Genomic DNA, 512,174 nt, shown 5'->3' on the forward strand with positions numbered 1-512,174 from the left:
GACTAGAAACTTCACATTTTAGGGTAATTATGAGGTACAAAAGCAAGATAAATTGTCTTATCGATGACACTTTTGATAGAAGATTTTTAAACAATAAGGCATAAAGTTGATGTATAATTTTAAAAAGAAAATATTTCTTGGGATATGTGTTTCTAGATTAAGGTACGGTGGGCCCTGAATAACGAATCTCAGTTTTTCTTAAGGTCCTCCTCCTCTGAGCTACACTGTGGGTCGAAAAGGGCAGGATTATCATAAATGGAAAGAACCTAGAGGCATTTTAGTTAAATAAAAAGAACATCTGGAAAAAGACATCTTCGTTACTGGAAATATTCAAGCAGAGGTTTCTGGGATGTTTTTGATGGCACTCAAGCATCAGAGACCAAGGTCAGCCTAAGAAACAAGCAAGGTCCCATCCTACAAAGAGAGTGAAATTAGATCCGTATATGAAATGCCTAGCACAGTGCCTGGCGCATAAGAGATACACACTAGATACCAGATCCTTCCCATCCTGAGAGTCTGTGGGTCTATGCTCGTATATATTGGATGTATTTCTGGAAGGGTAATTGGATACATTGTAGATTCTTCCAGAAGTTCACAATTTTCTTAATCGGAGCCATTGAGAGAAGGCAAGGGAAGGAAGCATGTTCTTTTTGCTTGTGTCAGTAACTCTTCCTCTAGCTGGAGGTTTCATCACCTTCAGGCAGTTATTGGTTTGGGCTTTATGCTATCCACTACAGCTGAAATAACTGCTCCAGCAGCCTTCGCTCCTTCCATCAGGGCGTGCTCTACCTGCAAAGCACATCAGTTCACAGGACAATCAGTACCAATCCTAGGCTTGCACCCTCCCCTACCTCCACCCCACCATACCCATTCAGCAACCAGCCTGTCTGGAGTCTATTCCCAAGAGAAGAAGCAGTCCATGCTATCTTATATTTTCAAAACTCCTAGAGTAACAAGAGACCAAGAAAAGCCAGGATTGTTGGAGACAGACAACCCCTTCCTCCCTCTGTGCCATTTGGCCCAGGGTCTGCTTCCAGTGTGGGGCTCAGAGGCAAAGGATCTCACAGCACCACAGCCACTGAGGCCCTCATTCTACAAACAGGGGATCCAAGAGCCAGGGAGTGGAACTCACTTGGACAGAGCCATACAGTGAATTCGTGTCCAAACTTAGCTCTTGGGTTCTTGGGCCTCATGACTCCTAGGCCCAAGCTTCTTCAGAGCACTTCTTGTAATGCCCTCAGTCCTTGGGGTCTTCATGTGCAAATTCTCACGGGATGGGAGGTTTCTCACACCAGGACCCACCAAGCCCCTGAAACTAGAGCAAAGCCTCACAAGAATGGAGTGCAGGCTGGAGAGGATGCAGAGCAGAGAGGAGGAAGGTGCAGAAAGTAAAGGGCACAGCAGGGAGGCTGCCAATGGTCACTGAGGATGGGCTGGCAAAAGCAGAGACTAACATTGGAATGTGAGCCCAATCTGCTTAGACAACAGAAGAAACATAGAAAAAAAATAGAATAATTATGTTCTTCTTTTAATCTTTAATTTTTTTCATCTCTTTAAAGGGGGATAATAGGTCAGGTGTGGTGGCTCACACCTGTAATCCCAGCACTTTGGGAGGCTGAGGCATGTGGATCACGAGGTCAAGAGATTGAGACCATCCTGACCAACATGGTGAAACCCCATCTCTACTAAAAATACAAAAACTAGCTGGGCATGGTGGCGTGCACCTGTGATCCCAGCTACTCGGGAGGCTGAGGCAAGAGAACCGCTTGAACCTGGGAGGCAGAGGTTGCAGTGAGCCGAGATCACGCCATCGCACTCCAGTCTGGGTGACAGAGCAAGACTCTGTCTCAAAAAAAGGGGGGAGTAGTGATAATAAATACTTTCTCTGCTCATCTCATGGAGTTTTAGTAAGGATCACCTATTAACATGAATAGCCCAAGTTTTCACATACATTTAGGATTCAAAGTTATTTCACGTGCACTGAACTACATGAATTTATTACTTCTCTATATGGGAGGAAGTGACAGAGCCAAATGCAGTATAGGCCAGGCAGGTAATGTGAGTGAGGCAGGTGGGTGACATACCTACCCCTTATCCCCTGCAAAGCCACAGCATGTCCCTACAGAGTGACAGCAAGTAGGAATGCCAGCCCAGTGGCCTGATCAATTGTATGTTAAAAAGAAAGCTGAGGGCCAGGCTCAGTGGCTCATGCCTGTAATCTAGCACTTTGGGAGGCCGAGGCGGGTGGATCACCTGAAGTCAGGCATTCGAGACCAGCCTGGCCAACATGGCAAAACCCCGTTTCTACTCAAAATACAAAAATTAGCCAGACGTGGTGGCGCACACCTAGTAATCCCAGCTACTTGGGAGACTGAGGCAGGAGAATCGCTTGAACCCAGGAGGCAGAGGTTGCAGTGAGCCGAGATTGCGCTACTGCACTCCAACTTGGGCGACAGAGCAAAACTCTGTCTCAAAAAAAAGAGAGAGAGAGAGAGAGAGAGAAGCTGAGAACCTACATCTTTTTATATAAAATTTCTATATTTTTAAATATTGGCAAGTAATTCAAACAAAAAGTGTGTGTGTGTGTGTGTGTGTGTGTCCAAGATGTGGCCCACAAGGTACTAGGTTGCAATTTTATCAATAGAGTATCTGCTTCTGCTTATCCCTGCTTTGTTAAGGAAGAAATGGTCTTTGGCCAGTCACGGTGGCTTACACCTGTAATCCCAGCACTTTGGGAGGTCGAAGTGGAGGATCACTTGAGCCCAGGAGTTCAAGACCAGCCTGGGCAACATAGCAAAACCACCTCTCTACAAAAACATTAAAATTAACTGGGTGTGGTGATGCACACCTGAAGTCCCAGCTATTCAGGAGGCTAAGGCAGGAGGACGGCCTGAGCCCAGGAGGTTGTGGCTGCAATGAGCCATGATTATGTGATTACACTCCAGCCTAGGTGACAGAGTGAGATCCTGTCTCCAAAGAAAGAGGGGAAAAAAAGAAAAGAAAGAAAAGCTTTCAGAAATATACTGATTTGACCAAGGATACCCCTCTAGTTAATAGTTGAGCTGGGGCTCCAACCGCTGGTCTTACTATTAGCCCAGTGCCTTTTCTACTCCTCCCTGGGTTAATAAAGGTGAAAATACCTCCTGAACCATAAAGTCCTGCAGAAATAGAAGGCCCTACTAGTATAACGAATAATATAATGAAAGCCCTGATTACCATTCTGATCACTAATGAAATGACAAACCCCAAGAAAGCTCTGGAAGAAGCCATCATCAGAGCAAATGGGGTCACACCTGCTGGCTCCGGGGTATGCCGTATCTGAGGCCATTGACAAAGTGCTCACAGTTCCCTTCAATCAGGCTGTACTGCACGATCTTGTTGACCATCTTTTTTGTACGCTGGATGATCTTGTCCACCGGCAGGGGCAGGTACGTCCCATCTAGCTTGTTATTGACCTTCCAGGAGCAGCCATGCAGCACATCCTCCAGACGACTGTATTTCACCACGGCCTGATTGCTAAAGATGGAAGTAATGCTGCCCACCTCAAACTCCTCACCTGGAGACCAAAGACAAACAAAGGTTGGGAAATACAAGGAGTAGCAAAGCAGAGCACAGTCTAAGACTCTGAGTAAGCTGCTTCCCCTGGAGTCTCATTGGCACCATCAGTAGAAGGGTGGCAGAAGAGGGGAAGTTGGAATCAAAGAACCGCAGAGAATCAACTTTCCTGAGAAGCCCTTTGCCCTGCGCCTCACTCCCTGCTCTCAACCCGCACAGGAGTCTCTTTCTCATTAAACTCTTGGAGCACCTTCCCATGTGGTCCCAGACTGTGTTGCACTGACCTACCCAAGTCCTAGGATTTGAGTCTCATTTCCTGAGAAGACTTCAGTAATCTTCACAAACATGTAAAGAGCACTCTCTATGTAAGTGTCAGCTCATGGGTAAAAGGCCATCACATACATGATTATGGTGGTTCCATGTCACGCCTCCCTCTGGGGCTGCCACAGGGGCACAGGGGAAGCCAGCCAAGCAGGGCTCTGAATGGCACCTGCTCCTGCCAGCTTCCACCTACAGCCACTTGACTGACCTCTACTCAAATACGGGGATTCTCATTAAGGGTATGTTTGAAAACAGGGTTCCACAGCTTTGAAAAAAGAAATGTTTGAAAGGTGCTACATTATCATATTCAGCCCTGAGATGAGACAGAGACTCCAAGCGGGTCAGGAACCTGCCCAAAGCTGGGTGGGTAGTCATTTAAAGTAGCACTGCTACAACCATGTTGATATGCAAATGTGTATACCCTTCCCTTTATAAGTTGTCCAAGGGCAAGAAATGCTCCATGATCTTTTCTTACAAATGTGAAGAAAATCTGCTGATTTTATAAAAGCTGGCAACAGATAATTCAGCATTCAGGAGCAGAAATGGCAGAATTCATTTTCAGAGAGCAAGATAGGGGTGGGCGAAGACATAACTGATAAGTATCTCTGTGGTTGTACAAGAGGGAAACTCCCGGATTTAGTCTGGAAAGAAGAGATGAATTTCTACATTCTTTGAGTAGGTTCTGAGACAAGAAGTGGGAAGGGTATGAGTGGATGGGGCAGAGAAGAGAGGCAATGAGAAAGGGGCTCTGCTCCATGGGAACATCCCTGCATGGTGAGAGACTGGGCCAGAGGAAGAGGACAGGACACAGGGATGACAGCTGAGAAGAAGTTAGGACAAAAGGCCTTTGGTATAGTGCCCTTCTGTAATTCAACTTTGAACTGGCAATACCTGCACAGGAGACAGCATTCAAAATGCATTCAATGGTATTCAACAGGGTCTGCCTACCCCTTCCTCTCCCAAACCCCAACCCTTATCAGGCCTCATCTCCTGAGATAACCATTGTGACCAGCAGTTCTAGATACCAAATTTTAAGTTGTTTCCCATTTTGCTGTACTCTTCCTCTACTATCATCACCTCCTCCCCCATCAAATCTCCACTAAGATTTAATTAACACAAATTGAATCTCAGCCATATGTTAAGCAGCTGTGAGAAATGAAAGGAGGGCTGTATCTACATTTAGGGTGAAACAGCATGGAGCATGTTGGAACAGCAGCGAGACAAGGTGAGGACGAAGGTGCCAAACATGATCAAGAAGCCAGATGCAGTGTCTTGAGGACTACAGAAAACAAATGACAATCAGAACATGTGAGCATCTGCACCCTCCTTGGGGAATCCTCAGAAAGATGAGGATAGATGCTCAACTTTTGTCAATACAAAATGGAGCTCAAGTTCTAAAATGTGTGTATTTAAACAAAGGGCCCTCTAGGAGGTCAGGGAACTTGGGCCACGCTCTTTACACTTGTATCACTCTTAGGCCTGGACACTCATTGGTTTTTGGTGAACAGAGACCAAGCTCTGTCACACAGTAAACAAAGGTCCAGTCATGCTTCAAGGGGTCCCATTGCTAAAGAATGGCAGTAACTGAGGAACACAGTAATTAACTGTGCTTCTATTTACTTTGCTAACTTCAATATCAGTATTTCAATAGACTATTCACTCTTACTCGGGGGAGCCAGATGGACCACGCAATCATCTTCTACATAGATGGCCCAGTGCTCATAGCCAATTCGAAAAATCTCAATCAGGTCTCCAGGTCTGGGTCTTGGTTTTCCCTATAATGGAAAAATAAAAGATAAATGGCACATGCTCAAGGAACTCCAGAGACCTTGTTTTAGGATCAGGGACAGCTCAGCCCAAAGATCACCTCAGTGTGGTTCATCACTTCACAGAAACCCAAGCTAAAGAAATTTCTCTTCCCACCAAGGACCAAAGAAGTCCCCTCCTCTCCTACCACCACTCACATTACTAAAGCCATCAAGGATACCCGTGCCAGTTATAAATGTATTGCCTCTCAGCTGTGAATGTATCCTCCAATATATACTCTGTGATAGATGACTAAACTTGTTTTAAGCATTTCTTCCTTAAAGCAAGTAAGATGTTAAGCCTTCTCAGTAAAGGGTGCTGGCTTTCTCTTGTACTGCAAGAGAAAGGGGTTCTCCTGCACTTTCTGGCTGGGTTGGGCAGGATGATGGTCAGTAGTGTGGGTGTGTGGACATCTAGTAGAGTTCTACCTCAGACCCAGGATCCTCAAGGCCTCCTGCCCCTGCTGGCACCCTGATTCCCTCTGCAGGGCCCCCATGTGACCCACCTGAAGCCCAGAGGGTGCCCCCATTCTCTGCACACCCACACCACCAGTTGCTAATAGCCACTTCAGTCCTGCTTGCCCAGCAAATGCAAACTTCTCTATTATCGTGTGTGTGTGTGTGTGTGTGTGTGTGTGTGAGAGAGAGAGAGAGAGAGAGAGAGAGAGAGACAGGTAGAGAGACAATGAGAATATACATGAATAGGTAGGCATAGAGTTGTAAATATGATAAGCATCCGTCTTTTTAAAAAATATTTGACCAGAGCTCCAGGTTGCACCTTCACTGCTGTGTTATCATCTCCTAGAGACCCAGCTTCTGTGGCCCTGTGACCTGCAGGTCTTTGGAAATCCATAGCTAAGATGTTAGGACTCCCCTGGAAGCCTAGAAATGGTATTGCTGTCTCTAAGCCAGACCTGATCAACTACCTGGAGCAAAGAAAAGAGCCCTGGAATATGGAGAGACACAAGATGGTAGCGAAACACCCAGTTACATGTTCTCATTTCACCCAAGACCTTTGGCCAAAACAGGGTATAAAAGATTCATTCCCAAAAGTGATACTAAAAAGATATGGAAAATGTGAACATGAGAATTTACAATTAAGGAAAGGCTGTAAAAGTGTGGGTGAGTGCAAAGTGCACAAAGGAGGTCATAATGGACTTAATTAATGTCATTAATGTCGTTAATTTGTCAACTACTCAGAGCAAAATATTTTAATGTAATACATATGTGAAAGTCTCTAGCAAATTTTCGAATTCAAATAGACATAAGACATGACATACTGGAGAGAAACCTTTCAAATGTAAAGAATATGGCAAATTGGCCAGGTGCAGTGGCTCACACCTTTAATACTAGCACTTTGGGAGGCCAAGGTGGGCAGATCACCTGAGGCCAGGAGTTCAAGACCAGCCTGACCAGCATGGTGAAACCCCATCTCCACTAAAAATACAAAAAAATTAGCCAGGCTTGGTGGCACGCACCTACAGTTCCAGCTATTCAGGAGGCCGAGGCAGGAGAATAGCTTGAACCCAGGAGGTGGAAGTTGCAGTGAGCTAAGATCATGCCATTGCACTTCAGCCTGGGTGACAGAGCAAGACTCCCATCTCAAAAAAAAAAAAAAAAAAAGAATGTGGCAAATTATTTCACATGCTCTCACACCTAACTCAATGTCAGAGAAGTCATACTAGACAGAATTCTTACAGATGTGAATAATGTGGCAAAGCCTTTAACTGGTCTTCAAACCTTAATGAATATAAGAGAATTCATAGTAGAGAGAAACCCTATAAATGTAAAGGATGTGACAAAGCCTTTTAAGTGCATCTCAAGCCTTAGTAAACACAAGATAATTCGTGCTGGAGAAAAACCCTACAAATGCAAAGAATGTGGTAAAGCTTTTAACCAGTCTTCAAATCTTATTATACATAAGAGATTCATACTGGAGAGAAACCCTATGATTGAATATGGCAAAGCATTTTAAAGGTCCTTAAACATAAGATAATTCATACCGGAGATAAACTCTACAAATCTGAAAAATGTGGAAAAGCTTTTAACCACACCTCATACTTTTCTAAACATAAAATAAATTATACTGGTGAGAAATCCTAGAAATGTGAAGAACGTGGCAAAGCCTTTAAATGGATGTCACACCTTACTGTATGTAAGATAATTCATACTAAAGAAAACCCCTACAAATATAAATAATGTGGCAAAACTTTTAATTAATGTTCATGCCTTATTGCACACGAAAGCATTTATACTTTAGAAAAATTGTACAAATATAAGGAATTTGGAAAAGCCATTGCTATCTGCTCACATCTTACTCAAAATCAGAGAATTCATACTTAATGAAACCATTATAAATGTAATTACTGGAAAAAAAACTTTCAGAAAATATAAGCCTTTAAAGTGAATAAGAGTATTTATTCTGAAGAAAAACATTACATATATAAAGAGGATTGTAGTACCTTTACTTGTATTACAAACCTTATTGTACACATTTTATACTAGAGGAAAACACCAAAGCAGTTGCTCAAACCTTGTTGAACATCAGAGAATTTATGTTGCAAAGAAACCTTACAGATGAAATGAATGTAGAAACACATTTGTTTAAACACTCCAGCATGGAGAACACCAGAGAGTTCATACTAAAAGATACTTTTGCAGATGCAGTAAATGTGAAAAAAATATTTAATCAAACATTAAGTCTATATAAACATCAGAGGATTCACAGTAGAAAGAACTGAAGTACTGACACTTCATCCATTACACTAAATCAGAGTGTTGAGTACAGAAAATAATTCAAAGCTAAAACTGTCAGATTTTTTTTGTATATAACTTTAAAAGAAACAGAAGACTTTTTTTGAAGAGTTATAATTACAAAGTATTTGTTTTCCCTTGAAAAAATTATAGTTTGTTGAAAGCAAATGTAATTTAATTCTCGAATTACTTCATGCTGTTCCTTCATTCCTATTGTTTATGTGAAAGCATGTGATCCATTATTGTTGCATCAGATCTATGATAGATTCTTTTTCATTAGTTGGGCATTATTTATGACCATTTCCATGGAAGAGTAAAGACATTGAAATGTAAGGTGCGCAATGAAAATCTAAGTGGAGAGGCTCTTTGTGGTTGACTTATAACATTGTTTGAGTGAAGCAAGAGGTAGGTGTTCAGAGTAATATTCTTCTACATGATAGTGAGACAAAAACATTTTGAATTTTAGTAGTAAATCATTTTACCAATTGTACTTTTATGTAATAAAATGCAGTACATTTTGAAATTCTGATTTAAGATTACAGGTGAACTTAATTTTTTAAACAAAATTGTTTTTAAAAAACATTAATAGGCTGGATAAAGAAAATGTGGAATACTATGCAGCCATAAAAAGGATGAGATCATGTCCTTTGCAGGGACATGGTTGGAGCTGGAAGCCGTTATCCTAAGCAAACTAACACAGGAACTGAAAACCAAACACCGCATGTTCTCACTTATAAATGGGAGCTGAATGATGAGAACACGTGGACACACAGGAAGGGGAACAACACACATTTGGGGCCTGTCAGGGTGGGGGTTGGAGGAGGGAGAGCATCAGGAACAATAGTGAATGGATGCTGGACTTAATACTAAGGTGATGGGTTGATCTGTGCACAAACCACCATAGCACAATTTTACCTATGTAACAAACCTGCACATCCTGCACACATACCCCAGAACTTAAAAGTTGAAGAAAAAAAAAGGAAAGAAAAAAACAGCCCAAACAGCCATCAATAAGGACCAGTTGAGTAAATAATCCTATATCCACACACACAGAGACATTAGAGAGAACAAGTTGAATTTACATGAGCAGCGTAATGCTGCTGAGATTCATGCTTGCTGCAGCCTGTGTCAGTTACTCCATTATATGGAGGCACCACATTTTGCTTAACCAACATTGTTCTTTTTCAGTATCACTTTGGCTATCACAGGTCCTTTGTCTTTCCATGTAAATTTTAGGATCACTTCATCAATGGTTATCAAAAAAAATATTTTGACAGGGATTGTGTTTAATCTGTAGATCAATTTGGTGAAGACTGCCACCTTAAGATTGCAGATATTTCGCAATCCACAAACATGGAATTTTTTGTGTGTACTTAAATCTTCAATCTCCCTTACTAATGTTTTGTAGCCTAACATTTTTGTTAAAGTTATTCCTAAGTATTTTTATGCTATGATGAATAGAATTATTTTTTTAATTTCATTTTCAGGTAGTTCACTTGTAATATATAGAAATTCCATTGATTTTTGTACATTAGCCTTATATTCTGCAACTTTGCTGAACATATTTAATTCTAATGGTTTTGTGGCCCAGGCGCGGTGGCTCATGCCTGTAATCCCAGCACTTTGGGAGGCCAAGATGGGTGGATCACTTGAGGCAAGGAATTCAAGACCAGCCTGGGCAATATGGTGAAACCCCATCTCTATTAAAAATACAAAAAAAAAAAAAAAATGAGCCAGGAGTGGTGGCGCACGCCTGTAGCCCCAGTTACTTGGGAGGCTGAGGCACGAGAATCGCTTGAATCCGGGAGGCAGAGGTGGAAGTGAGCTGAGATCGTGCCACTGCACCACCGCACTCCAGCATAGGTGACAGAGCAAGACTCTGTCTCAAAAAAAAAAAAGTTCTAATAGTTTTGTAAGTACAGCCATGTCTCATTTTACTGTGCTTTGCTTTATTGTGCTTCACAGATATTTCATTTTTTACAGATTAAAGGTTTGTGACAACCGTGCGTCAGATAAGTCAATTGGCGCCTTTTTTCAAACAGCGTGTGCTCGCTTTGTTAGCATTTTTTAGCAATAAAGTATTTTTAATTAAAGCATGTACTTTTTTACATGTAATGCTATTGCAAATTTAATAGGCTACAGAATAATGTAAACATAACTTTTATATGCACTGGGAAACCAAAAAATGTGTGTGACTCACTTTCTTGCAATATTCGTTTTATTCTGACGGTCTAGAACCAAACCCACAATATGTCTGAAGTATACCTGTATGTGATTGATTCCTTAGGATTTTCTACATACATTGAATTTTTCATAGGTGCCCTTTTTCAAGTTGAGGAAACTCCCTTTAATTGAGTTCAAGAGAATTTTTTTTTATCATGAATGGCAGATTTTGTCAAATGCTTTTTCCAGAGGTATTGAGATGATCATATGATTTTTGTCCTTTACTCTATTAACATGATTTTTTTGTTGTTGTTTTGTTTTTTGTTTTGTTTTTTTTTTTTTTTTTTTGGTTTTTTGAGAGGAAGTCTCACTCTGTTGCCCAGGCTGGAGTGCAGTGGCGCGATCTTGGCTCACTGCAACCTCCACCTCCTGGGTTCAAGTGATTCTCGTGCCTCAGCCTCCCGAGTAGCTGGATTACAGGCGTGCGTCACCACTCCCAGGTAATTTGTTTGGTTTGTTTCACCTTGTTAACCAGGCTGATCTCAAACTCCTGACCTCAAGTGATCCGCCTGCCTCCACCTCCCAAAGGGCTAGGATTACAGGCATGCCCCACAGCGCCCAGCCCTGGTATATTACATTAATTGACTTGGGGGTGTTATACCAAACTTGCATTTCTGGGATAAATCTTAGTCATTGTGTATAATCATTTTTATATACATGCTGGATTCCATTTGCTAGCATTTTTCTGAGGGTTTTTACATGTATATTCATAGAGATATTAGTCTTGTAGCTTTCTTTTTTTGAGATATCTTGGCTTTGGTATCAAGGTAATACTGGCCTCACAGAATGAGTTGGGAAGCATTTCTTCCTCTATTTTCAGAAAGAGTTTATGAAAGATTGGTAATTTTTCTTATTTAAACGCATGGTAGAATTCTTGAGCAAAGCCATCTGGGCATGAGATTTTCTTTGTGAAAAGATTTTTATTTACTAATTCAATTTAGATTTTCTAGTTTTTCTTGAGCCAGTTTTATAATTTGTGTCTTTCTAGGAACTTACCCAATTCATCTCAGTTGTCTAATTTGTTTGCTTAAAGTTTTTCATAGTGTTCCCTTTTATGTCTATAAGATTGATAGTGAGCCCCCTCTTACATTCCCAGTTTTGGCAATTTGAGTGCTCTCTCTTTTTTTCTTGGTTAGTGTAGCTAAAAGTTTGTCTATTTTACCTTTCCAAAATACTATCTTTTGGCTTCATTCATTTTCTTTATTGATTTCTGTTTTCTGTTTCATTGATTTCTACTCCAGTTGTTATCATTTTCTTACTTCTGCTTGTTTTGGTTTTAGTTTGCTTTGTTTCCCTAGTTTCCTAAGGTAGGAGCTTAGATTATTGATTTGAGATATTTTTTCCTTTCTAATACAGGCATTTGCAGCTGTAAATTTTCCTCTAAGCACTTCAGCTGCATCTCATAAAATTGATATGTTCTGTGTTCATTTTCACTCAACTCAAAATATTTTCTAACTTCCTTGTTCCTTTTTTGACCATGGGTTATTTAGATGTATGTTGCTTAATTTCCAAATACTTGTGAATTTCCCAAAATATCACTTGGCTATTAATTTCTAATTTAATTTCATGTGATCAGATAAAATATTTTGCAGGATTTCAATCCCTTCAAATTTACTGAGACTTGCTTTATGGCCTAGAAGAGGGTCTACGCTGGAAAACACTCATGTGTGCTAGAGAAGAATATGTATTCTGTTGTTGAGTAAAATGTTTTATAAATGTCAGTTAGATCATGTCAGTTAGTTGCTTACATCTTCTATCTGCTCACTGATTTTCTGTCTAGTTGTTCTATCCACTATTGAGAGTGGGGTATTGAAGTCTCCCAACTATTATTTCTGAATTCCCAATTTATCCCTTTATTTCTATCAGTTTTTGCTTCATACTTTTTGGGATTATTTTGTTGGATATGTATATGTTTATAATTGTTATATCTTCCTGATGAATTCACCTTTTGTCATTATAGAATGACCCTTTTTTTCTAATAATACCTCTTCTCTTAAAGTCTATTTTGTCTGATATTAGTACAACCACTCCTGCTATGGCTACTGTTTATATCAACCTATTTGTGACTTTAGATCTAAAGTGTGTCTCTTGTGGATGGCATATAACTGGATCTTGTACTATCAAGTCATATGATCTCTGCCTTTTTTTGGTGTGTTTAATTCATTCACATTTAATGTTACTATTAATAAAGTTGGATTTATGACTATAATTTTACTGTCAATCTTCTGTACATCACGTCTTTTTTGTTCCTCTGTTCCTCTTTTGCCTTCTTTTTTGTATCAAATACGTATTTTCTAATGATCATTTTAATTCCTCTGTTAACTTTTTAATAACATTTTTAATTGTTTTCTTTGTGGTTGCTCTAGGGATTACAATGTGCATCTTGACTTATTGCTGTCTACTTCAGATTAATACTAACTTAATTCCTGTAAAATATGGAAACTTAAAATTAGCTCCATTCCTTCTTCCCTCCTTTATGTTATTATTGTCAGATATATTACATCCAAATATGTTATAAACCGAAGACAGTGTTACAAATATTGCTTTATACAAATTTTTGTCTTTTAAATTAGTTAAGAGGAAAAGGAAAAAGTATACTTATCGTCATTTATATTAACTACATTTTACCATTTCTGGTACTCTCCATTTCTTCCTGTTGATTGAGATACTTACTGTCTGGTGTCATTGATCTAATACAGCTTCATTTCAGTCCCTCTCCTTTGTGCTATTACTATTATATTTATTATATATTTGCATGTTATACGACCAAGAATAGGATTTATAACTAGTTTTATTCAATTACCTTTCAAATTGGTCAGCATAAATGATAAAATATATATTTATATTCTTCTGTATAATTACCTTTACTGGTGCTTTGTATTTCATGTGGCTTAGAATGCTATCTGGTGTGACTTTCTTTCCACCCGAAGAATTTTCTTTGCTATTTACTTTAAGGCAAGTGTGCTAGCCACAGATTCTCTCATTCTCCATTCATCTGGGACTATCTTTATTTCACCTTCGTTTTTGCAAGATATATTACTGGATACAAAATTATTGGTTAACAGGTTTTTTTCTTTCAGCACTTTTAATATGTCATCCCACTGCCTTCTGGTCTCCATTGTTTCTGATGAAAAGTTGACTATTGTTTTTTATTGTGCATCTCTTGTATACAATAAGTCTTTTTTTCTCTTGCTGTTTTCAAGATTCTCTCTTTGTGTTTGGCTTTCATCTGTTTGAATGATATGTCTGGGTATTCACAGAGCTTCTTGGGTGTATAGATTAATGTTTTACATCAAATTTGGAAAGTATTCAGTTATCTTTTATATAGGTATTTTTTTCTGCCTTTTTATCGTCTCGCTTTCTGGGACCCCAATTATACATTTGTTGGTTTGCTCAATGGTGTCTCCTTGGCCTCTGAGGCTCTGTTCATTTTTCTTTTTCTTTTTCCTCCTACTCTTCATACTAGGTAGTTGCTGTTGATCCATCTTTGAGTTTGCTGATTCTTTTTTCTTTTTGGTAACTCAAATTTGCTGTTAAATCACTCTAGTGAATGTTTTATTTTGGCCATTGTGTTTTTCAACCCCAGTATTTTCATTTGGTGCTTCTTTATCATTTCTACCTCCTTATTAATATTCTGTATTTGATCGGTCATTGTCATTCCACTTTCCTTTAATTCTTTAAACTTGATTTTATTTACTTCCTTAAACATACTCATAATAGCAGTTTAGAAGTATTTGCTACATGCAACATGTAGGCCCACTAGGAAAGAGTCTCTAATGTTTTTGCGTGTATGGGTCACTCTTTCCTGTTTCTTTGCAGGTCTCATAATTTGTTGTTGAAAAACTGGACATTCTAGGTAACATACCGTAACAACTGTGGGTTCTGATCTCCTTCCCCACCCAACCAGGGCTGACGGTTGTTGCTGTTTGCTTGTTTGTTTGTTGTTTGTTTAGTGACCCACCTGGACTGATTCTGTGATGTCTGTTTGTCTCACAGCATGTAACCACTGAGATATCTGCTTAGAGTTTTTTTCTTGTTTTTATTTTTATTTATTTTTTTGAGACAGAGTCTCGCCGTGTCACCCAGGCTGGAGTGCAATGGTGTGATCTCGGCCCACTGCAACCTCCGCCTTCCAGGTTCAAACGATTCTCCTGCCTCAGCCTCCTGAGTAGCTGAGATTACAGGTGCCTGCCACCATGCACAGCTAATTTTTGTATTTTAGTAGAGACAGGGTTTCACCATGTTGGCCAGGCTGGTCTCGAACTCCTGACCTCGTGATCCGCCCACGTCAGCCTCCCAAAGTGCTGGGATTACAGGTGTGAGCCACAGTGCCTGGCTTCTTGTTTTTAAGCCTGGCTTCCTAGATTGGCATAGCTTAATGGCCAGAAGTTGAGCCACACCTTGTGCTGGGAAGGCTTTACCTTTTGTCAGTGGATCTCTGTGTGGCTTGGAGAATTCATTCAAAGTTCCAGATTTTTATGAGTCTCCAGTCTGTCCTGAATGTGAATGTGTATGCAGCCTTGTGCATACCTTCTAGACCACCAGATACATGTGGCAGCTTTTCAAGACCCTCTTTAGTTGTATCATTACCTGGATTTCCATGTTAAATTTTTGGCAGGCCTGTTGGCCTATTGCTTGTCCTAACCAGTACTGCAACCTCAAGCTAGCTGCAATTTTGGTCTTCCATGATTGTCACTGAGATAACTATTGTTTTCAACATCCCTGGGCATGGAAGTAAAGTCAGTCACCCTCTGCTGCCACTGCCATTCCCTCCCACAAGCCCCACCCACCTGGATAGAACTTCCTTACCACAACCATAGAGCTGGAGGTGAAGGGGCAATGCTAAAACACTACAGACTTCCACTGTTCTTTCTGGGAACCAGTAGACTTCCTTTTTTTTTTTTTTTTTTTTTTGTCTTTTTTTAGACGGAGTCTTGCTCTGTTACCTCTGTTACCCAGGCTGGAGTGCAGTGGTGCGATCTCAGCTCACTGCAACCTCCGCCTCCCTGGTTTCAAGGGATTGTCCTGCCTCAGCCACCGGAGTAGCTGGGACTACAGGCTCGCGCCACCACGCCCTGCTAATTTTTTGTATTTTTAGTAGAGACAGGGTTTTACCGTGTTAGCCAGGATGGTCTCAATCTCCTGACCTGCCCGCCTTGGCCTCCCAAAGTGCTGGGATTACAGGCGTGAGCCCACGCCCGACCACGGCTGGACTTTCTTAAATTAACCCTTCTCAATTTGTTGTATGGCTTTGGTCAAATTTCCAGTCTTTAAATGACTGTCTTTGGCAATTTTGTCTAGCTTTATAATTGTTTTGGGAAAAGAGGATTTGCTGAGATCTGCACTCAGCCATTCCACAAGTCCTGCCCACTTGCAGGAATGAGTTTTTGTGGGCCCAAAGCAAACAGTATACACTACAATATTTCATGGAAGGAACTGAGGCCAAGAGAGAGGAAGTGCTTTGTCTAACGTCCCACAGCAAGTCCATGGTCGAGCTAGGACCAGAACTACTCCCTTGCCCCTGCCAACAAACCAACTCTTTCTTCTGCCTTAAAGGGAAAATGTAATGGCAGCCACATATCCACTAGAGGGCTCCCCATACCAGGCTTCTCACCCAGAAAGCAGAATGATATTGCAGGAGACTTCAAACTGGACTTCATTTTCTTTTGCCATAAGCCCAGGGAAAGCAATAGGGATATCCCCCACCATAAATCCCAGAAGCTGGTAGTATACAGAAGAGGTTGAGGGCTATGAGTTGGGAAGACAGCATGTGAGTGATGTAGATGGATACAGAGGAGCAGAAAGCAGCCAAGAGAGTAAGTGAAGAAAGGGAAAGTGGAGGAGAGCTCTTTCTCGTCCTTTGAAGAAGACTAAAAAGGAACAATAGCAAATAGTATTTTCTTTGTGATTCGGATAGTAATAAGACTATATTGCTTTAAGCAGATGCCTCGGTCTTCATAAATGGCAAAGGATCAGAGAAACTGTTTTAAAATGTTCTAAGAAAGTCTGAAGTTTAAATATTTTGAAGCTCATTTTAAAAAATCAAGTCAGGTTCAACATTTGCATGTGCAGATGCAGGTAAACAGTTAAATTGCCTTTAATTTATAATTTAGGTATATACAGATTTTTTATTCATAGGTTGTCTAATTATTTTTTCCTTTCAGACATAGGTAAATGAGAGAGGAAGAGAAGTTATTTAGCCTAATTTCTTTATATGAACATATGTGCTAAGCTGAGGCCATTTCTGCTATTATACACACATGACACAGGAGAGCCCATAGGCCCATCCTCACTGTTACAGTAATCTAAGGACCATTACTATCTAAGTCCTGACACTGGTCAGGAAGAAAAACAGAAATGCCCATGGACAAAAGATGAACAAGAAGTGAAGAACAGGTGCCAGAGCTCAAATCAATCCAACTCAGGCTATTATTTCTGGCATTGATCAGGGTGAAAGAAATGGCAGTAACAGTAAGATTATGGGACAGGTTTTTCTGAGTCAGTCCAGAGGGAAAGCCACTTGACACGTTATGTTACTCTTGAACCAACCCCTGATTCCATCTCACTCTACCTGAGCACAGACCCCAATACCTTAGAGTCCTAACCAATGCCTTTCACCCACCATCCACCATATCTAGTGGAGGGCAGGGCTCTCAGAGTCGGCCAAGCCAGCTGGACGGTCACGTCTGTTCTTCGTAGGAATATGCAGTCCGTTCTTCACCATCCCTCCACCTTGGACACACTTCCCCACCAACCAAATAGCCAGTTACTTCCCACCCAACATGGCTAGGTCATTCCCTATGACAACAAACAAGCAATCAATCAAATCCTTGTTGTTGTTTCCTGGAAAACTGACAGCAAGAAGATAGCCCAATTCATTGTGAGGCCAGTCTAAGCCAGAAGAAAGCTCACAAAACCCAAGTTCTGTTCATCAGGGATGTCGAACAAGCTTTGTGGTACAGAAAATAGAAGGTTCAGGGATTGGAGAAGGAAAGAGGAGGGAATTTTGGAATTTTAGGTATTTTATTTTCATTTTAATACTCTCTCATCTGCAATATTGCCACTGGATGAGGTAGTAAGGTATAAAACTAAATGGGATTCACAGAGACTTAACAGTTATCCACTCTCTTGTTAAATTTCCTCCCACTGTAAATCGATTATATTGAGTATTGATTCTCAGCCTTGGTTACAAATTGAAATCGCCTGTGGAGCTTTAAAAAGTTCAGATTGGTCTGGAGTATAGCCTGGGTGCCAGAGTTTTAAAAGCTCCTTAGGTGAGTTTAAGGTGCAGCCAAGGTTGTGGTTATACTGGGGTCTTTTCTACAGTCCCATCCTTCCCTTTTTCTTTTCTTTAACATCTCTCCAGCATTTCATGAAGTTCTGCTAACTTCATGAGCCACAGAGTAGCTGTCTGTATGCTCCAGAGCCACCTCCAATCCCAGCTGATGCTGCCACCTTCAATTCTAGGTGAAGATTTTGCTGCCCTGTTTGTCTTTGTGTGATTGGATTAATTCGAAAGCCTTGTCTTCAAGCTCTTTCTTTTATTAATACTTGTTCAGTTCTATTTCCCATGCATTTTGTATATCTCTAAGTGTGTCTTTCATTTCCATAAGTTGTGCTTTTAATTTATAATTTCTATTTTTCTGGAGCATTTTTCATCCATATGCTGTATTGTCTTAAAAAATTGCTTTAACTTGGTTTTCACCTTTCTCTGGTATCTCCTTGAATAGCTTAATAATCAACCTTCTGGGCTGGGTGTGGTGGCTCACGCCTATAAACCCAGCACTGTAGGAGGCCGAGGCAGGTGGATCACCTGAGCTCAGGCGTTCAAGACCAGCCTGGCCAATATGGCAAAACCCCTCCTCTACTAAAACTACAAAAATTAGTAAGACATGGTGGCACATGCCTGTAATCCCAGCAACTGGGGAGGCTGAGGCAGGAGAATCACTTGAACCTGGGAGATGGAGGTTGCAGTGAGCCGAGATCATGCCATTGCACTCCAGCCTGGGTGACAGAGCAAGACTCCATCTCAAAAATAATAATAATAATAATAATCAACCTTCTGAATTCTGTTTGTCCCTTTAGAATAAATGGTCATTTCAAAGCTCCCCGTACATCTGCACAGGCTGGCAATCCAGCTCTGGCCCTTCTCCCGGAAACAGGTGCCCACTTAGAGAAACTCCTCTTTTCTAAGGCCTCCTATCTGACAAAGAAAAAAATAATCATAGCAAAGACTTGGAACCAACCCACATGTCCAACAATGATAGACTGGATTAAGAAAATGTGGCACATATACACCATGGAATACTATGCAGCCATAAAAAATGATGAGTTCATGTCCTTTGTAGGGACACGGATGAAGCTGGAAACCATCATTCTCAGCAAACTATCGCAAGGACCAAAAACCAAACACCGCATGTTCTCACTCATAGGTGGGAACTGAACAATGAGAACACATGGACACAGGAAGAGGAACATCACACACCAGGGACTGTTGTGGGGTAGGGGGAGGGGGGAGGGATAGAATTAGGAGACATACCTAATGCTAAATGATGAGTTAATAGGTGCAGCGCACCAACATGGCACATGTATACATATGTAACAAACCTGCACGTTGTGCACATGTACCCTAAAACTTAAAGTATAATAATAAAAAAAAAAGAAAAAAATAATCAAAAGTATGAACAAAGCCTCCTAGAAATTTGGGATTATCTCAAATGACCAAAACTAAAAATAATTAGTGTTCCTGAGGAAGAAGAGGAATCTAAAAGTTTGGAAAACACATTTGAGGGAATAATTGAGAAAAATTTCCCTGGCCTTACCACAGATCTAGACATCCAAATACAGGAAACTCAACAACTGGGAAATTCATCACAAAAAGATCATCATCCAAGCACATAGTCATCACGTTATCTAAAATCAAGACAAAGTAAAGAATCTTATGAGCTGTGAGGCAAAAGCGTCAGGTAACCTAGAAAGGAAACCCTAACAGATTAACAGCAGATTTCTCAGCAGAAACCCTACGAAACAGAAGGGATTGGGGTCCTATCTTTAGCCATCTCAAACAAAATAATGGTCAGCCAAGAATTTTGTATCCAGCAAAATTAAGCTTCATAAGTGGAGGAGAAATAAAGTCTTTTTCAGACAAAGAAATGCTGACAGAATTCACCACAACTAAGCCAGCACTACAAGAAATGATAAAAGGAGTTCTAAATCTTGAAAGAAAACTTCAAAATACACCAAAATAGAACCTCCTTAAATCGCACACAGCCTATAAAATAATAACACAATTTTTTAAAAAAAGATATTCAGGCAACAACTAGCACAATGATTAAAACAGCACCTCACATCTCAATACTAAAATTGACTGTAAATGGCCTAAATGCTCCACTTAAAGGATACAGAATGGCAGAATGGATTAAAATCCACCAACCAAGTATCTGCTGTCTCTAAGAGACTCACCTAATGCATAAGGACACATAAACTTAAAAGGGGAGGAAAAAGATATTCCAAGCAAATGGAAACCAAAAGTGAGCTAGAGTAGCTATTCTTATATAAGACAAAATAGACCTTAAAACAACAACAGTTTAAAAAGACCAAGAGGGGCATTATGTAATAATAAAAAGATCAGTCCAACAGGAAAATATCATAACCCTAAATATATATGCACCTAACACAAGAGCTCCTAAGTTTATAAACCAATTATTACTACACCTAAGAAACGAGAGAGATGGCAACACAGTAATAGTGGGGACTTCAGTACTCCACTGACAGCACTAGACAGGTCATCAAGACAGAATGTCAACAAAGAAACAATGGACTTAAACTATACCCTAGAACAAATAAACTTAACAGATATTTACAGAACATTCCACCCAACAACTGCAAAATATACATTCTTTTCATCAGCACATGGAACATTCTCCAAGATAGATCATTTGATAGGCCACAAAACAAGTTTCAATCAATTTAAGAAAATCGAAAATATATCAAGTACCCTCTCAGACCACAGTGGAATAAAATTAGAAATTAACTCTGAAAGGAACCCTCAAAACTATACAAATACAAGGAAATTAAGTCATCTACTCCTCAATGATATTTGGTCAACAATGAAATCAAGACAGAAATTTAAAAATTCTTTGAACTGAACAATAATAGTGACACAACTTTATCAAAAGCTCAGTGACACAGCAAAAGTCGTGCTAAGAGGAAAGTTCATAGCATTAAATGCCTACACCAAAAAAAAAAAAAAAAAAAAAACTAAGTTTACACCTCAAGGAACTAGAGAAACAAGAATAAACCAAACCTAAATCAGCAGAGGAAAAGAAATAATCAAGATCAGAGCAGAAGTAAAAGAAATTGAAGCCAAAAAAAAAAAAAAAAAAAAAAAAAAAACACACACACACACAAAATAAATGAAACAAAAAGCTGGTTCTTTGAAAAGATAAACAAAATTGATAGACCATTAATGAGATTAACCAAGAAAAGACAAGAGATCCAAATAAATTCAATTAGAAAAGACATGGGAGATATTAAAACTGATACCACAGAAATACAAAAGATCATTCACACACACGAACTAGAAAATCTAGAGGATATGGATAAATTCCTGTAAATATGCAACCCTCCTAGATTAAATCAGGAAGAAATAGAAACTCTGAACAGACGATAACAAGTAGCAAGATTGAAACAGTAATTTTTAAAAATGCCAACAACAGAAAAAAAAAAGTCCAGGACCAGACAGATTCACAGCTGAATTCTATCAGGCATTCAAAGCAATGATAGCAATCTTACTGAAACTATTCCAAAAGACAGAGAAAGGGGGAATGCTCCCTAAATCCCTATATGAAGCCAGCCTCACCTTAATACCAAAACCAGGAAAGGACATAAAAAAAAAAAAGAAAACTACAGACCAATATCCCTGATGAACACGGATGCAAAAATCCTCAACAAAATACTAGTTAACTGAATCAAACAGCATATCAAAAAGATAATCCACCATGATCAAGTGGGTTTTATAGCAGGGATGCAGGGATGGTTTAATATATGCAAGTCAATAAATGTGATATATCACATAAACAGAATTAAAAACAAAAATCACATGATCATCTCAATAGATACAGAAATAGCATTTGACAAGATCCAGCATCCCTTTATGATTAAAAACCTCAACAAAATCAGCATAAAAGGGACAAACCTCAAGGCAATAAAAGCCATCTACGACAAACCCACAGCCAACATTATACTGATTGGGGAAAAGTTGAAAGCATTCCCCCAGATAACTGGAACAAGACAAGGATGCCCACTTTCACCACATTTATTCGATATAGTGCTAGAAGTCCTAGCCAGAGCAATCAGACAAGAGAAAGAAATAAAGGGCATCCAAATCAGTAAAAAGGAAGTCAAACTGTTGCTGTTTGCTGATATGATCATAGACCTGGAAAACCCTAAAGCCTAATCCAAAAAGTCCTAGAACTGGTAAATCAATTTAGCAAAGTTTCAGGATACAAAATTATTGTACACAAATCAGTACCCCTGCTGTACACCAACAATGACCAAGCTGACAATCAACTCAAGAACTCAACCCCTTCTAAAACAGCTGTAAAAAAAAAAAAACAATACTTAGGAATATACCTAACCAAAGACATGAAAGATCTCTACAAGGAAAACAAAACACTGCTGAAAGAAATCACAGATGACACAAACAAATGGAAACACATCTCATGCTCATGGATGGGTAGAATCAATATTGTGAAAATGACCATACTGCCAAAAGCAATCTACAAATTTAGTGTAATTCCCATCAAAATACCTATTCACAGAACTAGAATAAAACAATCCTAAAATTAGTATGGAACCAAAAAAAAGCCCACATAGCCAAAGCAAGACTAAGCAAAAAGAACAAATCTTGAGGCATCACATTACCTGACTTTGAACTATACTGCAAGGCTATAGTTACCAAAACAGCATGGTACTGGTATAAAAACAGGCATGTAGATCAGTGTAACAGAATAGGGAACCCAGAAATAAAGCAAAATACAGCCAACTGTCTTCAACAAAGCAAACAAAAACATAAAGTAGAAAAGGACATCCTATTCAACAAAAAATGCTGGGATAATTGGCAAGCCACATGTACAAGAATAAAGCTGGATCCTCAACTCTCACCTTCTACAAAAATCAACTCAAGATGGATCAAAGATTTAAATCTAAGATATGAAACCATAAAAATTCTAGAAGATAACATCAGAAAAACCCTTCTAGACACTGGCTTAGGAAAAGAGTTCATGATCAAGAACCCAAAAGCAAATGCAACGTAAACAAAGATAAATAGATGGGACCTAATTAAACCAAAAAGCTTCTGCACAGCAAAAGAAACAATAAGCAGAGTAAACGGACAACCCACAGAGTGGGAGAGAATTTGCACAAACTATGCATTCAACAAAGGACTAATATCCAAAATCTGCAAGGAAATCAAGCAAATAAATCAGCAAGGAAAAAAACAATCCCATCAAAAAGTGGGCAAAGGACATGAACAGGCAATTCTCAAAAGAAGATATACAAATGGCCAACAAACATATTAAAAAACTGCTCAACATCACTAATTATCAGAGAAATGCAAATCAAAACCATGATGCAATAATACCACCTTACTCCTCCAAAATGGCCATAACTTAAAAATCAAAAAAATAATATGTGTTGGCATAGATGTGGTGAAAAGGGAACACTTTTACACTGCTGCTGGGGATGTAAACTGATACAATCACTATGGAAAACACTATGGAGACTCCTTAAAGAACTAGAAGTAGCACAACAATTTGATCCAGCAATCCCACTACTGGGTATCTAACCAGAGGAAAAGAAGTCATTGTATGAAAAAGGCACTTGCACATGCATGTTTATAGCAGCACAATTCACAACTGCAAAAATATGGAACCAGCCTAAATGACCATCAACCAATGAGTGGACAAAGAAAATGTGGTATATATATATATGCACACACACACACATACACACACACCACGGAATACTACTCAGCCGTAAAAAGGAATGAAAAAATGACATTCACAGCAACCTGGATAGAGCTGGAGACCATTATTCTAAGTGAAGTAACTCAGGAATGGAAATTAAAAAAATCATATGCTCTCACTTATAAGTGGGGGCTAGCTATGAGGGCACAAAGGCATAAGAATGATGTAATCAACTTTAGGGACTCAGAAGGGAAGGGTGGGAGTGGGGTGAGGGATAAAAGACTACACATTGAGTATAGTGTACACTGCTCAGGTGATGGATGCACTAAAATCTCAGAAATGACCACGAAGGAACTTTTGCATGCAACCAAACACCACCTGTTTCCCCAAAACTATTGAAATAAAAGTACAGATAAAGATGTATCCAATATGTAAATGTAAAAAACAAAACTATAAAATATCTAGAAGAAAATAGGAGAAAATCTTTGTGACACTGGATTAGGCAAAGGTCTCTTAGATACACCACCAAAGGCACTATTCATAGAGATTTATATGAAATCATATTGTATGTCCACTTCTTTGGCGGCAGTCTCCTTCATATAACTATTTTGAGTGACATCCATGTTGTTGCTTTTTATCAATAGTTCATTCCTTTTTATTACTGAGCAGTATTTCATTACATTTCCTTTTTATAAAAGGAAAAGCTGACACATTGGACTTCATCAAAATTTAAGAACCTGTTCTGAAGAGACAAGCCACAGACGGAGAGAAAATATTATAAAGTATGTATCTGATGACGTACTTGTATACAGAACTTCTGAAGAACTCTCAAAACATACAAACCAATAGGAAAAAATGGGCAAAAGATTTGAACACTTCACCAAAGTTTATATATATGGATGGCAAATATACGCATGAAAAGATGTTCAACATTATTAGTCATTAGGAAAATGCAAATGAAAACCACAATGAGATACCTACACATCTATTAAAATAGCTAAAATTTAGAAGATTTTGACCATGCCAAATGCTGATGAACTGGAACTCTTATAAACTGCTGGTAGGAATGTAAAATGATACAACCACTGTGGAAAACAGTAAGTTAAGGTTAGAGCTCTTTTAGAATTTGTCTGGCAGGCTTGGAAAGCCCCCCCAAAAAAAAAAAATGTTAAGGAAAACAGTAAGTTAAATATACATCTACCACATGACCTAGCCATTTCATTCCTACATATTCACCCAAGAGGAAAAAATATACAGTCTGCACAAAGACTCGTACATAAATGTTCAAGCAGATTTGTGATAGTCAAAAACTAGTAACAACTCAAATGCTCAATCAACAGGTGAACAGATAAACAAGAGTGGTATATCCATGCAATGAAATACTGCTCAGTAATAAAAAGGAATGAACTGTTGATAAAAAGCAACAACATGGATGTCACTCAAAATAGTTATATGGGCTGGCTGCAGTGACTCATGCCTGTAATCCCAGCACTTTGGGAAGCCGAGGCGGGAAGATCATGAGGTCAGGAGATCGAGACCATCCTGGCTAACACAGTGAAACCCCGTCTCTACCAAAAATACAAAAAATTAGCCGGGCATGGTGGCGGGTGCCTCTAGTCCCAGCTACTCGGGAGGCTGAGGCAGGAGAATGGCGTGAGCCCAAGAGGCAGAGCTTGCAGTGAGCCGAGATCACGCCACTGCACTCCAGCCTGGGCGACAGAGCGAGACTCCATCTCGGAAAAAAAAAAAAAAAATAGTTATATGAAGGAGACAGACAAAGAAGTGCACATACAATATGATTTCATATAAATCTCTAAAAATGTAAACAAATCTATGGTGACAAAAAGCATATCAGTTGTTGCCTGGGGATGGGAGTGGTATGGGAAGAGAGAGGGATTACAAAAGGCACAAAGAAACTTTTGTAAATGATAGAGATTATTCATTATCTTGATTGTGGTGAAGATTTCACAGGATATATATATAGATGTCAAAATGTATCAAACTATACACTTCACTGGCATATATATATGCCAAATTTATCAAATTGTATATTTTAGATATGTGGAGTTTACTATATGTCAATTACACCTCAATAAAACTGCTTTAAAACAAAGCATAACCAACATCCCAAATCAGGATATTTATTAGACCATCTAAACCAAGTTTGTCCAACCCGCAGCCCACAGGCCACATACAGCCCAGGACAGCTTTGAATGTGGCCCAACACAAATTTGTAAACTTTATTAAAACATTATGAGACTTTTTTGTGGGTTTTTTTTTTTTTAAGCTCAACAGCTATCGTCAGTGTTAGTGTCTTTTATGTGTGGCCCAAGACGTTTCTTCTTCTTCCAGTGTGGCCCAGGGAAGCCTAAAGATTGAACACCCCTAGAAACAAAGTAAAATACAATATGTAGAGAAGTTGCCAGGAGGTTAAAGATAGTCACTTTGAGAATTCTTGTTATACCTACCTCAGCTGCTTGCTTTATTAACTTGCCTTCATTCTCAGGCTTTGGAATTGAACTCCAGTCTGCTTTCTGGCTGGGTGTGGTCTCCATGCTAACTACAGGCTTCTCCCTAAATGATTTTGCAATCACAAAGTTAACAAATATCACTATTTCATAATTATTGGAAAATCTGTATTACAGATTTGTGATTTTTAAGATGCCTTTTGGTTTGGAGACTATAGGGAACATTTCCTCCCGTTTGTTTCTGTGAACCCATTAGCTTTCATACAAAAGAATTGCTGTTTGCTGGTTTTCTGACAATTGTTCAAATGCTAATGATAGCAAGAAGCAGTTTTGGGGGTTTTTATTTTTTAATTTGCTAATAATCTTTTTTTAATGTTTATCAAAGTGATACTTGCACATGGTTTCCAGTACATATGAATTTATAATGAAATGCAAGGAGCCTTCCTCCTTTCCCTTCTCATCCCAGCCCTACTGCCCAGAGGCAAACCCCTTGAACTCTTTCTTCTAATAATTAGCCCCAGATTTCTAAGAAAGCTTGATAAGCCACAACACTGCAACTGCAAGTAATATGAATGAAATCAGTATATTTCTCCCTTGAAACAAAATGTTACAGGAGAGGACAGAAATGAAAGGCAAGAATATGCTTTCAAGCATATTAAATTAAGGTAGTATAGTAGAGTAAAATACTTCGAAGCCAAAAGATCTAGGTTTGAATCCTAGCTTTCATGATTGCTGTCCCACCTTGAGCTAGTAAATTAATGTCTGACCCTCAGCTTGATTATCTTTAAAAATAGAGATGAAAATGTGTCTCACAGTGGTCAAGAAGGTGAAAAGACACAGCACATGTAAACATCTGGTATACCACCAACTCAGAAATGACTTTTTCTTTACCTTTTCCCATGCTTTAAACTCTTCTCCAGAAAAAAATAGTGTGTGGGGCAGAGGGGACACCCCTCATTTTCAGTAGAGCTCCTCTCCAAAATTTCAGCCCCTCGGAATTTTTTAAAGCAGCAATCATCATGTTGTTAATGAAAGTGAATTCAGGAAATCTGCCAAAGGCCGACTCATTGTTCATTGATTAGTGAGACCAAGGACAATACTGTAAGCCTCCTGCTAAAGCCATTCATTTCTCTGGGGTCTAGAGAATGGCCTTGTGGCTAGAAACAGCTGCAATGCATTCCTGTGGCCAGCAGGTCCCAAGCCCAGTACCATCTGTTATCACCCAGGATCACACCAGCCTTCCCCTTGCTGGGTACCGGCTGGCTGGTTCACGCAAAAACCACCTCTGGGTTTGTTTTACAGAACTGCATTCCAAGTCAATTCTCCAAAAGATTTCTTCCACCCAAAGACCCCAACCTTACAATCTTCTTACCCTTGCTGGAGGCTTCTGCCCTGTTCTAATGTGCCCGGCGGAGGCTGCTTGGCTGGGAGCTGGACCAACGCTGCGAATCCCACGGATTCTTCTAATTCAAGGGGGGAAATGCTATTTAGACCTGTGCAAGGAGAGTTCGAGCAAGCACCTTGACCGCTACGGAGAGTGGGCTCAGAGCTCTAGTCTAGCATCGTGCCTGGCCCCTGGTTAGGCCTCAGAAAATCTTGGGATGAATGGAGAGGGTTGTGGAACTAGGTGCTGGAGCGGGTTCAGTTCCTCTGCCAAAGAGAGACTTTGGGATTCCTGGGAACGGAATCGGGGAGAGGATGAAGAAGGGCGCCTAACCTCTATCCTAAGCCCGATGGGAGGAACCTCTGCCGAGCCAGAGCCGGTCTTAACACCACCCTCCGGAGCTGCCACCACTGCCTCACTTCCATATGAGATATAGCGGGAAGGAGGGAGTGGCTGCCTGGCTCGCTTTGATTAGCTTTATAACAAGCGGTCGTTCTGAAATGCTCGCTCATGATGGCTAACAGACAACACAATCGCCAAATGTCTTAAGAAAAGGAGCTTTGAGGGTAACCGCCCGCTGGGACCTGAAGGACAATTGCGGATTGTCCTTCAGCCGCATTCTTGGGGCTGACCTGAGTGGGGCACAGTTGAACGTCTGAGCGCAGGCGGCTGGTCCTTGGGCCCGGTACCGGCGGTTCGCGAGGCGGGTTTGGGGAGGGGTGGGGGAATCCTAGGGAGGCGGAGCGCGTACTCCCCCTCGGCGCCCGGGCTCAGGCCCATCCCGCCTCTGCGGCCTCGCCGGCCCCCAGGCCTTGCAGGGGACTACGCGCCTGGCGAGTTCCCAGTCGGCGCGGCCCCTGGTCGGCGGAGCCGCGGAAGCTTGGGCACTGGGGGCGGCTCGGGGAGGAACCGCGGAGGGGAAAGCGCCGCGGGCTGCAAACGGCAGAGGCGCGCGGGGTGGCGACAGTGGCGCGGGCGCAGCGAGCGCGTCCGAGAACAGAATGGGACGAAACGGGGCGCTTAGAGGCCCGGGAATCTGTGGGTCTTTTAGGCGGAGAGGGGCGAAGGAGGTTATTCGTTTTGGGGAAGGTCATGGAAACAGCAAAGGCTCAGAGGTGGTGCCTAAAGTGGCTGGAGAAGCTGAACGGTTTGGAACAGAGGCGTGACTTGGAGGGGTAAATGGAGACCAGATTAGGAAGCCTTGGGAGGCACAATCAGGGGTTAAAATCTTGAACAATTCAGAGTTGTTTTATTTTTAAAAATATATAGAAAATGAAATCTACACTTACGTAATAGATAACTTATGAAAAAGTACATGGAATACACATGTTGCAGTCTTGCCAATGTACCTTAATGTAGCAGTTTCTCCTTGTCTGGACTGATACCTGGGATTCTTTGTCCTACTCCAAGAAAATTAAGGAACGGGACATAAGGTGAGGTGGGAGCGAAAGTTTAATAAGCGAAAGAAGAAAGCTCTCCACAGTGAGCTGAGTATGCAAGTGGATTGCCCTGTTACAGCTGAATTCAAAAGCTTTTGCAAGAAAACCTCTTATCTCTGTAGTAGTTTGAGTAACTTCTCTTATCAGTAAAGCTGTCTTATCTTACGCAGCTGTGGTTATGTATCTATGCAAGCACAAAGCACCGCCTTTTTTGTTTGCATAACTGTGGGTTTGTTTTAGGTAAGCCCCTCTCCTCCCTGTGAAAGTTCCCACCATGTATATGCCTGAAAAGGGGAGAAAACTTTCCTGGGAGCTCCCTAATTATACAAAGAACAAAAGGCTTCTGTGCTGGACCCTGTCTGCTTATCTGTGTGCAGGTGGAGCCTGAGTTTTTTACCAGGTTGTTTTATTTTTGCCTGTTGCTGTGACTTTTCAGGCAGGCCGCTTCTGCATTGAGTCTTCCCCAACTGATTTTCTCTTTCCTTCTCTCTCACACACAGTTAGGAAACATAATGTAATTACTACCCATGACAAAACCATCCTACTTAAGAAATGGAACATTCCTAGTACAGATGCTCCCCACCTATGGATTCCTTCCTTATCCCTTCTCCCTCTGCACGCCCAACTTCTATCCTGACCTTTGTGTCTGTCATACCCTCACTTTTTAAAATAGTTTTTTAAATCGCTTCTTTGTATCCCTAATACATCACTTTGTTTTGCTTCTCTGAAACTTTATAAAAATGGTGCTATGGTCTGGGTGTTTGTGACTCCATAAAATTCATGTGCTAGAATTCTAACCCCCAAAGTGATGGTATCAGGAGATGGGCCCTTTGGTCATGAGTGGGATTCATAAGAGCCCTTATAAAGGAGGTCCTGCAGAGCTACCTAGCCACTTCCAGCATGTGAGAACACAGCAGTTGCTGAGACCAGTCCCTCACAAGACAGGAATCTGCTGGTGCCTTGATCTTGGACTTCCCAGCCTCCAGAACTGTGAGAAATAAATTGTTGTTGTTTATAAGCCACTCAGCGTATGGTATTTTGTTATAGCAGCCCAAATGGCCTAAGACAAATGGTATCATGCTGTTAAGTTCTCTTCTGCAATTTTCTTCTTTCAAAGTTGTTTCTATAATACATACACAGTGCTGTATAGTCCTGTAATTCATTTTCACTGCAGTAAAATATTCCACTATGTGGCTATACCACAATTTATTGACCTAGTGATAAAGCCACTTGGTGATTTGTTGGTTTTTTTTTTTTTTTTTTTTCAATTTGGGGTTGGAAACAATTGAGAATAACCCAATTTGTATCCTGGTGTATGCATGCAGACATCCCACAAGATGTAATACCTAGGAGTATATGCAAATATCCAACTTTACAATAAAACACTAGAACTATTTCCCCAATTGGTGGTCCCAATTTCACTTCTACCAGCAATGGGTAAGAATTATTAATTTACATCCTCACCAACACTTAGTATTGTCACACTTCTTGATTTTTCCAGGTGAGTGAATGTAAAATAGTATTTCACCAGCGTTTTAATTTGCATTTCCCTGATCACTAATAAAGTTGAGACCTTTACATATATTTATCACATTCCCTCTTTTTAAAAGTGTCTGTTCATGTCCTTTGCCCATTTTTCTTTGGAGTTGTGTTCTTTTTGATTTGTAGAGCTCTTTGTATATTCTTGATACTCATCTTTAGTCAGTTATACTTGTTTACACACATTTTCTTGCAGTTCATGGCTTGTCTTTTCACTTTCTTCATGATGTCTTCTGACAAGTAGAATTCATGTCTTTTATTTTGTGGTCAGCTCCCTATCTTTTCATGAAGTCTTTCTTGCCCTGAATTCAGAAAACATTCTCCTATATTTTCTTTTTTTTTTTTTTTTTTTTTTTTTTGGAGATGGAGTCTTGCCCTGTCGCCCAGGCTGGAGTACAGTGGTGCTATCTCGGCTCACTGCAAGCTCCGCCTCCCGGGTTCACGCCATTCTCCTGCCTCAGCCTCCTGAGTAGCTGGGACTACAGACGCCCACCACCATGGCCGGCTAATTTTCTTTTTTTTTTTTTTTTTTTTTTTTTTGTATTTTTAGTAGAGACAGGGTTTCACCATGTTAACCAGGATGGTCTCAATCTCCTGACCTCATGATCTGCCTGCCTTGGCCTCCCAAGTACTGGGATTACAGGCGTGAGCCACCGTGCCTGGCCAGATATTCTCCTATATTTTCTTGAAAATGTTTTTAAATTTTGCCTTTTTCGCTAATCCATTTGGAATTGATTTTTGTATATGTGGGAGGCAGGGATCCAACTTCATTTTTCCTCATGTGAATAACTATCTCAGCATCACTTGTTGATAGTTTCCACTTCTTCATAGATGAACAAGGCCACCTCTGTCCTGCATAATGCTTTGAAAGAGCAGGAATACTGTTGACTCTATTCAGTATCACTGATAAATGTATCTGTCTTTGTGCTACTATCATGTGGTTTTAATTGCTACATCTTTATGATAAATCTTGATGTACAAATATCTCAAGATCCCTCCTTACTTATTCTTCCTCAGGAACTTCTCAACCATGCTTGAGCTTTTGCCTTTCATTATAAATTGCAAAACTAGTTTGTCAAGTTGCTCAAAATACCCTATTGGCATTTTGCTTGGAATTACAGTAAATCAATAAATCAGCTTGGCAATTTTGGCATCTTTACAAAATTGTTTCTTTCAGTTAATAATGTATTCTATCTCTCTATTGTTAGGTTTTAAAACCTTTCAATGAATTCTTCTAATATTCTTCATAAATATCTAATCTTAGTATATTGCATTTTCCCTCTACTTATTTGGAAGTTTACACTGTATTCTTTTACTTATTGCCCTTGAAATTTTAACATGTATGCTTAAGTCTAAAATTAATATCCTAAACAATCCTCTGAAACAATGTAAGGACCTTGGAACACTTTCACTCTAATCTTTCCTACCCTTGCTATTTTAGTCTGCCCCTTTTTAATCCCCAATTCACATTATTATTACCATTATTATATTAGGCAGACATTCTTTTAGATTTGCCTATATGTTTGCCACCACCTTTGCTCATCATTCCTTCTTGCATCACAAACCTTCTGTCTGAGGTCACCTTTCTTCCCAAAATACAGATGGGCCTTGAAGGTCCTATACTGAAGTTCTATTGGTGATTAACTGCTGGTTCTCATGGTGCTGAGATGAGGACCTCAGTGCTTCCTGTGACACCATGTGGAGGAGCTGAGATGGAGAAGCAGAAGGACTTCTAATTCTGGAAGGGCCTGTTAAATTAAGCTTAGCCTAAAGCTGCCTCCTTATGTATTTTAAGTTCAGCCTAAAGGTTTCTCTGTACATAGTGAAATGTAACTTAACTGGATGTGTAAACAGACTATAACCTACTCTTGTGCCAGCCACCGAGTTTTAGCCAACTGTTCAAATCATGTTCAAATAAGGCAAATGCCAAGCTGTAACCCATCCAGCTGTTGCTGTACCTCACTTGTTTCTGTATATCACTTTCCTTTTTCTGTCCATAAATCATCTTCGACAATGCAGTATCACTGGAGTGTCTCTGAATCTCCTGTGATTTGACAGGTTGCCTGATTCATAAATTATTTGCTCATTTAAACTATGTTCAATTTAATTTGTCTTTCTTTTGACACGCCCAAAGGGAGACCCAGGTGCCTCTCTGGCGGTGGGGGGTGAGAGTCCTCAGTGGCAGAGAGTGTTGGAATGAAAGAACTTTGCCTGCACACTGTCTCTATGGAGACCACATACACAAAGGCCCCCAGCACAAGAGAACTACGCAGAGCTGGAGGGAGTCCATGGACTGTCCCACGGCACACTAGAATCTATCACCTCTGTCCCTTCTCCATGCTCCCAACTGCAAAGGGAGGAAGAGGTGGTGTCTTTGAGGTAGACATAGTAGCCCCTGTCATCATTCTATTCCTGGGTACTGCAGTGGGAGGGAGGGTTCCCAAAGGAGCAAACCGTGCTCCCCACATCCAGGCCCTTAGCCATGCATCTCACCTGCCATTAGTAGGATATGGAATCAAAAGCTTAACATTAATTATGGCTTTTGTTTTGAATTTCTACTTTTTACTATGGACATTTTCACATACATATGAAAGTAAGAAAGAAAAGAAGTATTCTGTTTGAGAAATGCAAGCCTCCTTTAAATTATCAGACCCAAAGAGACACTGGAATGAGAAGCAGTCGTGTCCCACTGCCCCCTTAAGCTTAGTAATGATTTCGAAGCTGCTTGCTATGCAGGCTCCAGACTGAGAACCCACATAGCCTGCCACCCTCTGGATTATACCCATGGCATCTTTTTGGGGGGGGATTGGGGGGGATATTCGTCCCTTCAAGGATTTATCCATTGTGTTACAAACAATCCAATTATATTCTTTTATTTTTAAATGTATAATTAAATTATTGACTATAGTCTCCCTGTTGTGATATCAATACTAGGTCTTATTCATTCTATTTTTTTGTACCCATTAACAATTCCCCCTCCCTTCCACCTCCCCAGTACCCTTCCCAGCATCTGGTAAACATCCTTCTACTCTGTATCTCCATGAGTTTAATTGTTTTGATTTTTTAAATCCCACCAATAAACGAGAACACGTGATGTTTGTCTCTCTGTGCCCGGCTTATTTCACTTAGCATAATGACCTCCAGTTCCATCCATGTTGTTGCCAATGAGAGGATCTCATTCTTTCTCGTGGCTGAATATTACTCCCTTGTGTATATGTACCACAGTTTCTTTATCCATTCATCTGCTGAGACACTTTGCTTCCGAATCTTGGCTATTGTGAATAGTGCTGCAGTAAACATGGGCATGCAGATATCTCTCTGATATACTGACTTCCTTTCTTTTGGGCATATACCTAGCAGTGGGATTGCTGGATCATATGACGGCTCTATTTTTAGTTTTTAGGAACCGCCAAACTATTCTCTATAGTGGTTGTACTAATTTACATCCCCACCAACATTGCACAGCAGTTCCCTTTTCTCCACATCCTCCAGCATTTGTTATTGCCTGTCTTTTGGATACAAGCCATTTAATTGATATATCATTGTAATTTTGATTTGCATTTATCCAATGATCAGTGATGTTGAGCACTTTTTCATTTGCCTGTTTGCCATTTGTATGCCTTCTTTTGAGAAAATGTCTATTCAGATCATTTGCCTTTTTAAAAATCAAATTATTAGATTTTTTTCCTATAGAGTTATTTGAGCTTGTTATATATTCTGGTTATTCATCCCTTATCAGATAGGTAGTTTGTATATGTTTTCTCCCATTCTATGGGTTGGCTTGACACTTTGTTGATTGTTTCCTTTGCTGTTCAGAAGATTTTAACTTGGTGTGATCCCATTTGTCCATTTTTGCTTTGGTTTTCTATGCTTGTGAGGTATTCCTCAAGAAACTTTTGCCAAGACCAACGTGAAAGTTACCCCAATGTTTTCTTGAAGTAGTTTCATGGTTTGAGGTCTTAGATTGAAGTCGTTAATCCATTTGATTTGATTTTTATATATGGCAAGAGATAGGAATCAAGTTTCATTCTTCTGCATGTGGATATCCAATTCTCCCAACACCATTTATTGAAGAGATTGTCTTTTCATCCAATATATGTGCTTGGCACCTTTGTCAAAAATGAGTTCACTGTGGGTGTATGGATTTGTTTCTGAGTTCTGTATTCTGTTCCATTGGTCTATCTGTCTTTTTATGGCAGTAGCATGCTGTTTTGATTACTGTAACTCTGTAGTATAATTGGTAGTCAAATAATGTGATTCCTCCAGTTTTGTTCCTTTTACTCAGGATAGCTTTGGCTACTCTTGTGATTCCACACAAATTTTAGGATTTTTTTTTCTATTTCTGTGAAGAATTACATTGGTATTTTGATAGAGATTGCACTGAATCTGTTGATTGCTTTGGGTAGTATGGACATTTTAACAATATTGATTCTTCCAATCCATGAACATGAAATATCTTTCCATTTTTTGTGTGTCCTCTTCAACTTCTTTCATCATTGTTTCACAGTTTCATTGTAGAGATATTTCACTTCTTTGGTTAATTCCTAGGTCTTGGATTTTATTTGTGGATATTGTAAATGGGATTACTTTTTAAACTTCTTTTTCAGATTGTTCACTGTTGACACATAGAAATGCTACTGATCTTTGCATGTTGATTTTGTATCCTGCAACATTACTGAGTTGGTTTATCAGTTCTAATAGTTTTTCGGTGGACTCTTTAGGTTTTTCCAAATATAAGATCATATAATCTACAAACAAGGATAATTTTACTTCTTCCATTCCAGTCTGGATGCCCTTTATTTCCTTCTCTTGTCTAATTGTTCTAACGAGAACTTCCAGTTCTATGTTGAATAACAGTGGTGACAGTAGGCATCCTTGTCATGTCCCAAATCTTAGAGGAGAGGCTTTCAGATTTTCCCCACTCAGTATGATACTAGCCATGCCAGCTGGTATCTCCCTAGGTCACATGCCACCCTAATTGATTGGCTGTATACCCAACCTGGCACTAGAAGTTGCCTAGGAATTGCAGTTCTTGTGTCCTAGACTGCCTTTCAAGTTTACCTAGGACCCCAGAGCACTTCACCCTGTGGTGGCTAGGCTTGCCAAGAAACTCAAGTTCTGACCACTGGCTAGGGCTGGTTCAAATGCTCCCTCCATTCCTGGGCACTGGCTGAGCCCAGCATGGCTTTATTCTCTGCTGTGACAGAGCAGCACTGAGTTCCATGTAAAATCCTTCAGTCGGCATGCTGTCCCTCCCCAGAGTGCACAGATTCTCTTCTCTATGGTGCATGGCCACTGCTAGGGGGTGGGGTAGGGGTGGTGTCAGCAATTCAAGACTGTCTCTCTTGCCTTCCTCAATGTCTCTTTCCACAATATGAAGTGAAAACCAGGTACCACAGTTGCTCACCTGATTTTTGGTCCTCGTGATGATGCTTTTATGTGTGCAGATAGTTGATAAAATCTGGTGTTCCTGTGGTGGGGGGCGGGTGGTATAGGCTTCTATTCCACATCTCGCTCTGCCCCTTCTCTGTTTTTCATCAAGGACACTAGAATCTTCCCAGTCATCAGGTTCAAGATACTGGAGTCACTCATCCATCCCCTTTCCCTCGACTCCCTTATTCAGCTGGCTGTCAGGTTCTGTCAATTCTTCTTGCCTAGTATTTCTCCTAAATATCCTCCCCTCTGTTCCAGAATGATTTGAAACTGACCTCTAGAGAAAGAGGATCCGTGGAAGAGTTTTCTAGTGATCTAGAAGGCTATCAGATAGAAGAGGGAGGCAGAGATATAGACCAAAGTAGGTGAAAGTACACATTAGTCCCTCCTCTAGGCCCTGAGAGTTACACCCATTCAGAAGCAGGGATTGTGAAAGAGCCTGCTGGAACAAAGAAGGGTACAGAGGGGGCCACTTCAAGATCCCTGACCACAAATTATTTTTCCTAGGCTGTTAATTGATAATTGATTAATAATAGTTATAATTGTGGTATTATAATTAGTAAATTATAATTTTGTATTATAATTTTAAATTTATATATAATTTTAAAATTATAATTTACTAATTGTAATGTCCCAATTATAATCTGTGGCCAGTTAGAAGAAGAGTATGGGACTAGTTTGTGCTTGAGCCACAATTCCAGGTCTACTGGGATAAATTGAGGAGCAGAGGCTGGACAAGAGCCATAAATCATCGGTGGTTATGAAACCACCTTTGCAAATTTATGATGGTGAGAAAATTATGACAGGGAAAGAGATCTGATTCGACTAACATCCATCTTGCTCTTGACCTCCAAACTGCCCTTGATCATTCCTGAGTTTAGGCCAAGCTAACTTTGGGAGACATTTATGTAAAAAGTAAAGTAGAGGTTCCTCTTCAAAGACTTTCCTCCCCAACTAATTAGAAATAAATAGTAACTTCTCTTAGAAGCAAAATTTATTCAAAGACCTGTGCTAACATTCTTAAATATCTGCTAGCCGTAACAGAGAAATCAATGTACTTTATGTTCTTAGCTCCCACAATTTAGCCTAAATATTTGCCCTGGCATGCTCATACTGGTCCAAGCAAGCATTAGGTTATAGCCTGTTCCTCTTCCTTATTTGAAGGTATTTTTACCTTTCTCAGCACTCCACAAGTTACTTCCTCCTTCCTTTGTTCTCCTCTGCCTTTGCCTCTCTTAAAAAGTTCTAAGTTGCTAGCCAATCGGGACAACTACAGAATATGAGGTCCCGTTCCAGCCAGTGGAAACCGGACACAGCAGTGGGGTGAACACATCAGGTTATAAATGACCCTGTCTCCTTTGTTGAGTGTACTCTTATGGCAAAACTGCTGGCGAGTGTACCCTTTCTGCAGAAAGTATAAAAATGGCCTTGCTGAGAAAATTAAATTTATTTTCAAGTGCTATTTCATTACGGTACTGGGGAACAAGCATTTCAAACATTTAGTTTATAGTTTAAATGATAATAGCCCTTCCCTAAAACTAACCCACCTTTGTAAAGCTAATGAAAGGCCACCAGGTTAGGAGGATGAGAGGAGCCTAAATTCTGCTAAGGTGTAGAGGTAAACAATTACTAGCCATTATTCCAGAGATCATAAGATTTGCAACTCCCCCAATTACTCCTGCAGATAATATCATGATTGTAGAACCTAAGATTGACAATTTGAGATGTATTTTCAGGTTTTTGCATTTCTGATAATCAACCGATGGCTCCACCTGGACCTGCCAACCCCGCCAAGCAGTCATGGACCCAGAAGCAGACTCCTTGGCCTGCCAAACTATCCTTACAAAACCCTAGCCTCCAACTTTTCAGGAAGATTGATTTGAGTAATAACTCCATTTCCCACGTGGCACAGCTGGCCTCAATGATTAAACTCTATTGCAATGCTGTGGTCTCAGTGAATTGGTTTTGTCTGTGCAATGGGCAGGAAGAACCCATGGGGCGGTTACAGTTACATTCATTCATTCCATAAATATATTTGAATACTCACTCTGTGTCAGGCACTTTGCTCAGTACTGAGGGTATAGGAATAAGTCTGCCATCATGAAACATAGTCAGGGAGTACAGCGAATGGGGAGAAAAGTTAAACAGTTCTTCAAATATACAACGATGAGTGATGGTAGGCACTGTAAGGGAAAAATGGAGTAGGGAGCTGAGCTGGCCGTGGGGGTGCACCCCAACCACCTTGCACATGTGTTCTCAGGACTTCCTGAGGGCTGTCATGGGCCATGGTCACTCATATTTGGCTCAGAATAAATCTCTTCAAATATTTTAGAGTTCGACTCTTTTCATCAACAGGTGGGAATAGATGATCCCCTGCCAGGTTTGGGGAGAAAGGTGTGAGGACTAAACTCTGATTTTTTTTATCTTGCCCAAATTCCTAAGGGGTCTGGGGAGTCATGCCCTACAAATCATAAATTCTCATCAGATGGGTTTTATTTAACCCTATATATTGTGACTGACTTTCCAACCTAGCTCTGGCATAACATTAGGAGACAAGGAAAAAAATCAAAATATTTTACCCCAAAACATGTTTCTTTGCCATATTTTGAAATGACCCTGCAAAGTTGTTCTTTGTGGGGGAAAATGTGCAACTGTGAAGAATCTCTGTTAACATAGCTAGGTTTTTTTCTTCCAGACCCTCCTGATCTCCTAAAGAGATTAACTGAGATCTGAATAGGAAACATTTGTCATCCATTGTCTCTAAGGGCAGCCACGATCAGACTTCAAAAGAACTTTGGTCTCCACAATCTTTATCTTAATCTGAACTTTCCCTTTCTATGAATTCCAGGTCTTTAGACAAACTCAACCAATTGTCAACCAGAAAATGTTTAAATTCACCTATAGCCTGGAAGCCCCCTGCCCCCCTCCTTCCTGCTTTGAGTTGTCCCACCTTTCTGGACCAAACAACCTATGTATATCTTTTTTTCTTTTTTTTTTTTTTTTTTTTTGAGATGGATGGAGTTTTGCTCTGTCACCTAGGCTGAAGTGCAGTTGTGTGATCTCAGCTTACTGCAACTTCTGCCTCCTGGGTTCAAGTGATTCTTGTGCCTCAGCCTCCTGAGTGGCTGGGATCACAGGTGTGCACCACTATGCCTGGCTAATTTTTTTGTATTTTTAGTAGAGATGGGGGTTACACCATGTTGGCCAGGCTGGTCTCAAACTCCTGACCTCAAGTGATCCACCCACCTCGGCCTCCCAAAGTGCTGGGATTACAGGCGTGAGCCACTATGCCCAACCCCAAACCTATGTATTTCTTCAATGTATTTGATTGGGGTCTCTTGCCTCTCTAAAATGTATAAAACCAGGCTGCACCCCAACCACCTTGCACATGTGTTCTCAGGACCTCCTGAGGGCTGTCATGGGCCATGGTCACTCATATTTGGCTCAGAATAAATCTCTTCAAATATTTTAGAGTTCGACTCTTTTCGTCAACTGGTGGGAATAGATGATGCCCTGCCAGTGTCAGGGTCACCCTAGGCCGTTGGCCCCCTGAGGTCACCAGCACTTTCCTGGATTTCTCTCACAAGTTCTCCCTCATTCTGGCTCAGGAAGAGAGATTGCTTCTCTCACCCCCAAACACTCACAGACACTGAGGCCCTTTCTTATTCTGGAGCAAGCAGAAGCTCTTGACAAGCCCAATAAAGTCAAAAAGCAGTTACCTAAAAAGAGAAAGGAAATGCACCATCCTCTTCCTGCTGCTGCCTCCCCGGAACAGGCCTCATCAGCCCTACCTCTGGCTGTGGCAATAGCCTTGGGGTTTCAGGAAGATAACAGTTACAGCTACTCCACTCTTAGGGGCTGAATTGGGTCCTTTCAAAAAGCCTGTGTTGAAGACCCAGACCCTTAGAATGTGACTGTATCTGTAGGCAAGGCATTTTAAGAGGTGATTAAGGTAAAATGAAGTCATGTGGTTGGGCCCTCATCCAATATGACTGGAGTCCTCATAAGATGAGAAGATTAAGACACAAACGCAGAGACCTGGGGAAGGTGGCTATCTGCAAGCCAAAGAGAGAGGCCTCAGAAGAAACCAAACCCTCTGACATATTGATCTTGGACTTCTGGCCTCCAGAACAGTAAGAAAATAAGTTTCTGTTGTTCAAGCCACCTGGTCTGTGGGTTTTGTTATGGCAGTGAGGACTAAACTCTGACGTTTTTCTTCTCTTGCCTAAATTCCTATTTAAGGGGCCTGGGGAGTCACAACCTACAAACCATAAAATCTCAACAGAGGGGTTTTGTTTAACCTTACATAATGTGGCTCACTTTCCATACTGACTCTCACATAACATCACATGACGGATAAGAAGGAAATCAAATATTTTACCACCAAATAAATATGTTTCTTTGCCATATTTTAAAATGGCCTGCAGAGCCATTCTCATGGGGGGAAATTGCATTTGTAAAAAATCTCTGCTAACATAACTAGATCTTTCCCCCTTCCAGGCCCTCCCAAGCCTGAAGAAATTAATTGAGTCTAGCACCTTTTTGGGGTCTGAATAGAAAACATTTGCCATCTATTGTCTCTAAGGGTGGCCACCCACGAGGCTTCATCTACCTAATGAGAACCCTGGTCTCCACAACCTCTTATCTTGACCCAGACACACCCTTCTATTGATTCCAGGCCTTTAGATAATAACTTAACTCTTTCAACCAATAGCCAATCAGAAAGTCTTGGAGTCCCCCTATGACCTGTAACCCCCACTCCGACTCCCTCTTTGAGTTCTGCCACCTTTCGAACCTGAATCAATCATAAAACCTGGCTGCAGCCCAACCACCTCAGGCACATGTTCTCAGGACCTCTTGGGACTGTGCCTTAGGCCTTGGCCACTCATATTTGGTTCAGAATAAACGTCTTTAAATATTTTACAGAGTTTGACTTTTTTTATCCACAGCAGCCCAAGCAAGCTAACGTATCCTCCTTCCTCATTTCACCCAGGAAGGAAGTGAGGCTGGATGGGGAAAGCGCACCATTGGCCTCAAGCCGCAAGATCTGCACTGGTTCCAGGGGCTGGGACTAGGACCCAGATCTGATTCCAGTGCAGCGTCCCATGTCCAGACCCATTCAACTTGGAAACCAAAAGTAAAATTCTAGGCCCCACAACCAACTGAATGGACCCCTCCTCTCAGCCAAAGGCATTCCAAAGTTAACCTGAGAAACAGTTCAGACTGTGATGGGAAGTGGGGGTTGCATATGCCTTATTATGCCCTCTCCCCCTTTGGAATTCAGGCACAACTGACCAGCATTAACATTAAAACAAAAATCTGAAGACTGACTAAACAGACTCATTGTAGCAATAAGACACCAAGTTCTATCCTGGCTCTAGTATAGCATCACATGACAGTGGGCCCTGAAAGAAATTAAACTATTTTACCCCAAAATATTAATATACATATTTGACATATTTTGAAATGGCCCTGCAAACCTCACTCTTGTGGGGAAAATCTGCTCTGCAAAGAATCCCCTTCCCTTTCCAAGTCTTTTCCCTGATCCAGGCATCTTTTTAGGTCTGATAAGAGCTCTGATGCTTGCTTCCGGGAGGCTTCATCTGCATGATAAAACCTTGGTCTCCACACCCCTTAACTTAACCCAGACACTCCCTTCTACTGAGTCCAGGTCTGTAGGTACTTACTTAACTCTTTCAACCAATAACCAATCAGGAAGTCTTTGAATCCACCTATGACCTGGAAGCCCACGTCTTCGAGTTGTCCCGCCTTTCTGGACCAAACCAATGTACATATCACATGTATTGCTTGATGTCTCATGTCTCCCTAAAATGTATAAAACGAAAATCTAGCTCAATAATCTTGAGCACACATTCTCAGGATCTCCTGGGGCTGTGTCACAGGCCACTGGTCACTCATATTTGGGTCAGAATAAATCTCTTCAACTATTTCAGAATTTGACCCTTTTCTTCAACAAACTGGCCCCTCCACCCTTGGCTTCCTCTCACTGTGTATACACAGCACCCTTCCTGAGCATGTCTGATTGAATTTCTCCAAATAAGCACCTTCAGTAACCCAGCTCCACCTACTCAGCAACATCTGAACAAACTCAGCTCCGCACCCAAAGCCCTTCTATTTCCATGCTAAGTCAATGCTTCTCAAACTTTAAAGTGCATCAGAATCACCTGGAGGGCCTGTTAAAATGCAGATTCCTGGTCCCAGCTTCCAGAGAGTGCTCCTCAGTTGGTCTGGGGTGGGGACCCCAGACTTGCATTTTTAACAAGTTTCCAGGTGAGGCTGATGCTGGTGGCTTGTGGACCACAGCTTAGGTAGCACTGGCTAAGATACCTTATCCCAGGACCCTTCATGCACTCTCCCTCCATCCAGGGAGCTGCTTACTCTGCCCTCAGCACCCCATGCGCTTGAGCCTTTGCCCAGCCTGGTCCTGGTCCAGGAATTCCCTGCTGCCAAGTCTGATGCAATGGGTCAGATCCTGGAACCTCCTAACTCAGGATAAAGTTGAGAGGTTGTGCTGCTTTTTAAAGGGAAAGCCTTATTGGGATTTGAACCAGAACTGGAAGGACTGTAGTAAAATGCAGATATTTGGGCCCACCCCCAGATACAGGCCTCGCTGTGGGACATGCTGCTATGGTCACTTTCTCCATGTACAGATGAACAAAGGGTGGCCCCGAGATAGGAAGTGACTTTCCCAAGGGCACACAGCACATTAGACGAGAGGCTGAAGAGGAAGTCAAGTTTCAAGTCTCCCTCCTGCGCAGTTCTGTGCTTCTTGTGCTGCCTTTTCCAAGCTTAAGGGGCTCTGCTTTTTCCCCTTCCCTCATTCTACTTTCTTGTGACCCCAGCTGGGCCCCAGCATTTCCAGCTGATGCTGAAATGGAGCCTCAGGGGGCTGTAAAACTTGGAAAAGGAAGAAGAGTAGAGGAAGGGGCAAGAAAATGAGAGGAAGAGAGCCAGGCGTGGTGGCTCATGCCTGTAATCCCAGCACTTTGGGAGGCCAAGGCGGGCGGATCACGAGGTCAGGAGATCGAGACCATCCTGGCCAACATGGTGAAACTCAGTCTTTACTAACAATACAAAAATTAGCCGGGCGTGGTGGCACATGCCTGTAGTCCCAGAGAGGATGAGGCAGGAGAATTGCTTGAACCCAGGAGGCGGAGGCTGCAGTGAGCTGAGATCGCGCCACTGCACTGCAGCCTGGCAACAGAGCAAGACTCCATCTCAAAAAAAAAAAAAAAAAAAAATGAGGGGAAGAGATAAAACCCTTTGTGGTGAAGGGAGGAAGGAATGGGAAGTCACCCAAGGCGGTCCAGGGAGCTGGGGGTGGGGCTGTTTCTGTAACCTAAGCTCACGTACCACCTCCCCTTCCTCTGACCTAATGAGGGCTCGAGTTGGAAACCACAAACCCTCGTTGGCCCCACAGGAGCCAGCCTCTGGCTTCCCTCTGCAATGGCCATGTGCTGCAGACCCGGAGTGGGTAGTTAGTTGGTTAATGCCAGTCTTCCTCCCCTGGACACTGAATTCTGCTGACAGCCCCCGCCTAGCCAGAGCTCTGCTGTATACCGCCGGGAGTGGGGCTGGTGTGGAGCCTGGAGGTCGCCCGCTGCCCTCCTAGGGCTGCTCCAGACAGCATTAAGACCCTGCAGGTCGCAGGTGAGACTAACAGCTGGGAGAGCTGCTCCAGGCATTTAGGACCCTGACTGGGGCAAATGAGTCAGCCCAGTGGGGGCAGGGCTCCTGGAACGAGGATCTACAGTTGGAGTTGCCCCACTGTCATGTCACCTGGAGAAAAACTGGACCCAATTCCTGACAGCTTCATTCTGCAACCACCAGTCTTCCACCCGGTGAGTTGTCACTCTAATGTGGAACCTCCTCGGTCTCTGGGCTCTTCCCTTCCAACTGGGCCCACACTCCTGGGTGGTGGGGTGGAGAGGACCTCAGTCTTTCTGCTTCTCCCAGCACCTGCCCTGGGTTCTGGAAGGCCCTCCTGAGCTTAGTAAAGTGGCTGACTGCTAATTCCCACTTGGGTGTAAATGACTGCTAGGCTTCCAGGGTCACTGCATTTCGAAAGTGGTGAAGACTGGAGCCGCAGTGCTCTGCCCCTACTGTAATGGATGCTAGGAGGATGAGGGTGTGGGTAGGATTGTTGGGGGAATGCTGATTACTTAGTAAGGACAGTCTCATCCCCAGCCTGGAAGGAAGGGTCGGGTGGGAATTTCCACTCAGGGATAGGGGTTGGGGGTGTTTCTCTCTTCCTCCTCCAGCTCAGTCAGTGCCCAAGAGGTTTTCTGAAGCCAGGCAATGATTTACAGAAGGCTGAATTCCCAGCAGACACCCCCTACTAATGAGCATTAATTATCACTTTCCCTTACTTGGCCCTCCCCTCCTATGAGAGCTGCGTCCACTCAGTTAATTACAGGCCTGGAGGGAGCCTGGGAATGGGAAGTGATCAACTGCTGAACCAACCAGCTGAGCTTGCCAAGCTGGCATCCCAAGCCTCCCTCCCATGCTTCTCAGGTGCCTGAGGAATGGGCTGAAGCAGCTGCCCAGGTTACAGCAGCTCCTTGCTTTAGAGGCTGCGAGCTCCAACCTGGAGGGCCATCCTGGTGGGTTTCAGTTTTTTCTAGGTGGTTTGGGTTCCTAAAGGTTGCTGGGAGTTAGAGAGCAACACAGGAAGGACAATCCTGTGATACCACTGATGTGTACCTGCCATCCTGCTCACACTCATTCCAAACACATCTATGCAGAGCCCTCACGGCGTCAGGTGAGGCACTGAGCCTACAGGAGGGAAAGACAAGGCTTCAGTTTTGAGGGGCTTATAAACTCCTAGTGAAAAAAGCCAACCATTCGCTCTAAGCCAAGGGCCAAGCCAGCCACATGAGCAAAATGCCCTGGGAGCTCAGGGGAAGAAAGGAATAATCCAGAAACCCAAGTGGATGATGCTTGGAAAAAGAGTCAGGGTGGAAAGAGACAGGAGGAACAGCCCAGAAAAGGCAGGAAGTTGTAAAACTATATGATGTATTTTAGGAAGGCCAGGTAACTTCTTTTTTTTTTTTTTTTTTTTTTTTGAGACCAAGTCTTGCTTTTTCGCCCAGGCTGGAGTACAGTGGCGTGATCTCAGCTCACTGCAACCTCCTCCACCTCCCGGGCTCAAGCAATTCTCCTGCCTCAGCCTCCTGAGTAGCTGGGATTAGAGGTGCATGCCACCACGCCCAGCTAATTTTTGTATTTTTAGTAGAGATAGGGTTTCACCATGTTGGCCAAGCTGGTCTCGAACTCCTGACCTCAAGTTGATCCACCCACCTCAGCTTCCCAGAGTGCTGAGATTACAGGCATGAGCCACAGAGCCCAGCCCAGGTAACTTCTACATGGGGAAAGGTGAGCCTGGGAAGGCCATTGTTAAGTGTCTCTCCAGGGGTCCATTTCAGAGTTAGCTGTCAGTTCCTAACTTGTCCATTCTTCTTGCCTCCCAGTTCCTAGTCTCCAGCCACTCAACAGTCCTCAGAAAGCCCCAGTACCAGGCTTCTGGGGACCAGGGTGGCATCTAGTGGATGGCAAGCCTCCCTGGGGTCACTGCAGCCTGTTGTGCCCTAGGAGCTGGGGAAAGGCAACTGGCTGGTGCTGAATTTGGCAAGGGAGCTGAATTTGACTTCTCTGGTGTAATGCAGCTTTGCCGTGTGACGGTCCAGGAAAGGGGATTAGGTGGAAGAAAATAGTTCAGTGAACACTGATTTTTACCTATAAGGAATTTTCTGTTTGGGGAGGAAAAGTTGAGTTTTATTCTGCTCCTTTCCTCCCACTCGCCTGACATAGAGGTCCCTAAGCCCTTTCTCCAACCCTGCATGGATGAGTTTCTCTTCTTGTTCAGGTGGTTCCTTATGTCACGACGATTTTTGGAGGCCTGCGTGCAGGCAAGATGGTCGTGCTGCAAGGAGTGGTCCCTCTAGATGCACACAGGTAAGGCGGGGGAGGTGGCCCAGGGGGTGCTGGAGCTCAGCCCTAGAGGCATCGAGCTGGAGGGCTCCTCCCTGCCACCGAGATCTCTGTGGGTCTCTGGTCAGAACCGCACTTTGAGAGCCTCACGTCCCAGTAGGTTTCAGGTGGACTTCCAGTGTGGATGCAGCCTGTGTCCCCGGCCAGATATCGCCTTCCACTTCAACCCTCGCTTCCATACCACCAAGCCCCATGTCATCTGCAACACCCTGCATGGTGGACGCTGGCAAAGGGAGGCCCGGTGGCCCCACCTGCCCCTGCGAAGAGGCTCCAGCTTCCTCATCCTCTTTCTCTTCGGGAATGAGGAAGTGAAGGTGAAGGAAGGGATGGGCATTGGGTGGTCTAGAATTTGTGTCCTTGTGCCCTTCCTTCCCTCAGCCAGACTCCCCACGACGCAGTGTTGAGTGGCATTGGTAGTGGTCAGGTACCAAGAGGACCAAGGAGCTTCCATGCCCGGTTCCAGGCTGCCCTGGGCCCACATGGCAGCAAGAAAGCTCTACAGTGCCTGGCTCCAAAGAGGGCACTGCTGCCATAGTCATGGCAAGCACTTAGAGAGCACCTACTGTATACCAGGAACTGTTCTAAGCCCTTTAAAGGTATCTGCTCATTGAATGCTCACAATAACCCCATTAGGTAGGTACCTTCATTATCCCCATCTTACAGCCACAGTGGCAGGGGAGAGGGAGAGAGAACTTGATCTCAAGGTTTAGACCCCTAATGTGAGCTCCTGCCAGAAACGTGATGGGATCTTCAGACTTCTCCAGGAGACAGGGCAGCTGGCGGGAGGGGAGCCTCTTGAGCCTCAGTTTCCTCACGTAAATGGAGCAAAGATGACTCTTTGGGCTGCTGAGAAAGCACAATGAGGGGCCTCTGTTGGGGTAGAGGGAGCATTGAAGGTGCCTTGGTCTCCAGGCCAGCTCTGCAACCTTTGGAAGATTACTTAAGCCGCCCAAGGCTCTGTAAAATGTACCTACCTCATAGAGATGACATGAAGTTAAGTGAGGCAAAATTGAGGAAAAAGTGCTTGGCAATGCCTGGGACATTGTTATGAACTCAATGAACATTAGCTGCTGATAAGCCAGCCTCTGTCTGTCTCTCCAGGTGAGTGTGAATGGACAGCACTTTCTCCACTTCCGCTACCGGCTCCCACTGTCTCATGTGGACACGCTGGGTATATTTGGTGACATCCTGGTAGAGGCTGTTGGATTCCTGAACATCAATGTAAGTTTCCTTGGGACCAAGGCCTGGGCAGTGGCAGCCTCTAATTTCCCCTGACTCCTGGACGGGCCTGGGACCCCTTCCTCCACCCTAGACTGAGAGAGAGGAGGCCCTGTGCACCAGTAATAGCCAAGGGGGAGGGAGTCCACTGAGGTTTCGGGTGTGAGTGGGCTGAGGGGGAAGAGAAAGTGATGGCAGAAAGGGGGTCCAGGAGCCGCAGGCAGGAGTCTGTACCCAGTGTGGGTCTGGTTAACACTGAGAAGCAATGGCCAGGAATGATTTGGCACACTGGGGGCCGAAACGGGTGGCAGCTGGCTTTATCATTCCCACCTGATGGGCTTATCAAAGCCCAGATTCCTGGGGCTTGCCACCAGAGATTCTGATTCAGTAAGTCCAAGGTGGGGCCTAGGAATTGGGATGTTCAAAATGCCAGCAAGAAGCTACCACTGACCAGCCGAATGGGAACATGAGGAGCTCTAAAGGCCAGGGCTCTGCCCACCTCCCAGGCATAGGTAGGGGATTGCAGTGGTCCTAAATGCTGCTGATTCTTTTCTCTCTTTCTGAACAGCCATTTGTGGAGGGCAGCAGAGAGTACCCAGCTGGACATGTGAGTTTCTTGGCAGCAAGGTCTGAGCAGCCACACCAGCTGACCCGCCCTTCTGGACTGCTGCTCCCATTACACAAGGCCCAGCTGCCCCTTCCCTCACTGCTGCGGTTGCCATGGACACAGCTGGCTCTGCTTCAGTCTCTGGAGGGCCTGGATTTGCCTCTCCCAGCCCCTCTCCAGGCCCAGCTTGGGAGGATGAATGGGGGTGGGCTGCATGCAGAGGGGGCAAGACCCCGTATTCCTAGCAGGAGAGGCCATAGTTGAAATGCTCATTTCTCAAACCACCCCTGCGAGGTGGCTGGGGTTGGCCTTGCAGGACAGAAGGGGAGATGAGGCCCATGTACTGCCCAAGGCCACACAGGGAGTGGATGACAAATCCTCCACCCCGTTCTTCCCTATTATTCCAGCGCTGGTGAACCTCTGAAGTCCAGAGGATCCCACTGGGGCTCCAATGACTCACCTACTGCTGTGAGAGAGACAAGCCCCAAATATTCCCAATTTGTTAGAATAACAAGAGGTTCCCTTTTCCTGAGCAAATATCGCATGGCCTTGTGTCCTCTCTTTCTTTCCCTGACAGCCTTTCCTGCTGATGAGCCCCAGGCTGGTGAGTGAACCTCCCTCCTGCTCTGCCAGGGCTGGGGGCGCAGCCTGGGTGAGCAGCTAATGAGCTCAGCCTGGTGGGACATGCCCCCAGCCTCAGGATTTCCCCTTCCTTTATAGAAAACTGCAGGCTGTGGGTGGGCCAGGCAGCTTATGCCCCCAGCCGCATGATTTCCCCTTCCTTTATAGCAAGCTGCAGGCTGTGGGTGGGCTGGGCAGCTTCAGGCTGAAGCTCCAGCTTCATTTTACCTTTTCTCCACTTATTCTGAACATCATTACTTGATACTTCTCTGTGCCAGGCCCGGTGCCAGGCTCTAGGGTAGAGGAACAAGCTGGTCCCAGCCGTCCAGTTGCTCACAGGCTGGTGGGGGACAGACCACTAGATGGCAATTACAGTTAAGGATGCAGTGAAGGGAGAAGGACATGGTGGTCGGGACACAGAGAGGCCAAGCTCAGCCTGGAGGGGCTGGGGAAAGTGTTCGGCAGGAACAGAGTACAGGAGGCCGGGTGCTTAACAAATAAGCAGCGTGTCCTGGCGGCAGGCCTGGGCAGAACATGCCTGCCCCAATGCTCCCCTGGCCCCCGGGGATGGGTGGTCCTCCCCAGTCCCCCTGGAAGTCAACTTCTCAATACCTCCCTTGTTCCTTCAGGAGGTGCCCTGCTCACATGCTCTTCCCCAGGGTCTCTCGCCTGGGCAGGTCATCATAGTACGGGGACTGGTCTTGCAAGAGCCGAAGCAGTAAGTATCCAGCATCTAAGTGGAGGGGAGGGAGCAGCCTCTCTGTGACAGTCACATGCTATAAAACATCATCTCTTTTAATCTCCTAGCACCACCATTTAATCCCCATTTTACAGATGAGGAAACAGAGGAGCAGAAAGGAGAAGTGGCCCAATTTGGCAAAGCTTATGAAGGTCAGGCTGGGACTGGGACCGACAGCCCCACTGCTGGGAGCATCATTCCTGCTGGTACATCTAGTCAGGCCTAGCCTCTTGTCCCAGGTCCTAGGAAAGGGGCCCCAGGAAAGGCCCTTCGTAGGTGCAGGCTGAGGCCCAGAGCAAACATGTAGCTTCCCATGGTAACACAATGTGTGGTTCAAAAGATACAGCCAGACTGCCCCAGAGAGGAGGGCTGGTATTTGGAAGCCAGGACTTGGAGGGACCCAATGACTAAGTGGACACTACCAAACTTCTCCTACATGGTGCTTTCAAACCCAGACCTGTGGCTCCAATCCAGTTAGACAGGAGCCACTGGCCGGCCTGCCTTGAGGAAACGCATTAGAGTTTATGACTTCTCTGGGCCAGAATGCCTGGGTTGGCATGTGCTCAGGACACCTACTTGTGCAACCTTAGGGCAGATACTTTTCCTCTCTGTGCCTCTGTTTTCCTCTCTGTAAGAAGGGGATGATAGGCCGGGCGCGGTGGCTCACGCCTATAATCCCAGCACTTTGGGAGGCCGAGGCGGGTGGATCACGAGGTCGGGAGTTGGAGACCAGCCTGACCAACATGGTGAAATCCTGACTCTACTGAAAATAGAAAAATTAGCCGGGCATGGTGGCGCATGCCTGTAATCCCAGCTACTCAGGAGGCTGAGGCAGGAGAATCGCTTGAACCCGGGAGGCAGATGTTGCAGTGATCCGAGATCGCGCCACTGCACTCCAGCCTGGGCAATACAGCGAGACTCCATCTCAAAAAAAAAAAAAAAAAAAAGATAGTGGGGATTGATAATAATGCCAACTTTAGGGGTGGTGCTTAGAATAGTGCCTGGTACATGGTAAGTGTTCACAAATGTGGGTACTACTGCAATCATCTCAGTGGAGGCAGGGGAGGGCAGAGTAAGGAAAGCACCCTATGTTCTCCTTCCTTAACTTTGTTTTTATTTTTAAGTCACTGACCTCACTAAACCCTTGCCCTGCACACTCCCGATCATGCCTATGAATTCTGGGACAGGCATGAAGCCCAGCACTCAATGGCCTCGGCCTCCAAAGACAGGCATGACTGAGTTGGATTCCTGGTTTTGTCTCTTATAAACAGTGCGGTCGTGGGCCAGTCACTAAACCTCTCTGAGTCTGAGTTTCCCTACCGGAAAAAGGCAAATGATAATTCCAGCCTGCTAGGGAAAACGAAAAGTGCTCAGTGATGGAACACTTCTTCCCACAAAACTTGGAGGCATGAGACCGGGTTCATATTGTAGCTCAAAGTCACAAGGTTACTAGTGACATAGTCAGCAAGTAACTGCTCTTTCCCAAGGGCCATGAATGCATGTGTCCTCAGAGGCCAGACAGGTCTCATAAATAGTGAGGAAACCAGTTGGGAAGGTGGTAAAGGGGAAGGAGTATCTCCATACACCCAGTCATGCCAGATCTTCTGACTATTTTTAAAGCAAAAATAGAAGCCATCTTTTATATAAACTCTCTCAATTTTTGAATATTATATTAAAGTTGAAGAATACTATGGACCAGACAAAACATTCCTATACACCAGTTCAGCCGAGATCCACCAACATGAAGATTTAGCACAGCACCTGGTATTTAGTGAGGCTGCAACCAATGCAGCTGCTGCTATTTTGTGAAAGCAACTGATGGCTTGAATGGGGCAGAGAGAGTAAGAGATGGAGGGCACAGGATTCATCTGCAGTGAAAATCTATCCCTCCTTCTCCACCTCATCCCTTCCCTCCTCCTTATTGAGTGGGAGTGTATGACTGCAGCCTCAAAGAGCTTCAACAGAGCTTCACTGGGCATCTGGTGATTTGTGATTATTCAGTGATCTAGTGGGCATCTAGTGATTCATGATTATCCAGTGATCTGGCGGGCTGAGCTGCATGAAGGTGAGGTAGGGAGACACTGAGGCCTCCTCACCAGGAGTTCGCAGGCCAGGGGAAGACACAGTGTTGTCTGGCAGGACGGGGTAGGGGGAGCCATAGTGGGGCTGGAGGCTCCACGCAGTCCACTCTCCAGGGTTCCTGCCTTCCAAGCTTCTTCCCAACATTGGGCCCTGGCCACCTCCTTCCCAAAGTTGGAAACTTACGGGGCCTCCTCCTGTAAGGATCTACCAATAGCCCTTGAAAGGCCTGTCCAGGGCGGCCTTTTCCCCTACCTTACCTGCCTCTGCATCCCATCAGGATGCCGCGCCTTCTCCAGCATAGCTCTTCAAAGAAGGAAACTTGGGAAGTTCCCAAGACATAAAAATAATCTGGGCCGGGCGCGGTGGCTCAAGCCTGTAATCCCAGCACTTTGGGAGGCCAAGGTGGGCGGATCACAAGGTCAAGAGATCGAGACCACCCTGGCCAACATAGTGAAACCCCATCTCTACTAAAAATACAAAAATTAGCTGGGCGGTGCGGGCATGCACCTGTAGTCCCAGCTACTCCAGAGGCTGAGGCAGGAGAACTGCTTGAACCTGGGAGGAAGAGGTTGCAGTGAGCCGAGATCGTGCCACTGCACTCCAGCTTGGTGACAGAGCGAGACTCTGTCCCAAAAAAAATAAAATAAAATAAAGAAAAATAATATAATCCGGTTGCCCTATTTGAGAGGCAGGTGCCAGATCCCCCCACCCCCAAATCTAGAGTCATGAATCCTAGTTCACATCCTAACCTAAGGCCCTACCACTATTACTAGTAACAGAGAAGTCATTTAACTTCTTGTCCTCATCACTTAAATGGGCTGACAAACCTCACAGCACAGAATTTGTGAGGATTAAGGAAAGGCAAACTAGCTTCTGTAAAACACCTACTGTGTGCTAGGAATTGCTAGTTTTCACATACATTATCTCCTTTGTTCCTTTTTTTTTGGCTCTATGAGGTAGAGATTGTATTATATAGCAATATTTTTAAACAATAGGTATCATCTGAATGCTTATTACGTTCCAGGTGCTATTCTAAATAAGCATTTTTTTATGTATTCATTTAATTCTTACAACAATGCCACAGGCAGGTACAGGGCAGTTATGTTATTGTCACATTACAGATGAGGAAACTGAGGCACAGAGAGATTAAGAGTCTTGCCCAAGGTCACAGGACTAGAAAGTAGCAGAGCCAGGGTTGAATCGGGACTGCCTGACTCTAACCACTATGCTGTTTGGAAAACATTTAAGATAATACCTGGCACTTAGTTAGCATTCAATAAATGTTAGCTGTAGCTATCATCATCATAATCATCCCCATTTTCAGGAGGAGAAACTGAAGCTCAGGCTAGGCAATTTTCACACACTTCCCTCCCACCCCCATCCTCCTGTAGTCATAGATGGCAACCCTGGAGGTCAATCTCAAGTTCATCTAGAACTCGTGTTCTTTCCACTGTTCTGAGCATTCAGCCATGAGGCTGTCATAGGCCCTCAGTGCTTGTTTCTGGAGGCTGAAGCAGCTCAACCTTCCATCCACTCCCTGACCTCCATCCTTCCCCTGGGGGCTGAGCAGCGGCCTATGGGCAATGGGCGCTGATTCCTTCTCCTTCCTCCTGCTTCCTGCAGTTTTACTGTGAGCCTGAGGGACCAGGCTGCCCATGCTCCTGTGACCCTCAGGGCCTCCTTCGCAGACAGAACTCTGGCCTGGATCTCCCGCTGGGGGCAGAAGAAACTGATCTCAGCCCCCTTCCTCTTTTACCCCCAGAGATTCTTTGAGGTAGGTCAGAGCCAAGTGATTACATCCCTTCAGGCTGGAACACAGAGCTGAAGTCCCATAATGACCTGGGAGATGCTGGGGCAGGTGTGCAGGACAGATGTTATGGGGTGGGAGGCCAGAGCCAGCAGAGCACAGCGAATGTCTGTACAGCAGTCCTCAACGCTCCACCCTGATGCCAGGGACCCCATGGCCAGAAACTCAATTGATGCAGGTGGGGGCCCAGGCATCAGCTTTATTAAAAAGCTCCCCTAATGATTCCGACGTGCAGAACCACTCCTCTACAGGAAGCAGCCCCAGTTACAGGTGGTGAAACTGAGGCCCAGGGCTGGGAAGATCCTTGTGAAAGACCACAGTGGGCTGGTGACAAGCCCGGCCCCTTGTCCTGTTCTTTTCCAGCACTGTACTGGGTGCCCCCTGGGTCCAGTCTTTGTGTCCTATGAGAGGAGGAGGGTCTCACTGGAGAGAGCGTCAGGCAGACAAGGGAAAGTCTGGCTGGAAGCTGCAACCCCCTCATGTCCTCCTTTCCCAGGTGCTGCTCCTGTTCCAGGAGGGAGGGCTGAAGCTGGCACTCAATGGGCAGGGGCTGGGGGCCACCAGCATGAACCAGCAGGCCCTGGAGCAGCTGCGGGAGCTCCGGATCAGTGGAAGTGTCCAGCTCTACTGTGTCCACTCCTGAGGATGGTTCCAGGGAAATACCGCCAGAAAACAAGAAGGTCAGCCCACTCCCAGGGCCCCACTCTCCTCCCCTCATTAAACCATCCACCTGACACCAGCACATCAGGCCTGGTTCACCTCTGGGGTCACGAGACTGAGTCTACAGGAGCTTTGGGCCTGAGGGAAGGCACAAGAGTGCAAAGGTTCCTCGAACTCTGCACCTTCCTCCACCAGGAGCCTGGGATATGGCTCCATCTGCCTTCAGGGCCTGGACTGCACTCACAGAGGCAAGTGTTGTAGACTAACAAAGATACTCCAAAATACAATGGCTTAAAGAATGTGGTCATTTATTCTTTATTATTTATTTATTTGTGGTCAAATAAATAAATAAGGTTATTTATTTATTTCGTTCTCATCTAGCAATTCTAGAGACAATGGTCCAGCTTAGCAGGGCAGCTCTGCTCCCTGGAGACATTCAGGGTCTGTCCTAGCCATTGTTCCACCACCCCCAGGGCATCATCATTGTCTCTGTGGCCCAAGCTCAGCTGCCACCCTATCTTGGCCTCACCCACTGAGAAGGCTAGTAGTGGCAGTGGACAAGACCCACCTGATATCATAAGCCCCAGACATGGGTCCGACACACACCAGCTACAGTCACATTTCATCTGCAGGCACTCAGTCTCGGTCACACTACCTGCAAGGGAGGCTGGAAATGTTCTTCAGTGGGACACATAAGACCGGCCACATGAAATAGAGTAGTCATAAAATAACAGAATAGTTTTATTCTATTACTATAAAAAACAGGGAGAATGGATTTTGGTGGATAGCCACAGTCTCTGAGACAAGTAGATGCTGTTAATATCCTCATTTTATAACATAAGAAACTGACGCACAGAAAGGCTAATTTGCCAAGATCACACAGTGAGTAAGCCATGGGATTAGAACCCAGGGATTCTGTCTGCAGAGTTTGTGGCTCTTAACCATAAACCATTATCTAGAGTACACAGGCACACTAGAGCTTCCAGATAAAGATGGACATCGGAGCTGGAGGCTTGAGAGGAATCAAAGAACCTTGCAAATCAAAAAGTACAGACAAGACAAACAAAGGACCACCACCAAGGAAAGAGCAAGATTAAATGAGAAATAATTTAAGAATTATATGTAACTGTATATAATATATACCATATATACATATATATATAGCACAGTATACATTATACAGTAATATATGTGCCATGGTCTGAATGTTTGTGTCCCCCCAACTAAAATTCATATGTTGAAATCCTAGCACCCAAGGAAATGGTGTTTGGAGGTGGGGACTTTGGGGGGTGATTAGGTCATGAAGGTGGAGCCTTCATGAATGGGATTAGTGCCCTTATAAAAGAGACTCCAGGCCGGGCAAGGTGGCTAACGCCTGTAATCCCAGCACTTTGGGAGGCCAAGGCAGGCAGATCACCTGAAGTCAGGAGTTCGACACCAGCCTGGCCAACATGGCAAAACCCCGTTTCTACTAAAAACACAAAAATTAGCTGCGCATGGTGGCACACGCCCGTAATCCCAGCTACTCAGGAGGCTGAGGCAGGAGAATCGCTCGAACCCGGGAGGCAGAGATTGCATTGAGCCAACATCATACCACTGCACTCCAGCCTGTGTGACAGAGCCAGACTCTGTCTCAAAAAAAAAAAAAAAACATATAAATAAAATAAAAGAGACTCCAGAGAGCTCCCTCACCCCTACCACCATGTGAGATTACAGCAAGAAAACAGGCGTTTATGAAATGGGAAGCAGGCCTTCACCAGAAACAAAATCTGCCAGTGCTTTGCTCTTGAATTTTCCAGCCTCCAGAACTGTCAGCAATAAATTTGTTGTTTATAAGTTACCCAGTCTAACACATTTTAAAGCTGGACCTCTACCATTCACCATGTACAAAAGTTAACACAAGATGGATTAAAGATTTAAAGTAAGACCTTGAACTATAAGAATCCTAGAAGAAAACCTAGGAAACACCATTCTGGACCCTGATCTTGGAAAAGAATTTGTGACTAAGTCCTCAGAAGCAATGGCAACAAAAACAAAAATTGGCAAGTGGGACCTAATTAAAGAGCTTCTGGGCAGCAAAAGAAACTATCCACAGAATAAACAGACACCACACAGAATGAGAGAAAAATAGTATATTCACAAAGTGTGCATCCCACAAAGGTCTAATATCCTGAATCTATAAGGAGCTTAACAAGAAAAAACCCCATCCAAAAGTGGACAAAAGGCATGATAGACAGGTCTCAAAAGAAGACATACAAGTGGCCAATAAACACATGAAAAAATGCTCATCATCACTAATCGTCAGAGAAATGCAACTCAAAACCACAAGAGGATATCATCTCATACCAGTCAGGATGTTTATTATTAAAAGGTCAAAAACAGCAGATGCTGGTGAGCCTGCAGAGAAAAGAAAATGCTTATGCACTGTTGGTGGGAATGTACATTAGTTCAGTCACTGTGAGAAGCACTTTGGAGATTTCTCAAAGAACTTAAAACAGAACTACCATTTGATCCAGCAATCCCATTACTGGGTATACATCCAAAAGAAAATCATTCTACCAAAAAGACACTTGGACTTGTATTTTTTTTTTTTTTTTTTTTTTTTTTGAGACGGTGTCTGGCTCTTTCACCCAGGCTGGAGTGCAGTGGCACGATCTTGGCTCACTGCAAGCTCCGCCTCCCAGGTTCACGCCATTCTCCTGCCTCAGCCTCCCAAGTAGCTGGGACTACAGGCATCCACCACCATGCCCGGCTAATTTTTTGTATTTTTTTTTTTTTTAGTAGAACAGGGTTTCACCATGTTAGCCAGGATGGTCTTGATCTCCTGACCTCGTGATCCGCCCACCTCGGCCTCCCAAAGTGCTGGATTACAGGCGTGAGACACCATGCCCAGCCGGACTTGTATGTTAATTGCAGCACTATTCACAATAGCAAAGACATGGAATCAACCTAGGTGCCTGTCAACAGAGGATTGGATGAAGAAAATGTGGTGCATATACACCATGGAATACTACACAGTCATAAAAAAGAATGAAACTATGTCGTTTGCAGCAACATAGATGCAGCTGGAGGCCATTATCCTTAGTGAATTAACAGAAGAACAGAAAACCAAATACCATATATTCTCACTTATAAGTAGGAGCTAAACATTGGGTGGTCACGGACAAAGAGATGGCAATAGACTCTGGGGACTACTAGACTGGAGGGAGAAAAGAAGGAAGGAATGGGAGAAAGGTTTGAAAAACCATTGGGTATTATGCTCACTACCTGAGTGATGGGATAATTCACACCCCAGACCTCAGCTTTACACAATATACAAACCTGCACAGGTACTCTCTGAATCTAAAATAAAAGTTGAAATTATTTTTTAAAAGAAGATAAACCTCAATTTCCACAAATGTTTTATAGGATATTTTTATTAAAATGTATTCTGTGTATAGATTTTTAGGGGCACAGAGGAGCTTGCATCTCTACATTGCTTCTTCCCAATCATGTATACAGTATATCCCTCAAATTATTTTGGTCATCCTTTATTTCCTTCTGTCACTGGGAAACCAAGTTCTTTCCTTACTTTGTACTGATAGCCAAGAAAGAATATCCAATTGGAAAAAAAGGCAAGCAGATTTTATTGCTGGTCAGGAACGGAGGAGTGAGCTCTTTTTCTAAAGAACCCCTTCCGAAGGTGATGGAATCCAGGGAACTTTAAGGAATTAGATGTGGGGCGGGGAGGTATGTATGTAAGCATGTACAGGGAGGAACTCCAGATGTGCAGTTACAGATCATAAACATGCTTCTTCATATGAGGTATGTTCAGAAAATGGCAGCAATTTTCTTCTAGGGGTGGGGATTTCATATGGTTTGGCTGTGTCCCCACCCAAATCTCATCTTGAATTCCCATGTGTCGTGGGAGGGACCCAGTGGGAGGTAATTGAATCATGGGGGCAAGCCTTTCCCGGGCTGTTCTTGTGATAATGAATAAGTCTCCTGAGATCTGATGGTTTTAAAAAGAGGAGTCCCTCCCCTTTTTTAAAAAAAGTTTTTAAACTTCTATTTGCATATTTTTGAAAATTTTGCATTCCAATACTTAAAATCATTTGAACAAAAAAAAAATGGCACTCTGATTAAACTGTATTACAGGCTGCATGACACCTTGGGCCAGCTTGGTTTTACTCTAGATTTCATTGTTGTCCCACCCCACTTTTTCCACCCCACTTCTTCCTTCACCAACATGCACGTTCTTTCCTTTTCTGCCAGCCAGAAAGTCAGATGGGAGTGGCAGGCTTGGCCTTCATTGTCAGTAGTTCTTTGGTGTGAAAGGGGCAGCAGAGTCATTTAAACTTGATCCAACCTCTATGCATCTGACAAAGTTAAACAGCTAAAATAAGTAAAATAAGAAAGCAATGCTTGTGGAATGTACAGTGCATATTGGCAGCACATGCCTCATTACGATTCACCAGCTTGCTTCTCCTGTTCAATCATTTCTTTGGAAGGCAGTGGATTTTTCTCTTGCGCTTCTGTCTTCTTCAATTTCGACTTATCTCTTTGCCTCTGCCATCCATGTAAGATGTGACTTGTTCCTCTTTGCCTTCCACCATGATTGTGAGGCTTCCCCAGCCATGTGGAACTATTAGTCCAATTAAACCTCTTTATTTTGTAAATTGCCTAGTCTCAGATATGTCTTTATCAGCTGCGTGGCCTAATACAGGACTTTAGCATTATAATGATACGTTAATGATCTGAAGGTAACAAGGCATCACCAGCTCAGTTTGCTGGGGTCTTGCTCTGACCTTATCTTCCTCTAGCAATTGCCAAAGAGTCCTGAGGCTCCAGCAGCCTCCTGGGCCATCTGAAGTTCTCTTAAGCAAACATACCTGTAGGTAAAATGATTTAAAAACCTGTTTAAGGAAGAACAATGAGCTTTCTTAGTTATCTACTGTTTAAGAAAATAACGAGCTTTCTCAGCTATGTCTCCAGGTAACATAAGATGTGTGTGTTTGTTTTTACTGGGGTATCGCACAACTTTTGTTAGATTTATACTTAGGCACTTTATAGCTTTGTGTGTGATTTGTAAATGCTATCTTTTTAAAAAATTGTACTTACTTGATACTGGTACAAAAATGCACCTGATTTATGTATATTAATCTCATTCCTAGCAAACTTGCTAAAATTATATATATTTTATTAGTTCAAATAGACAATCTTGCCCTGGCACAGTGGCTTACACCTGTAATCCCAGCGCTTGGGGAGGCCGAGGCAGGTGGATCGCTTGAGGTCAGGAGTTTGAAACCAGCCTTGCCAACATGGCGAAACTCCGTCTCTACTAAAAATATAAAAAATTAGCTGGGCATGGTGGCACATGCCTGTAATCCTGCCTCAGGAAGCTGAGGCACAAAAATCTGTTGAACCCAGGAGGCAGAGGTTGCAGTGAGCCGAGATCACACCACTGCACTCCAGGCTGGGGGACAGAGTAAGACTCTGTCTCAATAAATAAACAAACAAACAAATAGGTAATCTTACCACTTGCAAAAAATAATGATTTCTGATTTCTTCCTTTCCAATCTCCCTCTCCCTCTCTGTCTCTCACTCTTCCCCCCACTCCCAACCACATTCCCTCCCTTCCTTCCTCTCTCCCTCATGCTTCCTTTATTATATGACATTGGCCAAGAATTCTTGCACACTGTTGAGTAGCAGTGTGGTTAGCAGGCATCCTTGACCTGTTCCTGACCACAGGGAAATGCAATTAAGATTTCACTATTAAATATGATGATTATCATAGGTTGGGAATAGATACTATTTTTGGGGTAAAGAGATTTTCATTTTTTCTTAGTTTGCTAAGATACACTTTCATTTTTTTCATGAGTGAGTGTCAAGTCTGTCTTCTGCATTTACTGATATGATCATATTTTTTCTAATCTGTTAATGAGGTAAATTACATTAATAGGCTTTCTAATGTCATGCTATATGTATCTTTAAATTCCTTAAATTCCTGGAGTAAATGAATTTTTAATGAATACATTGCTGCATTTCATTTACTGATACTACTGTTCTTGCATTAAGTTCATAAATTAGCTTATAATTTTACTTATCCATCCATCAATACTATCGTAGCCTTAGATTCTGGATTGTCTCTTTTCTGTGCAAGGTCATCAATTGTTTATATATACTCTAGGTCTTTAATCCATAGATTCCATCTTCCTTTCTTTTTTTCTTACATTTTATTGTTGGGGATAAAACTGATAACTTTTCCTTATAGAGCTTCCCAGAGTCTGAATTCTGCTGGTTAATCCCTAGGGCATTGTTTAAAATACTCCACTCTCTCCTGTACTTCTTTTCATCTAGAGTTTTGATCAGATTCAGTTTCAATTTTTCAGCAAGAAAACCAAAACTACTATCTTATTCCCAAATGTTTCTTTTTTAAATTTAATTTAATTTTATTTATATATATTTTTTTGAGAGAGTCTCAACTCTCACCCAGGCTGGAGTGCAGTGGTGCAATCTCAGCTCACTGCAGCCTCCACCTCCCAGGTTCAAGTGATTCTTATGCCTCAGACTCCTGAGTAGCTGGAATTACAGGTGTGCTCCACCACTCCTGGCTAATTTTTGTATTTTTAGTAGAGATGAGGTATCGCTATGTTTGCCAGGCTGGTCTCAAACTCCTGACCTCAAGTGATCCACCTGCCTCAGGCTCCCACAGTGCTAAGATTCCAGTCATGAGCCACCATGCCCAGCTAAATATTTCTTTTTTTATAGCCTCCTGTTCTTGTTTCCTGAATATATTTTCTCTTCTCTCTTCCATGATATAAATTATAGGGAGCCGAAGACCCGTGGGATGTGACCAACTCAGCATTCCACTGGAGGCTATATGATCAAACAGCAAACTGTTTATCATAAATGCAGGATGTGAGCAAACTCACGACTGCTCCTGCCGACACAATGTTTGCTGAGGGCAATCGCTTCCTGGCACCAAGTTCCTTGAGGTTATCTACTGGGAGATCTAGGGAATGCAGTCTTGCAAGCCTACTCTGACCCCTTTTTCCACCCCCCTTTTCACTATCTCTTTTGCCTAATAAATATGGAGGGCTGTGTAAAGCTCAGCGCCCTTGTCCACTAGAGGCAAGTTGCCCCCGACCCCTTCTTCCTGATATACTCTTTTGTCTCTTGTCTTTTATTCCCACGTTCGACCCCCCCACCCTTTCTTCAGTCCCCCTAGGTCCATACGGGTTACATAGTGGCACCCCGAACAGCAACAGAATCGGGTGCTCAACAATAAATGATGCTTTTGTAAATTTTCTTCTGCTTGCCATATTTTCTTTGTTTTCTTGAAGCTTATTTCTTAGTTATTTGTGTATTTTGTTGTCTATCTTTCAAATTAGAGGATTTCCTCAAATGCCTGGCAATCCTTAGTTGTTTGTGTTTTTGTTGTTTTTGTTTGTTTGTTTGAGATGGAGTCTCGCTCTGTCACTCAGGCTAGAGTGCAGTGGCATGATCTCAGCTCACTGCAACCTCTGCCTCCTGGGTTCAAGCAATTCTCCTGCTTCAGCCTCCTGGGTAGCTGGGAATACAGGCACATGCCATCAAGCCAGGCTAATTTTTGTATTTTTGCAAGAGATGGGTTTTCACCATGTTGCCCAGGCTGGTCTTGAACTCCTGACCTCAGGTGATCTGCCTGCCTCAGCCTCCCAAAGTGCTGGGATTACAGGTGTGAGCCACTGCACCCGGCCAAGTGGTTTGTTTATATTCAAGAGTGAGGCACTAAAATGCTAATTGGAAGCTTTGTGTACATGGGTTGGGCTTATTGACTTATATGACTCCTCACAGTGAAACAGGTCAATGGTCAATGGTCTCATTGTCTGAAGTGTTATCTCAGTTCATTGTCTCATGACCAAGAAAATTAAGGAGCATGGATCCAAAGGGTGAGGTTGAAGTAAAAGTTTAATAAGCGAAAGAAGAAAGCTCTCCATAGCGAAGAGGGGAGCCTGAGTGTGTTGCCATTTTACAGTTAAATGCAAAAGCTCTTATAAGAAACTCCTCTCATTTCTCATGTCACCTGGCACATTTGGACCATGAGAGAGGGCTTACAAAAAAAATCAAACTTAATTGATGTAGAACAAATTCCATCCCATACAGAATGTAGGTCTATAGTGTTTAATTTTCACAAAGAAAAGATAACCAGCTCATCAGAACATACTATTGGTACTGGTTTAGCAAAGGTTCATACTTCTAAGGTCAAGGCTGATATTGAAACAAAAAGATGTGTTCTTACCTGGAGAAGCCACATGAGCCACAAGGGCCATGTGTACCACACGGGTACAAGGAGGAGCTGGTACCATTCCTTCTGAAACTATTCCAATCAATAGAAAAAGAGGAAATCCTCCCTAACTCATTTTATGAGGCCAGTATCATCCTGATACCAAAGCCTGGCCAAGAAACAACAAAAAGAGAATTTTAGACCAATATACCTGATGGACATCGATGCAAAAATCCTCAATAAAATACTGGCAAACCAAATCCAGCAACACATCAAAAAGCTTATCCACCATGATCAAGTGGGCTTCATCCCTGGGATGCAAGGCTGGTTCAACATATGCAAATCAATAAATGTAATCCAGCATATAAACAGAACCAAAGACAAAAACCACATGATTATCTCAATAGATGCAGAAGAGGCCTCTGACAAAATTCAACAACCTTCATGCTAAAAACTCTCAATAAATTAGGTATTGATGGGACGTATCTCAAAATAATAAGAGCTATCTATGACAAACCCACAGCCAATATCATCCTGAATGGGCAAAAACTGGAAGCATTCCCTTTGAAAACTGGCACAAGACAGGGATGCCCTCTCTCACCACTCCTATTCAACATAGTGTTGGAAGTTCTGGCCAGGGCAATTAGGCAGGAGAAGGAAATAAAGGGCATTCAATTAGGAAAAGAGGAAGTCAAATTGTCCATGTTTGCAGATGACATGATTGTATATCTAGAAAACCTCATTGTCTCAGCCCAAAATCTCCTTAAGCTGATAAGCAACTTCAGCAAAGTCTCAGGATACAAAATCAATGTACAAAAATCACAAGCATTCTTATACACCAATAACAGACAAACAGAGAGCCAAATCATGAGTAAACTCCCATTCACAATTGCTTCAAAGTGAATAAAATACCTAGGAATCCAACTTACAAGGGATGTGAAGGACCTCTTCAAGGAGAACTACAAACCACTGCTCAATGAAATAAAAGAGGATACAAACAAATGGAAGAACATTCCATGCACATGGGTAGGAAGAATCAATATCGTGAAAATGGCCATACGGCCCAAGGTAATTTATAGATTCAGTGCCATCCCCATCATGCTACCAATGACTTTCTTCACAGAATTGGAAAAAACTACTTTAAAGTTCATACGGAACCAAAAAGGAGCCCACATCGCCAAGTCAATCCTAAGTCAAAAGAACAAAGCCGGAGGCATCATGCTACCTGACTTCAAACTATACTACAAGGCTACAGTAACCAAAACAGCATGGTACTGGTACCAAAACAGAGATATAGATTAATGGAACAGAACAGAGCCCTCAGAAATAATGCCACATATCTACAACTATCTGATCTTTGACAAACCTGACAAAAACAAGCAATGGGGAAAGGATTCCCTATTTAATAAATGGTGCTGGGAAAACTGGCTAGCCATATGTAGAAAGCTGAAACTGGATCCCTTCCTTACACCTTATACAAAAATTAATTCCAGATAGACTAAAGACTTACATGTTAGACCTAAAACCATAAAAACCCTAGAAGAAAACCTAGGCAATACCATTCAGGACATAGGCATGGGCAAGGACTTCATGTCTAAAACACCAAAAGCAATGGCAACAAAAGCCAAAATTGACAAATGGGATCTAATTAAACTAAAGAGCTTCTGCACAGAAAAAGAAACTACCATCAGAGTGAACAGGCAACCTACAAAATGGGAGACAATTTTCACAACCTACTCATCTGACAAAGGGCTAATATCCAGAATCTGCAATGAACTCAAACAAATTTACAAGAAAAAAACAAACAATCCCATCAAAAAGTGGGCAAAGGATATGAACAGACACTTCTCAAAAGAAGACATGTATGCAGCCAAAAAACACATGAAAAAATGCTCATCATCACTGGCCATCAGAGAAATGCAAATCAAAACCACAGTGAGATACCATCTCACACCAGTTAGAATGGCGATCATTAAAAAGTCAGGTGCTGGACTGACTAATCATTAAAACAACAGGTGCTGGAGAGGATGTGGAGAAATAGGAACACTTTTACACTGTTGGTGAGACTGTAAACTAGTTCAACCATTGTGGAAGTCAGTGTGGCGATTCCTCAGGGATCTAGAACTAGAAATACCATTTGACCCAGCCATCCCATTACTGGGTATATACCCAAAGGATTATAAATCATGCTGCTATAAAGACACATGCACACGTATGTTTATTGCGGCACTATTCACAATAGCAAAGACTTGGAACCAACCCAAATGTCCAACAATGATAGACTGGATTAAGAAAATGTGGCACATATACGCCATGGAATACTATGCAGCCATAAAAAATGAAGAGTTCATGTCCTTTGTAGGGACATGGATGAAACCGGAAACCATCATTCTCAGCAAACTATCGCAAGGACAGAAAACCAAACACCGCATGTTCTGACTCTTAGGTGGGAATTGAACAATGAGAACACATGGACACAGGAAGGGGAACATCACACTCTGGGGACTGTTGTGGGGTGGGGGGAAGGGGGGAGGGAGAGCATTAGGAGATATACCTAATGCTAAATGACGAGTTAATGGGTGCAGCACACCAACATGGCACATGTATACATATGTAACAAACCTGCACTTTGTGCACATGTACCCTAAAACTTAAAGTATAATAATAATAAAATAAAAAGAAAAAAAAATTAGCCAAGCATTGTGGCACACGCCTGTAATCCTAGCTACTCAGGAGGCTGAGGCAGGAGAATGGCTTGAACCCAGGAGACAGAGGTTGCAGTGAGCCGAGATCACACCATTGATGGGACAGAGTGAGACTGTCTCAAAAACAGAAAAAAAAATGTGCATCCAGTAATGTGATCATACCCTCCCTCTTTCCCCTCCAACCCACTTACCCTCTTTAAATTTAGGAGCTCTCAAAATCACCTTTGGAAAACAGTATGGACCACAGATTGTTCCTGTGGATTTTATGATCCTTTTCTCTGGCCATGTCCTTAACTTTGGCAAAAATAAACTTTTAAATTGAGTGAGACCTGTCTCAGATACTTTTTGGTTTACAGTCATGAATCAATAATAAACAGAAGGAAAAACCTGAATGACCTATAAATGTATAAAATAATACTCAGGCCAGGTGCAGTGGCTTATGCCTGTAATCCCAGGCCAGGTGCAGTGGCTCATGCCTGTAATCTGGATACACAGGATGGAGCACCCAGAGAGGCCATGGAACCTCTGCACCCCTTCCCGCATGTCTTACCCCATGCATCTCTTTGTTTGTATCCTTTAAAATAGCCTTTGTAATAAACTGGTAAGTGAAGGGGTGGGTTGCCCCTCCACACCTGTGGGTGTTTCTCGTAAGGTGGAATGAGAGACTTAGGAAAGAAAAAGACACAGAGACAAAGTATAGAGAAAGAAATAAGGGGGCCCGGGGAACCAGCGTTCAGCATATGGAGGATCCCGCCAGCCTCTGAGTTCCCTTAGTATTTATTGATCATTCGTGGGTGTTTCTCCGAGAGGGGGATGTGTCAGGGTCACAAGACAATTGTGGGGAGAGGGTCAGCAGAGAAACACGTGAACAAAGGTCTTTGCATCATAGACAAGGTAAAGGATTAAGTGCTGTGCTTTTAGATATGCATACACATAAACATCTCAATGCTTTACAAAGCAGTATTGCTGCCCGCAGGTCCCACCTCCAGCCCTAAGGCGGTTTTTCCCTATCTCAGTAGATAGAACGTACAATCGGGTTTTATACCGAGACATTCCATTGCCCAGGGACGGGCAGGAGACAGATGCCTTCCTCTTGTCTCAACTGCAAGAGGCATGCCTTCCTCTTTTACTAATCCTCCTCAGCCCAGACCCTTTATGGGTGTTGGGCTGGGGGACGGTCAGGTCTTTCCCTTCCCACGAGGCCATATTTCAGACTATCACATGGGGAGAAACCTTGGACAATACCTGGCTTTCCTAGGCAGAGGTCCCTGTGGCCTTCCACAGTTTTTGTGTCCCTGGGTACTTGAGATTAGGGAGTGGTGATGACTCTTAAGGAGCGTGCTGCCTTCAAGCATCTGTTTAACAAAGCACATCTTGCACCGCCCTTAATCCATTTAACTCTGAGTTGACACAGCACATGTTTCAGAGAGCACGGGGTTGGGGGTAAGGTTATAGATTAACAGAATCTCAAGGCAGAAGAATTTTTCTTAGTACAGAACAAAATGGAGTCTCCTATGTCTACTTCTTTCTACACAGACACAGTAACAATCTGATCTCTCTTGCTTTTCCCCACAGGTAAGTGTAAGTAAGTGTTTGCCTGAGTTCTGTGAGCTGCCCTAGCAAATTAACCAAACCCAATGAGGAGGTCCTGGGAACCCCAGTTTATACACAGCTAATCAGAAACACAAGTAAAACAACCTGAAGCTGGCAATTCACATCAGAAGTTGGGGAGAATCTTGTGCAACTGAGCCCTCAACCCGTGGGATCTGACATTATCTCCAATTAGTGTCAAAATTGAACAGAATGAGAGGACACACAGCTGATGTCTGCTGCAGAATTGATGAATTAGTAGTTGGTGGGGACAAATCTCCACACATTTCTTGGTGAGCAGAGGTCACAGAAGACGTTTTGTTGATTATTGTTGAATGAGAGAATAGAAAAAGCACGTTGTTTTTTTTCATGCGCGTCCGTGTGAAGAGACCACCAAACAGGCTTTGTGTGAGCAATAAAGCTTTTAATCACCTGGGTGCAGGCGGGCTGAGTCCGAAAAGAGAGTCAGCAAAGGGAGATAGGGGTGGGGCCGTTTTATAAGATTTGGGTAGGTAAAGGAAAATTACAGTCAAAGAGAGTTTGTTCTCTGGCAGGCAGGAGTGGGGGTTGCAAGGTGCTCAATTGGGGAGGTTTTTGAGCCAGGATGAGCCAGGAAAAGGACTTTCACAAGGTAATGTCATCACTTAAGGTAAGGACCGGCCATTTTCACTTCTTTTGTGGTGGAATGTCATCAGTTAAGGCAAGGACCGGCCATTTTCACTTCTTTTGTGGTGGAATGACATCAGTTAAGGTGGGGCAGGGCATATTCACTTCTTTTGTGATTCTTCAGTTACTTCAGGCCATCTGGGCATATACATGCAAGTCAGAGGGGATGCAATGCCTTGGCTTGGGCTCAGAGGCCTGACATTTTTTATTCCTACAGTCTCAGAGGAATATAGCTAAAAATGTGTTTACAGAGAAGTTTATAGTATTAGCTTATATTAGAAAAGAAGATATGTCTCAAATCAATGATCTAAGCTTTTACCTCAAGGAAGTAGGGGAGCCAGGTTTTCAGCAATTGGCCAGAAAAGAAAAAAAAAAGAAGGGGGAGGAAGCATATGAAAACCAAAACAAGCAAAGAAAGAAAATGTAATAAAGATAGAAGATGTAATAAATAAAGTAGAAAAAGAAAAAAATCAATCAGTCTAAAGCTGGTTCTTTGAGAAGATCAATAAAATTGATAAACCTCTAGCCCAGGGGGTCAGCAGAGACCCAAGTAATAAATATGTTAGGCCTCGCCTGCCAGGAGGCCACACAATCTGCCACTGTAGCACAAAAGCAGCCATAGACAATACAAAAATAAATGAGAATAGCTGTATTCATGGGTCTTGTAAGACAGGCAGTGGGCCCAGTTTGGACTGGTTTGGATCTGTGTCCCATGCCAAATCTGTGTCCCATGTTTGGGCCCCAAATTGGAGCTTAGCCCATGAAAGAATTCAAGAATGAGCCTGTGGTGAGAGAAGGCAACTTTTTTGAACCAGTACTGCTCCTTGCAGAGCAGGACTAACCCATAGGCAGCGGGCTGAGTTGGCAACATATGGGCTGTTGGCAGCTGTACTTATACCCACTTTTAATTATATGCTAATTAAGAGACGGGTTATTCAGAACTTTCTGGAAAAGGGTGGAGAGTTTCCAGAACCATCTAAGGTAACTTCCAGGCCATTACCATGGCCTATTGCAATGGTATTTGTAAACTGTCATGGCACTGGTGGGAGTGTCTTATGCTAATGAGCAGTGAGGGCAAATAGAGGTCACTTCCATCACCATCTGCTAGTTTTGGCTGGCTTCTTCACTGCATACTGTTCTGACCACATCCTGCTCCCATCAACATGATCAACAGGGCTGCAACGAGAAAGCAAGTCCTGCCAGCCTCCTACCTCGCTACTATAGTAGGTTAGTGGAGGGGGAACATTTCCTTGTCCCAAATTCCAGCCAGAGTCTTTCTCAACATCTAAATACTGAATGCTGCCATGGCTTCAAATAAATTTGCAATGAAAAAATATATTTTTAAATGGCTTTTTATTTTGCTGCAGAAAAGGAAAACAAAATCTCGGGACCCAAACTCACTAAGCCAAAGGGAAAATTCAGGCTAGGAACTGGGTCACCCAAACCTGCCTCCCATTTTGTTCCTAAATAGATAGCTACAAAAATAAAAAGCTATATAACTCCCTAACAATTTGCTCACAAGGGAATTCTTTGTAAGCCCCAAGATCTTCACCCTAAAACAGTTCTGCTGAATGACACCCTGATGATGTAAATTGACAGCTTATCATCACAGGTATGGGAGAAAGGACAGAACTATAAGTCATCCCTCCATTCACCTGAGACAAATGCATATTTGACTGCTTATATAAAAATCCAGATTCACTGAGCATGAAATGAATGCATAATTAACTATTCCTCTACCCCCTCCTTTCACATGTAAAATGCAGATTCAGTGAATGCTGATCAAAGACTCAAAGGAATGCAACCACTTGCCTCTTTTATCTACCCTCCCTTTTTTTCCCTTTTCTCTTTCCCCTAATGCCCACACTTTTCCCTTTAAATAATGATGTCCCCAGACGCACTTTGGAAAAAGCACGAATCACAGATGTTTCCTATGGTTTTCTGTTCCTTTTTTCCTGGATGTGTCCTAAACCTTAGCTAAATAAATCTCTAAATTTTGGACTGAGAGCTGTCTCAAATATTTTTTGGGTTACAGCAGCTATTGCATCTAGATATACAATATAAATTAATGTAAAATATCATATGCTTGTAATTTCATAAATGCTAAAGATATCATCCCAATCAGGGAAAGCTGCAAGAAGAAAGTGTTGGTGGTGAAGCACAACTTCCTAGATTTTTGCTGTCAGTGGGCTGGTTGGAATTTAAACTCTTTGAGTATTAAAAACAAATCAGTCTTCATAACTGATTATTTCTGCTATTATTGTTACCTGTTGGAGCCTCTAGGAAAAAAAGAGGCAATAGAGAAAGAGAGGCAGTCTCCAGATGGAGGTATGCTTCTGGAATTTTTCAAAGAAGGTTTTAGATTGCTAATGCGCTCTTGTGGGATTAGATGTCTGATCCTTAGGAGCAGACCATCCATCCTGATGTGGATCAGTTTGGACTCCAAGTCTGACAAAGCAGAACAGGCTTCAGAAAGCCTTGTTTGTCACTTGGAATACAGCCATCACTCCTGCAGCATCTAAGCTTTGGTGCTGCTGAAGAAAGGCCACTGGCTGTTTTGGAGTCCTGCATTCACAGACCCCAGCTGCCTGGAACTGACTCTAAGCTAAAACCTGACACTATCTACCACAAGCTGTTTCAACCTCAGCACAAGCCGCAATGAACTGGAAGTGTAAGCAGACAGCAGGGGTTTCCAGGGATTATAGGAATTTAATCAACTCAGCAATCAGCCTTTTACAGCCTACCATCCTGCAGCCTGTTTCTTCCTAAACCTTGCATAGAATGCAGTCAGGTGGTTGGTTAAAACCAGCTCCTAACAGATCCCAGCAACCTACAGATGAATCTGAGTGAACTTTCCTCATTACCATGCTAAAGTCTCCACCCCGGAGGAGCTACAGCTTCATTACCATAGCATGCAACCTATGTGTTGGCACGATGACTCACTGCATCTGTGCAACTGGGACCGCTCCTCTGCATGTGCCGATGCACCCTCTCCCCTCTCCATCACCCACAAAACCCTCCTGTCACTTTTCCTAGGGAAGACTGCTTTGGAGAATCCTCCCAGTGTCCTCCTTACTTGTGCCAAGTAATAAAACTCCTATTGATCCACACCTGTGTTCTCATGAAAAGTTGTTTGTTACTAAACGAATGATCCCCGGTTTTTTTCGAGTAACAGAAGTGGGCATGTATGGTTTCTTCTGATAGCAACCAAATACATGTCATTTGTCCACATCAATCAGTCCTGCAATTCTCCAACACTGACTGCATGTTCAACAATCCGACTCAATTCCGACGCTAACTATCCAGAGTTAGGCTCAGCCTCCACCGGTAAAGTCTCCAGGCTCAGCAACAAATGGAGTTCCTTGGCTACTCACATTTCTACCTGGCTGACTACAAATGGTAGAGACCCCCTAAATCCCCTTTAAATTTGATAATTCCCTAGAACAACTTCCAAAATTTAGAAAACTGCTTTACTTATGATTGTCAGTTTATTATAAAGGATACAACTCAGCAACAGCTACATGGAAGAAACTAAGAAGAAACTAATATGGGGGGCAGTGATTGTGCACAGCTTCCATTGTTAAAGAAAAAATTATCTAATGATACAAGCTTGATATCCACTGCACTGGGATTTTGCAGCAAGAGAGAGAGATGGGGCTCAAACTTGAACACAGCACGGGCAAGTGGGAATTCATAGGCAAGGAGAAGCATACAGGTCAGTGGATGCAAAATTACAAAGAGGAAACCTCAGGGGCAAGAGAGATTCTGGTTAAACCACACTAACAGGATTCTTGCTGAAGACAGGCCGGGGTGATCAGACATCACCTGGAGGACAGTGAGAAGGATGAACCCGGTCAGATATTGAGGGTGGGAAGTTCCTGCTAAACTGACTTGGCAGGGTCCTTTGCTAAAATTAGATTTTACAAGGAAGTACAGATGTGCCTAGGAAGAGGTTTGGGAACCTGACTAAAATGTGGTCACACAGAGAATCTTTGCCACCATGCCCTCTCCAGCCAGGCCAGTCTCCCACCACATCTGTGTTCACCCGCCCCAAAGCTCTCCCAACCCCGTCATGTAGGGGTTTCTACGGAGGCTGCATAATGTAGACATTACTGATTAAATAATGGTGATCAGTCCCCATCCTGAAGTTATCCAGCTCTCCCTCCTCAACCAAGAGCCACCTCATTAGCATAAACTCAGATTTGTTTGACAGAGACTCCTTCTGAATAACATGACATCCTATCACTCAGGAAATTCCAAGGGTCTTAGGACCTCTGTGTCTGGAACTGGGGTCAAAGACCAAAAATATATATTTTTATCATGCCACATAAGGCATAAATAAACTTTTATTATGCTACAAGGCATAAATTTATTTAAAAATAAAAATTTTTATTATGCCACAAGGCAAAAACCCAGACTCTGGGATTGTTGAATGCAGACTCTTGTGGGGGCCCCCTTAAAGAGTTTTGTGATCCTAAATATTTCAAAATGGAGTCACTTACGACAAGTGACTCAGCCCACAGTGAAACTGCTGAACCCTCAAAATGATAAACATAGGTATAAAGGACTGAGGTAATAAGATAACATCTGCTGTGGCCAGACACTCCCAAGACCTGATGAGAAACTGAAACCAAAAGGTGGCTGAGATAATGACCGTGGACACTCCTGCAGAGGGCCATAAAAACAGCAAAGAAACTGACCACGGCAAGACACCTGTAGAAGCTCTGCCCGAGAAAGCTCTGAGGCCTCCTCATGATATCCACAGCGGTCCCTGGAAGCTCTGCCCAAACACAGCAACATCGTTCAACAGTGTTTTGAGGGAAACCCAGAGGCATGCTAACCTAAACAACAGAAATGGGGGTTTTTTGTTTTGTTTTGCTTTGAGACATGGTTTCACTCCAGTTGCCCAGGCTAGACTGCAGTGGAGCAATCTCAGCTGACCGCAGCCTGACTTCTGGGCTCAGGCGATCCTCCCATCTCCACCTCCCAGGTAGCTGAGAGTACAGGCACATGCCACCATGCCCGGCTAATTTTTTTTTCTGTATTTTTAGCAGAGACGGGGTCTCGCCATGTTGGCCAGGCTGGTCCTGAACTCGTGGGCTCAAGTGATCCACCTGTCTAGGCCTCTGGTTGGGTGTGAAAATATGGCCCAGTTCTGGCCAATGGAGAAGGGAACAGGTCATCTGGGGAACTGTGGGAAAGACTTAACTCCCTGAAAAAAAGACAAATGAGAATTATCTTTCCCTCCATCTTTTGGGCATAGCCAGGTAAAAATGGGCCACTCAAGGCTGCTACAGCCATGGGAGTCCCTGCAGGGCAACAGTGCAGACCCAGGACCAGTGCAATGGAGACAGCCTGCTGAGTCCTTGGTGACCTTGGTGAGCCACTAAACCCAACCTGAGTCACCCTCTTCCTGCCTTTCTGTTACCGAGACAATGGGTGTCCAGGCTGTTGAAGCCCTTTTGAGTTTAGTTCTGCTTCTTGCACCCAAATGCATTTTAATGGGGCCATGAGCTCCCGGGCTCCACATGGTCTAAGGTACCCCTCACCTCCAGGGCATCCCCATGGAATGAAGCACCCCCTCTGGCCTTCTCCCAAGACTTCTCCCAAGACTTCTGGCCCAATATTTTCTGGGTGTCTTTACAAGACAATGTCCTATGGGGTGCACTGGGGATTGACATCTCCCTGCCTCCTAATGCCTCCCCTTCCTGGAGTAGGAAGAGCTGCCCAGGGTTCTTTTTAGAAGAGACCTTTATTTTGGCCAGGTGCGGTGGCTCACACCTGTAATCCCAGCATTTTGGGAGACCGACGGGAAGGCAGATCACAAGGTCAAGAGATCAAGACCATCCTGGCCAACATGGTGAAACCCCGTCTCTACTAAATATGGAAAAATGAGCCAGGCATGGCAGCAGGTGCCTGTAATCCCAGCTACCTGGGAGGCTGAGGCAGGAGAATCGCTTGAACCCGGGAGGCAGAGGTTGCACTGAGCCGAGATCGCACCACTGCACTCCAGTCTGGGTGACAAGAGCGAAACTCTGTCTCAAACAAACAAACAAACAAAAAAGAAAAAAAAAGAAAAGACCTTTATTTCTCAAGCAAGGGCAGAAATTCAGGGCTCCCCTTCGACTCTGGCTGCTCCCAAGGTGGCTTTAAAGCACCAGTGAGTCCATGGCTTGTGTAAGAAATGATTAGTCCTTCCATCTAGAGAAATAGCTCCTTTTTAAACAGTTGTCTCTTTTAAACAGTGTTTAGTATTTAAGTGAGGTTGAAACAGTGTCAAAAGGAAAGTGAAAGTGAAATTCTCTCCTTCAGCATAAAAGCTGATCCACAAACCGCAGAGCACCAGACGTCCTCTTGGCTTCGAGATGGCTTCGGTAAGTTTCCCGGGACTTTGCATTACTGACTCTACTGCAGTTGGGCAGCTCCCCCTAGGAAAGGCCTCAGTCCGGGCTCCTGGCCTTGGGCACACAGCTCCAGAGCTCGTCTTTAGAAGGCTGTCATGGAAAACTGTATTTGTCTTTTAAAAGTGCATCTGCCCAGCTGGACAGGGAGTCCTCTGGGCAGAGTCCACCTCCTCTGCGTAACTGGCACAGTGCGGGGAGCCCGGGACTCCCATGTAGTAGAGAGCTGTGGGGTGCCGGGTGTCAAATCTACCTCAGCCTGAGGAGAAGCCAGAGTGTGGGCAGGTGGGGGACTCTGGGTTGTGGGAAGCAAGCAAATCCCAACATCGTCTGCTTCTGCTGTGACTGGGGCTCAGTCCCTTCTCGGCCCCAAACGATGCTTTCTCTCTCCTCGTTCCTCTGTGGCATCATCCAGCCTTATAAGGTGCATTCTAATCTCAGCAGCTTTCTGAAAACTGAAATTTCTCCTCCTATCAGCCCAGATGTACCGATTGGCAGAAGCTCTAGGGAGAGCAGGCTGAGCTCGGTGGTGTGCGACTAAAAAGGAACAGCGGGGCTCAGGCTATTACTAGAAACAAAACCATTCCGGGAAGGAGTCCTGCAAATTCTGGAGGGCAGCCCACTCCAACAGCACCACCTGATCCTGGGGAAGGGCTTTACTGCTGCCAAAACAAATCAGGGCTTTTAACAGGGAGCCCAGGCCAAAGCTCATATCTCACTGGCCACCAGCTGAGGCTGCCAGTACCTTGACTGTGGTCTTAGACATTCAGCATTGCAGTTAAAAGCCCCTCTCTCTCCCCACATGGAGACCATCTCCTGTGGTGCCCTGACATACAGAGGAGGAGCTGGGAGGGAGTCCTGGCCCTGCTCCTTTCTCCTCCCTCTTCCTTGTCTATTTCCTTGCCCCATTCTACGCCAGGCCCTTCACTGGGTCCTGGAGGTGCAGGGAGGGAGAAGCACACAGGATCCTGCCTGCCTGGAGCTCACAGCCCAGAGGGGCACAGGGAGGCACAGGGAATTGCAGCTCAACTTGACCCCTGCAGAGAGCAGCAGAGGCCCCCGGGGACCCAGGTCCTAGGAGTGGGGTGGCGGGTCAGCTGAGCCAGGCTGGGGCCATCAGGGCAGCTTCTCAGGTGAGGGGGTTTGAGGGAGGGGAAGAGGAAGAGAGGCTGCAGGGAAGTGATGGAGGCAGGGAGAACCAGATGTGCAGAGCAGCAGAGACCAGAGCCAGGGCAGTAGTGAGGGGCTGGGATGTCACTCAGTGGGCCTGTGGGTGCAGAGCCCAGGGAGGGAGAGGAGGGTGAGGAAGGGCCAGTCAGGAAGGGCCTGGGAGCTGCCCACAGGGTGTGTCCTGGGCCCTGAGGTCAGAGGAAGGTCATGGCCAGATGTGCCCTTGGGAAGGCCACCATGGGTTCTGAGGAGTTGGATATGGAGTGGCAGGGACAGGAGGCAGGGGCTGGTCAGGGGGTTGTGGGGGTCACAGAGGCAGGCATGGGGCTGCCTGAACCAAGTCAGTGGATGGGATATTGACAAGCACACCAACAAGGAGAAGCTTCCGGAGTCCACACTGATTGGTTTTAGTGACTGAATATTGGCATGAGGAAGAGGGCAAAGGAGAGCAGACCCCAGGTCTATGATGGGACATCCTGGGATGAGGGAGGAGGAGGCTGTCACCCACTGAGGACAGGGACAGAGAGGGCGAAAATGGAAAAATCCTCCAATCATGAGGCTACTGTGCCCTGGGGCAGGACATGGAGAAGTGGGAAGGAGGTGAGGAAGGGGAAGAAGGTGGCCAAGACAGGAACCAGGGTGAGGGGTGTGCAGGGAAGAACCAGCTCGGCCTCCTTCCAGCTGAGTGTTCTCAGGAAAGCCCTGCCACCTCTCTGATCCTCAGTTTCCCCATCTGTGCAATGGGATGATCATGCCTTCCCCTGGGGCTGTGGAGAGGGTGCAGTTATTGTAGGACAAGTTCCCACAGAGGCCTGTTCTGTGAGTGCAGAGCCCCCTCAGTGCTGGGAGCTGGGGGGCCCCACAAGACCCCACTCAGGTCTCAGCAGGATGCTGTGAGCTCCTGTCTCCCAGGGTGTCATCTCTAAGAGATAGGTGTCCTGAGGCTGGAGGGGGCAGGGTCTGAATAGGAGGTGGCTCTTGGGGCCATGGAGAGGCACAGGGCAGGAGGAGTGATGAGGAACTGAGGGTCAGTTTGCAGAGGGTGGAGAGCTCAAGACTCACCTTCCCAGCCTTGCTCCTGGCCTCAGTGAAGGTGCTGGTTCATGCAGGCTCTTGAGTCAGCCTACTGAGGAGCATGTGTACAATGCACCCATGCACACACATCTGCATCCTCAGCATGCACACACACAGCACACACATGTCACATACGCGCCCAGACGGTCCTTCTCTCTCCCATCCCACAAGATCATTCTCCAGGCTTCCAGCCCCCAGTGCCCCCACTGAGAAGAGCCTCTGAAAGTGACAGCAGGGCTGAGGATCTCATGGGGGCTAGCAGCTGATGAACATCAGCAAGGCGTCTCCAGGATGAGCTGCAGCTCCCCCAGCCAGGGTCTCTGCTGTTGCCTAGAAGGCCGGGTACTCCATCTCTGGCTTTTCTGTTGCAGCCACACCAAGAGCCCAAACCTGGAGACCTGATTGAGATTTTCCGCCTTGGCTATGAGCACTGGGCCCTGTATATAGGAGATGGCTACGTGATCCATCTGGCTCCTCCAAGTAAGGACTGATGAATATATAATTTTCAAAATATTTGTTAAAAGGATAATGAAAAGGCCGGGCGCAGTGGCTCATGCCTGTAATCCCAGCACTTTGAGAGGCCGAGGCGGGCAGATTACCTGAGGTCAGGAGTTCAAGACCAGACTGACCAACATGGAGAAACCCCGTCTCTACTAAAAATACAAAATTAGCCAGGTGTGGTGGCACACGCCTGTAATCCCAGCTATTCAGGAGACTGAGGCAGGAGAATCACTTGATCCCGGGAGGCGGAGGTTGCAGTGAGCCGAGATCGTGCCATTGCACTCTAGCCTGGGCAACAAGAGCAAAACTTGATCTCAAAAAATAAAAAAAATAAGATAATGAGAGCTACTGAAAGACAGTTAAGCAAGGGAAACTTGAGTTAGGAGACACATTCTTCTTAGAGGATGCTTGATGAGATTGCACACACATATGTCCCATGAAGTAGACACAGTGCATTCCATAGGTCCTGGCAGAATGGAAGAAGAGACCGTTGCCTCCCGCAGCGAAGCTGGACTGCTTCAGCATTGGGATCTCTCCAGCTCAAAGTCAGTTACCTTGGCATGCAGAATCTCATACGACTTAAACCAGCCAGGTTTCTTAGGTCTTAAAGAAGAAAGTTTCTCAAAAGGAACAATGTTTCTCCGTGCCAGATCCTTTGCCTCATATGTTTTCACAGAACAAGGTGTCTTGATATTATATACTTAAGATTCCTTACTGGGAGCAATTCTCACAGGTTTATACATTTTTTTAAAATTCTCATACAAATACACAGTAAGCAATACCAATGTTTTATTTAACTCATTAATAACAGAAGCAGAAATATGACATACCCAGTTAAAAGCAAAATGAAGGAAACGTATGTATGGATAGCCAATGAAAGGGGAAAAAACGAACACAGAGGCCAGGCACAGTGGCTCACTCCTATAATCCCACCACTTTGGGAGGCCAAGGCGGGCGGATCACTTGAGGTCAGGAGTTCAAGACGAGCCTGGCCAACATGGTGAAACCCCGTCTCTATTAAAAATACAAAAATTAGCTGGGGGTGGTGGCAGGCATCTGTAATCCCAGCTACTCAGGAGGCTGAGGCAGGAGAATTGCTTGAACCCGGGAGATGGAGGTTGCAGTGAGCCGAGATCCTGAGACAGTACCACTGCACTCCAGCCTAGGAGACAGAGGAAGACATTGTCTCAAAAAACAACAACAAAAATGCAGAAATGAGACAATGAGACTGCCAAATTAGGTAGGTGCAGGCAAGTTCATATCCTCTAGGGCAGTGCCACTACATAACTCTTCATGTTCTCTTTTCACCAAGCATTTACATTGTCACTGGACAAAAACCATTCCCATCACTATCAGGGCAAGACATTTGCATCTTATCAGTTTTCTCCAAGCCATCATCTCCCAGGCAGGATTGTAAAAATGTCTGAATTGATGGAAAATAGTAAATCAAGCCCACTTAATCCAGATGATCCTCAGGGACCTTGTAAGACAAAGCATGGCAATGAAGACACATGGTCCTTTTTGTGCCTAACTTGCAGTGTGTAAAGAGGCTTTTTTTTTTTTTTTTAAGACAGAGTCTTGCTCTGTCACCGGGATGGAGTACAGTGGTGCAATCTCAGCTCACTGCAACCTCCGCCTCCCAGTTTCAAGCGATTCCCCTGCATCAGCCTCCCGAATAGCTGGGGCTACAGGCGCATGCCACCACAGCCAGCTAGTTTTTTGTATTTTAGTAGACATGGGGTTTCACCATGTTGGCCAGGATAGTCTCGATCTCCTGACCTCGTGATCCACCAGCCTCGGCCTCCCAAAGTGCTGGGATTACAGGCATGAGCCACCGCGCTCAGCCGTAAAGAGGCTTTTTAAAGACAATTTTTCTCTCTTTCCTTTTTTTTTTTTTTTTTTTCCTCTGAGACAGTGTCTTACTCTGCCATCCAGGCTGGTGTACAGTGATGTGATTACAGCTCACTGCAGTCTTTTTTTTTTTTTGTATAAACATTCTGATTTAATAAATGGTATGAATATATATTTTGCATACTTTACAATAAAGAAAATTTTGAAAGAAAATTGATCTAAAACTGTTTCCCTCCAATTTCCATGGTAAAGTCAACTGCATACAGTTCTTTCCATGTATAAGTTTTACATTTGTATTTTCTACAATTAAATAAATCTAAATGTTAAATTTTAGCACATATATCCAATTATGTACAAAATTACAATGTCAATTTTTAAGTCAAGCTTACTTAAAAATCATAAATTACAAAAAACACATGATGAATAATTTTGTTCTGGAAGTATCATACCAACTCATACGATCTAGGTGAACCCAAAAGTAAAAAACAATGATTATAAATTACGGTAGTGTCTGTAAAACCCTGTTATAAAGGAGGTATTCTTTTAAAATATGTACCTTATATATAAAAGCTCCTGACTCCTTTTAAGGACCAAAATTATTTTCAGTTTAACCATTTTCATTAAAATGCTTATTTAAAAAGTATCACCTTATAAAACTGAGTATATAAAATACAATGCAGCCCTTGATAACTAAGAATCTTTATAAATGCTAATTATTTAGTGACCTGTTTATCAAACCATTTCTGTGGATGGGGTGATTTTTTTTCTTCCTCTAAATTAAGTGGCCCTAGACTAATATATTTATATAGTTATTCTGTTTTCTTCCGTACTGTCATTTCACATCTCTATCAGTGAGTTCCTCAGGATTTGCCTTTATTTTACAACTATGAAAGTCTTCAATCCAATTCCCTGCTTCCACACATAGGACACAGAAAGCCTAAACTTTCCTTTTTTCTGGGCTCCAATGGGAAGCAGCATTTACAACGTGTCTGGCTTGGTAGGAGGAAGATTGTCAATTGAGGTATCATGTGTGTTCACCTGCCTATCTTGCCTTATTTCTTTGGTTGCTGTAAATTTCCTGCTTCTCAAATATCTGGATTTTTGGCTACCTATTTGGCTTCCGTCTTTGGTGTTTATATCTGTCTGGTTTTAGCAGGTCTCTCTGATTCCTGACTCACAGCTCCTCTCCTTCACTAATATTCAAGTGTGCTGCTTGCCTAACTCCTCATTCCTTCTCCTTGAATTTCACTTTACAATTGCACTAGGTTCTATCATCGTTGGCCACAGATTACCACAAAACATAATTTCTTAAATTCTGCACATTTCTAATGCTTCTAATCTTGGTTTCCTACAAGATCTAACACTAAGCTTGTGTTATCCTGATTACAGTGTATATAAAACAATGCTTGTGGAAAACTAACCTAGGAGAAAGCTTATAGGGGAAACCTGATAATGAATTTTATTAAATTAATAACCCTTATAAAAATTTCAAATGTAATACTACCTGGATTTGAACTTCAATACTTTTCTTAAGTAAAATTCTTAACCATGGTAGAAGTTATGTTTGTTGATGTTCACTCATCTATACCCTCCATATTCTCAGCAAAGTTGGCATAAATCTGACCTGAATAAATAGGGTTATAACATTATCAGGCTTGTAAAATACTTTATCAAATCGATGCATCAGTTAAAGCAGGGGTCCCCAACCCTAGGCTGTGTGTGGCCTGTTAGGAATCGGGCCACACAATAGGTGAGCTGAGAGGCAGGTGAGTGAGCATTCTGCCTGAGCTCCGCCTCTTGTCAGATCAGTAGTAGCATTAGATTCTCATAGGAGTGCAAACCCCATTGGGAACTGCACATGCAAGGGATCAGGCTCACTGCAGTCTTGACCTCCCCGAGTTCAGGCCAGGTGATCCTCCCACATCAGCCTTCTGAATAGCTGAGACGAGACGATAGGCGTGTGCCACCACGCGCAGCTAATTTTTGTATTTTTTGTAGAGACAGGTCTCGCCATGTTGTCCAGGCTGGTCTCGAACTCCTGAGCTCAAGTGGTCCACCTGTTTAGGCCTCCCAAAGTGCTGGGATTACAGGCATGAGCCACTGCGCCCAGCCAACAGGATTTTCTTAAGAGGGTTCTAAATGCAAACATCAGCCTTGAGATTAGAAACGGGGCAAAAGAGGTAACACACCTAATTATTGTGTGCATTAGGTACTATCCATTTTAATAAAAATAAGATAACACCTGGAGTCACTATATAATGGAATTGGGGCTCCATTGGTTGACAGCTCTTCTGTGTTCCTCTCTATGTGCCTAGAACTGTGCCAGATTGTAGGACAGAAGACACTTTACAAAGGATTCCCTCAGGGTCAGCCCAGTGCAGTGGAAGGAGCCTGCCCTTTGGGGCTTAAGAGAAGCAGTTTCACATCCTGATTCTAGGACTTTTCATAGCACAGAAAAGTCTCATGATGTCTCTCAGCCCAATATTGGTTTTTAAATTGAGATGATAATATTTTCCTTGAAAGTTAAAAAGGAGATTAAATTAGGAAGTATGTGTAACAGCACAGCATGGTAACTGAAACAGTGGGTACTAAACGAATTGGATCTTTTTCCGAAACACAAGTGTACAAAGCTGAACAGGTAATAAATATGCTTTACCATCATTGTTTATAATGATGAAAATTTTTCCAATACCTAAATGACAGATAACAGGGGATTGGCCACAGAAGTGATGTACATGCATAGCATGGAATATGGCAGCAGCCACTGGCAATCATGACATTCACTGACTTGAACGAACATTCACACCTTATTTGATTAAAAAAAGTGAGCAAAATCTATTAGCCCGGCGTGGTGGCGGGTGCCTGTAGTCCCAGCTACTGGGGAGGGTGAGGCAGGAGAATGGCGTGAACCTGGGAGATGGAGCTTGCAGTGAGCTGAGATCGCGTCACTGCACTCCAGCCTGGGCGACAGAGTGAGACTCCATCAAAATAAAAAAAAAAAAAGCAAAATCTGTGAATCCTTCAATCACATTTGTGAAAGGATAAACACCAGTAGTTCCTTAGTGGAGATTTCAAGCCCTTCTCTCCCTACTTCACCTTCCCCTGCCAGTGAGAGTGCCTCTGATTGCAGGTGAGTACCCCGGGGCTGGCTCCTCCAGTGTCTTCTCAGTCCTGAGCAACAGTGCAGAGGTGAAACGGGAGCGCCTGGAAGATGTGGTGGGAGGCTGTTGCTATCGGGTCAACAACAGCTTGGACCATGAGTACCAACCACGGCCCGTGGAGGTGATCATCAGTTCTGCGAAGGAGATGGTTGGTCAGAAGATGAAGTACAGTATTGTGAGCAGGAACTGTGAGCACTTTGTCACCCAGCTGAGATATGGCAAGTCCCGCTGTAAACAGGTAAGGACCTCTCTGGATAATCCATCTCCCTCTGCTTGGGGCTGGACTCACGGGGCTGTGCAGCCAGGCGATCACTGTGAATGATGCAAATGCAGCCTCTTAGAGACCTGCTGGCTGAGAGTCAGGACCTCTGAGCTCCAATGCCAGATCTGCTTCTAATCCACAGAGGGTCTTTGGACAGGTCCCTTCCCCCCAGGCCTCTCCATGTGCAGAGGAGGGGGTGGATGGAGGAGCTCTGAGGATCCTTCCCCTCTAAAACCTATCCTGAAAATGGCTCCTGAAGTTCTGGGGGTCATCAGGAGAATCTGGGCCAACCCAGGACAATGACAGGTCCTGCAACCCCCCAAAGAGTACTCAGGCAAGGGACGCTCAGGGTCCGTGGACCTGTGTAAGAGCTCAAGGACATTTGTGTGTAAGATCTGGGCACAGCCTCCATCCCTTGCCCCTTCACAGTCTTTCACATTTGTTGCCCCAAAACACTCAACTAATAAGTGGCAGAACCAGGATTTGAACCCCAGCTGTCCCTTTCTAGAGTCTCTGCCTGTGATGCCTACCCTGCAGCAGCTCAGGGCCCCTGGCCTGCGTGACTGAATGGTTGGGGGCCCTTGATGAGAGAGGGATGGTGGCAGGAGTAGAGGCTTTGCGGAGGGAAATCCAGAGTTTGGCGTGGCATGTGATGTCTGAGGTGCCCCATTAGAGGCCCAGGTGGAGATAAGGCATGGAGTTTAGGCTGAAGTACAGCTGGAGATGGAAGTTTCCAGGCTGCAGTTGGGAATAGTACACAGTGACCCCAGGGCACGCATATGGCCATGGCCTCCCTAAGTCTCCCCTCAGCTTCTGCCACAGCCCTCCCTGTGCAAAGGTGTAGCTCAGGGAGGACCCAGACTGCAAAATAGTCCCCAGTCTGGCCCCTGGAGCTCTGACCCTACGAAGCGAGGCACAAACCTTCTTCCTTGCCCCAAATCAGAACAAATGTCCTCACTTGGAAGCTCTCTCAAAAGGATCTCATGGGCCCATTCTCAGGACAAGCCCAGACAAGTCCAACACCAAGAAGTGGTCACAGCCCAGAAAATGGAGTCCCTGGGGATACAACCAACGGCTTCTCTGGGAGAGGATTCTGAGCCAGCCAGCTGGGAGAGAAGAGAGGAGATGCCAGGCCTTAGGGGAGGCAGGAGAGAGGGGAGAGGGAGAGGAGTTCCAGGCCCTTGGGAGGGAGAAAGTGCCAGCCTGGCTTGCCGTGAACGCTCAACAAAAGCTGCTTGCTTTGCAGGTGGAAAAGGCCAAGGTTGAAGTCGGTGTGGCCACGGCGCTTGGAATCCTGGTTATTGCTGGATGCTCTTTTGCGATTAGGAGATACCAAAAAAAAGCGACAGCCTGAAGCAGCCACAAAATCCTGTGTTAGAAGCAGCTGTGGGGGTCCCAGTGGAGATGAGCCTCCCCCACGCCTCCAGCAGCCTGACCCTCGTGCCCTGTCTCAGGCATTCTCTAGATCCTTTCCTCTGTTTCCCTCTCTCGCTGGCAAAAGTATGATCTAATTGAAACAAGACTGAAGGATCAATAAACAGCCATCTGCCCCTTCAGAAAGGACTTCTACCATGTTTTTATAGACTTCTGAATCACAAAGGAGGAAGGTAACATTGAGTGAACACTCACTGGGTAGTTCCAGCAATTTCTAGCCGGGTGACTTTAGAGAAGGCTCTTGATTCTCAGAACCTCAGTTCTTCCATGTCAGGTGATGTCAGGAGGATCACCTACGATAATGCATACACGACACCCAGCACTATGTCTGATATGTAACAGATGTTCAAGGAATTGTCTTCATCATTCTACACAGACATAACAGCAACATAATTGCATGTCATTAATTTTACTCTCAGGGAGGCGAAAAATACCTAATTACCTTCCGGTATCGTCTCATGTGGTGCTTAAATCCCCTCACAACACCTACACATCTACCAGCATCTTCCCAGTTACCTTCCTCAGTTGGCCCTCTTTTTAGAAAGTTTTTTTTTTTTTAGCTCAAAGGTCTGAGTTCTCACCCACCTGTGACTACCAGATGGAGTAATATTCTTTCCATGCCCAGATTGCCATGGCTCAAGCTGGTCCTGGGTGGAATGCTGAGAATTAGCTACCTCTAAATCTCCCTCCACTACTTCCAGCATGCCCTGGGTATGGCTTCAGAAGTGCCCAGGTCCCCATGTTTCTGTGCTTCCTCACTCCAGCCTCTGCCACCAGTGACCCTACTCAGTGGCCACTTCCATGGTGGTCACTGCGGCCACCACCACTCTGGCTTCAGGACTGAGGACATCACCCTCCCCTGGGTTGTACTTTTTCATGCATGAGCAAGCTGGTTGGTCCCTTAATTCCCCAACACAGTGGAGACCAGGCTGTAATGATTAACGACACTCCCCTGGAAGCTCAGGGCTATTGGAAGGTTGAAGAACAAAGAGAATAACTTATCATTGCTACAATTAGAGGGGGCTCTGCTCAGATTCCTGGCTGAAATACCAGGCTCCATTTGGGGATTGCAGAAGCATCCATGCCTGCCTTGCTCCAGGGCTACCTCCACAGCAGAGGGCCCAGCTGCTCTACCCAGAGTCCAGGCCTAAAAGGCAGAAGGCCCAGCAAGAGAAGAAGGCTTTCTCACTTCTTGTGATCTAAGGCTCACCTCCCCAGACTTCATTACCTGTCCAGGATCAATTGTTCCAGGGTGCTGGACAATGGGAGCATCCAGGCCCTTCCAAGGTGTGCTTGACCTCCATGACTAGGTCAGATCCCCATTAGGAGTCTCAGGTGTCCATGTGTCTGCACTTCATGTGATTCTCACAGTTGCAATGAACACTGATCCATGTGGTTATTTTACTAATGTGCCTTTCCCTGCCAGTATTTTGGGGACAGTCCAAGTTTGGTACCATTGGGACTCTAGCATCAAGCACAATCAACTTACTATAACCACTCGATAGATGATGGATTACAAGCATGCACCTGTAATCCCAGCTACTTGGGAGGCTGTGGCAGGAGGATTACTTGAGCCCAAGAGTTTGAGATCAGCTTGGGCAACATAGTGAGACCCCATCTCTCAAAAAGGAAAAAAAGATAGTGGTTTACTTAATTAATAAATCTATTAACTGATATGTAGAAAAACAGGGCCAGGCACAGGGGCACACACCTGTAATCCCAGTACTTTGGGAGACCAAAGGAGGATCTCTTGAGCCCAGGAGTTCAAGACCAGCCTAGGCAACATAGTAAGACCCTGTCTCTACAAAAAAATAAAAATTAAAAATAAAAAAAGATTAGCCAGGTGTGGTGGTGCATGACAGAGCAGGAGCACCGCCATCTTGGACAAATACCAACATTCTATGTTCCTCTTGATTAAAAACTGCCTAAATCCAGCCCCAGAACGTCAGTCCCAGAACATCAGGGCATTTCCCTATGCTGGGAAACCAACTCCCAGCATAAACAGAAACATTCCAACCCTAAGATAAAACCCTTTCCAACCAGAAACATGCCAACCCCAAGATAGCCTCCCCTCTGACGAGAGACATTCTAACCCTACAATAAACTTTCCCTCACATAGAAACATTCCGAACCTACAATTATCTTCCCACTTCCTAAACTCTTAAATATCCTTAGTCTGTTAGAACACTCCTGACCAAAATCAACCAGAAGCCCTTCTCAGGTTTATTCTCTAAATAAACCTGTCTTTGGCTGTTGAGCCCCTTTTTGTGTTTCTTTCCTCTTTAATTCTTACAGCGTGTGCCTATAGTCCCTGCTACTCAGGAGGCTGAGGCGGGAGGTTCATTTGAGCCCAGGATTTCTGCAGTGAGCTATGATCAAAAAGAGTACAAGTAAAAAATAAAAATATAAAACATGACCACTGTTCTCAAAAAAATAAAAATAAAAAACATGACCACTCTTCTCAAAAAAATGTTGTGGCCACCACAGTAAAGGTTAATGCCCACCAGAATTGTGTTGCTATGACGTTGAGAAATACACTGAACCAGTTCCAGACCTCTCTGGACTGACTTCCATGAACTAGATTTCACTAAATGTGGAATATATATATATGCATATATACACACACACACATACACACACACATATATAATACATATTTTATATATAATTATAATATATGTAACAAAAGCATACTTCATTTTTTCGTAAGTTCATTAAATGGTTGTACCACCTCTGGACAGTCCTTGGTCTCAGCAAATCTTTTTGCTAAGATTAAAAGTAGCTGAAGGCTGGGCACAGTGGCTCACACCTATAATATCAGCACTTTGGGAGGCCGAGGCAGGGGGATCACCTAAGATCAGGAGTTCGAGACCACCCTGGCCAACGTGGCAAAACCCCATCTCTACTAAAAACACAAAAATTAGCCAGACATGGTGGTGGGCGCCAGTAGTCCCAGCTACTCAGGAGGCTGAGATACAATAATTACTTGTACCCAGTGACGGAGGTTGCAGTGAGCCAAGATCGTGCCACAGTACTCCAGCCTGGACAACAGAGAGAGACGTTGTCTCAAAAAATAAATAAAAGTGGCTGAAGAGAGCATGCATATATTCCTTCCACAAGCTGTTTTTCAGCTTAAGAAATTTTTAAGAAAACTGACTGGTGCTGGAGAAACAGGAATCCTGGGCTGTGTGTGGTAGTACTCGATTGTCCTTTGTCATTTGTGTCACTCTCGAAGACAGCATCCCTCTCCCCACCCAGGAGTGACGGGACAGCTGGCAGGACACAGAGAAGCCCTAGTGCTGCCCTCCTGCCTCATGGACAACGAAATGTTTTGCTTATGTGCATCCACCAGAAAGTGCTCTGAAGGTGGTTGGGATCTGAGACAACCAGGACACAGAAGGAACAGGAGCAGGGGAGCTCTCAGTGCTGCCTGCCCTATTGTCCTCTTTCCTGGGTGGCTTAAAGTCTCCTTTTGGGGTAAGAGAAAATAATTTAAGACATTAGTAGGGAGGGTCTTAGTTCCTGCAAAGATCTACTCAAACCATCAGGAGGTCCCATGGTTGGACCTGGCCCTTCCTGCAGAGCCCTGACCCTTGGCACTCAAGACACAGGAGAAGAAGGAAGCCGTCATGATGGGCCAGGGATAGGGCCCTGGGCTCTGTCTCCAGCCCATCAAAGAAAGGTGAGAGGTGACAGCGTGCTGGCAGTCCTCACAGCCCTCGCTCGCTCTCGGCGCCTCCTCTGCCTGGGCTCCCACTTTGGTGGCACTTGAGGAGCCCTTCAGCCCACCGCTGCACTGTGGGAGCCCCTTTCTGGGCTGGCCAAGGCCGGAGCCCACTCCCTCAGCTTGCAGGGAAGTGTGGAGGGAGAGGCACGAGCGGGAACCGGGGCTGCGTGCAGCACTTGCGGGCCAGCTGGAGTTCCGGGTGGGCGTGGGCTTGGCGGGCCCCGCACTCGGAGCAGCCAGCCGGCCCTGTCGGCCCCGAGCAATGAGGGACTTAGCACCCGGGCCAGCGGCTGCAGAGGGTGTACTGGGTCCCCCAGCAGTGCCAGCCCACCGGCGCTGCACTCGATTTCTCGCTGGGCCTTAGCTGCCTTCCCAGGGGGCAGGCCTTGGGACTGCAGCCTGCCATGCCTGAGCCTTCCCCCACCTCCGTGGGCCCCAGTGCACCCCGAGCCTCCCCGACGAGCGCTGCCCCCTGCTCCACAGCGCCCAGTCCCATCAATCACCCAAGGGCTGAGGAGTGCGGGCGCACGGCGTGGGACTGGCAGGCAGTTCCACCTGCAGCCCCGGTGCAGGATCCACTGGGTGAAGCCAGCTGGGCTCCTGAGTCTGGTGGGGACGTGGAGAACCTTTATGTCTAGCTCAGGGATTGTAAACACACCAATCAGCACCCTGTGTCTAGCTTAGGGTTTGTGAGTGCACGAATCGACACTCTGTATCTAGCTGCTCTGGTGGGGCCTTGAAGAACCTTTATTTCTAGCTCAGGGATTGTAAATACACCAATGGCACTCTGTATCTAGCGCAAGGTTTGTAAACACACCAATCAGCGCCCTGTGTTTAGCTCAAGGTTTGTGAATGCACCAATCGACACTCTGTATCTAGCTGCTCTGGTGGGGCCTTGGAGAACCTTTGTGTCCATACTCTGTATCTAACTAATCTGATGGGGATGTGGAGAACCTTTATATACAGCTCAGGGATTGTAAACGCACCAATCAGCACCCTGTCAAAACAGACCACTCCGCTCTACCAATCAGCAGGATGTTGGGGGGTGGGGGGCGGCCAGACAAGAGAATAAAAGGAGGCTGCCCGAGCCAGCAGTGGCAACCCGCTCGGGTCCCCTTCCACATTGTGGAAGCTTTGTTCTTTTACTCTTTGCAATAACTCTTGCTACTGCGCGCTCTTTGGGTCCACACTGCTTTTATGAGCTGTAACACTCACTGCGAAGATCTGCAGTTTCTCTCCTGAAGCCAGCAAGACCACGAGCCCACCAGGAGGAAGGAACAACTTCAGACGTGCTGCCTTAAGAGCTGTAACACTCACCGCAAAGGTCTGCAGCTTCACTCCTGAGCCAGCGAGACCACGAACCCACCAGAAGGAAGAAACTCCGAACACATCCTAACATCAAAAGGAACAAACTCCAGACGCGCCACCTTAAGAGCTGTAATGCTCACCGCGAGGGTCCGCGGCTTCATTCTTGAAGTCAGTGAGACCAAGAACCCAGCAATTCCGGACACAAAGGGATGTTAAACATAGCTTCTCCTGCCATCTCTGTTTTGGAAAGCGTGCTCAAATTGACCACAACAGCTGTTCTGTTTACACACTCCGAAGTCAAAATCACTAGCCGCATTCTCAGGCTACATGATCTCCATAGTTCCCGGGAGGTGGGCAGTTTTAATACTGTGTGGACGGAAACTAGATTCAGAGTCTAAGCCACTAACCCAAGGTCACACAGCCACTAAGCAAAAGCTCTGGATTCCCTTCCAGTCAATTTGACCTAAAAGTCAGTTTTCTGGGCCAGGCCACTGGAATGTTCTCTGATGAGACTTGCATGGGCAGTCTCACTCGCAGCCTTGCTTGATGTCCCAGGACAGCTCCTGTCTGCCCACTGCAGATTTCGCAGGCTCAGGCCTTGGAGCAGCATCACTCAGTGCAAGCTTGAAGCTGTGGGCAGAAAGGTCAGGAGCTGCTCAGCCCCCCATTCTCTCAATTCCTGTGAAGAAATTGGTGGGACCAAAGATGGCGGATGCACCCCGGAAGCATCCTCCAGGGGGAGACCTGTGCTTCCCTGGGGCGGTGGAGGGAGTAAGTGTTCAGGGCAGCCACTTGTCAGGGTGAGAGCTATGCTGAGAGCACCTGGAGAATCTTCCTGGCTAGCAGACAGCCACCTTCTCACTAGATCCTCACGTGGTGGAGAGAGCGCCAGCTCTGGTCTCTTCCTTTTCTTTCTTTTTTTTTTTTTTTTCTGAAACAGGGTCTCATTCTGCCGCCCAGGCTGGAGTACAATGGCATGATCTTGGCTCACTGCAACCTCTGCCTCCCGGGTTCAAGCAATTCTCGTGCCTCAGCCTCCCGAGTAGCTGAGATTACAGGCACCTGCCTCCACGCCTGGCTAATTTTTGTATTTTTAGTAGAGATGGGGTTTCACCACGTTGGCCAGGCTGGTCTCGAACTCCTGACCTCAGGTGATCCTCCCACCTTGGCCTCCCAAAGTGCTGGCATTACAGGCATGAGCCACTGTGCCCGGTCTAGTCTCTTCCTTTTCATATAAGAACACTAAATCCATCCTAGAGGCTCTACCCTCACAACCTAATTACCTCCCAGTGACCCCACCTCCAATACCATCCCACAGGTGGGTTAGAGTTCAACATATGAATTTGGAGTGTGAGAGAAACACAAGCATTCAGTCCATAGCAGAGCCCAATTGTGTCTTTAATAGAATTCATACTAAGCTGCATTTCCAAATACATTTTCCTGTGCTTTTAACTCCATTAAAATAAAGATTCATGAACACAAAACAGTAAAATCAGTAAACCAAACTCCACTCCTGCTGGCTAAATAATATTCCTCCGTAAGAATTGGTGGTTGTTGGGACAATTTCTTGGATTTATTGCCTTTCCCGCTTGCTTCTGGCCAGCAGGATCCCCACAAGGCTTGCGGCAGCCAGCAGGCCTGCTGCCACACCTACTGTCGTGACTGCACCAGTGACCTGCAGCAGAAGAGAAGGGAGAGCACACTCAGCATCAGGGCGGGACCACGATACATACACCAGGAAACTACAGCTCAGGAAAGACTCATCTGGCCCAGTCCTCTTCATTTGAATCACAGAGGGAACAAATATTGGCTAGGAGAGGGGATGCCAAGAGGTCAGGCCACCCAGGAAAGAGGAGTGGAGATGTCTGGTGGGCACAGAATGAATGGAAGAATGAAGCCATAGGCGTGATATACACAGAGTCAAAGGAGGAAAACCAGATGCACCTGTGGGTATTAAAAGCATAATAGGTCGGGCTCAGTGGCTCACACCTGCAATCCTCACACCTTGGGAGGCTGAGATGGGCCGATTGCTTGAGCCCAGGAGTTCAAGACCAGCCTAGGCAACATGGTGAGACCCACCCCCCCCCCACCCCACATCTCTACAAAAAAATACAAAAAAAAAAAAAAATAGCTGAGTCCAGGTGGTGCACACCTGTAGTCCCAGCTACTCAGGAGGCTGAGGCAGGAAGATCACTTGAGCCCAGGAGGCAGAGGTTGCAGTGAGCCAAGATTGCACCACTGCATTCCAGCTTGGGTGACAAAGTGAGTCCCTGTCTTAAAAAATAACAATAATAATTAAAGCAAAAAGCATAGTAAACCCCCAGCAAGGACAGAGGGGCAGTGCCCCAATGTTCTAGGTCAGGGCTGGCTGACTGGGGCCCTTGAGGCAGATATGAAGTTGGGAAATCACCCCTGGGAACTCTCACTACACAGGCTTGAGGGCAGGGAGCTCGCCTGGATTGGTCTCAATGTCCCAGGTGCTGATCCCACTGCCAGGCACAGAGTCGGCACTCATAATTCATCTGCTGAACAAATGCTGGCCCATGAGGAGCATTGAGGGTGTGCTTTAATGAGTAAGATTGTCTCACTTATGTGCTGGCAGGAAATGGTTCTGCAAAAGCAGGAAGAAATTGAAAAAACCACAGAGATGTGAGGCCGACCCCCGAGGGTTGGTGTGCTCGGCACAGCATTTGGGAGCTAGCCGAGACAGTCTGCTGCGATCCTGTGGGTCTGCCCTGCCTGGGCCACTGTCTCTGAGAGACTAGCACTGGAGCGACTGGGGGAAACAACACGGGGTGGGGGGTGGGGGTGAAAACTGTGAGAATGGCTGCTTTCTAGATACCAGCACTGTGCTGGGAACTCTCCAGGCCCAGTATTTTTTTTAATCTGCCTGACAACTCTAGGAGGTAGTGATTCTAATTCCTACTTTCCAGAGGAGAAGACTGAGGATGGACAGTGTAAAGAACTCACGCAAAGGCCGGGGGGCGGTGGCTCACACCTGTAATCCCAGCATTTTGGGAGGCTGAGGTAGGCAGATCATTTGAGGTCAGGAGTTCGAGACCAGCCTGGCCAACATGGTGAGACCCACGTCTCCACTAAAAAAAATTAGCCAGGCATGGTGGTGGGTGCCTATAATCCCAGCTACCTGGGAGGCTGAGGCAGGAGAATTGCTTGAACCCAGGAGGCAGAGGTTGCAGTGAGCCAAGATCACGCCACTGCACTCCAGCCTTGGTGACAGAGTGAGACTATGTCTCAAAAAAAAAAAAGAAAAAAAAAAAAAGAACTCACGCAAAGCCACACAGCTGACAGGTGACAAGGCTCAGATCTGCCTGACTTCCCAACAGGGGCACTTAAGCCCTTCACAGACAGGGAAGCAAGTATTTAAACCAGCGACCAAACAGCAGATTTCTGTGGAGTATCAATGAATTTGAAGCATGTGAGTGACTGGGGAAAAGAAAGGGGGAAAAAGAACCATTTTATTCAAATACACTCAGAATTGTTTCCAAGTGTCAAAGATAAAGCCAGACATAACTTAAGACAGCAAAAACAGATTTGATTCAGTCTCTACTGACAGCAGGGAAAGAGCTGAGCTCCATTCCAATTTGTGCAGAGGTGACTGACATTGTAAAGGGAGATGGAGGAGTAGGGAGACAGGTGAGCGAGGGCTCAGTAGAGTCAGGGAGGTGAAATATTACAAAGGATCAGTCCCTGAATATGCGATGAGGCCAGCTGTGTCTGCTAGCTGGCAATTATCAAAGTTAGGATTCTATCCTCCCACGGATATTGGGGACAGAGGCTCTATCCTTCCTGATGATTATATTTCAAAGGACTGGCTCTCAGGTCCTTGAGGAAGGCACTTCAGAGTTGTAAGGGATATACAGTCAGCCCTCCATATCCATGGATTCCACATCCATGGATCCAATCAATTGTGGATTGAAAACATTTGGAAAAAAATTTTTTTAAAGAACAATAAAAAATAATACACATTTTTAAAATACAGTATAACTACTTACATAGCATTTACATTGCATTGAGTATTATGAGTAATTATGAGTGGCTCATGCCTGTAATCCTAGCAGTTTGGGAGGCCAAGGCAGGTGGATCACTTAAGCCCAGGAGTTTGAGACCAGTCTGGGCAATATGGTGAAACCCCATTGCTACAAAAAAGAAATACAAAAATTAGCCGGGTGTGGTGGCGTGTGCCTGTAGTCCCATCTACTCAGGAGGCTGAGGTGGGAGGATCCCCTGAGCCCAGGAAGGTTGAGGCTGCAATGAGGTGAGATCACATTTCAGTGAAGCACCTCCGCACTCCAGCCTGGGTGACAGAGTGAGATGCTGTCTCGAAAATAAAATAAGTACATGGGAGGATGTGCACAGGTTATATGCAAATATCATACCATTTTATACAAGGGACTTCAGCATCCATGGATTTTGGTGTCCTCAGGGGGTCCTGGAATCAATCCCTTCCCCACCCATGGATACCAAGAGATGACTGTATCTATGTTTCAAAGGGACAGAGGAAGGATTCATAATTATAAGTCCTTTTTAATAAACAGTCTAAGAAAGGGTCAGGGTCTTTGTCAGGTGTTGGTTAGAACAAATGGTAAATTCTCCTGGCAGCAGAGAGCTTTCTTAGGCAGGCATTTATCGGGGGGCTAGGGTCATCCTACGGACACAGCCTTATTTTGCTAGAAGCAGTGCTAGAGCTTGGTCATCTATTAGAGCAGGGGCTGGATGGCGTTGTTGTGTGCCAAGAGTCCTGCAGCTTTCACAAGTCCACTTTCTTACAGAGCAAGAGCTAGAGACAGACCGAGGAGAGTCTTTCCAGACAGACAGAGTCAGATGAGAAGGAAGGAGGGAGAGGAAGAAAGAAAGGCAAGTTATTGGGTGACCTGCAGGAGATGAAGTTCAACAAGAGAGGCTCCAGGACAAGGGACAAACCAAATAAAACTGCCTCCCCTGAGTCTTCCCCATTGGCTTGAGTTCTGACCCCTCAGAAGCATAGCAGAGGGCCAACCACTTCCTAAAATTGGGGTCTTCCAGATTGATTTTGTGGCTTCTGCACAGCCTATAGAAGAGCTTTTAGATGTATGATAAGGCAGCCCACCCCCAATCCCCTTCCGACACCCCTCCCATTCAGAGATAGGTTCTACCCTCCTCAGCTCAACAGAGGGGAGACCCTGTCAGCAGGGTTCCCACTGAGTACCAGAGCATGTCCCACCGTGCCCCAGTGCCCAGCATGGCCTGGCAGTCTCTCAGTTAATAGCGTGGTCTCCCTCCTGGGGTACTTGTTTCCAGAAGTGTGGATTTTCCTTGCCCATCTCCCCTTTTTATCACCTCTCCTTCTCCTATCATACAACAGAACAGCTAAATCCCCCCACACCCTGAATCTACGGTGCACAGGCTAAGGTGTAAACACTCCTAGTCACCAGTAAGGGAGGATTCAAGAATGCATTGCTCCTAAACAAAGAGGGCTTCAGAAAGGAATATGCAACCACGTCGAGGCTCCTGCCTCATCTGTCTGCTGCTTTAGAATGAGAATTCTAAAGTGAGATGGTTGTCATGGAACTGTGCATTAACACACTCATTTGAATTGAAAAATTGTCAGTTTTTTTCTGAACGTCAAAATAAGCCTGATTAGGCTGATTGGTTTGACAATAACACCTGGCTTGGCTATTTAAACTACACGGAAGACATTTTTCCCTAACTGAATGAGCTAAATGTGCAACTCCAAGATTGTGAAGAAAACATGTACACAAATATGTAATATGCAATATACCAAAATCCATCCTTTCCTTTACAAATTTTTTACACTTATGATTTTTTAAAGTGTTTGATGTCATCTAAGAATGTATGAGGGGATATGTGGTTTTTTAAGTTATCTTGGACTGAGTGTGGTGGCTCACACCTGTAATCCCAAGGGAGGCCGAGTCAAGGGGATTGCTTGAGCCCAGGAGTTCAAGACCAGCCTGGACAACATGGCAAAACCTCATCTCTACAGAAAAATACAAAAATTAGCCAGGCATAGTGGCACATTCCTGTAGTCCCAGCCACTCAGGAGACTGAGGTGGGAGGATTGCTTGAGCCCAGGAGGTCGAGGCTGCAGTGAGCCATGATCGAACTCCACATGATATACTGCAGTCTGGGTGACAGAGTGAGACTCTGTATCAAAAAGAAAAAAGTTTGTGAGACCCTGTATCCAAAAGTTGGCCAACTATGGCCCATGGGTCAAATCCAACCTGTGAACTATTTTTGTAAAAAATAAATAATACACTTATTGGAAGACAGTCTCGCCTGTTTATTTATATATTGTCTGTGGCTGCTTTTGTGCTGCAAAGCTACGGCAGCAGGGTAATAAGACAGAGACCACCTGGCCCATAAAATCGAAGATATTTACTATCTGGCCCTTTACAGAAAACAATTGCCCAACATGATCTGGGCTTTTCCCCTTCCTGGCTCACGCTGTTCCCTCTGCCTACACTCCTTATTGCCCCCGTTCCCTGGTAATCTCCAGCTCATTTTCTTTCAGATTAATCAAAATAATTAAATCAGGCTGGGCTCGGGTGTGACCTCTTCTACAAAGCCTTCCTTGATCGGGGCCCTTGGAGAGAACACATGTAGGTTTAACTCCCCCGCTCTTCACCATGGCTGACATGGACTAGAGACTCAATAACTAGGAGTTTAATGAATTTGGACAAGTTACTTAAGCACGGTGAGCCTCAGTTTCCCCATCTGTAAAGTGGGAATCATAAAGCCTGCCTCTAGGGCTGTGGAGGGCTGTTTCAGGCTGTGACTCCCTTCTGTGGCCACCCCCCAACCCACTGCATTGGTCTACATTGCCGACTTGCCTATCTCCCCACCCTTGTCCCCACCCCAAATGTGACACCCTCAAGGACAACAGTTTCATATCTGCTATTTTGTCTTGCTCATGTCTATTTCCATCCCACCCTGGCCCCAGCAGGGACCCAGCCTCTGGCAGCTGAGGGAGTGGCCTGGCTCCTGGGAAGGGGACGCAAGCTGAAGATGCACCTGGTCACTGCGGGAGACGCCATAGCGCAGATGGTTCACGAAGTGCTCGCAGTTGTCACTGGTCAGCGAATAAGGCAACTCCTGCCCCACCAACTCCTCTGCCCGCTTGACGATTTTGTTGGAAGGCAGTGGTGTGTATCTGTCATCATGCTTGTTATTGACCCAGTAGTTGTCTCCCCCAGCCACCACAGACAGCGGTTCCTTCTTCACTATGGCTTTGTTGGTCAGGGCAGACAGGACACTGGCCGCACCAGCTCCAGCAATTTCACCTGTGCAAACAGTGAGTTCAGTCCTGGGCAGGGCCTGGGGGGCTCAGAGCTGGAAGCCAAGCAGCCTCATTGCCCCGAGCACCATCAAGGAGGAGCAGCTGTGGAAGGACTTGTCCATCCTGCCTGGCCTCAAACTTGAAAACAGGGAAGACCCAAGCCTGGGTGACTTTGGAGAAGGTCCCTAAGCTCTGGTTTCCTCATCTCTAAAGTAAACAACCTGAGCTCTAAAGGACCATGTGAGTTCAGATATACCTGAAAGAGTCAACAGTCAAGGCAGTGTGGTACAGGGCAAAGAGAGGAGGCAGAAGAGCCCCAGGCCATAGTCCCAACTGCCTCTCACTAGCTTGTGGCTTAGAAAAAGTCACTCCAGGCCAGGTGCCTGTAATCTCAGCACTTTGGAAGGCCAAGGCAGGAGGAACACTTGAGGCCAGGAGTTGGAGACCAGCTTGCACAATATGCTAAAACTCCTGTCTCTAAAAATAAAAATTAAAAAAGTAGCTGGGCATGGCAGCACATACCTGTAATTCTAGCTACTCCAGGGGCGAGGCTGGAGGATTGCTTTAGCGCAGAAATTACAGGCTGCAGTGAGCTGTGATTGTGCCACTATGCTCCAGCCTGGGCAGCAGAGTGACACCTTGTCTCCGAAAAGGTAAAGAAAAGAAAATGTCACCCATTGCCCTGAGCCAGTGCTGTGGGAGCTCCAGTAGGTGAGGGTGGCATTTTGAAACAGTAGGAAAGGAAACAGCTGAACAAGACAGAAGCCTGTCCCAGGAATCCAGGGTCCCCAGGTCCTGGCCGTGGCTCTCTTACTGTGTGTCTTCAGAAAAAGCCCTTCTCATCTTGGGACCCTGGTTTCATCATTTTCAAATTAGAGGAACTAGGCCAGGGGATGTCCATGCCCTCCAGCTTTAAATTCTCCAACTGGCCTCTAAAGGGGACCCCAGACTCCTGGGAAGCTGAAATGAAACAGTGGCCAAGTGACAGCACCCAGACCCCTCAGGGAGGGCCTGATGGACCCAGGAGTCTACAATGGACCCTGCTAGAAGCAGCCCAGCTTAGAGAAAGCCTGTTGTAATGTCAGTTTCTGAACAGCCAGTTTATCTAATGACCAGCTTCTAAACTTACGTGTGTATTCACACTTTCCTTTACTGATTTTTATTTTCTTTTCAAAAGGACATTTAAACAAATGTCTTGGTCCCAGCTCACTCCAGCTACAGGAGCAGGAATGGGGACCAGAGAGACCCTCTGCCAAGGAGAGAAACAGAGGAGTAGCACCCAGTCTTGCCTGGACAGACTGCAGATCCTAAAAAGAAGGGGAACTGGAGGAAACAAGATTAATACAGGTATGAAAATATGTCACCAATAATTTATTCTTTTTCATGAGAAAAATACACTGTCTCCTCCATCTCCACCCCTTTGTATCCCCTAACCCAATGTCTCCCCTTCTTGGCTTCTAAGATTCTGTTTTCTGCCCCATAGTTTTCCTATCTCTGCCCCTAGTCTTCCAACATCTCACCTCCTATTTCCACCTGTCGGTCTCCCCCAGGCCCCTCTCTTTCCCCTCTTCCTCTCACTCTCCCATTCCTGCCCCTCAGTCTCTCAGTTCTGGGATGGGGTTCTTCCTTCTCCCCAATAGATAGCACCCTTTCCTGTATTGCTGGTGAGGTACTTTGGACAACAGTTTGCCACTTTCTTATTAAACTAAATATTCACTTACCGTATGACCCTACAATCCCACTCCTAGGTATATACCCAGAAGAAATAAAAATCTGTGTTCACACATACAAAAAAAAAAAAGCCTGCATGGGAATATTTATAGTGGCTCTAATGATTATTGTAAAAAACTGAAAATCACCCAAATGTCATTCAACTGGTGAATGAATAAATAAATGGTGGTACATCCATACAATGGAATACTATTTAGCAACAAAAAGGAACAAAGTGCTAACACATGCTACAACACACATCAACCTCAAATGCATTAAGTTAAAGTAACTGGACACAAAAGGCTACATTCTGTATGGTTTCACTTATATGACATTCTGGAAAAGGCAAAACTATAAGGACAGAGAAAAGACCATAGCTTGCCAGGAGCTGGAGGTGTGAGCATATATATGGGGGTTGACAACAAAGGGGCATGGGAGAATTTTAGGGGAATGAGGTGTAGTGTCCCCCAATTTTCCCCCACTTTCTTTCTTTGTCCTGACTAATACAGAATGCCTTGACACTCTGTGACCCGGCTAGCTGTGTGTTGCCCTCTGCAGGCTTGAACCCAAGCTGGAGCCTTTAACGTTCATTCCCAGGCACTGATAAAGTTGTTTAGGTTGTTGCATGAAACACTGAAAGAGCAAATGTGTTGCTAAGCACATAGAAACTAGCCCCAGCTTTGAACCAAATTCTTTAAACCCTCATGTAAACCTCATAACCCAACCACCTTGTTCCAGACATTCCTGGGAAGAACATATACTGTCTTGCTGTCCAATGAGAGGACACTTCAGCCCTCTGCATACAAGTTCCCCTAATAAATGCTTTGGACTGATCAGCCTGGCATTTAGCGCTTCTTTCTTTGGAATCCGAACTGGCCCCATCTCAGGATTTTTGGGGACAGTCCCCTGAAGAAACTCCCCTGACACCACTTTTGGGGCCACTCCAACCATGGGTTCAGCTGAACAGAGAACATTAGGCAATTATTCTGTAACTGGATTATGGTGATTATGGTGATGGTTACATAGTCATATGCATTTGTCAAAACTCATGGAATTGCATACTAAAAAGGATAAATTTTACTATTTGTAAATTATTCTTAAATCTAATTTTTTAAAAACTAAACACATGCACACAGTTAAAGAGAAAATTTCCCCAAAATGCTAGCTGTAACCATAAACAAAACTTAAGCTATCCTTATGTCAACATTGTGGACTTATGCTCTGCTTTCTTTAGCATCCCAGTAGACAGGTAAAGTCAGTATTTCTTTAATTTTACTTGGAGAAGTCAACAGCATACTTGGACAGTATTACTGAGGCTCCCATATACTTTTCACAAGTTTTACATAAAAATTTAAAACCCCTGAAGTTTCCCAGAAATGCAATATGTAGATGATTTGTTTCTGTGTTCCTCATCTAAAGAGGACTCAAAAATTTACTCAATATATCTCTTATAACAACTAGCTCATAAGGGGTATAAGATCTCTCAAGATAAGCTTCAACTTTCATAAGAGATGGTTCGTTATCTAGGTCATAATTTATCTAAAAAAGGAATATTTCTGTGCCCAGAAGGAATAAATGATATCCAAAATTATTCTTGACCTGTAATGGAAAGACAACTTAGAGGATTCCTCAGGCTTGCAGGATATTGCAAGTCCTGGAGCCCAAATTATTCTCTATTGGCCTTTCCACTCTCTTTTTTTGTGTATGCCAGAAGGCTTGTGGAGAGTATTAACAGTAGCCTGTTCAGTAGTATTGACACACTGGGAACACCCCTGATATGGTTTGGCGTGTCCCCACCCAAAATCTTATCTTGAATTGTAATCCCCATATGTTAAGGGCGGGACCAGGTAGAGGTAATAGGATCATGGGGGTGGTTTCCCTCATGCTATTCTAATGATACTAAGTGAATCTCATGAGATCTGATGGTTTGTTTTGTTTTGTTTAAGACAGAGTCTTGCTCTGTCACCCAGGCTGGAGTGCAGTGGTTCAATCTTGGCTTACTGCAACCTCTGCCTCCCAGGTTCAAGTGATTCTCATGACTCAGCCTCCCAGGTAGCTGGGACTACAGGCATGCACCACCATACTCAGCTAATTTTTTAATTTTTTTTTAGTAGAGATGGGGTTTTGCCATGTTGGCCAGGCTGGTCCTGAACTCTTGACTTCAAGTGATCCACCCACCTCGGTCTCCCAAAGTGCTGAGATTATAGGCATGAACCACTGTGCCCAGCCATCTTCACTCTATTAACTAACCAAAAATAGCACTGAGGAACTTCTTCCTTGGGAAATAAAACATGAGAAGACCTTTACTGAACTTAAATGGGCTTTACAGAATCCTTTCACACTAGGACTCCCCAACTATTCTAAGCCCTCTACATGTTTGTCTGTAAATGGAACAATCAGGCTTTTCTCACCCAAAAACATGGAGGAAAAAGTAGACCTATAGCCTATTATAGCCTGTAATTGGACCTAGTAACCAGGGCATATCCAAATTGTTTAAAGGCACATGTCAACATGACCTCACAGTTTCACCACTCAGATACAAATAAGTAAGCTTATGCAGCACTGCTAACTTAAAAGTATGTAAGTCTCTAGTCAATTACAACAGAAAACAATGTACTTCTTCATTTATATAACTTTATAAACTGAGCTGTCATTGCTGTGAGCCAAGCTTCTTGTCATTTTAGTTCAAAGTCTCTGGATTCAAGAATTGTTCTTTTGTATACGCAACAAGCCTTTTAAATTTCTCTAGCTTGATTTGATTTCATTTATACACACATCTATACATAGACATATATGTGTATATATACATATATAAGTATCAGTATTTCTACAACTCTTGAAAAGAGTTGCATATATATCTACATATATAGATGCTCTGAGTTTCACTTCCCCTGTGACTCAGCCCAAGTCTGTATGTGTACATATACATATCTTCCTATTAGTCATATTGATAATATGTGTTATGCACTGTATTCTCTCAAGGGTCTTAAATGTTTGTCAGCAGCCACTGACTCATCATGACAATCTCTATAAGAATTATATCTGGGCCGGGCGCAGTTGTTCACGCCTGTAATCCCAACACTTTGGGAGGCTGAGGTGGGTGGATCACGAGGTCAAGAGATTGAGACCATCCTGGCCAAAATGGTGAAACCCCGTCTCTACTAAAAATACAAAAAATTAGCTGGGCGTGGTGGCGGGCACCTGTAGTCCCAGCTACTCAGGAGGCTGAGGCAGGAAAATCACTTGAACCCAGGAGGCAGAGGTTGCAGTGAACCGAGATTGCACCACTGCACTCTAGCCTGGCAACAGAGCGAGACTCTGTCTCAAAAAGAAAGAAAAAAAAGAGTTAAATCTGTATATGTACATATACACATACAAACTTGGGCTGGGTCACAGGGAAAGTGAAACTCAGAGCATCTGTATATGTAGATATATATACATCTATACACATGTATATATATGTCTATATATGTAGATAGATATACATCTATGTGTGTATATATAGATGTGTATATATACATCTACTGTACAACTATTTTAATGGCTGTATAGCATTCCATTATATACAGGTATATCTATTTTACTTGACCAACCCCCTGCTGTCTTGCACTTGAGTAGTTTCCAGCATTTTGGCATTTTCTTTGACGCCATGATGCTTCAGATGGAAAGGGAGGTTGCTTTAGCCCCTGGCCAGGCCTTGCACCAGTGCTTTCCTGTACCTTCCTTCATTTCATCCCTCCATGAGGCAGGACATAGGGATTTTCATCCCTGCTTTGTAGAAGGTGCAGCTGAACTTAGTGATGTGAAGCCGCATGCTCAAGGCACACAGTCTGTAAGCAGAGGAGCCACAATTCCAAACTGGTTCTGTTGAGTTGGGAGGCCTACGTGCTCCTTCTGTTATACTATGTGCTCAGCTGTACGCTATCTGAAGGAAGCAACTGCTTCTTACTCTTGCTTGTACCTCCATAACAACAAATACATAGGAGATCCTATGGAGGGATGCTCACCAAGTACAGTGAGTTGGTTCAGACTGAATCCCACTCTATAATGGAATAAAGGTCAATAGTCTCTCCACCAATTTACTGCAAAAGAAGAATAGCAGTTGCTACATCTAGCAGGAAAAAGCACAATTCATTCAGCATTATGTATTGAGTGCCTACTCTGCTAGACCCTGAAGTGAGGACAAGCACGTAATTGTGCATCTCTTCACATTCTTGATCTTAACCCTTGTGCTTAAGAAGAGAACCCATCCTTACTTGCCGGAGCCAGATGGACCACATAGCCATCTCCCACGTAGATGGCCCAGTGTGCATAGCCAAAGCGAGAAATCTCAATCAGGTCTCCAAGTCTCGGTCTTGGTCTGGCCTGCAACAGAAAAACCAGAAACAGGCAGAGGTGAGCCATCTGCAGGAAACATTCTAGGGCCTGACCTGCAAGGAGCCCCAGCTCAGCCTGCAGATTCCCTGTGCTCATCACCTGCAGGAAACAGGAAGGAGGGAGCACTCCTCACATATGTAGGAAGCACCTTCATTTACTGGGGCTGCAGGACTGAAAAGTTGCTCTTCAGGGGACAAGGAGGAGATGAAGAGAGTATCTTTGAGGGAGATTTTCATGCATGTGCAGCACAGGAGTGTGATGGAGTGATGTGCCCAGGCTGAGTGTGAGTGCATTTTATGCACAGAGTATGTTTTTGTCATCTAGTGACTGCATGATTCCGAAGGAAGCCTAAAATGCCTCTTTAAGGGCCACCTGCCATGAGCCTGGGCCCAAGTGATTCCTACAAGTTCTAGAGCTCTGACTTGCAATGCCCAACATGTCAGAGGCAGGCGGACACTTGACCCACATTACACACCACTCCTTTGGGTGGAAACTATCATTACCCCCACTTGACAATGAGCACATGGAGTCTCAGGAACGTTAGGTAACTTGCCTAATAAGTAGAAGAGCAGGAATGAAGGGTAGGGCTGAATGTTTCCAACATTAATGCCTTTAACCATCCCAGAATGTCCTAGGCAAGCCCAGGGCAGCTGAAGTCTGAGCTCAGGCTAAAATTAAAGCAAGGGATGGCAGGGTGTGTTTGGAGTTGGTGGTAGGGCAGTGCCCCTCTGGAGGGTGCATGGGTGCGAGGAATGTTGCCCTGGCCACACCCAGAATGGGAGACAGCCCTTGCCACATAAATTCTGTTTCCGGTATGCTCTGGTGCCAGCCAGCACCCCTCCTCCCCCATCTCAGCTGAGCCAAGCCACAAAGGAGTTGAACTGCTGCCGAGGGTGGTGAGAGTGCCAGCCAACTCAAAGTCTGGTGGGGAGCTATAGTTAAAAGTAAAGCCTTTCATTTGAAGTAATTTGGATGGAATTGGAGATCATTATTCTAAGTGAAATAACTCAGGAATGGAAAATCAAACATCCTATGTTCTCACTCGTAAGTGGGAGCTAAGCTATGAGGACGCAAAGGCATAAGAATCATACAACGGACTCTGAGGACTCAGGGAAAAGGGTGGGAGTGGGTGAGGAATAAATGACTACACACTGGGGCTGGGTGTGGTGGCTCACGCCTATAATCCCAGCATTTCGGGAGGCCGAGATGGGTGGATTGCCTGAGGTCAGAAGTTCGAGACCAGCCTGGCCAACATGGTGAAACCCCCATCTCTACTAAAAATACTAAAATTAGCTGGGTATAGTGGCAGGCGCCTGTAATCCCACCCACTTGGGAGGCTGAGGCATGAGAATTGCTTGAACCCGGGAGGCAGGGGTTGCAGTGAGCAGAGATCGTGCCACTGCACTCCAGCCTGGGCGATAGAGTGAGACTCCATCACAAAAAAAAAAAAAAAAAAAAAAAAAAAGACTACGCATTGGGTACCAAGTACACTGCTGAGATGATAGGTACACCAAAATCTCAGACATCACCACTAAAAACTAATTTATGTAACCAAATACCACATGTTCCCCCCCCCCAGAACCTTGAAATTTAAAAAAAAGTAAAGCCTTTGACTAGAGGGGTCAAGAGTCAACTTGACCAAATAAGGGACAATTTGAGCATCAAAAAAAAATAATAAAAATAACTGTACACAAACTGAAACACATCAAATATGTTAAAACCCACGTGTTCATAAGGATATTTTTTTAAAACATTAGGCATCTTTGGAGGATGGAAAAGAATCACCCTATTATTCCAAAAGCTGGTAAATAAAGGAAAAGATTCAAGCATTTCCTAACTGAATTGTCCTCACGGAATGCAATTTAAAACTACAACAAACTCCAAAGCTACAAACCAATACTTGTAAAGTAGCCATATATGTATGCAAAAACAGAAAAATATTTGGAAGAATACGCACCAGGTTGTACAGAGGGGAAAGGCTGTACAGATGGGAAGGATGGTCAAAGGCGACATTAGTTTTTATGCTAATAGTTTTGGGTTTTGGCTTTTGGCTTTTTTTGAGACATGATCTCATTTTGTCACCCAGGCTGGAGTGCAGTGGCACTATCACAGCTCACTGCAGGAAGCCTCAGCCTCCCCAGCTCAAGTGATCCTCCCACCTCAGCCTCCCAAGAAGCTAGGACTATAAGCACATACCATTATCCTTGGCTAATTTTCATATTTTTTGTAGGGATGGGATCTCACTATGTTGCCCAGGCTAGAGTTTCGGTTTTTCAAACAAAGTGAATGTGTTCACATATTTCTCGTGGAATTAAATACATTCTTTCTTTTTTAAGTTGAAGCTTTAGAGTCAGACCCTCCTAAGTTCGAATTCCCTCTCTGACTTTTGGGCAGCCCCCTCTCTAATACTTACCAGTATATCATTCCTCCTATCCGTGAAGTTGGCAGTAATTATGCCTACTTCATAGGATTGCTTATTAACTACCTGGTGTGGATTAAATAAAAGTGTTTAGCATGGTGTCCGGACCCCTGAGCACTTGGGAAATGTGGCTGCTATTGGGTCTAAAGGAAGAAGGAAACTAAGAAGGAATTGGAGGGAAGGAGGGAACGTAGAGGGACTGACCCTGCCTGGAGGCGAGGGAGACAGAGCCCTTTCTGACAGCCCCCATTGCCACCCACACAGCTGGAGCCCTTTCCCTGGACCCTCCCTCCCCAGCTCATCCCACCCACTGAGGATGATGTGACAGAGGAGGTGGCCTGTGGGGTAAACCAAGGGCTGCTCTCCCTGAGCCCACCATTCCTGCCTTCAGGAGGCTTAGCAGAGCCACTGGTAGTTTGGCCAGAGGAGGGCTTGGAAAAGCATAAACGCAAACTTTGGCCACAGTAGAACCAGACCCCATGTGGCAGCTGAGGCTGGGGAGCCTCCAGGGTCATAACCCAGCACCGTGGTTCCTTCCCACAGTGTCTGAGAGAGCCAGACCCCCAGAACTCAGCATGTGCCCATGTGCCCTCCATGCCAGAGCTGTAGACCAACAAGAACACACATAATCATCACGAATAGGGTGGTTGTTCCTCAAATCAAAGCTTTAAAACCCTTTCTGGGGACTTACCAAAGCCATCCTTCCTTCAAGATGATGTCTTGTGTGTTGCTGACTCTGTGTCCAGCCTTAAATTAGCTCTGAGTTTCACTTTCCCTGTGACCCAGCCCATATACAACTATTTCAGAACATAGGCTGGGTGCGGTGGCTCACACCTGTAATCCCAGCACTTTGAGAGGCTGAGGCGGGAGGATCACGAGGTCAGGAGATCGAGACCATCCTGACTAACATGGTGAAACCCCGTCTCTCCTTAAAAATAGAAAAAATTAGCTGGGCGTGGTGGTGGGCACCTGTAGTCCCAGCTACTCTGGAGGCCGAGGCAGGAGAATGGCGTCAACCCAGTAGGCGGACCTTGCAGCGAGCAGAGATCGTGCCACTGCACTCTAGCCTGGGCGACAGGGCAAGACTCAGTCAAAAAAAAAAAAAAAAAAAAAAAAAACAGAACATAGATCAAGGTTCATGTAAAATTTTCCCTGTCTTCAAACAGGGGCAGAGCACATATCAAGTAGGCAAGGCGGCATGAAAATCAGCCAGACAGAAGAGGAATCAGAGCTCAGGATATAGATTGAGAAGGACTTAGTGGCAGTGTGGTCAGGGGCACAGCTGACAATCACCAAGTTTCAGGTGGAACAAGCAAGATCCAGTGGTTGTGGGGGCAAGGGAGGATATAGAGACAGAGACCATGGGGGAAAATTTCAAAAAGGAGAGAGGAGCCCCAGAGAGACTGAGATTCATGCCTCCAAATTGGGAATGATGGTTGCCGGGACAGGCAAACATTTCCACCAACCTCAAACCGCATGGCCCTAGAAAAATCGTATTATTGGAGGCACATTCCTCTACCCTGGAAACAGAGTGAGCCTGCTTGGACAGCAGTATAGAAACCACTCCCCTTTCTGCCTCTCACCCACAGTTCAGAAACACTCATTCCACACCAAATGGAAACCAAAACCCAGTACTGGGTGTGTAGAGGTTGCTTCTTTGAGGCACCTGCATGCTTATCTCACCCAAGCTCCAAATAAGTATCTCTTCTGTCATCTACATATAGTTGTCCAGTCCTGAGCAAACTGGACAGGAAGGGGTGGGTGGGGCTGGGGGGAGCTGAGCATCCTCACTGTGGGGCATGGGGGCAAGGACCAATAACTTACCCTCTTCAGGCTATAAACAAACAAACAAACAAAGAGCTTTAGTGTGGGGATGCAGATGGACTGGAGCCAGAACTGGAAAACTCTTTGGGAGCCACAGCAGTTCTGCATGACCAGCTACTCCCTCAGCTCACGTGGTCACGTGGTCTTGCTCCCATGGAGACGGCCTCTCTCAGCACCTCCACTCTATTCTCCTCTGGGTTGCAGTGGGACAATCTTCAAAGTATTCCTTCTGGAGGGAGACAGTAGGGTTGGCTTGGCTAATTATCTCCTGCCCCATTGTCCAGAGCCCTCTGGGCCGGTCCCACTCAGGCTTGCTGATCATCTTTTTAGGGGCTGACCTCCAGTCCAGCAATCTCAGTTCGTCCTATGCCTGCCCTCCCCTTGCAACCACATCACACCCCTGTTTCCTAGGGCAGGAGGACTTCCACGTGCTGTCTGCTGAAAGGATCTCAGGTGGGTTGGCACAATGACCAACCAGACCATGCAGGGCGGAGTTGGGGAGGAACATCACTGTACTCATGCTGGGGCTTGTGGCTTTTCACCGAATCCAAGCTGTTCAGAGTGTCAGGAAATTATGTCCAGGAGCTATAGGAAAGGAGAGTCTGCAAATCAAGGGCCGGTGGACTGAGAATTCTGCTGTCTCCCTACTGTTCATGCTGAGCAGGAAAGGTGACAAAGTTCTACTGACAGAGAACAGGGTAGGGCAGGCCACACCCAGCCTGCTGGTAAGCTCTAGGCCTACAGCCTGGAATACTTACATTTTTGTTCACATGCACGCTCTCTATGTTTGTTTAATTGTGTAAAAGGCTATAAAAGGAAAGATAAGCCTCCATTCTCCCCACCTGCAGCCTCCAGCCTCCAGCAACCCAGCTCCCCTTTCTAGAGGCAATGTTATCTTTCTATGTATATGCCAGGAATATCTTGGGCTACATGTAATTTTAATGGGCTTTGGCCAGGCACAGTGGCTGATGCCTGTAATCCCAGCACTTTTGGAGGCCAAGGTGGGTGAATCACTTGGGTCAGAAGTTCGAGACCAGCCTAGCCAACATGGCAAAACCCCGTCTCTACTAAAAATACAAAAATTAGCTGGGCTTGGTGGCGCACGCCTGTAGTCCAGCTGCTCGGGAAGCTGAGGCAGGAGAATCTATTGAACCTGGGATGCAGAGGTTGCAGTGAGCCAAGATCACGCCACTGCCCTCCAGCCTGGGTTACAGAGCGAGACTATGTCTCAGAAATAAATAAATAAATAAAGGATATTATTAAATCTTATATCCATATAGAAGAATAATTGCAACATAAGTATAAAACACTAGAAATAATAACAAAACAGGTACCAATAAACCTAGTTGAAGAAATAGAAAATAACCAGTTTCTTAAATAAGCCCTGTGTCCCACAAAAACCTGTCCACAGATGTTCATAGCAGCCGTGGTGGTTAATTTGATGTGTCAATCCGACAGGGCCATGGGGTGCCCAGATGCTGTGTGATGTCTGGGCATGTCTGTTGAGGTGCTTCCAGATGAGATCAGCATTTGAATTGGTGGAATGGGTAAAGCAGATGACCCTCCCTTATGTGAGTGGGGAGCATCAATCTGTTGAGGGCTTGATTAGAACAAAGCTAGAGGAATGAGAAATTCGTCCCCTTTTTGTCTGCCTCACTGCTTGTGTTGAGACAGCTCACCTCATCTTCTGCCCTCATACTGGGATTTACTCTATCGGCTCCCTGGATTCCCAGGTCTTTTGACGCAGACGGAATGATACCACTGCCTTTCCTGAGTCTCCAGGGTCTCTAGCCTGCAAACAGCAGATGGTGGGACTTCTCAGCCTCTGTGATTGCTGCAGCAGCTAATTTTTTGTAAGAAATCTTGATGGGGCCGGGCATGGTGGCTCACGCCTGTAATCCCAGCACTTTGGGAGGCCGAGGCGGGCGGATCACGAGGTCAGGAGATTGAGACCATCCTGGCTAACTCGGTGAAACCCCGTCTCTACTAAAAAATACAAAAAAAAAAAAAAAAAAATTAGCTGGGCATGGTGGTGGGCACCTGTAGTCCCACCTACTCCGGAGGCTGAGGCAGGAGAACGGCATGAACCCGGGAGGCGGGGCTTGAAGTGAGCCAAGTTGGCGCCACTGCACTCCAGCAGGGGCGACAGAGCGAGACTCCATCTCAAAAAAAAAAAAAAAAAAAGAAATCTTGATGGATAGATAACCTCCCATTGGTCCTGTTTCTCTGAAGAACCCTGACTAATACTCAGCATTATTCATAATTGCCAAAAGGTGACACCCAAATGTTCATCAACTGACGAATAAATAACAAAATGTGGTATATTCGTATGATGTAATATTATTCAGCCATAAAAAGGAAGTACTGATACATGCTAAAATATAGAGGAAGCTTGAAAACATGATAAGTGAAAGAAGCTGGTCACAAAAGCCATATAGTATATGATTCCATTTATTTGAACTGTCAAGAATGGGAAAACACACAGAGACATAAAGCAAATTCATGATTGTAATGATTATTTAGGGATGGAAGGGCTAGGGGATTCAGGTTGTGTTTCTTTTTAGGTGATGAGAAGGTTTTAAAGTTGATTGTGGTAATAGTTTCATAACTGTGAACATGCTAAAGGGCATCGAATTATATACTTTAGTAAGTGAACTATATGGTACTGAGGCAGGATAGATAGTCAAGGAGATGACCACGTCCTTGGGACATGGCAACCACACTGTCAACAGCACGATGAGCCCTGTAACCATGTTCATTGGGACATAGCAACCGCACCAACAACACAACAAACCTCAGCACTCACATTGTAATCAAGCTCATCCAAGCAGAACTACCTTCACTGGGGACTTTCCCCTGTAGAGAGCATGTGCATTTTCACTTTGCTTGTCCTCAGAATGACCCTTTGCTCATTATAATAGTAAAAAACACACCCCTGGGTCGAGATTTAAGACGGCAATGAGACATGCAATGTATGAACAAGCATGTACAGCAACTGCTCATGTGCACCCAGAGGACCACCCAGAACATGCTTACTAGGAACACACCTCTTCCCACCCACTATGAATAATCATGTAAGACTCTCATAAAGGGAGTTCCCTTAGAGCCAGTCTTTGCTGACTCACTCTTGATCAGCCCACTCTGACTTATCTTTCAGAGTGTACCTTTCAGAGTGTATCTTTCAGAGTTTTATCTTTGCACTAAATTACTTTCAGCTGTTTCTTTTTACACTCAGCTTTCAGAGTGTTCTTTCTCTTTTGCAATACATTGCTTTCTGTTGTTCCTCTATGGTTGTGTCTCTTGTTAAAATTATTTTAACCAAGAAGACAAGAACAGAGGTCTCACAATCACCGTCAACAGTATGTAAATTATACCTCAGTGAAGCTATTACCAAAAAAATTAACCCTGTGTTCCTCTTCCTCCTAATGCAGTTGTAGCCACTCTCCTGAATTTTGTCTCTATTGTCCTATTGATTTTTAAATTTTTTTACAAACACATCCCTTAATAATATATAAATGTAATCCTTAACAATATACATTTAGTTTATAATTTTTAAAGTTTGTAAAAGTAGAATCAAACATCAAGCATTCCATAACAATATTTTTGGTTCAATATTAGGTTTCATACCCATGTTGATTGGCCATAGCTATTCATTTATTTGCATGGTACTCCCATGTGGCAAATGGGAATGTGCCACAGTTTACTTATCCTGACTCCTGTCAACAATCACTGGAGGTTGTATATAGTCCATTCTCACACTGCTATGAAGAAATACCCAAGACTGGGTAATTTATAAAGGAAAGAGGTTTAATTGACCCACAGTTCCACATTGCTGGGGGGCCTCAGGAAACTTACAGTCATGACAGAAGGCAAAGGAGAAGCAGGCACCTTCTCCACAGGGCAGCAGGATGGAGTGAGTGCAAGCAGGGGAAATGCCAGATTCTTATAAAACCACCAGATTGGCCGGGTGCGGTGGCTCACGCCTGTAATCCCAGCACTTTGGGAGGCCGAGGCAGGCGGATCACGAGGTCAAGAGATCAAGACCATCCTGACCCACATAGTGAAACCCCATCTCTACTAAAAATACAAAAATTAGCTGGGTTTGGTGGTGCAAGCCTGTAGTCCCAGCTACTCAGGAGGCTGAGTCATCAGAATCGCTTGAACCCGGGAGGCAGAGGTTGCAGTGAGCCAAGATCGCACCACTGCACTCTAGCCTGGTGACAGGGCAAGACTCCATCTCAAAAACAAATAAATAAATAAATAAAAATAAGATCTCACAAGATTCATGTACCATCATTAGAACAGCATGGGTGAACCACCCCCATGATCCCATTACCTCCACCTGGTCCCGCCTTTGACACGTGGGAATTACAATTCAAGATGAGATTTTGGGTGGGGACACCGCCAAACCATATTAGGGTTGTTCCCAGTGTGTCACCATTACTGAACAGGTTACTTACTGTTAATACTCTCCATGGTATGTTTTGATAAACAGATGTTCTTATCTAATGTAATGAAATTTATCTCTTTGTACCTTACTTTTTGTCTTTATTTTTTGTGCTTATGAACTACAGTAAGGTCATAAAGATGTTCTCCTGTATTTGCTTCTAAAAATTGACATTTGGCCAGGCACGGTGGCTCACACCTGTAATCCCAGCACTTTGGGAGGCCGAGGTGGGTGGATCACCTGAGGTCAGGAGTTCAAGACCAGCCTGGCCAACATGGTGAAACCCATCTCTACTAAAAATACAAAAATTAGCCAGGCGTGGTGGTGCACGCCTGTAATCCCAGCTACTCAGGAGGCTGAGACACAAGAATTGCTTGAACCCAGGGGGCAGAGGTTTCAGTGAGCCAAGATCATGCCACTGCACTTCAGCCTGGGCAACAGAGCGAGACTCTGTCTCAAAAATAAAATAAAAATAAAAATTGACATTTGTCCTTCACATGTAAGTCTAAAATTCTCCCCAAACTGACTTTTTCTGTGCAGTGCAAAGTCTATGTGGTTATATGTGAATACCACTTACTAGTTAGGGATCAACAAACTATAGCCTACAGGCAAATGCAGCCCTTCATCTGTTTTTGTTTTGTTTATAATAGACACTGGGTGTCACTATGTTGCCCAGTTCAAATAATCCTCCTGCCTCAGCCTCCCAAAGTGCTGGGATTATAGGTGTGAACCACCATGCCTGGTCTCCTTCACCCGTTTTTGTACAGCCCAGTAGCTAATAATGGTTTCTGCATTTCAAATGGCTGAGAAAAACAAAAAGAAAGCTAATAACTCATGACCCATGAAAATTATATGAAATTTAAATCTCAATGCACATAAAGTTTTATTAGAACATATCCATGATCATTTGTTCACGTACAGTATTGTCTATAGCTGCTCTTACAATACCACAGCAGAGGTGACTAACTACAACAGACACTGTGAACACCACATAAGGCTGTCTAGCCCTTACCAAAAAAGTTTGCCAATCCCTCAATAGTTCATCCTTTCCCCCCATGATCTGCAGTACTGTCTCTGTTGTAAATTAGAGTTTCATTTATTTGTGGGTCTGTTTTGGAAATTTGGCTCAATCCATTGGCCAATTTAACTATCTCTACACCAAAAATACACTATCTTGATCACAATAATAATTTATAATAAGCCTTAATAATAACACAAGTCTCCCTGCCTGATGTTCCTTCTTTGTTAATGAAGTAGCTAACCCTGCCTCTTTACTTTTCCAAATACATTTCAGAATCTGGCTTCCAATTCCAGGAAAGACCTTGTTGGGATTTGGTTTGGAATCACATTGAATCCATAGGTGAGTTTTGAAAGAAACTGACATACTTATGCCATTGAGGCTTCCTATCCATTAATGATATATCTCTCTCCATTTATGAGGTCTTCTTTAATGTCCTTCAATATTTTCTCCATAGAGGTCTCACTCATTTGTTACCATAATCCTTGGTAAAACTCACCTACACGACCATCCAGGCACACCATTTCTTTGTAGAAAAAGTGTTAACTACTGATTTATCCTTTAATGAGCAAAGGACTGCTTAGATTTTTAAATATTTTCTTGGTTCAATTTTGATGACATTTTTCTTGGAATATATCAATTCCATCAAAATTTTCCAATTTTTTGTAATTATTTATCAATATTTGTTTTTGCTGGTTTAATCTCTGCAGCATCTATAGTTGTGGTCTCTTTTTTACTCCTAAATCATTTGCTGTGCCTTCTCTCTTTTATATGCTTGTTTTTCTTCATTTATTTTTGCTCATATCTTTGTATTGTCTTCCCCCTTTTCTGTCTTCTTAAATTGGATAATTAACTCCTTAACTTGCACCTCTCCTTCCCTTCTTTCTTTTTCTCTTCTTCTTTTGCTTTCTTTCTCTTTTTCTTTTCTTTTCTCCAGGCTAGTATTGAACTCCTAGCCTCAAGCGATCCTCCCACCTCAGCCTCGCAAAGTGCTGGGATTACAGGCATAAGCCACCATGCCCAGTCACCTTTTCCTTTCTTAATGTAAGGATTTATGCTACAAAGTTTTTTCTAAGCTCCCCTTTAGCTGCATGGTCCAAATATTGGTATCTAGTATTTTTGTTATCATTCAGCTCTAAATATTATCTAACTCCCATTAGTTTTCTTTTTTTGACTCATAATGTATCTAGCAGTATATTCTAAAATTCCTGAAAGTATAGGGTTTTTCTGGTTATCTCTCGCTATTGATTCCTGAATTAATTGCATTACGGTTAAAGAAGATTATTTCTATGTTACTAATCTAAAATTTGTTGGCTTGCTTTAAGACTCTCATAAATATTCCATGTGTGCAGTTGAAAAGAATCTGTATTTCACAGTTATATTATATATGGTCATTAAGTAAGCTTGTTGGTAAATTTTCTATGTCTTCATAGACTTTTATGTTTCCTTCATTCATCAGTTCCTTAGAAAGGTGTATTTAGATCTCCCACTATGATGATGTTTGTCCTCTCCAAAATTCATGTTGAAACTTAATCCCAAATGTGGCAGTATTGAAAGATGGGGCTTTTGGCAGGGTGTGGCGGCTCATGCCTGTAATCCCAACACTTTGGGAGGCCGAGGCAGGCAGATCACCTGAGGTCAAGAGTTCAAGATTAGCCTGGCCAACTTTGTGAAACCCCATCTCTACTAAAAATAGAAAAATTAGCCAAGCATGGTGGCACACACCCATAATCCCAGCTACTCAGGAGGCTGAGGCAGGAGAATTGCTTGAACCCAGGAGGCAGAGGTTGCAGTAAGCTGAGATCCCACCACTACACTCCAGCCTGGGTGACAGAGTGAGACTCTATCTCAAAAAAAAAAGGAAGAAAGGAAAGGAAGGAGAGGAGAGGGGAGGGGAGGGGAGGGAAGGGAGGAGAGGGGAGGGGAGGGAGGGGAAAAGAAAAGAAAGAAAGAGAGAGAGAAAGAAAGGAAGGAAGAAACAAAGAAAGGAAAAGAAAGAAAGAAAGAAAAAGAAAGAAAGGAGGTGGAAGGGAGGGAGAGAGGGGAAGGAAGGAAGGAAGGAAGGAAGGAAGGAAGGAAGGAAGAAAGAAAGAAAGAAAGAAAGAGAGAAAGAAAGAGAGAAAGAGAGAAAGAAAGATAGAAGAAAGAAAGAGAGGAAGGAAGGAGGGAGGGAGGGAGGGAGAGACGGAGGGAGGGGAAGGAAGGAAGGAAGAGAGAAAGAGAGAAAGAAAGAAAGGAAGAAACGAAAGAAAGAGAGAAAGAAAGGAAGAAAGAAAGAGAGGAAGGAAGGGAAGGAAGGAAGGAAAAGAGAGAAAGAAAAGAGAAAGGGGAAGAAAGAAAGAGAGGGAGGGAGGAAGGAAGGAAGGAAAAGAGAAAGAAAGAAGAAAAAGAAGAAAAGAAAGACAGGAAGGAAAGAAAGAAAAAGAAAGAAAAGAAAAGGAAGGAAGGAAAGAAAGGAAGGAGGGAAAGAAAAAGAAGAAAGAAAAAGAAAGAAGAAAGAAAAAATAAAGAGCCTTTAATTGGTGATTGGATCATAAAGGCTCTGCCGTCATGAATGGATTAACCCATTCATGGATTAATGAGTTAATGAATTAGTGGTTTATCACAGGAATGGGACTGGTGGTTTTATAAAAAGAGGAAGAGAGAACTGAGCTAGCACACTCAGCCTCCTCACTATGGGATGCCCTGTGCTGCCTCCAGACTCTGTAGAGAGTCCCCACCAGCAAGAAGGCCCTCACTGGATGCACCCCCTTAACCTTGGACTTCTCAGCCTCCAGAACTATAAGAAGTCAAATCATTTCTTATTAATTACCCACTTTCAGGTATTCTGTTATAAACAGCAGATGATGAATTCCTCTTTGCAATCAAAAATTTCATTATTTTGAGACTTATTAAATGCAAACAAGTTATATATTTCTAGTGAATTAAAACTTTTATCAGAATTTTTTTGTCCTCTGTCTAGTAATAACTTGCTTTAAAGCCTATATTTTCTTTTTCTTTTTCTTTTTTTTTTTGAGACAGTCTCACTCTGTTGCCCAGGATGGAGTGCAGTGGCGCGATCTCGGCTCATTTCCATTTCAGTCTTAGTGGGTGTGTGTGTGTGTGTGTGTGTGTGTGTGTGTGTGTGTATTTTTTTTTTAGAGACAGTCTCGCTTTGTTGCCCAAGCTGTTCTCTAACTCCTAGACTCAAGGGGTCTTCCTGCCTCAGCCTCCCAACTAGCTGGGATTACAGGAAGACACCACCATACCGATTTTATTTATATTTTATCTGTTTTCATATTTTGAATGTATCAGCTGTAAACTGTATTCCCTGGATTTGTTTTTTAATCCAGTGTAATGTTTGCCTTTTACTTTGCAAATTTAGTCCACTTAGGATTACTTATATATTTGGAATTAGTTCCTCCATTCTGTTTTTTTATTTCTATACATGTCATCTGTTTTATGTAATTTTTTTCTCATTTATTGTGTGGTTAGGTTTTGGGTTTTTTTGTTTTGCTTTGTTGTTGTTTTTAATTGAACCAGGTGTTTTTGTTTTGCCTTCTTGTGTTTGTTTTTCTCATTCCTTTTCCCCCCATAATTAGTTTGGAGGTTTACATTCCATGTGTCCCCCTCACCTTATACCATGTGAGAGAGCGAGCTTCCAAAGACCTACTGCTTGTTGACCTGTGTCCCTTAAGTTTGGGGAGCTCGAGAACTGGCATTAAGTGCTACATCTAAAAAGCTGGGGCAAAAAAAAAAAAAAAAAGGAAACTGTACTGAAAGAAAATGATTCTTCTATCAACACTAGGACATGAATGGGCAGGTGTTTACCCTACACCAGAAGTGGACCCGGCAGGAAGGAGCTGGCATGGAGCCCTTTGTAAATCCTGCCCAGGCCTCCAAAAGACAGAATTGTCCCCAGACCACCTGGAGATGAAGGAAACATTCACAAGCAAGTAGGGAAGCATCGCCCTGTGGAAGGAAAGACCGTCGGCCCCAGGGAAGTACATCTGAGGAATACTCAGAAAAAAACCCTTCAGAAAAATGGTCACTTTGAACACCTGCCAAGCCCAGCAAGCAACAGCTGCAAGACCTCAAATGACCAGTCACACAACATGGCACCTTCTCCCAGCCTGACCCGTAAGGGCTCAGCAGCAGGGACGTCAACCATGAGCCCAGCCACATCCCTAATCCACTAAGCTCTCAGGCAACATTTGCACCATGTGACCCACCATCAGGCATAGGCGATAGGTCTAGTGGAGATCACCTGACCCAAAGGTAGCCAATGGGAAAGTTGAGTTATCTGGCGAACTGAGCCAATCAGATTCTCTCCTGGAGGTGCCACTGGGAGTGTGGACCCACAGACAGCGGGGAAAGAATCTGAGCCAATGTGGGAGGAGAGGAGCAGGCAGGAAGGTGGGTCAGAGACTTGGGGATCATGGCAAGCAGAAGCCGTGAGGAAGCAGGAGTGCCAAGGAGATGGAAGCAACAAGGCAAAGGAAAGACGTGTAGAGCAAAGGAAAATAAGGGAAATTTTAGTAAGATTGGCAAGCATCTATACTAAATTTCCTTATAGCCGAGGACTTTTTTTTTTCAACTCAGCTGAACATCTACAGACTCCAGCTGCTGAGTCTCAGAGGCCATCCTAGATCTAGTTCCGGGCCAAGGGTCCCGGCTGTCTGCTGGTTTCTGTTCTTGTGTATTACGTCTTTCTGTCTCCCTTCCGCCCCGCATGTATCCTGACGACCAGAAACGCCCTCTACTTAAGATAACTGGAGTTGGACTCTGCTTCCTGCAGTGCAAAGAACACAGCACGCAAAAAGAAAGTGAAATACAATCCCTGACCAGGAAGAGAGCCCGGCTGTTCCCTGAACAGACTTCACACCAGGCAGTTCTTGCTGCATTTCCCCCAATAAAATCCTCCCTCGTTTTGCTTTATTTTATTCTGTGAAAATAAGCCTTATTATAAATCACAATGAAATCCACAAACCAAACCCCAAACTCTCTAGCAAAACAAGACCCCCTTGATGTATAAAGTCATCGCTGACAGGACAGTCTTTTTCAGTTATTGCTTTTGTCGCTTGTTTCTTGAGAACATGACTCCAATAAGGCTCATGGCTGCCAAGCCCATTCCTGCAACGCTTGCAGCAATGATGACATCTCTGACCTGCAACAAAGAAGAGGGTGGGTCACACTCTGTGTCAGGATCCAGAGTACAGGCTGCACATTCAGCAGAAACATTCAGCTCGGGATACCTCACATGCCCCTTGGCCTCCCTGGCCAAACTAAGGAGTCAACAAACATTGGTAGGGAAGAGGGAAGGAGAGGGCTGGATGGGAAAAGAATTCGTGGCTGGAGCCAGCTGGCCTGAAATTTACATGGAACCAAAGATGGAAAACTGGATTCACCGCGTGGGTATTCAAAGCATATAAATCCTCAGAGCGTGGCTGTGGAAAGGACAGGGAGCTGATGCCAGGATGGTCAAGATCTTGGCTGGCCAATGGGGAGCTCTAGAAGCAAAGGTGGAGTCAGGGAGGAATTGTTATTGAGTAGTCAGTAACCTATGACCTCCATAAGAGCAAGGAACTCGGCTGTCTTGTTCATCACTGTATCCCCAGTGCCTGGTCCTGCCAGGCATGGAGGATGGAGGTACTCTTCACATGTTCTTAAATAAATGACTCAACTATAAATAGTAGTGATGTTATGCTTAGAATTATTAGGATATCTGACTTGTTTGTAGTAGGAAAAAAAGTGTTTCAAAAGTAAAAGTAAATGTCCAGGTAAAAATTGAATATATGTCCAATTTTACTGCCTCCTGAAACTCAACTAAAAGTAAACTAAGGCATTTGTTTAAGGCATAATTCCACAAGAATACAGAAAACACTAAATCCTAAGGCGGCAAAGGAAAAAGCTGAGGATAAACCCTAATTATATAAAAGAATACTCCAAAAGGATCACATATTAAACCCAGGTACCTCTGAAAGTGGGAAAGAATGAGAGAGAGCTTTAGCTGGTCCCTGAACCTCCTCCCTGACCCCCAAAAGAAGTCTGAACGTTTATTCTTTGCAGAGGGTACAACAGAAGGCTTAGGGGCCTAGAAACCTAGAAGCACATGTGAGAATGTGGGTATCATACCACAAACAAGGGATTGAGAGATTGTAAACATGCTAAATGTGAGACTCCCAGACCTCCTACTCCTCTGTTCCCAGAACTTTACGCTCCACACAAGAGTCCAGAAGACTTTTCTGGGGAATCTGGCCCAAATGCAAACAACAAAAGATACCAATACTGGGAATTCCCAAACAGCCCACCCAGATCATCCTGCAGTGCAAATCAGAGTCAGCAAACCACTGCCCCTACACCCACCCCCACTCACTCAGAGCTCCATCCAGTAGCAAACCCCCACTTTTTTTTTGACAGACTGAAAACTGTTCAGCACAGTATGAAAGAGGTGAGATGCTCAGCTGGGTGTGGTGGCTCACGCCTGTAATCCCAGCACTTTGGGAGGCCGAGGCAGGTGGATCACTTGAGGCCAGGAGTTCCAGACAAACCCAGCCAACATGCGAAACCCCATCTCTAAAAATCACAAAAATTAGCCAGGCCTGATAACACGTGCCTATAGTCCCAGGTACTCAGGAGGCTGAGGCAGGAAAAAATCACTTGAACCCGGGAAGTGGAATTTGCAGTGAGCAAAGACTGCGCCATTGGGCTCCATCCTTGGCAACACAGCAAGAATGAGGTGAGGTACTGTTTATATAAATCATAATTAAGTGATCTCAACAATACAGTGATTTTACAGTATACATTAGAGGCCAGTATATATAGAGGGTAAGAGAATAGTAACAAGGAAAACATAGGTAGAAAGAATTAGCATCTCTTTCCTAACCTATGAAGTTGAATAATAAATCTTGGTCAAAATAATTTCCTGATAGTAAGACAGTGAGTATATTAAGTGTATAAAACTGAAAAACCAAAATTATAAAATAAGAAAGGTGCCTTTACACAAGTACCACTTGACAGAAGTGTTATTTGTAATTTCTCTCAGAAAAAAAGAAATGTTTAAAATGCTTTAAGGATTCTAAAATAAAAAGAACAAATACATATTTAGCTTAACAAATTTAAGAGGAGAAATTGTATTTAGATGTTGTAATTTAAAAACCTAGGGCAACAACATTTAACAAACAGACATTGTTTTTAGGATATAATTTGTTAACTATTTTAGTTTACACTAAGTAATGTGAGTTGGTTTTCTTTGAATTCAACTGAACATGATGGTTGGCAAGTGCACTTTTTTTTTTTTTTTAATCTTTGAGATGGAGTTTGCTCTTGTTGCCCAGGCTAGAATGCAATGGCGCGATCTTAGCTCACTGCAATCTCCACCTTCCGGTTTCAAGTGGTTCTCTTGCCTCAGCCTCCCAAGTAGCTGGGATTACAGGCACCCGCCACCACGCCCAGCTAATTTTTGTATTTTTAGTACAGACGGGGTTTCACCATATTGGCCAGGCTGCTCTCGAACTCCTGACCACTTGATCCACCAGCCTCAGCCTCCCAAAGTGCTAGGATTACAGGCGTGAGCCGCCGCACCCAGCCAGGCAAGTGCACTTTTAATCACGAGCATACAACTAACACACCAAACATCTGAAGAAGTCCTCTAAAATTGAAGACAGAGACAAAAAAAAATAGCAATCTGGAGAAACAGAAACTATATCTAGAAAAGAAAACATCCTTTGAACAACTATAGCTTCTCAGTCTTTTGGCTAAGATCAAGTATAAAAATTATCACTGGAGAATAAGACAGCATATTGCATCCAAAAGAAAACGTCCTTTTAAAAACTATCATTAGATCGCTTCTCGGCCTCCTGGCTAAGATGGAGTGTAAAAATTATCACTGGAGAGTAAGACAGCATATTGTATCCAATAAATAAGAACGTGTTACTATAAAAAATAATGCAGTATTGAGAAAATAAAAACGGTTCATAGAAAATAAAAATGTGAAAAAAAAACTCAATAGAAAAGTTGAAAGATAAAGCTAAGTTAAGGAAATCTCTCAAAAAGAATAGCAAAAAAATAAAGAAATAGAAACCAAAGGGAAAAAAATAAAATAAAAAACAGAACAATCCAGCTGGGTGCAGTGGCTCAAGTCTGTAATCCCAGCACTTTGGGAGGCCAAGGCAGGCAGATCGCTTGAGCTCAGGAGTTCGAGACCAGCCTGGCAACATGGTAAAACCCCATTTCTACTAAAAATACAAAAAATTAGCCAGGCATGGTGGTGCACGCCTGTAATCCCAGCTACTTGGGAGACTGAGGCTGAAGAATTCCTTGAACCTGGAAGGCAGAGGTTGCAGTGAGCTGAGATGGTGCCACTGCACTCCAGCCTGGACAACAGAGCAAGACTCAGTCTCAAAAGAAAAAAAAAAAAGAAAAGAAATAGTGCTCTGAGTCCCATCTTAATGGATAAAAGTAGACCTACACAAAGGCACATTACTATGAAATTTTATAGCATTGGGTAAAGATATTACAACATTTAGAGCAGGGAGAAAAACAGGAAATGGAGAAAAGATCAGGAATCAGGATGGCTTCAGATTTCTCAAAAGCAATTCTGGAAGCAAGAAGACAATGGAGCAGTACTGGTACCAAAACAAAGATATAGACCAATGGAACAGAACAGAGCCCTCAGAAATAATGCCACATATCTACAACTATCTGATCTTTGACAAACCTGACAAAAATAAGAAATGGGGAAAGGATTCCCTATTTAATAAATGGTGCTGGGAAAACTGGCTAGCCATATGTAGAAAGCTGAAACTGGATCCCTTCCTTACACCTTATACAAAAATTAATTCAAGATGGATTAAAGACTTACATGTTAGACCTAAAACCATAAAAACCCTAGAAGAAAACCTAGGCAATACCATTCAGGACATAGGCATGGGCAAGGACTTCATGTCTAAAACACCAAAAGCAATGGCAACAAAAGCCAAAATTGACAAATGGGATCTAATTAAACTAAAGAGCTTATGCACAGCAAAACAAACTACCATCAGAGTGAACAGGCAACCTACAGAATGGGAGAAAATTTTTGCAATCTGCTCATCTGACAAAGGGCTAATATCCAGAATCTACAATGAACTCAAACAAATTTACAAGAAAAAAAACAAACAACCCCATCAAAAAGTGGGCAAAGGATATGAACAGACACTTCTCAAAGGAGACATTTATGCAGCCAAAAGACACATGAGAAAATGCTCATCATCACTGGCCATCAGAGAAATGCAAATCAAAACCACAATGAGATACCATCTCACACCAGTTAGAATGGAGATCATTAAAAAGTCAGGAAAAAACAAGTGCTGGAGAGGATGTGGAGAAATAGGAACACTTTTACACTGTTGGTGGGACTGTAAACCAGTTCAACCATTGTGGAAGTCAGTGTGGCGATTCCTCAGGGATCTAGAACTAGAAATAACATTTGACCCAGCCATCCCATTACTGGGTATATACCCAAAGGATTATAAAACATGCTGCTATAAAGACACATGCACATGTATGTTTATTGCGGCACTATTCACAATAGCAAAGACTTGGAACCAACCCAAATGTCCAATAATGATAGACTGGATTAAGAAAATGTGGCACATATACACCATGGAATACTATGCAGCCATAAAAAATGATGAGTTCATGTCCTTTGTAGGGACATGGATGAAGCTGGAAACCATTATTTTCAGCAAAGTATCACAAGGACAAAAACCAAACATCGCATGTTCTCACTCATAGATGGGAATTGAACAATGAGAACACATGGACACAGGAAGGGGAACATCACACACCGGGGCCTGTTGTGGGGTGGGGGGAGGGGCGAGGGATAGCATTAGGCGATATACCTAATGTTAAATGATGAGTTAATGGGTGCAGCACACCAACATGGCACATGTATACATATGTAACAAACCTGCATGTTGTGCACATGTACCCTAAAACTTAAAGTATAATAAAAAAAAAAAAGAAGAAGAAGAAGACAATGGAGCAATGCCTCCAAAACTCTGAAGTGAAACCATTTCCAACCTAGAATTCTATACCCAGACAAAGTATCAAATCGAGTGAGAGGGTAAAATGACAAATAATTCAGACACACAGGGTCTCAAAGAATTTACCTCCCATGCATCCTCTTACAGAAAGCTGCTGAAAATGGTTCCCCAAAAACAGGGGAGTAAATGGAGAAAGTAGAAGACATGAGATAAAGAAAATGGGCCTTCTACTACTAGAGAGACTGGAAGGGAATCTCCCCAGAATGACAGTAAAGGGAGATTCCAGGATAACAACTTAGTACCAGGTGTAAAGAATAACTGGTAGGCAGAATGATAAGCCCCAAAAGGTGTCCATGTCCTAATTTCAGGAATCTATAAATATATCATGCTACATGGCAAGTGAGAATTAAGCTTACAAATGGAATTAAGGCTGCTAATCAATTTACCTTAAAATACAGAAATTATCGGCCAGGTGCGGTGGCTCATGCCTGTAATCCCAGCACTTTGGGAGGCCGAGGAGGGTGGATCACGAGGTCAGGAGTTCGAGACCAGCCTGGCCAACATGGTGAAACCCCATCTCTACTAAAAATACAAAAATTAGCCAGGCGTGGTGGCACATGCCTCTAATCCCAGCTACTTGGGAGGCTGAGGCAGGAGAATCACTTGAACCCAGGAGGCAAAGTTTGCAGTGAGCTGAGATCACGCCACTGCACTCCAGCCTGGGCAACAGAGCAAGACTGTCTCAAAAAAACGAAAACAAAAAAAAGAGGAAATTATCCTAGATTATTCAGATGGGCCCAATGTAATTACAAAGTTCCTTAAAAGGTAGAAGACAGACAGAAGAGTTAGTGTCACAATGACGCAATATAAGACTCAACCAGCCATTGCTCTAGCTTTGAAAATAGATGGGGACTATAAGCCAAGGAATGCCAGTATGTTGTGGAAAGTCAGGGACCCCGAATGAAGGACCAGCTGAAGCCACAGCAGAAGAACATAAATTGTTAAGATTTCATGGACATTTATCAGTTCCCAAAATTAATACTTTCATAACTTCTTACACCTGTCTTTACTGCAATCTCTGAACACAAATTGTGAAGATTTCATGGACATTTATCACTTCCCCAATTAATACTCTTATAATTTCTTATGCCTGTCTTTAATCTCTTAATCACGTTATCTTCGTAAGCTGAGAATGTACGTCACCTCAGGACCACTATTGTACAAACTGATTGTAAAATATGTGTGTTTGAACAATATGAAATCAGTGCACCCTGAAAAAGAACAGAATAACAGCGATTTTCAGGGAACAAGGAAAGATAACCATAAGGTCTGACTGCCTGCAGGGTCGGGCAGAATAGAGCCATATTTTTCTTCTTGCAGAAAGCCTATAGACAGATGTGCGAGTAGGAGAAATATCGCTGAATTCTTTTCCCAGCAAGGAACAACCCTGGGGAAAGAATGCATTCCTGGGGGTAGGTCTATAGACGGCCGCTCTGGGAGTGTCTGTCTGATGCAGTTGAGATAAGGACTGAAATATGCCCTGTCTCCTGCAGTACCCTCAGGCTTACTAGGATTGGGAAATTCCAGCCTGGTAAATTCTAGTCAGACTGGTTGTCTGCTCTCAAACCCTGTTTCCTGTTAAGATGTTTATCAAGACAATGCGTGCACAGCAGGACACAGACTCTCATCAGTAATTCTAATTTTGCCTTCACCTTGTGATCTTTATAGCCCTTTGAAGCATGTGATCCTTGTGACCTACTCCCTGTTTGTATGCCCTCTCCCCTTTTAAAATCCGTACTAAAAACTTGCTGATTTTGTGGCTGGGGGTTGTCATCACGGTCCTACCAATATGTGATGGCACCCCTGGAGGCCCAGCTGTAAAATTTCTCTCTTTGTACTCTTTCTCTTTATTTCTCAGGCTGGCCAACACTTACGGAAAATAGAAAAGAACCTATGTTGAAATATTAGGGGCTGGTTCCCCCAATACCAGTAACCTCTAGAAGTTGGAAAAGGCAAGAAAATTGATTTTCTCCTACAGACACTAGAAAAGAATGTCAATGCTTTGATTTTAGCCCAGTGAAACTCATTTTAGACTTCTGGCCCACAGAACTGTTGATAATAAATTGTGGAGTCTTAAGCCACTAACTTTGTACTAATTTGTTACAGCAGCAATAGGAAAATAATGCACTTATCAATCCAGATTGGAGCATTGTGACTCCAGAGCCTAGCATGTTGAGGACTGCCATAACCATTATCCTCTCCCATTGTACTGTGTTTCTAACCTAAAGCAACTTCTGGAGTATGTGATCTACCTAAATAAGAGAAAGAGCAAAGAAACAGAAAACTAAGAGATCATAGAATCAGAGAATGCAATCCAAGAGAAGGAAAGGAAATCCAAAGGATGACAGCCAAGGGGAGTCCAGGATGACAGCCATGCAATTGGCCAAGGAGCAACCAGCACAGAGGGAAGAAGGGCCATCTCTAGGATAGATGTGTCCAAGCAAAATAAACAAGAACTTGTAGGTTACTTGACATGGTTTCCCTTGTGGAGAACTGTACTGAGAGCTAATTGGATCATGTGGGAAGAATTGACAACAGGTACAAAGAAAACTCGGCAATGAAAGGAAGTAATAATTATCATAAAGAAAAAAGAACTCCCTCCACTTCCCTCCCAAAACAGAAAGGAAACTATCACAATTCACCACAACACTCAGCTGTGAGTTTTCTCATCATGAGTTCTGGCTGCTGAGAAATCAGTTCTGGGCACCTTGTGTTAATTACACTGCTGTGTTTCCTGTGGTTAAACACAGCTATGTGTTTCCTGACATTAAACACATTTATGGCCCAGATAAGCCTCAGTAACATCAAGATACGTATATATTTTTAACCACTGAAGATCCCCAAACTCTTCTCAACATTGGTCACATAGAAGTTTTAACAGATAGCCAGGCACAGTAGCTCATGCTTATAATCCCAGCACTTTGGGAGGCCGAGGCAGGCGGATGATGAGGTCAGGAGTTCGAGACCAGCCTGACCAACATGGTGAAACCTCATCTCTACTAAACATACAAAAATTAGCCAGGCATGGTGGCACGCACCTGTAATCCCAGCTACTCAGAAGGCTGAGGCAGGAGAATCACTTGAACCGGGAGGCGGAGGTTGCAGTGAGCCGAGATCGCACCACTGCATTCCAGCCTGGGTGACAGAGTGAGACACCATCTCAAAAAAAAAAAAAAAGTAGTTTTAACAGACAGAATTCATGATGACCAAAGTTTGGATGGAGCTACCAACCTGAGGTTTGACTGCTGCTAAGTCTTTAAATGCTCCTCTAAAAGATAATTAGGCATGGTTTTGTGGCAGCCATGGTTCTGTTGGGTTAACTTGCTAGGGAACCTGCATAAAATCACTTGTATCCAGCATTTTCCTTGCTAAGCTCTGTGTCAGGGTAGGAGAAATAGTCTGCAGATAATGGAGGAGGAACAATATGTCCCTAGTTCTTTATAGAACCTCATGGTGTGGAAACAAAAGCTGATGCAACTGGTTCATACAAAAGATACTTTGTCAAGGAAAACAACAATAACCTCATTGTTTGTGGCCATGCTTTGTACATAGTCAAAGAGTATGATTAAACACAAGACTGTTGGAAGCTAGTTAGTCCTAATAGTGCAAACTTGACAGGAAAAACTCTCTCTCCAAGAGTCAGTGCTACCTTCAGATGCCATTGATCATTTTCATGTTGCAAGACTGAAAGGTCCAATCCAGCTGCTGTGTTGTTATTACAGGATTTCTGATCATGAAAATGGGCTACCTGGTGTGTGTCACAGGTCTTAAATCAGGATATCAGGATATTGTGAAAGAGAAAAGCTGTCTCTCATTAGAAATATTAAGAAGACTGTTTTTTTTTTTTAAGTGGGCAAACAAATTCTGCCAGACTACAGACATTTAGACATTTATACTACAAAGCTCTTCTGAGTTAAGCCTTGATTTAGGGAAATCTAAATCATTTCTGGAAAAAAGAAAGTGCTAATGTGCTGCCTTCACTTTCAACAATGTTATAGGTGGATTAAAGAAGAAGTGGAGATAGTAGTGTTATTCTGAAAGCAATCCAATTGAGACCGTTAGAGGTTACAATATAAGAATGGTTATGAAATAGTTGTATATTTTCCAACAGTGATCAAGTATACAAAAAATAATAAATAAATCATTTAAAAAGAAATAAAATATTTGTATAGAAATTTGGTTTCATTTACAGTAATTTCAAAATAATACCCCACAATTTATCCAGATTTATGTAATATATGTATTGCCACCAGACACATCTTCAATTTCTATTTACCTTAATATTTTCTCTCACTCAGACTAGACTTCATTGTGAGTATAGCTTCTGGTTGCTTTTTTTTTTTTTTTTTAAGTACTGTTCAGTATGAAAGTTTCTTTACAAAACCCTACTAAAATATATGTTTTTTGAAACCTAAATATTTTTAGGTAGGTGGAAAGTAGGAGAATCTTTTTTTTAGAATATTCTTAGGCATGTAAAGCACAAATTACGTTTTAGTTTAAATTAAATGTTTCCCTTCTCAGGAAATTTGATTAATCATAAACTTTTTTTTTTGTTTTTTTTGTTTTTTTTTTTGAGACAGAGTCTTGCTCAGTCGCCCAGGCTGGAGTACAGTGGCGCAATCTCGGCTCACTGCAAGCTCTGCCTCCTGGGTTCACGCCATTCTCCTGCCTCAGCCTCCCAAGTAGCTGGGACTACAGGCCACCACGCCCAGCTAATTTTGTTTTGTATTTATAGTAGAGACGGGGTTTCACCAGGTTAGCCAGGATGGTCTCGATCTCCTGACCTCGTGATCCACCTGCCTCGGCCTCCCAAAGTGCTGGGATTACAGGCGTGAGCCACCGCACCTGGCCATAAATATTCTTTTGAAGGAAAATCTAGTCTGCTTCAAAGAGCTCAGCACAAATATAATGACTGGTCAGATTCTTTAAAACACACAAAAATATCCTCATGAGTTAAATGAAAAGGAGAGTCACTGCACTGACAGTGCTTACAAAGAAAAATACTGGTGGACATTTTCTGATACGTACTAAATCTATCATCTCTAGCAAGATGGGGCATGCATCGAAGTTCTTTTTTTTTTTTTTTTTGAGATGGAGTTTTGCTCTTGTTGCCCAGCCTGGAGTGCAATGGCGCAATCTTGGCTCACTGCAACCTCCACCTCCCGGGTTCAAGCAATTCTGCCTCAGCCTCCCGAGTAGCTGGGACTACCGGTGCACACCACCACGCCCAGCTAATTTTTGTATTTTTAGTAGAAACGGGGTTTCACCATGTTGGCCAGTATGGTCTTGATCTCTTGACCTCATGATCTGCCCGCCTCGGCCACTCAAAGTGCTGGGATTACAGGCATGAGCCACTGCGCCTGGCCAGAAGTTCTATGTTAATTTGACTCACAGCATGTGTCAGTGATCATTACTCACCTAAGTCACTAGTTCTCAACTGGAGACAGTTTTTCCCTGTGGGGGGAATTGTCTACAGACGTTTTTGGTTCTTACATCTGGCGGCGGGATGCTACTGGTATCTAGTGTGTAGAGGCCAGGGATGCTGCTAAACATCCTACAGTGCACAGGACAGGACTTGACAATGAAGAATTATCTGGCCCATAATGTCAATAGTGCTGAGGCTGAGAAACCCCTATCCTAGAACAAGAAATGAAAGAGGAAATCTTTAGAAGCAGTAGAGATGGCACCTCTGTTTTTGTTGTAGAATATTCTGGCTTCATTTTCTGTGATGGGATCAAGTAGAATTGTTCATGCTGTTTCATTGTTGTGTTATCATTGTTTTGCCTCTTTCAAGTGAATGGGTAGATGGGTAGGGCCAAAGTCACAGGAAGAAAAGTGTGATGTGTTCAATTTGCATTGTTTCATTTTGCAAGTGTTAAATTATTGTTTACAAAAAGAATAATGGTATAAGACATTTCTTAGTTATTTTACTATCTCAAGATTTGGAATTTTATTTAATTACTCCAAATAGCATTTATGGCCAGGAGCAGTGGCTCACATCTATAATTCCAGCACTTTGGGAGACTGAGGCAGGAGGGTTGCTAGAGACCAAGAGTTTAAGACCAGCCCAGACAACAAAGTGAGACCCTGTCTCTACAAAAAATACAAAAATCAGCCAGGCATGGTGATGTGCACCCATAGTCCCAGCTACTTGGGTGTGTGTGTGTGTGTGTGTGTGTGTGTGTGTGTGTGTGTGTGTGTATGTGTGTTTGAGAAGGAGTCTCGCTCTGTTGCCCAGGCTGGAGTACACTGGCGCAATCTTGGCTCACTGCAACCTCCACCTCCAGGGTTCAAGCGATTTTCCTGCCTCAGCCTCCTGAGTAGTTGGGACTGCAGGTGCCCGCCATCACACCCAGCTAATTTTTGTATTTTTAGTAGAGACGGGGTTTCACCATGTTGGCCAGGGTGGTCTCAAACTCCTGACCTTAGGTGATCCACCCACCTCAGCCTCCCAAAGTGCTGGGATTACAGGCATGAGCCACCACGCCCGGCCAGCCCCGTTCTTTATTCTGTTAATAACTGCTGAAAGAATAACTAAATGAGATGATTAGGATATATTTTGTAAACCTACCAAATATTCTTAACGTAGAACTCTGAATTTCAAAAAGTATCTTATTGCTTCCCAAGGTTGTCTTGTACTCTGTATTTGGAGTTTATTGCTGCATAGGAGCATGAGTTTTACCAAGAGTAAGTAAACACCTTGATAGTGATGCAAGATCACCAATGATGAAACTCAATTTGTTATCATGTTTGTCTTTCTTATGCTAATATTGTCACTGCTAATTAAAAAAAAACAAAACTTCTATTATACCTAAATCTGTCAATAAATGTTCATTTTCAAATTTAAAAAGATACATAAATGGGCCAGGCACAGTGGCTCACACCTGTAATCTTAACACTTTGGGAGGCAGAAACAGGCAGATCACTTGCGGTCAGGAGTTCCAGACCAGCCTGGCCGATATGGGGAAACCACATCTCTAATAAAAATACAAAAATTACCCAGGTGTGGTGGCACATGCCTTTAGTCCCAGCCACTCTGGAGGCTGAGGCAGAAGAATCACTTGAACCCAGGAGGCAGAGGTTACAGCGAGCCAACATCGCACCACTGTGCTCTAGCCTGGGTGACGAAAAAAGACTCTGTCTTAATAAATAAAAAGATACATAAATAAAAAACAAGAGAGAGAAGATAAGAAAATCAGCAAAGCAGTCTAGGGATCCAACAGCCTAATAATAGGAGTGCCAGAGAATACAAACTGGAAAATTTCCAAGAACTAAAGAAAGTGAGTTTCCAAGTACCTGGCACAATACATGAAAATAGACCCATGCAAGGTAATAAAATTTCAGAACACTGAGGATGAAGAGAAGATTCTATACAGTTCTGAAAAGAAAAAATAGATCACATACAAACAATAAAAAATCAGAACAGCTTCAGACTTCTCTACCGCAATAACAAAAGCTAGATGACAATAAACCAATGCCTTCAAAATTCTGAAAAAAAAAATACTATTTCTAACCTAGAATTCTATACCCAGCCAAATGATTAATCAAATGTGAGAATAAAATGAAGATATTTTCAGGTATGCAAGATCTTTTTTTGTTTGTTTTTTGTTTCTTGGGTCTTTTTTTTTTTTCTGACCAAGTCTCACTCTGTCACCCAGGCTGGAGTACAGTGGCGTGATCTCGGCTCACTGCAACCTCTGCCTCCTGGGTCCAAGCAATTCTCGTGCCTCAGCCTCACCAGTAGCTGGGATTACAGGCGCATGTCACCATGCCTGCCTAGGGATCTTTTTAAAATGTACCATTTCTCAGTAAACTATTAGGGGACGTAGTCTACCAAAACAAGGGCATAAACCAAAAAAGAGAAGGATGTGAACTACAGAACATAAAAGCATTAATACAGCAGGGAACTGAAAGAAATTTCTAGGATGCTAGTAAAGAGAGATACCAAGATGACAGACAGCAATGCCTCATCAAGTGTGACAAGAGACAAATGTGGCCGGGCACAGTGGCTTATGCCTGTAATCCTAGCACTTTGGGAGGCTGAGGCGTTAGGATCATTTGAGCTCAGGAGTTCAAGACCAGCCTTGGCAACAGAGTGAGACCTCATCTCTATTAAAATAAAAAACAATAAAATAAAAAAAATTTTTTTTGAGACTGGGTCTTGCTCTGTCACCTAGGCTGGAGTGCAGTGGTGTGATCTCAGCTCACTGCAACCTCTGCCTCCCAGATTCTAGTGATTCTCTTGCCTCAGCCTCCTGAGTAGCTGAGATTACAGATGCCCAACACCATGCCCGGCTAATTTTTGTATTTTTAGTAGAGATGGGGTTTCACCATGTTGGCCAGGCTGGTCTCAAACTCCTGACCGCAAGTGGTCTGCCCACCTTAGTCTCCCAAAGTGCTGGCATTACAGGTGCGAGCCACTGTGCCCAGCCTAAAATAAAATTGTTTTAAGAAAAGAAAAACAAGACACAAATGTTTTGAAGGCTGTTATCCCCAAGAGATAGATGTAGTAAGTGCCACCATCCCCTGGTCTCCTGCTTTCACTGCATCACCTTTTTAACCTGACAATATTCAGGCACTAATGAAGTTCTTCTCATGGCCCTGCCCACTGATTCCCCAGAAGAAAGCTCTTATCAACTCTCAGGGAAGTTGAAGCCAGACCATGACCAACAGACTGCAATCTTCACAAACATTGGCAATATTGCCCTTTCTTTACCTAGTTAGCTATGTACCACCTACTCAATTTCTAAGTTGATCACCTTTAACATTCATATATAAATAGTTGTTGAACATGAATAACCCAACTGATTGAAGAAAAAAATAAGAGGATACCCATTCAAAGGTAACTAATATCCCACTGTAGACAGGTATAGGAACCGCCTAACAAACATGAGGGTTGGTGTAGTAAGCACAGCTGGTTATCAGCAGTATGAAGAGAGTAAGAGTGATTCCTATAGGTGGTGTTAGTCAGTGTCTTCCCATTCAAGTGGCTGTGGCCCACAGAGGCCAGCGGACCAGGCAATGGATGAGCCAAGCAAAAAAAAAAAAAAAGAGGATAATTTAAAAAAAAAAATGAGGATAATCATGACTATTTTTACTACTACAATGTATTCAGTGTGCTAAGAATAAACATGCTCTTATTTAATTCACAAGGTAATCCTCCAAGATGAGTATTATCATTCATACTTTACCAAAGTGTGGGGAGCTGGACTAACTCTCCTGAGGTCAGACAGCCGGCAAAAGGCAGAGACCAGGTCCAGCCCACATTGGCCTGACTCTAGGAGCCCAGGCTCTTAACCACCACACTGACCAGGGAAGAAGAAATTGGATCTCAAAATAATAATAATAATAAAAGTGAACAGCCTGATGGATCTTAACCTAATCATTCATTGAAAGAAATATGTATTCTTTTGCATCAACAGCCATGTAAGAACCTTCCCAATGTTCTTTTCACCTATGCAAAAAAAAAAAAAAAAAAAGATGGAAGTGGCTGAAAGGGAGGGGGAAGAAGTGCAAGAAAATGAGAAGAGAAAAAGAGATTGAAAGGAGAGAAAAGACAAAAATAAAATCAAGTAAATGAACAAAACTGCATCCCCTAGGGTCTCCCAGATTCACCCTTAGGGTTCAGCCAGGCTGAAGACAGTGCTGTTTATAAGCACGATCAGGCTATGCCACACAGACCTGGGCTTCAAATCCCAACTCTGCTAATTATCTGCACAGGAAAAGACAGGTACCAGGTCTGGAGACTCAACAAAGATTTTTTTGATGAAATGAATGGCTGTAGACAAGTTACTTAAGCTCAGTTTCCCAATCTGTAAGGTAGTGGGTCCTAAAACCTGCCTTTAGGGCTGGGGAGGGCCATCTCAGGGACAGGTGGCCAGGGAGGGCTTGGCAATGGGAATGACTATCATGTCTGTGACTCCTTTCCTTGGCCACCCACCCCCGCCCCCGACTACACTGATCTGCATTGCCAACTTGCCTCTCTCCCCACCCTTGTCCCCACTCCAACTGTGACATCCTCAAGGGCAGTAATTCTGTCTCTGCTATTTTGTCTTGTTCATGCCTCCATAGCCATGCCCAGCCTCCGTCAGCAGAGGGAATGGTCTGGTTCCTGGGGAAGGCGACACGGGCAGAGGACGCACCTGGTCACTGCGGGCAACTCCATAGCGCAGCTCATTCACAAAGTGCTCGCAGTTCTCACTGGTCAGCTTGTAGAGCACCTCCTGCCCCACCAGCTCCTCCGCCCGCTGGATGATTTTGCTGCAGGGCAGCGGCGAGTACTTGTCATCGTGTTTGTTGTTGACCTGGTACTTGTCACTCCCGGCCACATCATAGAGCAATTCCTTCTTCACGATGGCCTTGTCAGTCAGGGCGGACATGACACTGGCTGCACCAGCTCCTGCAACCTCACCTGCAGATCCACAAAGAGGAAACAGAGGGATTGGTCCTGGGAAGGGCCACGGAGGCTCAGAGCTGGCCCCCAGCCGGGTATCTGCCCTTGGCTCCATCCACAAAGGATAAGCAACAAGTGGAAGGGTCAGACGCATGGCTGTGGGCCTTGGGGAAGGTGTGTGTGGTCTCTGGGCCCTGGTTTCCTTATCTAAAATGAAAGGGAGTGAAGTTCCATGATTTACTGTGATTTTTTTCTTACTCTAGAGAAGGTGGTCTTCTATACCTCATGACACTTAAGTGGCCCCCTTGGTTATGCAAATATGAGCCAAGAGCATACTCATCCACCTGGGAAGATAAGGTGGGAGACTTTTATGATGGCATCAGGGCTACACCTACTTGACCACACAAAGCTGCTTACTGCAGAAAACATGGCTGGGTTTTCCAGAGTCCCAGCCCTTCTGGAAACAGAGTGACCAAAACGCACAGCTGTCCCCCTAGCTGTGATGGATGCTAAGGAGGCTTAGTGGGTACATGGGCACAGCCCAGGCCAAGGCCCAGGGCAAGGAAGGGCCACAAAGCTCCAGAAATGAAATGATCTTGAAGACAAGGAGTCCAGGTTCAACATGAAGACCAGGATGGTGGACAGGGAAAGCTGATGCCAACACAGACTGGGCATTCCTCCCAACTCAAACAACCTGTGTGGCGCAGGGAGAGGCAGGCACTGAGTATGATGATTGAAAAAGTGGGGATGGGCTGGGCACAGTGGCTCATACCTGTAATCCCAGCACTTTGGGAGGCCAAGGCAGGCAGATCACTTAAGCCCAGGAGTTTCAGACAAGCCTGGGCAACATGGCAAAACTCCGTCTCTACAAAAAATACAAAAACTAGCCATGTATGGTGGTGTGCACCTGTGATCCCAGCTACTCAGGAGGCTGAGGCAGGAGGATCACTTGAGCCCTGGAGGTTTAGGTTGCAGTCAGCTGAGATTGCGCCGCTGCACTCCGACCTGGACAACAGAGTGAGATCTTGCCTTAGGAAAAAAAGAAAAAGAAAAAGTAGGTATGCACTCAAGGGATGGGCCTACGCACCCAGGGAGCATGTCAAAGGAGGTTCACTCTCACTCTCCTCAAACAGCCACTGTGACCCTGTCAGGGTCAAGGCCCCCAGGGTGCCACAGCAGCACCCTGTTAAACTGGGTAGGACCAGTCTTCAACAATGACATCCGTGTGACAGCAACAGCAGGAGAGGCCGATTAGATTTCAGGTCCTGCTCTTCTCCGCTTTCCAAAGACCAATAAACCTTTTCAGCCTGCATGCAATGCCTACATGCAATGCCAAGATATTAGAAATTTAGGGAATTCAGACTTGATAGGAAAAGGGCACGTGAAGCTTGGAAGATTCATTGAAGTAAATAAAAGAGAGGGTGCCTTATTGGAGCCCTGCGTTTGTCGGGAGGATGAGCTCCGGGGGCCCACCCAGCCTCAGCTCCCAGGCAAAGTGGGTGACGGCGCAGGGACTCGGAAGAGGCAAGCAAGTTGCCTAGAGCCCAAAGTTTAAGGAGGCACCAAATCTCAGGGCCATGCAAGTGCAGAGTCAACAACCAAGAGTGAGGACTTCCTTAAACTTATATCTAGATGCCACCCAGGACAGGGGTACCCTGTGCTCAAGCTGGCGGTGAGAAGCTCTGGGTTCGACCCCAGCACATCACCAACCAGCTGAGTGGTCTGGACCTGTCACTTCACTTTGCTCCAGAAATCCCCAAATACACACTAAAATTGATGCACAAATACATATCAACACAGTAATTTAAAGTTCCTTCTTTTTTTTTCTTATTTTGAGACAGAGTCTCACTCCATTGCCCAGGCTGAAATGCAGTGGTGTGATCTTGGCTCGCTGCAACCTCCTCCTCCTCAGTTCAAGCGATTCTCATGCCTCAACCTCCTGAGTAGCTGGGACTACAGGTGTGCACCACCATGCCCAGCTAATTTTTATATTTTCAGTAGAGATGGGGTTTCACCATGTTGGCCAGGCTGGTCTCGAACTCAAGCCTGGTCCGAGCTCAAGCAATCCACCCACCTCGGCCTCCCAAAGTTCTGGGATTACAGGTGTGAGCCACCACACCTGGCCTAAAGTTCCTTCTTTTAAAAAGTGAGTCTACTGAAGAAAATATGAAGTGAACAATCACAGAAAGAGCATGTGGATGTGGCAATCCATCAGCGACTGAATTTTGGGATAGCTTGGACTGGGCAGTGCAGCATTGTGGTTAAGGGCACAGAATCAAGTCAGACTGCCTGGGTTTGGGTCCTGCCTGCACCCCTTACCATTATGCAACCTTGGGTAAGTTTCTTAACTTCTCTGAGTCCCCCATTCCTTGTAGGATAGAAACAAAAATAGTCCCTACTGCACAGGCAGCTGTGAGGATTAAAGGGGTTGGCCAGAAAACATGCTTTCACCAGTGTCTGGCACAGGACAGGCACTTCAGCAAGTTTATAAGCTTCCTTCCAGCTCTAATTTCTACAGTTCTCTCAGCAGCAGAAGGTCAGTCCTCCTTGCCTCATCTATCCCACATGACTCCTGTGAAACTCGAGTGAGATGCAGGTAGAAGCATCTTTTCCTTTGAAGGAGTATCACTGACCTGATGGTCTGTGACACACCTGTCCACCTGTCCAACCGGGTGCTTGTCATGCCTTCCCCCACCCTCTATCTACCACACACACCTGCTCAGTGCAGCCAATCAATACTGAGGCCCTACTAGGTGCCGGGCCTTGTCCAAGGTGCTGAAGTCAGTGACGTGATCTGGACAGCAGGCCTGCCCTCAAGCAATTCCCATGCTACTGAGAAGACGCTGACAATGAACAAATACACAAAATAAGATACTTGCAGGTACCAACAGACACTATGGAAAGACAGAGTGGAGTGACATGGCAAGGATGACCAGGAGAGGCTGCCGTTGCTCAGGCTGGGGAGGCCACCCCAAGGAAAAGGCATCTTTGCTGAAGCTTGAATGATGAAGCATCTAGAGCAGAAGGAACAGCAGGAATGAAGTCTGCAGGGAGGAGACAGCTTGGCATGCCAAGAGGCAGCAAGGAGGCCAACGTTGCTGGAGTCTAGAGACCCAGGAGGGGAGAGGAGAAAGACGAGGCCCAAAGTCACAGACCAGGCCAGACCAGGCCGGGCCCTACAGGCCACAGTGTAGACTTTGATGCTTTGTTTTGGTTTGGTTTTGGTTTGTTTTTTTGAGACGGGGTTTCACTCTGTCACCCAGGCTGGAGTGCAGTGGTGCAATCTTGGTTCACTGCAGCCTCCGCCTCCTGCTCGTGCCTCAGCCTCCGCCTCCTGCTCGTGCCTCAGCCTCCAAGTAGATAGGACTACAGTGGCGCGTCACCATGCCCGACTAATTTTTGTATTTTTAATAGAGATGGGGTTTCGCCATGTTGGCCAGGCTGGTCTCAAACTCCTGATCTCAGGTGATTCACCCACCTCAGCCTCCCAAAATACTGGGATTACAGGCATGAGCCACCGCACCTGGCCCTTGATTTACAGTTTCAAACAATCACACCACCTGCCCATGAATGAGGAACTGGCCGTGAGTGGCAAGAGGCAGAGAGACCAGCCAGAAGTCGCAGTGCCACCAGGCGAGGGAGGGTGGTTGCTCATACCAGGGCGCTGCAGTGGGGATGGTAAGAAGTGGTCAGAGCTGGGGTCTGTTTCAGAGATAAAGCCAACAGGATTCCCTGATAGATTAGACATGGGTTGGAAGGAATGGAGAATGACTCCTAGGCTTTAGGCCTGAGCAGCTGAATGGTGTCTTCCACTGGAGCCTCCCATTTGGGGCAGATCAAGTTCAAGATGCCAGGTAGACACCCAAGTGGAGTTACCAAGTAGTCAAGAGGTTATGCAAGTCTGAAGCTGAAGGGGGATGTAAATTGAGGGTTTGAGCTTAGGAGATATTGACAAATAGAAGGTATTGGAAGCTAAGGAATCCAATGAGGTCATCTGAGCTCGATTTAGGGAAATGAGAGAGGAGGAGCAGCCCACACAAGAGACCAAAAAAGAAGGGCCCAGAGGGAGAGGAAGAAAGTCAGGTGCCAGGTGGAGAGCAGGAAGGTCACTCACATCAAATGCTGCAGAGAAGCCAAGTCAGCTGTGATGGGACTTGGCTTTGAGCTTTGGCAAGATGTGGAAGCTTTTCCCTACCCTTGAGAACTGCTCTGTCAGGGGGGCAAAAAAAGAGAATCTGAGAGCAAAACTCCATCTCAAAAAAAAAGAAAAAGAAAAAAGAAAGTGTGGGTATAGGGGATGGAAGGCAGAATGGGAAGCGAGGAACCAGAGGTGGCCAGGCAGACAAAGCTGTAATGAGATCTGCTCTGTGGGGCGTTAAGCAGAGAAGGATGTGAGGCCAGGCGTTTGATCAACGGGAGATATTACAGCTGTCTCTATGTCAATACGAATGATCCAGTTGAAAGGGAGAAGATGACAATACAGAAGGAGGTGGGGAATTTGAGGAGCAAAGTGCTTATGAAAGGAAGAGGAGGGGGTGGGGGTACATGGGTAAGGGGCTCAGGGTGGGGAAGATGACATCTACTCTGGTTACTTCTGATGGGGTGAGGCCACTAGTTAGAATTAAAACGATATGCAAAAGACATGTTCAAGGGCCGTGCACGGTGGCTCACGCCTGTAATCTCAGCACTTTGGGAGGCCGAGGCAGGCAGATCACTTGAGGTCAGGGGTTTGAGACCAGCCTGGCCAACATGGTGAAATCCCATCTCTAGTAAAAATACAAAAATTAGCTGGGCATGGTGGTGTGTGCCTGTAATCCCAGCTACTCCAGAGGCTGAGGCAGGAGACTCGCTTAAAAGCAGGAGGTGGAGGTTGCAGTGAGCCAAGATCATGCCCCTGCACTCCAGCCTGGGCCACAGAGCAGGACTCCATCTCGAAAAAATAAAAATAAAAAAAAAGAGTGTCTATAACAGCTCTATTCATAGCAGTCAAAACCTGCAATGAGTCTGATGTCAGAAAAATGGATGCTAAATTGTGGCATATTCATATAACAGAAAATACACAGCAGTGAAAAAGAATTCCTGCTACTCACAGCAGCATGGATGACTCACATGGGCATGATGTTGGCCAAAAGAAGCCAGACACAAAAGAGCACGGGCCGTGTGATACCTCTTCCATGAAGTTCTAGAACAGGCAAAACTCATCTATGGCGGGAAAAGCTAGAATGATGGTTGCCTGGGCGAGGCGTGGGGAGGGGTATTGTAGAAGCATGAGAGAGCCTTTCAGGGTAAGTGGCACAGTGGGAATGTTCTAGATGTGGATCTGGGGCACTGTTACATGGATGGTTTTTTTTAATTCACTGACTGTATACTTTACTATGCTTGTACATTTTACAATATTTATGTTATACCCCAGTTTAAGTTAAAGGCTTAAGAGAAGGGTGAGGAATTCTCACAAGAGTTCTCCAAGTTAAGTATTCATATCCTCAGTTTGCAAAAAAGGAAATCAAGGCTGAAGAATGGAAACTGGATTCATAACCAAATCTCTCTGCCCAAACACCTGCACTCTTCCCAGGAGCTTTACGCTTAAGAGTTGAGTGTGTTGCGGCCGGGCACAGTGGCTCACGCCTGTAATCCCAGCACTTTGGGAGGCCGAGGAAGGCGGATCACGAGGTCAGGAGATCGAGACCATCCTGGCTAACACAGTGAAACCCCGTCTCTACTAAAAATACAAAAAATTAGCCAGGCGTGGTGCCAGGTGCCTGTAGTCCCAGCTACTCAGGAGCCTGAGGCAGGAGAACGGTGTGAACCTGGGAGGCAGAGCTTGCAGTGAGCCAAGATCGCGCCACTACACTCCAGCCTGGGTGACAGAGCGAGACTCTGTCAAAAAAAAAAAAAAAAAAAGAGTTGAGTGTGTTGCATACAAAGTCACAGCATAAAAAACACATCAAAACAGAGCTTCCTCCTCAGATGCCACCTCGGTCCCTCTACAGCAGCGGTCCCCAACCTTTTTAGCACCAGGGACTGGTTTTGTGGAAGACAATTTTTCCATGGACTCGGCAGTGGGGAGGGATGGTTTCAGGATGATTCAAGCACATGACATTTATTGTGTACTTTATTTCTATTATTATTACATTGTAATATATAATGAAATAATCATACAACTGACCATAATGCAGAATCAGTAGGAGCCCTGAGTTTGTTTTCCTGCAACTAGATGGTCCCTTCTGGGGTGACGGGTGACAGTGACAGATCATCAGGCATTAGATTCTCATAAGGAGTGATATGGTTTGGCTCACAGTGTATCCCCACCCAAATCTCATGTCAAACTGTAATCCCCACGTGTCAGGGGAGGGACTATATGGGAGGTGACTGAATCATGAGCGAGATTTCCCTCATGCTTTTCTCATGATAATGAGTGAGTTCTCACAAGATCTGATGGTTTAAAAGTGTGGCACTCCGGACATGGTGCCTCATGTCTGTAATCCCAGCACTTTGGGAGGCTGAGGCAGGTGGATCTCCTGAGGTCCAGAGTTCAAGACCAGCCTGACCAATATGATGAAAATCCATCTCTACTAAAAATAGAAAAATTAGTCGGGCGTGGTGGCAGGTGCCTGTAATCCCAGCTACTCGGGAGGCTGAAATAGGAGAATCACTTGAACCTGGGAGGTGGAGTTTCCAGTGAGCCGAGATTGTGCCATGGCACTCTACCCTGGGCAAGAAAAGCGAAACTCCATCTTAAAAAAAAAAAAAAAGTGTGGCACTCCCCCACCTCCTGCCACCATATAAGACCTGCCTTGCTTCCCCTTCACCTTCTGCCATGATGGTAAGTTTCCTGAGGCCTCCCCAGCCATGCAGAACTGTGAGTCAATTAAACCTCTTTCTGAAGGGCCGGACGCGGTGGCTCACGCCTGCAATCCCAGCATTTTGGGAGGCTGAGGCGGGTGGATCACGAGGTCAGGAGATCGAGACCATCCTGGCTAACACGGTGAAACCCCGTCTCTACTAAAAATACAAAAAATTAGCCAGGCGTGGTGGCAGGCACCTGAGTAGTCCCAGCTACTCAGGAGGCTGAGGCAGGAGAATGGTGTAAACCCGGGTGGCGGAGCTTACAGTGAGCCGAGATTGCGCCACTGCACTCCAGCCTGAGTGACAGAGCAAGACTCCGTCTCAAAAAAAACAAAAAACAAAACTCTTTTCTTTATAAATTACCCAGTCTCGGGTAGTTCTTTATAGCAGTGTGAAAACAGACTAATACAAGGAGTGTGCAACCTAGATCCCTTGCGTGTGCAGTTCACAGTAGGGTTCATGCTCCTATAAGAATCTAATGCCGCTGCTGATCTGACAGGAGGTGGAGCTCAGGCGGTAATACAAGCGATGGGGAGCAGCGGTAAATACAGATGAAGTTTCGCTCACTTGCCCACCACTCACCTCCTGCTCTGGAGCCCAGTTCCTACCCAGTACCAGTCCATGGCCTGGAGGTTGGGGACCCCTGCTCTAAAGAACCCCCTGAGGTTCCCAGGAGCAGACCTTGAAAACCAGTGCCCCACACCAAACTGCCCCACATCAAACTTCTTGTAACATTCAGAGACAACTGCCAGTTGGGAAGCAAGAAGAATGTTGGGGTCACCTGTTACCCACAGTTCCCCATCCCCTCTCTTCCCAGCCCCTGGGGCCCATCACAGTGGAGGTCCCATGTGTTCTTACTTGGAGGGGCCAGATGAACTACATATCCATCGCCAACATAGATGGCCCAGTGTCTGTAGAAAGGGCGAAAAATCTCAATCAGGTCTCCAGGCTTAGGCTCTGGCTGCAAAACCAAGAACAGGGCTGTTAGAGGGAGCATGAGATCGCGGAACCAGGACAGGGCTCAGTGAGGAAGGTGCAGCTGAGTGGTCCCCAGCTATCAGCTCAGCAGAACATATGTCCTGAGCCCTGCTCTGCCAGGTCCAATGCCAGTCCAACTTCACAAGCTTGTGACCCAGACCTGCAGGCACCATGGGCCTGCCCTTCTGTCAATACAAATTGCCAAGTACAAACCTAAAAGGTTTCTTCATGAGCTGGAGTCTCTGCCTTATTATTTCTAGGAATATTATTTATTGAACTCTTACTCTGAGCCAAGCACTTCACTCTCCGTGTTTTACAAGATGGCTCAATAAATCCACACAACCATCCAATGATGAACCCCATTTTATGGATGAGGAAATCAAGGCCTAGAAATGCAAAAGAATTTGTGCAAAGACATATAACTCATGAGTGACTTGGCCAGGACTGAACGCCCAGCTGGCTGATTCCCAGCCCAGTCTGACCATCAGGAAACACCACCAGTTATGTGACTAGAGCTGCCCACCTGGGGTCCATGCCAGAGGCTGCCAGATCTGGAGGGCATTCCACAGACACTCCCCAACACCTGGCCTGGGCCTAATGGAGAACTGGCATCAGTCTCCAGCAGTAATGTCCCCCGGCTGCTCAGCCTGATGCTAAGGTGTGCGTGTTCACATTGAGTGAGTATGTGTGTGAGTATGGATGCATGAGTGTGAGACTACGTGTGAGAGTGAGTGTGTGTATGTGAGAAGGGGAAGGTAGGGAGGGTGCAGTAAATGCTCTCACCCTGTTAGGGGAGCATGGGGCAGAGTTTGAGAAAACTTCAGAGAGGTTCAAGATCCCATCCATTCAACATTATCCACGTCCATTCAGCATTATCCACATCCCAGAATCAGACCCTGCACTAAGTGCTGGGGGAGGGGAAGTTCCGACTCTCACTAGAATCAGGGGTAAAGAACTTCTCCAGGCCAACCTTTAAACCCCTTTAATGAGCAAAGAAATCAACCTTTTAGAACACCTAGAGACAGAGCCCATCAGAGGCTTGTTCTGGCCCCTTCATCCTTTGCTGGAGTCTTCAGCCACAGTCAGGGCTAAACTGCCCTCAGCACAGTGAAGATATGGGGTGAGGACTCCGGCTTGCTTGCACCTAGAGTCAGATCCACAGGGGTTTGCCCACATCTCGCCAGCAAGCTTGGTGGCCCTACCAGAGACATTCCATCAAGGATGAGGCATGGGGAGGACTCATCCTCGGCTGACCTCCCCTGAGCGCAAATGATGGGCAGTGGTTAACAGCCAATCACAACTCTACAACGCCTATGAAGGCGGGTCAAAGGCCAGTTTGCTTATTATTTCACAGAAACATTAAAACTACAAACAGGTAGCATGTGTGGCAGGGAATTTTACAGATAAATCATGTTCTTTTGTTGCAGTAAATATAATTTCTTTTCCAAAATAGAGGGCACTCAGTTCTTACTGAGAACCTATTTCAGAACAATGGACAACGGTCACAATTTATGAATCCCGTTGTTTTCCAGGAAAAAAAAAAAGAGTATTAATTGTTTGGTCAGAGTTTGGGGATTCAAGAATCCCGAAAAAGGAATTTAAACAGGGATCTCCTCAAACAGACAAGGACATAAAGACTGGGTGGGTACCCATCCCTGAGGGAGGCTGCAGGTTGGAAAGAGATGGTGTGGACATCAGTAAGACCATGTTGAGTAATAAGCAGCTGGCGGTGTGCAGAGCCAAAGAGCTCACCTGCTCCACATAAACACCAATGAGAGGAGCCCTCACGTAGAACATGCTGCCTTTATTTTTTCTTTTTAAGACAGGATCTCACTCTGTTGCCCAGGCTGGAGTGTAGTGGCATGATCGTGGCTCACTGCAGCCTCAACCTCCCCAGGCTCAGGTCATCTTCCCACCTCAGCCTCCCAAATAGTTGGGAGCACAGGTGCACACCACCATGCCTGGCTAATTTTTACATATTTTTAGTAAACACAGGGTTTTGCCTTGTTGCCCAGCTGGTGTCAAACTCCTGGGCTCAAGGGAACCTCCCACTTCGGCCTCCCAAAGTGCTGGGATTACAGGCATGTGCCATTGCGCCCAGCCCCATGCTGCATTTTTTAAAACAGAAGTTATTACGATGACAAAAAATAATTTAAAATATTATAATGGTTCAGACAGAAAAAGTATTCCGTTATCTAAAAAGGAAGAGTGAAAAAGTCATACCCAAAAAGCCACATACTGTATGATTCCATCTATATGTCATTCCAGAGCAGGCATAACTACAGCACGGAAAAGTGATCTGTGATTGTCACAGGGGTTGAGGAGAGGGACTGACTAGCAAGAGGCGTGAGGGAATTTCAGGGGTAAAATTTCTATACTCTTCTACATCTTCATGGTTTTTTTGTTTGTTTTTTTTTTTGTCTTGTTTTGTTTTGTTTGAGACAGAGTCTCGCTCTGTCTCCCAGGCTGGAGTGCAGTGGTGCGATCTCGGCTCACTGCAACCTCCGCCTCCCAGGTTCAAGCGATTCTCCTGCCTCAGCCTCCCAAGCAGCTGGGACTACAGGCGTATGCCACCACGCCTGGCTAATTTTTTGTATTTTTAGTAGAGATGGGGTTTCGCCATGTTGGCCAGGCTGGTCTTGAACTCCCAACCTCAGGTGATCCACCCGTCTCAGCCTCCCAAAGTTCTGGGATTACAGGCATGAGCCACCACGCCCGGCCTACTCTTCTACATCCTGACTGTGGCAACCATTCTGCAATTACATGTGTTTATTAAGACTCACAGAAGTAAACACTGAAAGGGTAAGTTATAACTTAATTTTTTTTAAGAAACTAAATTTTAAAAATAAAAATTAAACACAAAAAAAATTTTTTTTTTTTTTTTTTTGAGACAGAGTCTCACTCTGTCACCCAGGCTAGAGTACAGTGGCATGATCTCGGCTCACTGCAAGCTCCGCTTCCCGGGTTCATGCCATTCTCCCACCTCAGCCTCCCAAGTAGCTGGGACTACAGGCGCCTGCCACCACATCCGGCTATTTTTTTGTATTTTTAGTAGAGATGGGGTTTCACCATGTTAGCCAGGATGGTCGCAATCTCCTGACCTTGTGATCCGCCAGCCTGGGTGACAGAGTGAGACTCCGTCTCAAAAAATAATAATAATAAATAAATTTTAAATATTTATTTACAGTTTAGAAGGGAAAAAAGCTGTAATTTTTTTTTTTTTTTTTTTTTTTTTTTTTTTTTTTTTTTTTTGACATTCAGCCAAGCTGCCTATTCTTTGTAAGGGCAAGAGATACATATTCCCAAGCTCAACACATAATTATGCTCAAGCTAAACACATAATCTCACTCAAGACAACTTCTTTTTGAAAATGAAGTAAAAGACAGTGGGCTCACCTATGGAGCCCTACACACTAGTTAGGAGCAAGGGCTTGATGTTCACTTGGCAAGTTGGATATCTTTAAAAGACACTGCTAAGTGGAAAAATGGGGATGAGCTCTGTAACAAAATGCCACTTATATAAATTAAAGATACGCGGCCAGATGCAGTGGCTCACGCCTGTAATCCCAACACTTTGGGAGGCCAAGGTGGGTGGATCACCCGAGGTCAGGAGTTCAAGACCAGGCTGGCCAACATGGTGAAGCCCTGCCTCTACCAAAAATAAAAAAAAGTAGCCAGACGTGGTGGCGTACGCCAGTAATCCCAGCTACTCAAGAAGCTGAGGCTGGAGAATTGCTTGAACCCAGGAGGTGGTGGGGGTTGCAGTGAGCAGAGATTGCACCATTGCATTCCAGCCTGGGTGACAAGAGCGAAACTCTGTCTCAAAAAAAAAAGGAGGCCAGGCACAGTGGCTCATGCCTGTAATCTCAGCACTTTGGGAGGCCGAGGCAGGCAGATCACGTGAAGTCAGAAGTTTGAGACGAGCCTGGCCAATATGGTGAAACCCCCCATCTCTACTAAAAATACAAAAATTAGCCAGGCGTGGTGGTGCACATCTGTAATACCAGCTACTTGGGAGGCTGAGGCAGGAGAATCACTTGAACCCAGGAGGCGGAGGTTGCAGTGAGCCAAGATCGCACCACTGCCCTCCAGCCTGGGTGACAGTGAAACTGTCTCAAAAAAAAAAAAAAAAAAAAAATGATGATTAAAGGGAACAAATAAACACAGAAGACAGGGGAGTCTTGTAGGGACCAGCAAGGACAGGGCGCTATGAAATGAAGATATGAATAATTCACCTCTACCACTAAGATCCACCTAGAAAAACAAGTACTTATCATTATACACGTCACCCATTCTCAGCTGAATCAAAACTAAGAATCCAAAAACTCATGTTCTAAATTTAGAAGTATGAAAACTGCAGTTCATGGGCCAAATTTGAACCTCTGCCTGTTTTCATATGGTCTGCCTGCAAGCTAAGAATGGTTTGTACTTTTTTTTTTTTAATGCTTGGGGGAAAAGTCAAAGGAGGAATAGTATTTTGTGACACATGAAAATTATATGAAATTCAAATTTCAGTGTCCATAATGCTTGAGTGGAACATCGCCAGGCTCATACATTTACATTGTGTCTACCCTGGCTCCTCTCTACAACAGCAGGGTTGAATAGTTGTGACAGAGACCATATAGCCTGCAAGATCTAAAATGCTTACTATGATGGCCAGGCGCAGTGGCTCATGCCTGTAATCCCAGAACTTTGGGAGGCCAAGGCAGGCAGATCACTTGAGGTCAGGAGTTCGAGATCAGCCTGGCCAACTTGGTGAAACACTGTCTCTACTAAAAATACAAAAATTAGCCACACGTGGTGGCGGGCTCCCGTAGTCCCAGCTACTCAGGAGGCTGAGGCAGGGAGAATCGCTTGAACCCAGCGGCAGAGGTTGCAGTGAGCTGAGATCACGCCATTGCGCTCCAGCCTGGGCGACAGAGCAAGACTCTATCTCAAAAAATAAATAAAATAATAAAATGTTTACTATCTGCCCATTTACAGGAAAAGTTTGCCAACCCCTATTGTAAAAGAACCTACATTGATTCCAGGAATGCTACTGCACTGCCTTGTCAGGTAGTTCTCTGTTCCAGGATCAAGGTCAGGGCCAGCAGAGTGCCTGAGAAGAGAACTGCCTCCTCCACGGCAAAGTTCAGGAGAACCCCAGCCCACACAGTGACCAAGGCTCTCCCACACAGCTCACGCAACAACAATGGCAGAGTTGAGACTCTGCACCCACGGGATTTCAGAACAAAAAGCCTTTATCTTTCCACAAAAGCAGTGTTACTAAGAGCTGCATAGCAACCATTTTCCTTAGCAAGCAAACTGAGGAGCAATTTCTGTTCTCTGAAATTCACATTGAAAAAAAGCAACTGGGATGCCGGGCTTAATACCCAGGTAATGGGGTTGATCTGTGCAGCAAACCACCATGGCACACTTTTACCTTTGTGACAAACCTGCACATCCTGCACATGTACCCTGGAACTTAAAATAAAAGTTGAAGGGAAAAAAAGAAAAGAAAAAAAACCCTAACAACCATCAAAAAGGGCTAGTTAAGTAAATTATCCTACACACACACACACACACACACACACACACACACAGATATTAGAGAGAGTAAGGTGAATTTACATGAGCAGGCATGGAAATATTAATTGAGAAAAGCAAGTTGAAAGACATTATTATTCCATTGTTGCTTAAAATACATTTTTAGGCCAGGCACAGTGGCTCATGCCTGTAATCCCAGCACTTTGGGAGGCCAAGATGGGTGGATCACTTGGGGTTAGGAGTTTGAGACCAGCCTGGCCAACATGGCAAAACCCTGTCTGTACTGAAAATACAAAAATTAGCTGGGCATAGTGGCACATGCCTGGAGTCCCAGCCACTCGAGAAGCTGAGGCAAGAGAATCACTTGAACCTGGGAGGTGGAGGTTGCAGTGAGCTGAGATCACGCCACTGCACTCCAGGCTTTTTCAATAATATATATATATCATAGACTTTTTTATACATTTATACAGAAAACGTATTATACACTACATATGAGCTAAGGAAAATAACCAAGCTGTTATATATTACATACACAACAGTGGGTGGTTGGGATTCAGAACTTTTATATTTCATGTTATATTATTTTATTGTTTGAATTTTCATTAATATGAATTATTTTGACAATAAAAATGTTAAAAAGTATTTAAAGGGAAAAAATACTCATGTTGATGGACTTGCAGTTTTTAAGTTGGGAAAAGTAGATATTGTCTGTTGCCAAACCTCATGAAACTGCCTCTCAACTGAAGGTATTAATTTTCTTTTTAATTATATTCTAGGCTGGGCGCGGTGGCTCACACCTGTAATCCCAGCACTTTGGGAGGCCAAGGAAGGTGGATCACTTGAAGTCAGGAGTTTGAGACCAGCCTGGCCAACATGGTGAAACCCTGTCTCTACAAAAAATACAAAAATTAGCCAGGCATGGTGGTACATGCCTGTAGTCCCAGCTACTCAGGAGGCTGAGGCTGAAGAATCACTTGAACCTGAGAAGTGGAGCTTGCAGTGAGCCCAGATGATGCCATTGCACTCCAATCTAGGCGACAGAGCAAGACTGTCTCAAAAAAAAAAAAAAAAAGTATTTTCTAGTTTTCCAAAATGTTTAAATAAGCATGTGTTCATTTTAGAACCAGAAATCGAGCTAAGACTTGACAGAATCAGTGGTAATCCATACAATCACTATCATGTAAAAATAGCAAAACAGACACAAGCAAAAAGACTAGAAAGCTCTATAACAATATCCTAATGGACATTCCCTCTGGGTTCTGGGTGCTGGGGCTAAGCATGGTTTTTGTGATAATTTTTGCTTCCTTCTATTTTTCTATATATTCCAGGTCTTCTGCAATGAGCATCTTTTAAGTTTACAGCATGCTTCTCAACATTTTATCATGAAAAATTTTCAAACGTTCAAAATTGAGGCCGGGCGCAGTGGCTTACGCCTTGTAATCCTAGCACTTTGGGAAGCCAAGGTGGGTGGATCACCTGAGGTCAAGAGTGCGAGACCAGCCTGGCCAACATGGTGAAACCCCATCTCTATTAAAAATACCAAAAAAATGAGCTGGGCATGGTGGAGCACGCCTGTAATCTCAGATACTCGGGAGGCTGAGGCAGGAGAATCGCTTAAACTCGGGAGGCAGAGGTTGCAGTGAGCCAAGATCACGCCATTGCACTCCAGCCTGGGCGACAAGAGCGAGACTGTCTCAAAAAACAAAACAAAACAAAGTTAAAGGAAGTTTTTTAATGAACGTCTGTATACCTGCCACACAGATTGTGCAATTATGTGGCTGTATTTGCTTCATCACAAACATGTCCATCTATTCATTCCCTCTGTCCAGTGTCTTTTTTGTTTTTAGTTTTTGTTTTTGTTTTTGAGACGGAGTCTCGCACTGTCGCCCAGGCTGGAGTGCAGTGGCACGATCTCGGCTCCCTGCAAGCTCCGCATCCCGGGTTCACGCCATTCTCCTGCCTCAGCCTCCCGAGTAGCTGGGACTACAGGCGCCCGCCACCGCGCCGGGCTAATTTTTTGTATTTTTAGTAGAGACAGCGTTTCACCATGTTAGCCAGGATGGTCTCGATCTCCTGACCTCGTGATCCACCCGCCTCAGACTCCCAAGGTGCTAAGATTACAGACATGAGCCACCGCGCCCGGCCCTTTGTTTGTTTGTTTGTTTGTTTAAGAACTAACGCACTGAGGGAGTCCCAAGCGATGTCAGGGCAATGACAACACAGCCGACCCACGCTCTGTGCTCAAGTTCACGGGGTTCCTGACTCCAAGTCTGCAGCCTTGATCCGCAGCTGTGGTTCTCAGACCTGAGCCTGCACCAATTACAGAAGAGGGGGTTGCTGACATGCAGGATCACTATAGCTTTTTGGCAATTCCCCTCCTCCGCCATCAAGGGCGCGGTGTAAGCGGCCAACGACACCCCTGGAGAACCCCTTCACCTTGGGAGGATGCCCACCTCTGCTTTGGAGGGCCTAGAAACCCATACACTGGCTGAGCTGTGTGCCCGGCACCAATCTAGGCACCTGGGCTCTGTGATCAGGGCGTGGAGCTTTTTGTTCAGTAATAGGAGACAAAAGGTTTTTTAAAAAATACCTTAGTAGGCCGGGGTGGTGGCTCACGCCTGTAATCCCAGCACGCTGGGAGGCCGAGGTGGGTGGATCACCTGTCAGGAGTTCAAGACCAGCCTCGCCAACATGGCAAAACCCCGTCTCTACTATAAAACACACACACACACACACACCCCTTAGTAAATAAGTAAATAATCTAGAATATGAGAAGAGATCCGAAACCAACGGAAAGAAAGAAAAAGCAGAGCGGAGCAGGGTCGGGAGCTGAGCGCTGGTGGGGTGGGGGCAGGGGGTGCAATAGGAATTAGAGAGTCAGGGAGACTCCCGGAGCGGCGAGCTGGAGGGTGGCCTCGCCCGGAGGCCGGAGATGAGCCTTGCAGATGGCTAACACCTCCGGCAGGGGGAGCAGCCGAGCAAAGGCCCCAGCGGGGCGCGTGTCTGAGCAACAGCAAGGAGGCCAACGAGGCCGGAGTAGGCGTGCGGGGAGGGCAGAGGGTGGGAAGCGGGGGTAGAACGGAGGGTCCAAGAAGAGCAGCCGGTCCGGAAGGCAACGCAGCACCTGACAGCGCTACGCCTTTGCCTCTGTCACTGGCAGGGGCCACTGCCAAGTTTAGAACCCAGGAGACTCAGGATCCAACTTGGGTTTTAAAAGGGTCCCTCTGGCTGCTGTGTTGAGAAGAGATGAGATGTAGGGTGCAAGGAGGAGGCGGGAGCCTGCTAGGAGGCAACTGCAGAGAGGGGGGATCTGGGCATGAGTAGTAATGGATGCTGGATCTCCTTTGAAGCTGCAGCCCACCGACTGTGCTGATGGAACGAGGTGGGGTCTGAAGGAAAGAGGAGTCAGATGACTCCAAGGTGTCTGGACAGAGCAACTGGGAGGCGGGATGGGGCTGTTTAGAGACAGGGTAGGCTGGGGGAGAACCAGGCACTCACGCTGGGCAGCGGGTATCCCAACGAGAGGCGAGGACACAGCGCACACATCAGTATGGAGTTCGGGATCACGGTTTAGAATGAGGATCATCTGTGATCCTTATGAGATCAGCTCCTACTGAGAGTTGGAGGCAAAAGCCTGGCTGAAATGTGTTTGAGAGAATGGGGACACAGTGGCATGTGCCTGTAGTCCCAGCTACTCAGGAGGCTGAGGCTGGAGGATCACTTGAGCCAGGAGTTCAAGGCCAGCCTGGGAAACATGTGAGACCCCATCTCTAAAATTTAAAAAATAATAATAATAATAATAATAATAAAGAAAAGAGAGAGAATGGGAGAAGATGAACTGGAGGTGATGTCAAAGAGAGCACCTGAGCACCTGAGATTTTTGTTTCGGTCTTGAAAGATGAGGGAAACTTGTATGTGGTAGAGACATAATTTAAACCCAGATCTAAGGACATCCAAATCCTACACACCGTGCTGTAATCATAGAAGCTGGTGGGGAGGAAGTAGCCTTTACGGAGATGTACGGAGAGAGGCAAGCAGGAGATAAGAAGGAGGCGGAAGGAGAGGGCAGGCAGGGCAGGGGCTTCCACTGTGGTGAGTGGGAATCTCAAGGTGCTTTTGGGGTTTGGTCAGAAGCAGGGTTCTTGGGGTGGAGCCCAAGCCTGGAATTTTTTTTAAAGTTCCCAGGTGGGCCGGGCACAGTGGCTCAAGCCTGTAATCCCAGCACTTTGGGAGGCCGAAGCAGGCAGATCACGAGGTCAGGAGATCGAGACCATCCTGGCTAACACAGTGAAACCCCGTCTCTACTAAAAATATAAAAAATTAGGCGTAGTGGCACGTGCCTGTAGTCCCAGCTACTCGGGAGGCTGAGGCAGGAGAATTGCTTGAACCCAGGAGGCAGAGGTCGCAGTGAGCCGAGATCGTGCCACTGCACTCCAGCCTGGGCGACAGAGCAAGACTCCATCTCAAATTAATTAATTAATTAAATAAAACAAAGTTCCCAGGTGATTCTACTGTGTAGCCTGGAGCAAGGCCACAGGAGAAGGGTTGTCTAAAAGGGAGGGGGGGGAGACTGAAGAGTTGGGTTAAGATGGCAGTCATGCCTCATTTCACAGGTGGGGAAACTGGAGCTAAGGGAGGTAACATCACCTGCCCAGGGCAGCCTGAAAGTGGCAACCAGCCTCTTCCTCGCCTCTGCAAAGAGAAAGAAGACAGCCCCACCCTACAGCGGACTTTACCTCTCTCCAATCAAGGTCCCTCCAGATGCACCCATGCAACTCTGACTCAGTCCAAGACCCCCGGCTCTGGCACTGTGCGGGACCAGGGAGGACAGTGAGGATGCTTTCAGAATACTTTTTAACCCAAGGGTTGAAACAAAACAAAAAGAATGTTTTTCTTTCACTCAAGGCTATGCAGGAAGCATTCCAATCCACCTACGTGCCATTTGTCTCATCAGAGTTTGAGGGTTTGGGGTTGTTTATGACATATTTCAGGACTACAAAAAATACAGAAAGTGGGATAAAGAGCATGAGTGCTCTGTTTTTAAATCAAGATGGATTTAATTTTCAGAAACAGCATAGCGATTACACACTTGGGGGCCCTGTGTTCAAATCTGAGCTCTACTACTTACTAACTATATAGTCTTGGCCAAGTTACCTAATTACTCCTAACCTCAGTTTCCTCAGCTGTAAAATGGGGATAGGTACAGCACCTGATTTGTGGGATTATCCTGAGGATCAACAGAGTTAATACCTAAAAAGCACTCAGTAAATAGGGCTTGATAACTTAGGAGCCATTCACTAACTGGCAGCTTTTACTGCCACCGTTCCCCAGGATGTTGTCATTATTTTTGATTTGGAAAGGTCACAGACCGCTCTCGGACCAGGTGGAGACACTGTGGAGGCTGTGAAACCCAGAATGAAACGAATTCTCCATGTCCCAAAACCACATTCTGTGGTGAGTGTGGAAACCCCTAAACTCACCCCCTTCACTTCTGACGCCCTGGGGGAAAACCCTGTGATAAATGGAAAGGCTGAAGTCCAAGGTGGGTACTGAGAAAAGACTTCCCAGTTGGGAATTTTGGTGCCAAGCTTTTAGGAAAAGAAAAAACCCATGAGAAGCTAGGTCTCTATTTTCTGAGGCTGCATTCCCAGAAACAGGGCCCAGCCCACCTCCGGGGGCCTCAACTGAGCCCCTCTGTACTCTATTGCTGTGTGATCTCCAAGGATCACTTCACCTCTCTGAACTTCTCTGGTAAACAGGGCTAAGACCCATCTGGCAGGGTTTGTGTAAAGAATCATTGAAATAATGGAAGTGAAAGCTGTAAAAGCACTTATGCCTAACGAGAGGGTTGAGACCCCATGCCGCACGCAGGCTGGGTGAGGACAGGGAGGAGAAGGAGGAGGCCTGGCTGCCCAGAATCCCAGCCTCGGGCACAGAGAGGAGGAGGAGGAGGGATGAACAGCAGCTGGCCTGACACATTACACTTTCCCTTATTGCCACCCTGTGCCCAGGCCTCTTAGCAAGTGGGAGAAAGATACTGGCAGCTCTGGCAGGCACCAGGCCCAGGCTCAGCAGCCCAAAGGTCATAAACATCCTGGAAAAGGAAGCAAAACTCATCCACCCTCCCAGACTTTGACCACCAGGCCCAGGCCTATTCTCCTACAGGGCAAACCTCACCTTCTGGTGAGTCAGAACTGCCCCTATACTCACCCCCACCACTACCACCAAGCACTACTGGGGGTTTTCACCTGTTACCTGGAATCCTTATAAGAGCCCCATGTTACCAATCGGGAAACTGAGCTCAGAGATGGGAATTAACTTCCCTAAGGTCTCGGAGCTCCCCGAAAAGCAGCACCAGGATTCCGCAGCAGATCTGCCTGAGCTTAAAGGTGAGGTTCTTCCCACCACACCAAGTAATTCACTCCAAGGTACTGACGTTCAACAACTGTGCTCCCATGGCAAAACTGGCCTCTGCCTCACCGCACTCTCGGCCTGAAATGCCCTTTTGCCGTTCACCTGGAAGATTCCTACTCATCCCTCGAGATGGGCTCAACATGTCCACTCCTCAATGCATCCCCTGATGCCTCAGCAAAGCGAGTTGCTGCTGCCTCCACAGCCAAGCCATAGCCCTATTATTGGATGACTCATTGTTAAGCCTAGCCTGTGGGAAGAAGCGATCAATTTCCTTGCCCAGCCTGCCAGCATTCCAAGGACCAGAATTCCGTCTAATTCACCATTATCCAGCCTGGCACTGACAATGTTCTCAGCAGAGGTGTATGGTGGAGGGATGCACGGCTTCCTCCTCCAGCCCCTCTCAGCCTGTGGCTGAATAGGGATGAAACCCTGGAAGGCCTGAAGCCCCAACTGCTATTTAAGAAGGGTCCTCTTCTCTTCTTCTCTCCCCTCCCCTTTGCACCTTAACTACTTCCACACAGATCCATCAGAAAATCAAGGAAACTCAGATCACAGAGCAGTCAATGACGGAGTCTAGACTCAGAGAACAGGGAAGGCCTATCAATTTCCTCATATTATGGAGCCTCAGTTTCACTTTGGGGTTTCATTTCCTTGGCAGCAGCTGCTCAACAAGCCACAGATTCAAGGATGGCGCAGGTGGAGGAGGGAAGGGAAAGGCTCCCCGCCCACTCATTCTAGCAAATTTGGAACACAGAGAGGAAATAAATAATCACAGCAGGAGGCATCACAGGCTGAACTAAAGGGCTCAGGAAACTGTGGACACACCCTCTTCGATCCCCCAGGAGGCTCCTGGGGGCGGCTACAACAACAACTAACATAAAAGCCATAAAAGCCCACAGTGGGGAGGCAGGATGTCCTTCCCCACTGTAGACAAATAGGAGCAAGATTGCTGTAGAGGATAGTTTTGTTTGGAGTTTTTTGTTTTATTTTGTTTTGTTTTTTTCTGCAGGCTCTCGCTCTGTCACCCAGGCTGGAGTGCAGTGGCGCAATCTCGGCTCACTGCAGCCTCGACCTCTCGGGCTCAAGTGATCTACCACCTTGGCCTCTCGAAGTGCTGCAATTACAGACATGAACCACACGTCTGGCCCAAAGGGAATTTTAAAACAATAATAAAACCTATCAAAAGTCGGTCTGCCTTTTATTACTACCATGTGCTGGCCATTTTAAACAATGTCAGTGATAAAATACCACTCCCCCAAAAAATGTCTTATTCACCTAAATTCTAATTGCTGCAGTTACCATTGAGATTTAATCATATACATGTGAGCCTCCAATTAGCACATTTTTATTTCTTATCCTTCTAAAACTTTTGTCTTCTACAAGTTAAATCAGAGAACACGCAGTTATCAGTTCCTGAAACACACAGACTCAGCCATAAGTTCTGTTTCAACAATCAGTTCCTAAAGGCTCAGAATAATTTGAACTCCATTTATACAGTTTATGTAGCCAATCTCTGTGGTCCTGCATTTTCCTGTGTTTAAACATAAAACAGCCTGTCTCCCAGTGCCAAAAGAAACTAAAAGAATGATGTTTGAAAGCCTGGGTGATTTTCATCATTTCTAAAGCAATGGATTAAATAAATGTCAAGGTTCACTATCTCTCAGCCATTTTCTCTGATTTTTGCAGAAGAAAAACTTGGGGAATTTTGCCAAATATAATTGAAATGTATGATTGGCCGGGCGTGGTGGCTCACGCCTGTAATCCCAGCACTTTGGGAGGCCGAGGCGGGCAGATCACCTGAGGTCAGGGGTTCGAGACCAACCTGACCAACATGGAGAAACCCTGTCTCTACTAAAAATACAAAATTAGCCAGGCGCGGTGGCGCATGCCTGTAATCCCAGCTACTTGGGAGGCTGAAGCAGGAGAATCGCTTGAACCCAGGAGGCAGAGTTTGCAGCGAGCCGAGATCACGCCATTGCACTCCAGCCTGGACAACAAGAGTGAAACTCCATCTCAAAAAAAAAAAGTATGATGAACTGTCTGGTGAAGATTTTGTTGTTGTTTTGTTTTTAGAGATGGGGTCTTGCTATATTACCCAGGGTAGTTTCAAACTCCTAGGCTCAAGTGATCCTCCCACCTTGGCCTCCCCAAGTGCTGGAATTACAGTAATGAATCACTGCACCCAGCCTGTCTTAGTGAAAATGTCTCTAAAAAGGAGATATTTAAGCTGCTAGAACTGATTAAAGAAAAAAAGACTTAGGCAGTATTGCAATGTCTGGAATTTATTATGAAATGGGATTTTTATAAATCTCTGCCAAACTAATCCTGATGGTTAAGGCTTTTCCTTTGTCTCTCTAGTTTTATATGAAAGCAGCTTTTGAAATTAAAATTAATAAAAAGTGTTCTTCAATCAACTGGGAGCAAAGATGGACTAGTAGATATAGCTCCCCTGAATACTGACCATGAATATGCAAAGATTGATTTTGACAATGTCATGGACAACTTTTCAGAAGTTTCAAAAACAGAAGTTGTAGTGTTACTATTATTCATCTCTGATACCATCCTACATCTAAGTTTTTCCTTTTTTCAAAAATACATTAATGTGATTAAAACCTACTAATCCATTTTTTTTCCTGCTTTTGCACTCACATTTACTTTATTTTTCATTTTTAATTTTTTTACTGTCATGATTACATACATAAGGTTTTTACTGTCATGATTACATATACGAGGTTCAATAAAAGAAAATGCTCACTGTGTTTCTTTCTGGACATTATTACTATTCATTGCATGATTATTGCTAAAAATAATGTTATCAGATAGAGAATGATATTAAAAAGTGACCACTCCAGGTGTCAAACAAACATGCCAGATACACCCTGACACCAGGCAAAACTCTTTATATGGACTGAGATAATAACAACAGTGAATTATGGTTGAGCACTCAAAATGTGTGCTAGGCATTGTTCTGGGCACTTTCTGAGTATTAAGTGATATAATCTTCACTCTGCGGCAGGGCTCGGTGGCTCACGCCTGTAATCCCAGCACTTTGCGAGACCGAGGCGGGCGGAGCACGAGGTCAGGAAGTCGAGACCATCCTGGCTAACACGGTGAAACCCCGTCTCCACTAAAAACACAAAAAATTAGCCAGGCGTAGTGGAGGGCGCCTGTACTCCCAGCTACTCGGTAGGCTGAGGCAGGAGAATCGCTTGAACCCGAGAGGCGGAGGTCGCAGTGAGCCGAGATCATGCCACTGCACTCCAGCCTGGGTGACAGAGCGAGACTCCGTCTCAAAAAAATAAAATAAAAATAAAAATAACTAAATAAATAAATAAATAAAACAAAACCTTCACTCTGGGAAACAGTGGATTTGAACTTGATGAGAGTCTCACAGCCAGATGCTCAACACTAGGAGGGTCCACCTCCAAATCCCATCCTCTGAATCCCTCTGCTGCGGTCCGGCCAGGCGGAAGGGGGGCAGTCGCCAAGCACAGTTACGCTGGGAGTCCGCTGGCAGGGCTGGTCATGGGATGAGTCAGCTGACATAGCCCCCAAGGCCTGTCCCGCTGTCCGGGTGTGGCTCCGGAGGGCAGCGCCAGATTTCTGCGGACAGACCTGCCCCCTGGCCACCTCCCTCCTGAGGGTCCCGCCTTCCGCTGGGCGCGTTTCAGGCAGGGCGCCCCCACACCGGCCCCCGGAAGGACGCGCCGAGACAACTCCCAACAGGTGCGCGCCGACCCGCAGCTGACACCGATGCCTCGCAGCTGACAGAGGTGTGGGCCCCACATCCTCGAGGCTCCTCTCTCGGAAGCAGTAATTCAGGCTCCGAGACAACGAGTCCCCACTAACAGGGGGCTCCCAGCCCCGCCCAGCCCCGCCTCGCCCCGCACTTACAATGGGCGCACGCATCTTCCCTCGCGGTGTGGACCCTCAAGGCCAGGCTCGATTTCGCTGCGTAGATGTCTGAGGCAGGGGGAGCAGGGATTTATTGTCATTAACAGGAAACTGCGTCTCCAGACCCCACGGGACTGCGGCTTCTGTTGGGCAGGGCGTGCGAGGCGCGCCTCGGACCCCAGGAACAACCACCTCGCTCCCTTTAACAACTTTCTCGCTGGGGCCCGGCGGGCGCCCAGGAGGCTGCAGGTGCCAGCGGGCGGCTCGGCAGGCTAGTCTACACCCGCCCCACCCAATTAGATCTCTTCCTCGCGGAAGGGGAGAAGCATCCCAGGCACCTCGCCCGGCCTTATCGCACCCTTCCAGGAAGACCCGCTCCACCCACCTCGCGGTCTCGGAGGCAGCGCTGCAGCCCCAGCAATTGGACCGGGTCTAATGGCCGCGGTGGCCGGGCCGGCGTGAGGTCACCCGGCCCCTCCCCGCGCCGCCGGCTAATGAGAGCCTAGCAGAGCGCCCGGCCCTGGTCCCGACCCCGGCGACTGCTGGACGCCCGCGCCCCCGGCACCGCCTCTTCCCGCCTCACCCATGCCCTGCGCGCCCAGCATCCAGGAGTCGCACACACTCGACCTCTGCACACACATCACACTGCAGGGCCATGATGGGTTTACTTTCGCCTTCACTCAAGAATGGGCTTATAGTTTAAAAACTGAAGGAGTTAAAAATATACCACCAAGGACCGGGCGCGGTGGCTCACGCCTGTAATCTCAGCACTTTGGGAGGCCGAGGCGGGCAGATCACGAGGTCAAGAGATCGAAACCATGTTGGCTAACACGATGAAACCCCGTCTCTACTAAAAATGCAAAAAATTAGCCGGGCGTGGAGGCATGCGCCTGTAGTTTCAGCTACTCGGGAGGCTGAGGCAGGAGAATCACTTGAGCCCGGGAGGCGGGGGTTGCAGTGAGCCAAGATCGCGCCACTGCACTCTAGCCTGTGCAACAAAGCGAAACTCAGTCTCAAAAAAAATATATATATATATATATGTGTGTGTGTGTATATATATGTGTGTATATATATGTGTGTATATATGTGTGTATATATGTGTATATATATGCGTATATATGTGTGTGTATATATGTGTATATATGTGTGTATATGTGTGTGTGTGTATATATATATACACACACACACACACACACCCCACCATGGCATATTGGCTGTTTTGAATTAAAGGCATTTAAAACTCAGCAGGTGCAAGAAGACCCCTTTTCTGTTTCTTAAAAGCAGATGAAATTTCCATGTTGAAGGACATCTTCCTTATACTAGAAGAAAAAGCAACATCCTTATCCTCAAAGAGGAGATGTTGAGATGGAAAGAATTCTGTACAGACCTTGTTGAAATAACTTTTTTCATTTTTTACTTTTTGGGTTTTTTTTTTTTTTTTTTTTTTGAGACAGTCTCACTCTGTCACCCAGGCTGGAGTGCAGTGGCTCTATCTCAGCTCACTGCAACCTCTGCCTTCCCGGCAAGCGATTCTCCTGCCTCAGCCTCCGGAGTAGTTGGGATTACAGGCGTGCACCACCGAGCCCAGCTAATTTTTGTATTTTTAGTAGAGACAGGGTTTCAGCATGTTGACCATGCTGGTCACGAACTCCTGGCCCCAAATGACCCACCTGCCTCAGCCTCCAAAAGGGCTGGGATTACAGGCATGAGCCACCACTCGGCCCATTTTTTACTTTTTAATTGACAAAAATTGCCACGTATTTGTCATGTACAACATGTTGTTTTGAAATATGTATACGTTGTGGAATAACTAAATCGAGCTAATTAACATATGCATTACCTCACATACTTCTTTTGTGGTGAGAACACAAAACCTCTCCGTAATTTTCAAGAACATAGTACATTGTTATTTACTATAATCACCATGTTGTGCAATAGATCTGGTGAACTTATTCCTCTATTCCTCCTAACAGAAATTTTGTACCCTTTGACCAACATCTCCCCGACACCCCCCTGTTCCCCCCAACCGCCGTAACTGCCATTCTACTCCCTACTCGTGGGTTCCATTTTTTTAGATTCCATGTATAAGTGAGATGACAAAGTATGTGTCTTTCTGTGCCTGGCTTATTTCACTGAACATAATGTTCTCCAGGAAAATGACTCTTATCTGGTAAGCCTCCCCACATAATTTAGTTGCATCTTTTTAATTTTTATTTTTATTTAAATAGAGACAAGGTCTCAAACTCCTGGACTCAAGTGATCCTCCCTCCTTGGCCTCCCAAAGTGCTGAGATTACAGGCGTGAGCTACCGGGCCCCGCTCTTAGTTGCTTCATTACAACTTACTATTCTTTGTCCAATTCGGTGTAGAAGTAACTGACATCAACTACTTCTTTGGGTCTTCATTTCCTTATGAGGGCTCCTGTGTTGCAGGACGCAGAGGAGTAGAGAGACCAGTATAGGCCAGGTGCGGTGGCTCACGCCCGTAATCCCAGCACTTTGGGAGGCCGAGGCAGGTGGATCACGAGGTCAGGAGATTGAGACCATCCTGGCTAACACAGTGAAACCCCGTCTCTACTAAAAATACAAAAAATTAGCCGGGCGAGGTGGCGGGTGCCTGTAGTCCCAGCTACTTGGGAGGCTGAGGCAGGAGAATGGCATGAACCCCGGGGGGGCGGAGCCTGCAGTGAGCCGAGATCGCGCCACTGCACTCCAGCCTGGGCGACAGCGAGACTCTGTCTCAAAAAAAAAAAAAAAGGAGAGACCAGTATAGGTGAATACAGGAGGATATTTATTTTAAGGTGCACACCAGCTCAGTGGGTTCACATCCAAAAAACTGAGCCTTGAAAAAAGACCAAGCAGGATTTTTATAAGCAAATTTACAGAAGCAAAGCAAAGGCAGTTAATCATATAATGACAGGTCACATAATCTATAGCATAACTGATGACATGGCATAACTTGTGGCCTTGCATAGCTGGTGGCCTTGTAGCTGCATTGAAAGAAAAAACAAGAACTGGCTAAATTTCTTTTAGCCAGATATTTGTCCTTTTTTTTTTTTTCTTTCACCTTTGCTCCGGAGGTGGGGCATCTGGAGCCTATTCCTTTGATTTTGACTTCTCAAACAGCATTATCTTATAACTGTCCTTGAAGTGAGCTTGCTAGGCAGAGGAAAACTTGCTCTTCTTTTCTTTTTAACCATTGCCTTGCCACATTCTGGGCTTTGGCTTTTACTTTTCTTGGAGTGAATGAATGCAGTACTTATTATTATTTTTAAATTTCTGCCTCACCTATGCCAGTAAAACTTGTATTAAAGAAATGTGTATGCTTTTCTCCTGTTAATCTTTTTTACTTTTTTGAGACAGGGTGATATGGTTTGGATCTGTGTCCCCACCCAAATCTGTTGTCAAATTGTAAACCCCAATGTTGGAGGTGGGGCCTAGTGGGAGGTGACTGGATCATGGGGGCGAATTTCCCCCTCGGTGCTGCTCTCTGATAGTGAGTGAATGCTCGGGAGATCTGGTTGTTTAAAAGTATGTAGCACCTCTCTCCTTTCTCCCTTTCTCTTGCTCTGGCCATGTGAGGTGCTCACTCCCCCTTTTCCTTCTGCCATGACTGAAATGTCCTGAAGCCTCCCCCATGCTTCCTGTACAGCCTGCAGAACCATGAGCCAATTAAACCTCTTTTTTTTTTTCTTTTTTGAGAGGGAGTTTCCCTCTATCACCCAGGCTGGAGTGCAGTGGCGCAATCTCAGCTCATTGCAACCTCTGCCTCCCGGGTTCAAGCAATTCTCCTGCTTCAGCTTCCCGAGTAGCTGGGACTACAGGCATGTGCCACCATATCCAGCTAATTTTTCTATTTTTAGTAGAGATGGGGTTTTGCCATGTTGGCTAGGCTGATCTCAAACTCCTGACCTCAGGTGATCCGCCCACTTCGGCCTCCCAAAGTGCTGGGATTACAGGTGTGAGCCACCGCAACCGACTTAACCTCTTTTCATTATAAATTACCGAGTCTCAGGTATTTATTTATAGCAGTGCAATAACACAGTGTCTCGCTCTGTCACCCAGGGTGAAGTCAGTGATGAGATCATAGCTCACCACTATGGCCTTGACCTCCTGCACTCAAGTGATTCTCCCACCTTAGCCTCCCAAGTAGCTGGGATGACAGGTGCCCACTGCACAACTGGCTAATTTCTTTTTTTATTTAAGCAACAGTGTTTTACTATGTCACCCAGCCTGGTCTGCAACTCTGGGGTCAAGTAATCATCCCGCCTCAGCTTCCCAAAATGCTGGGATTCCAGGTGTGAGCCACCACACCTGGCCCTGTTGATCTATCTTATGTCAATTTAGTTCTTAGGCCCAGCTGAGACCCTAAGAGGATGAAGGTGGGGCTCACAAAACTGTATTAAATTTAAAGCCATTCACAGGCAAGGATCTAGCAGAAAGTGCTTTTAACTATTGGGTCTTAATGTCATCACATATCCCCAAATCCTTGCACAAAACCTAGCACATCGGCTGGGCATGGTGGCTCACACCTGGAATCCCAGCACTTTGGGAAGCCGAGGCAGGCAGATCACTAGAGCTCAGGAGATCGAGACTAGCCTGGCCAACACAGTGAAACCATGTCTCTACTAAAAATATAAAAATTAGCCACTCGTGGTGCTGGGCGCCTGTAATCCCATCCCCGCTACTCAGGAAGCTGAGGCAGGAGAATCATTTGAACCTGGGAGGCAGAGGTCGCGGAGAGCTGAGATTGCACCACTGCACTCCAGCCTGGGCCACACAGCGAGACTCCATCTCAAAAAACAAAAACAAAACAAAAAAAAAACCTAGCACACCATAGGCATTCCATGAATGAATGCATGAATGAAGAATGAATGACCAACACAGGCTCTTTCTCTGCACTGGGATATGACTTCACACGAGTAGAACCAGCTCTTGTTCATCTCTGTATTCCTACCACTCCAGTGCCAGTACTGAGCCTTGCAGTCAGGATGTCTGGACCAAATCCTGACCCTGCCACTTACTATAATAGTTGTAGGGCCCAGGCCATGTTTCCTTCTCTGAACTGTTTGTCTGTAAAATAGGGCCTTAGTGATACTGTATAATGTATAAGAATACATTCCCTGGCAGGGCGCAGTGGCTCACGCCTGCAGTCCCAGCACTTTGGGAGGCTGAGGCGGGAGGATCACAAGGTCAAGAGATCGAGACTATCCTGGCCAACATGGTGAAACTCCATCTCTACTAAAAATAGGAAATTAGCCGGGTGTGGTGGCACACACCTGTAGTCCCAGCTACTTGAGAGGCTGAGGCAGGAGAATCGCTTGAACCCAGGAGATGGAGGTTGCAGTGAGCCGAGATATGCCACTGCACTCCAGCCTGGGCAACAAAGTGAGACTCTGTCTCAAAATAAAAAAATGTAAAAAAAAAATATATTCCCCAAAGACAGAGCAACAAATGAAATGATGCTTATAAAGTGCTGAGCCCTCAGATCACGAGGTCAGGAGACTGAGACCATCCTGGCTAACATGGTGAAACCCCGTCTCTACTAAAAATACAAAAAATTAGCTTGGCATGGTGGCAGCGCCTGTAGTCCCAGCTACTTGGGAGGCTGAGGCAGAATGGTGTGAACCCGGAAGGCGGAGCTTGCAGTGAGCTGAGATCGTGCCACTGCACTCCAGCCTGGGTGACAGAGGGAGACTCCGTCTCAAAAACTAAAATAAAATAAAATAAAATAAAATAAAAATAAAGTGCTGAGCCTGACGTCTGGCACGTGGTAAATCCTCACACAACACACAGTGGCTGTTATTAACATGAGAACAGGTATGTGCCCATCAACATCACATGATCTTCACCAGCTTTCTGACAAGGAGACTCAGAGGCAATATAAATACCATAGCTTTATGTGCCTTATCACTCATCAAACAAATTACGGAGCACGCTGAGCCAGGGACTGACTATAAGGTCATCCAAACCCAGGATGGACAGGTTCGGTTTTGAGGCAGCTGGGCTGACTTCTGCCTTTCCTCACCCTCTGATTCCAGAAGCACCCAGATGTCACCTCCCTTATCTTTTCCTGTTGCTGTGCCAGAAAAAAAGCAAAACAAAACCAAAAAAAATCATACTGGGAAGGGGGAACAGTACTGAGGGCTATGTATTTTCACTTCTCACACAGTTCTCAAAAGAGGAGCTCTCTAAGAAAGGCCCCGGGACTTACTGAGAAACTGCCCCATGATGCCACACCATCACCAACAAGACGGTCCTTACCCCCCACACAGAGCAGGTGGACAGGTGGACTGTGATGCCAGGATCCAACTAGTGTCCACCTCCAAAGCTTTCAGGCTTTTCTGCATAGCATGGCTATGAAGCCCCATTCCTCTTGTGATAAGGAGGAAACTATTAATTTTTTTCTTTTTTTTTTTTTTTTTTTTGAGACGGAGTCTTGCTGTGTCTCCCAGACTAGAGTGTTGGAGTGCAGTGGCATGATCTCAGCTCACTGCAACCTGCGCCTCCCAGGTTCAAGCGATTCTCCTGCCTCAGTCTCCCAAGTAGCTGGGATTACAGGCCCACGCTACCACGCCTAATTTTTGTATTTTTAGTACAGACAGGGTTTTATCATGTTGGCCAGGCTGGTCTCGAACTCCTGAACTCAGGTGATCTGCCCGCCTCAGCCTCCCAAAGTGCTGGGATTACAGGCATGAGCCACCATGCCTGGCCAGTTTTTAAGTATTTGTAATCTCTCCATTCTCTGCCTTCTAAGGAGGATAGATGGATCCTCCAGAATCCATTGTTTTGCTGACTCTCTGAGGAGGAATAGCTGAGCAGGTGGGAGAAAATTGCACAGGCTAATTTGCTGTGCAGGCCTAATAGGCCCAATGGGGAATCTGAGCAAGCTGGGTGACACACAGGAAGGCAAGGGCAGGAGAAAGAAAGGGTGCGAGGGTGACGAGAGAAAGTGAACAGGGAAACTGCATTTATTTTTTTTTTTTTTTTTTTTTTTTAGGGAAACTGCATTTAAAGGGAAGCTGTTTGCAATGCTTCTTTGCACACAAGGAACAGAATCCACAAAGTTCACAACAAGGAACAGAAACCACAAATTTCACAACATGACAACATTCAAAATGGGACTATGTCTCAAGTGCTCCACCAGCCAGCTGAATGCAGGGTTTTCACAGGTGTAAAACATGTGACTATGCCAATTTTGATAGTTTCCTCTAACCAGAAAAATCAGGCTTTTATGAAAGAAACCAAAAGTGAAGTATAACCTCCTTCTGAATCCCCTTTGAAACCCAAGTCCTACTGAAGAGGAAAGAGAATAAATCCCTATTGAAATGCCCTGAAGAGCTTCCACTGCCTAAATGTGCAGCATAACCATCTCTACCTTCTCTTTAAAAAAAACATTCTAGAGGCTGGGCACGGTGGCTCACGCCTGTAATCCCAGCACTTTGGGAGGCTGAGGCGGGCGGATCACAAGGTCAGGAGTTCGAGACCAGCCTGACCAACACGGTGAAACCCCATCTCTACTAAAAATACAAAAATTAGCATGGTGGTGCGTGCCTGTAATTCCAGCTACTCAGGAGGCTGAGGCAAGAGAATCGCTTGAACCCGGGAGGCGTAGGTTGCAGTGAGCCAAGATTGAGCCACTGCACTCCAGCCTAGGCAACAGAGCGAGACTCTGTCTCAAAAAAAATAAAGATAAAAATAAAAATAAAACATTCCAGAAGGCCAGGCGTGGTGGCTCATGCCTGTAATCCCAGCACGTTGGGAGGCCAAGGTGGGTGGATCACATGAGGTCAGGAGTTCAAGACCAGCCTGGCCAACATGGCGAAATCCCGCCTCTACCAAAAATACAAAAATTAACTGGGTATGGCAGCGGGCGCCTGTAATCCCAGCTACTCAGGAGACTGAAGCAGGAGAATCACTTGAACCCGGGAGGCGGAGGTTGCAATGAGCCGAGATTGCACCACTGCACTCCAGCCTTGACTACAGAGCAAGACTCAGTCTCAGAGAAACAAACAACAACAACAAAAAAATTCCAGAACCTTTAACCTGGGAAATGTCCAGGTTTTGTGTCTCTTGTTGTTCAATGGCCATTGTTAACTGGAATTGGTTATCTGTAATGGATTATTTGTTTTGGTCTGCCCAGCAGTCTTTCATTTGGTGACTCCGTGTGGTTCTGGTGGAGCTGTCAGTCATAGCACGTGGTCATCACTCTGACTACAGACACCTGCACCCTAGGTCTGGCTGGTTATAATGCCTCAGAGGCCAGGCTAGTGTTGACCATGGAAGGAGCATGACTCAAGCCAAACAAATCAGAAGCCTTCTCTGGAATGGAGATATACACACGGGTTTTTTCATAGGTAGCTCAAAAAAAAAAAAAAAAAAAAAAAGCCTGTTTCCTCAGGGCACATTAAAGTGGGATGACATAAACCTGGAACCACTGGTGCCTGTCCTCCCCTGGGGCATGGAGGAAACCTATCTGCAACAGCAGATAAATAGGTCACTGAACACTGAAATAAGAGCCTTGTTGACATTTGAGTTCCTCCAGTGCCTGATGTCAGCTTTACCCCCATATGTCCGATTACAAGAAACTTTTTCCCAGTTAACAATTTTTTCCTTCTTTAAGCTAATTAGAGTTGGACTTGTCTTTTGCAAAGTGATATGTGATAATCAAAAGCAAGAATGTCAATGCGCCAAAGACAAGCCAGCTTGCTTGACTGCTCCCCATCTATACAGGACCGCATTCGTCACCCTGGTCCTTCCTTCTCCCCAGTTTATGCTGAGAGCGTCTACACATCAGTGTAGATGGTGGCACCCAAGTCCTGAATCTTTGTTTTCACCATACTCTTCACATCATCAGCCTCTGAGTTTGCCCCTTCCCTGCTAAACTGTGATGAACTCAAGGGCAGCACCTGGCAAAGCACCTGACACATGGTAACAACCAGGGATGGATGGTTGGATAGAGAAAGGCTGCTGATCCCACCCAGTGTTTCCAACTTGGGAAGAAATCTTTTTACTGTAGGGCTAAATGGGATATGTCTAGCTATTTGTCGTATTTGAGAAGTTCAATTCAATCTCCTCACTGTGTCCATCAGTGAAAGAGAAAGCTTTAAGTAGAGATTTACATTCCCTGCCCCCACCCCTGAAGAGCAACTGTTTAATCAACTGGCTCCAGATGGGGCAACTAAATGAAAGTGCTACAAATTCAGAGGTCTTCACAAGTCCATGTTACTGTAAATGAAATTTGCGTAATTTTTTTTGAGAGACAGGGTCTTGCTGTTGCCCAGGCTGCAGTACAGTGATGGGACCGTAATTCACTGCTGCCTCCAACTCCTGGGCTCAAGTGATCATCCTGCCTGAGCCTCCAGAGTAGCTAGGACTACAGGTGCGCACCGTCATGCCTGGGTTTGTTTTTTTGTTTGTTTGTTTTTTCCAGAGACGGGGTGGAAGGTGTCTCCATATGTTGCCCAAGCTGGTCTCAAACTCTTGGGCTCAAGTGATCATCCTGCCTCAGCCTCCCGAGTAGCTAGGACTACAGGTGGGTGCCACTATGCACTTTTATTTTGTAGAGACAGAGGTGGAAAGTGTCTCCATATGTTGCCCAAGCTGGTCTCAAATTCCTGGGCTCAAGCATTTCTCCCACCTCAGCCTCCCAAAGTGCTGATTACAGGAGTGAGCCACGACACCTGGCCCTTGTGCTCACTTTTAAGCAACCCTGCCAACAATAGAGCCTTCTCCAGGACTATGCTAGTAAGATACTTGTTCAGTGTCGTTTTGTAGGACAGAGAAAGCTAACTCAAACCACATTGCCACTATCCCGTCAGAAGTCTTATTCACTTTGCCAAGCCAAACTATTTCACAGAACCTCCCATATTAAAAACACAGAGAAAGAAAACACAGATAACATGGTGTTGTGATCTTTATTCCATTAAATGATCTTACAAATTGGAGTAAAACAGAAACATGCTTTTAATATACTAATAGCATAATCTCATCCCATTGCACTTTTTAAAAACTATATTAAGTTTCAAAGCCACTCAAAGGCAAGGGTCTAGCAGAAAGTACTTTTAAGAAATCATTTTTTAAAATAAAAAAAACTGAGGGAAAGTTGTGTATGTACAAGATTAGTATTAACTCCTTTAAGGCTTACATCCATGACAGCATGTATCTAATTAGAAAGCTATGGGAATCAATGCTACCTTCCCTTGCTCATAAAAACACATTTAAACTGTAGTTCTGGCACAAGAAATTCGCCCCAAAGAAAAATGTCTTTCAAAGCCCTTCTGTCCCTAGATCTGTTTTGCAAAGTTTCTGATATGGGGTACTTAGGTCACTAATGACAGAAATTAGGATCTTGTCTTCCTTCTTGTTCATTTTTATTTGTGGCTTAATGTTTCACCTGTATGTGAAAGATTTGGGGGTTCAAGTCACAGTGCTGAATTTTACTTTTTAAAAGAAAATCTATCAAAAATTGCTTTTAAAAAATCCTAATTACGTTAGAAAATAGGATACTTGTACATTCATTTTTCAGAGAAGGCACTATGACAATGGAGAAAAACAGCTTTAAGGAGCTTAGATAATCCTCTGAATTAAAGGCATTCTTACTACTTCTGAACACAGAAAACGCCTGGGGATTGTACTGGCAAGAGACCACCTATTCTAAACCTCAGGTACAAAGTGTCCACTTGCCTCCAGACAATACTGAATTGTACTTTCTCCTTGGTACTTCCCATTCGATGAAGCAGTCTCTCTCTGTGGTCTCTGAACCACTATTTATAAAAGTGATGACTCCAGGACCACAGCCCATACCACCTGAGGCAATCCCTGGGTACAAAGCTAGGAATCTGAACTTTTTAAACAAGCCTGCTAGGTAAGTCTTATGCACTCCAAGGTAGATGAGAACCACTACCCTAAACATAGCTACAACAGGACTTACAGCAAGAAAAACCATTTGACTGCAAATATTCTTTTACAATGGGCTTCTTAATGTCATTTTTAAAAATTAATCACACAAATAGTTTGTACTTTCATAACTGAAGCTTGTCTTCATTATGCCCTTATCCCTTGACTAGAATTTTGTTAGATAAAACATGTGTAAGCCAGAATGACACAGCCATGTTGACAACTTGAGATGGAAGATCAAATCATCCTAAATTACATTTCAATAGTTCCAGGAAAGAAAAAAGTCCTGTGAAGACTTCCATGTAAGTTACATCATTTTTTAAAAGAACCTAGCAAAAAATTAAAAACTGTTTTATTAAAGTTTTAATTTTTTAAAAATTAAAACTGTTTTATTGCTTTTGCATGGACTTGATTCAATCTACTTAATTTTGCTATAACTCATACATACATACTTATCCAAACTCACCCTATCCAAGGCACCATTTTACAAGCCAAGTAGAACACTGTGTGTGATCCACTAATGAAACCAACCACCAGTACAAGGCAGTATTTTTGTGTGTTTGACCAAAGCGCTTTACTTCATGTAAGAGAAAAAATAAAGCAAAACAAGGCCAGGTTCCAGTGGCTCACGCCTGTAATCCCAGCACCCTGGAAGGCCAAAATAGGCAGATTCCCGGAGGAGTTGAGACCAGCCTGGTCAACATGGTGAAGCCCTGTCTCTACTAAAAATACAAAAATAAGACGGGTGTGGTGGCACATGCCTGTAATCCCTGCTACTTGGGAGGCTGAGGCAAAAGAATCACTTGAACCCAGGAGGCGGAGGTTGTAGTGAGCCAAGATTGCGCCACTGCACTTCAGCCTGGGTGACAGTACAAGACTCCGTCTCAAAAAAAAAAAGGAATAAAGCGAAACACAGGCAATTTTACCAAGTATAAAAGAGGTGTTAAAACGTAAACTTCCATAGAACATTTCTTGGTATACTACGAAAATAAGGCATGACTCAGCTGGGCGGGGTGGCTCATGCCTGTAATCCCAGCACTTTGGGAGGCTGGGGGGAGTGGATCACCTGAGGTCAGGAGTTTGAGACCAGCCTGGCCAACATGGCAAAACCCCACCTCTAGTAAAAAAACAAAAATTAGCCAGGCGTGGTGGTGTACACCTGTAGTCCCAGCTACTCAGGAAGCTGAGACAGGAGAATCGCTTGAACCTGGGAGGTGGAGGTTGCAGTGAGCGAGATTGCACCACTGCACTCCAACCTGGGCGACAGAGCGAGACCTCTGTCTCAAAAAATAAAATGAAATACAACAAGGCATGACTCTGAAGGTGTTTTATCATACATAGTAGTTTGTCTCATTTTATCTATGAGCCAATCTTACAGAAAGATTTCTCAAAGAATGAAAACTCTGATTCTACCATTTTTACTATAAGCAGCTCATTGAAATTATTTTTTCAAATTATCAACACTTAATTTATCCTGAAATATTTTAATAGAAAATTTTGGAAGCCTCCTTTTATATATTCATAGGAATGAGTTCCATATATTGTTAGGATTGTGTAAAATTAAAAATGCCTGCATGGAAAGCGGCAGAGCAACAGACACGACGCAAACAGGCACAGTCTGAGCATCTGAACCACAAGTAAAAGGTGAGAGAAGTAAAAGACATTATTTTTAACCTGGTTATAAATCTCCCCAGGATGATTTATAGCCAGTAATGATAATGCATCTTTTATTGAAAAAGCTGATATAAAATCATCAATTTACTGTTGAGAGAAAAGAGGCCAAAGAAAACTCTTAAGAACCCTCACTGAGAAAACTTTATAAAACACTTTCCAGAAGCAGAACTAAGAAAAAAAAAAAATGGTGAAGAGGACTTCCTCTGGATAATTAAACCAAGGTCTCTTTATAAGACCAAAACAGAAATGGTGAATTTAAATAGTAACTGAATCTTAAGATTTCATTAAATCATACATTATCGCTTTTTTTAACGTGACCTAATACTTTAGTATGAGTTTTCGACACATCACCCCTTCTTACCATTAAATTTTTTAAGTTATTCTGAAATCTATAAATTTACTTATAGAATGTATTAAAAGCTAAGTATGTCAATATTTACAGAGCCTGCTAATAGGTATGAACTTTCAGAGAGATAAGAGGTCACCTGAAAATGCACCAACATTTCAGAAGCAAGCTTTCAAGTTAACAGTCAAAGCTTGGTTGGCATCACTGATAAATGCAAATAAACAAGCTGGAATTTTTCTAAAGTGTAATAGCAAGTGAATAAAATAGCAAGAACTATTTGCAAGATGGCATATAAATATGAAACATAATATGCTGGGAATTTAGGACTTACAAAAATACTTCAGTGGTAAAGTGTCAAAAGAAAATTCTTTGATAAAGAGATTACATGCGAAAAGGGACTTTTTTTCTACCTTCCATTCATACTTCATGTATATAAAGTTTACACTCAGATCTTACCTTCATGTATATAAAATTTACACTCTTACCTCCCTCCCATAACAAAAGTTAAATTATCTCAGAAATTAAGGCTTATATACCTGAATGTTTATATAAATACTTGCAGGCAAGTTTTAAGTTTTAAAATCCACAATAATTCCAAAAGGAAAAGCAACTAACAGATAAAACTTTTATCTCCTAATCAAGGTAAATAGAAAAAAAGAACTCTTAGATACTTCTAGATATTTTTTATATTTGGGTAGGACTTTGATCCTTGCTAAGGCAAAGCTATCTTAAAGCTACCAGACTAGCCAAAGTAAAATTAAATAGATAATTCACTAAATAAAATGGGTTAATTTTAGCTTCATTATTAAGAACATTAGACATGGCAGAGAATGCAAATTAACATTCTGAATAAAGACCTTAAATCAGGTTATTAATTGCTGCTAAGCCACATGAAATTAGACATCAATTAAACGCAGTAATATTTGTATCTTCCCTCTAATCCTTAATAAAGTTCTGTTCTTATGCAGAACTCTCAAAAACAAAACCCCTCAAATGACAATTACAAGAGTTGTGTAAAACATACATACATATGTAAACCTACAGTGAACCTGACCAAGGCACAAGTTCAAGTGACTTATCAGAGGTCACATGGTTCATTTAAACTTAGCTTTTTTCTTGAAGTATCTAGCGCATTCCTTTTATTATGAGCCACTCTGGCTTTTCAAGGCACGTTTGCCTCTTTTTCTAGAAAGAAGCTATAGGGATGAAAAAAAAAAAAAATAGAGCAAGTTGCAACAAAACTGTCAGCCTACTGGGTAAAAACCTCACATTTCAGAGTATGGTATATTTAAATATGACATGATTTTTCCACACTATGTGGCAACAGGATTCCCTATTGTAAATTTTTTTTGAGTGTAATGACATCATTTTCAGTTAGTCTTTAGTTCTGAAGTTTTTCCAAGTTCTGTAAACTTTTAAAAAAGGAATCCTTGGCCGGGCACGGCGGCTCACACCTGTAATCCCAGCACTTTGGGAGGCCAAGGCGGGCAGGCGGATCACAAGGTCAAGAGACCAAGACCATCCTGGCCAACATGGTGAAACCCCATCTCTACTAAAAATACAAAAAAATTAGCTGGGTATGGTGGCGTACACTTGTAGTCCCAGCTACTCGGGAGGCTGAGGCAGGAGAACTGCTTGAACCCGGCAGGCAGAGGTTGCAGTGAGCCAAGATCGCATCACTGCACTCAAGCCTGGTGACAGAGCGAGACTCCAACTCAAAAAAAAAAAAAAGAATCCTTCTCAAAAGAGTAAAGTATAAAAGAAATGTCAAGTTTCACCCGAAAATGGCACCTTTCATGAGGTTATCCTCCATCCCCTCCCCATCGTGTGTGCAAAACCATGGAATCAATCTTAAAAGGCACTAAGTGGCACATAAAGAACTTAAAAGCTGCATTTCCATTTTTCCTCTAGCTTCCTCCTCCATAAAGTGCACAAAGCAGAGTAATATGAAAATAGACACAGGCTTGCATCTATAACAGCAAGGAAAAGAAATGCTTCCAAGAGAAATGGAAGTGTGTTTAATAATTTGAAACCACAGGAGAGGTCTGCTCATTTATTACAGGGCCATGTTTTAGCTCTTCCTGGATCGTCTCAGATCTGCCATTCCTCTGGATATGAACCTGTGGCCGTGGCAGAAACCCAGAAATCAGTAGGGGCTTGTTGTGTTCTTGTTTGATCTTCACGTTAAGATGCTATTGAGCTTTTTTATCCATGGATGGTCTTCCAACAACTGCATCCCTCACAGTGGCCTGAGTGGAATTACCGATATGAGAAGAAGCCTGCAAAAGTCCATTTATTCAACATATAAGTTAATAAAATACAACACAGCAACAAGAAAGTAAGTCCTTAAACTTTCAAAAACCTGTCTCCATCATCGGCATGTTACAGAAAGCAGTTGAATGAAAATGCAGGGATACAGAGAGGCTGTGGCAGCAGCTAACTCCCAAGAGAGCCAGGGGAACATCTGCTCTGTGGCTAGGGTAGGATAGGCAGCTCCTGTGGCTTCACAAGCTGCTAACCCAACTCACCTGTTCATGTTACTCAGAAAAACAAATGTATCATCTCAAAGATCTACAAAACTTGTGACCATGTCAATGTCCAAGAGCTACTGGGTTAGTCAGGTGTGGTGGCACTCGCCTGTAACACCGGCTTCTTGGGAGGCTGAGGTGGGAGGATCACTTGAGCCCAGGAGTTTTAAGTTACAATGAGCTAAGATACCAGCCTGGGTGACAAAGCAAGACCTCATCTCCAAAAAAAAATTTATAAATAAATAAATAAGCAACCCAATAAATAAATAACCAAGCCATTGGCTTTTGGAAGATTTTTAAATAAAAAAGATACCATCCCTTTCCTAATCCAGTAGGACTCAAAACCGAACATTTTTCGTTAAGTTCATAATTTTTTCAAAGTTCTTGCTTTTCAATGAAGTAAATTAATCTAGAGGGGGTGAGAAGTGAGAATCACATAAAAATTATGTCTGAAGAGCATGTAATTAGAAGTTGCCGACCAGGCGCAATAGCTCATGCCTATAATCCTAGCACTTTGGGAGGCCGAGGTGGGTGGATCACCTGAGGTCAGGAGTTCAAGACCAGCCTAGCTAACATGGCAAAACACTGTCTCTACTAAAAAAAAAAAAAATACAGAAATTAACTGGGCATGGTGTCAGGCACCTATAATCCCAGCTACTCTTGGGAGGCTGAGGCAAGAGAATCACTTGAACCCAGTGGGCAGAGGTTGCAGTGAGCCAAGATCACAGCACTTCACTCCAGCCTGGGCAAAAGCGTAAAACTCTGTCTCAAAAAAAAAAAAAAAAAAAAAAAGTTGCCAAAGGGGAACACAATCAGTATGTCTAAGTTGGAATGTTTTTGCATTAAAGGGCTATTTTTGGGCTGGGCGTGTTGGCTCACACCTGTAATCCCAGCACTTTGGGAGGCCGAGGCAGGCGGACCATGAGGTCAGGAGTTCAAGACCAGCCTGGTCAACATGGTGAAACCCTGTCTCTATTAAAAATACAAAAACTAGCGGGCCATGGTGGCACACACCTGTAGTCTCAGCTACTTGGGAGGCTGATGCAAGAGAATCACTTGAACCTGGGAGGCGGAGGTTGCAGTGAGCCGAGATCATGCCACTGGACTCCAGCCTGGGCAAGAGAGCACAGTGAGACTTTGTCTCAAAAAAAAAAAAAAAAGCGGGGCGGGGGCCTTTTTAGGCATGGAAACAAAATATTAAGAATAAATATTAATATCCTAAAGGATAATAAAACATACAGTCTATCAGAAAACAACAGCCAACAGAGTGGCCACTGTCTCATGTCTTCACTATGAAATTCTTCCAAACTGAGATATTTTACAACAGAAGCACAAATATCTGCCCATTATCAACCCTCAGGCTCTTCAGCAGCACCACTTACCTGCTCCAACACATATGCGGCACCAAAATCAATAGCTCCGCCCAGCTCACGATATTGACCAGAATACCTGATGTAGCCCCAGGTGAGGAGTGCTATTAACAGTAGTCCAACCATACAGTTGAACAACTGGGCTACAACCTCAAGACCTATGAAGCCAGTGAGGCCTGAGGCTATGTACAAAGCTACAATGCCCGTGAACAGCACTGCAGGGGTTCGGAAGGTGCTGAAGACGTTCTTGCTACCATTGTGCTTGCAGAAGTTCTCATATAATTCCTTGATTTCCTCCTCCAGCTCCTGCTGGTAACGAAAGCTGAAATCCTTCCCACCCATCTTCTTGGTCTTCTTAAAATGGTCCAGAGCAAGTTGTTTGAATTCACAGTGCTTCTCCTCTAGAATGTCTGGAGACAAATAAGGTTTCTCTCCCCCACAAACCTAAAAAGAACAAAGAAACAATATGTTAAAAGATCTCTTCAAAAACAAGTGCCAAATAAAACATGAAAAGATAATGAAAGGATTAGAATGTTTTAAGATGTTAACAATGTATTAATAAGTTAACTTTTAAAAGATGACTGAGACCAATAAAGTCTAGTTTCACTTCCTCTGAAAAGCACACTTAAAAAACCAGGATGATAATATCAATTCGAAAGAGCAGTGACACTGGGACGGGCGCGGTGGCTCACGCCTGTAATCCCAGCACTTTCGGAGGCCAGGGCGGGCAGATCACTTGAGGTCAGGAGTTTGAAATCAGCCTGGTAAACATGGTGAAACTCCGTCTCTACTAACACAAAAAAAATTAGCCGGGCGTGATGGCAGGCACCTGTAATCCCAGCTACTTAGAAGGCTGAGGCAGGAGAACCGCTTGAACCCGGGAGGCGGAGGTTGCAGTGAGCCGAGATCGCACCACTGCACTCCAGCCTGGGCGACAGAGTGAGACTCCGTCTCTAAAAAACAAAAGCAAACGGTCGACTTCTGCGGGGCCCAGGTGAGAAAGGCCCACCTGTGTCCTGGTTGAGGGTCCTCAGGGTTCTTTGGGACCTGAGGATTCCTGAAATCATGGATCACCCACATATGCTTTGAGACATGCTTTCATTTTTTTTTTTCTGGAAGCCCTGCGACTTCCCTAAAAATTAAATGAATTATAGAACAGATCTATGACCAATGGTGGCAGAGTCTACATAGAACTATGCTTCGTGGTGCTCTGGGGAAACCTTCTGACTTGTTGGCTATGCTATTCAGTATGGCTGTATAGCTCACTGTGCTTTTGAATACGTTGGTGGTGTTGTCATGTGTTCTGGACCATCAATGGAGCCTACAATTCAAAATTCAGATACTGTCTTTGCAGAAAATCTTAGTCGACATTTTTATAGTATCCAAAGAGGTGACATTGTGATTGCAAAAAGCCCAAGTGATCCAACATCAAATCTTTGTAAAAGAGTAACTGGTTTGGAAGGAGACAAAATCCTCACCACTAGTCCATCAGATTTCTTTAAAAGCTACAGTTATGTCCCAGTGGGTCACGTTTGGTTAGAAGGTGATAAATCTACAGAATTCTACAGATTCCAGTTACTATGGACCTATTCCATATGAACTAATAAGAGGACGAATCTTCTTTTAAGATTCGGCCTCTGAGTGATTTTGGATTTTTATGTGCCAGCCTTAATGGCCACAGATTTTCTGATGATTAGTAAGCATTTATTCTTTTGACTTGATTATTGTCTCCTGCTCATGTGAATTTATTACTCCCATTGAAACTATGTACTTACCAATAAACTATTTGCTATTCAAAACAAAACAAAACAAAACAAGAACAAACAAACAAACAAAGAAATGGTAATAATTAGAAGGCCCCCGTTACCAGGACAACCTGAATATAAGTTTATTGCCTCATCACTTAAAGATACATTAAGTAGGATCAAGTTGGGCTTTTGAAGTCAGCAACAATGCCCAGGTTATAGATATTTCAGAATAAGGCGTATGTCCCACGTACCTCTTCCATGTTGTTATAATAAATGTCCTTGGCAGAGGCTGCAGCTGCTAAGTTGTTGGCTTCAGCAGTGGCCTTTTAAGAGAGAAAAACGTGAACTGTAAATCCTTCCTCTTTTAACATTCCTCCACAAATAGCCTAACAAAAATCTTCTCTATTCTCCATTCTTCCTTTTTTATTAACCTTCTATTTTTCTAGATTTCCATATAGTTCAACTGATGAAATAGAATACACTTTTTCTGCCAAATTTTCTACCAAAAAAAAGGTAGAAGTTCATATACACAGAAATATGTATTCTTATACATAAGAATCTTTAGCAAAAATTAAATCTCCAAAATTCAAGGAAAATATTATTTCCATTGCATCAATTTATTTTTTAATTGTTTAAATTTTTCTTTTTTTTTAAGACAGAGCCTCACTCTGTCACCCAGGCTGGAGTTCAGTGGTAATCTCAGCACACTACAACCTTCGCCTCCTGAATGCAAGCCATCCTCCTGCCAGTGCGTGCCACCACGCTTGGCTAACTTTTTAAGTTTTTGTTTTGCAGAGCTAGAGTCTCCCTATATTGCCCAAGCTGATGTTGAACTCCCAGGCTCAAGTGATCTGCCCACCTCAGCCTCCCAAAGTGCTGGGATTACAGGAGTAAGCCACCACACCTGGCTCCATTGCTCCAACTTTAAGAAATAGGTGTGAGTCAAAAAAAAAAAAAAAGAAGAAGGAAAGGGTGGGCGTGGTGGCTCACGCCTGTAATCCCAGCACTTTGGCACTTTGGGAGGCCGAGGCTGGCGGATCATAAGGTCAGGAGTTCAAGACCAGCCTGGCCAACATGTTGAAACCCCGTCTCTACCAAAAACACAAAAAAATTAGCCAGGCGTGGTGATGTGCGCCTGTAGTCCCAGCTACTCAGGAGGCTGAGGCAGGAGAACTACTTGAACCCAGGAGGTAGAGGTTGCAGTGAGCCGAGATCACGCCACTGCACTCCAGCCTGAGCAATAGAGCAAGACTCTGTCTCAAAAAAAAAAAAAAAAAAGGAAAAAGCCGGGTGTGGTGGCTTATGCCTGTAATCCCAGCACTTTGAGAGGCTGAGGTGGGAGGATCACTTGAGCCCAAGAATTCAACACCAGCCTGCTCAACACAGCTAGATCCTGTTTCTATTTTAAAAAAAAAAAAAGAAGAAGAAGAAGAAAAAAAAGGGGGCTGGGTGCAGTGACTCACGCCTGTAATCCCAGCACTTTGGGAGGCTGAGGTGGGCAGATCATGAGGTCAGGAGATCGAGATCATCCTGGCTAACACGGTGAAACCCTGTCTCTACTAAAAATACAAAGAAATTAGCCGGGCGTGGTGGCAGGTGCCTGCAGTCCCAGCTACTCGGGAGGCTGAGGCAGGAGAATGGCGTGAACCCAGGAGGTGGAGCTTGCAGTGAGCCGAGATTGTGCCACTGCACTCCAGCCTAGGCAACAGAGCAAGATTCCACCTCAAAAAAAAAAAAGGAAAAAAATATTTGCAATGTCAATCCCAGGCTCTAGCTCCCTTTATGAAAATTTTCTGCTACAAAATAAATCAACACTTGGCAATAAATCCCCTTATGTTCAACATATGAAAGTCAAAAATTATGTTTTAACCAAATGACATTCTAGTTGCAAATTAAAAACCTGATTAGTGAATAGTAAACAGGTGTGTCAGGACATGTTCCACTAAAGTAAATAACAGGTCAGGCACAGTGGCTTACACCTGTAATCTTAGCACTTCGGGAAGCTGAGGCAGGCACATCGCTTGAGCCAAGTTTGAGACCAGCCTGGGCAACACAGCAAGACCACATCCCTATTTTTTTTTTTTTAAATTAAAAAAATTATAGCCAGGCATGGTGGCTCAACCCTATAATCCCAGCACTTTGGGAGGCCAAGACGGTCGGATTGCTGGAGTCCAGGAGTTGGAGACCAGCCTGGGCAACATGGCTAAACCGATCTCTATTAAAAAATACAAAAATTAGCCAGGCATGCTGGTACATGCCTATAATCCCAGCTACTCGGGAGGCTGAGGTATAAGAATCATTTGAACCCAGGAGGTGGAGGTTGCGGTGAGCCAAGATTGTGCCACTGCACTCCAGCCTTGGCAAGAGTGAGACTCTGTCTCAAAAAAATAATAAATTATAAATTATATAAAAATTAAAAAAATAAACAACAGATGACAAGAACTTGCTTGTCTAACATGGTGGTTATGTTGCAACCACGTATAATAAACTGTGCTTCCCAAAGTGTGTTTGGTGAAAAGACTAGGCCCAGTGAGGAGAGGCCATTTCGTTTTAACTGTACCCCCATGAATACAAACAAGTGAACTAGAAAAGGTCGCCACACTACTGCAAAATGTGCTAAAAAAAAAATTAACAGACCTCAGCATGATGAAAAAGGAGAAAAAGTGCATTCTCTTCCTAAAGAACTCTGCTTATTGTATACAGGTCAACTCAAGTAATTTAAGGGTAGCGTTTAGGATGTCAAATCATTGTTTACCTGAAGCATGGACTTGGGGTGAGGCAGATCTTCTCCTTGATAAATTTTAATATATGCCTTAAAATATAAACATAAAAACTGCTATAAAATGTTATTCAGTCATATCTTACTCATATTTAATTTTTAGAAAGTGACCATACAACTGCATTTTCCTAAAGACTTAGGTCAACAACCAGGAATTAGCAAAAACACACCACACACCTTTGAGTGCATGTTAGCATTTTTAGTTAACTAAAAATGTTCTCAAGCAGCACAAGCCTACAGAGGCTAGGATTCCCATCCAGCTCCCCATGCACGCTGGCCTCACCACTACCTGTGGGCAGAGTGACCATCCGCCTTGAGGTAGTCGTGTCACATCTAGGTGCCGTCTCCTCCTACTCACAGCAACTTCCTAACCACCTCCTGTCCACACCATCTTCCTTGAGGAACAATCTTCCTTTAGTCACAGCTAATTGCTCCTCTAAGAGAGTGCAAAGAACATCCATTTGGTTCTTAGACCGATACTGCCACCCAATGGCCCACTCCTGGAAGGACACCAAGGTCTCTGAAAATGCCTCTCAACATCTCCCCCAGAAAATTTTCGTTTAAGTTTCAAAATATTTAAATTCAAGTTGATTTACGAGTGAGATCAGCTTTACCAAAAATCAAACATTTTAATAACTAAAACCCATATTTACCTTAAAATACTCCAGTAGTCCCCGACAGGTGACCTTTGAGCCATTGATCTCCTTTTCCATTAACTTAGATGGGTTTAATACATACGGTATCAGTGCCTGTAACTGCTCTTTGAATTCACCAGCAATATCTGTTCACAGGACGACAAAGAAGGGAAAAATAAGCCAAACAGCCTTATTCAACCAAGGTGAACACACAATGCAGTCTTCCCAGTCTAGTGCTTTTAACATTGGTTGTTAAAAGTGAGAGAGAAGCCGGGCACGGTGGCTCACGCCTATAATCCTAGCACTTTGGGAGGCCGAGGCAGGTGGATTGCCTAAGGTCAGGAGTTCGAGACCAGCCTGACCAACATGGTGAAACCCCGTCTCTACTAAAAATAGAAAAACTAGCCAGGCGTGGTGGCAGGTGCCTGTAATCCTAGCTACTCAGGAGGCTGAGGCAGGAGAATCTCTTGAACCCAGGAGGAGGAGGTTGCAGTGAGCCAAGATTGCACCATTGCACTCCAGGCTGGGAAACAAGAGTGAAACTCCATCTCAAGAAAAAAAAAAAAAAAAAAGTGGGAGAGAAGAAGGGGTCTGAGACTATGTTTTGACACTTTCTGGCTATGACCAAGTTGCTGACAGATCTCTGTCCCAATGTACCTTCATTTTTCTCCTCCCCCACTGTAGTAGAAAGTCTTCTCTAGTTCAAAATAGAATACTATATATGCAGAATATCTTTACCTTGGTTTTCATTCTGGGATATCTGGTCTACTCCCTAGCCTTTCAAGAACTTTCAGTTTTTAAAGAATTTGATGGCCACGTGTGGTGGCTCACGCCTGTAATCCCAGCACTTTGGGAGGTCAAGGCGGGTGGATCACGAGGTCAGGAGTTCAAGACCAGTCTGGCCAAGATGGTGAAACCCCGTCTCTACTAAACATACAAAAATTAGCCGGGGTGGTGGCGGGCACCTGTAATCCCAGCTACTCGGGAGGCTGAAGCAGAGAATAGCTTGAACCCGGAAGGCAGAGGTTGCAGTGAGCCGAGATCGCACCACTGCACTCCAGCCTGGGCAACAGAGTGAGACTCCATCTCAGAAAAAAAAAAAGAATTTCATTAACAGGGTCTTCAACAAGTCAATTTTCAACCTCTCAAGTTGTCTCAGGCCTTTGCCATGCCCTCGCACTACTCCTTTAAATCAATTAGAAATCACTGGTCATTGATTTATTCTTGTCAATTTTTTTAATGTTAAAAGAAGTAGAAGTACCTGTGCCTCATTATATTTATTTTCTATTATCTCCTCAGAGACCCTCGGAACCACCCCAAAATGAAAAGACCACTAACTCAAGAAAGGTGACAGATTCTCTGCAGCTTCTACAAGGTTCCCACAGAGGGATCAGTACAGCCATTAAATAGAGCTCTTTCCTCAAAGTAAGAATTATTAGCTGGTCCAACTATGAAGACACAGGAGAATTAAAATACAGAAAAGCTGATTTACATAATCTTCTAACATCTTCTTGGGTTCCCAGCTATACACTGAAAAAAAAAGCAGGTAGGAGCCCACATCAAATAAGAACTCTTTAATACTCCACCAACCAGACTATAATATGAAAAATGAAACTAAAATTTCAAGAAAGCATGGGAAAAATACTTTATAACCTTGCAGTGAAAAAGTATAAAAGTATACATAACAGGCCATTCTGTACACATTCACATTTGCTTTCATATACTAAAGAAACTCTGAAAGACTACAAAAATGGAAGAGAGACTTTTCACTGAGTACTTTTTAATCCTTTTCAAAATTTTAAACATGTGAATGTATTATATATCCAAAAAACCTTTTTGTATGGTTTCAATTTCCATCACACTGAAAGATGGAGTGTTTCAAAAATACCTCACACAAGTAGCAGCAGGATCCAGATGCTACACTTGTCACTTTAACAAGCTGTACAGACCCTATATGCTACTCATGTTTCTATGAAGGCTACACCAAAATAATAGTTTTAAAATTAGAATAGACAAAAACTATCTCATAAGAGAAACAAACTCAATCTTTAGTGGTGTCAAAGAAGACTGTGCCCTACAAAGCCTCCTGTGTTAATTTCCAACTAAACAACTCAGTAGTTACTGTATTAGGTCTCCTAAGTAGGAAGATAACAATTTTCTTTATGCGACAACACAGTCATCTTGCATCTGATGAAAAGTATTCTCAAAAAGCAGCTATTCTAGGCCTAGCGTGGTGGCCCGCACCTGTAATCCCAGCACCTTGGGAGGCCAAGGTGGGCAGATTGCTTGAGGCCAGGAGTTCAAGACCAGCCTGGCCAACATGGTGAAACCCTGTTTCTACTAAAAACACAAAAATTACCCAGGCATGGTAGTGCACTCCTGTAATCCCAGCTACTCAGGAGGATGTGGCACAAGAATCGCTTGAGCCCGGGAGGCGGAGGTGGCAGTGAGCTGAGATCGCACCACTGCACTCCAGCCTGGGCAACAGAGTGCAGACAAGACTTTGTCTCAAAAAACAAAACAAAACAAAAAAAAAACTCAGCAGCTATTCTAGCTAATTACTTCAAGAAACAGCAGCTCAGCCATCAGTTATACCAAAACTAAGATCATGTTTGGCAGGCATCTACCTCTAAATAAGTGGTTGATCTTTAAAAATAAAATAAAACCACTAAAATATTTCCCAAAGTATCTGGGGGAACATTTGCAGAAATAGTTTCAGAATGTAGTTCTTATGAAATTTAAATGTTCTACAAAAATTACCTTTTAAGTTCCTTTTATGGATTAGCCCTAACAACCTCAGGCTAATGTCTTTTCCAAGTTACATGGAACAGGACTGCAGAATCTCAACCATGGAACTGCACAAGTATATACTTGAGAAAATATAATGCCTACCCTTTTTTTTAAATTCTGAAAACTACATTAGTTCTACTAACAGGTCTCCTACAATAAAGTGTGTGTGGTTCTCAAGCTAGCACTTGCCAAATACAAATCACCCGCTATTTGCAATTTAGCATCTGATTTACTCTTCACTCAAAACCCTTCAAAATCTTGGTTAAGTGGTTCCCTAAAATTAAAAAATATCCATCTCCAAATCTAAAATGTACATAAACCTTGGCAGAGCTAGTAAGAATTCTTCATGAACAATCCTCATAATAATTGTAGTTCCTTAAATAAACACAGAGGGCAGGCTTTTAACACATTTTTAAAGTTAGGCAAAAAAGCAAATTTTTGTTTTTCAAATCTTTCCACTTAAGAAAGTACTGGCTGGGTGTGGTGGCTCACGCCAGTAATCCCAACACTTTGAGAAGCTGAAGTGGAAGGTGGGAGGATCACTTGAGGTCAGGAGTTCAAGACCAGCCTGGGCAACATAGGGAGACCCTGTCTCTACAAAAAATAAAAAGATTAGCCAGGCATAGTGGTGCATGCCTGTAGTCCCAGCTACTGAGGAGGCTAAGGTGGGAGGATTGCTTGAGACTGGGAGTTAGAGGCTACAGTGAGCTACAATCACGCCGCTGCACTCCATCCTGGGCAACAGAGCAAGACCCTGTCTCTAAAATAAATAAATAAATACATACATACATACATGAATGCATACAAATTTTAAAGTACTTATTTTTTTAAATAAATAGGATCATACCACATATGCTACTCCACAATCTTTCTGCATTTAATAATATATCACAAACATCTTTCTATATAAAGACACACAGATTCAACTATCTACCTTATCTTTTTTTTTTTTGGGACAGAGTTTCGCTCTTGTTGCCCAGGCTGGAGTACAATGGCGCGATCTCAGCTCACTGCAACCTCCACCTCCCGGGTTCAAGTGATTCTCCTGCCTCAGTCGCCCAAGTAGCTGGGATTACAGGCATGTGTCACCACGCCCAGCTAATTTTGTATTTTTAGTAGCGATGGGGTTTCTCCATGTTGGTCAGGCTGGTCTGGAACTCCCGACCTCAGGTGATCTGCCTGCCTCGGCCTCCCAAACTGGGATTACAAGCGTGAGCTACCGCGCCCGGCCTCTACCTTATCCTTTTTAATGACTGCATTTTATTCCTTTCTGCAGATGTACCTTAATTTTTGTTTTTGTTTTTGTTTTTTTGAGACAGGGTCTCACTCTGTCACCCAGGCTAGAGTGCGGTGGTGCAATCACAGCTCACTGTAGCCTTGACGTCTGGGGCTCAAGCAATCCTCCTACCTCAGCCTTCTGAGTAGCTGGGACCACAGGGGTGTGCCACCATGTCCAGCTAGTATTTTTTTTTTTTTTTTAAGCGATGGGGGGGATCTCCCTATGTTGCCGAGGCTGAGATGTACCATAATCTAACCAACTCCACATAAAGACACATTTGTGTTGTTTCCAGTTATTCTCTATGATAATAATGCTACCATAGTATCTTTTTTTTTTTTTTTTTTTTTGAGACAGGGTTTTGCTCTTGTCGCCCAGGATGGAGTGCAATGGCGCAATCTCGGCTCACTGCAACCTCTGCCTCCCAGATTCAGGCGATTCTCCTGCCTCAGCCTCCCAAGTACCTGGGATTACAGGCGCCTGCCACCACGCCTGGCTAATTTTTGTTTTAGCAGAGACAGGGTTTCACCATGTTGGCCAGGCTGGTCTCAAACTCCTGACCTCAGGTGATTCGTCCACCGTGGCCTCCCAAAGTGCTGGAATTACAGGCGTGAGCCATTGCACCCAGCCAGTATACATATTTTTATCCACTTATTTAAATAGTTCCTTAGGATAAACTCCTAGAAGTGGGATAGTGGATCAAAGGACGTGAACATTCTGAATTCTGATGCTGCCACGTTACAATTCATAAAGATGATCATTTATTACCAATGCTTTTGTGCTTTCCTGATTATTGTGATGCTGCACATATTTTCATTAATATATAATGACCATTTGTATTTCTTCTTTTTGGACTTGCCTTTTCATGTAAGAAAGGAAGATTTAAGACTTACCAGTGCATTTTATATAGCTCTATCTTGATGAGGAAACCAAATAGTACATAATTATGAGACTAAAGATTGCTCATACAGAATTTGTTCCCTATTTTATAAATGTAATATATATATGAAACTTGACACGCTTAATATTTAGTGATTAAACCATTCATAATCTACATATATGTATAGTGAGTTGAACAGCATCCCCCTCCCCAACAAAATGCATGTCCACCTGGAACTTCAGAAAATCTTATTTGGAAACAGTCTTGCAAATGTAATTAGCTGAAAGGAGGTCATACTGGATTAAGGTGGGCCCTAAATCCAAAGACTGGTGTGCTCACAAGAAAAAGACAGAACACACAAAGAAGGCGGTCATGTGACAACAAAGAACCTGGAGGCAATTAAAGGTACAAGTCAAAGAATGCCAAGGACTGCTGGCAACTTCCAGAAGCTAGGAGAGAGTGTGGGACAGGTTCTCCTTCAGAGTCTCCGGGCGGAACCAACCATCATTTTGGACTTCTGGCTCCCTGACTTGTGGGGGAATAAATTTCCGTTGTCTTAAGCCACCTAGTTTGTGGTAATTGGTTAAAGGCAGCCACAGGAAATTAATACAACCAAAAGTGACACAAATTTCAAAAGCCAGGGTTACTGAACTTTAAAAAACTCTGCCTACTCCCTGAATGATAAAAATGAAAATGAACTTTAAAGCAATGCGTTGGAATACTAAAACTGAAACTATGGAAGAATGCCATGTGTGTGTGCTTATACTGGATAATCACTAGGAGTCACTCTAATTCACCCTCTCCTAACACCTCCATTTAAGAATTCCACTGGACACATTCCCTATCAGTGATGAACAAATCTGAGTTTAGGTTGGGAAAAGTACAACCAATAATGGAGCATTATAATCCTAAACAATATATTACCTAGAGACATACACATACACACTTAACTTTCTCTCCCTACTCAGCTCTGAAAACTCCCTTGAAACTGCTTTTCAGGTAAAAGGTTCTAGGTCCACTGCTTGCCAAGCGGATTTCTCTCCCTAAGCAATAATCTTAGATTTTTCAATTGCCATGAAACAGGCCAGGGAAGTCTCCTCCTCAGGAAAGCTGTCAATCACGTAAAAGTATCAGAGAAGTGACAAATAAAAGGTAAAGGTTAAGTCTCTTTAACTCAGTTTCTTTGCAATATTAAGACCAGCTAGAATGAAAATCTTGAGTTGAACATTCATTTTCTTGGATCAACTAAATCAAATAGGTTGGAAATGATGCATTTTATATTTAATATGAGGCTATGAAAACCATCCACTTCAAAACCTTTTAGTAGTAACTAAACAGTACATATCCTCTAAATGATTTCCTCCATATAACAGAAGAACCCCTATTTTAGCCCAGTATGGGTTTGGAGCAACAAGAACTTGGATGTAGATCTACGCCTCACCACTTACTTAACTAGCTGAGCACTTTGCGCAAGTTACTTAACTTTCCTCCTTTTCCTTAACTATTTTTGCCATTTTCCTCACATATAAGATAAAGGAAATGACATCAAAGTCATTGGAATTACTGGGAGCATAAATATCAAAGTACCTAGCATAGTGTTGCAAACATTACCAGGAATCTGAGAGACTCGGATAAGCTTATTAACAAGTGCTCAGTTTAACACATGTATAAATTAAGGGCTAGCCATTTAATGACTCAAGGCCTTAATGAAAAAGGAACAAAGATAAGATAATGGAGCCCAAGAGTCCCAACTACGATTCCTCTCACCTACCATTTAGTTAGCACTTCCTGATATTAGCACATGACCCAGCGTCAGGTTTTGCTATAATCACAAATAAGATGAAAATAATAGCTCTGCCATGCATCATGCTGCCTTCCCTTAGGAAGTTAATTTTACTTAATATTAGCTGACTAATGTTTAGTCTTCCTTTATTTAGCATTTGTATCTCTTGTAAACCAAGAACCATAATGAGTCTCTTAGAAAGACTACTAATGGATATGAACACCACCATTTCAGGTGAAGTCAAGGTAAACTAATTCTGATGGTCTCAGTAAGTCAGGAGCAAAATCTGAACTAGACTTTAAATACTACTCTTTCTAAGAGAGCACACCATTTTTCTTAAGCATTCACTTGATTTGTAAGTGATTCATTATTTTTAATTCCAAAGATCGAATCACAGGTTTAAAATAACACCTGGAACACACCTTTTAATTTCCCATCAAAGTCAGGGCTTGTGGCCACCTGGAGTCCTGGATGTGGTAAGAGAAAGCAGGTGACATCGGAGAAACATGAGTGAATGTGATTTCGAACATTCTGAATTTCTTCATGTTGATGTTCCTTCACCTGCCAATGAAGACCAACAATTTACCAACCAAAAGTCATTTGGTTTTCTTCACTAGGGACAACTAGTATAAGGACAAAGGAAAGAAGACTCCTCAACTCTGATGGATCATAGTGGCCAAATGAGAAAACTCAGAACCCTAAGAAGCAATAAACACACAAATCTGATTACCCACGGCTTGACTCCTATAGCTAGCAAACAGGTGTGTAAGAGTTTATTTAAAATGAGTATTACACAAGAGATGGTTTGTGGGGATGAAGGAGGATCTAACCAATTAGTAGTGACAGACAAAGGATTCCTGTGTTTTGGTTTGGGGGAACAGGTTAGGCCTGTTTATATCTATCCCAAAATAAGTAAAAATTTTGAATAAGAATAACATAACTAAAATTCTGAGTATGATTTCTAAAGACACATATAGAACTTGGTTTAAAATGTAAAATGGAAATTATAATCAAAGCTTGGGCACTGGCCCAGAGTTTTCTTCTACAGTTCCTGTGTACTGTATATACAGGTTCTTTAATCTTGTCAAGAATAAATATTAGCTTGTGTTAAGATTCATATATAGTTAATGTATTCAATATCATTTTCAATAACTGCTTTAAACACAATAGCCAAAAGCAAATGAGAAAGCTATCACTACTTTGAGATAATTCATCAGAAGATTATAGTCCCACTTACCTGTAAACGCTTATCCAAAAATGCCATTCCTCCTTGGAGTCCATAGCTATATTCATAAGGGAAACTCCAATCTCTAACCAAAAACATCAGTGTCTATTTAAGAAAAGAGCGGAACGTATTTTAACATGCATAAACACATTTTCAAGAGAACAACTGCAATACGTCTTTGCATAATGCCAGCTTCTACAAAGGGGGTAAAGATATGTACTGAAGGATTTACCTTTTTTTTTTTTTTTTTTTTTTTTTTTTTTTTTTAAAGAGATTGGGCCGATATTCAGAGAAGGACTGTGTGGTAGATAGAGCTCCCTCTCCCCTCTCCCCTCCTCCCTCCCCCCTCTCCCCTCTCCCCTCTTTCCACGGTCTCCCTCTGATGCCGAGCCGAAGCTGGACGGTACTGCTGCCATCTCAGCTCACTGCAACCTCCCTGCCCGATTCTCCTGCCTCAGCCTGCCGAGTGCCTGCGATTGCAGGCGTGCGCCGCCACGCCTGACTGGTTTTCGTATTTTTTTGGTGGAGACGGGGTTTCGATGTGTCGGCTGGGCTGGTCTCCAGCTCCTAACCGCGAGTGATCCGCCAGCCTCGGCCTCCCGAGGTGCCGGGATTGCAGACGGAGTCTCGTTAACTCAGTGCTCAATGGCGCCCAGGCTGGAGTGCAGTGGCGTGATCTCGGCTCGCTACAACCACCTCCCAGCCGCCTGCCTTGGCCTCCCTAAGTGCCGAGATTGCAGCCTCTGCCTGGCAGCCACCCCGTCTGGGAAGTGAGGAGCATCTCCGCCTGACTGCCCATCGTCTGGGATGTGAGGAGCCCCTCTGCCTGGCTGCCCAGTCTGGAAAGTGAGGAGCGTCTCTGCCCGGCCGCCATCCCATCTAGGAAGTGAGGAGCGCCTCTTCCCGGCCGCCATCACATCTGGGAAGTGAGGAGCGTCTCTGCCCGGCCGCCCATCGTCTGAGATGTGGGGAGCACCTCTGCCCTGCCGCCCCGTCCGGGATGTGAGGAGTGTCTCTGCCCAGCCGCCCTGTCTGAGAAGTGAGGAGACCCTCTGCCTGGCAACCGCCCCGTCTGAGAAGTGAGGAGCCCCTCCGCCCGACAGCCACCCCGTCTGAGAAGTGAGGAGCGTCCTCCCTCCTCGTCTGGGAGGGAGGTGGGGGGGTCAGCCCCCCGCCCGGCCAGCCGCCCCGTCCGGGAGGTGAGGGGCACCTCTGCCCGGCCGCCCCTACCGGGAAGTGAGGAGCCCCTCTGCCCGGCCAGCCGCCTCGTCCGGGAGGGAGGTGGGGGGGTCAGCCCCCCGCCTGGCCAGCCGCCCCATCCGGGAGGCGAGGGGTGCCTCTGCCCGGCCGCCCCTACTGGGAAGTGAGGAGCCCCTCTGCCTGGCCAGCCGCCCCGTCCGGGAGGGAGGTGGGGGGGTCAGCCCCCCTCCCGGCCAGCCACCCCATCCGGGAGGGAGGTGGGGGGGTCAGCCCCCCGCCCGGCCAGCCGCCCCATCCGGGAGGGAGGTGGGGGGATCAGCCCCCCGCCTGGCCAGCCGCCCCGTCCGGGAGGGAGGTGGGGGGATCAGCCCCCTGCCCGGCCAGCCGCCCTGTCCAGGAGGTGGGGGGGGCGCCTCTGCCCGGCCACCCCTACTGGGAAGTGAGGAGCCCCTCTGCCCGGCCAGCCGCTCTGTCTGGGAGGGAGGTGGGGGGGTCAGCCCCCGGCCCGGCCAGCCGCCCCGTCCGGGAGGGAGGTGGGGGGGTTAGCCCCCCGCCTGGCCAGCCGCCCCATCCGGGAGGTGAGGGGCGCCTCTGCCCGGCCGCCCCTCCTGGGAAGTGAGGAGCCCCTCTGCCCGGCCAGCCGCCCCGTCCGGGAAGGAGGTGGGGGGGTCAGCCCCCCGCCCGGCCAGCCGCCCCGTCCGGGAGGGAGGTGGGGGGGTCAGCCCCCCGCCCGGCCAGCCGCCCCGTCCGGGAGGGAGGTGGGGGGTCAGCCCCCCGCCCGGCCAGCCGCCCCGTCCGGGAGGGAGGTGGGGGGGTCAGCCCCCCGCCCGGCCAGCCGCCCCGTCCGGGAGGGAGGTGGGGGGGTCAGCCCCCCGCCCGGCCAGCCGCCCCGTCCGGGAGGGAGGTGGGGGGGTCAGCCCCCCGCCCGGCCAGCCGCCCCGTCCGGGAGGGAGGTGGGGGGGTCAGCCCCCCGCCCGGCCAGCCGCCCCGTCCGGGAGGGAGGTGGGGGGGTCAGCCCCCCGCCCGGCCAGCCGCCCCGTCCGGGAGGGAGGTGGGGGGGTCAGCCCCCCGCCGGGCCAGCCGCCCCGTCGGGGAAGTGAGGGGCGCCTCTGCCCGGCCGCCCCTACTGGGAAGTGAGGAGCCCCTCTGCCCGGCCAGCCGCCCTGTCCGGGAGGGAGGTGGGGGGTCAGCCCCCCGCCCAGCCAGCCGCCCCGTCCGGGAGGGAGGTGGGGGGGGTCAGCCCCCCGCCCGGCCAGCCGCCCCGTCCGGGAGGTGAGGGGCGCTTCTGCCCGGCCGCCCCTACTGGGAAGTGAGGAGCTCCTCTGCCCGGCCACCACCCCATCTGGGAGGTGTACTCAACAGCTCATTGAGAACGGGCCATGAAGACAATGGCGGTTTTGTGGAATAGAAAGGGGGGAAAGGTGGGGAAAAGATTGAGAAATCGGATGGTTGCTGTGTCTGTGTAGAAAGAGGTAGACATGGGAGACTTTTCATTTTGTTCTGTACTAAGAAAAATTCTTCTGCCTTGGGATCCTGTTGATCTGTGACCTTACCCCCAACCCTGTGCTCTCTGAAACATGTGCTGTATCCACTCAGGGTTGAATGGATTAAGGGCGGTGCAAGATGTGCTTTGTTAAACAGATGCTTGAAGGCAGCATGTTCGTTAAGAGTCATCACCACTCCTTAATCTCAAGTACCCAGGGACACAAACACTGCGGAAGGCCGCAGGGTCCTCTGCCTAGGAAAACCAGAGAACTTTGTTCACTTGTTTATCTGCTGACCTTCCCTCCACTATTGTCCTGTGACCCTGCCAAATCCCCCTCTGCGAGAAACACCCAAGAATGATCAATAAAAAAGAAAAAAAAATAAAAATAAAGAGATTGGGCCTTGCTCCGTCACTAAGGCTAGAGTGCAGTGGCATGATCATAGCTCACTGTAGCCTAGAATTCCTGGGCTCAAGTGATCCTTTCACCTCAGCCTCCCAAGTAGCCGGGACTACAAGCACATGCCACTACTCCTGGCTTATTTTTTAATTTTTTTATATAGACAAGGTCTTGCTCTGTTGCCCAGGCTGGTCTTGAACTCTAGGCCTCAAGCAATCCTGTGGCCTTGGCCCCCCAAAGTGCTGGGATTACAGGTGTGAGCCACCACACCCGGCCAGATTTATCTATTCTGTAATGTCTTATAAGTTTTACAAACACTGGAGGGACATGTTTAAGCTAAATATGAGGTCAATATATCCTATCTGCTATTTTTGTTCCCACAGGTTAGTAGGAACAGAAGGAAGACATTAATGAGAAAATGGTAAATTTGGGACTCTGCCTTAAAGAAATCCATGGGGAATACAGTAAAGGACAAAAGAGAAAACCACATGGCACCAGCTAATCATAAAATCAGATCTGTGGCTGGGCACAGTGGCTCACGCCTGTATCCCAGCTACTCGGGAGGCTGAGGCAGGAGAATCACTTGAACCCAGGAGGCGGAGGTTGCAGTGAGGCGAGATCACGCCACTGCACTCCAGCCTGGGTGACAGAGCGAGACTCTGTCTCTAAAAAAGAAAAAAATCAGGTCTGTTTTCAGCATTAGAAAGGAAGGCCAGCCACAGTGGCTCATGCCTATAATCCCTTTACTCTGGGAGGCCGAAGCAGGTGGGTCACCTGAGCTCAGGAGTTTGAGACCAGCCTGGTCAACATGATGAAACCCCATCTCTACAAAAAATACAAAAAATTAGCCGGGCGCCTGAAATCCCAGCTACTCAGGAGGGTGAGGAAGGAGAATTGCTTGAACCTGGGAGGCAGAGGTTGCAGTGAGCCAAGATCATGCTACTGCACTCCAGCCTGGGCAAAATTTTAGAAAGAAACTCCATCTCAAAAAAAATAAATAAATTAGAAAAGAAAAGAAATAAGGCTTACACACTGAAAGCATCTCTAATCCCATTGACTGAGGCTGCTGTGCTTCCTCATTCTCAAGAAACACTGAACTGAGGCATAGGTCAGCAAAGACTTTTTGCAGAGAGAGAGAGACAGAGAGTGAGTGAGTGTGTATGTGTGTGTTTGTGTTGAGACGGTCTTGCTCTGTTACCCAGGCTGCAGTGCAGTGGCACAATCATGGCTCACTGCAGCCTTGACCTCCTAGGCTTAAGTGATCCTCCTACCTCAACCCCACCGAGTAGCTGGGACTACAGGCGTGCACGACCTTTTTATTTTATTTTATTTTTGTTTTTTTCTTTTTTTTTGAGACAAAGTCTTGCTCTGTCGCCCAGGCTGGAGTATAGTGGCATGACCTCGGCTCATTGTAACCTTCACCTACCAGGCTCAAGCGACTCTCCTGCCTTAGCCTCCTGAATAGCTAAGATTACAGGCACCTACCACCACGCCCAGCTGATTTTTGTATTTTTAGTAGAGACAGGTTCCATGTTGGCCAAGCTGGTCTCGAACTCTTGACCTCAGGTGATCTGCCTGCTTTGGCCTCCCAAAGTGCTGGGATTACAGGCGTGAGCCACTGTACCTACCCCCATTTTTTTTAAGAGATGTCTTGCTATGTTGCCCAGGCTGGTCTCAAACTCCTGGGCTCTAGCAATTCTTCCACCTGGGTCTCCCCAAAGTGCTGGGATTACAGGTGTAAGCTACCACGCCCAACCCACAGAGTTTACTTTTTAAACGATTACTCTGCCATTGTAGCAGGAAAGCAGTCACAGACAGTACAAAGACAAATGAGCATGGCTGTGTTACACTAAAATTTTACCTACAGACAATGACATTTGAATTTCAGGTAATTTACATGTCATAAAATAGTACTGCTCATTTTTTTCAACCATTTAAAAATGTAAAAACCATTCTTAGCTCACAAGTCATATAAAAACAGGTGGCAAGCTAGATTTGGCCTATGAGCTGTAGTTTGCCAATCTGTGAAAACAAAAACAAAGGTATGAATTATATTTAAAATAAATATTCTAACCTGGAAAGGCTTTTGGAAAATTTCATCCATTGCCAGACGACCGTATTCTGTGAAGAGCTTTAAAAAAGAAGCATTATGGTTTGTAAAGCAAAATTACTTAAAATAGTTCTATGGCCTTTTTAGCAAAGTATTCATTATATTTATACTGATACCAGAGTTCTACAGTTTCAAAAGCCCACAGGAGTCATGAACCTTAAAATCATCTTGGTTATTCCCTGCTCACATCCCACATCCCAATTCATCAACAAATCCAGAATCCAGACACTATTTCCATGTGGCTTGGAATACTGCAATAGCCTCCTAACTGCCTCAGCCCATGCCTCCCTATGGGCTATTCTCAATACAGCAGCCACATTGACTCTTTTATAATATGGTTAGTTAGATCATATAATGGCTTTGCTCAAAACCCCGCAACCTCATTCAGTATTAAAGCCAGTCCTTACAGTGTGATGCAGCCACACTGGCCCTCCTTCCTGTTCTTCAAATACATGGGGCACACCGCTGCCTTAGGACCTTCGTACTGGCTCCTCCCACTAACTATAAGTTCTTCTCCCAAATTTCCTCATGATCTGCTCCCTCACTTCTTAAGGTCTTTCAAATAGCTCCTTCTCAGTGAAGACTTCCATGGCCATCTACCGAAAAGGATTACAAGTTTGCCAATAATATTTCCTACTTCGTGTCTTTAAAAAAAATTTTTTTTTTTTTGAGACAGAGTTGTGCTCGTTGCCCAGGCTGGAGCGTAATGGCGTGTGGCTCATCGCAACCTCCGCCTCCCGGGTTCAAGCGATTCTCCTGCCTCAGCCTCCCGGGTAGCTGGGATTACAGGCATGTGCCACCAAACCTGGCTAATTTTGTATTTTTAGTAGAGACAGGGTTTCTCCATGTTGGTCAGGCTGGTCTTGAACTCCTGACCTCAGGTGATCCACCTGCCTCGGCCTTCCAAAGTGCTGGGATTACAGGCGTGAGCCACCACACCCAGCCTTAAAAGTTTTTTTCTTAACATTTATCATTATCTAATATACTATACCTCTTCTTGATTTGATTTGCATCTGTCTTTATACTAGCATTTAAACTCCATGAGGGCAAGAATATATTTGTCTGTTTTGTGCACTACTGGATTTCCAGCAGCAAGAAAAGTATTAGGCCCATAATATTTATGTCATTCAAATGACTGAATTCTTTAAGGTTAAGGTTTACATGTATATTTACCTCTAAATCTTCAGGAAGCCTCACTAAAAGCATAACAAAACAAAGTTTAAAAGTAAATAAATAAACAGGACAAAGCAGCCAGCAGAAAAGCCCTGTCAAAAACATTCTGGACTGCAGCCACCTCAGCTCACTGCAACCTCCCTGCCTGATTCTCCTGCCTCAGCCTGCCGAGTGCCTGGGATTGCAGGCGCGCGCCGCCACGCCTGACTGGTTTTCGTGTTTTTTGGTGGAGACGTGGTTTCGCCGGGTTGGCCGGGCTGGTCTCCAGCTCCTGACCGCGAGTGATCTGCCAGCCTCGGCCTCCCGAGGTGCCGGGATTGCAGACGGAGTCTCGCTCACTCAGTGCTCAATGTTGCCCAGGCTGGAGGGCAGTGGCGTGATCTCGGCTCGCTACAACCTCCACCTCCCAGCCGCCTGCCTTGGTCTCCCAAAGTGCCGAGATTGCAGCCTCTGCCCGGCCGCCACCCAGTCTAGGAAGCGTCTCTGCCTGGCCGCCCATCGTCTGGGATGTGAGGAGCCCCTCTGCCCGGCCGCCCAGTCTGGGAAGTGAGGAGCGCCTCTTCCCGGCCGTCATCCCATCTAGGAAGTGAGGAGTGTCTCTGCCTGGCCGCCCATCATCTGGGATGTGGGGAGCACCTCTGCCCCGCCGCCCCATCTGAGATGTGAAGAGTGCCTCTGCCCGGCCACAACCCCGTCTGGGAACTGAGGAGTGTCTTTGCCCTGCCGCCACCCCATCTGGGAGGTGAGGAGCGTCTCTGACCGGCCGCCCCGTCTGAGAAGTGAGGAGCCCCTCCCCCGGGCAGCAGCCCCGTCCGGGAGGGAGGTGGGGGGGCAGCCCCCGCCCGGCCAGCCACCCAGTCCGGGAGGTGGGGGGCGCCTCTGCCCGGCCGCCCCGTCTGGGAAGTGAGGAGCCCCTCTGCCCGGCCACCACCCCATCTGGGAGGTGTACCCAAGGGCAGCTCATTAAGAACAGGCCATGATGACAATGGCGGTTTTGTGGAATAGAAAAGGGGGAAAGGTGGGGAAAAGATTGAGAAATCGGATGGTTGCTGTGTCTGTGTAGAAAGGAGGAGACATGGGAGACTTTTCATTTTGTTCTGTACTAAGAAAAATTCTTCTGCCTTGGGATCCTGTTGATCTGTGACCTTACCCCCAACCCTGTGCTCTCTGAAACATGTGCTGTGTCCACTCAGGGTTAAATGGATTAAGGGCGGTGCAAGATGTGCTTTGTTAAACAGATGCTTGAAGGCAGCATGCTCGTTAAGAGTCATCACCACTCCCTAATCTCAAGTACCCAGGGACACAAACACTGCGGAAGGCGTCAGGGCCCTCTGCCTAGGAAAACCAGAGACCTTCGTTCACGTGTTTATCTGCTGACCTTCCCTCCACTATTGTCCTATGACCCTGCCAAATCCCCCTCTCCGAGAAACACCCAAGAATGATCAATAAACACTAAAAAAAATTTTTTAAAAATAGAAAAAATCTTATAAAAGAAGGGTATAATGTTTTTGTACAGTTCTACATTGTATTTTAAGCTAAACGTTATTACAAAAGAGTTGAAAACTTGAAGAAAATTTAAAATTGTATAAAGCAAAAAAGCTAAGCTTAATTTATTATTGAAGAAAAAAATGTATAAATGTAGTGTAGCTTAAGTGTGCAGCATTCCTAAAGTCTACAGTAGTGTGCAGTAATGTCCTAGGTTTTCACATTGATTCATCACTCACTCATTCTCTCACCCAGAGCAACTCCCAGTCCTGGAAGTGCCATTCATAGTAAGTGCCCTATAAAGATAAAACTTTCTTGCCAGGCATGGTGGCTCACACCAGTAATCCCAGCACTTTGGGAGGCCAAGGCAGGAGGATCGCCTGAGGTCGGGAGTTCGAGACCAGCCTGACCAACATGGAGAAACCCCGTCTCTACTAAAAATACAAAATTAGCAGGGCGTGGTGGCGCGTGCCTGTGGTCCCGGCTACTTGGGGGGCTGAGGCAGGAGAATCACTTGAACCCGGGAGGTGGAGGTTGGGGTGAGCCGAGATTGCGCCATTGCACTCCAGCCTGGGCAACAAGAGTGAAACACCATCTCAAAAAATAATAATAATAAAAAATAAATAATAAAACTTTATCTTTTATACCATAAAAAAAAAAAAAAACATTCTGGATGGAAAATAGACAAATGAGAACTGTCTCAAGTTTTGGCTTTCTCTGTTCTGCTAAGAAATCTGGAAGAGACAGGGGCCAACAAGGAAGAAGCAAATTATCTCAGTAGAAATCCCTGAAATGCTCAGAAATTATAAGCATACAGTTACCTTACAGGAGGAGGTGTAGGAGTCCAGCTGACAACTAGGAAATATGTGGTCTTAGGAGAAAGTACCTACACTTCCAGGCACCCCTCTCTAACCCCCGTATTTTTCCTGCCTCCATAGAAGATGGGAAGTGTACTATCTGGAGAAGATAAATCCAAAAAAAAATCTAGACTTAGATACCAAACTCAGCTGAGGTTAGGAGTAAGTCTCCTATCTTCAAACAGGTACTTAAATCAAAGTCCACATAGTGAGCAGTGGGACTCCTTAGCCCTCTCACCCTACTGGTTGCCACAGCAAGCTTCTACCCACCAAGGCAGGAATTTAAAGAAATTTTTTCCAGGGAAACTAACAACCCAAGAATAAATATCTGCAAAAAAAATAGACATTTAGGAGTTGGCAACAAAATAGCTAGATAACCTTGCCAAACCACCTACCTCATTGTGATCCAAACCAGTACACAAGGCCTATCCTCTTATCAAAGCTCCCAGTTGGATTGTTAGTGGCTGTCTCTTAAATAGGTAGTCAAGGACCACCAGCTAGACATTTGAGAAAAGCCTCTTAGCAGGGCTGGCTGCTCTAATCCCAGCACTTTGGGAGGCCAAGGCGGGGAGATCACTTGAGGTCAGGAGTTCGAGACCAGCCTGGCCAACATGGCGAAACCCTGTCTCTAATAAAAATACAAAAATTAGCTGGGCGTGGTGGCACATGCCTGTAATCCCAGCTTCTCAGGAGGCTGAGCCAGGAGACTTGCTTGAGCCCGGGAGGTGGACGTTGCAGTGAGCCGAGATCGCACCACTGCACTCCAGCCTAGGCAGCAGAGTGAGACTCTGTCTCTAAAAAAAAAAAAGCAAAAAAACAAAAAGGCCAGGCACGGCGGCTCACATCTGTAATCCTGGCACTTTAGGAGGCTGAGGCAGGCAGATCATTTCAGGTTAGGAATTCGAGGTCAGTCTGACCAACATAGTGAAACCCTGTCTCTACTAAAAGTACAAAAAAAATTAGCCGGGTGTGGTGGCACGCACCTGCAGTCCCAGCTACTCAGGAGGCTAAGGCAGCAGAATCACTTGAACTTGGGAGGCGGAGATTGCAGTGAGTGAGCCAAGATCGTGCCACTGCACTCCAGCCTGGGCAACTGAGGGAGACTCCATCTCAAAAAAAAAAAAAAAGTACTAAAAATCCAGGTTAGGTGGGAAACTTCTTTGGAAACAAAACCTGCCTTCAACTGACATGAAGCTTTTTATAGGCTTATTTACCCCATTTTATTGGTTATATATTTCACTGAAGAAATATTAATGTGTTTAATCAGAAGGCTCTGCATGAACATCAACACCCAGCTAATTTTTGTATTTTTAATAGAGACGGGGTTTCACCATGTTTGCCAGGCTGGTCTCGAACTCCTGACCTCATGATTCACCTGCCTCAGCCTCCCAAAGTGCTGGGATTACAGGCATGACCCACCACACCCAGCTGTGATTTCTTTTTTTACATCAAAATATTTAATCTATCTGGTCTATCTGGAATTTTTGTATATAGTACAAGGTAGAAATATAATTTTCTTTTCTTTTTTTTTTTTTTAAAGACAGAGTCTCACTCTGTTGCCCAGACTGGAGTGCAGTGGTGTGCTCTCAGCTCACTTCAACCTTTGCCTCCCAGGTTCAAGTGATTCTCAGGCCTCAGCCTCCCGAGTAGCTGAGATTACAGGCATTTGCCACTGCACCCAGCTAATTTTTTTTTTGTACTTTCAGTAGAGACGGGGTTTCACCATGTTGGCCAGACTGGTCTCGAACACCCAAACTCAGGTGATCAGCCTGCCTCAGCATTCCAAAGAGGAATATAATTTCTAATTTATCTAAATACATAGCCAACTGTCCTAACACCGCTTATTGACTGATCTATGCTTTATGGTATATGTGTATATATTCTTAAGTAGAATAAAATATATGAAAATGTAGTATATCATAAGTACACTGCATTGATCTATTTTTTTCCTGAACCAATGCCATGTTCTTGTAATTACAGATTTATAATATGCACTAAGTCAATTATCTCATATTTCCCCTGTAATTTTGTTGGCTGTTTTACAATTTAACTTTCCAAATGAATTTCACAACAATTCTGTCAAGTTCCCAAAATAATGCCTTTATGATTTTGTTTAGTGGGGAAGAACTGACAAGTTTATAATTCTCAGTCTAAATGAGATAATGTTTATAACACACTGCAGTATCTAGTGCAGAGTAAGCAATAAATACATGTTGGCTATTATCATCCCCATATAGAAGAAACAAGGCATATTTCTGCATGTTAAATCTTTTATATGCCTCATACAATTCTGAAGTGCTCCATATAGATCTTTTTTAAGTTTATTCTGTTTTCAATATTTTGTTGCTAAAGTCAATTTTTTCCATTACATTTTTAAACTGGTTATTGTTAGTAGAGAGGAAAACCTAATGATTTTGTATCTGTATTTTGTAATGGAGACCTTAATTATCTTTTAAGTTCCAAATAATTTTCTAGTTCATTCTTACGGATTTCCAGGCACACAAACATATTACTTTCTCCTCTGTAATATTTATATTTTACAGTTGCTGAGTCTACCAACAGCCTTGTCATGTGAGACAAGGTGAATTACATAACTGCATCATAATCTACTTACTACTTCTTATGGGTTGAATTGTGTCCTGAAGAAAAATATGCTAAAGTCCTCGCACCTGGTACCTGTGAATGTGACCTTACATATATCTATAGCACTTGGCCCTCTACCTCACACAAGGTAAGCATTCGAAAAATGGTTGAAAGGAAGGAGCTTAGAAAGGAATAAATTTCAGGTGAAACGGTGACCAACTCAAGTTGTGATCGAAGTTTTACAGAGCAACAGCTCTCAACCACTAAGCCATGGCACTGGTACAGAACTACCAATTATGAAGTACAGACAATTGCCATAAGCAACATTAAGGATCGAGGTTTAGGAGGAATTTTCCTTGTTTTTTTAAATAAACATAAAATAGAACTAATTCAAGGTAATCCCTATAATAATGACACCCTTACTCACTCACATTCTGATGCTTTCTTGAATGTCAGTGGGAGAAGTAGCATTAGAGTAACATACCAGAATTGCATCCAACCCTGGAATACTCACAAAAGAGCATTTTGTGGGAAAAACAGATAAGAACTGCTGCTATAAAAAAAGAGAAGAAAAAGGCCGGGCGCAGTGGCTCATGCCTGTAATCCCAGCACTTTGGGAGGCCGAGGCAGGCGGATCACGAGGTCAACAATTTGAGACCAGCCGGACCGACATGGTGAAACCCCGTCTCTATTAAAAATACAAAAAGTAGCCAGGCATGGTGGCGCACACCTGTAATCCCAGCTTGCAGTGAGCCAAGATTGCATCATTGCACTCCAGCCTGGGGACAAGAGCAAGACTTCGTCTTAAAAAAAAAAAAGTCTATTCTGAACATGGCAGCCAGAATGATCCCTTTACAACAGGTCAGATAACATCATTGCTGACGACCCTCCCATGGCTCCCACCTTCCCCAGAGGAAAAGACCCAGCATGAGTGGGACCTCACTGCCTCTCTGACTTCATCACTTAACCCCTTCCTGTCACACTCTCCAATCCTACCCACTGGCCTCCCTGCCATTCCTTGATCTTGCCAAGCACACTCCCCTCAGGGTCTGTCTTCCAGTAGCTGCTCCTCTCCTGTAATAGTTTTCCGCCCAAATGTATCTGAAGGACTCACTTGCCCACTTTCTTTCATTCTCTGCTCAAATCATTAAGGCCTTCCCCGACCGCTCCTGCTCCACCCCACCAATGGCTATACACAGTATAGAATTACTATGAACCAAAAACCTTCCTCTACATTTCAATCTTTTGCTAAAAACTACTCAGTTGTAAAATGTTCCTTAATCTTAAAACTTTTAAATAATATGATGTTAAAATTGTTACGAGAAATATATACCTGCAGCTGTTGAAGATCATCTTCTTGAATGTTCTGGGATAAATTATAAATCTAGAAAACAAAAATCCAGATTGATACTACTCTGGCTTACTTCAAACAAATCCCAAATAAGCCTAAAGGGCTGACAGAAGCTTTGAACAATTAAAGACTTGCATATAAGAACATGAGGCCTGTTCAAACAGCAATATGATCTGTCTTTTAGAAAACTATGCACATAAGATTGAAATCGAAAATTCCTCCTTTACAGTTTAAAACAGTTTTCCTAAGTTCTTATCAAATCTGTATTTTCTATATGATATAATAAATTTCCATTTTTTGGACTTTTCTTGGAACATATTATATATAATTATGACCAAAGAGGAAAAATTCTTTGGCTCCTTCTCAAACTTTTAAAAGTTTAACTGCATCTACAGTTTAAAAATAATACTTACATATCATCCTAGAAATTCTGTTAACAGAACAATAACCAAAACTGTATTTCCTCCCTTTATCTTATTTCCTTTGCGAGCTTTTTTCTGAGTCAAGTGGTTTTTACCTGAACAGAACTAGTCATAGTGCTTAAAGCAAAGATGGTAGCACAGTCTTTCACAGTTGACTGGCTGTCAAATGCCCCCTGGGTATCCATCAGAACAACTGCAACCTAAAAAAAAGGAAAATACAAACAAAAGAGATTAAACTAAGAAGGAGGAAACCGTAAAGGAGAAATTGAAAAGTACAGTTAATATATACTTAAGTACAGGTAATGTTTATGTGAGCCTTAAGCACCTGCTTGTAGGTTCTGTACGACTATTTAGGTGCTTTGCTTTGACAACAGCACTCTACTGAAGATTATCCAGAGGTATACAGAGCAATATGGAAGGCAAAAATTGCCCCACCAATTGAAACAGACAAAAGTTGAAAGCAATTAGCTTATCACCCAGCCAGGCATTTGGATGTTTCCTGTTGTTGAAAAAGAAACTAAAAAATATTCATCTTGGCCAGGTGCAGTGGCTCACACCTATAATACCAACAGTTTGGGAGGCCGTGGCAGCAGCATCACTTGAGCCCAGTTCAATACCAGCCTGGGCAACATAGTGAGACCCAGTCTCTACATAAAATTTAAAAAATTAGATCAGGCGCAATGGCTCATGCCTGTAATCCCAGCACTTTGGGAGGGAGGCAAAGTCAGGTGGATCACTTGAGGCCAGGAGTTCCAGACCAGCCTGGCCAACACGGTGAAATCGTGTCTCTACCAAAAATACAAAAATTAGGCCAGGCGCAGTGGCTCACACCTGTAATCCCAGTACTTTGGGAGGCCAAGGCAGGTGGATCACCTGAGGTCCAGAGTTCGAGACCAGCCCGGCTAACATGGCGAAATCCCGTCTCTACTAAAAATACAAAAAAAATGGGCGTGGTGGTGCACACCTGTAGTCCCACCTACTCCAGAGGTTGAGGCAGGAGAATCACTTGAACCCAGGAGGCAGAGGTTGCAGTGAGCCGAGACCACACCGCTGTACTCCAGCCTGGGTGAGAGAGCGAGATTTTGTCCCAAAAAAAAAAAACAAAAACTCTTTGGTATATACCCAAAGGAGCTGAAAACTTATGTCTCAACAAAAACCAACACATGAGTATTTACAGGAGCTTTATTCTTAATTGTCAAAATTTGAAAGCAACCAAGATGTCCTTCCTTCAACAGGCAAATGGATGAACAAACTGGTGCATTCATAATGTAGAATACTATTCAGCAATAAAAAGAAATGAACTATCAAGACACGAAACAGTTGCAGAAATCTTAAAATCGCATTGCTAAGTGAAAGAGGCCAATCTGAAAAGGCTGCATATTGTATGATTCTAACTATACGACATTCCAGTAAAGGCGAAACTATGGAGACAGTAAAAAGATCAGTGGAGGAGTTTGTGGGGAGGGAAGAAGAGAGGAACAGATAGGTACATTACAGAGAATGTTTAGGGCAGTGTGACTATTCTGTATGATACAGTAATAGTGGGCATGTGTCACTATACAGTTGTCAAAATCCAATGTACAACACAATGAGTGAGCCCTAAAGTAAACTATGTATGGGCTTTAGCTAATGACAATATATTGGTTCAAATATTAATTGTAACGAATGTATCACACTATTACAAGATGTAAACAACAGAGCAAACTGAAGAAGAGTGTGGGAACTGGGCAGGTTGCAACTAATTTTCCTGAAAACCTAAAACAAAATAAAGATACAATTTGGTTTTTTTTTTTTTTGAGACGGAGTCTTGCGCTGTGGCCAGGTTGGAGTGCAGTGGCGCGATCTCGGCTCACTGCAAGCTCCGCCTCCCAGGTTCACGCCATTCTCCTGCCTCAGCCTCCCAAATAGCTGGGACTATAGACGCCCGCCACCACGCCCAGCTAATTTTTGTATTTTTAGTAGAGACGGGGTTTCACTGTGTTAGCCAGGATGGTCTCGATCTCCTGACCTCATGATCCGCCCGCCTCAGCCTCCCACAGTGCTGGGATTATGGAGTTTCACTCTGTTGCCCAGGTTGGAGAACAATGGCACGATCTTGGCTCACTGCAACCTCCACCTCCCAGGTCCAAGCGATTCTCCTGCCTCAGCCTCCCGAGTAGCCGGGATTACAGGCATGAGCCACCATGCCCGGCTAATTTTTGTATTTAGTAGAGATGGGTTTTCACCATGTTGGTCAGGCTAGTCTCAAACTCCTGACTTCAGGTGATCCACCCACCTCGGCCTCCCAAAGTGTGAGATTACAGACATGCGCCACCGCACCTGGCCAAAGAATTTTAAATGAACAAAGCATCAACCAGCTGTGGAACAACTTCAAGCAGCAAGAGGCACATGTAATAGGAGTCTCCAAAGGGAGTAACAGATCAAAAAAACTTGAAGAAATAATAACCTTAAAATGTCCAAATTTGATAAACATTATAAATCTGCAGATTCAAGAAGCTCAACAAAACCCACATACAAATAACATGAACTACATCAGCCTGGCGCAGTGGCTCACGCCTATAATCCCAGCACTTTGGGAGGCCAAGGCGGGCAGATCACGAGGTCAGGAGATCGAGACCATCCTGGCTAACACAGTGAAACCCCGTCTCTACTAAAAATACAAAAACTTAGCCGGGCGTGGTGGTAGGCGCCTGTAGTCCCAGCTCCTTGGGAGGCTGAGGCAGGAGAATGGCGTGAACCCGGGAGACGGAGCTTGCAGTGAGCCGAGATCGTGCCACTGCACTCCAGCCTGGGCGACACAGTGAGACTCCGTCTCAAAAAAAAAAAAAAAAGAACTACATCAAAACACATCATAATTTGCTCAAAAACAGTGATAAAATCTTAAAAGCAACCAGACATACCCCATAAATATATATACCTATGTACCCATGAAAATAAAATTTTTTTTAATTTAAAGAAAAAAAGCAACCAGACAAAAAAGACAGATTAGGTACAAAAGAACAAAAATAAGAATAACAGTGTATTTCTTGTCAGAAACAATATCAGCAGACTGGGCACAGTGGCTCATGCTTATAATCCCAGCACTTTGGGAAACAGAGGCAGGTGAATAACCTGAGGTCAGGAGTGCAAGACCAGCCTGACCAATATGGCGAAACCCCGTCTCTACTAAAAATACAAAAATTAGCCAGGCGTGGTGGTGCGCGCCTGTAGTCCCAGCTACTCGGAAGGCTGAGACAGGAGAATTGCTTGAACCCGGGAGGCAGAGGTTGAAGTGAGCCGAGATCGCACCACTGCACTCCAGCCTGAGAAACAGAGTGAGACTCCCTCTCAGAAAAAAAAAAAAAAAGAAAAGAAACAATGTCAGCAAAAAGGCAAAGGGGCAACACCTTTGAAGTACTGAGAAAAATACGTTGGCCTAGAACTCTACACTAAGAGTAAATATTTTCCAAAACAAAGGCAAAATAAAGATTTTTCAGATATATGAAAGCTAAAAGAATTCAGTACCAACACTCCAGCACTTCAAAATATCAAAGGTGGCCAGGTGTGGTGGCTCACCCCTGTAATCCCAGCACTTTGGGAGGCTGAGACAGGCGGATCACGAGGTCAGGAGTTCCAGACCAGCCTGGCCAACATTGTGAAACCCTGTCTCTACTAAAAATACAAAAATTGTCCGGGCATGGTGGTGTGCACCTGTAGTCCCAGCTAATGAGGAGGCTGAGGCAGGAGAATTGCTTGAACCTGGGAGGCGGAGACTGTAGGGACCAAGATGGTGCCACTGCACTCCAGCCTGAGCAGAGTGAGACTACATCTCAAAAAAAAAAAAAAAAGGACAAACAGGTGTGAAGGCATGCTTATAGGATTGGGCTAAAAACAGAAGTAATGGATGAAAGTCTGTATAAGAAACACATGACTTAACCCTCCCGATCCTTACAAAGAAATCTGTGGAGAGGCTCTATGCCCATAGCTTACAAGGCATAGATGAGACTGGGGCTAAGAAGCCCTACTGATAGCTAGGGGACAGTGAATGCCCACCTTCTGAACAGTGAGATCCCCAATGCCATTTCCCTGCTCAACTCCCAGAACAACAACAGCCAGGTCTGTGCCACCCATACAGGAGTAAGGAAGTAAAGAACAGAAGTGGTAACACATAAGAGCATCAGCCTCTGGGAAGTGAAAACTGGGTAGAGAGGAGAATAACACACATGACAGCTGCTTTCTGTTAGAAGCCTTACAGTAGTACCTGACCTTTTAAACTATATTCATGCATTTTATTTAAGAATCTTAAAAACAATCAATATGTATTAATTTTAAATCATTCACTTTGATAAAAAGTTGTTTTCACATCTTCCTTCCTTTTATTGAAAAAAAATTTCAGAAAATAACAGTTCATAAAAGACACAAACAAATCAACAGGTATATACCAGTGGAAAACACAATATGAAACTAAAAATGCCATTGGCTTTTTTTTTTTTTTTTTGAGACGGAGTCTCGTACTGTCGCCCGAGCTGGAGGACAGTGGTGTGATCTCGGCTCACTGCAACCTCTGCCTCCCGGGTTCAAGCGTTTCTCCTGCCTCAGCCTCCCAAGTAGCTGGGATTACAGGCGCCCACCACCACACCCAGCTAATTTTTTGTATTTTTAGTAGAGACAGGGTTTCACTATGTTGGCCAGGCTGGTCTCAAACTCCTGACCTTGTGATCTGCCCACCCTGGCCTCCCAAAGTGTTGGTATTACAGACGTGAGCCACAGCACCCGGCTGCCACTGGCTTCTTTAATTGGTTAAGAGCACAAAATGTAACAGGCAGAAGGTCTGTTTCAAACAAATTAAAAAGCTATGTGTTTTTTAAATTCTCCCCAAGTTGGATATACACACACCCACAAAAATAGTGTGTGAAGGAAAGCTGTCATACACAGTAAGTTGTATCCTGAATTATTCAAGGAAACACATGTTGAAATAGGAATTAACAGAGTCAGCAACAGATTAATATTTTTTAACTGAATCTAAAAATGCTACATAGCCCTAAGGAATACTACATAAAGTACTGCTAGGTACAAACAAAAAAGTCTGTATAGCTTTTAGCAAAAATGTTTTTCCAGAAAAGAAAATTAAAATAATGCAATCAGCAGACCAAGGAGACTACAGCTAGACATCAGAGCTACAACTTCGCATATCTGTGTCAGAAAATCCTATTTATCCACAACAGACTAAAATTTCAGGACAAAACAGGGACTTTTTAACTTTTCTTACTTTACCCATTTTAAATTCTTTGATAAAAGGTTTTTAATTGGGTTAACACAGTACATGCTGAAGTTCATATTTTGTTGTTGTTGTTGTTAATCTGTAAGGTCATTTTCATCCTTACCTTCTTCCCACCTGGCTTCTCCACAGTGAAAACTTCACTCCAGATCTGAATCCCAGTGGTTTCTGGATCAGATCCCCCTCTCCAGGAAAATCCTGTTAACGGTTCTTCTGGGTCACCCAACCAATTTGAATGGCCACTTTCCTTCTACAGAAATAAGAAATTTCCATTAAATCTTAAATTAAAAATTTTATGCATCAAGGATAATCTATGAGCTTATTTCGCTTTTTTGGACATTAAAGTCTCACTTTTTACTTGAAATAAAATAATTCTATCTTACCTGAGAATATAAGTATCGTAGCATAAAATCCAGAATGAAGGACTTGCCCTTTCGGAAGGCACCAGCCACTGAAACCACCACCACATCAAGATCTCGGATGTGGTCCTGCAAGAGGATGCTGGCCAAGGCTTTCTCATCTAGCTCAAAGGAATGTTGATCTTTCTGAACCAAAACAACCTGCACTGGACCAGGCTTGCTGCTCTCCATGGCATCACCTATGTTCATGCAGAGAAAAAAAAATCAGTGTCAAATATTTAAAATATGTTTTTGAATATAGGGAAAACAAAAACTTCTTAAACAGGGGACAGGGCCAGGCTCAATGGCTCATGCCTATAATCACAGCACTTTGGGAAACCAAAGCAGAAAGATTACTTGAGGCCAGGAGTTTCAGACTAGCCTGGGAAACAGTGAAACCCAGCGCTATGAAATTTAAAAAATTAGCCAGATGTAGTGGTGTATACCTGTAGTCCTAGCTACTTGGGAGGCTGAGGCAGGAAGACTGCTTGAGCCCAGGGGTTTGAGGTTGCAGTGAGCTATGACCACACCACTGTACTCCAACCTGGGTGACAAAACTAAACAAAACAAAAAACGGACACAAAAATACTAACCATAAAAGGGCAGGGCACAGTGGTTCGCCCCTGTAATCCCAGCACTTTGGGAAGCCGAGGTGGGTGGATCACTTGAGGTCAGGAGTTCAAGACCAGCCTGGCCAACATGACGAAACCTCATCTCTACCAACAAATACAAAAATTAGCTGGGTGTGGTGGCGCGCACCTGTAAGTCCTAGCTACTCGGGAGGCTGAGGCACGAGAATAACTTGAAACTGGGAGGCAGAGGTTGCAGTGAGCCGAGATCATGCCATTGCACTCCCACCTGGGTGACAGATAAGACCCTGTCTCAAGTTAATGGGTGCAGCACACCAGCATGGAACATGTATACATATGTAACTAACCTGCACATTGTGCACATGTACCCTAAAACTTAAAGTATAATAATAATAAAAAATAAATAAATAAAATAAAATGTTGTTAAAAAAAAAAGACCCTGTCTCAAAGAAAAAAAGTACTAACCATAAAAGAAAATAAAATGACAACACAGACTTCATTAAAATTAAAAATTTTGTTCACTTAAAGACTTCAATAAGTAAAAATGCAAGCCATGGGCTAGGGAAGAGTATTCACAATATCTGTTTCCAAAGGACCCACATCCAGCATCAACATAGCAATCCATAAGAAAAAAATAACAGGCACTTTGTAAGAAAAAGATATACAAATCCTATTAAAAGGTACTTCCATATCATTACTTAACAGGGAAATCTAAATTAAAACCACAATAAGATACCACTACCTGCCCATCAGAATGGCTAAAATTTAAAGACTGACAATATCAACTGTGGGACAGGGTATGAAGCAACCGCAATTCTCACACATTCTGATAGGAGCACAAAATACTAAAGCCACTTCAAAAAACTGTTTGGCAGTATCTACAAAAATTAAATATATCTGTGATCCAGCAATTCTACTCCTAGGTACACACCTAAGAGAAATGAATGCCTATGTCCACCAAAAAACATATATACAAGAATGTTGAGCTGGGCGTGGTGGCTCGCACATATAGTCCCAGCTACTTGGAGAGCTGAGGCAGGAGGATTACTTGGGCCCAGGAGTTCAAGACCAACCTGGACAATATTGCAAGACTCTATCTCAAAAACAGAAAGTTCATTATCAGCTTTACTCAAAACAGTCCAAAAGTGGAAATAAAACAATGTCTATCAATAATAGTGTTTGCCACTGCTAAGCTTTATTTAGATATATATATACACATATATATATATTATTTAATCCTCAGAACAACTCTTTGATGTAAATAATACTGCTCCATTTTAAGAAGAAGGAAATGGCCAGGCTCAGTGGCTCACATTTACAATCTCAGCACTTTGGGAGGCCAAGGCAGGCTGATCACTTGAGGTCAGGAGTTCAAAACCAGCCTGGCCAACATGGTAAAGCCCCGTCTCTATAAAAATACAAAAAAAAAAAAAAAAAAAATTAGCCAGGCGTGGTGACGCACACCTGTGGTCCCAGCTACTGAAGAGGCTGAGGGAGAAGAATTGCTTGAACCAGGAGGCAGAAGCTGCAGTGAGCCGTGATCGCGCCACTGCACTCCAGCCTGGGTGGCAGAGTGAGACTTGGTCTCAAAAAAAAAAAAAGAAGGAAATGAAGGCTTATGAAGGTTCAGCATATTGCCCAACAGGTCCTAGATATAAGCTCAAAAAGATCTTTAGGTGGTTGTATTTTGCATATCACTAGTAATAACTCAAAAAGTTTTAGAAGCAATTAATTCTATAGTTCAAAATTAAGCACTAACTATATTATACTTTCCTTACCAGAGTTTCCCTACCAAAGCACAAAGATAATTAATTAATTTGAAATTCAGGCCAGGCACAGCATCCACGCCTGTAATCCTAGCACTTAGAGAAGCTGAGATGGCAGGATTGCTTGAGGCCAGGAGTTCAAGACCAACTTGGCCAATATAGCGAGAGACTGTCTTAAAGAGAAGAGAAGAGAAGGCAAGGGGCCGGGCGTGCTGGCTCACCTGCGCAATCCCAGCACTTTGGGAGGCCGAGGCGGGCAGATCACCTGAGGTTGTGAGTTCCAGACCAGCCTGACCAACATGGAGAAACCCCATCTCTACTAAAAATACAAAATTAGCCGGGTGTGGTGGCACGTGCTTGTAATCCCAGCTACTTAGGAGGCTGAGGCAGGAGAATCGCTTGAACCCAGTAGGTGGAGGTTGTGGTGAGCCGAGATTGCACCACTGCACTCCAGCCTGGGCGAAAGAGTGACACTCCGTCTCAAAAAAAAAAAGTGAAAAGAAAGCAAGAAGGAAATTCATTCAGGCTAGACGTGGTGGCTCACACCTGTAATCCCAGCACTTTGGGGGCCAAGGCAGGCGTGTCAGCTGAGGTCAGGAGTTCCAGACCACCCTGGTCCAACATGGTGAAACTCCATCTCTACTAAAAATACAAAAATTAGCCAAGCGTGGTGGTGGGTGCCTGTAATCCCAGCTACTCCAGAGGCTGAGGCAGGAGAATTACTTGAACCTGCACGGTGGAGGCTGCAGTGAGCCAAGACCGTGCCACTGCACTCCAGCCTAGATTTCAGAGCAAGACTCTATCTCAAAAAAAAAGAAAGAAAGAAAGAAAGAAATTCAGAGCCACTTAGTAGCTGTGGACTTATGGGAAGTTCACAAAAAACTACCAGTGGGGCGTAAGGAATGAATAAAGAACTATTTCCCTAAGAGTATGTGTCACTGGTATTAAAGATGTTTCTAGGTAGTTAAAAGGACATAGTAATTTTAATAATTATGCATGTTAATGTATACTTTAAAACAACAAATCTGTATTTTGATAAATTATTCTTTAGAAGGATGCTAAGTTTAAGAAGTCTGTTTATTTATTTAAGACAAGGTCTGGCTCTATAACTCAGGCTGGAGTGCAGTGGCACGATCTTGCCTCACTGCAACCTCCGCTTCTCCGGCCCAAGTCATCCTCCCACCTCAGCCTCCCAAGTAGCTGGGACTACAGGCATTCATCACCACACCCAGCTAATTTTTGTATTTTTGGAGAGACAGTGTTTCACCATGTTGCCCAGGCCCGTCTTGAACTCCTGAGCTCAAATGATCCACTCGTCTCAACCTCCCAAAGTGTTGGGATTACAGCGACACCGTACCTAGCCAAGAAGTCAATTTAAAGTCGACTTAAGGAGACATATTAAGTAAAGCTTAGTACTGACAGGCAGACATGGCCAAAATCACAGCGACACAGTACCCAGCCAAGAAGTCAATTTAAAGTAGACTTAAGGAGACATAGTAAGTAAAGCTTAGTACTGACAGGCAGACATGGCCAAAATCACAAAGATGGTTCCAAAATGACTTTGTCTAACCAGCACTGAAGGCTACACGATCATGGCAGGCAAAGCAGACAAAACAGTTTGACTGCAAGACTCTCTCCCCTTCAAGCTACTGGAATTGCTGCTCACTTTTTACATTTATAGTATCAGATAGCAACAGAAGGGTTCTTCGCACTTTTTTTTTTTTGGAGACAGTATTTTGCTCTGGCACACAGGCTGGAATGCAGTGGTGCAATCCTAGCTTACCGCAGCCTCAAACTCCTGGGTTCAAGCAATCCTCCCACCTCAGCCACCAGAGTAGCTGGCAGTACAGGTGTGTGCCACCATGCCTGGCTAATTTTTTAATTTTTTTGTAGAGATAGGGGTCTCATTATGTGGCCCACATTAGTCTCAAACTCCTGGGCTCTAGTGATCCTCTCACCTCAGCCTCCCAGAATGCTGGGATGATAGGCCACTGTGAATGTGGATGATAGCCACTGTGGCTGGCTTCTTCCTACTTTTTAAGTTTTTGCAGACTATTGGAAAACAAGTTATAAATATAGGTTAAATGTCATGCTATCATTGTAATCAATGTATACTAATACTTTTCTTTCCTGTTATTGCCTGGATTAAAAAGGAAACACTTCTGTGAATAATCTCTTAGGGTTCTTATTGCCCCAGCGGCAGGTAAATCCAAGATCCAAAGACCTTCAGTCTTTCATACAAAGAACTAATGAGAAGAATTTATTCAGACTTCAGGGATAAGCCACAGTGTTAAGTACTGTGTAGCACTCAAAGAAATACAAAACAAAGTCTCGATTGTGGCAGAGATGTCTGGTTGTTCCCCCAATATTAATTTCTCCCTCCTGCTATATAATAGATTTTTAGCTGGACATACAACTGCCCAGAAGAAACACATTTCCAACCCAAATTTATAGCTAGGATATGACCAGGTGGTCATATCCTGATCTGGACACAACTTCCAGATCAGGCATTTTCCCCCTGCTTGCTGGCTAGATGTAAAAGTGGGAGTGAATCATCTTGGGCCAGGCATATGAGGGCAACACCCCAGGAATGCTGGAGAAACAAGAGAGGTCAGATTTCATATAGCAGAACTGCCATATTGGATCACTTCTGTGTGAAAGAAAAATAAATGTCTACCTTGCTTAAATCACTTATTTGGAGGCTCCATCAAATACAGCCAAGCCTAGCAGCCAACACAACAGTCTTCCAGGACTTTACAATTAAGTTCATCATACCAGATCTTTTTGTTTTATCTATTTCACTATTAAAAGTTTACTGAGCGAGGCCAGCCATGGTGGCCCATGCCTGTAATCCCAGCACCTTGGGAGGCCAAGGCAGGCAGGTCACTTGAGGTCAGGAGTTCGAGACCACCCTGGCCAACATGGTGAAACCCCATCTCTACCAAAAATATAAAAAATTAGCTGGGCGTGGTGGTAGGCACCTGTAATCCCAGCTACTCGGGAGACTGAAGCAGGAGAATCGCTTGAACCCGGGAGGCAGAGGTTGCTGTGAGCCAACATTGCGCCACTGCACTCTAGCCTGGGCAACAGAGCGAAACTCTGTCTTTAAAAAAAAAAAAAAAAAAAGCGTACTGAGCAATGTGAATGTAATAAGCAATATCAATGTAATGACACACAGCACATACAATAAGCTATTGTTTTTTTTTGTTTTTTTTTTTTTGAGACGGAGTCTCGCTCTGTTGCCCAGGCTGGAGTGCAGTGGCACGATCTTGGCTCAGTGCAACCTCCGCCTCCCGGGTTCAAGCGACTCCTCTGCCTCAGCCTCCCGAGCAGCTGGGACCACAGGCATGCACCTCCATGTCTGGCTAATTTTTGTATTTTTAGTAGATACAAGGTTTCACCATATTGGCCAGGCTGGTCTCGAACTCCTAACCCTGTGATCCACCTGCCTCAGCCTCCCAAAGTGCTGGGATTACAGGCGTGAGCCACCGCACCCGGCCAATAAACTATTGTAAAATGAATGAATGACATGTACCATAATGTAGTTGAAGGCTACAACCCAAAGGATGCAAGTGGCATTGTCAGAGCAGTAGACATGGAAGATAAAGTTACGTGGTTACAAGATGGGGTAATCCAATGATAAGAATGTATACAGTTGAGACTGGGCATGGGGGCTCATGCCTGTCAATCCCAACACTGGAAGGCCAAGGTGGGCGGATCACCTGAAGTCGGGAGTTCAAGACCATCCTGACCAACATGGAGAAACTCTGTCTCTACTAAAAATACAAAATTAGCTGGGCGTGGTGGCACATGCCTGTAATCCCAGCTACTCGGGAGGCTGAGGCAGGAGAATCGCTTGAACCCCGGGAGGCGGAGGTTGCGGTGAGCTGAGATTAAGCCATTGCACTCCAGCCTGGGTGACAGAGTGAGACTCCATCTCAAAAAAAAAAAAAAAAGAAGAATGTATACAGTTGTGTACAGTGAACTACACTTCAAGAGAAGCTGAAGACTACTGAGGACAGCTATGGGGGAAAAGTCCTTACTCATCTCTTCCTCTCTCTGTAGCACGGTACCCAAGAACAAAGGAAGGGAACCAGGCTCTGTTTAGTTGGAAGAGCTGGGGTGATTCTGCATTTCTCTTCACACCAGTAATATAAGCATGATTATCAACACCCACCAGATTAAAAAAGATCTTGTTGGCCAGGCATGGGAGGTCTCGCCTATAATCCTAGCACTTTTGGGAGGTTGAGGCAGGCAGATCACCTGAGATCAGGAGTTCGAGACCAGCCTGGGCAACACAGCGAAACCCCATCTCTACTAAAAATATGAAAATTAACCAGGCTTGGTGGTAACGCGCCTGTAATCCCAGCTACTTGGTATCACTTGAACCTGGGAGGCAGAGGTTGCAGTAAGTCAACCACTGCACTACAATCAGGACAACAGAGCAAGACCCTGTCTCAAAAAAAAAAAAAAAAAAAATGTTGTTCACTGACAGTGATCCTTGGGTTTGGGCTTATGTAAGGGAAGAATTATTTTGAGCTGTACACACCACCAATAATGCAAGTTAAATGGAGCTGCTTATGTATTACACCTTTTTTAAGACTGGGTCTCACTCTGTTGCACAGGCTAGAGGTGCGGTGGTGCAATCATGGTTCACTGCAGCCTCGACCTACCGGGCTCAGGCAATCCTCCCACCTCAGCCTCCCAGTATCATCTCACTGCAACCTCTGCCTCCTGGGTTCAAGCAATTCTCCTGCCTCAGCCTCCTGAGTAGCTGGGATTACAGGTACCCACCACCATGCCTAATTTTTGTATTTTTAGTAGAGGTGGCGTTTCACCACCTTGGCCAGGCTGGTCTCGAACTCCTGACCTCAGGTGATCCACCCGCCTCAGCCTCCCAAAGTACTGGGATTACAGGCGTGAGCCACCACGCCCGGCCTACCCTCTATTTGGATGATACAACTTCACAGATCTCTAACTTGCATTTAGTCTAAATGTACACTGCCTAAGGGACAGATTCACCTGCTTACTCTCAGAAGTAACCTGTGGAAATATACGAATTTAGGACTCAAAACACAAGTTCCTGTTCCAGCCCTACCACTAACAACCTGTGTGATCCTTGGCATGTCTAGTTTTCAGTTTCATCACTAAAATGGGTCAAGTGCTAACTGGGTGCGGTGGCTCATGCATGTAATCCCAGCACTTTGGGAGGCCAAAGGGGGTGGATCGCACACCGTGCGATCAAGTGATCTATCCACCTCAGACTCTCAAAGTGCTGGGATTACAGGCATGAGCCACCGTGCCCGGTCCACTTGTCAGGAATCTTAAACTCTGGAGATCTAGTCTCCGGGGAGGGTACTAAAAATATCTGTAAGTGGCAACTTTACATGCCTTGTCCCTTTAGAGAAGCAATTATTTTCCAAGGTCTAATTCTGCATACTGCAACAACAGTTAATGCTGTATTACATTACTTACATGAATATGGATAACGTGATATTTTTGCACAGACACAAAGCTACAGCTGGACCACTGTTACATCTGTCATTCATATGTATTTATGTGAATTTACAACCTATGTTTAAAATTCCATAAATAAACAATTCGTAAGTCTTAAGATTGCAATGCAGTTCTTAGTAACATGATGAAATCTTGTGCTATCCTGCCTGGGACATGAATCATTCCTTTTTCCAGAGTATCCACACTTTATACACTACCATGCCCATTAGTTATTTAGTAGCCTTCTCACTGATCAACGTAGTGTATACAGGGCTCAGTGCTATCAGCAGTTTCAGGCATCCACTGGGGGCCTTACAATATATGCCCCTCAGATAATGGGGACTACTTCATTGCTGTAAATAGCTCATGATAATATTCTATCACTCATCAATTCAAGTATGTAGAAAATGCTGAAAATCTTTGTATAATTAGAAAGCATTTTTTTTTTTTTTTGAGACACATTCTTGCTCTGTCGCCCAGGCTGGTGAGCAGTGGCGTCATTCCTGCTCACTGCAACCTCCACCTCCCAGGTTCAAGTGATTCTCCCACCTCAGCCTCCCAAGAGTTTAGGATTCCTGAGAAGTGGGCCGGGTGCAATGGCTCACGCCTGTAATCCCACCACTTTGGGAGGCCAAGAGTTTGAGACCAGCCTGACCCATATGGTGGAACCCTGACTCTACTAAAAATTCAAAAAAATTGGCCAGGCGTGGTGGTGCATGACTGCAGTCCCAGCTACTCGGGAGGCTGAAGCAGGAGAATCACTTGAACTTGGGAGATGGAGGCTGCAGTGAGCTGAGATCGCGCCATTGCACTCCAGCCTGGGTGACAGAGCGAGACTCTGTATCAAAAAAAAAAAAAAAAAAAGACAGTGTAGACTAGGGTTTCTCAACCTCAGCACTACTGACATATTGACATTGGGGCTGCACAACTGTTGTGGGGGGCTATCCTACGCACTACAGGCTATTGAGCAGCATCCCTGGCCTCTACCCACTAGATACCAGTAACACTCCCCACAACAGGTTCTAACACCCAAAAAATGTCTCCAGTCATTGCTAAATGCTCCAGGGGCAGGAAGAGGCAATATTACCATAGGTTAAGAACCACTGAGTAGAGTCAGCCTTGGTGCTCATCCTTACCATTCAAAGAGTTCTGAAAACAAAGTAACCAGTCACAGAAACACTTTGCTGAGTAGATTCATGTATGACTCAGGGTAAAGTTATGACCTGAGTTTTCCAGTCTCCTTATAAAATATCATATTCTCCAAAGGGCAAGAGCAACACACCCAAAACAGAGGCATACCATTTTCATGCCTTGTTCTTGCTGGCAGTCTTTAAGGTTTCTAACTGACAAAGCCAGAGAAAACATCATCACAGGCAAGAGTAAGTATACTAAGACCTTAGCCAACTCTAGAACTGCTGGGTGTGGTTCCTTCTGGTGGTGGAGGGGTGGGTGCTTTTATATACCGTTTTGTCTTAAGGCAGTGATTGTGCCAGTAGATACACTGCAATACGCTTAAGGCTGTTTCGGTGAAAATACTATTTAAATCTAATTAACCAGAATACTGGGCAAATTTTATATTTGTCTGTTGTAGAAAATCTTTTTGCCATAGCACAGAAGGCTGAACAAAACCATATTTTTTGTTGTTGACTAAGGATTGTGTAATGCTTCATAGGTTTACAAAAATTATCTATGACTAAATGGTACTGAAGATTCAGAAAATCCAAGGAGAGGGCTGAATCTGAAAATGATGCCAGGCTATATCACAAGTGGAGGAAAAAAACCTTTTTAATGGAATGACCTCAGTAACACTTTTGTATCTCTTTCCTAAGAATAAGAATGCCACCAAAGGTTTTAATTAGCTGTGTTCCTTTTTTTTTTTTTTTTTTTGAGACAAGGTCTCACTCTGTTGCCTAGGCTGGAGTGCAGTGGCAAGAACAAGGCTCACTGCAGAAAAAAGAAAAGAAAAAAAAAAAAAAAGGCTCACTGCAGCCAACTTCCTGGGCTCACTCCATCCTCTCACCTCAGCCTCCTGAGTAGCCAGAACTACAGGCCTGCAACACCACGTTGGCTAACTTTTTTTTAATTTTTTTTTGGGGGGGGGGGGCGTCTCACCATGTTGGCCAGGCTAGTCTTGAACTCCTGACCTTAAGTGATCCACCTGCCTCAGCCTCCCAAAATGCTGGGATTACAGGAGTAAACCACAGCTCCCGGCCAAGTAAGGATTTCCTAATTAGCGCCTACTATACCAGGAAAGCCTGTCTTCTAATCTGTTAACATACTTCAGCTGTGAAATATATCTAAGGTGTTCTGACAATCGAAATACCACGCAACTGGGCCAGGCGCGGTGGCTCACACCTGCAATCCCAGCACTTTGGGAGGCCGAGCTGGGCGGATCACCTGAGGTCAGGAGTTCAAGATCAGCCTGGCAAACATGGTGAAACCCCGTCTCTACTAAAAATACAAAAATTACCCGGGCGCGGTGGTGGGCGCCTGTAATCCCAGCTACCTGGGAGGCTGTGGCAGGAGAATCGCTTGAACCTGGGAGGCGGAGGTTGCAGTGAGCAGAGATCGCGCCATTGCACTCCACCCTGGGCGAGAGAGCAAGACTCCTTCTCACCAGAAGAAAAAAAAAGAAAAGAAAGAGAAAATTAAGCTAGTACACAACACCACATCTATCCCGTTACTTCTATTTCATGAATTCTACTACAATGAGGTAGTAAACTGTAGCTAATAAAATAATGGGCCGGGCACGATGGCTCACGCCTGTAATCCCAGTACTTGGGAGGCCGAGGAGGGTGGTTCACCTGAGGTCAGGAGTTCGAGACCAGCCTGGCCAACGTGGTGAAACCCCGTTTCTACTAAAAATACAAAAAATTAGCTGGGCCTGGTGGCGGATGTCTATAATCCCAGCTACTCGGGAGGCTGACGCAGGAGAATCGCTTGAACCCAGGAGGCGGAGGGTGCAGTGAGCTGAGACTGCGCCACTGTACTCCAGTTTAGGTAGCAAAAACGAAACTCCGTCTCAAAAAAAAATAGCCGCGCATGGTGGAGAGCGCCTGTAATCCCAGCTACCCGGGAGGATGAGGCAGGAGAATTGCTTGAACCCAGGAAGCGGAGGTTGCAATCAGCCGAGATCGCGCCATTGCACTCCAGCCTGGGTGACCAGAGCAAAACTCCGTCTCAAAAAATAATAATAAAACAATGTGCTGGACTACTGCAATACTGAGATCCTTCTCAGCCAAGTGTTTACAGGTGTTAGAGCGGCAACAGGAATTTCTGGAGTACAAGCTAATCTCTGTGGGAATGGAAAAAAAAAGCACTAATTTGAATTTCAGTACCTATGTTGCAATGCTAAATTCTTGACAGGGATTAGTACTCCGTAGGTTATGCTTCTTAAATCTCCAAAAGTAAGCCAATATGTGAAATCGTACATTTTTGGTCCGTTATTCCAAGACTGACAAAACGTTCCATTGCTTCGTATTTGAATTTGAGAACTGAGACTCATTTAAAAATTCTTCACTGTTCTTTTCCTTTTTGCCCTTCGATTTCGCAAGTGAAACGGTCATTTCAACAGCACACACATTACACTAGAATAAAGCCAAGTAAAATGACAGACTAAATCAGATCCGTGAATACACGGTGACTCCTTATTTGGTTTTTACTTAATACTTTCACTATGTTTCATGTCTTCGGGAAAGCAAAAGAACAACGAACTGTGCCAAAAGCACTAACTTACGAAAAACCAATTTAGACCAATTCTTTACGGCGTTAAGTATGGGTTGAAAACCAACTTTCCTAATACTTGTGGTCAGTGCCTCAAGGTCGTTAGGATAAAAATAAAGCTTCCAAGACACTTCGCAGCCTTCCAGCACTTCCAGAAAGGCCAAATAAACCAGCATTCACCTTCCCGCTCCATCCGGGCCCCGATTTTCCGACCCGAGAGGGCGCTGAGTGCCCGGGCACGGAGGGGCAGCGCCCTGGAGCGCCCGGCTCTGCCCAGGGCGGGGCTCGGCGGGGCCGAAGCTCCGGACGCCGCCCACGGGGACCACCGGCCCTTGGGCCGCCCAGGGGCAGCTACAGCCCAGGGGAGGAGCTGGAGGAGCCCCCGGCGGCGCCAGGGCCCGAGCCCTGACGGCGGCCGCCCCCGGCCGAAAACTAAGGAAGGTGCCGCCCTCGCTGGACCAGCTGGGCCCGAAGAGGGGCCCCCCGCCACAAATTCGGAAACCGAGTGACCCCGGCGAGGGACGCACGGTCCCAGCCCCGGGACGAGGAAGGGCGGCGGCGCGGGCGGGGGTTCTTTTCAGAACTACAGCAGGGAGGGCGGCGGGGGTGGCCGCGGGGCGATCCGGGGAAAATCGGCGCCTCACCTGCTCCTCTTGAGGCAGCTGCTGCCACTCGCTGAGGGGACAACATGGAGCCTCCGCCTTCAAAGCAGAAGCAGTAGGGGTGCAGAGGAGAGGGACGGGTGGGGGCGGGAACGAACCGGGCCCTGGAAGCGGGAAACGGGCGGAGCCTGGGCTCTAGAAAAAACTAGCCAGAAGGTGGGGCACGCGGAGCCGCGACGGAGCGAGCGCAGCGCGGTCTGCGTGGCCCAACGGACAGCCCGAGGCGTGGCGAGCGCAGGACGAGGCTAGGCGAGGCTAGGCGAGGCGGGGCGGGAAAGCGCACGCGGCAGAATCCCGCCACCGCCCGCCGCGTGTGCGCGCCGCGTGTGCGCGAGGCGAGCCGCCGGGTACCTGTTGGCGGGGCGCTGGGTGCTACGTCCTTTGGGAATTGTAGTCCCGCGCTCACTGGGTCCCAGCCAGCGGTCCTCATACTGCGCACTCATCTGGGGCGGGGCTTGGCGTGGTTCTCCGACGACTGAACTACAACTCCCAGCAGGCTGTGCGGGAAGGGGCGGGCTGGCTCGGGTCCTCCTGCGAGCCGCGGCCGGCGCCTAACGTGCAGACCAGGCCCCAGGCCGAGGCTTTATCCTGGAACCCCCAGTGTGAGAGACAGCTTTGGTGTTTAACTAGGCTTGGGACCACAGATGGGCAGAAGAGAGGCCTCAACCCTGGATGGCATGAACGTCACTGGGTCTTTAATGATTTTGACTTCATAAGGGCAGGTGGCCGTGACTTCATTACCACCTTTATTGTCATCTGCCTATATTCCTGTCCCTGGCCATGGCTGATGCGCACCATCACCGCTCTGATAGCTAATGTAAGAAGTCCAGGCCGGGCGCCGTGCCTCACGCCTGTAATCCCAGCACTTTGGGAGGCCGAGGCGGGTGAATCACCTGAGGTCGTGGGCGTTCGAGACCAGCCTGACCAACATGGAGAAACCCCGTCTCTACTGAAAATACGAAATTAGCCAGGCGTAGTGGCGCACGCTTGTAATCCCAGCTAGTCCAGAGGCTGAACAGGAGAATCGCTTGAACCCAGGAGGCGGAGGTTGCAGTGAGCCGAGATCGCACCATTGCACACCAGCCTAGGCAACAGGAGCAAAACTCCATCAAAAAAAAAAAAAAAAAAAAACTTGCACGCACATCCCAGCATTCTCTGCTCCTTTTCCCTGCATTACTTTTCTCCAAAAGACTTCATACTACTTGGCCAGGCGCGGTGGCTCACGCCTGTAATCCCAGCACTTTGGGAGGCCGAGGTGGTTGGATCACCTGAGGTCGGGAGTTCGAGACCAGCCAGGCTAACATGGTGAAACCCCATCTCTTCTAAAAATACAAAAAATTAACCAGGCGTGGTGGCAGGCGCCTGTAATCCCAGCTACTCGGGAGGCTGAGGCAGGAGAGGTTGCATTGAGTGGAGATGGCACCACTGCACTCCAGCCTGGGAGAAAGAGCAAGACTCCATCTCAAAAAAAAAAAAAAAAAAAAAGACTTCCTGCTACTATCTGACTTATGTTTTACCTTTCATTGTGTTTGTCTCTTCCCACTGAATGTAAGTTCCAAACAGGAATTTTTGTCTGTTTTGTTTACTTGTATATCCCCAGTCCCTAAATACTGCTGGCAGATAATAGAGACTCAAATATCTATTGAATTAATGGATGAAGAAGATATATGTTACATCTAACACTGCTCACTCACTTTCTGGTTCCTTTAATATTAAATACCTAACTTTTACTATTGAACAAAATACCCTAGTTTATTTTAAGGGCTCCCCAGAGATTCACTGAAATCCAACTTCTCAGGAAGTGAACAGCAAATACTGATATATGTCTCAATATTACATCATCAAGGTATCAAGGTCAATGTTAGCACATCAGCATTGTAGCCCTTGTAGAAGCTTTTGGCATTTGGAACAAAACAGTACAAATTATAGGTGGACTTAAGGATTAGTCACAACTTAGAAAGCAACCCCTGTAAATGAGAAACATGTTTTGTGTTATTTCCTTCTCAAATATCCAGGGTCATCAAAACACTGGACATTGAAAGTGCCAAATATTGACGATACTGGTTACAGCCTGCCTTCAGCTATCTCACTCTGAATTGAGTCATGTGCTATGATCAGAGGTTGAGCTTTCCTTGAGGTTTTCCAGAAGTAGGTGACATGTAGACATATTTGAGTGGACAGACTACTGGCTTTGGGGTCAGACTTACCTGGCTCTGAGTTTTGGCTCTGATGTTCACTAGCTATGCAAACTTGGGTGAGTTACTTAACCTCTCTGAACCCATTTCATCATCTGCAAAATGATTTAAAGACCCACACGGTTGTTCTAGGCTAAGTGAGCTGTGTGTTTGGAAATGATGACTGCGTGGTTAGTGATCAAAATTGGTAATCAGCATATTCATTCTGGAAAAGCAAAATAAAGTCATAAATATTCAAGATACTCAAGTGGTTTACGAAACACAAAAATAGCAAAATTGTTTTCTGCAATGGCATCCACCATGACTCAGGTTCCAAAGCTTTCCAAAAATAGGGCATTTGTTATATGCCAGGTACCGTGATAGGCCATAATGCTGCATAAGACACATTCCTATCCTCCAGAGACTCGCAGTCCTGTGGGATAGACAGCCGAGGAAATATCATTCACTGTGACTGTACTGGGACACAGTTCAGCTTTCTGCCCTCTATGTGCAGGATCAGTATTTAAGCAACTTGGAAGGGACAAGTTGGAATACTACATCCCTGGGCATCATTTAAATTTCCATACCTTATTTTGCATGTGTGTAAAATGGGGTAATGATTTGGCATCTTCATTTGTAAAAAGAAAATAGCCAACCCCACTTGATAGGGTCTTATAAAGTTGAATATTAGGTCCTCAACATGGTAACATACTGAAAGCTTAAGACCTTGTCAGCTACTTCATTATTGGTATTTCAGCCAACAGCACAGCGGTCTAACTGGGAGGATCTCTTGAGCCCAGGAGTTCAAGACCAGTCTGGGGGCTGGGAGCGGTGGCTCACACCTGTAATCCCAACACTTTGGGAGGCCGAGGCAGGTGGATCACCTGAGGTCAGGAGTTGGAGACCAGCCTGGCCAACATGGTGAAATCCCGTCTGTACTAAAAATACAAAAAAGTAGCCAAGAGTGGTGGCAGGCACCTGTAATCCCAGCTACTCCAGAGGCTGAGGCAGGAGAATCTCTTGAACCCGGGAGGCAGTGGTTGCAGCGAGCTGAGATCCCGCCATTGCATCCAGCCTGGGCAATAAGAGCAAAATTCTGTCACAAACAAACAAACAAACAAAACGGTCTGGGCAACATAGGGAGATCCCATGTCTACCAAAAATAAACAAATAAATTAGCCAGGTATGGTGGGGTGCCTGTGGTCCCAGCTACTTGGGAGGCTGAGGTGGGAGGATTGCTTGAGCCTAGGAGGTAGAGGATGCAGTGAGCCATAATTGTAGCACTGCATTACAGCCTGAGCAACAGAGCAAACTCTACCTCCAAAAAAAGAAAGAAAGAAAGAAAGTGGGGGGCGGGGGACAGCACACAGTGGCTCATGCCTGTAATCCCAGCACTTTGGGAGTCTGAAGCATATGGATCACTTAAGGTCACAAGTTCAAGACCACCCTGGCCAACACAGTGAAACACTGTCTCTACTAAAAATACAAAAATTAGCCAGGCATGGTGGTGTATGCTTGTAATCCCAGCAACTTGGGAGGCCGAGGCAGGAGTATGGCTTGAACCCAGGAGGCAGAGGTTGCAGTGAGCCAAGATCATGCCATCACTGCATTCCAGCCTGGGTGACAGAGCGACTCCATTAAAAAAAAAAAAAAAAGGCAGTGGGGATGAGGATACAGATTTGCTATATTCACCTTTGCTTATGTTTGCCACAGGAATATCCTAATAGTGGCCGGGCTCGGTGGCTCACGCCTGTAATCCCAGCATTTTGGGAGGCCGAGGCAGGCAGATCACGAGGTCAGGAGATCGAGACCATCCTGGCTAACACAGTGAAACCCCGTCTCTACTAAAAATACAAAAAATTAGCTGGGCGTGGTGGCGGGCACCTGTAGTCCCAGCTACTTGGGAGGCTGAGGCAGGAGAATGGCGTGAACCCAGGAGGCAGAGCTTGCAGTGAGCTGAGATCGCACCATTGCACTCCAGCCTGGGCGACACAGCAAGACTCCATTTCAAAAAAAAAAAGAAGAGAAAATCCTAATAGTAGCTACCTATATGTGTGTAGAGGAGTGGAGGGAGTTAGTGATAAAACTTTACAATATATATATTCCTGAATATTTGTGTACGTATATATGAATGATCTGTGACTACATATTAAATTTTTTTTTTGAGATAGAGTTTCACTCTGTCGCCCAGGCTGGAGTGCAGTGGCGCAATCTTGGCTCACTGCAACTTTTGCCTCCCGGATTGAAGCGAGTCTCCTGCCTCAGCCTTCTGAGTAGCTGGGACAACAGGCATGTGCCACCAGGCTCGGCTAATTTTTTTGTATTTTTAGTAAAGACAGGGTTTCACGATGTTAGGCAGGCTGGTCTCCAACTCCTGACCTCAGGCAGTCTGGCTACCTCGGCATCCCAAAGTGCTGGGATTACAGGTGTGAGCCACTGTGCCCGCCCTTCAAATGTCTTAATTTAAAATATATAATTTTTAAAAATTTAAAAATAAAATAAAATATATAATTTTTTCTAAAAGTCAAGAAAATATAGGGTAATTAGATGGCTTAGAAGTTAAACTGGAAAATTATCTGTATAGGCCGAGTGCAGTGGCTCACGCCTGTAATCCCAGCACTTTGGGAGGCTGAGGTGGGCCAATCACCAGAGGTCAGGAGTTCAAGAACAGCCTGGCCAACATGGTGAAACTCCATCTCTAGTAAAAATATAAAAATTAGCTGGGCTTGGTAGCGTGCACCTGTAATCCTAGCCAGTGGGGAGGCTGATGCAGGAGAATCGCTTGCACTAAGGAGGCGGAGGTTGCAGTGAGCTGAGATCATGCCATTGCCCTCCAATGTGAGCGACAAGAGCAAAACTCCGTCTCGAAAATAAAGAAATTATCTGTATAAAATACCAGTCCTGGCCAGGAGTGGTGGCTCATGCCTGTAATCTCAGCACTTTGGGAGGCCAAGGCGGGTGGATCACCTGAGGTCAGGAGTTCGAGACCAGCCTGACCAACATGGAGAAACCCTGTCTCTACTAAAAATACAAAATTAGCCGGGTGTGGTGGCACATGCCTGTAGTCCCAGCTACTCCGGAGGCTGAGGCAGGAGAATCGCTTGAATCCGGGAGGCAGAGGTTGCAGTGAGCCAAGATCGCGCCATTGCACTCTAGCCTGGACAACAAGAGCAAAACTCCATCTCAAAAAAAAAAAAATACCAGTCCTTACTACGTACTCACACATGCACACAAAAATACCAGTCCTATAAAGACAGGGCCAAAGAGTAAGAGACCTAGCACAGTGCCTCAGGTGTTCAAGGGAACTTCAGAGAAATGACCATACGCCAGTGTGCTCTTTATTTTTCTTTCTTTTTTTTTTTTTGAGATGGAGTCTCGCTCTGTTGCCCAGGCTGGAGTGCAGTGGCGCGATCTCGGCTCACTGCAGGCTCCACCTCCCGGGTTCACACCATTCTGCTGCCTCAGCCTCCCGAGTAGCTGGGACTACAGGTACCTGCCAGTAAGCCCGGCTAATTTTTTGTATTTTTAGTAGAGACAGGGTTTCACTGTGTTAGCCAGGATGGTCTCGATCTCCTGATCTCGTGATCCGCCCACCTCGGCCTCCCAAAGTGCTGGGATTACAGGCGTGAGCCACCGCGCCTGGAGTTATTTTATTTTTCAAGATGAGGTCTCGCTATATTGTCCAGGCTGGTCTTGAACTCTTGGGCTCAAGCCATTCTCCTGCCTTGGCCTCTCAAAATGTAGGGATTACAGAGGTGAGCCACCGTGACGGCCAGGGAGCACTTTAAAAATTCCATCTTGGGCCGGGCGCGGTGGCTCACGCCTGTAATCCCAGGACTTCGGGAGGCTGAGGCAGGCAGATCACGAGGTCAGGAGTACAAGACCAGCCTAGCCAACATGGTGAAACCTCGTCTCTACTAAAAATATAAAAATTAGCCAGGCATGGTGGCATGGGCCTGTAGTCCCAGCTACTCGGGAGGCTGAGGCAGAAGAATCACTTGAACCCAGGAGGTGGAGGGTGCAGTCAGCTGAGATCGTGCCACTGCACTCCAGCCTGGGTGACAGAGTGAGACTCCATCTCAAAAAAAAAAAAAAAAAAAAAAAGTCCCATCTTGGACCAAAAAAAGGAAAAAAAAAAATCCCACCTGAGCCATTTCCCACCAAAAACTTCCACTCAATCCCCATTATTCTTAAGACAAAGCCTCAGTTCTTTAGTTCAATACTACTGCTTCTCCACAAACTGGCCCCAACATATCTTCCTCATTTTAGATGTTATCCCCATATCTTCCCTCCTGTCCTAATTCAAGCCTTCAGCTCCAGCCAATTTGCTCTAACCAACACCCAAGACACCTTATACACGCTCACGTCTGAGCCTTCAGCCACCACATATGGCTGTACAGTCTGAGTGTTACACCAAGGCAGCTTGTGGAGACAAGGGGCAAGAGGGGATCAAATCTAGGTGAGGTTCTGCTAGCCAAATCAGCATGGAACTGTATCATGGGTGGGGCTGGGAGAAAGAGGTTCTTTTTTGTGATTCATCTGCCCAGAAGAGTACTTTTTTTGTATACATTCACAAAAGCAACCCCTGTATTTGCTTCCTACCATCCTTTTCTGCTTTTAATGACTTCCTTACAATTCCAAACACCTATCTAACTTTGAGCATCTTCACAAAACCTCCTGGCTGGGCGCAGTGGCTCACGCCTGTAATCCCAGCACTTTGGGAGGCCGAGGCAGGCAGATCACGAGGTCAGGACATTGAGACCATCCTGGCTAACACAGTGAAACCCCGTCTCTACTAAAAATACAAAAAATTAGCCAGGCACGGTGGCACGCACCTGTAGTCCCAGCTACTCGGGAGGCTGAGGCAGGAGAATCACTTAAACCTGGGAGGCAGAGGTTGCAGTGAGCCGAGATCGCACCACTGCACTCCAGCCTGGGTGACAGAAAAAAAAAAAAAGCCTCCCTACGCCACTACAACTTCATGGTAATTCCTTCCCCTCGTTTTTTTTGTTTTTGTTTTTGTTTTTGTTTGAGGTGGAGTCTCACTGTGTTGCCAAGGCTGGAGTGCAGTGGCATGATCTTGGCTCACTGCAACCTCTGCCTCCCAGGCTCAGGTGATTCTCGTGCCTCAGCCTCCCGAGTAGCTGGGATTACAGGTACACACCACCATGCCTGGGTAATTTTGTATTTTCAGTAGAGATGGGGTTTCTCCATGTTGGCCAGACTAGTCTCAAACTTTTGACCTCAGGTGATCCGCCTACCTTGCCCTCCCAAAGTGCTGGGATTACAGGCACTTTCCCTGTTTTTTTTTTTTTTTTTTGAGACAGAGTCTCACTCTTGTTGCCCAGGCTGGAGTGCAATGGCGTGATCTTGGCTCACCGCAACCTCTGCCTCCCGGGTTCAAGCGATTCTCCTGCCTCAGCCTCCAGAGTAGCTGGGATTACAGGCATGCACCACCACGCCTGGCTAATTTTTGTATTTTTAGTAGAGACAGGGTTTCTCCATGTTGGTCAGGCTAATCTCGAACTCCCAACCTCAGGTGATCCGCCCAGCTCAGCCTCCCAAAGTGCTGGGATTACAGGCGTGAGCCACTGCGCCTGGCCCCCCTCTTTTAAATTCATTTAATTTACTTGCCATCTAATCAAAGCACTATGGTTTTATGGTGTTTGGGGTTGTTTTTAGTTGCTATTTAATTTATATTATTTAACTTTATGTGAGTATGTTTTTTGTCCTAACTAGCTTGTAAGCTCATTGAAGACAAGACTAACATATTTTGGAGGTCTCTTCAAAGTTCCCAGAATTGTGTTATACACACAGCACATGATCAATACACATTCATAGAACTGGCCGGGCACAGTGGCTCACGCCTATAATCCCAGGCGTGGGAAACTGAGGCAGGAGGATCACCCGAGGTCAGGAGTTCAAGACCACCCTGGCCAACATGGTGAAACCCCGCCTCTACTAAAAATACAAAAATTAGCCGGACATGGAGGCATGTGCCTGTAATCCCAGCTACTCAGGAGGCTGAACCAGGAGAACTGCTTGAACCCGGGAGGTGGAGGTTGCAGTGAGCCAAGATGGCACTACTGCACTCCAGCCTGGGCAATAGAGCAAGACTCCATCTCAAAAAAAAAAAAATGTCTGAAGGGTCTGAAAAGACCAGTAAGACCATGTGCATATCTTGCTTTTTAACTTCTCTGCTGCTACATATTAGGAAAATGGACTTCCTTCCCGCTGGAGTCTCCAGATTGTAGCAAGTGCTGTCAGAGTTAGCTACCAGCATCATTTATTTCCTTATCTAGCACTTAATAATGTAGATTTTTGTTTGTTTGTTTTGTTTCAAGGAGCAGAGCGTTTAATAGACAAGAAAGAAGGAAGGAAGAAGAAAACAGCTCCCCTAATAATGCAGATTTTTAAAAAAAGTATGCACGTATCAGAATGGGTAGATAACTGGCTTGGTTATCAGATCTGCTATTATTTCCCTTTGCCATCCAAGAGACAGTTTGCTGCATTATCAGCTGATGCAGTAAGTGCCAGGGTAAGGTATTAGCCACAAAGTTATTTTGGGAAATATTTTTCTATGCCTTTTTCAGAGCATTGCAAAGGCCAGGAGTCATCCTCCCACCCCCTGGGGCTTTACCTGACCTTAAAAACTCAAGGGCAGATGTAGTACACAGCTTGTTCTAGAAGATTTCCACTGGTCAGATCGCCTTTCCCCTCAGTGGCAGCTTGGCTGACCACCTCCCGCTTCATGAGGCTGCATCTTTACAGGATCTGCTGATCCTGCAATTGTACTTTGGGTCATCGATTGCTGCTTTAGCAGTAACAGTCGACAGCCTTGATTTTTATTATTTCCAGGATACAGTCCTCCTTTTTTTTTTTTTTTTTTTGACGGAGATTTGCTCTTTCACCCAAGCTGGAGTGCAATGGTGCGATCTCTGCTCACTGCAACCTCTGCCTCCCGAGTTCAAGCAATTCTCCTGCCTCAGCCTCCCGAGTAGTTGGGATTACAGGCGCCCGCCACCACCCCCAGCTAATTTTTGTATTTTTAGTAGAGACAGGGTTTCACCACGTTGGCCAGGCTGTTCTTGAACTCCTGACATCAGATGATCCACCTGCCTCGGCCTCCCAAAGTGCTGGGATTACAGGTGTGAGCCACCGCGCCCAGCCAACAGTCCTCCTTTAACAAAGACTATGCACCTTTCCAATATTTTGACCAGATGTAGGGAGAAGGCTTTGAATTTGGCAATCCAGCCCAGGAAAAGCAAAAAATGAACAAAATCCAATATAGGCTAGAAATCTGGTTTTAAATACATGTTCTGCTAAGGACCTCTTTTAGTCTATGAATAAAATTCAATTATTTGTATTTTGTGCCTTATTCTGATTTTTTTTACTTTTTTTTTTTTTTTTTTTTTAAGGCAGGAAGGTTCTCGCTGTGTGGCCCAGGCTGGACTCCAACTCCTGGGCTCAAGTGATCCTCCCTTCTCTGCCGTAGCAGAGACTACGGGCCTCTGCCACTGACTGCGGCCTTATTCTGAATTTTTAATATCTAATTTTATCATCCCCCATAATCACAGCCAACATTTTCTTATCTCCTGGCTCTTCTTCATTAGCTCAGCTTTTTTTTTCCCCCTCTAAAATATGTCGTCTCTATCTGACAGTCTATTCGGAGGAAAAGAGAACCTTAAGACCCAAGGTGGACCCTTCTCTGGCAACAGTAACGAGATAAGAATACGAAGCAGGTTCTGCGACTGCATTGCAATGTGATTGGAATGAGTAATCGTTTTTCATTCTGTATAGCATCTTTCTCCACCTACCAAATGGGGGGCCGTGCCATCTCTGCCTCTCGGTGAGGAGATATTACGACACAGCCAGTGAGATTCACAAAGCACCTTGCAGAGTGGGCCAAGTGTACACTCTGGTTTTCAGTTTTCATTGGAGTCACAGGTGGGAATGCATCAAACAAAAGATATAGGCTCTGGAATGTACGGGAAAGAGAGTTTCCATAATGGAAGCCCAAAGAAATTTCTACCGTTAAAATACATAATCTGCCGACCCTAAAACATTCACATAAAGAGGCAGGAGGGAATACTATCCCGCAGCTCCACGATTCGGCCGCAGTCGTGGGCGGGGATTGGGGCTTGGGTACGCCTTTTGCGTCTGGTCCCCAAGGGACGCTCCCCAACCCTCGGCGCGCGAGGCGCCGCGTGAGGCCGGCTTTGCCCCTCCTTCCCTGCAAGAGCGCAGAGCAGCGGTTCTTGCGCCTGCGCCCTGCGCCGCTGCGCGCTTTGGCACCCGCTTGGGGCCCTTTGTGCGCATGCGCGCTCGCGCTCCCGCCCTCTAGCTGCGCTGGGCTGAGTCAGTCAGTCTGTCGGAGTCTGTCCTCGGAGCAGGCGGAGTAAAGGGACTTGAGCGAGCCAGTTGCCGGATTATTCTATTTCCCCTCCCTCTCTCCCGCCCCGTATCTCTTTTCACCCTTCTCCCACCCTCGCTCGCGTAGCCATGGCGGAGCCGTCGGCGGCCACTCAGTCCCATTCCATCTCCTCGTCGTCCTTCGGAGCCGAGCCGTCCGCGCCCGGCGGCGGCGGGAGCCCAGGAGCCTGCCCCGCCCTGGGGACGAAGAGCTGCAGCTCCTCCTGTGCGGGTAAGGCGCGCGGGGAGCCCCCGCCCTGGGAAAGAGGGCGAGCGGGAGCCTGGGGGCTGGGGGGATTAGGAGGCGAGGCGGGAGGAGGACGAATTACCCTCGACTACTGACGGCTTCAGCCCCCCGGGGACGAGCGTTTGGAAAATGGGCAAAGGGGAAGGGGAACGTAAGGTTGTGCAGGCGGTGAGGAAATAGCGGGGTGTGAGGAAAACAGGTTGGGGGCGGGGAGATAGTCCAGTGGGCGTTAACGCCAAGACTGGGCAGGTGGGGAAAAATACCAGCTCGTGGGATAAAATGGAGAGTTGCTCGATGCATATGGTGAACCTGGGTGATTTAGTGGAGGATCAGAGAGATTGAAAGGATACGGGCAGGTGGGTGGTGGGAGAAACAATTTGTTACGATTTTTGAGGGGATGGTGGTGAAAGGGTTGCATTGCAGGTTTGCAGACAGGTGTTGACATAATCAAGCATTCATAATAGTCCTCCAAAATATTTTTGGCTGCCCATGGGAAAGATGAGGAAGTTTAATGGAAGCACTGTAGCCTGTTTTTTTGTTTGTTTGTTTGTTTTGTTTTTACTGTTTTCGGCTAGACTCCATGAATGCCGGATTTTTCTGAGGCTCCGAGGTAGAAGGAGGCGTGATGAGAATAGCTCAGGGAAGATTTGGGAGGGAGCTGCTAATGGTCCAAGATGGATCCGTGGCTGCATCTGCAACAGCCTGCTCTTCCCTGGCGCTGCCTGGGGGTGGGGACACGCAATCAGTCGCTTATATTCTAGAAAATAGAGTCATGCTAAGCTATCAACATGTTTTGATTTCATGTTTTCTGTGGGCTACTATTGATCGAAGTATAACAAAGGGGGGTGTTTATTGCAGAAAGGGGGAGGGGGAGAACATTCAGACAAAGCAAGGGCTGGTTGAGTCCCCTTCTCCCATCTCTGTGAAAGACTAAGAGCGAAGCTGCAGACCTCCTTTAGTTTGCATTGTATACGCGTCTGCCTGCTGGTGAGAGCTGCCTGGCAAGCTCCCCTTATGCAGAAATCTGCAGTGCAGATGCCTTCTTAAGGGGGGAAAAAAAACACCATGGGCAGGTGGTAGTTCTTAAAGGAACGGAGTCTTTGAAGGGAAAAAAAATGCGTTTTGTCAAAGGCAGGGCCGTAAATTCGGGAGAGTAGAGATAATTTTGCTCTCTATTTAGTTATGTTAAAGGATTTTGATCTTTTTTTTTTAATGCTTCGTTTTCTCCTTTGGCAGAATCTTGGGTTCTAAAGAAAAAATTTCTGATCTTAACCTTAAATGTATTATTCTCTACGTGTTTTTCTAGCAGTGAATTTTCACCTGTCTGAGAGCTTTGGAGCCCTGTTGGATTTTTTCAGTGTGGTTATGGCCATTTCAGTAGAAACAGGCAGTATCAGGAAGCTTTTGCAGATAAAAGAATGAGGCAGCAAATTTAGAACCCTGTCTCCTTTAAACCACCAGCCTTTTCTCCAAATTTTTGTGTTCTGGGCTAAGGTCCAGATGAACAGCGACTTCCTTATAACTTAGCAACTTGATCTTTTTGCTTTAATCACTTGTCATTGCTTACTGTTTGGTAGGCCCTTTTGTACTTACCTTTTGGGTTTTCTTGATTTTTCATTTTTGATTCAGACCTAAGTTTTAGAAATTTGGCTCTGTAAGCTCAAGATAAGACAGATGTTAAGTGTTGAAGAGTCATTTTAGTTAGCAGATTTGAAAATTTAGTCCTAGTTTGTTTATAACTAAATGGTGAAATCATTTGAGATTCAACTTTTTCATTCTTTTAATGCACTTATGGAAGAACTGGCCTAGTAGGCCAATGAAATAAGAGTATTTTGTTCACAGACACACAGGCATACCACAACCTAATTGGCACCTAAATTGGCAATACGAATTTAATGACATAACATATTTCTGTTTGGCTTACCTTTTTTTATGTCATCTACCCTTGTCACAATTTTTATCTATTGTGTATTTTTTGCACTTCTCTTTATGATAGTGGAAAAGGTGCTGAAATTATGTGTTTTGTCGAAAGTAGTAGAATTATATCGTGAAGTGCTGTTCCAAGTACATGAGTTTGCATTACATTTTCCGAATAATATTAAATGCCGCAGTTTCCACTCGTTATTTCTTTCTCTTTTCTTTCTTTCTTTCTTTTTTTTTTTTTTGAGACAAGGTCTTGCTCTGTCACAGACTGGAGTGCAGTGGAGCCATCTTGGCTCACTGCAACCTCCATCTCCGGGGTTCAAATGATTCTCATGCTTCAGCCACCCGAGTAGCTGGAATTACAGGCGTGCGCCACCACGCCTGGTTAATTTTCTTTTGGTTTTTTTTTGAGACGGAGTCTCGCTCTGTCTGTCGCCCAGGCTGGAGTGCAGTGGTGCGATCTCAGCTCACTGCGACCTTCATCTCCCGGGTTCATGCCAATTCTCCTGCCTCAGCTTCCCAGTAGCTGGGACTACAGGTGCCCACCACCATGCCCGGCTAATTTTTTGTATTTTTAGTAGAAACAGGGTTTCACAGTGTTAGCCAGGATGGTCTTGATCTCCTGACCTCGTGATCCGCCCACCTCGGCCTCCCAAAATGCTGGGAATACAGGCATGAGCCACCACACCCAGCCCACACCTGGTTAATTTTTATATCTTTGGTAGAGATGGGGTTTTGCCATGTTGGCCAGGCTGGTCTCAAACTCCTGGCCTCATGTGATCTGCCCTCCTCGGCCTCCCAAAGTGCTGGGATTACAGGTGGGAGCCACTGTGACCAGCTTTACCCATTATTTCTTAGTAAAATTTTATTACAGAATTTGTATTTCTTAGATGTGCTGTAGACACGTATCACTATTAGCACTTAAAACAGTGATATATAATAGTACTTGGTAAGTATTTGTTGAATAAATTATCAAATTTACAAGCTAGAAAGGCACACTTGAGAAATAAACTAAAGAGAAACTCTTTTTGGAGTCTCGCTCTGTAGCCCAGGCTGGAGTGCAGTGGTGTGATCTTGGCTCACTGCAACCTCTGTCTCCTGGGCTCAAACCATTCTCCCACCTTAGCCTCCTGAGTAGGTGGGATTACAGACATGCACCACCACGCCCAGATAATTTTTGTACTTTTAGTAGATATGGGGTTTTGCCATGTTGGCCAGGCTGGTCTTGAACTCCTGACCTCAAGTGATCCGCCCACCTCGGCCTCCCAAGGTGTTGGGATTACAGGCATGAGCCACTGAGCCCAGCCAAGAGACTCTTATCTTAAATGCTTATCCATTGCAAATGTGCATTCATATTGTCTAAAAAGCACTAATACAGTTTTGGTGGGCCCAATGCAAGATCCTCATTTGTTGGGTCACTACTTGAACATAAAAGTTTACCTTAAGATACTGCAGTGTGGGGCCAGGCACGCTGGCTCACTCCTGTAATCCCAACACTTTGGGAGGCTGAGGTGGTTGGATCACCTGAGGTCAGGAGTTAGAGACCAGCCTGAACAACATGGTGGAACCCTGTCTCTACTACAAAATACAAAAATTAGCCGGGCACAGTGACGGGCACCTGTAGTCTCAGCTACTCGGGAGGCTGAGACAGGAAAATCACTTGAACCCAGGAGGCGGGAGTTGCAGTGAGCTGAGATCACACCATTGCACTCCAGCCTAGGCGACACAGCAAGACTCCGTCTCAAAAAAAAAAAAAAAAAAAAGTTACTGCAATGTGTTGTAATCATTTTTATTGCAGAAGCCTTTCCTCCTTGCTGGGTGTTTTTCTTCATGTCACAAAGGAAGTGTCTCAGGCTTTTGCACCATGAAAATAAGATGAAGTTTGTTATTCCAAAATTTAACTTATTTAAAATGTAGATGCTAAAAAATTACCTTAATTGTTTAAAAAAAAAAAATCTGCACGTATTGCTGTCATCCTCCAGCTTCATGTTCTTTCACCAAGCTCCTCTTGGTTTTGGAGACTTGTCTTGATTTTAGTTAAAGAAAAGTAAGTGATTGGTTGGTGTCCTACAGAAAACAATTTTGTCTTGACCGACCTGTCCAGTAATTAATTTTAGAAGTATTAGTTACTATATACAGGTCAAGAATGAGTGATGGCACTATGTACTTTAGTGCCTTAGGTTCTAATGCAGCCAGCAATGTAGTATGCTTAGAGATGGGGATCAGGGGTCAGGATGGCTTCCCAGATTTCTGCCTTTGAAGGAAACTGAAGATATCAGAGGCAAAAATTTGAGGTTGAGGTAAAAGAGACTGAAATATTCAGTGTTCATTTCAGAGCAAGAGTTGCCTTTATTAGGCCTCAAGTATAGAGACACGTCTATCATCTGAACTTTAAAAGTACTTTAATAGTTTACTGATGACACGATGTTGAAATTCTGTAACTTGGCCGGGCACAGTGGCTCACGCCTGTAATCCTAGCACTTTGGGAGGCCGAGGCAGGCAGATCACGAGGTCAGGAGATCGAGACCATCCTGGCTAACATGGTGAAACCCTGTCTCTACTAAAAATACAAAAAATTAGCTGGGCGTGGTCGCGGGGCACCTGTAGTCCCAGCTACTTGGGAGGCTGAGGCAGGAGAATGGCGTGAACCCAAGAGGCGGAGCTTGCAGTGAGCCTAGATTGCACCACTGCACTCCGGCCTGGGGGACAGAGCGAGACTCCGTCTCAAAAAAAAAAAAAAAAGAACAAATTCTATACTTGCTAGAGACTGCTTTTTATTGTTGTTATGAAAGTTGGCTGAGTCTGGTGGCTCACACCTGTAATCCCAGCACTTTGGGAGGCTGAAGTGGGTGGCTTGCTTGAGCTTACGAGTTTGAGACCAGCCTGGACAATAGTGGTGAAACCCCATCTCTACAAAAAGACAAAAAAGCAAGAATTAGCTGAGCATGGTGATGTGCGCCTGTGGTCCCAGCCACTTAGGAGACTGAGGTAGGAGGATGGCTTGAGCTGGGGGCAGAGGTTGCAGTGAGCTGAGATTGCACCCATTGCACTCCAGCCTGGGTGACTGAGCCAGAACTTGTCTTAAAAAAAAGAAAAGAAAAGGAAAAAAGAAAATCATGATGCCAAAATAAAACTACATTTTATATGTTTGTTCATAGAAATTCGCTCAAAGCAAAAACAGCTTGGGCAATTTTTTGAAAAAGGTTTTGCTTTAAATATTTCTTTCCTCACTCATGAAACTTAGTTGTTCTGTGTACTTTTTATGGCTTCATTTTCACACTTTGTTCTACCATATTAATCAAATGTGAATATGTAATTTGTGTTTTGAGTTAACCCTTAAATAAAAAGGAATGTGGCCCCCGTCCAACACTGACATCATCTGAGTATTACATTCGTGTCAGATTATCAGTGGCAGTGTAATGTGTTAAAACACAGACTTGAGCTCCAGGAATGCCTAGATTTCAATCCTGGCCCTGTCTCTTAATAATTATGTGATCTTGTGCAAGTCCTGAGCCTCAGTTTCCTTAACTTGAAAATTGGGATAATAGTATCTATCTTGGAGTTGGTATGAAAATTAAACACAATTTGGCTGGGCACGGTGGCTCACGCCTGTAATCACAGCACTTTGGGAGGCCAAGGCGGGCGGATCACCTGAGGTCAAGAGTTCGAGACCAGCCTGGCCAACATGGTGAAACCCTGCCTCTATTAAAGATACAAAAAATTAGCTGGGTGTAATCCTGTAATCCCAGCTACTCAGGAGGCTGAGGCAGGAGAATCACTTGAACCCAGGAGGTGGAGGTTGCAGTGAGCCAAGATAGCGCCATTGCACTCCAGCCTGAGCAACAGGGTGAGACTCCATCTAAAAAAAAAAAAAAAAAAAGGTAAACACATTTATAGGGCTTAACACAGTGTCTTGCCTGTAGTAAATAACTGTACCATTAATGTGAAGAAATGAAATATAGATCAACAATGTGACCTAGACACATTTGCTTTGTACCCTTAAATCCTGACCTTTATTAAATAACAATACCTAATGTTTGACAAATCCATTTGTAGGTTACAAACTACTTGCACATATTAATAGATACCACATAGCAGTTCAAGTACAAATGAGAAATCTGTCTTCCTCACAATCAAAGACTATTGTTATGCCTTTTTCCCCTTCCCACATGTGAGTCAGTTGTTTCAGTTTGTGGCCCTTCACATTAATGTCATAAAGCTGCCACCCGCTTCCACTAAGGTGGTCTGTTAAAGAGGTAGAGGGAGGAGTCAAGATGTTTCCCAGAAGGCTTGGCATGAATCAATATGCTTAAATACTTATGCAGATTCTGACTAATAAATGTTGTTATGATACATTAGGAAACCCCTTTCAGCGCAGAGGCAAGCATACAGGAGACAGCAAGAATGGTCATGTCAATATGGCCTGCAAATGCCTGCTGACTTGGATTGTTTTTATTCTCCAAGAATAAGAAGTGTGTTTTGCTTTTTTTTTGAGACGGAGTCTCGCTCTGTCGCCCAGGCGGGAGTGCAGTGGTAGGATCTCAGCTCACTGCAAGCTCCGCCTCCCGGGTTCACGCCATTCTCCTGCCTCAGCCTCCCGAGTAGCTGGGACTACAGGTGCCCACCACCACGCCTGGCTAATTTTTTGTGTTTTTAGTGGAGACGGGGTTTCACCATGTTAGCCAGGATGGTCTTGATCTCCTGACCTCATGATCCGCCAGCCTTGGCTTCCCAAAGTGCTGGGATTACAGGCGTGAGCCACCACGCCCGGCCAAGAAGTTTTTTTTAAATGCTGTTTTTGTTTATTGTCAAATTCACAAGTAATGGAACCACTCTGATCAAATTAAACAACCAGTCTACATACATTTAGTAGGTGCACCTTTACCCTAAATTGTCATTTCTAAGGGGTTGTTTATTAAGTGGCTGGTAAGAACCTCAGTGTTTTTATTCTTGGTGTTTTAAAGATGGGCTGAAAATAAAAACCAATATTACTGCTTTTATCAAATTATCCTGTGAGGAAATAATATATTTATCCTGATATAGGAGTTACCTGTCTAGTCCTGTGCATGTTTCAAGCCTTGTAAAATGAAGTTTGGTCATGAAGGAATTGGTGACGTCTGGTTCAAGGGAAAAGGGAAAGTTGAGCTTTCCAATTTTGTTTGAGTCAAGAGTATATTTTGCAGAAAGACACTTCTATTTACCCATAATCCTAGAATTTACCATTTTTGTAATTCTGAACAGAATTACAAAGGCTTCATTAAGTAAGTAGGTTTTCGAATATAAATGTGCATATTTGTTGTGTGCACTTAGCTTATAGTTTGTGTTAACTTTATTGTTGATGATGAATTTAGCCTCCTAAAGTATACAAACTTGTGAAAAATTCATCAATTTTGTAGTATAACTTTTTCTCTTAATTCAGCTAATCCTCTTTGTATTGTTCTAATTTTGGTATATGTGCTGCTGAAGTAAGCACTCATAGTAAAACTTTTTAGACAAAAATTAGCAGGTCGATATTTTGTTCTTATAATTGACTTATTCAGAAGTTGCCCAGAAAACTGACTTAACCTTCTATTCTGTTCATTTATGACAGCTACTAGTTGTAGAGTTATTTTGGATCATAGGGTATGGTGTTGATGTTTTGAAAGAAGTGTGCGTGTTAAATAAGTTTAGCTGTAATCAGTATTGCTTGTGATTGCATCATTGAAGTCTTCTGGGCATCTGTGAGTTTTGTAAGACATGTTACTCTGTGATATTGCAACCTCAGAGAGAATCTCTTTAAATACTGTAACGGGGTTTGCATTTCCATTTTACGTATGGGAGAAGATTATCAGCAAGTGGCCTGCTCTTGTGATTTTTTTTTTAATTTCAAATAACTATTCTTACCTGTTTTCTCCAATCAACTGATTTATTATCTCCTATAACCATATCATCGTAACCTAACCAGAGAAGACAGTGAGCTTATCAGCAAGTGGCCCACTCTTGTGATTTTTGATTTTTTTTTTTTTTTTAATTTCAAAGAACTATTTTTTTGAGACAGAATCCCCCTCTGTCGCTCAGGCTGGAGTGCAGTGGTGGGATCTCTGCTCACGGCAACCTCCGCCCCCCGGGTTCAAGCGATTCTCCTGCCTCAGCCCCCTGAGTAGCTGGGATTGCAGGCTTGTGCCACCATGCCCAGCTAATTTTTGTATTTTTAGTAGAGATGGGGTTTCACCGTGTTGGTCAGGCTGGTCCCGAACTCCTGACCTCAAGTGAACTGCCCCCGCCTCGGCCTCCCACAGTGCTGGGATTACAGATGTGAGCCACCACACCCAGTCTCAAAGAACTATTCTTACCTGTTTTCTCCAATCAACTGATTTATTATCTCCTGTAACCATATCATCATAACTTAACCAGAGGGAATGGTGAGCTTTTTGATGTGTTCCTCATTGGTAGCTCGCCCTTCAAGATATATGGAAGGACATTCTGGAAAACCTTTTGTTATGAAAATTTTGTCCTGTTATTTGAACATATTTCAGTGGAGGGCATTGTCTTTATTTTACGTATGAGATAGAAGTACTTGATTTTCACGATATCTCACATTTGTGTACCGCTTTATGATTTAAGTTGTGCCCATATGTTACCTTAATTCAACAACTGAGCATACATGAAGGCTCTTTGCCAGGTGCTGTGGAAGACAGAAAGGTAAATAAAATATAGATCATTCCTCTAGAGGCCATATTCTATAGAGGAAAGACTTGTATTATGTTTATCTGTGAGGTAGACAGGTAGCGATATAACCCCCTTCTTACAGATGGGGACTCAGGCACAGAGAGTTTAATGCCCACGCTTTAAGATTTGAAGCAACATGTAGTAAAAGTGGCTCAGTTACCCTTTTGAATTCAGTGATCAGTTTAATTTAAAAGTCTTAATTTCTGGCTCCACGGTTCTTAAGCCAGGTGCCTTTTTATTTCACTGCTCTACAGAAACTTTCTAGTCAAGTTCACCAGATATTTTCCACATTGTTAAATTCAGTGGTCACTTCTCCATCCTCCTCTTAACATGCTTTCACAACAGCTTTTGACATAATTGATTATTCTCTCCTTGAAATGCTTTTTTAATTTGTCTTCTGTGACACCACATACTCACTCTCACTGGCTTTTCATCCTCTGTCTCCATAAAATTCACCATTTTAAGGTGGGTTTTAGTGTATCCACAAGGTTGTACAGCTATCTCCACTATCTAATTCCAGAACATTTTTATTACCCCAAAGAGAAACCCCATATCTGTTAGCAGTCATTCACCGTTCTTCCCTCCCCTCAATTCTCTGACAACTATTAATCTACTTTCTGACTCTGTGGATTTCCTTATTCTTGAGATTTAATATTGCTAATTCTTTTTTTTTTTTTTTTTTTTTTGAGATGGAGTCTCACTCTGTCACCCAGGGTGGAGTGCAGTGGCACGATCTCTGCTCACTGCACCGTCCGCCTCCTGGATTCAAGCGATTCTCCTGCCTCAGCCTCCCAAGTAGCTGGGATTATAGGCATGTGCCACCATGCCCAGCTAATTTTTGTATTTTTAGTAGAGGCAGGGTTTCACCATGTTGGTCAGGCTGGTCTTGAACTCCTGACCTCAGGAGATCCACCCTCCTTGGCCTCCTAAAATGCTGGGATTACAGGTGTGAGCTACTGCGTCTGACCTAATTATTTTTATTTTTATAGAGACGAGGTCTCACTATGTTGCCTAGGCTGGTATTGAACTCCTGGGCTCAAGCGATCCTCCTGCCTTAGCCTCTCAAAGTGCTGGGATTATAGGCATGAGCCACAGTGCCTGTCCCAATCTTTCCTTTTAAGTTTGTTCTTCTCACAGTCTTCTCAATCTCAATAAATGGCCATTCTGTTCTTTCCTTCTTTTGCTCAAATCAAAAACCTTGGAGTTTACCTTGATTCCTTTCTGTCCCTCATAGAAGCCATCAGCAAATGCTCTTGATTCTACCTTCAAAAAGATATCCAAAGTCTGACCAATTCTGTCAATCTCCATTGCTACCACCCTGGTCCAGGCTAGCTCTCTTGGATTATTGTAGATGCCTCCTATCTGGTCTCCCTGCTTTCTCCCTTTCCTCTCTTCAGTCCATTTTCCACACAGCAGCTGGTGTAAGCCTGTGAAAATGCAAGTTGGATCATGTCACTTATGGGCCAAGTGCTACAGTGGCTTCCTGTTACACTCCGTAAATGCTGATATCCTCAGAAGACTTATTAATAAATACCCTGTAATATCTGGCCTCAACCTCCCCCTTTCTCACCTGGCTTCAACCATACTGGCCTCCTTGTCTCACTCTGTTGCCCAGGCTGGAGTGCAGTGGCGCGATCTTGGCTCACTTCAACCTCTGCCTCCCAGGTTCAAGCAATCCTCTCACCTCAGCCTCCCAAGTAGCTGGTATTACAGGTGCGCACCTCCATGCCTGGCTGATTTTTGTATTGTTAGTAGAGACAGGATTTCACCATGTTGGTCAGACTGGTTTTGAACTCCTGACCTCAAGTCATCCATCAACCTCGACCTCCAAAAGTGCTGGGATTACAGGCATGAGCCACTGTGCCCAGGTTTCCTTGTTCTTTACACCAGAAATAACCCTCTACCTCGGGGTTTTATTTGCTGTTCACTCTGCCTAGAATGCTCTTCTCTCATTGCAGTAGACTCAATGTTTATGTCCCCACCCCTGCAACCCGGCCAAATCATATGTTAAAACCTAACCCCCTGGCCGGGCGCGGTGGCTCATGCCTGTAATCCCAGCACTTTGGGAGGCTGAGGCAGACAGATCACGAGGTCAGGAGATGGAGACCATCCTGGCTAACATGGTGAAACCCTGTCTCTACTAAAAATACAAAAAAAAATTAGCTGGGTGTGGTGGCACGCGCCTGTAGTTCCAGCTACTCGGGAGACTGAGGCAGGAGAATCGCTTGAACCTGGGAGGCGGAGGTTGCAATAAGCCGAGATCGTGCCACTGCACTTCAGCCTGGGTGACAGAGCGAGACTCCGTCTCAAAAAAAAAAAAAACACCTTCAGAAGGAAGGAATGCTTTTATAGACCACTTTGGTTTTCTTTTTTGCATGTCATGTGGCAGTTTTAAGTTATTAAAATCAGTACGTTTTAATGGGAACAACTTGACTAAATTTGTCACAATTTGTCACAGAATTTTGAGACCTATTAAAAAAGTTCAATGAGAAAGAAAAAAAGAGAGATGGGGTCTCACCATATTGTCCATGCTGGTCTTGACTGAATTCCTGAGTGCAAGAGATCCTCCTTCCTTGGCTTCTTGATGTGCTGGGATTACAGGCATAAGCCACCATGCCCAGCTTCCTTATTGGTTTTGTCCAGCAACTAAAACAAGCCCTTGGCTCATAAGAGGTGTTCAATAAATATTTATGGGAAGAATGAGTGGAGAAACTCTTCCCAGAAAAACATGCATATTAACAAAGTATTGTGGCCAGATGCAGTGGCTCACGCCTGTAATTCCAGCACTTTGGGAGGCCAAGGCGGGTGGATCACCTGAGGTCAGGAGTTTGAGACCAGCCTGACCAACATGGAGAAATGCCATCTCTACTAAAAATACAAAATTAGCCGGGCATGGTGGCACATGCCTGTAATCCCAGCTACTTGGGAAGGCTGAGGCAGGAGAATCACTTGAACCTGGGAGGTCGAGGTTGTGGTGAGCCGAGATCGCACCATTGTACTCCAGCCTGGGCAACAAGAGCAAAACTCCATCTCAAAAAAAAAAAGTATTGCATAGTTTTCACAGGGTTCATGAACTGCTGTCAAATTCATTCATAAACTTCAGGTTAAGAACATTTGGTTTTTGAAAGTCAAATTGTAAACTTTGTTACATGCTTATAATTCGTAATTTCTATAAGACCTCTATGGAAATGGATGTATCCATTTAAGTGCTGAGGAGAGAGTTTTCCTGTAAGCCCATAAAACTGTACCTGTAATAGAAATATGTTTAAGGTTAGCCTCTTTTATTTCTTCTGGACTGTAGGTATTTTCTACTAACAACTTTAATCCAGAAAAACATCTTTTCATAACCACTTGAATGCCACATTCTGGCATATTAGAAAGAGACTCTGGCCGGGCACAGTGGCTCATGCCTGTAATCTCAGCACTTTGGGAGGCCAAGATGGGAGGATTGCTTGAGCCCAGGAGTTTGAAACCAGCCTGCACAACATAATGAAACCCCATCTCTACAAAAATTAAAAATAATCTGGGTGTGGTGGTATATGCCTGTAGTCCCAGCTCCTTAGGAGGCTGAGGTGGGAGTATCACTTGGGCCCTCAAGGTCGAGGCTGCAGTGATTGCACTACCACTGCACTCCATCCTGGGCAACAGAAGACAGAAGACCCTGTCTCAAAAAAAAGAAGGCTGGGGTATTAAGATATATTTGTAACCAGTTTATTAATTAATTATGGTTTTTTTTTTTCTGAAATGGAATTTTGTTCTTGTTGCCCAGGCTGGAGTGCAATGGCGTGATCTCGGCTCACTGCAACCTCCGCCTCCCAGGTTCAAGCAATTCTCCTGCCTCAGCCTCCCAAGTAGCTGGGATTACAGGCATGCGCCACCACGTCCGGCTAATTTTGTATTTTTAGTAGAGACGGGGTTTCTCCATGTTGGTCAGGCTGCTCTTGAACTCCTGACCTCAGGTGATCCTCCTGCTTTGGCCTCCCAAAGTGCTGGGATTACAGGTGTGAGCCACTGCGCCTGGCCTTTTAATTTACTTTTAAGACAACGCATGGCTCTGTCACCCAGGCTGGAGTGCAGTGGCATGATATCGGCTCACTACAACGTCCGTGTCCTGGGCTCAAGCCGTCCTCCCACCTCAGCCTCCGGAGTAGCTGGGACTGTAGGTGTGGCTATTTTTTGTATTTTTCTAGAGACGAGGTTTCACCATGTTGCCCAGGCTGATCTTGACCTCATAAGCTCAAGTGATCCTCCCACCTCAGCCTCCCAACGTGCTGGGATCACACGAGTGAGCCACCGTGCCCAACCTTTAACCAATTTCATATCTACATAGTCCATTTTGTTTCTGTCAGGCTTTCTAATTTTCTTTTGCAACAAGAGTTCTGCTTTGTTCTTCCTCTTAGATTGCATATGCATTTACTCTAATAAATGGTGCAAAGAAAGCTTTCCAGCTCTTTTTAGTGATGTAACAGAAGAGTGGGCATCTTGGAAATTAGCACTGTTTTGACTTATATGAGAGGGAACTGCTGTCTTAGTAACTACTACATTAATAAGACAAATGTCCAGTTACTAGTTACTACTCAGTCTAGTTTTGAAATAACAAGCTAAATCTAAAAATCTCTTAGAGTTTGGGTTTCAGCAAACATTTATGAAGCTCCTGTAATATTCAAACCTCCATATTCTGTGATTTCTGCTATATGCTGGTCAATCTGAAAGATACGAAGATATGTAAGAGGGCTTTAACCCTCAGGTGCTTCCAATCAGTTTGTAATTATTTTCCAACAATAAATAAATTGAATTTATTTCATTAGATATTTTGAGAACTAAGATATTAATAATTTTTTTTCTTTTTTTTCCCCTGAAATTCCTGAGCTTCAACTAGTTGGTCTGTTTTTATAGTAGTTATGTTAGCTATAAATGAATAAATAAAAATCAGCCTGCCAGTTTATGTAGATTCTCCCCTCGAGGAGGTGGAGCTTAACTCCTCCACCGCTTTAGGGGTGGATGATGAGCTTAATGACTTGTTTCCACAGAGTACAGTGTCGAAGGGTGGGGAGAAGTACTGCTTCCTCCAACCAGGTGGAGAATCCTGGCAAGCACTACCTCAGCCAGGGATCAGGTTAACATCATCAGTTGATAAGTCATGTTGATAGTCTGTACTCTTGATATGCTGTGATGAGCATGGCCCTTGGTATTCTTCCTGAAAAGCCATCACTCCAGTCTAACCATGAGAAAAACATCTGACAAATTCAAATTGAGGGACATTCTGTAAAATATCTGACCAGAGTCTTATTAAAACTGTCAAGAGAAGTCTGAGAAGCTGACAGTCCAGAAAAGGCTAAGGAGACATGATGACAAAATGTGATATGGTATCCTGGATAGGATCTTGGGAAGAGAAAAGGGGTGTTAGGGAAAAATTAAAGGGGATCAAGAAAGAAGGACAGAGTGAGACCTTACTTCTCTAAAAAATAATAAATAGTAAGTAAAAATTACCTTTGTAATATTCTTTTTTATTAGAATACGATGAACATCTCTTAGTGTCAATAAATTCCCATCTACAACCCAGTTGTTAATGACTTATCCTATTGTTTGGATATACGAAACTTAAACGGTCTAATTATTAGACCTTTGTTAAGTTTCCTTTAAAAAAAAAAACCTATTTTAAAGAATATTGTGATGAGGCCGGGCCTGGTGGCTCATGCCTGTAATCCTAGCACTTTGGGAGGCTTAGGCGGACAGATGTCGAGGTCAGGAGCAACATGGTGAAACCCCGTCTCTACTAAAAATAGAAAAATTAGCCAGACGTGATGGTGCGTACCTGTAATCCCAGCTACTCAGGAGGCTGAGGCAGGAGAATCACTTGAACCTGGGAGGTGGAGGTTGCAGTGAGCCGAGATCACACCACTGCACTCCAGCCTGGGCAACAGAACAAGACTCTGCCTCAAAAGGAAAAAAAAAAGAATATTGTGATGAAGCCAGGTGCGGTGGCTCACGCCTGTAATCCCAGCACTTTGGGAGGCTAAGGTAGGAGGATGGCTTGAGCCCAGGAGTTCAAGACCAGCTTGGACAACATAGTGGGGCCCTGTCACTATTTTTTTTTTTTTTTTGGAGACGGAGTCTTGCTCTGTTGCCCATGTTGGAGTACAGTGGTGCCATCTTGGCTCACTGCAACCTCCACCTCCCGGGTTCAAGCAATTCTCCTGCCTCAGCCTCCCGAGTAGCTGGGATTACAGGTGCCTGCCTCCACACCCAGCTAATTTTTGTATTTTTAGTAGAGACAGGGTTTCACCATGGTTGGCCAGGCTGGTCTCGAACTCCTGACCTCAGGTGATCCGCCCTCCTTGGCCTCCCAAAGTGCTGGGATTACAGGCTTGAGCCACCACGCCTGGCCCCTGTTGCTATTTTCTTTCTTTTTTTTTTTTTTTTTTTTTTTTTTTTTTTTTTTTTTTTTTTTTGAGATGGAGTCTTGCTCTGTCGCCCAGGCTGGAGTGCAGTGGCGTGATCTTGGCTCACGGCAAACTCCGCCTCCCGGGTTCACGCCATTCTCCTGCCTCAGCCTCCTGAGTAGCTGGGACTACAGGCGCCTGCCACCATACCCGACTAATTTTTTGTATTTTTAGTAGAGATGGGGTTTCACCATGTTAGCCAAGGTGGTCTTGATCTCCTGACCTCGTGATCTGCCCGCCTCGGCCTCCCAAAGTGCTGGGATTACAGGCGTGAGCCATCGCGCCCGGCCCCGTTGCTATTTTAAGAAAATTTTAAAAATAAGAATATTGTGATGAATAATCTTATATAGCCACATATTTGCACGAATGACTGGTTATTTATTGGAATTAAATTTTCAGCAGGTCCACTTATGCTTTTTTTTTATTTTTATTTTTTTTGAGATAGAGCCTCGCTCTGTCGCCCAGGCTGGGGTGCAGTGGTTCCATCTCAGCTCACTGCAACCTCCGCGTCCCAGATTCAAGCAATTCTCCTGCCTCAGCCTCCCAAGTCAAGTAGCTGGGATATGTGCCACCACACCCAGCTAATTATTATTATTATTATTATTATTTTGAGACGAAGTTTCACTCTTGTCCCCCGGGCTGGAGTGCAATGGTGCGATACTGGCTCACTGCAACCTCTGCCTCCTGGGTTCAAGCAGTTCTCCTACCTTGGCCTCCTGAGTAGCTGGGATTACGGGCACCTGCCACCACGCCTGGCTAATTTTTGTATTTTTAGTAGAGACGGGGTTTCACTATGTTGGCCAGGCTGTTCTTGAACTCCTTCCTTCAGGTGACCCGCCCGCCTTGGCCTCCCAAAGTGCTGGCATTACAGGCGAGAGCCACCGCACCCGGCCCACCTGTGCTTTTTCAATCCCATATCTTCTAGCAATTTTGTGGGCTTTGTTCCAGAAAAAATTGTTTCTTTTTTATGTATTTTCAGACTTTTTTCTTCTATTGGCTCCTTTCTGTCTTTCTGTAAATATACTTGTCATTTTCGTTTCTAAAAAACTTTCCCTCAACATTGCCTCTCCCTATAGCTGCTGCCCAGTTTTTAGTTCTTCCCTTTATCAACCGTATTTCCCATACTTTTTGTTTTCAGTGTTTTTTAAACTTACCTTCACTCCTCAGTCTTCAGTGTCTGTTCCCTCCCCCTCTACCACTCTCATTTTAGTCATCAATGCGAAATTAATTTCTGTGACCCTTTTCATAGTCTTTTTTTTTTTTCTTTAAAACAGTGTCTCACTCTTGCCCAGGTGCCATGGCTCAATCTCAGCTCACTGCCACCTCCACCTCCTGGGCTCAAGTGATCCTTTCAGCTCAGCCCCCCCCAAGTAGCTGGGACTACAGGAGCAAGCCAGCATGCCTGGTTAATTTTTGTATTTTTTTGTAGAGATGGGATTTCACCATGTTGCCCAGGCTGGTCTCAAACTGCTGAGGTCAAGCCATCCACCTGCTTTGGCCTCCCAAAGTGCTGGGATTACAGGCATCAGCTACTGCGTCTGATTGTTTTTCATAGTCTTAATTTAGCCATTCAATGGCTTTGACTCTTAACCATTCTCTAAAGCATTCTCCAAATGGCACCATTTTTTCCTTTCTTGACTTCTTTCTGTTTTCTTCACTGGTCCTTCTTTCTTGATCCCCTTTAAATACACATATTTTAAAATTTCTCTTCATGCCATCTGGTAAGATCAAGTGGACAATCTCAGCATACCTGGGAAACTTAACATGATCTAAGATCACTGAGGAACCATTGACTCCAGATACTGTCTTGTACATGAGGCAAGGCTGGGAGAGGTTGTTCCGACTGACTGCCAGCACCTGCTCCCGAGCTCCTACCACTGGCCCCTTTAAATATTGAGATACCTCAAGATTCTTTTGTAAAACTTCTGTATTTCTTCCTGGATGAAGGTATTCACTGCAGTGGTGTCAGTTCTCACCCAAATGTTAATTCCCAGATATTTATCTACGGCATTTACCTCTCTCCTGAGCCTGTGCCTATTACTGAACTGCCTGTTCAACAGTTGCCACTTATATGTGCCTTAGGCAACTTTTTTATATTGAAAGTTAATAATATAAGGGATTCCTGGCCGGGCACAGTGGCTCACGCCTGTAATCCGAACACTTTGGGAGGCCAAGGTGGGCGGGTCACTTTAGGTCAGGAGTTTGAGACCAGCCTGCCAGCGTGGTGAAACCCCACTAAAAATACAAAACCCCTACTAAAAATACAAAAATTAGCCGTGTGTGGTAGCGTGCATCTGTAATCCCAGCTACTCGGCAGGCTGAGGCATGAGAATCACTTGAACCTGGGAGGCGGAGGTTGCAGTGAGCTGAAATCACACCACAGTACTCCAGCCTGGGCGGGCGACAGAGCTGAGACTCCTTCTCAAAAAAAAAAAAAAAAAAAAAAAAAGAATTCCTCTGTGTTCCCAACCATGGCATTTCATTTAGTCCCTCAGTGATCTTTTACTTCTCCAGTCTTCAACATCCAGGCAGATGGTCTCAAGACCTGTCTTCTCTCTTGTCAGCAGTCCTCTCATTCCCATCCTCACTGCCTTAGTGCGAGCCCTTATCTCTTGCCAAGATTATGCAGTAGCTTTTCAGTTCCGTCCATGCTCTACCCTGCTGCCAGAGTTCTTTCTAAAACACGTGATATTGTCACACCCTTACTTAAAAACCTTCAGTGATTCCTTATTACACAAAGGATATAATCCAGATTACATGGCATTTAAAGCCATTTGGAATCTGGCCAATTGTTCCTTCTCCCCAGAATGCCTTTCCCTTCCTTGTTCACCTCATGAACTTAAATCTTTAAGACCAAGCTTACCACCTCTTCTGAAACATTCTTAATTTACCATAGTGGCTGTCTCTGCTGCATTCGCACAACTCATACAGTTTTACTGGTGCATATTTGATTTTCAGCTACTTGTGGGCACTGTATTACCAGTACTAACACAGGTCCTGGACTTCGCTACTTAATGAAAATGGTTTCATTAATGGCATTTGAGGATTAAGATCATTCTGGGGTTCAGTTCCCTGTGACACAAATACAGAATATGAATACAATGTGGTTTTGTAAGTTAGAAACCTCATGGAATATTGTTCCAGCCATTACCAGTTATCTGTGTTCTGCATCTGCATAACAATTTGCATGTTGAAATTTTCCATTAGGAGGGAGTGGTGTTAGGTGAAGGTGAAAAGGCAAACAGCTGGCATGCTCATAGGCTCTTCTTTGGCATTGGGCTTGAAGTATTTGGTTTTTCAGGTTTGTTGGGATTTAAACGCATCATTGGCAGAGATTTAATGTTGATAGTAAATGCATGTAGAAATGGATCCATCTGGAAACATAGAGATAGGAAAACATGATTCTTTTACTTTTTTTTTTTTTAGATAAGGTCTCACTCTGTTGCCCAGGCTGGAGTACAGTGGTGTGATCACGGTTCACTGCAGCCTCAGCTTCCTGGCCTCAAATAATCCTCTCACCTCAGCCTTCCAAGTAGCTGGGACTATAGGCTCATGCCACCACACCCAGCTAATTTTTTTTTTTTTTTTAATTTTTTGTGGAGACAGGATCTCACCATGTTGCCCAGGCTGGTCTTGAGCTCCTGGGCGCAAGCGGTCCACCTGCCTCAGCCTCCCAAAGTGTGGGGATTACAGGCGTGAGCCACCTCACCTGACCTGTTTCCCTGCCCCCATCCTTTTTATTTTTTTTTTGAGATGGAGTCTCACTTTGTCACCCAGGCTGGAGTGCAGTGGCATGATCTCAGCTCACTGCAACTGCCCTCTCCTAGGCTCAAATGGTCCTTCCACCTCAGCCTCCTGAGAAGTAAAGGATTAATTGAAATTTGTTATTTTTTATTTGATCTTCTTCATTGGTCACTGTGTATCCTGATAAGAATTTTCAGGCCAGGCTTGGTGGCTCACACCTGTAATCCCAGCACTTTGGGAGGCTGAGGCGTGCGGATGACGAGGTCAGGACATCGAGACCATCCTGGCCAACATGGTGAAACCCTGTCTCTACTAAAATACAAAAAATTAGCCAGGTGTGGTGGTGCGCGCCTGTAGTCCCAGCTACTCAGGAGGCTGAGGCAGGAGAATCGCTTGAACCCAGGAGGCAGAGGTTGCAGTGAGCCGAGATTGCGCCACTGCCCTCCATCCTGGTGACAGAGCGAGACTCCTTCTCAAAAAAAAAAAAAAAAAAAAAGAATTTTCAGCTTTTAGTGCTCATATATAATTTGTTTCTTACAGTACTTCTCTTCCAAATTTTTATACTTTCTAAACCCTTGCTGTTTGAAGTATTGATATTGTTTTGTTGTTTCTGTTTTTTTCCTGATATCAAATGTACAGCTCTTTTCCAGAATGTCATATAGTTGGACTGGGCCAGTATGTTGCCCTTTCATACTGGCTTCTTTCACAGACCAATAAGCATTTAAGGTTCCTTCATGTCTTTGTGTGTCTTGATAGCTCATTCTAGAATATCTTTCAATATCTTCTCAATTTCTAAATTTAATCAGCTAAAAAGTCCCATATTTTATTTAAATCATCTACATAAAGTATAATGAAACTCAGGGTATGAGCCAGAGAGTAAAATTTCTCTCTATTTGTGAACAGTTCTGCAGGCTTTATAGGGAGCAAAGTGCCGGAGGCTCCTCAGTTTCTGGGGAGGCTTCAGGAAGCTTCCAATCATGCAGAAGACACAGGGGGCACAGGCATGTCACATGGCAAAAACAGGAGCAAGAGAGCTACCCTTGATTAAAGTATCACTTAGACCTGGGTATGGTGGCTCATGCTTGTAATCGCAGCACTTTGGGAGGCTGAGTGGGAGGACTGCTTGAGCCCAGGAGTTCAAGACCAGCCTAAGCAACATGGTGACACCTGTCTCCAGAAAAAAATAAAAAATTATCTGGGCGTAGTGGTGCACACCTGTAGTCAGTGCTACTCGGGAGGCTGAGGCAGGAAGATCACTTGAGCCCAGGAGGTCAAGGATGCAGTAAGCTGTGATCATGTCAGTGCACTGGGCAGCAGAGTGAAACTTTGTCTCAAAAATAAATAAATAAGGAAAGGACAATTTTTTAATTTGTAGGAGTAAATGTGGTACTTCATTTTCATATAATTAAAAAGCAGCTTTATATTTGAAACTAAATAGTTTTCATGAATTAGTACTTATAGCTATAGCCCAGTCCTTTAAAGCAATCTTCTAGCTTAAATATATTTCTAATATTTGTGAAAACATTTTTATAATTGCAAGATAAAAGGGAGTTAATATGTAAAGTTCAGTATTTAGGGACAATTTTGGAGGGTTTTGTTTTTCACATGGCTTTTTTATTCTTTTTTCATCATTTTTATTGAAAAAGTCATTTTATGTTCTTAGTGTGTGTTTTTTTTTGTGTTTTTGGTTTTTGTTTTTTTTGTTTTTTTCTTTTTTTTTTTTTGAGACAGAGTCTCGCCCTGTCGCCCAGGCTGGAGTGCAATGGCGTGATCTCAGCTCTCTGTAACCTCTGCCACCCGGGTTCAAGTGATTCTCCTGCCTCAGCCTTCGGAGTAGCTGGGATTACAGGCACGTGCCACCACGCCTGGCTAATTTTTTGTATCTTTAGTAGAGACAGAGTTTCACCATGTTGGCCAGGCTGGTCTTGAACTCCTGACCTCATGATCCATCTGCCTCCACCTCCCAAAGTGCTGGGATTACAGGCATGAGCCACTGTGCCCGGCCGTCCCTTTGTTACTTAACAAATGGGAGCACACTGCTTTTTAAGCACACTGCACTTTGTTTTTGTTGTTTTGGTTTTTTTTTGAGACGGAGTCTTGCTCTGTTGCCCAGGCTGGAGTGCAATGGCGTGATCTCGGCTCACTGCAAACTCCGCCTCCTGGGTTCACGCCATTCTCCTGCCTCAGCTTCCTGAGTAGCTGGGACTACAGGTGCCCGCCACCACGCCCAGCTAATTTTTTGTATTTTTAGTAGAGACGGGGTTTCACCGTGTTAGCCAGGATGGTCTCAACCTCCTGACCTCGTGATCTGCCTGCCTCGGCCTCCCAAAGTGCTGGGATTACAGGTGTGAGCCACTGCGCCTGGCCTGCACTTTGCTTTTTGAGTTTAATTCGTAGATGGACTATGTCTGCGTATACACTTAGCCTACCTTATCTCAGGTTCTACATCTGTGGATTCAACCAATTGTGGACCAAAAATATTTTTTTAAAAAACAACAATTAAAAAAACACAATTTTTAAAAACAATACAGTATAACAACTATTTACATAGCATTTACGTTGTATTAGGTGTCTAAAGAATACTTAAAGTGTAAGGGATGATGTGTGTAGGTTATATGCAAATACTATGCCATTTTATACATAGGACTTGAGCATCTTCAGATTTTAGTGGTGGGGGGTGGTGGTTTTAGAACCAATCCCCCTCAGATACCAAGGTATAGCTGTACCTCATTCTTTTTCATGGCAGCAAGTGTTTCATAGTTTGCATGTAACTTTAAAAAAAAAAACTTTAGGGGCCATGCTAGTCTTCTGTGTATCCCTCCAATTTTAGTATATGTGTTGCCAAAGCAAGTGATAGGTGTAACTTTAGAGTATTCCTAATATTTATAACCAGAGCTTTTATGAATATCTTCATACACATATTTTTTTTCTTTTTTTTTTTTGAGACGGAGTCTCACTCTGTCTCCCAGGCTGGAGTGCAGTGGCGTGATCTCGGCTCACTGCAAGCTCTGCCTCCTGGGTTCACGCCATTCTCCTGCCTCAGCCTCCCGAGTAGCTGGGACTACAGGCGCCCGCCACCACGCCTGGCTAATTTTTTGTATTTTTCATAGAGACGGGGTTTCATCGTGTTAGCCAGGATGGTCTTGATCTCCTGACCTCGTGATCCGCCTGCCTCAGCCTCCCAAAGTGCTGGAATTACAAGCATGAGCCACCACGCCTGGCAACACATATCTTTGTACATGTATGCAAATATGTCCATAGTATATATTCTTAGAAGTGTAACTGTAGAGTTAGTATTGTGCAGGGGGACTGGGAGGAGAATATGTGCATTTTAAATTTTGATACATGTTGCTGAATTAGAGGAGTATAATTTTATTTAATTAATTAATTAATTTTTTTTTGAGAAGGAGTCTCACTCTATTGCCCAGGCTGGAGTGCAGTGGCACGATCTTGGCTCACTGCAAACTCTGCCTCCCGGGTTCAAGTGATTCTCCTGCCTCAGCTTCGTGAGTAGCTGGGATTACAGGCGTGCACTGCCACGCCTGGCTAATTTTTGTATTTTTAGTAGAGACGGGGTTTCACCATGTTGGCCAGGCTGATTTCGAACTCCTGACCTCAGGTGATCCACCTGCCTCAGCTTCCCAAAGTGCTGGTATTACAGATGTGAGCCACCACGCCCAGCCTAGAGGAGTATAATTTTAGAAGATAGATTTCTCATGTAGTCCTGTTTTCCCCATGGATTAATTGTGATTTTTAAAAAAATATTTAGGGTCAACTTTGCATATTTGCCAATTAGATATTTTTAAATGCTTATATTAGTGACTTAACTCCTCAAAATGCATCCAGGAATGGTTAAAAGCAAATATTAATTAGTATTCAGATACTTATTTTCCCCTTCCCACACAGAGTAGCAGAGCAGCAGCATCTGTTCTTGAGGTTGTGCTTAATGTAAAATGCTAGGGGTTCCTCTTTTCTTTTTTTGAAGGTGAGAATGTTTGACTAAAAAAAAAAAAAAAAATGAATGGATTAACTTTTAGAAATGCATCTTGAAAATAAAATAAGGTTTTGCTACCAGGTGAGTGAAAACAATAATTGGAAATAAAGATTTGAGTTTTCCTCCTTGTTAAACCCAATGAAATTATGATGCTTGGCTCTTCCTCCCCATCAAAAAGAAAGTTAAAGTTAAAATTCCTGTGTGAGGTTGTCATATTCTCATGCTGTATATTTTCTTTCAGATTCCTTTGTTTCTTCCTCTTCCTCTCAGCCTGTATCTCTATTTTCGACCTCACAAGGCAAGTCTGTAATTTTTTTGTGTGCATTGGTAAAAGAAAAATGTTGAGAAAGAGGCTGTAACTGGGGATACGAGGCACAAGTCTTCTATTGCCCCAAATCCCCTAAAATAAAAACTAATTACAAGCTGATTCTTTCTATTTAGCAGTTTCCAGTGGGTTTCGTGTAATGGTTAATAAAGTAAAATGAGGCTGGGTGGACCCTGTAACATAGCATAAACTTCAGGAGTAGTTTTGAGTATTTCTTTAAAATTAAAAACTTGCCCACCAGAATTTGGAGCAGATAGAATTGTGGCTCAGAGGCCAGGTGCAGTTGCTCACACCTGTAATCTCAGCACTTTGGGAGGCAAAGGCGGGCAGATCACTTGAACTCATGAGTTTGAGACCAGTCTGGGCAACATGGTGAAACCCTGTGTCTACAAAAAATATCCGGGCATAGGTGGTGCATGCCTGTAGTCCCAGCTACTCAGGAGGCTGAGGTGGGAGGATTGCTTGAGCCCAGGGGCTGGAGGTTGCAGTGAGCAATGATCATGCCACTGCACTCCCCACTGGGTGAGAGAGCAAGACCCTGTGTCACCACCACCACCACCAGCAACAAAATTGTGGCTCAGGAAACACCCAACCCCTAGAATGCATTTAATATATTGTTTTGGAGCTATGAAACTGGTTTACAGAGGTAGCAGATTGGAAAAACAGTATAAAAGTGTGCTTCCACTGAACTAGAAAAATACCAGCCTAGCTAGAGTATTTTAATGTGAATTTATCTGAGACACGTCATAAAAGCTAGGCTAGTTCCAAATTGCCTACAAACATTGAACAAGTCAGTTATGTGACTTTTGGCAAGCAAGGCTTCTTGTCCTAGAGATTGAGTTGTGGCTTTGTTTTGTTTTGTTTTGTTTTTAATCTGTCAATCTGTAGGGAAGGGAATCAGTTTGTGGAGGCAACATTGCCAAGAAGCTGAAAGAGAGGGTACTATGTGCTTCATCAATTTATACTAATAATAAAGTATTATTTCATTTGCGCTGTTTTTACTAGACCCAAATATAGGTCAATTGAGAACCTTTATTTTAAAAGAGGAAAAAGTAATTAAAATCACTAGATAGATTGATAGATTTAAGAAGTCTTGTGCAAACAGTTTGTTGTTACAGGTCGAGTTCTCTAGCTGCAAAAGACTTATAAGAATAAAAACATAATGGGATTTAAAAAAAATTAGTAAAACTTTTGCCTGGTTAAATCTGCTTCTTAGGAAACATGGTAGGGAATTTTTTTTTTAAATTTAATTTTTTGTTGTTGTTGTTTTGAGATAGGGTCTCACTCTGTCACCCTGGCTGAAGGGCAATGGCACATTCATAGTTCACTGCAGCCTCAATCTCCTGGGTTCAAGCGATCCCCCCACCTCAGCTTTCTGAGTAGCTGGGACTACAGGCACATGCCACCATGCCCTGCTAATTTTTTAATTTTTATTTCGTAGAGACATTTTGCTGTGTTGCCCAGGCTGGTCTCGAACTCCTCAGCCAGTCTGGCTCAGCCAGTCCTTCCACCTCAGCCATCCACAGTGCTGGGATTATAAGCATGAGCCACCACCACACCTGGCCGACAATTTGTTTTAATTTAAACTGATGACATTAGAACCCCCAATTCCTTTATAATGTGCCTCATTGTGTGAATTTGGGTATCTTGTGGGCCAAATAATGACCTCTGAAATTAACATGTTTACATTAAAAGATAGAAATTTTGTTAATGTTAGAAAGTAACTCAAACATATGAAGTAGTTATATTGTTCTTGACATTTGGAACTTGACAATATTTTTATTTTTAAGGATTTTTTTTTCTCATGAGAAACTTAATAATTTAAGCAAATAGGTATTAAATTATTCTACTGTGGAAGAAAAATATGGTATAAATAGAACAAATAATTATTTCCTCTCTTGTAAGTATTTCAGATCTTTAAGAATACGTTCTAACCTTAAGTCACTATTTTTTTTCTTTTCTTTTTTCTTCTTTTTTTTTGAGATGGAGTCTTACTCTGTCGCCCAGGCTGGAGTGCATTGGTGTGATCTCAGCTCAGTGCAACCTCCACCCAAGAATCGCTCAAGCAGTTCTCTTTGCCTCAGCCTCCTGAGTAGCTGGGATTATAGGCGTGCACCACCATGCCCAGCTAATTTTTGCATTTTTAGTAGAAACGGGGTTTCACCATGTTGACCAGGCTGGACTCAAACTCCTAAACTCAAGTGATTCGCCTGCCTTGGCCTCCCAAAGTGCTGGCATTACAGGCATGAGTCACGTCGCCAGGCCAAGCCACTTTTTTCATATAGAAAAGGGATAGTTGATACTCTAAGCGGTGTAACAGTGTAACCCATGGCTTACATACCTAATGTATAACGTTGAAAAGATAACTGTCATAGCTTTAAAAATTATTTTAATCCCTGGTTAACAACACTTACATGTACACTCAAGTAGAAGGGAGGTAAATAAAAAGGATTTAAATTAAAAATGAATGTTTTAATAGGCTTCAGTTTCACAGTGTGTATTAGAATTTGTAAGACAGCATACACTTATTCCTTTTTGCCTACAAAAAAATTTTTTTGACCAACGTAGATTGAGAATAGTCTTATTGTAGAAAGGTAATTAAGAATGCCCTATCCGACTGTGCACGGTGGCTCACACCTGTAATCCTAGCACTTTAGGAGGCTGAGGCAGGCGGATCACCTGACGTCAGGAGTTCGAGACCAGCCTGGCCAACATGGCAAAATCCCGTCTCTACTAAAAATACAAAAACTAGCCAGGTGTGGTGGCAGGCACCTGTAATCCCAGCTACTCGGGAGGCTGAGGCAGGAGAATCACTTGAACCCGGGGGACAGAGGTTGCAGTGAGCCGAGATCACGCTATTCATTGCACTCCAGCTTGGGCGAAAGAGCAAAACTCCGTCTCAAAAACAAAACAAAAGAATGCCCTATCCTCGAATGGGTTTCATTTAACTTCTATTAGTAGCATTTTCTCCTGCAACAAACAAATAAACAAAACACATGATAGAAAAGTAGCCCAGTGGGGCCCTACATCATTGGCAGTCTAGAGGTTAGCCTGTTCAGTTGTTTGAAGGAACACCTTGGCAGATGATTAGTTGTTTTCTAGGGTTGCCAAGACCGGTAGCTTCCAGTCTGCCTTAGTAAAAATAAGGGAAGAGGAAGCTGTTGATACATAGTTGGTTAACTGTATTAAAACCCTGAATGGAGATGAGGGCTCTGGGAACAGTCCACTTCCACACAGGCCTTTGAAAGTGACTGCTGCCACCAGCATGCACTTTGAGTCCGTCACTGACACTAACCCAACTAATTTCTTTGGCTTCATATACCTTAGCTATCTAGCCTTAGGGAAATTGTGTCTATTTTTATATACCCCAATCATATTAAGCAATATGTAGTAATAATAGGACTTAAAAAAAAAATAGAGACAAGGTCTCACTAGGTTGCCCAGGCTGAACTCCTGAGCACAAGCGGTCCTCCTACCTTGGCTTCCCAAAGTGCTGGGATTACAGGCATGAGCCACCATACCTGGCCTAAATAGGACATGTTAAGATTTAAGAATGACTTTTTTTTTTGTCCTGAAATACATATTTATCATTATTGGGTTTCAGGTAGATGCATGTATAAAAAATGTCATTGATTCAGACTGAGTTAAAGGCAGTTAAAGTTTTTAAAAGTAAATTTTGTGATATTTACTAAGTTGTACTGCTTTGAGAATACAGCTACATAAGCTAGGAAGTTAAACTTTTGATATGAATAGATTTCTAGTTAGAATGTCAGTGGAATAATCAGTTCCTTCTTCAATAAGTTGTACCCCTGAGTAGTCCTTGTCCTTGCAGTCTTTTGCTTATGGTTTCCTTTTTCCATCAAGCAACAGTTATATTTCAGCCTAATCCCTGAGAGTTTCAAAATAGTGCATTACATTTTAATGATGTTTTCCTGTACTTCATAAAACATACAAAGATATTGACAGAAGTATAGATGTAGTATGTGGCTAATTTTTATTGAACTTTTACTATGCCCAGTAAACTTCACATGAATCATCTCATTTAATCTTCATAAGCAGTTCTATGAAGGGAAGGGACTAGCTCTTTTACCAATTGAAATGACTTGAAAATGGTGAAATCACTTGCTCAAGGTAACACAGCAAGTAAGTGATAGAGGGAGGATGCCAAAGCCGTGGTCATAACTGCTGTACCTATAATAAAGATGATCAAATAAACTAGCTGTATTTTAGGGTTTAGACTTCTTTTTAGAGATGGCATTTTGAAGTTAGTATTAAAATCATGACAGCAGAAGAGGCAGATACCATTGTTTTGACCATATTATCACTATTAGTGATATAATTTAGTATCATCTGGGGTATATGCTCCCTCCAACAAAATCAAAATCAAACTGAAATTTTGTTTTACTTTTCAAAACCCTTGAGAGTGGAAGCTAGAAAATACTGTTTCTTTAGAAAACATTGGAAGAAAAGTAGGTGAAAATGAGATTGGAAAGAGAGGATCCATCCACCATGCCGCATTGGAAGCATTGCATTAATGAATGCTTGCATTCAATTTGACTAATGCAGTAGGCATCTGGAATAGGAAGTTACAACCCTGAACTTTGGGGGCAAGCATTGAGGAAAAAATAAATTTGCCAGTTACAGCCTTTTTTTTAAAAAAAAAAAAGAAAAACATTTTTCTTTGTACAAAAGAGACGTTTTGTTTAGGATCTAGCTTGGCTGCAGAATGTCTGCTGGCTAACTTCCTATTTTGATGCTGTGGCTGCGAGTTGTTGATACTGTTTTGCACGAATTTGTCTTGTTTTGTGAACATGAGAAAATTCAAGTGTAGGAAAACCTATACCTGAATATTTCAAACCTCCCTCAAATGAATATGCATAGTATGGATATGAAAAAGTAAGTTAGTGGCTACTACAGGCTGGCACCCATTCTTCACTGATGTATATAGTTATTCCATGTTATAGATATCCTTTTAGTAAAAAGTAATGAATTTCTTAGGTGAGCAGGTAATTAATCACATGGTAACTATAACCTAATTTTAAACTATTTACTCTTTTTAGGAAGAACTCTTTGATATAGGATATAACATTCCTTATTCCTTAATTATAGATCACATTTTGTTTTTAGTAATTAAGTTATAAGTACTTGAATAGATGAGTACTAAATCTTTATCTAAGAGACACTTTGGGGAAAAAGAAGCAGAATAAACAGTGTATGAAGGGTTTTCAATTCAAATGTATTTACTCATAAGTATTTTTTATTGGTTGTTTCTTTGTTTTTTAAGAGATGTGGTCTCACTGTGTTTCCCAGGATGGTCTCAAACTCCTGGACTCAAGCAATCTTCCCGCCTCAGCCTCCTGAGTAGCCGGGACTACAGGCGGGCACCACTGTGCCCAGTCTTAGACATTGTAGTTTTTTTGTTTTTTTTGTATCATGTTACTTTAAACTCCCCATCTTGCTCTGAAAGATAAAATACTCTAGGCATAAAAGAGAGAAATTTCTTCCTCAATTCCCATACCAGATTTTCTAGTCAGATGTGTTTTTTTCCTTATTCCAATAAAAATGCAGAATTACTGTACTTTAGAATTAGTATATGGAAGTGTTTAAAGTAGGCACGGGAAGACCGCTCCTGCTGTATGCCTTGGTACTCTTAAGTTGTGCAAGCCCATCTATGTGAGGAGAAGCCGTGACAGTGGCTCCTCCTGTGGGATTTTTATGGGACTAGAGCTCTGAAGTATGGCCCTTATCTTTCTGCTCTCCAACACATACCAAATGTATTAAGGCTGTGGTTCTGAAACCAGTTTCGTTGCCTGGGAAACTTGTAATACAGATTCCTGAGCTCTGTCCTCCTTAGGAAGTTCTGAAGCAGTAAATCAGAGATAAAGCCCATGAAGAACTAGTAGTTGCTCTTAAGTTTGAGAGGGATTGTGAAAAATTGTGCCAAAGGCTGTCTTTGTGCTCGGTTATTAAATTGTTCAGCTGGTTGTACATTGAACTAAAATATGCTTTGACCCTGCTGGTGGTAAAGATCATTTGTGAAACATTTTGTTGAGGAAAATTTACTGGCTGGGTGTGGTGGCTCACGTCTGTAATCCCAGCACTTGTGGGAGGCCGAGGCGGGTGGATCACTTGAGGTCGGGAATTTGAGACAAGCCTGGCCGACATGGCAAAATCCCATCTCCGCTAAAAATACAAAAATTAGCTGGGCATGGTGGTGCACGCTTCTAGTCCCAGCTACTCAGGAGGCTGGGGCATGAGAATCACTTGAACCGGGGAGGTGGAGGTTGCAGTGAGCTGACATCAGGCCACTGCACTCCAGCCTGGTCGACAGAGTGAGACTGAGACTGTCTCAAAAAAAAAGGAAAAGTTATTTATCTTTCAGCGTTGGCTTAGAATTTCTTATATGTTGAGTTCTCTTGTGGGGTTTTTGGTTTTGTTTTTTGGGTTTTTTGTTTGTTTTTTTGTTATTTTTTTTTGAGACAGGGTCTCACTCTGTTGCCCAGGCTGGAGTGCAGTGGGTCAATTAGGGCTCACTGCAGCCTCAACTTTCCAGGCTCAAGCAGTCCTCCCACCTTAGCTTCCTGAGTAGCTGGAACCACAGGCGTGTGCCACCACACCAAGCTAATTTAAAACAAAAAATTTTATTTTTGAGACGGAGTTTTCATTCTCATTGCCCAGGCTGGAATGCAATGGCACGATCTCAGCTCACCACAACCTCTGCCTCCCAGGTTCAAGTGATTCTCCTGCCTCAGCCTCCTGAGTAGCTGGAATTACAGGCATGCACCACTACTCCCGGCTAGTTTTGTATTTTTAGTAGAGACAGGGTTTCTCCATGTTGGTCAAGCTGGTCTCGAGATCCCAACCTCAGGTGATCCACCTGCCTCAGCATCCCAAAGTGCTGGGATTACAGGCGTGAGCCACCGCGCTGGGCCCTACAATTTTTTATAGAGAAGGGATCTGTCTCATTATTTTGCCTAGGCTCATCTAACTCCTGGGCTCAAGCAATCCTCCCACCTGGGCCTCCCAGAGTGTTGACATTACAGGCATGAGCCACTATGCCAGGCTGGGCTCTCAAGCATCTTTATCTGCATAGAACCTAGCACAATTCTTGGGATGCCATAGGCATTTGGTTTGTACCAACGTATTCAGACGTTGCATCACCTAAGACTTTGAAGTAGATAAAAGCTCTTTGAATTATCTTCCTTAATATGTGAATGGTAGGAGGGAAAGTGTCTAAAGCTCTACATGAGGATTTTCTGTATTATATACCAGATGAAGGTGGTTACAGTTTGCCAATATGCCTTTTCTCTCCCTAGTAAAAAGGCATGTGGTCTGGAGTCTCTACGTCAAGAGAGTTTTTTGAGAATGTGGTGTTTGGGGGCATTTATTGGGGATTTACTAAGTGGCAGATACTACTGTGAACATGTATTAACTCATTTAATCCTCACAGCAGTTCTAAAGTTAGGTGCTTTAATTTTCCCATTTTGATGAGATTGGATTAAGCAGTTTACTCAAGGCCACACGATTAGTAATTGTGATTAAAGGACTTTGTGTGTGTTTTTTTTTTTTGTTTTTTTTTTTTTTTTGAGATGGAGTCTCACATTGTTGCCTGGGCTAGAGTGCAGTGGTGTGATCTTGGCTCACCGCAATTTCCACCTCCTGGGTTCAAGCGATTCTCCTGCCTCAGTCTCCCGAGTAGCTGGGATTGTAGGCATGCGCCACCACACTCGGCTAATTTTTTTGTATTTTTAGTAGAGATGGGGTTCTCCATGTTGGTCCGGCTGGTCTTGAACTCCTGACCTCGTGATCAGGACCAGCTCGGCCCCCAAAGTGCTGGGATTACAGGCGTGAGCCACCGTGCCTGGCCGACTTCGAATTTTTTAATAAGAATTTTTTGGCCGGGCGCAATGGCTCACACTTGTAATGCCAGCACTTTGAGAGGCCGACGCAGGCGAATCACCTGAGGTCGGGAGTTCCAGACCAGCCTAACCAACGTGGAGAAACTCTGTCTCTACTAAAAATACAAAATTAGCTAGGCCTGGTGGCGCATGCCTGTAATCCCAGCTACTCCGGAGGCTGAGGCAGGAGAATCGCTTGAACCCAGGAGGCAGAGGTTGCGGTGAGCCAAGGTCACACCATTGCACTCCAGCCTGGGCAAAAAGAGTGAAATTCCATCTCTCAAAAATATAAAAGCATTTTTTATTTGGGTCTAAAAATTTAGAATTTAGAATATGACTACCAACTTAATTTCTTAGTCTTTGTTTCAGATAATATATCTCAGTGGAGTATTTAGAGTTTAAGAAGATGAGTAATCATGGAGCTGAGTACTTGATAAGTTTGAGAACATGTTCATGATCATTGTGGGGATATGACATTTTTTACCTCTTACCATATATCGATTCTCACCCACCCCCCATTTTTTGAAACAAGGTCTTGCTTTGTCACCCAGGGTGGAGTGCATGGCTCACTGCAGCCTCGACCTCCTGGGCTCAAGCAGTCCTCCCACTTCAGCCTCCCAAGTAGTCAGGACCACAGGTGTATGCCACCATGCCTGGCTAATTGTTTAATTTTTTTGTAGAGATGGGGTCGCACTGTGTTGCCCAGGCTGGTCTCGAACTCCTGGGCTCAAGCTGTCTCCCTGCCTTGGCTTCTCAAAGTGCTAGGATTACAGGCATGAGCCACCACACTCAGCTGATTCCCTTTTTAGTAAATCTACTAGATCTATGACTTTATTTGTTAATAATTAGAGTAGCACCATGTTTTTAAGTGATTAGAACTCTTGAAAATGAATATCCACACTAAATTCCATTATAGCAAAGAACTAATTTAGAAAATGTTCATAATGAGAGTTTTGATGGCGATTTGTTTTGAGTAGTGTTGAAAGGCTCTTGGAGTGCATGTGAAGGGATGAATCTTTTGAGAAAAGAAAGATAGTAGACATTTTCTGAGACATAAAATAATCCAGATTTATTCCACCAGACAGCTTTACAGTGTATAGTATTTTAACAGCTAACTGCCTTCAGATTCACTGGACTTTTCTGTCCTTTTGCCAGGTACTGACTTGGGCAACAGCAGTGACTACAAGTGCCATACTGACCAATTGGAAGAGTCTTTGCTTAAAAGGCTTATTAGTTTTTAGTCTTCATTCTATTTAATGTTTTCATGCCTTTATAAACTTTTTACTTCCAGCCCAATTTTTCCCATTGTCTTGGCACAGGTCAGCTGTGTCCAAGTTTGTTAGGGTTTCAGCTAGCCAAAAATGGTATTTTCATTTACTGAAATTCTAAACAAAATAATAAAAGTTAAAGCACAGATGATGATGCTACCTTATTTTTCTACATGTGGGAAAGCTTGATTGATAGTAATGATTAGCGCCTGCATCTCACAATCACTGAGAAATGAATGCAGCACTGAGCTCTGTTTACCCTCTAAGCTTGTCCCCAGAAAACAATATATACCCTAAATAGTAAGTTATAATATTTTTATTAGGGAACATTATTAGAGTTTTTTTTAATATATCTCGTAGCCATGTCATGTTAAATAATCTTTTTTCTTTTTTCCTTTTTTTTCATTTTTCTCTTTTCTCTTCTCTTCTCTTCTCTCTTTCTCACTCTGTCACCCAAGCTGGAGTGCAGTGGCATGACCATGGCTCACTGCAGCCTTGACCTCCCAGACTCAAGCAATCCTCCCACTCCAGCCTCCCAAGTGACTGGGACTACAGGCATATGCCACCATGCACGGCTAATTTTTCTATTTTTTGTAGGGGCAGGATCTCACCATGTTGCCCAGGCTGATCTTGACCTCTTGGACTCAAGCAATTTTCCCTCCTCTGCCTCCCAAAGTTCTAAGATACAGGCATGAGCCACCACACCCAGCCTAAAGAATCCTTAATGTTTGAAGTCTGTCAGGCTATCATGGTGCTCAGCAGAGGATGTGTTAGTATTCTGAGAATAGGACTTCTAACTTTAGTTTTACCTGAGATTATTCTACACCTAACTTGAAACTTTTGGAGTACTAAAGGTTCAAAGAAGTTAAGAGAAAAGCAAAGCTTGATAAACTGACCAGTTTGTGTCCTGCTAAAGCATAGACAGTTTTACCATGCTCTTCCCAGTGACGTGAATATTCTTTGGTTAGCATTCAATTTGGTTGCTTGCTTTTTTGTTTAATCAGGCACTGTCACCACTGTATTATTGTCATCATTTTGCTTATTGATTTTGCTTATTGTCTGCCTTCCCCTCTGCGTTGTAAGCTCCATAAAGGCAAGAAATTTTTTCTGTTTTATTCACTGCTTTAAGCCCAGTTTCTAAAACAGTGTCTGACACGTGGTAGGCACTCAATTAAATACCTGTTGAATTATTACTAATTCATTTTGTAGACTTTCATCTGTAAGATGACAGATCTGAATCATCTGAAATCTCCATCTCCATAAAACATATAAGCTGGCTGGGCGCAGTGGCTCATGCCTGTAATCCTAGTACTTTGTGAGGCTGAGGTGAGCAGATTGCTTGAGCTCAGGAGTTCGAGACCAGCCTGTGCAACGTGGTGAAACCAGATCTCTACTAAAAATACAAAAAATTAGCCAGGTGCGGTGGTGCACGCCTGTAATCCCAGCTACTTCGGAGGCTGAGTCAGGAAAATCGCTTCAATCTGGGGGGCGGAGGTTGCAGTGAGCCGAGATTGCACCACTGCACTCCAACCTAGGCAACAGAACTAGACTCTGTCTTAAAAAAAAACACAAAAAACACACAAAAAAACATATAAGCTGAACCTTCCCTGTGGGGTGGAGTCAGTTTGACTCACCTCAGAGTTGTTTGAAGAGAGAGGTTCCCAAACAGTTTTACCATAACCTTAGTTCACTGAATGTTTTGTGGTAGAAACACTGACTAGTAAGTTCAGTAACAATGCATGGCTCAGATTGTGGAATATTTCTGATTTAAATGTAATCTGTAGTACTTCACACTTCAGATTTTTGAACCTTTTAACCTACAATACTGGGCTTCATTTCTGTTATGCCCTAATCTAGTCATGCTGAATATCCATACTGTATAATGGTAGATGCAAACCATGTTTACTAAATTAGAACTACATATGAATTACAGTTTACTTCAAGTGTTTTGTTTTGGTAATATAGCTTTGCCACCAAGCTTTTACAGTTTTCCTTGAATGTACAAAGACTTTTTATTCTAATAACCAGATTACAGTTATACTATTTCTAAAGCTCAGCTCTTATTACATCAAGTTTCAGTGATGTGTTGAAGTAGGGGAACTTTATATGGCATTTCAAAACATTTTCATAATACTGGAATTTTATTTATTGTAGTAAAATATTTTTGTCTTTAATAAAATAATTTTGAATGAAGTCATAATTTTGCTTTTATCTGGTATTTGGATGTTTACATGAAAAAGGGAACATAAGCTGAATAAAGGTAATCCCAAAAGAACTTCTCTGTCACATTTTCCCAGTTACTCATTCATGCTCAAGGCATTGCTGTCCTGAGCCTACTTAGGTCTCAGCTGACCAAGCTGAATCTTTGATTCACTTATTTGGGGCTATTTATTTAAGACCCACTTTGTCCCAGCTCCAAAGATACAACAGTATGCAAGAAAGACAGCGCCCAGGGTGGGCATGGTGGCTCATGCCTATAATCCCAGCACTTCAGGAGGCCGAGGTGGGCAGGTTGCTTGAGCCCAGTAGTTTGAGACCAACCTGGCAATGTAGTGAGGCACCATGTCTGTAGAAAGTTTAAAAATCAGGCCAGGTGCGGTGGCTCATGCGTGTATTCCCAGCTCTTTGGGAGGCCGAGGCAGGCGGATCACGGGGTCAGGAGATCGAGACCATTCTGGCTAACACGGTGAAACCCCGTCTCTACTAAAAATACAAAAATAAAATTAGCCAGGCGTGGCGGCGGGTGCCTGTAGTCCCAACTGCTTGGGAGACTGAGGCAGGAGAATGGCGCGAACCCGGGAGGCGGAGCTTGCAGTGAGCGGAGATCGCACCACTGCACTCCAACCTGGGTGACAGAGCAAGACTCCATCTCAAAAAACAAAAACAAAAACAAAAAAAAACAAAAAAGAAAAGAAAGTTTAAAAATTAGCCAGGTGTGGTGGCATGCGCCTGTGGTCCCAGCTACTACTTGGGAGGCTGAGGTGGGAGGATAGCTTGAGGCCAGGAGGTCAAGGCTGCAGTGAGCCACAATTGTACCACTGGCACTCCAGCCTGGAGGACAGAGGGAGACCCTGTCTCAAATACAAACAAACAAATAAATGAAGTAAGAAAGCACCAGCCCTTGGGATATTTGTTTTGATCCTTTTCCCCAGTAAAAATTTGTTAGAGTGGGAAGTTAGAAAACAGTGTGGTAGATTGATGGCTACTATGGTATTAACTGATAAGACTTAACGTATTACTTTGAGAAGGATATTTTCTATTTTAAAAGTAATTCTGGAGTTAACTCTGTCTTTTTTTTTTTTTTTTTTTTTGAGACAGAGTTTCACTCTTGTTGCCCAGGCTGGGGTGCGATGGCACGACCTCAGCTCACTGCCATCAATGTCCGCCTCCTGGGTTCAAAGGATTCTCCTGCCTCAGCCTCCCGAGTAGCTGGGATTACAGGTGCCTGCCACCACGCCCGGCTAATTTTTTTGTATCTTTAGTAGAGATGAGGTTTCACCATTTTGGTCAGGCTGGTCTCGAACTCCTGACCTCAGGTGAGCCACTGCACCCAGCCAAGTTAACTCTGTCTTAACCAAAGAAATCAATTTGCACAGTACAATATTGATTTAAATGACAAGTTAGTACAAGAGATTTTGGAGGGGCCAGGCGTAGCGGCTCACACCTGTAATCCCAGCACTTTGGGAGGCCAAGGCGGGTGGATCACTTGAGGTCAGGAGTTAAGAGACCAGCCTGGCCAACATGGTGAAACCCCATATCTTCTAAAAATAAAAAATTAGCTGGGCTTGATGGTGCCTGCCTGTAATCCCAGCTACTTGAGAGGCTGAGGCAGGAGAATGGCTTGAACCTGGGAGGTGGGGGTTGCAGTGAGCTGAGATTGCGCCATTGCACTTCAGCCTGGGCAACAAGAAAAAGACTCCATATCAAAAAAAAAAAAAAGATTTTGGAGGGGGTCCACCTTTTTCAGTACCCTTTAGTTTAGAACATCACAGCTATTTATTTGTACATGGGACAGATTCTTCCTGTGGATAGAATAGAATAATTCTAGCCTCATTTTTCAGATTCAGGAAGGGCCCATTGCATCTCCTAAAAATCAAAAAAGTCTGGCCACTTGTTTTTTTCCTTTTCAGATTGTGAGACTAACAGATTTATAGAGGCAGTCTGTGCTCTGAATTGTTCAGCTTACAGATTGAAGTCTATCAACCCTTTATAGTATCAGGTTATTTGTTTTGTATAAATTATTTTGCTTTTGTTGATTAGCTCTATCAAAGAATAAAAAACCTCCCAAGATTTCTCAATCTTACCGCCCTTCTTTATGCTTTCTCTGTACAATGGAAAAGTAGACCAAAAGTATTTGTCATGAAAATTTTTTATCATTTGCAGTTCGTGGCATGATATGGCTTTTCTGTTTCACTGTTGGCAGTTTTATGCATGCCCTGTAGGATAACTTGATCGTTTTGTTACATATTTATGTGTGTATATATACATCCTGTGTGTGTATATATATATTTATGTAATTTAAAAAATAAAAAGCATGCTGCTTGGCTTCGCTAGCTAATGTGTAATTGTACCTGGTAAACAATTTTTTTCTTTGAAATTCTGATCATAGAGGGATTGAGCTCTCTTTGCTCTGATGAGCCATCTTCAGAAATTATGATTTCTTCCTTTCTTTCATCTTCTGAAATACATAACACTGGCCTTACAATACTACATGGAGAAAAAAGCAATGTGTTAGGGAGCCAGCCTATTTTAGCCAAAGAAGGAAAAGACCACTTGGATCTTCTAGATATGAAAAAGTTGGAAAAGCCTCAGGGGACCAGCAACAACGTATCAGACTCTCCAGTTTCTCTTGCAGCAGGAGTTCATTGTGACCGTCCTTCTATTCCAGCCAGTTTCCCAGAGCATCCTGCTTTTCTCTCAAAGAAAATTGGTCAAGTGGAAGAGCAAATAGATAAAGATACCAAGAATCCAAATGGGGTATCAAGTAGGGAGGCTAAAACTGCATTGGATGCTGATGACAGATTCACTTTGCTAACAGCCCAGAAACCACCTACTGAGTACTCTAAGGTAGAAGGCATTTATACATATTCTTTGTCTCCATCCAAAGTTTCAGGAGATGATGTTATTGAAAAGGATTCCCCTGAATCACCATTTGAAGTAATTATTGACAAAGCAGCATTTGACAAAGAATTTAAAGACTCATATAAGGAGAGCACAGATGATTTTGGTAGCTGGTCTGTGCACACTGATAAAGAATCATCCGAAGACATTTCAGAGACTAATGACAAGCTTTTTCCACTGAGAAATAAAGAGGCAGGACGTTACCCAATGTCTGCATTGCTCAGTAGGCAGTTTTCACACACAAATGCAGCACTGGAAGAGGTGTCCAGATGCGTGAATGATATGCATAACTTTACTAACGAAATACTGACTTGGGATCTGGTTCCCCAAGTGAAACAACAGACCGATAAATCTTCTGACTGCATCACAAAAACTATAGGACTTGACATGAGTGAATATAATTCAGAAATTCCAGTTGTAAATCTTAAAACTAGCACTCATCAGAAAACTCCTGTATGTTCTATTGATGGGAGCACTCCCATCACTAAATCAACAGGTGATTGGGCAGAAGCATCTCTCCAGCAAGAAAATGCTATCACTGGAAAACCTGTACCCGACTCTTTGAATTCCACAAAAGAATTCAGTATCAAAGGTGTGCAAGGCAATATGCAGAAACAGGATGACACACTTGCAGAATTACCTGGATCTCCACCTGAGAAATGTGACTCTTTGGGTTCTGGAGTGGCCACAGTGAAAGTGGTTTTACCTGATGACCACCTGAAAGATGAAATGAACTGGCAGAGCCCTGCATTGGGAGAAATCACAGAAGCTGATAGTTCTGGTGAGTCTGATGACACAGTAATAGAGGACATCACAGCAGATACATCTTTTGAAAATAACAAAATTCAGGCTGAAAAACCTGTTTCCATTCCAAGTGCTGTTGTAAAAACAGGTGAAAGAGAAATCAAAGAGATTCCCAGTTGTGAGAGAGAAGAAAAAACATCTAAAAACTTTGAAGAATTGGTCAGTGACTCTGAGCTGCATCAAGATCAGCCTGATATTCTTGGAAGGAGTCCAGCTAGTGAGGCAGCATGTTCAAAAGTACCCGATACGAATGTCTCCTTAGAAGATGTGAGTGAAGTTGCTCCTGAAAAGCCTATTACTACTGAGAACCCCAAACTTCCTTCAACAGTGTCTCCAAATGTTTTTAATGAGACAGAATTCTCATTAAATGTGACAACATCTGCCTATTTGGAGTCATTACATGGGAAAAATGTTAAACATATAGATGATTCCTCCCCAGAGGACCTGATAGCAGCCTTTACAGAAACCAGAGATAAAGGAATAGTAGATAGTGCAGGAAATGCTTTTAAAGCAATATCAGAGAAGATGACAGACTTTAAAACAACTCCTCCTGTAGAAGTCTTACATGAAAATGAGTCCGGTGGTTCTGAAATTAAAGACATTGGAAGCAAATACAGTGAACAAAGCAAAGAAACAAATGGAAGTGAGCCTCTAGGTGTTTTCCCTACCCAAGGTACTCCAGTAGCATCTCTTGACTTAGAACAAGAACAGCTCACAATTAAGGCTCTTAAAGAATTAGGTGAAAGACAGGTTGAGAAGTCAACTTCTGCACAGCGTGACGCAGAATTGCCTTCTGAAGAAGTACTGAAGCAAACTTTCACATTTGCTCCAGAATCTTGGCCACAGAGATCATATGACATCCTAGAACGTAATGTCAAGAATGGATCTGATCTTGGGATTTCCCAGAAGCCCATCACTATCAGAGAAACTACTAGGGTAGATGCTGTTTCCAGCCTTAGCAAGACTGAATTGGTAAAAAAGCATGTCCTAGCAAGACTTCTGACAGACTTCTCAGGTAACCATTTATATTAGAATACTGCATGTGGTTAATTCTGTGATTGATTACTTATCAGCGTGCCATTTATGTTAGAGTCTGATTTATACCTACAAAATTATGGCTAGAATACAAAAACAATATGCTGTATGATGGGAAAGGCAGATTCTTCTCCTGTCTTTTTTTAAGTGATTGCTTGATTTGGTTTCCTTAATATCAATATTTCCCAAAGCAGTAGACCACTTTGTAACATTAATCTTCCCCTAAATATTTTTTCTATGCTCGCCGGGTACAGTGGCTCACGCCTGTAATCCCAGCACTTTGGGAGGCCGAGACGGGCGGATCACAAGGTCAGGAGATTGAGACCATCCTGGCTAACACGGTGAAACCCCGTCTATACTAAAAATACAGAAAAATTAGCTGGACATGGTGGCGGGCGCCTGTAGTCCCAGCTGCTTGGGAGGCTGAGGCAGGAGAATGGCGTGAACCCGGGAGGCAGAGCTTGCAGTGAGATGAGATTGCACCAATACACTCCAGCCTGGGTGACAGAGCAAGACTCTGTCTCAAAAAAAAAAAAAAAAGAAAAATTTTTTTCTATGCTCCAGTTATATTTCAAGGTACTTCTTTTCTTATAGGTTGGCCCTAAGGTGATATTAGGTGAGAATCTAATATCATCAGGTTCTTACTTATTTACAAAGCTTGTTTTTAAATCTCCATAATAGTCATACTTTTTAGCACTTGGATTTTTTGATATGTGCTTTGTGGAATCTTAGCAATCAAAGATAAAGGAATTCCTGCTGGGAAAGATAGTAAATGAAACTTTTAATTAATGTGATCATATACTATAGAGATTTTATGCTCTGAAAGTAGGTAACCAGTATTGTAGTACTATTTTGTGAGTAATGCTTAGGAGAACTCATGCATTCTTCTACTTTCTATCTTATTTAATATTCTTCAGGCCAAAACTCATTATTAGATGGTACCAGAAACCCCTTCTCTTGTCTTTTATCTATTTCAAATGATCACTTTTCTAGCAAGTGGCTTTCAGTTAGATTACTGCAAATGCTGTCTATTCTGGGATCTTGGAAAGTACAAGGAAAAAAAAGGATCTTTCAAGCCCCTCTACAAGGGACCCCCATCCTTTAATGTAATACCAAGTTTTACATCTACTGTATGGTCAGTGTTAGGTGCTATGTAGAGGTCTGTGGTTTTTAAACTATTTGATTATAGATCTTTTTTTCAAATGAAATCGTACACAGAGTTGTAGTATTTACAAGAAAATTAGATTTTTGTTAGGCTAAATGTATTTTGTGTTTGATTTTGTGCCTTTTTATAAAGGCATTTTCTTACTGGAAACTGTAGGTAGATTTATCTTTTTAAGTTTTAATATTTAAAATAGATAAATTGTACTTAACCTTACAATGGTATTGTGAGGATTAAATATGAAAATGCAGGTAATACAGTGCCTAGCACATAGTAAATATTCAGTCAGATTTAGCACCAAATACAGGGCCTGCCACATAATAAGTACTGGATAATTATTTGTCGAATGAATGATATGAATTATTTCACTAACAATTATCAGTGAAAGACATTGAGGCTTTTTGATAAACCAAAAATTTTGAATTACCAATTAAGGATAGCTCTTATACTCTAGCATTTGAAGCTCACTGAATTTGGATTAAAGAGTACTAGGTTCTAATTCTTGCTGTGCTGTGTCTAGAAGTATGACTTTGAACAAGTAACTTACATAACCTTTCGGGGGCCTCAGTTTTAATATCTGTAAAGTGAGGATGTAAAGTGAAGTAGATGGTCTTCAATTATCATTTAAATAATATGATTCTCTGGCTCTGGTACATTCTAGATTTCTTCCTCAGTTGTCATAATTCTTATAGGTAGTAACTTTTGGGCAATAAGGCATATAGGAATTATGCTACAAGAACTCCAGTGTCTAATTCTGGCAAATTCCTGTTTTAGCATGACCTTAGATGACTAGTCTAATTGGTTCAGCATCTTCCTTTGTTAATGTGATGATCATTATTTTGCCCTGCTTTGTATGTTGCAGTAAATAAAGTGCTGTGTAAATGCTAATTATTAGTGATTATCAACTGAGTTATTTAATCTAGCGTGAGAGATGTAAAGGGCTATGGAAGTTCAGGATATTTGTCACTGACCAAAGTCTATGATTAGTGTATGTTTTTAGATGGTAATTAAAGAAGACTGGTATAGTTAGACCAAGAAGTTTAAAGGCCTTTCTTGCAGCTTTCAAAAGTGAAAACCTTTTAAAATTGTCTTATTTATGAATAAATCTTTAAAAATATAATCCATTTCATTGCAGTGAAATAAATAAATAAAAACATAAACCATTTCAGTAAAATGCATCAGTGTCTAGTTTTATTTATTTATCTTTTTTTTTTTTTTTTTAATTTTTTGAGACAGAGTCTCACTCTGTTGCCCAGGCTGGAGTGCAGTGGCGCGATCTCGGCTCACTGCAACCTCCACCTCCAGGGTTCAAGCGACTCTCCTGCCTCAGCCTTCCGAGTAGCTGGGATTACAGGCGTGTGCCACCACGCCCAGCTAATTTTTTGTATTTTTACTAGAGATGGGGTTTCACCATGTTGGCCAGGCTGGTCTCTCAAACTCCTGGCTTCAAGTGATCCGCCCGCGTTGGCCTCTCAAAGTGCTGGGATTTACAGGCCTGAGCCACCACACACAGCCGATTGTCTAGTTTTAAATACGTGTATCTGCATATTCTTCCTTTCTAAGGTAAAAACAGTGCTTTAATTATATTCTGCCTTAAGTTGTTTGGGAAAATAGGCAAAAGAAACAATAAAGAATTAGTGGTTTTCTGTTTGTTTTTGCTATTTTATGGTATATTACGTAACAGCTTGTAATGAAGCCTTTATCATATTATAGTTGGTTGCTGAGTAATTAAGTTATGATAGACTCTCATAGTTTGGGGAAGAAAATCAGATCCCTACCTCTCACATACCTAGTGTAGTGAAGATAGTTTTTTGTGTTTTAGTATCCAGATTGGCAAGTTGCAAGGAAATAAGCATATAGTTTGGTGAAGTACATGTAAATTGTTACAGCCTTTCTGGAAGGCAGTTGGCAATATGTAACAGACCTAGAACTGCCCTAGCAATCTTGTTTTTAGGAATTCTTTTTTTTTTTTTTTTTTTTTGAGACAGAGTCTCGCTCTGTCGCCCAGGCTGGAGTGCAGTGGCGCAATCTCGGCTCACTGCAAGCTCTGCCTCCCGGGTTCACACCATTCTCCTGCCTCAGCCTCCCGAGTAGCTGGGATTACAGGCGCCTGCTACCACGCCCGGCTAATTTTTTGTATTTTTTAGTACAGACGGGGTTTCACCATGTTAGCCAGGATGGTCTCAATCTCCTGACCTCGTGATCCGCCCACCTCGGCCTCCCAAAGTGCTGGGATTACAGGCGTGAGCCACCCGTGCCCGGCCCTTTTTTTTTTTTTTTTTTTTTAAAGACAGAGTCTCACCGTGTTGCCCAGGCTGGAGTGCAATGGCACGATCTCGGGTCACTGCAACCTCCATCTCCCGGGTTCAAGCGATTCTCCTGCCTCAGCCTCCCAAGTAGCTGGGATTACAGGTGCCTGCCACCACGCCCTGCTAATTTTTTGTATTATTAGTAAAGACGGAGTTTCACTATATTGGCCAGGCTGGTCTCGAACTCCCGACCTCGTGATCCGCCCGCCTTGGCTTCCCAAAATACTGAGATTACAGGCGTGAGCCACGGAACCCAGCTGGAATTTATCCTTTTTTAAAAATGTGCAAAAATAACTACACAGATGTTCGTTATAGCACAGTTTATGATAGTGGCAGATAGCTCGGTGTCTTAACAATTAGAGATTGGTTGAGTATATTATGGTATAACTGTGCAATCGAATATTACACAGTCATTGAAGTTGTTAAAGTTTTTTTTTTTTTTAAGAAATGGAAAAATATAGAAAAGTACAAAGGCAGCCTACACCCATATCTTCTCTATATGTAGAATTAACTTATGTTAATTGTTAGCATTGGTAGTCATATTTGCTTCCAAACTAAAGGACTCTTTGATTACCACCTGGCCACGCCCTCCATCTCCCCTTCCCCAGACTAACACTGTCATGGACCTGGTACATCCTTCCAGTTTATTTTAAATAAATGTGTTTGTATTGTTTTATGCTTTTTAACCATTCATTCATGTTATCATGTTTGTTGTATAACGTTTTCCATTCAACATTAGGTTTTTAAACTTCTTTCATGTTGGAATTTATATAATTTATTCATTTTAACAGCTATGTAGTAATCCATTATATGAATATATTATTTTCTTTTGGTAAGGATTTAGATTCTTTCCTATTTTTTGCTATTATAGACAGTGCTGAAGTTAACATTCTTCTTTTTTTTTTTTCCTTTTTCTTTTTCTTTTTTGAGATGGAGTTTCACTCTGTCGCCCAGGCTGGAGTGCAGTGGTGCAATCTCCGCTCACTGCAAGCTCCGCCTCCCGGGTTCATGCCATTCTCCCGCCTCAGCCTCCTGAGTAGCTGGGACTACAGGCGCCTGCTACCACGCCCAGCTAATTTTATTTTTGTATTTTTAGTAGTCGGGGTTTCACCGTGTTAGCCAGGATGGTCTCAATCTCCTGACCTCGTGATCCGCCCGCCTCGGCCTCCCAAAGTGCTGGAATTACAGGCGTGAGCCACCGCGCCCGGCCTGAAGTTAACGTTGTTATACTTGTCTATTTTTACACATATGTGACTATTTCCCCAGTGTTAGGGTGCTACTGCTTATCAGTTTCACTTCTAGCTCTGTGCCTTATTTTTCTAGTTACTGTCAAAGTTAGTGTCTTCTGTTATGTAAAAATGTTCGTAATTTATTAGTAAAAACTACATTGTTCAGCACCCAGCAGATGGTGGGTGCTAAAGTGGAATGAAAAGAGTTACCAAACAAGGAATACAAAATAATTCCTATGTTGGTATCATTTAAAGTGAATCTATACTAGAAAGATTCCATAAAGAAAAAAAAATGAATCTATGTACCTACATATACAGGGAATCTGAAGTAATTTTTAAAAGCAATGTCAGAATGGTTTTCTTTTCTTATGGCCAAGTAGGCTTTTACTGGACCTGACCTTCCTGCATATAACTGGACAAAATTTTTAAAAAACAAAGACCCGAAGGCACTGGAGGATGAACGGGAGCAGTCAGATTCTGAAAGAGAGTTGACACATGTAAGAAGAGACAGCATGAAATTAGTTTTTTATTTTTACTGCTTTTAGCTAGAGGACAGGCTGAAGTGGGCACCTGACAGGCTGGCTCAAACCTTCATAGAAAACCTAAGCAGTGGACAGCATTTGGGTCAGCCACAACCACTGAGTCAGTGGAATGTAAGCGGAGGAGGAATCTTGGAAAGGAGAGATCCAGAGAGTGACAGCCTAAAATTCTGTAGATAAAATAAACTGTGTTTAAGCCTCTGTTTAATTGTGAACCACACTTAGCACAAAAGATTATAAGCAGCACAACTAGAGATGAAAGAAGTGAACTGGGCCGGGTGCAATGGCCCACGCCTGTAATCCCAGCACTTTGGGAGGCCAAGGCGGGTGGATCACGAGATCAGGAGTTCAAGATCAGCCTGGCCAAGCTGGTGAAACCCCATCTCTACTAAAAATACAAAAATTAGCCGGGCACATTGGCAGGCACCTGTAATCCCACCTACTCGGGTGGCTGAGGCAGGAGAATCGCTTGAACCCCTGGGGGTGGAGGTTGCAGTGAGCCAAGATCGTGCCATTGCACTACAGCCTGGCTGACAGAGTAAGACTCCGTCTCAAAAAAAAAAAGAAGAAGAAGTGAGCTGAGTTTGTAGTTTGAAGGCCAGGCACAGTGGCTCATGCCTGTAATCCCAGTACTTCAGGAGGCTGAACCAGGTGGATCACTTGAGCCCAAGAGTTCAAGGCCAGCCTGGGCAGCGTGGTGAAACCCCATCTCCACTAAAAAATACAAAATTAAGCCAGGCATGGTGGCCTGTGCCTGTAGTCCCTGAGCCCAGGGAGGTCAGGGATGCAGATCGCACCACTGCACTCCAGCCTGGGTGACAGAGTAAGACTCTATCTTGAAAAAAAAAGTTTGCAGTTTGAATCTAACCAAATTTATTACATGTTAAAACAAAAGTAATGATACTCTCCAGAGGAATAGAACACAGTCTGGAATTTGTACAGCATAATATTCACAATGTCCAGGATATAATCCAAAACTACATGTTTTAAGAACCAAGAAATTATAACTCAGTCTGAAGAAAAAGAGACAATCGATAGAAACTAACTGCATGTGTTGGAATTAGGAGTCAGGATTTTAAGGGTTTTCATTTTAATCACTCAAAGAAGTAAAGGGAAATATTCTTGTATTGAATAAAAAAGAAAATCTCAACCTAGAAATTGAAACAAAAAAGAGTCAAGTGGGGATTCTAGAACTGTAAAATATAACCACTGAAATTAAAATTCAGCAGGTGACCTTAACAGCAAAATGGAGATGACAGGGGAAGAAGCTGGTGAACTTGATAGCATACTAAAGAACAGAAAGAAAACATATTTTTTAAAAGTATCACCAGAGCTTCAGAACCCTGTGGGACAATATCAAAAGACCTAACTTTGGCCAGGCACAGTGGCTCACATCTGTAATCCCACCACTTCAGCACTTAGGGAGGCCGAGGCAGGAGGATCACTTGAGCCCAGGAGTGCGAGACCTGCAAAACCTATCTTTTATAATTGGAGTCCTAGCAGGAGAGGAAAGTGAGAGAGAGACTGGAGAAGGACATATTTAAAGATAAAATGGCTGAAATTTTCTTAAATTTTATGAAAGGCACATTTACTGATGAAAGACGCTCATCAAACACCACCTACTAGGATAATTACAAAGAAAACCATACCTTGGTGTATGTGTCGGGGTCCCCAAGATAACCATCAGGGCCAGTGATTTGCTAGAAGGACCCATAGGACTCATAAACTGTAAACTAGCAGTTAATGGTTTATTACAGCAAAAGGACATAGGTTAGAATTGGCCAGAGGAAAAGACACAACGGGATAAAATCTAGGAGAGATCAGATGCAAGCTTCCAGGTATTGAATGGAGTCATACAGGGATGTACTTAATTCTTTTACAGTGATGCGTGATAACATGTGCAAAGGATTCCCAACCAAGGAAGCTCTTTCAATCTTTGGTGTCTAGCACGGCATGCAGTGCCCATATGACTGAACTCAGCTACTCAGACCCCAGACCCCCAGAGTAAAAACATGTACTGGCAATAAATCATATTGTTAGGATAAATTTATCTGATACAGCATGGCCTAAGACCTCAGGCATGCAAAAATACTTATCAAGCAGAATATTCAAAGGGCTCAGAGGCCATCTCCAAGGAGCCAGCAAAGGGCTAGTCCTGAAGACAGACCTTTCTTTGGCATGTGCAGGGCTTGGCATTCTAGGCCTGCTGAGTTTTAACCCTTTCCTATACAGTATATCATAGTCAAGTTGCTGAAAACCAAAAATAAGGAGAAGATCTTGAAAGTAGCTAGAGAAGAGGCCAGGCGCGGTGGCTCACGCCTGTAATCCCCACACGTTGGAAGGCCGAGACAGGTGGGTCACAAGGTCAGGAGTTTGAGACCAGCCTGACCAACATGGTAAAACCCCATCTCTACTAAAAATACAAAAATTAGCCGGGGTGGCAGTGCACACCTGTAATCCCAGCTACCCAGGAGGCTGAGGCAAGAGAATCACTTGAACCCAGGAGGCGGAGGTTGCAGTGAGCCAGGATTGCGCCACTGCACTCCAGCCTGGGCGACAGAGCGAGACTCCGTCTCAAAAAAAAAGAAAAAAAGAAAAAAGAAAAGAAAGTAGCTAGAGAAGAATGACACAGGGAAATGACAATTATAATTAGAGCTTACTTCTTACTAGAAACCACAGATGTTAAAAGGCAGTAGAGTAACATAAAGTGCCCAACAGGGAAAAAAAACCTGTCAACCCGGGTTTCTGTATTCAGGAAAAAAAAACAAAAAAACTGCAAGATTAAAAGACATTTTTAGATAAAAGAAAACTAAAAGAATTCTACCAGAAGACTTGCACTACAAGAAATGCTAAAGGAAGTTTTTCAGGTTAAAGGAAAGTGATACCAAATAAAAACTTAGACCTTTAGGAAGGAATGAAGAGAATTGGAAGTGGTAAACACCTGGGTGAATATGAAAGGCTTATTTTTTTCCTCTTAATTTCTTAAAATATATAGGATTGCTTAAAGCAAAAATTGTAATAACATGTGTAGAGGTTATGATGTTTATTTCTTATGACAATTATAACAGAAAAAAACAAGAGTATATGGACTTGTACTATAGGAAAGGTTTCTGCTTTTTTTTTTTTTTTTTTTTTTTTTGGAGACAGGATCTGGCTCTGTGGCTCTGTATCCCAGTCTGGAGTGCAGTGGTGCAATCATGACTCGCTGCAACCTAGACCTCCTGGGCTCAAGCAATCCTCGTGCCTCAGCCTCCCATGTACCTGGGACCACAGGTGCATGCCACCACACCTAGCTAATTTTTTTATTTTTTTAGTAGAGACGGAGTCTCATTATGTTGCCAACACTGGCATTGATCTCCTGGGCTCAAGTAATCCTCCCACCTTGGTCTCCCAAAGTGCTGGGATTATAGGCATGAGCCACTATGCCCAGCCTGTTTCTACATTTTTAATGTAATGGTACTATAAATATATATATATTTGGAGACAGGGTCTCGCTCTGTCACCCAGGCTGTAGTGCAGTGAGTGGCATGAACACAGCTCACTGTACCTCAAACTCCCAGGCTCAAGCAATCCTCCCACTTCACCTTTTTGGGACTATAGGTATATGCCACGATGCCCAACTAGTTTTTAAATTAATTTTATTTTTATTTATTTTTTGAGACAGAGTCTCACTCTGTCACCCAGGCTGGAGTGCAGTGGCGTGATCTCAGCTCACTGCAACCTCTGCCTTCCGGGTTCAAGGGATTCTCCTCCCTCAGCCTCCCAAGTAGCTGGGATTACAGGCACTCACCACCACGCCTGGCTTATTTTTGTATTTTTAGTAGAGATGAGGTTTCACCATGTTTGTCAGGCTGATCTCAAACTCCTGACCTCTAGTGATCCACCCTCCTCGGCCTCCCAAAGTGCTGGGATCATAGGCGTGAGCCACCGTGCTCGGCCAAAAGATGTTATTTAAATATAAAGACACAGGTTGAAAGTAAATGGATGGAAAAGATATCCCAAAAAATTTATAAATGTATGCCATGCAAACAGTAAGCATAAGAAGATGAAAGCTTTTAACAGAAATAAATAAGGGACATCTTATCATGATAAAAGATACCAGGAAGTCTTGACAGTTATAAGTGTGTATATGCCTAATAATAGCTTCAAAATACACAAAGCAAAAATTGACAGAATTGGCTGGGCAATGGCCCATGCCTGTAACCCCAACATTTTGGGAGGCCAAGGTGAGAAGATCACTTGAGACTAGTTTGAGACCAGCCTTGGCAACATAACCCTTAACCCAACATAACCCTACCCTGGAGTTTTTTTGTAGAGACCCCCATCTCTACAAAAATTCAAAAATTAACTGGTTTGGTGGCATGCATATGTAGTCCTAGCTACTCAGGAGGCTGAGGCGGAGGATTGCTTGAGCCCAGGAGGTGGAGGCTGCAGTGAACCATGATCACACCACTGCACTCCAGCCTGGTGACAGAGTGAGACCCTGTCTCCCAAAAAGGCAGAATTAAGGAGATATATTGGCAATCTGTAATAATTGGAAAATTTAATACCTCTTTCTCAGCAATTAACTAGACACACCCAGGTATCTGAACAGTACAATCAATGAATTTGACTTAGATGGTGTTTATAGAACACTACTCCCTACAATAGCAGAATACACATTATTTTACAAGTGTATAAGGTATGCATTCATTGGTATCGATAATATACTACTAGGCCCACAAAACAACTCAGCAAATTTCAAAGGATTTTTTTTTTTTTTTTTTTAATTGGAGACACAGTTTCACTCTGCCTCCCAGGCTGGAGTGCAGTGGTGTGATCTCAGCTCACTGCAACCTCTGCCTCCCGGGTTCAAATGATTATTGTGCCTCAACCTCCCGAGTAGCTGTGATCACAGGCGCGTACCACCACGCCCACTAATTTTTGTATTTTAAGTAGAGACAGGGTTTCACCATGTTTACCAGGTTGGTCTCGAACTCCCAACCTCAAGTGATCTGCCCACCTTGGCCTCCCTAAGTACTGGGATTATAGACGTGAGCCACTGTGCCTGGCCAAATTTCAAAGGATTTAAATCATACAAAATATGTTCTAAGGCCATAATGAATTTAAGCTTTAAATTAATGAAGATATCTATGATGAAGACAACAATAAGATATCTAGGAAAATTCCCAAATATTTGGAAATTAAGACAGTTTTACCTAATCTATAGATAAAAGAAGAAATCACAAGAAAAATATTAAGTGATTTAAACTGAATCACTTAAACTGAACAATGAAAATAAATCAAACTTGTGGAATACAGTGCTGAGAGGGAAATTATATAGCTTTATTTATTTTTTATTTTTTATTTTTTTGAGATGAAGTCTCGCTCTGTCACCAGGCTGGAGTGCAGTGGCACAATCCCGGCTCACTGCAACGTCTGCCTTCCGGGTTCAAACGATTCTCCTGCCTCAGCCTCCTGAGTAGCTGGGATTACAGGCGTGCGCCACTACACCCAGCTAATTTTTGTACTTTTAATAGAGATGGGGTTTCACCATGTTGGCCAGGATGGTCTCGATCTCTTGACCTTGTGATCCGTCCACGTTGGCCTCCCAAAGTGCTGGGATTACAGGCTTGAGCCACCGCGCCCAGCCATGTATATAGCTTTAAATGCTTATATTGGAAAAGACAAAAATCTAAAACAGTGATCTAAGGTTCGAACTTGAAAATCTAGAAAAAGAAGAGCAAAGTAAACCCAGTAAGTAGAAAGAAAAAAAAAGAGCTGAAATCAATGGAATAAAAAAACAAACAATAGAAAAAATTAACAAAGCCAAAATTTGGTTCCTGGAAAGTTCAACAAAATTATTTTTTATTTTTTTGGAAACAGGGTCTTGCTCAGTCACCCAGACTGAAGTGCAGTAGCATGATCATAGTTCATTGTAATCTCAAACTCCTAGGCTTCAGCGATCCTCCTGCCTCAGCCAAGTAGCTAGGACTACAGGCAGGCATCTAGGGACTACAGGCACGCACTATCATACTTTATTAATTTTTTAAAATTTTTTGTAGAAATGGGGTCTCATTATGTTGCTCGGGCTGGTCTCGAACTCCTGGCCTCAAGTGATCCTCCCACCTTGGCCTCCTAAAGCGCTGGGGTTATAGGTGTGAGCCACTTTTGGCCAAAATTATTTCTTGACTGGACAAGAAAAAAAAAAAAAGCACAGATTACCAATATCAAGCATGAAAAAAGGGTTTTCCATTCAGATCCTACAGATATTAAAAGAACAGTAGATTATTATGAACAATTTTATGCCAACAGATTTATCAACTTAGAGAAATGGACAAAATCCTTGAAAAATGCTACTTAACGCTAACACAATTTATATTAAAGAAATTAAATTCAGTATCAAAACTCTTTCCACAAAGAAAATTCCAGGCCCAGAGGTTTCCCTGGAGAATTCTTCGAAGCATATAAGGAAAAAGGAGAGGAGAATACTTCCCAATTTATAAACTAGTATATATGTCATATATAATACATATGTATAGAGTAATACCAAAATTGGACAAAGACATGGCAAATACAATTATAGACTAATATTATTCATGAACGTAAATGAAAAATCCTTCAGAAGATATTAGCAGATCATACCAGCAACATAATAAGATAATGAATACATCAAGGCTAATTACGGTTTGTTACAGGATATACAGGATACAAGGTTGTTTTAAGATTAAATAATCAGGGCTGGGCTCAGTGGCTCACGCCTATAATCCTAGCACTTTGGGAGGCCGAGGCAGGTGGATCACTTGAGGTCAAGAGTTCAAAACCAGCCTGGCCAACATGGTGAAACCCTATCTCTACTAAAAATACAAAAAAAAACGGCTGGGCACAGTGGCTCACGCCTGTAATCCCAGCACTTTGGGAGGACCGAGGCAGGCACATCATGAGGTCAGGAGGGAGGACTGAGGCAGGCACATCATGAGGTCAGGAGATCGAGACCATCCTGGCTTACACGGTGAAACCCCGTCTCTACTAAAAACACAAAAAATTACCCGGGCGTGGTGGCACGCGCCTGTAGTCCCAGCTACTTGGGAGGCTGAGGCAGGAGAATCGCTTGAACTCAGGAGGTGGAGGTTGCAGTAAGCCAAGATTGCACCACTGCACTCCAGCCTGGGCGACAGAGACTGTCTCAGAATAAAAAAAAAAAGATTGGATAATCAACATAATTCACCACATTAACAATGAAGAAAAACTATGGCATAAGTTCAGTTCATAAAAAGTGTTTGAAAATGTTTGGCTGAGTGCAGTGGCTCATTCCTGTAATCTCAACACTCTGGGAGGCTGAGGTGGGAGACTTGCTTGAGCCTAGGAGTTCAAGACCAGCCTGGACAACAAAGTGAGACCCTGTCTCTACCAACAAAAAAAAAAAAAGGAAAAGAAAAATTAGCTGGGCGTGGTGGCGGTGGTGGTGTGTGTCTGTAGTCCCAGCTACTCGGGAGGCTGAGGCAGGAGGATTGCTTGGGCCCAGGAAGTCGAGGCTGGAGTGAGCCATGATTGTACAACTGCACTCCAGCCTGGGTGACAGAACAAGACCTTGCCTCAAAAAAAAAAAAAAAAAAACCACATACATACGTATGTATATATGTATATACACACAGACACACATATATATATACACACACATTCAGTGAGATCCTGTTTCTAAAATTTTTAAATAAAAGTTCGATATCCTTTTCTGATAGAATTTTCTACAAACAAGGAATAGAGGTAATTCCCTCAGTCTAATAAACAGCATCTGTTGAAAACTACAGCTGATGTCATCCTTAATACTGAAATGCTGAACACTTTCTCCTGAAGATTGGGTACAATGTTCACTCTCACCATTTGTATACAACATACTGGAGGTCACTTTGGGAGGCCGAGGTGGGCAGTTCATTTGAGGTCAGAGTTTGAGATCTGCCTCACCAACATGGTGAAACCCCCATCTCTACTAAAAATACAAAAATTAGCCAGGTGTGGTGGTGCACACTTGTAATCCCAGTACTCAGGAGGCTGAGGCAGGAGAATCCCTTGAACTCAACAGGCAAAGGTTGCAGTGAGCCGAGATCACACCACTGCACTCCAGCATGGGTAACAAATCAAGACTGTCTCAAACAAAAATAGCCAGGCACAGTGGCTCATGCCTGTAATCCCAGTACTTTGGGAGGCCGAGGTGGGTGGATCACTTGAGGTCAGGAGTTTGAGACCAGCCTGGCCAACATGGTGAAACCTCTACTAAAAATAGAAAAATTAGCCAGGCATGGTGGCACACACCTGTAATCCCAGCTACTCAGGAGGCTGAGGCAGGAGAATTGCTTAAACCCAGGAGGCGGAGGTTGCAATGAGCCAAGTTCACGCTACTGCACTCCAGCCTGGGTGATAGAGGGAGACTCTGAAACACACACACACACACACACACACACACACACACACACCATACTGGAGGTCCTAGCCACTGAATTATGGCAATAAATGGAAATAGAAGGAATCAGGATTAGAAAGGAAGAAGTTAAACTTTCTTCATTTGCAGATGACATGATTGTTTACATAGAAAATCCTAAGAAATCCACAAAACAACTATTAGGATTAATAAGTGAACTTAGCAGGATTGCGGGATAGATATTAGGTTGATAAACAAAACTCAATTTTGTTGTTATATATTAATAGCAAAATTTGACAATTAAAAAAAAAACTTTTTTTGAGACAGTCTTTCTCTGTCGCCCAGGCTGGAGTGCAGTGGCGCAATCTCTGCTCATTGTAACCTCCGCCTCTAGCTGAGACTGCAAGTGTGCACCACCATACTTGGCTAATTTTTGTAATTTTAGTAGAGACAGGGTTTCATCTTGTTGCTCAGGCTGGTCTCGAACTCCCGACCTCAAGTGATGTGCCCACCTCAGCCTCCCAAAGTGCTGGGATTACAAGGTGTGAGCCACAATGCCCGACCTAGAAAATTATTTTTTTAAATAAGTAGTTCCATTTACAATAGCACCAAAAGCATAAAATACTTGGAATAAATTTAGCCAAAAAAGTACTTAAGACCGCAGTACTAAAAGCTACCAAACACTGCAGAGAGAAGCTAAAGAATGACTAAGAGGAGAGAGGTGCTATGTTCATGAATTGGAAGACTCAGTGTTGTTAAGATGTCAGTCCTGCTCACACTGATCTATGGATTCAAGACAATTCAAAGTCCCAGATTCTAACATTTCTTTCTCTCTCTCTCTCTCTCTTTCTTTCAAACCCTGTTTCCTGGGCTCAAGCCATCTTCCCACCTCAGCCTCCTGAGTGGCTAGGATTGCAGGCATATGCCACCACACCGAGCTAATTTTTGTATTTTTAGTAAAGATGGAGTTTTGCCATGTTGCCCAGGTTGGTCTTGAACTCATCAGCCCAAGCATTCTGCCCAATTTGGCTTCCCAAAGTGTTGGGATTACCAGTGTGAGCTAAAGCGCCTGGCCAATTCTAACATTTCTGTGGAAATACACAGAGCAAAGAACAAAATTGGAGGACTTGGAACATTTATTTAAAGACATTATAAAACTCCAGTAATAAAGACAATATGGTACTGACGAGTCTACAAGTAAAGAAACAGAGAACCCAGAAATAACAAATTAGCACAAATTTAGCAACTTCAATTTATTATCTCACAGTTTTCATGGATCAGCATTCTAGGCATGGGCTAGCTGATCCTCCTGCTCAGGGCCTCACCGGGGTTGTGATACCATCTGAGACTCAGGGACCTCTTTCTTTCCAAGCTGGCTGGTTGTTGACAGAATTCAGTTCCTGGAAGTTGTGGAATGAGATACCCACTTTCTTTCTCCCTGGATGTCAGCTGGGGAAATCATGCTCAGCTCCTAGAAGCTGCCTGCGGGTCCTAACCTCATGGCCCTCTCACAACATGGTAGCTTGCTTCTTCGAAGCTATCAAGAGAATCTTATACAGTCAGTCCTCTGCATCCGCAGGTTCTGCATCCTTGGGTTCAACCAACCTCGGATTGAAAATACAAAAGAAAAAACAATAAAAAATAATATAAAGGCCGGGCGTGGTGGCTCATGCCTGTAATCGCAGCACTTTAGGAGGCTGAGGCAGGTGGATCACCTGAGGTAGGAGTTCAAGACCAGTCTGGCCAACATGGTGAAACCCCATCTCTACTAAAAATACAAAAAATTAGCTGGATGTGGTGGCACACACCTGTAGTCCCAGCTACTCGGGAGGCTGAGGCAGTAGAATCGCTTGAACCCGGGAGGCGGAGGTTGCAGTGAGCCAAGATCGCACCACTGCACTCCAGCCTGGATGACAGAGACTCCGTCTCAAAAAAATTTTAAAAAATAAGTATCCAAATGGATATGTCTAGGTTATATGCAAATACCATGCTATTTTATATAAGGGACTTGGGCTTCCATGGATTTTTATATCCTTGGGGATCCTGGAACCAATCCCATTCAGATACTGAGAAATGACTGTTTATATAACTCAAATGCAAAAACTAGAATGACTATCCCATCATATTCACAGGTTCTGTCCACAGTTAGGGGCAGGGGAAAGTGTTATACAAGGCATGTACAACAAGGGGCAAGAGTCTTGGAAGCTATCATAGAATCCTTTTTTTTTTTTTTCCCCCTGTGATAGGGTCTTGCTCTGTTCCTAAGCCAGAGTGCAGTTTTGCAATCCTAGCTCACTGCTGCCTCCTGGGCTCAAGGGATCCTCCCACCTCAGCCTCCTGAGTAGCTGGGACTACGGGTATACGCCGCCATGCCCAGCTCCATCTTAGAATTCCGCCTGCCACAATTCTAACTTCACATGATATGCAGAAATTAAAATGAATTAGATCTCTGAACATAAAAACTAAAACCAAAAAACTTTTCCAAGAATGCATAGGAAAACATCTTCATGACATAGGGTAGGCAAAGATTTCTTAGGTAAAATGCACTAACCATAAAATTAAAGATTGATGGCCAGGCATGCCGGTGGCTCATGCCTGTAATCCCAGCACTTTGGGAGGCCAGGGTGGGTGGATCACTTGAGGCCAGGAGTTTGAGACCAGCCTGGCCAACATGGTGAAACCCCATCTCTACTAAAAATACAAAAATTAGCCAGATGTGGTGACGGGCACCCGTAGCCCCAGCTGTTAAGGAGACTGAGGGAAGAGAATCACTTGAACCCAGGAGGCAGAGGTTGCAGTGAGCTGAGATCACGCTACTGCACTCCAGCCTGCTCAACAGAATGAGACTCTGTCTCAACAAAAGAAAAAAAAGGAAAATACTTTTTAGGTAACTAAGGTCAAAAGTTCACATTTTTAGATCCATACTATTCACCTGGAGAGGGGTAGACAATGCCATTTTGTTTTCTGTTTTATAAATCTGAAATTGAGGGCAAAGGGGATGGTAGGTTATTTTAATGAACAAACAACTATTTTTTCTGAGAGTGTGAGATGAACGTTAGTTTGAAAGGGGTTCCTACATATTTCTCTGGCCTGCTGCCAGACTTATCTATGGCCAAAAGTATGTGTGTCTGTCTTTGACATGACAGCTTTGTATTCTGTCAGTGATCTTTCTGTGCCTTTTGAGGGGGTGGATTTCCTTGGTTAAGGATAAATCTGTAGCAGAGCAGAGTCTTAACCCATTTCAGCAGCCACAAAATTTGGGCCTGAGTTTACAAACACATCACCTGATGTCTCTTTTGCAACTCAAAAGTGGCTTCATTTATTATAACTATTAATGTGAAAGTAACCAAAGAAAAGAAATAATCTGTGTAAAAATGTCTGCATCTTTGTCTTTACATAAATTGTTCATATTAAAAAGCTTAACTGTTCCCCCTTTATTAACAGTTTCCTTTTTGAGGTTATAAAACATGGCCTTTTTTTTTCTTTTAGTTATTTCAGGCATGTTTGAGTGTTCTTAGGGATGTGTTATAGACAAGTTTTAAGAAACTGTTGCAAGGAAGGTGGAATGAATTGGAGATTTATTTGTTCTTAAAAAATGAAGTGGCTGGGTTCAGTGATTCACACCTGTAATTCCAGCACTTTGGGAGGCCAAGGAGGGCAGATTGCTTGAGCCCAAGAGTTTAAGACCAGCGTGGGCATCAAACTGAGACCCCCATCTGTACAAAAAATTTAAAAAATTAGCCAGGCATGGTAGCATGCACCTGTAGTCCCATCTACTTGGGAGGCTGAGGCAGGAGGATCACCTGAGCTCGGGAAGTCGAGGCTACAGTGAGCCGTAGTCACACCAGCCTGGGTGACAGAGTGAGACCCTGTCTTTAAAAAAAAAAAAAAAAGAAGAAGAAGGTAAAGCTGACGGACTACTAAACCTTGAAATTTCTTTCACATTTGTTCATTTTCAGAATAAGTATTTGAACAGCTCTTCTTTTCTACCTTTGAGGTGTATACTTGGGAGAATAAAGTCAATTGACTTTTGGAAATGGCTAGTTAGAATCAAAACAAGAGCTTTCCCCAAATGCGTTAATAAAATTAACGGGTGAGGAATCAGTAAGGTTTACTGCTGTTCCTGCTGGAAATGGCACAAGACTGATTTCCTTTTTCCTTAGCCTGAGATTACCATTGGATGTGTTAGTGCCCTCTTCAGGTGTAACTTGGGTACTGCAGCCTTAAATAACAGGGACAAGAAATAGATACTTTAATAAAATAAAACTTTAAAATAAATACCTTAAAGTTTTTAAAATAAAAGTAATATGGCCACATTACAAAAGATTTGGAAAATAAAAAGAAGGAATCAGTCGTAATTCCACCAGCAACGTAAACTCTTGGTGCAAACATTCCTTGTCAGATGTTTCATCTGTCATTAGCAAAATAATATAACTGAAAAATTAGTGATTTTACTTATGTAATGAATCACGAAAAGAGAAAAAAGTAAGGTCCTTTAAATGAAAAAAAATTAAGTGATATGATATTAAAGATAAAGTTGTAACCTGAAAAGTAAGGGAACATTGACTTCGTTCTTTTGAGAATTTTTGGCTTTTTATTTTTCCAGTACCTTTTGAACTAGCTTGGGTCACTTCCCTGTAGGACTTTAGGAAGAGACTAGCCAAGGCTTCATTCTTTCTCTATAAGGTTGTGTACTAGTGTGGCAGTTCGTTAGCCCATTGCCTCACAATTCTCTTCTGTTTTAGAACACCCAAGATAACACATAGCACACCCAAAGAAAAGGACATTCTCTGTCTGTATCAGTGGCTCTCTCCAGTAGTGATTCTCTACCTGACACATAACCAGAATCAAGCAATAATTTGTCCATAGCTTTAAAAAGGTGACATGCACCATCAGGAGTCAGGATCTACTCCCCATCCCACGTCCTTTGTCCCATCTCACATGCAGCTGAGAGTCACTGACTTGGACAGTCTTCTCTAAAGAGTCTGCTCATAGAAGGTAAATTTAAGACATAAAAATGTTTAAGACTCTTAATCAAAAGACTTTAATTTTTTCTGATAGATTCAAAAAGATAGACTTTAACCAGCCCTGATGTTTGAGTGTAGATGATGAGGGAGAAAGAAGAGTGAACCCTATTTCTGTATTTGTCTTGGGTTTCTGGGTGGATGGTAGAACTATTTTCTGATCAGGGAAGAATGTCAGTCAGAAATGATGTTTTCTTTGATGTGTGGAATTTGAGGGGCTGAGATGCCTCAAATTTTGAAATTTGAAGCTGTTTCTGTAGCTTCAAATTACCACCTACATGTTGATAACTCCCACATCTATACTCTATGTTGGTCTGGTCTGCCCCATAGGTGATGTATCATACTGCCTCTATCTCCTGGTCCTCTGTCTCCGTATATCATTTACACACCAATCTATTTAATCATAGTTCTGATAGTGCAACACTTTTTCATAGAAAAGTTTATATGGAAGTTTGATACATAAAATAGATTTGGTTAATAAGGCCCCTTCTAACCTCCCCATCTTAGTTTCTTTTTTTTTTTTTTTTTGAGATGGAGTCTCACTCTGTCACCCAGGCTAGAGTGCAGCAGTGTGATCTCGGCTCACTGCAGCCTTCACTCCCCAGGTTCAAGTGATTCTCCTGCCTCAGCCTCCCAAGTAGCTGGGACTTCAGGTGCCTGCCACCATGCCTGGCTAATTTTTTTTTTTTTTGTATTTTTAGTACAGACAGGATTTCACTATGTTGGCCTGGCTGGTCTCAAACTCCTGACCTCGTGATCCATCCGCCTCGGCCTCCTAAAGTGCTGGGATAACAGGCATGAGTCACCGCGCCTGGCCTTTTTTTTTCTTTTAATAGAGATAGGGTCTCACTATGTTGCCCAGGCTGGTTTCAAACTCTTGGAATTCAAGCGATCCTCCAGCCTCTACTTCCCAAAGTGCTGGGATTACAGTCATGAGCCACCTTTAATTTCTTTGTATCTTACTGGCAACAAAGAGGAAAGGAAAAAATCTTGTTGCTCTATAGCTAACTTTAACTTCAATTCTTAAATTTTCTGTTACAATTGTAGCAGAGGTTGGCAGTCAAATGAATAATAATAGCTGACATTGTGTTACTATCTAATCAACAGTATTCTGAGCACTTCTACACATTAATCCACTTAATCCTGGCAACATCCCTATGAAGTTGATCTTGTATTATCCTATTTTACAAATGAGGAACCCGATGCACAGAGAGATTGAGTGTCTTGTCCAAAATCACAGAGCTAGCAAATGGAAGAGGATACAAACTCAGGCATTCTGGAGCCAGAGTCATTTCTGTGCTGTACTAACTCTAAAGCTGGGGATAAAGTATTTTACTAGGTAGGGATCCATGGCCAAGTGGAAGCCAGGAAGCATTAAGGGGTGAAATAATCTTTATTATAGTTATTTATTTATTTATTTATTTATTTATTTATTGAGATGGAGTTTCGCTCTTGTCGCCCAGGCTGCAGTGCGGTGGCTTGATCTTGGCTCACTGCAACCTCCGCCTCCCGGGTTCAATCAATTCTCGTGCCTCAGCCTCCTGAGTAGCTGGGGCTACAGGCGTGTGCCACCACGCCTGGCTAATTTTGTATTTTTAGTAGAGAGGGGGTTTCACCATGTTGGCCAGGCTGTTCCCAAATTCCTGACCTTAAGTGATCCACCCGCTTCAGCTTCCCAGAGTGCTGGGATTACAGGCATGAGCCACCGTGCCCAGCATTTATTTATTTTTTTTGAGACAGCGTCTCATTCTGTTGCCCAGGCTGGAATGCAGTGGCATGATCTTGCTCACTGCAACCTCTGCCTCCCGGGTTCAAGTGATTCTACTGCCTCAGCCTCCCCAGTAGCTGAAACTACAGGTGTGTACCACCATGCCCAGCTAACTTATGTGTTTTTAGTAGAGATGGGGTTCTGCCGTGTTGGCCAGGCTGGTCTCGAATTTGTGACCTCAGGTCATCTTCCAGCCTCAGCCTCCCAAAGGGCTGGGATTACAGGCATGAGCCACTGCGCCTGGCCTGAAATAATCTTTAAACATCTCTTAATGCAGAATTGTCTGTTTCTGGATTTTCTATACCATTCTATTGCTCTGTTATCTTTCGGCCAGTACTATAGCATCTTGATAATGGTAGCTTTATATTTAAAATCAGGTCATGTTAATCTTCTAACTTTATTTTTCAAAGTTGTTTTGGCTCTTCTAGGTTCTTTTTTTTTTTTTTTTTTTTTTTTTTTTTTGAGATGGAGTCTTGCTCTGTTGCCCAGGCTGGAGTGCAGTGGCGCGATCTCAGCTCACTGCAAGCTCCACCTCCTGGGTTCACGCCATTCTCCTGCCTCAGCCTCCCAAGTAGCTGAGACTACAGGCACCTGCCACCACACCCGGCTAATTTTTTGTATTTTTAGTAGAGATGGGGTTTCACCGTGTTAGCCAGGATGATCTCGATCTCTTATCTTGTGATCCACCTGTCTCGGCCTCCCAAAGTGCTGGGATTACAGGCGTGAGCCACTGCGCCTTGCCTGGCTCTTCTAGGTTCTTTACATTTGAATTTGCATAGGAATTTTAGATTAGCTTGTCCATTTTTACAAAAACCTACTAGGATTGTAGGCCAGCGCAGTGGCTCATGCCTGTAATCCCAGCACTTTGAGAGGCCAAGGCTGGTGGATCACTAGAGGTCAGGAGTTCGAGACCAGCCTGACCAACATGGTGAAACCCCGTCTCTACTAAAAATACAAAATTAGCTGGGCATGGTGGCACACGCCTGTAATCCCAGCTACTTTGGGAGGCTCAGGAAGGAGAATCGCTTGAACCTGGATGCGGAGGTTGCATTGAGCCGAGATCATGCCACTGCACTCCAGCCTGGGCAACAAGAACAAAACTCCATCACAAAAAAAAAAAAAAAAGAAAGGATTGTGATTAAAGTCGTGAAGAATTATAGGTCAATTTGGGGATAATTAACGTCTTGGCAATTTTGAGTCTTCCAACCTTTGAAAACAGATAGCTCTCCATTAATTTAGATCTTTGTTGGTTTCTCTCAGCAATGTTTTATAGATTTCACTGTACTTGTCTTATATATCTTTTGTGAGATTTATACCTAAGTTTATATATATATTTTTTTGTTTGTTTGTTTGTTTGTTTGTTTTGAGATTGAGTCCCACTCTTGTCACTCAGGCTGGAGTGCAGTGGCGCGATCTCGGCTCGCTGCAACCTCCAACTCCTGGGTTCAAGCGATTCTTCTGCCTCGGCTTCCCAAGTAGCTGGGACTACAGGTGACTGCCACCATGTCTGGCTAATTTATTTTATTTTATTTTTTGTATATTTAGTAGAGACGGGGTTTTGCCATGTTGACCAGGCTGGTCTCAAACTCCTGACCTCTGGTGATCCGCCTGCCTTGGCCTCCCAAAGTGCTGGGATTACAGGCATGAGCCACCGCGCCCAGCCTGTTTTTCTTGACTTAGTGAGCTGGCTAGAACCTTTAATACAGTGTTAAACAGGAGTAGAGGCAGAGAGAACTTCTTGCCTTCTTTCAGTAAGTACGATGTTTGCTATAAGTTACTGGTAGATTCCTTTTATCAAGTTGAGGGATTTCCCTTCCCTAGTTTCCTGAGATTTTAAAATCAGGAATGAATGTTGGATTTTCTCAAATGCTTTTTTCTGTATCGTATGGTTTTTCTTTTTTAGTTGTTAATATGGTGAATTATGGAATTCTTCCTTGGTGGAATTCTTTAAAATGGAGAATTATTTTGATTATTGAATGTTAAGCCAATCCTGTATTTTTTCAAAAGAAACACCTCAGTCATGATGTACTATTGCGTTTATTTATTGTTGTGTTTGGTTTGCTAAATTTTTGTTAAGAATTTTCACAAGCTGGGCACAAATGTCAAGTGGCTCATGCCTACAATCCCAGCACTTTGGGAGGCTGAGGCGGGTGGATCATCTGAGGTCAGGAGTTGGAGACCAGCCTGGCCAACATGGTGAAACCCTGTCTCTACTAAAGATACAAAAAATTAGCTGGGTGTGGTGGTGCGCGCCTGTAATCCCAGCTACTCGGGAAGCTGAGGCAGGAGAATTGCTTGAACCCGGGAGCCAGAGGTTGCAGTGAGCCGAGATCTCACCATTGCACTTCAGCGTGGTCAACACACTGAGACTCCGTCTCAAAACACAAACAAAAACTTGATGAAGGAAGATAAAGGTGGGAAAGGGGCCAGGCACAGTGGCTCACGCCTGTAATTCCAGTGCTTTGGGAGGCCGAGGCAGGCAGATCACGAGGTCAGGAGTTCGAGACCAGCCTGGCCAATATGGCAAAACCCTGTCTCTAATAAAAATACAAAAAATTAGCCGGGAGTGGTGGCAGGCGCCTGTAATGTCAGCTACTCGAAGGCTGAGGTGGGAGAATCGCTTGAACCTGGGAGGCGGAGATTGCAGTGAGCCGAGACCACACCATTGCACTCGAGCCTGGCGACAGAGCAAGACTCTGTCTCCCAAAAAAAAAAAAAAAAAAAAAGTGGGAAAGGAAGGAAAGATAACACATTAAAAAATAAATAATTTCCTGTTTTAAAAAGTAGTTATGCATTGATTACCAGTGGGATACATTCTGAGAAACGTCATTAGGTGATTTCATCATTGGGCAAATACCATAGTTAACTTACATAAACCTAGAAGGTATACTACTACATACCTATGCAATATGGTATCATCTATCGCTCCTAGGCCACAAATCCATACAGCATGTTACACTATATTGAATACTGTAGGCAGTGTGGTACAGTGCTTAGTATTTGTACATCTAAACATTAAAAAAATACAGTAAAAATACAATATTCTAATCTTATGGGACTACGGTCATATATGTGGTGCTTTGTTGTCCACATGTCATTTAGTACATAACTGTACTATACTCAGCCGGAACAGGTACATGAAAATAAAAGAGATTGAAAAGAAAGTTTCTGCTGGTCGCTGTGGTTCACGCCTGTAATCCCAGTACTTTGGGAAGCCAAGGCCAGTGGATTGCTTGAGCCCATGAGTTTGAGACCAACATGGGCAACATGACAAAACCCTGCCTCTACAAAAAATAGAAAAATCAACCGGGAATGGTGGTGCATGCCTATAGTCCTAGCTACTTGGGATGCTGAGATGGGAGGATGGCTTGAGCCCAGGAGGCAGAGGTTGCAATGGGTCAAGATTGTGCCACTGCACTCCAACCTGGGTGATACAACCAGACCTTGTCTAAAAAAAGAAAAGAAAATTTCATGGACGCAAACCATGCAGCCTCTTGCTGGTTATGAAATACACACTAGAACTAGTGTAAGTCTAGTGGCTTCATATTTTAAACTATAGGCAACTGCCTCATTTCTCACTTTTTCTTCATATTTTTCATCCTCTTCTCCCCCAAGGTATTAGAGAGGGAAAAGTTTCCAAAAACCATGCCAGTTTCCTTCCTTTGGTGTTCTATACTTGGAATCCTTAGTCTTCTGTGGTCAATAGAGTCATGTGCAAAAACTTGACTAGTTTAAGGGGAATTATTAGGAAACAAATGGTTTTGCTGTCTTTTGGTCATTAGCTTGGCCCCATGTTTAAGCATTCGGTAACAACTGTGAAGAGCCTGCTACAAATAAAGTGGTAGGTGCTCTGAAGAAAAATAAAGCTGTTAAAGGGAATAGAAAGTGATGAAGGCAGGGGCTGTTAGACAGGCTGGTCAGTGTCTGAGGAAGTAGCCCTGCACTGAGACCTGAAAAGTAAAGAAGCAAGCCATGGGGAGTTGGGGAAGAGCATTCCAGACAGAGGCTTGATGTGTTGAACCATCTTTTCCAAGCTCTTCCTCTGTTACCCTCTCTTTAGTCACTATGTCCCCTTTCTATTCCAGACCATAATTCCACCATTTATCTTAAGGCTGAGCCCAGGGCCTATATTATTATGCAGGTTGTTTACTGCACACATCTAGGGGCACTGTTTACACTTGTTATCTTTGTAGGTTTGAATATTTCTATTTCTTATGAGTTTTCCAGCAGATGGCAGTAACACGCATGAAGACAGGGTGACTTTTTCTAATTTGCACAAAGGTCTTTTTTGAGACGGAGTCTCACTCTTTCACCCAGGCTGGAATGCAAAGGTGCGATCTCGGCTCACTGCCACCTCCGCCTCCCAGGTTCAAGTGATTCTCCTGCCTCAACCTTCCGAGTAGCTGGGAGTACAGGCACGCACCACCATGCCTGGCTAATTTTTGTATTTTTAGTAGAGACAGGGTTTCGCCATGTTGGCCAGGGTGGTTTCGAACTCCTAACCGCAAGTGATCCACCCATCTTGGCCTCCCAAAGTGCTGGGATTACAGGAGTGACCCACCGCACCCGGCCTAAAGGTGTAGACACTCTGATTTGCATCTAGGCACGTGTCGTCTTTATCCCTTTTCCTTCTCTGATACATCAAGGTCCTTTTCTCTCTGGGTCCCAGCCTCATTCTCTAAGTTTCCTCTTCCTGTCTTTCAAATATTTTGAATGTATAGAAGAATTACAATTGTGCTACAAGGAAGTCCCGTATAATCTGCACTCTAGTTCACCAGTTGTTATCATTTGGCCACATATGCGTTATCATCCCCTCCCTCTCAGTATAGATAGATGTTTTTTTCCTGAACCATTTGAGAGCTGATTGCAAACATTCTGCCTCTTTACCCCTACTTTGGAGTGTGTTTCCATTGAACAAAACATCTTTGTTTGTTTTACGTAACCAACGAAAGTTGTTAAGGAAATTTTGCTTCTTGTTTTTTGGTTTTTTTTGAGACGGAGTCTCGCTCTGTTGCCCAAACTAGAGTGAAGTGGCGCGATCTTGGCTCACTGCAAGCTCTGCCTCCCAGGTCCACGCCATTCTCCTGCCTCAGCCTCCTGAGTAGCTGGGACTACGGGCACCCGCCACCACGCCCAGCTAATGTTTTGTATTTTTAGTAGAGACGGGGTTTCACCGTGTTAGCCAGGATGGTCTCGGTCTCCTGACCTCGTGATCTGCCTGCCTCGGCCTCCCAAAGTGCTGGGATTACAGGCGTGAGCCACCGCACCCGGCCGTTAAGGAAATTTAACAGTAATTTAGGAAATTAAACATTGATAAACAGTACTTTTGTCAATTATATAGTACACATTTAAATTTTGTCAGTTGTACCAATGATGTCTTTATAGCTGTGTTTACCCCTTTTCCAGAGTCCAGTCTAGGATCACACTTTGTGCCTCATCCTGTCTCCTTACTCTCCTTTAATCTGAGAATTAAGATTAAAAGAAGTAAGTTCCTCAGCCTTTCTCTTTCACACCACTGACATTTTTGAAGACTATAGGCCAGTTGTTTTGTAGAATATTTCTCAATCTGGGTTGGTCTGGTGTTTTCTGATTAGATGCAGGTTACATGTTTTGGGCGGGAATACCATAGAAGTGATGTTGTGTCTTTCTCAGTGCATGCACTATGTCTGGAGGCATATGGTATCTGTTTGTTCTACTACTGATGACGTCAGCCCTCTAAGCCTTCTGTGTTGAAACTGTTCCTTGTAGTTATATGAACTCTAACATGTATATACTTGAACTCTGACTATAGGAATTCTCCTACTTACAGGAATTCACTCTTAAATAGGCAGTATTCTATTAAGTTCTTCTGTTCAATCTCTTAGTTCATCAAGTGAGCCTGAGTTGCCTCCCAGTTCTTTCTCTCCTTTGCAGCATCACTATCTGGGACTCTCGGGTTCCCATCAGGAGTCATAATACCTTCTCTTTCTCCTAGTAAGTTGCATCCCTTAGCCAGACTCTTTGAACCAGTGATTACTTCTTATATACAATCAGCATATTTTTAGTGTTTTATTGAATCAAGTTAAGGTTCTTTGGCTCTAGGAAGGTTAGTCTTCAAAGAAATGGTTTCAGAAGAGAGCTGTATAGCTGAATGTGGGGAAGAACTAGGTACCCTCAAGACAACTTGAATCACACCCAGTTCATTTTATCGCAAATAAGTCTTTTCCACTAACCTTATTTGAATTACTGCATGTCATTTACACTGTCTTAGCCTTCTTTATTCCTTAAACTCTAGGAGGTAGATTTCATTTTCTTCATTTTTCAGATGTGAGGAAATGGAGGCTTGGAAAGGTTAAAGTAATATAGTGAGAAATTACCAGGACTTAAACTCATGTCTCTCCAACTCCAAAGCCCTTGCTCTTTTTTGAGAGCAGAGAGTGGCTGGGAGGAAAGTCCTCTAGCTACTCATGGTGAAATTAGCCTTCGTAGACAGAAATACAAAAGGTAATGGCAGCCACGTGCAGAGGCTTATGCCTGTAATCCCAACACTTTGGGATGCCGAGGCGGGCAGATCACTAGAGGTCAGGAGTTCGAGACCAGCCTGGCCAATATGGTGAAACCCTGACTGTGTCTCAAAAAAAAAATAAAAGTAATGTCACTGCTAGATTGGAGGTGATTGCCGGCACCTGCCACTCAGAGAGTGGGAGGTGTCTTTAAACCAGGACCATCCTGGGCAACTAGATCTTACAGTTGGGGACTTCCAAACTGGGAAAATCAAAATACTTCTACTTAAACTCATTTCCTAACATAATTATTAATAGTGCCCCACTCACTTTTTTTTTTTTTTTAAACAGTCTCATTCTGTCACCCAGGCTGGAGTGCAGTGGCACGATGTTGGCTCACTGCAACCTCCGCCTCCCAGGTTCAAGTGATTTCTCGTGCCTCAGCCTCCCGAGTAGCTGAGATTACAAGTGTGCACCACCATGCCCAGGTATTTTTTGTATTTTTAGTAGAGACAGGGGTCTCACCATGTTGGCCAGTCTGGTCTTGAGCTCCTGGCCTCAAGTGATCCGCCTGCCTCGGACTCCCAAAGTGCAGAGATTACAGGCGTGAGCCCCTGCACCCTGCCAGCCCCACTCACTTTTTTTTTTTTTTTTTGAGACGGAGTTTCGCTCTGTCACCCAGGCTGGAATGCAATGGCGCGATCTCGGCTCACTGCAGCCTCCGCTTCCCGGGTTCAAGCGATTCTCCTACCTCAGCCTCCTGAGTAGCTGGGACTACAGGCACATACCACCATGCCCAGCTAATTTTTATATTTTAGTAGAGACTGGCTTTTCACCATGTTGGCCAGGTTGGTCTCGAACTCATGACCTCAGGTGATCCGCCCGCCTTGGTCTCCCAAAGTGCTAGGATTACAGGCGTGAGCCACCATGCCCGGCCCCCACTCACTTTTTTTAAGAGTACTGCAGCTTGGCCAGGCATGGTGGCTCATGCCTGTAATCACAGCACTGTGGGAGGCCACAGCAGGAAGATTGCTTGAAGCCAGGAGTTCGAGACTAACCTGGCAGCATATTGAGACCCTGTCTCTACAAAAAAGAAAAAAGTACCTGGACATGGTGGCACATACCTGTAGTCCTAGCTACTCAGAGGCTGAGGTAGGAGGTTTGCTTGAACCCAGGAGTTAAAGGCTGCAGTGAGTAATGATAGTGCCACTGCTCTCCAGCCCAGGTGACAGAGTGAGACGCTGTCTCAAAAAAGGGAGGAGGTGGTATTGTGGCTTGGATAATTATATGGTCCCCTATACATAATCCTTCCTGAATTCTTTTCAGATTAACATCGAGACTGGTGTTTCTTTATAACTAGCACTAATAGTGCTTGGTCTATTTTTATTTACCACTTTCTTTGCCCCTGCCCCAATTTATACACTGGGGCAAAATTAGCTTTGGTTTTATAGTCTGTTCACCTAACTAATTTATAGGCCTGGTTTGCATAATTTAGTTAACAGCAAGATTTTGCCACACCTGCTTTATCATCCTTTCTGCCAAAATATTTAAGATAAATGGCACTTTACCCCGGTGTATTTCCATAGCTGAAATAAGCTCTTAAATTTTTATAATCCTATCCTGAAACCTAATCAGTGTAGCAGAAGAACGTTTTGCCTCGTGAGTTATCACCCCTGACATAATTTGATTTTCATTTATGAGATTCTCTTAGAACCAGGTACAGTGGCACACACCTGTAGTCCAGCTACTCAGGAAGTGAAGGCAGGAGGATCACTTGAGCCAAGAGTTCCAGGCCAGCCTGGGCAACATAGTGAGACCCCATCTCTTTAAAAAAACAAAACCAGATTATCTTAAAGTGGGGCATACCTGTATTTGTGTGCTAATGTGAGGCTCCACAGGTATGCAAGACATAGTAGCTGTGGATGTTTCTTATAACTTATATTCCCTTTTCTTTTGTCAGTGCACGATCTGATTTTCTGGAGAGATGTGAAGAAGACTGGGTTTGTCTTTGGCACCACGCTGATCATGCTGCTTTCCCTGGCAGCTTTCAGTGTCATCAGTGTGGTTTCTTACCTCATCCTGGCTCTTCTCTCTGTCACCATCAGCTTCAGGATCTACAAGTCCGTCATCCAAGCTGTACAGAAGTCAGAAGAAGGCCATCCATTCAAGTGAGTTGAAGTCTTAAAAGCAACATTCTACATTTTAGTGGAAGGGTTCACTGAAGCTGATAGGTCTAAAACTCAGACCTGACTAAAAATCAAGAATTATGGGGCCTAGTGCAGCTGATTGGTGGCATGAAGCATCCCCTAGAGACCTTGAAATCACCTTAAGAAGTGGCCAAGTTAGAAGCCAAGAACTTTTTGACAAATTAGAGGTTCATACTTGAAGTTCAAAGAGGGAGTCCTTCAAAGAAGACTCTCAATTCTTTTTTTTTTTTTTTTTGAGACGGATATTGCTCTTGTTGCCCAGGCTGGAGTACAGTGGCGCGATCTCAGCTTATCGCAACCTCTGCCTCCCAGGTGCAAGCAATTCTCCTGCCTCAGCCTCCTGAGTAGCTGGGATTACAGGCATGCGCCACTATGCCCAGCTAATTTTGTATTTTTACTAGATACGGGGTTTCTCTATGTTGGTCAGGCTGGTCTCAAACTTCTGACCTTGGGTGATCCGCCCGCCTCAGCCTCCCAAAGTGCTGTTTTTTTTGTTTTTTGTTTGTTTGTTTTTGAGACAGAGTCTCACTCTGTTGCCCAGGCTGGAGTGCAGCGGTGCAATCTCGGCTCACTGCAAGCTCCTCCTCCTGGGTTCATGCCATTCTCCTGCCTCAGCCTCCCGAGTAGCTGGGACTACAGGCACCCACCATCACGCCTGGCTAATTTTTTTGTATTTTTAGTAGAGACAGGGTTTCACCATGTTCGGCAGGATGGTCTCGAACTCCTGACTTTGTGATCCACCCGCCTCTGCCTCTCAAAGTGCTGGGATTACAGGCGTGAGCCACCGCTCCCGACCGTAATGTTTGTATTTTTAGTAGAGACAGGGTTTTACCATATTGGTCAGGCTGGTCTTGAACTCCTGACCTCGTGATCCACCCGCCTCGGCCTCCCAAATCATGCATGGGATTACTATGCATGAGCCACCGTGCCCGGCAACTCTAAATTCTTGAGCAGGGCAGGGAAAGCAGAGCACCTAGAGCAGCGCTCGGTTAGATGGGGTTCCGAGTGCATGTTTAATCCCCCACATAGGTAAGACTTGACTTTCAAACCTTGTTGAGTCTGTGCTTTGGTAATATCAGAACTCAGTGTTTTCATTCTTGGTTTATTACTGATTTCCTCCATATCTCTTACTAGTTTTCTTTTTTTTTTTTTTTTTTTTTTACGAATGAGGCAATTTATTAACCCAGCATGGTTTGTTCTAATGCTTCTTGTTGGCAGCTGCCACCTGTCCGGCGATTCTGTCCAGATCTCTTTGTCCCTGAGGTGTCAGTTTGCGGCCGCCATCTTGGTCCTTTTCCACCATTTTCAGCCCCTCCAGGGCTTGGAGGACCCGGCGGGCCACACTCTTGGAGCCTCGGCTGAAGTGGCTGGGCATGACGCCGTTTCTCTGACGTCCCCCATAGATCTTGGTCATGGAGCCAACCCCAGCGCCACCCCGGAGGTACAGGTGCCGCGCTGTGGAAGCAGCTCGCGTGTAGAACCAGTTCTCATCGTAGGGAGCAAGCTCTTTGTGCTTGGCCAGCTTGACGGTGTCCACCCATTCGGGGACTTTCAGCTTCCCGGACTTTTTGAGGAAGGCTGCCAGAGCTCTGACGAACTCCTGCTGGTTCACGTCTTTTACAGTAACTCCAGGCATCGTGCGGCCTCCGCGCTGCCAGCCAGGGGAAAGGGAGCGACGGGGTTTCCCGGGCGCACAAGTCGGGCGTAGGGTCTCGCGAGAGTCCTCTTACTAGTTTTCTTAACGCTGGAGGTCTTAATGAAGTCAGTAATCTTCTGACTACATTTCTAGTATACAATTTCTAGCTTTTTTGATTGTGCTGTAACTTTAACAAATGTTTTCTTCACACTTTCCTCTTGAAAATCTTACCCCATAAACAATGTTGACTTTAACGTGAGCAAATGACAGTTTTTTGAAGGCTCTTTTTTCATAGAGAAGGAGACCCTGCTGTGACCTCTCAGGACTACAACAGAATAGGTTTCTGGCCACACCTGTGCTCCTTGTATTTTCTCTTGGTGGAAATAGAAGGAATAACTTACAACTTTATGTGGCATTAAAAATTTTATTGCAGTTCAGGTGCGGTGACTTACGCATGTAGTCCCAGCACTTTGGGAAGCTGAGGCAGGCAGATCGCTTGAGGTCAGGAGTTCAAGACTAGCCTGGCCAACATGGTGAAACCTCGTCTTTACTAAAAATATGAAAATTAGCCGGGCGAGGTGGCAGGTGCCTGTAATCCCAGCTATTCAGGAGGCTGAGGCAGGAGAATATCTTGAACCCAGGAGGTGGAGTTTGCAGTGAGCTGAGATTGTGCCATTGCACTCCAACCTGGACAACTGAGCAAAACACCATCTCAGAAAAAAACTGCTAAAAAAAAAACCCAGTACCCTGTTTTTATGTGTTCTGGGCTCTTAATTACAAATACAAATGTGGTTTTCCAAAATGTTTTTTTTTAAAAACAAAAACAGCAAAATTTTAGCATAAACAAAATATAGTTTTAGAAACTCCAGGATATGTTAATGTTAAAACTGCTAAAAAAAAAAAAAAGTACCTTGTTTTTATGTGTTCTGGGCTCTTTTTTATAAATGGATTTACCTTCATGAATATCCGGTGAGGTAGTAAAAGTGACACAGAACATAGGTCAGTTCTTTACTGTGCTTGACTGTCCCCTGCTTTGCAGACATCTGGCATATTTGCCTCTGCCCACTAAATGACAGTGTGTCTCCACCCCACCTGATGACAACAAAAAAATGCTCCTACAGGTTCTAAAATGCACCCTGGGAACCAATTTTACATTCTCAGTAACTACTATGCTAACAAAATCTTCTTCCATGTCAAATGTATGACTGTTATTTCTTCTTCTGGAAGAGCCTACCTGGATGTAGACATTACTCTGTCCTCGGAAGCTTTCCATAATTACATGAATGCTGCCATGGTGCATATCAACAGGGCCCTGAAACTCATTATTCGTCTCTTTCTGGTAGAAGATCTGGTTGACTCCTTGAAGGTTAGTTGTTTCTGCAGCACTTGGTGGTAAAACAGAAAAAGCAGGGACTGGGTTATAATTTGGAGGAAAAACAGTACATAGGATTTTATCAGACAAAAATGAACGTATGCTTAGCTCAGTCATTCTATAATGGGATAGGAGTCACTAGAGAAAGGTATAGCCTTCTGCTGGGGAACAAATATCAGAAGAGAGGTGATATAATTGGAAGCAGTGCAGTTTCAGTCTTTGGACCTCAGAAAACTACAGACTTCACTCACATACCTTCAAATGTATAACACAAGTAGGGAACCTTCATTTGGAAATTGTCCATGTCACACATCACTAAATTTATGCAGACTTAATTAGCTGGAGGAGAATGACATCAGTTAATGTGAATTTTGCCTTACGGTTATTCCTGCTTAACTTTTGATATTGGCCTTCACAGCTGGCTGTCTTCATGTGGCTGATGACCTATGTTGGTGCTGTTTTTAACGGAATCACCCTTCTAATTCTTGGTAAGGTGGCAAGGAGAATGTGCCCATGCTCTTTGAAGTAGTTTGTAAGAATAAGAGTGAAGAGAAAGCCCAGCATGGCTCTACTCATTCTTCATTGCCCAGTCTTGACCCATAGAGACCTGGGAGTAGGCACTGGAGGAACCGGAGTTTGTGGTCACAGGTTTATGAAATGGTCTCAGTTATAAATTAAGAAATATCAAAACAGCTGGAAGTAAAGGACAGTTGTCTAGATTTGGTTTACATATGGGGATCTTATTTACAGAAACCATTTTGGTAATTTGGAAATTGTTATTTGTGGTACAAAGAAGGTAGCCTGTATACCTGAAGAGGTTTTTTTTGTTTTGTTTTAACACTACCTTAAATTAGCTGTCTTAATTGGGAGTGCTAACCAGGATTTCTCATTTTGAGGAATGCCTGTGTTTTCCTGTATTTTGTGAGGAAAAATGTATATGTTACTCTGAGTCTTAAGATGTGACTGTCTCTCATATACACTTGCCATGTCCCATGATTCTGTCTTACAGCTGAACTGCTCATTTTCAGTGTCCCAATTGTCTATGAGAAGTACAAGGTAAGCATTTATCTGTTCCAAATCAAATGTGCCAATTGATGTATGACTAGTTGTAGTTCATTTCTGAGACATTGATTGTTCAGAGCAGTCTTTTTATAACTATTTCTACGATCTAATTTTGTGAGTCAAGTGCCTATAAGAAACTGGTGGCAGTAGTTTCCTCCAAGGAGAGAAACTGGATATTTAGGAGAGAGATGACTAGGAAAGAGAAACTTCCTTTTTATACTTGTGTGCCTTTCGAGTTTTTAATCATGTAGATGTATTTTCTATGCAAAAGTAATAAGTTGAAAAAATGCTTAGGCCAGGGGTGGTGGCTTGTGCCTGTAATCCCAGCACTTTGGGATGCTGAAGCGGGAGAATCCCTTGAGCCCAGGAGCTCAATACCAGCCTGGGCAACCTGGCAAAACCTTGTCTCTAAAAAAAAATAGCCGGATGCAGTGGCCTGCACCTGTAGTCTAAGATAGGAGAATCTACTTGAGCCCGGGAGACAGAGGTTGCAGTGAGCCGAGATCATGCCATTGCACTCCAGCCTGGGTGATGGGAGTGAAACCCTGTCTCAAAAAGGCCAGGAGCAGTGGCTCATGCCTATAATCCTAACACTTTGTGGGGCCGAGGCAGGCAGATCACTTGAGGTCAGGAGTTCGAGACCAGCCTGGCCAACATGGTAAAACTTCATCTCTACTAAAAATATAAAAATTAGCCCAGTGTGGGGCTGGGCATGGTGGCTCATGCCTGTAATCCCAGCACTTTGGGAGGCCGAGGCGGGCGGATCACGAGGTCAGGAGATCGAGACCATCCTGGCTAACATGGTGAAACCCCATCTCTACTAAAAATACAAAAAATTAGTCGGGTGTGGTGGCAGGCGCCTGTGGTCCCAGCTGCTCAGGAGGCTGAGGCAGGAGAATTGCTTGAACCTGGGAGGTGGAGGTTGCAGTGAGCCAAGATTGTGCCACTGCACTCCAACTTGGATGACAGAGCAAGACTCCATCTCAAAAACAAAACAAAACAAAACAAAACCGCTTAGATGGGAGATTGAGACCACGGTGAAACCCCGTCTCTACTAAAAATACAAAAAATTAGCCAGGCATGGTGGCAGGCGCCTGTAGTCCCAGCTACTCAGAGAGGCTGAGGCAGGAGAATGGCATGAACCTGGGAGGTGGAGCTTGCAGTGAGCCGAGATTGCGCCACTGCATTCCAGCCTGGGCGACAGGGAGACTCCGTCTCAAAAAAAAAAAAAAAAAGCTTAGATGAATAAAAGCCGGGTGTCTAAAAGGAAACTTTAAGCTCTAGGTTATTCAGGTAATCCATCAGTGTGATGAGGTGTTTGCATTGTTGGATGATGTGTACCAAGTATACTAGATGCCATGAGATTATTCTTTATGGATTAAGTCATCCATCAAGAGACTTTTTGGCTTTTTGGTATTAAGTGAATTAGTGTTACACAAGAGCCATAACATATTTATGATGACAGAAAATAGATTAGACACACAGTTTCTAGTCATTGGAAACTGTTATATACTCCAGTGTCTCTAAAGAAAATACTTACCAAGTAAGACTTAACCTCTGCAAAAGATGAGTGATTTTTTAACTGTAACAAAGTGTGGGGTGTTTATGGTGTAATTTGGATTCTAAAACCGGAGGTTTTAAAAATACTTTTAAGGCTAGGTGTGGTGGCTCATGTCTGTAATCCCAGCACTTTGGGAGGCCAAGGCAGGTGGATTGCCTGAGGATGGCAGTTCAAGACCAGCCTGACCAACATGAAGAAACCCTGTCTCTGTCTCTACTAAAAATACAAAATTAGCCAGGCATGGTGGCGCATGCCTGTAATCCCAGCTACTTAGGAGGCTGAGGCAGGAGAATTGCTTAAACCCAGGTGGTGGAGGTTTCGGTGAGCCGAGATCACACCATTGCACTCCAGCCTGGACAACAAGAACAAAACTCCATCTCAAAAAAAAAAAAAAAAAAAAAGGCTGGGCACAGTGGCTCATGCCTGTAATCCCAGCACTTTGGGAGGCCGAGGTGGGTGGATCACGAGGTCAGGAGGTCGAGACCATCCTGGCTAACACGGTGAAACCCCGTCTCTACTAAAAATATAAAAAATTAGCTAGGCGTGGTGGCGGGCGCCCGTAGTCCCAGCTACTCGGGAGGCTGAGGCAGGAGAATGGCGTGAACCCGGGAGGTGGAGCTTGCAGTGAGCCAAGATAGCGCCACTGCACTCCACCCTGGGCGAGAGCGAGGCTCCGTCTCACAAAAAAAAAAAAACTTTTAAAAACTGGGTGTTTTCATTTTCTAGACTGGTCAGTCGTGTTTAAAAAATGGTTAAACTAGACAAAAGAGCCGTGCCTTCAGGAAAATTGGTGATCTGTATGTTACCACAACTGAATTTATTTTCCTTCCTTAAAGACCCAGATTGATCACTATGTTGGCATCGCCCGAGATCAGACCAAGTCAATTGTTGAAAAGTAAGTACATTTAGAGACCACATCATCATGAGGTATGCTTCCTTCCCCCCAATTATCTTTAGTCTCTTGTACAAAATGCAGATGCCAAGGAAAGTAATTTTCATTTTGATAAAAACCTTAGTTAATAGTTTCATTTTACTAAAAATTATAATAGCTGCTTCTGTAAAAAGGAAAAAAATCCTTTATATCTTTTTTTGGCCCTGCCTTCTGGACCTTTGTAGGCCAGGCATTTTGACTCACACCTGTAATGCCAGTGCTTTGGGAGGCCGAGACAGGAGGATTGCTTGATCCCAGGAGTTCAAGACCAGCCTGGGCAACATAGCTAGGCCTTGTCTCTACTAAGAATAAAAAATTAGCTGTGCATGGTAACATGTGCCTTTAGTCCCACCTACTGGAGAGGCTGAGACAAGAGGATCAATGGAAAAAAAAAGATCAGTGGAATTTTTTGGAGACAGGGTCTTGCTTTGTCACCCAGGCTGAAGTGCAGTCTCGACCTCCTAGGCTCAGGTGATCCTCCCACCTCAGCTTCTCCAGTAGCAAGGACCATAGGCTACTCTGCCTTTTTGAACTGGCTTTTAAATGTTCTTGGTTACAGGCTGGGCACGGTGGCTCACACCTGTAATCCCAACACTTTGGGAGGCCAAGGCCGGTGGATCACGAGGTCAGGAGTTTGAGACCAGCCTGGCCAACATAGTGAAACCCCATCTCTACTAAAAATACAAAAATTAGCCAGGTGTGGTGGCATGCAACTTTAGTCCCAGCTACTCAGGAGGCTGAGGAGGGAGAATTGCTTGAACCTGGGAGGCGAGGTTGCAGTGAGCAGAGACCATGCCATTGCACTCCAGCCTGGGTGACAGTGAGACTCCGTCTCAAAAAAAAACCAAAAAGTTATTGGTTGCTTCCCCACCTTCATTTATTTTCACATGTATTCATTTAAGCCAAACGTATCCCTCTCAGAAACAAAAGTTCTAGTAAATAAGTAACTTAAGGATCAAAGTTGTCTAAGATTGCCAAATCTCTGTTCCCATTTTTTAAAACCAATTAATAATTAAATCAGGAAATAAAATATTGACAAACATCTTTATGACTCCCTATATCAAAGAGTTGTTTTCTTCTTTTTACTTTTTTTCCCCATACCTAGAGGACAGTATTTTTTTTCTTTTTTCTTTTTTCTTTCTTTTTTTTTTTGCTTTCTAGAGACAGGGTCTCACTCTGTCACCCAGGTTGAAGTGCAGTGGCACAAACTGAAAGCTCACTGCAGCCTTGACCTCTGACCTCCCTTGCTCCAAGTGATCCTCCCACCCCAGCCTCCTGAGTAGCTGACACTACAGGCATGTGCCATGCCCTGGCAAATTTTTTATTTTTTATAGAGATGGGGGTCTCACTATGTTGCCCAGGCCAGGCTTAAACTTCTGGCCTCAAGTAATCCTCCCACCTTGGCCTCACAAAGTGCTGAGATTACAGGCATGAGCCCTGCTTTTAATTTGAATTATTCATAGCAAATACTGTGAACCTAACGCTTTGAATTTGTTAACATTTTTCTTTTTTTCTTTTTTTTTGAGATGGAGTCTCGCTGTCACCCAGGCTGGAGTGCAGTGGTGCGATCTCTGCTCACTGCAGCCTCCACCTCCCGGGTTCAAGCGATTATCCTTCATTCACCTGCCTCAGCCTCCTGAGTAGCTGGGATTACAGGTGCACACCAACACGCCTGGCTAATTTTTGCATTTTTTAGTAGAGACAGGGTTTCACCATATTGGCCAGGCTGGTCTTCAACTCCTGACCTCATGATCTGCCTGCCTCGGACTCCCAAAGTGCTGGGATTACACGCGTGAGCCACCGCACCCAGCCGGGAGAATGCATTTCACATTGCTTATGCAAGTCCAGGACTGTCCTCTAGCATCACAGTTAAAATAAAAACCTAGAGCGAATGCTAATGTTTTCACTTTCTTTCTTTTTCCCCTCCTTTTCTCAATAGGATCCAAGCAAAACTCCCTGGAATCGCCAAAAAAAAGGCAGAATAAGTACATGGAAACCAGAAATGCAACAGTTACTAAAACACCATTTAATAGTTATAACGTCGTTACTTGTACTATGAAGGAAAATACTCAGTGTCAGCTTGAGCCTGCATTCCAAGCTTTTTTTTTTTAATTTGGTGTTTTCTCCCATCCTTTCCCTTTAACCCTCAGTATCAAGCACAAAAATTGATGGACTGATAAAAGAACTATCTTAGAACTCAGAAGAAGAAAGAATCAAATTCATAGGATAAGTCAATACCTTAATGGTGGTAGAGCCTTTACCTGTAGCTTGAAAGGGGAAAGATTGGAGATAAGAGAGAAAATGAAAGATAGAACACCTCTGGGTCCTTCTGTCCAGTTTCAGCACTAGTCTTACTCAGCTATCCATTATAGTTTTGCCCTTAAGTTAAGAAGTAATGATTAACTTATGAAAAAATTATTTGGGGACAGGAGTGTGATACCTTCCTTGGTTTTTTTTTTGCAGCCCTCAAATCCTATCTTCCTGCCCCACAATGTGAACAGCTACTCCTGATACTCCTTTTCTTTAATGATTTAACTATCAACTTGATAAATAACTTATAGGTGATAGTGATAATTCGTGATTCCAAGAATGCCATCTGATAAAAAAGAATAGAAATGGAAAGTGGGACTGAGAGGGAGTCAGCAGGAATGCTGCGGTGGCGGTCACTCCCTCTGCCACTATTCCCAGGGAAGGAAAGGCTCCGCCATTTGGGAAAGTGGTTTCTACGTCACTGGACACCGGTTCTGAGCATTAGTTTGCGAACTCGTTCTCGAATGTGCTTTCCTCCCTCTCCCCTGCCCACCTCAAGTTTAATAAATAAGGTTGTACTTTTCTTATTATAAAATAAATGTCTGTAACTGCTGTGCACTGCTGTAAACTTGTTAGAGAAAAAAATAACCTGCATGTGGGCTCCTCAGTTATTGAGTTATTGTGATCCTATCTCAGTCTGGGGGGGAACATTCTCAAGAGGTGAAATACAGAACCCCTTTTTTTCTTGATCTTTTCCCGAGACTCAAATCTCCGATTCCCATTTGGGGGCAAGTTTTTTTCTTCACCTTCAATATGAGAATTCAGCGAACTTGAAAGAAAAATCATCTGTGAGTTCCTTCAGGTTCTCACTCATAGTCATGATCCTTCAGAGGGAATATGCACTGGCGAGTTTAAAGTAAGGGCTATGATATTTGATGGTCCCAAAGTACGGCAGCTGCAAAAAGTAGTGGAAGGAAATTGTCTTTCTACGTGTTTTGGAAAAATTAGTTAGGAATTTGGATGGGTAAAAGGTACCCTTGCCTTACTCCATCTTATTTTCTTAGCCCCCTTTGAGTGTTTTAACTGGTTTCATGTCCTAGTAGGAAGTGCATTCTCCATCCTCATCCTCTGCCCTCCCAGGAAGTCAGTGATTGTCTTTTTGGGCTTCCCCTCCAAAGGACCTTCTGCAGTGGAAGCGCCACATCCAGTTCTTTTCTTTTGTTGCTGCTGTGTTTAGATAATTGAAGAGATCTTTGTGCCACACAGGATTTTTTTTTTTTTTAAGAAAAACCTATAGATGAAAAATTACTAATGAAACTGTGTGTACGTGTCTGTGCGTGCAACATAAAAATACAGTAGCACCTAAGGAGCTTGAATCTTGGTTCCTGTAAAATTTCAAATTGATGTGGTATTAATAAAAAAAAAAAAACAAACAATGACTGTGGCATCATTCTGCTAACTTTATTCTTTATACACAGTTTGGGTAAAGTAAGAACCAAACACTGCTTCCACTCCCCCTATCCTCACTCCACTTTGGGGACTTTAAAAAGTGACTAATAGTTGGTACTCGTAAGGATTCCCAAGACTGCAGAATTCAGTTTTACAGCATAACTGTGCATTTGATCTCTGAAAGAAAATAAGAGACCCTCTAAGAGGTGGTGACCTTAGAAGAATGAGGAGGGGTCAGGGGGTCTTTTACCCCAGTTCAGCCTCACACCAGCCTGGGAGATTTTCCCACCTTCAACGCAAAGCAGCCTGTAAATTACATATAGCCACAATACACTTAAATTGAGTCAATCACCGTGGAAAATGGGAACTAAATACATCATCAGGTCTTCATTGAAAGAACTTGAGTGGTCACCTGTGATTAGCTCTTCTCCTAAACTAAGGCTGCTGTGACCCTTAAGCTGGCTTTTAAAAATGTATTCAACATACCTCTTAGAAAACTTAGGCTGAAATATTTTTTAAATGACTGATGCAAACAATTTCACAAATACGCATACAAATGTTTGAATAATGTCACTAAGTAACATGGTATATAAATATGTATTCAGAGTAACATTTACATATTGGCCATAATAGCAAGCATACCATTAACAACAACAACAAAAAAAATCATGAAGAGACTTCACCTGTTCATGTCAGAATCCCAAGGCAAGGAGGCACACCTAGGCAAGAGGGCCAACTCAACTTGCAACCTCTAACCTGTGAGGCCATAACTTCCATCAAAGCAGGAATCAGTGGAATCACTCCCGCAGCCCTTCCCTTTCACTGGTGCCCGGCACTTCAGCTGCATCAAGATCAATGGAGGGCTCATGAAAACAGACTGCTAGGCCCCAACCAAGTTTCTGATTCAGTAACCCTGAGGTATGGCCCAAGAATTTTTATTTCTAGCAGATTCCTAAGGTGATGCTGCTGGTCTCAGGGACACACTTTGAGAGCCACTGGTGTGTTTGGGGCTGTCTCAGTAAAGATGTCCACTCTCCTGAGGCCTCTCTCTGCCTACGGGGGGGAGGGGGGGAATCTAACCCCTCTGCCCTGGCTTATCTGAACTTTGGCAGTGGGCTTGAGTGATTATAAATTGGTTGCCCCAATTTACCTACTGCTTTTGAGTGGGCAGAGTAAAAAAAGTGGTGTTAATACTCTGGATCCGAAAAAATGCATGAAGGAAAGTAAAAGAATGGCAGTGCACAGCCTGGTGCCATCCATAATCTCCGTTCTCAAGCTTTTAATACTGTCTCAAAAACCGTGGAGGTTCAAACTCACTGGGAATTTACTTTTCAGTCAATTGACAACCCATTCAGGATCTTCCTGAATCCCTGGTGGCCTCCACAACAAAGAGCACAAAGCCCCCTGCCGAGGCAGCCTTGGGCCCTGCGGCAGCCGCCCCACCTCTGGAGTTCTGCTGGGGAGGGGAATGACGATTGGATGGCGCCTTCCAGCTGAGGCCCTGCAGAGCTCAGTGTGCTCATCCCAAGGCAGTGTGCAGGGCTTTGCCACCTTCAGGAGTCACAGATCCACCGTGGTGGCCTGCATTGCCCAGCATGTCAATCCTTCGGCAGGCCTGACAAATTTTAATAACTGACCAGCGAATTGGGAAGCAGTGTGGCATCGTGCAAAGAACACTGAGTCGGGAGCTAGGATTTTCATTCTAGTTCTTGTACTGTCCCTACCTGGCTGTGTGATCATCTCGGTTCCTGGGCTCCAATTTACCTATCTGTGAAGGTGAGGAGGGTAGTACTAGTGATCTCCAGGGCCCTTTCCAATTCTGACAATCCTGAATTATATAAAAATGCTATAAAATCCGTGGTATAAAATCCAACTCCCAAACAGGAAGAGTCAAGGGACTGGGCCTGAGGCACTTGAACCTTAGGCTCTGGCCTGGGGGTCAGGGATGAGAGGAGGGGCCTCCTCTTTGCCCTCTGCTTTCCCACTCCTGGGCTCTGGCCTGGGGGTCCGCAATAAGAGGGGCCTCCTCTTTGCTCTCTGCCTTCCCACCCCGAGGCAGGGACTGGACCACGCTGCCCAGGCATCTCTTCCTCCAGACCCAACCCTCAAGTTCCACCCACTAGCCTCCCCGCCCCGACTTTAGGACCGCCGGAACTGTTCCTGCAGCAGCCTGGCTTTGTGAAGAGCAGACAGTAGGGCCCGGAGTCTCCCAGCGGGAGTAACATCAGCACAGCTAGTTGGGGTCCTCCCGTCCCCGCCTCTGCCCTCGCTCCTCCTTCCTTCAGGTCCTCCCTCCACCACCTCACAGCTTATCTCTGATACACGCATAATAAATAAGACATTTGCACATAAGGGTGACTGGGTCAGCTCTGTCCCCGCCCCTGCCCCTTTCATATAAAAGCATTAAATACAGTTTCAAAATAAAATACAAAGAGCAAAAAAGGGCCTGATCTCGGGGCCACCTGTTCTCCACAGGAGAATGAATCTACACATCCCTCTCGGACCTGCCTGGGAGATCGCGGGGCCCGATCCCTGCCACACAGGGCCTGCGGCTGCCACGGGGAAAAGAGGCCGAAGCCCGGCCCCAGGCCCTGCGGGTTGAGAACGGACGCCGCATCCACCGCGGACAAAGGGGGATGGGGATGGGGCGGGAATCGAAGGCTGACTGCCGGGACCGCCTGTGCCCCGGGCTCCCACGGACTTGGTGGCGCCTGACTCTTGAGTTTAGGGGTAAGCAGAGACCCTCGGGGCAAGAGGAGCAAAGGAAAAAAGTGCTAATCCCTTTACAAGATCTGTCCTGGAGGGCGTGGCGCGGCCTGGGAGGAGGGTGGGGCCGCCGGGCGCACGGTTCTCACTGAGCCTGCCGGGGAGGTAAGCGCAGCTGGTCCAGCCCGGGCCCCGGGCGCATAGCCCCGCCCTCGGTCCAACGCGCCTTCCCACCCCGGGAAGGCTCCCGAGCCCTGCGGCCCAGCCTCCCGCTGGAAGCCCCAGTCCGCAGCCGGGGCCTCCGAGAGGCCGAGAATCCCAATTAGGGAAGGGCAGCCAGCAGCCCCCAAGCCGGGAGCCGTGCCTGCCAGCGTGCAAGGCTGCAGGGAACTGGGCCCCCAGCCAGGGCCAGAGCCAGAGCCAGAACCCGCACGGCCCCCCTTCGGCCCTAATACTGACTGACGGCGCCCCCAGTCCCGGCCTGCGGAGAATCCCCTCGCGGGGTGTGGCCGGGAGCGCTCGGCGCTAACACGTGGAGGCCAATGTGGATTCTCGGAAAACGTGGGCCCTGCGCGGGGAGGGCAGGGCTCCGGGCCGATGGGAGAGTGCGCTTCCCGCAGCGCACCGACTGGCTCGGGGACCCAAGTGGCACCGCGCAGACGCCGGTGGACCCACCCGATCCCCCGTCTCCGCCCGGCCCGGCCAGCGGGGGGCGCGGCCGCAGGAAGCGCTAACAACGGACGCGAGGGTCTCCCAGCCGGAGGGCCGGGCGAGCACAGGGCGGGGCGGGGCCGATCCGACCCGACCCGACCCGACCTGACCCGGGGGCCCGCTAGGCCGCTACGCCCGACACACAGCGCCAGACTTGAGGTCCGCGCCGCCGTCACGCGGCGCCGGGGCGGGCGGCCCGAAGCCCTCGTGGCCGTAGCAGCGCAGCGCCGCCTCCTCGTAGGCCTCCAGGATAGTCTGGCGCTCCTCAGGCGTGAAGTCCATGGAGAAGGGGTGCACCTGCAGGATGTGGCGCTTGATGGTGCTCACCTTGAGCGTGGCCAGCGCGCCCCCGCACACCATACACACCAGGCCGCGCCGGCTGCCGTCGTAGTCCATCAGGTACTCGCCCCGCCAGCGCGGCTGGTAGTTCCGCCGCTGCTCCCGGCTGCGGGGCGGGGGCGGCGGCGGGGGAGGAGGCGGCGGCGGCAAGGCGAGTCCCCCAGGATCCTGGCCGTCCTCTTCGTCCTCCTCTTCTTCGGCGGGCCGCTCCAAGGGAGCTCCAGGGGACAGCGGAACGTCGCCTAAGGAGGGACAAAGGACCGCATTGGCGACGGCGGGGGGCAGCGGGCTGGGCCCCGCGTCTCATCTCCGGTCACCCCATCTTTGCCCTTCTATCCCATTTTCCAGTCCCTTCTGCCCCAGCAACTGCCCGGCTCTCCCTCTCCGTCTGCTCTGGCCCCACCGCTCACCCCACTCCTCCTCCTCCTCCTCTGGCTCCTCCTCCTCGTCCCCTCCCCACTCCTCGGAGGCTGCGGCAGTGCCGAGGGGGACGGGGCCCTGGGGGGACTCGGGGCGGGGCAGCCCCAGGGCCAGCAGGTGGGCGGCCTTCTCGCTCCACTCCCGGGCGATGAGGGCCTGGACAGGCCCGCCGAGGCGCGTGGAGCCCGGGTGGCGCCGGCGGATGTGGCGCTCGATGGTGCTCATCTTGAGCGAGGCCAGCGCGCCCCCGCACACCCCGCACACCAGGCCGCGCCGGCCGCCGTCCAACTCCATGAGGTACTCCAGCCGCCAGCGCTCCTGGGGGTGGCGGCGGTGGGCGCGGCCCCGCGGCGACCGGCCCGAGACCCCCGCCCTCTCGCCCTCGCCCTCCTCCAGCTCCTCCTCCTCCTCTGCGGGCCCGGGCCTCTCAGGGACCCAGCCAGCCTCTTCCTTTACGTCTGGGGGGCTGAGATCCTGAGAGGAGGGGGCTCCAGCAGCGGAGGCCGAGTCCCGGCTCTTTCCGGTCAGGTCCTGGGGGGCGAGGTCATCGCCTGTTGGGGAAGGGGTGAGGGAGAGGGGCTCAGCCTGCTGGCTGGGTTGCCCTTGCCCACTCAGAGGGGTCCATCCTGGCTCCTCACGCCAGCCCCAAGCTAGAGGCCCCAGTCTGTCTCTGTCTGGGGGCAGGGGGAAAGTATGTGTGTGAAGCACCAGCTCCGGGCCTTCAGCCCTCAGCCCTAAGTCCCTGCCTCCCAGTTTTGGCCACAGACCCCACTTCAGAGCCCCAGTATGAGGGGGTCTCAGCCTGGGATGGGCCTCGCACCTGGTGGGGACTGGGTGAGCTCAGACAGCGCCTCGGGCTGGCCCCCCCAGGCCTGCAGCAGGGCACTGCGCTGGGGGCCGCTGAGCCCCAGGGAGCCAGGGTGCACCTCCAGCACGTGGGCACGGATGTCGTCCAGGTGCAGGCTGGGCAGTGCCCGGCCACAGGCCATGCACACCAGTCGGTTCCCCCGCGGGTCATAGTCCATGAGACACTCGGCCCGGAACCAGTTCTGCAGGGACTCCTTCAGCCTCCTCTCCAGGCGCCGGGCCCCCAGCCCCCTGCTGCCCCCGGCCCTCCGGGAGGCTGAGAGGCGCAGACGCCGAGCCCGGGGTGCCACTGGGCCCCCTCGCCGCTGGCGCCGGCAGCCCCCACCAGCTGGGGCTTTGCCTGAAAGGGTTGGAGGGAAGGAACTGAGACGCTGGCCCCACGGGAGCATACCCACTACAGCCAGGTCTCCCACAAGCCTCTCACTCACTTGGGCCCCAGGCCTAACCTTTGCCCTTCTCTTCCTCTCTCCTGAAATCCTAACTCCCTAAACCCTCCTCTGCTAGCATTTCAAGCACCACCCACACCTCCCCCAGACTGGAATCTAGCCCTGTCCCTGGCCTTCACCGTCAGCCACACCTCTCCAGCACCCTCCCCTTCCCTCACCCACCCCAGCCAGGCCTCCCTGCTCCAAGCCTTTCCACTGCCTGTCACCCAACTTCTCTCCTTGATACTTCAAAAACCACAGAATGTACAAGCTGTCATGGACATCGGAGACCCTCTCACCCCACTGTCCTTCCCCCACCTTTGTATAATAAGGGCAATAAACAGACCCCACCCAGAGGAGGAGCAGTGCCTTGCTCAAGAACACCAGCTCCTTGGCAGAGCAGCTGGCCCACTGTGCCCCACTGGCCACCCAGGCCCCTGCCTGTACAGAATCTGCATTTGCATTACCTGGGCCCTTGGGCGGGCAAGCTGGGACACCAGCCCCCTCCTCCTCCTCCTCTTCTTCCTCCTCCTCCTCCTCCTCAGCCCCCTGGACCCCCAGGCCCTCGGCCTCTCCGCAGGCCCCCAGCCCCAGGTGTGCATCCCAGCTGTTGCTGATGACTTCCTTCTCCCGGGGACTCCAATGCAAGGAGTAGGGGTGCTTTTGGCGGATGTGGCGCTTGATGGTGCTGAGCTTGAGGGTGGCCAGGGAGCTGCCACACACCATGCACACCATGCCGTGCCGGGCAGGGTTGAAGTCCATCAGGTACTCCAGCCGCCAGTGGTCGTGGTAGTAGCGCCGGTGGTCACGGCCAGGGATGCGGCTCTTTCCAGGCCTCGAGGCCCGGGCCTCACAGTGGTCTGAATATTTCCTGCCTGAAGATGCTGGTCCCCTGGCCCTGGAGGAGGGCAGGGGGGCACTCCCCCAGGACCCCAAGGCACCCCCTTCCAGCTGAAGATCTTGCCCTGAAGAAGGGGAAAGGGAGACAGTTTTTCAATCTCTGATTTCCAGGGAAAGAGGCGAGGGCTTTGATGGTGAGCCCTGAGAAAGGGAGCTGGGGGAGGGGGTGTTCCGGGGCAGGAAAGGGACGGCAACAGCAATAAAAGGGATGGTAGGAGAAGTGGGAGCCAAAACATTAGCCCTTTACAAAGGGCAAGGACCCTTTAAGAGGAGATCAAGAACAAAAGGACGCAGGGCACTGTGGAAATAGCTCTGACTTTTTAAAAAATAAGGTGAGGGCCAAGGAGCCAACCAGCTCTGTAAGGTGCCCTTTCTGGACAAGAGCCGTAGGGAGAAAGCCAGGAGAGCAGCAGGCCAGGGCGGTTCCAGCTGGAGCAGAGCAGGCAGTGGGGCCAGACAAACAAAGGGGGCATCTGTCTGCAGCCAGGGCTGCACACGGGACCCACCCGCCTGGGGCCCCCGCCAGGAGGGCCCCACCCACAGGTCTTCTCCCTTTTTCCAGTAATGCTTCAAATACAGCTTCCTGAGACTCCCATTTTGGGGATGGGCTAGGCATTGTCAGTTCCCCAAATCTAGGCCCCCACATGGGAGGGATCCCCAAGACAAAGCTGCCAACATCTCCAGGGAAAGGAGTTTCTGAGACTGAAACTTCTCCAGATTCTGGAGGAGCCAATGACCCTGTAAAGGGATGGCAGGAGGGCCACCAGAGTGACAACTAATGACACTGCGGCAGGGAGTGGCCACCATCCACTGAAGCCCATTAAGTCTTTCTGGGGCTTTATTTGCTGCTCTGGCAGGGAGCCGGCCACTGCCCAGCAGTCAGAAGGGCGGGCACTGGAGAGGCCCCACTAACCCAATGGTGTTCCCTGTGCCAGACACCCACTCAGAGCAGTCCCCTACCCTCCCTACAGTTCCCACCCCTCTTGATTTAGAAAAATGGTCTCCTGGGCACACAGGCAGGTTCTGGTCATTCTCCCAGTGGAGAATCACAGGGTTGGGAAAACAAAAGACAGGATCAGAAAGGGCTCCTGTCACCCTTGTGGAAGTTTTTTTGTTTGTTTTAGTTTTTATTTAAGTAGATCCATAGAATCCACTGGCTTCGGAGTCATAGGCCTGGGTTCAAGTCCTGGCTTCACTGGTAACTTGCTCTGTGACCTTTGATAGGTCATGTCCGCCCTCTGGGCCTGAGCTTCTTTGTCTGCAACGACACTGGCTAGCTGGCTGGTCTCTAAGCATCCTTCCAGCGCTGGATCCAGGCTAGTCTAAGGTGGATTGGCCCTTTAAGAGCCGAAAAAGGGGGAGGAGCCGAGGTTCTTTAAAAACAAAAGGGGATGGGGCGTTTCTGGGAGGGGAGAGACCGGGAGGGGAGCCTGGAGATTCGGGCAGAGTCTCCCTGGCCTGGAGGAAACCTTCAAGGGTCTTAAGGCGTGACCCTGCAGCCGGGAAATGAGTCAACAGTCTCCTTTGAGAGCGAACGAGGAGGACTGGTTGGTTCCGCTAGAGCTGACAAATTAGGGCAAAAAAAAATTCTGAAAAGAAGGGAAGGGAGAATGCACCGGCCGGAGGGGTGCCTGCCTTTGTGGGCGAACCTATCGCTTTAAAAACTGCCCGCGGTGGGAAAAGATGGTGTGGGCCCCCGGGGCGCAAGCGATGCACTTTCCTAGGGAGAATGTGGGAGAAAAGAAAAAGGGTGCATGTCTCTCACAAGGCCACGAGACGAGAGGAGCAGCCCGATTTAAAACAGCAGAGTTCGGAGCTGAGCTCAGCTCCGCTGGGGAAAAGCCCCCGAAGGGGACCCAGGGTCTGGGCGGACTTTTGAGAGAAAGCCCGATTAGGGAGACCACCTAGGAGTCTGAAAGAGAAAGGGGCGGGGGCCGCAAGTCCAGCCTCGCTCCGTGGCGCCCTGCCCTGTGGGGCCCCTCGGGCCTGGCCCCCAAGGCGGGGCGCTGCGGGCGGCCGCGGGGCCCTTTAAGGGGGAGGCGAGCCGCCCGAGCCCCGCCGGCCGACCCCGGGAGCTGGGCGGGGGGCTCCCCCGCCAGCCCTGCAGCCGCGCTCCGCGCCCACCAGGTGGCGCCCCCGGCCGCCCTGCCCGCGTCCCCCGCTTTGTTCGGCGGCGGAGAGGGGCCCCGAGCCGCAGCCCTCCCTTCCCCCACGCCGGGGCCCCCGCCCGGGCCGCCGGCCCCAGCTCTTACCGCCTTCGTCTTCCTCTGGCTCCGCGCTGCCGCTCGATCCGGCGGGCGGCAGCCGTCGGCCCCGTGCCGAGGCCACTGCTGGCCCGGGGCCGCCCCTGCCGCCGCTGCTCCGGCTCCGGTGGTCCCCGCCGGGCTCCATGCGCTGCGCTGCGGAGCGGGGCCCCGGGGCGGCGGGGCGCGGGGCCGCGGGGCCGGCGGCAGCCCGCGCGGAGCGCTCGCTGCGCGGGGCCCCGGGGCGCGGGGCGCATGCACGGGGCGGCCGGCCGCACGGACGGCAGACTGCTCGCTCGGCGGCGCGGGCTGGACCGGGGTGGGGATTCCTGTCTGGGGCCCCTGGGGCTCCTTTAAGGGCTCCTGGGTAAATTTAAAGGGGCCGCGCGCTATTTCCTCCTGCCAGCTCGCGGGGGGCTGGGGGGAAAGGCGGGAGGCAACGAGCCCAGCCGAGGCTCAGCAGCCTGCGCCCGCTCCGGACGCTAGGGGCACGGACCTCGCCGCCCCCGCGGGCCCGCACCGCCGCCTGCGGGGCTCCGGTCCCGGCTCCCAAAGGATCACTGAGGTGGCGAGGGGCGCCCGCGTCCGCTGCGACGCGCTTCCACCCGGGCTCGGCTCGCGGCCACCGCCCCCTCGGGGCATCTCAGCGCCGGGAGCGCCCGCTGAGGAGGCCGGGGTCCCTGCCCGGGGCTGCCTCCCGCCGCGCAAGCGGGTCGCGAGCTCCGTGCGGGCCCCGGAGCGGCCGTTACTGGCAGGGGCCCCAGATGGCTGCGGCCCCGCCGAGAGGGTGGAGCCGTGGGGGCGGCCGCGCCCCCTCCCGCGGGAGCCGCCCGGGAGCGCTGAGAGCTCGGGCTTCTCATGGGAGGGGCGGACAAGCGAGGCTCCCCCGAGCCAGCCAGGGGTGGGGGCGGCGGCCGCAGTGACTCGGGCTGGGGAGAGGGGCGCACAGCAGACCCGCAGAGAGCCGGCTGCGCCGGGGCCCGACCCTGCGGGGCGGAGGTGGCCCCAGGATGGAAGCCGGGAGGAGAGGGCGTGCGCGGCGGTGACTCAGGATCCTGCCCCCGCAGGCCTGGGGGTGCCTGACGAGGCCCTTGACGCAGCCCCAGACCCCCGGCCCGGCCCTAGGAAGCGAAAAATGCTGGCCCCGGGCGGGGTGTCGGGCACCTGGGGAGGCGCGTTACCACGGCTCGGAAGCGCTGGCTGGACCCTGGCTGCGGGTCCCGGGGCGCCCCCGGTCCCCCAGCTCCGGAGAAGCGGAGCGCAGGGACCCGGAGAGGCAGCCGGGGCGCAGCAGCCTGGGGTCCTCCTGCGAGGACCGGCGGGAGGAGCAGGTGCTCGCTTTGCCTGAGGTTGGGCGCCCACAACAAAGGCGATTCCTGGAGATCCAAATTACAGGGTGCGGGAGGCCTGCAGGGTCTTCTTATCTGGAGGCGGGTTTTGTTCCCTGCACTGGCGAGTTACCCAGCGGTCGCCGATGGCAATTCGTCCGCTTGTCACCACCTACTGTGTGCCCGCATGCTTTCAGACGCTGGACACACAGCACTGAAGAAAATGGGCAAGACTGATACTGCCTGTGACTTTCCTTCTCAGAGGCACCCACAGCCTCTGAAAAGGAAACCGCTCCAGCCTTTCGGGAGCCATGGGAATTAAATTACTTGGAACACAGGAAACCTCTCCCCGAAGTGCTTATGAGGAGGGGACAAGAACTAAGATTTCTTAAGTGCCTCTGGGCTCTGTCGCCGCGGAGATGTCCCGTCTCTTCCTCAGCCCCCATGTTGACGTGCTTGAGACTCCACCTTGGGTAAACTGAGTCTCCGTTTCACAGCTCTTCTCTCTTCGCGGCAGGCCCTGCGCTCAGGGGGGCGGGGGGGGTTGCACTTCCTCTCACCCACTGGGGTCAGAGGCCCTGATGCTGATGGGTGCCACGCAGGGCCCTGAGATGGGAGATTCCTTCATTCATTATGTCCCTCATCTGTGCCAGGCCCGGGAACACAAAGGGAAAGTGAGACAGAGACCTGGGCTTCACGCACTTCTAAGTAGTATGGTTTAAAAAAAAAAAGAAGAAGAAGAAAGAAAGAAAAGAAAGGAAAAGAAGCTAAAAGAGCCTAATGTCCTAAAATGAAAGAAGCCTGTTCTTCTGGGGCCAAGGGCCCTTGTGCTTTATTCTAGTTTAGTTGCTCACTCCACAGAGAACCAATGCTGAGGGCCAGCCTCTGTGAGACTCTGGTGTCTCTCCTGCCAGTGCTCTGTGTGTATAAAAAGGGTAATTTTGTTACCAGAAGAAAGGTATCAAAGCCACCTGGAGCCACCTTCAACAACCTCTGCCCTCCCCTTCCCACCCACATTCTGCACGACCTCAGGAACGGCTGCACGCTTGACAGTTCTAAAAGTTTCCCACTCACTACTTGATCCCCGCAGCAGCCCCGTGAAGCTGGAACTTTGTTGTCGGGAGGAAGAAATGGAGACTCAGAGAGTCAAGAGCCTTGCGCAAGGCCATTCATTTATTTCTGCACTTCTTTTCTTGTTCAGAAAGCAGTCATAAGTGATGAGAACAGGGCTGGGGGTGCAGAGACTTAAGAATAACATAATGCAGTGGGGGGTACCCCCCAACCCCACTGGGGGAAGGGGAAACCAATGGCAGTGAGTCAGGGCCACATTCTCACTTTCTCAGGCCTTAGGTGCTTTTGTCTTCATGAGGTATCTTCCTCTATTTAAAAAAAAAATAAAAATTTAAATAATTCAGTAGATTTCCATGGGCCCTATGCATTTATTTTTTTGATGTGAGAAAAAAATTGTCTTTGATCCTTACATTTTTTTTCATCTAATTTTAAAATAAAACATTTTCATGAGCCCCTAAAAGTACCTTGCACTCTAGGCACCAGTGCCTCGGTGCCCTGGGTCCCTGGCACTGATTGCAGTAGAGGGTGATAAGCACCAAGGAAAAGGGAAGCCCCAGGAAGGGTCACCCAACTGGGGAAGACTTCCTAAGGAGGGCATTGTTTAAACCAAGACTAGAAAGACCAGGGTATTGCCAGAAGGAGAAAGGGAACAAGGGTTTCCTGGCAGAGGCTGGGAAAATTCTGGATGAAGGAGGGTTGCAGGTGGGAGAGGGAGAAGAGGAAATAGAAATTGGCAGGGACTAGAGCCTTAGGTGCCACATGGAGAGTCTCAGTTTGTCCTGAAGGCACTGGGAATGCTGGGAATTGTGGACAATTATGGAGGCAGCTGGGAGAACGCTGGGGAGAGGGACAGCAACAAAGACCCATGTCAAGGCAGCAGCCCCAGGGCCAATGGAGAGGAGGCAAAAGATTTGAGCAGGGCCACAGCACATCATGGTGTAAACTTCACTGCATTGAGGAGGAAGAGAAGGAAGATGTGGTGGCAACTGGAGGATGAATACCAGCTGAGTGAGGAGGAGGAGGAGAAGGAGGAGGAGGAGGCAACTGGAGGATGAATACCAGCAAAGCCAGGAAAAAGGATACCTCTTCTCACCAAGGGGCTATTTCTTACCTAAGTGATATACCTAAAAGTTGCTTATGCCTGGGGCAGGGGTCAGGAGTGTTGAGGGCTAGTAGTGGTTCTAGCTTGAGCATATCAAGAAGATAGAATTACAGGACGTGGTGTCTGCTTGAATGTGATGATCCGGGAAAGGCCCTGCTAACTCCCAAGTATCTGGATTGAGAGGATGGGGCTATAAAAAGAAAAGTAGATTTGGAAGTAGAAAATGAGGTTACAGGCCGGGCGCAGTGGCTCACACCTATTACAGCACTTTGGGAGGCTGAGGTGGGTGGATCACCTGAGGTTGGGAGTTCGAGACCAGCCTGACCAACATAGTGAAACCCCATCTCTACTAAAAATACAAAAATTAGCTGGGTGTGGTGGCGCGGGCCTGTAATCCCAGCTGCTCGGGAGGCTGAGGCAGGAGAATCACTCGAACCTGGGAGGTGGAGGTTGCAGTGAGCTGCGATTGTGCCATTAGCCTGGGCAACAAGAGTGAAACTCCGTCTCAAAAAAAAAAAAAAGAAAAAGAAAATGAGGTCACAACCTGAGAACTTTGGAGCCCATTTCAAACCCAGAACTCCTGATTTTTACACCTTACCTCTTCCATTCTCTAACTCAGATTCACTTAGTCCCCTGTGTGGTGTCTCCAGCCAGCCCTAGAACTTCTAAGGTTATTGGTCCCAGCCTTCAAGGGCCAGCGTCCCCCAGTGGGGCAGCCTTCTCCTAGTGCTTCAGTGGCTCCTTGGGCAGGTCCCGTTAAAAGAAGGGCCACTGACAACAAAAACAGAGGAACTGTGAATTGTGTTCCCAAAGGAAGGTTTTGAAGGAGGTAAAACATTAACCTCCCTAGACCCAACTTTGTGACAAATTCTGGATTCTACTTTTCAGGATATCTCAGAACTAAAAAAAAACAAATCCTGGTTCTAAAAGTAGCCTTCAACATTCTCCAGAGAGCAGACCCAAACTCCTTCAAAAAACTAAGATCGGTCATATAGGCTGTAATGTTAAAGGAACTTTCTATGTAGATTGTAAATTAAATCATCCCTTGTAAAATTCCAAAGGAATTTCAAACTTAAGGATTATATCCAGGTCTAAGCCAAAACCTTGAGCTTTGAATGTGTGTGTTGAGGGGAGAGAGTGTGGAATTTTATTTAATTTAATTAATTAATTAATTTTTTGAGATGGAGTTTTGCTCTTGTCGCTCAGGCTGGAGTTCAATGGCTCACTGCAACCTCTGCCTCCCGGGTTCAAGCGATTCTCCTGCCTCAGCCTCCCGAGTAGCTGGGATTACAGGCGTCTGCTACCACACCCAGCTAATTTTTGTATTTTTAGTAGAGACGGGGTTTCACCATGTTGGCCAGGCTGGTCTCGAACTCCTGACTTCAGGTGATCTGCCCTCCTTGGCCCCCCAAAGTGCTGGGATTACAGGCGTGAGCAACCGCGCCTGGCCTAATTTTTGTATTTTTAATAGAGACGGGGTTTCACCATCTTGGCCAGGCTGGTATTGAATTCCTGACCTCGTGATCCACCTGTCTCGGCCTCCCAAAGTGCTGGGATTACAGGCGTGAGCCACTGCCCCTGACCTAATGTTTGTATTTTTGCAGACATGAGGTGTCACCATGTTGCCCATGCTGGTCTCAAATTCCTGAGCTCAGGCGATCCTCCCACCTCGACCTCCCAAAGTTCTGGGATTACAAACATGAGCCACTACGCCCGGCTTCTTTCTTTTTAAAATTGTAAGAACACTTAACATGAAATCTATCCTCTAAACAAGCTTTTAAATGTACAGTGCACTATTGTTGACCATAGGCACTAGGTTCTACAGCAGATCTCTAGAGCCTATTCATCTTATTTAACTAAAACTTTATGCTCATTGGCCAGGTGCAGTAGATCACGCCCATAATCCCAGCACTTTGGGAGGCTAAAAAGGGCGGATCAACTGAGATCAGGAGTTTGAGACGAGGCTGACCAACATGGTGAAACCCCCGTCTCTACTAAAAATACAAAAATTAGCCAGGCCCAGCTACCCAGGAAGCTGAGGCAGGACAATCGCTTGAACCCGGGAGGCAGAGGTTACAGTGAGCCAAGATTGTGCCAATGCACTCCAGCCTAGGTAACAGAATGAGACTACGTCTCAAAAAAAAAAAAAAAAACTAGGCCGGGCGCAGTGGCTCACGCCTGTAATCCCAGCATTTTGGGAGGCCGAGGTGGGCGGATCACAAGGTCAGGAGATCGAGACCATCCTGGCTAACATGATGAAACCCCGTCTCTACTAAAAATACAAAAAATTAGCTGGGCGTGGTGGCGGGCGCCTGTAGTCCCAGCTACTTGGGAGGCTGAGGCAGGAAAATGGCGTGAACCTGGGAGGCAGAGCTTGCAGTGAGCCGAGATCGTGCCACTGCACTCCAGCCTGGGCGACAGAGCCAGACTCCGTCTCAAAAACAAAAAAACCTCTATGTTCATTGATTAGTAACCCCTCTTTCCTCCTTTCCCCAGCCCCTATCAACCACCCTTCCACAATTTGATTCTATGAATTTGAATTAAAAAAAAAATTTTTTTTAGATTCAGGATCTTGCTGTGTTATCCAGGCTGGAGTGCCATGGCACAATCATAGCTCTCTGTAACCTCGAATTCCTGGTCTCAAGGGATTCTTCCGCCTTAGCCTCCCAAATAACTAGGACTACAGGCACCGACTACCACACCTGGCTAATTTTTAAATTTTTTTGTAGAGATGGGTGTCTCCTCACTATCTTGCCCAGGCTGGTTTCGAACCCCCTGCCTCAAGCAATCCTCCTGCCTCAGCCTCCCAAAGTGTTGGGATTACAGTTGTGAGCCACATGCCCAGTCAAATTTGACTATTTTAGAAACTTCATGTCACTGAAATCATGCAGTGTTTGTCTTTCTGTGACTGGTTTATTTCACTTAGCATAATTTCCTCAAGGTTCATCCATGTTGTCACATGTTGAAGAATTTCCTTCTATTTTAAGGCTGGATAAGATTCCATTGTATGTATACAAAGCATTTTCTTCATTCATCTGTTGGTGGACATTTAGTCTGTCTCCACATCTTGACTATTATGAATAAACATAGAAGTGCTAATATATCTCTGAGATCTTATTTGAAGTCTTCTGGATAAATGCCCAGAAGTGAGATTTACAGTGGCTATACCATTTCTCATTCCTAACCAACAGTGTGCAAGGGTTCCGATTTCCCCACATCCGTACGAACAGTGATTGCCCTGTACAGCGAAGCACTCTGAATGCCTCAGCTATGCAAACCATTTACTGGGGTGACTTAATCAATGAGGAAATACAGGATAGCCGGCTGGGAGTGGTAGCTCATGCCTGTAATAATCCCAGCACTTTGGGATGCTGAGGCAGGTGGATCACCTGAGGTCAGGAGTTTGAGACCAGCCTGACCAACATGGTGAAACCCCGTCTCTACTAAAAATTAGCTGGGCATGGTGGCTGGCACCTGTAATCCCAGCTACTCAGGAAGCTGAGGCAGGAGAATGGCTTGAACCTGGGAGGCGGAGGTTGCAATGAACCGAGATCACACCATTGCACTCCAACCTGGGCTACGGAGCGAGACTCCATCTCAAAAAAAAAAAAAAAAAAAAAAAAAAAACACAGGATAGTCTTCTTGGCCATACCTGTTGGTGCCAATGGAAGGATAATTCTTAGGGCCAGGGCACAAGTGTCCTGAGTTCCCCCTGCCAGTGTGGAAAACCACAGATGCACTGGATGGTGCTCCTCAGAGCCAGCCTTGGATGCTGGCTGCTGCTGGCTCCCCAATTCCTGGTTTTGGGGACCTCTAAGATGGCCCCAATGTCCTAACCCGTCCACCCCACTAAAGAGGGACAGTCCCATAATGGTCCAACTCTTTGACAAGACCATGAGCAGGGATGAAGAACAAGGGGTAGTTGACCAACAAGGCCTTCATTCCTGTCCCTCTTTATTTAAAAAAAAAACATAGACACAGAGTCTCCCTATGTTGTCAAGGCTGGTCTCGAACTCCTGGGCTCAAGTGATTCTCCAGCCTTGGCCTCTGATATGGTTTGGCTGCGTCCCCACCCAAATCTCACCTTAAATTATAATAATTCCCACATGTGGAGGGTGAGGCCAGGTGGAGATAATTGAATCATGGGGGCAGTTTCCCCAATATTGTTCTTGTGGTAGTGAATAAGTCTCACAAGATCTGATGGTTTTATAAATGGGAGTTACTCTGCACAAGCTCTCTTGTCTGCCACCATGTAAGACATGACTTTGCTCCTTATTCCCCTTCTGCCATGATTTTGAGGCATCCCCAGCCATGTGGAACTGTGAGTCAATTAAACTTCTTTCCTTTATAAATTACCCAGTATTGGGTATGTCTTTATGAACAGCATGAGAACGGACTAATACAGCCTCCCAAAGTGCTGGGACTACAGGTATGAGCCACCACACCCAGCCTGTCCCTCTTTAAATGTGTCAAAAGTGTAAATTTTGTATTTCTGTCTCCTTTCCATAACCTCAGAGTATTCCAGTGGCTGCTTACTGTTTTATCAATCCCCTCAGACTGAGTCAGCACCCTTTTTTTTTTTTTTTTTTGGAGACAGGGTCTCACTCTGTCGCCCAGGCTACTAGAGTGCAGTGGCACAATCTCAGCTCACTGCAACCTTTACCTCCTGGGTTCAAGCAATTCTCCTGCCTCAGCCTCCCGAGTAGCTGGGACTACAGGTGTGTGCCACCACGCCTGGCTAATTTTTTGAATTTTTAGTAGAGTTGGGGTTTCACCACATTGGCCAGGCTGGTCTTGAACTCCTGACCTCAAGTGATCCGCCTGCCTCGGACTCCCAAAGTGCTGGGATTACAGGCATGAGCCACTGTACCCAGCCAAATCAGCACACTTTTGATAATAAATGATTAAAAATAAAAATAAAAATAAAACTGGCTTAAAAGTTTAAAGCAGGAGAGGGTGTATTGGTTCATGGGACTGAAAATTAAAAAATGATCTTCAGATGTGGCTCGATGCAAGGTTCAAGCAGTGTCCCAGTGATCTTAATGTCTGTCTGTCTGTCTCTCTCCATCTTTACCCTGCTCCCCTGTTTGTTGGCTGTCCTTTTGGAAAGGTCTTTCTACAGGATGACCCCAGCACCTCCAGACTCACAGCCTGACAACTGTAAGGCTCACAGAAAAGAAAGAGATCTTCTGTCCTCCAACAATGTGAACAAAGTCCCAGGTCTAAATCTCACTGGATCACATTGGATCATGAGCCTGTCCTTCAATGAGTTACTGAAACTAAACTCACGGGATATGCCATTCACTTAAGCCTGGGTCAGAGGCCCGCTCCTGGAGGAGTCAGCACTCCCAACCATGTGGACTAAGGGTGCTCGCTATAAAGAAAAACTGGATGGAGTTAACACAAGAAGTAATGCTGAACAGCAGAAACAACAGAAGTCTAGTCACTCATGTTGAGAACATATTGCCATTCCAATTAATAGCAAGACACAGTAACAGGAGTGAGGCACATCTTAGGGGTTGGCCCTTCCATTCTATCCCTTCACAGCCCTGTAGGAAATGGCTCTCCTCTGCTCTCTGCCCAGCTCTCCAAGGGCTGTCCCCAAGATCAATCCCTTCCGACCCAGAATGGGGCCCACAGCAGTCACCTTTCCTCCAAACTTTCCAGCCCAAAAGCCTGTAGTTGCCTACCCAGTAAGAGTGGTCACTCTGACCCATGAAAGACCAGTCAGATCTCTCTCCTGACATTCTTTTTGGGGGATTTCATAGACAGCCAAATGATCTCTGAGACTGACTTGAAACTGCACAAATCTATTATGAAGAATAGAAGCAAGAGGCCGGGCGTGGTGTAATCCCAGCACTTTGGGAGGCAGAGGCGGGCGGATTACAAGGTCAGGAGATCAAGACCATCCTGACTAACACGATGAAACCCCGTCTCTACTAAAAATACAAAAAAATTAGCTGGGTGTGGTGGTGGGCGCCTGTAGTCCCAGCTGTTGGGGAGGCTGAGGCAGGAGAATGGCGTGAACCCGGGAGGCGGAGCTTGCAGTGAGTTGAGATTGCGCCACTGCACTCCAGCCTGGGCGACAGAATGAGACTCTGTCTCAAAAAAAAAAAAAAAAAAGGCTTTGGTCTTTATACTAAGAGCGATGGGAGGTAACTGAAGAGTGTGTGTGTGTGTGCGTGTGTGTGTGTGCGCGCGTGTGTGCGCGCGGGTGCATGTGTGTGTGTGTGTGTGTAGAGATTACCAGATTTTTATTTTGATAGAATAACTGTGGAAATATATTTCAAGGGGACAAAGAGTAGAGGCAGGAAGACTGATTAGAAGGCTATCGAATTGGACTATCAGAGAAAGAGAGGGTGCCAGGAATAGACAGTGGAGAAGAAAATGCAGAAAGAAGCAGATTTCAGAGTTACTGAGGAAGGAAGTTTAACAGAATAGGGGATGGACTAGGGGAGAAAAGGGGGTTCCAAGGATGAGAATGAAGTTTTGAGTTTGCATGAAAAGAAAGATAGTATTGCTACTCATTGAACTGACGGACAGTAGAAGAGAAGTGGGCTTGGAGGAAGGGTGTATCAGCTTGAGTAACAGATAGGGTGTATGTGTTACATTTGGCTGCAAGTAACAGAGGACAGAGGCTAAAATATAAAGCTCTTTGTTGTTTATGTAAGAAGTCCAGGGGTTGGAGGTCCCAGACTTAGTTCAAATTCTTCCCACTCTTCAGCTCCATCATTTTTAGCTGGCTTTTAACTCTTGTGTTTGTTATCTCACGATCAAAAGCTGTATACCACAGCTCCAAATATGTGCTCATACCAGCATTCCAAGGAAGAAGAAAGAGACAAGGGCAAAAGTTCTCTCCTCCAGAGGCTCTGTCTTTTATCTGGGAATCAAACTCTTCCCTAGAAACTCCCCAGGAAATTTTCCCTTACCTCTCATTGGCCAGAACTGGTTGCATAGTCGTCTCTGGCTACAAAGGAAGCTAGGAATATTTGTATTCAGCATTTGGCAACAGGAAAAGCAATTATCATTGGTAGTTTAACCATAATTCATCCCCCGGGGTTGCGGGGGGAGCCTGTATTCCTAAAAATCAAGGGATTTCCACCTACTTCCTGTACCAAGCAGACATATATTGGCAGGATACAGGAGCTGGGAAGGCTGGTGGGTCACAATGAACTGAGCATACATAGGTACACTATCATTTGTGCATATCATCTCCATTTCTTTCTGGAAACACCAGCTTCATTTTTCCTTCTGGAATGATACCTCTTCTCACACTCAAACTAAGTGGTTTGGGTATAGCTGATTTCATCCCCCACACTGAGTTGACATATGACCCAGGTAGGGTTACCAGATAAAACACAGGATGCATACTTGGGAATACTAATCCAAAAAAATTTATTCATTGTGTATCTGAAATTCAAATGTCCTGTGTTTTTATGTGCTAAATCTGGCAACTCCACATCCAGGCCTATTAATAGGACACTAGATTGATTTGGAAAAGGCTATGAGTCCTAAGGTAGGCTGAGGAGAGTCATCCTTTGGACATCTGCTGGAGCTCTCTGGAAAGAGCCTATCTCATTCTACTGGGGTTGCAAAGCTAGCAGAACATATGATCAGCTGCAGATATGTGCCCATGACCCAAATCTGGTCCATCAGAATACTATTTTCCCCAATTACAATGTTTGACTGATAGCTGGGCATATAACCCAACCCAAGCCAAGTCAGCAAGACTTGACCATGGAGCTGATGACGGAATTATTGGGCAGGAGAAATCTCTGTCCACGGGAGTTGCTGAGCTTGAGGAATGTAAGCCTGAAGCTGCTGGCAGATATCTCACCCCTGTGAGAGGAGGGTAGGCCTAAGAGTGAAGTCAGAAGAGAGAAAACCAGAAGCAAGAGATGGAAAGACAGACATCGAGTCTTCTCAATATCATTTTACCCTGAAGTCACCCTGACCCTGGACTTACTGGCTAATTGAGCCAATAACTTTCCATAATGGCTTAAGCCAGTTTCGGTTGGGGTTCTGGCACTTGCCACCAAGATAGTCCTGATTAGGGAAGATCCCAGGTTCAATTTTACACGCAGTAAATTTGAGATACCTCAGAGTGGAGACATCAAGTTGGCTGATGCAAATGTGGGTCTAATCTAGAGGTTTAAATTGGTAACTCTCCTTTGTATAGATGGAAAGTGAATTCCCCGTGCAAAAGCAGAAGATGGGTCTTCATTGAACATTTGATGAATAAATGAATGAAGGCATAAACAAATGAATACAACAGTCTGATTATTCCTTGGTAGCCATTTAAATCAGAAGTGCTGGCTAGGCATGGTGGCTCAACCTGTAATCCCAGCACTTTGGGAGGCCAAGGCAGGTGGATCATTTGAGGTCAGGAGTTTGAGACCAACCAGGACAACATAGTGAAACCCTGTCTCCACTAAAAATATGAAAATTATCTGGGCACAGTGGTGTGCGCCTGTAGTCCCACTACTCGGGAGGCTGAGGCAGGAGAATCGCTTGAACCTGGGAGGCGAACGTTGAAGTGAGCCGAGATCGCACCACTGTACTCTAGCCTGGGTGACAGAGCAAGACTCGGTCTCAAAAAAAAAAAAAAAAAATCAACAACCAGAAGTGCTGACAAGTCCAAGTAGATGAGATAAATAGAATGAATACAGCTCAGGAAATCATTAGTGAACTGGCAGACCAACTTGAGTAACTTTCCCAGAAAGAAACAAAATACAAAAAATAGGAAAATATAAAATAAAAACTATAAGATGCAGAGGGTACAAGTAGAAGTAAAAATACCCAGATAATAAGATTTCAGAAAGACACACATAAAAATGAATAGAAAGGCTGGGCGCGGTGGCTCATGCCTGTAATCCCAGCACTTTGGGAGGCCAACGTGGGTGGATCACCTGAGGTCAGGAGTTTCAGACCAGTCTGACCAACATGGCGAAACCCCGTCTCTACTAAAAATACAAAAAAATTAGCCAGGCGTAGTGGCGGACACCTGTAATCCCAGCTACTTGGGAAGCTGAGGCGGGAGAATCACTTGAACTGGGGAGATGGAGGTTGCAGTGAGCCGAGATTGCACTACTGCACTCTAGCCTGGGTGACAGAGCAAGACTCCGTCTCAAAAAAAAAAAAAAATTGAAGAAATAACATGGCTGGGCATGGTGGCTCATACCTGTAATCCCAGCAGTTTGGGAGGCAGAGGCAGGTGGATCAACTGAGTCAGCAGTTCGAGACAAGCCTGGCCAACGTGGTGAAACCCTGTCTCCTAAAAATACAAAAATTGGCTGGGCCTGGTGGTGCATGCCTGTAATCCCAGTTACTCGGGAGGCTCAGGCAGGAAAATCGCTTGAACCCAGGAGGTAGGGGTTGCAGTGAGCCGAGATCGCACCATTGCACCCCAGCCTGGGCAACAAGAGTGAAACTCTGTCTCAAAAAAAATTTTTTTTGAAGAAATAATAAAAATAAAATGTATTACAATTTAGGAAAAGATCAAAAAGACTTCTGTTTCCTTTGAGGATATAGAAGTTTTTAGCAGGCCAGTGATCCCATTGCAAAACAAAAAAATTTTAATTGCAAAAATCATCTTTTTTTTTTTTTTTTTGAGACAGAGTCTCACACTGTTGCCCAGGCTGGAGTGCAGTGGTATGATCTAGGCTCACTGCAGCCTCCACCTCCCAGGTTTAAGCAATTCTCGTGCCTCAGCCTCTGGAGTAGCTGGGATTACAAGTGCCTGCTATCATGCCTGGCTAATTTTTTGTATTTCTAGTAGAAACAGGGTTTCACTATGTTGGTCAGGCTGGTCTGGAACGCCTGACCTCATGATCCACCTGCCTCGGCCTCCCAAAGTGCTGGGATTACAGGCGTGAGCCACCGCACTTGGCCACAAAAAAAAAAATCATCTTTTTTAAAGACAGTAGAGAGCTGTGAACACAACGAGAATGAAATGAATTAAAATTTTTTTTTTAATTTTTTCAGACAGAGTCTCACTCTGCCACCCAGGTTGGGGTGCAGTGGTATCATCTCGGCTCATTGCAACCTCCGTCTCCCAGGTTCAAGCGATTCTCCTGCCTCAGCCTCCCTAGTAGCTGGGATTACAGACGTGTGCCACCACACTTGGCTAATTTTTGTATTTTTAGTAGAGATGGGGTTTCGCCATGTTGGCCAGGCTGGTCTCGAACTCCTGACCTCAGGTGATCCACCCAACTCGGCCTTCCAAAGTGCTGGGATTACAGGCGTGAGCCACTGTGCCTGACCTTTAAAATGTTTTTTTAAATCCCCTCAAAAAAAAAAATTCCAGAATGAATGAGCTGACCATCATTGGTCAAATTTTTTTCCTGGAGGCAATTCCCCCATTCTAGGCATAAAAGCTTAGTCCAGGCAAAGGGACTCTCCTGGTGAGAAGAGAAACCAGCAGAGCTTTTGGTGGTCATGAGGCACTGGAAGCTCCTAGAAGCTCCTCAAAGGCAGAATGAAATCTTCTGCAGCCTCATAGTGTTCAGTAGACAAAGTCCCAAACATACGACATTTGCCAGATTTTGAAGATACAATGGTCAGGAGGCAAAAGAGTGAGGCTCAAAACCTCTAAAAGGCAGAGGCTGAGTGAGGTGACTCACACCAGCAGTCGCAGCACTTGGGGAGGCTGAAGCAGGAGAACCACTTGAAGCCAGAGTCTGAGACCATCCTGGGCAGCATAGCAAGACCCCATCTGTACAAAACAATTTTAAAAAATTATCTGGGCATGGCAGTGTATGCCTATAGGCCCGGCTACTCGGGAGACTGAGGTATGAGGATCAACGGGGCCCAGGAGTTGGAGATTGCAGTAAGTTATGTTCATACCACTGTACTTCAGCCTGACTCACAGCACAAGACTTTGTCTCTAATAAATAAAAATAGGAGGCTAAGACAGGAGAATCGCTTGAACCTGGGAGGTGGAGGTTGCAGTGAGCCGAGATTGTGCTACTGCACTCCAGCCTGGGCGACAGAGGGAGACTCCATCTCAAAAATAAATAAATAAATAAACAAATAAAAATAAATAAATAAACAACAGAACAAAATCTCCCACAGCTTATAAGCTGAAGAGACAGACACCTTCCAGGCTCCCCTTCAAAAGCCCAGGAGGATCATGGCTGTGGAACAGGGATAAGAGAGGTAGCCAGACTCATCCTAAATCCAGCTCAGTTCCTGACTGTATTGAGGTGATCAATTCCTAAATTTATTAACCTAAAAGAGTAAAAGTAGAACACTCTCCAGTGGAAGATAAAATCTTCTGTATGAAAGATAATGGTTCTTTGGATCAGGCATGTAAGAAGCTTGGAAGTTGTCACTCCATCCTGTTAATAAGTAAAAAGCTAAACAAGCTGAAAAATCAACAACGCTTCTTAGATCCATAAGAGAAATGGAGTCACAGGGCAAACCACTGTCTTCAAAATTGGAGACACAGACAGGTGAATACAGAGAATCACCATTTACCCAAGCAGAAGCCTCTGAAGGGGCCAGGCGGGGTGGCTCATGCCTATAATCCTAGCACTTTGGGAGGCCAAGGTGGGCGGATCACTTAAGTCCAGGAGTTTGAGACCAGCCTGGCCAATATGGCAAAACCCTGTCTCTACTAAAAATACAAAAATTAGCCAGGTGCGGTGACGCAATCCTGTAATCCCAGCCACTTGGGAGGCTAAGGCACGAGAATCATTTGAACCCGGGAAGCAGAGGTTGCAGTGAGCTGACATCGTGCCACTGCACTCCCTCCTGGGCTACAGAGTGAGCCGGGGAGGGGAGGGGAAGGGAGGGGAGGGGAGGGCACCAAGAAACCTCCGGGGGATCCAGTGCTGGAGAGGAAACAATGAACTGCAATTGACAAAGTGCAGGAGGTTCAGTGTGGACAAGCCTGAAAGTTAAAAACTCCAGGATGACCCAGTCACAGGCAGGCCCCCACACCTTTGTGAGTTTTACCTCCAGGAGCTTGACCTGGTTTTCACAGTAAATATTGGAGAAAAATTCCTTCATGCTTCCAGCAGTGGGAGGGGAAAAGGAACCATTTTGAAATACACCAGAGCATTCTGTTCTCAACAAAGTCTGCCCTCAGGAGAAATCAGGGCCTAAGCTTCCGGGTTTTATCAGGGCTTAACTCAGCTGGGAGAAGGGAAGTACCCAACTCCAGACCCCTCTAACCTTCCCTGTGGGAGAGGAAAATACCCCAATCCAACCCACTGTACATATCCAGACCCACCTAAAGGTGGTGGGGAGACTAGCAGCATGTGTGAAGTCCACAGTCCAGAGGCACAGACTTACTGAAAGACTGCGACCTATTCACAGGACAATAGTATCCTTTACCACACTCCCCCCATACCTTACCACCCCTTTACAAAGGCCTGTTTTCAGCAGGTTCTTTTACCCAGTAGATTATGTCCAGCTATCAAGAGAAAATTACAAGGCATGCTAAAAAGACAAAAAAGAGAGTTTGAATAGACAGAAGAAGCATCATAAGCAGACTCAGATATGGGAGATATTCAGAATTATTAGACCAGGAATTTAAAACAACGATGAATAATACAATGGCTTTCATGGATAAAGTCAACAGCATGCAAGAACAGATGGACAGTGTAAGACAGGTGGAAATTCTACGAAAGAACCAAAAAGAAATACTAGAGATGGAAAACATGAGGACAGAAATGAAGAATGTGTTTGGCGGATTACTTAGTGGTACAGTAATCCACTGAACACAGCGAGGAAAGAATCTCTGCGCTTGAGGATATTTCAATAGAAACCTCAAAAACTAAAAAGCAAAAAGAAAAGAGACTTTTAAAAAACCCCACAAAAACAGAACATCAAGAACTGTGGGAAATTATGAAAGCTGTAACGACGTGTACTGAGAATAGCAGAAGGAGAAGAAAAAGAGAAAGTAACAAAAGAAAAGACATATTTGAAACAACAATAACTGTAATTTTTCAAAATTAATGTCAGAAACCAAACCACATATTTAGAAAGGTCAGAAAACATCAAGCCGGATAAATGCCAAAATGACACCTAGCCGGGCGCGGTGGCGCATGCCTGTAATCCCAGCACTTTGAGAGGCTGAGGCAGGAGGATCACTTGAGGCCAGGAGTTCGAGAACAACCTGGGCAACAGAGAGACCCTGTCTCTACAAAAAAAAAAAAAAAAAAAATTCTCTGGGTGTGGTGGCACCTGCCTGTGGTCTCAGCTATAGGGGAAGCTGAGGTGGGAGGATCGCTTGAGCCCCAGAGGTCAAGGCTACAATGAGCCATGATTGTGCTACCGCACTCCAACCTGGGCATCAAAGCAAGATCCCATCTGTTAAAAAAAAAAAAAAAGAAAGAAAAAAAGATTGGCACAGTGGTTCACACTGTAACCTCAGCACTTTGGGAGGCCAAGGTGGGAGGATCACTTGAACCCAGGAGCTCAAGATCAGCCTGGGTAACATAGGGAGACTCCCTCTCTACAAAAAAATTAAAAAATAAAAATAAAATACATAAAACATAAAAATAAAAATTATGTGAGGGCAGTGGCATGTACCTGTAGTCCCAGCTACTCACGAGGCTGAGGCAGGAAGATCCCTTGAGCATAGGAGGTTGAGGCTGCAGTGAGTTATGATCACACACTCCACTGCACTCCAGCCTGGGTGACACAGCAAGACCATGAAGAAAGGAAAGAAAAGAAAAAAAGAAGAGAGAGAGAGAGAGAAAGAAAGAAAGAGAGAGGGAGGGAAGTAGGGAAGCAGGGAAGGAAGAAAGAAAGGGGAAAGGAAAGGGAAAGGGAGGGAAGGGAAAGGAAGGGTCCAGAAAGAAGCCAGAGGAGAAGAATAATACCTATAGAAGAGCAAAGATAAGAATTACATCCAACTTCTCAGAAACCATGCAAACAAGAAAAGAGTGGCAAACAGAAATTGAAGGAATTTGTTGCCAGTGGTCCTACCTTGCAAGAAATAGTAAAAAGAGGTTCTTTGAAGAGAAGGACAATGGTATAGGTCAGAAATTTAAATCTACATAAAGACAGAAAGAGCGGCCAGGCGCGGTGGCTCACTTCTATAATCCCAGCACTTTGGGAGGTGGGCGGATCACCTGAGGTCAGGAGTTCGAGACCAGCCTGGCCAACATGGTGAAACCCCGTCTCTACTAAAAATGCAAAAAATTAGCTGAGTGTGGTGGCGTGCACCTGTAATCCCAGCTACTCTGGAGGCTGAGGTAGGAGAATTGCTTGAACCCAGGAGACGGAAGTTGCAGTGAGCCGAGATCGTGCCACTGTACTCCAGCCTGGGCAACAGAGTGAGACTCTATCTCAAAAAAAAAAAAAAAAGAGCACTGAACAAGGACAAAGTAAAAGTAAAACAAAAACTTTTTTACTTTTCTTCTCCTTAATTGATCTAACAGATAACAGTTGGTTTAAACTAATAATAATGATGTACTTATGTATGCATTTATTATGTACATAGACATATATTTATGTATATTGATGTATACGTGAAATGAATGACAGCAATAATACAGGAATGAGAGAGAAGAATTGGGATTTTTTTTTTTTTTTTGAGATGGAGTCTCGCTCTGTCGCCCAGGCTGGAGTGCAGTGGCTCGATCACGGCTCACTGCAAGCACTGACTCCCGGGTTCACGCCATTCTCCTGCCTCAGCCTCCAGAGTAGCTGGGACTACGGGCACCTGCCATCATGCCCAGCTAATTTTTTTTTTTGTATTTTTAGTAGAGATGGGGTTTCACCGTGTTAGCCAGGATGGTCTCGATCTCCTGACCTCGTGATCTGCCTACCTTGGCCTCAAAGTGCTGGGATTACAGGCGTGAGCCACCGCACCCGGCCAAAACACATCTTGATAATTTTTTTTTTTTGATGGCCTCCCTCTGTCGCCCAGGCTGGAGTGCAGTGGTGCGATCTCAGCTCCTTGCAACCTCCAACTCCTGGGTTCACGCGCTGCTCCTGCCTTAGCCTCCTGAGTAGCTGGAATTACAGGCACCTGCCACAATGCCCAGCTAATTTTTTGTATTTTTAGTAGAGACAAGCTTTCACCATGTTGGCCAGGCTGGGCCTCGAACTCCTGACTTCAGGTGATCCACCCACCTTGGCCTCCCAAAGTGCTAGGATTACATGCCCGGCTAATTTTTGTATTTTTAGTAGAGATGCAGTTTCACCATGTTGCCCAGGCTGGTCTCAAACTCCTGACCTCAAGTGATCTGCCTGCCTTGGCTTTGCAAAGTGCTGGAATTACGACATCTTAATAAACTTTTTTTTTTTTTTGAGACAGAGTCTTGCTCTGTCACCAGGCTGGAGTGCAGTGGCACAATCTTGGCTCACTGCAATCTCCGCCTCCTGAGTTCAAGCAATTCTCCTGCCTCAACCTCCTGAGTAGCTGGGACTACAGGTGCGTGCCACCACACCCAGCTAATTTTTGCATTTTTAGTACAGACGGGGTTTCACTATGTTGGCCAGGATGGTCTTGATCTCTTGACCTCAGTGATCCACCCGCCTCAGCCTCCCAAAGTGGTGGGATTACAGGCCTGAGCCATTGTGCCCAGTCAACTTTTTTTTTTTTTTTTTTTGAGACAGTATCTTGCTCTGTCGCCCAGGCTGGAGTGCAATGGCGTGATCTCTGCTCACTGTAACCTCCATCTTCTGGGTTCAAGCGATCCTCCTGCCTCAGCCTCCTGAGTAGCTGGGATTACAGGTGACTGCCACCACACCCAGCTAATGTATGTATTTTTAATATAGATTGGGTTTCACCATGTTGGCCAGGCTGGTCTCGAACTCCTGACCTCAAGTGATCCACCTGCCTCAGCCTCCCAAAGTGCTGGGATTACAGGCCTGAGCCACTGCACCCTGATGATGATAAACTTTTTTTTTTGTATTTTTAGTAGAGAGGGGGTTTCACCGTGTTAGCCAGGATGGTCTCGATCTCCTGACCTTGTGATCAGCCTGCCTCAGCCTCTCAAAGTGCTGGGATTACAGGCATGAGCCACCACACCCAGCCGATAAACTTTTTAAAATAGAAAAGATACAAAGTATGCTCTCAGACCATGATGGAATTAAAGTAGAAATAAACAAGACAGATAGCTGGAAAATCCCAAAAACTTGAGAGATTAAACAACACACTTCTAAATAACACATGGGTAAAATAAAAAATCCCAAGAGAAATTGCAAAATATTTTGAACTTGGACGGGCAGGTTGGCTCCCGCCTATAATCCTAGCACTTTGGGAAGCTGAGGCGGGAGGATCGCTTGAGACCAGGAATTCGAGATCAGCCTGGGCAACATAGCAAGAATTCATCCCTACAGAAAAATTTAAAATTAGCCAGGTTTGGTGGCACATGCCTATAATCACAACTACTCTGAAAGCCAAGGTGAGAGGATCACTTGAGCCCAGGAGTTCAAGTCTGCAGTGAGCAATGTTTGCTCCACTGCACTCCAGCCTGGAGACAGTAAGACCGTGTCTCCCCTAAAAATAAAAATAAATTTAAAAAAGAAAAAAACAGCCTGGGCAACATGGCAAAACCCCATCTCTACAAAAAAAAAAAAAAAAAAAAAAAGTACAAAAAATTAGCCACACCGGGTATGGTGGCACACACCCGTAGTCCCAGCTACTCAGGCGGCTGAGGTGGGAGGATTGCTTGAGCCGGAGAGGCGGAAGTTGCAGTGAGCTGAGATCCCCCAACTGCACTTCAGCCTGGGGGACAGAACAATACTCTGTCTCAAAAAAAGAAAAACAAAAGAAAAAACCCCATAACTTATCAAAATTTGTGGAATGCAACAAAAGCAGTGCTTAGAGAAAATTTATAGCATTGTATGCATGTACTAGAAAAGAAGAAAGAGGCTGGGCATGGTGGCTCACACCTGTAATCTCAGCACTTTGGGAGGCCAAGGCCAACCCACTTGAGTACAGGAATTCGAGACCAGCCTGGGCAACATGGTGAAACCCCCATCTCTACAAAAAACACAAAAACTAGGCCGGGCGCGGTGGCTCACGCCTGTAATCCCAGCGCTTTGGGAGGCCAAGGTGGGTGGATCACGAGGTCAGGAGTTCAAGACCAGCCTGACCAAGATGCTGAAACCCCGTCTCTACTAAATACACAAAAAATTAGCTGGGCGTGGTGGCACGCGCCTGTAATCCCAGCTACTTCAGAGCCTGAGGCAGGAGAATCGCTTAAACCCAGGTGCCAGAGGTTGCAGTGAGCCAAGATCAAGCCACTGAACTCCAGCCCGGGCAACAGAGCAAGATTTCGTCTCAAAAAAAAAAAAAATTCCAAAAACTAGCCAGGCATGGTGGCGCGTGCCTGTACTCCCAGCTACTTGGGAGGCAGAGGCGGGAAGATCACTTGAGCCTGTGAAGCGGAGGTTGCAGTGAGAAAAGATTGGGCCACTGCACTCCAGCCTGGGTGACAGAGCCAGACCCTGTCTCAAAAAAAAAAAAAAAAAAGAAGAGAAAAGAAGAAAGACATCTAACAAAAGCAACTTAGGCTTCCAACTTAGGAAACTAGATAAAGAAAAGAAAAGAAAATTAAAACCAAAGTAAGCAGTAAAAAGAAGTAACAAATTAGAGTAGAAATGAATGAAAGTTAAAAAACAAAAGAAAAATCAATAGAGAAACTCAACAAAACCAAAAGCTGGCTCTTTGAAAAAATAAATAAAATCAATAAGCATCTAGCCAGGCTAAGAAAAAATATAGAGGACACAAAGTGGCTCATGCCTGTAATGCCAACACTTTGGTAGACGGAGGCAGGAGGATCCCTTGAAGTCAGGAGTTTCAGACCAGCCCTGGCAACAGAGTGAGACTCCATCTTTTGTTTTTTTCGTTTTTTTTTTTTTTTTGTAGAGACAGAGTCTCACTCTGTTGCCCAGGTTGGAGTATGGTGGCGAAACCTTGGCTCTCAGCAACCTCCGCCTCCCAGGTTCAAGCAATTCTCCTGCCTCAGGCTCCCAGGTAGCTGGGATTAAAGGCACTCGCCACCACCCCTAGCCAATTTTTGTACTTTAATAGAGACAGGGTTTCACAGTGTTGGCCAGGCTGGTCTCGAACTCCTGACCTCAGGTGATCCACCTGCCTCAGCCTCCCAAAACGCTAGAATTACAGGCATGAGCCACGATGCCCAGCCAAAAAAATTTTTTTGAATTAGCTGAGTGGGGTGGCATGCACCTGTAGTCCCAGCTACTCGGGAGGCTGAGGTGGGAGGATCACTTGAACACAAGAGTTTGAGGCTACAGTGAACTAGGTCATGCTACTGCACTCCAGCCTGGGCAACAGAGCAAGACACTGTCTGAAAAAAAAAAAAAAAAAAGGGAGAAAGAAAAAGGAAGGAAGGAAGGGAGGGGTGGGTGTGGTGGCTCACACCTGTAATCTCAGCACTTTGGGAGGCCAAGGTGGGCGGATCACTTGAGATCAGGAGTTTCAGACCAGCCTGGGCAACATGGTGAAACCCCATCTCTACAAAAGTACAAAAATTAGCCAGCCATGATAGCAGGTGCTTGTAATCCCAGCTACTCGGGAGGCTGACGTGGTGCAGTGGCTCATGCCTGTAATCCCAGTACTTTAGGAGATCAAGGGAGGTGGATCACTTGGAAGCCAAGAGTTCAAGACCAGCCTGGCCAACATGGCGAAACCCCATCTCTACAGAAAATACAAAAATTAGCCAGGCATAGTGGTGAATGCCTGTAATCCCAGCTACTTGGGTGGCTGAAGCACTAGAACTGTTTGAACCCAGGAGGTGGAGGTTGCAGCAAGTCAAGGCTGTACCACTGTACTCCAGCCTGGGCAACAGAGTGAGAATCTATCTCAAAAACAATAACAACAATACAACAATACCGTATATATTAGCAACCAAAAATATGACATACTTAGTGTAGAAAGTAAAAAATTTGCTCTTCAAAGTTTCCCTTCTTGTTAAAGAATAAATCATAAGTGTTAGAAATAATAGTTTCTGGCCGGGTGCGGTGGCTCATGCCTGTAATCCCAGAACTTTGGGAGGCCGAGGCAGGTGAGGTCAGGAGTTCAAGACCAGCCTGGCTAACGTGGTGAAGCCCCGTCTATACTAAAAATACAAAAATTAGCCAGGTGTGGTGGCAGGCACCTGTAATCCCAGCTACTCAAGAAGCTGAGGCAGAGAATTCTTGAACCCAAGAGGTGGAGGTTGCCGTGAGCAGAGATTGTGCCACTGCACTCTAGCCTGGGTGACAGAGCAAGACTCTGTCTAAAAAAAAAGAGAAAAGAAAGAAAGAATAGTTTCTTGTAAAGACTAACTTCCTTCAAGCCTCTTTGCTTTGTGCTAATAACTCTTTGTTAAGCCCTATCCTATGCAGCTGTTAGACATAAGGGAATAAGTACATTCTATGTCCTTGTACTTTAACCAAGACATTTGTTCTGGACATGCTCAGGCATGTCCCAGCTCACAGCCTATGCCCCTTCCTTATTTGGGAATGTTATTACTTTTCTAAGTCCTTTCATAAGGAACTTCCTCTTTTCCTCTGTTCTCCATTGCTTTTACCTATTTAGAAAAGTTTTAAATTATTAGCCAATCGGGTTTTAGTTTAGATCATGCAGTCTGGCTCCAACTGATGGAGACCGGACACAGTAGCAGGGACAAACTGCATAAGGAATAAAAATTTTTTCCCTCCTTTGTTCAGGTGTGCTCTCACCAGTGTTCCATCTGCGAGGAGCACCCTTTCTGTAGAAATTAAAATTGCCTTGCTAAGAAAACTTTTTGTCTGAATGCTGATTTTTCCTTGCAGTACTGACGAACAAGTATTCTATTTCTAAATAAACATTTTATATATAACATTATTATTATTATTTGTTTTTCTCACTTTTTTTCTTTTTGAAGCAGAGTCCCCCTTTGCCGCCCAGGCTGGAGTGCAGTGGTGGGATCTTGGCTCACTGCAACCTCCGCCTCCCAGGTTCAAGTGATTCTCCAGCCTCAGCCTCCCCAGTAACTAGGACTACAAGCATGTGCCACTACTCTGGGCTAATTTTTGTATTTTTAGTAGAAACGGGTTTTCACTATGTTGGCCAGGCTAGTCTCAAACTCCTGACCTCAGATGATCCACCCACCTCAGCCTCCCAAAGTGCTGGGATTACAGGCATAAGCAATCATGCCCGGCCTTCACTTTGTCTTATGGTGCTGACCAATAGAACTTCTCATGGAACCTTTTATGATTATTCCAAAACTTATAAGGAAGTGTAATAACCAATGATAGTCAAGACTCTTCTGAATAAAAAAAGCAGAAAGGAAGACTTGTCCAACTAGGGATCAGAACTTACTAGGAAGCCATGGTACTTAATAACATGAGGTGCTGAGGCAGGAGAAGACAGATTAAGTAACCCAGACACAGACCCATGCTTTGTATGAAACGTTGATGTATGACAGACATGTTTTGTTAGGTCACTGGAGAAAGGAGGTATTGTTCAAAAATGGAGAGGGAAAACTTAGCTATCCTTATAAACAAAAGTTAAAATGGATCACTCCCTTATACCATATTACAACAGCAACTACACATGGATAAGGGTGTAAACATATATATGTATATATATATGTATTTTGAGACAGAGTCTTCTCACTCTGTCTCCCAGGCTGGAGTGCAGTGGCCCAATCTTGGCTCACTGCAACCTCTGCCTCCCAGGTTCAAGCAGTCCTCCAGACTCAGCCTCCTGAGAAGCTGAGACTACAGGCATGAGTCACCACACCTGGGTAATTTTTGTATTTTTTAGTAGAGACAGGGTTTCACCATGTTGGCCAGGCTGGTCTCGAACTCCTAACCTCAAGTGATCCACCCACCTTGGCCTCCCAAAGTGCTGGGATTACAGGCATGAGCTACCACACTTGGCCAGGGTGTAAATATTAAAACAAAACTTTAAAATTTAATAAAAAGGAGAGATGAATATTTTTAAAACATTGGAGTAGAGAAAATTTCCCTAGAAAAAATAGAAAAAGATGTCATTTCCTCCTTCTTTTTTTCTCCTTCTTCTCTCCTTCCCCTTTGTTAGGGCTGAGCTTTCCACTGGCCCATAAAGCAGAAGGAGGGGGCCCAGTATGTTCCAGTCAACCTGTGTGACTAGGACACAGGGAAGGAGTGGGATTGGGGAAGTGAGTAAGCACATTAAGGATGAAGGGAGTCAGACTTGCCACTGTAATATGTTACACATGGAAAGAGGGAAGGCTGGAATAAACCCTGCAGGGTTGGACTAGAATTGGAGTATTGGCTGTGATTGTGGTTTTTTAATATACATAGACATAGATGTCTATTACTTGTACCAAAAAGTAAGGATGTGTGCATAGAAGAATTGTGAAATGTCAAAAGAATACAGAAACCAGCTTGAAGGGGTTTTCATTGGCCTAATCTAGAAAAAATTGAACATTAAAATATATAGATTGGGCATCATGGCTCACGTGTGTAATCCCAACTCTTTGGGAGGCTGAAGCAGGAAGAACACTTGAGGCCAGGAGTTTGAGACCAGCCTGGGCAACATAGGGAGACCCCATCTCTACTAAAAGTAAAAATTAGCCAGGCATGGTGGTGTGTACCTATAATCCCACCAACTCAGAAGGCTGAGGTAAGAGGATCCCTTGAGCCCTGCAGTTCAGGTCTGCAGTGAGCTATGATTGCCACACTGCACTCCAGCCTGGGCAAAGAAGCAAGACCTGCCTCTAAAAAAAAATAATAATAATAACAATAATAATAATAAATGGCCGGGCGAGGTGGCTCATGCCTGTAATCCCAGCACTTTGGGAGGCCGAGGCAGGCAGATCACCTGATGTCGGGAGTTCGAGACCAGCCTGGCCAACATTGTGAAACCTCGTCTCTACTGAAAATACAAAAATTAGCCGGGCATAGTGGTGTATGCCTGTAATCCCAGCTACTCGGGAGGCTGAAGCAGGAAAATGGCTTGAACCCAGGAGGTGGAGGTTGCAGTAAGCGGAGATCCAGCCACTGCACTCCAGCCTGGGCAACAAAGTGAGACACCATCTCAAAAAAACAAAAAACAACCCCCCCCCCCACAAAAAAGATTACGCAAAAGGGCCAGGCACAGTGGCTCACCATTGTAATACCAGTGCTTTGGGAGGCCAAGGTGGGAGGATTGCTTGAGGCTGAGATCAAGACCAGCCTGGGCAATATAGAGAGACCCTGTCTCTACTCACCCCCCACAAAAAAAAAAAAAAAATGAGCAAAGGACTTGAATAGACATTTCTCTAAAGAAGATATACAAATGGCAAATAAGTACATGAAAAGATGCTCAACATCATTAGACATTAGGCAAATGCAAATTAAAACCACAATTGAAACCCTCCCAGGTTCAAGCGATTCTCCTGCCTAGCCTTCCAAGTAGCTAGGATTACAGGCGTGTGCCACCACACCCGGCTAATTTTTGTACTTTTAGTAGGGACAGGGTTTTACCATGTTGGCCAGGCTGGTCTCGAACTCCTGACCTCAAGTGATCTGCCAACCTCCGCTTCCCAAAATGTTGAGGTTACAGGCGTGAGCCACCACGCCCAGCCAATCAGGTGGTTCCTTCCTTCCTTCCTTTTTTTTTTTTTTTTTGTCAGAGTCTCACTCTGTCGCCCGTGTTGGAGTGCAGTGGTGTGAACTTGGCTCACTGCAACCTCCGCCTCCCGGGTTCAAGTGATTCTCATGCCTCACTCCACAAGTAGCTGGGATTACAGTCGCACGCCACCACGCCTGACTAATTTTTGTATTTTTACACCATGTTGGCCAGGCTGGTAAATTTGGTGATTTCTTAAGCGTATCTTGGGGGAAAAAAAAGTTTCTGAGAGCAGTAAGTATAAACGTGTGTCTAAAATGTGTGTCCTTTTATTTATTTATTTATTTTTTTGAGATGGAGTCTTGCTCTGTTGCCCAGGCTGGAGTGCAGTGGCGCAATCTCGGCTCACTGCAACCTCCGCCTCCCGGGTTCAAGCAATTCTCTACCTCAGCCTCCTGAGTAGCTGGGATTACAGGCGACTGCCACCACGCCTGGCTAATTTTTTGTATTTTTAGTAGAGACAGGGTTTCACCATCTTGGCCAGGCTGGTCTCGAACTCCTGACCTCGTGATCCACCTGCCTCGACCTCCCAAAGTGCTGGGATTACAGGTGTGAGCCACTGTGCCCGGCCTGGACTTATCTTTTCTAATAGTTATTATTTCTTTCTGTACTTCCTGGGGCCTTGGAGGTATCATAAATCCATACCTGCTTTTTTTTTTTTTTTTTTTTTTTTGAGACAGTGTTTTGCTCTTGTTGCTCAGGCTGGAATGCAATAGTGCGATCTCGGCTCACTGCAACCTCCGCCTACTGGGTTCAAGTGATTCTCCTGACTCAGCCTCTTGAGTAGCTGGGATTACAGGCACCCACCACCACGCCCAGGTAATGTTTTTTGTATTTTTAGTAGAGATGGGGTTTCACAATGTTGGCCAGGCTGGTCTTGAACTCCTGACCTCAGGTGATCCATCCACCTCAGCCTCCCAAAGTGCTGGGATTACAGGCGTGAGCCACCGTGCCCAGCCTTTTTTTGTTTTTTATTTTAGACAGTGTCAGTCTGTCACCCAGTCTGGTGTGCAGTGGCACCATCTCCCCTCACTGCAACCTCCACCTCCCAGGTTCAAGCGATTTTCCTGCCTCAGCCTCTCCAGTAGCTGGGATTACAAGCGCACACCACCACACCCAGATAATTTTTATATTTTTAGTAGACACGATGTTTCGCCATGTTGGCCAGGCTGGTCTCAAACTCCTGACCTCAAGTGATCTGCCTGCCTCGGCCTCCCAAAGTGCTGGGATTACAGGTGTGAGCCACCGCGCCTGGCCATTGCTCTGGGTTCTTGATGCCTGTCATCACCTGGAGCTTGCTGGGCTGGCAAGAAGTGAACATCAGTGCCCTGTTGGCTGAAGCCCAGGATACAGCTCTAGACAACAGGATATAGGAAGGAACCCAGAAGCAAAACCTCCTCCTGTGGAAAGGGGTGGAGTCTTCCTTAGGAAGAGAGAAGTCGCCTTCCTTAGAGACTAGGAAGGAAGTTCATGGACACATGCAGGGTGAACCTGAGGACCAGAAGAGGAGAAGAATCCATGAAGATGCCATCCTTGAGAAGATCAAGAGATGTACTGCTTTACTGCATGCTACAAGGGAATGAATGGCTAAGTGAGCCTGAATTGTAATTTCTGCCTCTTTTATAATGTAAATTCCTTCTGAAAATGCCATAATTCCATGTTTTCCAAGCGTTAGTGTTCATGGGAATCACCTATAGCAGTGGTCCCCAACCTTTTTGGCACCAGGGTCTGGCTTCATGGAAGACAATTTTTCCACAGACAGGGTTGGGGGGACGTAGGATGGGGGGACCGATGGCTTTGAGATGAAACTCTTCCACCTCAGATCATCAGGCATTAGATTCTCATAAAGAACATGCAACCTAGATCCCTCAAATGCACAGTTACAATAGGGTTCACGCTCCTGTGAGAATCTACTGCTACTGCTGATCTGAAAGGAGGCAAAGCTTAGGTGGTAATGGCTCACCCCCCCATCACCTGCTGTGTGCCCAGTGCCTAACAGGTGACGGACCCATACTGGTCTGCAGCCCTGGGTTCAGGGATCCCTGACCTCTATTTGTTGTAAACATAATTCCTAGAATCCTTCTATAGAGTCTGAATTAGTAGAAAAGGCAGACAGCTGTGGTTTATCCTGTTCAGCATCCTTCACCCTCTCTTTTGGAATACTTCTGGGAAACAAACTGGAGGACAAAATCCATAAGGACTTATTCATTAGCTCCCATCCCCATCAGTCAGTGATGGCCCCAAGGCATCGATTCTGCCACTTCTAGGATGCGCGTGTGCTAGCGCTGAGCAGGCAAGAGTCCCACACTGAGGTATCAGAGAAGCTCCAGGGCAAAAAGCAAGAGGCACCAGGTGTGGGCCAGGTGCAATCACACTGCACCCATGCCAAGGCAGCAGAGCCTGCATAGAACTGGCGGTAGCAGCTGTGGCTTGAAAAAGAGGCATGGGCTGGGCGCTGTGGCTCACGCCTGTAATCCCAGCACTTTGGGAGGCCGAGGCGGGCAGATCACCTGAGGTCAGGAGTTGGAGACCAGCCTGGCCAACATGTTGAAACCCTATCTCTACTAAAAATACAAAAAAAGTAGCCAGGCGTGGTTGTTCACGCCTGTAATCCCAGCTACTCGGGAGGCTGAGGCAGGAGAATCACTTGAACCCAGAAGGCGGAGGTTGCAGTGAGGCGAGATTGCGCCATTGCACTCCAGCCTGGGCAGCAAGAACGAAACTCTGTCTCATATCTCATTTTTTTTTTTTATTTTTTATTTTTTTCAGACAGAGTCTCACTCTGTTGCCCAGGTTGGAGTGCAGCAGCACGATCTCCGCTCACTGCAAGCTCCCCTTCCCAGGTTCAAGCGATTCTCCAGCCTCAGCTTCCCGAGTAGCTGGGACTACAGGCGCCCGCCACCACACCCGGCTAATTTTTTGTATTTTTAGTAGAGACGGGGTTTCACCGTGCTAGCCAGGATGGTCTCGATCTCCTGACCTTGTGATCCACCCGCCTTGGCCTCCCAAAGTGCTGGGATTACAGGCATGAGCCACCGCGCCTGGCACTGTCTCATATCTCATACACACACACACACACACACACACACACACACACACACACAAAGAGGTATGGCCAAGAGGATTTGAAGTAATGCCCAAGAGATTTCCCGTATGCTCCACTTCTTCCAGCTCTCAGCCCTGCATGGGCCCTCCATTAAGACCAATCCATCACAAGAAGATGTGTAGGACCAGCTATGTTCATTACCTTCCTCCGCTATTCCCCTTCTCAGTCTCTCTCACCTACACCCAACATTTTGTTTAATGGGTAAAGTGACCCAGAGGTAAGAAACAAAACCAAAAAAACCCCACCACCATTAAGTGACGGCACTAGTGGGGATTTGCACCCACTCAGTTCTTCTCTAGAATTTGTTTGGGTGTTTTTTTGTTTGTTTTTGATACGGAGTCTTGCTCAGTTGCCCAGGCTGGAGTGCAATAGCGGGATCTTGGCTCACTGCAACCTCCGCCTCCTGGGTTCAAGCGATTCTCTGGCCTCAGCCTCCCGAGTAGCAGGGATTACAGGCGCCTGCCACCATACCTGGCTAATTTTTATATTTTTAGTAGAGACAGGGTTTCACCATACTAGCCAGGCTGGTCTCAAACTCCCAAATTCAGGCAATCTGCCCACCTCGGCCTCCCAAAGTGCTGAGATTACAGGCATAAGCTACCACACCTGGCCTAGAATTGGGGCTTTTTTTTTTTTGAGATGGAGTCTCACTCTGTCGCCCAGGCTGGAGTGCAGTGGCGCAATCTCGGCTTACTGCAACCTCCTCCCCTCCAGGTTTAAGCAATTCTCTGCCTCAGCCTCAGGAGTAGCTGGGATTACAGGCGCGTGCCACCACGCCCGACTAATTTTTTGTATTTTTAGTAGAGACGGGGTTTCACCATCTTGGCCAGGCTGGTCTGGAACTCCTGACCTCATGATCCACCCACCTCGGCCTCCCAAAGTGCTGGGATTACAGGTGTGAGCCACCGCGCCTGGAGAGAATTGGGGCTTTTAACCACGCAGTGCTGAGAAAAATTTCAAGGTAAGTGGCATCTGGGTTCAGTGAGAAAGAATACCATAACTGATTAGAGTGTCTACCAAAGGAATTGGTAGATACAACACCAAGAGAACAAGTAACAAAAGAAAAACCAGACTGGGCGCGGTGGCTCACGACTGTAATCCCAGCATTTTGGAAGGCCAAGGCAGGAAGATCACCTGAGGTCAGGAGTTTGAGACCAGCCCAGCCAACATGGTGAAACCCTGTCTCTACTAAAAATACAAAAATTAGCTGGGTGTGGTGGCAGGCGCCTATAATCCTAGCTACTCGGGAGGCTGAGGCAGGAGAATCACTTGAACCCGGGAGGTGGAAGTTGCAGTGAGCCAAGATCACACCACTTAACTCCAGCCTGGGCGAAAGAGCGAAACTCCATCTCAAAAAAAGAAGAAAAAAAAAAAAACTAGATACACTGGAAATTGGACATCAAAATTAGAAACTTTTGTGCTGCAAATCATAGACAGTGAAAAGACAACCCATAGAATGGGAGAAAACATTTCCATATCATATATCTGATAAGGGTCTAATATCCAGAATATATAAAGAACTCTTACAACTTGATAATATAAAGACTAATAATCTAATTTTTTAAATGGGCAAAGGATTTCAACAGACGTTTCTCTAAAGATATACAAATGACCAAAAAAAAAAAGCACATGAAAGGTGTCTGATGTCATTAGTCAACAGGGAAATGCAAATCAAAACCACGGTGAGGTATCTCTGTGCCCCCACCAGGATGGCTGTAATATAAACAATGGACAATAACAAGTATTGACAAGGATGTGGAGAAATCGGATTTCTCTTACACTACTGGTGGGAACGTATGATGCGGCAGCTGTGGAAAAGAGTTTGGCAGTTCTCCAATAAGTTAAACAGAATTACCATATCACTCGGCAATCCCACTCGCAAGCATATACCCAGAATAACTGAAAAAACACATGTTCAAACAAAAACTTGTACATAAATGTTCATAGCAGCTCTATTCACAACAGCCAAAAAGTGGAAACAACCTGATGCCCATCACTGATGAATGGAAGTAAAAGATTATATATACATACTATCAAATATTATCCAGAAATAAAAAGAAATGAAGCCAGGCACAGTGGCTCACGCCTATAATCCCAACACTTAGGGTGGCTGAGGCGGGAGGATCACTTGAGCACAGGAAGTCAAGACTAGCCTGAGCAACACAGTGAGATCCCATGCTACAAAAAATTATTTTAAATTAGCCGGGCATGGTGGCGTGCACTTGCAGTCCTAGCTACCCAGGAAGCTGAGGTAGGAGGATCAACTGAGCCAAGGAAGTCCAGGCTGCAGTGATCTGTGATCACACCACTGTACCTCCAGGCTGAGCAACAGAGTGAGTCTCTGTCTCAAAAAAAGGAGAAAGAAAAGGAAAAAGAAGGAAGGAAGGAAAGGAGGGAGGGAGGGAGGAAGGGAAGGGAAAGAAAAAAGAAAAGGAGAAAAAGAAAAAGAAAGAAAGGGGCCGGGCAGGGTGGCTCACGCCTGTAATCCCAACACTTTGGGAGGGCGAGGTGGGCAGATCATCTGAGGTCAGCAGTTTGAGACCAGCTTGGCCAATATGGTGAAACCCCGTCTCTACTAAAAATACAAAAATTAGCTGGGTGTGGTGGTGGGGGCCTGTAATCCCAGCTACTCGGGAGGCTGAGGCAGGAGAATTGCTTGAACCCGGGATGTGGAGGTTGCAGTGAGCCACGATTGCGCCATTGCACTCCAGCCTGGGGACAAGAGCGAAACTCCATCAAAAAAAGAAAGACAGGAAAGAAAAAGAGAGAGAGAGAGAAAGAAGAGAAGAGAAAGAAAAGAAAGAGAGGGAGAGAAAGAAAGGAGGGAGGGATGTTGGGAAGGAGGGAAGGAAGGAATGAAGGAAGGAGGGAAGGAAGGAAGGGAAAGAAAGAAAGAGAGAGAGAGAAAGGAGGGGGGATGTTGGGAAGGAGTGAAGGAAGGAAGGAAATGAAGGAGGGAAGGAGGGAGGGAGGGAGGTTGGGAAGGAAGGAAGGAAATGAAGAACTGATACATGTTACAACGTGGATAGACCTAGAAAATATATTGCTAATTTAAAAATGCCAGTCACAAAATGCCCACATATTATATGATCCCATGTATACAGAAGGTCCAGAATACACAAATTTGTAGGGACAGAAAGTAGGTTAGTGGTTGCTTAGGGATTGGGGTCGAGGGAGAAGAGTGAGGAGTGACCACTAATGGGTATGAGATTCGTTTTAAGAGGGAGGAAAATATTCTAAAATAAGATTGCCGTGATAATTTCACAACCCTGTGAATATACTAAAAAACACTGATATGCTCATTAAGTGAACGAGGTATATGGGAATATAAATTCTATCTCAATAAAGCTGTTTTTTAAAACCTGAACGTCTCAGGCTGGGCATGGTGGCTCACGCCTGTAATCCTAGCACTTTGGGAGGCTGAGGCGGGCGGATCACGAGGTCAGGAGAGCGAGACCATTCTGACTAACTCGGTGAAACCCCACGTCTACTAAAAATACAAAAAATTAGCCAGGCGTGGTGGCGGGCGCCTGTAGTCCCAGCCACTCGGGAGGCTGAGGCAGGAGAATGGTGTGAATCCAGGAGGTGGAGCTTGCAGTGAGCTGAGATGGCGCCACTGCACTCCAGCCTGGGCGACAGAGCGAGACTCCACCTCAAAAAAATAAAATACAATACAATAAAATAAAAAATAAAACCTGAAAATCTCAAATTCTGGGAAACCTCTCAATGCTGGGCAAACCGGGAGGTCTCCCTGGCACCACTCTTATCTCCATAAAATTTATTTATGTATTTATCTATTTATTTAATTAATTTTTGAGACGGAGTCTCTCTCTGTCGCTCAGGCTGGAGTGCAGTGTCTCGATCTCGGCTTACTGCAACTTCCGCCTCCTGGGTTCAAGCAGTGACTCTCCTACCTCAGCCTCCTGAGTAGCTGGGATTACAGGTGCCTGCCACCACGCCCAGCTGATTTTTTTTACTTTTAGTAAAGACAGGGTTTCACCATGTTCGACACGCTGGTCTCGACCTCCTGACCTCAGGTGATCCGCCCACCTCGGTCTCCCAAAGTGCTGGGATTACGGGCATGAGCCACCACGCCAGGCCCATACTTTTTTTTTTTTTTTTTTTTTTTTGAGACGGAGTCTCATTCTATCACCCAAGCTGGAGTGCAGTGGTGTGATCTCAGCTCACTGCAACCTCTGCCTTCAGGGTTTTAAGCATTTCTCTCTGCCTCAGCCACCTGAGTAGCTGGGATTACAGGTGCTCACCACCACGCCCGGCTAATTTTTGTATTTTTAGTAGAGACAGGGTTTCATCATGTTGGCCAGGCTGGTCTTAAACTCCTGACCTCAGGTGATCCACCCACCTAGGCCTCCCAAAGTGCTGGGATTCCAGGTGTGAGCCACTGCACCCGGCCTGCCAGGCCCATAAAATTAAAAAAAAAAGGGGGGGGCGGGGGGGATTTGGGGAGAGAATGCAGTGTCTGGAGTATTAGTCAGCTTTTTGCTGTGGCAATGCTGTGTAACCAACAACCCTGGAACTTAGTCATTTACGGCAGCAAACATTTCTTTCTTATAGGTCTGTAGGTCAACTGTGGCTGCACTAGGCCAGCTGGGCTCAACTGTACTTGGCCCAGCTGTACTGTGAGTTAGGTTCCAGTCTACTCCAGGTGTCTCTCATTCCAGGACCCAAGCTGAAGAAGCAGCATATCCCTAGGGCATGCTCTTCTCAGATGGATGGCACACGCAATAGAAACCAAGCACACACCATACAATTACTACAACGCCTCAGCTAAGATTACTGCTTACTTCATGTCTGTTCACACCCCATTGGCCAAGGCAAGTCACATGGTCATGTCCACAGTCACAAGGGTGGGGAAACATTCACTGTCTCATTTGAGGCACTGAAAAGCAAGGTAATGGGGCTGGACATACAATCTAATTATAGGAGGGGGTGGGATAGCTGGAAACAATAAGCCAACCAACTCAGAACAAATGCTTGCCATTCTTGCTCTACGAGACCTTTAGGGAGCAGGTCAAGAAGGATTCATCAGGCCAGGCATGGTGACTCACGCCTGTAATCCTAGCACTTTGGGAAGCCGAGGTGGGAGGATCACTTGAGCTCAGCAGTTCAAGTGGCAGAACATGGCAGAACCCTGCCTCTACCAAAAAAATATAAAAATTAGCTGGACGTGGTGGGATGTGCCTGTAGTCCCAGCTACTAAGGGGGCTGAGGTGGGAGAATTGCTTGAGCCCAGGAGGTTGAGGCTGCAGTGAGCCATGTTCGTGCCACTGTACTCCAGCCTGAGTGACAGAGTGAGATAAACACACATAAAAAGATAAGAATCGATCTATTTTGTCTAATTCTGCTGCATTAGCATCTTGTGTTTTTTTGGTTTTGGGGGGTTTTTTTGAGATGGAGTTTTGCTCTTGTTGCCCAGGCTGGAGTGCAGTGGCATGATCTCGGCTCACCGCAACCTCCACCTCCTGGGTTCAAGCAATTCTCCTGCCTCAGCCTTCTGAGTAGCTGGGATTATAGGCACGCGCCACCATGCCCGGCTAATTCTTTGTATTTTTAGTAGAGACGGGGTTTCATCATGTTGGCTGGGCTGGTCTCAAACTCCTGACCTCAGGTGATCCACCCGCCTCGGGCCTCCCGAAGTGCAGGGATTACAGGCGTGATAGGGTCTTTTTTCTTTTTTCCAAGACGGAGTCTCGCTTTGTCGCCCAGGCTGGAGTGCAGTGGCACAATCTTGGCTAACTGCAACCTCTGCCTCCCAGGTTCAAGCGATTCTTCTGCCTCAGCCTCCCAAGTAGCTGGGATTACAGGCACCCACCACCACACCAGGTTAATTTTTGTATTTTTAGTAGAGACAGGGTTTCACCATGTTGGCCAGGCTGGTCTCGAACTCCTGACCTCAAGTGATCCGCCCATCTTGACTTCCCAAAGTGCTGGATCATGCCTGGCCAGGTCTTTTCTTAAAAAATAGAAATGACATTTTAAATTCTGATTATAAAAGCAAAAATATCAGATAATACAGGATACTTTAACAAAAAAGTAGGAACAGCTTCCAGGAATAATTCTATGCCCGCCAATCTGACTCACCTCATTTTATTACACCAATGTGCAGGGCAGAAAGTCATTTGGTGATACAAGGATGTAAACAGTGCCTAGCATTGAACACACACGTGGACAGAGGAGGAGAAACGAGGTTTGACATGTACAGAGCTAGAAGCTAGTCTGTGGGAATTAGTGGCCCATCTCCTGTCATGTGGAAAAAGACAGGCTGCAGGAAAGAGAGTATGGCTGATGTACACAAACAGAGGCAGAGACTGGGGGTGAAAAGAACGTCCTGGTAGCATTTATGTCCTGGGTCCGGTTATTCCTAAAGTCGGCCTGTATCCCTGCCCTTCCCACAATTGGGCATTCAGCCCTTCCTTCAGTTCCATGAGCCAATAAATCCCCCATTTTGTTCAAGCTAGTTTATTTATTTATTTATTTATTTATTTATTTATTGAGACAGTCGCCTAGGCTGGAGTGCAGTGGCACGATCTCGGCTCACTGCAACCTCCACTTCCCGGGTTCAAGCGATTCTCCTGCCTCAGCCTCCCGAGTAGCTGGGACTACAGGCGCCTGCCGCCACACCCAGCTAATTTTTGTATTTTTAGTAGAGACGGGGTTTTACCATGTTAGCCAGGATGGTCCCAAACTCCTGACCTTGTGATCTGCCCACCTCGGCCTCCCAAAGTGCTGGGGTTACAGGTGTCAGCCACTGCGCCCAGCCAATTTTTGTATTTTTAATAGAGATGAGGTTTTGTCTTGTTGTCCAGGCTGGTCTGGAACTCCTGACTTCAGGTGATCCACCCACCTCAGCCTCCCAAACTACTGGGATTACAGGCGTGAGCCATCACACCTGACCTTGAGCTAGTTTAGACTGAGAGTTCTGCAACAAGAACCCTAAAGTGTGGCCACCCAACTGGTGCTAACACCACAGATTCTGGGCTGATGCTGCAACTATAAAGATGGACAAAAACTGGTCCTGCAAACAAATAATTACAGCACGACGTGCCAAGTTTCATAACAGTGGGGTTCCAACGGATGTGGGGCCAAGAGATGGACTTCTGACCACACACAACAACTGAATAAAATTTCACCAAGGAGTGCTAAGTTTTAGGGGCTGAACTGATACCAACATTGCTGTTAGGTCATTACTTTTCTTCTTTTGGATGACTTTAGGATAAGCTGGCAATAGGATTACTGAGCTGAAGAGCATGGCTATATATTTATTATGGCTTTTGCTGAAGACCACTACTAAATGCCAAGCCAGTTAAGAGTGAAGCCCCCCTGCCCTTACCTAGGCTTCAGACAGCCCTCTCCTCACTTGGAGCTGGGTCTAGTCCACTTGCTACAGCAGCCCACCCATATTTCTTTTTCTTTTTCTTTTGAGACGGAGTCTTGCTCTGTCACCCAGGCTGGAGTGCAACGGTGCAATCTCGGCTCACTGCAACCTCCGCCTCCCAGGTTCCAGTGATTCTCCTGCCTCAGCCTCCCGAGTAGCCGGAACTACAGGTGCATGCCACCACCTGTAATTTTTGTATTTTTACAAAAATTAGCAGCCCGGCTAATTTTTGTATTTTTAGTAGAGATGAGGTTTCACCATATTGGCCAGGTTGCTCTCGAACTCCTGACCTCATGATCCGCCTGCCTCAGACTCCCAAAGTGCTGGGATTATAGGCATGAGCCACCACGCCCGGCCCCCATATTTCAATATCCCCACAGCTATTCCCACTTGAGGCAGTCCACTCGCTGTCTCAGCTTGTCACTGGGGTCCTAAAATGCTACCAACAATAAAAGCTGTGCCAAAAGGAAATGCTTCCTCCAGCTTGGGCCTCCAGCCTAGGGGACACCATGGGGAGTGGCCTGGAGCAACTATTTGCTGGGACAGAAGCCATTGGTTCTCCACTCTTCCTGTTTTCAGTCTGTCCTGCCCCGTCCTAGGAATCTCATGTCTCAAGGCCAAATTCGCTAAGTCAAAAGACGAGTTACAGACATAACTTAAATTAGTAAGGGTCTACCCTCTCTCCTCCACAGGAAGCTGTCTCAACAATTAAGATTCCTGGCTGGGCGCAGTAGCTCATGCCTGTAATTCCAGCACTTTGTGAGGCTAAGGTGGGAGGATCGTTTAAGCCCAGGAGTTTGAGACCAGCCTGGGCAACATAGGGAAACCCTGTCTCTATAAAAATACAAAATGGGGCCAGGCGCATTGGCTCACGCTTGTAATCCCAGTACTTTGGGAGGCCGAGGCAGGTGAATCACCAGGTCAGGAGTTCCAGACCAGCCTGGCCAACATGGTGAAACCTCATCTCTACGAAAAATACAAACAATTAGCCAGGCGCAGTGGCTCACGCCTGTAATCCCAGCACTTTGGGAGGCTGAGGTGGGTGGATCACAAGGTCAGGAGATCAAGACCATCCTGGCTAACACGGTGAAACCCCATCTCTACTAAAAATACAAAAAAATTAGCTAGGCGTGGTGGCGGGCGCCTGTAGTCCCAGCTACTCGGGAGGCTGAGGCAGGAGAATGGTGTGAACCCGGGAGGTGGAGCTTGCTGTGAGCCAAGATCACGTCACTGCACTCCAGCCTGGGCTACAGAGCAAGACTCTGTCTCAAAAAAAAAAAAAAATACAAACAATTAGCTGGGCATGGTAGCGCACACCTGTAATCCTAGCTACTCAGGAGGTTGGGGCAGGAGAACTGCTTGAACCCAGGAGGCAGAGGTTGCGGTGAGCAGAGATCGTGCCACTGCACTCTAGCCTGGGCGACAGAGCAAGACTCCGCCTCAAAAATATATATGTAATAATAACAATAAATTAAATAAATAAATTCCAATTCTTGGCCAGGTACAGTGACTCACACTTGTAATCCCAGCGCTTTGGGAGGCTGAGGCGGGAGGATCGCTTGAGCCCAGGAGTTCGAGGCTGTGGTGAGCTATGATTTCGCCACTGTACTCCAGCCTGGGTGACAGAGCCAGACTCTGCCTCTACAACAAACAAACAAACAAAAATTCGATTCCTGTATTTGGCACTTTCTATGTAGCTGTGTAGCTGGTGGAGGAGAATTCCTGGAATTCCTAATAACTCCACTGAAGATGGTCTGGAGTCTTCCCTCAGAGCTCAGCGCAGAGAAGGTTTGCTCAGCAGAGCAGGTATGCAAGGCAGAAGGCCTGGCTTTGCAGGCCGACCAATTCGCTTCTGTGACTTTCATGTTGTTTGATTTGGTTTCTTCATCTAAGCATTGCAGTGTTTAAGAGCAAGGACAGGGGATAGAGCTAGGGTTGGGTCCTGCCTTAGCAACTAGCCACATTTCATTAAATCCAGGACATCATGGTTTGCAAGATGAACCATTATTTTATGTATCCCCAAAGAAAAAAATACTGCCAAACTATGACAATGATCTCTTATCACTTGGAATTTTATTTTACGTTTATTAAAAGAGCTCTTTTGGCCAGACTCGGTGGCTCATGCATGTAATCCCATCACTGTGGGAGGCCGAGGTGGGTAGATTACTTGAAGTCAGGAGTTCAAGACCAGCCTGGCCAACATGATGAAACCTCGTCTGTACTAAAAATACAAAAATTAGCTGAGCATGGTGGCACATGCCTGTAATCCCAGCTACTCAGGAGGCTGAGACAGGAGAATCGCTTGAACCCGGGAGGTGGAAGTTGCAGTGAGCCAAGATAGCGCCACTGCACTCCAGCCTGGGCAACAGAGCAAGACTCTGTCTCAAAAAAAAAAAAAAATTAAAAGAGTTCTTTTAGGCCGGTGCAGTGGCTCATGCCTGTAATCCCAGCACTTTGGGAGACCAAGGCAGGCGGATCACTTGAGATCAGGAGTTCGAGATTAGCTTGGCCAACATGGTGAAACCCCATCTCTACTAAAAATACAAAAAATTAGCCAGGTGTGATGGCAGACGCCTGTAATCACAGGTACTCAGGAGGCTGAGGTGGGAGAATCACTGAAACCTGGGAGATGGAGGTTGCAGTGAGCTGAGATCGTGCCACTGTACTCCAGCCTGGGAGACAGAGTGAGACTCTGTCCCAACAACAACAACAAAAAGAGCTCTTTTAGACTTGCAGATTTTTTTTCTTTTTTTTTTTTGAGACAGAGTCTTGCCCTGTCACCGAGGCAGGAGTGCAGTAGCACAATCACAGATCACTGCAACCTCCAACTCCCAGATTCAAGCGATTCTCATGCCTCAGACATCAAGGTAGCTGGGATTACAGGGGCACGCCACCACACCAAGCTAATTTTTTTTTTTTTTTTTTGAGACAGAGTCTCACTCTGTCGCCCAGGCTGGAGTGTGGTGGCGTGAGATTGGCTCACTGCAAGCTCCACCTCCCAGGTTCATGCCATTCTCCTGCCTCAGCCTCCCAAGTAGCTGGGACTACAGGCGCCTGCCACCACGCCCAGCTAATTTTTTGTATTTTTAGTAGAGATGGGGTTTCACCGTGTTAGCCAGGATGGTCTCGATCTCCTGACCTCGTGATCCACCCACCTCGGCCTCCCAAAGTGCTGGGATTACAAGCATGAGCCACCACGCCCGGCCTTTTTTTTTTTTTGAGACAGAGTTTTGCTCTTGTGGCTCAGCCTGGAGTGCAATGGCCCAATCTCAGCTCACTGCAAGCTCCACCTCCTGGGTTCAAGTGATTCTCCTGCCTCAGCCTCCTGAGTAGCTGGGATTACAGGGGCCCGCCACCAGACCCGACTGATTTTTTGTACTTTTAATAGAGATGGGGTTTCACCATGTTAGCCAGGACGGTCTCGAACTCCTGACCTCAGGTGATTCCCCTGCCTCAGCCTCTCAAAGTGCTGGGATTAGAGACATGAGCCACTGTGCCTGGCAATTTTTTTTTTTTTTTTTTTTTTTTTTTGAGATGGAGTTTCCCTCTTGTTGCCCAGGCTGCAGTACAATGGCACAATCTCAGCTCACTGCAACCTGCGCCTCCTGGGTTCAGGCAATTCTCCTGCCTCTGCCTCCTGAGTAGCTGGGATTACAGGTGCCCGCCACCACACCCGACTAATTGTTTGCATTTTTAGTAGAGACAGAGTTTCACCATGTTGGCCACGCTGGTCTCGAACTCCGAATCTCAGGTGATCCAACCACGCCCAGCCATCCAGCTAATTTTTGTATTTTTTGTAGCAACTGGGTTTGGACATGTTAGCCAGGCTGGTTGCGAACTCCTGGCCTCAAGTGACCCACCTGCCTTGACCTCCCAAAGTGCTGGGATTATAGGTGTGAGCCACTGCACCTGGCCCTAGATTTGTTGATATTTTAACATAGGTTTTCATGATATATCACTCTTCATATACATGAAAATGTAGGCAAAATAAATTTGTTGGGGTTGTCAAAGCCCTGTGACCAAGGACCACCAGGAACACACTTGTAACCAAAATTAGGTTTAATTTGCTGCAGTGAAGGAGAATACATCCCAGGGAAACCCTCAAGGCACCCAAAGGAAACTCCTTAAATTTGGCCTCGTTCCCATAGTTCTATGGAAGAATTAGGGAAATGGAACTGGTTCAGGATTGAATGCTGTCAAGAAACAGGGGCAGTTCAGAAACTGGGTATCTTATTTTTTTTTTTTTTTTTTTTTGGAGATGGAGTCTCGCTCTGTCACCCAGGCTGGATTGCGGTGGCACAATCTCGACTCACTACAACCTCTGCCTCCCAGGTTCAAGTGATCAGCCCGCCTTGGCCTCCCAAAGTGCTGAGATTACAGGTGTAAGCCACCATGCCCAGCCTGGACTAGAGTAATTTTTGCTAAAGAGAAATAGCAATTGCTCCAAAAAAGGTGAAGTCAGGCCGGGCACAGTAGCGCACACCTACTTTCCAGCACGTTGGGAGGCTGAGGCAGGTGGATTGCTTGAGTCCAGCCTGGACAACATGGTGAAACCCCATCTCTAAAAAAAAAAAAAAAATTCTTTTTTTAAAAAAAGGCAAAGTCGGCCAGGAGCAGTGGCTCACACCTATAATCCCAGCACTTTGGGAGGCCGAGACAAGCGGATCACCTGAGGTCGGAGTTCGAGACCAGCCTGACCAACATGGAGAAACCCTGTCTCTACTAAAAATACAAAATTAGCCAGGTGTGATGGCGCATGCCTGTAATCCCAGCTACTTGGGAGGCTGAGGCAGGAGAATCTTGAACCTGGGAGGCGGAGGTTGTAGTGAGCTGAGATTGCGCCATTGCATCAGCCTGGGCAACAAGAACAAAACTCCGTTTAAAAAAAAAAAATAAAAGGCCGGAAGCAGTAGCTCGCGCCTGTAATCCTAGCACTTTGAGAAGCCGAGGCAGGAGGATCACAAGGTCAGGAGTTCAAGACCAGCCTGGACAAGATGGTGAAACCCTGACTCTACTAAAAATACAAAAATTAACCAAGTGTGGTGGCAGGCGCCTGTAATCCCAGCTGCTTGGGAGGCTGAGGCAGAGAATTGCTTGAGCCCGGGAGGCGGAGGTTGCAGTGAGCCAAGATTGCACCACTGCGCTCCAGGTTGGGTGACAGAGTGAGACTCCATCTCAAAAAAAAAAAAAAAAAAAAAGGCGAAGTCACTTTGTGGTCATGAAGTGGCTTCATCTATGTCTCATTCTAAACATAGCTTACCTTCTGCTGGTAACAACACAGTCTGAATGCCAGAAAAGCCATCTTTCACTTTCTTGATAGTCCTAAACTTCAGTCCTAAACTTCACGTTGATGTTGATTATAGAAAGCATCACCATTTGAGGGATATTAAAATGTGGGGGAAATATTCACTCTAGGTTGGATGAAATAAGATTCTTGCCATATTACCTTGGGCAAGTAATCTAACCCTTTAAGCTTCAACTTCTTGCTCTATAAGCTGAGAATAATATGACCTAAAAGAAATAATGTCTACTAATTGGGTGGTACAATACTGGGTGTATCACTCAAGATTCGACCAGGAAAATAGGAACCACTTTTTTTTGAGACAATCTAGCTCTGTCGCCCAGGCTGGAGTCAAGTGCAGCAGCATGATCTTGGCTCACTGCAACCTCCGCCTCCTGGGCTCAAGCAATCTTCCTGACTCAACCTCGTAAGTAGCTGGGATTACAGGCACACACCACCATGCCGGGCTAATTTCTTTTTTCTTTTTTGTTATGGTAGAGACGGGGTTTCACCATGTTGGCCAGGCTGGTCTCGAACTCCTGACCTCAAGTGATCCACCTGCCTTGGCCTCCCAAACTGCTGGGATTACAGTTGGGAGCCACTGCGCCCCGCCAGGAGGGAACCACTTTAAGTATTGAAAACAGAGAGAATGTAATGCAGGGTTTTGGTGACACGATTAACAGGGGTTAACAGGGAGGTCTGGAAAGCCCAGCAGGGGACAGAGAGAGGCAGTACAGAGACTGGCAAAAGCAAGAAGCTGCCTACAACTCCTAACCTGCAGGGACAAAAAGAGGAGGTGGACTGAGTAGAGCCCAGGGGCATGGATCATCCTACAGATGTTGGGACCACAGCTACCTATCCATGAGCTGGAGCCACAGAGAGGCCTCATCTGCTGCTGGAGATGTCACCTGAGCCTGAGCAAGAGAGAGAAAGAGAAGAAATACCATGGCTCTTTCTTTCCTCCTGCCTTCTCTTCTCCTGCCACTGCCTCCCATTGGCTAAACCGAGGCCTGAAGCCAGATGCTCTGGGAGCCTGAGAAACTGCCCCCTGCAAGACTCAGCCCACTGCAATACAGAGCAGAGCAGAGGGGCACGGAAGGGATCTGTAGCAAATGGTAGAGAATGACCATTCAGCAGAAATAGTTAAACAGGCTTGGTAATACCTTTGTTGTAAAACCTTTAAAATATTAGATACACTTGCACATAACAAAATAATTCCCTTAAAAATAGACTGCAAGGCCAGGCGCGGTGGCTCACGCCTGTAATCCCACTTTGGGAGGCCGAGGCAGGCGGATGATGAGGTCAAGAGATCAAGACCATCCTGGCCAACATGGTGAAACCCCGTCTCTACTAAAAATACAAAAATTAGCCGGGCATGGTGGCACGTGCCTGTAGTCCCAGCTACCCAGGAGGCTGAGGCGGGAGAATAGCTTGAACCTGGGAGGCGGAGGTTGTGGTGAGCCGAGATGGCGCCACTGCACTCCAGCCTGGTGACAGAGCGAGACTCTGTCTCAAAAAAAAAAAAAAAAAAAAAAAAATTTAAAAAATTTACTGCAATCCATATAGACTAGTTCACACCTCTTCTCACACCCCCATCCTACTACGCGATTCTGAATACTACTGTGTCTGGTCTGATATAACGACATTCGAAGATGGATTTTCAGTGTCAGACATTTTGCATTTTCTAAGCTGAAATCTCATGAGAGTTGCTATAGAAGAGGGAGATGCACATTCCATGTCACAGAAGTAAAAGCTCACCCAGAGTGTGGTTATAGGGCAGCAATGTCATGGCAACTGGACTCTGGTCTTGGGGCTCTCAAGGGATTGCTGTGTGTCCTTGGAGAGGGTCACAAAATCTCTGGACTCCCGTGCCAAAAATGGAAATCATACCCATCAGGGTGGTTTATGTCCGCTCACAGTCCACTCCGCTTCTCTTCTTTGCCTTCCCAGAAGGGTCCAAAATGGTTTTTGAAAGAAACGATGAGCCGGACTAAGAAAACAGATAATGTGCCCACGGCCACGGAGCTGGCAGATGAGAAGGAATTCGGTCTCTGCGTTTCCATACCAAGGCCCTTTCCACTCACCCACCGCTTCTCTTCCTGCCCGGGGCATCTGCTGGCGGAGGAAGGCTTGTCCACGGAAAGGCAAAAGCGACTCCCGATCAAAATCCGGGGGCACCTGGTAGCGCTCTCCACGCCAGCAGAAACGCCCAACTGACTTCTTAATGGAGGGAAACCCCGGGCTTGGCCCGCAGACTGAGGCGCCCGCGTTGCAGGTTTTGGGGGCCCCTCTGCCTCTGCGCACCGGGCGGCCCCGGGTCCCCTCGGCCCTTCCCGCCGCCTCCCGGGTCCAGGGTTTCTAACGGGGCCGCGTGCCCGGGGCGGGGCCACGCGCGATTGGCCGCGCGGCATTGGGGGCGGGTCCGCGGCTGGCCGGCCGGGCGGGCGCCGACAATGAGCCTCCATAAAAGGGAGCGGCGGGGGGCAGGGGCCCCGGATTGAGCCCTCCCCGCCCGGGCTCCCGACGCGCCGAGGTCTCGGAGAGGCCCGGACGCGCCGGTCGCAGGCCCGGCGGGCGAGCGGCGGGCGGGCGGGCGGCGGGGAGGGGGCTGCGCGGGGCGGGGGGCGGGCGGCGGGCCCGGCGCTATTCCGGCCAGGAGGCGGGAGGCGGTTGCCGGCTGCGCGCCGAAGCCTGCGCGCCAGTCCTCCGGCCACTGCTATCGCCCACGGCCGCACCATGGCCCTAAAGGCCGAGGGCGCCGCACTCGACTGCTTCGAGGTGACGCTCAAATGCGAGGAAGGGGAGGACGAGGAGGAGGCCATGGTGGTGGCCGTAATTCCGCGGCCCGAGCCGATGCTCAGAGGTGAGGATGGAGGGGATTCCACTTCCGCGTCACGGTGCGGGGCCGGGGCTGGGGCCGTCCCTCCCCAGTCGGGGTCCGGGACCCGGGCACCTTCTCACCCCCTTCAGCCTTGGGGCCCAGGTTTCCCTCTCGGATCTGGGTCCAGGGCGCGCTCTTGCACCTCCCCCACCATGGTTTAGAAGCTCAGGCCTCCTCGATTTCCCCCTCCCTTCCCCTTTCCCCCGCCCAGGGTCTGGAGACTTCGATCCACGCCCCGCACGCTCCGGATCTTCCGGTGCCCAAGCGCCCCCTCTCCCGGGCCCAGCACCGGAGGCCGGATCCCCAGAGGCGCTGGGTGGTTGCGGCCGCCGTCTCACAGCCTGGGAAGGGGAGGCAAGCACAACGGCCGGGCTGTGTTCTAGTCCGAGGGGCGGCGAAGCCTCTAGGCCGGAGGCTGCAGGCGGGCGCCGCTGCCGACCTCCAGGAGAATTTTAAGGGCTCTCCGAGCATAACGCTTCCCTGCCCACCACCCCGCTTCGTTCCCATTCCCGGGCCTTCCACTTGCAGGAGCCACAGGTGTCAAGTTCTGGAGAGAAGGGATGAATGGGACTGCATACAACAGCTAGTTTGGAAAAGCAGTGCAGTGCTAGAACGAGATTAGCTTTGGGAGGGGATGGGAGGAACAATCTCGGAACACTCGCTCTCCCCTCCCCCTTCACCGATTTCTAGTCCTCAGGAGCTTGCAAACCGTAAGAAAACAAAGAGCCATCTTTGTGGGAGACTTAATATGCATGAAAATGCAAATATATTTCCGTTCTCCCACCCCGCTTTTCTTAGGCGGGATAGTACCCAGAAGAGGTTGAGAGCAGCAATGCCATTCATTGAACTTCAGCCGAACAGAATGATGCCTGTCTGCACTGCCTGTCATCCTTTTTGGAACTGGAAGGGTTATAAAATTCATGAGGGAAATAAAGGTCACCTCCCTTCTCGGAGCATTTAGTCCAAAAGATAGGTTGTTTTCCTACTTCTGCTAATATTTGTTGAGTGTTCATTGGGCATTGTCAGAGGCTGTCTCAGTTAATCCTCTCAACCCTGCAAGGGTGGCCTTATCCCCACTGTTAGGGCAGGAATAGACAGGTGAATTCATTCAACCAATATTCACTGGACGTCTACTTTAGGCTGTTTAGGCTAGTGTTTTTAGGCTGGGAAGTAGTAGCAGTAAACAGAGCAACCGAAACCCTCCTCTTGAAGAACATATATATACCAATGGCTAAAGACAGAGAAATAGGTTCATGTATAGTATGTTGGGTGGCAATAAATGGTTCAGAGATCACTAAAGCAGGAAAAGGAGAAAGAGGAGGAATGGGTATTTAATTGAATATATCGAGTGGTTCAGAAAGGGTTTTCTAATAAGGTGAATTTTGAGCACAGACCCGAAGGAAGTGAGGATGCCAACCTTGCAGATATCTGCAGGAAGAGCATTTCAGGCCGAATAGCAAGTGCAAAGGTCCGGCAGCACAAGCTGCTGGAAAGATTTCGGTGGAGAGAGGAAGAAAGATTGAATTCAAGGTTTTTGGCCTGAGCAACTGGAGGAAGAGCCTTCCCATTTTCCGAGATGGGGAAGGCTGCGGTGCTCTTGGGAGACTGGGAGTGAAAGTTTGAATATGATTACGTTTGAGATGCCTATGACATATTCAGGTGGAGAGGTCAACTAAGCAGTCAGATACATGGGCCTAGATTTCCTGGAAGTATCTAGCTAGTGGCGTAAACAGAAATTGCCAGCAGGCAGACAGTGGGATGAGAAGGAAGTAGAGAAGTGTCTAAGGACTGAGTCCTGGGAAACTCCAGTGATGGCAGGTTGGAGACCGAGTCAGTCCCTCATCACACATTACTAAATGCCACTGCATGCGAGGAGATACAGATACAGATGCTGGAGATACAGATGCAAAACATCAGAAATCTGTATGGTCATGGATTTTTTTTTTTTTTTTTTTTTTTTTTTTTTTTTGAGACGGAGTTTTGCTCTTTTGGCCCAAGCTGTAGTGCAATGGCACAATCTCGGCTCACTGCAACTCTCGGCTCACTGCAACCTTCGCCTCCCGGGTTCAAGTGATTCTTCTGCCTCAACCTCCCGAGTAACTGGGATTACAGGCATGTGCCACCACGCCCAGCTAATTTTGTATTTTTAATACAGATAGGGTTTCCCCATGTTGGTGGGGTTGGTCTCGAACTCTCAACCTCAGGTGATCCGCCCACCTCGGCCTCCCAAAGTGCTAGGATTCAGGCGTGAGCCACCGCACCTGGCCGTGGTCATGGATGCTATGGTGTGGTAAGGAGACAGGCAGTGAACATCCCAAAAACAAGTGCCAGGTGGTGATGTGTGCTGTGTTGGAGGTGATGCATAAGGGGAATGGGGTGCTCTAGTGAGGGGAGATGGTTCTTCAGCAACAAGCCAGAGGAAGGGAGGGAATATTGAGAAGAGATGAGGAAGAACTAGCACACATAACTGAGAAAGAGGGCCAGGGAAGCAAAAGAAGAACCAACAGAAGGTCATGCCCTAGACGCAAGTGATGAAAATCAAGATGGAAGAGGTGATCGGCAGAGGATGAAGTTGAGAAACTGACCGCAGAGTTTAGCACTGCTGACTTGGATGAGAGCTGTTTTGGAAGACTAGTAGGGAAGAAAGCTGATTGCAACTGAGAGGTCATTTCTGCCCATGGTCGCATGAGAGATAGGTACAAGACATATCTCGTATCTCTTTCAGACACCACCTCTTGTATCCATGCAAGCCGAGGCTCCTATTTCTCATACCACCTCTTCCATGCAGCCCCCAGGTATTAGGGCCTCCTGTGTTTTAATTTTGTCCCATCCTCTCTGGAAGGTAGGAGGGAGATGCAGCCGTGAAGGATCATGGGCACTTCGTAAAAGCACTGAGCTTCCAGGCTGATGCAGGTCTAAGGCTGCCTTCTTTGCTGAACTGGAAAGGGTGATGCCCTGTGAAAGCTTATGGTCTGTCTGTGTACACAAAGAGCAGGTATCAGGCAGCAATAGGAGTGGGACCATGGCTGTAAATGCTCTGTGAGCACTGAGAAGGGAGATGAGTTCTGAGGGGATGGGGTGGCCTTTAGAACGGGCACGGTGGCTCATGCCTGTAATCCCAGCACTTTGGGAGGCTGAAGCAGGAGGATTGCTTGAGCCCGGGAGTTCACAACCAGCCTGGGCAACATAGCAAGACCCCATCTCTTAAAAATTTTTTGTTTGTTTGTTAATTAGCTGGGTGTGATAGCATGCATCTATCTGTAGCCCTAGCTACTCAGGTGGCTAAGGCTGGAGGGTCCCTTGAGTCCAGGAGTTGAAGGCAGCAGTAAGCTATGATAACACCACTGTACTCCAGCCTGGGTGACAAAATGAGACCCCCATCTTTTAAAAAAAAAATTATTAGCCAGGCATGGTGGCGCTCACCTGTAGTCCCAGGTGCTTGGGAGGCTGAAGCAGGAGGATCGCTTGAACCCAGGAGGTCAAGGCTGCAATGAGCTGAGATTACGCCATTGCATTCCAGCCTGGGTGACAAAGTGAGACTCTGTCTCAAAATAAATAAATAAAATTTAAAAATTAAAAGAATTTACCTTCCTCATCTTCAAGAAAGTGTAGAAGTCAGATTTGGATGAAATCTATTGTCAGGGATTGGGGTTCTGGAAAGCTTCGCAGGGATGATGTTGCCCAGCCCAATTAGGGTGGTCTGGACAGATGTGCAAAGGCTGGAGACCTGCAAGAATGCAGCCTGTTGGGAAAGTATGTGTAGTCAGTCCTAAGGTCCAAGACTAGATCAAGAGGGAGTATAGACGCGAGAGTCGTGGGATCCCGGGCACATCAGCTGTGTTGAGTGTGGCGTGTGCCTCATGGGCTCCAGGGGAAGGAAGAAGAACACTTTGGCCAGAAATGCTCTCCTCCCCCATCCCACTCAAACCACTGAGTCTGGAGACGTGCTAAGTGTTGTTGGTTGTGGGCACCTTTAGTGATAACACCCTCCCCCTCTCCCCTCGCAGTGACCCAACAGGAGAAGACCCCACCGCCTAGACCCAGCCCACTAGAGGCGGGCAGTGATGGCTGTGAGGAGCCGAAGCAGCAGGTGTCTTGGGAGCAGGAGTTCCTGGTGGGCAGCAGCCCAGGAGGCAGCGGGCGGGCACTGTGCATGGTGTGTGGCGCTGAGATCCGGGCACCCTCGGCCGACACGGCTCGCTCGCACATCTTGGAGCAGCACCCTCACACCTTGGACCTGAGCCCTTCTGAGAAGAGCAACATCCTGGAGGCCTGGAGTGAAGGGGTGGCCCTCTTGCAAGACGTGAGAGCTGAGCAGCCATCCCCACCCAACTCAGGTAGTTGGTCCTGGGGCTGGCGAAGGGAGAAGTCGGACTTGTTGGGGCACTAGAAGCTCATTGTGCTCTTGCTCCCTGCAGACTCGGGCCAGGATGCCCACCCAGACCCAGACTCCAACCCAGACGCTGCCAGAATGCCAGCCGAAATCGTCGTTCTCCTTGACTCTGAGGATAACCCATCCCTCCCTAAAAGGAGCCGGCCCAGGGGACTCCGCCCCCTCGAGCTTCCTGGTTAGTCAACAGAGAAGCCAGTGAGCCCCGGTGGAGGTGGGGGTTTGGGGACAGGGTGAAATACAGGCCCTGTGTTCTGGGCAGGTATCTTCAGGAGCCCTGGGGTGGCAGGGTTCGGGGATGGCCTCTTAAAAAGGGTATGAGGTCTTTTCTTTTTGCAGCTGTCCCTGCCACAGAGCCAGGAAATAAGAAGCCCCGTGGTCAGAGATGGAAGGAACCCCCAGGGGAAGAGCCAGTCAGAAAGAAAAGAGGCAGACCTATGACCAAAAACCTGGACCCTGACCCAGGTGAAGGGGAGGCCCGGGGGAGGCGTGGGCTCTGACCGCAGTGCTCTGAGGAAATCCGCGTCAGTGAGGATGGAGCAGGGCCCAGGCGCAGGGCGCCTGCAGCTCCTGAGGCTTTTTCACTCACAGTTCCATCCCGTCCTCCCTTCCAGAGCCCCCATCGCCAGACTCGCCCACGGAGACTTTCGCAGCACCAGCCGAGGTCCGACACTTCACTGACGGCAGCTTCCCCGCCGGCTTCGTCTTGCAGCTCTTCTCCCACACCCAGCTCAGGGGCCCAGACAGCAAGGACTCACCCAAAGACAGGGAAGCGGCAGAAGGAGGCCTTCCCCGGGCGGAGAGCCCCTCTCCAGGTGAGCCCTCCTGAGAGGGAAGCACAGTGGGGACCTCGCAGGCAGCACTCCTGGGCCGGGCCTCGGAGAGGCTGCTCTATGGCAGAGCCCACAGTAGGGGTGGGTGGGGTGGGTGGTGCTCAGGTTTCCTGGTACATGGGGCCGGGGCAGGGGGATCTGAATGATGAGGAAGGCTGGCCTGAAAGCTGAGCTTTTCTTTTTCTGTTTGTTTGTTTTTTGAGACGGAATCTTGCTCTGTTGCCCAGGCTGGCATGTAGTAGCACAAGCCCGGCTCACTACAACCTCTGCCTCCCAGGTTCAAGCAATTCTCCTGCCTCACCCTCCCTAGTAGCTGGGATTACAGGCGTGCGCCACCACACCCGGCTAATTTTTGTATTTTTAGTAGAGACAGGGTTTTACCATGTTGGCCAGGCTGGTCTCAAACGCTTGACCTCAGGTGATCCAACTGCCTTGGCCTCCCAAAGTGCACCACGCCTGGCCTATTTTTTTATTTTTTATTTTTTGAGACAAGAGTCTTGCTCTGTCGCCCAGGCTGGAGTGCAGTGGCGCGATCTCGGTTCAGTGCATCCTCTGCTTCCCAGGTTCAAGCGATTCTCCTGCCTCACCCTCCTGAGTAGCTGGGATTACAGGCGTGCGCCACCATGCCCAGCTAATTTTTGTATTTTTAGTAGAGACAGGGTTTCGCCATGTTGGCCAGGCTGGTCTCGAACTCCTGACCTCAGGTGATCCACCTGCCTCAGCCTCCCAAACTGCTAGGATTACAAGCGTGAGCCACCGCACCTGACCAGGTGGGCTTTTCTTAGTGTTTCCTTGTTTCCTGGAATTGGTCATTGGGTCCGGGTAGGCCAGTGTTTCCCAGAAGCCTGATACTGATTTCCACACATGCAGTTTGTTCTAGCTAGAGCCTGAGGGGTGCCCACCTTACCCTGGTGGAGCTGAGGCCCAGATGGGGCCACTCAGCAATTCAGTTAGGTGTCCAGAGAATAGATGAGATGAGCAGTGGACAGACACCTCCAGGGGACACCAGCTCAGTAAATTGCCTCATAACAGCAGTAAGTGCTTGTGTTGTTTGGGCTCCTGCTGAGTTTAAGAAGCTTACATACAAGGCAAGTCGTGGTGGCTCACGCCTGTAATCCCAGCACTTTGGCAGGCTGAGGCAGGCAGATCACCTGAGGTCGGGAGTTTGAGACCAACCTGGCCGATATGGCGAAACCTCATCTCTACTAAAAATATAAAAATTAGCCAGGTGTGGTGGCAGGCGCCTGTAATCCCAGCTACTTGGGAGGCTGAGGCGGGAGAATTGCTTGAACCTGGGAGGTGGAAGTTGCAGTGAGCCGAGATTGCGCCACTGCACTCCAGCCTGGGCAACAGAGTGAAACTCTGTCTCCAAAAAAAAAAAAAAGAAGCTTACATACAGTTTATTTGGCCCTTACAAAAATAACTTGTATAGAAGGGCAGATGTCCATTCCTTTTTCCAAAAGGGAAAACCATTTCTCAAAGAAATGGTTCCTTCTTCCCCATGGTCCTTATGTCAGTTTCCTATTTGCTGCTGTAACAAATCACACAAATCTAATGGCTTAAAACAACACACATCGCTTGTGCCTGTAGTCCCAGCCACTTGGGAGGCTGAGACAGGAGGATTGTTTCAGCCCAGGAGTTCAAGGCTGCAATGAGCTATGATCACACCACTGCACTCCAGCCTGGACGACAGAACGAGACCCTCTCTAAAAACAAAACAAAACCCAAATTTATTATTTTACAGTTCTGGAGGTCAGAGGTCCAAAATGGGTCTCACTGAGCTAAAATCAAGCTGTTGGCAGGGCTGTGTTCCTTCCTGGAAGCTCTAGGGGAAAATCTATTTTCTTGACTTGCCCAGCTCCTAGAGGCTGCCTGCATTTCTTGGCTTGTGGCCTCCTTCCATCTTCAAAGCCAGCAGTGGCTAGGAGAGTCTTTCTCAGATACTGCCCTGGGTTCCGGCTCATCTGCCTCTTCCCCATTCAAGGACCCTCATGATTATATTGGGCTACTCAGTCCAGGATAATCTCTTTTTGAGTCTGCTGATAAGCAACCTTAATTTCATCTGTAACCTTCATTCCCCTTTGCCATGTAACAAAACATTTACGGGTTCCAGGGATTAGGGTGAGGGGCATCATTCTGCCAACCACACATGACCCAGCAGACAGAATTAGGATGAGACTGGAATGTAGTCCAGCAGGGCAGAGACCAAGCCTAGTCCTCTGTTCACCTCTCCATGCCAAGCATAGTTTACAGGCGCTCAGGAAATGCTTCTTGAAGAAGTGAATAGGTCAGGAGTGCACGTCTCCTTGTACCAACTTGCCTGAAATGTGTGTTTGAAACTAGAGCCACAGAATGATGGCCAACGAGGTGGCTGGAGGCTCTCCTGAGAGTAGGGCTCTCAAAAAGCAGGTGTGCTTTTGTTTTTGTTTTTTGAGACAGAGTCCCTGCCCAGGCTGGAGTACCGTGGTGCCGTCATAGCTCACTGCAGCCTCAAACTCCCAGGCTCAAGCAGTCCTCCTGCCACAGCCTCCTGAGTAGCTGGGACCACAGGTGTGCATCTCCACACCAGGCTAATTCTTAAATTTTTTGTAGAGACAGGTTTTCACTGTGTTGCCCAAGCTAGTCTCCAACTCCTGGGTGCAAGCAGTCCTCCCACCTGGGCCTCCCAAAGTTCTGGGATGACAGGTGTGCTTTTTTGCATAAAGAAAAAAGCCTTGGCTAGGCACAGTGGCTCACAGACCTGTCATTCCCAGCACTTTGGGATGCCAAAGTGGGAAGATTGCCTGAGGCTAGGTGTTCGAGACCAACCTGAGCAACGTAAGGAGACTCCATCTCTAGAAAAATTTTTTAAATTAACTGGGCATGTTGGTGTGCACCTCTAGTCCCTACTAAGACTAGAGGCTAAGGCAAGAGGATCACTTGAGCCCAGGAATTTGAGGTTGCAGTAAATTCTGATTGTACTCCAATCAGATTGTACTACTGTACTCCAGCCTGGGCAACAGAGCTAGACTGTCTCAAAAAAAAAAAAAAAACAAAAAAGAAACAAAAAAGGCAGCGTATTATGTACTCCTTTAGTCACACTCCACTCACCCCTCACAAAGTTTTTCTTTGTGTTCACTGCTATACCACTCTTAATTTGGTTTGTATCCTTCAGAGAGAGCTCTCTGTGTGTTTGCGTGTGTGTGTAGTTGCTTTTGTTTATTTGCCTAAATTTGAGCCCCCCGTTTTCTGATCTCGAGGCAGGCCTCACCCCTTCACGTAGATCACAGTTTTAACTGTCTCAAGTTTCAGCTTGAGTCACATTCCAGTCCTGGCTCCCTGAGACCGAGTGTGCTGCTTGGACTTGAGCGTGTCCCGAGTCTCCTGGTCCTCTCCGGTGGATCCCTGCTCTAAATGGCTGACCTCTTCCACTGTCTAATGGGTCTTCTGATTTCATTCTCGAAAGGGAGCCCTCATTTCAAGTCCTGGGGTACCCTGTGCGCAAACTCCACCTATCTGGAGTGGTGAGTAGATGAGAAGAGAATCCCTGAGATTCTAGGTTTCTTTGGGGTGAGTGGGCAAAGTCTGAGAGGAAGGGGCTTCAGCAGGCTGCTTGAGTGATCTGAGGGGGCGGAGGCAACTGTAGGGTGTTGTCAGCAGTGGCAGCCTTCGTGGAGGTTGGAGATGCCTGGGAAACCATAGAAGATACCTCACTGGTACACAAGTGTTCCTGGAGCCTGTGCCCGAGGGAGGCACCCTGGGAGATGGCATGAGTGAGACAGTCTTTGTCCCCCAAAATTCTGTGTCCAGGTATATAGGCTGGAGGCAGTAAATCTTTAAAAACCAGGGGCCCCCGTGGCGGTTCTTTGCGGAGCAGAGGCTCTGGACCTGTGGTTTCAGACGATCTCACGAACCCAAAGCTTGGACAGATTTCTCAGAAACCTGTGAGGCTTCGACCAAAATGTCTCTACTTTCTGTGTTGTTATGTACGTATTGAAGTTCTCTGAAGACTTTATTTAAATAAAGATCCTGCCACTTTAAAAAAAATTAGAGGTGTAAAAATCATGGATTTAACAGTTGGAAAAGGCCACCTGTGGTCAGGTTAGCTGAGCTGATGAATGTGAATGTGAGGTAGTCCAGGAAGACTCTAGAACCTTCTGAGGACCTTGCCAGAGGAGGGTGGGGAGAGTGTGCAGGCCAGGAGAGGAGGTGGGCCACAATGACCCACTGACAAGTAATGGAAAGAGGAGCCTCTCTGTCTTGCTGGTGTTTTTCTTTTTTTTATTTTGGAGATGGAGTCTCGCTGTGTCGCCCAGGCTGGAGTGCAGTGGCGTGATCTCGGCTCACTGCAAGCTCCGCCTCCTCCCAGGTTCACACCATTCTTCTGCCTCAGCCTCCCAAGGAGCTGGGACTACAGGCGCCCACCACCACACCTGGCTAATTTTTTGTATTTTTAGTAGAGACGGGGTTTCACTGTGTTAGCCAGGATGGTCTCGATCTCCTGACCTCGTGATCTGCCCGCCTCAGCCTCCCAAAATGCTGGGATTACAGGCGTGAGCCACTGCACCTGGCCTGTTTTTCTTTTTCTTTTTTTTTTTGGAGATGGAGTTTTGCTCTTGTCGCCCAGGCTGGAGTGCAGTGGCGCAATCTTGGCTCACTGCAACCTCCGCCTCCCAAGTTCAAGTGATTCTCCTTCCTCAGCCTCCTGAGTAGCTGGGATTACAGGCATGCGCCACCACGCCTGGCTAATTTTTTTGTATTATTAGTAGAGATGGCGTCTCACCCTATTGGCCAGGCTAGTCTCAAACTCCTGACCTCGGGTGATCCGCCCACCTCGGCCTCCCAAAGTGCTGGGATTACAGGCATGAGCCACTGCACCTGGCCGGTCCTTCTCTTTATGATCTCGTGGTTATGGTGGGCTGATCACTCACTCCTTCCTGGAGACAACTTTCTTCCCTTGGCTTTTCAGGCAGCTGCTCGCCTGGTGTTCCTCTTCCCTTACTAACTGTTCCTTCTCAGTTTCTCTTGCCGCTCACTCTCAGCTCCCAGAGTTGGAACACGTCGTATCATTGTCTGCCTTTCCCTTTCTAGAATGTAAGGGCCTGCAGGTTAGGGTGTTTGCGTCCTGCACTATAATATCTGCGGTAACCAGAACAGTGCCTGGCACAGCGTAGGCCCGGCTTATGTGTTTGGTGAATGAGTAAGTGCTTAAGTATCCGCAGCCGTGGGTCAGTGTCGGTACTCGCTCCCTGGGAGATCTCATCCAGGTTCACAGCTTTCAATGACATGTGTGTGCTCGTAATGCCCACCTTGGCTGCTCCTTCCTGGTTCCATCCTCTTTTCCAGTTGCCCAGGTGGCGTCTCTACATGGATGTCTAAAAGATCTCAAACATTGTGCCACTGCACTCCAGCCTGGCGACAGAGCGAGATTCCATCTCAAAAAAAAAAAAAAAAATCTCAAACTCGCCACATTGAAACTGAACCCCCAGTCTCACCAATCCACCCTACCCCTAGACTCCACAATCTTCCCTTTCCCAGTCAACAGGCAGCCCCAGGCTTCAGTTTGCTGTGACCACACCCACACAGTCATCCTCTTCTTTCTCCAGCCCAGCATCTGTCCAGCAGCCGATCCTCCAAAACAAGTTCAGAGCTCACACTGCTGTCACCACATCCACTGCTGCTACCCTAGTCAGGGCCGGCTCTCGCCTGGTTCCTGTAACAAACCTAAGCCAGGTCTCCTGGCTGCTGAGCTTTGCCCGCTATGCTCTGCTCTCCTGTAGCAGCCAGAGTGTCCCTGCTGAGAACACAAGTCAGATCCAGTCACTCCTCTACTCATGGCCTTTCTGTGCTGCTCCTGTTGCACTCCAGATAAAAGCCAGAGCCTTCGTGGTGACCAGTGAGCTCCCCACAGGCTCCTGACCTCTCCCCCCACATCCCGCTCCCCGCACAGGCACTGGCCTTGCTGTTCCTGGGGAAGCCAGCGTGCTCCACCAGGGCATCCACATTTGCTCCTCCCTCTGCTCAAAATGCTGTTCCCTCCCTGTCTGCCTCACTGGCTCCTCACTCCCTCTGTGTCTCTGGTCCCCTGTCAGCTTTCTGCTATCCTATTATCCTATCTCCTTTCCCTGGTGTACTTTGCTACTTTGCGTCTGTCTATATATAACATACTGCATTTTTTATTTGTTTATCCTATTTATTAGCTCTGATAAATAGAATGTGAAGTCCCAGAAGGCCACTTAGGGAGCTCCATTCACCGCTGTACCCCTAGCAATCCGAACGGCATTGGGCATATAGTACTCAATAAATTATTGTCAAATTAATGAACAAATGGGGTTCAGTGTTCCTTCAGGGAGCCTATAGTTTATCAGGGAGACAAACTGTGTTCTGGGAACACAGAATAGCATTTGGTAGGTGATAAAAATGCGGTGGCAGCCACTAAGTCATTTTAAATTCAGCACATCGCACAGCAAAATTGTACCTGTTTTCTGTGCCACGTTTTAAATAATCGTGTCTCTAAAAACAGGGTAGAAAAGGAACACACACAAATAAATCCTTCCCAATACAGACAGTGCAGTAGTTGAAATCACCATTTTCTGTTTTTGCCTTTCAATGTAATGTAACTTCTTTTTTTTTTTTTTTTTGAGACAGTCTCACTCTATTGCCCAGGCTGGAGTGCAGTGGCGTGATCTTGGCTCACTGCAACCTCCACCTCCCAGGTTCACGCGACTCTCCCGCCTCAGCCTCCCGAGTAGCTGGGATTAGAGGGGTGCACCACTATGCCTGCCTAATTTCTTTGTATTTTAGTAAAGGGGTTCTCCATGTTAGCCAGACTGGTCTCAAACTCCTGACCTCAAGTGATCTGCTCACCCTGGCCTCCCAAAATGCTGGGATTACAGGCATGAGCCATCATGCCCAGCCCTAATGTAATGTAACTTTTGCACACGTCCCTGTTGCGTGCTCGTTTTTTATGGCTGCACGCAGCCACGGCAGTCCTCAGTCCTCTTTCCTCTGCCTCGAGGCCCAGCTTTGCCCATTATGAGTGCCTTCTCCATACTGCTAAGGCGGACACCTGGTCTTGGTGATGTAGGTGTTGACACTCAGGAGATAAAGAGCCTGGTGGAAGTTCGCCAGGGGTCTTTTCTGTCCCCCACGTAGTCCCTCATGAGCTCCTTGGTGGGCACAGCTATGCCTTAGACTGCTTCTGGGTGTTCCCACCCCATCACCTCTGCCCCACTCAGGCAGAACCCGTTAGGCTAGGATGCCCAGTAAGTTTGAGATAAAATGGAGTTGGCTGCAGGTAGGAGTTACAGGAAGAGGCACGAGCACCAGGCGTCCCTGTGCCAAAATACACACAGGAGGAAGGCTACCTGGCTTCAGCTGGCTTGTCCCTAGGGAGGCTGTGCGCCTCATTTTCTAGCTGGCAGCAGTCCTCGATCACCCAGGAGTGGAGCTCCCTGCCATCCTTGGGCTTCCCCTCATGCCAGGCACTGGGCTGTGGACATAATGAAAGCCCTGGAAATGTGGGTACAGTTTGCAGAGCTTCCAGGGGGCATCCTCGTGGTGGGGTGTCTGGGGGGCTCTGACTGCTCTCTGCTCTCATCCCTGCCCAGCTCCCCCTCCGGGGCTCCGCGGGACACTGGATCTCCAGGTTATCCGTGTGCGGATGGAGGAGCCCCCAGCGGTCAGCCTCCTGCAAGACTGGTCCAGGCACCCCCAGGGTACCAAGCGTGTGGGAGCAGGTGACACCTCAGACTGGCCCACAGTTCTGTCAGAATCCAGCACCACTGTGGCAGGGAAGCCGGAAAAAGGGAATGGAGTGTAAATTCTTGCTTTCCTGGGGAGGGAGGGAGGGAGGAGGCAGCGTCCCCCAGTGGCTTATAACTCAGAGCTGCCTGGCTCACCCACCTGGTGGAGAGAGTAGAAACAGGTGCCAGGGCAGGAGGGGGCTGGGGCAGCATCCACTGTTATTTCGGGGCACTGGAAAGTGTCTGTTCCTGGCCAGGCCTGAGGTCGGCGAGGGTGGCTGAGGCTGTTGTGCAGTAGGGCACTGGGCCTGTGGAGAACACCTACCCCAGTCCTTCGCTGACCCCCACCTCTGTTTGTCCCCCATGACCACCTCCCACCCTCCCCCTGCTCCCCACCATTCTCCCTTGGCACAGTGCCTTACACAAGAGTGGTCATAAGGGGGTTTGAACTGAGTCCCACTACCTCGGGGGACACCTCTCCTCCCCACTTGTTCAGGCTTCTAAACCAGGAGGCCTCCATTACCTCTTCCTGTCCCACCCCTGCAGAGGCCTGAAGCTGGGCCTGGGCACCCCATTCACTCCTGTTCTCATTTACATCTGTTTTCCTGTTGTATATATCACCTTTGTTGACAATAAATTATTTTTTTTTATTAAGAGTTCCGTCTGGGCCATCATTGGGGGAAAGGGTTTGCTAGCAGGATACCTGGCCACCTAGAGCAACCTTGAGGGGCAGGAGGGTTGGAAGATGGTCCTGGGGGGAGCCAGGGAGCCACCTCTCCTGAAGGTGGGACAGCACCAGGGCAGGCCCCTGTGGAGCCCAGGAACGAGGGCTGACTTGTGCTCTCTGTCACCTGTGGGCGTCTCACCCCCTCCCTTCCTCTCTGCTCTGGAAAGGGGGTCAGAAACAATTTTCTTTAACATTGTACCTTCTGGTTCACCTGGTAGGCCTCTGCCCAGAAGAGGTCACTGTAGAAGCCCAGGGGTGCTCACAACCAGGGAGCTGGGAATTAGCCTGAGCTTGCTTGCTTGCTTTTTCTTTTCTTCTTTTTTTTTTTTTTTTTTTTTTGAGACAGAGTTTCATTCTTGCTGCCCAGGCTGGAGTGCAGTGGCGCGATCTCGGCTCACTGCAACCTCCACCTCCTGGGTTCAAGTGATTCTCCTGCCTCAGCCTCCCTAGTAGCTGGGATTACAGGCACCCACCACCATGCCCATGCCCAGCTAATTTTTTGTATTTTTAGTAGAGACAGAGTTTCACTATGATGGCCAGGCTGGCCTCGAACTCCTGACCTTGGGCGACCCACCCGCCTCAGCCTCCCAAAGTGCTGGGATTACAGGCGTGAGCCACCACGCCCGGCTTATCCTGAGCTTTCTAAAGTGAAATGGCGGTAGCCAGCTTGCAGGTGGAAAGATGCCTCTCCTCCCTTTCTGTATGATGGTGAGGGGCACAGGGGTCCTAAACTCAGCCCTGCCTTTTCCAGCCCTACAGGCCTGCACCCTCAGCTGTCCACCTTCATCCCACCCAACCCTTGGCTTAATTAAACCCAAACGCTTGCTGGTTTCCCCTATTCCCTGGATCATGAGGAGGCCACTTTTGGTCTCTTCACCGGATTCCTTACCTTCCTAAACTAAACCAACAGGGGCCAGATCTGTGCATGGTTTTCCCTTTGGTGAGATGGAGCACACAGGCAGCCCCTTCTCAAACCCCAGCTGTACTGTCCTGTTTAGAGCCCATGGCAGGTGTGGTAAGCAGGACTGTATACCTCTGCACATGCTGACAAATGTGCACATAGGAGAAGTGGGGGCACAGGTGGGACTTGGAGGGCAGCTATTCCTGTAGGACGCTGACACTGCCACATTTTTTTTTTTTTTTTTTTTTTTTGAGTTGGAGTCTTGCTCTGTCGCCCAGGCTGCGATCTTGGCTCACTGCAACCTCTGCTTCCCAGGTTCAAGCGATTCTCCTGCCTCAGCCTCCCGAGTAGCTGGGATTACAGGCGTGCACCACCATGCCTGGCTAATTTTTGTATTTTTTGGTAGAGATGGGGTTTTCGTCATGTTGGCCAGGCTGGTCTCAAACTCCTGACCTCAGGTGATCCACCCACCTCGACCTCGCAAAGTGCTGGGATTACAGGTGTGAGCCACTGTGCCCGGCCAACACTGCCAGATTTTGAGACTAACCAGGAAGTTCATCTCGGGCAGGCAGGGTCTGGGCCTGGGCAGCGTGTGCTGCGTGCTCACCTGATGGGGTGTCACCATGTGCCAAGCCAGGTATGAGGGATCTCACGACTTGGTGGGCTCCTGGGACATGATCCCTTCTCCCCATCTGACAAGCTCAGGAGGAGCCTAGAAATATACAGGGTCTTTGTCTAGGGGACATTAAAAGACAGGTGTGGTGGACAGAAGGCAGTGGCCAAGGCTTCAGGATGCCTTGTATCTAGTGTGGCTCCCCCACTGCATGATGGCAGGCAGGCAGGCCGGCCACGGAACTCCCATGTCTCAAACACCATTATCCACAGATTGGCAAAACTTGTATCCTACCTGATAGGAAGGAATAAATAATGCTAAAAATCTGGTTCTGCAAGCACAAATACTGCAAATGGTTTTCTCTCATCCTTTCAATCCTGTGACTTGTGTTTACATTTATGCCAATGTGCTTTTAAAACAACATGGCTGTGTTGCTGGGTGTTTACACTTGAGAAAACGTATGTAAAAGTTTGTTGTAAAATTGTGAAGCCAAATGCCCCTTTGCTGTTCTATGATTAATGGCTTGGCCTTCTAGACTGTGAGCTCCTGGGCAGGGACCAGGTTGTATTGACTTTGTTTTCCAAGTGTCCTGCCTGGGGCCTGGCACATAGTAGGTGCTCAATAAATGTTTCTCGAGTGCCCTCTGAGTGTGTATTCCTGTGTGACATTTTTCTAGTGCATATTGGTCCCTGGAGTGTGGTTCTCAGCACAGGGTGGTTGCTACAGTGACTGTGCAGGGTGGGAACTTCATCCCCACATTGTGGCCAATAGGGGTCTCCCCAGCCTCAGCCAGGGCCCTGGGGACTATGTGAGTGTGTGTGGCCAGCAGCTGTGTGTGGCACCTCTGGGCTTCCAGGAAAGAGTTGGAGAAAGTGGGGCTGAGGATATGACTCCAGCCCAGGCTGGAAGGACCTTACTGACGGATTGCCCAGGGCTTTCCTACTCCACACTGGCTTGGAGTCCGTGACGCTGGTCCTGCATCCTGGTGCAACACCGGGGAAGCTCTGCATGAATGTCAGTGACTCTCAGGGCTGGTGGTGGCACCTTCATCCATGTGGTGCTGTGGCCCAACCATGCGTTTGGTTGAAGTTGGGGAAGAGGGTGCCGCTGCCCCTGACTGCTGAGCCACACACCCATTTCCTGACTTCCCAGACCTCCTTGGCTCTCTGAAGCCAGCCACCTCCTGCCCTCCCAGCTGCCTTCCGTGGGATCCAGGTGTGGGAGATCTTTTTGGATACCTAACAAGGAAAAACTTTCTATATTCCCAGTACTTCTGACACCAATGTTAGTGGGGAGGGGGGCGCCCACATCAATTCTCCGACTCTCCAGACACCAGCCAGCTGTCCTAAAATTCAGTTCTGACACTCACTACCCAGAGTTAGCACAGTCCCCGCAGGTGAAGGGCTCAGTCCCAGCAGACTGCCCCTGCTTCAGATACCAGTTCTAGGTCCCAGCTTGTCACCTGTACTTCTGACCAGCCCAAATTTGGAAGTTCCCACAACCCCCTCCTCAGTTTTGATAATTTGCTGTAATGGCTCACAAAAATCACAGAAACAGGCCGGGCGCGGTGACTTACGCCTGTAATCCCAGCACTGTGGGAGGCCGAGGCGGGTGGATCACCTGAGATCAGGAGTTCGAGACCAGCCTGGCCAACATGGCAAAACCCCGTCTCTACTGAAAATACAACAATTAGCTGGGCGTGGTTGCGGGTACCTGTAATCCCAGCTACTCTAGAAGCTGAGGCAGGAGAATCACTTCAACTCAGGAGGTGGAAGTTGCAGTGAGCAGAGATCACGCCATTGCCCTCCAACCTGGGTGACAGAATGAGACCCTGTCAAAAAAAAAAAAAAAAAAATTAGGGAAACATTTTACTTACATTTACTTGTTTATAAAGGATGTTACATAGGATATAGACAAACAGGTGATGAGGTACTGAGGGCGAGGTTCAGAAGGGTTCCAAGCACAGGAGCTTCTGTCCTAGTGGAGTTGGAGTGAGCCACCCTCCTGGCATGTGGATGGGGTGCTGTCACTGACCTGGAACCTCCCAAACCCCATTATTTAGGGTTTTTATGGAGGCTTCATTAGGCACGATTGATTAAATCATTGGCCACTGGTGATTGGCTCAATCTCCAGCCCCTCTTCCCTCCCCAAGGTCTTGGGTAGGGATGAAAGTTGCAATCCCCTAATCACGTGGTTGGTTTCTCTGGCCACCAGCCCCATCCTCCAAGAGTCATCTCATTAGCCATTAGCGTGAACTCAGGTGTGGTGAAAAGAGACTCATTATGAATAACAAAAGATGCTCCTCTTTCCCCATCACTCAGGAAATTCCAAGAGTTTTAGTTCTGGACCAGAAACCCGGATGAAGACCAGATATATATGTCTCTTTTTTTTCTTTTTGAGTCGTAATCTTGCTCTGTCTCCCACGCTGGAGTGCAATGGCATGATCTTTGGCTCACTGCAAGCTCCACCTCCCGGGTTCCAGTGATTCTCCTGCTTCAGTTTCCTGAGTAGCTGGGATTACAGGCGCCTACCACCACGCCCAGCTAATTTTTGTATTTTTAGTAGAGACAGGGGTGGGGGGGTTTCATCATATTGGCCAGGCTGTTCTCTTGGCCAGACTGGTCTCGAACTCCTGACCTCGTGATAACTCCTGCCTCGGCCTCCCATAGTTCTGGGATTACAGGCGTGAGCCACCTGCGCCCAGGTGTCTTTTTTTTTTTTTTTTTTTTTTTTTTGAGACAGGGTCTCGCTCTTGAGGCCCAGGCTGGATTGCAATGGCACAATCTCGGCTCACTGCAACCTCCGCCTCCAGGGTTCAAGCAATTCTCCTGCCTCAGCCTCCCGAGTAGCTGGGATTACAGGTGCTTGCCACCACCATGCCCAGCTAATTTTTTGTATTTTTAGTAGAGATGGGGTTTCACTGTGTTGCCAAGGCTGGTCTTGAATTCCTGACCTCAGGTGATCCACCCGCCTCGGCCTCCCAAAGTGCTGGGATTACAAGTGTGAGCCACCGAGCCTGGCCGATATATATGTCTTTTTATATCACAATGCTGGTAATCCTCTCTTTCTTGGGGACAAAGCCAGTCTCAGACAAGGGAACAGTCACCCCTGCCCTCCTTGAAGAGAAACTGGAGCATGTGGGAGTGTGAATGGGAATGGGGGACACTGGCTGGGCCCCTGCCGCACCCCAGTGGTGGCACTGGTCTGGTCCAGGCCTTGAGGCTTTCTAGCAGATGCTCCTGCAATCTGAGCTTCCTGTTTCTCTGCAGAAAATGCGGCAGTCACCCCCACCTCCACCCCACACACAGCTGGGCTGCTGTGTGGCTCAAATGAGACTCTGCATTTGGGGCCCTTTGTAAACTGTACAATCCTGCACACCCCTAAGGTGTGGTAGAAGATGGGGGCTGGGATGGGAGAGGGTCTCTAATGGGCTTGCAGACCCTCTCTGCCATCGGAGTCTCTTGGGAGGGGGGCACCCTACTGAGGCTGCTTGCAGGTGCAGGGACAGGGAAGGGGCTGCAACACCTCCTGGGGTGTCTGCCTTCCTACCTCCCTGGAGCCAGGTGCCTCAGCCCAGAGCCATCATGCCACCAAATCTGCTCAGTCCCTTTCTCCCCTAGAGAGAACACCCTCATTCTCAGGACAAATGTACCAGCGTCCAGGAAGGAAGAGGAGCCAGCCTTTGGGTTCCCAACACCAATGTCAATGGCTTGGATCTCCTCCAGCCCCACATCTGGTGGGGGTGGGCAGAGGAAGCAGGAAAAGCAGGTGTGTGATGGGAGATGGGGTAACCACCCTGTGTTGCTTAGATCACACAAGCATCAGTGAAGGACCCCATGGGCAGGCACTGTGTTAGAAACTATGGGGTACAGACAGGACACCTACCCTGGCTTCATCACGGATCACCTTGTATTGCGCCCATTATACAGGTGAGGAAACTGAGGTACAGTGAGATGAATGCAGTGACTTGCCTGCCATTCCAGAGCTAGTAAAGGAACAGCTGTGGCCAGGCATGGTGGCTCACGCCTGTAATCCCAGCATCTTGGGAGGCCAAGGGGAGGCGGATCACCTGAGGTCAGGAGTTCGAGACCAGCCTGGCCAACATGGTGAAACCCCGTCTCTACTAAAAATACAAAACTTAGCTGGGCATGGTGGCAGGCGCCTGTAATGCCAGCTTGGGAGGCTGAGGCAGGAGAATCACCTGAACCCAAGAGGCAGAGGTTGCAGTGAGTGGAGATGGTGCCACTGCACTCCAGCCTGGGCGAAGGAGCAAGACTCCATCTAAAAAGAAAAGAAAAGGAAAAAGAAAATAAGAAAAAAGAAACAAAAGGGAAAAGGGGGTCTTACTCTGTTGCCCAGGCTAGAGTGCAGTAGTGCAATCATAGCTCACTGCAACCTCAACCTCCTGGGTTCAAGTGATCCTCCCACCTCAGCCTCCCAAGTAGCTGGGACTACAGTTGTGCCACCATGCCTAACTAACAGGGGTCTCCTTATGTTGCCCAGGCTGGTCTCAAACTCCTGGACTCAAGGGATGCCCCCCACCAAATTTGGCCTCCCAAAGTGCTGGGATTACAGGCGTGAGCCATCACACCTGGCTTTTATTTTATTTATTTATTAATATTTAGAGACAGGGTCTCACTCTGTTGCCCAGGCTGGAGTGCAGTGATGTGATCATAGCTCACTGCAGCCTCGACTTCCCAGGCTCAGGTGTAATCCTCCTACCTCAGCCTCCTGAGTACCTGGGACTACTGGCAAATTTTTTGTATCTTTGTAGAGACAGGGGTTTGCCATGTTGCCCAGACTGCTCTCGAACTCAAGCAATTCATTCACCCACCTCAGCCTCTCGAAGTGCAGAGATTATAGGCATGAGTCACCATGCTGGGTCAGGCCTTAATTTTTTTAAGAAAAGGGCTAGGTGCCATGGCTCACGCCTGTAATCCCAGCACTTTGGGAGGCCGAGGTGGGCGGATCATGAGGTCAGGAGTTTGAGACCAGCCTGGCCAATATGATTAAACCCCGTCTCTACTAAAAATACAAAAATTGGCCAGGCGTGGTGGCGCACGCCTGTGGTCCCAGCTACTCAGGAGGCTGAGGCAGAAGAATCTCTTGAATCCTGGAGGTGGAGGTTGCAGTGAACTAAGATTGCACCACTGCACTCCAGCCTGGAGACAGAGGGAGACTCCATCTCAAAAAAATAAATACATAAATACGTAAATAAATAAATTTAAAATTTGAAATATTTTTAAATTTAAAATTTTTGACACATTTTATTCAGATAGTCTGATCACATATGGTCTAAGAACATTCAAATCATAAATCAAATATAAATCAAATGTTAAAGATGGATCGTCAAACATTGTAGCCAGTGATGCCACACTCACCTATGATCTCTGTGACATAAAACCACATCCACACCCCAGTGACCTCTGAAACATTCAACGCAGCTTCCTTGACTGTGAGCTGTTTGAAGCTACCAGTTTGAGCGCTATTGACTTTTTTAGGCCCTGAATAACTCTAGGGATCTCAGCAGGGTTTGGAGGAACCAACTCCACCTTGGCGTAGTACTGAAATGTGGCCAATCAAGGCTTCAACTGAGTCACAGCAGCGTTCACCAGTACCAGGGCCTTCTCTGGCGAGGTGGTGGACAAATCAGGTCATGGTTCTAGGATGGAAAGTCTGTCGCCCCGAAGGGCCCGCTGAATGCCAAAACCTCCCGGCAGTTTTACTCTCTGTGTGTGTTTTGTTTTCAGTTGTTCAGGCGGGAAAGCCTGCAATCGTCTTTAACTCCCCTCTTTCATAACCCCAACCCATCCGAAAGCCTGTTGGCTGTACCTTTCAAATATGTCCCAAATCTGATCACTTCTCACTACTTCCACTGCTGCTGCCTGGCCCCAAGCCACTGGCATTTCTCCCTTGAATTGTTGTAAAAGCCTCCTTGCTAGTGCCCCGGGTCTGCTTCTGTCATGCCCTTTCACTCTGTTCTCAGTCCAGCAGCCAGTTAGATCATGTTACTCCGGCGGCAACTCATCCCACTCCCAGGGAAAACCACAACGGTAGCCCACCAGGCCTGGTTCCCGTCGCCACACACCTACCTCCTCACTCACTCTGCTCCAGGCTCATTGGCCCCTTGCTCTTCAAACAGGCCAGGTATGCTCCTCTGGCTGGGTTGCTCTTCCCCTAGATGTCTGCAGAGCTCATGCCTTCACCTCCTTCAAGTCTTTTTTTTTTCTTAGCCTCCCAAAGTGCTGCGATTACAGGTGTGAGTCACCACGCCCGGTCTCCTTCAAGATTTTACTCAAGTGTCACCTTCTCAGTGAGGGCTCATGAACCCCCTCAGTACTGTAGCTTGTCTTCCACCCTCTCACCCCTGTAATCCTGGCTTAACTGGCTCTGTTTTTTTCTGATATCACTTAATACTGACTCTTTTGTTTGTTGTATGTCTTCCTCAAAATGAAAAGTAAGCTCCCCAAGGGCAGAGTTGTGTTTTTTTTTTTTTTTTTTTTTTGAGACAGAGTTTCTCTCTTGTTGCCCAAGCTGGAGTGCAGTGGCGTGGTGATCTCGGCTCACTGCAACCTCCGCCTCCTGGTTTCAAGCGATTCTCCTGACTCCGCCTCCCAAGTAGCTGGGATTACAGACGCCCACCACCGTGCCTGGCTAATTTTTCGTGTGCTTTTTTTTAGTAGAGACGGGGTTCCACCATGTTGGCCAGGCTGGTCTCGAACTCCTGACCTCACATGATCCACTCACCTTGGTCTCCCAAAGTGCTGGGATTACAGGCATGAGCCACCGCGCCTGGCAGGCAGAGATCTTTATCTTGTTCACTGATCTACCTAAAAGCCTAAAACAATGCCTTGCACATAGTAGGTGCTCAATAGGGATTTGCTGAATGAATAAATGAATTTGCAGATTTAGAGAGGGGGTAAATGTGTGGCAATAATTCATCTTTGAGGAGAACTAGGAGGGTTCATGGATTTGAGTAGGTGAGATTTGAACTGGATCTTGAAGTGGTTCTGGAAGCTGAGGTGGCTGATGGGCAATCATCTATCAGCTTGAACAAAGGCATGGAAGTGAGAGAGACTGGCAGCGGGGTAGGAGTTAGGGAGAAGTGTGATCAGTGATAGTTGGAGAGGTTATTGTAACGCAATGTGAGGCCAGATTGAGCAAAGTTTTGAATGCAGGCTAAAGGCTTTTCCTACAGCCAGGACCAGCTACATAATTTGTGGGGCACAGTGCAAAATGGAAATGCATGGCCCACTTGGTCAAAAATTTCAAGATAATGGGCCGGGTGTGGTGGCTCACGCCTGTAATCCCAGCACTTTGGGAGGCCGAGGCAGGTGGATCACTTGAGGTTGGGAGTTCTAGACCAAACTGGCCAACATGGTGAAACCCTGTCTTTACTAAAAACACAAAAAATTAGCCGGGTGTGGTGGTGGGCACCTATAATCCCAGCTATTCAGGAGGCTGAGGCATGAGAATCACTTGAACCTGGGAGGTGGAGGTTGCAGTGAGCTGAGATCGCACCACTGCACTCCAGCCTGGGAGATAGAGCGAGATTCAGTCTTAAAAAAAAAATTTCAAGATGGTGACAGCAGAGCATTAATTCAAGCTCAGGGTCCACCTGAGCACAGGGCTCTGTGTGACTGCACGGGGTCGTGGGCCCAAGAAGCCAGCCCTGCCTATAACCAGTGAGGGAGCTGTTGATAGCTTTCTAGCAGAGCAGAGATGTTATTGGAGCTGGACTTTGGGAAGATTATTCTGACATGTCTGGTGCAGTAGGTTGGAGGGAGTCTAGGCGGGGAGACAAGCTCAGCAGCCTTGTGCAAAGCTAGCAAGGAAGAGAAAGGATAGGTAGGGTAGGGGTTGGGGATGAAGGTCAAAGGGCAGGGGTGAGGCAGGGGTTAGAGCTAGAGTGAGAAGCTTGGAGAAGATGGAGTCTATTTAGACGAGAGTGTGGACCAGGGAGAGACTGCTGGAACACCAACCACCAACTGCTTCCTCTCTCTTTTCCCTGCTTTCCAGACCCTGGCATTAGAGGTGATACCAGGCACAGGAATCAGCAACGTGTCTCCCTTTGGCCACCAGAGGGCAGATGATTCTCAAGGATCGAATTTGGGTTGGGGGAGTGAAGTGTTCTCTGTCCTCCTCTTCTCTCTTTCCCTCACCTTCATGGGTGTGCCTTCACCTTCTTCCTCAATGGTTGGGTGCCTGAATAGAGCTGGTATGGGGCATGGGGAGCAGTGCTGGAGTCCCAGGATTTACTAAGAGTGTAGTGATACCTGTTGCCTTAGGAAGTACTTTCATACCCCGGTAATTACATCTGCTCAGATGCCTATTTCTCTGATTGATGGGATGAAGGCTGGCTCAAAATGCTGCAGCTGGGAGTTGGAGGTCAAGTAGCAGGGGTCCAATCAGCAGTTTTCCCAATAACTCCTGGAGCCTCTCTGCTCCTGTACCTTTGGGAACCTGTTGCCTGAGTCTGGTTTCTGACTCCTGCGGGGCCTCTGCCTCCTGCCCACCTTAAGCCACTGATGGGAGGGTGTGGTTCCAACGTGTTCCAGGTACTATGGGTGAGGACAGCTTGGCGCTGGGGAAATCAGCCCAGGATACTCCCTGTCCTTGGTAACGCAGTGTAAGGGGAAGTGAGGAATGGACTGCAGTTGCCATACAGACTTCCTGTTAGTCAAGGGCTCTCCAAAGCTGAGAAGGACCTCCGAGTTCATGAATCCAATGGCTTCACTTTACTGATGGGGAAAATGAGGCCCAGAGGAGGAAAGAAAAGAAACTTTAAATGCCTTATCTTGCAGAGGCATTTTAAAAGGTAACTGGAATTCAGAAATGTCATTTTGAATGTCAACGCAGGAGCAAAGGCAAAGGAAAGAGGAGCCTAAACTCAGTGATGTTATGTGATTTTTCCAAGATCACGCAGCATTGGCACTTGGCAGAGCTGGGGCTGAAATGCAGGGCCCTGGACGCTCCCGCATCCGGTGCAGAGGACGCTGCCCTGGGCCTGCCTGGGGCCTTGCCGAGCCCTGCGGACTAGATGCGGGAATGCACGGATGAATCCACAGAAGCCAAGATAGACGGTGGCAGACAGGCAATAGACTGATGCTGCATTTGACAGGTATATTGATAGGCTAGATGACAAAAAGAAGATGAATTTTATGAGCTGACCGACAGATGGACAGAAATGCAGATAGGAAGCTGCTATAGAACCAGAGGATGCCAATCACAGGGACGGCTAACAATCTTGTTTTGTATTTAGTCAAATCACAAGCACAGACAGGTGACCCACGCTTCCTGTTCAAGGTTTGAAAATGCCCGAAAACTGACGGAAAGACACGAAGCGAATCAGACTCCGAGAGCCCCCCGGGGAAACGACCGGGTGCTCGGAGGGCCTCGGGTGTTGCCGGAAATGGCCGACGACCGCCCTCGGCAGGGCTGTGGGAGGGGGCGTGGCCGGCTCAGCACGCGGAGCAGCTTCGGGTATTTCCGGAAACTGCCGAAAGCCCTCGAAGTGGGCGGGGAAAGGCCGGTGGGCGTGGCTGGATGGCCGTGGACGGGGGCGGGGGGTAGGCACCCGGGGTCGCTTCGTGGATTTCCGTAAACAGAGCCGAAGCTTCGTCTTCGGAATCGAGGAGGCGAGCGCGTCCCCGGGGTTTACCTTCTTCGGCTGTTTCCGGAATTCACCCGTAGTCTGTGGCCGGGAGGAGAAGGCGCGCCCCACCTCCCGTTTCTAGCGGCTTCGGATGTTTCCGGCTGCTGCAGGCGGAAAGAGCCGAGGGCCGGCGGTGGTGGCGGCCATGTTGGGAGCAGCAGGTCCGGCGGCGGCTGCCTGTGTGCCGGGCGCGGAGCAGTGCCGCTGAGGGCAGGGGAGGAGCGAGGCAGGCGGCCGGCTGCGGCGGCAGAGAGTAGGCGGAGCGGCGCGGCCCGGCCGAAAGGCGGCACAGCCCAGCCGGGGGTCGGGGGGGTGCGGTCCGGAGCCGCTCGGAGCCGGCGCGGCCTAGCCCGAGCGGCGCATCCCCGGGCTGGCGTGAGCGGCTGCCCGGCCTCCCCGCACCCCCGGCCGGGGCCCATGCGGCGGGTGCTCCTGCTGTGAGAAGCCCCGCCCGGCCGGGCTCCGCGCCTTCCCTTCCCTCCCTTCCTCCAAGCTTCTCGGTTCCCTCCCCCGAGATACCGGCGCCATGTCCAGCGCTCGGACCCCCCTACCCACGCTGAACGAGAGGGACACGGAGCAGGTAAGGAGCCCCGAGGGCTCCCCGAATTCTCTGGCTGGGCCCTTTGCACCTTGCGGAGCCTCCTCCCTCTTCTGCTCTCCTCGTGCCCCTGCTGCCATCCTGCAAGCCTCGGCTGCCCTGTCATCCGGCTCCTGGCTCCGGCTCCGCACATCCCGCTTCCGAGTCCTGACCTGGGACCCACCTCGTCCTGACTCCAAGCTGCACACTTGTCTTTCTGCCAACCCCCTCTCCCCTCACCGCCCTCCTGCGCTCTTCCGTGTCACCTCCCCAGCTTCCCTTTCTCTTCCCTTTTTCTCTCAGGGGCCTTTCTGGTCTTCCTCCACCCACGCTTAAAGCAGCCACCCTCCCGCTCCTCGAATAGCAGCACCCCGCGATTTGCCACAGATCGTTGTCCACCTCTCCCTTCGTCTCTCCTGCCTCGCTTCCCCTCCGCCCGCACCGGTTCTGCCAGTCTCTGGGTTATCACCCTCAGGGTCCTTGCCCTGGACTGCGCTCTCGATCCCTGGCCCCTTGCAGTTCCCCCAGCTTTTTCTACCCTGCTTCTTCGTTTTCCAAATTGTGCTCTCCCTCTTGCTTGCAACCCACCAGCTCCACCCTCATCACCTTTCCAAATCCTTCGCCTACTCTTTGCTCATCACTTTCCCTTCTTTGCTCCAGGAGCTCCCTGGATCCTGGCGCTGGCATTTGTCGCTTCCGTGTTTCCCCACAGCTGTCATGCGCATAGTTTTCCCACAGGTTGCGTTTGGGGTTCCAATCATCACTCCCTTCAGAGTCTTTGGATCCCTCTTGTTCTCTTCCCCTCGGGTTTGGCTTTTAGGTCCCTGGGCCTCGTGTTTCTCTCTGTGAGTGTTCTACCAGCCTTCTACTGGGCTCTTTCTCCCAATCGAAAGACACTTGGCCCCACCGTATTAACACAACCTGTTGCTCAGTCCTTTCCCAGACCTCGCTGCATCACAGTTTTTGCCTTTCTGTCTTCGTACGCTGGAACACAAACCATGATGACTTTCTGTGTCTTCACTCCCGTGCCTGGCACTTAGAGTATTTTCTTTCTTGCTTGTTGCCTTCCTGTTTCTCCACCCTCACCCCATCTTCCTTACTGTGCCTTTTAATCAGCGTTGCCTTTCATCTCCGCATTAGTCTCCTGCCTTCTTTATGTCCTGTGTATCCCCCCACTATGCTTGGATCCATTCTGTTCCTATTGGCTAAGTCTCTGTAATGCCCAGGAAGTCCAGGTGTTTTGCATGCTAGTTTCTCAGCCTCACGACTCTACACGGTCCCCCTCATCCTGGCAGTCACTGCTATGTTTTTCACCCAAGTCTTAGCCTTTCTGTGTCATCTCACTTTTGATCCCAGAGACGTCCACTTTCCACACCTCCCCTTTCTTTCACCATCTCTAGCGTCCTTTGCTGACTGCTCTGTGCAGAGTCCCCTGCCTGTCATACCTTTCTTGGTGGAGAACTTTACTAGGCCAAAAAAAATTTGACTTGAAAAAGAAGTGCTTCTGCCCCGGGGCTGCTGTGCTTTTTGCCTTCTTTCCCCTCCTTCCATCCTTTATGTTTCCCTCTTACTCCCTTCTTTCTTTGTAGCCCGGTAGAGCAGTTGTTGTATTCTCTTGCATGTGAACATTCTTCTTTGAAAAATCTTACCTCCTTTCTTTTACTGTGTTTTTCTATTTTGTTACCCCCTGGCCCTCTGTCACCTGGGCAGTTAGGAACTAAAGAGAAGTTCTAGGCAGAGTTTTTCTCTGCAGGGTTGACCCTTTTATTACTTGTGGATTATTTGCTTCTGGGGGTGAAATAGGGGTTGAGAGGGAGGGATGGTTGATTTCCATTTCATCACTGGGTTTGGCAGCTGGTTCTGCATGGGACAGGGGTCTTTGGAGACAGAGGAGCATGTTCTGTGTCTCGCAGTCTTTCTCTCCCTTGCCTACCGGCTGTTTCTCTCTCCTTACTGGGAATTGCTTTCTCTGGGCCCTCTTGAGGTTGCTTATTCCACCCATTTTCCTCTCACAACCTTTGTTTTAGCAGGTAAACCCTGCTTAACCAGAGAACTTTCCCAGACTGTTGATCGTGAGCTGGTAGGAGGAGGCCAAGTGACTGACTGGCACCCTCAGGCATTTGGGGAGTGGCGATGGAGTGCCTACTCTCAGTGAGGCTGGTGGGGGGCATTGTGTTCAGCAGAGCAGAGTAACAGACTGCCTCAGTGTGGTTTCTTTGTGCTGCTTACTACATGTAAATGTATTATTGCCATGGTATTTTTCCTGTGATGTGTGTGTTGATTTCCTTTCTTCCTTACATGCCTAGCATACTGCTGAGCATATAGTAGGAATTCCACCGTAGTGTGCATCCACTGATTCCATGATAGCAGCAATCAGTGACCATTTGGGAATGTAAGTAAGCTCTTTGCTCTTTGATAACTTTGCCCAGAGCAGTAGCTGCATACACTGTCATCCTGTTACGATTATTAATTACCCATCCTATTTCTACTCTTTATGGACTTAGATTCTCCTTAGCCCCTTCATACCTTCTACTGTTGTTCTCAGGGTAGCCAGTCACCGTATCGATTTAATATTAAGTCTCATTCCAGTAAAAGCAGGGACTTTGGAAAACCTTGGATGCACCTATTCCAGACAGATTCCTGTATTCTGTTTTTTTTTTTTTGAGATAGAGTCTCGTTCTGTCGCCAGGCTGGAGTGCAGTGGCACAATCTTGGCTCACTGCAATCTCCGCCTCCTGGGTTCAAGCGATTCCCCTGCCTCAGCCTCCTGAGTAGCTGGGACTACAGGCACACACCGCCACGCCTGGCTAATTTTTTGGATTTTAGTAGAGACAGGGTTTCACCATGTTGTCCAGGATGGTCTCAGTCTCCTGTCCTCGTGATCTGGCCTCCCAAAGTGCTGGGATTACAGGTGTGAGCCACTGTGCCGGGCCTGATTCCTGTATTCTTTAAAACGGGAAAAAAGACAAGCAGCAGCTCCTCAGGTCACAAGGCCAGGTATATCAAACACTGGCCTCCGAGAATAGATCATGCCACCAAGTGAAAGAAACCTCTTCTTGGTCCTGTTGTGAGTTTAGCTAAAGTAGTCATGGAAGCTTGGTCATTACTATAGTCTTAATGTTATTTTTTTAAAAAAGGGGATTTAGTTGGGCTGATTTCTTCCCCTAAAGGTCCTCTGTCACCTTATTTAAATTTAAAACTGGTTTTACCAGAAAATAGGTAAACAAACACCACTGGTTGTCTCCAGTCTCTTTTCTTGCTCTTCCTCTCCCTCTTCTTTAAAAATGTGGCTGATGAGAACCTGTTTCCAGGAGCCCTTTGATCACTCTGAAACACACAGACACTGAAAATGTTGAAGCATAAAAATAAACCTTGCATTACAGGGAGATTGCCTGTTTGCTGTCCACTTCGCTTATAACAGTGAAAGTAGGAGATTAAAAAAAAAAAAAGTTAAGCCCTGTCTTTAAGATGGTTTTTGTGACACCTGATTCCAGATGTGCTTTTTCACAGCCATAGACTTCCTGCTTTTGCAGAAGGAGGGTTCTAATCTGGGGCTCGTAGCTTGGGGGATTCTTAGTCTGTGAGCTGAGCTTTTTGTTCACTTCTTTTCCAAATGACTCTGCTGGCCTGAAGCTTGGCAGTTGTGAAAGCAATCAGCAAGATGACTGTTTGTCTTCCAGCCAGCAGCAGCAGTCACAGGCAAGCCTGGAGAAAGGTCCAGCTTCCAGAGTTCACCTGCTAGAGTTTTCCATAACACCTGGGGGAGAGGCTACTCCATCTGGGACCTGCCCCACCTCTGGGCCTCAGAAACTATGAGAGAGGGATTGAGAGAAAACTTGCCCCACTTCTGCTGCAGTGGGAAGGGAGGGGGCTGCTGTCAGGCTTCTAGGCAGTGAGTGGCATTGTTTATTCTCTCAGTTCTAGGAAGGGGAGTTTAGAAGTACTGGTGAAGAAAACAAAGTTACAAGATCCTATAAGGAACAGCTGAACTACTCCAAACACTCTTCACTGGACCCCCATTGTTGACTCTGGATAAAAAAATATATATATATATAAAACTCTTTTTTTTTTTGACACAGAGTCTTGCTCTGTCGCCCAGGCTGGAGTGTAGCGATGCGATCTCGGCTCACTGCAACCTCCGCCTCCCGGGTCAAGCGATTCTCCTGCCTCAGCCTCCTGGGAGTAGCTGGGACTATAGGCGCCCACCACCATGCTGGCTAATTTTTGTATTTTTAGTAGAGACGGGGTTTTGCCATATTGGCCGAGCTGGTCTCGATCTCCTGACCTCAGGTGATCTGCTGGATAAATATTTTTTTTTTGCTTTTGGTGTCACTTAGGTAGATTGGATCGGCTAGCTAGCATCTCAGTCCACACTCTGAGCTGTGCAGCAGTGTGCCCTGGTGCTAATTCTCACTCTGTCCTTTGATTCTGGCCAGGGGGTCCTTGGTGGTGCTGCCTTCTGGTCAGGAATGTGGGTGAATGTCAGACCAAATAGTGTCACTTTCGGCTTGGCCCTAGAGATCAGGAAGGAAGTGTTGTTAGAGCAAGGGCTTTGGGAGTCCTTGGAGTTCGTAACCTTTGAATCTGAAAAGTAACTGTACCTAGTAAATTAGAATAATTTCTCTCTGGTCAGGCACCATGGCTCATGCCTGTAGTCCTAGCACTTTGGGAAGCCAAGGCAGGAGGATTGCTTGAGGCCAGGAGTTCAAGACCAGCCTGATCAATAAAGTGAGACTCCATCTCTACAAAAAAATTTTTTTAAATTTAGCTGGGCATGGTGGCACATGCCTGTGGTTGCAGCTACACAGAAGGCTGAGGCAGGAGGATGGCTTGAGCTGGGGAGGTCGAGACTGCATTGAGCTGTGTTTGTGCCACTGCACTTCAGCCTGGGTGACAGAGCAAGACACTATCTCAGAAAAAAGAAAAAATTACTTTTCTCCAATTTATGGACTTTGGAAAGTAGCTAAACAGATGGATATAAGACAGTTGTTGAAACTCGGCCTGCTGCAGATTAAAATAAAGTTTGCACAAGGATAACTTAATCTTTCAGACCAACCAAAGTTTGGGCTGGAGATTTTTCTCAGCATAAATGTCCTAAGCAGAGTTGGTGCCTATGAGGTAGGAAGAGATTGAGACTTTGCTTGCCTAAGAGGTTTGCAGGGTTCGAGCTCTTGGGAGTCAGAACTTCTCAGACTAGATTGTTTCCCCTTTGGACAGAACAACCCAATTCTCAGTGGGCATTTGATGAGGACTAACCCAGGCCTTCATGAACTCTTTCCCATTGAGCACTTAGCCACCTGGCTGGCATTTCTCTTCTCCCAGGAGCTTCCATGAGGTTCCTACATATGTATTATGTCGACTTGAATGAATATTTTATGTCTAGAGTGCAGCCAAGCCTCAGACTTTGTGGCCCATTATCGACAAATGGGGTAGGGGGTGGGCGCCACCTTTGGCCCCATGATAGCTTCTCTGCTAAATGGACTCCCCCCAGCAGCACTTTGAAGCCCATTAATGGATTGGAATGAAGTAACCTCAGCAGATGGAAAGGGTGAGGAGGGTGGTCATCTTCCTTCCCTGAGACTGCCTGATGAGGCTTTCCTACAGTAACCAGGACAAGCCCCTATTCCCTCTGCTTGGTTAAGCTGTGGACTGGAGCTACTAGGCCTCTGCTTTGAGAGGAAGTATAGAAAGGATTTGATTCTCTTTTAGCCATGGTGGGGCCGCCAGTTTCCCCACTTTCCCATCAAAGCAAAAATTGAGAAGGATGTGGAAAGGGTGGGTGGAGTTTAAACCTGGCCCTTCCTCCTTCAGTGGAAGTTCAGCAAAATGACAAACCAGATAGGTGGCTAAATTTCCTTCTCTTGACGGGAGATTCCAGTATTTGTACGTTTTGTGCTTGTAGTTTGGATTCTCCAGGCCTCCTCCCAGCTTTCATCAAACATGAGTGAGTCACTGAAGTGTTGTCTATGCATTTTCTCCCTTCTGTCTCTGCAAAGGGAAGAGTAAGCCTTTACAAACCTGTGGGGGAGGAAGTCACCCTCTTCCCACTGCTGGAGAGCCAGGCTATCCCCAGGTTAACCCTGAAAGTGCTAACTCCTGAGCAGAATGTTACTGCCACCCGCCCCCTTCCTTTTTGTTATAGGCCATTGAAGGTCATTGCTCATCTTTTTTTTTGAGACAGTCTTGCTCTGGTCACCCAGGCTGGAGTGCAGTGGCAGGATCTCAGCTCAGTACAACTTCCACCTACTGGGTTCAAGCGATTCTCATGCCTCAGCCTTCCAAATAACCAGGATTACAGGTGCGCACCTCCACGCCTGGCCACTTTTTGTATTTTTAGTAGAGATAGGGTTTCACCATGTTGGCCAGGCTGGTCTTGAACTCCTGGACTCAAGTGATCCGCCTGCCGTGGCCTCTCAAAGTACTGGGATTACAGGAGTGAGCCACCGCGCCCGGCATCATTGCTTATCTTTTAGACTGAGATAGTACAGCTGATTCTAAACAGCACCCAGAGAGAATCTGGCCTCTTGATTTCCAGTTGTGTCTCAGAGGAGGAGGCATCCCAGTTCCTCCTCTTGCCCTCTAGACATCTCCTCCTCTGATAAGTATAAATAGGCTAGATCCGTTTATCTTCATATCTGTTTTTGTCTGGAATGTTTCAAGTTTCTCAAGCTAGGTGTGGTGGCTCATATCTGTAATCCCAGCACTTCGGGAGGCCACGGCAGGAGGATCACTTGAGCCCAGGAGTTCAAGACCAGCCTGAGCAACATAGTGAGACCTCATTTCTACAAAAAAAAATTTTTTTTTTTGAGACGGAGTCTTGCTCTGTCGCCCAGGCTGGAGTGCAGTGGTGCGATCTCAGCTCACTGCAACCTCCGCCTTCCGGATTCAAGTGATTCTCCTGTCTCAGTCTCTTGAATAGCTGAGATTACAGGTGTACGCCACTGTACCCCGCTAATTTTTGTATTTTTAGTAGAGATGGGGTTTCACCATGTTGGTCAGGCTGGCCTTGAACTCATGACCTCGTGATCTGCCTCAGCCTCCCAAAGTGCTAGGATTATAGGCATGAGTCACCCCGCCTGGCCAAAAAAAATTTTTTTTTTTTTTTTGAGACGTTGTCTTGCCCTGTCGCCCAGGCTGGAGTGCAGTGGCGCGATCTCGGCTCACTGCAAGCTCCGCCTCCCGGATTCACGCCATTCTCCTGCCTCAGCCTCCCGAGTAGCTGGGACTACAGGTGCCCGCCACCACACCCGGCTAATTTTTTTGTATTTTCAGTAGAGACGGGGTTTCACCATGTTAGCCAGGATGGTCTCGATCTTCTGACCTCGTGATCCACCCACCTCGGCCTCCCAAAGTGCTGGGATTACAGGCGGGAGCCACCGCGCCCAGCCCAAAAAAATTTTTAAAAAGTTACCTGGGTGTGGTAGCACATGCGTGTATCCCACCTACTCAGAAGGCTGAGATGTGAGGATCACTTGAGCCTGGGAAGTTGAGGCTGCAGTGAGCTGTGATCATGCCACTGCATTCCAGCCTGGGCAACAGAGTGAGACCCCATCTCAAGATAAATAAGGTTTGTCAGTCCCTGTGGTGGTTCTTTCCGCAGATGTCTGTCTTTGGGTTGGCACTTATTTCCCCCTACTTGCAGTTATTCCTTACATTTCTCGTTAGAAAATGGCAAAAAGGGCAAAAGTAAATTCATTTCCTTTTTACACCAAATCATTAATTTTAGGCTTATAAAACTAAATGAACAGAAGATTTGGTAGGAGAGGAGGGGAGATGGACACTGATACTGGTGGCTAGGTGATCCTGAGGGACAACTGGTGCCTGGCAGAAAGAGAGGAGGGCTGTGTTCAGTGACTGGCTCCCGCCACCTTTTTGGCCTTTTTCTTTTTAACATGAGGAAGGTGGAGCAGACCAGGGGCTTCTCTGTAGAACCAGTCAAGCTGGTTTTGGGCAGCCTTGGCCTATTTTCTTGTGTGCTGTTTGGGAAGTTGGCAATACAAAGTTGGGGCTGTGTTCGTTGAGGCGAAAGTTTGGAAGACAACTATCTGTCAACAACCCCCTTCTCCCCAAACACTGAATGGGTCTCTGAGCTGGTCCTTCACTCCAGGGAGGAGGCTTTCTCTCCACCCTATGCTGAACCTGAAGGCAGCTTTGCTTTATACACCTTTCACTGAAAGCTCTAAGACATTAACTTCTTTTTTGGACTCCCTTCCCAATTCACAACTTGGTGAAAGACCCTCAGCCTAGCCAGGAGGAAGGGACTGGGTCTGCCTTTGGCTCCTCATTTATGGGTCTGGGAGGGGATCAGGACTCCTTACTGCTATGATCTGGCTGCTAAATTCAGTGACATCCCAGGCCTTTTTTCGTCCACGCAATGGGACTGTCTGTCCAGGCCTGCTGGGAAAGAAAAGAGAGAAAAAATAGTTTTTGGTCTTTGGCAGCTTACAGGGACTTCAGCCATAGGAAACAACCTGTAGGAAAGGTGGGAGCTTCCGGTCACCATGTGTGCCGACACTTCCTGCAATAGCAGTAGGGAGTCTTTCTCAGGGAGCAAGGCCAGCCAGGTAGGATTATTTCCCAGTCTCCCAGCTAAGCAGGAAATGCCAAAATATGAACGTTTAGTAATTAGTGAGTGTAACTACCTGCTGACAGAGCTCCAGCCTAGACCTTGTCCTTGGGGGCTGGTTGCCCCTGTTGATACTACAGTGAGCTACTCATTGCTTCTGATTACCATTTCAGTACGAGTTTTGCTTTGGTTTCTGATATCCCATGTGCGGCTGCCTTTTTTCTCCACCTTCTTTTTGTTGTGTCTTTTTGTTTTTTTGAGACGGAGTCTTGCTCTGTTGCCCAGGCTGGAGTACAGTGGCACAATCTCAGCTCACTGCAACCTCTGCTTCCCAGGTTCAAGCAATTCTGCCTTAGCCTCCCAAGTAGCTGGTACTACAGGCATGTGCCAGCACACCCGGCTAATTTTTTTTTTTTTTTTTTTTTCTTGAGACAGGGTCTCTCTCTGTCGCCCAGGCTGGAGTGCAGTGGCGCGATCTCAGCTCACTGCAAGCTCTGCCTCCCGGGTTCACACCATTCTCCTGCCTCAGCCTCCCGAGTAGCTGGGACTTCAGGCGCCCACCACCATGCCCAGCTAATTTTTTGTACTTTTTTTTTTTTTAAAGTAGAGATGAGGTTTCACCATGTTAGCCAGGATGGTCTCAATCTCCTGACCTCATGATCCACCCACCTCGGCCTCCCAAAGTGCTGGGATTACAGGCGTGAGCCACCGTGCCCGGCTGTAACACCTGGCTAATTTTTATATTTTTAGTAGAGATGGGATTTCACCATGTTGGCCAGGATGGTCTTGATCTCCTGACCTCGTGATCCGCCCGCCTCGGCTTCCCAAAGTGCTGAGATTGCAGGCGTGAGCCACCGCGCCTGACCTTGTTGGTGTTTTTAAGAGACAGGGTCTCACCCTGTCACCCAGGCTAGTATGCAGTGGTGTGATCATAGCCCACTGTGGCCTCAAATAGCTCCTAGGCTCAAGTGATTCTCCCACCTTAGCTTCCAGAGTACTGGGACTACAGGTCACACCTGGCCCCCTCCACCTTCTGGACTTTTCACTCACCCCATCACTCCCTACTTCTCCGCCACAGAAGACTGTCATTGGCTATCTTTGCAAGTAGTATTGAAGCCACTCGGAGATTGTTGCTTTGTCTTTTTGCCCGTGAAAGTTTGAATTACTGGTTCTCCAGTCACAGGAAGTGGGGCTCCTTAGGCCAGCTCCATCTCACATAGTGTACTGATTATGTTGAGCTTATGGCACAGCTGAGAGGAGAGTCCAAACTTTTTGAACACTTTTTGACTTCCGATAAGTGGTTCCACTATGGTTAAGAGCAGGTTTGGTGGGCCGGGCGCGGTGGCTCATGCCTGTAATCCCAGCACTTTGGGAGGCCAAGGCAGGCGGATCACCTGAGGTCAGGAGTTCGAGACCAGCCTGACCAACATGGTAAAACCCTATCTCAACTGGAAATACAAAAATTAGCTTGGTGTGGTGTTGTACACCTATAGTCCCAGCTACTCGGAAGGCTGAGGCACAAGAATCACTTGAATCTGGGAGGTGGAAGTTGCAGTGAACAGAGATCATGCCACTACACTCCAGCCTGGGCAACAAAGCAAGACTTTGTCTCAAACAAACAATAAGAGCAGGTTTTGCGGCTACATTTCCTGTATTGGAATCCTGGATCATCCTCTCCTGTGATCTTAGGTTCCCTCTGTGTCTGTTTGCTCATCTGTAAAATGGGAGAAGAATAGTACCCATCTTATAGGTATAGCTGTTATGAGTATTAAAAGAGTTAATGAATAGAAAGCATTTAGAATAGCGCCTGGCACAGCAGAATGATCATTGTCATTATTGTTCCAGTTGAACAACACAGTGAATTTTATCTGAGCACCACACAACTCTAGGTCAGTATAAGGGGTGATGTTTGGGATTTCTCTGTAATCAGTTGAAAAAATCTTGTTCTGGCATCTTCAAGCCACTGGGGTCCTATAGGTGCTTTTTCTAACATTTCTGTTTTTTTGTTTGTTTGTTTGTTTTTTTGAGATGGAGTCTTGCTCTTGTTACCCAGGCTGGAGTGCAGTAGCACCATCTTGGCTCACTGCGACCTCCACCTCCCAGGTTCAAGCGATTCTCCTGCCTCAGCCTCCCAAGTAGCTGGGATTACAGGCACCTGCCACCATACCTGGCTAATTTTTTTTTTTTTTTTTTTTTTTTTTTTGTATTTTTAGTAGAGATGGGGTTTCACCATGTTGGCCAGGCTGGTCTTGAACTCCTGACCTCATGATCTGCCCGCCTCGGCCTCCCAAAGTGCTGGGATTACAGGCGTGAGCCACTGCACCTGCCCTAGTTTGCTTTTTTACCAATCACCTATCTGAAAAAAAATGGAATGCTACTGGAGAGATTCATGTACTTCTGAGAACACTTTTAGCTCATTTTTTATAAGGCATCAATATTAGATAGTTTTCTTGATTAAAGAAAAAAAAACACCACCCACTGCCTGCCTATATTTCTGTGTTGCAAATGATGGCGGTGGATGTGCAGCCTCATCCGTGGCTAGAAGGCCAAATCCAAAGTCACCAGAGCTCGAGTTTTTTGAGAGTTGAGATCTGTGTGTCAAAGGGGAAGCCCTAGGGTTCTTCTCTGCAGCACCAAGAGCAGGGATTCATACCATCATGTTCCTTTCTTTTTTTTCTCTCTCTTCTTTTCTTTCTTCCTTTCTTTTTGTTCTCATGAGTTCTCACTGTGTTGCCCAGGCTGGTCTTGAATATCTGGCCTCAAGTGATCCTCCCGCATTGGCCTCCCAAAGTGCTGGGATTACACACTCAGCCATGTTCCTTTCTTCAAGTACGGTATTGACCCTTTGGCCACAGGAGAAAGTGCCCAGTTTTTCTTAAAGACCACGTGGGAACTCAGCAGCCCATGATTGTAGGTTCCTTTTTCCCTCATAGAGTGGCCTTCAAGGGCAGGTTCTTGTTATCTGCGTTTCAGAGACCCAAAGGGACACAGGCATTTCTGCTCCTGGGAATTTGTGGACTTTGAATCTTGAGCTCAGATTTTGGTCTCTGTTGGTTGCTTGTTTATCTTCATCTCTTGTCATTTCTGGAGCCTGCATGCCTTCTCAGAGCAGCAGGTAAGTTGCTTAGTTTTTTCACATTGAAGCTGTGGCTGGGGGAAGGTAACAGTGTCCCCTCAGAACTCATGGAGATGCCAGGCATAGTGGAGGCTGAGGCAGGAGGGTCACTTGAGGCTGGAGGATTGCTTGAGGCCAGCCTGGGCAACATGGTGAGAGCTCATCTCTAAAAAATTTTTTTAAAAAGAACTCATCAGGGGCTATTTCTTTCATTGTATTTTCCTCTTCCTTTTGCCCCCTCTGCTGACTTGTTTCACTTTCTTTTTTTCTGTTTGGTTTCTTTGAACTCCCTTTCTTCATTATCATGTCCTCATTCCCGTCCATCTTAGGTTTTTCATTTCCTTGTTCCACTCTCCCTAACCTGTTTCTGTGCCCTGTTTATGGCATGGCTCAGGATATGAATTTTGATCTCCGTCTGAGATCTCCTTCAGGTATAGAATCCCAGACCACCTGGTCCTTTTGTTCTCTCATTCCTCTGATTTCTGTACATCTAAGGATTCACTGCTTTAGAAAACTTTTTTTTTTTTTCTTGTTTCTGGAGCCACCTCTCTCAGTAAAGCCAGGCTTGGCAACTTATTAGGGACAGCATTCTGGTTTCCCTGGTGACAGGGTTTAAGCTGATTCTAGGCTGTTGCCTCTAACCCATCGGGAATGCCATAAGTATAGACCCTGTCTTGGGAGAGATCTGGAGAGATACTTGAGAATTTTGGACACTGTAATATTGAATTTGGTTCTAATTGTGATCTGGAGACCCTCAGACTCTTTCAGGTGATGCACGAAGTCAAAATTCTGTTCATAGTAACGTTAACACAGTGTTGCTTTTTCACTCTCATTCCCTCACCAGTATACAGTGGCATTTTCCAGAGGCTAAATGATGTGTGGTAACATCACATTCTTCTGGCTAATGAAATGTGTAATTCTGTATTCTTGTGTTTTCTATAACTTTTAAGGTAGTACTTTAAGGTAAAAATATGGAAGTTTTCATTGATGGACTCAGTTTGTTCTTAGTACTTCTGTGCTCTTACTAGGTTTCTTCAGTTATAACTGCTATCATCTTTTTGTACACTTCATTACTGTCTAATAAATCCTTATTTTGAAATCCCAACATTTTCCTGGAACCTTTGAGAAAATATAAGAAGTAAGTACTACTTGTAAAACTTGCTTGTAAAAACTTTTGGGAAAACTCCTAATTTTAAAAATTTTATTGACAACTTATTTTAGCACTTTATTCTAAAATAGAAAAAAATTTATAATATTTCTCTTATATGTAAGGGTGGATTGTTGGCTTAAAAAAGGGAGATTAGAAGACTTGCTTTTTCAACCCATAGCTGCAACTTGTATGTTAAAAATACTGAAGTGGACATACCAACAAGTATAAAGGAGGACTTTAAAGAATCTGGGCAGAACTGTAAATAAGAACTAAAAAAAAAAAGAAAATAAATGAAAGTGTAATGAAAGCTACCTTCTCAGTTTCATAAATGTTCATAATGTACCTTACTGCGTCTTATGCGACAGAACATTTTCATGTAGTATTATGGTACCAGTTAAGTTGTGGCATTCTTTCAAGATCATTTAGAGTTTAAAGAAAAAGGAATTGCATATTTTATGCGTACGTACTATGAGCTCTTTAAAAGCCAAAATTTCTTCCAGTTCTTAAACTAGAAATAAAAAAGTCACTGAAGCCTCTATCTAACAGGATAAGTTGCCACATTGCTTTGGCTGGAAAAGCCCACACAGAAACTGAGAGACGAATGAAGTCTTGAACAGCTGACATTCCTGAATGCCCACTGGATGAAAAGTCAGTAAAATTCAAGGCAGTGCCGCTTTAAATGTTACCAGGATTCATTAAATTAAAGATTTAGCCAGGCGCGGTGGCTCATGCCTGTAATCCCAGCACTTTGGGAGACCAAGGCAGGTGGATCACCTGAGGTCAGGAGTTTGAGACCAGCCTGGCCAACATGGTGAAACTCCTTCTCTACTAAAAATACAAAAATTAGCCAGGCGTGGTGGCGCATGCCTGTAATCCCAGCTACTCGGGAGGCTGAGGCAGGAGAATCGTTTGAACCCAGGAGATGGAGGTTACAGTGAGCCGAGATTGTGCCATTGCACTCCAGCCTGGGCGACAAGAGCGAAACTAAAAAAAAAAAAAAGATGTAGCTGCACACATGAAGACCAAGTTAATATCTTATTTACAGAATTTTACTTTCACCTTACAAATGAGCAAATCTATAGATGTGGCTCGACTTGCTGTATCAGCACCAACTGCTCATCAAAGAATAATTTATTTTATGTGAATGCTCAGCAGCAGATACAAATGGTGATAAATATTCAAAGGGTTGAATAACTTCCTGAATCTCATGACTTATCCTGGAACAACTTTATTTCCATTTGCACCCTTGGTGCAGAAGCAGTGGTGGAGAAAACTGCTGACGCCGTAACATGGATCAAGGAAGTGGCACTAAGCTCTACTAGTGGTCATTGTCATGGTCTTCTTTCCCACCACAAACTTGTGGTTGAAAAATAAAAGCCATTTTTACTTGAGAATGTCTTGAATGAAGGATTAAAGACTATCATTTTTATTTATTTACTTATTTATTTATTTTTTTGTAAAAATTTTTATTTATTTATTTTTTTGAAACAGAGTCTCACTCTGTCTCCTAGGCTGAAGTGCAATGGCGTGATCTGTGCTCACTGCAACCTCTGCCTCCTGGGTTCAAGTGATTCTCCTGCCTCAGCCTCCCAAGTTGCTGGGATTACAGGCACCCGCCACCACGCCCGGCTAATTTTTGTATTTTTAGTAGAGACAGGGTTTCGCCACGTTGGCCGGGCTGGTCTGGAGTTCCTGACCTCAGGTGATCCACCTGCCTCGGCCTCCCAAAGTGCTGGAATTACAGGCATGAGCCACCATGCCTGGCCAAGACTATTAATTCTGTGTGTGTGTGTGTGTGTGTGTGTGTGTGTGTGTGTGAGAGAGAGACAAGGTCTCACTGTGTCGCTTAGGCTGGAGTGCATTGGTGCGACCTCAGCCCACTGCAACCTCTGCCCCCCCGGGTTCAAGTGATTTTCTCACCTCAGCCTCCCCAGTAGCTGGTACTACAGGTCCGCACCACCACGCCTGGCTAGTTTTTCTATTTGTTTGTTTTTTTTTTTTTTTTGGTAGAGACAGGGTTTTACTATGTTTGCCAGGCTGGTCTCAAACTCCTGACCTCAAGTGATCCACCTGCCTCAGCCTCCCACAGTGCTGGGATTACAGGCATAAGCCACCATGCCCAGTCTTTTATTTTATCAACCCTTTAATAAAGGTCTCTTTAGGCCAGGCATAGTGACTCACGCCTGTAATCCCAAAACTTTCGGAGGCCAAGGCGAGTGGATCACCTGAGGTAAGGAGTTCGAGATCAGCCTGGCCAACATGGTGAAACCCTGTCTCTACTAAAAATACAAAAATTAGCCGGGCATGGTGGTGGGTGCCTGTAATGTCAGCTACTCCGGAGGCTGAGGCAGGAGAATTGCAGTGAGCCGAGATTGCACCATTGCACTCTAGCCTGGACCAACAACAGCGAGACACCATCCCAAAAAAAAAAAAAAAAAAGGGTATTCCAAGTGAGGAAATACAAAGTATTCATGAAGCATTGCTGCTGTATGCCAAAGTTGAGGAAAGCACATGTGTTGGAGCTGAACCAGCTGCAGGGATCATAATTTTTTCTTGAAAGAACAACTGATGGACAAACTAGAGTTGTTCATATGGACATTTTATGAAAATGAACAAAGTGAGCCTGTCATTGTTGCCATTGATAAAATTCAAGTTTTCAAGTGAAAATTAGAATTTTGGAAAACTTGGGTCTGCTAAAACTTTTCCGAGATTGGTAGTAAAATTAATGAATGTGATTTTTTGACATTGTGTGAAACATCAGTATTTGGAAATTCTGCACAATTCAGTGAAGAAATATTTTCCAGATTGCTAGTGGGTAAAAGAGCCATTCAAAGTGCAGGACGAGGCCAGGCATGGTGGCTCACGCCTGTAATGTTAGCACTTTGGGAAGCTGAGGAGGGAGGATCGCTTGAGGTCAGAAGTTCAAGACCAGCCTGTGCAACATGGCAAGACCTCATCATCTCTGCTAAAATGTTTAAAAAATTAGCTAAGCATGGTGATATGCACCTGCAGTCCTAACCACTCAGGAGGCTGAGGCGAGAAGATCTCTTGAGCCCAAGAGGTCAAGGCTGTAGTAAGTTGTGATTGTGCCACTGTACCCCAGCCTGGGCAACCGAGTGAGACCTTATTTCAAAAACAAAACAAAAACAAACAAAAAAAAAAACAGTGCAGGATGACTAATGTAAAAGTATATGAAATGTTCCTTGATAAAATTTCAGGTTCCACATTGCAACTAGCCTTTAAAAACTACCACTTGTTGAATTTTGGTGTAGTATCAAAGAAGAAAATCCTCAGTATCTGAAAGGCTGTTGAACTCTATTTTTCAACTACATGTCTCTGTGAAGTGAGATTTTCTTCATATGTTTCAACCAAAACAACTTATGAAAACGCATTGAATGTGGAAGCAGAGAGAAGTCAGCTGTCTTTCATTAAGCCAGACATTAAAGAGATGTGCAAGAATGTAAAGCACTGCTACTCTTGTGGTGAAATTTCATTTTGTTTTGGAAAATACAGGTTTTTTATTTTAAAAAGATTATTAGCATAAACGTGGGTTTATGATCTTGAATGGATTAATAAATATTTTTTTAAATTAGTTTCAATTTCTAATAAGATAGCTGTGTAGTCCTCAATAATTTTTTAAGCATATAAAGAGTTCTTGAGACCAAAGGTGAGAAAACCACGGTAGCAGACAAAACATGGGGCCCTTGTCTTGATCGGTTGGTTGGTTACTTGCTTTGACTTCATAAGGAGCTCTTGTTTTGCTGGTTCCCAGCCCCAGCATAATCCCTGCCTGGGTCTCAAAGAGGCATTCAGTACTTTGGTTTGCAGTCCTTCTGGTTCCAGAAGCTAGTTCTCTGTGATGTGAGGGACTTTGACCAAAGATAACTGATTTCCTCCTCCTGATACATACACCACTGGCCCTGTGGGTTTTGTTGTTTTTTTGTTTTTTTAAATATATGGCTTGTTTATTCTTTTTCTCCCCTTTTTTCTTTATTTCTTAAATTTTTTTCTCATTTTCCCTTTTAATTTCTTTATTGTTGGTTTATTTATTTTGAAACAGAGTCTTACTCTGTCGCCCAGGCTGGAGTGCAGTGGCGTGATCTCAGCTCATTGCAGCCTTGACCTCTCCAGGCTCAGTTGATCCTCCCACCTCCGCCTCCCAAGTAGCTGAGATTACAGGTGTGCGCTACCACACCCGGCTAATTTTTGTATATTTAGTAGAGACAGTGTTTTGCCATGTTGGCCAGGCTGGTCTTGAACTCCTGGCCTAAGTGATCCGCCAACCTCGGCCTCCCAAAGAGCTAGGATTACAGGTATGAGCCACTGCAACCTGTCTTGTTTTTTATTTTTCTCATTTTTTTCCATTTTTAAATTTTTCAGGTTTTTTTTTTTTTTTTTTTTTTTTTGAGACAAAGTCTCTCTCGCTCTCTCGCTCTCTCGCCCAGGCTGGAGTGCAGTGGCGCCATCTCGGCTCACTGCAAGCTCTGCCTCCCGGGTTCACGCCATTCTCCTGCCTCAGCCTCCCGAGTAGCTGGGACTACAGGCGCCCCCCACCATGCCCGGCTAATTTTTTGTATTTTTATTAGAGATGGGGTTTCACCATGTTAGCCAGGATGGTCTCGATCTCCTGACCTCATGATCCGCCCGCCTCGGCCTCCCAAAGTGCTGGGATTGCAGGCATGAGCCACCACGCCCGGCCTAAATTTTTCAGTTTTTATACTCATTTCCTTTTTATTTGTTTTGTTTCTTTAATTTGTTAGTATTTGTTGTTTTTTGAGACAGCCTCACTTTATCACCCAGGGTGGAGTGTGGTGGCACGATATCGGCTCACTGCAACTTCCACCTCCCAGGTTCAAGCAGTTCTCCTGCCTCTGCCTTCCCAGTAGCTGGGATTATAGGCACTTGCCGCCAAGTGATTTTTGCATTTTAGTAGAGACGGGGTTTCTCCATGTTGGTCAGGCTGGTCTCGAACTCCTTACCTCAGGTGATCTGCCTGCCTTGGCCTCCCAAAGTGCTGGGATTACAGGCATGAGCCACCGCCCCAGCCTGTTTTTTGGTCAGCTGTTTTGTTTTGATTGCATTATAAGATTAGTTCATCAGGTAGACTTCCTTTGGTATATATTTAGTTGTGGTTTGGAAAATAAGTTTTTTATTAAAAATAAGTCATTTATGTTTACATGTAATGAGTTTACTCATGTTCTGTTAAATGAATTGATACATATTTAAATTTTTCCTCAGTTGAATTTCTAATATAGTAAATACTGATAGATAAAATTCATATAAACAAAAGCTTCTGGGTGTTCAGTTATTTTTCAAAATGCAAAGAGTCCTGAAACCAAAAACTGTAAGAATCATGGTTGTAGACAAAACTTGGTTTGGTTCTCCATGACTTTGGTTGATAAATTTTTTTTTTATTTTTTTATTTTTTGAGACAAGTTCTCATTCTGTCACCCGGGTTAGAGTGGAATGGCATGATCTCGGCTCATTGCAGTCTCAACCTCCCAGGCTCAAGCAATCCTCTCATCTCAGCCTCCCAGAGTGCTGGGATTATAGACATGAGCCATTGTGCCTGGCTATATTATCATCGTTATTATTGTTTTGTTTTGTTTTTTGAGATGGAGTTTTGCTTTGTCACCCAGGGTGGAGTGCAGTGGCACCATCTCAGCTCACTACAACCTCTGCCTCCTGGGATCAAGCGATTCTTGTGCCTCAGCCTCCCAAGTAGCTGGGATTACAGGTGCACACCACTACACTTGGCTCATTTTTGTATTTTTAGTAGAGACAGGGTTTTGCCATGTTGGCTAGGCTCCTGGCTTCAATTGATCTGCCTGCCTCGGCCTCCCAAAGTGCTAGGATTACGGGCATGAGCCACTGTGCCTGGCCTTGTAATATAATTTTACATGAGTTAATAGTGTAACATTTTCTCAGTTGTAATTTTTTTTTTTTTGAGACAGTGTCTCGCTCTATCACCCAGGCTGGAGTGCAATGGCGCGATCTCCACTCCCTGCAACCTCCCAGGTTCAAGCGATTCTCCTGCCTCAGCCTCTTGAGTAGCTGGGATTATAGGCATGCGCCACCACACCCGGCTAATTTTTGTACTTTTAGTAGAGATAGGGTTTTCACCATGTTGTTCAGGCTGGTCTCGAACTCCTGACCTCGTGATCCACCTGCCTCTGCCTCCTAAAGTGCTGGGATTACAGGCCTGAGCCACTGTGCCTGGCCAGTTTTAATTTTAATACAATAAATATCAGTAGCTATCACCCACATGAAGAAAGCCATTTGACGTCATCAGTAAGAGTAAAGGGATTCCAGACAGTGTGAGAACTCTTTTGTAAACAGAGATAGGACTGATAATCCCTGTCCTTGATTGGTTGATTACTTGCTATGACCTCATAATGAGCCTCTGTTTTGCAATTTCTGGGGCCCTGGCTGGGCCTCAGGAAGGCACTTGCTGTCTTGGTTTTCAGTTGTTCTAGCTGAGGAAGCTGGTTCTCAGTGACCTGATGGACCTTGGCCAAAGTTGGCTCATTTCCTCCTTTGAATACATAGCATTACTTTATGTTTTTTTATTCCATTAAAAAGATCATTTGGCTTACTTGGATTTTATTGTGAGGTTTGTGTTTTATTATGAGGTAGGTTTGTGTTTTTTTGTTTTTTTTTTAACTTATATGTTGGCTATTGGTCAGTTCCAAATTTGAAAACTGCAACGCTTACACAGCTTCTATCCTTGAAGAACCTTGGTGCCTACAATAGCTGAGAGCTGGTAGGCTGCAGTCACTAAGGCCAGACACTCAATAGTCTATTCCCTGGGTGGCTTGAGACCTGACATACTTTGTTTCTTTTTGTTTCTTTTCCTTTTGTACTTGACTCTTTTTAACCTGTTTATTTCTTTTTTTTTCCTTTCCTTTTTTTTTTTTTTTTTACCCGAGGAGTCCTGCTCTGTCACGCAGGCTGGAGTGCAGTGGCACGATCTCGGCCCACGGCAACCTCCGCCTCACAGGTTCAAGCAATTCTCCTGCCTCAGCCTCCTGAGTAGCTGGGATTGCAGGTGCCCGCCACTATACCCGGTTAATTTTTGTATTTTTAGTAGAGAAAGGGTTTCACCATGTTGGCCAGGCTGGTCTTGAATTCCTGACCTCGTGATCCACCCACCTTGGCCTCCCAAAGTACTAGGATTACAGGCGCAAGCCACCATGCCTGGGCTAACCCCTATTTCTATCTTTCTTTTTTTTTTTCGAGACAGAGTCCCACTCTGTCGCCCAGGCTGGAGTGCAGTGGCCGGATCTCAGCTCACTGCAGCCTCCACCTCCCAGATTCAAGCAAATCTCCTGCCTCGGCCTCCCGAGTAGCTGGAACTACGGGTGCGTGCCACCATGCCCGGCTTATTTTTGTATTTTTAGTAGAGACAGGATTTTGCCATGATGGCCAGGCTGGTCTTGAACTCTTGACCTGGTGATCCACCTGCCGTGGCCTCCTAAAGTACTGGGATGACAGTCATGAGCCACCACATCCGGCCTCTAACCCTTGTTTCTTAATGAAACATACCTGTAAACCCCACTGTTATGTAGGTATACTTTATTTTTCCTGTAAGAGGTAGGTTTATTTGGAGTGTTTGTAGCAGTGTGTGAACTTTGTATTTCCTTGACAAGTCCTTAAGTGACAGGGAAAATTGTAGTAGTATATAATCTGTAAACTACCCTGTAATTCTCAACCTTGTTCTTTTGCATATACTCATTCTCCAATTTCCATAGCACCTCTAACTTTTAACAGCTTCCCTAAGTCCTACAAATAATAGACCTTGGGCCTCCTCTAATAGTCACTTTGACCAACTTTAAGCAAATCTTTTAAAACTCATGTCGGCTGGGTGCAGTGGCTCACTCCTGTAATCCCAGCACTTTGGGAGGCTGAGGCGGGTGGATCACGAGGTCAGGAGATCGAGACCATCCTGGCCAACATGGTGAAACCCCGTCTCTACTAAAAATACAAAAATTAGCCGGGCGTGGTGGCGTGTGCCTGTAGTCCCAGCTACTTGGGAGGCTAAGGCAGGAGAATCGCTTGAACCCAGGAGAGGGAGGCTACAGTGAGCCGAGATCATGCCACTGCACTGTAGCCTGGGTGACAGACAGAGACTCCCTCTCAAAATAAATAAATAAATAAATAAATAGAAATAAAAAAGCCAGGCACAGTGGCCTACATCTGTAATCCCAGCACTTTGGGAGGCCAGGGCGGGTGGATCACGAGGTCAGGAGTTCGAGACCAGCCTGGCCAATATGGTGAAACCCCGTCTCTACTTAAAATACAAAAAATTAGCTGGGTATGGTGGCGTGTGCCTATAGTTCCAGCTCTTCGGGAGGCTGAGGCAGGAGAATCACTTGAACCCAGGAGGCGGTGGTTGCAGTGAGCATAGATCACGCCACTGCACTCCAGCCTCGGTGACCGAGTGAGACTCCATCTCAATGAAAAAAAAAAAAAAAACAACAACAAAAACTCATGTCATTTGCTCAGAATCACATCTCATTGGAATCATTTTTTTAAAACTGTTTAATCAAGCGCTCAACATATCAATTCATGTCTACATAGAGGATCATAGCTCCATTTCCCATCACTCAGCAAGCCCCATAATCTGCTTTTTCCACAAAGCGTATTTCTTTTCAGATTTACATGTGGCATGCATTTCAGTTCCAGAATTGAACTTAATGTGCTATTTTCTCTCTTCGGCTACTGGTCTGTGTGGAAGATAAGGAACTTTAATTTCGGGTTGGGTGCAGTGGCTCACGCCGGTAATCCCAGCACTTAGGGAGGCTAAGGCGGGTGGATCACGAGGTCAGGAGTTCAAGACCAGCCTGGCCAAGATGGTGAAACCCCATCTCTACTAAAAATACAAAAAACGTAGCCAGGCGTGGTGGTGGGCGTCTGTAATCCCAGCTACTCTGGAGGCTGAGGCAGAGAATTGCTTGACCCCGGGAGGTGGAGGTTGCAGTGAGCTGAGATCGCACCACTGCACTCCTGCCTGGGCGACAGAGCGAGACTCTGTCTCAGAAAAAAAAAACAAGAATTTTAATTTCAAATATTTGTTTACTGTATTAGTTAAGGCAACAGCTTAGTAATGGCACCTCCTGGATGGCCCTGTAAGCGCATTAATCTGGTCCAAGTCATTGGGAAATTCAGCCTTAAAGGGAATGGACTGAGTGGTTGAAGAGTAGGCAGGGTCTCCTCATTTTTGCATGGTTTGCCTCTGAGGCTGTGTATCGTTAGCTACAGACAGAATAGCTAACATTTATTGAGCCCTTACTCTGTCGCAAGCACTTGTTTAGTTGTTTTACATTCATTAACTCATTTACTCTTTTTTTTTTTTTTTTTTTTGAGACAGAGTCTCGCTCTTGTTGCCCAGGCTAGAGTGCAACGGCACGACCTTGGCTCACTGCAACCTCCGCCTCCCGGGTTCAAGCAATTCTCCTGCCTCAGCCTCCCAAGTAGCTGGGATTATAAGTATCTGCCACCATGCCCGGCTAATTTCTTTTTTTTTTTTTTTTTGAGATGGTGTTTCGCTCTTGTTGCTCAGGCTAGAGTGCAATGGCACTATCTTGGCTCACTGCAGTCTCCGCCTCCTGGGTTCAAGCAATTCTCCTGCCTCTGCCTCCCGAGTAGCTGGGATTCCAGGTATCCGCCACCATGCCCGGCTGTTATTTTGTATTTCTAGTAGAGATGCGGTTTTACCATGTTGGCCAGGCTGGTCTCAAACTCCTGACATCAGGTGATCCACCCATCTCAGCCTCCCAAAGTGCTGGGATTACAGGCATGAGCCACCATGCCTGGCTTCATTTACTCTTTGTAAGTTAGTAGATCTCACTGTTTTACAGGTGAGGAAATAGAGGCCCAGAAATGTTGAGTAACTTGTTTAAGGCTACAAACCCAGGTGGTCCAGAGTATGTCATTGTCAGAACCAGCTTTTCTTGGTTGTGAAGAATCCTTTGTCCCTGGCTTCAGTTGTGTCCAGGCAGTAGAAGATAGTTTCCTTAGGATTAGCTCCCAGTCAGTGTGAGGCAGATGTCTTGCAGGCGGAATTTAGAGTCACAAATGGCCTCCTCTGCCTCCAGTTGTTTCTTTTGTCCTTGGTGGCCATTGGTAAATGTGGCCGAAATGGTGTGGATGGAGTGGGAGCAGCTTTCTGGGCTCACCTCCCTACTATTGAGGGCTCTACGCAAGAGCTATGGGAGACCTTTTTAAGAAACCCTCTTTAACCCCAGCTTCTGATTCACATCTTTATCTTTTCCCATCTTCCGGAATTTCAAGAACCCCTTTAGAAAAACCAAAGCCCCGAGTCCTAAAATTGATAACCAGCAATTAAGTACCTTAAAGTGTAGGGCATGATGGATTTCTAGGTTTGACTATCCTGCTCTGTGGCACCCATGAAATGTTGGGATTCTAGAACTCTTTCTTTGTAAGCACCCCACTCCCCACCAAAAAAAAACCCCACTAAACATAAGAAGCTTTTGTCTGTGGATCTTAACTGTGTATATTTTGTCTCTAGGAAGCAAACTCAGATTCTCTCTTACAACCGTGTGTGTGCCACTTGCACACACACAGGCACAGAGCTACTTGCTTGTAGCCTTGACTGCCAGCAGCCCTGAACACCGTAGCTGGTGGTGCCAGGCCTTGTGTGTGTTTAGGACTTGCCAGTTCAGTCCTGGGAGCTGAACTCTGGACATCCTGCTGTGTGTCTCTTTATCCCATCGCTGGTGTAATTTATGCCACTACTTCCTGTTTGCATTTGCTCAGTCTCTCCTTTGGTTTGCTTCTCTCTGCTGAAGCCGGTCCCCATAGCTGTGCACATGGCTAGCTATGGGGACTAGGCATCTAGATATTCTAGACCTCTGCAGTTGTTTCTTAGTGGGAATGGTTGCTTTGTGTCTCTCTACAGAATTTTAGTTGAACTTGAGTGTATGATTTAATTTACTTGCTTGTCTAACTTTAGCAAGGGTGCCTTTTATTTTAAGATGCCAGCATGGGGTGAGAGTAAAGGGGTGAGCTATTGCCCTCCCCCAACCCCCCACCCCCCACCCCCCCACTTTTTTTTTGAGACAGGGTTTCTCTCTGCCACCCAGGCTGGAGTGCAGTGGCGCAATCTCAGCTCACTGCAACCTCTGCCTCCTGGGTTCAAGTGATTCTTGTGTCTCAGCCTGCTGATAAACTGGGACTACAGGTGCCTGCCACCATACCTGGTTAATTTTGTATATTTAGTAGACACAGGGTTTCACCATGTGGGCCAGGCTGGTCTTGAACTCCTGACCTCAAGTGATCTGCCTGCCTTTGCCTCCCAAAGTGCTGGGATTACAGGTGTGAACCACTGTGCCCCCCCGCCCCACACCACCACCACTTTTTTTTTGAAACAGGATCTTGTTCTGTCACCCAAGCTGGAGTGTAGTGGCCCAAACATGGCTCACTGCAGCCTCAGCCTCCTGGACTCACACAGTCCTGCCTGAGCCCCCTGAGCACCTGGGGACTAATAGGCACGTCCCACTACACCCAGCTAATTTTTTTATTTTTATTTATTTATTTATTTTTTTGAGACTGAGTCTCGCTTTGTCGCCCAGGCTGGAGTGCAGTGGCGTGATCTCGGTTCACTGCAAGCTCTGCCTCCTGGATTCATGACATTCTCCTGCCTCAGCCTCCCAAGTAGCTGGGACTACAGGCGCCCGCCACCACTCCCGGCTAATTTTTTTGTATTTTTAGTAGAGACAGGGTTTCACCATGTTAGCCAGGATGGTCTCGATCTCCTGACCTTGTCATCTGCCTGCCTCGGCCTCCTAAAGTGCTGGGATTACAGGCGTGAGCCACCACGCCCAGCCTATTTATTTATTTTTTGAGATGGAGTTTCACTCTTGTTGCCCAGGCTGGAGTGCAATGGCTTGATCTCGGCTCACCGCAACCTCCGCCTCCCAGGTTCAAGCGATTCTCCTGCCTCATCCTCCCGAGTAGCTGGGATTACAGGCATGCACCATCACCGGCTAATTTTTTTTTTGTATTTTTAGTAGATATGGGGTTTCTCCGTATTGGTCAGGCTGGTGGTGGTCTTGAACTCCCGACCTCAGGTGATCTGCCTGCCTCAGCCTCCCAGAGTGCTGGGATTACAGGCGTGAGCCACCGTGCCTGGCTTTATTTTTATTTTTTGTAGAGAATGGGGTCTTGCTTTGTTGGCTAGGCTGGTCTCAAACTCCTGGGCTCAAGTGACTGTCACCCACCTTGGCCTCCCAAAGTGTTGAGATTACAGGCGTGAGCCACTGTGCCTGCTCTGTTGCCCTTGATTAAGGTATCACTTAGGGCTGGATGTAGTCGGTGGCTCACAGCTGTATTCTCAGCACTTTGGGAGGCCAAGGTGAGAGGATCACTTGAGCCCAGGAGTTTGAGACCAGCCTGGGCAACAAAGCAAGACTCCATCTCTAATATTAAATAAATAAATAAGATTTACTTATCCAAAAGCACAATTATGTGCCTTTTTTCTTTTCTTTTGAGACAAGAGTCTGACTCTGTTGCCCAGGCTGCTGTAGTATAGTGATGCAATCTCGGCCTTGACCTCCCAGGCTCAAGCAATCCTCCCACCTCAGCCTCCCAAGTAGCTGGGACTACAGGCATGTGCCACTATGCCTGGCTAATTTTTTGCACTTTTTGTAGAGATGGGGTTTCGTCATGTTGCCCAGGCTGGCCTGGAACTCCTGGCCTCAAGCAACCTACCTGCCTTGGCCTCCCAGAGTGCTGGGATTACAGGCAGTCGCCATTGTATCCAGCCCAGTTATGTAGTTATGTGCCATTTCTAAACTACTTTAGAACCCATCTCTTTGGTGTTTGTTTGTTTGAGACAGAGTCTCACTCTGTCACCTCAGCTGGAGTGCAGTGGTGTGATCTCAGCTCACTGCAGCCTCGGCCCCCAAGGTTCAAGTGACCCTCCCACCTCAGCCTCCCAAGTAGCTGGGACCACAGGTGCTCTTTTTGTTAAGAGTGGAAAAGCCAAGGTCCATGTACTTTTTTTGAGAAAGACAGCCTGTTGGCTTTCTTCAGAGTGGTTCTGCCCCTTCCCGTACCCCATCTCCAACACATTTTTATCTCTCAACAGAGGTAGCTGCTATTCACTCAGGTGTTCTTTAATGCTGTGGCCACGGCTTCCTTGCAGAGTGTGGCAGTGCTTTCCTTGCTAATGAAAAGGCTGTCATAATGGGTTAGGTCCATAGGGGCTCTGCCCTTCTGTACTTGTATTCCCAGGGAGAAAAATCTCTACCTTAATTACCGACATCTCATGCTGGCAGAGAGGTGTGGTTGCTAATTGATTAGATGACAGTCCTTTTCATTGATGTGGCACTGTTGGGGTGGTTTTGTTGTGCTTTTTCAAGTAAACAGATAGATTTGGGCCAGGTAAGTTGATTTTGGAGAGATGAAGTTCTGTGTAGGGATTTCCCTTTATTAAGCTCATGTCTTTAGTGCCACTTTTGTGTCCTAATTTTCTAACTTGATAGTAAGAAGTACTAAGTTGGCTTGTCTTGCTATTTTGGTGCGGGTGGTGAATAATGTCTCTTCTACCCTGCTCTCTGGTGCATTCCTGTTCTGTTTGGTAGCACCACATTCCTTTATTTCGTTTGGTTTTCATTCCCTCTTTCTCTCTTGTAATGGTTGGACCCTATTCTGAAATATATATTTTAAGATAGTGTTACTTTGGGTGGTCGAGGCGGGCAGATCACCTGAGGCCAGGAGTTCGACGCCAGCCTGGTCAACATGATGAAACTCTGTCTCTACTAAAAATACCAAAATTAGCCAGGCGTGGTGGTGTGCATCTGTAATCCCAGCTACTCGGGAGACTGAGGCACGAGAATTGCTTGAACCCAGAAGGCAGAGGTTGCAGTGAGCAGAGATTGTGCCACTTTACTCCAGCCTGGGCAATAAAGCGAGACTCAGTCTCAAAAAAAAAAAAAAAGTAGTGTTTAAAAGCAAACACCCTGCCTTTCTTGAAACCACAGAAACTGCTTGTGAAACAGCCGATAGGGCAGGCTGCCAAATCCAGACTGTTAAAACCAATCTCTTAATGACAAAATGTCAAACACTGATGTTAAACCTTCATTATGACTGTGGTGTGAGGATTTTTCTCAATAAGAAACGTTTAGGTGCTGAACTCCCAGTTTCACATTCAGAATGCTTCTATTATCAAATTCCTCTTGGTACATCATTTCCGAGAGGCTTGTGTAGCTAATCCACTATCTACTGTACAGGAAAGATTTTAAATAAACCTATTCCCATTCATCCTCATCTGTGTTTTTTTGTTTTTTGTTTTAATTTCAAGAAGTAATTTTCTTTTGAGGTGATTTGGACCAACCGTCTCACTAGCTTTTCCCATTTAAGATAGGAGAACTAGATTCAGAATTGTGTCTTTTTCCTAACAGAAGACTTGGGGCCTTAATCTTTACCCCCCAGGCTCTGATTAACTGACTTTTCTTTTTTTAGATGGCATAGAATCTTCTGTCTGTCTAGAGTATTTTGTTTCTCGCCAGGCACTGTCAGGAATTAGTATTCATTCCTCCCTGCTATCTTCCTGAAGAGCTGTGAACCTGCTGGTAGCCTGATGGATAAGGGTACAGTTGTTTGTTTATTTATTGAGACAGGGTCTCATTCTCTCACCCAGGCTGGAGTGCAGTGGCATGATCTTGGCTCACTGCAACCTCCGCCTCTCAGGCTCAAGCTGTCCCCCAACCTTAGCCTCCTGAGTAGCTGGGACCACAGTCATGTGCCACAACACCCAGCAAATGTTTTGCATTTTTTGTAGAGACAGGGTTTCCCCATGTTGCCTTTGCTGGTCTTGAACTCCTGGGCTCAAGTGATCCGCCTGCCTCAGCCTCCTGAAGTGCTGGGATACCAGGTGTGAGCTACCATAGTTGGCCAAGGTATAGTTTTATGAGCTGAGCTATAGAACTGGTTGAATGGGAATTAGGGAAACCAGACAACCAATAATTGGGAAGTAAAGGAAAAATATATAAGTGTGCCTCCTTGGTCACAGCTAGCCTTGTGACATTGGGGTTTTGGATATAGAACTTCAGGAATCCCTTCCACCTCCTTCCCAAGAGAATTTCTTCTGTTGGTATTGTAAGGGGCTTTTTCCAACTTCATTTCCATTACCAAGAGTCTTGAGTGGCTTTATTTTCAACTTGGGTTTTTTAAGCGCTTCTCATGTCACCTTTGTTTGTGTACTGGGCCTGTCTCAAGTTTCCAGAGGGAGATGAAAGACAAGAAAAGCTAAATGACTGGTTCTTCAGTGAGTTTCCCAGAGTTGGCTTCTTCTCATTCCAGCACTGCCTAACTCTCACCATGGCTGACGCCGTGGGCAGGCATCCGCATTCATGGAAGGCCAGGTCCTAGCTGGAAGTGACACAGGGATCTTCAGATCTCTCTTAGCCCATTGTTCCTCTGAAAAAAAAAACAAAAGCCATAGACAGTAAATTGGGGGAATAGGCTGACCATAACTTCAGTTCGTGGATTTGGGTCCCACACTGGATTGTGTGATTTGTGCTTATCTCCTACTAGATTGTTACCTTCTTTGAAGGCTGGACTGTATCTTATCCTTCTCTGTATCACTTCGGACACCCAGAAACTGTTGGAGTACTTTGCACATGGTCACCTCTTAATGAATTATTTGTGAAACAAAAATTTTTTTAAATTGTAACATGAGGCTGGGTGTGGTTGCTTAGGCCTGTAATCCCCCCACTTTGGGAGGTAGAAGTGGGCAGATTGCTTGAGTCCAGGAGTTTGAGAACAGCCTGGGCAACATAGCGAAACCCTGTCTCTATAAAAAATAGAAAAGTTAGCTGGGTGTGGTGGTGCGGGCCTGTAGTCCCAGCTCCTTGGGAGGCAGAGGTGGGAGGATTGCTTGAGACCTTGTCTCAAAAAAATAAAAAAAAATTACTTAAAAAAATTGTAACATGGGTATTCTCCATTACAGTTACCCTTAGGGAAGTGTGTCCATATTGATTTGTAAGTCTGATATCAGTCTATCTGATTCTTTGGCTGTGTTAGTCACAAGTCTTAACCAGTATCTTAAGTAGGTGTGGTAATGACTACAGAGAAGTGCTTTTTCAGGATGAGAAGATGAGGGAGAAAATTTACACCATTGCTGGATTGTGTTAAGAACTCGGAGAGGAAACCACAGGGAGGATGCACTGCTGAGGAAATCGTCTGGCTTCCTGGAGTGGGGACCAGAGCCAGAGAGCCAAGCCCTCCTGGCTTTGCTGAGTTCTGTCCTTGCCCCTGACACCAACGTGTCTGCCTGCGTTGTTGCTCCTGGTTACAGTGGGCTCAGTCTTGCCTCTTTTTTGATGGGTGGGCAGAGGAACACTAGTGTTGGGAATTTTGTCCAGCGTTGGAGAGATCATGTGGTCTGTCAGAAGGCTGGAGTTATTTATAGTGGGAGAAAAGCCCAGGAGCATGGCACAGGAAGAACTGATTTCACACCAGCTCAGCGCCTGATGATGGCGAGGACCCAGATTTTCCTTTGAGCATCTCAGAGCAGATCAGTCGCTTTTCCTGATTGACCCATGAACTGTGAGACTAGGGACCATGTTTTCCGAGGCCACTGTGAGTGGGGGAAGAGTGAGAAGGATGACCATTTTCTTCTTCCTTGATTCTGGTCTTTGTGATGTGTGGTATGAAAGTGTCATCTGACTTTTGAATCTCCTTTTATTGAACTGGTGAAGAAGGCACCAGCTGTGTGGGGTGGTGGAAATAAGGACCTGTTAAACTGGTCTGCTTGTATCTGCCTCCCTGCTCCCCCCTCACCCCACCCACCCCCACCCTGGGCAGGGAGGCTGAAACTGCTGCTTGCTAGGCTTTGCCAACTCAGTTTCTCTTCAGGCAGCTCCCCACCTGGAAGCCTGCAGACTCGCCGAGCTGAGAGAATCATGCTGCAGGTGGGGGCAGGTGCTAGGAACTAGGTGTGCCACTTACCCTAACAGGAGCTGTGCCTAGTCCGGGCTGCTCAAACTAAGGCTGCAGAGCCCTGGGGCCTGTTGGAAATAGACTGTGCCTTTCCCTGCGCCTTGTGGCCACATTTTTATGGTATGTGGAGAGTCTGGGAGGGGCCAGGAGCTTGTAAATTGTGAGTAAATGAAGTCTAGGGAGGGAGATGATCCTTCTTGGGGGCACCCTGAGTTCAGGGTTGTCATGTTTCTGAGGTGTGCTGCTGCTTAGTACCCTGATTTCTGGAGTTGTCTACCTAGGTTGCTTTTAATTTTTTCAGCCTTAGGTGGAAGAGATTTTCCATCTTGGTGTTTAGGCATGTTAGGTGAGGTTTACTTCCGGAGCCAGACTTTTAGGCAGGTTGTCTTGACATAAGTCAAGGTCAGGAAGCGATCTTCAGGACATGCAGACGATGCCCACTTCCTGCTGTGGTCTTGAAGAGGGCTGGAAGGCTTGTGAGCACAGAGGCACTGAGGGCTGTCGCATCCATACAGGAAGACACTCAGGGCTCGTCTCCGGTGCCTCATTTTATAAACATGGAAACAAAAGTCCCAGGAGGGTGAATGACTTGCCCAAGGTGACATAAATTGTTTGCGCAGAGCTGGGTCTAGAATGGATCTTATGCCCTTGGCAGTGTGCCCCCATTGCCATCACTTCAGAGGGGCTGGCTGCAGCCCTCAACGGCAGAAGGCAAGCTGGGAAAGGACAAGTGGAAGGGTAGCAGGCCCCAATTCTGCACACTGGAGAGCAGCTCTGAAATCCTGCCGGAGACTGTGCCCATAGAGGTGCCAGAGGCCCTAGGGAATGATGATTTATTTTGTATTTTGTATTTTTGTGGAGACAGGGTCTTACAATATTGCCCAGGCTGGTCTCAAATCCTAGGCTCAAGTGATCCTCCCACCTGGGTTCCCAGAGTGTTGGGATTGCAGACATGAGCCATGGCGCCCGGCCGGGAATGATTTAAAAGTGGGCACCAGCATTCTAGCCCTGACCCAGGCTAAAAGGGGTCACATGGAGCAGAGCTGTGCAAAGAGCTTTTGGGTGAGGAGTCACTCCGAGAAAAGCGAGAAGACTCTGACCCCGAGACTTCCCGTGGTGAGTTAGGAAAGCATTCTGGAGAGCCTGTTAGGTGCCAGGCACTGTGGCTGGGCACTGAAGACACGAAGTGATTTAGTCTTGGAAATTCCCTTATGCTGCTCTCAGTCTGTGTAATAGTGAACAAGACAGCCAACAAGAGTTGTGAAGGAGGCCGTTCAGCAAGCAATGAAGTGCTAATGCAGGAAGGCCCGAGCTGGGAAATGTCCGGAGAGACCCTGTGAAGTGATGCAGGGATCAGGAAAGCTTCCTGGTGGAAGCAATGTCTGAGCTGAGGCTCACCACAAAGAGGAATGGGAGTGACTACTAGAGGGAAAGTGTTCCAGGCAGTGGAAAGCTGTGGCCAAGACCTGGGGGGTCTGAGAGGCCATTGTACATTTGAAGACAGGTGGCTGGAACCCAGAGTGAGACTCTAGGAAGGGAAGAGAGTTAGTCTGGAGCTGCAGGCAGGGAAGGGGAGACAGCCAGCTGATAATACAGTGTGGGCAAAAATCCAGAAACCATGTGGATCTAATTTGATATCAATTTTACATGTATACGTGTATATACCTACACACACATACATAAAATCAGTTATGTTTGTGTGTGTGTATATGCATATTTGTGTGTGTGTGTACGTGCGTGCATACAGAAAGTTGTTTTTTTAAGGCATGCTTTAAATATGAAGCCATCACTTCCTTTTCCCAGTCCTGGGTGCCTTTTGAGATGAGTGTTGGTGCTCCCCCCACAGCCATGTGCCATCTTCTGGAGTAAGAGGGAGTGCTTTCACTGTGTGCAGGTGTGGCTGAAGAGTATTCACTGTGTGCAGGTGTGGGTGAAGAGTATTCACTGTGTGCAGGTGTGGGTGAAGAGTATTCACTGTGCGCAGGTGTGGGTGAAGAGTATTCACTGCCGGTGTGGGTGAAGAGTATTCACTGTGTGCAGGTGTGGGTGAAGAGTATTCACTGCAGGTGTGGGTGAAGAGTATTCACTGTGTGCACGTGTGGCTGAAGAGTATTCACTGTGTGCAGGTGTGGGTGAAGAGTATTCACTGTGTGCAGGTGTGGGTGAAGAGTATTCACTGCAGGTGTGGGTGAAGAGTATTCACTGTGTGCACGTGTGGCTGAAGAGTATTCACTGTGTGCAGGTGTGGGTGAAGAGTATTCACTGTGTGCAGGTGTGGCTGAAGAGTATTCACTGTGTGCAGGTGTGGGTGAAGAGTATTCACTGTGTGCAGGTGTGGCTGAAGAGTATTCACTGTGTGCAGGTGTGGGTGAAGAGTATTCACTGTGTGCAGGTGTGGCTGAAGAGTATTCACTGTGTGCAGGTGTGGGTGAAGAGTATTCACTGTGTGCAGGTGTGGCTGAAGAGTATTCACTGTGTGCAGGTGTGGGTGAAGAGTATTCACTGTGTGCAGGTGTGGCTGAAGAGTATTCACTGTGTGCAGGTGTGGGTGAAGAGTATTCACTGTGTGCAGGTGTGGGTGAAGAGTATTCACTGTGTGCAGGTGTGGGTGAAGAGTAGGCTGTCCAGGATTTCAATCCTTGGCTTTTGCTCTGCAGCAAGGGCTGGCTGAGGGCACTGTGAGGCTTCTTCAGGCCCAGGAGTCAGGCCCACTTTCCCTTTTCTCTTGAGGGAATGACTCAGAGAACGCTCCTGCCACCGGAGGTTCTGCAGGCTTTTGAGAGGCAGCCAGTGGAGGCTGATGGTAGCAGTTGGTGAGAAAGAGGAAGTATGTAGTGGCCATTCCTCCGGCCACTCCTGACAAATATTTCTGTCACTAAACAGCACCTCTCTGTGGCAGCCTTGGGCTGTGTTCTGGAAAGGGAGGAGCTTTCCTCTCCCTGTGGGAGGGCCTGTCATCTGTGGCTTCTGCTTTGCCCTTGGCCACAGACTAGATTGCACAACACAGCCAATGAGAGTCCCTCTTCCCTCACAAGTGCTTGGAGTGCAGACCTTAACTTACAGGGTTGTAGAAGTGACCGTGTTCCACACTGCAGGGTCCAGGTCACAGCCGGCGAAGCACATGAAAATTGACCTAAGGTTAGAATGTGATTGTCCTACTGGGAAAGGTTTACTGGGACAGCATTTCACTTCTGACTCCATAGGCTGTCGTCTCCTGCCAGGGAGTGAGTTTTGTTTCCATGCTTGTCCAGTCTTTACTGCTTTCCCTCCTGCCTTTTCCCAGAGGCCACAAACCTGCCCACCTCCTGCTATGTTCTAGTTCTGATAGGAGTACCGTTCAGAGTTCTTGGCAGGGGACCAACCCGCTTCTACCGTGGTTGGTTTCCCCTCCTTTTCCCAGCTTGTTTGATGTGCACGTTCTCCAAAATTCTTATGCAGCTGGTTGGCTCTGTAGTGCCCAGAGATTGGAGCTCCTGCAACGGGAACCCTGCCGCTTCCCTCCCTGGTTTTAGGGGCAGGGCTTGAAAATAGAGAATCATAATCTCCCTTCCTCCTCCTCCTCCTCTCCCCCACTTCTCTCTGCCCCCACCCCCACCCCCACCCTGCCAGGCAAACTGGAGTGACCAGCTCAGAGCGGGACTCAGTCCACCTCCCTGCTCTGCATGTCAGCAGTGATCTGGAGGAGATTCCTGGGCGCATGAGTATGTGAACTCTGGAGCACGTTACTGTCCCGGGCTGGCACTCTGTGGCAGGTGTGTGCACTCATTCTGCTGTTACTGGAGACCAGTCTCCTTAGGGGTGATGGTGACCCAGCTAGATGTCTGCCAGGTCTGTCCAAGGCCACCCTGTTCTCTAATAGCTTGGGAAATGGAAAGCACTTCTAAATACCCGTGCTCTTCAGAAGAGCTGGCTGGGTGGTTTGGGGAGTTTCTTCTTTGAATCTCTTAGAGTACAATATCCCTTTTTTCCCGAAAGCCAGGTTCTTTAGTTCCTAAGCTCCGTTCTCTTGTTGCTAACTTACTACCTTCAGTTTTCTTAGGTTGGGTGCATCTTCCCTGGCCTCAACAAGACAGTGGCTGAAAGGTCAAGAGAGTGGTAGCTGCTCCTTTGAGAGAAAGGGGATGTTGGAGTGGGAGCACAGGCTGCCAGCAGTTGTTTCACCTTCCCCCTTTGGCTGGCTAGGAAAGGGGCACCACTTTAGTCTTCTGCCAACCTCCACAGCCAGCTGTGGGAAAACCCAAAAGGAAACATCCTCTCGCTGCTAAGACTTGAGAGCCTGAGGCAGAGACCAGCCAGTAGCAGCCCGACCCTGCTGAATGGGGAGAATTGTTTATTTTATTTTATTTTTTTCTGAGACGGAGTCTTGCTCTGTTGCTCATGCTGGAGTGCAGTGGCGCGATCTCGGCTCGCTGCAACCTCCACACCCCAGATTAAAGCGATTCTCCTGCCTCAGCCTCCCGAGTAGCTGAGACTGCAGGCATGCGCCACCACGCCCAGCTAATTTTTGTATTTTTAATAGAGACAGAGCTTCACCATGTTGGCCAGGCTGGTCTTGAACTCCCGAACTCAGGTGATCCGCCTGCCTCGGCCTCCCGAGGGACTGGGATTACAGGCATGAGCTACTGTGCCCAGCCTGAAGATTGGTTATTTAGGGGCTGTGACAAATGGTTTTGCAGAGGAGCAGTGGAAAGCCTGTAACTTCACAGAGCCAGGGGTCAGCTTTTGTGCCATAGCCATATAGCTTCTGTGGCCTGTAGTGCCTGAGGCCAGGGGATCAGGTGCTGACCACCTTTCCCTCTTCCTTCCTGTGTCTTGCGGCCAGCGACTGTTATTGTCAGGTTGACCCTCTGGTTAGAGAGGATGACTTTGGCCTGGTGTCCAGACTCCCTGCTGCCTTATCCCCTCTGCCCTGGAACTGCACCTAAAAACAATTACTTTCCTCCTGATTCCAACATAAGTGGTCACAGAAAGTTCTGTTTTGGCATTTTGATTTCTGATTGGGAGCTTAGGCATCTGAGAATTGAATGCTTGCTTTATACAAATATACCCTTAAGACATCTCCTCTTTTTTCAGCCCTACATGCCTTGCTTGCGTATTAATTGAACTTGGGGCTTTTTAGGGACCTTATGTTGCCTACCTTCCTAGTTTCCCCTCCACTTCACCCCCAAAAAACCCAAAGAACATTGGAAAAATTGAGCAGTGCCTCAAGGTCACTTGATCATAAGTGGTATTTGGCATAGTTAACTGGTTTGGTGTTTGGTGAGAGATTTCTGCTTTATATTTGAGCAAAAAATTTCTTGGCGGGAGGCCTCTATGCTGTGTTGCCAATGCTTGCCCTGTGCACAGGGTTTGCCCCCTCCCCTCCCTTGACAGGTTGTTTTAATCCCCTTGTCTATAAACAAGTGCAGCAGAACTTGTCGGCCCAGCTCACATGACCTTGGTTATCTCTTTAACCAGCATCAGCGTTAGATACCACGGTCACTTGACATGGTAGAGCTGTCAGGGTAGAGTGGAGATACCAGCAGGAATCCTGGTCCACGAAGAAAGGTAAATGGGAGTGTGTGTGAGGCCTTAGGACCGGGTGGGAAAAGTCTGTTCCCATGGGGTAGGGCTTTCAGCTGTGAGAAGAGGATAATTTCATTCCTTCTCCTTTTTTAAGAGACTGTCTCACTCTGTCGCCCAGGCAGGAGTGCAGTGGTCTAATCAAGGCTCACTGCAGCCTCAACTTCCTTAGCTCAAGCAATCCTCCTGCCTCAGCCTCCTGAGTAGCTGGGACCACAGGTGCATGCCACCATGCCCAGCTAATTTTTTTTTTTTTTTTTGAGGTGGAGTCTCACTCTGTCACCCAGGCTTGAGTGCAGTGGTGCGATCTCGGCTCACTACAGCCTCAGCCTCCCAGGTTCAAGCGATTCTCCTGCCTCAGCCTCTTGAGTACCTGGGATTACAAGTGCGTGCCACCATGCCCAGCTAATTTTTATATTTTTAGTAGAGATGGGATTACACCATGTTGTTCAGGCTGGTCTGAAACTCCTGACCTCGTGATCCACCCACCTCAGCCTCCCAAAGTTGTTGGGATTACAGGCGTGAGCCACCACGCCCAGCTAATTTTTCTTTGTTGAGATGGGGATCTCATTATGTGGCCTAGGCTGGTCTCGAACTCTTTGCCTCAAATGATCCGCCTACCTCAGCCTCCCAAAGTGCTGGGATTACAGGTGTGAGACACTGTGGCCAACTTTCATTCCTTCTTTATCACCCTAAAATTTCTAGTTCTGGCATCTTGTTTATCTTTCTCAAATCCTGTCTGCAGGGGCCCAGGACATGCAGCTGTTTCAGGAAACGGCCCTTGAGGTGGGGCAGATGTATGCTAGTTCATGGGCTACAAAACCCAACACCAAAAATCCCATCGTCCTAAACAGTGACCTGTTATGTTGTGTGAAGGACAGTGGCGATGGGGGCCTGGCCGCCAGAGAGGCTGCTGGATTCTATGGCAGACACACTCAGGAGCTGGAAGTGTGGCTAAGCTTTCACCAGCACCATCACTTCCCTCCCCATACACATGCACACAGGTTTCCTTTGTCTCACAGCTGAAGAGGCAGCGCCCAGCTTCAGTAAGCACTGTGTATGAGAATGGACTTACACTGGCCACACTGTGTACACGCATGTGTGTGTAAAACACTGATCACATTTCCCATAAAGACTGTTGATTTGCAGAGTTTCCAGGCCCATACATCTAGGGCGGGATGTGTGTGTTTTCATCAGGGGAGAGTAGAGTGGCCTTTTGTGGAAGGGATAAAATGGTTGAGCTGCTGGAGACTTTTCTAGCTCCATTTATACAGCAGCCTTTCTGCCTGGGTGCAGACTTGAACCCAAGTCCAAGTTCAAGCCATGTGTGTAGATGACCAGAACTTAGCCTTCAACTTCAGGACTCTCCTGGAGAAAACATCCATCTCCTTTTGGAGATACAGAGAATTCATGATGAGCTTTGAGTACAGAAGTTCAAGTTATATTTTCTGGCAACCTACAGAATAAGTTGGGAAAGGATATGTAATTATAGAAATAACCAGCATGTCACCAGGCATTGTTGTCCGTGCTTTAGATGGTGTGGATATTTTGTAATTTCTGATTCTTTACCTACTGTTTTCAAGACTTGGTAGGGACCCCTTTATGGCTGTGGGGTTCTTTGTCCTTGGTAGTTAGCATGAACTATGTAGAGCAACAGAATGGGTAGCCGTGGCCTCTGGCCACCCAGCTAAATTCTACTGATGAGAGGTATCCTGGGTGGGTTTCTTCTTTGGGTCTTCATTTATGCCGCCATTCCTATTGCCAGTTAGAGCTGCCTTTTAGGATTTGTTGGGTAGGAGCTGTATTCCTCCTGGAGCCATCTTTTCTTCCCTGCCATCTCTGAGTGAATTCAGAGGTGGACAGCTACAGACTTGGCTGCTTGCCTCCTTCAAAACACCCAGCATTCCCTTGTCCACAGTCTGTGTAGCAGCACATCTAACAATGCCCAAAAGCGGCCCCCTTCCTCCCAGCCACTTGTTAATGGGTGGTTCTGGTTCCTGAGGGCTTCGACCAGTGCACGAGCTAATCTCACTGAAGAGTGCCATTCCCAGGTTCATACCACAGAAGTTAGAAAGCTCAAAGCCCAGGTCTTCTGCACCGAAGAGTGCCATTCCCAGGTTCATACCACAGAGGTTAGAAAGCTCAAAGCCCAGGTCTTCTGCTGCCTTGGGCCATTCCCTTCTCTTAGAAACCAGTTCAATCAGACTCTTTTTTTTTTTTTTTTTTTTTTTGAGACGGAGTCTTGCTCTGTCAACGAGGCTGGAGTGCAGTGGCATGATCTCGGCTCACTGCAGCCTCGACCTCCCCAGGCACAGGTGATCCTCCCACCTGGGCCTCCTGAGTACCTGGGACTACAGGTGCCCACCACCACGCCTGGCTGATTTTTGTATTTTTAGTAGAGATGGGGTTTCATCATGTTGGCCAGTCTGGTCTCGAATGCCTGACTTCAAGTGATCCGCCCGCCTCAGCCTCCCAGAGTGCTGGGATTACAGGCGTGAGCCACTGCACCCAGCCCAGACTCTTTTCATAGGATGCTGAAAGGATGAATTAAGTATAAAAAGTGCCTTTTGGCCAGATGCAGTGGCTCATGCCTATCACTTGAGAGGAGCTTGGGCAACATGGTGAAACCCCATCTCTACAAAAAATACAAAAATTAGTTGGGCGTGGTGGTGGGCACCTGTAGTCCCAGCTACTCAGAAGGCTGAGGTTGGGAGGATCACCTGAGCCTGGGGAGGTCGAGGCTGCAGTGAGCCAAGATCGCGCCACTGCACTCCAGCATGGTGACAGAGACCCTGTCTCAAAAAAAAAGTGCTTTTTAATAAGGTACACGTAATGGAAAATGGCTGTCATCTGGTTTGCCATACTCTGCTCCTAGGTAGAAAGTACAAACAGCAAGGGCCCCTTGGAGCAAAATTGTCATTGCCGCCAGTGAATAAACAGCAGTGGTTGGCTTTGAGGGGCACCTTCAGCCTAAAGCCATAAGCTGACATATACTCAGTCTCACTGAGAAGCTCGGGCTTTCCACTGTTCACCTAACTGCTGACAAATGAATCCTCCATTGATCTGGCAAGCTGGCCAGGATACCTGCCCAGGCCATGGCCACTTAGTAACAGGATCCGGTTCTCAGTGCAGGTTTGAGACTGCAGCAGCAGTGGCAAGCCCAGTAAGGCAGGTATGAAGCACAGCCCCCGCATCGGTTGCCTAGTAGGGAAGACAGTTGTAAAGAGCATTTGCCCCTGTTATGTCAGGGTACTGTTGCAGGTTGTCTTTTCTCCTCTAGCTGGAAGTTGTTCTACCCAGTCTTCCTTAATTAGCTCTTCTTTTGTGTAAGGCAGCACCCATTTAAAATTCTTTTCCTCCAGCCTCATTCCTCATCTCCATTTGGGTTTATATCTCCTCAGACCCTCTCTCCTACCCAGCCTTAAGCTCTACCCCAAATGCTTTGAAGCTCTCTTGTTCAAGTCTGTTTTTTTTTTTTTTTTTGAGACGGAGTCTCTCTCGCTCTGTCGCCTAGGCTGGAGTCAGTGGCACGATCTCGGCTCACTGCAAGCTCCGCCTCCTGGGTTCACACCATTCTCCTGCCTCAGCCTCCCGAGTAGCTGAGACTACAGGTGCCCACCACCACGCCCGGCTAATTTTTTGTATTTTTAGTAGAGACAGGGTTTCACCGTGTTAGCCAGGATGGTCTCGATCTCCTGACCTCGTGATCCACCTGCCTCGGTCTCCCAAAGTGCTGGGATTACAGGAGTGAGTCACCGCACCTGGCTCAAGTCTTCTTGATTCAAGCCCTCACCCAGAGCTTGAAGACTAGGGAGCCCCCGTGTCTGCTGCCCATGGTGCTTGGAGAGCAAAGATCTGTTCCTGGGTCCTGAGTTGGAACTCTGAATTTATTTCCTGTTCTGGGCTATGGTTTAAGTTTTAAGTACAATTCACATACCCCTTGAAATACTATGCTGGGACCTCATGGGCTGGCCTGAGAACACAGCTACCATTTGTAACATGTTTCTATGGAAAAAGAGTTCCTTCTCCGAACAGAACTTTTGGTACCTTGGGGATTTCTTGACTAATATGCTGCAACAGATTTGCATTTGCCTGTGGAAGTGTCTCTTTATTTTGTATTCAGCTGGGCACGGTGACTCACGCCTGTAATCCCAGCACTTTGGGAGGCCGAGGCAGGCAGATCACTTGAGGACAGGAGTTTGAGACCAGCCTGGCCAACATGGTAAAACCCCATCTCTACTAAAAATACAAAAAAGTAATCTGGGCCTGGTGGTGAGCGCCTGTACTCCCAGCTACTCTGGAGGCTGAGGCAGGAGAATCACTTGAACCCAGGAGGTAGAGGTTGCAGTGAGCTGAGATGACACCACTGCACTCCAGCCTGGGCGATAGAGTGAGACTCTGTCTCAAAAAAAAAACATTTAAAAAATCACATTTTGTGGTCATGGCACTATCTATCACACAAGTAAGTTGTCCTCCTATATGCCAAATGACAGAAAAGAAGCACCCTCCTCTTCCCACCCAGAAAGGTTGCTAGAGAGCTACCCTTGTCTTCTGTGATTGCCTTGAGGGGCAGGTTTGTCTGGGTTCTCCATGTCAGCTGATTTGATCCATAGTCCAGTAGCACCTGAAACAGGATGCCCTCATTCCACAACTTAGGTGCCCTCTCCTGCTTGGTTTTTTAATGATCTGCTACAGGAGAAAGATAGCACCTCTCCCTTCAGCAGGAGCAGCCCAGTAAGGGCTTGCTTCTAGAAAGATCGGCCAGTTGGATTTTTAGTGGTCACTTAAGTGGAGTAGCCACTTTGCATCCTGGCCCAACAGGGAGACAGTTCTGAGGTGAGGGTGGCAGTGACAGCCTTGGGGTGGTTTCTGATGTGCTCTGACCTCTGGCCATGGTGACTTCTGGAGCAACAAACTTTGTCCCAGTATTTTTTTCTGACATTTCCTCCTCCTTATTCAACTCCCTCTTTGAAACTGGAGGAGTAGGGAGGCAGTATTTGTTCACTTCCAGAGAAAGATGCAGCAGGAAGAGGCACATGTCTTGTTCTGCACTTTCCAGCAGCAATGCTGGGACTAGGGGGTCTAGAAGGCCTGTTTCCCAGCTCCAGGCTGGATCTTATCCTCAGCATACAAGCAAGTTTTAAGGAAACCACATTGGAAAGGGCAGAAACAAAGGGTTAAATCTGTACCCAGGTAGAAAGACTGTTGCATAAATGCTGAGGTTTTTTTTTTTTTTTTTTTTTTTGAGATCTCATGCTTCTTTTTTACTTTGTGTTGGCAAAAACCCCAGGAGAAGATGGGAGATTCTGGGAGGAGATGATTATGCTGGGTGAGTCAACTGAGCTCCCCAGCTGCCGTTTTTAGTTCTTTTGCTTTTCTGTAACAGGAGGCAGTTTGGGGAGGGGTTGGGGGCAGGGTGGGAATGCTGATTTTTGCAGCAGGACAGGAGGCAGGTGTGTATGGGTGAAATTATTTTGACACCCTAGAGTTAACCGGGCCTTAGAGTCAGTACATTTGTTCAAGTAACAAATATCAAAGCAGAACTCTTAGTGTGGCAAACAATAAATAATTGTCTCCTAGATTCTTATACAAGTCACTGTCCGTCCCCAGTTGGTAGCTCTTAGAATGGCTCGAGTTGCATTCATTGTCACAGCAAGACACAATGGTTTTGATAGCAAAGCAGTAGAGAAACTAAATGTAGAGAGGCAGAGAGAACTGTCTTAAGTGGGAGGACCTGGTGGTTGTCATGGGCAGCAGGAAGTTTGAAGGAGAGGGTTTTCCCTCCCATGAAAGGAAGGCTAGGGCTTGATTCAGGGGAGCAAGTGGGATGGGCCCTGCTGGTCCCTGGCTGTGCCTATATTCTGAGTCTGTCTCCAGCTCACCTTGGTGATCACTCACTTTTCATCCATCACTGGGATAGGGGATCTCGTGGCTCACTACCCTCATGGGTATTTTTTGCAGAGTACACTGATGTGGGCTATCAGTTATCAGTTGGTCCCAGAGACTGTCATGAAGACGTCGCAAAATGTTTTCTTATGTATTCATTTGTGCACATTTATTAATTCAGTACTTTATTGAATACTGTGCTGGGCATTGTTCTGGGCCGTGAATAAGACAGACCTGGCCTGGTGCAGTGCCTCATGCCTGTAATCCCAGCACTTTGGGAGGCCAAGGCAGGCAGATCACCTGAGGTCAGGAGTTCGACACCAGCCTGGCCAACATGGTGAAATCCCGTCTACTAAAAAAAAAAACAAATTAGCCAGGCATGGTGGTGGGCACCTGTAATCCCAGCTACTTGGGAGGCTGAGGCAGGAGAATCGCTTGAACTCGGGAGGCAGAGGTTGCAGTCAGCTGAGATCACGCCACTGCACTCCAGCCTGGATGGCCAGAGAGAAACTCTGTCTCAAAAAAAAATACCAAGGTCCCTCCTTTTGTAGTGTAGTCTAGCAGGAAGGACAGATAGTAACCAACCAACTTCAAGGGCAACGAATGCCTCGAAAGAGGGGAAATGGGGTTGGTAGCAAGAAATTGTGATCTTCCTTCCTCTACCCTTATCTCTTGGGGTCGAGAGTGGGGTTGAGAGTGGGCAACTTTAAAGATCAAAAAGTTGTGCCTCTCTTGTTCCCTAAGTATTGTAACATGGGTCAGCTAGGTGTGGGCACTGTTGGGCACTGAGGGTATATGAAGGTGAGGGAGATACTGGCTCTCATCTGTCAGAGCATGAGGGGGTTAAGGTATGGGGACACAAGAAATCAATGGGGCTGGGTGTGGTGGCTCATGCCTGTAATCCCAGCACTTTGGGAGGCTGAGGCAGGAAGATTGCTTGAGCCTAGGAGTTTGAGGCCAGCCTGGGCAAGATGGCAAGATGCCATCTCTATAAAAAAAATGAAATAAATAAAAAACTAGCCAGGCATAGTGGCACACACCTGTAGTCCCAACTATTCGAGAGGCTGAAGCAGGAGAATCTCTTGCACCCAGGAGTTTGAGGATGTAGTGAGCTGTGATTGTGCCATTGTAGTCCAGCCTGGGCGAGAGAGCAAGACTTCATCTCACAAAAGAAGAAGAAATGAAGAGTACAGATAGAGCGCTGAGAGTCTAGAGAAGTGAGTCTAGAGAAGTGAGTGACCACTCCCAGCTAAGACGGTGTCTGGATTTGAGATAAACAAGGGATAAGAGGACTTACCTGGATCACAGGAAGGCGCGTAGGATAGATGACCACTTTCCTTTTAGTATGTGTAGATCTGGGTAGCTCTTCGTACCACAATTCTGACCCATTCTTTTTTCTTATTATTTTTATTTATTTATTCAAAATAATAATTTTTTTTTGAGACAATCTTGCTCTGAGCCACCATGCCCAGCCTGAAATAATAAAAGTTTTAATCTTTTAAAAAATATGGGCCAGACTTAGTGGCTCACACCTGTAATCCCAGCACTTTGGGAGGCCGAGCTGGGCGGATCACCTGAGATCAGGAGTTCGAGACTAGCCTGACCAACGTGGAGAAACCCTGTCTCTACTAAAAATACAAAATTAGCCGGGCATGGTGGCGCATACCTGTAATCCCACTTACTTGGGAGGCTGAGGCAGGAGAATCACTTGAACCCGGGAGGCGGAGGTTGCAGTGAGCCGAGATCACGCCATTGCACTCCAGCCTGGGCAACAAGAGCGAAACTCTGTCTCAAAAAAAAAAAAAAAAAAAGGAATGCTTCACAAATTTGTGTGTCATCCTTGCACAGGGGCCATGCTAATCTTCTCTTTATTGTTCCATTTTTTTGTATATGTGCATGTACAGAGTGGTGGAGCTGGGTTATCACTACAGTCTAACTCCAGAATGACACCCTTCACTACTATACCATATATGGTGCCCCAGTATACAGCAGTGGAGCTAGGAAGAAAAGCCCAGTGTCTAGAGAGCCCAGAAAATATGCCAAGAACATATATACTAGGCAAAGAAAACGAGGTTAGGAGGAAGCCCAGCCACCTCAGCTGCACTGGTTAGGATCTGCTACCTCCCCACAGTCCTCTGTAAAGTGAGCCAGACCTCTATGCTGCAGGCTTCCTTCTGCCTACCCCCACCACCCCCATCCCCCAGAGCCCTGGGCTACTGGCAGGCTGGCTCTCCTGTGATATGGAGGAACTTGTTGGTCTCCATGGTTACGGTAACCCACTGGTATGGGAGGAACCGCATAAAGTGCGAGGCTGGCAGTGTGAGCTTCCCCCAGCCCTTGGCACCATGTGGTACTGGTATGTCGGCTGTTTCATGGACCTTTTCTGGGAGGAGGGAGTTAAGGAACTGATGAAGAAGGGAAGAACCCTGGCAGGACCACTGTCGTCATCCTCTGGGCCACACAGAGGGCGAAGGCATGGGCACCATGTCATTCAGCTACTCCTCCTGCAGGATGGTTTTATGTTAGGAAAGAGGGTCCTCTTTGCCTGATTGCCCAGCCATGGCAGAATTTGACTTTTCCTTGTTATAGAGGGAATACCAGGATGACAGGAATCAACTTAGCTATACTGGTACTTACAGTCAAATTTCTAGGTATTGTAGCTCTTCCCAGAGCCCAGAGAACCCTTGGAGAGGGGAAACAATGGTTCCTACCCAAAAATGAAGCTAGATAATAATAGAATACATCATCAAGACATTACTGAACACCAGGTTCTATGGTAAACACTGACATGGATTTTCCTTTTTTTTTTCCTTTGAGACAGGGTCTTACTCTGTCACCCAGGCTGGAGTGCAGCAGTGTGATCACGGCTCACTGCAGCCTCAGCCTACCTCCCTGGGCTCAGGTGATCCTTCCACCTCAGCCTCCCAAGTAGCTGGGATTGCAGGCACATGTCACCACACCCCGGCTAATTTTTGTGTTTTTTTGTAGAGCCTGTGTTTCGCCATGTTGCCCAGGCTGGCCTCGAGTTCCTAGGCTCAAGGGATCTGCCTGTCTTGGCCTCCCAAAGTGCTGGAATCAGAGGTGTGAGCCACCACGCCTGGCCAGATTTTCTCATTTAATCTTCACTCTAATTCTGTGAAATGGGTACAGCTAGTATCTTTATGTCCCAAATGAGGAAACAGATTTGGAGAAGTTATGTCACTTTGCTCATGTTCAGTCAGCTGGTAAGCAACAGAGGTGGGCAGAGCGACTATAGTAAGTTTTCTATATAGTTTACCTCTTCTAAGTTTCTGGAAGGCAGGAGCCAGATCGCACTGAGCTTTGCAACTGGAGCCAGGGCTCCAGAGTACTGCTCAACAAAGGTTTGCTAGGGCAACAGTAGCTGGGGATTTAGCGACCAGACCCCAACAAGCAGATTCTCAGGGATGAAAGTAGTCCTGGAAGCCTCTAAAGCCCTGGTTGCTCAGTAGAATCTAGTTTCAAGAGGAGCCCAGCATTTCAAGTGGCTCTGAAAACAGAGGAGATTTGGAGAGTGCTCTTTGCATTGTGGCTTCCAGGCCTGAAGGAGAGTGAGCTGGAGGTTGCTCTCTGTTCTCACCTCTTATGCCATGTCAGGTTTTTCCCAGGCAGGCTTGAGTCCTGGGGGAGCCCCGCCTCATGGCCCAGGCTGCAGTGCTGATCTCCCTGCCTTGTGGTGAGGATTGCAGCTCAGAGAGCTAAAGGGCAGTAAACCACCTTGGTTTTGGCTTTGTGCTTAAGTTGCAGGCTCTTCTGGTTATCCTTTGTGAAGGAGGTTCTTACCCTGGCTGGAAAGAGGGAGCAGCCCCTGCCTCCCATCTACAATGGGATAGTAAAGGAATGTGGCTGTTTCTCAAGTGGAACAGTCACAGTTAATTTTGGGGGTGGGAGCATCCAGGCATTCCACTGGTGAGTGCCTGCCAGTTTTACAAGCTCTCCTACACTGAATGCTCCTCTGGTTTATTGACTCTTGGCAGTTGATAGCGATAGTTGCTTATGGCAGTTGATAGCGATAGTTGCTCAAAATCAAAGGATGAAAAGACAGTTTCTGGATACAGTGAGGGAGGAAGGGTTAAAAAACAAAGGACTCCAACTCCCAGTTACGAGATGTCCCATATGGCCATGCGCAGTGGCTCACTCCTGTGATCCCAGCACTTTAGGAGGCCGAGGTGAGAGGATTGCTTGAGCCCAGGGAGTTCGAGACCAGCCTGGGCAACATGGAGAAATCCTGTCTGTACAAAAAATACAAAAATTAGCTGGGCTTGGTGGCCCATGCCTGTAGCCCCAGGTATTCAAGAGGAAGATCACTTGAGCCCAGGAGGCGAAGATTGCAGTGAGCCAAGATCGTACCACTGCACTCCAGCCCGGGCAACAGAGCAAGACCCTGTTTAAAAATAAAAAAATAAATAGGGACTTGCCACAGGCACATGACTTTTCTTAAGAGACAAAGTCTTGTGCTGGGAATGGTAGCTCATGTCTATAATCCCAGCACTTTGGGAGGCCAAGGTGGGCAGTTCACTTGAATTGTTGAGTTCAGTACCAGCCTGGACAAGCTTGCAAAACCCTATCTCTACAAAAAATACAAAAATTAGCCGGGCGTATTGCTGTGGGCCTATAGTTGCAGCTATTCGGGAGGCTGAGGTGGGAGGATGGATTGAGCCCAGGAGGCAGAGGTTGTAGTGAGCCAAGATCGTGCTGCTGCACTCTAGCCTGGGTGATAGAGTCATACCTTGTCTTGAAAAAAAAAGAGAGGCTGGGCATAGTGGCCCATGTCTGTAATCCCAGCACTTTGGGAGGCTGGGGCGGGTGGATTACTTGAGGCCAGGTGTTCAAGACTAGCCTGGCCAAGGTGGTGAAACCCCATCTTACTAAAAATACAAAAATGATCTGGACGTGGTGGCACGCACCTGTAATCCCAGCTACTTGGGAGGCTCAGGCAGGAGAATCACTGGAACACAGGAAGCGGAGGTTGCAGTGAGCCGAGATTGCACCACTGCACTCCAGCCTGGGTGACAGGGCAAGACTCCATCTCAAAAAAAAAAAGAAAAGAGGCCGGGCGCGGTGGCTCAGACCTGTAATCCCAGCACTTTGGGAGGCCAAGGTGAGCAGATCACAAGGCCAGGAGATCGAGACCATCCTGGCCAACATGGTGAAACCTCGTTTCTACTAAAAATATTAAAAAATTAGCTGAGTGTGGTGGCGGGCGCCTGTAATCCCAGCTACTCGGGAGGCTGAGGCAGGAGAGTCACTTGAACCTGGGAAGCAGAGGTTGCGGTGAGCCGAGATTGCGCCACTGCACTCCAACCTGGGCAACAGAGTGAGACTCTATCTCAAAAAAAAAAAAAAAGAGACGAGAGTCTAATTCTGTCACCCAAGCTGGAGTGCAGTGGCACGATCATAGCTCACTGTTATCTCCACCTCCTGGACTGAAACAATTATCCTGCCTTAGCCTCCCGAGTAGCTGAGACTACAGACCCATGACACCATGCCTGGCTAATTTTTGAATTTGGAGAGAGAGGGTCTCACTATGTTGCCCAGGCTTGTCTCGAATTCCCAGGCGCAAGTCGTCTTCCCACCTTGGCCTCCCAAAGTGCTGGGATTAAGGCATGAGCAACAGTGCTCAGCCCCGTGTGGCTTTTTTTTTTGAGACAGAGTCTCACTCTGTTGCCCAGGCTGGAGTGCAGTGGTGCAATCTCTGCTCACTGCAACCTCCACCTCCCAGGCTCAAGCAGTTCTCATGCCTCAGCCTCCGAGTAGCTGGGATTACAGGTGCACGCCACCACGCTCAGCAAATTTTTGTATTTTTAGTGGAGATGGGGTTTCGCCATGTTGCTTAGGCTGGTCTCGAACTCCTGACCTCAAGTGATCCACCAGCCTTGGCCTCTCAAAGTGCTGGGATTACATGGTGGGGGCCACCATGCTTGGCCCCCATGTGGCTTTTTATCTAAATCCTACCCTATCTCTTCCCAGCTTTTCTGTTTGAAGTCAGTGCTTTGTATTTCCTCAGTTTACAAAATCCCTTACTGTCTCCCACAAATAGGATTGAGGAAACAGTCCTTCTGTCACATTGCAAAGCCCTAGAAAAATGAAGGGACTAGAAAAATGAAGCTGTTTGATCCTGCTCTGGTTCTCAGTCTACCAGTGAGTGAAGGGCCGGAGGGCCCGGGCAAGCTTGAGCCCAGGATCCAGTGGGTCCACTGAAGTCAGGGCCCACTTTTGGGGGGCTGGGAAAAGGAAGGGTTGCTGTGGGACCACTGGGATAGGCCTTTAAACAGCACTTCACCATTGGCCTGAATCAAACATTGTCATTCCCAATGTCCCGAGCACCTTCCCTGAGTCTTCATACCTTCTGCCTCCTAGCTTATGGAGGAGGAGCCAGGGGCTTATCTTTTGGGGGAAATGAGAGCACGATTAGGCATCAAGAAGGGTTGATGAGAAACTGGTAAGGGGGACTGTCAACAACAGCAGAGTGCTGAAATGGTGACAAAAGCTCTGGGCTCCGGCCCCAGCTCTGTACTGAGAAGCTGTGAGATTTTGGGTAAGTCTCATAACCTCTGAATGCCAATTTCTCAATGGAAAACAGGGAGACTACCTACCCTATAGGTCTGCGTTTGGAGGAAACAAAGTGTAAGCGCTGGACATACAGTAGCATCAGAAATGCTGAATCCGTTGGCCAGGGCTCATGTGTAAGGCAAACATTTCTTGGCCACTCCTGAGTAGCATGATCTTGCAGGAATATATGCTTAAGTGCTGTGAGAGCACAGAGGAAGCTTTGCCCTTCCCTAGAGGGTTAATGGCTACCAACGTGAGAAGGTCACGGAGTTCCTTAATGAGAGGGAGCCTAGCCTAGAATAGGGGATGAATGAGAAATTGTTCTGAGAACCAGAGGCAAGGCTGCAACCAGCACATAGACAGGGGTCATTGGTCTAGAAGGGGAGTCTTCTCCAGATGAGAGACAGCCAGCTTGCCCTGTGCTCACCATGTGCCCAGATAGTGGGGGCTTAGCAGGAGGAAGGTGTGAGGAATCCCAGGCCTTTGGAATTCCTTGAGAAAGCAGTGTTGTTTTGAAGGTAAGGCAGGGGATTGGTGACTGGAAACTTGGAGGTGAGTGAGAACCTAGGGATGAACGTTCAGAAGCAGGGCTGGAAGGAACTTAAAAGGGACATTTGGATTGTTTCTAGCTTTTGGGCAAAATCTAGGATTAAACATGATTTTTTCATTGATAGAATGCTCTATCAGTGATAAAGGCTCTTAATCTAGAAAACATACACCTCTAGGGGGCTTTACAGAGTCCCCAAACTCCCTGAAATTATGCTCAAAATATTTTGTGTCTTAGTGGAATGTGCATGTTTCCAAGGTTAAGCACTGCTTTTTTAGGAAGTAGGAGGTCCATCCGCCACTGTCAGCTTGCTGGTTTCTGCTTACCCTCCTCCCCACTTCGTTCTTGAGGGGGTGCTTTGCTGGTCTTTGGCAGGGCCGCCACTCTGGGTCAGCACATCTGAGTCACACATATTCCTCCCCAGCCCTATTGGAGGCTTTGTCAAAGTCATCTGCCCCTACCCAGGTCCCACCTGCTACAGGTGAGGGTTTTATGACAGCCGTGGCTGCAGTGAGTCTCCTCGACCTCTCGCCAGCTGTTACCCAGCAAAGCACCTTGGGGAGGGTGGGGCTGCCCACTTCCGGGGAGGGAGGGAGGGGGAGGGGAGAAGGAAGTTGATCTAAACCCGCCTCTTTCTCTCTCTGTCTCCCTTCCTGCCCTATTCCCCTCCTGCCCCTTCCCTCCCACCTTGCTTCTGGTGTACCGTCCTGGAATTGCACGCGCTTCCTGACCACCAGGCTCTGGCCCTTGAGAAGCCAGCGGGGCTTTGTCCCTGTTGCTCTCCTTGCCAAACCCAGTCTCTCTGCTAGTGGTGGTTTCGGTTGCGACACCGTCCAGGTTCCCAGGCAGGAACCGCTCGGCCTGGCTGCTTAGCTACTTTTCACTGAGGAGGTGGTGGAAGGTGTCGCCTGCTCCGGCTGAGTAAGGGTGGCTGGCTGAGCCGGCAGCCCCCGCCCTGGGCCTGGCTCTTCCCGGCCTCTGTACTTTGCCCTCGCTGCCTGACAGGTTCTGCTGTGGGCTCTGCTGAATGGAAGTCGCTGGTAGTCCTTTTCCCTTTCTCCAGTCGGGTATGTTGTCCCCCTTTTTACTCTAGGATTGCCTCCTCCTCTTTTCTTTCCTCTCATCTCAAACATAGGATCTTTAGAGAGTTGCTAAGGGGTGCCCTGCCTGAGTCCAGTATAGTAATATTCATGGGAAGGGTGTCCAGATGTGGAAGAGGCATTGACTAGGAAAGGAAGAGGGGGCACATACCAGAAGGGTCTCCCCTGAGAACAAGCGGCTTGACAAGTGGACGAGGAGGGGCTGGTGGGAGGCAGAGGCCTGAGGCCTCAGAGAGGATGCTCCCGTGCTACAGTGAGGGGGAGCCTAGGATCTGGGGCCATCGCCCAGGACTGGTGCCCAAGGGACACTTTTCTCCCCCAACTCTATAGTGCCTGGCTTACTCTGCTTCTGGCCAGGGAATATCACCCCTCCTGGTTTGGCCCCTTCTCAGCCCTCGGGAAGCCAAAGGACACTTGAGGCCAGCCCTGAATGCAGAGCCCCAAAGCATGAGCTTCTCCATGGGACAACTGTTGGTAGGAGCCTCCAGCATTAGGGCAGGGGCCCTGCCTACCTGAGTCAGCGCCAGGCCTCTCGGGGTGGAGGCTGTCTTCCGGGCAAGCCTGACAACACACCTAGGCCGAGTCTGAGATCCCAGGCGGAAGGGGCCTGACAGGCCCAGTGGATGCAAAACTATCTTTTTATTTTCTCCTCCATGTCCTGCCTTCTCTCTTCCTCTCAGTAGCAGACCCCAAAGCTGTTTCAGCCCTACTTCTGAATCAGGCCTGCTTAGTGACTGCTTGGTTTGCCTTTTGGTTCCAAATAACTGCCTTGCAGGGTGACCCCTTATTCTTTCTAAAGGCTACTTGAGAGCCATAGGGGCTACTCTTGACAGACCTCCTCCATCCTTCAGGGCCTGTCTGGAGTATGATATAGGCCAGAGCTTTGGGAGTGCCTGGTGCGCCACGTCTTACTATAAGCAGGGAGGATGGTGGTAGAGGGGAGAGCGTGGCTTTTGCCAGGTCCTATTGAGTTGGCCCAGCAGGGCAGCTAATCCTCAGCCTGCCATCCTGTTGGTGAGACCCAGGGCCAAGCTGAATGGTGCAGCCAGAACCAAAAAAGAGAAACTCTCTCTCCATATTAGCCACTGCATACTCTTACCTCTTTATCCTTCAGGGAAGAAGCTAGGTGAGGAAGTTGCCTCACTTGGGGCCTTGGCCCAAGAAGCATTTCTGTTGGAGACTCTCTCTTCTCTTTTCCCTTTTTCTTTTCTCTGCTTCCTTCCAGCGGCTTGCCTCCTTACCCTGGGTCACATCCCTGCTGTGGGAAACATCTTACAGCATAGAAGAAGGGGTGCAGGGGTAAGTAAGGGAAGGATTGAGCACTTGGAGTCCTCTGAGTTGGATGGTTCAGTCCCGAAAAGGGGGTTGGTGACTTTGGAGCAGGGGATCAAAGAGCAAGCACCAGTGCTTGTTGCTTCTCTGGCTCCTGAACAAGCAGAACCTCCTCTCTTTCCCTGTCCTGGATACCCAGTGTGGGACCAGCCCTTCACAGCCACCCTGTCTTGAGTTCCTGACTCTCCTTCTTCCCTCTTTTGAAGGCTAGAGGTGCTGGTGTCGGCTAGCAACAGGTTGAGGGAGTGTGGCATTTCACCAGGTCTGGAAGAGAGCGGGCACTCAACCTGGCCCCTTCTGCGGAAAGGCCCGTAGCATCTCTTGTCAGCCTCCAGCTGAGCTGTAGCTGGCTTAGCGGGCTCAACTTCGATTTGGAAGGTTGTTTTGACAGTAAGACTTCTGGATTGGCAGACAGTAGTATTTGGGGACATAATGATTGCTCTTATTGAACATTGGATAAGGCATTTTACATGTGCTCTTTCATCTACTTGTGTAAAGTAGGGAATGTTTGTTGCCACTTTACAGATAAGGAAATTAAAGCTTGTACGTTGGGGAGCCAGGGCTTGAACCTGATTCTGTTGGACTGCAGAGTTCCTCGGGATCCTGCCTGGCACAGGTGTCTGGCAGTATTGGCCACTGGTCGTTTTTTGGGTAGTTCTCTTCCCCATTTGTAATAGTCTCACCTCCTTCTTGACAATGTTGATGTTACACTTGTTTTGTTTTGGGGTTTTTTGTGTTTGTGTGTGTGTGTGTGTTTTCCTTTTTGTGAATGGGGGTCTCACTGTATTGCCTTTTTAAATATATTCTTTTTTTTTTTTTTCCTTTTTGTGAACAGCAGGTCTTGAACTCTTGGGCTCAAGCTATCCTCCTGCCTCTGCCTCCCTAAGTGCTGCCTGTAAAGGCATGAGCCACTGTGCCTGGCTTGATGATGTTGATGATAATAATAAAGTTAATATGTGCTGAGTAGGTGACAGATTTAGGATTTGAAACCTGGCAGCTTATCTCCGACATCTACAGTCTTAACCAGAAAGGAAGAGAATGAATGGTACAATCTTGCTTGTGGTTGTTAAGCTCCTTGAGGCCCAGTGTGCAGCAGGGCCAGGCAGGGAACGCTGACCTGCTGTGCCACACAGACCAGCCCCTCGGTTCACCAAGAGGGATGGGCAGAGCAGAGCTCAGGATGGGCAGAGCAGAGCTCAGGATGGGCATGGGATGCCCAGATTTGGTCTCAGTTGGCAAAAGGCCCAAGTCTGCAGGTAGATGCTAAATCCCTGGTCTGGATTTTGAGAACTTAGAGACCGTCACACTTCCTGCTGCCTTGGGCTTATATCCTCAGAGAAACAGGGAGTGATAACAAACTTAGAAGGTGAACTAGAGGTTGCCAAGGAAACTTTCCCACCCATCTTCCTCTCGTAGGAGTTGGGGCAGAAGGAAGGTTTTTTCCTGTTCATTGCCCCTTAGGCAGATGGGTAGGGTTGGAGGCAGTCTAGCAGCACTGAAAGGGAGGATGGGGCTGAGAAAAAGGTAGCCTGAGGAGACCAGGCTTTCAGTACCCTGCTGGACAGGGCTAGGGTACCCTTCAGGAGGCTGGCCCAATCAGGTGCCAGCAGGGCCTAGAAATGCCCTTCTCTCCAAGGGGTGTGAACCCTAGAGTTCCTTTGGAAGGGAAAAAAGCAGGTATTTAAAAATCCACTTGTCTTGCAGACACTGTTTGAGGACCAACCAGGCTTAGGTGAGCTACAGGGTGCGTGGAGAACAGAGCACCAGAGAGCTCTGTGGGCTGGAATGAGCAGACAATAAGAGCTGGGGGGCTTCATGGAGATGCAAAGTTGATGAGGAAGAGAGAAGGAAGTTAAAAGGGCCTCTTCTGGGATGTGAGGAGCCTCCCCCTTCAAACATCTACCAAATGCATGGGATCTTCCTCCTCCAAGGTCCAACCCCATGTGTTTCTGGGATCTGGTCAAACAGCTCACCAAAAGACAGCCTGCAGCTACTATGCAAAGGCCCTACGTGGGCACAATGAAGAAGGGGAAATGTCAGAATCAGGATACTGTATTTAACTTGCTGCTGTCGTTTCTGCCTGAAAAGCATCTGGTTGAGCTAGCAAGCTTCTTGTCTAGGAATGCTGGACAGTTCCTTGGGTAGTAGCAAGTCATTCTTTTTTTCTCTGTGGTTTTTGAGTGCTTCACGTACAGCCAGCAGGGGCCATGAAAGGAAGAACTTTCACTCACACTCCTCTGGTCACCCTGCTGCCCTCCAGACTGTTTCCTTGAAGTTTCCAAGGCAGCTCTGGATGGTTCTGGGATGAGGCTCTGGCCTCATATGCTTTGTTGCAGTATGCTGGAGCGATCGCTCCAGATGTTCTTTGTGAGATGTAAACCAGGGCGCTAATCAGGAGTTAGACCAGACTCTGCATTTTTTTTTTTTTTTTTTTTGAGACAGGGTCTCGCTCTATCACCCAGGCTGGAGTACAATGGCATGATCATGGCTCACTGCAGCCTCGAACTCCTCCTGGGTTCAAGTGATCCTCCCGCCTCATCCTCCAGAGCAGCTGGGACTATAGGTGCATGCCATCACACCCAGTTGATTTCTTAATTTTTTTTTTTTTTTTTTTGAGACGGAGTTTCACTCTTGTTGCCCAGGCTGGAGTGCAGTGGTGCGATCTCAGCTCACTGTAACCTCCTCCTCCTGGGTTCAAGCAATTCTCCTGCCTCAGCCTCCCTAGTAGCTGGGATTACAGGCACCTGTAATCCACCACGCCCAGCTAATTTTTTGTATTTTTAGTAGAGACAAGGTTTTACTATGTTGGCCAGGCTGGTCTCGAACTCCTGACCTCAAGCAATCCACCTGCCTCAACCTCCCAAGATTTCTTAATTTCTTAATTTTTTGTAGAGACAGAGTCTCCCTATGTTGCCCAGGCTCGTCTCGAGCTCCTGGCCTCAAGTGATCCTCCTGCCTCAGCCTCCTAAAGTGCTGGGATTTAGGCATGAGCCACCTTGCCTGGCCCAGACTCTGAACAATTTTAGTGAGATACCATAAGTTTATCCATTTGAAATTTATATGAGTGGCTTTTATTAAATTCACAGTTGTGTATCCATCACCACAATCAATTTTAGAACATTTTCATTACCCCGAAAAGAAACCCCATACTCCTTAGTTTTCACCCTTAAATTTCCCCCATCTTTCTCAGCAACCACTAACCTACTTTCTGTCTCTATAGATTTGCCTGTTCTGGGCATTTCATATAATGGAATCATACAATATGTGGTTCTTTATGACCAGCTTTGTTTACTCAACATCGTTTTCAAGTTTCTTCTGTGTTGTAGCATATATTCTTTTTTACTGCCAACCAATATTCCCCGGTAAGGATATGCTACGTTTGTCTATCCGTTCATCCAGCTGATGGGCATTTGAATTGTTTCCACTTTTTGACTATTATGGATTATGGTGCTGTGAACCTTGGTTACAGGTTTTTTGTGGATTTCTGTTTTCATTTCTCTTTTGTATATACTGAGGAGCGGAATTGCTGGCTCATATAGTCTGTGTTTAGCACTTTGAGGAATGTACACGTCTTCACATAGATGTATGTTTTTTGTCTAGACCATACCCTTTTTGTACAGGTTGAACATCTGTAATCCAAAAGCCAAAATGCTCCAAAATCTAAACTTTTTGAGTGCCAGCATGATGCCACAAGTGGAAAATTCTACACGTAACCCCATATGACAGGTTATAATCAAAATTCAATCACTTTATTTCATGCACAAAATTATTTTAAAATGTCATGAAATTACCTTCAGGCCATGTATATAATGTACACATGAAAAATAAATGTTTAGACTTGGGTCCCATCCCTGAGATATCTGATTATGTATATGCAAATATTCCAAAATCCAAAACAATTTAAAATCTGCCACGTTTCTGGTCCTAAGCATTTTGGATAAAGGATATTCAACCCGTATTATGTTTATATGCCTCTTCAGTGCTGGTCGTTGTAGCTTCTGCTTCCTCATCCCCTCATTTGAGCCGGGTGGCAGAGCAGGGCAGACTGCTGCCTTGCTCAGACCTAATCGTTCAGTTCTTTCATTGTACAAGTATTCATTGAGCAGCAAACATAAGCCAGTCTCTCTAAGTGCTGGGATGTATCAGTGAATAAAGAATATATGCCTGCTTTCATGTGCTTCCATTTTTACTGGGGGAGACGGCAAATAAATGTAAAGTGATAAATAACAAAGGTTCAGTGGGGCATTGGTAGTTCAGCGGCAGAAATTTCGTCTCCTACGCGGGAGACTTGGGTTCGACTTTGGCCATGCAGTCCTTCCATGCAGGAAGGGCTACTATGTTTCTACCCAACAAAGTTATTATGGCTGGGCGCAGTGGCTCACGCCTGTAATTCCAGCACTTTGGGAGGCCAAGGCGGGCGGATCACCTGAGATCAGGAGTTTGAGACCAGCCTGACCAACATGGAGAAACCCTATCTCTATTGAAAATACAAAATTAGCCAGGAGTGGTGGCGCATGACTGTAATCCCAGCTACTCGGGAGGCTGAGGTGGGAGAATTGCTTGAACCCGGGAGGTGGAGGTTGCGGTGAGCTGAGATCACACCATTGCACTCCAGCCTGGGCAACAAGAGTAAAGCTCTGTCTCAAAAAAATAAATAAATAAAAAATAAAGGTTCATGTAAGTTTTGGGTGGCAATGAGGGCGTTGAAGCAGTTATGACCATGTAGCTACCATGACTTTGAGATGCAGTCTTCTCGCAGTGTGCGCAGGCAGCATGGAGGGAGGCAGGGTACCGGCTCTCCCTCCTGAACCAGACGAGCTGTTGTGTTGCCAATGGAGGTTCAGGGAGCCAGTGATGGGACAGCTCTGCTCCTGAGCTTTGCCACCCACAGGACCTGGGCACTGGACCTTATGATGTGCTTCTTTGGAGTGAAGACTGGCTGTCATCTCAGCCCCCTCTCCTTTCTTCTGCTGCCATATCATTCTTCACATGCCTACCAGCCCCCTGGAATCTGCCCCTGCACCCTCATCCCTTATATATTTTGCAGAGAGCGTTTAGAGGACTGGAAGTGTAGCATGTAATGGTATGTCTGTTTCCACCCCGCAGCCCACCTTGGGACACCTTGACTCCAAGCCCAGCAGTAAGTCCAACATGATTCGGGGCCGCAACTCAGCCACCTCTGCTGATGAGCAGCCCCACATTGGAAACTACCGGCTCCTCAAGACCATTGGCAAGGGTAATTTTGCCAAGGTGAAGTTGGCCCGACACATCCTGACTGGGAAAGAGGTGAGCACTGGGACTGGGGACATGGCAGCACCTCCCAGCCCTGTTGACACTCAGCAGGTGGTGATGGGACTACTACTGCAGCCAACCTCTTGTTTATCTGGCAGAAATGAGATCTGAGATATAGGGGTGCAAAAAGCTGTGGGATGAAAAGGAGTAAGAAATATAAAGGAGGAAGTAGATTGGAATCCTAGGTTTCGCCTGGTCAGAGAAGTGATTTGGGGCCTTTTTGTCTCATCCTCAGGTAGCTGTGAAGATCATTGACAAGACTCAACTGAACTCCTCCAGCCTCCAGAAAGTAAGCACATGGCACCTCCTGTCCCTTTTTTTTTTTTTTGAGTCAGAGCCTCACTCTTGTCACCCAGGCTGGAGTGCAATGGTGTGATCTCTGCTCACTGCAACCTCCGCCTTTTGGTTTCAAGCGATTCTCCCGCCTCAGCCTCCCGAGTAGCTGGGATTATAGGCACCCGCCACCACGCCTGGCTAAGTTTTGTATTTTTAGTAGAGATGGGGTTTCACCATGGTAGCCAGGCTGGTCTCGAACTCCTGACCTCAAGTGATCCGCTCGCCTTGGCCTCCCAAAGTGCTAGGATTATAGGCGTGAACCACTGCCCCCAGCCCGCCTGTCCCTTTCTAAATCTCTCTTCTGGGGTCAATGATCTACTGACCCCATTTAGACCTTCTCTTGAATTCCTAGTTTAAATTTTCTGGCCATTTCACTCACCGTCCCCCAACCATTCCCTCCCATGGCTCTGCTACCTTCGGGGCTTTGGTTGGATCATCTGTGGTGACTCCTCCTGAGTGGGCTTCCTGGCCATAGGCACTGGCTCTTGTGAAGTCTTTCTGTTCATTCCCAGCCACTTGGCCTACCTGTCTGACCTACTTCCTGCATCTTGTTATCTTCTGGCTTGTGGCCAGCCCTATGCAAAAACACATGTTTGTAGCCACTACTAGAAACACATGTAGCTACTTCAAGATCTGGAATGATACAGGGGAGTGGCTTTAGAAATACAAGAATAAGAGGAAGCAGGGAACCTGCCGGTGGGTTCTGTGCCAGCTACCTTTTAGAGAATGAGCTCCAGCTCAAATTTTCTGAACAAAACCTAGTTCTGTTCATCTTGTGGCAAATCAGATATTTTCTCCATAAGCATATTGTGGCAGTTGAGTTAGGAGAAGGCATGATTCGTGCTAACAGAGTCAGATAGTGATACTGGGAACCTTAGGAGTAAGGGCTGAGGATTGTTGTTGAGGGCGATGCTCATGGAATTAGAGTGGATGAGTTGTTCTCCTGACATGCAAGTAGCCAGAACCAAGGTGTTTCCTATTTATTGTTACCCCTGGGATCCCTTCAAGGGTTCTTCAGTTCAGTAGAAACATTGTTGTCATCATCAGGGTGTCCCTGCTTGAAGCTTTCTAGGAGGAAGGGAAAAACGGCTGCTTATGACATCCTGGCTCCAGCCCCACAGAAGAAGTCAGCGTGGGGTGGGCCATTTGGCCTTGGGAGCAGTCTAGCCTGCCATCGTAATAATCGCCAGTCCACCAAGCCATCTTATTCCCGACCTTGTTTTTCTCCCTAATTCTTCTTGGTTTTCTCCCTAATTCTTCCTGACTCTCTGGAAGGCACCAACACCAGACAAATAGAGCCATTTTCAAAACCTTTTGAGACTCTTTGTTACTAAAGTCAGTCTGATTCTGGCCAAAAATGTGATCTCAGCAATGATCCCTGAAAAATGAACATTGAAGAATCTAGCCCCCTCAGGGGTCTAGACAAGCCCAGAAAACCCCAAGTTCTCCCAGAAGAATGTCACTTCCATGCCAGGTGAGCAGCCTCAGGGGAAGAAGCCCTGGCAGCTGCCTCTGGCCCCATTTCAGAGCTGCTCCCCATTACTGCCCCAGAGGGTGGTATCCAGGCTTTTTGCCTCTCCATCCAAAATATCTGTTGGACCAGGGAAAAAAGTAAGAAAAACCTAGGCCCTAATAAAGGGTAAGGTCAGCATTGGGTTCCTGAGGATTGGAAAGCCTTTTTCTTCTTTTCCTTTCTAGCTTAGGAAAGCTCTGGGGCATCATTAAAGGGGAAACAAATGTATTCACTTTATTCCATAAACCATATCTTGAATTAGGGCTTCCCCTACCCCCAACAAAAACAACAACAAAAACTAGTTCTGTTCTTTGTGCAAGTGATGAGGCCTGAAATTACAAAAAGCCCCACCTCCAGTTCTCTGGCCCCCGCAGAGGGGAAGGAGTTCATTTCTGTCATCTTTCTTTATGGAAATACATGGTTTGGAGCCCCTGGTTTTGTTTCACAAAGAGAGCGTGAGTGTGTGGAGGTGGATTTGATTAAAATTGGCATCAGCTATATATAGGAGTGGCTTCTTCTGTCACCACCCTAGAGGCCCAGGAAGGAAAGGCCTATCCCCTAGAACAGAGCCCTCTGACTACTGTAAATCAGAAAATGATGGGGTCCCCCTCTCGTGCTCTACCACCCCTTTACACAGACCAAGCTGGGGTGTGTACTGTCACTGAACCAAGGCAGCAGCTCGGATTCTGAATATTCACGCACACGGGCTCACACTCCCTCCAGTAGAGGCACCCAGCCAAAACCTGCCTGCTGTTTTGGGGCTGGATTTGGTAGACGCAGCAGAGGGCATGGCTGGCTCATCCTGATGCCATCCCGGGTAGCACGTCCCCACAGCCAGCCCTCCTCCAGCTTCCCCAACTTCCCAGCCACGGGGAAGGCCGTGCATGAGCTAGACAACCACCGTATTTTCTTTTCCCTGCCCGGTTTTGGTTTTTTGGGAAAAACAAATCCTGGCAGGGACTGTTTGGAGAGACCTGAGGGGAGCAAGTTGGGCAGGCATGACCCCTGGTATTTTATCTTCCAGCTATTCCGCGAAGTAAGAATAATGAAGGTTTTGAATCATCCCAACATAGGTGAGCACAAGTTGTTATTTCTTTCTTCTTCCCCAACAGCAAGGCACTGCTTTCCAGCATGTCATCTTCTCCCCGAGGTGCACTGCCTTCTGGAGTCTGCAGTCTTCAAGGATGCCCCTGGGGAAGCTCAGCTCAAAATCCATCTCCCCTTCTGGCACACTGGGTTGTCCTTAGCAGTTTGGCTGGCATGAGAGGAACTTGTTCTTGGGAGTGGGGGATCATGAAAGGAGGGGAGACTTTGGTTCCTAGGATGCTCCTGGACATGTTGGAGAGCAGTATGTGGCCCCTGTTGCTTCTTGACTTAAGGCTTGGCCTTTTCTCTTGTAGTTAAATTATTTGAAGTGATTGAGACTGAGAAAACGCTCTACCTTGTCATGGAGTACGCTAGTGGCGGTAGGTGTGGAACTGCCTCTTCCTGTTGTGCCCCCACTTCTTCCACCTCCAGCCAGCTCTGACTGAGATCCCTGCCTGGTCTCTTACAGGAGAGGTATTTGATTACCTAGTGGCTCATGGCAGGATGAAAGAAAAAGAGGCTCGAGCCAAATTCCGCCAGGTAGGTGTGACTCCCTCCATAGGAGCTAGGCCTGACCTCTGCTTTTGGGGTTTGACATGTAAGGATAAGCTGCCTGTCTGTAAGTGGCCCTTGGAGGGTACTTTGGGCTCTGCTTATCGGTGTGGCAGGTTAGCACTAAGTCACAGGGTCACTGCTCTGTCAGCCCCTGTGGCCCACCCTCAGGCACCCCTGGGTTAACCCTTCTTCCTTCCTTTCAGATAGTGTCTGCTGTGCAGTACTGTCACCAGAAGTTTATTGTCCATAGAGACTTAAAGGTAAGGCATGCACTTCTCCTTGTGCCTTTGAGTGGGAGCCAGGTTGTTGCCTCTTGGTTCTCCATGATAAAACCATCAATAACCATCAGGCCCTGAGTGTTCCAGGAAACTCCAGCCTTTCTTTTTTTCTTTCTTTCTTTCTTTCTTTCTTTTTTTTTTTTTTTTTTTTGAGATGACCAGAAAGCCCCTAGGGCTGCCTCTGATAGAGGCCTTGTGGCTGGACCTCGGGTTCCATTCTAGCCCTTGAGCAGGGGGCCTCTGCCATTTCACCTCTTGGCACATCACCTTTCAGTGCTGCCAAGCGAGGCAGGCACACTCCAGGCTTTCTCAGTCTTTCAGGCAACCTGGTAGCTGACCCAGGGAAGAGTGCTGAAAGTTCCACAGCTGTATCCCAGCTGCTTTGCAGGCAGGCACACACGTACCATCTCCATCACCAAGATACTCAAGTTTGAGGACACCTGTGGGTCTCTTGGCTGCTGAGTCCTCACAGACATGATTTGATTAACCTGGGCCTGATGCTGAAGCTTTGCACAGCTCACAGGGTCTCTGGGCCTTCAGATCCCATCTCTCCCATGGCTGCCCACGTGAGGAGTGGCCTGCATTGCCTTCCTCCTGCCCAGCCTATTCACGCTGATTGAAGCCCTGCCCTGAAATTGGTGGAGAAAGTTCTGAGACTGAAGATGACTTTCCGTTTGTTCTCCCATTCCCCTCAGCTCCTTCCTGCCCAGGGCCTTAGTCTGGTCCACTTGGTTCCCTGATGTTTTCCATCTTACCTCCCAGGCAGAAAACCTGCTCTTGGATGCTGATATGAACATCAAGATTGCAGACTTTGGCTTCAGCAATGAATTCACCTTTGGGAACAAGCTGGACACCTTCTGTGGCAGTCCCCCTTATGCTGCCCCAGAACTCTTCCAGGGCAAAAAATATGATGGACCCGAGGTGGATGTGTGGAGCCTAGGAGTTATCCTCTATACACTGGTCAGCGGATCCCTGCCTTTTGATGGACAGAACCTCAAGGTGGAGTGAAGTGCAAGCTTTTTATTGCTTCTCATTTCCTCTCGGCCTCTGGTCTTAGCCCTGACCTCCTGCCTTTGCCACCTGTCTACATTTGTCCCAAGCCAAAGCTTCAGAGAAGGGCTTGCTGAGGTAGCAGCAGTCAAAGGCCTTCTGCACCTGGGAATGAATAACCTCAGTTCCTTTCTCGAAAGATGGGATAAACTGTGTGTGTGTTCATCCCCCAAGGCACTCCGGATTGCAGGCCTCGGACTGGTCAAGTTAGAGGGTACGAGGGTATTTGACTTCACTTGCCTCTCTGGTGAGGTGTCTTGTCCCCAGGCTGTCTGCCTTCTTCCATATTTCATTTATGTCTGCTTTGCCAGGCTTAAGCTCTCAGGATCTTGGATATTAGGTTTCTTCCTTTGGCCTTGGGGTGATTTCAATTTTCTAACCCTGGATCCTCCTGCAGGAGCTGCGGGAACGGGTACTGAGGGGAAAATACCGTATTCCATTCTACATGTCCACGGACTGTGAAAACCTGCTTAAGAAATTTCTCATTCTTAATCCCAGCAAGAGAGGCACTTTAGAGGTGAGCAGTGGAGCCCAACTGGCGGAAGGGCCTGGGGTCCCCACAGAAACTTTCCAGCTGAGTTTCTTCCCCCTGCCCTTTTCCTTCTCTGTGCTCCCCAGCAAATCATGAAAGATCGATGGATGAATGTGGGTCACGAAGATGATGAACTAAAGCCTTACGTGGAGCCACTCCCTGACTACAAGGACCCCCGGCGGACAGGTGAGGCTGTGCCGGGCTGTGAGGTTAAGCTTGCCTAGGAGTTGAGGCCAGTCTTAACTGTATGTCCCCCTGTGCAGAGCTGATGGTGTCCATGGGTTATACACGGGAAGAGATCCAGGACTCGCTGGTGGGCCAGAGATACAACGAGGTGATGGCCACCTATCTGCTCCTGGGCTACAAGAGCTCCGAGGTGTGTGCTCCCTGCTCCATTCTCTGACCTGGCCAGCCTCACTGTCTGTAGCACCTATGCTTCTAACACCTGTTGAGGGCAGAAGCTCATCTCTGAGTAGGTGTGCTCTCTGCTCACCAATTTTAAGCCTCAGCTTTGGTGTCTAAGGTCCTCTGGCCCATTCACTGATCTCCATGAGTGAATTAATAGAAAGCTGGTAGGGTCGGTGTGGGACTGGGTCAGAGTTTCAATACGGGTGAGTTGATCTAGGTTAGTCTGCATTGATTAGATGTGTCTAGGTCATCGGCTAGCACTACTACATTGATCTAGATATCTTTGTGTCTCTTTTTGTATCTGGAAGTGTACATTTCTGGGTGTGTGTGTGTGTGTGTGTGTGTGTGTGTGTGTCTCTCTCTGTGTGTGTCTGATCGGAAGTTTGAGTCTGTTGCTTTTTTTTTTTTTTTTTTTTTTTTTGAGACGGAGTTTCGCTCTTGTTGCCCAGGCTGGAGTGCAATGGCAGGATCTTGGCTCACTGCAACCTCCGCCTCCCGGGTTCAAGCGATTCTCCTGCCTCAGCCTCCCAAGTAGCTGGGATTACAGGCATGTGCCACCATACCCGGCTATTGAGTCTGTTGCTTCTGTCTAGTGCTTTACGTTTGGGTGTGTGTATCTGTGTGTGTGTGTGTGTGTGTATGTGTCCGTCTTCCCGTCTGTGGATCTGGAGACTTTGTGATTGTTCTTCTGCCCATTTGGGTTTTGTTCATCATCTGAGTATCCCCACATGAACTCCCAGCCTCCCTGCCCTGCTCTCCCTCTGGTGGTGGGATCCTTAAGAGGCACCTGGTGACACTTGGTATAGGCCCATATTGCTCTGTGTTGAGGGGACTGGACTTGAGTCTGGACATGTGTTCTTGCGGATGTTTGTGTCTCTGGGTGTGTGGGCTTATGTATTCCTCTCTGAGACTGTGTTTGTCAGTGTCTGTGTCAGAGCATGTGTGTCTCCAGGGTCTCCTCCAGGGGGGATGTATTGGTCTTACAAGTGGATGTCCGGTATGATCCTGGGGTGTTTGAGTGTTGGGAGAGGGCGGTATGTGTAAATGTGTCCATGCGTAGGGATCTCCACATGACTTCTGCCCTCCCTTGAAGCTGTTTTCTGTTTCTTTCAGCTGGAAGGCGACACCATCACCCTGAAACCCCGGCCTTCAGCTGATCTGACCAATAGCAGCGCCCCATCCCCATCCCACAAGGTACAGCGCAGCGTGTCGGCCAATCCCAAGCAGCGGCGCTTCAGCGACCAGGGTAAATGCTTTTGGGAGTTGTAGGTGGGGACTCACCCCTCTCCAGAGAGGTTACAGGTTCTGTAGGGACTTGGGTAACACAACTAAGTTTCAGTCCTGGTTCAGCCACTTATTAGTAGTGTGGCTATGGGCAAGCCACTTCCCTTCCCTCGCCTCTGTGGAATGGGAGCTTGCTGGGTTGTTGGCCAGCCCTGTAGGAAATGAGCATGCGTGGGGCTGGCGCTCAGTGGACCCCTTGGCCTTACCCATTCCCATCCTCCCTCTGGCCCAGCAGCTGGTCCTGCCATTCCCACCTCTAATTCTTACTCTAAGAAGACTCAGAGTAACAACGCAGAAAATAAGCGGCCTGAGGAGGACCGGGAGTCAGGGCGGAAAGCCAGCAGCACAGCCAAGGTGCCTGCCAGCCCCCTGCCCGGTCTGGAGAGGAAGAAGACCACCCCAACCCCCTCCACGGTGAGCCGCACCCCCCGCCCTCTCCTTCCTTCCTGCGGTGGGGCCTGCCCTCTCCAGGCAGCTCTTCTCTTAATTCAGACTCTGTTCCCTTTGGCTACTACTTCTGCTTATAGCAGGAAGCCTCGCTCCCAGGAGTAAATGCAGAATCCTTTCCTTAACCTACCACTGTCTGCTTCAGGTGGAAGGGACAGGAAGCCTGTTCCATGAACCTGGGGGGAGAACCTGGCTGTAGACCACTTTGGCTTTCTGATAGAACGCTTGCCCTTTATTCCCCACAGAACAGCGTCCTCTCCACCAGCACAAATCGAAGCAGGAATTCCCCACTTTTGGAGCGGGCCAGCCTCGGCCAGGCCTCCATCCAGAATGGCAAAGACAGGTGAGAGACCCGGGCCCTGCCTGCCTCGCTTCCTAGGAGCCATGTCTCACAGGGTGATGTCTGTCAGCAGCACCGTCTCCTGTCCCTGCCAGCGCATTGCTCCCTGCTCCCTGGAGTTCCATCCTGGCTGTGTCCAGTCCAGCTTTCCCCTCCCCTATTCCACGCCATTGCCTCCTCCCCATCTTCCTCTGACTGCTACTTGCAGTTTGCCAAGTGTGGGGCTGACCGTGGCCATCTCAGCTACATGCTCGCTTCTTGACCACGGCCAGGGCATGGCAGCTGCCCTCCTCTAGACATGAGCAGCTAAGGCCTTGTGTTGGGGGTCCCAGCTCAGGGCAGAACCAAGAGATGCCCACCTTGAGGGGTGTACACATAGAGGGCGACTCCAGCCATCCCCATGAGACCAGAGCTCCCCCGCCTTCACCGGCCGCATTTCTTGGTGTTGCATTCCTGGCTCTATCTCTTCTGAGTTTATGAAAGTTTCCCCTCAGCAACACCCCACTCTTTCTGTAGAAGAAACTCTCCTGTTCTTAAAATTCTTAGGAGGCCAGTGCAGCCTGGAGGCAGCGGCCCCTTGTCTGCTCTCCTTCATTTCTGATTTCCTCTTCCCAGGCACTGACCCACCTCGCTGCTTCCCGACCTCACTCACCTCCACTTCTCAACCCCGCATTCCTCAGTTCTGACTTGCATCCCGCTGCTGCCCAGGCCTGACCTCTACCCTGCCAGAGCTCCCCAGCTCTGGCCCTTTCCCTGCCCTTGCTTCCTAATCCAGGCCTCCCGCCCTCACTCACCCCTAACACGGGCCTCTCCGCTGCTTTTGTTTCCTAGCCTAACCATGCCAGGGTCCCGGGCCTCCACGGCTTCTGCTTCTGCCGCAGTCTCTGCGGCCCGGCCCCGCCAGCACCAGAAATCCATGTCGGCCTCCGTGCACCCCAACAAGGCCTCTGGGCTGCCCCCCACGGAGAGTAACTGTGAGGTGCCGCGGCCCAGGCAAGTGTGCTGGGGCAGCTGGTGCACCTGCTGCCCTCAGCCCACCCTACCCCCTTGCCCCAGCAATTTCTTCTTCCCACTTGGGGGTCCTGCTGTGTTCTTGTCATCTTAGCCACAAGAAATGGGTCTGTCCCCTGCGGCCAGGAAGTGGAGGGAACAAAAAAGAGCATTAATGCCCCTCTTTTCCAGTTCTCCCTCTCAGAACAGGTATGCAGGAAGCTGTCCTAAGGCTCCAAAGGGAAACCTTTTTGTTCTGAACCTTCCAGGGTTTCCTTAGGGACCCCAGGGATAGTCGGCATCACAGGGACTCAATCCTCAAGGGTTGGTCCCCATTGCCGCCTTGAGGGTCCAGTCTGCCCGGCTCCCAGGGAGCCCGCTGTCTCCAGCCTAAACCACACTCCCCACAGGGGTCCTTCCTTGCCTCCCTCCCTCCCTTCCCAAACCATCTCCTTCCACTTCCACGAGACTTCCTTCTCACCACTGTCCTCAGTAGTCACACCCTTCCTTCTGTGTCCTCGTGATGGCTGCCTCTGCCCTAGCATCCCCCTCCCTGTCCCCACCACAGGGTGTCCAGGTGCCCAGTGATGATGGCTGTCCTGTACCCTAATTCGTCCCCCTCAACCCCACTTCTCTTCCCACAGCACAGCCCCCCAGCGTGTCCCTGTTGCCTCCCCATCCGCCCACAACATCAGCAGCAGTGGTGGAGCCCCAGACCGAACTAATTTCCCCCGGGGTGTGTCCAGCCGAAGCACCTTCCATGCTGGGCAGCTCCGACAGGTGCGGGACCAGCAGAATTTGCCCTACGGTGTGACCCCAGCCTCTCCCTCTGGCCACAGCCAGGGCCGGCGGGGGGCCTCTGGGAGCATCTTCAGCAAGTTCACCTCCAAGTTTGTACGCAGGTAAGCAAGGAGCTTTGGGTGGCAGAGAGTCTCAGGCCAGGCCTTCCTGCTTTACTCGGGGTGGGTTGGGGGTTGGGGGTTGGGGTTTGGGACACTCTGTACCGGTATTAGGTCCTGGGGTTAGAAGAGGCTTCAGGAAGCACAAGAAATTAGGTCTTTGTCAACACCTTATGTGCCCAGGCCCACCCCTCTTAGGCCTCTCCCCAACTCCTCACAGGCACCCCTCATTCTCTGGCCCCAAGCAGATGGCCGATGCCGCCTCCTCTCTAGGAGAGTGTGAACTCAGATGCTAAAATAAAAGCCCCCCCTTCTCTCCTGGGTTCCCATGGAAACTTATATTTGGTGACGCAGCTGCAAAGTCATGAGGCATGAGCCAGGCTGGGGCCAGCAAGGAAAATTTTGTCCTGGTCTCTTGCCCCTTTGACTGCCTCTCCCACTAGTTGGTTCTGTTTCTGGCTGCAGGCGCAGCCATGCCCTTCCGCCCGGGGGTTTTAGGGTGAAACCTATAAATGAAATCACTGGCGAGGGCCTACAGTGGCCTCTTCCCTAACCTAACTCCGATGTGCCAAAGGTTTCCTGTGTTGGACCCAGGGTGGGGATCTCTTCACGGGGTTTCTCACACCTGAGCCCCCAGCCACCACAGAGGTGCAGCTTGAAGTGCATCCAGCCAACTGGCTGGCCTCCTGGGATGCTCCGCATCCCCATCCTGCCATTCCTCTCCCTGCCTTGGAGTAGCAGCTCGGGAAGCAGCAGGGGCTTTGAGAGAACAGGCTCGCCTGCCCTTCCTCTACGTTTCACTCCACTCTGCTGGAGGAGCCAAAGCCACTGCCCCATCCAAGCCCCAGAATGCAAGTGTGAGGCCTGCAGAGAGTGTGGGCAGGTCTGAAAGCCTGGGACTCTAGTCTCGCTGAGCGGCTCTTCCGAAAATGGGATGACCCTTGAACCTGTAAAGCCACCTCCCCCACCTGCTTATCCACATACCGTCTTGTTGGTTTTTTTTTTATTTCTTTTTTTATTTTGTCTTTTTTTTTGTTTGTTTTTTTAGAAATCTGTCTTTCAGGTTTGCCAGAAGGTAGGCGTTGAGCCCGCTCTGTGTGTGTGTGTGTGTGTGTGTGTGTGTGTGTCTGTGTCTGTGTGTCTGTGTCCTGTGTCCTGCCTCCATCACTAACTCCCCTTTTCTGGCTCTTACTCTCCTCCATCTGCTTAACCAAGTCTGTGTGGCCCTCCTCTCTCTGCCATCTTAAAGGGATGAAGACTGCCTCTGATTGGGCATCAGCACAAGGCCTGCCCTCCGTGCCCCCAGTACGAACAGGCAGGGCTAAGAGGCCACATTGGCCCACTCAGGGCAAATGGCTTTAAAAATGAGGGCCTTCCTTGGGCCCACAGTTACGCCTGTCCTCAAGTAAGGGGAGACTGTCTCAGGGAAGCCTCCCTTTAAGATTGTCTCCTCTCACCCACCCCACCCCACCCCCACTCCCTCTCACCCCAGGTTTTGGTCACAAGTGTTGGGATCCTTTCCTGCCCTTTCCCTTGTCATGTGCATGCGCTATGAGGAAGCTCCAGGGTTACAAGTGCATCTGGGATGGTATCTTGTTTGTTGTCTCCTGGGTTTCCTGAACTTCAGAGCTATGTGACCTCTTCCCCGTGGCCTATGGGATCGCAGGACTTTGGAGACACTACGGGGACCCTGGGGCCCCAAGGTTTCAGTCTGATTCCCCCAGACCTTAGGAGCTTTTGTCTCACAAATGGAGCACAGCACCCCCTCCTGGCAGCTCCTGCAGAACTAGCCCCACCCACCCACACCCCTGCCCCAGCACCCCTGCCACCAGCAGCATCTGGATAAATCAAGCCTCTTCTCCTCTAGGCTGTTTTCTCCAGATATGGCCTGTCTCTTCCAAAGTGCGGGGAGCTGGGACATTCTAGGGCAACGGCCATTCTACCCCAAGCCGTAGCAAAACAACAGGAGATCTCTGCACCCTTACTCAGGGGTCTCCCTTCACAGGCCCCTTCCTGGCTCTTTCACCCCTGGCCTTATGCTCATCCTCTCTGCAGGCCTCAGGGACCAAATACCAAGCTGAAGACCAAGGGCCAGGTTAAGAGTGCTTGTTCCCCAAGGCTGTCTGCTCAGGCCCTGCATTGGGACTGGGATGCCTGGCAGGCACATTGGTGCCACAGCTGATGGAGGAACGTCCAGACAGGGTCTTCAGGCTTTCCCTATCCCCTCCTCCTCCCACCCAGCTCTTGACTGCATGACTGGCTGCTGCCTCAAGGGGCCCCAGCAGGGGGCTGCCCCACAGGGGGTCTGGAGAGAGCAGGGAGGGTGCCTTCCTCGCACAGCCGGGCTCCCTGCTCGCAGTGCGCTTGTGTGCACCCCTGTGTTGGTTGTGTCTTCCTGTTTATTTCTATGTGCTGCTGCTCTTCCTCCTTCCTCTCACATCCTTCCTCCTCTGCAATCCCCAGTTTCCTAGCTCCAGACACCCATCTTCCAGCCAGGAGCTGGAGAAGCCGCTCAGCGGGGCCAGACCTGTTCCCCACCCACCCAACCAAGGTGTCTGCCCTGCCCTGCCCCACCCCACCCTCATCCTCCCTGCGTATGAGCAGATGGCCTGGCAGGCCAGCAGGTAGGGGAGTTGGGAAAGGTCGGAGGAGGCCTCCTTTTCCACTCAGCAGCAGGAAGCCATCCCCAGGTGCCTACCATGCAGACCCAGGCCTTGGCACTTTGAGTCTCCTGACAGAGGCCCTTGCGTAGCCACGGCCCCTCCTCCTACAGAGATCCAAAGCATTGCAGCCCCTTTCCTCCAAAAGGACTGCAGTCCTGAGACCCTAGCGTGTGGCTCCAAAAACGCACTCACACCCGCAACCCCCAGAACAGCGCGTGAGCCCTGGCTGTGGGGGAGCAGCCTCGTGCCAGGCCGTGTGCTCAGTGTGCTCAGTGAAGTGCGTGCACAGCCACTCCCCCTCCTCCCCCAGAGCAGAGGCTCCTTATCCCCGGCACAGATCTGGGAATGTGGGGAGGGACAAGCCCCATGTGCTGGGCTCCCCTGCTGGAAAGGAATGGTTGAGCCGCCAGTGTGAGGTGCTGCAGAGCCCTGTTGGCTTGCCAGGTGATGGGCAGAGGGCCCTGGGCTTGGGTCCTGCCCACCCACTGGTGGCACCTCCCCAGACCCACTCTCATCTGGGTCTGTGGCGGCGGAAGGAGCGAGAGATCCCAGCACTAAACTCTCCCTCGCTCTGTTTTTTGAGGAACCTGAATGAACCTGAAAGCAAAGACCGAGTGGAGACGCTCAGGTGAGAGGGCTGGAGCCAGCACTGGCCCTGCCCGGGCCACCGGGCTTGCCACAGCCTCCTGCTCCTCTCTTCCTTCTGCCACTTGGCTCTTCCTCCCGTGGTTCTGCCCTGTCCCTACCCTCTGGGGCCTCCCTTTCCTCAGAGAGTTTCCCCTTCCCAAACCCAATTGCAGGAGTTACGGGCCCTTCTCCTCAGGTCTGGTACATTCTGGAAGTCGGAGTTCTGGGTCGGGTGGTCGGGGCTACAGATTCCTACCCCTGGACTATCCCACCTCCCTGTGCTCCGAGGCTTCTTTCTGGAGAGAGAGTCTGTGCTCGTGCTATTGAGGGCACTGGTGTCTTCCCTGACCCCACCCCGCCTACCCCAAGGCTGGCTTCTCCTCCCCTTCGCTGTCCTGAGAGATGGGGGTTGGAGGACTGCCACCCTCCGCCCCCGCAGGCCAGGGGCCACGCCTGGCTGCTCCTGCTCCCTCCCGCTCTCCTCTCTGGGCTCAGGGGCTGTCTGCCAGGGTGGCTCTCCTGGGGTGGGGTGCCTCAGCCCCCCCGTGACGCCCGCCTCTGCCCTCTCCACAGACCTCACGTGGTGGGCAGTGGCGGCAACGACAAAGAAAAGGAAGAATTTCGGGAGGCCAAGCCCCGCTCCCTCCGCTTCACGTGGAGTATGAAGACCACGAGCTCCATGGAGCCCAACGAGATGATGCGGGAGATCCGCAAGGTGCTGGACGCGAACAGCTGCCAGAGCGAGCTGCATGAGAAGTACATGCTGCTGTGCATGCACGGCACGCCGGGCCACGAGGACTTCGTGCAGTGGGAGATGGAGGTGTGCAAACTGCCGCGGCTCTCTCTCAACGGGGTTCGATTTAAGCGGATATCGGGCACCTCCATGGCCTTCAAAAACATTGCCTCCAAAATAGCCAACGAGCTGAAGCTTTAACAGGCTGCCAGGAGCGGGGGCGGCGGGGGCGGGCCAGCTGGACCGGCTGTCGGCCGCAGCGCCGCCCCACCTGGGCGAGACTGCAGCGATGGATTGGTGTGTCTCCCCTGCTGGCACTTCTCCCCTCCCTCGCCCTTCTCAGTTTTCTCTTACATGTTTGTGGGGGGTGGGAGATTGTTCTCCAGCCCCCCACATTCACCCCTGCCCAGAGATTCCCCCTTCTCCTCTCCCCTACTGGAGGCAAAGGAAGGGGAGGGTGGATGGGGGGGCAGGGCTCCCCCTCGGTACTGCGGTTGCACAGAGTATTTCGCCTAAACCAAGAAATTTTTTATTACCAAAAAGAAAAAAGAAAAAAAAAAAAATCCCAGCGGCCACCTTTCCTCCCTGCCCCATTGGGACAGTCGAGACTGGATCTGTGGGGTTTCCCGGGAGGGTGGCTCAGGGCTGGAACACTCTCAGGCAAGAGTGGTGGAGCTCCCGTCAGGCCCTCCGCCAGGCCCACTGTGGGCTTCTCCCCTCTCCTCCCTCCTTCCCCTCCAAGCAAACCACCAGAGGTGGCCTTCCCCTGACCTCAGGCCCCTGGGCTGGAGGCCTGGGCGGTGGGGCAGGGGGCGGGGGTGCTGCGCAGCCCTGCAGTGGGTGGGGCTGGGGGCTGCTCCGGGGCTGCTGAGGCTGGAGGGCCGGCACAAGGCTCCGCCTCCCTCCACACTGTACCCTCTGCCCCTCCTCCCCAGAGCTGGGCATTTCCTTCCACAAGCTGCTGTGGGGACGTGTGTTCCCTCAAAGTCTGTGCCATCTTCTCCCACCCCTCCCGGGTAGAAGGAGGGGCTGACCCCAGGGCTGGGAGAGGGGAGGGGACTGGAGGGCAGACTGGCTCCTCGGTCCCCAGGGGGCCGCTTGGGCTGTTGGTCTCCAGAGCAGGGCCACTGGGCACTCTGTGATGGGGGAGCCTTTGTCTGAAAGCACAGCCCCCTCACCCTTCCTCTCCCCATGGCTTCCCCTTCATTGGCATTAATCTGGGCACCAGCTCTCTCCATAGCAGTGACTTCCCTCACCACTCTCATCTCTCAGCCTTGCCTTTTCTTCCTGACACTGTCGCCCCCTCCTCTCAGGAGACACTGCCCAGGGCCACCTGGCAGAAGGCTGGGTTAGGCAGCAGGGCCGGGAGCGTCTGCCCTCCACAGGGTGGGGGACAGATAGGCGAAGCGACTCCCAGCTTGCTACCCTCAGTGGCCAGTGTGGGCGTGGGCGGTTTGGGGCGCTTGGCTGGTGGTGGCCACTGCATCCCTTAATTTATTTCTCTGCTGTTTCTGTTCTTGAGAAATTGGGGGTGGGAGTCCTACACAGAGGCTGCCCCTACCCTCACCTGAGTTGTACATTTTTTTGTGATGGGTTTTATTTTTTATTATTTTATTTTATTTTTTTTTTTTTGATTTATGATGACTCCACCCCTCTTCATCACCCCCGCTCCCAGGCCAGGCTCAGCGATTAAGCCGAGCCCTTGCGTCCTAGGAAGGGGCCTTGCCAACCTCAGCCCTCCTGCCCCACACTCCTACTGCGGCTCAGACCAAGGGCTCCCCCTCCCTCCCTTCCCCCCTCCTGCCCTATGGAACAGCCCGGGTGCTCTGAGGGGGCCGGGAGGGCATGGCTTGGCTCCCAAAGGGGGTAGGGGCCCGGGGCACCCAGGCAAGGTGGCCCCTCCCCGTCTAGCCCCCTCCTCCCCAACCCTGCACTTAGTTTCTCCTCTGGATCAAACACGTAATAAAGAGAATGTTTGGAATCTGAGCTGCCTCCTCCTGTTTCTTCTCCCAGCCAGGCAGGGACCCAGTCCCCTGTGGGCAAGATGTGGCCTAGCCCGCCTGCCTTGCAGGAGAGACTTGATTCCTGTCTGGGGCCAGTGCTGGGTGGGCCCAGCTCCCCACTTACCCACAGGGCACAGACAGGAAGCAAAGCCCAGGGCCCTTGCACCAAAAGGGAACGAAAACTCAGCTTAGATTTTATTTTTTTTAATTTTTAAAAAATGTTGAAAAATAAATCCATGTCTGCATAAGTTCCCAACCCCCATTTCTCCAAGTTTCTGGAAGGTGGGCTTGGTGGGCACCCTCAGCTCCTTAGCATTTCCCAGCTGGCCCCTGAAGACAGAGCTTCTCTTCCAGCCTCTGCTGCTGTAAGGCCCCTCTGCCCACCTCCCCCCCTGCAGCCTCCCTCCCCGCCTCACCCCAGACTTATTGCTAAAAGAAGGGAAAGAGGAATGAGAACAGCCAGCACACCCAACTGCCCTCTCCCCACTCCACGCTAAGGTCACTACCCCGGACACACAAAGGGCAGGACCCAGAGGCCAAGCCCCAGCAGACTAGGACGCAGCCATTCCAGTACCGGCCAGGAAGCGAAAGTGCCCTCAGGCCAGCTCAAAGGCCCCTGAGCCCGGCCATGGCCCCAGGAGACAGGCCCAGCTGCCAGGAACACATGCAGAACCCAAAGGGCGGGGCTGGGCTGTCCGAAACTCTGGTCTTACAAAGACCCCGCCAGAGCCCTAATCCCTTCTGTCCTCAGTGACACCAGAGATGCCTGGGGATGGCCAGCAAAGGGGTCCTGGAGCCCGTGGTTGGTGGAGGACGTCAGGGCTCAGAGTGAGGGTGCTGGGGGCTCCAGAGGGGCTCCAATCAGAGTGGGTGGGGGCTGAGGGCCAGGGCGGGCGCTGTGGCGGGGGGCAGCCAGAGCGGGGCGGATGAGAGGCGGTGGGGGCTGGTTGGGGGCCAGCCGGGGCTGGAGGAAGCGGCCCTGCTGCAGTGGGGGTGGCTGTCGGAGCAGAGTGGGAGCTGTGGGCAAAGGTGGCCTCAGCAGCGGGGGTGGCTGGGACAGCGAGGTGGGCGGTGGAGGGGGTGGTGGCGCAGGGGGCACTGATCGGGGCACGGACGTGGAGACCGATGTAATCTGGACCTGAGGGGAGAGGAAAGAGTGAGAAGCCAGGCTCTTCCCGCCCTCAGCCCAGTCTAAGGACCAAGGCGGCGCCTCACCTCGCCTCGCCTCGCCTCGCCTCTCCTCTCTGAGGGGTTTCTCTCACCCCCTTCTCACCTCGTCATCTTCCTCTAGGGCTGGGGCTGGCAATGGAGCCCCTCTCCTAGCCTCCTCCATGGGGACTGGGGCTCCAGGGACCCCATCCTGCTCAGCCTCCCATTCCTGCAGCACCTCCTCCAGATTGAAGCGGCGCCGGTAGCTCACAAAGAAAGTCTTCACCTGGGTCAGAGTCTTGTTCCCAATCACCTCTGCAATAGCCCCAAAGTCTTTGCCATACCTACGGATGGCTGCAAGGGTCAAAAGGGCAGCAGCGTCAATACCCCTTAGAACTAGTTACTTCCCTGACCCTTCCCCTCTGCCCCCCCACTCCTTGGAGGGTGGGGAGATAGATTCCTGGGGTCCTCTCTTCTCACCACAGTTTAACCCACCTTGAACAGCCAAAAGCTGCTCATCTGTGGTCCAGCGGGAGTTGAACTTGGTGTTGGCCTGGAAAGCAAGGAACAACATATCCTTTAGACTCAAAACCATGCAAATGGCAGCCCTGCTCCCCAAGCAGTACTCTTTCTGCTCTGCCTCCGGAGAGAAACCCCCCTTTGCACCCTAACTTAAAGAGCAGCCATACCTCCGGGGGGCGTAGTGGATCAATACCGCCCTCCAGGGCTTGGCGCAGGCTGCTGTTCGTCTGCTTCATGCTCTGTACCTGGGAAGGCCAGGAAGTGGAGGAATATCAGACTCCCATCTCAGGCAGGCCACTATGCCCCTCACAGGACCCTACTTCTGCACAGACACCAGCACCACTGCCCCGGCAAAGCTTTCTGCCATCCACCATCTGGCTTGTTCCTCCTAAACAACTACTCAGTAGGGGAGCCGCTGGGGTTCTCCCCTTACTGCAGACCAGTTTATATTTTTATTTTATATATATATATATTTTTTGGGGGGGGGGTGGGGGGAAGGAGTTTTATTCTTGTTACCCAGGTTGGAGTGCAATGGCGCAATCTCAGCTCACCAAAACCTCTGCCTCCCGGGTTCAAGCGATTCTCCTGCCTCAGCCTCCCGAGTAGCTGGGATTACAAGCGCCTGCTACCACGCCTGGCTAATTTTGTTTTTTTTTTTAGTAGAGACAGGGTTTCTCCATGTTGGTCAGGCTGGTCTCGAACTCCCGACCTCAAGTGATCCACCCACCTTGGCCTCCCAAAGTGCTGGGATTACAGGTATGAGCCACCGTGCTCGGCCTATTTTTTTTTTTTTTTTTTTTGAGACGGAATCTCACTCTGTCGCCCAGGCTGGAGTGCAGTGGTGCAATCTCAGCTCACTGCAACCTCCGCCTCCCAAGTTCAAGCAATTCTCCTGTCTCAGCCTCCCGAGTAGCTGGGATTACAGGTGTGTGCCACCACGCCCAGCTAATTTTTGTATTTTTAGTAGAAACAGGTTTCACTATGTTGGCCAGGATGGTCTTGAACTGTGTACCTCAAGTGATCCGCCCGCCTCAGTCCCCCGGAGTGCCTGGATTACAGGCGTGAGCCAGCGCACCCAGCCTGCAGACCAGTTTTTAAGAGAAGGCCCAAAAAGAACACCACATTACTCAGAGTCCCAGAGGATGGGGCTCGGCCCCTGAACCATCTCGCTTACACCTCAGCTCCCCCTAGACTTCAGTTCCCAGGTGCCGAATGCCACCTTTGCATAGCCCGTTCATTTCCCAGGGCCCCACCTGGCGCTTGAGGGAGATGAGCTGAGAGTCAAGACCTCGGAGCGTGAGGTTGGCAAGGTCCGGGCTTCCTGACACTGCCGTGAGGCCCTCAGGGCTCAGGTACATGCCCTTGGGTGGGCGACGCCGGGTTCGCAAGGGATGGTGGCGGTACTGAGACACCTGGACCTCCTTTTTCCCAGGGCCTGGGCGTGCATTCAGGGGCCGAGAGGGTAGAGGCTGCCAGTGAAAGGAGAGGCAGGTAGGTGGTGCAGAGCCAGAGAGAGGCAAGAGGACAGGCAGGCAGGGCCCAGAGGCTCTGGGAGCTCACCTCTCTCTTGGGATCTCCAGGATCGGGCTCTCCCTCACTCACGCCTCCTCGACCCTCTTCGAGCTCATCACTGCTGACACAGGGGCCAGGGAGGGAATGAGGCAGCTGCCAGGAGCTCTACCTACCCCCATGCCCAGTGCTTGCTCCTGCCCCCACCTGTCTTCTTTGTCCTTGCGGCCCCCCAGCCGCCGGGCCTGTCTGTCCATCACACTAGTTCGGCTGCGGGTCTTCTTCCAAGAGTAGTAGTATTTCACCAGGCTGGGAATCAACTTGTCAGGCAGCTGGAGGAGGCAACGCCAGAAGCTGGGGCCCACTCAAGACTCTGGGCCCCAGGTAAGCTCTTCAGAAAGGAGGGGCAGAGGAGCGCCGGGGAGTGGGGGTGGAAGGGCTTTACCATCTGCTGGATCCGCTGGAAGCATTTGCCGTGGAAGCCAAAGGCCTGTTCAAACAGCACCTTGTCCTCTACTGTCCACTCGTCAGGGAATGGGGTGAAGTTGGCCAGGTCGGCCAGCGACTTCTCCACATCGTGCTTATGCCACAGAAGCATGCCCAGCGCCTGGCCCGGGGCAAGGGGCAGCTCAGGCTTAGCTGCCCCAGCACCGTTCCACCCCATTCCCAAGTCCCTGGGGGCCAAGGCTCACCTGCTCAATGTTGTAGCCATGCTTCTCCTTGGCCATCGCAATGTACTTGTCAACTGCAGGGGCAGCAGGGGCAGGGTCTTGGTGAAGGGGGTTATAGCTCCTAACCCAGGCCTGTCCAGAAAGGGACCACCCCCCAACGGCCAGGTCCCTGAACACGAGCCCCAGGGCAAGGGTTGGACCCACGAACACCTCAGCTTCCAGCCCCCTTCTGAGAAGAGCTAGCTTGGAGCTGGGTTGAACCCAAGCCCCCACCTCCCAGGGCTGTGCCCCACTCACGCTTGGCATCTGACACACAGTGGTTGGGTGACCACACCAGCATCCCCTTCAGCTCCTTGTTGCTGTAGCGTGCGGGGCTCTCTGAAAGGCCGAGGAGCAGGAGGGAAGACACTCAGATCAGCCTGGTGGCACAAGCCTAGACCCATGGCCAGAGGGCAGCAGAGGAGTGGAGCCAGGGAGGTTGAGGCCCAGAAGGGAAGGAGGGGCAGAGACCCAGACAGGAAGGCAGGGCAGGAAAGCAAACCATGCTGCGGGGCCACCCACCCCTGCCAGCCTGCCCTTCCAGGGGAGCCAGCCAAGGGTGCCCCAGGTGGGGCTGCAGGCCAAGCCCCGGGCCTCCACCCCCACCCCACTTCACAGCCTGTCCTGCCGCTCACCAGGCTTGCACTCCGGAATTACGGCCTGGTAATTGGTTCCAACGCGGATCATGCTGTCTGTGGAGCCAGGGGGAGGCAGTCAGGACTCCAGGGAGGGCGGGCGGGAGGGAGGATGTGGCGGGCGGGGGAGGTGGCCGGCCTGGAGTTCTCCTTCCTGACCACCCAGGGCCCCCACCTTCCAGGAGGCTCACTTTTCCCTCATTGTCCCCCAGTTACCTGCAGCCACAGAAGGGACTGGAAGAGGAAAAGACCCTGTCCAGCCATGGCCATTGGGGCTGGAGGGTGGACAAGGGGACAGTTTTAGAGCCCAGGCCAAGCAGGGTGCTTTGTTCCGGGGGAGGGGAGCGGGGTTGGAGGGCAGCCCCTAGACCTGGACCACAGCCCTGCAAGGAACCCAAGGCTCCTTCCCACCACAGGAGCCTCACAGCTCTGTGTGGAGGTGTCTCTCCAGTCCCTGCTCCAGCCAGACCTCAGTCCCCTGCAAGGTGGCAAGGTATGAGGGACCCACTCTATGCAAGGGAGGGATGCCTCGGTCCCTGAGGGGGTGAGGGCAGGGCAGGAGCCGGCAGGACGCCTCCACAGCAGCTAGGGGCCCAGGTTCCAGATTGGCTGTGCCGGCAGCCTGGGTTTGTGGGAGAAGCAACGCAGGGGCTCCAATCCAGGAGAGGCAGGAGCCATCAGTGTAACAGGCTCGTGGTCTGCAACTCTTCCCCCTCCCGCCCCACTCCGCTCCCCCCAGGCCGGCCCGCCTTTAACCCTAGGCCACCGGGCTCACCGTGCGAGTGCTCCTCCTCGCTGCTGTCATCCTCCGAGTGGGGCTGTCCGCCGTTGGGCACCGTCTTGGCCCGGCTGCGGGACAGGATCCCTGAGCCCGCGCTCGGCTTCTCCATCACCGAGGGCATTACCCCGCCCAGCTGCCCCGGGGGGCGCGGGAGCCTTCGGAGAGCGACAGTGGTTGCCGCACTCGCTCCGAGTGCCGAGCCCGGCCCGGCCTGGAGAGGTCGCCACTGAGGTTAGGAGAGGCAGGAGGTCAGCGTGGCTAGGGTCCGGCGGGGTGGGAGCCCACCTGGCAGCCCCAGCGCTCTCCACGACCCCCACGAGCCAGGGCGTCAGAAAAGTTTGTGCAGAAGTGGGGGACGCAAGGGATGAGCGCAAGGTCCGGTGCGGCTGGGGCGCGATTACTATGTACGCCCCTCAGGGTTGGGGTTCCCCTGAAGTCGGGGCCCCCTGTCCTCGGGGCGCCCTGGAACCCCACCGCCCACCTGCCCACGCCGTTCAGCGGCTGGGCGCTGGAGCGCAATCTGCGCCCCCCGGGCTCTGCGCCTCTCGGCTGCGCCGGGGATGCCCCAGTCCCCGGGCGGGGACCCGTGTCCCAAGCAGACCCCTGCCCGCGACGGCAGCCGGCCGGGGCACCGGCGGCGGCGGCGGGACGGCGCGCACGGCGCGCGGCGCTGGGCAGAGTTGCCGGGAGGCGGGCGGAGCGCAGCCGCGGGTGCCGCCTCGCACCCTCCCCGGCGCGCTCGCTCTCCCCGCCGCGCTCGGGCTGCGGCTTGCTCGCCCGCTCTCCGCCGCCGCTCGCTCCTCGCGCACACAATGAAGCTGCTGGCAGGGAAGTAGTGCCGGCTGCGGCCTCAGCACCCCTCCCCCAGCCGATGCCTCCGCCAGCTGAACATCTGGCCCTGGGGTGGGAGGGAGGGCCCGGGGGGCGGGGCCAGGGGGCCGGGGCCAGACCTCCAGGGGGTGGGATCAGGACCCTGGTGGGGCGCGCGTCCCGCTGCGGGGGCTCCCCTCGCGTCCCTGGGCTCCCAGACTTGCCCCTGGGGGAGACCCCACTGCCCCCCAGGAGTAGCCAGGGGTCAGCCCCACCCACGCGCACACCAGCACCACACACCAGTGGGCTCGGGTTACTGCCGCCTGCCCCGGGGGCCCTGGGGCCGCCTGCCCGCCCGCCCGGGTGGAGCCCAGCTTTTCCTTCCATTTCCCTTCCTGCCAAGGAACTCCCCGCCCCCCCTTCCGCAGGGGGGACCCCCCTCATGCGCCCTTGGGGGCCAGAACGGATGGGAGGCTGGACAGGCAAGGAATGAATTCCTCCAAGAGCTACCCAGCCAGAGGCTGGCTTCTGGTGGATCTGTGGGTCCCCAAGGGTCGCCCCAATTCCCTTTAACTGCTGCAGTATGCACCCCTAAACAGTGGTAGCAAGGGCTGAGGGATGGGGAGTGGGAGGTGTAGGGGAAGGTCTGGGCTGCAGGGGAGAGAGGAGCTGGGTCTCCTCCCCACTGGGTTCACTGTCACCCCAGCTGGAAGCAGCATCCCCCTCCCCCCGGACAAGCACGGGCAGAGTGACAGACAGGGAAGCGGGTAGAGCGGCACAGACGGAGATGGGGGAGGGGGTGGGCAAGAGACTTTCAAAGCCAGACCCAGCCACCCTGCCAGGCACACAAAGAGCCAGCGCACACACCGGCGGCGGCTCCGAGCCTGCGAGCTGCGCCCGTGCCCGTCCCCGCCGCCCGGGACACGTGCTGCAGCGCACACAAGCTGAAGCCCCCGCCCGCCGCCCCTCCCACCCGGAGCCCCAGTCTCCTGGACACACCTCCACCCAGGCACACCCCGCTGTGCCCAGACTGAGCCGAGCCCGCACTCGCGCCCTCCTCTCCCTTCCCTTCCTGGTCCACTCTGTAATCAGATTCCTAAATTTAGAAGCAGCCTAGGGCCCAGCCAGGGATCCCTGCCCCCACCCGCTGCCTGCGGCCGAGTGGCCGGGGTCTTGCGGTCGGGCCACGACCCGGCTGGGGCCGCTTGTTCCCGGGGACTCCTGCGGACAGCCAGGGAAAGCCAGGCTCGACCCCACCCGGCTGCTGCGCCGTCGAGCCACATGGGGCCACCCAGCCAGCGGCCACGTTGCCCGCCACACCTCGGGCCAGGGCTACGGGGCCTTTATCCTCCTCTTAAATCATGGATTGGGCACCAAGCCCCAGGGTGGGGAGGTCTGGACAAAGGAGAATGAATGGACCAGGAGCTGGTCTGAGCTAAGGAGGTCTGCTTCAAGACTGAGAGTCTTCCCAGGCCGACCCCTCCTGAGTGGCAGGGCGCCATCCCTGTCCCCAGCACCTCCACCCTTTGGAGAGGCTCTCATTTCTGTCCCCTCCTGCCTGGCAGGCAACCATTGCTGCACACCAGCCTCTCCTACCGTGCTGTCTTCCATCTTGCCCCCGCCCCCTATTAGGCAGGGCCTCAGTTGAGTCCCCCATCCCCCTTGCCTCCTTTCCAGACTCAAACCTGCACCCCCAGGCTCAGCATCCTGCTTATTTCTTGCCTCCCTACTCCAGGGCTGCCCCAGGTACCCCCAGTCTCTCTAGCAGGGATCCCCAGCCACTGGATTCCCTCCGGCCCAGCATCCCTCTCCCCCGCCTCCTAAGAACCTCATTCTCTTCATTTCTATCTAGAGCCAGGCACTCTGGGCCAAAGGAAGACTCTGCTCTGGAGGTGGGGACAGGGAGGGGAGGTTTATTCCTTGGGGCGGGGGTTGGGAGAGTCCCTAGGCCCTGATGCAATGAGGCTTCTGCCTAGGAGGTGGGCCACGACACAGGAAGTGTGTCCTAGGAGTTTGGGGGCGACTGTGGGGGCCACGGGGTCCAGAGGGAAGGCGCATTCCTAGTGAAGAACCCCCTCATGGAGGGGCAAGGGTGCAGGGTTAGGAGGGGGAGGGGCAAGGCCCCACCCCTCCCACCTGCTACAGCCGCCCCCTCCCCAGCTGGCCCCCTCTTTTGTGCGAAGCCACACAAAGGACAAGGGGCCCCGGCCGGCCTGGCCATCTGCTCCCAGCAGCCTGAAGGCTCTTAAAGAGACAGCACCCCCTCCCTGCCGCCCCGGGGCTGCGGGGCGGGGCTGCGCCACCGGATCCGGGCTCCGCGGTTATCCCAGATCCCACCCACCTTTCCCTGGCTCCACTTGTCCCCAGGTCAGAAATCGTCCTCCCCCAGGCCTGGGGCACAGAGGTGCCACGTGGCCAGGAACATGGGGGTGTGGGAGGGGAGGGAAGGAGAGGCAGCCCGGGGACCAGCCCCTCCTCTCCTGCAGCCTGAGGCAGCGGAAGGGGCCAAGGAAGCTGGGCAGCGCGGCCGAGAACCCGGGGCCCTCACCTCCCCGAGCTACCTCCGAGCTTGGCGCGAGCCGGAGGGCTCCCGGGAATGCCCTCCCCGCCATTTTCGCCGATGAGCTCGGGCTCACCCTTCCACTGGAAGCGACAGCGCCTTCTTTTCGAGGGCTGCAGGCCAGGACGCAGGCCGCCTGGAAGCAAGTGTGATCAGGGCACATTTATTTCCTACGGTGTTCCAGATGAGGAAACTGAGGTCTTGCACAGCCCCTACACAGGCCTCCGCCAGAAGCTGCATCCCTTGCCTGGGCCAGAAAAGGCTCCTCACCCCTCCAGTCCCCAGGGAAGCCGGCCCTAGCCAGGCCGAGTCCCACTCAGCGCCCTTGCCACACACAGCTCAGAGACACAAGTCTATATGATGCCTGTGGTGGTTTCCTTGCCTGTCTCTGGCTGGGTTGTGTCCCCATGAGGGCAGGGGCTCTGTTTGCTGCTGTGCTTTCGGGGCCTGGCATACAGTAGGCACTCAGTGTTTGCTGAATGAATAAGTGTCGGAAGCCCTTTGCCTTCACCGGGCTTCTCTGCGCTCTGCCTGCTGGGTTTCTCGCTTCCTCCTTCCTCAAGGTGAGGCCGAGGGGACAAAGGTTGAACAGGGATGCTGGGAGGGAAAAGGAGGGTGACCTTGGGCAAGCCATCCGGCCTCCCCTTGCCGCTCCCTCCTCCCGCAGGCGGGGGCAGCTCCAGCCAATCCCAAGCCCGCCAGCACTGCCAGACAGACTGGGACTGTCCCGAGCTCCGGCCCAGCGAGCCTGGCCGCTGTGGTGTGTTGCCTGGGACCCTGGCCAGGCCATCAGTGGCCACAGCCAAGGGGCTAAACTTGGGGAGGGAGGGAGGCAGCGGGAGGGCCCCGGGGTTGGGGAGGGAGTGTGGTGGGATCCGAGCCAAAACCTGGCTGAGCAATTAGGGGGCTGGGGGGAGGTGCTTCCATCGACTGGGGGCCTGGCGGGAGGTGACCCTGGGGAAATGGAGGAGGTGGGCTAGAGTGGAAGGACCACGGCAGCTCCCTCTGGGGCCCCCACCCTCTCAGTCCTGCCCAGACAGGAATTCGGTTCCTCCCTCCCCTGCCGCCCGCTGGGGCCCTGGGCAGGCTGTGTGGCCCAGGGTGCTGCCCTCCCCTTTTCTGGGCCCTGTCGGTGACCCCCCTGGCCTAGCCGGCACTCCTTCCCCCACCCCACCTCACCCCCCACCCAGGGTTGTGAAGAAGCTGAAAGAGGTGACAGAGGTGGCAATCTGGCGCTTGGCACCACCCCGGCACGGTGGCCGTGCAAGGAGGGAGCAGAGGGAGGCAAGACAGGCACATCTGGGAGTGGCCCTTGGGGGAGGATGCAGCAGACCAGGCGCGGGGTCAGCAAGGAGACTCCAGGCTTCAGACACCCACGTGGAGGAAATCTGATTCCCTGAGCAAATCTGACATCCCTGGGGAAGGGTCAGCAAGACCTCAGATTGAGATGAGAGGTGACAGGAGCTCCCAGACTCCATGAGGGGGAGCCTGCTTGGTTTCTCCGGAAACTGGGATTGGGGGTGGGGGGCCTCCCCTTGCCCTCACCTGGACAACAGCTGCGCCCTCTGGCGGTGACCGCATGGACCAAGGGGGTCCCACCTCAGTCTGGGAACAAATGTCCTCCCAGAGAGGCTGAGCCTGGCGCCATGTTCCTGGGGAAGTGCCTGGATCATGGTCCCCCTGGGCCATTGGAGTCATTGAGCCTTAAATCCACCCCCAGCAAGGCCTGCCCCAGAACCACCCATCACCCTCCAGTGCAGTCAGGTGGACCAGAGGTCCCTAGAGAAGTGGCAGGAGCTCAGACTTAGGTTGAGTCCTGGCTCCGCTTCTTGCTTGCTACGTGGCCTTAGGTGAATTACTTGGCTTCTCTGAGCCTCAGTCCTTCATCTCTAAAAGGGCAAGATGATCCTGACCTCATTGACTGTTAGGAGGATCCAAGGACATCTCACATGGAATGGAGTAACAACATCAATGCTGGTTTTCATCTGAAGCCATGCTCCCCTCTTGAGCACCCCCAGCAGGGCCCCCTCTGCCCATGGCTCACTGCTCCATGAGGCAGCCCATGCCCAGTGGACCAGTTCCGGGCCAGCCCCACCTTGAGCTCCTGGGTCTGACCTCTGGAGCAAGAAGCTGCTCCATGACATTGGACACTTCACATCTTCTCAACTATGGGTTGAACATTTCCCACAAAGTCCATGTGTTGGAAACTTAATCCCTACTACAACAGTGTTGAGAGGTGGGACCTTTGGGCATGAGGCAGTGCCCTCAGGAATGGATTAATGCCATTATCTCAAGAGTGGGTTAGTTATTGAGGGAGTGGGTTCTAGATAAAAGATGAGTTTGGCCCCCTAATCCCACCCTGCATTTGAGTTCCTGCTGCCATGTGAGGATGCAGCAAGAAGGTCCTCACCAGATTCCAGCACCATGCTCTTGGACTTCCCAGCCTCCCAAACTGTGAGCCAAATAAACTTTTTTGTTTGTAAACTACCCAGTCTCAGGTATTCTGTTACAGCAACACAAAATGGACTAAGATACTCCCTTTAGACATGTCAGCAGTTCCAGATAGGTATCTGGAACTTCAGCCTTCAGTCTGACCTCTCTAATCACTCTAATTATACACTATACACACATAATACAAATTTTTTTTTTTCTAGACCAACTCTTGCTCTGTTGCCCAGGCTGAAATGCAGTGGTATGAGCTCGGCTCACTGCAACCTCTGCCTCCCAGGTTTAAGCGATTCTTTTGCCTCAGCCTCTCGAGTAGTGGGGATTACAGACATGCGCCACCACGCCTGGCTCATTTTTGTGTTTTTGGTAGAGACGGGGTTTTGCCATTTTGGCCAGGCGGGTCTGGAACTCCTGATCTCAAGCAATTCACCTGCCTTGGCTCCCAAAGTGTTGGGATTACAAGTGTGAGCCACCGCGCCAGGCCACTGAATACAAATTTTTAAATATAGCTTCGATTATATCCCATTCCTTCTCAGCCTTCCACGGTTCCCTATTGCCTTCCAGGCAAAGGTCTCACAGCCCAGTACTCAAGGGGTTTCTAGCCCATGTATGATCCAGCCAAACAGGTGGCTCACCATTCTCTGAGCCTCACCTGGTGGCCCAGGATGCTCCACCCACCCTGCAAACCCTGGCCTGGCTCACCCATCTGCATGCCCCATGCCCAGCCCTTCCCTCAGGGCTGCTGGGTGCTCTGCTCTGCCAGGGCACATCCAGGGCTTCTGGCTGAGCAGTGAGTACCCTTCCTGCTCTCCCCACAGTCCCCCTCCACCACTCCAGCCACCATATGGCTCTTAGCATAGGACCTTGCCTCCCACTTCCAGAGGGAAGTGAGGCCATCTGGGAGGAACCCCTTCATGGCCTTTGTCTGCTCCTTCCCCTCCCTGTAGCATAGATGGACCTTCCCCCTTCAAGGCCAACCTCACTCCCAGGCTTTGCATCACCCTCAGTGCCAGCCCCACCACACACACACACCCCAATCCTGAGCACCTTGATTTTCATTTTCCTCTCCTTACTCATGTTTGTCTTCCCCCCTCATCACATGAACCTGCTTAAGTCCATTCATCCTAAACACACACACCCCTGCACCTCCCGTACCCCACTCCCACCCCTCCCTTCATCCCATGTTCACCTTAGTTGCCCCTTTCAGCTAGCAGTATTGCTGCCTTAAAAAAAAAAAAGTGCTTCTTAAAGAGATGTTCACACCCCTCCATCCCTGTCCTCACCTCCCACTCACTCCCCAACTCCACTACTCCACAGAAACCGTTCCTCCAAGGTCACCAGTGACTTTGTTATCTCTAAACCCAAAGGACATTTAGCGGGTATGTTCTCACTTCATCTCTGGGCAGGACTGGACAGACAGGGCCACCTCTAGCTCCAGGATGTGAGCTCCTCCCTGGCTCCCTTCCTGGCTGGACTTCAAACCCTTTATGTGGGTCCTCTGGGCTCCATCCACTCCCTCAATTCCCCTGGCTGAGATATATCAAACCATGGGCTGTGGATAGCCCCCTCCTTCCCCAGCCCAGACCCCTGACCCCAGGCTGTGAACCCTATATCCTACCAATTGCCTTCTGGACTCAGCATCACTTGCTGTCCCCCAGGCCTGTCCAAAACCATCTCTGAATCTTCACCAATCTTCACCACCATGTGCCCAGCCTGCCCCTTCCCTATCCCTCTTCCTTTTATTTTATTTATTCATTGAGGCGGAGTTTCACTCTTGTTGCCCAGGCTGGAGTGCAATGGCACGATCTTGGCTCACCACAACCTCCGCCTCCTGGGTTCAAGCGATTCTCCTGCCTCAGCCTCCCGAGTAGCTGGGATTACAGGCATGTGCTACCACGCCCGGCTAATTTTGTATTTTTAGTAGAGACAGGGTTTCTCCATGTTAGTCAGGCTGGTCTCAAACTCCCAACCTCTGGTGATCTGCCCACTTCAGCCTCCCAAAGTCCTGGGATTACAGGCGTGAGCCACCATGCCCGGTCTATTTTATTTTATTTTTTGAGAAGGAGTCTCACTCTGTTGCCCAGGCTGGAGTCTGGTGGCATGATCTTGGCTCACTGCAATCTCCACCTCCCAGGTTAAAGCAATTCTCCTGCCTCAGTCTCCTGAGTAGCTGGGATTACAGGCATGCACCACCATACCTGACAATTTTTTTGTATTTTTAGTAGAGACGGGGTTTCACCATGCTGGCCAGGCTGGTCTCGTAATCCTGACCTGAAGTGATCTGCCTACCTAGGCTTCCCAAATTTCTGGGATTACAGACCCTTTATCTCTCTCCCCATTGGGATCCAAAGTAGAAACCTGGGAGTGGCCCTCCACTCTTCCCTCTCCTTTACTTCCTGATCCATCAGTCTCCAACTCTTGTGAAGTCCCCTCTCCCACTGCCCCTCCTGGCCTTCATCCTATTCCTGAAAGAGTCCCCCCACTGGACTCTCTGCCTCCTCTCTTGACTTCCTCTAATCTGTTCTTTATTCGACAGCCAGGGTGATCTTTCTTTTTTATTTTTTGAGATACAGTCTCCCTATAAGGCCCAAGCTGGTCTTGGACTCCTGGACTGAAGCTGCCCTCCTGTCTCAGCCTCCTGAGTCACCGTGATTACAGGCACATGCTACCATGCCCAGCCAAGGTGATTTTTTTTTTTTTTTTTTTGAGATGGAGTTTCGCTCTTGTTGCCCAGGCTGGAGTGCAATGGCGCGATCTCCGCTCACTGCAACCTCCACCTCCTGGGTTCAAGCGATTCTCCTGCCTCAGCCTCCCGAGTAGCTGGGATTACAGGTGCCCGCCACCACGCCCAGCTAATTGTTTTGTATTTTTAGTAGAGCCGGGGTTTCACCGTGTTGGCCAGGCTGGTCCCAAACTCCTGACCTCAGGCGATCCACCTGCCTCAGCCTCCCAAACTACTGGGATTACAGGTGTGAGCCACTGCGCCCAGCCTCCAGGGTGATCTTTCTAAAACCCAATCTGATCAAGTCAATCCTCTGCTTCTCATTATCCTTGGATTAAGATCAAGCTCCTTAGCATGACTTATCTCCTTCAAAATCTGGTCCCCTGACATCCATCCCCCTTCCCCTTTTTTGTTTGGGGATCCATGTGGTGCTATGGCGTTGATCCCATGCCAATGCCAGCCTTTCCCAAGGCCCTGGATACCATGAATGCTTCAGAAATGAACTAGAAACCAAAGCTGATCCAATCAGCATGTTGTAAATGTAAGACAAAGACCAGGAAGCTGAGCACAGGAGTGTTGGCTGCCATCTTTGATCTTCGGGGAAAGCCAACACTATGGAGAATACCACGAGGAGATGGAAAAAGCCACCCAAGGCCAGGTGCAGTGGCTCACACTGTAATCCGAGAACTTTGGGAGGCAGAGGTGGGTGAATCGCTTGAAACTAGGAGTTCTTGACCACCTTGGGCAACATGACAAGACCCCTGCCTCTACAAAAAAAAAAAAAATTAGCCAGGTGTGGTGGCACGTGCCTGTGGTCCCAGCTACTAGGGAGGCTGAGGTGGGAGGATCGCTTGAACCCAGGAGCCATGAGTGTGCCACTGCACTCCAGCCTGGGCGACAGGATGAGAGCCTGTCTCAAAAAAAAAAAAAAAAGATGGGAGTCTGAGGCATGAGAATCACCTGAACCTGGAGGTGGAGGAGAAAAAGTCACCCAACCAACCTCACTTGAAGTCACTGAACCTCTGGACCTTTTATTTTTATTTTTGAGATGCACTTTTGCTCTTGTCGCCCAGGCTGGAGTGCAATGGCCCAATCTTGGCTCACTGCAACCTCCAACTCCCAGGTTCAAGCAATTCTCCTGCCTCGACCTCCCGAATAACTGGGATTACAGGCACCCACCACCATGCCCGGCTAATTTTTTGTATTTTTAGTAGAGACGGGGTTTCACCATGTTAGTCAGGCTGATCTCAAACTCCTGACCTCAGGTGATCTGCCCTCCTCAGCCTCCCAAAGTGCTGGGATTACAGGCGTGAGCCACCACACCTGGCCTGAACCTCTGGACCTTTTAGTTATGTGAGGAGTAGGCCAATACATTTTTTCCTTATTGTTTAAGCCTGGTTGATTTCTGTTTTCTGTCACTTGCAATCAAAGCCTCAGAAATAATACACCTCTCAACACTATCCCACTTAACGATATGCCTTAGCTACACTCAGCAACTGGAAATGCCCAGGATGCCCTGAGTCCCCTCTCTTTCCTCCAAGTCTTTATATATACAATACCTGGAATGAAGCTCCTCCTTTCCTTGCTGTCTAATTCTCTCTCTCTCTTTTTTTTTTGTTTTGTTTTGTTTGTTTGTTTGAGACAGAGTCTCGCTGTTCAGCAGTGACGTGATCTCGGCTCACCACAACCTCCACCTCCCAGGTTCAAGCAATTCTCCGCCTCAGCCTCCTGAGTAGCTGGAATTACAGGCGCTCGCCACCACACTGGCTAATTTTTTGTATTTTTAGTGGAGATGGGATTTCATCATCTTGGCCAGGCTGGTCTTGAACTCCTGACCTCACGATCCACCCACCTCGGCCTCCCAAAGTGCTGCAGGCATGAGCCACTGTGCCTGGCCTGTTTTGTTGTTGTTGTTGTTGTTGTTTGTTTGTTTTCATTTATTTATTTATTTTGAGACAGTCTCACTCTGTTGCCCAGGCTGGAGTGCAGTGGCGCGATCTCGGCTCACTGCAACCTCTGCCTCCAAGGTTCAAATGGTTCTCCTATCTCAGTCTCTCGAGTAGCTGGGATTGCTAGGCGCATGCCACCATGCCTGGGTAATTTTTTTGTATTTTTAGTAGAGACGGGGTTTCACCATGGGTCTTGTACTGCTGACCTCATGTGATCCACCCAAACTCCTGGCCTCACATGATCCACCCACCTTGGCCTCCCAAAGTGCTGGGATTACAGGCATGAGCCACTGTGCCTGGCCCCCTTGCTGTCTAATTCTTATTTACCTTTCGAAATGAAGCTCAGATATCACCTTCTGCAGGACATCTGCCCCCTCCCTATCTCATCACTTATCACAATCTAATGGAACCACCTACTGGCTTTTGTTTTTTGTTTTTTTGTGTTTTTCTTGAGGCAGGGTCTCACTGAGTCACCCAGGCTGGAGTGCAGTGGCAAGATCACAGCTTACTCAGCCTCAATCTCCCCGGCTCAAGCATTCCTCTCACCTCAGCCTCCTGGGTAGCTGGGACTACAGGTGTGTGCCACCACACCCAATTAACTTTTTATTTTTTATAGAGACGGGGTCTTGCTATGCTGCCCAGCCTAGTATTGAACTCCTGGGCTCAAGTGATCTGCCCGCCTCAGCCTCCCAAAGTTCTGGGATTACAGGTATGAGCCACTGCACCTGACCCCACATACCTTTTTATCACCTACTGGAGGCTGTGAGCCCAGAGGGTGGGGCACCTGTCTTACCCCAGCAACTTACACAGTTTCACAGTGGCTGATACACAGTAGGTGCTTAACTAATGGTTGCTGGGAGAATCAGCCTCAGGTGTCCCAAGCACCACTTCCCCAGGAAAGCCCTTCCTAACTGCTCCCAGCTCCCTAACAGCCCCCAGCTCCCTAACTGCCCCCAGCCCCCTTCCTAACTGCTCCTCCCCTCCCTAACTGCCCCCAGCCCCTCTCACTACAGATACCCACACTGGTAGGTCCAAGAAGATCACTTCTGCCAAACCTATCTTGATTTTATCAACATATCAGGACCTGCTCCTTGAAGGCAAAGTCTTGTAATAATAGTAGAAGTAAGAGCCAATTTCAAGTGCTTATTAGTTAGTTTTTCACAACTACATTCCCAAACCCTATTAGTGCAAGTATATAGTAGGTGTTTAAATACGATTGTTAAATAAATTAGTGGAGTAATAAACAAATGAAATGAATGCATATATATACCAACCACCGTGTGCAAAATGCCTTACCTGGGTTATCCCATTTTTCCCCCACAGCAGCCCTATTTTCCAGATGAAAGGCTGAGGCTTCAGGTCACCTGCCTAAGATCACACAGCTTGATGGTGGCAGAGCTGAGAGCCAGTCCCAAGCTGGGTGATACCAGAGACATATTTTCAAAATCTTGTGTCCCCTCCCTTTCAGTTAAGATGCATGTGGCTGCAAGTAGAGGAACAGCCACTCAGTGATGACTTGGGCAAAGCAGGCATTTTACCTTTCCTAAGGAGTCAGGAGGTCAGTGTCACCACTGACAGAGGCTCAGTGGTCATCGAGGTCTCAGGTGCTTCTCCTTTCTCAGCATTGTCCCTTCCACGTATCAGATTTCTCCTCATGATCACTAGATGGCTGCAGCTGCTCCAAGCATCACATACTCTGAGGACAATTTCCAGAGTGGGAGAGGAGGGGCAGGGAGCAGGGACTTTCTCCTTGGCATTTGTCTTGTTATCAGGAAGAACAGCCCTTCCCAGGAATCCCAGAACAGCCCCAAGTCCCTTAAACCAATCCCTCAAAGGAGAACAGGATTCCTAGGCTTGGATTGGACCCATGGTGCTTGTACTCCAGCACACCTGCCATGACCCCTACCCATCACCCGAGCAAAGGCGGGGTTCTGCCGTTGTCTTAGTCCATTGTGCTGCTGTAACACAACATCTGAGACTGGGTTATAAAGAACAGAGGCGCCGGGCGCAGTGGCTCACACCTGTAATCCTAGCACTTTGGGAGGCCAAGGTGGGCGGATCATGAGGTCAGGAGTTCGAAGCCAGCCTGGCCAACATGGTGAAACTCCGCCTCTACTAAAAATACAAAAAATAGCCGGGCATGGTGGCAGGCGCCTGTAGTCCCAGCTACTTGGGAGACTGAGGCGGAAGAATTGTCTGAACCCAGGAGGTGGAGGTTGCATTGAGCCGAGATGGCACCACTGCACTCCAGCCTGGCGACAGAGCAAGACTCTGTCTTTAAAAAAAAAAAAAAAAAAAAAAAACCAGAGGCCGGGTGCGGTGGCTCATGCCTGTAATCCCAGTACTTTGGGAGGCTGAGGTGGGTGGATCACCTCAGATCAGGCATTCGAAACCAGCCTAGCCAACATGGTGAAACCCCGTCTCTACTACAAATACAAAAAAAATTAGCTGGGCATGGTGGCACATGCCTGTAATCCCAGCTACTTGAGAGGCTGAGGCAGGAGAATCACTTGAATCCAGGAGGCGGAAGTTGCAATGAGCCGAGATCGCCCCATTGCACTCCAGCCTGGGCAACAGGGCGAGATTCTGTCTTAAAAAAATAACAACTACTACAACAAAAGATTACTGGGGCCATGTTGGTGGCTGGCTACACAGGCCGGATAAGAGGTCTGGTACTAGAGAGGGTTCTGGGGGTGGAGGTCCTGAAAGAAGAAACAGAGATTTTGGGAAACATGGAGCCTTGGGAGTGTGTTAGTTTTCCCGGGCTGCCCTAATGAAGTATCACAAACCGGATGGCTTAAAACAACAGCAAATCGTTTTGTCCCAGTTCTCCCAGAAGCTCAAAATCAAGGTGTTGGCAGAGCTGGTTCCTTTTCTAGGCTCTGAGGGAAAACCCACTGCGTGCCTCTCTCCTTGGCAGTCCTTGACTCCTAGTTGCATCGTTCCAGTCTCCGGCTCCGGCTTCACATGGCTGTCTTCCTGCTGTATCTCAAATCTCCCTCTGCTTTCTCTTCTAAGGACACCAGTCATTGGATTTAGGGCCCACCCTAAATCCAGGATGATCTCATCCCAAGAGCTTTAACTTAATTACATCTGCAAAGACTCTATTTCCAATTAAGGTCACATTCACAGATACAGGGTAGGGGGATGGTTAGGACTTGAACATATAATCTGGGGGGATTCTATTCAACCCACTGTGGGAGATATCTCCATGGAGGGGCTGTTGGTGTATGACCTAATAGTTCCATCTGCAGGGCTCAGGTGTTACCTCCTCTAGGGACCTTGCTTCTTTTGTGCCCTGCAGCACCTGTGCCTGCCGCCATCACTGCCCATATTCCTTCAGCTAACATTTATTGAGTGTGTGCTTTACACCAGGCACCAAGCTGGTGCCAAATTTAGCACATAAAAATACAAGACGGCTGGGCATGGTGGCTCATGCCTGTAATCCCAGCACTTTGGGAGGCCAAGGCGAGGGCATCACTTGAGATCAGGAGTTTGAGACCAGCCTGACCAACATGGTGAAGCCTCGTCTCTACTAAAAATACAAAAATTAGCCAGGTGTGGTGGTGCACGCCTGTAATCCCAGCTACTCGGGAGGCTGAGGCAGGAGAATAGCTTGAACTTGGCAGGGGGAGGTTGCAGTGGGCCAGGATGGTGCCACTGCACTCCAGCCTGGAGACAGAACAAGACTCTCTCTCAAATTATTTTATTTTATTATTTTATTTTATTTTTTTCCTCCCAGGTTCAAGCGATTCTCCTGCCTCATCCTCCTGAGTAGCTGGGATTACAGATGCCCACCACCACGCCCGGCTAATTTTTGTATTTTTAGTAGAGACAGGGTTTCACCATGTTGGCCAGGCTGGTCTTGAACTCTTGACCTCATGTGATCCACGTGCCTCAGCCTCCCAAAGTGCTGGGATTACAGGCGTGAGCCACTGTGCCTGGCCAGTTAAATTTAAATTTCAGATAAATGGTAGTCGGGCGTGGTGGTGCGCAGCTGTAATCCTACCAACTTGGGAGGCTGAGGCAGGAGAATCACTTAAACCCGGGAGGCAGAGGTTGCAGTGAGTCGAGATCGTGCCACTGCACTGCACTCCAGCAGAGTGCTACAGAGTGAGACCCTGTCTAAAAAATAAATAAATACAACAGAAAATAAATTTCAGATAAACAGTGAGTTTCAGTTTGTCCCACTTATGGAATCTGGCAACCCTAACAGCAGAAAGGCACAGTCCCCCACTGCAGGGAGCACAGGATGCCACATGGAGCAGCGGCCCTGGCCAAGCGGGCAGGGGTGGAACAACCATACAGAGTTTAGAGCCGCAGAAGGCCTTTAACTGACCAACAAGATGTGGGTTTTAGAAAAACAGGGGTGTGTGGTGTCACAGGAGCCAAGGGAAGAACAGTGTTTCAAGGAAGAGGGAGGGAATAACAGAGCTACATGTTGCAGGAAGGGCCGGAAAGATGAGGCTGAGACAGGGAAGCACAGTTGGAGTTAGCAAAACTGCTGGCGGCACCAGGAGGGAGGCGTAGGTTGCAGGGGACAGCAGCCAAGCTGCAGGGGTTGAGGAGTGGGAGGAATGAGAAGCTAAGGAAGGAGACACAGGGTAGGCTGTTGCCTCTACAAGCTTTGTGTGTGTGTGTGTTTGTTGTTGTTGTTTTTGTCACCCAGGCTGCAGTGCAGTGGCGAGATCTCGGCTCGCTGCAACCTCCGCCTCCTGGGTTCAAGTGATTCTCCTGCCTCAGCCTCCCGAGTAGCTGGGATTACAAGTGTGCGTCACCACTCCTGGCTAATTTTTTTTGTATTTTTGGTAGAGGTGGGGTTTTGCCGTGTTGGCCAGGTGGTCTCAAACTCCTGACCTCAAGTGATCACCTGCCTCAGCCTCCTAAAGTGCTGGGATTATAGGCGTGAGCCACCACCCCCGGCCTCCACAAGCTTTTGAGTAGGGAAGAGAGGCCCCCTAGGGCGGGCAGGAGCCAGGAAGGAGCACAAGCGAAGGAGGCCTGGGGAAAGAGGTTCACAGCTGGGAGGGACCCTGAGGGGCCTTAGCGTTTGACACTCTAGGTGGACCTGGCCTTGGGTGGCAGGAGGAGAAGTGTAAATTCAGATTCTTCTGGGGAAGTCCGGGGACTCTCAGCTGCCCACTCATCACACAGTGCGATGACTGCCCTCCCCAAACGTGCTCTCCTTCTCTGGCAGGAGCTGTCTCCCAAGCTGTTCCTCCGCACAGAAGGCAAAGCGGAGCACATGGCGGCCCCCGTGCCTTGGCTGAATGAAGGAGTGAATGAATACTTGGGAGCGGCTGAGGGCCATAGAGGGAGAAGAGGGCAAAGCCTGGAGGTTGGGAGTGGCTGTGTCTGAGGCATAGGGAGGAAGAGGCGGCGGAGGAGGGAGGAGCCAGGGAGTCCAGGGGCCTGGGAGAGATGAGGGAGACAGAGTCCCTTGCCAGAGAGGTCAGAGCCAAGTGTGGAGAAGGGGTGCTTCAGCCCCCTGCGTGGGGGTTGGAGAGAAGGGTAAATGAGGCAGCATAGAAAGCCTGGTCAATGTGGGTGCGGCGGGAGGGATGCGATGCCAGCGAGGGGAGAAGGGGATACATACTTTTTTTTTTTTTTTTTGAGAGAGTGTCTTGCTCTATTGCCCAGGCTGGAGTGCGGTGGTGCAATATTGGCTCACTGCAACCTCCGCCTGTAGGGTTCAAGCGATTCTCCTGCCTCAGCCTCCCAGGTAGCTGGGACTACAGGTGTGCGTCACTACGCCTGGCTAATTTTTTTTTTTTTTTTTAGATGGAGTCTCGCTCTGTTGCCCAGGCTGGAGTGCGGTGGTGCGATCTCTGCTCACTGCAACCTCTGCCTCCCAGGTTCAAGCAATTCTCTGCCTCAGCCTCCTGAGTAGCCGGGATTACAGGCGCCCGCCACCAGGCCGGGCTAATTTTTGTATTTTTAGTAGAGACGGGGTTTCACCTTTTTTTTTTTTTTTTTTGAGATGGAGTCTCCCTCTATTGCCCAGGCTGGAGTGCAGTGGCTCAATCTTGGCCCACTGCAACCTCTGCCTTTTGGGTTCAAGCGATTCTCCTGCTTCAGCCTCCTGAGTAGCTGGGACTATAGGCACCTGCCACCAGGCCCAGCTACTTTTTGTATTTTTAGTAGAGATGGGATTTCACCATATTGGCCAGGCTAGTCTCGAATCCACCCTCGTGATCCACCAGCCTCGGCCTCCCAAAGTGCTGAGATTACAGGCATGAGCCACTGCGCCTGGCCTAACTTTTATATTTTTGGTAGAGACGGGGTTTCACCATGTTGCCCAGGCTGGTCTCAAACTCCTGGCCTCAGGCAATCCACCTTCCTCAGCCTCCCAAAGTGCTGGGATTACAGGTGTGAGCCACCGCGTCTGGCCACTTTGATATACTTTTGTATGGGTGTATGGGGTTCCATTCCTGCCCCAGGCCTTGCCATCCATCCCATCTTACTTAATTCTCACAACCACCCCTAGAAGAAGATTTTACTGAAGATGAAGATGATTGCTACTGGTGGTCTCACTTTACAAATAAGGAAACTGAGTCTCAGAGATAGTAGGCAGGTTGCCTAAAGTCACAAGGCCAACAAGTAGCAGAAAGGAAATTTAAACACAGGTTGGTCCAACTCCAGAGCAGGCTCTGTCCACCACCCCACAAGAACAAGGAAGCCCTGAGCAGGAGAGATGGCCCATAATCAGAGCAGGCCTCAGACAGAAGGATGCTGCCTTGGGGCAGAAATAGGGCACTGGGCCTTTTCGGGCCTCTTGGGTGGCCTGGATGATGTCACCTCCCCCAAGGACTACTGGGCTCACCTCCCAGGCCTTGCCTGGTTTCCAGCAAATTCCAGCAGGCTGGGGGAGCAGGGAGCAAACCCAAGAGTGGGGCATGGCAGAAGGGACAGGGCACAGGGGATGGTGGTGGCAGTCATCTGTGCACTGAAACAGCTGACCATGAAGTTCCCTGTAGGTAAGGAGACCAGAAAAACCAAAACACAGTGGGGACTGTGCCGAGGTGGGGGTGGAGTCTCATCCCCCACCTTATCCACTCCCTCACACTGCCCTGGCTCTGCAAATCCTTTTCTGTCAGTTGAAATTTCCTTGCCTAGGCTGGGTGCGGTGGCTCACGCCTGTAATCCCAACACTTTGGGAGGCTGTGGCAGGCGGATCATGAGGTCAGGAGTTCGAGACCAGCCTGACCAATATGGTGAAACCCTGTCTCTACTAAAGATACAAAAATTAGCCAGACACAGTGGCACATGCCTATAGTCCCAGCTACTCAGGAGGCTGAGGCAGGATAATCGCTGAACCCGGGAGGGGAGGTTGCAGTGAGCCGATATTGCACCACTGCACTCCAGCCTGGGCATCAGAGCGAGACTCCGTCTCAAAAAAGACAAGAAAAGAAAAGAAATTTATAGGCCGGGCATGGTGGCTCATGCCTGTAATCCCAGCACTTTGGGAGGCTGAGGCGGGTGGATCACGAGATCAGGAGTTCAATACCAGCCTGGCCAAGATGGTGAAACCCTGTCTCTACTAAAAATACAAAAACATTAGCCGGGCATGGTGGCGGGTGCCTGTAATCCCAGCTACTGGGAAGGCTGAGGCAGAGAATTGCTTGAACCCAGGAGACGGAGGTTGCAGTGAGCCGAGATTGTGCCACTGCACTGCACTCCAGCCTGGCGACAGAGCGAGACTCTGTCTCAAAAAAAAAAAAAAAAAAAAGAAATTTCCTTGCCTCCTCTTCCTTCTTCAAAGATAAGCTTGGATATCCCCTCTTCCCAGCTGGCTACCCTCTTCCCACTCTCAGCTCCCTCTCCTGGTCCCTAGAGGGCTGGCAACCACAACAAATTTCCTGACCACACAATAGGGCTGTCAGGCCAAAGATTCACTCATTCCAGTCTAACTGCATTCCCTCCACGGCCTCATCCAGTCTCACAGCTTTTTTTTTTTTCTTTTTGTGGTAGAGACAGGGTCTCGCTATGTTGCACAAGCTGGTCTTGAGCTCCTGAGCTCAAGGGACCCGTCTACCTCGGCCTCCCAAAGTGCTGGGATTACAGGCGTGAGCCACCACACTCGGCCTCAGTCTCACAGTTTTATTAATTTATTTATTTTAAATAATCAAATTTGATTTTGTCTTTTCTATTTATTATTATTATTATTATTATTATTATTATTATTATTGAGAGGGAGTCTCGTTCTGTTACCCAGGCTGAAGTGCAGTGGCGCAGTCTCAGCTCACTGCAACCTCCGCCTCCTGGGTTCAACCGATTCTCCTGCCTCAGTCTCCCGAGTAGCTGAGATTACAGGTGCCTGCCACCATGGCCAGCTAAGGTTTTTTTGTACTTTAGTAGAGACGGGGTTTTACCATGTTGGTCAGACTGGTTTCAAACTCCTGACCTCAAACGATCTGTCTGCCTCAGCCTCCCTAAGTGTTGGGATTACAGGCGTGAGCCACCATGCCCGGCCAGTCTCACAGCTTTAAATATTATCTATTCGCCGACTGTGCTGAAATTGTTATCTCCAGCGTGGACCCCTCTCCTGAGCTCAACTCTGACTACCCCACGTCTCCACCAGAACGTGTAAAAAGCACTCAGACCTGATGTGGCCAAAACAGAATCCTGATCTTCCCTATACTCAAGCCAGCTCCTTTCAAAGTCATCCACATCTCAATTGAAGCCACTCCATTTTTCTAGCAGCTCAGGCTAAAAACCATGAAGGTAGCTTGGCTCTGATCCTTCCCTCACACCCCACACAAAATCTGCAAGTCCTGTAGGCTCTACCTTCAATGCCCTTCTCCCACCTCTGCCGCTGCTCAACCGTGGAGCCTTCATCTGTTGCCTTGATTATAGCAGTGGCCTCTGGACTGTCCTTCTTTTTTTTTTTTTTTTTTTTTTTGAGACAGAGTCTTGCTCTGTCACCCAGACTGGAGTGCAGTGGCCTGATCTCGGCTCACTGCAAACTTCGTCTCCCATGTTCAAGCAATTCTCCTGCCTCAGCCTCTCGAGTAGCTGGGATTATAGGCACCTGCCATCACGCCTGGCTAGTTTTTGTATTTTTAGTGGAGATGGGGTTTCACTATGTTGGCCAGGCTGGTCTCAAACTCCTGACCTCAAGTGATCTGCCTGTCTCAGCCTCCCAAAGTGCAGGGATTACAGGCATGAGCCACCACCTTGCCCAGCCTGGACTGTCCTTCCTTTGACCTTGTCCCTACATTCTCATCTCAACCCAGAAGCCAGGGTGGTTCTAGGACCTCCTCTGCCTGCAATGCCCTTTCCCCAGACGTCCTCATTACTTGCTCCCTCACCTTCAGATCTTGACTCAAGTATCACCTCATGTTTGCCTTTCCTGAGCATCCTAGTTAAAACTATAAATCTCTCTCTTTTTTTTTTTTTTTGAGATGGAGTTTCATTCTTGTTGCCCAGGCTGGAGTACGACGGTACGATCTTGGCTCACTGCAACCTTTGACTCCCCAGTTAAAGTGATTCTCCTGCTTCAGCCTCCCGAGTAGCTGGGATTACAGGCATGTGCCACCACACCCAGCTAATTTTGTATTTTTAGTAGAGACGGGGTTTCTCCATGTTGGTCAGGCTAGTCTTGAACTCCTGACCTCAGGTAATCCTCCCGCCTTGGCCTCCCAAAGTGCTGGGATTACAGTCGTGAGCCACCGTGCCCGGCCTTTTTTATTTATTTATTTTATTTTATTTTATTTTTCGAGACAGAGTCTCGCTCTGTTGCCCAGGCTGGAGTGCAGTGGCACGATCCTGGCTCACTGCAAGCTCCGCCTTCCGGTTCATGCCATTCTCCTGCCTCAGTCTCCCGAGTAGCTGGGACTACAGGCGCCTGCCACCATGCCCGGCTAATTTTTTTGTATTTTTAGTAGAGATGGGGTTTCATGGTGTTAGCCAGGATGGTCTCGATCTCCTGACCTCGTGATCTGCCTGCCTCGGCCTCCCAAAGTGCTGGGATTACAAGTGTGAGCCACTGCGCCGAGCTTTTATTTATTTATTTATTTTTTGAGACCGAGTCTGGCTCTGTTACCCAGGCTGGAGTTCAGTGGCGCTATCGGCTCACTGCAACCTTCACCTCCCGGGCTCAAGCAATCCTCTAACCTCAGCCTCCAGAGTAGCTGGGACCACAAGTACACGCCACCACGCCTGGCTAATTTTTTTTTATTTTTAAATTTTTTTGCAGAGACAGGATCTTACTCTGTTGCCCAGGCTGGTCTCAAAGTCGTGAGCTCAAGCAGTCCGCCCATCTCAGCCTCCTAAAGTGTTGGGATTACAGGTGTGAGGCACTGCGCCAGGCCACAACTATAAATCTTGACCTTCCCTGTGCTCTCTCCCTGCTTTTTCTTCCTTCTAGAGCCTGTATCTTTTTTTTTTGTTTGAGACTCTCTCTGTCGCCCAGGCTGGAGTGCAGTGAGTGGCACAATCTCGGCTCACTGCAAGCTCCGCCTACCGGGTTCACGCCATTCTCCTGCCTCAGCCTCCCGAGCAGCTGGGACTACAGATGCCCGCCACCGTGCCTGGCTAATTTTTTGTATTTTTTTAGTAGAGACGGGGTTTCGCTGTGTTAGCCAGGATGGTCTCGATCTCCTGACCTCGTGATCCGCCCGCCTCTACCTCCCAAAGTGCTGGGATTACAGGCGTGAGCCACCGCGCCCGGCCGAGCCTGTATCATTTAACTTACTATGTATATTACCTATTTATTTCATCTATTATCGGTCTCCTCCTTCTAGGATACAAGGGTGGTGCCTATTCTGTTTCTTATTGTTGTTTTCCTTGCTGCTTGGAACAGTGCCTAGCATACAGTAGGCACTGGATAAATGTTGTTGAGGCCACCACTGTACTGAGCACTAAAGTTGGAATAATGAGGCTAAGCACAGTGGCTGACGCCTGTAATCCTAGCACTTTGGGAGGCCAAAGTGGGAGGATCGCTTGGGCCCAGGAATTTGGGACCAGTCTGTGTAACACAGTGAGACCCCATCTCAACAAAAAATAAATAAAAATTGAGCTGCGTATGGTAGTGCACACCTGTAGTCCCAGCTACTCAGGAGGCTGAGGCGGGAGGATCGCTTGAGCCCAGGAGGTCGAGGCTGCAGTGAGCTGTGATTGCACCACTGCACTCCAGCCTGGGCGACCGCGAGACCCTGTCTCTTAAAAAAACAAAAAGATGGAATAATGAGCAAAACCTGAAAAAGTCCATGAAGCTTAAGTGTTGGGCAGCATTTCACTAATTTTCGTGTCGAAGCATTTCACTAATTTTCGCTCCCTACCTGGGGAGCACTGGGAAGTGAAGACTCTGGCTCCACCCCTGGAGATTCTGGGGGAGGTTGGCAGGGGTGTGCACACTGCGGAAGCGCCCCCGGCGGTTTGGATTCGGGTCACGTGCGGGTCACTCCGGTGTGCTGGGGATGGGTTGAAATTAAAACTTTCCGGGATGCCTGGTGTTCACGCTAACAGCACTATCCACTCTCTCCTAAACAGTGCTTACGTGCCCGTCTCCCCTCTAAACCCTGAGGTGTGGCGCTGAGATGGCACCTCGCTCCTTTCTGTGCCCCCTGGGCTCAGCACCGCGTAGATGCGAGTTAATTTTTATTGAGAGCGTGAATGAATGAGGGGGAATGAATGGTTAGAAGACGAATGAATGAGTAACAGAACTCTAGTTAGAAAAGGAATTTCAAGAGTCAAGATCTGGAAGGTGGGAAAGTTTCCAAAGACTTCCGCTACGCGCGCTAGGGCTCTGGAGGGGCAGGTACTTTAGAGGTCGAGACGCTATTGGCCGCCTGGGAAGGTGGCTGTGCCGCCGGCTGCTACGCGCGGGGCCAAGGAGTCGCTGGCCGCAGGGGAGGTGCTGCCAACCACCCGGCCCCCAGCGGCGCGCGACTCCTGGGTGAGCAGCCAGGCCTGGCGCCGCCGTTGCCATAGTTACAGACGCAGCCCTGCGAGGGGGCGGGCTCTGGCTGCACGTCATTCCCGGCGCGACGCTCCTCCGCGCTCCCGCCTCCTCCTGGTCGGAGACCCTCGGCCAGCCTAGCGGGCGCTCCACCTGCGCGCCGGCTCCCCGCTCTCCTACGCCGGTTCTGCGCCGGCGCGGTACGAGGGCGCGCGGGGCGGGGGGGGGTGGGGGGGCTGCGAGGCGCATGCGCGTTGCAGGGCCCGCCGCTCTGCTGCCGCCGCTGTTGCAGCCGCCGCCGTTGCCGCCTCCCTGCCGGCAAGTGTGTGAAGAAGAAGCTGAGCGTTGTCGCCGCCGCTATGGGGGTGAGTGAGGCAGAGAGAGGAGATGGGAGGTCCAGGGGCGCTCCTCGCTACCCTCTCCCCCTTTGTTCTTAAACCCCCCTCTCACGTGACCCCGACCCCCTCCAGCCTCACGTGACCCCGACCCCCACATGACCCGACTCCCCCATTCTAAGGGTCCCTACGCTAGGCCTAGCCCGGGAATCCTCTGGAGAGCCCCTGGTCCGGGGCCCCACCCCCTCGGCGCCCCCAGCGTCACGCCCGCCCCTTCCTGCTTCGCGGACCCGTTACCGGCCTCCCCACCCCCGTCCCCCGCGGGGACCCTGGGGTTAGCTTCCCGCTCCCCCAGGGTCACTCATCACCTGGCTGTCACCAGCTTCGTCGCTTTTCACATCCGAGGTCAACCCTGGCTTGGAGGGAATTGAGGCCCAGAGAAAAGAAGGCGCCTAGCCAAGGTCATATTGTCGGGGGCGTCAGACCCCACCTTGGGCCTCCCGAATCCCAGTCCACTGCGCTTCCCGTTACTCGAGTCTCAGCGAAGCCGGTTCCCCTACACTCTTTCGAAACCTCTCCACCAGGTTCCTGCTGCTCCTGATAAACACAGCCTTCCTTTCCCATAGACTCCTGCCTTCGACGCCTCCTGGTTGCAATGAAATGGTTCTTATGACCGCTTGGGTTGTTAGGGGTTTTGGTAGTGCAGGTGTTTTTTGCAAGGGGAGGGCTGTGCAGGTGTGCGGGGAAGATGCGGGGAGGCGGGGGCGGCGGCCCAGCCGCGGATGGATATTGACCACTTGTTCCGTGCCGGCAGCCTGGAGGTGCATTTTAGTTTACTTTCCCGGGATATAGGGTAGGGCAGAAGTTATTTGCAAGTTTCTGTGCGTTCACCTTACTAAGTCTTAATTACAGCAGTATCAGTCACCCTCCTAAAAAGATAACGCTTTTCCTAGTATTGGCTGTATTCTTTTTTTTTTTTTTTTTTTTTTTTTGATGTGGAGTTTTGCTCTTGTCGCCGAAGCTGGAGTGCAATGGCGCGATCTCGGCTCACTGCATCCTCCTTCTCCTGGGTTCAAGCGGTTCTCCTGCCTCAGCCTCCCCAGCAGCTGGGATTACAGGCGCCCGCTACCATGCCCGGCTCATTTTTGTATTTTTAGTAGAGACAGGGTTTCACCATGTTGGCCAGGCTGGTCTCGAACTCCTGACCTCGTGATTCCCCCGCCTAGGCCTCCCAAAGTGCTGGGATTACAGGCGTGAGCCACCACACAGGCCTATATTAGTATTTACATGGAATTTCCATCACCTTAAGGGAACCCTGACTTTGGAGCCCGAGGAACCTCACTTCCAGCCCCGTCTTCGCTGCTGGTGGTATAATAGTGTGCCAGTGAGTTGGCCTTTATGTGTTTGAATTTCCTCACCTCTGTAATTGGGATGCTGATACCTCCCCCTTAGGGTAGTAGTGAAGATTAAGTGAGATAATGGATGTAGATTGCTAAGGAGGTGTCTCCTAAGTGGTGGCTGTTATTTTTGTCTGTATCCTCAGCCTTAACTTTACTGATCTAAAATGGATTTGTGCTATTTTTAACCCATTGGGTTTGTCCCTACTGTTGTTAACCTAGTTTTTTTTTTCCCCTCACTCCACTATTTATCGACTGAACAAATCAACTTATTAGACAAAAATAGTTGTCTAATCCGTGTCAAAACAGTCATCGTGTTTTAACAAATAGTTTTGGGTATTACGTACTTCATATGTAGAAAACCAAGTCTAGAGACCTTAGGCATATTTAACCTAAATTTTGGTGAAAGGTCCTAGACACAGCCATTGTTGAAACTAAATGAAACCTGTGTCACTTAGTAACTGTCTAACCAGAAGCAGCCACTGCGGATTAAGCAGAAAACAAGAAGTGTAACATGCCGTTCTAGTTCAACACTTCCTCGTTGGTTGGATTAAAATAGCAGGCCCTCAACACCATAAGACAGGGTGAAGGAAAAAAGAAATATACCCCAGAGATTCTGCGATCCTTGCTTCCTTTAGGGCCTCAATCTTATACTTTACAGATGTGTTTCTCACATGAGACCCTACAAAGTCTCTTCTGGCCTAAAATTCACAGTAACAGAGAGACTTGAATTCTCCTCCCTGAAACAGCTGGAACCGTCTCATCACCCTCATTCCACAACTGTGGGTGCTGGGGAAGTCATCATTCCTTGTAGTTACCCTGTGGCAGAGCCTGGCCTCAGGCTGAGTGAGGCTTCAGATGGAGCGCTTTCTCTTCAGTTGCCACACACGTGTCCTAGTTGCCACACTTGTGTCATCTTTCAGGAGTTAGAATTTATATTTCTCTTGCTTCACCAAAAACAGGTTCTTTTTGGATATTGGATAGTATATGGGGTGGAGACATTGATACTGAAAATCTAAGAGATGCCAAATTCTTTTTCTGAAAAGTGGCTCCTCCTCCCATCTGGATGTTTCTTTTCTTTTCTTTTCCTTTTTTTTTTTTAGACGGAGTTGTGCTCTTTTTGCCCAGGCTGGAGTGCAGTGGCACAATCTCAGCTCACTGCAATCTCTGCCTCCCAGGCTCAAGTGATTCTCCTGCCTCAGCCTCCCGAGTAGCTGGAAGTACAGGTATTCTCCTGCCTCAGCCTCCCGAGTAGCTGGAAGTACAGGTATTAACCATCATGCCTGGCTACTTTTTTCTGTTTTTATTAGAGACAGGGTTTCACCATGTTGGCTAGGCTGGTCTTGAACTCCTGACCTCAGGTAATCCACCCACCTCCGCCTCCCAAAGTGCTGGGGTTATAGGCATGAGCCACCGCGCCCAGCCTGGGTGTGTTTTCTTTAATTTGTCTTTATGACCCCTTCCAGTCGTAGAACTGTGTGTGGAGTTACTTTTTCAATGGGAATAGTAAGGGGAAGAGTTTTACACTGCACATGGAAACATTTATGTAACACTTTATAACAAAAAATGCCATATACATGTGATTGTGACATGGTGGAAGGAGCATGAGTTTAGGGTTCAAACGTGGATTTGGATCTTGGATGATTCATTCAGCAGATGTGAACTGAGTATCTGCTGTTTGGTGAGCACTGGGTGAACATAGCCAGATAAAGCGGATCTACCCTCACCTCATGGGGAGAGTCGGAGGGAGTGGGAGGAAGAGACCGCTTTGAGAACTCTCCTCACCGCCTCTGTGACCCTGCAAGTTCCTTAAACTCTCTGTGCCTCAGGTTTCTCATCAAAGAAGTAGTCACACCTACCATGCTGGGTTGTGAAAAGTAAAATAGATCACCTTTATTAAAGCACCGGCAGAAGATCTGAGGGAGGTCTTTGTAAACAGAAGTCCCCTCCTGCGACTGTTGGTGTAGACATTGCGAGCCCCATTTTATGGAGAAGAAAACTGAGAGAGAAATTTTGAGCAACTTGCTGAAAAGAGCTTAAGTAACTTGCCTGAAGTCACGCAGCTAGTAAGTGAAAGAGCTGAGAATCAAATCCAGGTCTTTTGATTCAAAATCCCGCACTCTCTTTTTTTGTACAAAGCTCCCTTGGAAAAGACACTTAACCACAATGAGCTTTACTGTTCACTGTGCTTATTATCCATTTTAATTAGGAGCATTTTCCTGTGTCCCTGTAGGACAGCCTTACCTCCACAAGGCAGGGGCAAAGCTAATTGGAACAGTAGGAGACCACTTTTCCTAGTGCGGCCCCTCCCTGCCTGTCTGGCCCAGCTGGCTGCACCCTGCCTTCTGCCCCATGGGCAGGCAGCGGAGCTCGTAAGGGGTTCTTGAGTTATTGCGGTCTCAGGCCATGGCAGCTCCAGGCCTTGCTCTGAGGATTGCCAGGTCTACATGAATGAGCCCACAAATCTACTAGAGGCCCGGCTGGCCCTCCTGCTGCTTGTTCTTGGGAATTACTGCTCATGCTTAGAAGTGAGATGGAGGGAACCCAGGCTTCAGTGCTTTCTGGGTTCTGGGCGTTACCCTTGCCCTCCAGCACCTTTGATCCCTGAGCCCTGTATAAGAGAACAAGCATGTAGGGTGGAGTAAGGGAGCTTGTACCTGCACTGAAGGTGTGCTGGCTTCTAACCTGCCCTTACAGCTCCAAGAGGCCAACGTTTGTACCCCCATCTTCATGGAGATGGAGTTGCTTTCATAAGTCATTCTGGGGGTGTCAGGAAGAGCATAGGCCCAATCTGATTGACGCCAAAGCTCATGCTCTTCTGCCCCATGGTGCAGCCCTGGACACCTTCCATCCGACGCTTCTCTGTCCCTCACCTCTGCCTCAGTGCAGAGGGTAGAGTGTATAGCGGCACTGTGTTGGCACGCTGTTACCAAACCAGCCAGGCAATGAGAAAGGAGTTGCCGAGTGGTTGCTGAGGGCTTCTGAAGCCCAGGCCTTATCGTGGCAGGGTGCAAGAATCTTTGTTGATGACCAAGTGGAAGTCCACTATGCAGGACATAGGCGCCTCAGTAGGGGACAGTGTGGCCAGTGGAACAAACATGATCTGCAGCCCATCCCTGGGATTGAGTCTCCCCTCTGCCCTTTATTCACTGCAGAACTGAGTGGTCACATTGTCTCTTCAAGCCTCAGTTTCCTATTGTGTAAAGGGAAGTGATAGTTTCTGCCCTGATAATTGAAAGCATAACCTAGGCCGGGTGTGGTGGCTCACACCTGTAATCCCAGCACTTTGGGAGGCCAAGACAGGAAGATTGCTTGAGCCCAGGAGTTTGAGACTAGCCTGGGCAACATAGTGAGACTCCCCCATCTCTAAAAAAAATAAAGAAAAAAAAAGAAACATAATGTTTGTAAAGGTACTTTGCAAGCCTTATCTCTGTGTTGTCTTGAAATCTAAATTTCCAGAGAAAAAGATGAATGCTCTAAACCTGTCCATGGTAGAGGGAGGCTAGTTCTGTTCCAGGAGTCCAGCCTTATGAAGACAGTCCATTCTCTATTTTGTTCCTTCCTCTAGGGAGGTAAGATATGAGATCTTGCCTGTGTTCCACAGCGCTCAGCCATGAGATAATTAATAGCTGGTGTTGGTAGAGTTTGTGGCTATAAGAACAATCCCTGTGAGTTCCTGGTATCTGAACTCCTTTCTTCTTGGTTGATTAAAGTAGGAGGTAAGCAGTGTCATTCCTTGGAAAATAGTGGGTAGAACTGATTCTGAGAACTTCCCCAGCATCTGGTTTTTCAACTCATGCAGAAGGTTAATCGCTCTGAGTGTCCTTTCCTGGGGCCAGTCCGTGTCAGGGCTAGATGTAATTGGGAGTTGTCAAACCTCTCCAGAGAGCTCAGGGAAAGGAGGGGTGTTGGGGGGGAGGTGTCAAAAGAGGCTGCTCTATTGGTAAAAAGCAGAGCCAACTTACCAGTGCCTTTGGGATGCCTTCTGGGGACCAGCTGGGTGGTGCATGCACTCTGCATGCCTGTGCTCTCTTGTTGTCCTGGGGAGAGAGAATGAGAATAGCCTTTTATTGAACACATACTATATTAACCCTCATAAGGACCCTCAGTCATCAAGCCAGGGGAGGCTCAGAGAAGTGCTGTGCCTCGTCCTAGCACTGCAGAGGGTGGAGAGCAGGAAGAGGCTTTGGACAGCCCTGGCGCAATGGCTCACGCCTGTAATCCCAGCACTTTGTGAGGCTGAGGCAGGCGGATTACTTGAGGTCAGGAGTTAGTGACCAGCCTGGCCAACTTGGTGAAACCCCGTCACTACTAAAAATACAAAAATTAGCTGGACATGGTGGTGCGCGCCTGTAATCCCAGCTACTTGGGAGGCTGAGGCAGGAGAATCGCTTGAACCCAGGAGGCAGAGGCTGCCGTGAACCGAGATCTCACCACTGCATTCCAGCTTGGGTGATAGAGTGAGACTCCATCTCAAAAAAAAAAAAAAAAGAAGAGAAAAAAGGAGGTTTTGGATGAGGCCTGCCAGGTGTCAGAGCCTGGCTCTTGCCATGTGTTACCTGGCTTTTCACAATAGGGTGAGCGGGTCTTAGGCCTGAGAGAATCTCACGTCGGCCTCAAAACAGGACCTGATCTAGGAGCAGCTGTGGGCAATTTGCCATTCGCTGCTCTATGCCAGGAGAATCACCACTTGCTGCTCCTCTGCTGCCCCGCTGCTGACTGTGTGCCTGCAGCTTCGTCTTGCTGGCCATGTGTCATCTGTGTCCTGAGGTGAACCCTTTGGGCCCCTGCCCTCTGCCCTGTCACTGGGTGTGCCCTGTCACTCGTTGGCCTTAACTGAGCAGGGCTTCTGGGAATGGCTCTGTGTCCTTGAGTCCGAACACGGTGGCCCCCACTTGAAATGAGACCCGGCTCCCACAGGAGCTGTGGCCAACCAGATCTTTGTCTCCCAAAGCTGGAAGACACCGAAAAGGCTTTGAATAAACTTAGGAACAGCCGTCAACGGCTACCTTAGATGCTGTCTCCTCCCTGAAGCGGTCTTCAGTGTGTCTAAAGTTGGGTGTTCCCTCCTTAGGAGGGAGCGGGTGAGTGAATATTTACTAAGTGCCTGCTGGGGGCTGGCCTGCTGCAGGCGTTGTCAGCTGTTTCGCTGGGTCCCCACAGTGTCTGTGTCAGGATGGCCAGTGCTCTTTCTGAAGGGAAGCTGAGAAGTCTGGTGACCTCTGAGGACTCCCCACTACAAAATGACCTGCTTGGGTCTTTCCGCCCCTCCAAATGTGTGGCAGCAGAGGTGGGAAATTTCTCACTGCTGGGCCAGGCCTGTGGATGCAGGGCCCTTCGATTCCTTAAAGGGAAAGTCAGTGCTTGATTGGCCACAGCCATTCCAGCTAACGTTGCTTTTCCCTGTTGCAGAGAAAGTCAAGCAAAGCCAAGGAGAAGAAGCAGAAGCGGTTGGAGGAGCGAGCAGCCATGGATGCCGTTTGTGCCAAAGTGGACGCTGCCAACAGGGTGATTCTCCCTTTCTTCCCAGTCCCTGCCTCCTGGGACTTCAGCTTGGTTTATAATTTGACTTATTTTGTCGCCACCCTGTGGCAGAATTGTGACACTACCCACCCACACCACCTCTGCCTCCTTGCTGTGCAGGGAACTGAGCTCATAGCTGTGTGTTGGAAGTTGGCGCCAGCAGTTGGCCCAGGTGTTTGGGAAAATGTGGATTCCAGTGAAGTGGCTGCCTCCCTGTGGATCTTCTTCCTTATGAATAGAGGAGGATCTAGATAATTTTTTTTTTCTTTTGTGTGAGACAGGGTCTGACTCTGTCATCCAGGCTGGAATGCAGTGGCACGATCTCGGCTCACTTCAACCTTGCAGCCTCTGCCGCCTGGGCCCAAGTGATCCTCCCACCTCAGCCTCTCAATTAGCTGGGACTATAGGTGCCCACCACCACACCCGGGTAATTTTTGTAGAGACGGGGTTTGGCCTTGTTGCCCAGGATGGTCTTGAACTCCTGAGCCCAAGCATTTCACCTGCCTTGGCCTCCCAAAGTGCTGGGATTACAGGCGCGAGCCACAGTGCCCAGCCCCTGCCTCCATTTAGTATCCCATTTTTTGGTCATTCTTTTAACCCACTCATAGTAAACACTCATTTATAAGGATGTGGCTCGGGGGCTTGATTTTCCATTTGGAGTTGTAACCAGGTAAAGTCAGTGTGCAGCAGATCAGGTAGCCTCTTCTTTGGGTTAGCTGTGCTGTGAGCAGGTTGTATGCCCACAGGCTAATGAGGTCTCCTCTTGCCCTGTCAGGTGATGCCAAACTTAACTCTCCTGGGCCTTTCCACCAAAGCCTTCCTCGCACATGTGACTTCAGAGCTAGGCAAATGGAGGGTTTTGGGAGGCTGCTCCTGGTTCTGAAGTTAGTCTCCCGTTGTGGGTCCCCACAGCATCCCACTCCAAGACAACAGCTCTTGGGATAGGATCTGCACCTCCGCCCCACTTGTCTGTGCTGTTCCTCTTTTCTTTCCCTCCACAGCTTGGAGACCCTCTGGAGGCTTTCCCAGTGTTCAAGAAATATGATAGAAACGGGTGAGTCACATTGAGCATTACCAACTGCTGTCTCCTTGAGTGTCTTCAGGAATTCCCTTTCCAGAGTAGGCTTCCTCAGACACAAATTTTCTCATTGTTCTTCATATTTACGAAAAAACAGGGCTGGGTGCGGTGGCTCACGCCTGTAATCCCAGCACTTTGGGAGACCGAGGTGGGTGGATCACATGAGGTCAGGAGTTCAAGACCAGCCTGGCTAACATAGTGAAACCCCATTTCTACTAAAAATACAAAAAATTAGCTGGCATGGTGGCGAGCGCCTGTAATCCCAGCTACTCGGGAGGCTGAGGCAGGAGAATCACTTGAACCCGGGGGGCAGAGGTTGCAGTGAGCCGAGATAGCACCATTGCACTCCAGCTTGGTTAACAAGAGTGAAACTCCATCTCAAAACAAAACAAAACAAAACAAAAGCAGAAACTGACTCGTGCCCTCTATTGATATAAAATCCCCCAGGTAGGGTGGCAGAAGAATCCATAAATGAGCAAAGATTGCACTTAATCTCAGACTGATGTCTCTTTAGATAAATTTTTCTTTTATTTTTTGAGATGGAGTCTTGCTCAGTCACCCAGGCTGGAGTGCAGTGACGCAATCTTGGCTCACTGCAACCTCTGCCTTCTGGGTTCAGCCGATTCTCCTGCCTCAGCCTCCCAAGTACCTGGGATTATAGGTGCGTGCCACCACACCTCACTAATTTTTGTGGGTTTTTTTTTTTTTTTTTTTTTTGAGACGGAGTCTCACTCTGTCATTCAGGCTGGAGTGCAGTGGTGCGATCTCGGCTCACTGCAACCTCTGCCAGGTTCAAGCAATTCTCTGTCTCAGCCTCTCAAATAGCTAGGATTACAGGCACCTGCCACCACGTCCAGCTAATTTTTGTATTTTTAGTAGAGTCAGGGTTTCACCATCTTGGCCAGGCTGGTCTTGAACTCCTGACCTCATGATCCACCTGTCTCAGCCTCCCAAAGTGTTGGGATTACAGGTGTGAGCCACTGCGCCCAGCTAATTTTTGTATTTTTAGTAGAGACGGGGTTTCACCATGTTGGCCAGGCTGGTCTCGAACTCCTGACCTCAACTGACCCACCTGCCTCAGCCACCCAAAGTGCTGGGATTACAGGTGTGAGCCACCGCGCCTGGCCTGATGTCTCTTCAGGACTGATTATTCTCTCTGCAAAGAATCATTGAGCTGAAACAAACTTGGAAAATTATCTAGGCTGACACTCACATTTAATGCATGGGAAACTGAGGCCCAGAGAGTCAAATGAGCTTTCTGAGTTCATGGAGTTTCCCCTGACAGCTGAGGGGCTTTTAATTTCCAATCTAGTGCTCTTTCCCTGAGTATACAGTATAACTGTTAAAAGCCAATTCCTGGCTATTTGGCCCTGAACAAATTACTTTTCTTCTTCTTTAAAAAGAAAAATATTTGCTGGGCGTGGTGGCTCACGCCTGTAATCTCAGCACTTTGGGAGGCCGAGGCGGGCGGATCACGAGGTCAGGAGATCGAGACCATCCTGGCTAACACGGTAAAACCCCGTCTCTACTAAAAATATAAAAAATTAGCCAGGCATGGTGGTGGGCGCCTGTAGTGTCAGCTACTCGGGAGGCTGAGGCAGGAGAATGGCGTGAACCCGGGAGGCGGAGCTTGCAGTGAGCCAAGATTGCGCCATTGCACTCCAGCCTGGGCAACAGAGCGAGACTCCATCTCAAAAAGATGTATATATTTTTTGGTAGCGAAGGGGTCTTGCCTATGTTGCCCAGGCTGGTCTCAAACTGCTGTCCTCAAGTGATCCTCCCACCTCGGCCTCCTAAAGTGCTGTGCCCAGCTGACCCTGAACAAATTACTTAACCTTTCTGTTCCTCAATTTTCTAGTTAAAAATGGGCCTGGGCCAGGTGTGGTGGCTCATACCTGTAATCCCAGCACTTTGGGAGGCTGAGGTTGGAAGGATCGTTTGTGCCCAGGAGTCCAAGACCAGTCCTGGCGACATAGGAAGACCCTGTCTCTACAAAAAAAAATTTTTTTTAATTAGCTGGGCATGGTGGCACATGCCTGTATTCCCAGCTACTGAGAAGGCTGATGTGGGAGAATTGCTTGAGCCTGGGAGATGCAGGCTGCAGTGAGCCATGGTAGCAGCATTGCACTCTAGCCTGGGTGACAGCAAGATCCTGTCTCAAAACAAAACAAAAACACAAAAACCAAAAATGGTTCTAATAATAGTACCTTTCTCATGGAGTTGTCAGGAGGATAAGATGTAAAGTGTTAGTTCCTGCAGCATAATAAAAGCTAGATAAGTGTTTGCTGTTATTTTATTTTAAAATTTTATTTTAGATTCGCGGGGTACATGTGCAGATACACTGTGTAGTGGTGGGATTGGGCATCTAGTGTACCCATCACCCAAATAGTAATCATTGTACCCAATAGGTAAATTTTCAACCCTCACCCTGTTTGCTGTTACTATTACTGATCTAGTTAACTATAGGCTCTGGAGTGAAGGCCCCCTCACGTTTTTTTGTCGTTTTGGTTTCTAAAATAGGAAGTATAATCTGCCTTACCTGAGATGCTGTTGATGAGTTGTGCTTCGAGAATGTAACATCTTGGCTTGGTGATAAACTGGGGCTCTGGGGGATTGAATTGTAGCTGGGCTTCTTAGTAACTCTACTTGGAGAAGTCACTCATATTCCTCAAGCCTCATTTTCTTACCTGTCAAATAGGATGATGATGCCAAACTTGCAAGTTTTTTTTTTTTTTTTTTTTTTTGAGGTGGTGTCTTGCTCTGTCACCCAGGCTGGAGTGCAGTGGCGCCATCTCGGCTCACTGCAAGCTCAACCTCCCGGATTCACGCCATTATCCTGCCTCAGCCTCCCGAGCAACTGGGACTACAGGCACCCGCCACCACGCCCGGCTAATTTTTTGTATTTTTAGTAGAGATGGGGTTTCACCGTGTTAGCCAGGATGGTCTCGATCTCCTGACCTTGTGATCCGCCCGCCTCGGCCTCCCAAAGTGCTGGGATTACAGGTGTGAGCCACCGTGCCCAGCCAAACTTGGAAGGTTTTTTTTAAGGAAGAAAGAGAATATATGCAGCTCAGTAAGTAGCAGCTGGTATGAGGTTTTTTTTGTTGTTTTTTTTTTTTGAGACAGAGTCTCGCTCTGTGCCTAGGCTGGAGTGCAGTGGCACGATCTCGGCTCACTGCAGCCTCCGCCTCCTGGGTTCAAGTGATTCTCCTGCCTCTACCTCCTGAGTAGCTGGGACTGCAAGTACATGACATCACGCCCTGCTAATTTTTGTATTTTTAGTAAAGACGGAGTTTCGCCATGTTGGCCAGGCTGGTCCCGAACTCCTGACCTCAGGTGATCCACCTGCCTCAACCTCCCGAAGTGCTGAGATTGTAGGCGTGAGCCACTGCGCCCGGCCTGGAAAGTCTTTTGACATACTTTAGATATCCCATATTGTGATATCTCATAGTGTTTTCGTTTTTGTTTTTGAGACAGAGTCTCGCCCAGGCTGGAGTACAATGGCATGATCTTGGCTCACTGCAACCTCTGCCTCCCGGGTACAAGCAATTCTCCTGCCTCAGTCGCCGGAGTAGCTGGGATTACAGGCACCCGCCACCACGCCCGGCTAATTTTTTGTATTTTTATTAAAGATGGGGTTTCACTATGTTGGCCAGGCTAGTCTCGAACTCCTGACCTCATGATCCGCCCGCCTCGGCCTCCCAAAGTGCTGGGATTACAGGCGTGAGCCACTGTGCCCGGCCTCATAGTGTTTTCATATTCCATATTCCCATTGACTTCCAGAAATATGGAATAGCTCCAAAACAGGCATTGCCAGCCAAGTCTGGGCTCCTCTGGTGCCTTGAATTTTGTGTGGTTCCTGTGGTTGTGATCTTACTTTCATGTACTTTAATGGAGAATTCGTACCTGCAGGTGAGCTTTGGACATTTTATAGTTAAGATAGGTGCAGTGCTGTGTTTGGGCAGCTGTGATGGCTAAGTGGGTGATAAAGGAAGATGCTTCAGGGGCAGGGAGTTCTGAATTCATAAGGCTGAGTGTGGTGTGCCAGTCAGTAGAGGTGATGGGATTCCAGTGCGTACATCCTCTGGGGGTTGTATCAAAGGTCACTGAAAGGTATTGATATGGGAGCTCTTTAAAGGCTTAGAGTTTGCTGACTCTAGTCCTTTCAGAATGTAGTGCTATCTAGGGAATGTGATTTCACAGATCAGTCAAGGAGTTTAACTGTTTTTTACTTAAATTTCATTTAGAAACAGATACCTTAGCACTTACGGCATTTGTGGGTTTAGAAAAACAGTGTTGGGCTGAAGCCTGCTTCACCCGTTTTTTTTGTTTGTTTGTTTGGAGACAGAGTTTCGCTCTCACTGCCCAGGCTGTAGTGCAATGGCACGATCTTGGCTCACTGCAACCTCCGCCTCCCAGGTTCAAGCGATTCTCCTGCCTCAGCCTCCCGAGTAGCTGGGATTACAGGCACCCACCACCATGCCCAGCTAATTTTTTTGTAGTTTTAGTACAGACGGGATTTCACCATGTTGGTCAGGCTAGTCTCGAACTCCTGACCTCAGGTGATCCATATGCCTTGGCATCCCAAAATGCTGGGATTACAGGTGTGAGCCACCATTCCTGCCTCAATCTGTTTGATCAGCTGAGAGTATCCCCCCTGCTCAAATGAGGCAGGCAGGACTCCTGGGGCGGGGTGGGGCGTGTTGAGCCGTAGTCTTCTCGAAGGACCTAGGGTCACCCAGTGGTTTTGAAGGCGCAATTGGTAGATAAGAGGAATGGGGTCCCATGGGAGCCTAGTGAGGAGTCAGCTCAGAAATTACAGCAACAGGAAAAATGCCTAAGGGCAGGAACTAAATAACGGAAGACATGAGTGTTTATAACAAAGTACAGAAGAGACAGAAAAGGTAGAAAAAGAATAAAGAGAGAGCAGAGAGGGACAAGAAGTTTACAAAGTGCCGAGGCAGATTAGGACAGCTTGGGGAGGCAGGAAACGGGCCTTGTGGTTGGGGGGTGGGCCGTGTGGCCACAGTTGTTAATCTCAGCCTGAAAGACTTTGTTCCTGCACCTTCTCTAGTCATGCTGGGGCAGATACAGGGTTGGCTTTTCTCTGTGCAGTAACTGAGACTGGGCCTTCCTCCCTGTGATTCTGAGGGAGGAAAAGCAGTGCCCTGGCAGGAGTGCTGTAACCAATTCCGTACACGTCCTGTCCTCTTCTCAGGTTGAATGTCTCCATTGAATGTAAGCGAGTGTCTGGACTGGAGCCAGCCACTGTGGATTGGGCCTTCGACCTGACCAAAACGAATATGCAAACCATGTAAGCTTGTCCTGACCAGGGGAGCCTAGTTCCTCTCGCAGCTTTCCCGTCTGACTGCTCCCAAATTCCCCAGGTATGAGCAGAGTGAGTGGGGCTGGAAGGACCGAGAGAAACGGGAGGAAATGACAGATGACCGAGCCTGGTACCTCATCGCGTGGGAAAACAGCTCCGTCCCTGTTGCCTTTTCTCACTTCCGGTTTGACGTGGAGTGTGGGGATGAAGTCCTGTACTGGTAGGAGCCATGGCTTGGGGGAGGTAGGGGAGAGAGACCCTGGTGATGGTCCAGGCACTCCAGCCAGGTGACAAAGCCCCTGGACCTACCTAGGTCTATGAGCTGCCAAGGACTGCAAGCTCCTCTGCCAGACCTTACAGCCTCTTCATGTCCCATCCTGCACGCTCACCTCTCTGCTTTCTTCACCTAGCTATGAAGTGCAGTTGGAAAGCAAGGTGCGGCGGAAAGGCCTGGGGAAGTTCCTCATACAGATCCTGCAGCTCATGGCCAACAGGTAAGGCCTCCCTTCTTAGGAGGCCCATATAGCACTCAGTTGGAAGGAGCTGTCACTGAGGCACTTGCCATTCTTTGAGCCTTGTTGGAGGAGGAGGCTCATAGGCATGTTTTGGGAGAAAGGTGTCTTAGAACCCTCTCAGTAAGATGCTCCCTGCCTTATTATGACTCCAGATTTTGTTTGTTTAGCTCAGTGCAGTGAACATCTTTTTTTTTTTTTTTTTTTTTTGAGACAGAGTTTCACTCTTGTTGCCCGGGCTGGAGTGCAATGGCGCCATCTTGGCTCACTGCAGCCTCCACGTACCAGGTTTAAGCAATTCTTCTGCCTCAGCCTCCCAAGTGGCTGGGATTACAGGCGCGCACTGCCATGCCTGGCTAATTTTTGTATTTTTAGTAGAGACGGGGTTTCTCCATGTTAAGGCTGGTCTCGAACTCCTGACCTCAGGTGATCTACCTACCTCAGCCTCCCAAAGTGCTGGGATTACAGGCATGAGCCACCACACCGGGCCAGTGAGCATCTTTTGAGTTTCTAATCTCTGCCACCTTCTGTACCGAAGTAATGGTGCTACAGAGAGGAAGTGGGAAACATCCTTGCTCTGGAAGAAGCCAGTCTGGTCAGGGCCGATGCCTGTGCAGTCTGATCAGCCTGTGATGGGGGAAGCAGTGAGTGCTGTGTGGGGGTCCAAGACCTCCAGAGGCTAGAGGCCAAATTCAGGAACACTCGTGTGGGTGAAAGGGAGGTAACAGACAAAGGCAGAAAGGAAAGGAAGCATGACCTTAGTCTCTGTTTCTTTTCTTTTTTGAGACAGGGTCTCACCCTGTCACCCAGGCTGGAGTGCAGTGGTGTGATCATATCTCACTGCAGCCTCTACCTCCCAGGCTCAAGTGATCCTCCAGCCTCAGCCTCTGGAGTAGCTGGGACTAAAGGCACATGCCACTATACTGGGCTGATTTTTTTAAATTTTTAAATGTTTTGTAGAAATGGGGTCCCACTATGTTTTCCAGGCTGGTCTCTAACTCCTGGGCTCAAATGATCCTCCCACCTTTGCCCCTCAAAGTGCTGGGATTACAGGTGCATGCCACCATGCCTGGCCATGTTTCTCTTTCTAAAAGGCGTTTGCTCTGCTTTCTTCCAGCACACAGATGAAGAAAGTTATGTTAACAGTATTTAAACACAATCATGGTGCCTACCAGTTCTTCAGAGAAGCGTTGCAGTAAGGAGCTGGGTGTGGGCCCTTCTGGGTGGTAGGTGGGCCTGCCCAGGGCCATTTTTCTGGTCCTGGCCCCCACTCATTCTGATGCCTGAGCTCATGGTCCAGTGGTCCATGGGGGTTGAGGTTCAGGGAGATGGTGTGGCAGTGCTCTCTGACTTGGTCCACTGTCCACCTCCTGCACCCTCATCCTAAGGGTCTCATCGGTGTGGCTGGTAGAAGAGTTCTCGGGCCAGGGAGGAAGGCACTCAGCTGCCTGCCACCAACCCTTTTCTCCTGCCTGCCTTGCAGATTTGAAATTGATGACTCTTCCCCCAGCATGTCCGGTTGCTGTGGGGAGGATTGCTCCTATGAGATCCTGAGCCGGAGGACCAAGTTTGGGGACAGCCATCACTCCCACGCGGGTGGGCACTGTGGTGGCTGCTGCCACTGAACTCTCAGAGCCACTTTCAAGTCACAATGCTCTCTCCTAAGGCCTTTCCTCTTTCCTGGTCTCACTGTTCACCGGGTGTCCTCAGAGCTGTGGCCTCCCCAGCCCTGCATGTGCCAGGCTGCGCCCTGAGAGCACAGAACCTTGGGGAGAAGTGGTATGAGCTGCTCCTCCTCTCCTAGGAGACCAGAGTGCTAGAAGGGAATGAAAGGGAGAGGGAAGAGTAGGTGGGGCCGGGCAGTGAAGCTCATCCTCCACAGTGGCTGCCTCCTCATTTGGCTCCTGGGGCCTGCAGTGGAGGTTCTCGCACCTCTGCAGCCCCTAGATTCCTGGCAACTTCCCCTCCCCTGACACATACACACTTGGACAAATGGAATGTTTATGTCCACCTTTATGAAAGTTCTGGAGTCCTGGGTCTGGGGTTTGCTGATCCCCAAAGAGGAACACACTGGGTGTAAGATCTGGGTGTAGAGGGCGGCTTCAGAGAGACTCACGCTTGCGCAGTTGGAATTGCTGTTAACGGAGACTGGGAAGATCTTTTGTGCCAAGATGCAGGGAAATGAAGAAAGCTCTTTCCAGCTGTTTTTATGGATTCATGGAGTGGGCTCATGTTGGGACCAGCTGACTCTGGGAGGAAGACTGCCTCTCCATCGCTGTCAGAGAGCCTGAAAGGACCAGGAATGAGGTGTTCTTGGGACCCGCCATGGGGATGATTGCTTCTCTAGGCTCCTGGATGTTGCTGCATTCTAAGCTTAACCTCCTGGTCTCATGGCAGTGACTTGAGCTTTTGATTCATAGAAGAAAGCCAGAGGTTCTGCTTGTTCTTGTCTGCCAGCCCTCATCGTTCTTTCTCCTCTGCCTCTCACCTCTACCCCAAATACCTCTGTTCTTAGTCTCAAGGGGAGAATAACATCAGGGAGCCCCTCATCTTCCCCAGAAGGACTTCTCGTTCCTCATGTAGTTAACTCCGTTGATTTTCCTATCTTGGTGCTGATAGCTCTCTAAGGGTAGGGCACCCCTCCCCACCGCCACCCTCCCTCTTCAGAGAGCCCCCAGCCAGCAGCAGGCCCCTCTGCCTGCACTCCTCAGGCTTGCCCCTCGCTGCCTCAGTGAGGCACTAGTGCCACTGCCGTGGCCCAGCCGGGCCGTAGCTCAGGCTGCAGCAGAAATGCCTCTCAGTGGCCAACAGTTGCTTTTCTCTCTGGTGTCACCCTGTGGCAACAGGCTGGAGCAGGGGAAGGAGAAAGCCTTCCTCTTCTCTCATAGGATAGAAAGGCAGGCTCAGAACTAATGCTCATCCTGATCTCTAGGCCTTGTGCCTCTTCCAGGGAAGAAAAGCCAAATCCTTATCAAGGAAAAAGCACCTAACAGCTCCCTTTGGATATCCCTGAGCTCTGCTGTGGGGAGTATCATAAAGGTTCTAGCCTTCGTGAAGTTGTTCTCCTGGAGGTCTGTTGGTCCCTCTGACCTCAGCATCTGCTCACATCCCACCCTCTGCCCAACTCTGGCAGTCTCTCCTGGCAGATCTCCCCAGAGTGGTCCTTGCTTCTCACCTGGATTCCTGCTTGTGCAGGAGCCTGTGTACACAGGGCCTCCCTCACCCAGCCTGGCCCCTCTGCTGAGCACTTTGCGCTGCTCTTGATGGGCAGCAGTGGGACTGGGAACTCCTTAGAGAGGGCCTTGCAGCTTTACACTGGAATAAGTCTGCCTCTGCCTCTGCCTCACCCTGCTGGCTCCTGGTGGGTTTCATCCCAGGCAGAGTTGACATTGCTGGAGGGGTTTGGTGGACTCCTAAGAATCATGAAACCACAGGAGCATGTTTAGGAAGAGATTTTTCTCTGGTCCCTGTCTCTGAAAGGACACAGATGCTAAATATTTATTGTCTTAGATCATGGATTCCTGATACCTCTCACTCAAGGGGACCAAAAGGGACCCCCCGTGTTCATCCCTTGTAAGGTGAGTTCAGTCTATGTTGTCTCTTTCCAGTCACTGGATGCGTGGCACCAACTGGTCAACAGGTGCTTGGTGCCATACCCTGCTCACCCTAGTCTCTGCAGGCCATGTCCTGAAGGGTTCCTCAGGAGGTCGGGACTAGGGTGGGAGAGGCACTATCTGAGACCCGCAATCACTCGTTGGTCTTGAGCCCATTCATTTCCAAAACATCCATCTTTCTCCACTTCCCCCAGGTCTTGGTTTTGAGAAACAGCAGGCATGGCTGAGTGCGGTGGCTTACACCTGTAACCCCAGCACTTTGGGAGGCTGAGGCAGGCGGGTCACCTGAGGTCAGGAGTTCAAGACCAGCCTGGTCAACATGGCAAAAGCCCATCTCTACTAAAAAATACAAAAATTAGCCGGGCGTGGTTGTGGCCTGTAATCCCAGCTACTCGGGAGGCTGAGGCAGGAGACTCGCTTGAACCCAGGAGGTGGAGCTTGTGGTGAGCTGAGATCACGCCACTGCACTCCAGCCTAGGCGACAGAGTGAGACTCCATCTCAAAAAAAAAAAAAAAAAAGAGAAACATAGCAGGCCTTTTGTACCAGGCTTTTTGTGTTTTGTTTGTTTGGAGCATGTTAAGATTTTTTAAAGATTTTTAAAATTTTAGTTATATCCACCCTATTTCAGGTTATTTTTGTTGGTGTCAAGTATGTATAGGACATGTGAATGGTTCTTTTTAATTTTTTTTTTCAGAGGAAATTTGGAAGATAAACTCCTTGATATATATATATATATATATTTTTTTTTTTCTTTAGCAGCTTGTTATCACTGGAATCAAAGGGAAAAAGTGATCTCTTCTTGCATTGGTTGTATTTGTATGTCACAAATAAAAGACACTTTGTTCAGCTGCTGAGATGGCTTCCTGATGCTGGGGCACCATGGACAGCGTGGATCTGGGAAGCTCTGGACCCTGAGCCTGTCCCAACATTGGGCCCGAACATCAGGAGGTGCATAGCTATGATAGCTCCATGCTGGAGAAAAAACTCAGGCTGTCCGGGGCAAGCAGCCAGAGTTGGGAACAGAGACCAAATGTATGTGTTTGTGCCACTTCCCAGGAGTTCTGAGTAGAGGCCAAAGGTGTTCTGAAGGGCGCCTGCTTTGCATCCTGGAGAGAAAGTCCCAAGCCAGGCCTTGTGACATTTGAAATCTGTGTCCAAACGTAAATTCCAGTGCCCATGTGTGGGAGGTGAATAGACGAGAGTGCTTCTTTCCTCTTTGACTTCATTGGGTTACTCAAAATATTCTTTGTCTCTTAAGATTCCTGCCCTCTTCCATCCATTCACAGAAGACAAGGCTCCAAGGAAGGGGAGCTCATGTCAGGACTGCTGGGGCAGGAGAGTTATGAGCTGGTGGAGGCTGTGACCCCCTAGTGTGACAGATGGAGCTGTGCAGGTTGTTCCCCAAGCAGGGCTCCTGCCAGCCCTGGCCCAGGGGAGCTGGAGCTCAGTACTTTCTGTGGACAGTGGAGGGGCTGCCCCATTGTACTCTGCTTGGTGGTCTGCATCTGCTGGAACGGGGAGCGGGAGACCCTGATCCACATGGAGTGTTCATGCCCTGGCAGAGCAAGCATCTGGGGAAAGAGGAGCCAGGGTCATACCTGTTCCGTGGGTCCCAGCCGTGGCATGTTGTGGCCTCTCCCCTGTGGGCAGGGGCACACCCGCAGGTGGTTTGTGCAGCTGTCTTACCTTTGAGGCCCAAAGAAAGGCAGCACAGCCCTTGGGAAGGGAGAGCAATTTGCCTGGCGAATCACATGGGCAGTTTCCCATGTGACAGAATTCTGCCCGTCAAGTTATTTGTTCCTTGAAGGCTGTGTTTTCATCCCAGGCAGAAACTTCTTGGAATGGCCATCCCCTTGCTGAAGGGTGAATGGCCACAGTTGGAGAGCTTGGGGCCATTCCTTCATCCCTGCCGGCTGAGTGCAGGGAGAGTTGAGGTCTGCACCCATTCCTCCTCCTTCTCCACCTTCACAATGGCCTGGGCCCTCCACAGTGGCTGCTTCAGTGAGGTGTGGTGTGACTTCTGGGGCTGCCCCATGCTGCTGCCACAGCTTCAGTGGGCAGGCGGAGCAAGAGGCACCACCGCTGAGCAGTAGACAGTCCAGAGCCTGGGCTGGACTGAAAGGGACTATGTCCCCAGGGGGAGGGACGCCACTCACCAGATGGTTTCTGCCGCCAGCTTTGAAGGTAGTTCAAACTAGGGGGCAAGCTTTTCTAGTTTTGGCTAGAATACTCCCTCCAAGTGCAGCAGAGGTTGTTCTATACCCCTGAGGACAGACGGGGTCTGGGGAGAGGGGATGTGTTGCTGTGGAGCCTGGTGAACTAATGTGGTGGTGTTACTACCAATCTAAGGATAAATGCCAGCGCCATGGCTCACGCCTAGAGCCCCAGCACTTTGGGAAGCTGAGGTGGGAGGATTGCTTTAGGCCAGGAGTTTGAGACCAGGCTGGGCAACATAGTGAGACCGTGTCTCTAAAAAAAATATATTTTTTGATTAGTTGGGCCTGGTGGCAGGCACCTATAATCCCAGCTACTTGAGAGTCTGAGGCGGGAGGATTGCCTGAGCCTAGGAGTCTGAGGCTGCAGTGAGCCATGATTGTGCCACTGCACTCCAGCCTGAGTGACAGAGCAAACAAGACCCTGTTCTTAAAAAAAAAAAAAAAAAAAAAAAAATTGCAGTCATTGTGTCTTACGCCTGTAATCTCAGCACTTTGGGAGGCCTAGGCAGGCAGATCACTTGAGGCCAGAAGTTCGAGACCAACCTGGGCAACATGGTGAAGCCCTGTCTCTACTAAAAATAAAAAAATTAGGCTGGGCGCGGTGGCTCACTCCTGTAATCCCAGCACTTTGGGAGGCCGAGGCGGGTGGATCACGAGGTCAAGAGATCGAGACCATCCTGGCCAACAGGGTGAAATCCCGTCTTTACTAAAAACATAAAAATTAGCTGGGCTTGGTGGCGCATGCCTGTGTTCCCAGCTACTTGGGAGGCTGAGACAGGAGAATCGCTTGAACCTGGGAGGCGGAGGTTGCAGTGAGCCGAGATCACGCCATTGCGCTCCAGCCTGGTAACAGAGTGAGACTCCGTCTCAAAAAATTAGGTTGGACACAGTGGCTCACACCTGTAATCCCAGCCCTTTGGGAGGCTGAGGCAGGCAGATCACGAGGTGAAGAGATCGAGACCATCCTGGCCAACATGGTGAACCCGTCTCTACTAAAAATACAAAAATTAGCCAGGTGTGGTGGCACATGGTGGAGAATCGCTTGAACCCGGGAGGCGGAGGTTGCAGTGAGCCAAGATTGTGCCATTATACCCCAGCCTGGGCGAAGAAGCGAGACTCCATCTCAAAAAAAGAAAAAAAAAAATAGCTTAGTGTGGTGATGTGTGCCTGTAATCGCAGCTACTTGGAAAGCAGAGGCTGCAGTGAGCCGAGATTGCCCCACTGCACTCCAGCCTGGGCGACAAAGCAAGACTCTCTCAAAAAGATAAATTGAGAGTGAAAAGTAACTTGCTCATGGGCCCAGTAGTAAATGGCAGAGCCAAGATTTGAACACAGCGTAGGAGGTGTTATCCCCGTTTCACAGTTAGGTAACCTGCAGCTTGGGAAAGAAAAGACAGGAGCAAGCCAAGGACACCCACAGCTGTGTACCTGACTAGGTCCCTTCCCTCCCTATGCTGCCTTGCCCCACGGCGACTGTGAGAGGCCCAGCTTCTTCCTGAGCGGGAGCTATGGGCCCCAGAGGCCTCTCCTGCCCCACCTTGCTATTCCTGGTGCTGGGGACAAGGGTGGTGTCTCCTGCTTCTGGCCTGCAATGCCAGGGTATTATGCAGTGCTGCCCTGGACAGGATGTCGGTTTCTGTGATTCCATCTACGTTCCTGGATTCCTACTATGCTGAAGTGAGCAAAGAGAACCTTCAAACCTGTATTGGGGCTTTAGGAGTCTGCTGTGGGTTGTTTTCTTTGTTTGTTTGTTTTCTTGAGACAAGATCTCTGTCTCCCAGGCTGGAGTGCAGTGGCACAGTCAGCTCACTGCAGCCTCAACCTCCTGGGCTCAGGTGATCCTCCCACTTCAGCCTCCTGAGTAGCTGAGACTGCAGGCATACGCCATCACACCCAGCTAATTTTTGTATTTTTAGTAGAGACAAGGTTTCACCATGTTAGCCAGGCTGGTCTCAAACTCCTGAGCTCAGGTGATCCACCCACCTCGGCCTCCCAAAGTGCTGGGATTACAGGCGTGAGCTCCCAAGCCTGGCCCTGCTGTGGAGTGTTAATTCTATTAAGGTGAACATTTAATATTCCCTACGGACTGGCAGGGCTGGGGCTGAGGTCACATCATGTGGCGCTGGTGCTTAGTGCAGGCCACCCCAGTGCTGGAGGGAGGAGGCCCTGAGAAATGGGACCAGGCTGGGAGCCCCCTAAGGGGTGGAGGCTGTTTGACTCAGAGCAGGGCTTGGTAGGCCACAGCTGGGAGATCGGGAGCAGGGTGAGAGCCAGCTGTGGCTGATTTGGCTGTTGAAAGCCAGGCCCTGCACCTCTCTGGGGTCATGCTCTGATACAGGATGACTCTGTTGCAGCAGGTGAGGCTGACGGGTGGCCTGGACACTAGTGGCTCCTGTCCGGCTCCCTGGCCCTGAGCCCCTCAGTGGTGACAAAGGACTAGGCAGCCACGTCCACTGAGGATCGTAGTGAGGTCTCAAGCCGCCAAGTGCAGGCACTGTGGATGGTGTGGGGCAGCACATGCCCTTGAAGTTGGTCATGATGTGGAACTGCCCCCGTGCCTAGCTCGATTCCTGGCAGGTGGGCCACACGGGTGTCACGTGGGAGCTGTGGGGGGACCGCTCCTGTGGCGGCCCCTCTCCTGAATGTTGGATATATGGGATGGGGAAAGGTGGGGTATGTGGCTGGAGGGGTCCAGGGATGGGGCACTCAGGCTAGAGCCCTCTGAGGGTCCTGGCAGTGAGATTGGTGTCCAGGAACATGAAAAAGAGTGGGGACCTGCCCTAAGCTGATCAGGGGTCTAGAAGCAAGAGAGGCCCATGGGTATTGGAGCTATGAGCCCAGGCTAGGGGCTCAGAAGGCAGAGGGGCCTGGATGTGGTTCCAGCCTGGTAGGGGTGAGTCTGGGGGCCAGCCCATGATGGAGGGAAACGTGGCCTGAGAAGCCAGTCTTCACCAAGCTGGAGCCACCGTCCCACACGGGTGCAAATGCGGTGATCTCGCCCTTACCACACAGGGCCGCTGGCTGTGGACTGCGTTCCGGAAGGGGTTAACCACCACAGGCTCTCGGCAGGCCCGCCCAGCCCTCAGCTTGCACCCTTCCCTCCCGCTGCTGGAACCCTGGGGTGCCCCAGCCAGTACAGCTGTGCCTGCCTAGAGAGCAACCCCTCCACCCCCAACCCCGCCCCCGACAGCTGTGTCTGGGCCTGTCGCCTGGATGCCTGGCAACAGCTGTATCCCAGGAAGAGCAAACGCTCCTCTGGGATCCTTGTCTCTGTCCCGCCCCCTCCCTTGACCGTTGCCTGGTTAGGTTTCCCAAACTAGCTCTTCCAATGATGCCGTCTCTCCCTCCATCTTCTCCTGGAGTTTGCATTAGCGCCCCCATTTTGCAGGTGGGGAAGCTAAGGCCCGCGGAGGGAAAGGTACATTCTCGAGGTACCCAGCACCCCAGTGTTAGGCCTGTATCTCCTTCCCCGAGGCCCTTGTTCACCCTCCACCTCTGGGCACTGGACCCTTCCTGCAGCTTCACTAGAGTCTCCTGCTGCTGCCGTCACCCCAAGAGTCATTCCCCACCCACAGGCAGATGAAGAGGCCCCAGCTGCCCTCTGAAAGCACGGGGCTGGCTTCTTTGCATCCTCACCCTGCAGCCCTCCTGGCCAGCCCCAGGGCTCAGTGCCTGGCACCCACCTGATGTGCCAGGAGGAGAGACCAGGCCAGGTAGGGAAACTGGATACCCAAAACTCAGGTTCTTACCAGCTCCAGATCAGATGCTTTGGGAGGTGGCAAGCTCTAGAAAGTGTGCAGAGGAGGGGCAGCTGAGGGTTCTTACCTGCTGGCCCCTCAGGACTGGGGTGCAGCTCCCTCCCCAGGCCTCGCAGTTCCATATTTGGACAAGAGCAGCTGCTGGTCCAGAGCCTTTCATGGGGAGAGGGCCAGGCCTGGGGTGGGGAGACCCAGTGTTTGTCCAGGCCATGTGTAAGCAGTGGGTCTGGGGGCCGCCTCTGGGGTGGGGCACCTGGTATGACAATCAGTGACAGGAAGCCTGGACCAGCTCCCCTACCCATCGCCAAGGCTTGGGATCTATTCCTAGTGCCCCACTCAGGAGGGAACAGGTTGAGCCTGGGGATCAGAGAGACCAAGGGCTCAAAATATTTAGGTCTCACCCCTTAGTAGGGAGGGACTCCCTAGCAAGCAATCGGAGCGTGGGGGCAGTCCCAGGCGGGGGAACTGAGCTCCCCGTCTTTGCAGGCAGCACAGCAGCTGTCCAGGGTGATAGAGGGGGTCCCTGTCCTGTGGAAGGTTCCTGTCACAGAGAGCCTGTCACCACATGGGGCACACCTCCCTCATTGGACCAACAAACCCCCCTCTCCTTGCTCGTTTATTATTTTGAGATGGAGTCTTGCTCTGTCACCCAGCTTGGAGGGCAGTAGTGCGGCCTCGGCTCACTGCAACCTCTGCCTCCTGGGTTCAAGGGATTCTCCTGCCTCAGTCTCCCGAGTAACTGGGACTACAGGTGTGTGCCACCATGCCCGGCTAGTTTTTGTATTTGTAGTAGAGATGGGGTTTCACTATGTTGGCCAGGCTGGTCTCGAACTCCTGACCTCAGGTGATCTGCCCACCTCGGCCTCCCACAGTGCTGAGATCACAGGCGTGAGCTACTGCACCCAGGCTTGCTTACTTGTAAGCAGTAAGAATTGCCCTAGGCTGGGCATGGTGGCTCTCGCCTGTAATCCCAGCACTTTGAGAGGCCAAAGCGGGTGGAATGCCTGAGCTCAGGAGTTCAAGACCAGGCTGGGCAACATGGTAAAACCCTGTCTCTTCTAAGATACAAACATTGTTTTGTAATATATTACAAAATATATATAAAAAAGTATATTATTGTAATATACAAAAATGTTTTTGTAATACAAAAATATATACTCTGCCCAGGTGGGAGGATCATTTGAGATTAGGAGTTCGAGACCAGCCTGGGCAACATAGCGAGACCTCATCTCTACTAAAAATAAAAAATTAGCCAGGTATGGTGGCAGGCGCCTATATTCCCAGCTGCTCAGGAGGCTGAGGCAGGAGAATTGCTTGAACCCAGGGGGCAGAGGTTGCAGTGAGCTGAGATCTTGCTACTGCACTGCAGCCTGGGCGACAAAGCGAGACCCCATCTCCAAAAAAAGAAAACGAGAATTGCCGTATATGGAATCTTGGAAATACAGTAGAGACAGACCAAAAATGACCTACTTTCCCGCCAGTATCTAGAGAACACTAGTGGTCACAATTTGTATGTGTCCTTCTAGATTTTACATGCATATCTATTTCTCTATTTGTCTATTTTAGCAAAACAAGATCATATGGCATGTTATTTTCCCCTGCTTTTTCTTGTCTATTTTTATTGTTATTTTATGTATTTATTTATTTATTTATTTATTTTGAGACAGGGTCTTGCTGTGTCGCCCAGGCTGGAGTGCAGTGATGCGATCTAGTCTCGCTGCAACCTCCACCTTCTGGGTTCAAATGATTCTCCTGCCTCAGCCTCCTGGGTAGCTGGGACTACAGGCACATGCCACCACACCTGGCTAATTTTTTTATTTCTAGTAGAGACGGGGTTTCACCATGTTGGCTAGGTTGGTCTCAAACTCCTGACTTCAGGTGATCTTCCCGCCTTGGCCTCCCGAAGTGCTGGGATTACAGGGATGAGCCACTGCGCCTGGCCTTATTTTTAAAATTTATTTGTTTTGAGACAGAGTCTCTCTCTGTCACCCAGGCTGGAGTGCAGTGGCATGATCTGGGCTCACTGCAGCCTCTGTCCCCCAGGTTCAAGCAATTCTCCTGCCTCAGCCTCCTGAGTAGCTGGGATTACAGGCACCTGCCACTGTGCCTGGCTACTTTTTGTATTTTTAGTAGAGACAGGTTTCACCATCTTGGCCAGGCTGGTCTTGAACTCTTGACTTCGTGATTCACCTGCCTTGGCCTCCCAAAGTGCTGGGATTACAGGCATCAGCCACCACACCCAGCCTGGCCTTATTTTTTTGAGACAGGGTCTCGCTCTGTCATCCAGGCTGGAGTGCAGTGGCGCAATCATAGCTCACTGTAGCCTCACCCTCCTGGGCTCAAGCAATGCTCCTGCCTCAGCCTCCCAAGTAGCTAGGATTACAGGTTTGCGCCACCATGCCCAGCTAATTTTTTGTTTTTAGTAAAGACAGGAGTCTCGCTATGTTGCCCAGGCTGGTCTCGAACTCCTGATCTCAAATGATCCTCCCACCTGGGCCTCCCAAAGCATTGGGATTACAGGTATGAGCCACTGCATCTGGCCTGTCTTGTCAAAAATTTTTAAAGTTTTTAATTGAAGTGTAACATACATACAGAAAAGTGCACAAACCGTGAAAGTCCCACCACTCACAATGGACTCATCACTAAGTGAACAGGGTGACCAGCATCCAGAAGCCAATCATGCCTCTTTTTGGCCCCCTGTCTTCCCTCTTCCCCTGGGGTCCCCACCACCTGACTCACACCTCGTGGCTCAGACCTGTTTGCGGTTGGGCTTTGTATAAATAGAAGCATGCAGCCTGTGCTCTTTCATGCCTGGCCTCTCCCCTCAACATTGTGGGATCCATCCGTGCTGCAGCTGGAGTTTGTTCATTTTCGCTATTCTGTCACGTTTCATTGTATAAATGCACCATACAGTCTCACTGCTCTTTTGTTGAAGGACTGTGCCTGGATTCTGGGAAGGGTTGGTTGCTGGGAGGGATGGGGAAAGAGCAGAGACCTTGGTATTAATCCAACAGACAGACCTAGGTACAAGCCCTGCCTGGCACTAGCAGACTCAGCTGCGTTATGGAACCTGTCTGCCAGCCTCTCTTTCCTCCACTGTGATAGGTGTTCTGAGAGAAATGCATCACAGAGGCCTGAGGAAAGCCCTGGAACACAGCACAAACAAAAAGTTCAGTTTCCCAGCGCCAGAAAGTCCCCATCACCTCCTAGAGTATCCCCAGGCCCCTTGCCTGTGTTGGGGCTCAGGACACACCACTTCAAAATGTGACTGTAGGAGACCAGAATATCCCACCCTGAAATATGCTACTTTGGCATATTTTGAGCTGGTTATTCAGAGAAACTGCAGACGTAAGAGAAGCTCTGAAAAGCTAACCTTTTTAATGTCTTAATTTTTTTGTGTGTGAGAGAGACAGTTTTTTGCTCATTGTCCAGGCTAGAGTGCAATGGCCTGATCTCAGCTTACTGCACCCTCCGCCTCCCGGGTTCAAGCAATTCTCCTGCTTCAGCCTCCTGAGTAGCTGGGATTACAGGTGCTCGCCACCATGCCCAGCTAATTTTTGTATTTTTAGTAGAGATGGGGTTTCACCACGTTGGCCAGGCTGGTCTTGAACTCCTGACCTCAGGTGAGCTGCCCAGCTTGGCCTCCCAAAGTGCTGTGATTACAGGTGTGAGCCACTGTGCCTGGTCCTTTTTGAGAAAAAAGCATTTTTATCTGAGGAAAGTAAATCAATTCATTCTATCTATCTATCTATCTATCTATCTATCTATCTATCTATCTTATCTATCTATCTATCTATCTATCTATCTATCTATCTATCTATCATCTATCATCTATGTATCTGAGACAGAGTCTCGCTCTGTTGCCCAGGCTGGAGTGCAATGGAGCAATCTGAGCTCACTGCAACCTCTGCCTCCCAGGTTCAAATGATTCTCCTGCTTCAGCCTCCTGGGTAGCTGGGACTACAGATGTGTGCCACCACACCTGGCTAATTTTTGTATTTTTAGTGGAGATGGGGTTTCACCATGTTGGCTAGGCTGGTCTTGAACTCCTGACTTGAAGTGCTGGGATTACAGGCATGAGCCACCACTCCCAGCCTAAGGAATGTAAATCTTTTTAATTACTAGGCCCAGAGAGATATTAACATGAGACAGTAATTAATCTTTTGAGCTATGTGTTCATCTCTTGAAACTTCTTACTATTGCCACAAGTAGCTACACATTAACCTAACAGTGCCACACCAGACACTATAACCCATACCCTATAATGTAACACTAATCAGCCTCATTTCTATAAACCAATAATTCCTTACAAACAACATTGTGTTACAGGAAAGGAGTCCCAATCCAGACCCCAAGAGAGGGTTCTTGGACCTCCTGCAAGAAGTAATTTGGGGTGAGTCCATAGCATAAAGCGAAAGCAAGTTGTTTAAGAATGGAAAGGAGGCTGGGCGCGGTGCCTCATGCCTGTAATCCCAGCACTTTGGGAGGCCAAAGCAGGCAGATCACGAGATCAGAAGTTCGAGACCAACCTGATCAACATGGTGAAACCCCATCTCTACTAAAAATACCAAAATTAGCCATGCGTGATGCCATGCGCCTGTAATCCCAGCTACTCGGGAGGCTGAGGCAGGAGAATCGCTTGAACCTGGGAGGCAGAGGTTGCAGTGAGCCAAGATCGTGCCACTGCACTCCAGCCTGGGTGACAGAGTGAGACTCCATAATCAATCAATTTAGGCTGGGCGTGGTAGCTCACGCCTGGAATACCAGCACTTTGGAGGCCAAGGCAGGTGGATTGCTTGAGGCCAGGAGTTTGAGACCAGCCTGACCAACATGGTGAAAT

At 46.9% G+C, this 512,174-nt stretch overlaps 13 protein-coding genes, 1 long non-coding RNA gene and 3 pseudogenes across 72 annotated transcripts; 9 read left to right on the top strand and 8 right to left on the bottom strand.

The window, feature by feature from the left end:
• Positions 1–530: 530 nt before the first annotated feature.
• Positions 531–28,476, bottom strand: PLAAT5 (phospholipase A and acyltransferase 5). Of its 7 annotated transcripts, none has more exons than XM_001160867.6 (6): positions 28,111–28,476; positions 27,467–27,557; positions 26,095–26,200; positions 5,543–5,651; positions 3,294–3,556; positions 531–789 (listed from the first exon to the last, which is right to left on the bottom strand). In XM_001160867.6, the coding sequence occupies exons 1-6, from the start codon at positions 28,256–28,258 to the stop codon at positions 697–699; spliced, it is 810 nt and encodes a 269-aa protein (XP_001160867.1). In that variant the 5' UTR covers positions 28,259–28,476; the 3' UTR covers positions 531–696. The 7 variants fall into 7 exon arrangements, with proteins under 7 accessions (XP_001160867.1, XP_508512.1, XP_054518350.1 ...); XM_508512.7 differs by having other exon boundaries at positions 27,467–27,587; positions 28,111–28,443; XM_054662375.2 differs by having other exon boundaries at positions 27,467–27,554; positions 28,111–28,440.
• LOC112204870 (U7 small nuclear RNA) lies at positions 24,730–24,778 on the top strand (annotated as a pseudogene).
• Positions 28,477–32,709: 4,233 nt separating the features above from the next.
• LOC107967343 (uncharacterized) lies at positions 32,710–37,834 on the top strand. Its single transcript, XR_001707686.4, has 2 exons — positions 32,710–32,835; positions 37,626–37,834. It is a non-coding gene; the product is annotated as an uncharacterized LOC107967343 (long non-coding RNA).
• Positions 37,835–43,219: 5,385 nt separating this feature from the next.
• Positions 43,220–58,289, top strand: LGALS12 (galectin 12). 5 transcript variants are annotated; one of them, XM_063784143.1, is made up of 10 exons: positions 43,290–43,751; positions 45,776–45,864; positions 46,001–46,214; positions 47,002–47,121; positions 47,687–47,725; positions 48,303–48,329; positions 48,976–49,064; positions 52,791–52,941; positions 53,471–53,654; positions 56,419–58,289. In XM_063784143.1, exons 1-9 carry the CDS (start codon positions 43,617–43,619, stop codon positions 53,615–53,617), a joined length of 1,011 nt encoding a protein of 336 aa, XP_063640213.1. In that variant the 5' UTR covers positions 43,290–43,616; the 3' UTR covers positions 53,618–53,654; positions 56,419–58,289. The 5 variants fall into 5 exon arrangements, with proteins under 5 accessions (XP_001161075.1, XP_063640213.1, XP_063640212.1 ...); XM_063784142.1 differs by having other exon boundaries at positions 56,416–58,288; XM_063784140.1 differs by having other exon boundaries at positions 43,509–43,751; positions 45,998–46,214; positions 56,416–57,010.
• Positions 58,290–73,089: 14,800 nt separating this feature from the next.
• On the top strand, positions 73,090–82,823 carry PLAAT4 (phospholipase A and acyltransferase 4). The gene is made up of 4 exons (XM_508513.9): positions 73,090–73,217; positions 75,860–75,968; positions 80,971–81,239; positions 82,510–82,823. Exons 1-4 carry the CDS (start codon positions 73,209–73,211, stop codon positions 82,615–82,617), a joined length of 495 nt encoding a protein of 164 aa, XP_508513.2. The 5' UTR covers positions 73,090–73,208; the 3' UTR covers positions 82,618–82,823.
• Positions 82,824–89,111: 6,288 nt separating this feature from the next.
• PLAAT2 (phospholipase A and acyltransferase 2) lies at positions 89,112–106,607 on the bottom strand. Of its 2 annotated transcripts, none has more exons than XM_016921108.4 (4): positions 105,357–106,607; positions 100,993–101,101; positions 94,762–95,030; positions 89,112–89,407 (listed from the first exon to the last, which is right to left on the bottom strand). In XM_016921108.4, exons 1-4 carry the CDS (start codon positions 105,462–105,464, stop codon positions 89,306–89,308), a joined length of 588 nt encoding a protein of 195 aa, XP_016776597.4. In that variant the 5' UTR covers positions 105,465–106,607; the 3' UTR covers positions 89,112–89,305. The 2 variants fall into 2 exon arrangements, with proteins under 2 accessions (XP_016776597.4, XP_063639060.1); XM_063782990.1 differs by lacking the exon at positions 105,357–106,607 and adding an exon at positions 104,224–105,267.
• Positions 106,608–115,725: 9,118 nt separating this feature from the next.
• PLAAT3 (phospholipase A and acyltransferase 3) lies at positions 115,726–155,539 on the bottom strand. 2 transcript variants are annotated; one of them, XM_054662377.2, is made up of 6 exons: positions 155,324–155,472; positions 154,939–155,007; positions 138,986–139,088; positions 131,031–131,299; positions 123,927–124,047; positions 115,726–115,967 (listed from the first exon to the last, which is right to left on the bottom strand). In XM_054662377.2, exons 2-5 carry the CDS (start codon positions 154,951–154,953, stop codon positions 123,943–123,945), a joined length of 492 nt encoding a protein of 163 aa, XP_054518352.1. In that variant the 5' UTR covers positions 154,954–155,007; positions 155,324–155,472; the 3' UTR covers positions 115,726–115,967; positions 123,927–123,942. The 2 variants fall into 2 exon arrangements, with proteins under 2 accessions (XP_054518352.1, XP_016776598.1); XM_016921109.4 differs by lacking the exon at positions 123,927–124,047 and having other exon boundaries at positions 155,324–155,539.
• A 14,311-nt stretch (positions 155,540–169,850) lies between these two features.
• Positions 169,851–216,514, bottom strand: ATL3 (atlastin GTPase 3). 8 transcript variants are annotated; one of them, XM_016919815.4, is made up of 13 exons: positions 215,808–216,270; positions 203,574–203,788; positions 203,297–203,440; positions 198,029–198,133; positions 197,494–197,544; positions 190,027–190,083; positions 184,882–184,974; positions 184,067–184,205; positions 176,934–177,061; positions 176,257–176,313; positions 173,753–173,824; positions 171,766–172,197; positions 169,851–170,134 (listed from the first exon to the last, which is right to left on the bottom strand). In XM_016919815.4, the coding sequence occupies exons 1-13, from the start codon at positions 215,851–215,853 to the stop codon at positions 170,048–170,050; spliced, it is 1,626 nt and encodes a 541-aa protein (XP_016775304.1). In that variant the 5' UTR covers positions 215,854–216,270; the 3' UTR covers positions 169,851–170,047.
• LOC742276 (mitochondrial inner membrane protease subunit 1-like) lies at positions 172,949–173,497 on the top strand (annotated as a pseudogene).
• Positions 216,515–225,420: 8,906 nt separating the features above from the next.
• On the top strand, positions 225,421–305,287 carry RTN3 (reticulon 3). 7 transcript variants are annotated; one of them, XM_009460453.5, is made up of 9 exons: positions 226,311–226,643; positions 249,712–249,768; positions 263,571–265,901; positions 294,790–294,997; positions 297,900–298,038; positions 298,463–298,532; positions 299,054–299,100; positions 301,504–301,562; positions 303,538–305,284. In XM_009460453.5, the coding sequence occupies exons 1-9, from the start codon at positions 226,502–226,504 to the stop codon at positions 303,581–303,583; spliced, it is 3,099 nt and encodes a 1,032-aa protein (XP_009458728.1). In that variant the 5' UTR covers positions 226,311–226,501; the 3' UTR covers positions 303,584–305,284.
• On the bottom strand, positions 296,171–296,899 carry LOC129136434 (small ribosomal subunit protein eS19). The gene has a single exon (XM_054662380.2). The coding sequence runs from the start codon at positions 296,670–296,672 to the stop codon at positions 296,235–296,237; it is 438 nt and encodes a 145-aa protein (XP_054518355.1). The 5' UTR covers positions 296,673–296,899; the 3' UTR covers positions 296,171–296,234.
• A 1-nt stretch (position 305,288) lies between the features above and the next one.
• On the bottom strand, positions 305,289–358,083 carry ZFTA (zinc finger translocation associated). 2 transcript variants are annotated; one of them, XM_016921110.4, is made up of 6 exons: positions 357,503–358,083; positions 313,918–316,615; positions 311,233–311,730; positions 310,294–310,680; positions 309,464–310,024; positions 305,289–309,295 (listed from the first exon to the last, which is right to left on the bottom strand). In XM_016921110.4, the coding sequence occupies exons 2-6, from the start codon at positions 314,054–314,056 to the stop codon at positions 308,844–308,846; spliced, it is 2,037 nt and encodes a 678-aa protein (XP_016776599.3). In that variant the 5' UTR covers positions 314,057–316,615; positions 357,503–358,083; the 3' UTR covers positions 305,289–308,843. The 2 variants fall into 2 exon arrangements, with proteins under 2 accessions (XP_016776599.3, XP_063639061.1); XM_063782991.1 differs by lacking the exon at positions 310,294–310,680.
• Positions 358,084–358,237: 154 nt separating this feature from the next.
• SPINDOC (spindlin interactor and repressor of chromatin binding) lies at positions 358,238–372,226 on the top strand. 10 transcript variants are annotated; one of them, XM_063782993.1, is made up of 7 exons: positions 358,350–358,607; positions 362,633–362,962; positions 363,044–363,193; positions 363,355–363,480; positions 363,630–363,830; positions 367,294–367,351; positions 371,476–372,226. In XM_063782993.1, exons 1-7 carry the CDS (start codon positions 358,481–358,483, stop codon positions 371,852–371,854), a joined length of 1,371 nt encoding a protein of 456 aa, XP_063639063.1. In that variant the 5' UTR covers positions 358,350–358,480; the 3' UTR covers positions 371,855–372,226. The 10 variants fall into 10 exon arrangements, 7 of the variants coding, with proteins under 7 accessions (XP_016776600.1, XP_063639063.1, XP_016776601.2 ...); XR_001707328.2 differs by having other exon boundaries at positions 358,352–358,607; positions 367,092–367,351; positions 371,438–371,529; XR_001707327.3 differs by lacking the exon at positions 371,476–372,226 and adding an exon at positions 367,638–371,431 and having other exon boundaries at positions 358,352–358,607; positions 367,092–367,351.
• An 11,368-nt stretch (positions 372,227–383,594) lies between these two features.
• Positions 383,595–455,860, top strand: MARK2 (microtubule affinity regulating kinase 2). 17 transcript variants are annotated; one of them, XM_024347218.3, is made up of 19 exons: positions 383,598–384,048; positions 439,948–440,127; positions 440,369–440,422; positions 443,007–443,055; positions 443,383–443,448; positions 443,538–443,608; positions 443,827–443,883; positions 444,664–444,900; positions 445,349–445,468; positions 445,570–445,669; positions 445,747–445,859; positions 447,005–447,137; positions 447,408–447,589; positions 447,868–447,965; positions 448,794–448,955; positions 449,597–449,854; positions 450,900–450,926; positions 453,098–453,142; positions 453,715–455,860. In XM_024347218.3, exons 1-19 carry the CDS (start codon positions 383,995–383,997, stop codon positions 454,073–454,075), a joined length of 2,367 nt encoding a protein of 788 aa, XP_024202986.1. In that variant the 5' UTR covers positions 383,598–383,994; the 3' UTR covers positions 454,076–455,860. The 17 variants fall into 17 exon arrangements, with proteins under 17 accessions (XP_024202989.1, XP_024202986.1, XP_024202995.1 ...); XM_024347219.3 differs by having other exon boundaries at positions 383,760–384,048; positions 447,411–447,589; XM_024347224.3 differs by lacking the exon at positions 383,598–384,048 and adding an exon at positions 433,321–433,476.
• On the bottom strand, positions 427,096–427,194 carry LOC112204830 (U6 spliceosomal RNA; annotated as a pseudogene).
• Positions 455,861–456,059: 199 nt separating the features above from the next.
• On the bottom strand, positions 456,060–461,997 carry RCOR2 (REST corepressor 2). Of its 5 annotated transcripts, XM_024347229.3 has the most exons (13): positions 461,178–461,431; positions 460,619–460,636; positions 460,403–460,459; positions 460,026–460,106; positions 459,750–459,802; positions 459,503–459,664; positions 459,265–459,389; positions 459,109–459,178; positions 458,802–459,017; positions 457,716–457,793; positions 457,522–457,579; positions 457,151–457,380; positions 456,060–457,015 (listed from the first exon to the last, which is right to left on the bottom strand). In XM_024347229.3, the coding sequence occupies exons 1-13, from the start codon at positions 461,302–461,304 to the stop codon at positions 456,701–456,703; spliced, it is 1,590 nt and encodes a 529-aa protein (XP_024202997.1). In that variant the 5' UTR covers positions 461,305–461,431; the 3' UTR covers positions 456,060–456,700. The 5 variants fall into 5 exon arrangements, with proteins under 5 accessions (XP_024202997.1, XP_024202998.1, XP_024202999.1 ...); XM_024347230.3 differs by lacking the exon at positions 460,619–460,636 and having other exon boundaries at positions 461,178–461,997; XM_024347231.3 differs by lacking the exon at positions 458,802–459,017.
• A 21,522-nt stretch (positions 461,998–483,519) lies between these two features.
• NAA40 (N-alpha-acetyltransferase 40, NatD catalytic subunit) lies at positions 483,520–502,206 on the top strand. 4 transcript variants are annotated; one of them, XM_522044.9, is made up of 8 exons: positions 483,520–483,939; positions 490,719–490,814; positions 491,831–491,883; positions 497,126–497,221; positions 497,295–497,453; positions 497,644–497,727; positions 498,863–498,940; positions 499,229–502,206. In XM_522044.9, the coding sequence occupies exons 1-8, from the start codon at positions 483,934–483,936 to the stop codon at positions 499,368–499,370; spliced, it is 714 nt and encodes a 237-aa protein (XP_522044.3). In that variant the 5' UTR covers positions 483,520–483,933; the 3' UTR covers positions 499,371–502,206. The 4 variants fall into 4 exon arrangements, with proteins under 4 accessions (XP_522044.3, XP_009421601.1, XP_016776618.1 ...); XM_016921129.4 differs by lacking the exon at positions 483,520–483,939 and adding an exon at positions 484,127–484,370; XM_009423326.5 differs by lacking the exon at positions 491,831–491,883 and having other exon boundaries at positions 483,675–483,939.
• Positions 502,207–512,174: the final 9,968 nt, after the last annotated feature.

Source organism: Pan troglodytes, chromosome 9, assembly GCF_028858775.2.
Source record: "Pan troglodytes isolate AG18354 chromosome 9, NHGRI_mPanTro3-v2.0_pri, whole genome shotgun sequence".
In the NCBI taxonomy this organism is placed as follows: domain Eukaryota; kingdom Metazoa; phylum Chordata; class Mammalia; order Primates; family Hominidae; genus Pan; species Pan troglodytes.

Excerpts from the sequence above, each read along its gene's own strand:
- PLAAT2 (XM_016921108.4), bottom strand. The coding sequence starts at position 105,464 with ATGCAGAACTGCTGTGGCTCCCAAAGAGTTTTCCAGTTCTGGCTCCAG. Across the intron at positions 101,102-105,356 it reads TTGTTTATAGCCTGAAGAGG|GCCAGACCAAGACCGAGACT; the intron begins GTAAGTTATTGG and ends TTTCTGTTGCAG. Across the intron at positions 95,031-100,992 it reads GGTCCATCTGGCTCCGGCAA|GTGAAATTGCTGGAGCTGGT; the intron begins GTAAGGATGGGT and ends CTGTTTGCACAG.
- SPINDOC (XM_063782993.1), top strand. The coding sequence starts at position 358,481 with ATGGCCCTAAAGGCCGAGGGCGCCGCACTCGACTGCTTCGAGGTGACG. Across the intron at positions 362,963-363,043 it reads GCCATCCCCACCCAACTCAG|ACTCGGGCCAGGATGCCCAC; the intron begins GTAGTTGGTCCT and ends TGCTCCCTGCAG. Across the intron at positions 363,831-367,293 it reads GGCGGAGAGCCCCTCTCCAG|GGAGCCCTCATTTCAAGTCC; the intron begins GTGAGCCCTCCT and ends CATTCTCGAAAG.
- NAA40 (XM_522044.9), top strand. Across the intron at positions 497,222-497,294 it reads AAAACGAATATGCAAACCAT|GTATGAGCAGAGTGAGTGGG; the intron begins GTAAGCTTGTCC and ends CAAATTCCCCAG. Across the intron at positions 497,728-498,862 it reads CTGCAGCTCATGGCCAACAG|CACACAGATGAAGAAAGTTA; the intron begins GTAAGGCCTCCC and ends GCTTTCTTCCAG.
- MARK2 (XM_024347218.3), top strand. The coding sequence starts at position 383,995 with ATGTCCAGCGCTCGGACCCCCCTACCCACGCTGAACGAGAGGGACACG. Across the intron at positions 449,855-450,899 it reads ACCTCCAAGTTTGTACGCAG|AAATCTGTCTTTCAGGTTTG; the intron begins GTAAGCAAGGAG and ends TTGTTTTTTTAG. Across the intron at positions 453,143-453,714 it reads GACCGAGTGGAGACGCTCAG|ACCTCACGTGGTGGGCAGTG; the intron begins GTGAGAGGGCTG and ends CCCTCTCCACAG.
- PLAAT5 (XM_009423311.4), bottom strand. The coding sequence starts at position 28,258 with ATGGGCCTGAGCCCGGGCGCCGAGGGGGAGTACGCGCTCCGCCTCCCT. Across the intron at positions 5,652-26,094 it reads TAATAAAGCAAGCAGCTGAG|GGAAAACCAAGACCCAGACC; the intron begins GTAGGTATAACA and ends TTTCCATTATAG. Across the intron at positions 790-3,293 it reads GCATACCCCGGAGCCAGCAG|GTAGAGCACGCCCTGATGGA; the intron begins GTGTGACCCCAT and ends TGTGCTTTGCAG.
- LGALS12 (XM_063784141.1), top strand. The coding sequence starts at position 43,617 with ATGAGTCAGCCCAGTGGGGGCAGGGCTCCTGGAACGAGGATCTACAGT. Across the intron at positions 46,215-47,001 it reads TCGGGAATGAGGAAGTGAAG|GTGAGTGTGAATGGACAGCA; the intron begins GTGAAGGAAGGG and ends CTGTCTCTCCAG. Across the intron at positions 47,726-48,302 it reads GAGAGTACCCAGCTGGACAT|CCTTTCCTGCTGATGAGCCC; the intron begins GTGAGTTTCTTG and ends TTTCCCTGACAG.
- ATL3 (XM_016919815.4), bottom strand. The coding sequence starts at position 215,853 with ATGTTGTCCCCTCAGCGAGTGGCAGCAGCTGCCTCAAGAGGAGCAG. Across the intron at positions 203,441-203,573 it reads TACGATACTTATATTCTCAG|AAGGAAAGTGGCCATTCAAA; the intron begins GTAAGATAGAAT and ends TTATTTCTGTAG. Across the intron at positions 170,135-171,765 it reads CCGCATATGTGTTGGAGCAG|GCTTCTTCTCATATCGGTAA; the intron begins GTAAGTGGTGCT and ends GGACTTTTGCAG.
- ZFTA (XM_016921110.4), bottom strand. The coding sequence starts at position 314,056 with ATGGAGCCCGGCGGGGACCACCGGAGCCGGAGCAGCGGCGGCAGGGGC. Across the intron at positions 311,731-313,917 it reads GCCAGAGGAAGACGAAGGCG|GGCAAGATCTTCAGCTGGAA; the intron begins GTAAGAGCTGGG and ends CCCCTTCTTCAG. Across the intron at positions 310,681-311,232 it reads TTGCCCGCCCAAGGGCCCAG|GCAAAGCCCCAGCTGGTGGG; the intron begins GTAATGCAAATG and ends CAACCCTTTCAG.
- PLAAT4 (XM_508513.9), top strand. Across the intron at positions 75,969-80,970 it reads GATCCATCTGGCTCCTCCAA|GTGAGTACCCCGGGGCTGGC; the intron begins GTAAGGACTGAT and ends CTCTGATTGCAG. Across the intron at positions 81,240-82,509 it reads GCAAGTCCCGCTGTAAACAG|GTGGAAAAGGCCAAGGTTGA; the intron begins GTAAGGACCTCT and ends CTTGCTTTGCAG.
- PLAAT3 (XM_054662377.2), bottom strand. Across the intron at positions 131,300-138,985 it reads AGTTCATCTGGCCCCTCCAA|GTGAGGTTGCAGGAGCTGGT; the intron begins GTAAGAACACAT and ends GTGGATCTGCAG. Across the intron at positions 124,048-131,030 it reads GAGTTGCCCGCAGTGACCAG|ATGGTGTCTCACTCTGTCAC; the intron begins GTGCGTCCTCTG and ends TTTTTTTTTGAG.
- RTN3 (XM_009460452.5), top strand. The coding sequence starts at position 226,502 with ATGGCGGAGCCGTCGGCGGCCACTCAGTCCCATTCCATCTCCTCGTCG. Across the intron at positions 298,039-298,462 it reads ATCTGGTTGACTCCTTGAAG|CTGGCTGTCTTCATGTGGCT; the intron begins GTTAGTTGTTTC and ends TGGCCTTCACAG. Across the intron at positions 298,533-299,053 it reads AATCACCCTTCTAATTCTTG|CTGAACTGCTCATTTTCAGT; the intron begins GTAAGGTGGCAA and ends TCTGTCTTACAG.
- RCOR2 (XM_024347229.3), bottom strand. The coding sequence starts at position 461,304 with ATGCCCTCGGTGATGGAGAAGCCGAGCGCGGGCTCAGGGATCCTGTCC. Across the intron at positions 459,803-460,025 it reads CTGTGTGTCAGATGCCAAGC|TTGACAAGTACATTGCGATG; the intron begins GTGAGTGGGGCA and ends CTGCCCCTGCAG. Across the intron at positions 459,018-459,108 it reads CTGGAGATCCCAAGAGAGAG|CCTCTACCCTCTCGGCCCCT; the intron begins GTGAGCTCCCAG and ends TTTCACTGGCAG.
- LOC129136434 (XM_054662380.2), bottom strand. The coding sequence starts at position 296,672 with ATGCCTGGAGTTACTGTAAAAGACGTGAACCAGCAGGAGTTCGTCAGA.